The sequence below is a fragment of the Bacillus rossius genome, chromosome 3 (assembly GCF_032445375.1).
Source record: "Bacillus rossius redtenbacheri isolate Brsri chromosome 3, Brsri_v3, whole genome shotgun sequence".
NCBI lineage: Eukaryota > Metazoa > Arthropoda > Insecta > Phasmatodea > Bacillidae > Bacillus > Bacillus rossius.
In genome coordinates, this window is record NC_086332.1 from 30397591 (window position 1) to 30974306 (window position 576716).

The window sequence follows — 576716 nt, forward strand, 5'->3', positions numbered from 1 at the left end:
GTGACTGAGAACAAACTTCATATATTATACATACATTGTTTACATTGTTTGCATGATGTTGATATCCATGACTTTCTTTGTCGGTTGTTTTTTTCCATGGTGATAATATGTTTTGTTCGTATGAATTATGTACCATTAAAGAGTAAGTAAACTTGAGTTAACTAATTTGGTTCTATATCATTATACCTTGCTTTCACAATAGGTTATGGGCCCAGAAACGTGAAATTATGATATATATTATGAAATTATGATATAGACGTAAGAAAACATGGTATTATATATGGCAGCAGGACAAGCTCATAGCTCATTGCCGACGATCGAAAAGTTGGTCGGACGGGAAAACTATAATACTTGGCAGTTTAATACTTGACAGTTTGCAATGAGAACTTATCTGGAACATGAAGAATTGTGGCAGTGTGTCACAGGTGAAGAAAAGGATGACAAGAAGATTATACGCGCTCGGGCAAAGATTATTTTGTCAATCAGCTCTGTAAATTATGTACATGTTCAAGACACTTGTACAGCAAAGGAGGCATGGGACAAGTTGAAGAATGCTTTTCAGGATTCAGGGTTAACAAGAAGAGTAGGATTGTTAAGGTCTCTAATTACGACTAGGTTAGAAAGCTGTACTTCTGTAGAAGAGTATGTCAATAGTGTTGGAATTGATTAGTTTCTGCCATATCATAGATTAATTGTTGTTTGGTTGCAAATAGGCAGCACATTATTTGTTCCTGCATACTGTCATGCATATTATATTCTCTATGGAAGTTGTTACCTTTTTGCTAGATTGTTGTATCAAGAGAATATAATAAATGACCACGCAAATTACCTAAATGGATTATATATTATTTCTAACACATTTCAGAACCACCGGTAAGTTATAACAACAGGTTATGGGCCCAGGTGGATGGCTGTAAGTGTTGAAATATAGGGTTAAATAATATTGCTGTAAAGTTGTATGTGAAACCAAGTTTCAAGATTGGCCAGCCAGCGTGCGAAAGTGCAATTGTCTTGAAAAATGGAGAGTGTTCATGAAGCAACTAGAGTAATAAAATTGCGTGGATTAGAAAATTGGGCGTTATGGAAGTTTCATGTAAGAATTGCCCTCATGGCTAAAGACGTTTGGAGAGTAACAGTTGATGATCATCAGAAGCCACAGGAACCAAACAAAACTGCAGACGCTCAATTGACATCAGATAAACTGGAAAATTACAAGCTTCAGTTAAAACAGTGGGAGCAGCATGAAGCGACAGCTCAGTTTCTGATTACATCGAGTCTAACAGAAGAGGTCATGCTGCATATAATCAACTGTGAAAATGCCAAGCAGATGTGGGATCGCCTTCATGAAGTCTTCGACAGCAAGACAGAGACAGGGATTCACATGCTAAACCAACAGTGGTACACAATGAAGAAGGACAGTGCTGACAACATTACGACACATGTATCCAAGGTGCAAGACCTTGCACATAGACTGAGAGCACTGGGTGAGAATGTTTCAGACAATCAGGTAATCACTAAAATTCTTTTAACGCTACCGTCAAATTTCAGTCACTTCGTCACAGCTTGGGAGTCGACAGCGAAAGTTGACCGGACTTTGCCAAATCTGGTAGCAAGATTGGTCATGGAAGAGACACGAATGGGTATCCACGAGGCAGCTGACTTAGGAGAAGCATTGGCCGCTAAAGAGCAGCGTAAGAAACACAAGTATCCGGTACGTAAAGGATGTTGTAATTACTGTGGAATAGAAGGTCACTGGGAACGTGATTGTCGAATTAAGAAGAGAGACTCTGTCCAGAACGCGAATTCTAAATCATCAACGAAGGAAATGGCCGGAGTAGCCCTCATCGACGTCATGTTATTGTCAGAATCAAATTCAAATATCATGACAGAAAGCTGGTGTCTTGACTCAGGAGCCACAAGTCATATGAGTGGAAACAAAGAATTGTTCACAGAACTGGTATGGCTAAACAACAAAATACCTATTAAGCTAGGAGACGGGAAAACGATTGATGCAGTTGCGAGAGGGTTCATCAACATTCAAGCATATAATGGATCACATTGGGTGGATAAGCACTTAGAGCAGGTACTGTATGTTCCAAAATTAAAATTCAATCTGCTTTCCTTGAGTGCAGTTTTAGATAAGGGTTATGACATGGCTACAGACAAAAACAGTTGTAAATTTATGCATAATGGTAGAACTGTCGCAGTGGGAGAACGAGTAGATCAGCTGTATATAATGAAATTCAAGCCAGTTATCCAGAGAAACCAGAAAGCATTCCCAGTAGTGGGAGCAAGCAAATCAACAAGTATACAGCAGTGGCATGAAAGGCTAGTGCATCAAAGCTATGATCATGTTTACAAAATACTCAAGATGAAGGACATTCCAATATCAGGAGTAAGAGAGCCCTGTGAAGCATGTGTACTTGGGAAAATGCATCGTCAACCATACAGAAGGAGTTTAAACCGTGCTACTGAAATTGGAGAAGTTGTTCATGCAGATGTATGTGGGTTTATGGAAACAGAATCACTAGGAGGCGCTAAGTATTTTTTATTAATTAAAGATGATTTCTCTAATTACCGCCAAGTTTACTTTCTTAAAACCAAGAGTGAGGTACCAGGATGCATTAAAAATTACCTGATGAGAATAGAAAAGGAAACTGGTAAAAAAGTAAATGTCCTAAGAACGGATAATGGATTGGAGTTTGTGAATAGCCAACTGAAAGAAGTTTTGTTCAAGGAGGGTATCAAACACCAGAAGACAGTACCATACACCCCAGAGCAGAATGGTAGAGCTGAAAGAGAGAACAGAACAATTGTAGAAGCAGCTAGAACATTGATTTATAGTGCGGATTTACCAAAGTTATTGTGGGCTGAAGCAGTCAATACGGCTGTCTATGTGTTAAATCACACAGGAGCGAGTTCAACTGACAGTAAGACTCCATACGAAGTTTGGTCTCGAAAAAGCACAAATATGAATCGGTTTAGAGTGTTTGGTTCAAAAGTAATGGTACACATACCTCAGCAAAAAAGAAAGAAATGGGGCAAGAAAGCTGAAGAAGGTATCATGGTTGGATACAGCGATACAACCAAAGGTTACAGAGTTTGGTTTCCGGGAAGAAACAAAGTTGAGATACATTGCGAAATAATATTTAATGAAGGAGAATTGTACAACACATCATCGATGCATGTGGTCCAGGAAGAATTTGAGAAGATCCAGGAGTTTATCGAGAAGAACGAAGCAGAAGATATTGGACACTTGGAAGGTGAAAACGGATTTGACTCGACTAATGAAGAGAACACGATTAGAGCTGATGGAGCAGATGGAGCTTTCAGTGAGTCAGATTTGGAGACAGATGAAGGTGATGAGTGTAGCAGACCAGATTGTACACGACCACAAGATGAAGTTATTGATTGGGTTCAATGTGATAATTGCAAAAAATGGTATCACATGCAATGTGTCAGTTTAGACACAAATAATTTCAACAAAAATATTGATTACGAGTGCATCGAATGCACGAAACCGGAGAAAAATCTTCTATTAAGCCAGGAACCTATATGCTTTCAAGAAGCAATACAACACAAGGACCAAGTAAACTGGAGGAAAGCTATGGAAGAGGAAATGGAAGCTCTTAGAAAGAATAATACATGGACCTTAGTTGATCGACCTAAGGAAGCTAACATTTTAAATAATAGATGGGTTTACAGGTTGAAGCATAAACCAGACGGTCAAGTTTTGCGGTACAAGGCGAGATTAGTGGTAAAAGGATATCAGCAGAGAGCTGGGGTTGACTATGAGGAAACGTTCAGTCCAGTTGTCAAATACGATTCAGTGAGAGTAATGCTATCGCTGGCAGCAGCTCATGATATGCCCATCGAACAGTATGATGCTACCACGAATTTAGTTTGGTTAAATAAACTAGTAACACAACTAGTTGGACATAGAATTGAAAGTCCAACTTTAAATGTGGACAATCAGAGTGCAATTGCCTGGATCAAGAATGGCAATTTTGAAGCAAGGTCAAAACACATTGACATTAAGTACAAGTTCATACTGGAGAAGTTCAAAAACAAGGAACTAGACCTGAAGTATGTACATTCAGAAGATCAGGAAGCAGATGTATTCACAAAACCACTACCGAAGAGGAGGTTCGAGAAGTTGAGAGAAGCTATTACCGTTGTCCAGAATGTTGCGAAAATTGTTTGAATATGTTTATTCAAAGTAATATTGTTAAAGGCAGAACCTAAAGTGGGAGTGTTGGAATTGATTAGTTTCTGCCATATCATAGATTAATTGTTGTTTGGTTGCAAATAGGCAGCACATTATTTGTTCCTGCATACTGTCATGCATATTATATTCTCTATGGAAGTTGTTACCTTTTTGCTAGATTGTTGTATCAAGAGAATATAATAAATGACCACGCAAATTACCTAAATGGATTATATATTATTTCTAACACATTTCAGAACCACCGGTAAGTTATAACAACAAATAGTATTATAACTACTGCACACAAACTCAGAGGCATTAATTTTGAGGTTAGTGAAGAGTGGATTGGAACATTATTGTTAGCCGGGTTGCCAGATGATTATAGGCCAATGATAATGGGACTAGAAAGTTCAGGAGCGCCTATTACTGGAGATTCTATTAAGACCAAACTATTGCAAGAAGTCCAAGTAACTGCAAGAAAACCAGGAGTTCCTGAACAAGAGTCTGCCTTCTACAGCTCCAAGGCGAGGAGGGATTTCAACAAGGGTCCCAAGTGTTTTGACTGCAATGGGTATGGCCACATAGCACGTCATTTCCCCCAACGATTTGAACGTGCAAGATATTCAGAGCACAAGGGCACAGAAAATAAAGGCGCCGGTCACCGTGCTTTTCTGAATGTTGTCCTCACTACAGGAAATGCTGATACTGAGGAATGGTACATTGATTCGGGGGCAACTGCACATATTACAAGAAAACTCAGCTGGCTATCAGGCACTCGTGAAGATACAAATGATCAAATCATGATGGCGGATAACAATAGACTGCCAGCTAGAAGCAAAGGAGATGTACACTTGAAGGTATCTGTAGCTGGAAAGGTAGATACTGTTAGGCAGAGGAAGTTTTGTATGTACCTGATGTTTCAACTAATCTGCTGTCTGTGAGTAGAATTGTCAAGCATGGCCACACTGTGTTGTTCTCTGATAAGGGTTGTTGCATTTATGATACTAACTGGGAGCTGGTGGCTACAGGCTCTTTAGTGAACAATATGTACAAGCTGGACCAATCTGAAGAAAGAGTCAATTGTACCAGATCGGTTTCTGGCAGTGCTCTGTGGCACAGAAGGCTAGGTCATTTGAACCGATGGGGTATGAAACAGTTGCGGGATGGATCTGCGTCGGGGCTGAACGTGGACAGTGCTACATGTACTACTTGTGTAAAAGGCAAACAGCAAAGACTCCCATTCAAGCATCAAGGAACAAGGGTACTTGACACATTGCAGTTAGTGCATTCTGACATTTGTGGTCCAATGGAAGAGTTGTAGATTGGAGGTTCCCGCTATTTCTTCACTCTCATAGATGATTACTCTAGAAAGGTATTCGTCTATTTTTTAAAATCTAAAAGTGAAGTCACAGATACATTCAAGGATTTTCGATCCATGATTGAGAGACAAACAAATAAGCAAGTCAAAATATTGCGTACAGACAATGGGGGTGAATATGTCAACAGTGGACTATCGATGATCTTGAAGGAACTTGGAATCCAACATCAGACCACTTGCCCCTACACACCTGAGCAGAACGGTCTAGCAGAGCGACTGAACCGCACTCTTGTGGAGAAGGCACGTTGTTTGCTCATCGAGGCAGGGCTGGATTACTCTTTTTGGGCTGAAGCAGTGAACACAGCGGCTTACTTGCACAATCGTTCCCCTTCTAGAGTGTTAGCTGGAAAAACACCAGAGGAGGTCTGGAGTGGGCACAAGCCAGACTTGCGACATCTGCGAGTTTTTGGGTGCAAAGCCTTTGCACACGTTCCCAAGCAAAGACGTAGACGATTTAGTGAAAAGGGTGAAGAATGCATCTTTGTAGGCTACTGTGAGAACTCCAAAGGATATCGACTTCTCAAACAGGGAACTACAAGAGTTATCAAGAGTCGTGATGTAGTGTTCATTGAGAATGAAGGAGTTCACAGAGTTCACAGTGAGGCTGAAAAGGATGTGTTTAAACCTATTCCAACTGCATCTCTCCAGTTAAAGGAAGACATTCCCATCATGGTACCAGATGATGTTGAAGACAATTCATGCCATGAAACAGATAGTTTGAATGAATTTAAGGGTTTTGAGGCTCAAGAAGGCTTCAGTCAAGTGGGAGACTGTGCAATTGAAGACTATGTATGTAGCGAGGAACGAATTAGTGATGATACACAAGATCAGCGGCTCCGACGTTCTGGTAGAGCCCAGAAACCAAAACAAATGAAGGACTTCATCATGTACAAGGTTAATGTTGACTCTGCTGATCCTCAGACTCTGGAGGAAGCTCTAGCATGCTCTGCGAGAAAACATTGGATTCTTGCCATGAAGGAAGAAATTGACTCATTAAGACAGAATAACGCATGGGAAATCGTAAACCTACCAGCTGACAGAAAACCCATCGACTGCAAATGGGTATTCAAAACCAAAAGGAACACAGAAGGAGGAATAGAACGTTATAAGGCCAGGCTGGTTGCAAAGGGTTGTGCTCAAAAAAGAGGAATTGATTATGAAGAGACATTTGCTCCTGTAGTTCGTCACTCGTCAATAAGGATAATTTTAGCATTGGCTGCAAAGTATGACCTAGACATTGATCACATGGATGCTGTGACAGCCTTCCTACATGGAGATCTTTCGGAAGATATATATATGACTCAGCCAAAAGGTTTTGAAGAAGGTGAAGAGAAGGTTTGCAAACTTTCAAAGGCAATATATGGTCTTAAACAAGGTAGTCGAGCATGGAATCAGAAGCTAAATAGAGCTTTGGAAGAGATTGGGCTCTCTCGTTCAATGATAGATCAGTGTATATATTTTAAGGTAGAAAGTGGGAGCATCGTCATTGTAGCTGTCTATGTTGATGATTTACTCATTGCCTACAACAACAGCCAAACCAAAAATGCCATTAAAAATGGATTGAGGGAGAGATTCAAGATGAAAGATTTGGGAGAGGTCAAATGCATTCTGGGAATAAGAGTTACACGGGACCGTACTGCAGGGAAGATCTGGATTGATCAAGAAGGTTATATCAAGGAGGTGCTGTCCAAGTTTAACTTGGAAGAATGCAATCCAGCAGTCTGCCCTAGTGACATCAACCAAAGGCTGTCGAAGAATATGGGATTGCAATCACAAGAACCTGAAGAGTTCAGCAACGTACCTTACCAAGAGGCTATTGGAAGTTTGATGTATGTTTATCTGGGAACCAGGCCCGATATTGGATTTGCATTAAATGCAGTTAGTAGATTCAGTAGTAACCCCTGTAAGGCTCACTGGGTGGCTGTAAAAAGAATCATGCGTTATTTGAAGGGTACAGCAGATGTCAAGCTTGAATTTAGTAGTAGTGAATCCAGAGACATTACAGGACATTGTGATGCAGACTGGGCAAATGATATCGATGATCGACATTCCACTACTGGCTACGTTTTCACTATGCAAGGAGGTGCCATTACCTGGAGTAGCAAGAAGCAGAGAACTGTAGCGCTGTCAACAGCAGAAGCCGAGTACATGGCACTCTCCGCAGCGACCAACCAAGCTTATATACAAGTCGGTTACATTATCATTACAGTCAATATTTACAGATTTAGCCTTTGCAGCATGTTCTATAAGATGTCATTGACTGTCCTGATAATATGCTAATTTCTGACTCTCGGAATGCTCCCAACACGAGTGGAAACCTGCTCCTTCCATGAGTAATAACACAATGAATCCTACTTATTTACATTCTGCAGCAGGCGTTATCTATTGGCGCCGGGTGCATCACCATCTTACAGGATAACTAGCTTAGGCATAGAGATTAGGTAAAAAATACCCTGCGGTGTCAGGGCAGCCATGTTTGTTTCAGGGCTGAGCATGTAGCACTCGCACTAGGGGGCCGAGGCCAAATGCAGGACACGACAATTCTTCTGTGAATTCTGTACTACACGATGGAAAATTTCGTACAGACTCCGTTAGAAGTTTCCAACAAAACTGTTGTCAGGCCTCCATGCCAGCAAACATGGAGTTTTCTACGAAATAACGTATTCAATGAGTTTCCCTGATAGCATTAATTTTTGAGACAATAATTAAACCACAATTACTAAATTATTTTGTAACGAACTACTCTTTAATCTATGGTGCAACCTGTGACTCATAGTTGTTCTTATTCGATTATTCTAATGGCCCATTGTTCTATGATTTGACGTTAAGAAAAAATTTATTATAGTACATATGTGAAGTATATTTATTTTTTTGTGATTTGTGTATAATGCTAAGTATAAGTAAGAAAATAAATGGAAAAGCAAGATGGGATGGTAATTGTGATATTAAGGCTTATTTTATAGTTCCAAAACAGAGCTATGCTCTCCGGAACATTGTAAAGTAATAAATAAAAAAATAATAAAAAATATATTTTTTTAGGTTATGTGTATGGTAATAAAATTATTTTAGAACATAAGTTTGTGATCGGTAGTTAAGCTACAAAAAAGTACTTTGAAATCATGTGAATTATTGTTTAGGTATGGTAAAACTACAGTACAGTAAATAATAAGGGTAATTGGCTATATTAAGTTAGCTTCACTTTAAATGGGTAATATCTAGGCAACCGTTGAAATCATTATACGGTATTATTAAGGTAGTTAACCTATTCTAACCAATGGTCCACTTTTGTTTTCAACTATCCCCACTATGTTACAGTATTTTAAACATTGCTAACTTAACGCAATCTGCTATTCTTACAATTTCATAGATTTGTTTTAAATTATCCTAACCATTTGTTAAAATGGTAAACAACTTGAAGTATCCCATTGATTTTAGAGAATGATTGAAAATCATTTCTGTCAGTTGAAGGAAATGCATTTTGAAATTTTAAATAAGTATTTTTTAGAAAAAGAACTATTATTTAGAATCACCCAAAATTGATTAGAAATTACAGAAATGTTGAGTGATCAGATCACTAGTTTCACACGAAGGCCCTTTTGCGTTTGATTTCCACCGGGGTCAAACCAAGATTTTTTCAAGTTAGATATGTTACGGATGTTACCATTTGCCGTGTGTTTTCCTTGGGGTACTGATATTCCCACCCAGTAATCCTGTCCAAGTACCATTCTTATCACTCATTATTTCTTATGACCCCATTGATGGGTTTTAAAGCTTCAACTGAGTAATAATTTTAACCAATATCATTGGAAGTAAAAACCAATACTAAACTTGTATTACTGTTCATTTATAGACCACCTTGTGGTCAGGCTTCTTATTTCTTACATAAACTAGAAGTTGTGTTTAATTCACTGTGCAAAACAAATACACAGGTAATTCTTTGTGTGATGTAAATATATACTTAAATGAAACAAATCAACTTGTTCATATTAATGTAAATATTTTAAACTCTGTGGGTTTAAATGCTTTAGTAAAACAACCAACTTGAGAAACCTTTTTGTTAAAATCAATCATAGATTAAATTTTTACTGATATTATTACAGGGAAAACAAAAATAGCAATCATCAAAAACATCCTATCTGACCATCAGGGTCAACTTTACCTAAATACAAAGAAGCTTGTATCCAAAACGGGAATATTCTAGATCGCGATATTATAACAATAATTACATCACCAATATGGCGTTGCTTGCATCATTACCACCCCTACATTTTTACAGGAAAGCACGGGAATATGGGGGTTTTGGAGCGGGGAACTATAAATACACGCATAACATTAAATGCCCATGAATATTATTTCATATTATTAGGTATATTAATTTTCCTCCTCTTTCTAATGAGACCCTTTTAAGCCTCACAGGATTCAGCCAGGAAAAATTTATTAACATATACATAAAAGGCTGTACAGAAGGAAAAAAAAATTCAAGAGCGACAACTTTAAAGTGTGGAAACAAGGTTTAATATTTTTAACCAGATTTTTGGAATCCTGGTGAAATTTCAAGTAAGAATTTCGAGTTCCATGACTTAATATTAACTAATAACATCAAAACCAGGTTTTTACTGAAAAATGAAGTGAATTTGGCAAATACAAAAAAAAAAAATACAAGTTATATTTGTACATGGATGCTGTAAAAAAAAAAAAAAAAAGACGACAATTTGTGTTTGTGGGGTGTAGACACCTTGATGATTTGACTTGGATTGACCCGCAAAACATGATATATAATCCACCAGAAAACAGGAACTCGACTGAAAATATCGGTACACGGGTGGCTAGATTACAGAATGTGCCGAACCGAAGAATGCCAATGTAAAGAGCGCCAACTGTAGCTTGAGAAAACCCATGTTTCCCACTTGCAGAAATCAGAGGTGGACCCCTGTGGGAGAGGAGTCATCCGACCCCTCGGCCACCGTGGCTCCAGGCCAGGCTGGAGTGTATAAGGTGAAGGGGTTAGAAGCCGAAATACGGACTATCGCGTGGGGAAACTACAGTGCTAAGAGAAAACCACCAACTTGCGAAGTCAGTGTCTGTAGTTGTTAGTCAAACCTGTTCCACAGGCGAGAGTGATCTGACAGTCATGCCAAAATAAATTGTTCTGGCTTTTTTTTTTTAAGTTTGGTCAAAAAAACTTAATAGAAATTGCTTGTAAAATTAATAAAAAAATGCCAGAGTACAAACTATTATTAAAAATATTTTGTAAGAAGAAGGATGAAGGGCAAAAAAAGTACTTAATTGCCAGTAATAAGATGTGAAACTATTGGTGTTGTTGTATAAAGCAATTATGATAGTATGTTTTAATATGTAGTTTTATAAAATTGTTGTTATTCATAATGGTGTTATAAAAAACATAAGATTAAATGTTGAGGTTTCATTTCACAAATCTAAACTCTAAACTTACTTTTTTTTTCTGTAATATTATTGAATACTAGCCAAGGTGCTAATTGCATAACTTAATTTAAACTAGTTTATTTTTCATTTAACTAAATCTTTGTAGGAATGTAATTTGTCATGTAACTGTTCCAGAAACTTGGACACTAGAAAATGTATCTCTTATAAAGGAACTTGCTTCCGAGGTAAGATAGATGCCATAATTGTGTGTTTTTATTAATATTTTAATATCCTTTTTATTTTGATGATAATTTAGCTGTGTTTGATTTATGTTGTAGCAGTATGCCTCGCCTGAATCATTTTTGTCAACGCTCAAAAATGAAATTAAAATAATATTACGACAGAGGCAAACAAAATGCATAGTCCTCCTGTTGGTTTTTAACTTGGCATCGTTTATACTACTGTTGATGTGGTGTTCAAGTACCCAAAGTTTAGGTGAGTGGGATCCTACATTACTTTCTTAGCTTTTAAATACTCTGTTAAAAATTTTAAATACAAGTTTTGTGCCTTTTTACATTTATGGGATTGCTGATTGGTGTCTTTGCAAAATATGAATAAATTTGTTAGGTAAAGTTTTAAGGAGAAAAACTGAAATATTTTCCGCCCTCTCCCTTTTATTCCTCTTAACTCAAAAGTTGCAACTTAAATTCTATATACTACAGTCTTTGGTAGATATTTCTGTCTTTCTGCAATGTACAAGTTAGTCAGTTATAATATATATAGTTCACCTATCTACAAACTCATTGCAGTGTTAGATATAATTTCATCTATGTTGCATATTATCAGTTATTTGAAAATATATTTTATAAACTTATCACTATTGGTCATTCATGTTACCTCACTTTGAGCATTCCGTAAAAAATATGTGCCTCACAGAAAATTTCTGAAAATTATTTTTGCAATCATTTTTTAAGGAATAGCAAGTAAAAATTTCTAATTTCCTTCCCAGGGAAGAAAAATAATTTACATTTTGATGTTATTTATGTATTGAGGGCTAAGTTAGACATCTCATGGCTAACACAGATGTACAAGGCTAACACAGATATAAATTAATTTATCACCAGTAAATAAGCAAAGAATTTAAGAGTATTTTAAATCAGATTTGTAACCAAAATGTATGTTCTTAAAGGGGAAAAGTATTTAATCCAGCTCGCTGGGCCAGTTCCAGGGTCGGGCAAGTCGGGCAACTGCCCAGGGTGCCGCGACTATTCTGTCCCAGCGCTGACACATTGCCTTTTTTATTTTCCCTGTTTGGCTAGTGTTCTGTTAAAAATGTTTATTTATTTACATTTGTAACATGCCCACCGACAGCTGGAAAACATATTTGGTGGGCACGACATAAATACACAGAAACAACTATTACATAAAGTAAACAAATACACAACTACAAAACAACACATATACATTATCAAAGACATTGACATATATACAAGACACAACATAAAAAACAAAGAGGAATATGTAAAATGCAATATAATATATGAACAAGTAGAGGCTGATGGCAGAAGTTAAAAAAAAGTTAGGAAAACAATTAAATATAAAATCTCTATCTGATTTATTAAAATTAGAAATTAATCTATACAGTAAATGAAATGATTATTAATTAATTTACAAATCATGGATGAGTATTAAACTGGCGATTTCTGATACTAGTATTATCAAGTAATTATTTACAATTCAGCTTTGAACTATATCATTTATATACAAAAATAGAATCTAAGTATGCTCTACGATCAAAAAGAGTATCTATGGTAATAAATTGTTATTAACTTGTAGTTTAAAGTTCTGGCCAGTACCTATTTCAATTCATGATTTTGTGTTAGAAAAACTTTAAAAAGATTTTATTGCTGCATAGTATAAAGTTGCAATATCACAGGAATTTGATTGTAATAACTTGGGTATAAAACTAGCTCAAGGATAAATTATCAGGGGAAGAATATAAAAATTTATTAATGTATATTATCAAAACCATTGTCAATATTTAAGTTTTAAATTAGCTTTAAAAAATTATTTTTGACAGAGTTAATTTTTTTTAAATTTTCTGGTGGAGGACATGGATGCTATCCAATCCACCCCATTTCTTCCGGTAAGTTTCCTCTTCAAAATATTCTGCCCCCATAGAATTACATGGCCCAGGGCCCCTCAAAGTCTAGGACTGCCGCTGCCGCCTCATTCGGGACAGCGGCCATGCCAAATAAGTGATTTTGCCGGATTATCAAACATCAACATACCAAATGTGAAAATGTGAAATATAACCCGCTAGGAAACAGGAAACACTGTACTGAAACTAAAACTGACAATAAAAATAACTCTGGGCAAACTAAAAATGCCGGCAGCACGGCCACCAAGTATCAACAGCCGGAATTCACGTGGGAAAATCTGAACGCAAGTGGATGGGTGCGTGCCGAACTACAGAATGTGCCAAACCAGTGAATGCTGCATGATGACCTTTCACTGTATTTTGGAGTACCTATGTGAGTTACTGCATTTCAATTGACAACAATTTAAAATAAGTTATAAATTTTAATTGTTCAAGTATTAATGAAAAAATAATTTTTACTTAAAATGCAATAACTTGCAGAAAAAAAAATATATATATATATATATATATAAAAAGAAAAATATATATATTTATGTCATGTTAGATACCTTTCATTAGATATGTGGGCCAGAAGGTCTAAAGTAGCATAATATTTTGCTTTTGATTTTTTTTTCAGCTCTGCAGGCATACTCGTACACAGTTGGATTTAATCTGTTGAGGTCAGTATATGTGTTGCATTATAATTTCTGAACATCAGTACAAACCAACTTGTGTTCATTCCATAATATTGTGCTTGTACTTCATTTAAGTATTTTCATGTGATTTTTAATGTACTTTATTAATAGTTTTTGTGTCTGATAAATTTTGTAAACCATTTGCACACAAATTTTTAACTTTTATGTGGTGCTGTTTAAAAAGTAATTAGATGTATTTATAAGCTTTTATTTTTAAAAATTGGTAGTTTCACATATTTTAAATTTGTTAATATTGCTTTGGTGTTTTTATCAGTAAACACTTGTGGACATAGTTAATGACTATTTTTATCTTCTCTGCAAATTTCATAGTATGCTTCATAGTTTGCTTCAACATAATTTATAGTAAATTTATTTTAGAGGTACAAAAATATTACATGTTGCTACTACTGTGTGATGCTGTGGCTGCACAGGTTATATTTTATGGTAAATTTATTTTAAGTTCTAATTTTTTGTACTTTTAAATTAATTTACTATAAATTATGTTGAAGCAATCTTGAATGCTAAAATCAGTGGTTAGAGATTTAAAAAAAATATTGCTCTTAATTTTTTTCTTTAGTTGTATTTTTAGAATGCACGATGTTTGTACATACATCTAAACTAGACTTTTAATGATCCGTTGCATCTGTCCATTACCCGTCCATCCGCCATCTGTACGCCAACAAGCTGAGCTATTCACATTACATTTATGTTCGCTATAGTACTTTTCCATTTTGATGCTGCCAACAGACTAGAAGGCTGTCAAAATGACAATAGCCCGTCGCATCCATCTGTTACCTGTCCGTCCATCATCCGTTGCTGCTGAGCAATATTCAACACTCCATTCTTCCCTCATAATATTTTCCCTTATACATGCTGCCAACTGTTAAGTAAACTTAAATTTTGGAAAAAATGTATCTTTAATAATTAGATTAGTTTGACAATCATGTCAGTTATGATTATTTTGTTAGTATCTAAAAAATTATAAAAATTTCAAAAAATTCTAATATAATAAAATTTGACACACAAAACCCTTGCAACCATTTGGAATTTATAATTTTATCCATTCATCTGTCAAAAGTATTAAGTTACTGAGCTTTTGGCAGATAGATGGAATTTTTCGAGTGATATGATTGGCTGCAGGTTACGTGATCAATGAACAGATGACATACGAATGGAGGCGATGGACTACTGTAATTCCGGTTTTAAATTGTGGTAAAAATTTCTCTTGTACAGGTATGGGTAGATTATATTGACAATCATGAAAGTTAAACACTTATAAATAAATTAAATCTATTTCTGTTTGATCTGATATTTATTTATTTTTAGTTTTACCATACTTAATTTATTACACTTCTACGTGTCTGTCAATTTTTGCATAAAATATCAAACATTAAAATGTGTTCAAACGTAAGTTAAAATTGTAAAAATGAAGCATTTAGATAAATATGCTTAAAAAACCTGTTAAGATAATAAAGGTTGCTGGCTAACAATTTGGCGGTCATAATTTCGTCCGTCCGTCAAAAGTTGTAGCTTGGGTGCTTGGGAAGCTCTTGATTGACAGATGGAATTTTTGGGCCTTCTGATTGGCTTGGGTCACGAGATTGATGGACGGATGGGAAAAGGATGGACGCTATGGATCATTATGAGTCCAGATTAAGTTTTAAGCTGGATATTTGTTTATTTATTTATTTATTTTTTTTTTAATTTCAGTTTACTTACGTGCATACTTTCCGTGTGGGTTGGAAACCAGAAATGTACAGCTGTCTTCACGTTCGGCTACGAGAGGTTTGAAGTGCTGGCAGTGTTTGCCAGCACTGTGCTAGCACAGCTTGGTTCTCTATTCATCATCAAGGAGAGCGTTAAAAGGCTTGTACTGGACCAACCTGATGTGCATATGTAGGTTAATATTTACTGATGCTTTTTTTTGTTACATTTGAATTTGGTTGAACTATTTTCTTGATGATATTATTGGTGTAGCGGGAAATTTTATTCCTTCCTCATCATTAGGTCTCCTCACATTAAAATAAACATTGGCATGGACCCTACAACCATGGGCGCAAATCTGTAGGATTTCCAGGGGGGGCCCGTGAATTCTGTGGTTTAAGAATTTTACGCTAGAGGTCAACCGAAAAAAGTCTTCTCTGGATGATAAGCTCGTATGTTATACACTTTATTTTTACGTAAGTGATATTAACAATAAAGCAGAGCAAAATGTTTTAGTAATTATTAATTCATGACTATAAGCAGTGATCTCTCAAACATGTTTGAATAATTTGTTAACCTAAGTACATAAAATATCCATGAAAAAAATAATAATAATAATATACGTGAATATAATGCAAATATATAACACCCCACCGATACATTACCATTTTCCAAAAGTGTTTATTCTAATTTCAATTTAAAAATAAATGATTAAATTAAAATAAAACAAATATTTAAGGGGGGCTCCCATACAACAAACGTGAAAACAGAAAAAAAATTCACAAATGATGTATTTCTGTTGCCGCTATAACAAGAAATACTAAAACAGAATAAAATAAATATTTAAGTGGGGCTCCCATACAACAGACATGATTTTTTTTTTGCCGTTTTTATAGATAATGGTACGGAACCCTTCGTGCGCGAGTTAGACTCGCACTTTGTCGGTTTTTTTTATGCCACATCACATAATTACTGCGATTCAAATGCTGTTCGTGAAATTCTTTGTTCACAGTTTTTGATGCGCCCTAAAAACCCAAAGCGCCAAAGCTAATAAACGGATCAACATCAAATGAACGATCGAATCATATTAAAACCCTTAAAGAATATTTTATTTTGTAAAGGCATCAACCAGGTAAAAAAGAAAAAAAACTTAATGATACAAATGAAAAATCTCGGAGATAGAACTATGAAATTTATCCTTCAGCTAATTAAACTACATACATTTCTCGGCTTATATTTAGTATAATCAGTGTTTTGGAAGTGAATTATTTAGTTAAAATATGCCGCTTGATTAGTTATTTATTGTTTATTTACTGGAAAAAATATTAAATAATCACTTGAATAAAATATATTAACCTAAATAATAGTCACTACTTATAAAACAATCAAGCTTACCAGGTGAGATTCTGTTTTCCGTGTCTTCCGTGTCACGAACTTATCCATGTTTATGTTTGCCAAGAAAGCAGAAGACTGGCGCACACGAGAGCAAAACCACTTTAAAAACAGACTACCTGAAACCTATAATACTGTTGATTCAGAGCACAAGGTAGTGTGGGTAACAATGGGGAGGAAATGCTAACGGAACCTTACCCTAGCTTCGTCCTTTGGAATGAACGGTTTCTAGGAATTAAGGGTTTCAAAGTTCTCACTGGAAAACTCCATACCATGGCTTTCGCAGAAGGGGTAAGGGAAAATAACTACGGAACTCGAAGGTATGAATGTAAAGCATGTCAAAGTGTCTGTCGTCGTTGTAAATAATAATCTGATATATATGTTGTGTACACCATTAACTTTAAAATCATGAAGTGGGCCCCCCCAAGGGGGGGCCCATTAATTCCAGGGGGGGCCCGGGCTCCCCTGGCCCCCCAGGATCTACGCCCATGCCTACAACTATCCATATATAGTAAATACATGTTTGAAAATTTAGTTACGTTGTTACAGTGCCATTACTTAAGTATAATATAAGCAGGCTATATTATGAAGCAGTTTTCATCAAGTATTGTCTCAAGTTCAAAACCATCAGAAATGGCAAAATTATATGAGATAATTAGTGACATAATATTTATTGAATATGTTTTCCAAGCATTGTTTGTAGTCGCAGTACAAATTATAAAAGTAACAATTTTTTGTTTTTATTTTTTAATGATAGCAGCTGCCTTTGGAAAAATTAATTAATTTAAAATAAAAAGAATTTTATCCCTATGTGGTAGGAAGAAATGTAAGTGGGAAATTTTTCAAAGGAAAATTTTTTATCCTGTATTTTTTATGGAAAATGTTTTCTTTTTTTCCATTAATAGCATAGATTTAGATAATTTAAGATAGGTTTATAAATGTTATATAATTATTTTCTTTTTGCAGATCAGTAGGTTATGTTTAAACAACAATTTAATGTTCCTATCAGTTGGTATAGGATAGCGTGAGTCCTACCCTACTTTTAAATGTTAAGTGAGCCATATCGTTGTAAAGAAAGAGAAGCTGTATAGTTTATTTGCTTTGGTTTGTATAAAACCATTGATCAATTTTATTTTTGTGTTTCAGCGTGAGTAATACTCTGAAAATTTTCCATTAAATAACCAGTAAAATTTCCCAAAAATTCTTTTACAGAAAACTAACATCTCTAGTGGTAAATTTTGAAGAAGATTAAAAATATCTATTTCAGGAACTATTTTTTTTTGTTAATATATTGTTGTGGTGTTTCTTGTACCTAGTGGTCGTTTGATGTTCGGTGCTGGCCTGGCCTTCCTGTGTCATGTTGTCGTAACGTACGGATGCAAGAACAGTGCACTAGACCACGTTATTGCAGCATCTTCATCGAGTTGGCTTCAAGAGCATGTGTCTGACATCAGCCAAACGTAAGTCACCCGGGCTCCAAGAGAGTGAATTTCTGAAGCCCTGCAAAGAGAAATATTTTATTATTTTTGTTCTAGACTGCTAAATATTTCCTTAGCTTAGACTTTTTGTATAATGAACTCTAGCCTGAGTGTGACACTTGTTAGATTGCAACATGCTTTGTTGGTGAGTCACATGTGGACCAAGCATGATACATTTTTTAGTTTACCAGACTTTTTTTTTTTGGGGTTTTTTATGGCAAAACTGTATATCTAGAAGTATGCATTCCTATTTTCACTTAATCTGAGAGATTTTGTTTATATAGTATCATGATATTTATTTTTAGTTTTTTGTGTATTGTCATTGTTGTACTTTGTGGTGCATACATATTTCAATATTCAGTCACCTTTTCTTGGTTGCATTGTATCTAATTATATACAGTAGTACCTTAATTTTTGTTTTTGTCAGATTACATTAGTGTGGTTTTGTTAATTCTATTCTTGAGAAAATATACTTCATGGGATGAAGACAAACAGCTTTGTGGTTGTTTGAAGAAAGGTCAGCCAGAGACAAGTGGCAAATATAATTGAAGACATGTGAAGTTTTGTTTAGCAAAAGCTCATGGGTATTGTCAGGGTATCTTATCCAATTATGTGATAAATTTTTATGAATTTGCTCAGTGACCAAGCAGTCCTTCATAAAATATTACTGTAAGCAAGTATATTGTACTTACAGTGCAACACTCCAAGACCTCTGGCTAGCTCAGAATTGGTCTAGATTGCACATACTACTTGTTGAAAAATTAGTTTGGTTTATAAAATACTGTTCAAATTCTGTAAGATGTTTTCTCTGAATAATTAATGATGAAAATAAAGTCTCTAGAGAACAATTATTGATTTTCAGTGCTTTATATTAATCCTTGATGAAAATCCACAACTCTCAATGGCCGCCATCTTCATACTACAACACTGTACCAGGTTGTCCACAACACATCACAAATATCACCCATCTAGAAACCAGCCAATCACAGGCACATGGCAACAGCACTTCAACCCAATCCAGAGTCTTTCCCTTGCTTACAGAACTCAGTCCTTCTCTAACTCTTACGTGACTGGCAAAGTTGCTTTATCAAAATAAAGTAACTCATCAGAAACATTAAATAAATGTAAATTATGTTCATGAAACATGTTGCAGATACACAAATACCCATTAAAAGAACAAACAGCTGTTATGCACATAATACCAAGAAACCTAACTAAATATTATTTCTAATTACGAAAAACTGATAAATTATTAATATCATTTTTAGTGTGGGGAAGGTGGCAACATGGGTTATTACAACATTTGCAATTATTTTCTTCTACCATCTCAGGGAGGAAAAATCTGGTCAATGTTTTGATGAGTATAATTTCGCGGTGACTTCAACTATCTGACAATTTAGAAAGCATAAATAAATACACAAAACTCTTAAATTCCATACTTGAAATATTTTAATTCATATGTGCATAATGATTTTTAGTTAGTTTGGGCGACGGTGGCTGAGTGGTCTGATCGCTTGCCTGCCACCAAGGCTATCCGGGTTTGATTCTATGTGAGGATAGCATTAGCTTACACAACCCATAGGCAGGAGGTAAAAGCCCATTGGACTAGGTACTCCACAACAAACTGCAAAGGGTCTCTGGGCAGCACTCAACAGATTGCTGGCACAGGGCCTTAAGCAAATAAGCAAATAACAACCTCAGTATGTAACACTACCCTGATGACGGCGACTGCAATGTCGACCGAAACGTCGGTGATGTATTTGCCTTGCATGCGGCTACAATCCAGAAGTCAAGCAACTTAGTAAACATGTTTTCAGAGATATTATGTAATATTGTTCAGTTATTAAGTATATACATATATCAATATTTTTATTAATACTTCAAAACTTTTATGGAGCTTGTGTTCAGTGGAATTGCAAAAGAAATATCTCAGTATAGCTTAAACCTCAGAATTATATATTTTTATTATTGCAGTTCACATAAAATATCTTAAAGCTGTTAAAATTTCATATATGTAGCATAGATTCAAACAATATAAATCTAAAATTATCGCTGATTACTTAAACTCACGGATGGGCTTACATATTCACCTTCAATCAGCCGTACTTAAACCATTCTAATAATTTTCATTAATTAATATTTAAAAAAAAATGGTTTGTATGTAAATACAAACATACAATACAACCATAGCAGCCTTGAAATGTTACCTCACAAAGAAGCTATCATGTATGGTTTTCTGTTAACTTAATATCATGAAAGACATATAAAATTCTAAAAATATAATATTACAATTACTATCATTAAACAGCAAGCCATTAAAGTTCTGAGTATCCATTAGTACAAGTAAAACAATTTAAACACAGTCTAAGTGTTACTAGCTTTACAAAGATGAATAAATTTGAGCAATTCTAGTTGTATTTATGTTATATGGTATGCACACTGGTGCTAATTTGCAGAAATAAATAAACGTTCATTCTGTATGCTTGTAGGTGTACAAGAATGTATGCATTATAATGGTAAAATTTTACCACATTATACAATAGATGTAACAGTTACTTAAACATAATATGTCTGTTCAACTAAACAACAGTTCTATTTCTCTATTTTTTTTATCCAATTAAAGAATTCTCTCAGATTAATTTAGATCACGCTGAAAGATTGTGGCACATTTTGTTGAAATGAACCGGAACGGTGGAATCTTCAACACCAGGGATAACACAACTCAAAATATTTTATTAGTTTGGTTTTTAGTATTATACTTCAATTCTATTTATGTATGTATTTATTACAAAAGTTTGGTTTGAAAAAAATAGTTAGCTGTAAATCCTCCATGTTGGTATGATGGGAATGGGAGGATCGCCACTGTTGGGCGATGTTGCAGTTGATCACGTATAGTTCTGGTTCCAGCGTGTGTTCTGTGCTGCCGGTGCTGAGCACCTTGCTGCTCCCCAGAGTAAACCCCATGGTGCTGATCGCCTCTGCAGGGGCCGTGGCGCTGTGCATCACCGACTTGCTCATACAATTCAGGTAAAACGATTGCAGCTTGTGTTCTGCAAAACCCATCCTTCTGTGTTGAGACTAGAGGTTTCTCACTGCTCTGGTAGTGCAGTGGCATGCTAATGGTCGGTGCATTCTTTTAATCCATCACCAATCTAGACACTCACGTCCAGATATTTTCGGTTGGATTCCAGCTGTTGACCTCTGCCACCTGGTTGCATTGCTGTGCTGGCTGCATTTTTAGTTTGCTCAATGTTTAATGTGACTGTCTGTTTTCGTTTCAGTATAGTGTTTCTTGTTTACAGTGGGTTACAATCCACATTTCAGAGCTACTTGTTTGCATTTTTTTTAAGAAGACAAATTTGTAGTTTTGCGTTCTATAGAGCACCTTAGTTTCGGTTTTGTATACCACTGTACTGCATATTAATTTTACTTAGGTATTCCTGTTAAAACTACGTATATAGAAATTTCTTATTCACGCAAAATTTCTGATCTGGCATAGCCGTGTTCCGAAATGGGCCCTGTACCTACTAAAAATATTTTGTATTGCTTATACTTAAATCGTTGTCTACAGAGAGGTTATTAGAGACTGACACACAATAATACAGAATGGGGAAGATGGGTTTCGTAATTGGCCATGGCGTATAGAGAGGAACAATCAGAGCATTTGTTTGAAGCAGGGGCAGCTCCAGGAATTTTTTGGAAAGGGCTGTCATACAAAGAAAGGACGCAGTTGCAAAACATGACATTAAGACTCCCTTGATTGGGTCACTGCAAGCGTGCCAAGAGAAATGCGCCACACCTGGGGTCGTGCATACGCTGACAATGTTTTCAATCAAGCCACGTCCTGCAGTATAGCTTGTTTCTTCAAGTGATGGCAGAATCAAGTTTCCTCAACGAAGTGCAGGAAGGAATTGCAATCTGGCTCATGCCCGCAAAGGAATACTCAGAGAGAGAAAAAAAGAAGTGTAGGTTAGAAATAATGTTATTGCTCTACAAAGATTCAGATATATCCAATATCTTGTGTATTTGTTGCATTTATTTCACTGTAGCAACAACACAAACAATGCATTTTCTTCTTCGAAATACTGGCATTTTGAAATGTGGCGGAGTGGTGCGTCCAGTGTGGCTTCTGTGTTTTCCTAACGCACCACTCACCCACTGTGTGCTCGGTGTGAAAGGAGGCTAAATAAGTCAGAGATAGGCTTGGAATATTTACAAATTTATGGGTTCAAATACTGTTATTTAATAGTTTCAAACAACTTTTGATGAAAAAAACATATAACATGTGAATTAAAAGTATTTAATGTTAACATAAACATATCCTACAAATAAAATAAAAAATTTAAAAAATTGGTGCTCAGGAGGTGCTTTCGCCCCCTCGCTTTCCACCCTCCCCCGGAGTCACGCTTGGTTTGAAGTGATATCAGGAAACCCAGGAAAACCAAAATAAGGATGGCAGAACCCGGATTTGAATCCGGGTTCCCTGGAATGCTGTTCCATTGTCTTGCCAGTTCACTTCATACTTGTGTTGTTAAAAATTATGTAAATTTGTATGTTAAACTTTTCATTATTTTTAAATAAATTATTCACAAGTCAATTTCAGAAAATAAAGTTTATTCTATTTCACATCTTGATTTTTTTTCCCTGCGCAATATAAAAGAAATTTACCAAGTTATTAAGAAAGAATTTAGTTGTAAATTCCACTTGTTAAACATGTGGCAATATTGCAGTGAGTCAATGTGTTTTCTTGGGGTGCTCCTATTTACCACACCAGTGCATGCTCCATCTCATAATTTCACTTCTCATCCATTCCTAATTAACCTTGATGTTGATAATACATTGACCCTTAATTCATTTATTTGTTTCTTGACTTGGCAGTCACTTAAGCTAATTGATATCTTTCAGATCCTGCTACAACTATCACAAATTAAAGATTTGGTGTTAAATGTGTACCTATAAGACATTTTATGCTTTAAATTACATGAATAACAAATTTAAATGGTTTCAACATCCATATTGTATTTGAATAAGAAAAGCATCAAATTGAAAGTTTTTTTATCTAACTTAAGTAGTGTATACTCCAGAGCTAAGGGCAGTTTACCACAGCGTGTGACATCTGAATATTTTTTTTCCTAGCCGGTAGTTTTTTTTATGTACATGACAAGTAGGAAGTGCTTCTTATCAAGCCATAATGCCTAATAATTATGATGCCTTGTTTGAAAAGAACTATCTGACTTAGTAGTACGTATATTTTTTTAATTTGGAATTTTTTTATACACACGCCTCATTAGAGGTCTTTTCGAATGAATTTAAATATTTTGGCAGCTTCATTCTTAGTTGACTGAGTATTAATTTAGTGTACCAATATACCATGTTTTAGGAAATCTGACACTTTTGGAGGTGTAGATACCACTTTTTAAATAACTGTTTGGTTTTTCACTTATAAAAAAAATTCCCGTGTATGTACTAACTAGACAAACTTCTCTCTTACATTATAATGACAATTATATTGATGCTGTACTTCACATGTGCAAGTCCACCTCACAGTACTCTTAACATTTCAGATTTAATTTGAATTGTGTGTAAGATATCCCTAGTGACTTTTGATAATATGGAGATTTGCTGTTGTGCATTTAAAATAAGCATGTATTTTTATTTCATGAGTAATTTTTTTTACATGCAGTATATTAATAGATATTGTCCCAATATTATTTATCCTTCCTTTAAATGGTCATGGTTCTAGTATTCATTTTGTGGTTTTTTTGTTGTATGTGATACTTAACAGCATTCAGTAATCAATTTATTCACTTTGTGCTTGGATTGCAGGAACTATTTTATAGTGGACACTCTAGCTGCAATGTGCATTTCATCCATGATGTGTGCCACGATGTTGCCAATGAGTGTATACAGTGGAAAAATACTCCTGCAGGTACGAGAAAGACAATTTGTTTTACTGTGTTTTATTTGTGGAAGTACTACTGTAGCTTGTTCACTAACTGTTTTGGTTTGACACACGGTGGGCCATATCAACATAACCCACCCTCACCCCAGAGCCAGATTTTTGTAGATTAATTATTTAATTATTTTTTTGTTACAAAAATTGTTAGGTATTTCAAGTTTCTTATTTATTCTAAACCATTTTATTTAACGTACATTTAGGTATTGAATCTAAATCCAATTTTGATTTAATCTGTCTTTGTGGGTGTTGAATTGTTGTAAAATAATTAATCATAGATAATCTGGTATTTGAATGTCATATTGAAATAATGGTGCATTACACACATGTACACAACTGGTCAGCCATTTCTTTTGAGGCGATCATGACACATTCTGCCACTCCAATAGAATGTAGTGCCCAGGGAAGAATAGAGGATTCCAGTGCCCTTAGGGCACCATCCTCTCTCCCCCTTCCCTATGCCGCTGACATCGGGAAGTGGGAAATCTTTTTTTAGTTGTCCCCTATTCCTACTATACTCTGTATGTTATGGCTTGGAGAATATTATAAATAACTAGCTGACCCGGCAAACGTTGTTTTGCCATATAAATTATTTCTAGGGAATTTCTAGCTGCAGTTCCCGGAGTTGCCCGGGCTAAACACAGGGCGAAGGGTACCTTTTTCGAAATCAGATGTATTTAGTAAATTGTCTTCTTAATTTGAATGTCAAGTGTGCAAAATAATTTATATCACTTTCAGATCCCGACAGACGTTATTCTTCCAGTGTATAGTTATTTACCTGTATACATATATCTAAAAATTGGTGGTCTGTTTGTAGTCTAGACTCTATAAAGCACTATAGAAAAAAGCTGAAAAATAAGAGATTACTAATATTGAAAAGATTCCATTATCTAGCTAATGCTCGGCATGCATTGCAATGCCTCATTCAGTTTTGTTTTGTAATATGTTTGAAGTAGTTAGACATATACAAATCATATATCCATCTCTCTAAACATATATTTATCTCTATCTACATATTTATATATCTATGTATCTCTCTATCACTATTTATCTCTTTATATCTACATATTTACATATATACCTCACACTATCTCTATCTCTTCTATATATAAATCTCTATATAGCTCTATACATCTATGTATCTCTTTATCTAACCCATTTCATTCTCTATACCTCGCTCTATCTCAACTTATCTCTGTCTCTCTCTCTATCTCACTATATATATCACTCTATCTCTGTCTCTCTTTTATATTTAAATAAATTGTCTCATGCATGCGTACTTAAACAACAAAAACAGACGAAGTGCCGCTATATAATATAAAAAAAAAAATACATTTTTTGAAACGATTTGTGCTCCAACTATTGCAAAATAGTTATAGCATCTCAGAAACCTTCATGGGCATGCGCATAACAACTCACCAAAATTTCATAGCATTCGGATGCATGGTATAGGAATGCATACGGCACAAACAAACGAAAATTAAAGACATGACAAACGCATAAAACGATGATGCGTTTAAAATTCAAGGCAACTAACTCTATCTATTGACGAAGTTAAGAACTAAACTGTTATGAGCACCTTTATTTTGCTAGCCGCTGCGAGCTCCACTAAGCGGGCTGGTCTCACCAAGGAGAAAAATATGAATTTGCCAGACCTACTTATGTGTATGATTGTGTGGCAGACAGAGAAATGACACTCACTCACTATTTGTATATCTATGACCTATGATTTTTTCTGTTATAAAATGAAATTATCACTTTTTCACTCCCTTAGGGATGGAATTTCATATTAATATGTGGTCTATGTGTTAATCCAGGTAATGAGCTCGCTGTAGGCGGGGAAAGTTGATCAAGTGTTAATTGATCAGCTATCGAACGGGGTTGAAAAATATAAAATTCTATTAAAAATTAGGGGTTGGTGATAGAAGGGTGAAAATTTAGGGTTGTATGCATATTTTTATGCCACATTATAAAATAATAAAATAATAAAATTTTGTCCAAAAAATAAAACAAAAAATGTTAGAGGTGGACAACCCTTATCACTTAGGGGTATGAAAAATAGATAGTAGCCGATTCTCAGACCTACTGAATATGCATACAAAATTTCATAAAAATAGGTCAAGCCGTTTCGGAGGAGTATGGCAACGAAAACTGTGACACGAGAATTTTATATATAAGATATAGAGTAAGATAGGCCTTATAGTTCTTTATCTGATGTTTATTATGTAACATTGCAAGACCCCTGCCCTCCCCAACTTTGCAGAGTATGTTTAAGACATGATGCTTGTGAGCAAGGCAATATATGTATCAGCCGGTTATATAGCTTCAACGTTTTCAAACTTTAATTTTTTCGTTGCTAATATTCTTGTAAGTAATTTTAATATTTTATTGTTTTATTTTTCAAAGCTTGTTGACTATGTATTTACTTATTTTCATTTTACTGGCTAAGTTATTTATGTTAAGTGTGATTTTCAATATTTTTTTCATTTAAATGTTTTTTTATGACTATTGTTTTTATGTGTGTGTTTCATTTTGCATTTGGGACGTTTAGAGAATGTGAGACAGTAGTTTCTGTAAAAGAAAGACGGATGTGCGATGCTGAGGTGCTAAAATGAGAGACAATATTTATCGCATCCTGTGTAGAGATATTAGTCAAGACCATTGGAGAGCTCTCTGACCGGGGAATTGGCGCTGCAAAACATAATTTACCAGAACATATTTAATAGTGCTTTGTTCAGGTTATTTGACTCACACTGGATTAATTTTTATATCTGAATACAAAGCATAGAGATTTGCAAGTTTATGGAACTTTTTGAACATAATGCTGTTTAAAGCATTTATTATAGCCTTCTTGTTTAGTTTGTGGTTTATTTCTATGTTGCAGACTACACCGTCCCATATTGTAAGTCAGCTTGATAAGTGTCTTAGAGAGACACTGACCATTGATGGTGTTCTTGAATTCAGAAACGAACATTTCTGGATGCTGTCTTTTGGAAAAATGGTATGACATTTTCAATTTTTTTATGCATGAAACTTTTGATTGTGAACATTAATACAATGGTTGTGACTGAGAGTGTAAATTTTTTTTTTTGTGCAGGCTGGTTCTTTACAAGTTCGCGTGCGACGTGACGCCAACGAACAGGTGGTCCTCGCTCATGTCGTGGACCGCTTGTCGAACCTTGTATCAGTTCTTACCGTTCAGGTGTTCAAGGATGAGTGGACATATCGTCAAGGTATCATTCCTCAGCCGACAGCAACTTCGTTGGCCTCAAGTTCCACCACGGAGCCATTGTTAAAGAAGTCGGTGGCTTCGAACAACGTGGCTCCTGTGCCAAGCTACCAGCAGTCCCTCGAACCACCAGTACCTTCACACGCAACAGTGTCGCTTAGTTTGTCACCGTCTGTGACGAACAGTGTGCACACTCACGCTTCTTCATTTGGACATCAGCAACCCAGACCTCAGCTGCCTGTCAGCCGACAGAGCCCACTCGCTTTGGCCACGAGTCCAGGCTTTCAGTCATTCCACAACCACAGTTCTCACAGAAATTATAGCCCAGACTCACACAGGTGGAACAATCCGTACGATCCTGTTCATTCTACGACATTCCCACAGGACCACAGAAATAATCTTCTTATTTCTGGAACTCGGACTTTGGATGCCGAAAAGTTTTTCTACCAACCTCGTTGATAATTCAAGTGTAGTGAACAATATCATTAAATTTAATAACACTTGGATGTGCTCATCTGCTCGTAATTCTTTCTTTATATGGAACTTTACAATTTGTGTTATATAATTCTCTGTGCAGATATGACTCAGAGGAACATTTTTGACAACACTTGTTGTGTGTTTACACTGTTAACATCAAGCAATTTGTTAGGAAGTTATGGGTTAGTTGTATGATGTTGTAAATAAAAGTTACATTTTACACTTGGATGCTCTGTAGTATATGTTGATAAGAATAAATTCAAAGTGATTTTGATAGCATGTATATTAAGAGAAAGTTTTGTAAGTGATACAGAGTGTATTTATTTTACGTGTGTTGATTCTTTTTAAATATAATATCAAAATAAACACACCCTATTTTATTTTGTATCAGTAAAGTTACTGGTCAGTTTTTAAAGTTAGTGTTTTAAGGAGAGTGCACAAATTGTATAGTAAAAAGTGAATAAGTGGTGCTGAATTTACAGTTGTAGAAAAGGAAAGTCATCCTTTAAAGAATAACATTAATTGTTTCTATACATCTTAGATGCCATTATCACAATTAAATTTGTAATGATATAATAAAATAAGAGGTGCACTAAGTAGATTGAAATAGATGTGGGACTTTCAGTACTTTAAAACAAGTTGATGGTGTGGCGAAGTTAAAAATAAATTAAATTCCAAATAGAAAAATGTTCAAACAACAGATTAAATTTTCTCAGTGCTATTAGCAACTCATAGTGGGACCCTAGTTGGATCCATGTAATGCAGATTTTTACACATGAAATGTTTTTTTTTAAATTAATTTTTTTTAAATGTTTTAATGTTGATTTTAGTCAGTTGTTGGCCCAATTTCACACGGACGTATTGATTACTCAGTTGTTGGGCTTTAAGCCTTTTGGAGATTAGACCAATTAAATCTATTAAGCAGTGAACGTTCTAATGCAGACCTAGGTGAACACATGGGAAGTAATATTTTAAAAAAAAATTTCTATCTGTGCTCTAAATTATTTTTAACAGTTTCAATGAAATCAGATCTTATAGCCACAAATTCTGAGGTCTTGTGATTAGAGAATATCTATACTATGGAGTGTATTTGTTATGTAATGAAATGAATGAAAAATACTTTGTAACATACACATAAGAAGTTCTGTACCTGTTAAGGGCCCAGCCTACCTGGGCACACACAAGGCATGCATAGCTTCAGAAGCAGACACATTTTAAAAATCTGGTCAAGAAATTCCAGTGGTGTTTATTTCTGAAAAGCATTAAAAATACACTGATGGCAGATGAGTGATTCTGTTTCCCTTTTTAGTTTTTCAACTGATTTTTAGGAGAGTGTAAAGGACTAAAATGCATGTTTTTTAGAATAATTTTTAGACACACAAACATTTGGTAAAGATTTTTGAAACCACTCGCTCACTCGGTAAAATAGTGTCGTAAATTAAAGAAAAAGCCATTTTTTACTAACTACATGAAAAAATTAAGTAACTGGTCCTCTTCCAGAGTCAAAAACGGTTGCAATATGATTGGTAGAAAAAAAAATAGAAATAAGTTCACTCTTTTATTATAGAAATTTGTGTTGTATCTCAACCCAGTAAAATAATGGCATAACTGTAGTTAGTAAAAAAAAATGGCATCATTTGAATTGTGACACTATCTTGCTGGGTTTGCAATATCATACATAGCTGTCTATTGCGATTTTATTGAATAGGTGAAATCTAATAAAACTTGCTTAACACGCTGAAAAACTCTGAACTGATTGATAAGGTCGTACAGGTACAGACGAGATTTTATGGTTTTATTTTCAGGCCAATTTTATTTTTAAAAAGGCAGATTTCTGTGTTATTATTTTTATTATTTTATGAATTTTTAATTTTAATAATGCTAGAATTAATGTTGTTTTCATCCTAATTAACTAAAACAGTTCATTTTGACTAATACATGATGCACTTTTACAATATAATTTTTTGTAATAAACATGTCTAACTACTCCCGAAAATAAAAATAAATTGGCAGTATTTGTGTGTTGAATATAGCACCAATATTGTAACATAAAAATGAGTTACTAATTACAGTTGCAAGATAAAAAAAAAAATCAAGTAATTAGTAATTTTTTTTGGTACAAATCATGTAATATAAATACATTCTTTGAATTTAAAGGATTAAATAAAATTTGTGATTTGAATTAAGTTTTAATTAAAAATGCAGATTAAGCTCATAAATTTAATTGATTTTGGGTGCTTGATGGTGTATTAACTTGCATTGGGTGTTATATGGTGTACTCGCATACTTTTCCATGTTGTCGCAATTCACAATATAATCTTGCCCACACCTACAGTAATTATTAATAATGTACCCAAATGACTGCATTAGTAATATTCCCTTTTTTATGCACATTGTTTTTCAGTAACAAAAACAGAAGGCAATCCAGTTGTGATTCCCAGGCTGAGTCAGGCCTGGCTTTTCGCATGTGAGAAACTTAGCAGGCATTGTCGAGAGCGGGTGGGTTTTATCGGGTACTTCTGATTTGCCCTGGCAATGAATTCTGTTGCTGATCCATTCCACTTTCTTGACTCTCATCAATCTCCTTTTACCTCTCTGTCAACAAGATGAACACAATTTATTGATTCATTCATTTTGTTAACATTAGTTCAGTTTTTTGATATGTAACATCTTAGCTCTCTGTGAATGGCATTGGGTGGGACTAATTTCGTAAATGCAGTGGAAGTTGAACGAAAATGTGTAACAACCATGGTGCTGCCATCTGTAGAGGTTGGCGCGAACCATAGTTCACAAAATAAATAGAAAGTTGATATTAGTAACTGTTAAATGAATTTTAACAAGATGGGCAGTATTTTAATGAAATTCCTTATTGGAAATCATGTGCAAAGCTGGGGTTAAGCATGTTTTCAAAGTCTTGTTTACTTTTATTGGAGACGTTTAATATATTGCTTAAAATTTTGCTCTGTAGATTGAATGATTCAATAGGTGATGTAGCTGCTCTGGCAGCAAATTCTAGCGGCGGTTGCAGAAACATACACAATTTGCATGTATTTATCACACACTGCATTATTTTAAAGAATTCTGTTCTAAATTTTGTCAGAGTTTTGTGTTGTGCCGCCAACTAGTGTTTTTGGCACAATTTTTAACTTGAATTTTTTTTAAAATTTAAATAATGTCATTAGTCATTCTTTGCTGCAAGAACTTAAACTACTTGTTCCTCCTCTTGTACACTCCCATTCAGTCTTTGCCAGGCCTGTCTCCCCAAGTTTTTCCAGCCCTAGATCCGATTTTTGCTTAGTCTTTGCCAGTCAGTCTGGGTATCCTTTTATTTCCGCCTTGGCACATGAATGTCGCCTGTAATTCGCCTCCGATCCGTGATGAGAACTGCTAGGCCCTGCAAGCTCTCAGGACAGGCTAATTGCAAGACCTCCCCTGACGCGAGCCATTTTCACCAAAGTATAGTCACGCCTCCGGGTCCTGTAGAGCCTCTTTCCCACTACCACAGCAGCCCCCCCCCCCCCCCCCCCCCCCAAGTTTTCCTGGGAACGCTGGCCCAGAGCGATGACTGGCCACTAACCGCGGCCAGGGTCGGCCTCTTCCCAAGGCCACGACACTAGTCCCAAAAGTACATGCTTATGCCACCTGGCAGTAGTTTTGCGAATCACTTCCCCTGGGAGTTTGAACGCCCGCTGAATGCCTGCCCTCTGGCATCTCCCGCAGTAACCAGTACCCCGTAGTTCCTTCCCTGGCCACCAGAGCGCTGGCCTAGTCTGCTACATAAGCCCTATGCTGCTACCAGCCGCCTCGTGCGAGTCGACCTCTACTCGGTTCAGCCACACCTCAGTAGGTCGTGCTGACATCGGGCAGTACCACCAACTTCGAGATATTGAAGTCTCCTTTTCTCGACAAGCACCTCAGTAATCTTCGGAACCTTTCGGTCCGAAAGCCAAGGCCTCCCCCCCCCCCCCCCCTTCTTTCTTTAACGTCGCCTTTTAATTATGAGTCTCTGCCGCCCCAAACTTAATGCGTGCCGAGATTCTGGACTGGCTACTTCGCATCTACGTCATCAGGATGCCTCTCCGTAATTCTTTTAAGATGTGATTAACTAGACAAGGGATGATTCCCCACAACGGTAGTGTTTAGGCGTTAGTCTGTATAGATCTAGCTCGTAGAAGTAGTCATGTATTAGTCATCATAAACAATTAATTTTTTTAAATCATGAAACGTCCGCGCTGGGTCCGTGTGCTCAACGCCCGGGCAGATCCTGGAAGACATCACCCTGTTTGGTGAGTTTCTACTACCTTTACTCCTCTACCATCATCGTGACTAGAAGGCATTTTCTGCCTATTTTGCCAACTGTCTGTGAATCAGTCCTGAACATACGTGTTTCGGATCTGTTCACATACAGGAACCAAGTACCGGACCAGGGTACAAGTACCGGACCAGTTTACAAGAACCGGGCACAGTCCAAGGACCAGATCAGTCTCCACGGGCCGGATGACTAATGCCCTCTGACATTACGTCATCTGTTCCACTTCGTCCAGCAACCTTCAAACCGCCAGCCCTTCAGTTTTTAAAAACCTTTTTGGACTAGCATTCAACCACGACGTGGCTCAGATCAGATAGCCAGAAGTTTCCTGTGATTCCTTAACCTGTTTATTGTTACGAACTTTATTTAAATTATGTTAAAGATCTATTTAATTGTCTAATAAGGGCTGGCCCATTCTTCTAATAATGTGATTTTAAATCCAGGTTATGTAGGCTATGCTTGTTTTTGTTAATCAAATTAAATAATCCAATGTGAAAATAATCAGAAGTAAAATAAAAACCGTAGTACTAATATCTAGACAAAATCATTATTTTGCCTTCTGAAACCAAAAGATACACTTGTTCCCCCAGTCATCAGGAGAGTGAATTGTAACAAAGTTGTAACATAACTCTGTTGTGACTGAGGAGTGTGACAGTGTTATAAGTGTATTTGCAACATGAGAACACATGAATTTTCTCATTACCGAGGTTAGATTTTATGCATCTTAGGCTAGTACCTAAAGACTCGCTCACAATGTTTTTTTAACATTATGGATTTTTTATTAGAGTGCTTCAAAAACTGAATCAAGTAAATGAGCTGCACTTGCAAAATGATAATGAATAAGAGAAATAAGGAAAATAATGATGAATTATTTGTATAGATTAGAAAATTATTTTTTTAAAGAGTATTTATTCGAATGAAAGACGTGTAAAATGATTCACAATAATGGTATGAAATGAGAGTTAGTGTGACATGTAGGACCTTGTACTGGGGAGGATAGCTACAAGGTTGACTTGCGTGGTTTATGAAGCCGATCTTAACAAAACTATTGATCTTATGCAATTTTGAAATTGATTTGTGACATAGGTTTTAAGTACACATTTTTATTACAACAGAATAACGAATGGCCATGATAGCAGATTCTTGTAAGACCTTAATTTTTTGCTAACACTTGTATATTTTGATGTTCATAGCCAATTTTTTTTACTAACTGATGGTTAAACATTTCTACATTAAAATAAAAAGGCAAAGACAAACCAATGCAAAATCATCTTGCACAGTCATCTCATGGTCATCACTCATGCGATGGTCCAAACTATATTGCTGTTTTATCAAGCTATCAATTTAAAATTAGTTTATTAATAAAAGTGAAATATTTTTTATTGCTTACTGGCAATTTGATTCTGCTGGCACCAGACATTTATCATTTATTATTTGCAGTAACATGCAATTTTTATTTTCTTTCAAACATTGATTTATTAAGTGTCTAGATCAACACATATATTACTATATACTTTTACAGCATTCAACAAGCAAGATATTAGCTTTTTATAGAGGTATGAATGCTATAAGGAGTTACTATCAGTGAATGAATTGGTAAGTAAGTACCGTAGTAGTTTTAACTTCATATAGCTTTGTAATTTCCTTGTGTGATTGTAGTAGAGTTGAAAAATACACAACAGACGGTTGCAAGTTATTTTACTGACTACTTCCTTAGATTATTACAAGTAATAAACCCAAGGCATTATCATTTTTCTTGGTGTTTCTTAAGATTTACAATGACTATAAAAGTACTATTTTGTGAGACTCGTCAACATGTATAAAACTCAAACATATCACTTTAATTTTTCTTTAATAGTTAGTTAGTTTATATTCTACAGCCATCCCTACATACCAAATAAAGCAAAGTTTCACTTAGAGAGTGGATTTTGTTTTCGACAAAAATGTTAAATTGTAAATTTTAGGTCATGTAAATGGTTGACGTGATGGCTACAAGTACCTAAGGTAAGAAGTATGTTGTGTGGCCAGTTAGCAGGGCCTTTGAGGAGTTTTTTTTTTGAGGGGGGGGGGGGGGCAGGATCCCCGGGGCTCAGTTTAGTTTCAAGATATTTTGCACAAGTTTTTCCTGATAGTAGGTCAAAATTATAATTCTATTACTAATATAATTAATTGGAAACCTTAAAAGTTAAGCAATATTCACAGGCAATATTACAGTTGTGAGGTCTGAAATTTATAAATTGAGTAATTGGGAGGTGGCCCAGGCTCCTAGTTTCTCTTGATGGCCCTCCCATTAGGTACAGTAGTAACAATAACCAATTAATTTGTAATGAGCTCTATGCGACCTGTGAGATAGCTACAATATTTTTTTTTGTTTGTTTACAACCAAAATTATTTATAAGTGCAGTATAATTTACTTGGAAAATTCAACTTAAAAAAAAAACTAATTGAAAAGGTAGAACGTACATATAATTAATAAATTTTCAACATATGCTACACAATGATTGGCCAGACATAAGTATGACATAATAAAACAAAATATTTTTCAATTCTGTAAATGTCATTGCAGTTGGCCGAAACCCCCATGCCTTTACGTTATGTTGCAGCAAGGTCAACTTATAAGTGTGTACCTCAGCCAGCGTAGTTACGCTACTGTAATCAGTTTTAAAATTGGTTGTACCTACGTGACAAAACAAAAAAAGGGAAATAATCTTTAGGTAGTCGGCAAGTCAAATTAAATTTCACTCATAACCTTAAGAGCTTACTCAATTGTTAACGCATGTTACCAGGCATTAAGTACGCAAATTACTGTGTGTTATTTATGAATTTTAAAAGAAGGAAGATAGGCAATTGTTAGCTAGTCTTATACATTTCCACTAAATAAATAAATAAATAAACAAACAAACACAAACGTACCAATGGGTTCTGCCATCTTTCTTTGCTGCAGACGCCAGCTCAGTCTGGTGGCGATTGTTGCAAGACATAAAATCGTTTTCAGTTTGTTCGGAACTGTCACAGCAGAAAGCCATGTAGTTCGTGTGTAGCGAGTGTTTGTGAAGAACGTACGGGCTGTTGACTACTTGACAATTCGCACAGTTACTATGAGACGCAATGTAAAATTGCTCCTCCTGTTCTCGATGGCGTGGATGTTCGTCATTGTGTATTATCTTCAGGTGTCCAGGGATGGAAAGGTTGGTTTAATCGTCTTCCTTCATAATCTTTCTTTTTTTGCGCCGGTACAAATGGATGTTTTGTTTCTGTATGTGTAATGTTATTTACATTTGAAAATTCTAAAATGTGAGATACTATTTTGCTTTTTTTTCTTGGTTCAAAATAAATGAGTATACGGTCATACATATTTAATTATTGCGTATTTATATATTTTTTATGTAGTTAATCTACGTTTATTTTTAACTGGATGTAAGTATTAGTATGGAGCGTTTTGAACGTAGGAACTACTTGTAATATAATTATGTAATTTATAATATTATTGGTATAAGTAAACGAGAAAATAAGATTTAATATAAGATTTATTTAGGTCAATTAAGTTTGATCGGATAATCGGGAATTTGGTTCTATATAAAATGCTTAGCGTGTTGGCGGCTGATAATGTAATCATTTTAAGACATTATTGTACTAGGTAGGTAGTTTCCTTATTTTTAAAGGTAGAGTGATCGCTACAGATAGTACTTCATGAGTAATATATGAACACGTGCTAGGTTTTAAACTTGGGCATCTTCTTTTGTTGACGTATTTCATCTTGCCAAGAAACAGCACGTGGTTTTTAGCGCTTTGGACAAATTACGTACCTACCTACCTACCTACTTATATATTTTCAGTTATTCACTACCTCAGCAATACTATTGTGCATCTAAGATTTAAAATCTCACCAAATGTGTCAATTGCATTTATTTTTATTTCAGCGCAAAGACAACTTTAATTTTTTTTAGATTAACTTTTTACGCTTTTTTGTATAAGTTACTAAGTTGTTATATATATATATATATATATATATATATATATTTATATATATTTATTAATCACCTTAAATCACTCATTCATATGTATAAACAATATAAAAATGCTTGTACCATAATCAAATTAAACTGAGTTAAACGCGTCAATTAAAAAGTGATACTTATGATGACCGAAAACTTCAGAAATAGGTACTGTTTGATAGCATCAATATTGAAAGAGATAATATTGTGAATAACTAAATTAATTGAGGCTTGACGTATCATCGGGATCATTTGAGACGATGAGAATTGATGAGAGAGGAATGGAATGTTGACAAAATGAATGAGTGGGGAAGGTGAAACGGGAACACTCCGAGAAAACTTACTGGTCCACGGCAACGTCCGTTACGTTTCCTACACACGAATAATTGGCTGATCTAATTTTTTGGGGGGGGGGGAGGGGGGCTGCCACCTTGATCCCGTGTTGCATCCACATTTTCCTTATTTTAAGCGATGCAATAGTTTTGAAATGAAACACAACGTATGTGAAACTTGGGTGATGTATATCGATAGCTACGTAATAACTTACACACTTAATAAAGAGGGGAATGTTACGAAAGGATAGTGTTTCTAGATGCTATCCTAGATCTCGACATTGTTTCGTTAAATGAGGCAGTGTCTGGAATTAATGATAACACAGCTGTTAAACACAGTTGTGCTCGCGTCCAATTGATTTTACAATAACGTTATCAGTCTCAGTGTATTCTTCTCTGCGTGTACTGCAGGTTAGTAAACAGCTACTCTGACAAATAAATGGGCAAACTGAAGAATTAGGGTTATGGCTCAGTATAGTTTGAGTCAATACATCGGACACTGCATTCGCAGCGAAGAAATTAATTTTGTGGTCGGGTAGCGAACACGGGCGCAGCAAACTGCATGCCACGTGGTATAATTAAGATAGAACATGTTGCCCAATGAAGTCAGCTACCCTTTCGTCTGTGTGGGTAGTGCCAATGGTGTACGCGAACTTTTGCCACTGTCCCTCTGTCGACAGTGATTGTAAACAACTTAATGTGGTTGTTAGTGTTCGTCAACAATCATCATGTGAAGCTGTATTTAGGGTCAGCTGGAGGAATGTGAGTTGAGGTATTGCATGGCAGGCTCTCAAGAACGTACACTACGTTTCCAACTTACTTGAAATCCCCAGCCAGTGACTGGTCTCGCTGGTAGGCCTTTTAGAACCCTGATCGTCCTGGCGGGAGGAGATTTACCTAACCACCACCCACTGGCATCCGTCTAGATGAACATTTCAATTTTTTTTTAAATTTTAATTTTTCTACCATTGTCACAGGGCAAATAAGGGAAAAGCGTGTAGGACTAATTTTAAGGTACAAACTGGCATTATGAAGATAATTAGTAATGGCCATACTTTGTTAAATTTCTAACTGTGAGATCTACAGCAAACGTTCAGAGCACAAGGTAGACAAATAATACATTTGATAGTTCAATTCCAAATCACACAAAAAGAAACAAAAGAAAATTGATAAAGCTTATGTATTAATTTATTAATATAAATAACTTAAATGAATCGTTAGTTAATAGTCTAAACGTGAGTACCTACTCAAAATAATTCCACACAATTACCTGTATGTATCTTCACATTTCTGGGTACTACAGCAAATACTATAGAACTTTATAAAGTTCTATATTATTTGACTACAGTTTAATCTGATGAAACTTACACTTATTAAAGACTTCACTTTTAACACACATAGAGCCAAACAACATTCCTAATGATTTCATTTTCCACAATTAGTTGTGCGTGGCGCTGGTGGTCCACAAGCTAAGATTGTTTAGTCTTAAATATTTTTTTTAAATATTTCAATTTAGTAAATGGTTCAGGGACATTCGTTCACGTCATTGAATGCAACGTAAAGATTCGCGTCGATTCTAATTTTAAAAATTTTTAAGTGTTGTTTTGCATACGAAACTCTCCTTAAAACTATCAGTTTTAGTTTTAATTAAATAAAGTTAACTAACCTTACGTGCTAATAGAGAAGTGAAAATTTTCGCAAGCACTTTACGAAAAGTTTTAATTTCGTAGCTTGAAGAAAGTTATATTTATCGGAGCTGCAGCTGCCTTTGCTAGATAGAATTTATTTTGCGGGACATGTATAAATTTGTTTATAATCCGTACAGTACATACATTTAATTCTTGGAAATTTCTATAATGCACACAGTAACCTCATTGGGTGACTCTAGGGGGGGGGGGGGGGGAGGTACGCGCAGCGGTGAGAGACTGGACAAGAATTCCGGTGGATCTAGGCTCGTGACGATCCTCGAGATAATTGGGCGTTGCAGTTGTAAATTCCCTTCTTAAAGATAGCCGCCTGGCTGTATCCGTGCCATTTACAAACAGCTCAAGATTTATTGAAAGTGTCTGATTACGAAAAGCTTTTAAGAGCCATTGCACGTGTCCATACCGATTTCGTTTCATACTTTGGTTTTTAACGTGTATTTTTTTGGACAGTGAAGGCTTAAACGGGTGTTACCATGAATGATTTTAGGCTTGAAAAATTCTAAACACAGTATTGTTTATGGTATAGGAACTTGAATGGAGCCTTTGTCCATAATATTGCAGTATAAAATTGTAGGGTCACTGCTTAAAGCCCCATAGAGGCGCGTTACCGACGTGAAGACCACGCCAGTTCGGTGCCTGGCGCGTAGAGGCGAAGAGGCATGTCTTACGCAAGCCAGGATCGCCCTTAACGCCCCCGTGCTTGAAGAGCTCTTGGTCCCACTTCGTAGCGTGTTTTATATAGGTTGTCTTTAAAGTACGTTTTAGGCATATTTACTGCTGATACATAGTAAAATTTTACTTTTCAGTTGTTCACTATCTACTAATATAGTCGTTTTGATTTAAAATATTTTCGTTTGATCTCATATTGCAGTCTTCGTTACCTGTTACATACTAAGTTGTGTTTATAAGATTATTTATTATAAATCATGCTGAAACATCAGCCTCCAGAAATTGGGTCTTTGTGTGTAAATATTTCGTGTTTTTTTTTTTTAGCATATTACATAATGTATTTTTGGTAACAGTTGGAATATAAAGTTAAATTATCTAATTAGCCTGTGAGCATTATATACTATTACTCAATAACTAAAATAAGTTTTTTTATAGTAAGTTAGATAACGTTACTCAGGACGAGTTTGTTATAACCACCTTAAACACAACTTTGATAATTTTATATTTCTGTTTGTATATCTTTAAGTGTATTTCTTTGTAGGCTGGTATACTTTTGCTTGTTCTATTTCTTATGATTCCTTAGCGCTTGATCTGCCTGCCCTCTTCTGCATTTATTCAGACTCCTTCACTTATCTGACATAATCTGCCTCCTTCTCTCCACACTTCTTTCTAAACCTTTGCACGTATTTGTGGACATTCCTCACTCCACGGCTTTATACGTATAGCCAGGGGCCTCGGATCCCGAGAGATCTCCTGACTGTGTGAACACAAACTTTTCCTTGTAACTTTCTTCCTTTTGGTTCATTTTATTCCTCCCATGAAGTCCGCTGAAGCAGGTCGCATCCTTACTTTGACTCTGTATCTTCTCTTTTTTATTCAGTGCTGCCAGATATCGGATCAATGAGTGTGCCCTAGCGTGCGACGCGTATGTACTTTCACATGTATGTACATACATAAACTCTAAAATGAAGTGAAAAACATGCTTTTAATTATTCAAAAATCATTACACTGTAACGACTGGGATTCCAATGGTGAGTTCACCGACTAAATTTCATTGAGTAATTCGAGCTACAAATTTTCAGCAATTTGCACTGTCCTGCGGAGAAATTCCCTCTGCATACTAACAATTCATCAATCATTAAAATCTTAATAAATGCAGGTTCTTTGAGTGGTATTTGAGCCTTGCAGTGTCAGTTCCAAACTTCGGTTTTCTGCTGAACTTTGACGAGGATGAAACGCTAAGCCAAGGACTTTCAAGCGAAATTGTGTTTGGAAAAAAACTGAACTATCTACTGCCTTCGTAGATTGGCCGAGTTGTTTTTTGCTCACGTTTAGGTTTTGACTGTAACTAAATTACGTTAAGTTAAATGCGAAGGTCAGAAACAGCGCTTTTTGTCAATCTTTCATAATATTAGGTTTTAATATTATACACAGCGAATAGGCGCGTTGCCTTGATATATCGACAATTCTGTTTAAAATAATCCCATTTGCCGTAGATGTCGCAAAGAATAGTTTCTTTAAGCGTTAGCTTCGGCATATTAGCAGACTTTGTGTTGATGTGTATTTCTGGGATTACTGTAATTATTATTAACAATTATTATTAAAAGTATTAAAAATGTTATCTAGTTATTAAGATATATTTAGGTTTTAACAGAATTTAATAAACAAGAAGTTAACAAACGTTCTTAGGTTTTTATTGAAGCGCATATTTAGCTAATGATTAAACATACCATGAGAAAGTAATTTATTCGTATGTTTTCATTTGGAATTTTTTTTTTATCTAGTAAAACCTGTTCAGTAATTTTTTCCTGACCTGTTCATTGCAAATACGTTTTGAAAAAAACCTAATAACATTGTGAAATCATAACGATTAATAATATGGGTTTAGGTGTAATATTTCGTTTCACAGGCATTTGAATATTTCTTATAAATTATTTTAATATCATGTCTGTTGCATTTTTAACTTCCAAGGTTTATATTACTGAGAAAAGTTTTTGTATAAATATATTTTTAAATTTTTTTTTGTTTACAAAGACTTTAAATAAGTTTACCTGGATTCAATTTTACAGCAATTATTTTGTGATTTAAAATTCATTTCAACAGTTAAAATTGAAAAAAGAAAATAACATGTTTTTACTATATTATGTTTAAAGCATCATTAGATTTGGAATTACGGAATAAATGTTCTGTGCCGCGGCCGTGTTGTGTCGTTGCCCCTGAGTGCCACACCTGCACGCAATTTGCAATACCTTGGATATGTGCGGGATGCCTATAGTACAGGTGTTTGCAAGTTCATGCATTTTATGTATCATATGGAATGGGCACTGGCGTTTATCAAGCACTGCGCTGTCGCCTGGGTCTTTTGTGAATTGTTTTAAGAATAAGTTGCATATACAGTGAGATAAGTGTTTATTTTATTAAAAAAAGCTAAAGTATTCAGCAATTGCAAAGACAACATGCTAAATGCTTTTGCGTACTACGTGTGGAGAGATGTCATAAATGGTATATAAAAAAAAAGTATTTCTGTACCTCGGAGGCATAAGACACTATGTCCACTTTTGGGCAAAATGCACTTTCAACTTGACCACCGTTTGACGTTTCTGTATTGACATACAACATTAAGATCTGCGATATGTCAAAAATTTACACATTTTGGTTAGAAAATAGCTGAGTCAATAAGTGAGGCATTATTTTAAATTCTTTAAACTTCTCTGTCCAAAAATATGGTTCTTATGACTTAGTGTCTTGTGACTCAGAGATGCAGATATTTAACTAAGAAAATATTGGATTAACGCCTAATATGAAAACCAAGGACCAAGGAATATCTTGCATTTCATAAGTTCAGGCATGTTTAAAGTGTTTCAATTCGTGATATACATTTATAAAATTAAACTGTAAAAGAAGTGTGTGTGTCTGCTTGTCTGTTTATTTGTTCAAGCATCACACAAAAAATACTGGACCGAATTTTTTGAAACGTTTTTGTGTTTTAAAGCTAATGATAAGACTTTAAAAAATTGTATTTATTTTATCTCGTCTCGATGACTGGAGGAAGAGATATATCTATAAATTCACAATTTTTCACAATCACGTGCAACCAATACATTCACATTAAAAAAAAGGTATGGGGGAGGGGCTAGCTATGAGTGGCCCTTGCATTATATGCCACGCGGGATTCGAAAAAATTCGTAAAAAGTTAATTGAGTTTCCGTTTGTTTGTTTCTTATACAAATCGCCAGTTTTGCTCCGATCTCGATGAAATTTTGCACACTTGACTTTCAAAACATCGAGGAAGGTCAATATCTAAGTGAGATTTCGAGAAAACTACCCCTAAAAAAGAATTTAATTATTCTTGCTGAATTGGCGCGAACGAAGGCGTAGGTTATTAGCTAGTGTGCGTATATGTGTGAAATGGAAAACACACTCGCATACTAATTTGTTATGTTGGCTAGGTTTGTTATATTTCAAGGATTAATGTGGTTGATGAAAAGCAAGATCACTAGGTCAATTATAACTTTGACATGCGCCGGAAGAATTATTCAAGGAGCTGGAAATATATCTTAAGCAGTATGAGTTTTAATTTACTGCGAACCAACTAGTTGTGTTTTTATTGGTATTTCAATTTTTTTCACAGAAATGACAGAATACATGTTTCTAAGGTCGATAATGCTGTGTTAATGCCATCTGTTCTATAACTTTCCCTTGAGCTGCTAATCTTAAAACCCCAAACTGTTATTTTTTTTTTCAGAAAAAAGAGTTAACAGTTTGCATGGAATTCGCATTACGACGTGGGATTTTCCAGGATGGAATGTGCAGTGCGGAAAAAAAAATTCGAAAGTTGGGTACGAAAACCGATCGGAGCGAACTCGAGTATCGGGGCGTGAAAATATCGTCCGTATATCGATACTTTACGTGCACTGTGCAGAGGCAAGGGACACGTAATTCCACCCCTCCCCGATTTTACGCCATTCTCTCCTTTTTTTTTCCTGCTTAGCTTTGCTCCGAAATTGTTCCTGTCAAGAGGAATTATGGAGGTGCAAAGATAAAAGGGCTGTTGTAAATCAGCTAGGAGAAAGTACAATTTGGGTGTCTTCCTTGAGATAAAAATACATAGTCGTAATAAATAGCCATACATAATTATTTCTATCACTATATTTTTGACTCATCAGCGTTTCAGTATAAAATATTTAATTTTAGTTAGTTTTTATATTTAATTTTCGCTCAGTAAGTGAAAAACTGCTGTTGTCTTGAACACGTAGAGAACTTTGTCGTTATGTTTTTTTTTACATGCTTTTTATTAGCTTCACCTGTATGTTTGTTTGTCTGTCCGTCTGTAACTCTTTCGACTAAGAGTGAGTGGCTCATCACTGTAAAATGTCCCACCAATTTCATTACGTTCGTTAGCCGAGCGGTCTAAGGCGCGCACTCCCGGCCACGCCGGAAAAAAAATTTTTTTTTTTTTTTTTTTCCCCCGGTAAATTCTAAGATTATATCCATACATCTAACTGTAAATGATTCGGAGAGACTTTACCATTTCTTTGTGACGTTGCAACTCCAAATAGTTATCTCAGATGGTAATAGGTAGTGTCGGTAACTCATTTCCCTATGATAATTATACATAAATATAGTTTAAAAAACTAAAAAAAACATGCTTTTAAAGAATATTAAACTAATAAGTTAAAAATAAATATAGTTTAAAAAACTAAAGAAACATGCTTTTAAAGATTATCAAACTAAAAAGTTAAAAATAATTTTAAAATTTAATTTATGACAATAGTATATAAGCAATACTAGTATAAACGAGAAAAAAGCATGGGGCGCTTAATATACAAAAAATATGGCACAAAGCGCCTCAAACTTTTTTCTCGTTTATACTAGTATTACTTATATACTATTGTCATAAATTAAATTTTAAAATTATTTTTAACTTTTTAGTTTGATAATCTTTTAAAGCATGTTTCTTTAGTTTTTTAAACTATATTTTTGCTGTTACTGGATAGCCTTTGCAGCAGTAAACTTTATTTGATATTCGATATCGTCGGTACAGCAGCTTATGTTTTACACTGCAAGGTACCGCGTTTTGTCCGAGCTTATTTTCACATACTATAAACATTGTACAAAGTGGCCATTAATGTATTTCATACAACCGTCGGATGTAGGCTTCAGCCTTCCTTGGCCGCGGCAGCTGGCCACGCGCGACAGCGCATGCGCGGCGCTCCGTGAACGTGTTCGTATCGACTGGTAAGATTATGTAAAAAAATATATATATCCACCAGTTGAGTCATGCTCGTTACTGTGCGTGTTGTCTCAACTGTTCCTGTTCGCAGCAGCTTCGTTAACTATTCATATTCGTGTTTCATGTTCATCCTACCCGCAGCAATATAGTTGTATGAACCAATTCGGAACAGTGTATTTTTTTTATCATAATAACTAAAAAACGTTTGTGTGGTTTGATTATTAAGCAAATTATATTTATTGATCACAACTCTATTGAGATAAAACACTCATATTATTTAGATCATTGTGCCATTATTGTTTCGGTACATGGTTAAAATACCAAACACTGCCGCATTAGAATTATTTATGAATGTATACAAGGAAAATTATATTCGACAATCCCTTTTATCATAAAAACCTATGTAATAGTTATCTTTCCCAAACCTGGTGGCAAATAAAGTAATTACGTACACTTAACTATCCACTAAACCAAACGGAAGGTGTGATCTTAATATTTAAATCATGCTAATCGCTGTGCAGTTGTTCTTTAGCGTTTCCGGTTCATTTATACAATTAATTGCCTAGGAAATCCCTTCCTCTGCTTTCTCCAAAGTTTTTATCTTGTTGCATGACTAATTTGTAGCGAAGCAAATGACTCGTTTCTCTTGTCGAACGATTCGTTATTCTCTCTACCGATTTCACATTGGAGTGAAACGCTCTTAGCTGATTTGAGCATCCAGTCGATACTAACACCTTTCTAAATGGAGAAGCTGTAAGAAATACATCACGAAAAAACAACCGTGTTTTTTTTCCATTAAATGTTCCTCGTATATGTTTTCCTTAATGCATTTTCGATGTCAACATTTTATGGCTTCACATTCCCTTAAAATGATGACATTACAGGTAAGCTGCCTGTACCAATACTTCCCTGTTTTTTTTATATGTTTACGCTGCAAAAAATTACAGCGCGAAATATAGATGCAGTAGTGTTATCTATTTAATAATATTATTGTTGCGATAATTCATCAAACAATTATGTGTAGGCTAGACTTGTTTGCGGATAACCAGCTTTCTGGTAATGTTGGGGTTTTGGAGATCTAATTCCTCTTAAATTGTCAGAGAAGTCTGGTTGAAGATTTAATACTAATGCTGCGCTAAAATGTGAATTTTGTTTGTAAATACATGTGTTTGGGTACATTCACTTATTTTAACTTTTTTATAACACAGGTATATATAATATAGCATGCTGCAACATTAAGGACTTTTTGTAAGATTTTATTTTACTTTGTATTAATGTTGGTTTGAACTAGTACGTAGTAATGTGGCCGTTTAAGGTAAAATAGGATTAGATTATTTGGAGTGATGGATAAAAATATTTTTATGTTCGTCCGTCATAAGTTATAATCTTAAAGATTATACATATTAAATTCTATGGACTGTATGTTACATTGTAAAATCTTATTATCAATAATGGTCTTTAATTAGTTTTCATTAAGCGAAAATGAGTTTAGAATTGAGGAATTTCTCTTAATAGCTGTTGCCGAAATCGCCATATCCTCTGTTAATTTTAGGTATGTTAAAAAGAGAAACACGATAAAAGAAGAAATAATTTACGATATATGAGATGTTTAAAAACTGTTTATTAATATTTCTCGCTACATTTCTCGAATTAGTATTCTCTCCCTTTGAAATAGTCTATAATAGTGCTTTTTTTTCCTTCTTTCCTTCTTTATGTTTATCATATTTAATAACAATGGGTACCAATGTTTTTTACTTTTTTTTAACAACTATTAAATTAAAATCAGTATTAGACTTTTTGAAATAAACTTATTACTATATTGCTGTTATTTGAAAGTTGTAATTTCTCTTCACGAGCAGTCCGTAGCTAAGCACTACAACATAGATATTTAAGCCAAGCAATCACAATGTCAAGTTTATTTATCAAGAAGTTTATATCTACAAGCAGGGGCGCAACAACAGGGGGGGGGGCAAGGGTATTTTGAACCTTGAAGGGGGGGCAAACGGGGGCAAACAAAGTGCTGTGTAATCAATTGTTAGATAATAAAACTGATTAAATAGCACCATTTTCTACCTTGAAATACAAATTTTCTCGGGGGAGGACCCCCGGACACCCCGCTTCAATAGGGCGGTCGATGATTTTTTATAAAAAGGTATATTGCCCCCCCTTTGGAAATTTAGTTGTTGCGCCCCTGTCTACAAGGATAAGAGTTCCAAGATTATGTAGCAAATAGTACTTATTAAACAGTTTGGAACACAGTCTGTATGGCGGGACCAATTCCCGTTACTCAGTGGAGGACATGTGACGATGGAGTCGCTGGTACTTCACTCTAAGATAGATACCGTTTTAGTTAGACTTGTTTTATCCATAATATGGGGAATTTTTACCTTATAAAGTTACATGACCACTTTTTTTTTTTAAAAAAAAACTTCTACTTTCATTTTATCCATAGGCTTTATAACCATGTCCATGTTCCTTCCGCGAAAAGATCTTCAGACCAGCTATGTGTTAAAACTTTGTAGCATTGTCTGTGTCTCGTGGTTGGCTGGGTTTATTTCAAGCACGTGTTTACTGCCAGCACACCAACCACAGCCATCCAGTGCGAAAGAAAACGCGTCCTGAATGGCCCGGCCAAATAGGGAAATGAATTCTCTTGCAGACGACGGCCAATTACAAGGGAACAATCGCTAGCGCAGACTGATGATCAATCAGATTATTTCGCAAAAAAAATACATGCCACTATTCATATCCGGTCTCTTGCTCTTCCAGGCTCTCCTCCACCTTTCTTTATATATTTTTGTCTCTTGCATAATTTTATGAAGAAATATTTCGTTAATGAGGTTGTAGAAGCAATTTTTGTATGTGTTCAGCTGCGGGAACCCAGAAAATTAACTGCTGGAGTGGGTCCACGACGTAATTATTCAGGCAAAAACTTTAGTTATTAATATTTGCCTGACCTTTTAGAAATAACAGATGTAAGGCAGAACATATCTCGCAACACATTTAAATGCAGAATACAAAATGAAATGGCAATACAGTACGTTAGCAAATTGTGGGGCGTAAGTTTAATGTGGGGCATAAATTTAATGGGTGGGAGGACCAAACCAACCAAATTTTGTTGAGGAACATATGTCCAGAAACGAAATCCTGCTGATTTACAGGCCCGAACATTAGAGCGCACATTTGAATGTCACGGTCTTCAGGGGACCAATCCACTGGCTGAGCGGACGCGCCAAAGCAGCACAGGGACGTAAAAACTGTCCGCGGGAAACAGTGCGTGTTCGGTTGTGGTGCGTTTACAAGTTTGGCTTGGGGCGGTAAACGCAGGTTTGGCTGTACTGTGCCGCGATTACAGATTTGACAAACAGCAACAGTGCGGCAGACTTAACATTCGCATAGATGCCCGATATGTTAATGGCGTACGGCCAGGCGAAAAAAAAAAAGCAGCGCGCATTTACTTAGTGCGCTTTCACAATAGACGCGTATCGGAAAGGAAGAAATTCGTACAGCTTAACCAGCGACTGCCTGAAACTTGGAGCTTCGCACCTGTAAGGGTGTTTTAATCTACACAGAGAAAAAGTTTTGTTTGAATAAAACAAATATCTGTTTATATATGGCGAAACAAATATTTACTTGGTGAAACAAAATATTTTGTTAGTTTAACCAAACTCGGCAAGTAACAAAAATAATTTGTTAGGCCTACACCTAACCAAATATACTTTTGAGTTGACAAAATCATTTTGTTGGGTCAACAGAATCTTTCCTACTACAAAATATTTGTTTGAATCAACAAAAAAATATTTATTTCGCCATATATAAACAAATATTTTGTTGAGGAAAACAAACCTTTCTCTCAGTGTACATCAGACTGCACATTGCTATCTCCAAACGTCGCCTGCTTTTAGTGGAGCATGTGAACGCCACTATGCTGTGGTCGCGTGTCCGGTCAGCTGATGGAGTAGTCCCTAAAGCCCGCCGAATACACTGTTTGCGCCTGTAACTATGCAGGGTTATGCTTCCGGACATTTGTTCCCTAACAAAGATGGCTTATTTTGGCATTCCCTGCCACCCATTAAATTTATACACCGGAATTTTTGGACATGCTATATAGTGGATAGTGGAAATTGTTCTGGATAAAAAAAAAATTGACCGCATGGAAATGCAATAACCCAACATGGCCGCTGGGGCCAAGCCTTTATAAACGTGACAGGCAAATCCAACTTTTGTCGCATTGTCGCATTGAGATTGATGACGCGCGCAGGGAGCGAGACCTGCGAGCTGCGCGTGTTGTTGTTGTTGTTGTTGTTGTTGTTGAGTCTCTACCTGCCAGTTGCTGAACAAGCTCTCCCCAGCCTTGCGAGAGAGCAACACGCAGATTTGCATCCGTAATGGCAACATCCGGATTGGGAAACATTACGCACCTGGGGCGAAAGAGGATTGCATGTATAATTGATGTTATCTTGAGTGAAAATGTGCTCCTGATTTACTTCAGTGGTTGACGTTATGAAAGGGTCTTAAGGATTTCCAGATTAGGAGAGTTTTTTGAGTTCTTGATGCTGTAATAATCGATTTTATTTACTTTAAGGTAGTGTCTCACACGTCACGTTGATAATTTTATTTTTTTATTTTCTCGTCATTACTATTATTTAAAGGTTATTTATGCAAATTTAATACTATCTACCTCTTTTTAATTTGTTGTTTCATCACAAATATGTTTAACATAGATTTACTGAGTGGTATATAAATGCTGTAAAAAAAAAAGCCCAAGTTGTAACACTTGCTCGACGTTTTACACCAATTACGTAACACTTAATAAATATATGCTGACTATATTTAGGACAGAACAACAAATGTTTGAGCGGCGTAGTGTTAAACTTACAGAACTGAGGGTAATGACGAGGGAATGGAGGAACACCAACATTGCCGTGAGTCCCCCACCATGAGCCACGCACAGGTAGTGTCGTAAGGGAAAGGGCTCGATCCTGCACTGGACGGCAAACAGCTTCACCAGGGAAGACGTGTCCAGAGAGCGTCAGCCGCCGGGTCCCGCGGAGGCCGGGCTGGTCACGAGGGTCGCTCGCCGACTGTACCTCCTGTCGGAGCGCCAGCGGCTGTGCCGTCGCCGTGTTCTCCTGGGGTACTGCCGTCAAGGGGTCCATTTCCTGAGTTATTATGTCTCGAAAACTTTGTGGTGTGCTTGCAATTTACAATCATTCGTAATATAACGATTTATACAGGTTGTCTATAAAAGAATGGCCCAGTTTCAATGGTATATTATAAAAGTTTAATTTAGACTATTTACAACAAATCATACATCGAATTGAAGGTAAACTAACCTAGTTTTTTTCTTACAAATGGCCAATATATGCAGCTTCAGTTATACGGCACACATCCAACGTAGTCAGATTATTCCCACACTTTGGGCAACACGTCCGGAGTAATGGAAGCAATAGCCTCTTCAATTCTGTGTCTTCAACTCTGACAAAATCATAAGGTAAGCGGCGGAACTTAGACACGATCTTTTTTAATGCCCCAAAGGAAAAAAAAATCGCATGGCGTTAAGTCAGGTGAATGTGGAGGCCAGTGGTGAAGAGCTCTTGTCTTCTCGACCATTACGACCAATCCAATGGTAAGGGACATCGACGTTCAACCACTCTCATACAAAGCTATTCCAATATGGAGGGGCTCCAAACTGCTGCCAATTAATGTTTACAGGTTAACTCTCTACTAATTGGGGAAATAGCCTTTCTTTCGCTCTGCAAGCGATATATAAAAAAAAAGCAATATTCGCGCATGCGCAGTTTGAGTTACTCTTTAATTGTACCTTTGAACCAACGCTCTACTACGCTTACAGTTTATACTTATAAATTTTATAACTGAGAAATTCTTTTATTGACATACTGTATTTCATTTCCAGAATGTACTGATAGCAGGAAATCGTATTTAGAAATAACATTTTGTGTTTAGTTTAGTCTTTGTCGTAACAATATTTTTAGAATGTTCTCCACATTAAAAAATTTGAGTTTTTCAGTATTCCGAAAAATTCATGTCGACTGAATTTTGGCTACAAGAAGTTTAGGAATTTGTGGTTTGTGATCTAAAACTGATACGTTTTACACAAAAACTGTATACGGCCTAATTTCAGGCTCTCAGTCCATGGTAGGGTTTAAATATAAAATTATCTTTAATGTCCTTAACGCCATTTAAAAATCTTTTTAAATTATTAAACTATTTCCAAACTATCAATCATAGTAAAATAATGAATTAAACTCAAATCGTAGTCTGAAACAACAAAATAGCAGAAGACAAACACTTAAGGAAACCATCCCCTTAAAAATATCAGTGTTAGTGAAGCCAAAAACCAATAATTAAATTCCACCAAGTATAAAAATGAGAATGTGCCTGTGAATGAGTGAAATTTAATTCGAAAAATATTAATACTGCTTAATTTTTTATTTATTTTTTATCAAAATCGAGCTTTTTGACAGTTTTTCTGTGAAATTTCACTGATGAGCAGTAGCTTTAACAGTTTAATATGTAAAATTTAAAACCGCATTATATCTTTTTTTTTCTTGTAGCTTTTTAAAAAAAAATTTCAGACAATGGGACGAAATAATTTTTTTAAAATTTAAAACGTCGAATATCTACAGCTTGCGGAGGAGACAGAACGAAAGTTTGACGAATAATGCACGCCATTCAGATGGGATTCCTGCAGAGCATGTTAACTCACTCGTTCCCTTCTTGCTTGCTACTGTTTATCAACAAATGCATCGTATCCGCAATGAAAACTAATAAAATATGATTATTGTCATACAATAGTCTTTATTACATTTTTTTGCTGCTAATTTTTACATAATTATTTTAATGTGAAGATAAAATCGTGTAATTTTATCTCTACCGTGAAATATGAAGCTGAGTTTGTGCACGAGAATACTCCGGGGTACAGTAATGAATTGCGCGTGGAATCGTGATGTCTGAGTCCGCGCTCTCTCTGCGACCACACTCTTGTCTTTGAGGTCGTTGGGAAGGGAGACTGTATCTGCAGCGCTGACGCAACTCTTGCGTCCTTGACCTAATTCGCGCGAGGCTTCCTTGATGCTGGCGGTGATGCGACCAACAATGCTTGTCATTCTGTTCCCCGCTTATCTACAAGGAAATGGTGCTCATTGCAATACCAGCGCTTTCAGTGGGAAAAGCTAAACTAAAAAGGCCAAGAACAATATGTGCAGTATTGCAACAAAAAAAAAAAAAATCCGGTCGGGCTGTATTTTGGACTACAGCCGCCAGAGGTTTGTTTCGTGAATTTCCATCGCACTTAAAGGGAATTCTATGTATGAAATTATTGAAATTATTTAACATAATTTATGTTGATTTATTTTTGGATGTGAATTCGATGAACTTCGTACTTGACGATCGGGCAGCCACGCCAGAAAAATTGCGACACCAAACCGCGACAAACTCGGTCCATCATCGTTCACAGCCACTGGCTCAACCGATTCCATACCAACATCAGAATCATCAGAGAGCATATCCTCGTCCATTAACAAACAATTTTCTGCATTCCCCGTCGCTTCTCGCGAGGCAGACGGCTGAGGCTCGCTCGAGCGGAAATTTCACGCCACGTTCGGGGGCTCGTTTTGCCCCACTGGCTCATTTCTCTCGGCTACTTTTTGCATCACTCGATACCTGCGGCACTTCTCTGCATTTTAAATTGCTTCTGCTCGGGCGATTTCGCTTGTTTTCTTTCTTTTCTCCAACTTAACCCGTTTCCGCTTAGGCATTTTGCGATTATTGGCTCCAAAGCCATAGTAAGCATTTTTATAGTTATCCCTTTCAACTAGCACCACTCAGTGCTCACTCACGAGCAACTTAAAGTTTAAATCATGCAAATCGGGCTTACAGCTCTCACCGACTTCAATTCGACGCTCCCCACCAAAGCTTATTACGTCATCACTGCAAATGGTAACCGGATGAGTCATACGTAACAACGAGCAAAGTCTGCTCTACTAAGATATGTTTTCGTCAACTATTTAGCTTTCATAGTTTTAAGTGGTGTCGAATCCTCAGCCGAAGTGACACCCTATCCGAGATTAAAGATATTCATATTCCTGTCGGCAATCCATGTCAAGAGTAGGAGAGTGACCACCACGAGTGTTAGAAGTGGAAAATTACACTTAAGTAATCCACTTGAGCGATAAAACAAAATATTAAATAATTCACTGAAACTATGAAACTAAACAATAAAGTACACAATAACAAAATAAATACGAACATGTCTACGAAATGTGCTGCTTGCTGGGAGACGGCCTGAGTGTTCCCCGCGGGCTGTGTCCACGAAGAGCGGCGGTCGGCAGGAGAGAGAGTGTCGCGGTGTGTCGGCAGCGTAACGTAAAATGCAGCACTGCAGTGTCGCTTCACCAACTCTTGCCCGAGAGTGAGGAGTGGGGCGCTCGATATTATTCCTCCCCCTCGCCTCCTTAAGCGTTTCACTTATCGTTACGCTCTGATAAGTCATCGCCTCGACACATCCTGCCGACGTCAAATATACAAGTGGAGTATAGGAAGGGGGGTTAACTATAAACATCGTTTTGTTTTCACTGATATTTAGCTAATGATCATGATTTTTTTTTGCCGTGAACATAACAGTCCTGATTTATTTTCGAGAGTGACTACTAGTCGTTTATTGCACAATGTTGCCTTTACATTTTATAACGACAAGGGGAAAATAAAGATGAAACCGTTTCATAAACTTGTATACGATGTCGGCGAGAGTACACAGCGAAATGCGTGTTCCTGCACATAACATATATATAGGATATTCTGCGTCGGACTCGCGAATCGGACTGTCGGTTTGTTTTCCGCAAAGATGGGGGGAAAAAGCCTCGGAGGACGTAAAATATTTTTTCTCGTTGGCGGTCGTCGCATCCTCGTTCCCCGCCCCGGCAACCCCATTCCGGCCGGCGCGGCCGCCATTAGCATGCGGGGCCACGGGCAGCGCGCCGCGAGCCGGGCTTGCACGATCCTGCTTTGATCCCGCTGCTCGAGGCTCCCGGGAGCAGGGCTCGCGGCAGATGGAAACAAACGTGTAATGCGGGCGAATTCGGGGCAATGGAAACACGCACTGTCCTGCTTACAGCAGCTTCTTATGCACGTTTGCTCGTTCTGTGTGGGCTCACACTATCGTAGTTCTTATTTTTCATTTCTCCAAACAGCAGGCTATCGTATGCTGGGGACATACATACGTGAGATTTGTACACATTTTTTTTTTGGGTTGGAATATCGTTTGCTACAATTTCAGACTAAAACCTTGTGATATTTAGGCCTTCGTTGATGAGATGTGATTGAATATTTTTTCTCCTTTTTTTTTTTTTTTTTTTTCCACACTGTTGCCGCAGCAGTACCTACTCATAGCAAAAGGTGTATTAAGATGTGTAAAATAGGGAACAAATTACTTCAAGAGAAAAACGAATTTGATGCCTTGAAGAGCATTAGTGTGATATATTTTGTGTGTTCAAGTGATAAAAAATAGTAATTTAGCTCTTCAGATTTTGTACGTGGTTTTATTTACTCTAAAAAAATATGAAATGGAGAAATTCACTTTCACCTGCGCATAGGAGAATTATTGAATATGTAAATACTTATATTTCTGTAATTTTTTTTATTGCGACGTACTAACGCCCCTGCCTTTTGTCCCTCGAACCACGCACTCATCCATGCTGCTAAAAAAAAAAAAAAAAAAAAAAAATGCACACTCATCCATACCTAGCTGCAATTTTCAACCTAGTATGAATAAAACAATTTTAAGGATTGCGCGCTCTAGAATGTCGCATTGTATAGCATTGTATACAGGCACTCTGAATGAAGTTAAGACGTAGACGTAGATGGCATTAAAATATTTATTTGGGACTTCACATTTAAGCATTAGTAACAGACGTTTTGTGACTGCGCATACCCACTTTTGCCACATTAATCGATACTACACCGAAATGAATTTTTTTTCTGTCAAGATAGAAAAATTGTATTTCGTGAAATAAATTATTAAGATTAATCAATATTTTAATGGGTTTACAATATCAGTTTTGTTGCTCATGAAATTTTAGTTTGATCAGCAAAATATTTTGTAACAAGGAAATATTTGTTTCTCTTCATTCAAACGCACATGTTTTTGTACTTAGCGTTGTAAGTCCAAAGTCTTCACGTGGCAGTGGCTCGCCCGTTTCCGTCCTCGTTGCTGCGAAAATCAAGTTTCGTCGGTGTGGAAATTTGTATGAAAAATTACAATTAATTATGTGCTTGAACTGGTACAACATATTTTTTTTTAGCGACTGGTTCCACGATTATGATATACAGGCGTACTTATTTCTTATTTCTGTGCGTGTAATGTTGTGGAATGAAGTGTTTTACCGTCCATGCCCCGGCCTCCCTCTGGAATGTGCGGTGTTTCCCGAGCCTCCCCTCCCCCCCCCCTCCTCCCAGCGACGCTGGGACGCCGGTACGCACACGTCCTGAAGCCGCGCCGCAGGGTCGCGGAGCGCCGACTGTCGACTGTCGGCGGTCGATTGTTCTCGATCCCTCGCTCACGTGTCCATCACAATGCCACGGACTAATTGGAAAAGTTTTCCGTGGACCCGAGGAAGGAGATCGTGGCGGAGGCAGCTCGGAGAAGCCTTGATCGCACCGCCAATTCCAGTTGGCTGCTGAAAACATCGCTGAAGATCGTCGCCATGCCGTTGAAATCTTAAAAATATTCTTATATTAAAAAAAATTATTCAGTAAAAACCGCAACTTGCATCACTGATTTCAAAATTCCCCGGTGCGATTCCCCACAAATGATGACAGTTTTCACAGAGTAACCTTCCTCCACAAATGTCTACCAGTGTAACATTTCGGTGGCCATATTCAATTCTCTCATTTATCATCATTTCGCTCCACTTGTTAATCTGCTGAATGAGGGTGCCTGTAGATAATAGCCTCGTAAAGTCAAAGCGAAGTGAGTGTTGCTTAAAGTTCTGTACAGCATTATACAATCTTACTCGTTTGTTTCAGGCTCATGTGTTAGTTTTGTTTCGGTATTTCCTTTTAACAATCATTATGAAACTTAAACTACTGACAAAGAAGGATCCGCTAAATCTGATTCCTTGCAAACATAACATGATTTTAACATATACATGTAATATTTTCGCGTCTTATTTTAAAAATGCTTGAGAGTTCAGGTGTGCAGTTTTTGGAAATGCCGTTGTGACAGAAGTAGGATGACCTATAGTCTAATAATTTAGAATACGGTGTATAAATGTAGTTTCTGGCAATAGGCTTACGGATGTGGATTGAATATTTTCGGTCGTGACCTTAAATGACGTCACGACCGCCATATTGGATGACATTACTGCAACAATGATATCATAACCACCATATTTCATATCGTTTAACTTTAACCTCGACCGCCATATATGATTCCGCCGTTATAATTTTTTTATATATTTTTTAAAACCAAATAAATAAATTAACAGTAAATAAATTTAATAAAAAAAGCGTTAAAATTTTCGATATTTAAAATCTTCGGTTCGAAACCTCGAGAGGATTTTATAAAATAATTCAAATATTAAAAAATATATATAAAAATAGTCAATAAAACGATTTATATTACGAATTTCGAAAGTCCCTGGTTCGATTCTCGGTGGATGAAATTATAAAAAACTTCACAAAGTTCCCTCTACACAATTTCCACCAGTAGATTGCTCCCCACCACTACCTCCAAGGCATATAGTTTTCCTGCCAATGTGATTTCATGGTGGCCATATTGTTCGCCAGATTGGTTTCACTGGTTTCACTTGTTATCCGCTAGAGCACACTGGTGTCACTCACCAGATCGTGAGCCATCACATAGCCCGCCATATTTCCGGGCTTATTGACAGCTATCTTTAAAATATTTTAAAATATCTCCCAACAATTTTCAAAACGTTTTTAAAAATTCTAATATTTGGAAATTTAAATTTACCAAGTTACTTGTCAAGTTTCTTGTCATCAACCTTCCTTGTCATCAACCGCAATTTTAAAATTCTGTAAATATTGTACTAAAACTAAGAAAAAAATTAAAAACATACCAAATATTAACTACTTATAACTATGCAATCGATTGGGATTAATGGTTTGATACTTTTAGACTTAAAAAAATATTAAAAATACATCCTCATTACTTTTTCCGTGGCGTCGGTGCAGCCGGATGTAGTCGAGCTCACGACCGGCAATCCTCAATCAACACCCCAATCCTCAATCAACACCCCAATCCTCAATCAACACCCCAATTCTCAATCAACACCCCAATCCTCAAACAACACCCGTCAACCCATCGCCAGAATATACACGTGTTGCTGGTGCTCTCGCGATATCAGTGAAGCGCCGTGGCGTGAACGGATTGTTCGAGTTCACTTTCTCGGCGAAACACGCAGCAACGGGGTGGCTGGCTGGTGGTGCTTTTATTATTATTATTTCAAATGTGCTGTTTGTTTGTGTTGACAGTACTATCATATTTAAGTGTTTACTTTTTTGTTTATTTCAGAGTTCACGTTTATCATTGTCTATGTTGTCAGCTTACTGCAATTTAGTTTGTGTAAGTAATTAACAGTGGTGCATGACCTTGGGCTATATCCCTCATCCCAATTTTTTTTTTCAATTCCCCCCAAAAAAAAGAAATAATCAGCCGGCATAATATTTTATGCCCCCCCCCCCCCACGAAATTAAATTATGCGTAAGGTCCCTACTCAGCTTGTTGCAGGATGTTCTAGAATGTTTTTTTTTGTGTGATAAAGGAATGTATTAATCTAACTAAGGTGTGCTTTCTGTGGGATGCAGTTTTCCGTCACGATACATATTTTGCCACCGTAGTGTGAGCTTTCACTGCGGACATCTCACCTTCGAGATCCGCGCGCCAGGGGTCGGAACATCTCGCGAAACACTTGATACATTAATTATTATTCAGGGATGTATGTGAGTTAGTGGGGCGGGATGATAAGGTCGACGCTCGCTGGTGCTTCTAGTGTGGCGCAGCCTCTAAGCACAAGGCTGTGCACAGGCGCGCATTCTTCTCGTAAAAAAAATTGGGAAACTGTGGTATTTGAGCGGTAACCATAACATTAGATTGCGGAGAAACCCAAAATAGGTGCTTTCAAGAATCTCTATCGGGGGTTTCATGCCTGAAAATGATGCTAAAATACACGCGTTTTGACCATTATCGCTCTTCTAAAAATTTATTTTAAAATCTCAATACGGAAACAGAACTACTCATCCGCCATCAGCGCTTTCTTAAATACTTCTCGTAAACAGACACCACTGTTGATGTCAGGAGCAGTTTGAAAATCGCGTGGAGTCTTCTGGAGCTGTGTGTGTGTGTGTGTGTGTGTGTGCCCGGGTGGGCGGGGCCGTTACGAGCTGCAGCGCTTGTTGATTGGTCATGAACATGCGCTCTCTGGAACCAGCACCGGCGTGGCCTCGAAGCGGTATTTACTGTCGGTGTCGATGTTGTGGCCGCCGGCTGTTCAGAAACAACGAGTTCCCTTTCGAGTCGCTTCTACCGATTTCCTTCATCTTTCTTAGTTCATTATTAGGCCCTGAACATTGAGTCATGCTAGTGTTTTTTTTGACGTGGCAACGTCTAATAAATCGATGAACGCCGGCTGCACGCACGAAAAAGTGTCCCGTTACGCACATTGTTCCATTACGCTGTGTCCCGTTACGCTCATTGTACGTTTGCGCCGCATCTATCTCTCTTCCACTCGACTGTTTATAAAGTGAAGTGAAAAGTTAATGTGGTTTTCATTGCTTATTACAACAACAATTTCGGCAATAAAGGTTAATTATTCTTGCATTTTAAAAATCTGATTACTAGTATAATTTCAAGTATTTATTATTTTATTATTAAAATAAAAATTATTCAATTTTATTCATAAAGTATGCAATCATTTCATCAATGTTTTGTTATGACGTTGTCACGTTAAACTATCGTCCGTAAATCGACTTTACAGACAACCATTTTTTTTTTTTTTTTTAGTTTCAGACGTATCCATTAACAGAATCTTTGTTTTGAGCTGTCAACCATTGACCTTCTGACGCGTCTTGCATACGTATAATATTTCCTAAGTATGAGCTCGAGCGTTATTTTCAATCGGCCAATCACGGCTGTCTTTAACTAGAACTGTGTTTAGTCCAAAGCAAAAAAAAATTTTGGTACGTTGATCTACGTGGGATATATATATATATTTATATATGCATATATATATATTTATATACATACATATATATATATATATATACATATATAGTTTTTTTGAAACGCCAGGCAGTCTAAGGGGTACAGAAGTACGCCGCCATGGTTTCAACAGTTTTAAACTTTGGAAATTTTCTGTTTTTTTATCTTCAAAACTTGTCTTCGTTAAATCTTTCAGTCTATTCATCCATTGAAGTGGACAGTTTATATTTCAATGACACATGGAGATCATGAAACCTTGAATGTGTGGGTTAAGTTGTACCTACATTCAAGTGGACATCATACTTTATGGTTATGTAATAAAGTACATTTTATTTTACTTTTATTAATTATTTTAGAATAATTATACATTAATGTTATAATTATAGCGTAAAATAATTACTACATAAAAAATAAAAATAAAAAGTGGCGTTTATTTTAGTATTTAATATAGGCTATTTGTGGAAATGACCGCAACTGTAATCATTCTGTCAGTAAACACTATTTTATGGTCTTTGTTAATCTCTTATGTGTGATATCTTCCGTAACAAAAGCCTATTTTTAATATCAAGCGTTAAAAAATTGTTCCGGCATAAAAACTTTTGAAACCAATAACACGTAATTGGGCTGATATCCCCCCCCCCCCCCCTCGGCCCCTATAATGCGAGCGGTCTGGAGTTAGCATCTCGGTGAGGTGCGTGTGGTGTGTCGGATTGCTAATATAATTCTGGCTTGACTGCAAGCCGCCCGCCCTGAATACAGGGTGTCCCGCTCTTAGTTCGCAGCATAGTGTTAGTTGAGCTAACTGTTGCCAGAGTGATTAGTTGCGTTCCTTTAATTAATAATATGGCTCAGTTACACTAAAAATTTGTATTTTGTTCGCCATCGTAAATTGTATAAAGTTTTAATTTTTTTTTAAATTTTCTTTTTTCTATTTTTTAAAGCCCGAAAAAATATTCTCTATTAAGTATGATTACAATTATAGTCGTTATGAAAACACTAAGTCAGTACTAATGCTAATTATTTCACTCGAGAAGCTACTTGTAGCAGCCATTACTATTAATATCAGGTACACAAATCATGTTTTATGATCGAACAGTGCCAAAATGTTAATATTTTATTGCAAAAAAAAGCGTGCTACAAAAGGCATTTGAAACCAAGATGGCAACTTTTGGTTCTGTAAATTATGTTATTATTTTGTGTAATACAACATGAAGATGCATTATTTCCCAATTTCTCATTTAAAAATTTCCCTTGACATACAGTAATTCAGATAATCTTTTAAAACAAAAATTGTTTCACGAAGTTACAGGAACGTAGTTTTTGTGAAGCATTTCGAAGTGGTGTCACGTGATGCTGGCAACAGTGCGCGCCGAAGCAAGGACGGCGCTGGTGTGGCAGTGTGTCGGCGGACTACGGGCGATACGCGCCACGGGCGACCAGCTCCGGGGAGCAGCGGCGGTTGCCCTCCGACCCCGGGGGGACACAACTCGCGGCCCGGGCGTCCGAGAGACGGGAGCCCGGCGCTGGGATTGGCACAGTCGTCGCCCGTCATCGCCAGTCGGCGCTTGGCTGCAGTCCGCCTGGCAGCGCGCGTCGTGTTGTGACCTCGTTGGGAGTGTGCATCCGAGCACTGTTCAAAACCTTCACCTTCGATTTGCGAGCAACTTTATCCAGGGATACTCGTACATTTACGAACTCTGAGTTCACTTACTTTGACAATTACTTTTACCGTGAATCCAAAAAATATTTTTGGTGTCTTAATAAAACATTCAAGTCTACAATATCCTCTTCTTTAGTCTAAGTTTGTTTTTAAATTTTTTTAGAACGAAACATACAACTGAGAAATCGTAATACGGAGTATTTTATACGAAGATTCTGTTATTTTAAATTATGAAGAACTCTTCGTTTATTTAAATTAAAGTCTTCTTTGAAAAAGTCCGTAAATTTACAGTTATTTGTAATAGTGTAGATCACTAGTCACCTATATTGCGCTCGGTACAGTCACTAAGCAGGGCCGTCCAGATGAACTAAGAGCCCTGGCCCCTCCTTCATTACTTCATGTACAGTGTCTCAAAACCCACTATTTGAAAAGAAAAAATAAACAAACCCCGTAAGACCGTAAGTCAACATTACAGTGGCCGAAAATGTGCGTATCTCATAACTTGTAGCCTAGGTTTCCATTTAATTCTATTAATTAGACTTGTAATTCCATCGTACCCTCAGGGTAAACTCACGCATTAAGAACAGTCTCGAAACTCAGCGGATCACCCCTCCTACTGGTCCGCCCCCTTTTTTTTTAGCCGTTCTCGACGATCCTGATCATTAATATTATAAAGGCTAATTTCATCAAAAATCAAGTTTACTGAAAATAAAACATGTTATATATTTGTTTCCGTACTTAATGACGCGCGTCAATAAGCTGTAATTGTAAAATTACATTTAAAAATGACCACATAGATAACAACAAGTAGCTATGCAAGTATTACGCAAATTGCAGGCAGACCCGTTTTTTCTTCTTCTAAAATACAATATTTCTGTTGAGTTTTGGTTTTAAAAAACTGCAAAACTTAGAGAAGATTATAGACAAAATTTACCGTTCAAATGGATTCCTAGATGTAATTAAATATTGTGATCGGGACAGCTGTACGGGGATCGCAACCTGGCCCCTTCCGAATGCGAGTCAAGCGTTTAATCACTACGCCCCCTCGCTCGACGTGGAAATGCTGACGTCTGTATCTACACGATAATGATAATGAGTTAACCTGTAAGGACAACCACCTGAAATTCTGAGGACCATGTAAGATTTTGTACTGATTTTTCCGTGGTAACTTACTTATTTTTTTTCTCATGAATACCACATGGAGTCCCGCAAGCAAATACACTGTGCTGTCGCAGTGAAGTGGCCTGGATCGAACCCTGTCTTCTCTCCGCACGTGTGTCTGACAGCCGAGTGACTCAGCGAGGGTAGGCAGTTGACAGGCATGATTTCAAACCTTTTTTTATTGTATTCTCTCCTGTTAAAACGTATTTCCTACGTTTTTTTTTTAAACTTAATAACTTAGCTGTAGATATAAGTTACTCTGAAAGTTTTACATAATGATTGGCTACTAAACAGTGCGCCTGTTCATACAACTAGTGTTAACTAAAATGGTTACTAATTTTTGTAATAAATAAATTATCCATGGTTACATATAATGAAAATAACTTTGTAACATAATATATGCACAGAAAAGACTTGCGAAACCATAGCTAGATGTTAAGTTGTTTTATTACAAACTCAAACAATTGGTTGTCTGTAAAGTCGGTTTACGGACGATAGTTTAACGTGACGTCATAACAGAACATTGATGAAATGATTGCATACTTTATGAATAAAATTGAATAATTTTTTATTTTAATAATAAAAGAATAAATACTTGAAATTATACTTTTAATCAGATTTTTAAAATGCAAGAATAATTAACCTTTATTGCCGAAATTGTTGTTGTAATAAGCAATGAAAACCACATTAACTTTTCATTTCACTTTATAAACAGTCGACGAAACAGTTCACGTGTAGATGTAAGTTGTGTGCTGCCGCTGTCTTTCTTCTCCTCGGACGCATAGGCCAATCGAGTAGAAGAGAGAGATGCGGCGCAAGCGTACAATGAGCGTAACGGGACACAGCGTAACGGAACAATGTGCGTAACGGGACACTTTTTCGTGCGTGCAGCCGGCATTCATCCATTTATTAGACGTCACGTCAAAAAATATATATATTAAAAAATATATATAAATTTTTCATGTTTTCATTACACACGCACACGTTGACTCGTGCGCTCGCAGTGATATGTAGAGATGTTGGGGACGTGCGTGTTAGTTTCCGCGCGCGGGCAGTGATCTCCCCCGTGCCTCGCGCGCGCGACAGGTCGCGACGTAGTGACGCAGTGACGCAGTGATGCAGTGACGCAGCAGGGTCCACTGCGGTCGAGGCGGGGGGAGAGAAGCGGTCTTGTCGCTGTTGGCCGGCTCCTGGTGTGCGCTCGGCCGCGCAGGCTGTTCACAGTTAGTACTTTCGTACTAGATCTAGTACATTTTTCTTTAATATAATAATATTATAGTAACTCCAATATGTTTTATTATTAAGCGTAATTATTTTTAAAAACTATGGAATGTATGTGTGTGTGGTGTGATATTTAAGTTCGAGCATTGCAATGTCATAATAACTTCCTAAATTGTTAATGTCATAATAACTTCCTAAATTGTTAAGAAATTATAATTTAGTACTTTTTTTTTCTTTCAAATCTAGTACTTTTTTCTCGCGTAAGTTGGTACGAAATATTTTTTTCCTTGTGGACACCCTGCGGCCGCGCCGACAACCCCTGCCACGGCGACACGTCGCAAGTCTTCCTCGATCATTGCCTTTCGCTATGTACATACTACACACGTAATTGTATTGTATGATTATACACGTGTGTTGTGGTAGTAAATGATATAATGAAGATTCAAGTTAATAATTTTAAGATATGTATATAAATGTTGTTGAAATACAAAAAATACCCATAGGAAGCCAATTTAAGAAGAGCCAGAAATTTTGAACCACAAGATCTGAAGAATAAATGAAATAATACTCGTGTACCGTTATAGGGATAACATCTAGGAAGTAACTAAGAGATTTATTTATCGCCTGTGGCGCTCGTTAACACACTTGGCCTTAGACTTCGCGAGGCCCTAGAACATTAACTTTACTGAGGCCTAAATGTTTTGTAGAAGGTTCGTACCGTTAGGGAGGGGGGGGGGGGGGGTTATGTGAGGATGTTTAACAGCCCGTTGGGTAATATGGAGGTTCGGGGGCCATCTTCCTGAAAATTTGAAAAGTAAACTGTACAAAATAACTTTTTAAAAACAATCTGGAATTAAATACTGACGATTGTTTTGTTAATTTTTCAAAGCAGAGCGTGATTTTCGTATAAAATTTCGAATAAATTATGTTTACATTGTATAATGAATAAGGAGGCTACAATTTAACGACGGGCGTGAGGCCCGGCTATGGAGCCACCCCTGATGGGACCTAGTACGTTATTGATGAACACGGGCCAGCCATATACAACTTTAAACAAGCTTGTATCGACAATCTTGTCAGTGTTTTTTTTGTATCTTTCAAAGAATAATTAATTATCAGGCAGTGGGCACAATTGAGATGTCATTGGCGTGATCCAGCGTTTTTTTTAAATACCTACTGCGAAATGTGATTTGCTTGAAAGGTAACATTCTGGTTGGTTTTACCGGACGTCTACAATTCGGTGCATATGATTTAACATAGATTGCAGCAGCTGTGATTGAAGTATCGTGTGATAAGTTTTTTTTCCCCGTAAAATCCTCCGTAACTGATGCTTGTAAGTTGATTTTGATGACATATTTACGTAGCTTCAACAGTTATGTCTAGAGACCGGAAAAATACGCGGATTCATTCATTTCGTGATAGGCTGAAATTCAAATACACATACCTTTCAGCTGCTTTCGCTATCGGCTCGCTGTTTATCTGGAGGGCTCTGAGCCAATGAGAAACCCTCAACCAAAGAAGTATCCAATCACAGAAAACCCAGGTCAGCAACCAACCAACTGGCGTTATTTGCCCCCCGACTACACAGATAACTGCGTAGTCTATGCTGAATGTCATCGAACCAGCGAATTTTTCTAGGCCCTAGTTGTGTTATTTTTGGTGGAAACGCACAACAGATTTCAGACAACCTAGAATTAGCCTTGAGTCGTTCAGGAAGTTGATGTAGAAACGAGGACGGCGAGTCGAACCCGAGTCCTCCGGAGTGGGGGGGAGGGGGGGGGAGAGGGAAACCTTCAGTAGCGACCTCGCGGCGACACACGGGTAGCTCGGGCCCGGCGACAGCGGCGCTGTCGACACGTTCTTCATCCATCAACTCCCCTATCGATCACCTCGCGCCGCCCCCTTCCGCCCCCGCCCCCTCTGCACCTTGTCTGTTAAATAAAGTGCTTCCCGCCGCCGCATTACCCGTATTACTGCATTTCACGCCTCGTCTCCCCCCGTGTTTTCTAACCCTCCCCACCCACCCTTACTCGGTAGAAGGAGCGTGTGGGTGTGCTTATCGGTTTTTTTTTTCTTTCGGAAATCGATGGTGATTCATAAGGGGATTTACGCCAGTGTGTGGTATACGCGGGGAAGGGGGGGGGGAGGGGAGAGGAGAACGGGATGGACGCGGAGTGACACGTGGCGCGTGGTGACGGAGATAAAGCTGTGACGCGGCCGCCTCTGATGCCCTAAATGGACCGTCATTCGTGCGCGGTGTAATACTAATGAACCGCGTCGCGGTTTCCGGGCCCCGCGTGCTGTTCGACATAGCCGATCCCCCCCCCCCTCCTTCTCCCCTACCCCCTTACCACGCCCAAGAAGTTCATCTGTTTTAAACACCGCCCCCCCCCCCCCTTTTCCGGCTCTCGGCGCAGTGCGGTCCGGGAGTGATCATCCGGCCCGCAAGCTGATGTCAGCGGGAGTGCGGCAGTTGTTAGTTACAGCTCTGCTGCCGGCAGCTGCTGTGACGTGGCGTGCGGGGGTACTGCATCCGTGGCAGTACCCACTTTCATGTGTCCAGAAGCCACAAAACCCCACATATGTACATATTTCAACTTTAAATTACGTTCGAGAATATATATATATATATTTTTTTTTTACTAGCAGTCAAAATTGTTTTTCCCCTTTCAAACATACGTCCCGAAGACCGGCAGTATGCTTTAATTAAAACTGACCGTTGTTTCTGTTTTTTTTTTTTTAAATCCGTGTTTTAGGTTTGATGAACACTAACGAAATTAATAGAAATTTAATTACTGTTCAAGATTTTATTAAAATTTCTGCCAGTGCTGGTTTAGCGATTAATGAAAATTGATTTAAGAATATTTATAATGAGTTTTACATTTTTTTAATACCACACTGTAATTACTTGCATACTTAAATAAAAAAAAACTCCAGGGCGTGGGTGTTGGAAAAAATCTACGTAAACGAAAAGGATTTATTTTCTTCATTACTTCACCAAAAGTTAGCAAGATCTAACAGCTCACGCTTTACTGGTCACACACAGACAAGGCAGTGTTAGCTGTCTTGATGATCAGTACGCGTGTGTTCTCCTTTAGATGAACACTCTCGCTACCATGCCTCACTTGGTACGTCGAAGTGTCATCAGGCCAAGGCATGTCCTATGCAGCTCTCCTCGTCTCGAACGTGATCCCAAAGCTGGTCTCGTCTGGGTCACGACCGCTGTTCATCACTTGACACGTGACGTCTGTCTTTCATCGCGGTCGTCCGTACTAATCTTGGCTTCAAGTGGTTTCTTCTTGCTGGGGATCCGAGATTGGTTTAACGAGACGGTACACTGTCAATTTATTTCGTAATGTTCTTTAACATCCCAAGGAAAATTCACTGTAGAAATTGCCTGTGAATTTAACATTATTTTAATAAATATAGGGGAGAAGCCATGTATTTTTAACATTTTAATTTTTTTAAATTCTGAACATACATATGATAAATTTCAAAAACAATAATTTCAGTGTATCCTACTCATAAAAAAATCTGCGCCTAGTTTTTCTTTACTTCCGTACTTATTTCAATTTTTAAAAATTTACCCTGTTTTCCTTTGTTGCCAAAACTTGTATGGTGTTTAACCCTTAAACAAGTTTGAATAGGAGGAAGGAGGTTTAAGGGGTTAGAGCTTCTTCCATTGGCTCTTTATAATTTCTATGCATTATTTAAGGGTATAACTTAGGTACACTATACTGTAGGGGTGAGATAGTTCAGCAGTTACAACTTACTCATAATCCGCTAAACCCGAATTCGATTCCTGGTCCGCCCACCATGATTTCTTTTTTCCACGGTTTCGGAAATAATTTCAGATAATTGTCGGGATGGATCCTAAGTCGGGCCATGGCCGATACGTTCTCCAATCACTTTCTCAAGTCATCATTCAACAAGACGTAAAGCAAAACAAAAATAAAAATCAACATGATATCAATCAAGACAATATGAAACCTCTTCCATTACTGGCCTTTGTATTTATACAACCCTAGTTAGCTTTGCTGCAGTTTTAATACATTCAGCTGATCACAATATTTTAAATTAATAGAAATAACACTAATTTACTAATCGACCGAAAATCATGTTGGGCTAGAGGCTGAGTTGGAAGATGTTGGTAGGAGTAGCCTGACTCAAAGAGGAAGTTAATGTAAATGTTTGGGTCCGTCTGTCTTAATGAACTTTAAGCTTATTCGGAGAGTTGGTAATGGTCTAATTAACAATCTGAATGAAGTGCAGTTTGAAACAAAATTCTATCCGTTTTCAATATACGAACCTATAAACAGACTCATCACCGAGCAGGTCAAATGCATCCTCGCTGACAGAGACAACCAGGTGACATTTTTTTAGTGAATCGTTCTGAAATAGATGACGCCACCGTGACGTCATTCGACGAGCTATTCTCCGTCCGTTCTCCCTCTCGCTGGGTCGGAGGGTAAAAATAATCGCGGCGCGAGTCAGCTGTCATTTCGGCCAGGCGTGTGTGGTCGCAGAAATACCGCGTCATCATTGACCTTCTTCAAGTTCATAATTTTTCTGTTCGCTGTAAGTTCGGTCAGTTTTTTTGGTACTTGGTCCTTACAGCCGAATTTGTATTGACCTATTGTTTTGTGTAGAATCAACGGTTTTTTTTTTTCGACGCGTTTTGCAGATTCGGTTAGAACGTTATTATATAGCACTGATGTGAAGAGCTAGAGATTGTAAACTAATATTTTTTTTTTCGAACAAAAAATTTCTCTTCGAAAGTCGTAGTACTATTGTGAGATTTAATTGAAATACGTTATAAAAGTTACCAGAGTTGTCGATTTCAAAGACTTCACAAACACATACGAACACACACACACACAACTTGAAGTGAAAGTATGCTGAAAACTTCTTGTAGATTATATTGTAACGTTTTGAAATTTCGGTTGTTAGCCCGAAGTAAGAACGTCACAAGGGGAATTTGGGGGGGGGGGGGGGGAAAGCCCTTCCGATATATATATATATCTATCACATTCATAAATATGTTTTGTCATATTATTTGTTGGTATTTCAGCACTTTGAAACAAACTTATTACAATTTAGATTTACTATGTCATCTGTGTGCCGTCCAACCTTGGGACGTGCTTCCTGTTGTTGTTTATTATTGGCTGGCATCATGCACCCTCCCCCATGAGCTGTATACGACCTTCGCCCGAAGGCAATCTGATGCTTGTCAGCGCTGGTTAAAGCCAGTTTGAGGTTATTCAAACATCTAGCGAGGCTGTGCCGTGCTTTTGTCGTCTTTACGGCTCAGACAGTGACAACTTACAAGGCTCACTAAGACAGGGTTTTCGAAGAGTAGGTGGCGAGTTGTTTTCGCCTCCGAAACCAACACGTTCAGCAGCTGAAGGTAGTAGAATGAACAACCACAAAAATTGGTAGTACAAAAAAAATACATCCATTGTTTGATGACAGCACTTCTGATATCGCCATATTTCCATTGTTGTGTTTATCTTACGGTTACATACCCCTGCAGTGCCGGTGTGTGCGCTTAGATTGCTTTTATTAGTTTCAAACGCTAGCGGGGTCTTTTTTTTTCGGTGGCTGATATTACCTGTAACTGACTGCACGCATCCTCTCGGCTCTGTTAATTTGCAGCGCACAATATTTCGAGCACAATCTCGCTCAAAGGCCGGAGGTTGTAATTCTAGGAGCAATCAGCAGCTCATTTTACGAGCGCATAATAAAAAAAATTTCCCCTCCCGCCGCGATGCGTCTTTGTCACAGCTTCCCGACAGCCGGCCTGTTTGCGCTCTCCCGGCAAATGCGCGCGCGAACATTAAAATTATATTTCTACTCTGCGAAGGTGATAAATGTTTGTACACACCCAAATTGTTTACGCCCGTGTGTGGAATCGGACTGGTTAAATAATTCATAGCCATAAATTCGTATTAATTAAATGTCTATACTTATTTACCTGCTAATAAGTGACGACGATTCTCCATTTATATATTTAAGTCAAACTTGGGATTGTAATTACTGTCTGTAGTCAAGGCTGACTGAAAAAAAAAAAAAAAAACAGGTTCCGGTCTTAAGTAAAACATAACACGAGATTCTACTGAAATGAAGTGACTTATTCTTGACGTGAAATAAAATTCGCTTTACAACAACACTGGGCGAGAAAAAAATGGTAGTGCAAATAACTAGAGGAAAAACTGTAATAATAATAATAATAATAATAATAATAATAATAATACCTACGACAAGAAAAAGGGATAAATTAAGGTGCTAACGGTTTGTAAATACTTTGAAGTTCATTTAATAATTTCATCTGGGCTTTACCTCTGCTGGACAGCAGAGTAATGGGAGACGGACGCGCAAGGAATTGGCATATGTATTAGTGGGTCTCTACTGAGGTGCGCTCCGGCCATGTAACCCACTTTAAAGTTTCCGAGGGACAAATAGAGAGCACTGCATGCGAAAGCAATTCAGCGGGAACGCGGTGACGGGAAAAGGGGGAGGGGGGGGGGGAAAGCCTAAACGAGAACGCGAAAAGCCCGGCCCAACAAGAAAGTAATACGCCGGGCGAGTGCGGCTGATAAGCGCAATAAACCCGCGCGCAGGGCGGATAACACGGAACGGGCGGCGGTAATGCCCGGCCACAAATCACAGAAGTCAGGTGGATGTGACTTTCCTTTTCCGAGCGAGCCGCACGCGAAAGAAAGGCTGAATATGAAACGAGCTTCGGCCGCTTGTAAAGGGGGGGGGGGGGGGATAGAAGGATAAAGAAATAGAAATTGCGATGAATTGTACTGCGGTGAATGGGTTTTTTCACGGCGGACACCAGGGCGTGCGACGCGGAGCCGCGCGGACGAGAACACAATCTCCCCTCCCGCGCCATCCCACCACCAAAGCACGGGCGCTCCCCCCCCCCCCCCTACCAAGGCGATTAAATTTTCCACGCAATCATTTCATTGCTAATTCCGGTTAAACGCTGCCTCCGGCGTGTGCGGGCGAGCACCACTACACCGGGGGCGCTCCCCAGTTGGTGAGGCGGCGCCCACGGGAGACTTCTTCGACGACGCGTGTCCACAAGCAGGCCTCACGACTTCCGAGTTCCAGACCACCCGCGCGCGCGCGTCTTGCCGCCATCGGGCGTTTTAAATTGTTTTAAAAACCACGCAATGTTAAATAATTTTATATTGGAGGAAATTTCTGCTCATTTTTCATATAATGCCTATTGCACGATCAACACTTTGCATCGTTTTTAGGTGAAGGCGTTTAATCGCCACAACGTCTTGTAGTTTATGAATTAAAACGCCTACTCAGAAAGTAACCCACTTAAAAAAAAGTGTGTTGGCATTCAATTATAGTCAGGGACGGCTTCAAAGCCGGGAAAGTAGCTTTTTTATTTTTACTTTCTTTGTTATCTTGTTTACTGGGAAAATTTGGGCATTTATGAGAATAGGAAGGATAAAATTGTGGTTTGCATGAAATATAAAATTTTGGTTAATAAATTTAGATTACAATTAAAGTTCCATGATTTCGTTCTAAAAACTTCAAGGAATTGAATATGAGATATCATAAAAATATCAGGAAGGAGTATCAATATTTCTTAAGATAAACTATCAAAACTGTCGTAATTTATTTATTGACTTTATTGATGGTAAAGTTAAGGTGATAGGCCTTTTCTTACACTTAACCATATTAAACATGTATTATATTCATTAACATTGCATATTAAAAATAAAATAATAAAGCATAGCAAAATAATACTTGATATAAATAAAATACTTGATATACAGTGGGTTTTCTCGTGGTGCTGCCTTTTCTCTTGCGCAATCATTCCGTCAGTGCTCCGTTCTCTCATTGGGAGTGAACCCTGCGGGGAAGATGATTGTCCCTTGAGGTGTCGGAGCTGTTACCGGCTCTAGTATCCGAGACATGATCCAACAGGTTCACGGAATGGGTGCAAGGTTGCGAATATATAGCCTCTTCGCACCAAGTGGCAATCCTCTGCCTCCACGTGGGCACCGCTGTTGGGGGCGAATCGTGGTAACTATTGTTGGGATGGGTAGCCTCAACCTCTAGTCATAGCATCGCCTTAACTGAAGAGGACAATGCTGGGCGTAACCCTGCCACAGTGCATCCTCAATGGCATGTATGGGACCAGAAATGGTGGATTGGCTGAATCTGTGGGCAACAGCAGATGCGATTGAAACCTTTCTGGGGGGTTCGACTGCCGAGCCCCGGCGTTTCGGTCCCAAAGGACCCCATAGTGAATGGATCAGGCCTATGGTAATGGAAGGACCTTGAAAGGCGCCCCTGTGTTCGGGTGCACCCGGACTTAAAAAAAGAGCTGTAAACCGCTCGACTAGGTGTGATACGTTCCCCTAGTCCAGTGGTCAGGGGAGGTAACCCCGCGGCCCTCCTGCGCACGCACCGTGGTTGTCATTTATAGCCAGGGCTTCCTGTGATCGCCGCCGGATGAGTTCAGGCACTTCCGGGCCTTAATCGGCTGTAAATCTGCCGGGCCGAGGTATGGCAGGTCGGAGGGTAATCCGAGGAGACGAGGACATCCTGTGGAGTAACTCTGAAGAGTGCTGGCAGTCGGTTAACAGCTGGCGAACAGTCTGCCGAATCAACGCCAAGTTGGTAGTAGTACGGGAAGAATCCATGAAAGATTGAACGGTGTCCCGCTGAGGTTTCCTCCAAGGCCCTGGATTCTGATTGGGTAGGACTCGTACTCGGTAGTGGTGCTCCGATCGCTTGGAGCAGGCTCCAAGGGTTCCCTAGCCTGAAGCGGAGTCGACGTTGTGAGCGACACAGCTCCGGTACTAGCCTGGACAGCTAACAGAGGTTGGATAGGCCTCCACCGGACCACGGGTTCACTGGGTGTTTTGAGGGGTCCCAGTGTGATGTGGGAGATTGGGGAAGGCGCCAGCAGTGCTGATAAAGTCTTAGGGCACAGGACACTGTCTGGTTAGCTGAATGCGGTAGAGGGGCTGAGGAGGCGACTATGCTGGGCGACTATGCCCTGGCCTCTGGTCGGCGCCGAAGCTCTTATACCCCCCCCCCCCCCTCCCAATCAACAACAGGGAGTTATCCCTAACAGTTCTGTAATATTAAAAAAGCTCTGGAATGATTTTTAAAACTGAACTTGAGGTTACTCCCACACTACCCTTCAAGGGCGCATATTGGGAGGGGAACGTTGAGAAATACCGGCCGCAAGGTCGGAATATATCTGTACTTCATCGTTTATAATGACGAGACCTTAAGTTGAGAAATACACTCTCAGTTTATATAAGTTTTCCTAAAACCTGAACAGATTTAACTTAACAATTAACTGAGCTGAGCGTTTGTAGACATAGCCCAGTTGTTTTTTATTCAGTCTCTCCGGTTTTTTTTTTTTTAAACTTTTTTGTTACCACTTCAAGACTAGCACATGATTCAAACAAGAGTACAACTTACGTGGCAGCCTTTTAAAACTTAATTAATGTAGTTAGTCTTCTCCAAACCCCACCACTCGGTGAAGGGATTTGCACGTTTCAGTAAACGAAGGTCAGTCTCTCTCTCTCTCTCTTTTCGATGTGACCGTCACGAAATCATCCACGCAACTGACGGGACTGAAGGATCACCTGAGCGAGCTGTCAGCTGACCGGAGGGAGCTGAGGTCCCGGCTGTTTCGCCTGCGGGAACTGCGCAGTTACTTCAGTTGATTGTTCGTATACGGCGTCACACGTGGAAAACTGGCAGATAAACTGGGCGTGTGCGGCCCCTGATTCGTTCTAGCTGTGGAATACAGCACGACGGACGCCCGGGGCGTAATCCCGCCACGTCGAGCAGCAGCGAGCGATCGTCATCTGTCATGCTTGGGCGGTCGCCGTCACGTCAGCATGACAGGCGGTCGCTCGGCTGACGAGGGGTGACGTCACTCACGCCTCCGAGAGGTTCTCCGGTCGTCTTTTGAAACAAGGAGCTCCCGAGAGTAATTTACTTTTATTTTCAGTTATTAGTTTTGAATATATCGTGTTTTTTTTGTTACGTGCAGCATGGTTGCGAGATCTTAATAAACGTAGAACTCTGCAGAATAATAATATTTATGCAGCCTTATGAGTTCCCTGATTCGAGTAGAGGTTCATTACAAAGTTACATGAAATTTTATTGACGTAAAAGTGATTTTTTCTAAATAATAGTACAGTGTAAACTCTATATAACGACACTAACGGACTGAGCATTTTTCGGCGTTATAGAGAGTGGTCGTTAAATGGAGAGAAATAAAATATATCATTTTATTATTATATAATAATATGTCTTTACTAATATAGTACACATTTTACACACGAACATTAATATTCATACAAATAACGACACTTTTGCGTATAGTCTGTTATCTTCGTCTGATGGTTTTTTTTGCTGCAATATTTTAATCGTATTTTCTTATGTTTTTTCTTATTTTAATTGTATTTTCTTTGTTTTTCCATATTGTAGACACGGTAGAGCGGCTAAATCAAAAGAGTTTTCCAACATCAGTATCACTGATCTATTCTCCCGCCTCTATTGAGCGTATTAATAAAACTTTTTCGTCAATACACAAAGATTTTGTTTACTCGCCATGTTTACAGTTCGAAAGTCTGTAAGTAACTGCGATAATGATAACGTGTAACAACTTGACAAAAGTCTAGTGACCGAGGTAAACATGTAAAAGTTCATCATACAAAAACCAAAAACAAAATTTCTTAGAATCTACGATACGCCAGTCGAAGTAAACACGTGCTGGATAATACAACAACAAAACAGAAAACAAAAGAACGTACACAGCTGCAGTTCTTATCAATTTCGGCAACTTAGAAAGTACTGCTTAATGACTTATAATGCCGTATTGTTGTCGTTAAATAGAGTGAGCGTGACGCTATATAGAGTGTATTATTGTATAGAAAACAAGGTAAACCAACCAAAGTCAAGCAATTTCGACGTTTTAAGGAGTTTGTCGTTAAATCGAGTGACGTTATAAAGAGTTTACACTGTATATCTTACTCCAATATTTTATTGTTTGTTATGTTAATTTTTGAGTTTGAATAATGTATGAAAGGAAATGTTTGTTTTGTGGAGGCGGACGGGAATAGATCGCAGTTCCCGAAATGTGGCAACTGTTTTGTCGTAGGAAACCTACGGTGTTTTTGACGTGATAAATTCTTATAAATCGATGAACGCCGGCTGCACGCACGAAAAAGCATGACTCATTGTCACGTTCCGCCTGAGCCGAGCTTGCAAGCGAGAGCGCGGAACAAGCGATAGAGAGGCACGATCGGCTTGTGACGCATATATCTCTCTTCCACTCCATCGGCCGATGCGTCCGAGTAGAAGAGAGACAGCGGCAGCACACAACCTACACGTGAACTGTTTTCTCAACTGTTTATAAAGTGAAGTGAAAAGTTAATGTGGTTTGTATGCAATTTTTCATCAAGGTTTTCTTATGACGTTATCACGTAAAATCGTCCGTAAACCGACTTTACAGACAACCCCCTTTTTTTTGTGCTGTCTTCATTGTGTAGTCCAGACTTAATTTCGCCCATTTGGTATTCGTTCAGTTGATTGCCAAGTTGGTATTGGTTTTTAGATTAATTCATTCTTCAAAATAACTTTTTTTACAATAGATAATATCATGGCTTGATTTCTTTGTTCTGAATAGGTTAAATATTTTATTTTCAATTATTGGTTTTTGTGCCACTTACATTCTTTAAAGTGGCGTATGTTCATAATTGAACATTAAAATAGTTATTTATCAGTATAGTTCTAGTCAAAAGCTACATTTCGTAAACCATTTTGTCCGAAAATTCATTGCCCGGCAATGTATTATATTTTATTATTTTTAATTTTATTTTACATATCTTTATAACATTGAAGGTTTTATGCCGGAATAATTTCAATCAAATTAGGTCAAGGATTTAAAATAATATAAGTGGTTTCTTTTAATAGAGTTGCAACTAGGAATGAGTAATGTACAATCTATAATATTAATTTAATTAATTGTATTTACGGTTCGCTGTGTGTATTGTTGTCCACTTCCCCCCCCCCCCAGAAAGTATCCAAATGTTATTTAATACCACTTCAGTGCCATTTTTCCTAATCATATCTGGATTTTAATTGATATGCTATGTAATGGCGTTTTTTTCGGCTGGCCAGAAAAAAGTTTGGTTTGATAAAATCTAAGTGTTTCTGTGCAGTCCACAAAAACTCCATTCGCTCTCAATTTTAGGAATGTAAAAAAAATATTGAATACTTCCTAATAAGCATGGATATATTTGCCCAATTACATGCGATAGACTTTCAAAACCATGTAATGTTCATACGAAATATACGTGGAAAAGTGCTTTTATTTGACGATGAATAAATGTGCTGGCTATATAGCTCCATTTGTACTGAGTTTGATTCATACTGTTACGATGCTTTCTACATAACATTCTAAACTTATATATTCTTAGGACGTAGTGTTTACGATTTTTATAAACATTTCAGTGCTTTGTACAACACAAATTTGAAATAATTAAAAATATAGCATGGGTGTAAATATATTGTGTTTATTTTAATTTATTTATCTTTTAGAGCTAGATATAAAGACTTTATACTCGAAATCCATTAAAAAAAATACTTTCTAAGGTAGTGAATTAATTGTAAATAGCCTAACCACATTAAAATCAAACATGTATCGTAACTGACAGTGATTACGTGTAAGAAAAAAAATTGGAAACTGTAACCTGATTTTATTCGCGTTCTACCATGGACGTCAACTTTCTAATCGTAAGATAATACGAAAGAAATGGCACGTGTGTTATTTATAATAAAATTTAAACAATATAAAATAGCAATATAATTCTCTTACGTTCAACAGTATTACGTAATAAAAGTAGGTCAAACTAAACAAATTCTCAGAGGATGCACTTGCGGCAACCAAAACAAAACAAAAAAAGACATCAATATATCTTATGCCTATTGTCTTATCACCTGGCTCTGTAAATCTTTTTAAAGTACAATTAAATTATAATTCATAACGGTACACTCTAACAATTGAATCAAACAATGCACGTAAATGAAAACCGTCGTGATTAAACTGATGAGCAATAAATGTATGTTTATCAAGCGCCCCTACTATAACCATGAAAGTATAATCGCCATAAGATTTTTCTTTGCATTGCTGCGCGATCTGTCAACTCAAAAAATTTAATACCGGTACAGAAAAACCTTTTAGAATATGAGACAGTTTTATAATGTCTTAAAAACTTTGTGTGATAGCGGATCACTCTAGTAAAACAAGCACTCGTATTTCAACTCACTACTTTAACACTACTGTTTTACAACTTGCAGTCTATTCAAACCCTGGCTACGTTTTTATCTTTCGAATAGGCCGCGCAGAAAGATGAGTATTTTGCAATTAACCCAATTGATGAGTCCAGCGAGAAGGCTAAGAGCGTGTTCTGTCAGCTCGTGAAACTGTATTTTCTGATTTGTTTGCTGTTTTTGAAGGGTTACAAATTCTGGAAAGTCAGGGAAGATCAGGGAATTTACTTGAAATCCTGGAAATGTCATATAAATTACCCAGGGGTAGTAATTTGAGGGAAAAAATTTCATGATCCTGTTTGCCATCACCCAAACTGTAAAATAATATTTTTTTTTTCCGTGGTGTTTTAGTGCATAGTCATACACAACATAAAAAGGCGTACACAAGGTTCGGTTCGAATTTATATTTTTATTGTTTGATTCTGGGCCAGCTGTGGGAATGTATTTTAGATATTTAGATATTTCTTTCAGAAAAAAATGTCAAGGAAATTTGAAATTTTGGTCTTGAAAAATCAGGGAAATTTTATTGCATATTTGTGTAGACATCGTGTATTGTGACTAAGTTGCTAATTCGCCTCTTATAGACTCGAAATTCCACAGTTTGATCGGGGTAAGTCGCACGGTTATGCGCACAGGCTTGAGGATTACAGTGAGCGTGGGTAGGCCTACTGACTCATGTTGGTGTTGCGGAATCGAATCAGCGACCCTTTTCACAAGAGCGTGATGCGCTAGGAACCATGGTCATCGAGACATAAATGCCACGAGTGTGGCGCATATTAGCCAGTTACAATGTTTTCCGCAATGTGTGTTTGCAGCTCTTCGGCAGTTAAAATGAGAAACAATCCAATCGGCACATGTCAGTCGAAAAACTAACAAATAGCTTGATGAATTGTTATCCTAATAGTGTCTCAGTTTCCAAACATAATTGTTTTTTATTCTTTTTTTAAACTGTACTTAGCATTTTTTACCTTAAGGAAGTACCTATGTCCCGTTCCAGGTCATTATTTTATATTTACGTTTCACACGGTTTACCTTGCTGACTTTTTGAGTGGAACTTTCGCAAAATTAAAAAAATATATATATCGCATACTTTTTAATAATTAGCTGGCAGAGTTGCTGTTTTAACGTTTTTGTACAGTATATATAAGGGGAATGAAATGGATAATAAGACTGAAACATTTTAGGTTTAAAGTCAAATTTATTGGCTGCCATGTGATATGATTTAATTTCTTTTAGCAAAAATTTTTTTTTATTTTACCTGGCCTTATAAAATCATCAGGATTTTTATGATTTCAAGAGGCTAAATAAATTAAACACATTTTTGTGAAAAACATTTCAGAACATACCAAGCAGTAAGATTGCCTTTAAACACCAAAATTTTCAATTATTTATTGCATTTGGTTCTCCTTATCCATACCGCACAAATACGTTAAAAAATGCAACTTTGCCAGCTAATTATGCAAAAAGTATGCGATATAGGTATAGGTTTTTCCATTTTGTTGAAGTTCGGCTATTCGAAACGTCTACAGGTTTAACCGCATTAAACAAAAAAAAAAATTATATAATGAACTGGCACGGGGCATGCACCATTAAATGTACAAAAAAAAAATCAATGGTTACTACATGAATAGGTGTTCTGCGTACATTATTTCGTGTATCTTAGTATGCCGACGGGTCCTGAGTTTTACTTTCTTTGAATACGGACTTGCAAGAATCATCTTGGGGGTTTCGACAAAAAAAAACTTTCACAAACTTCCCGCAACTTCGAGGCGAGGTCAATAACAGCCCGACCCCGGGTCGCCCCGTGTTTCCGTCACCGACGACCGACTGTGCGACGCGCGCGCGCCTCCCAGGAGTGCTGTAATTAATGAGGCGCGTCCTGGTAATTAATTTGTTTACCTCCCTCCCCCCCCCCCTCCTCTACCCGACTCCTGGCCAACTCGCACGTAGCTGCTGGGACCGGCTCCCCCGTGGACCGATGCGGACTGTCTCCGTCCCCCGGGCGTAGGCTTGGGGGGGGGGGGGGGGGGGGTTCTAGAGGCGTGCCTCGTGTTTGTAGAGGCGAGTTCCTGCGTCGCCGCTGTGAAAAAAAAAAAGAGTGCGCGAGTACTTTAATGTGCGCGCGTTAGAAGTTATACTCATTTGGCGTAGTAAAAAAGAAAAAACTAACTTTAATTTTGCATGCATTAAATTAATAGAATTAAAATAATGAAAGGACTGGAGTGATGATATAAACGCGGTTGGTATTCATGCGAGTCGGGGTTTTTTTATTATCACGCGTACAAACACAATTACACTAAACTATCTTGGTTTTCGAGGTTGAGAGCCGCGTCGAAAGTTTTGTATGCCACTGACATTTCGCTCTGCATTGCAGCAGGCATCTTCAGGATTGCTTTCTCAACCTTTGAAGCCAAGATAGTTTACTATAAAATGACCGAGAAAGCATGCAATTTTCTTTGTGTACATTATAGCTGTATTGGCTTTCGGTTCGCTTAGTGTTAAGTCGTATTTTTCCGTAGGTATTGTCAAATGGCACGCAAATTTAACAATTTTATTTTAACGGGAAGTAGGTACTCCTGTCTTTATTCATATAGTTAACACATGTGCCACGCAGAATTTAAAATCAAAAATTTGTAGCTTGAAACTGCAGGGCGCTCAGTGTATATACTTAGGGTTAAGGTAGATTTTAAAGCAATACCGCTTCTTCACACATACCTACTTAGCCATGTTAGAATTTTTTCAAAAATTATTTGCAGGGACTTGAGTTGGTAGTTGACTGCAGATCGTAACCACATCTATAATTTGTTGGAGAAATAACTTCTCGACGTTGAAGAATTTAGGTGACCCTCTCTAATTACCTTGATGTAGTTGATGTAGTCCAAATAATATTTTTTTAAAAATGCATAAAAAGGTTTAACATAAAAATATATTTACCATACATTCATGATGGATCCCAAACAATTTGGTTTACATTTGAGGAAATAAATTTCTAGAAAGACGGTACAATAATTGCAATATGTTTCTCGTTAATTTCTTAGAGACCTGAAATTACTCTTTCAGTAATGCCTATTTCGCCTTTCAATGATCATTTTCATATAACATATCTGAGATAAGATATAATTGAGTCAGCCGTGTAAATCGATGATCCCGAAGAGAAAATTAAAATAATGGAGAACTTGGAAATGTACCAACCATGCCGAATCTATACTGAAAAAAAGTCATTTACGGATAAAAATAATTCACGCACGGAAGTTACCGCATGTCTTAGTGAAATGCCTGGAAAGTAATGTCATGAACATTTTTCGCTTAGTCCTTAAGATTCCACACAGCAGCATTTTAACAGCATTCATGAATCTTCTTGACCTTACAAACGACCGTCTTAAGTTTAACTTAATCCCTCCTCGTACTTAACATTGAGATGGAAATGCTGTAAGCTGGCCAAAAAAATTTATCCTTAACCCCGAGGTGAGAATTTTGTAGCCCCGTTCCTGGCTAAAGTACTGCCAGTGACATAGCTTCAAAAGAACGCAGTAACGAAATGCAAATATCATGCATCGTTTCTCATTCAGCCGACACTTTCAAAACGCCGTGTTCCGACCGGTTGCGCAACAGAATTTGTAAAGTGTTTGGGGTGGGGAGGGGGATAAGAGAGACAGAGAAAACACCACGAAGAAAACTGGTCCTCCTGGAGTTAAAATATTTGTGTGTGCTGGGCCCTTTTTACTTTTTTACAGGTGGCTACTTTTTAAGTCTCGTAATGATACTTGAAATGTCTAAATGTGTTAGTGCCACAATCAGATATATGCTATGGGCTACTGCAGAAAATTCTAAAAGTTCTTAAGTTATTAACTACTGAATCATAAGTTGTAAAATCTGTGTTTCCTAAACCCAATGATTAGGTATAGCATATACAATAACAATACCAATAATAATCTACAATAACCTTTAAAAAAAACTTATAAATAAGACTACAGATAAGAGAGGTTGGCCAACAGGCGCAGGTACATTTCTGTACTGAAGGAAGCACGCGTAAATGAGGCTTTATATACTCGGTTAGAACACTCGAGAAACCTTATGTATAAACTCTATAGTAATGGATCTGAGCTTCATACTACTCGGTGCAGGTAGGTAGGTTCTATGCTATTCTATTGTTTTAACTCCCGTGACAACAACATATATATATTTATCCCACAAGATAAGCATTAAACCAACGTGTTCGCCCCTTGCACTAAGGGCTGCCGTTATAAAAAAAATTAGACAAAAGATTTTGGTAGTATTTAGAGAATAAAGTTTTTTAACTACCAATCTTACCCAACTCATTATAAATCATTAAAATCGATAAAATACGTGTCATTACATAGAATAAAAATTATCAATTGAACTGATTTGTGCAGTCGTATCTGCTAAGTTGATATCAGAACTACACCTGTGAAGACTGTGGATGTTCTTCCACTACTCATATTCTGCAGTTTTGAGATGTTCGCTTTGAACATTTGCACCCGCGTTTCGGAACTCATCCAGTCAGGGTCAGCGTGCTCTCGACTGCCGACGTACCTTCACCAGGTTGGAACATTTCCAAAAGGCTTTCCTGTTGGGATGTTTCCTGTGTGCAGTAGTTGATGGATTCTTCGCACATCGGCTGCATAAGTTACTTCATCCAGGTTGGAGGAATCCAGCGATCCCGGCCTGACACCTGGGCGGTTCGCCTGTGAGCAACGATGATTGGCGGATTGTGTTCCGTCGCGTGGTTGGCCGGTGGTGCCATCTCGGTAGCGTGCGTGGCCTCGAGATCGCAACCAACAGGACCTAAGTGAGCGATTACACGGCTAGAGTAAACGGGGAAGCATCTTGGACAAGTAAGAAAAGTCTTGCGACTATCCTCGTGTGAACAGTTGGGAAAGTACTTGGGAGAGTTCTAAAGCTAGTATAGTTGTAAGAGTCGAGTGGGGGTAGCACACGTGGATAGTATCACCCGCCACTGCATTTTCCACTTAAACACGGCTCACCAGCCCGCGTACTTCACCTATGTGAACCGATACAGTCTAGCTGGCGAACTACACGGTGCTCATCTCAGTTTGCTCAAGAAGTTGAGGTGTTCAGAAGCAGAAAGTATATTTGCACCTCGAAAATGAATATGTGTGGAACATTTAACAGTGTACATTACAGAAACAGAGACACGGAACAGGCAGCATATGAGGATATTTTTTTCCCTCCTTTTCTTGGTCTTCTTAAGATTCTCATACCTTTGCTTATGCACATATTTTTCTCTAACATTTTCTTAGAACACGATTGCGCGTTGTGTGCCGGAAGTCAATTCTGTACCGAACCATCCAATTTTTTTGTAAATTCTGCGTTGTGTACAGATACTTTGTGTACAGGTTGGCAGGATGGTCTAAAGAGTTGAACTGCCTTAGTTACTATCCCGTTTACACTACCCGTATGAATTTCCCCTTGCAGAGTGAGGTAAGTGACTTAGAACACGATTGCGCGTTGTATGCTGGAAGTCAATTCTGTACCGAACCATCCAATTTTGGTATATCTTCGTTGTGTACAGATACTTTGTGTACAGGTTGGTAGGATGGTCTAAAGAGGTGAATTGCCGTAGTTACTATCCCGTTTACACTACCCGCATGAATTTCCCCTTGCAGAGTGAGACAAGTGACTTAGAACACGATTGCGCGTTGTATGCTGGAAGTCAATTCTGTACCGAACCATCCAATTTTGGTATATCTGCGTTGTGTACAGATACTTTGCCATGTGTACAGGTTGGCAGGATGGTCTAAAAGAGTTGAATTGCCTTAGTTACTATCCCGTTTACAGTACCCGTGTGATTTACGTACCCTTGCAGAGTGAGGCAAGTGAAATCCGAGCAAGGACTCGGCAGGCCAGTGACGACTGCGCCAGGCGGCCAGGGAGTACCGCGGCGTTACGGCCCCGCCCAGGGGGTGACGCCTGGTCGATGAACCTGCCGTCGACGTCTTGCCCGAGTGGGCACGGGGAAGGGCTGTGGTCGGCGACAGTTTCGGCGACGCGACGGTGCCCTGCGGTTTCTCCGTCCGCGGGTCGGCCGGGAAAACAGGCTTCCAGAGCGAGACAGCGATGCCGAGTCTGTTCCAGTCGCAGATCACGTGCTAAGCACACGAATATTCTTGCTCCAAATATTATGTACGCAATACGTGAAATCGTGTTACTTGATGTAAGTTTTTGGACGTACGCCATTGCTAAGAACTTTTTCTGTTGAAGAAAACTAAAAAATAAAAAATAAATAAAAATACCCAAAAAAGACAAAAAAACACAAATTAAGCAAAAAATTGCTGTTGTCAACAAGGATATAAACACCACAAAATATTCCGTAACGAGAATATGGTCAACAAACAAAGAAAATACAAAGAAAAATGTACAAAGAGAACGAAAAAAAAAAAACCACAAATGATGACAGCACAAAAATATTGAACCCAAAATAATTCAGCATGACAGTTGAAACGAGACAAAAACACGACAAAACGAAAAGACGAAACGAACACAATAGTTTTACAAAAACAGAAACAAGCGACGTTTCGGGAACTGCTATCCGCTCCCGTGTTGCTGTATGTAAAACAAAACCGTCGATCTTTTGCTATTACTTCGAGATGAAGATATTTCACAACTGTTTGAACTGAAACGAGACGATACATATACTTGTTTCATACTGTGTTCATGTTATTAAAATTGGGGTTTTACATGATAGTGGCTCAATGTTAGATATGAGGCAGTGAAATGTTTGTTTGGCTGTTTTTGATTCGGCGTTTTTTAAGATGCTGCGTATTATTTTAATTTTTTTTTTCAATGTCCATAAAGTTCAGCTGCTAAGATGAGGTAATTTTTTCCCCCATGACTCTGCTAGGTAATTTATCGAGTGCTTTAGAAAATACTAGGCCATATTTCAAAATCATAGAACCAAATTACATTTTACGACACAAAACCGGTATGACCTATCATTTACTTGTCATACTAAGGCACAAACACACTATTACTGTAACAAGTGTCATTTTTATGTTGGCGCGGAAGATTTTTAGTTTATCTGAGTAGTCTCTACGTATAATTAATTATATGGTAAAATTGTAAAATATTTAATTATATATAACTAATAAATATATAATTAATAATATTGTAAAATTTTAATATTGTAAAATTAATAATGTAAAATATTACGTTACATGTTTTGTTTACGTCATTCGCGGTAAAACTATCTGTGGCCACATTTCGCTTTTATGTCAGTGTCAGTGACGTCATAAATTTGCCTTTCGAAGCTTTTGAACTTTAGGCTTGACGTCACGATATGGAATACATTACTGCGATTGTTGTGAGAAGAAAAAAACTGTGCCCATTTGGCTTGCAGATTTTCCTCTGTACCAATACCAGAAATTATGTTTACACAACAACGCATACTGTAGTTCACCAGGGTACAAGGTTACGTCTCTTTTTATATCCTCCAACGTGTTTCGCAAACATACGTGTTGGATGATATCGCCAGATGTGTGCTGTTATGCAAACGTATGCCGGCTGGTTAGGTAGTTTCATTGTCAACTGGTGGAATTGTAATCAAACATCAAGTAAAATAAATTCCTCGCAGCATAAATTTCCGGCTTTGTAGTCATACCGTTATCGGTAGTTACAGGCTGTTACAAAATATCTGCCTGTGAAGCAATGATGCTTGTATTTGTTTAGAGTCAATTAAATTTTACAAAAATTATATAAATATTTTTTATTCGATAATGTGTATTAAAAAAACTTCCAAACTTGTCGTACTTTGAATCTAGGGAGTAGGTACAAAGTGTTACAAGAATTTGCAACCTGAACAATGTGCCAACGTAGTGCACCATGACATCAATGAATACTAATTTTACGCAGTTTATGTTACTTGCACCAACGCTTAGTCCGACTCGAGATAGGCTAATAAAAACATCAGATGGCTTTACGTTAATATTTATGAATTTTTGCGTACTTCTACAGCCCCAGCTAAGGTTTAAGATTTTTTAAAAAAGAATATAAAAAACAAGTGCTTTTTATGAATATTTGCATGAATTATTACAAATAGCATATAACATGTATAGATATAGTAAAAAAAATTGCTGAAAAACATCAAATGCGTGAAATACTGTAAGTGGGACATGTGTAAAATTTGTTCTACAAAAAAAAAATAGTGGCATACAGACGCAACAATTTTACTTGGTGGATAAGCGCTGAACCGTAGGACCTCTAGCTTGGTCACGTGGTCGATGTGGTCTCGGACCATCGCTTCTCGGAAAGGCGTTGCAGTGGTCAGACCACCTCCTCGGGTTCGAGGGCGCCCGTTGCCGTAAGCCACTTTTCTAGTGGTTTCCCCGTTTGCCCTGCTCGTGCATTGCACCAGTGCCCCATACCCTTCGCCACGATGCCATGTTGGTTAATTTGAAGGATTCTCATTTAGTGATAGGAATTTTTTTGAAATACTGTGTGGATTTGTTATGTATAGGCTACTGCGGGTGTTATGCTACAAGCACAGAAAACTAAACAATGATAAGCTTTGTTTTAATCTTCCATCGTTATATCAGCCAAATAAAATGTTACAAAACCGTAGGGAAAAAATTGCATATTACATGCTAACGAAAATATCCCTAGTTTCGTCATACAGAATTGACGTGTTTCAATCATTTGTTGTATACCAGCACAGAAGGATAGTATTTAAACATATAGTTTATGAATAATGCACATTATTTGTAGATTAGTGACCCGTTTTCAAAAACACGTTTTTAAACTACGCACGGAGAAAAAAACGCTACTCGAGCATCAACCAACTCTCAACTTGGTGCGTTTCGGCTTGAATTACACTTTCCATAATCGATTTGTTAAAAAAAAAAAAAAAAAAAACGCAGTCGTTATTTGCACAGAATTCAACTTGTTTTTATTCTTTGCATCACGTTTTCGCGCGTTAAACGTTCGGGGGGGACTTCGTGGTTTATAAACGACCGTCATTTACTTGCGTTGGTTGCGTATTGCGTTGTTGCGTCGTTGCTTTCCGTGCAAAGTTTATAGATAGGCACTTACCTGGCCTGTGAGCCAAGCACATTTATTTCAAGTTCAATTATTATACTTCAGGTTAGCAAAGTTAAGTAGAAGCTCAGGACCACGGCCGTGTTGTATTAGCCGTTTTACCGGATTATCGAAAGTCAGTAAAGTTTTATGGTACAATTGTTTTTTAAACAAGTTTTAATAAGCTGCTACGTATAAAGAAAAAAAAAATACATACGAGCAGGTACACAAATATGCATGATTCTCAAGGAATTCTCTGGATAGGGTGCTTTTATGTCGTATACTGCCCATATTTTTGCTTATATGCATACCATAAACAGACAACTTAAAAATATACAGAACGTTATTTTTGACGTTTACATTTATCAAACCCGTTCCACAGTCACGCTTTTGCATGCGCAAGTATGGGCCTACTAAGTGAGAGGGCTTGTTAATTCCAGGATGAGGGGCTTTCCCCCCTGGATCTACGCCCATGCAGATGTGCGTTGGTATTTACCAAAAAAAAAAAAATCATTACGAAAATGAATCTGTGCAACAGAAGCCGCTAGAAAACAGGAAAACACTGCAGGTGCTCAAATGGAAACCGACAGTAACGATAAACTATGAGCAACTAAAAACGCCGGTAGTGCAGTAATGCCATCTGGCGGTGAAGGTCAACGACCGGAATACACCCGATGAAATCTGAACGCCAGTGGCCAAATTGGTGCCGGATTATAGTAGGCTGTGTGCCGAATCATAAATTGCCGTACGGAGAACGTTTCACTGTATTTTGTGGTGGATCGTGTGATATTGCTGGTGTTGGAGTAGGCACCGCGAACACGTGATCGGGCGTTGCGCGTCCGCTAGCTGACCTTGGCATCGCGTATGCGCGGCGTGCGGCGTGCGGCGTGTGAAAGCCAGGCGGGGCTGCGCGCATGTGTGCCGTATACCCGGCACAGCGGCAAGGTTACCAGGACGCTCGCCCTAACACGACAAAACCAAACATGCCCAGCATACACCGACAACTCCCGTGGTCAAACTTTTTCCCATTTCACATTCTGGAAAGGTTTTTACTTCCCTGGGCGAGTTGATTGATCAACCCAACGTCCGTCCGTTGTTTTATTCACTCTGCAGCGCAGAAATTGCAATTCTGTGGAAGTCGACTTTGCAGCACTCGTGCTGAAGCTGTTTAAGTGCCACTTTACATTCAGTTCGTCAGTTACGACCTATCTACCCGTAGCGGAAAATGAACACAAGATCGTGTGTAATAAAACCAAATGTTGGCTTTCTTTTTAACGACCTGTAGTTAATGACCTGGAAATACATGAAGGTAAAGCGCACATACGTTGAAACAACCTAGCTTACAAAATAGCCTGGTCACCGTGAGAATCTCTTCCCGGATGCCAAGATTACATTGTGACGTGATTAATGTGTTTTGTAGAGGGTATTTTTTTTTTAACATGATGATTGTCGTCCTTAAGTGGTGTTGTCCTTAATTCAGTGTATTTTATAGGAGGGTTAAACGTCATATTTATTTCTAGAATCTCGCGTAACCTAAATGCAAAAGAGGAATCGAAGTAAATTTAGAAGTAGAAATAAAACACCGTGAAATGTGTATAAACTTCGTGAAATATATTTTTATTTACAAAAACTGGCTTGTTTACAATTGATTGTGTTTGAATTCCAGAATAGCCAAAGACGAGCTGATAATGTTGTGGACTTTCACAAAATGATTGGTAGATACGCACCGTATCCTGGCAATGATTGCCTGTTTGTCCTGGTGACATGTAGAAAGAAAAACCTCATTATTTACGCCCAAGGAAAGCACGTGATGTCTTCTTGGAAAACGACGAAATGTACCGTTGAATGGTAATCCGACTCGCGAAATCCAAACTATCTGTTCGGATGCCCTTTACGAGCAGACAACAACCAATTCATCTCTCTCATCCATGCAGTGACGGGGCACATTTTTTTTGTACTAAGCCACTAAATCGTGTTTCACTTCATCGAACCCCTCCCCCTTTTCCCGTCCACAATTCCACGCGGATTGTGCCTTTCACTCCGTCCAACAGACTACAAATATTTCGCATGATGTACCACCGCAGATTTTTCTGAAAGCTAAAAATATATTTTTTTTAAGCTTAACACGTGATTGTGGTTCGGGAATGCACGCAGCTACAGCTTTAAGCCATTACCCAGCTACCGGAAAACAGAACGCGCCGCTGGGTTCAAATAGCTTTCAATGCAGCTCGTGGTAACTGTGTTCCGGTGCAAATCAGGGAAAGGCACCACATTACTGCATCGGGCTGGTTTAAAACACATTGTTGATTCCGGGGGAAAACAGTAGCTTTTACTGGCGGGAGGACTTAGGAATTTACACCTGCAAAGTTTTTCTGGAGAAAAAGTTTCATTTCTGTTTAATAAATAGTTTTTAACTTTGATTTCGGAGGACCGTTCCTGGATAGTGAATTAGTTTTTTTATTTACTTTTTTAATTAGTGTTTTTTTTTCTGCTAGTAACTCCTTCCGAAAAATTGGCTTTGGCAGTTTGATCCATTTGCTTTTAGATATTTCGTTAGATAACAATAAGAATATTTATTGTTACGGGATTTTTTGTAATTTTAAAATTAAGAAATGATTGAACTTCCCTTACGTACATACTGTTAGCTCGAGGTTTGGTGGCCCGCCCAGAGACGCGGATTCCGGGGAACCACGGCCCCTCCCCCCTCCTCCCCACGGGCCCGGCCCCGGACATGGTGCCGCTCAGTCTCTGGAAGGTCCAAAGACGGCCTGGTAGCAGGGCGCCGGGAGGTCTGGAGAGTTCCAGGGTCGTCGCCTCGGGGGATGGGCGAGGCTTGCGCCATCGGTTCAGGGACAACTGTGACGTAACACGCGGCTTCTGGGTGCTTCCACGCCTGGCCTCCGCAGGTATAAAAGGACCCCAGCCAAAAAGCGAGCCTTAATGCTGACTGGCAGCACAGTGAGTGGTCAGTGTAGCCACTCACCACCAGGAGCGCTTGCGCCCCTGGCTAAAAAATCCAGATGTGGAGAAAAATTAAAGCGGACCACGAGGTCCAAGTGCCCAACCCCCCCGCATGGTAGACTCTTTCTACTCTGTCCCAACTCTTCATCCAGACCGTCGTCTGTCTCCTGTATTCTCCTACACTTAATGCATGCAAATTTGCACTCCACGTGACTGTGTCCAGGGTTTTCCCAGTGCCTGAGCTAGTTCTACCTGGGCCCAACCCATCTCTAGTTGTAGCCTGGATTTAAGAGTGAGGGGAGTTAAGTCATGGCATCAATCGCTGTCATGGCTGGCCAAACCCCTCTTAGCACACGATGCATGCGACCCTCTCTCTGCATGGTTGATCCCAGGCGTATAGGTTTCGGCCTGAGACGCACTTAGGTTCCTTCCCTAACCGGGGCTGCTCCCAAATACACTTAGTTTTAAGTTAGGTTAGGAAAACAAAATTAAAATAGCGAGCCTTTACCTATCGGAGAGTGACGCCGGCGACATCTGCGACTGTTCGGCGACTGAAGGCCTGGCGACCGAGAAAGAGTCTCTCTGGTAGCGATACCAGCGAGGGTGACCCGCGAGAGTGTCTCGAGAGACTCTTCGGTAGTGAGTCGGTGCGACGAGGGACGGCTGGGACGGTGTTGCGGTGCGGCGCGGGTGGGTGATGTGCGGACAGACCGGCAGAAGAGCGAGCCACTGTTGAGCCGGGCTCCAGTGGCCAGTGTTGGTGTTTGGATGATCGGTGTGAGACACGTTTTCAGACAGATATTGGACTCTTGTGTTCTTTGTTGAATTTAAGGTGTAAATAGTTAGTTAACATGTTTCCCCACTCGTAAAAATACTTATATGCACCGAAAATTGTATTACATTTTTCAATTACTTTTCATTTAAGTAGCTGTGAAAAAATTTTCGTTTCTTTAGTATTGGCAAAATTTTGTTTCTAAAAATTAGGTTTACAAACAAATTTTTTATCATTTGCACATATGTAATTGTTTTGTTTTGTTAAGTTCCCCAGTAACTTATATGATAACTTCCACAATAAACCCTAAAATACATCAGAAATTTCGTTTATGGATTAAAACTTGCCTTTTAAAAAATTATTAAAAAAAATTCTTATCGTGATCATAAATTACGTGACTGTTGGAAACAAAAATAGTGGTTTAGGTCTATCAATTAAATGATGAATGTCGCATGTATTTTAATTTTAAGATACGGTCTTTACCTTTAAAACAAAAGAAAAATAAATGCTCTCAGGGGAAGTTGCTACGCGGACGAGATGCTCTTCTTCCCGCAGTAATGAATGCAGGGGCAGCCTTGCCTCGCTGCACGTGGACCACCGCCGGCGGTCGTCCGCTCGCCTCTGCTCCCGCGACGCCCCGACGCCCCGACGCGACGCCACAGACACGGGCAGCGAGAGAAGGGCGTTAATAATGCGAGAGCGCGAGGAGCCCGCGCCGAGTGGCTCTCTCGCCGTATATTAGTCTATGATGGCGAAATCCAATTTCGTTTCCCGAGGCATTCGCGGGTATTCTCTCTCCCCGCCCCCCTCCGCCTCATCCCTCCTCCTCACCTCCCCCAATCCACGTGTTTCCGTGACGGCCGGCGATAATTCCCGACCTACCTCCCACCCCCTTCTCGCAATTTCTTTCCCGACCGACAGTAACTAAGTGGCCAACGGCACGCCAGAGCGTTTTGATTGGTTCTTGCGGTCAGGGCCGTTATTGACGGAGGAATCGTGCTTTCGGTAGAAAAAAAAAAGGGGGGGGGGGAGGCCAAACCAGAGATTTTTTTAAAAAAAATATATATTTTTTAAAATTACAATTCGAGTCGGGAACGCGGCAATAATAGCTAATAATAAAAAACCCAAAAACTTATGTTCTATTACAATCAAATCTAATAATAAATTCAAACTGTGTAGCACAGGCCAACTGCACAGATAATAACACAATACATTACGTAACTTGCTGAAAATAAATTTTCATTATTTTTAATTCTAATATTTTAAAATGTTTTTAATTAAGCACACAATAAATTGCTGTAACTATGGCCAAACACATATTAAATCTTTACCTAAGCTTCTAAGCTCAATAGCATACTTTAAATATTAACTCCCTCATAACCTAAATTCTTTAAACTACAAAACTGATGGTCGTGGGTGACATTCCGCCGCCTGGTACTCGATACCCAAGTCTGGCGCTCGGCTCTCGGGGTCTGCCACCTTTAAAATATTGTTACGATATACCGCGAGGGTTCGTAAAGGATAGCCCTTTTATAGATTTTTATCACACACAGTTTTATTTATTGCCACTACTTATGTCACTTACAAATAATCTTCTAAAATGGCAAATAATTAACTACACTTAAAGAATTGTATCTTCCCCAGTCACTCGTTTCTTACAATGACATACCTAGCTGGGCCGCACCTCTGGCGCAACTCTCGCCGCAGCACCCCTCGTGAATCTCCGCCGCGGGAATACGTCGCCGCACTCCGCCGCCGCCGACGCACCTGCCTTCGCCGAGCATCTGCTTGACGCCTCACTTGGAACTTCGCTCGGGACTCCGCCGCGCCCGCGACACTATCGCCCGGAACTGAACTCTCTGCCCTGGAACCTTCGTCCAGGGACTTCGCCGCTCTATCGCTTGGAAAATCGGCCGCGGGAAAACTCCCGACTTTACTGAACTCACTCCCTGCCCTTCGTCCAAGGACTTCGCCACTCTGCGGCACCCGCGGCACTATCGCCCTGGAAACTCCGCCGCGGGAAAGCTCCCGCCTGAACTCTGACTGACTCCGCTGAGGCCGGCGTTCTCGTCTTATATATCAGCCCAGGCGCTTTCCAGAAATCACGAGCGCGGCTGGGGCTATTCGCGTCATTCCGCGCCGACCGGACGGCAGAAATCTCTCGAAACACGTGTCGGCGACTCGCGTAACTCCGCAGCTGTCATGTTTCGGATGTCAAACTAACAGCGCCACGCGGGGAGCTGAGGGCTGGAGGTTGGGGAAGCGGCGACCCAGGTGCGCGCGGAACATCTCATGTTGCGCGGCCACATGTCAGCCAGCTAGCGCTGCACCTGCGCGTGTCGCTCACGTTCGTAACAATATACTGAATGTTTCCCACAAGTGCAAGGTTCTGAACTGGCGCGCAGTCTTCTCGTCGTGCACAGTGTAACTGTGGAAATTAAGTGGTTACTATAATATATAGCGGAGAAGTGAAGTTAAAGGCGTAATGCAAGTCCCTTGAGTGCTTTCAAGAATTTTGTGATCTGGAAACACGCGTTTTAGCCATTTTAATTTTCACAAAAATACTGTCTAAAAAACAAAATACGGAAATATAACTACTTACTCATCCGCCCTCTTTCGTAAACAGACGCGCATTTTGATATCTAGAGCAATTTCCAAATAGCGTGAAGCTCTGCGCACCGTATGTTTCGGGGTAGGCGGGGTTCCTTGTTGAAGTGTTTTCCCAATTGAATTGAAACTGCGTAGGTGAAAGTGGATGATGATTGTGATGATCATGAAGCTCGGCGCGCGAGTGAGCCAATGAAACGCGTTCCCGACCCTCGCCAGGGGTATAGAACTTTGGGTCTTCTGGACTCGGAGCCGCGCAACTTCGCATGGAACCCTTCGACGACACCGCAGTCGCTCTTATCTCATCTCCCGCACGAGCCAAAGCTATAAATACCACGCGGACATTCAATTTCTGCTCCCAAACAATGGAACTGCGTTATGTACGCGTGTAATGATTAAAGTTGGAATTGAATGCGTTTGTAAATTACGTTGGGATTGAATGAGTTGTAAATATCAATTACAACCATCTATATGCGAGAACGAAATTTCGCCATATTTGTACGTGAAAGCAATCACCTCTCGCCCATGCCACGTGAGAGATACTGCAGCTGAGCCCATCAAGTGATTGGAAGAACTCTTTTTTCCTCAAAAAGTCTTTCTTATATTTTTCCACATAGGTATATTTATGTATTGAAAACCAATACTGTATTTATTTCATATCTTTGGGTTTTATTTACAATTAGTCGTGAAATAACACTGAAAATATTTTGGCATGCCCTCATACCAATACATCAATATATTTTCTCAAGTTTTTTTTATTCAAAATGCATACTTAACAAAACAATTATCTGTAGTGAAATAAAGTAAGCAATATAGATACTTTTTATCAACAGCATAAAAATAATAAATGGAACACAGCCAATACTGATTTTAATTTAATTTTACTTAATTTCGACAAATGGTTCGAAGAATTGATATTGTTTTACTGTAATTATTATTGTTGACAATTCTATTATTATAAATTATTAAAAATTATATGATTTTTTTTCTAGTCCTGCGAACATTTTTGTAAGGAGTTAAGAGAATATGTTATTGGGCTATTTGTAAAAAAATTTGTAGATTTGTGTAATCTCAGTTCTACCAGTTAAGCACTATGCAATTCGTTTAGTGTAGCCTTTGAATAAATTGTAAAATAATGTAACACTCCCGGTGTCCGGTGTTATCTAATGATTCATCTCTTCAGGTAAAGAAGTCCTAGATTCTGGTTCGGACAACTAATTTTAACTTTTTGTCTGTGTCATAATTGTATTTGTTTTCGTAGGGTGTGTTTCCTAATCTTGGAAATTTAACATTTGGTTTTAAGCAGGTGTTGGTAACTTTGAAAGGATAAGCATATTTGTCCTGCTGTTAGTATGGAAAAATTATGAATATTTACATGTGTATTCAAATAATACATCTCCAAGTTTGTTTATAATTGGTTTAGAACCTGTTTGTTTATTTTGTTTCGTGGATTCCACTTGGAGTGTTTCACTCCGGGATATAAAATGCGCCAAGAATCTCATTACATACATATATGAAGCACTGAATTAAAAAAAAATACACTTATTTGTGCACTATATTTTTGATAATGCGTCGAAGATACTGAGCTATACTGCAAACCAATTGTTTAATTTTTACCCAAAATGCATGTGGTAGAAGTGTATTCACTGACGTTAGTTACAATTATTTTACATTTAAAATATTTCAAAAAGTGCAAAAGTTCAACTGCTATGGTGTATTTATAGTTTGTGATGTATTAATTTACATATACATGCATATTTTTACCACATTTTTCATTTAATTGTACTGCATTGTTAATTAAATTTTTATTAACAATGAATATGTTAATTTGTACTACTTCCAAAAATGTTTTTTGTAGCTTTCAGCTGTTAATGAAAAATATGTCCTTTCGAGCGATTTTTAATTTTATAACCTTTAATTGTTCAAAAAAACACTTCTAATAATTTGAGTGAATTAAATGAGTATCGAACTCGTTAACTTTTGGTTGTTAGTTTACTATCTTATCCACTTTTTTTTTTCTAACACTTTGTTTATTTCAGCTTTGTTTATAACAATAATAATAAATGATTTAGCTGGAAAAAATAATAAACAATAGGTGGCATGACAAGTGCAGACATACCAACAGAATGACCAGGTAAACCTTAGGCTTATGTCATTGTCATCAAAGCAGAGTTGGTTTCTAAACCAATAATAAAAGTTGTAATACAATCATGAAGGAAATTCAGTGAACTTATTACCACTGTAAGATGGATGTGGCGATGATAGCACAAATATGACATTACAACCAACAGTTTACATATTGCTTTTCTCTATTAATAATTCTATCTTCTACATCCACTTTCATTCCAGCTTTGCTTCTATTTTTCCACCTAAAAGGGTTTAAAATAAATAAATACAAAGGTTTCTAAAACCTCTTAAAAATAATACAAAACTTTTAGTTTACAATTGAAAAAATAATAGCAACGACCGCCAAGGTTTCGAACATTTCACAACTACATGTTGTACAGTCATGAGCATGGGAGGAAAATGATGAATGTAGTATTTAATAAATTTTTGTTACGGGTGTATGGTGCAACAGCCAATGAGAGCAGAGTAGGGTGGTTATTTTAGCGAGGCTTGGGATGTGCTCATAGTTGTCAATCATACAAAGGCAAGATATTGATATTGTCGAAACTTATATCAAAAGTACTAAATAATTATGTTTAGCTTCCTTAAATATTATCCACTAAAATTTTTTACAACCTGCTACTAACTGATAGAAATTGAGTTGAAGAATATTGATTGCAACTGTCTTTGGGGAATCACAATTAAAATACTTATTTGTTAACTCTACCAATAGCGGCTAAAAATAATGAATAACAATTCACAGTCATGTGCATAGCTTGCTATGCACTCCCTCACGTTTATTTAATTGTTAATAAGGCCTGTGCAAATATTAGTTTTTGGATGCAAAGCTAATATCAAATCAAATATTTACATATGTTGAATAAATTTCAAAAGTTGTTCTTGGTCACGCTGTACTACATATTTTATAAAAAAAAAGGAGTGAAGTAAAAAAAAAATCATTAAATGTTTGAACTTAGTGGGTCCTACATATAACATCAATCAATAAAATTATTAAATAGCCATGCACAATATTAATATTGAGTATTGTTACAAACTAATGGAGTACCTTCTTATGATTTTTTAGTTAATAAACTTAATTCAAGCAAAACATGTACAACACAAACAAAAAAACCTAAATATTTTCATGAGAAAATCTTATTCTTCCAATGTTTTAAAGCTTTGCAACAAATACAAAGCTTCATATCAGACACAAAGTTTTGTATCACAAATGAAGCTTCAAATAAAACGAATAACAAAATTTCCTGGTGAAGTAAAATTTAATATTAAAAAAGACCTTCGATTGATTCGCTTAGTCAAAGCTTCGCACAGCTTTACTTTTTGTGCAAGACATGCATTAAAATTTAACTCAAGCCGTAAATTCAGCATCCATTAGAGCAAATTATTTACTTCACACTTTAAGCACTAGGCACGTTTAACAGGAATATAAAATATGTCCAGTTTGCTGTAAAAAGTTTGATCTGGTTAATTTGTATAAGATATAAATTATGAAAAATTTCTACCTTAAGGGCTCCGCCTACCGAGGCACACATACGGTGCGCAGAGCTTCAGGAAAAACAACGCGATTTTGAAACTACTCAAGATATCCGGGTAGGGTCTGCTCACGAAAAGCATTTAAGAGTTCACTGAGGGCCAGAAGAGTTAAAATGTCTAAAATGCATGTTTTCAGAGTAATTTTTAATCGTAAAACAACCAGTACAGATTCTTGAAAGCACTTAAGGGACTTGCATTACACATTTATCTTCATTTCTCTGCAATATGTTACAGTGACCGCTCAAATTTCACAGTTATCCTGTGTTCCACTTGACCATCGTACCCACTTGATCAGTATCCACTTGATTATCGTGCACACTTAATGGGAATTTCACATTCGTAACCTAAAGTACATTAAAGGGGTTGTGTCAATATAAACAGCAAAATACATTTGCTGTTTTGCAGTTCCTTGGTTGTTGTAAATCGACTGTGATAAATATTTTGCACTTTTACAATGAAGTATGAATGGACTTACAAGTACAGTGCACTGAAAAAAAGGACACTGATTAATTTAACCCTTTATTTATGTGTCATTTAATTTATACGCCCACACGTTAGTTAAAGGTAATAAAATATGAACGTTCGTGTATTTTTACGGTAATCCTGTAGCATAATTTGGTCTTCTAAAAACGTTTATGTAAAATTACACTGACTGTACTAGTTTTTCAAAACTACAACAAAAAATTAAAACTTACTAAAGTACAAGGTATATACATGTATGTCCTGCTACTGGGTTCTGTGTGTGGGGCTGGAGCCGGTGACCGCCATCTTGGATTGTGACGTAACTAGCCATCTTGATGACCTTGACCATTTTATATGTAATTTTACGATTTTTTTTACAGTCTACTTATTATTATTTTTCGTTAATTTAGGATCTTCGGTGGTCGTGATGGCTAAGGCGCCCTGCTCACGTGGCATAACAAGGGTCGATGGTTCGACTCCAACCCCTAGCAATAACAGTGACTACGAGACGTAGCCACCACTTCGATATGAAAGATACCGTCGTCGGACGCAAGGCAGAAATCCACGTGAAGTTTTTGCTAACTTGGCTGGGAGTGTGCTAGGCGAAGTTTCGAGTCACAAGCAAAAAAATTTACTTTAGGAAGTCCACGTCACGTTACCTCGGGCAGCGGTGACAAGCTATGAAAATTAATAATTCATCCTGCGTGGTTTTGAAACCAGCGGACCGGTAATTAGCTGGAGGGAAGTTTCTGTGGTTTCCCTGTGTCCGGGAGAAAAGTGGGCAGTAGCTGATGGAACTGGCGCGCGATTGGTGGGTTTTATCTGGCGTGTGGGGCATTCTAGGGAGTGGTGAGGGTGAGGGGGGAACTCAGCCCACAGAGCCGAGCTGGTGTACGCAGTTACGCACGGCGGAGCGTAAAATGGACCGGTCAAAGCTGTCGCAGCTACTCCTTCCTCTCTCTCTATCTCTCTATCTCTCGCCCCCTTTGCCCCGGCGATCGCGCTACGCGACCCGGCGTGCAGCTGGGAGGGAGCGACAGCGTCGCCCGTCGACGAGGGTGGAAACAACAGGGCCGGGGGCCGGGAACAGCAGTCCAGGAGTGGGCGACGTGGAGACGACTGGGCGAGTGCGAGCACTGTCCTCCATCGCCGTCCCGAGAATCTTCGGAGGAGCAAAACTTCCCCGGAGCTCGTCGATGAATAATGCAGTTTAGTTCGCTGCGTCGCGCGGCGCGCCTCTCCTCTCTTGCCACTTCAGAGAGAGAGAGACGGCCGAGAGCACTCTCCCACCAGAACCATCGGAACTTCCCGCTGTCCCACTCTGCAGAGTTGGGCCGCTCACTGAAGATTCGCTCACTAATCAGCAGCACGAACATGTGAAATAACGAAATATGTGAAATAATTGGGGAACAAGGGACCAAGAAGTATGTTACCGTTAAATAAGTGAAATTGTCTCTGGAACAAACGACTGGTGGGAGATGATAAATTCACTGACAGCTTCCAGTGTCTTTAAAATATCGCGCCTACTAAGACGACCATTCTTGTCTATGAATGTAATTGGTATACGCACCGAACACGTGACCCCCACAAATATTGGGCCAGGAAAATGAAGTAAATAATTCCCGCTGAACAATCTCGTCACGTCATTGATGTCATTGTTATGTGCATGTCATTATTGACAACTTGCAAAACCTTGCATACAAATATGTTTATATAGCCTCTAACATAATAGTCTTGTGACGGGAGAAAACTAACTTATTAACTCAGCAGGCAGGTACATAAGAAAGTACGGGATATCAGAAGTGGAGAGGTCCATTGCCTGAGTGGTAAAATAGTTCATTGGCGAGCTTAGTTCAAGACCTACGGACAGCCGCGCACAGACTCTCCTATTCAACAGCGGTGCGTATCGAAACCAAAAATTATATAAGCGTATATTTTTTTCGCGATCCACAGTGATACTGAGATCGTGATTAGCTCTGTTAACGTAAGAAATAGCTAGAAACCCTTATACCATTTCGTGGTATATTTTACCAGAATTTTTAGCATCCACAGTCCTGTACTCACTCGAGAACTGGTCAGCTGGTCATTTGCTGACTCCGTTGTTTGAAGTCACTCCCCTGTTTGGGTTTTCCACGTGGAATAAGGCAGCTGAAAAACTCAACGCGTTTTAAATTGGATCAGAGTCACCTAGGATGTCTAAAAATAAAGAAGGGCTCGAGAAAGAAACGCAGACTTGTTTGAAGTAAATAGTTTCTCTGCAAATGAAACATTAAAATTGCGGTCTAGAGCGCGTATTGCTTGAAATGCTTGAAGGGATCTGTAAATTTTTTCAAAATGTATTATTTTCGTGTTATTTTAAACCGATTGTGTATTTTTCTTTTTTTAAATGGAGAAGCCTGGCGATAAAAGCTTGAATGCCCGTATAAATGTTGCGAGATAAAATTAAAATTAGTTTTAGTCTGGAAAGATAGTCGACAAAGATTTGCTCACCGTTTATTTACGTGACTTGAGAGAGGACTGCGCGTCACGTCTGCGGAAGGTTTACGGCTTCGATAGCGGATGGAATTCCTTGTCTAGGGCGGGAAGTGAATGTTCCCTGAGCGAGGGAGTTGGGCCACACTTCATCCCCCGTCCCTTCTCCATCCCCTTAACCTTTCTTTCTTTCGCGGTGACACCGTCACGCCCTGCGCCCGGGCCAGGAGTCACTTTATTACTTTCTCCTTCCGCCTCTCTATCTTCTGCCGTCCTCGGTTCCCCGCGAACAGGCCAGTGGATTGGGCGCTACACCCCCGCTGCGGGCGGCTTCTCCTTTCTGATTTCGGCCAGCGGCGGGGAGGGGGAACCACAACGTAAAATAACAATAAAAAACGTGTGCGTGGAGTCCACGCGCGACAGAAGTGAAACTTCTTTCTAATCAGGTATAGAGATTTTTTTTTTTTTTAAATTGAACAAGAGATTATAATCGAGTTTAGTATGGTTCACTGGCACTTTTTGACGCCTATTTTGGCGGTTTATTCCCACGTTGCCTTTGATATTGCCTCTTATTTGCTTCTGCCTTTTTTCAGGCTTGATTTTAAATCACTATCTCCAGCTAAATATAATGAAAGAACAAAAAAAAAAACACTCCAGTAGAATATAAATTACACCTATAAAGTCTATCTCACAAGTCTGTAAGTCCTTTTGACATTTAAAATCACAGTGTTTGACGCGTTTGGCGGCGAGGTGACCTTGACTCTCCCACGGCTGTATATAGCGTAAGTTACACGGAGCACTAGCCACACTTCAGCAAAAAAAAATTTTTGCGTTCGTGAGCGCGATGTCACAATAGCTCGGCAGATGTCGATCACAGGTGTGGGTGGGGGGTGTGAAATTTTTGAATCGCTCACAAGAGGATTGCTGCAAGGTTTTATTTTTATCATCGGATTACCTTAAATAAAAATTGGGTTTTATTCGACCACTCAAAACGCATCAATGGAAATCGAGTAGCGAGAGCAGTACACCAGTTTTTAAATTTATTTGCTGTTGCAAAGCGAGTGTTCGCCATCAATTTATTCGCCAGCAGAGCCGTGGATGGAAGTGGACGTCCCAGCGCGCGCATGCCGGGGATGACGTCACCACTAAGGCCTCTTCCACAATGGCGTTGTAAAGTAAACACGGACACGGATCCGGACTCACTATCCGTCTGCCGCTTCCACAATGCACGGAAACGAAACAGCTGGCAACCATTGAGATAAAATTTCACGGTTAATTTGATTGAAAAAAAATTTAAAGGCACGAGAACATAACACAGTCAGGATTTACATATATAATAAAAACAAACCACAAAGTACAACTCTAGATATTCTTTTACTTGAAACAATTTTTAACGTTTTTAAAAGGTAAAAAAAAAAAAAAAAAAACTTCCACCGCGGCCAAATACTTGGCTTGTATTGGTCGTACGGAGTGAAGTAAACGGCAGAGCTGGGAACTGTCGAGCTAATCCGTAGGCTACGGGTCCGTGTCGCATGCGTGTTAGTGTAGATAATCTGTTCCGTGAGATCCGTCTCCGCTTCCGTGTCATTGTAGTTAGGGCCGTGTTCGGATTCGTCAGAAGTACATACTCATACGTACTTGTCTCCGAAAGTGACATCACAAGAGCTGTCCGAATTGGAAGTGTATGTGTACTTTTTTGCGGACTTCCAGGTGAATAAACAAACTTCATTTGGAAAAACGTTTTGTATGTTGTATTTTATTCAACATTACTATATATTTCACCAGCGTTTGCATCTGTAATGGAAAAATTCACTTTTTAAGAGGTTTATAGTAATATGTATATTAAAAAAATGCATATATATCGTACGTAACATACGAAGTATAGGTAGAAACCTAGGCAGATTCTCATAAATCTTGGCTGGAATTAAATTTATTTACGGGGAAAAATATCATGAACCTTAGTGCTGACTAATACAATTTATACTTTGAGATCAACAATTTTATCCGTCCATATTGCTATAGTACACCACAAGGGAAATAAACTACGGTGAGTCGCCAGTTCAGTGGGCGTAATGTATCTGAAAGCGTGCGAAACTACCCTCGAATAGGGGCAAGGAGGTATCTACTTTTAAATTATATATAATTTTTGAAATGCCGAAGATTTAATAGCCGTTATTCAGAAAATACTTTACCTATACTGAAGAATGAATTGAACTATCGCCAGGGTGCAGGGATATTCCGCGCTTACCGTACGTACATAGATAGCTGCGCACACGGCCCATGTCGCGGTGGCGAAACTTCCGCGCGCATCTCGGCCCCTCGGAGGCCGGGGATCCCGCCGACAGCGCTCTAATTGCGTGCTTTCTCCGCGCCGCGGCCAGCCGTGTGGTCATCTGCGGGCCCGACTGCCCTTTCACCGGAGACCACATCCCCGTTGGCCGATACGCACCCGGCCTCCCTCTCTTGTCTGCTGCTGCTGCTGCTGCTGCTGCTGCTTGGGACCCTCGGCTGTCGTGGTGCTAAGTTGTGCACGCTGTTTATCGATGCACAGGTCATCAGTATTTCAAGCCCTCTTAATGTGCCACACTTTTGTTTTATTAGATTTAGATTATCGTCTTCCTCTATTCAGTGGAAACCATAGGCCTAATTCTATACTTTCTCCCAAGTGGCGGTAACTGTTTTAAGACAATAGAAAAAAACATTGCATGAAATCTACAGCTGAAAAGTGTCATTCTTGACTTTCGTTTATGCTCTAAAAAAAAAAAAAAAAGGTTGTCTGTAAATTTGGTTTACGGACGATAATTTTACGTGATAACGTCATAAGAAAACATTGTTGAAAAATTGCATCCTACTTTTTAATTTTCAAATATTATTTACAGTTTTTGCAAATTTAATTTAAATAACACAAGCCGAACTACTTAGGCCGATCGTGCATCTCTATCGCTTGTTCCGCGCTCTCGCTTGCACGCTCGGCTCAAGCGGAACGTGACAATGAGTCATGCTTTTTCGCGCGTGCAGCCGGCGTTCATCGATTTATAAGACGTTATCACGTCAAAAAAAATTCTGTACTTTTACTAAAGAGCTCGTCAGAAAACAGTTTCCAAGAAATAGTTTTAATACTTCAAGTAACATATTGTAACTTTGTACAAAACATGGCTATGGTTATTTTTTGTATATAATGCAATACGTTTTTGGAGATAATACTGAATATTTCTTACGAGAATCGGCGCATAATTTTATATTTTAATTCATGTTTTGGTCAAACATCAATTTTTTTTTCAAACCATGGGAAAATAATCGAATATTCAATAATTGGATATTATTTTGTTTTATTATTCTTATTAATGTGCTTACTTAATTCTGGAAATCTACTCAGGGAACGGTTTACAAATAACTTTAACTATTGGAGGTACTGGGACAACACAAAGCATAAATTCCCGGGTGAGAATCCGAACCCAGTATTACTGCGATTTCCATTTCGTAATGATACAGTTGTTTTCATGTAAATATCTGTAATTTTTTACAAATTATTTCGGTTCAATTTATTTAGCACGTTAAAGTGACAAAAAAACCCACGAGGGCAACAGCACTACAGTTACGTTGTGGATATGCATGTCTATAGCGCCGGACAGTATTTAAGAAGATCAAAGTATAAAATCGTATATGTTTAACGTTTCGGTGACGACGCTGTCATCAGGAACGAGCCAAGGAAACTGGGTGACGAATCGGCGATCCCAGCAGTAGCCTGCGGTGGGATCTCCGGGGGGAAGACACGGTGAACCTAAACGAGCACGGGTCCCGTCTCCTGAAAGGAGCCAGCCTCTCGCCGTGGCGCCACGTCTCGCGGGCGAGAAGCGAGCAGCACGGACGGGTCTTCACACGGACGGGTCTTCACACGGACGATCGACCGGCATTTGCGAGCGCATCTCCGCCGGGGCGGCCGACCTTGGGCGCCTCTCTCTCCATGCGACGGCATCTCAACTCGCCGCCGATGCCACTCGCTCGCCTTGATATTTGTGGCTCGTCCCGCCGCGCCGACAACACTTGCAACAGCGCGCGAAGGCGAGTCCGCGCCCCGTACAGTCCGTGTCCGTGAGCACTTGGCACCCGCCCCTTTGGATCACGCGGCCGGCAACTAGGCCACTCTAATAATAATTTAGTCCGTCCAACCCAAAAATCTTGGCAAGTTTTAACTTTTTCACGGGTGACGTTTTCGATGGAGTTTTGGTTTGTAAGATTTGTTCTACAGTCGCTTCTTTTGCGCAGCTGATTTAATAATAATTTCAGCCGGCCCTTTATTGCATTCTCATGAGATACGCAGATAAATTGATAATGCGAACGGTAATTCAACCAATATTTATACCAAACCGAATTAAATGTAAAACGATTGCTTTTGCGAAATAAAAAAATTGTGCTTTGTCGTTTCTGCCGAGATTCATAACCGTCAGTGACGAGACCAAGTTAAGCAGACTATTTGGCAGTGGCTTGCATTGCCTGCCGCGGCAGGTGATAAGTTGATATATGTTTGTAGTCACTGTAGTCTTTCGTTGTTATTGATAGTATTACCAATAAACCAATACGTGGATTACTTCAGGAATATTTTTGAAGTGGAAACTTCTTTTGGCGCACCGCACTCACATTTTTTTCGTAGGTAGTAAGTTAGGCTGATCCGTCACGCTCTGAGGTGAAAGGCTCGATCGGGCGAACTCGGGACCGCCGAGTATACCCGAACGAGAAAGATACAGTCACCTGCTCTTCGCTGTTGTGTCGCTGTGTTAAGTGTATTCAATTAATACGTAATAATTGTCATTATTAATTTAATAGTTATTATTAGTACGTGATAATAATTATTTTAACAATTATTTTGTTTACATTGATTGAGGTCTTAAGCAAAGATATCAGAAGAGAATGTTTAATACCCGGCCGATACATTTACGAAATATGTTTAGGTTATGATAGGGAGTAAATTCATGGAAGTCGTCATCGACATGGTCACGTGACGTGTTAACGATAACACTATATCTGTTCCTATTAGTATAACTTATTGCGATTTTAAATATTTAGTACGTATACGATTACTGTGCAGTAATAAGTGAGTGTAAAATATATTAATATTCTCATATAGGTATAGATATATAGTTTGAATAACGAAGAAAACGGAGTCTTTGTAGCAATAGGTATAACCTAAAAATTAAGACCATCATCATAATTTTTTTAACACCTACAATTACTATGCAATGCGTATTTTATAGTAATTTAGGAGTTATCTAACGAACGTGATAAAACAAATTTGTTGTGTGATAATATTTTTTCGTAAACATTGCGAAAAATTTTCACTTCTGTCGGCCGTCCTCATGACTGCTTTAATTTTTTTTTTGCAATAAGGAGAGACAACGTCTGGTGATGTAACACAACTTTAAATACTAAATTTTCAATTGGTTATCATAGCAGGCTGCGTTAACTGCGGCGAGGGTTTAAATGATTTTGTCATCAGGTTGCACATGGCAGAATGGGTCCTTGGTAATGTTTACTGTGAATATTTTTAGATTAATATTTATTACTTAAACACAGTAGATCTAATTTGTTTCCTTTGCAACATAAATCCAGTTATTTCACATAACTTAAAACTGTGCCAGTTTTATTAATATTGTTTCGTGTATGCAAACGTCTTGGGCACATAAAATCCACTTCATTGTACATGTAAGCAGGTTTTCATAAAATGAGAGTTTCTGACCTTCGTTATACGCACTTGAACGGGGAAAATATTACCCCATTAAACTCTATAATCGTACTTATTCCATCGTATCCCAATCCTTGTCAGTGTCTGCAGTTTGCTTCTGAAACTTTCTACCCAGTTAACAGACTCCATCGTTATTATATGGTGAAATTGACATGTGATTATGATTGTTGGCGCTTTCTCGCATGTGGGTCTTTAGCGCGTCCAAGCTAAAATGATCAATTTGTAATAAACTTCAGATGATCTTAATCTTTGTACAGAACTGCATACAGTTTAACTCATACATATACTATCTTCAGCCTTTACGAATGTATAAAGTATTAGAAGAAGAAATATCATATTTAAAAGTATTTATTGTTGAATTTTAAAAAAAAACAGTAAGGTGGGAAATGCCTTAGTTTCATGCGTAATTATCTAAGGTGTAGAGATAGGTATACCATTTTCGCAGTGATACACAATTGTTTTCTGTTTACGTAAAATGTGATAACCAAAATAAAATAAAGTAAAAAAAAAGCAAAATGAGGAAAATATTCATTATTGTTGAAGGTAAATCTAAACCTGTGTTATTTACTTGCATATTGATGAGAAATATCGGCAGTGCTAATTTGCAAATTTTCAGTAATATTGGCTGTAGCACATTTATTATGTATGTATTCACTAAATAAATAATAGAAGTAAAAATAAATGTTATACGATGAAATGTTTTGATTATTTTACTATAGAAAAAAATGTTTTTAGTCACGGCTTGTAATTTTTTTTAATCACAGCGTTATCGGTACTTGGAAAATCAAAGATAAACCGGTAATAGGAATATACACAATATCGCTCGTGAAATTTAACGCCGACATAAAGATAACTTCATTTTACATGTTTATATTATAGCGGCCCATAATTGGCACACAAACGATTGACAAGAAAAGTGAATTAATTTTTTGTGGTTTAATGTTTCACTTTCACCGTATGTTATTTCGAATGTATAAATTATTTTTATCCAACCCGTGTTTTACCTTCTAGTGTATTAATTATATTTTAATAAACAATAGTTTATCAGTTACTAGTTAATAGTTACTAGTTGCGTACTATAGGCCTGCGTAGTCGACTGATGAAGCGTAATACGTTGAGGAAACAATTCATATTCCTACGAAGAAGCGTATATTAATCAAACGGAACAGGAATAGGTATTTGCTTCTGTGACTGGTAAATTAGAATAGTGTATTTTTGATACTTCCATCTACAGTTGTAATTGTTCATATTTGTTTCAATTCTTGTTTGGCAGATTACTAGTCAACAACAGGATGTCTAGCTGTGGGTGCAGGGGAACATTTTTGAAGTTATGCTTCTTCAGACGCGTTATGAAAAAATACGAGTGAATTTTTACGATGCGCGTGCACGATGCAACGAAATATTCACAAAAAGATGGCGGATTCACATGTATGAATATAAACCCATATCTAGTCACTGTCACAAAATTCGGGGACATTGCAAACGTATTGGTGTGCCAATTGAAACTTTATGATAGTGAAACTACCCTGGAATATATTTGGTGGACTAAAATAGTCATAGTAAAGAGTAATTTAAAGTCTTAATAAATCTAAGGATACTGGTCTTACAACAATTATAACTGATATTATCCACCATACAATCTTCTGTCATGCTTCGTAGTGCAGTGTTTGCAGTGCTCGGTTAATAAGATAAAGGAGCGTGGTTCAAAACTATGCAATGGAAATTGTTTAAACTTTTTAAAATTAAATAATACTGAATTATTCAAATTGTGCCTTAAGAAGATATATATGATATTTTTTGTGTATTATATTAATGGAAAATTATTAAATACATAGTCCATTGGATTGGTTATTTCATACTAGGTAGGCCTTTATCCTTATTTTTATTTAAAATAATATTAAATTAATTACATTTGTTAGGAAATGAATTACCATGAATTCGCATACGTATTAAAAAGTAAAACTTTATTATTAATAGTAAAACTATCCTTTGATACTTAATTATTTATAGTCATCTAATGTGTGCGGAAACTATGTAGTGTTAACTTTTTAATGAGTTTTAACAAGGTGGGCAGTATTTTAATAAAATTCCTTGTCAAAAAATTATAGTGCAAGCCGGGGTTTAGTATTTTTTTTCATGTCTTTCGATTTTATTGGAGACGTTTCATTATATAGTTTAACCTATCGCTCTGCAAATCGAATGAATCGATAGTCAACGTAGCTGTTCCAGTAGAGCATTCTAGCGGCGGGTACGGAACTACGTGTGTGTCGCGTTCAGAAATTTAGTGATTGATATTGAATACTGGTCCATATAATTAAAAAAAAAAAAAAACATTTATTTATTGTGAATATTAGTGACAGATATTGTTTTTATAAAATTTTTCAAGTGTATTTACATAAGTGAGGTTATGTTTCATGTGTATAATTTATTTGCATTATAAATTATAAATTGTTACATTATTATTTAATAAGTGGTAAAAATTGTTAAATTAGAATAATTTTTCCGTTTTTTTATTGATTTTAATTATTAATTAAAATATATCGTTATTTTACTAAATTAAATAATTTTTATATTCATGTGTTTATGTTAATATTTAATACTGAGTATTTATTTTTGTTACAGTAAATTTCTAATCCAAAAGAAGTATAACTTTAAACGCACGCACATAAGTGCATACACATTTTTTTTATTTTGAAAAAAAAAATATACCTATATATATATATATATATATTTTTTTTTTTGCGGTCTGCGTTGTCCCGAGCATCCTCCTTGTCGCCCTAACTTTTCCCCGCAGAGCCGGAAGTTCTGGAGAAAGAACTGCTCGTTGCGTGGTGAGATGGACACTTCCGCGGCAGAGGAGGTGAATGTGTGTTTGTGGGAAAGGGGTAAAAAGGAAGGGAAGCCTTTCTCGGGGCACCACGGCTTGCTTCCTCCTCGTGGTCCTGGTTTTCAGTTCCCTGTAACCTCCATCATATCCTTGTAAGGAAGCCGACTCACCTGTATTTGTGCTGACGCTAATCCAGGCGAAGACAACGAATACGGATGTTACAACTATATTTAGGGGCCTTTGATTACGTGCCCTGTTCGACAAGGGCGATATGCCACTTACTGCTGTGTGTTTGTATCATGGTTAATTTGACACACCTTTCGCGAATATGATCTAATAAGTAGGGGCAGGCATCTGAACGCCTATTAACTGCAACAAGATATACCCACACCAGATGTTTTCCCCTCCATTGTGGTTGGTGGTCGTCTGTGAGAGAAGTCGTTGCCTTATTTGACCGAGCCACTCAGGACGCGTTTGCTTCCGCGCTGAATTACTGTGGTTGGTGTTGAAACAATCGACATGAACCCGAAAGAAACTTTCCCAATCACAAAAGCACAGACGATGCTAGAGAGTTTTTAACTTTCAGCTAGCCTCGGAATCTGTTTGCGAAATGTGCATGCCCCTACTAATAAGACTTGGTAATTGACTATGCGGTTTATTTGTAGCTGAATGAAGCAAGGCAAAAGGGCAACTGACTTGCTCTTTATTGCGCACATGTCTATGGAGTGTACTTTTCTGACAGTATAAATATGTATACAACATGTACAGGTCGGGTCTCTATAAAGAAGTCTAGGTAGAGAGAAATTGTTGTCTTATACAAAAACTCCATAGGTGTGTGTACACCACGCGCGTTAGATGCGAAACTTCACAGACTGGTTATAGTTTTACGTCAGCTCACTAACGGCGCTGCAAGTACCACTGCTGCTGCCATCTGTATTTTCTGAAAGTAACTTGGTAGCATATACATTGTTACGATTTATATAATGTGGGGAGCACTGATGGGTTCGTAAGGGATAGCTCAATTAAGTTTTTTTTATTACAGTTTTATTGATTACTAATATTTACATCAATAATAAATTATCATACTTAAAAATTCCTAATCAACAATTACTCGAACTTAAAAAAAGGTTTATTCTCAGGTCACTCAATGTCAAGTTCCACAGTCCGCACTCTTCCCTGGAGCCAGGCTCAACGTTGGTTCGCCCCTTACCTCGCGCCTGTCCACACACACAGTCTCGCGCCACTTTCGAGGGGGGGGTCTGTCACGCTCTTCCGATGTCGCACTTTCCCTCGCTCGCGGAACTCTCGGAACTCGGGAACTGTCGCGGGACTCGTTCGGAATCCGCTCGGAACTGTCGCGGAACTGTCGCCGAACTGTCGCCGAACTCTCGCCGCACTCGCGGCACTCACCGGTCCTCACCGTCGCGAGACTGTCACCCCCAAACTTCCTTCGCCGCTTCCGCGGCACTCCCGCCACAAACTCCCGTGGAGGCCGGCATCGCTGCTTAAGTAGTCTGTGTGGCGCCCTTCTAGAACTGATGAGAGCAGCGGTGAAGAGTCGCCGACCCGACGCCCCAAGCTTCGAGAATAGCTTAGCTTCGCTCGTTCACGCGGCGGCCCGCGGAGTTCCTAACGCTGCTCAGCGATAGATAACAGCTCCGTGGTAGGGGGGGGGGGGGGTTAGCGACGACCCCAGGGCCGCCAGCCAGCTCCGAACCTGGTGCGCGTCGCGGTCCTGTCTGCGTTCGCAACAATATGATGCATGAATTTGGTTTCGAAGGACTTTAGTGTTAATGCTTTAAGATATGTGTTTAAGTTGAATGTTTCCAATTTTTTTTTTATATAAACCTGAAATTCAGTTTCTAGTAGTGAGAGGCTTCAGAATAATCCGACGTATCCGCAGTCACAAGACCTCGTTACACCCAATCTCTCGGTGTCGCCTTAAAAGCGCAAAGAACAACAAAAAAGAAACCAAATAGCAATGCAGTTACAGCGCACACTCTTCCTGAACGTTACATTTTGCAATTCGCTCTTAGCGTTACGCTTTTTTGTTACGCTACTTTTCATTACGCTACTTTTCGATACGCTCGGAAGACGTCATCGCCTGTACCTACCATATAGGATGTAAATAAGTTTCTCTTAAAACAGCACGAGTTACTTCGCACGACAATGTTCGAAAAGATTTAATGCGACGGGCTTCCTGGGCTCCGAACCACGGCGAACAGATTAGACGGATACTTTTGAATTATTACGAGAGTATGGGATCGAACCATCGATTCCGTCTTGCAATGTAAGCCTGGCGCTCGTTAATAGGAGGCACCGACGATCCTAACTGCAGTCTGAGAAACTGACATCTCGTTGTAGGTTGAATGAAATAACAGTAATGTGTGATTATTTGCCAGCAGGTTACCGTAAGAAGTTCATCCCCTGTTAAATAAAATGGAAGAAGTTTTGAATTAATCCCGATAAGTCACTAAAAACTTGCATATTTATCACATTATCGTCGGACGGTTTTGTGATTTGTTAGTTTTCATTGCATATCATCAAACCGAAATTTGCTCCAAATCGTGGAGTTCAACAGTAAACAAAAGTGGCTGCTTTACCGGAAAAAAAAATATTGGTTCAATTATTTATGCAACGACAATAATTTCCACAGGTTCACTAGATGCAATAATGCTTCTGATTGGCGGAAATGTGTAACCATTTTTTTTGTCATTAAATAACAGCTTATTAATTAAATTATTTATACTTAAAATTTTCAATAAGTTATCCTACGTACAGCATAGAAGTGCTCGGACTTGAAGGGCGGGAATTCAGGAGAAACCACGGAAGAAGTAAGGAAACGGGAGTTTGCCTAGAGAGCAGGGGGATGGGTGGGTGAGGGGAGCGTGAAGGAAAATGGGTGGAAGGGGTGTATTGTCTGCGAACTGATTTATTTTAATGCCCGTGCTTTCGTCTGCTATTTATCTATCAAATGTCAGTGTTAACTATGATGACTAAGAGCGTGCAAATATATTGACATCAGCCTCTGTTCTGTATAACCGGTCATAAATTTATCCACACGCTGCGTTGGCAAGGTAATTATAATGCTCATTTGGAGGGAAATAGCGATTGAGATCGTAATAAACGGAATATATATTATTTTGTATAACTGAAGATATATTTCACAAGTTCGAATTTGGCATTTAAGATTTTTCATAAATCCAAGACTCAGTAAGTTATATATTAAAGAGTTGTTGTGTCAACCTTTTGTTTACGATGGTAAAATTATTTTGTGATCTAGCAAAAAAATATTTCGTAGTCAAATCTCATTGTGTGCTGGCAACTCATAAACATCATCCCTTTATTTCTAATGTATTGTATTGGTCTATACGTTTGCAACAAAATTTTCCCCATGAACTTTTTACCTTAAGACGCAGAGAGTTAATTTACCAATATAGCTTAGCAGAATTATTTTGTCAGACTAAGAATTTGACGTTCTCTGTTGGAATAGTCAAGTTGTTGAATGTCGTATGTTAAATGATTATCTGAAATATTTTTTGTATTTTTAGTTTATATTTTAAAGTTATTTTAGGTATATTGTGTTTCTGTACTTTGTGATTTCCATTTATTGATCTGTAAACATCTTAGCTTTCAGTATACGGCATTTGGTAGGAGCAGGAAAGGTGTAACCACAGTGCTGCCATCTGTGGCGGATGGCGCGAATTAAAGTTCATAGAGATAAAGGTAAAAGTTGTTTTATTAACTGTTTAACGAATTTTAACAAGATGGGCAGTAATTAAATAAAATTCATTGTCGAAAATCAGGTCCAAAGCCGGTGTTTAGTATTTTTTTTCAAGTCTTTTTCGCTTTTATCGGAGCCGTTTAATTTTATCGCTCCGCAAATCGAATGATTCCATAGTCAACGTAGTGGGCGGGATGCAGAAACTACGTGTGATTCGCATCAAGAAATGTAGTTGTAAACACAAATTTGCGTATATTTATTACGCTCGGCATTGTTTTAAAGAATTATACGTTAAATCTCGTGCCCGAGTTTGTATTATAAGTTTATTTGCAACGTGCGAACACGTGAATTTGCTCGTTACCGAGGTTATATGTTCACACGTAAAAGGCGAGTACTGAAAGACTCGGTCACATTTTTTTAAAAAATAAAATATGTACCGTTGGCTTTTAACCTATACTTAAAAGTTTAATGCTACTTACCACGGGAGAATTTTTTTTTACAGTTAACAATGTTTCAGGAAGCATTTTGTGTCTAAATCGGCTAAAATGCTAATTCGGTTCTTATAAGATTTTTTTTTTGTTTTTCACTAACTGCAGATACGATAAAACTACATTATAGGCAGGACTATTGATGTCACTTTTGCTACTTCGTCTTTCCTTCGTCGCCGTGCTGCACGGAACAGTGTCTAACTTCCGAACTGCCGGCTCTTTGGCGTGCCTACAACCTTTGTTAAGAGCTCATTCGGATGAAAAGGAAAGCGGCCTGCCTGATGGTTGTAACGAAGGCCCCCGCAGTTTTTGGGAACACGAAGTCATCTCGTCACGTCTACTCGGAACGGGGAGGAATGCCTAATAAGCTACAACCCGCGTGTCACGAAGATTACAACGTCTGGGAAGTGAAAGTGGGCTCCCCGGGTGCCGAAGCCATGGCCCACCTTTCACGACGTGTGATTTCGTAACGGCCTGGGGTTAAAGTTCTCGCGAGCGGGCGATCCGGAATTAAATGACGATCCGCCTCCGACAACCGCCAGCGGCGATCGCCGCCGCGGCCGCTGGGACGACCGTGACTTTGCCGCAGCTCCGGGCGAGGCTCGTTCTGCATCGCAGTCGGCGTTCCGTAACCGCGAAGCGCTCGTGCGCTCGCGCCGTGGGAAAGTGACGGGTTCGGCCGAGAAGACGGGATTTACGACCGCATCCGCCGCTTGCTTGGGAATCACGCGAACAAGCTCTTCGTGCCCGGAGACTCGTGTTTACGTTATTAAGTGTTTCGCCAATGTAATTACATCATGGAAAATTACTACTGCTTAATCGTCTCTCTCGTGATGTTCATTTTTGTTTTCACGCTGAGTTTGTAGCGTGATTATTATTTTGCGGAAGTACTAATTAAATATAGACAGAACACTGAGATTAGCTGGGCTAAGTTCACGCTAATTTTACTATACTGAACACCTTGTAATTTATTTTAAATAATATTTAAATAGTTTTTAATATTTTATGTCGGAGCTTGGAAGCTTGCCTTATGTCGAAATACGTTTTTCCTGGATACAAGAGTTAGGGCCGGTTTAACGATGACTGGCCTTGTTTAAGTTATTTTCGGTCTTTCAGTGTATGGTTGCTTGATTAGCATTTACCAACTATTACTTCAGCCAATGTTTTGGGCATCTAACCAATATGGCGCAACAATTAGCTGAAGAAGGAAAAACGGCTTCACACCCTTACCATGTAATAATGCAGACGAGGCCACCCACTGATTTATAGGCTTTCAAAACATTTAAAACAAGCATGGTGGACGTTTTTGACAGAGTTGTGGTTATGTTGCTTATTCTTAAAGTATTATCAGAATATTTGAGAAACAAGGATGGCAGGAGTAGGGTACTTTGCAAGAGGGCTTGATAGTACAGTGGTCACAACATGAGCAATACTATTGGGAAGGGGTAAGTATTTTGCTTTCGGCGTTGTTTTAATCGGAATTGTGACTCAGTGTGTACGACGAGCGCAGTTGTGGAAGGAATATAAAACCGAGGAAATAACCAAGCTGTGTTTCACCGTGAATATATTTTGTTTTAAACTGCATATCCTGTGGCGAGAAACATAAAAAAAAAGAGAGAGTTTTTCAGTACTCGCCAGAGATGTGTAAACATCGAGCAAATTCATGTTAATCGTATTTTTCACTTTGCAAATAAATATTTTGACAATGAGCTTTATTAAAATACTGCCCATCTTGTTAAAATTCACTAAACATCTAATACGTTTAAGTTTCTGCACACGCTAGAAGTTATACTTATATTGCATTACTAAAATATTAACACGAAACATTTTAAAACACATTATAACACTAAGTATATGTTTGTATATTTGTTTTTCCTTAAACGACTGAAAAGAGTCTGTAAATAATTACTACAAGCAAACACTATTACATTATAGTATTATTACATAGATTATATACATTATTACAGTATTATTATATTATAATTTCAAAAAAAGTAACAAATAATCCATAGACGAGAGTCGAACCACGTCGCTTGAGGTTAGCAAGCGCGCGCTTTATCGCTGTGCCACCGTTTTCACATTGCAAGGGGGTATAAGTATCATAATGATTGTAATGCTAGTTAGGTACGTATTTTAAAACTTGACTATTTTAGTTTACCAAAAATATATTCTGGGATAGTTTCGCTATCATAAATTTTCATGTGGCACACACATGTTTGGTATGCTCCCTAATGTTTACGAAAGTGACTGTACACGGGTTTGTGTTGCTAAACGTGGGTCCGCCATTTTTGAGTCACGTTTCCGTTCATTTTTCGCGAAATTCCTTCTTCCAAATGCCGTATAAAGAGAGGTAGTATGTTTCCACATCAATGAATCGTTAGCGGCGCAGGGCGTGTTTTGAAACAGGCGCACCGAGAGGCGTCCATCGGCGCAGTGGCACGAAGGGAGTCGACAAGCGACGGCCCCTTCGCTGGCATTGCCGGCACGTACGATGCGAAAGCACCCCTCCTCCCCCCCCTACCCTTGCTCACTCTTCCCGAACACCGGCGACGAATTCCTCACACGACGGCCACCTTTATCAGCTGCGAAATCGCCGCGCGTCTCCTAACGCGGCCATTCCTACCAACCTCACGGATGTTCCCCGGGAAGCGAGCCAGAAGGCGATGTGCTTTTTATTGCCCTCGTATTGGAGTGAAAGGTGGCGTCGGCCCCTGTTCCTCGGCGCTCACAATTCCTTTTAGCTCAGCGAGGGGGGGGGGGGGGAGGAGGAGGTCGGGTCTCAGAAGCTGTCCGTGGGTCAGCCTGCCTCTTTCTTTTACAGCCCCTTCTGGCCCCTCTGCGATTGCCAGGTTCTGCTGCGGATACTCTGCGCAAATGTCTCTCGTAACAACTTGTGAACCATGCTCGTGACGCTGCAAGATTTCCGTAGCGGAGATAATATAAATCACTTTCAGATCTCGAGGTTCAGGGAACAATAATGAACGTGTGGTCTGTTTGTATTGTAATTAATAAGTAGTTTATTCATATATGTATATGTCTGCGCCTTCTCCCTATTATCACATAATCATTTAAATAAGAAAACAAATGGTGAAAAATACCTATTTTTTGGTTTGTAATGCATCTTGACAAAAAACGAAAAGTTGTTAGTCGCACATTTGCAAACATATTTATTTATTTTTTACTTTTTTAGTGACTTCGTTGTGATGTATCATAATACTGGCTAAATTATTGTTTGAAACTACAAATCCATAATAATTTATATGAAAGTAAAAAATAATAATAAAGCCCGGTTAATGAGGTATTTTTTTACGATTGGGACTCATAAAATTATGAGGACAACATTGATTCATTAAAAGCCTCGTTCACCGTCTAATCGTGGGGTGAAGGATTAACATTTTGTGTCCTCTCCGCGCTGCTGGAAGCTGTAGGACTTTAATAGATACCCTAATTTACTGTTAACATTTATGAAGATGATTGCTTAAGGATTAGTTATTACTTTCATAGAAATTATGGATTTATAGTTTCAAGCAATAATTTAGCCAGTTTTATGATACATGGCAAATAAGTCACTAATAAAGTTTTGCAAGTGGGCGACTAACAAACAACAATTCATTTTTGTCAAGCAATGCAATCATTTTGAAGTAGCTTGGCTTCTGGGTTGTAGCCGTGTCCTTGGCGAATAATTCACCGACGGTTTCGGTCGACATTGCAGTCGCCATCATCAGTGAGAAGTTACCTACTACCTACTACCACCACCTTTAGTAGGTAACTGCACACTGACGGTGGCGACTGCAATGTCGACCGAAACGTCGGTGAGTTATTCGCCAATGACGCGGCTACAATACTGAAGCCAAGCTACTTCAGACGATGGCCGTGAAAGCCCGCGAACATCATTAATGCAATTGTTTCCGTTGAGTAAGGCCGCCAATCACCTGGGTAGAAACCGCTGGCGTGGGCACGCCTGATGGGCCCGTGTTTGCTCGGCGTGGTGGCGCGTGAGAGCGAAAGGCGCCCAGTGAGAGTGCGCATGACGACCTGGGTGCCGGCCTCGGCTCGGCGGAGCAAGGTCGCGCGGGACCAACACCGGCAGCTCTTCGCGCGGCGCGGGCATTAGCGTCGATTAGCGCGCGCTCCCCCGGGGGGGGGGGGGGGGGGGAAGTACACGAGGCTCTCTTCGCGGGGATTAGCGACGCGCTGATTGGCCCGATTCGGACGGGCGGCGCGCGCCTGCGCCTTTCACGCCGGCCGGCCGGCGCGCGGCACAGTTCCGGGTTCCGGTCTTCGCGCCGCTTTCATCTGCCGCCCAGGTACTTATACCTTCTGAACCGTGGTCAGGCCCTCGTCACGGTATGTGTTTTATGTCTGAGTAAACTGAGCTAGGTTCTCACGCCTCGTCGACAGAGTCGGACACACGAGTGCAACACAGGCTCATCTGCACTGCACTCATCAGGCATGCCCACGCCAGCAGTTTCTACCTAGGTGATTGGCGGCCTTATTCAAGAGAAATAATTGCATTGTTTGACAAAAAATGAAAAGTGGTTAGTAGCCCACTTGAAAAACTTCATTAGTGACTTATTTGTCATGTATCATAAAACTGGCTAAATTATTGCTTGAAACTATAAGTCCATAATGTCTATGAATGTAATAAATAATAATAAAGTAATCATCGTCATAATAATTGTTAACAGTAAATTAGGGTCTCCCACAGTTTTCAGCAGCGCGGAGATGAAACTAAATGCTAATCCTTCGCCCCACGATTAGAGGGTAAAATCCCAGCATTCGCCAGGCCGACAAGATCGACATTCCTAAATTTGAGTCTTGTGTACAATAATCGAAACCGTTTCGCTGGGCAAACATCAGCTAACCAGAAGCTGTACCGAAGACTTGTAGAGAAGAGGATTACGATATACACATTTATCCCCCAGCATGAACTAACAAAGATATAATAAATTATGAACAGCAGCTCGCCGTGTTCAGCACGCGAATTCCCCTTTGGAAACCATCACATCGACCTATTTTTTTTTATCGTGAGGATGTGGGATGAAATTGGGAGAGGGAAGTGATCCGAATACTTTTTTTCCTTCTTCTTTAGAGTTACAAGCCAGCGCGGCGCGTACACTGACACGCCAGTTTTACTGTCACTACGGTTCACAGCGCCAAGCTGTTTCAGCATCGAGCGATGAAAAGTGATTTTTTTTCCATATAATATTCGTTGTGCTCTCTTTTTTGTGCATACGTTGAACAAAAATACTGTATTAACATGACTACAGTGCATAGATCAATGTACGTAGTTTTTTTTTTTTTCAAAAGTGCTAATACAAACATTCATTTGCAAACACGATAGCTTTACTAAACAAAAATATTTTGAAGCGTGCTTCGTAATTGCAAATTGTGTTTTCCCGTGAGCAGGCTGTAGGCCGTGTTGGTGCGGTTGGGGGGGGGGGGGGTGGTTGGGGGGGGGGGGGGGGGACCGCGCGGAATGCCATTGTTCCGGCGACTGTGGCCAGCTCCGCTCTCCCCTTCTACTCACTCCCTGTCACTGGGGAGGGACCACTTCATCCACCCGGGCTCCCTTCTCCCGCGGAGCGCCGCTGCCTCGTCCTTGCGCAAGGCGAGTCCCCGCTCTCGGCCCCGCGTCGTATTAGCGAACCTCTCCCTCCCGAGAGCGCGTCGTTTGCGATTTCTCTCATTATGGCGCCTTGTGTGCACCGACCGTGCAGCATGTAGCTTCGCGTGGACGGTCGGTCACGAACTTGTCTGTAATCTGTCTTCATTTTGTGTACACACTTATTAGCCTACAAAATACTGACCCTTTTAGATTGGGCTCGCTAATCAGCTAAATTATTGTACGTTGTCCGTTAAAACTTGAATAACTCGCGGAAAAATTCACTCAAAAAATAACTCTTGTCGTTCTCATCGGTGATAATTGTAAAAAAATAACTCTAGAGGGGTAGTTTGTTGAATAAAAGCCAACCTATATTGATAGTAAATATCAGCGATTGGAAGAAAATACGCTGAGTCCTATCAGTGAGGATATTAAATTACAAGTGATAGTTTATTTATTTTTTGCCTAGTAGATTTATAGCGTTTTAATTTTCTTGGTAATCTAAATTAACAATTTAAATATATATGCCTATTTTTGTTATAGTTTGAAAATACATCATAGTTAGGTACGTATTATTACAAAGGTTTGTCGGCAGTCTGATGATGTTTTAGCAAACAACTACATTCAGGCGTAATTTCTGGTCTTATAGTTCATGTTAAATTGCTAAGATCACTTAAACAATCTCTCAATTCCTTGTTTCACTTTCTGTATCCGACTCGCAGCTGCTGTGTGCACGGTTGCGACAGTTCATACCCTGTCCCCTACCATCTCGGGTCCCAAGAGAACTCGAACTTTTTCCCTTAGGGTTTGAAGTCGTTGTTGTCATTACCAGCTCTCGAGTGGCCGTCGATTCGAGGCTCGCCTTAAACATGGTTGCATGACAGTCGCTGGGTGTGTGTTTTCAAGTTGAGTCCACCGCATTCCAAGTGTTCGTCAGGTGCTTGGCAAGTTCGCTGCCCGCACGCTCGAGGAACAAGCGCATGGTCGTCGCATCGTGGTGAAACGAACACTCGGAGATGAATGCGTCGAGGGTGGGGGGAGGGGGGGTCACGTGGGCCGCATGTCATCCTCAGTATTCCTAGCGTACAAGACTGTTCTTCACTGTTGTGATTGCAACCGACAGCAGCACAAACCCTTTGTGAATTCAATTACATACTTTGAAATCTGCGAGAGAGATGTCAACGTGGATGTCACTTGCAATTTCAGCTTGGATTTTTCTTCTCTCCAGTTTACCTGTGGTGACGTATACTATTTATATAATGTATGAGAAAGATAGAGCGAGTGAGTGAAGGGAAAAAGGGAAAGGGGGTGGGGGTGGAATTCGGACGCGGGAAAACAAGAAAATTAGAGATGGTCTTGGCTTTGTCGGAAAGACGCTCCATTGACGTGGGGTTGTTTGAACTGTGAAATAAGTTTACATTTTCAGACGTATGACTACTGCTTAACACATTGCAGGCTCTACTTGAATCATCAAACTACACGTCTTTTAAAATTATGGATTAATTAAATTCCTGTCCTATTCAATACAGCCTAATTGTGCAGTAATTCTTCGTAGTATTGTCTTACTATTAATTTAAAATTTTTATAAGTATGAGGAACGATTGCGTGGTGTTCATCGTTGCATTTTTTTATGAACAATAAACGTCATCACTCTTTATTATAGTAATTGTACCGTGAGTTTTGGACTTAGTCCATAAGCTACGCTAAATAAATAGTGATTTTTTTTTAATGAGTTTAGGTACTCAACACAGATATTCGCGATCTCGCGCTGGAAATACGGAATTCCAGGTTATTATTTTTATATTTACGTTAAACCAGGATTGTTTTTGTGTCACTAACGTTTTTGCAAAATTATATGTCTATACTAATATATAAAACTGTAGCGTTTGTCTGAAGATAAGTAATTTTACCAATTTTTCATGAAATAGTTATTTTATGACTCAGTGATTCTAATTCTGCAATTTTTAAAATTTTTGTTTGTCTGTCTATCTGTATGTGCGTTTACACCTTAAAAATGGCTTGATCGATCTTCCTGAAATTTGGAAAACAGTAAGATAATGGGGTTGTGCAAATGATAGACTATATATCATCTAATATAAAAATACTCCAGTTTCTCATGATTATATGACAGACGTGAACATTGTACAGATCTTGCGATTATATTTTTTTCGACTTAGCTTTGTTTAGCAATATTGTGTCTTGTTTTAGTGACAGCGATTTGTTTTATACGATTTTATACTATTGTCATCGTATGATGAATTTCATAACCAACAAATTCAATTTATAACTGAAATTACGTAATTTATGGCGAAACGGGTAGGTATCGGCTTATCTGTGTATTATTTTTGCGTTATCAGCTGCCAGAGTTACATTTTCACGTTTTCGAGCAGTACCTGTAAGGAGAATTAAATAAGTTATAAAAAAAACCTTTATAGATTTGAATTCAGCGCTAATGGTTACTTCATAATTTTTTTGGGAATCCTTCAGAAAAAAAAATTATATAATTTTTCCTAGTAGGCTATTTCAAAATACCCAAAATTTTGAGTTATTTGCACTTAAGTAAAATAGATTTTTCTAAGAAAAATGAAAGCTATATCATGACGAAGCCAGAGCATTGCCCTTAAACCTAAAAAAAGTTTCAGTACTAAAAATAATTAAAATTTTCTTATCGTGCTGCATAAAAACTTTATAAACGCAATTTTGCAGCTAGTTGCAAAAAAATGAAAGCTATATCATGACGAAGCCAGAGCATTGCCCTTAAACCTAAAAAAAGTTTCAGTACTAAAAATAATTAAAATTTTCTTATCGTGCTGCATAAAAACTTTACAAACGCAATTTTGCAGCTAGTTGCGCAAAAAATGTAATACGTAGTATATTCATTTTGTGAAAGCTAAGCCATTCAAGTATACGAGTTCAACAGTGTTTAACGTAACTTTAAACACGGGTCCAACACCCTTAACGCTCATTACAAGCGAAGGACCATGGATCGATTCTTACAATTCAAAACGTCCAGATCAACGCACACATTATTTATACAGCCAAGCTTAACTGAACGGTATGACTGATGAACGAAATTTTATCAGATCACTTTATCAAGGGGGGGGGGGGAAGTAATGGAAAATTCATTAGCACACAGGAAAAGGAAATGTAATGTGTAGCCTATATGTATATATAACATTCATTTGAATTTGTTTTGAACTTGTGTCTATAAAGCCGCTGCCGGCACCACAGATTCTGCATTTAGAATACCCTAGGCCATGCTTATCATCGACGCCGTAGAACTACTCCCCACGCTCTTACCAGCGCTGTCCCCCTGCAGTGATTAATTACCTGACGATCCCCTCTCTCGGTGGCGAAGCGAAACTACAAACCCCCCCCCCCCCCCAACTGGGTTCATGAACGATGGTCCGGTGTTGTCGGCGGCGGGCGATAGCGATCTGATGACGTCACGGCGCGCGCGACCTCCGGACGGACCGGCCCCGCGGGTCGATGGTGGCGCCTCGCGGCGGTCGGGAGGCGGACTGCCGGCCCTTAATTACCCAGAGTCCGTCGCGCCGCGCCCCCCCCCCCCCCCCCTCTCCCTCGTCCACAGTTCGCCGCCCTCCTGTCCTGGTTGTTGATGGAGTGCCTGCCAGTCATTTTCAACTATTTTAAGTTTAGAACAGGCTGTAAAGAGTGGAGAAAACAGGTTCGTAAAGATGAGCCCACTTAATTAAATTCAGTTTTATTTATTACTAATGTTTACAGTATTAATTAAATGAAAACACCCCGAAATTTATCACTCGTTCGCCCAGTTCAGAGTTCACGCTCCCCGCGGGAGCTCGCCTCTTACCGCGCGCTGTTGTCCATCACACTGTCTCGCGCCGCGGCGCAGTCCCCGACACACGAAGCCCGTCGCCCGCCAAGGCGTACATTCGCCCTCTTCACTTCACTTCTGGCGTCGCCACTTTTATACCTGGCAGCCCTCTTCTGGAACGTACTCGCACCCCTTTGACGTGTCGCGTCGACCCAAAGCTCCCATTGTGGCGTTTCCGCCAATTTTTTAAGACGATCATATTTTTTGGATTGATTTTTTTTGTTACAGAATAGTTTAAGGTGATTTTGTATCTATTTTAAATATTTTAAGTTGAGTGGTTTATTACCGTTTTTATTCCTGGTTGGCCGATAGGTTCTGGCCGAAGGCCACCCGCTTCCAGAAAGTTTTAGCTGTCTCTAGAATTTGAGTCTAGTGTAAGCTTGTAATATATAAAATGTTGGCAATAACATTTATTAAGTTTCTTCAGTAACTTTTTGTTTGTAATTTTGTGCTACGTATTCATTAGGGCTTAAAATGTTTTGACTGTTACGAGAAAATAATCGGGGTTAGAACTTTGAGTGCGTCGATGGCCGTTAGAGGGTGTGACGTCAGCGGTGGTTGACCGCCGCAGGACAATCAGCTTCTTTATTGTTTTTCATAAATAATTAAAATTTATTTTGATAATTTTACTAAATTGAATAATTAATTTTGTACGTATGTTTTTATTTATAGGCCTATTGAATAATGAATATTTGTTTAATATTTTTAATTTGATTTATTTTATACTTTACCAATGGTATTTATAATATCACTCCTGTCTCTTTGTTGTTTTATTTCTATTAAATATTTGCATGCAAAATTAAAGTTAGTTTTTTACTGCGCCAAGTCAGTATAACTTCTAGCGTAAGTACACGCAAACATTTTTTTAAAAATTATTTATCGAGTCTCTAATTTTCGAATAGCGACTTTTGAGTACGATTTGAAATGACTCTCCTCAAATGCCCGTTTAATTCTGTGGTGGAGGAAAAAAAAACAGCAGCAGTAAAAGTGAAAACTTGCGGACGTTCAGTCGGGACAGAAGGACAAACCGACCGCCCGGGGCAGGCATGGCATGCCGCAGCTAATAACTCACCTCGCGCGGTGCCACTGCGGTGGACGCGAGGCAGCACATGTTTCACGTCGACTCCAGATTAAAATGCGTGGTACAGTTGTTTCCCTTTAAGTTACATTGTCCGGAACAACACCGCAACCTTTTGCTTACTTTGTTGCTCTTCATTTTTGTTTACTTCGTGTCGCTATCAACGTGTGTGTGTACAACCTTCAGTATTTGTTAATTCGTAACACAGCCAGTCGTGCGGTCAATTAACCATGTCTATAGATACGCCTACAGATAATTTTTGCACTCATTCGGGGTCGTATCCAGCGAGAAAGAGAAAGAAAGAGAGAGAGAGAGAGAGAGAGAGAGAGAGAGAGAGACTTTATAGCCAGTCCTTCCCCGTCTGGTGTTAGAACCCTTTTGTTAATTCTAATGTAGTGTTTGTAAATACGGAAGAAAAAATACTTGATTTCTTTAAATACTTAGGTATTCAAAATTTAAAACAGTTTCTTGGTGAAACAAATAATAATTTTCATAAATATTAATCACTTTGAAGTTTCATTTCAAATGAAATAAATAATTTCAAATGCATCCGTTATCACTAATTTGTTAGCCGTTAATTTGGGAAGTTTAATCACAGCGGAGGTAAAATATAAATATTACTTTTTTTTTTTAAAGTCGAATCCCCTCTCGCTTTACGGAAAACTGGATCCAACTGCAATCATTATATTAAATTCCGCAAAAACCCACTTACCGTTTTTGTTTGCTGTTAAATATGCATTTATTGCTATTCGCGTTTACGGTTAATTTTAGTTTACGCCCAGATAAGAAACTACAATGTAAAAATAACAAGCAACTCTTTGACTCTGATGTCAGTTTGATCAGAACTTTTATCAGCGAAAAATACTAAAGGCGAAATGCTTAAAATTTGAATTTCTTGTGGAGCTAGGTGACGTGTTGACTGTCATAGGTAAATATAATATATATTTATATATAATTTAATTTATATATAATGTATAAATATAATAAATATAAATAATATAAATGTATATAATATATAATATAATATATATTAATGTATATAATAAATAAAAATAGGCTACAGACGACGGGAGCTTCATGACAGTACTTAGTGGTCTCCGGACAAGTTGAACCCCATTTAATATGAAGGCTTCTCTCACCCCATGCTGATTATTCATATCCTCGACATTAATATTATTTAAGAGCTATTTCTGAAATTTTAATACAATACCTCCCTTGCATTTTTTTTCTGCCTCTAATATTTTCAACAGATGGTTACTAAGTTTAATATAATGGCTGTAAAAATCTGCGTAAGTGATAAAAATTACGAATACTTGAGCGGATCTACTCTCATTATATTAGACTAAGTGAATATATGTTGAGAATATTAGTGATAGAAGAAGAAATGCAAGGGAGGTTTCGCGTCAGAATTTCAGAAAGAGTACTTAAGTAATAGTGGTTATAGCAAAATGATAAAAAAAAAATATCACAATGGCGAGTGAGACCGAGCATTTATACAGTCGAGCATTTATACAGTCGACACTGCACGAACTAGGACTTAACCCACGACACTCGCCAAACCAACTTGATGCGTCAGCGGTCACAATCACTTAGGACCAAGAACAAAAACCAGCTTTTGGTTTCAACTTAGTACTTTTAATTATTCAGCATTACTTCTCGTCGACTGATAGGTAATTAGAGACGGAAACATAAGAAATGAAGGAATCGGCCCTGACCTTAAGAGTTGTTCTGGCATACGGACCACGAGGCCCGCAACTGCTATGATGACAATACAGTTTGCGGCACACTGTGTCGCAGTGTTGTCTGATAAGCAAACAGTCTGAGCACCTTAAGAGTTAAGAAACAGGGCCTTGTATTTTTCGCGAAAAGATTTCCAGACCAGCAGCATGGTAAAATTTCGTACCATTGTGTGTGTTTCGTGATTGGTTGGACTTATTTGAGGTACGTCGTCGCCTGAGAATTGGAGTGTTCTATGCCCATTGAAGTCGGAACTGAGATGTAAGCATTTTAAAGTTCAAACAACTATGAATATCATTACATAGAACAAAATAATATTGGTCTTAAATTAAGAACAAACATTCTTATGTGTGTAGATGTGTGTGGATATAGTACAAATGAATACTAATATTAATTTCGTGTCCATAGCATAAAAAACCTAAAAAGTGGACATATAACACTCCAATACTCAGGCGGCGACGTATCTACTGTCAGCACATCTATAGTAGTTGTCCAGTGCGAAAGAAAACGCGTCCTGATGGGCACGCCAATTGGGGCAGTGGCTTCTCTCGCAGACGACCACCGATGACAAGGAAGCATTCGCCAGCGCAGGCATACCTTATTGCAGTCGAATGGGAAATCAGAATATTTAGCTAAAAATACATGGCCCAGGCGTTTTCTTCGGAGCGATATCGGGATCAGTATATTTGGCTCGGGATTCGAACCCGAGTCCTCCGGGATGTGAGTAATGTGTCTTACCACTGCGCCAACTTGCTTCGCCTTTGGGCGTAACACCACAACTCACATAACATTTATAATATTAAAAAAATATATATATTTTACGTGATTGTCGCTAGAGGGAATGTTAATGTGTTACGTTGCGGAAGGATATGGAGCAGAGAGAAAATAGTCTCACCGCTGCGACTCGGACCGTGCGCTGTCTTTCTTTGATTGAGTCATAACTTATTCGTGAGCTCGCGCACGTGTCTCGGCGCTCGAAAACTTGGCGCAGTCGCAAGCGATAACCCGCCCTACGACGCGGAGCCCAGACACGTGAGATGGAGCACTTTCCCCGTGGTCTGATGAGGTCACGGACGTCGTACAAATCATGCCAAGTCAACCAGATAAAGGTGTTTTATAGCGACTTCGTACTAACTTATTCAAATGTGTTTAGCTTTTTTTTTTTCTGTGAGTCAGCAGCGATTTTGTTTGTCAATCATTCAAAGCCAAAATGCATTCCTTCAATTTTTCTTTAGATCCTTTTTTTTTTATTAAATCGATTATATAAATTAAGGTCATATAGAGAATTAACATTCTATAATTAGGAATTTACTGAACTTACAGAGATACATATAGCTATTAGCATTCAGTAAAATGTAGTAAACGTTACTGCATGCATCAACAGTTTGATATACCTAATCAATATGTGAATAACGTTGTCATTGTTAACCCAACGAAATGATTTAATTGACTCAACCGCATATTTGGTTAGATGAGAAAATCAAAATTTGTTATTGATTAGGCCAGCAGTATTATATATATATATGCAGAAAGTATATATATTTTTTGCAGAAAGTAATTTTTTTTTGCCGGATAAGAAGAAAAATATGTGTTTGTATATAACACTCTTTTTGTAATTTTTTTACACTTTTATTTAATCATGAAGGTGCCGAGAGACGGGTAGGTGCCAGTTGCAACTGGTCAGCGTCGTGGAAGATGAAGAATGGGGAAATTACAGATGTAGGTACTCACGTGGAATGCTGCACTATAATAGTTTTTGTTTTTTTTTGACGTGACAACGTCTAATAAATCGATGAACGCCGGCTGCACGCACGAAAAAGTGCCCCGTTACGCACATTGTCCCGTTACGCTGTGTCCCGTTACGCTCATTGTACGCTTGCGCCGCATCTATCTCTCTTCCACTCGATTGGAACAACCATCGATTTGACTTTTTCGAGGCACATTAAACTTGAAACACTCCCATTCGTTTCCCACTTTTCCTATCATCGTCCTATCCTTAACAGAATAACACAGATTGGAAGAAGTTAAATAGCAAACATGTATAAAAGTTATAGTTAAAATAAAATCATTACATCAATGTTTTGTTATGACGTTGTCACGTTAAATTATCGTCCGTAAACCGACTTTACAGACAACCAATTTTTTTTCGTAAATGAAACATCCATATTCATGTAAAATTACAGATGTTCGTAAATTTGTACATTTACATGAAAAAAACTGTACCACTACAAAATAGTGCTCGCAGTAATACTGGGTTCGGATTCTTGCCCGGGCGTTTATGCTTTGTGTTGTCCCAGTACCTCCGAATAGTTTGTTATTTGTTAACCGTTCCCTGACTAGCTTTGCAGTACTAACTGCGCACGTAATTAGCATTATATACAACAAAATAAAAGTCCAGTTGTTGAATAATCGAATTTATTTACATGGTTAAAGTGTTATGCTTTGAATGAAACATAAATTAAAATAAAAAATTATCTGCCAATTGTCGCAGGACAAAATTATTTCATGTATGAAAAAAATAAATATAGCCATGTATTGTACAAAGTTACAATATTTTTCTTGTAGTAGCTATTACAAACTGTTTCTTGGCAACTGGCTCCCAAAGGAATCATTTGCTCTTAGAATAAACCTTTTTTAATCATTATACTGATTTAGTGGCAAAAACAAACCTCCAAAGTTTCAGATTTCTTAAAAATATAATTCCACGTCGATACTATAGTATATACTATAACAATACACCCATAAGCTCTTGCCGCTAGGTTATTTTTCACACTCTCGTCTCTGTTGTTAGTATAGAGCTGTCAGGTATTAGTCTCTAAAGGGGCGCACACTTACCGTAACGTAAACCAGTCGTGTAACATGTTTTGGGCGTGCACATTGCACTGACGATATGCAGGTGACGCGATTAACGTTCAATTGTTCCGTTGCTTCCTCCAGCCATGTGCTTAAAGTGTAGTCGTGCAGACGTCCAGAGTAGGGACATTTCTATTAAATCATAAGTGGATACGTTACTCAACGAAAAATAAAGGTTAATAAGAACCTGTTTTATGCAAGGAGGATGAGATACAATTGTGGCGAAATTTAACTCCTTGAAAATAAATTTCAAGAAGTCAGTACGAGCCATCAACTGCAACGCAGTCTGTTCAGTCCAGGCCGTGTAGACTGCTCTGGAAAACCAGTTGCCAAGAAATAGTTTGTTATTTTACAAAAATATATTGTAACTTTGTACAATACATCTATGTTTTTTTTTGCATTTATGAAATACGTTTTTCGAGATATTATTGAGTATTTCGTACAAAAATGTGCGCATAAATCTATATTTTAATTGATGTTTCATTAAACATATTTTTTAAACTATGGAATATTCAGCAATTTGACTTTATTGTTGCGATTTAATGTGGGGGGAACGGGGTTCGTAAGGGATAGCCCAATTAAGTTTTACTGGAGTTTTATTGATTACTAATATTACATTACTAATCAATAATTATACTTAAAATGTCCGATCACCAGTTACTGTCACTTAAAAATGTTTATTCGTAAGTTACTCAATGTCAGGTCCACAGTTTGCACTCCTCGCTGGAGCTAGGCACAACAGCGGTTCGCTCCTTACCTTGCGCTTGACCACACACACAGTCTCGCGCCACTCGACCGCACTCTCTCAATCCCGACGCTCCGCGTCGCACAAGGGGGTTTGACGCCCTCTTCGCCGATGTTGCACTTCCCTTCACTCGCGGAACTCTCAGAACTCTCGGAATTCTCTTGGAACTGTCTCGGCACTCTCGCGGCTACGGCGTCGCTGCTTAAGTACCTGGGGCGCCCTTCTCGAACCGACGAGAGCGGCGGTGATGTGTCGCTTCATCCCGATCCGACCCGACGCCCAAAAATCCAGAAAGGCGGCGTCAATTCGCGCCACTCCGCGTGATGGCCTGCGGAATACCCTAGGCCGCTCAGCGATATGTAACAGCGCCGAGGAAGGACGATGCCTGGGGAGTGGATAGGGGACGGGGGAATGGACGACCCTTGTAATCTGGCTGGAGCGTGGCATGTCTTACGTCAGTGGACGGCACGTGACACTGCGCGTGATGCCAGTGGCATTGCAGGACGGCCAGCCAGCTCCCAACATGTCATCATGGTCGCTTTCCTAATATTTTGTTATATCATGCTTATTATGTGTCCAGTTAATTCAGGGAACTGTTTAAAAATAACTGTATCTGTTAGAGGTACTGGGCAAACACAAAGCATACAGTCCCGGGTAAGAATCTGAAACCATTATTAATACAAATAATATTTAGTATTGATACGGTTGATTTCATGTTAATGTACAAATGTACAAATATCTGTAATTTTACATTTACAAAAATATTAACAGAGTTTGATGTACGGCGTGATACCGACAAGTGGCGGGTATCTGAGTTGCCAGTGTCGCACTGCCGTGTTCGCGATGGAGCGGCAGACCCCTGACACACGAGGACGCGGGAAGGAAGGCATGCCTGAGGGCTGGGTCAAGGCCGGCGCCCGTCCAGGCACGCGGGCAGGACCTGAGCGGTTCAGCTTTCTCCCGCGCCTTAAACCGCGAAGCTCGCGTGCGTGCGACCCGCTTCCCAACATGGCTGCTGTCCCGTCGCTGGGTTCCCGTTCCTGCCCGGCCGTCTCAGTTCTCCTTCGCAGTGGTTCCATATCCTAACCGGCCGTCTCAGTTCTCCTTCACAGTGGTTCCCTATCCTACCCTGCCGTCTCAGTTCTCCTTCGCAGTGGTTCCCTATCCTACCCTGCCGTCTCAGTTCTCCTTCGCAGTGGTTCCATATCCTACCCTGCCGTCTCAGTTCTCCTTCACAGTGGTTCCCTATCCTGCCCGGCCGTCTCAGTTCTCCTTCGCAGTGGTTCCATATCCTACCCTGCCGTCTCAGTTCTCCTTCACAGTGGTTCCCTATCCTGCCCGGCCGTCTCAGTTCTCCTTCGCAGTGGTTCCCTATCCTACCCGGCCGTCTCAGTTCTCCTTCGCAGTGGTTCCCTATCCTACCCTGCCGTCTCAGTTCTCCTTCACAGTGGTTCCCTATCCTGCCCGGCCGTCTCAGTTCTCCTTCGCAGTGGTTCCATATCCTACCCTGCCGTCTCAGTTCTCCTTCACAGTGGTTCCCTATCCTGCCCGGCCGTCTCAGTTCTCCTTCGCAGTGGTTCCATATCCTACCCGGCCGTCTCAGTTCTCCTTCGCAGTGGTTCCCTATCCTACCCGGCCGTCTCAGTTCTCCTTCACAGTGGTTCCCTATCCTGCCCGGCCGTCTCAGTTCTCCTTCGCAGTGGTTCCCTATCCTACCCGGCCGTCTCAGTTCTCCTTCGCAGTGGTTCCCTATCCTACCCGGCCGTCTCAGTTCTCCTTCGCAGTGGTTCCCTATCCTACCCGGCCGTCTCAGTTCTCCTTCACAGTGGTTCCCTATCCTACCCTGCCGTCTCAGTTCTCCTTCACAGTGGTTCCCTATCCTGCCCGGCCGTCTCAGTTCTCCTTCACAGTGGTTCCCTATCCTACCCGGCCGTCTCAGTTCTCCTTCACAGTGGTTCCCTATCCTGCCCGGCCGTCTCAGTTCTCCTTCGCAGTGGTTCCATATCCTACCCGGCCGTCTCAGTTCTCCTTCGCAGTGGTTCCCTATCCTACCCGGCCGTCTCAGTTCTCCTTCACAGTGGTTCCCTATCCTACCCTGCCGTCTCAGTTCTCCTTCGCAGTGGTTCCCTATCCTACCCTGCCGTCTCAGTTCTCCTTCGCAGTGGTTCCCTATCCTACCCGGCCGTCTCAGTTCTCCTTCGCAGTGGTTCCCTATCCTACCCGGCCGTCTCAGTTCTCCTTCGCAGTGGTTCCCTATCCTACCCGGCCGTCTCAGTTCTCCTTCGCAGTGGTTCCCTATCCTACCCGGCCGTCTCAGTTCTCCTTCACAGTGGTTCCCTATCCTACCCGGCCGTCTCAGTTCTCCTTCACAGTGGTTCCCTATCCTACCCGGCCGTCTCAGTTCTCCTTCGCAGTGGTTCCCTATCCTACCCGGCCGTCTCAGTTCTCCTTCACAGTGGTTCCCTATCCTACCCTGCCGTCTCAGTTCTCGGTTCCCTATCCTGCCCGGCCGTCTCAGTTCTCCTTCACAGTGGTTCCCTATCCTACCCTGCCGTCTCAGTTCTCCTTCGCAGTGGTTCCCTATCCTACCCGGCCGTCTCAGTTCTCCTTCGCAGTGGTTCCCTATCCTACCCTGCCGTTTCAGTTCTCCTTCACAGTGGTTCCCTATCCTACCCGGCCGTCTCAGTTCTCCTTCACAGTGGTTCCCTATCCTACCCTGCCGTTTCAGTTCTCCTTCACAGTGGTTCCCTATCCTACCCGGCCGTCTCAGTTCTCCTTCACAGTGGTTCCCTATCCTACCCTGCCGTTTCAGTTCTCCTTCACAGTGGTTCCCTATCCTACCCTGCCGTCTCAGTTCTCCTTCACAGTGGTTCCCTATCCTACCCTGCCGTTTCAGTTCTCCTTCACAGTGGTTCCCTATCCTACCCGGCCGTCTCAGTTCTCCTTCACAGTGGTTCCCTATCCTACCCTGCCGTTTCAGTTCTCCTTCACAGTGGTTCCCTATCCTACCCGGCCGTCTCAGTTCTCCTTCACAGTGGTTCCCTATCCTACCCTGCCGTCTCAGTTCTCGGTTCCCTATCCTGCCCGGCCGTCTCAGTTCTCCTTCACAGTGGTTCCCTATCCTACCCTGCCGTCTCAGTTCTCCTTCGCAGTGGTTCCCTATCCTACCCGGCCGTCTCAGTTCTCCTTCACAGTGGTTCCCTATCCTACCCTGCCGTTTCAGTTCTCCTTCACAGTGGTTCCCTATCCTACCCGGCCGTCTCAGTTCTCCTTCACAGTGGTTCCCTATCCTACCCTGCCGTTTCAGTTCTCCTTCATAGTGGTTCCCTATCCTACCCTGCCGTCTCAGTTCTCCTTCGCCGTGGTTCCCGTTCCGGCCCGGCCGTCTCAGTTCTCCTTCGCCGAGATTCCCGCAGTAAACATGCGTTAAAAGTATTCGTGATAGAAAAACAAACACAAGATAAGTATAGTGTTAAATTTACAGAAATAGCCCTAAAACTACTTTTTCGTGTAAAAAAAAATCATAAAATTTTGTTTTTTTATGTTGACCCTTCTGAACCTGTAGACCCGCGCTCACTGTATGTAATTCCTTCGTGACGTATGTTCGTCCTTGATGACCTGATTATCGACGTGACGTGAAACTAGACAAAATAAACACAATAATGGTTAGTATGCGATGGAATTATTTTGGACATAAGCCGTTGCAAAGCTTAATGAAACTTAATCAACTTGTTGTTAATATCTGTAATCCACGACAGTCACGTTTTGTTTTCTTAACTAAGCACTAGGTAGTGGTGTCGGTTGCGTCCCCGCTAATTCGCGGGAAAGATGCGTGAAAGTCACCGGTCGTGTCCGAAGTCCGTCCCTGCGCGCCATTTTGCCTGCTAACTCCGTCGCGCGGCTTCGAAAACACCCCCCGTAATCCGGGGCCTGACGCGCTTTGCGATGACATTTCGAACACAACTTCCCAGCGCTTCAGTGAACTTGACACCGGACAGGCTCTGATTGGTGACGCGCGACTGATACAAAGGGTACGCACTGCTTCTATTCTCTTCCAATAACGTCGAAACTCACATAAAGCACCGCTTTACAAATCCAAAAAAAAACAAGGACTTGATTTTTTTTTTTACTTTTAAACAAAGCTGACTTTAAAATGTTTTGCCATGCACGGGGCTCCAACCAGCGGAATTTCGCGTAGGACTTGGTGCCAAACGTTTTGCTACGTTCTCAAAGACACTTTAATCTAAGGGGGGATTAGGTCTCGTCATCTTGCAATTTCAAATATTTTGATACCGCTTGCAATAAAGATTCTGTGTTATATTTTTGTTTTGTTTGACATGACATAAGTCTTAGCTTTGGCTACTTGTGGAAGTCAACACTTATGAACTGGTGTGATTATCATGACAGTTGTAGTCGCCCGCGTGAAGTAATAAGTCATTTCCTCGCGGCGCCGGTTAGTATGTAAATTTGTGGTTACAACGAAATATAAGGTATGGGATATATAACTTATTCCGTGACATGCCAAAAATTGGGATAAATAGATCAAAATTAGAATAATAACAAATATTCGAGATGGCGGGGCCCAACCACCGTTAAATGAAAGACGTAAATGAAATTAAGAGGACATGAACTGGTTTAGTGCGGCAGTTTCGCTAGTTCTTAGGTAGATGCAGGGAGAGAACTCCAGGATATGGATTACAGCGGGTCTCGACCTGCGACTCGGAAGACACGGCCTCTGGTTCCAGGGCGCCTTGAATAGTTCAGGCGGAGCACTGAGCACATGCAGGTCGGCGCGCGCGCCGCAGGTTACTCCTGATGTGTGGTTCGACCCCAACCCCTTCTTCCACTCTTGCCCCCTTCCCCCGATCCTGCCGGCGTTCCTCTCCGGCCGTCACGTCAGGTGACGTCAGCGACGGGCGTGGAATTATTCAGTCCGACTTTCCCCCGCGTCGCCCCTCCGTGATCCACATCGCGGCTCGCGAGGCGCCGCTGCCCGGCCCGTCTTCTCCGACGACCGCGCGGGTGCGAGGGGGTCACTCGGCTGGAACAGCGATCCGTCCGTCGTCCGTCCGTCCGTCCGTCCGTCCGTAGACAAGCCGAGCTGTTCTCAGTGATCCGCACGTCCGTCATTATATTTCTATACTTGGATGCTTAAATTTTTGAGAAAATTTATCCTATAAAGGTTTTTCATTTTGACGTTCGTGTACGCTAAGCACTTATAAACTTTTAAACAAACTCTGAAATCTATTTTTGAAAATATTTTCAAGATACCGTGCATTATTAATTACTTTTGTATTTCAGACAAATTTTCTTTAAATTTATTGTGCTTATAACGTGTTCATACGTAAGTTAAAAAAACGCATTACGGAAGCATCCAAACAGATAACGAAACTAAAGAAAAAACTTTTAAAATAAAGGTTAGGCTTTTTTGGAAAAGTTTTAGGTTATGATTGCATCTATCCGTCCCTTCGTCGAAAGTTAAAGCTAGGTAAGGTTTAGACGGACGGACGGATTGAATTTATCGGGCCATCTGCAGGCCACGTGATCAACGAACGGGCTACGGTAGGATGAGCCGGATATTGTGAGTCCAACTTAACTCGAGTCGACAGCGAGGTAATCCAAGTTATTGCCGGACTCGCATTCCAGCGGACACCTGGGTTAGAAACCCTGGCCGCAACATCCCCGGTCGCTATCCTCAATGGTCACCTGAGATCACACAGGGTAAATGCTGGGACGCACTGTTAGAAATTACAGTCAATTTACGGACTTTTCAACGAAGAATTCAGCTCAAATAAAGGAAGAGTTCTTCGTAATTTCAGGTTACTGTTTTCTTTGTACAAACTACGCCGTATTTCAATTTTTGTTCTGTTTTTCGGTATAAACAGGTTAAGTACAGACGTCGAAGAAATACGCGTTTCTGAAGTCGTCTTATAACCAGTTACTGAATGTTTTTTATTATAAACAAAAATTATGCTTTTGGATTTATGTTTGAAGTAAATAAACTTGGTATCCGTTAATTTGCGGAGATAATGATAGGTTTACGAAGATCCCTGAATAATTTTTAACCAGCGTTCTTCGTTAATTTAAAGGAGAACATTTTTTAAGTGTGGTTACTTACGAAAGATCGTGACGAATCACTTGCTTAGCTTCACTGTTCAGGGCTGTCTCTTCCCTTCTCTGATGACCGCGCTGTCGATTACTCGCCAACACCTCTATGTATTATAATAGTTGAAACTATCTCAAAACCACATCTGACTGCAAATTCGTTGAAACTCCTTCAGAAAAATCAGTGTGATACCAGTGGTTATTCCATTGACTGATTTGGACTGATACGAGTCATGCTGATTTTACCGTGTATTTCATAACCCTGTGGTTAATTCTCTAATTCTCAGTGAAGTCCATTGATTTGCTTGTCAGCATAAACTTGTTAACTGAAAATTTCATGAAAAGAATCCAAGTAATTTAAATCGTCTATTCATATTTAGAGTAAATCCAACCTTCTACGGAATCTGTAAAATTTTGAGCTCTTTAGATCAAGCTAGCAAGTTTGATAGACGCGGTGTTCATAAATGCAGTCATGCGTGAACTATTATGAGTCAGATGCAGCCCTCGTAAAATGAGTGTGTACGGCGCCAGAAAAGTATTGCATTTTTTTCCCTCTGTTTTCTTTCCGTACTCTGTGCGTCGTTTCTGTTCTGAGTTTTTGCTATCGAAAATAATAATGCCTTCAATAAACAATATTTTTTGAATCTTTTTACTCCCGCATTTCCCTAAAGATTTTCCCCGTATAAAAAATAACAGATGGGGAAGTGCCTTACGTTCTTTGTGTTAAGTTAGAAACAGAGTGGATTTTTCTTTAAGGTCTGCTGCAAGGAAAGAACAACTTGTAGAACTTTAAAAGTACTAAATATTATAGAATTTGCCAGAATATTGACAAAAATGTGATTTTAGTCACACTAGGGAAGATAAAGGTGTTTATTTTACATCTCTTTATAAAATTTCTTTCATTAAATATTTAATATAAAAAAAATTATGTAGAAAACAATAGTAATATATTAAATAATTTTCGTAAGTCTAATGAAATATATTTCCATTCCGATTGATTTCAAAGTATATTACACACTGAAACTTCTTGAATGCCGGCAGTCAGAATTTTTATATTATTTCATTGAAATAAAATATCAGTAACATATTTTGCGTGTTGTAAATTTGTGACCTTACGAAAATCCACTTCAATTAAAGAGTTTTGCTACAAAAGTAAATAATTTTATATTTTTATGAATTTTTTTAAAAACCTGAAATGTGTTTTGGTTTATATAAAATTAACCTTGCAACAATTAGTGTTAAAATCGACCTGTGATAATTTAAATACTGAAATATTAAATTAACCACTAAGAGTTTCTACAGAAATGAGTTTTCTAGTTATGAAATAAATAATATTTTAGCAAAATTATCTAATTTTATTTAAATTATATTTTTGATGGTTTCTTTGGATTAGAGCGAGTTCTTAATTATTGATTTGCTGGTTGCCTGTATATAAGGAAACCACTCTTTACTATTTGTTACATATCCTTCCCGATGATTAAGCTTTTATTTTCTTCTGAGCAAAGTAAATTACTATGATACGGACGTTGTATATGATAGTTACATGAAAAAAGAACAATGTATATTTGCGTGCGTTTAATTTGTGTATTAGCTTATATTGAATTATATATTTATTAAGTTATAATTTTTTAGCCTATCTGATAACCACTTCGTTAAAAAAAATTGCGTTTTTTTATTTTTGTTGATTTAGTATTTCGGTATTTCAGTTATTTTGTTTTGTTTAGCGTACATAAGTGAATTATGGTTGTAAGTGACTGGTGTGAAATGGGGGTTGCTGTAGCAGTGGCTGAGCCTCGAAGGACGTGCGCACACAAACTAACAGCTGGATGTTACTGGCGGCGCCACGCGACGGGTTTGTGAGTTGCGGCGTTGTGCCGGTGTTGCGCGCAGGGCGCCGGCTGGGTCCAGATCTCCGGCCGCTGCCCCACTTGCGTCACAGTCCGCCGCCCCGGAGGAGGGGAAAAGGAGAACCTCGGCCGTTTTGCGTGCTGCTTTCTAGCCGACCTTGGCGACCCGCCCGACAGTTTCTCCGGGTACCTCTTCTTTCCTCCCTCCCTTTCCTCCCCCGCCCCTTTCCTTTATCATCATCATCGCCGCAGCCACAGCATCCGGCGTCTGCCCGGAGCGATTCCGGAGAAACCTGGAGAGACAGTATCTGGATGGCTGAACCTGAATTCGAACCCATGTCTCCCCGACTGCGTAGGAGAATTGTGTGTCCAGGCTGTGGGTGTCTAAAGTACGAACCTACTTGAGTGTCCAGTCCGTATGTTTACAAAATACGTACCTATTTGAGTGTTTAGTCCACATGTGTCCAAAGTCCGCACGTACGTGAGTGTTCAGTTCTTTTGTGTTCAAAATATCTACCTACTTGGGTGTCCAGGCCGTATGTGTCCATAGTACTTATCTACTTGAGTGTTCAGTCCTTATGTGCCCAAAGTTCGTACCTACTTGAGTGTCCGGCCCGTATGTGCCCAAAGTACGTACCTACTTGAGTTTCCAGCCTGTATGTGACCAAAGTACGTACCTACTTGAGTTTACAGCCTGTATGTGACCAAAGTACGTACCTACTTGAGTTTCCAGCCCGTATGTGACCAAAGTACGTACCTACTTGAGTGTCCAGTACATATGGTTTCCTTTGGTGCCCGGTCAGACGAGCTGGCCACGAAGCGATTGATGGGAGACTGGAGGGGGTGGCATTGGCTATCCCCTTTCAGATGGCAGGACGGGCCAACGCAACTACCTATCTCCAGCAACCCACACTACTGCTACTCACACAACTCACACAACTCATCACCTCCCGTGCAAACAAGTTCTCCCTTCGCAAATCCCGCCTTTACTGCATTCCATCCATTGCTCTTTATGATCAGACTGTTACGTACCCCCACAGATGACTCCTTGACTACCGGGCCGACCACCCTCCGTGACTTTCTCCCCCCCCCCCCCCCAAATCACTTAATTATAGACCTGTACAAAAGTGCAGCTAAAAGCTTCAAAGTGCAACGAAGTGCGTCGGTGTGACATCACACAGTGGCGATAGTCACCCCTAGTCTACAGTGCGTGTCCGTTCCCCGAAGGACTAAGATCTTGTGAATACCCAGTGCTTGGCATATAAAGGTGGGTATCCACATGTTGCAAACGACCGTAACGTAGGCCCGTTGCGTTAACCAAAATGTGCATGTATTGACGGGACTCCTTGCAGCGTTGCGTGTCAAAACTTGACACGAAGATACGCAACGGGCTCGATCCGTCATTTGTCGGTCTTTCGCCGTCACATCAAAGGAAGTTATGGCTCGACAAAAGAACCAGTGTGGACGGGTGACTTGTATTCGTCTTTATTTTTAGGCCCAATTGAACACAGCAAAAATTTGAATTCCATCGGATACAGTCTCTTTAAAGTTCTTGTACAGGCCACTCACTGCCTGAAACTTCAAATCAGCCAACAAACTCGAACCACCGTACAGCTCCCTACTTGTAAATAATTTTGACATCCCCCAACGAGGTGACTTTCTCTTCTTCTTTTAAGCGATAGGTGTATAAAAAACATATGCTGCCGCTGCATGTTAATTTGCGCTCATGGCTACCGATAATCTGCCCTTCTGGTGTATCTGCGAAACGTAACATTTGGTTTTGATACGGATACGCTGTAACTTATGAATGCCACGATGGGAATTCCATCATAGTTGCACCGTGTCGTGTTTCAGGGTTATACGTAACGACGATCCACAACGAATAACATGCAACATATGGATACCAACCTTAAAGTTCCTGTCGCGTGATGTGACACGCCCAGCGGTCTTACTACATCTACCATATGTGTTTTAATTTCATTACTTTGGGTTTTTAATTTCATTTACTGAGAGAGAGAGAGAGAGAGAGAGAGAGTGAGAGAGAGAGTGAGTTAATTTCACAATGTGTTTTTTTGTACTGATTTCCCCCATGTTTATGTAGTTTCGTGTTTTTTTTATTTTAAGGAAATGGATTCAAATGGACATAATATTGAACTTAAACACGGGAAGAAACTAGAAATGACTGGTATTGTTGTCTGTGTTAAAATTATTCCCTGTAACAACAAAGATAATTGCTTATTGAATGCCTTCATTGAATAAAATGATTTTTAAAACCAAACGTACGCAACGAACAGCGACGCAGCTAGACAGCGATCTAGGTGTTCAAATATTGGTATATTTAAGAAGGGTTTCACGTCGCACGGTTGTTCATCAGAGCACTCATAAGGTGTGCTCAGCTTTAGAACAGATCGCGTGATTTGAAAACTACTCAATATATCAAATTTTTGTATTTTTACAAAAATCACTTAAGGATACGCCAAGGGCGGATGAGAAGTCCTGTTTCCGAATTTTTTTAAAACTGTATTTTTAGGAGAGTGAAAACGACATAAAACGCGAGTTTTCAGAATATTTTTTTTTAGCCTCTAAACCCCCGGTACAGATTCTTGAAAGCATTCAAGGGACTTTCATTACTTGTTTATCTTCATTTCTCCGCCATATAATTTTATCGTTACCGCTCGAATATCATAGATGCCCTATGCACAATGAGATTACTGCGCGCCAGTTCAGAGCCTTGCGCTTAGAGGCGATACCGCGCTACAAGCACCAGCGAGCGTCGCATAGGGCAACTATGATATTTGAGCGGTAAACTTAACATCAGAAAATGGCGGAGAAATTAAGATAAATGTGTAGTGCAGTCCCTTGAGTGTTTTCAAGAAATTGTACTAGATGTTTCATGCCTAAATATTATTCTGAAAAACGTGGTTTGGCCCTTTTGACTCTTACAAAAATAAAGTTTAAAAACGAAATACGGTAACACAACTAGTCATCCACCCTCAGTGTATTCTTAAATTATTTTCGTTAACACACAACACTCAGATATCTTGAGCAGTTTTCATGTCGCGTGGTTTCTCTGAAGCACCGTATGTGTCCAAGTAGGTGGGGCTGTTAAGGTGGTACGGTTATGCGTAGGGGCATAAGGCGACATAACCTTCAAGATTGCAGTGGGTTCAGAACAACCTAGGCACTGACTCAGTGCTGTGTCCAGGGCCGCCCACAGACATTTTTAGCCACGGGACAGATTTGGAGTTTGTTGCCCCCTCCCCTAAAAAAAATAGTTTTTGTACTCCATTGGTCCAAATTTTCCATTTACACACTATTCACCTGAAACTGTATAAGAAAAACTTGGGACATGGTTTCTACCTCTCTCGGTAGGACTATACCACCATACCCTTGTGTAGTTAGTTTAGAAAAAATGTATTGGAATGATTATGGTTCCTTTTTTTGGACAAATAAAAAGACTACAACGTTTAAAAAGAATTCAATATCACTAATTTTAGTATTGAAAAAAAAATTTCAAACTAAAAAATTATATTCAAATTTTCGTTTGATAGCTCTTAAATTTAAATTATATCACAGCAGTGTTAGTTTCAGTTATTCAACAGTTTGTCTTCCAATTTTTTTTTTATTTCGCTTTTAAATGTGGCCCGCTTTACAGTTAGTGTATTATGTGGCCCGGGGCAATCTGTCCCTTCTGCCCCCCCCCCCTCCCCCGGGAAGTGACTCCGAGTGATGACGGGAGATCGAACCACGACCCTCGCCACGTGAGCGCGACTCGCCAGCGAACTCGACCGCGGAGAACCCTGAAGTAGCTCGGTCTTGCGCCGAGCAGAGGTTTCGGCAGTTCTCATCAGCGAACCGACAAACCACAGACAGAATGCTCGCATCAACTCGACTCAAACCAAGGACGGCGCTCTGAGCTTCGATTCCCGGTGGCCTTCCGCAGCTGGGAAACGCGGTGGAGGATTCCTTCGTGACTGTACGCATTCCGTCGCTGCCCCGCATCCAGCCTCCTCCCGCGTCATGCATTCTTAAGGCTGACGGGAACGAAACATAATTGCCTGAGGTTGGTTTGACGAGAGAGAAGCGAAGATAAAAGGAGTCGGCTCATTATGAGCTAAAGCCCCATCTCATCCATGTTGATTCTGACTCGGGTAGAAAACAACATGATGGTTTTCTGCACCAGACATAGCTTCGTTTTATGGTCACCCACTGTGTAAGCTGGAGGATAACCTTACCTTACCTCGGTACGGATTAAGAGGTAGCTTGGTATAGTTGAAGAGAACAAGCTGGCATGGAGAAACATAAATTACTATTTATGTATGTATAATCACTAGCTAATGCCCGGCATGCGTTGCTATGCTTCTTTCAGTTTTCTTGTAATTTGTTTGAAGTAGGTACAAATATACAAAGCATGTATCTCTATATCTCTCTTTATATATATCTCTATCCATATTTCTCCATATCATTCTATATCTCTCTTTATCTATACATCTCTATCCATATCTCTCCATATTACTCTATCTCTCTCTCTGTGTATATATATAATATACCTCGCTCTATATATATACATCCGTATTTTCCCTTCTCTATCTGTTTATTTATACCTCTCTATATCTTTCTCTCACCATTTTTTTCCTTTACAAAACAGAAGATGAACACGCAAACATTCATTTATATATATTTATTACCCATCTGTACTTTTATCTAGTTTGTTACATGTCACAGGTGTGACACATGTACATAAAAACACGCTCGTGTAAAAATGCAACGTTGTGTCAAAAATTCGAAGCAATCTGTGAAGAACTTTCTGAGATTTACGAATTTGAACGAACATTTACGATTATGTTTATATAGATAGCCAATATCATAAGATCTTGGCTCTTATAACACGCGCGTGAATGTGCCAATAAACTATTACGTTGCGGTTTCGTTCCCACACCCTCCTTGAATGTTATCTCTCTTTGCATGTTTGTGCTGCAGGCGGAGAATATAGCCACGGAGATCACGTGCCCAAGCCTCCGTCCTTTGCGAACCTCTCCATGAGCTGGGATTGTTTGTGTTCGTATTACCGGCCCGGCTGGATGCTCGGTGGGATTTCTGAGAGTAACGATCCCATCTCCCCCTCCATGTACTCTTTCCCATTCCACAGGGACACCACTAGCACTGCTTTGTTTAAACAAGCTGCCAAGATTATGGCGGACTGATCTCTACTTTACAGAGAAATTTGCATTCCCATGGCTACCAGACTACGGATAAAATAAACAATTCACACATATCAAACACAAACTTAAATACAACGTGGCCTTTCTTGTGTGAGTCCCGTTGGTAATTAAACTTATTATTTTGTACGTGTTTATCCTGGAAGTAATTTTCATGCATGAATAATCGTGCTTGACTTCCTTACCCGAGACAACGTTGTCATAACAGTAGCCTGTCGAAGGTTTATAATACCAAGGCGTATCATTTGTGTAGAACGTACTATTTTTTTTACATTAGTTCAGGAGTATAGATTATTGGTGCTTGCAAGTAATTCATAGTAAGTGCTTGTCGTAAAAAGAGTTAAAAGCGTCATTAAAATTAAGGAAAGTTGATTTTTTTTTGCATGAAAGAGACTAACAGTGATCGGTTGTATTTTGCTCTTATTTGAATCAATCCGTGTTTGAATCAAGCCGTAAATTGGAAAGGTAGTGTTTTCCTCCAATTATTAATAATTAAGGAGCCAAACTTATTCCGAGCTTGCACATCATGTCACTTCTAGATAAGAGCCTTGTTCCCTAACGCGTCACCTCATGTGGGGGAGGGTCTTCAGTTTTCGATTACAACACCCCGCAGAAAGACTTACGAGCTCGAGTCTGTACCCAAGTGATTCCCATCGTCTTAGGTCTCAGCATAACCGTGCAACCTAGAACCGTTTCATACAACATTTTATTCAATTCTCATTTTAATCGCTAATACTTATTTTGATTTTATATACCCTTAAAGTATGCACATGGTTTGTTTTATTTCCTTTTCTGTCATTTTAGTTGCATTATTCTGTTTCTCATGAAGAGAGATATCTGAGGAATCATGCAAGCTGAAATGAAACCATATTATTAGTTTGGCATTTTATTTTGCTGGAATAAGGCAAATTAAAGAAGTTTATTTATGTGTTTTATATAAACATATAAAGTGACTTATTTCAAGAGAACGTTTTACACAGTTAGTTAACAAATTGTGTTTTTATGACATTTTTAACCCTATGTTTATCATTCTGAAGGCGTGTACATTGGAATAAAATGAGCGTGCATTACTTTATCGTCAATTTTAAACGCATATCTGTAATAGGAAACCGCTGTGAAAAAGGAAAAAAAAAAAGTACTGTTGTGCGAAATACTGTATTTTAATTTCCGAGCTAGAAGTACAAACGGAAATTATTATTTTGAGTCGTGGAATGTGAATAACCGTGGATGGCGAATTGGCGAATGAAACAACTGCTGCAAAATTGAAGCTTGAATGAATTTTTAGATGCACTTTAAAAATAAAATTATTTATTTATTTTTTGCCGATTTTAGTTGAAATGCGATACTTCATCATTTTTTACCCGCCATTTTGTATTATTCTGTTCTCTTTACGTTTCTATTTTCATCCCCTTTTCTCAGAGTCACATTAAGCAAAATATTATTGTACATTGTACGTTATTTTTTTAGCTGGGAGTCTACGAATTATGTAGATGACAAGTGGGGCGCGTCGAGTAAAATAGGCAGGCTACTTGTCGGAGGTATTAACTTGCGCGAGCATTGCAGACAGTAAGTATGAACAGGTGTCGTTCGTTGACGGTGCGTGCAGAACTCTCGATCAAGACTGAAGCCACGCACTTATCCGTGCGCCCAGACGCGCCGACGACACCTGTTCCCAGCAGGTATTCGCACGCTGGTACTGACCCACGTGACGAACCAGCCGTAGTTACGCTGAAGTACTTGATACTTGAATAGTGTACTCGTTCGCAGTACCTGATACAGGCGTGTATCAGTTACAAAGTAGCAGATTGATACTCTGAAACCCACCTCTAAGTTGCGCCTAGCCGAGAGCGGCGTCCGATTGTGCCATTCGCGAGAACGCGCGGAAACCCAGAAAACATACAAACATACAAGATGATTGTGAGGCAGCGACTATATATATATCATTGTTTAGTAAAAGTAGATTTGATATTGGAACCTGACTGCACATTTCATACGTTTACAGTACCTACCTAGAGTAATTAGGACAACAAATATCCTTCGATAAAGAAAGCTGAACAAAAATCAAGTATCAAAACCTTCGTGATGTTTTTTTTCCCTGCCGTGTTAATAGCGACTACAGTGTTTAGAAACTTAATCATTGGATGCTATGTGCTTTAACGAACATAACCTTTAAATTTTATGTAGTTTGGTTCGTTGGTGACTTCACAGTGACGAGTTTAATTTTACCGCTGCGCACTGCTGCGTTGGCCGGGAATAGGTGTGCCTTCACGCGTGGGGACAAAAATGGTGTCCTCTCATACCTAGTCTTTGTGGTAAGGCCGGTCCTCCACACGCAACGTTTTCAGCAACGATTTACCTGCGCAGGTCACATCGTTGTAGACAAGACGTAGCGTGTAGACAGGAAAACTTCGCAGTTCACAACAGTGCCGGAACAGTGTAATCTGTTCAACGATGACCGATTTGCGACAGTGTTCACGTGAATTTCTAACAGAGTTCATTGGTCTGTACAAGTCCTTTCCGTGTTTGTGGCGGGTCAAATCAATATAATATAGCGAAAACGTCAAGCGTATGAAGCACTTGTGCAAAAATACAAAGAGGTTGACATCGCGGCTAACAGAGATAAAATCACAAAAAAAAAAAAAAAAACACTCACACATTAATTCTTTGAGGTCGGTATACCGGAAAGAATTGGCCACAGTAAGGAATTCTCGCAACTGATAGCATAAAACTTGGCTGCAAACTGTGTTGTGTTGACACGGCTAAACTGCAACCTTTTGTTTGCACAGTTTTGCCTGCGCAGTCAAAACTGTGTACAAAATGTTGCGTGTGGACCGGCCTTTAGTCTTAGCCTTGGTTAGGCCAGGGGTGACCAGATGCTTCCGCTGCCAGCTGCAGTGACTCATGCCTGTGACGGGAGTGGAGACAGTAACTAGCTTGTTCAGACGGAACAGTAGTTTAGTTCTGCCCCTCGCGCTGTGGTCTAGCAGGGAGTCTCCCGACAAGCCACGCAGCCACTCGACGACGGGGAAATGCTGGGATTGGTTCCCGGCTAGGCCAGCGCATTCACCACTACCTCCAACAAGTCAGCTATGCTAGCCGCCTTAAATGTAATTATACATTTATAACACATAGCTGCCCGACCCGGCTTCGCACGGTTATACTAATGGAAAAAAATTAAGCCACATCTCCCATTTACAGTAATGGTAAATAAAAAAAAATCAGTGAAAATTTATTACAATGCTGTATAATGTACCGGAGAGAAAATGAATAGCACCGATGGTTTCCCGACTCGTGCACGCAACGTACAACTGATGTACCCGTACTTCGCTACGGCAGTCTACAGGCAGATCACTCTTGCGCCGCTCATTATACATGCCCCTCCTTGTGGGTACGCCACTGCCGCGCGATGCCCGTTGCCATGGAGACGCAGAAGGTATGAACAATGCAAAATCCTGTTCTCATGCAGAGTACCCGCCTGGTTTTAACCACCCATGGGATCTAATTTTCGGAAAATGTCATCCTGCGTAACATAAGGAACATTACTGTGAAGTTTCAAGTCTGTAAAATATATATACTTGAAAAAAGGGCAATAAAAACAAATAAAACACAGAGAGAGGAAAAAAAACAATAGTTTAGGTTTGTGATTTAAAGTGATAAAAAGTATTTAAATACTAATTGAACTCTTATGAGGGTACTGATTGCTTCGTTGTTAATATCACACGGGTGTTTTTTACTTGTATGGGAAAATTAAGAATGATAAGGCATCTAGTGCGTGGCAACAATGTTAATAGGCAATAGTAAATAAACTTCTAGCGCCTGCGGCATTGTCAACACACACTTCGTACGTGTACTGAATGTTGTATCTAACCCCCTCCAACGCATTTGATTCTAAATTGGACTTTTAGTAAGGATCCCTAATGTTATTGATAATATAATATAGCCTATAGCCTTCCTCGATAAATGTACTATCCAACACTGAAAGAATTTTTCAAATCGGACCAGTGGTTCCTGAGATTAGCGCGTTCAAACAAACAAACAAACAAACAAACTCTTCAGCTTTTTAATATTAGTATAGATTACCAGGGGCATGTACCTATTTTTTTCGCAAAAAAAATATATGATTACTCATAAGACTGCAATAAGGTATGCCTATGCTAGCGATTGTTTCCTTGTAATTGGCGGCCGTCTGCAAGAGACCGGGTCATTCAGGATCGCGTTTGCTTCCGTACTAGATGGCTGTGATTGGGGTGCCGACAGTATACATGCACTTGAGATAACCCCAGCCGATAGCGAAACACAGACAAAATGCTACAAAGTTTTAACACACAGTTGGTCTGGAAAAAAAAGAAGAAAATGTTGAAATATACTTCAAACTAGAGACTTTTCGCTGCGAATGTCTTGAAAGTGCTTCCTTGACGGTTGTCAGTGAAACAATTGTATGCTATTGACAGTTAATTGTTACTTTAGTTTTAGTAGTTTTAACAGTGGGATATTTAGTGGCATTACAAAATATTTATGCCTGTTGAGTTGTACAAAGTGTAAATATTTGTGGTCGTGTAGTTGTAGATGAGAGGGAGGAGGAGGGGGATTGACGTCGCTGGCTCGTGTCTGTCCGGGTTAGGGCCTGGCTGCCTGTGTCGCCCTCCGCCGCTCATGCATATTCACGAGCTGTGCCTCCCCTCCCTCCCTCCCTCCCTCCCTCCCTCCCTCCCTCCCTCCCTCCCTCACGCGCGCTTCAGTGAGGCTTGTTAGCGGGTGGCGCGGGTTCGACTACCACCCCTCCTGCACCAGTCTCCACCCGCGAGGTTATTTATACCGACCCGACACTCACCCCGTTTATATCCTGGCCCGGCCTCGTTAACACGCCGCGCCCTGCATGAGCCGGGCAAGTCCCGACACGCACCGCTTCGACACTCCGTCACCGCCCGTGCACAGCGGGGAGCATCTTCCGAGCGATTCATCACCCATGCTGTAAAACCACGCACTACAAAATTACATGATTACTGAGATATGTTCAACATATGTCAAATGAATCCTACCCATTAAAAGACTCATTAAAATAACGTATTTGATGATCATTTCAAGAAAAAAAAAATAGTTTAGATACTTTTTTTTTTAAATTTTTCTAAATTTTACGTTAACTTTTTTTAAAGAGTTTTAAAATGCCAACCTAGATAACGCAGAACGGTACCAGATACAAAACTTTGAAATTTTTGTGTTTGAAATTATTACTTACCAGTACAAACGAGCGTCAACTTACATTACACGCGTTCGAAAGATCCCGGGTTCCATCCCGGCTGGTTCTATTTTTTTTTTCGTCCGAATTTCAGGCCAACGCGAGTGTAATCACAAACATCCCAATTATTTTTGAAGTGTTATTTAAAGTATCTGCTGTGTCGTCATTACGATGGATTCTGTTTTTTTGTGGATTCGTTTGTTATTGTTTCCAACCACACATGAAGCACGTGGACAGGTGCTTTTTTTTTCCTAACCTATGTTAAAACTAAGTGTTTAAGGGAGGGGTCTAGGTAGGGAAGACTCTAAGTGCGTCTCAGGGCAAGCCCTATACGCTCTAAACATGCAGAAAAGGTCACGTGCATCATGTGCTAGGAGGGGATTGGCCAGCCACGGCAGACGTTTTCGCCATGACTAACTCCCCTCACTCTTAATTCCAGACTAAAACTAGATAAGTTGGGCCCAGGTAAAACCTCCGTAGACAGAGGGAAAACCCTGGGCACATACATGCGTGATGCGAAGGTCATGCTGCTCCCCGCCCGACGAGTAGCTTCGCGCGGTTGTGCCCCGGACTCGGCGCACGGTCGCCTGAACGACCCCACTTTGTCAATAGTCGGCTGGGCGGGGCCCATCCCCCCCCCCCCCTTTGCCAAGTGCTGCTCTCGGGGCTTTACTGCCGCCGGCCGGCCGTCAGCACTCGGCCTAATGCCCCGTCCGAAGACGTGTCGCGGCGGCGACCGGCGCGCCCCTCGTTCCCGCGGCGTTACGGCCGGCGCGTGACGACTGCTGCCCCCGTCTTCTCGCCTGTCCATCTAGGATTTGCTTTCGTTCATCACTTTTATAACATTAAAGGAAAAACCATTCTGCTTTTTTTTTTTTGACGTGACAACGTCTATTAAATAGATTAACGCCGGCTGCGCGCACGAAAAAGTGTCCCGTTACGCACATTGTCCCGTTACGCTCATTGTACGCTTGCGCCGCATCTATCTCTCTTCCACTCGATTGGAACTACCATCGATTTGACTTTTTTCGAGGCACATTAAACTTGAAACACTCCCATTCGTTTCCTACTTTTCCCATCATCGTCCTATCCTTAACAGAATAACACAGATTGGAAGAAGATAAATAGCTAACATGTATAAAAGTTATAGTTAAAATAATCTGTTCGTTAAAGTAATAAACATATTTGAATTAATGAGTGCAAATAAAAGTAAATTTATCAATTAAATTGTAGATTTCATTTCACTCCTTCTTTGTATCCATACAAAATAGTGATAATTCAATAAAAATGTTTCAATTTTATTCATAAAAATATGCAATCATTTCATCAATGTTTTGTTATGACGTTGTCACGTTGTCACGTTAAACTATCGTCCGTAAACCGATTTTACAGTCAACCATTTTTTTAAAATTTTAAACCAGATATAGGTATTTTGCTCACAGCATTGACCTACCACCGTGGTGGGGGGGGGGGGGGGGGAGGCCCGTAGGTCCGTACACTCCCTTCTAGGATTTTTAAAAAAACTAGTGAAGACAAAATAAGACAAATACAGCAACTTAGCTACGCAAGGTTACACAGAGCTTTACATGGAAGGATTATTGTAAACCCTTATAGCGGGCTATACTGCCACGTCTAGACCAACATGCCTCGTACACAGAAGCGGCAGGAATTGTTTTTGCAAGTAGTCTATATTTAATGACTGTTTGCACACGTGTTAGTTGTAGGAATTTCTTTCGTACAAACTTGACATGCGTGTTTCATGTATTAAATATCATATATATAATATGTGTGTGTATTTATGACTTTTTAAAATGAAAACATGAAATAATTTACACAAGAAAAAAGTATTAAAATATTTAAATAAAAACCAAAATATATTTTTTTTTAGTTTTTTTATTCTTAAGCAAAATTTATTATTACTGAAATTTGTATGTGTAAACGTTGGACGTTGTAAAAGTCTGCAGTTCCCTGAGATTTCAGGGTGACGATTTTCTTTTAAAACTCAACAAAATAAAAAACTTAACTCATAAAAAAATGTTTAAATGTTTATACTGGCTCGCACTCTTTCACAAAATCCTGTCTACGGCCCTGTCCGCAGCTAGTAACGTTTGGCTTTATATTATGTGGTTCTTTTTTTAAATTTGTTTTTAATGTTTAAATAATTATGTTTGCAAGACTGTTTAGTTGGCCTAATTTGTTGTGCCTTTTTTCCCTAGAAATGTACCAGCATTCCTAAAGTTATTTAATTTCTGTTTGGAACGAAGTTTTTTGACGTGACAACGTCTAATAAATCGATGAACGCTGGCTGCACGCACGAAAAAGTGTCGCGTTACGCACATTGTACGTTTGTGCCGCATCTATCTCTCTTCCACTCGATTGGAACAACCATCGATTTGACTTTTTCGAAGCACATTAAACGTTTCCTACTTTTCCTATCATCGTCCTATCCTTAACAGAATAACACAGATTGGAAGAAGTTAAATAGCAAACATGCATAAATGTTATAGTTAAAATAATCTCTTCGTTAAAGTAATAAACATATTATTGAATTAATTAGTGCAAATAAAAGTAAATTTATCAATTAAATTGTAGATTTAATTTCACTCCTTCTTTGTATCCATACAAAATAGTGATAATGCAATAAAAATGATTCAATTTTATTCATAAAAGTATGCAATCATTTCATCAATGTTTTGTTATGACGTCACGTTAAACTATCGTCCGTAAACCGACTTTACAGACAACCAATTTTTTTTTTACCGACACTTTGTTTGCGGCGTGGGAACTGGTCGCTCGGCGCTGGAGTGCCGAGGAAGTAACGATTCGCCGCCAGCCGAAGGAGCAGTTCCGAGTGTCCCTAGCGTTCGGGCTGCCGCTTATTATCCTCCACGGGCCAGGCGGGGCGAGCACGGGGCAGTTCCGTATTCAGGAACCGCTTCCGAAACGTCCCCGAGATCAACAATGCCTTGCCTTCAGCGGGCACGAGGCTGCGAGTACTCCCACGCATCGGGCGTCGAGGCGGGAAGCCTGACCTGAACACCTTCATGGCCGCCATCGACCTGCCATCTTAACGATTTCCTTGCGCCAGTTTCAGTGCTCTAACTTTGACTCTGTTACTTACAGAACTTTGCTTTTGGGTACCGAGTAGTAGTACTTGTGCATTAACGAGTTTAAGAAGAAAGTGCCCTGAGCTGTTCATAGGTGGATACACAATTGCTACCTGCAGCCATATGAACCTTGTTGGCGTGATGAGCCATTTAGATGACAACTTGTGATCGAATCTCTTTAACTAAATTTTAAGTTGACCAACTATGTTTTTTTTTGCATAGTGAATAACAAAAAAATTGTGATTAATGGTTTTATGTAAATATATTGTGCAAAGAAATTGTTCCATAAGGCATAAACTTAGTGTTGATAACATAAGAAGTTTTCAGTTTGCCAATGCAGTGTGGAATTGTTGTTTTGCATGCAAGACCCGCGCACACACATTTGTACGTATCTAGAGCGGCATCGTTATCGCGATGAAAGTTCACCAACTTCAACAAGTTTAAATCAGAAATGCCGGTGTCCGGCTACGGACTTAAGAAAACAGTAGTTTTGTCGTTAGTTTGTTGGGCCCGTTTATGTGGTAATAAGATGTAAACTGATTTATATCACTGTGCCACGAAATATTGGCTTTATTATTTTAAGGTGACCAGTGTATTGTAAAATTTTCAAGTTGTAATTTTAGGCGATAAGAATAGTTCAGTTTTTTTATATGATCGCGTTTGAGACTTGCGATGTAAAATGTGGTCGAAGATATTTTTTGTATTTGATTACAACTGATCAAAAGTTGTTGGTTGTGCTTGGTAATTGCGCGTTCTTGGTAACACTTAGCCTTTTCGCCTTTAAACTATGCACGCAAGTCTTGTACGCTTATAGTTACTGAGTTACGATATAAGCAGTATTTTAAGTATGAAACCAAGTCAAGGCTATGTTTTTTTTTCTCTTTGCACGAATATATATTATTATTTTGATAACCTTTTTAAATACTTGCGCCCTATAATCACTCCTTTATTTTGTAGTCTGATTGTTGTTCACAGGGTTTGGGCGGTATTCTGGTCTAGATTTTTCATAATTTTTTCAAATTTTTTAAACTTCGAGTTAATTGTAGAAACCATTTGGTTTACACTCATATCCTGCTCAGGTATCGCACTTGGGATGGTTTCCAGGAGCGATATGTAACTAAGGCAGCCATTTCAATTTCTCCTTCTGATTAACCTGCAAAGATTTTTTTCTCTGTTGATTTCACTTATCGGCTCTTAAGACTGCACTTTCACACATTAATCATATTCGCATTTAATCATATTGTATTACTTGAATAATTATGTCTCTCTCACCTCATTTTTCTTGGGATGTTGTGTATTTTTTTTAATCAGTCCGTTAATTCAAATCTAAATGCCTCTGGAAGAGGCATTCGAACGACACCTGAGGCCGCATGTCCATTCTGTTCGGTCCGGAGCCTCGTGTTGGTAAGGTTGCCCTGGCGTGTGTAATTGTAGGTCTGTCCGTCCGTCCGTCCGCCCGCGACGACCTCCTTTTGTCGACGAGACTTTTCAGAAAATAATGGTTCTCACTCGTGACGGGGTCTTCAAACTAAATAACAACGGTTTTTCTTTTTTTTTTGCTTTGCACCCGGCGGAGAGTGGCTGTAATTGAGGGACCGTAATTTTTTTTTTTAATGGAAGGCGTCGGGAGGGGAAGGGGAGGGGGGAGGGGACCGTCACCGTCACCGGCCGTGACAGGAACGCCCGTCGCTGCGAGTCACCCGAGACCACGGCGGGGGCGAAGAGCGGTTCCTCGCACGGTCTCCTCCCCCCTCCCCTTCCCCCCTTCCTGGTGGGCGGCCAGCGGCTCCGGCCACTTTCATCCGGAACCCGCAATTGGAGCCCGGATCCGGGCCGTCAGCTCCAATACTGCCCTCCCGTCCGTCCCCCTCTCTCCCCTCGGTGGTCCTTCTCTCTTCCTTTCTCCGACGACTCCTCGTGCGCGCTGGCTCCCGGCGCCGCGGCCTCGCACCACTCGCACCACTCGCACCACTCGCACCACTCGCACCACTCGCATCAACTAATTATAATGTCCAACCGAGTAATCTAACAGACACCAAATTACTTCCCGTTTTAAAGCAAGCCCCAAAAAATAAGATAATTACTGTGATTGAGATTAAACCAAATAACAGCCATTTATTTCATTCCATATGTAATTGCGCTCATCACTGACTCACTGACCTTTTAAATATCACACACAAACATATATATATATATATATATATATATGTATATATATATATACATACATACATTACAGACACACGTATCATGAAGCACAAATATTAGCCTACTCCATAGAGATGTGTATAAAATAGAAAACAGAAGTGTCACAATAGAGTAACATTTGAAATACAGCTTCATAAGTGGAACACGCCTTGATTGTTAAATTAAAGTGGCGCCTTACGAATAACTATAATAATTACTTAAAAGGCCTATATATCAGAAAGTTTAACTTTGAACGAAAAACGGAGAAAATGTTTCCCTTTTTGGAAATGTAAGTTGGCAGGGCCACTATGAAATTCGAGCGGTGACCGTAACATTATGTGGCATATAAATGAAGATAAATATGTAATGCAAGTCCCTTAAATGCTTTCAGGAATCTGAACATGTTGTATTATGCCTAAAAATTACTTTCTAGGTATTTGAACTGTTCTGAAAATACAGTTTAATAACGTAATCCGCAATCAAAACTATTTTTCGGCCCTTAGCGAATTTTTAAATGCTTTTCGTAAACAGACCCCACTTGTATATCCTGAGTAGTTTTCAAATCGCGTTGTTTTCCCTGAAGCTCTGCACACCGTGTGTAGGCGGTGCGCGTAAGGTCTGGTCTCGCACGCGGAGTGAGGTTATGCCATTTTCTTTTGTCCTTATTGGAGGTCTTTTTTAAAATGTTAATTGATCTCGATAGCTCTCTGGCAGTTCACGATTGTTCTCAACCTTCCTTCTTCGATATGAACTAAATAATTCAAATAATATCTAAAAGTGGTAAAAATTAACCCGAAAATTCATAATTATGATTCCTAGAGTGACTTTCTGCACCTTAAAAATAATCTTTAGTAAATATCTGGTGAGATAAAAAAAATTCAAGAGCTATACAAGTACATTTTCAGGGAAATCCCTTAATTGAAAGCAATCCCAAGAAAATTGAATAACTCGGTGAGTGAGACGGAGACTTAAGGTTCAGCTTCAATTATTGGATTTTCACGCCGTCTTTTAATTGGGGCATTTTCTATTGATGTTGTACTACTTAAAATTGCATTATGTGTTTTATATAAAATTTTGTCTCCAGATATATGCGACGTGTTTTCTGCTGCATTTCAGATAAGGGAAAAAAATTCTGATGATTATTTTTGTCTAAATAATAACAATTTGGCCAATCAGTGTAACTCATTTCCTGAGTTTCTACAGCTGTAACTGAATAAACATCTTGAAATTATAAATAAATAAATAAAAAAAAAAATCTGGCCATGGTGGGGGAGCCGACTCTACTCCACAGGACTGCTCATCCAAGATCTCTGCGTCTCCGATCCACTCTGTACGTACTCTGCATGCATTAGGTGGAGTAATGACGGTGTATGGATGCTTTGCTCAGCATCATTATTAGTGCCTGCTTGTGGTCCCAGTGAAATTATTGACACTATGGGAAGCCTTCCAGCTCATTTTTGGAGTGTGTGTATTGGGAGTTCTTCTTTCCGAGTACCCGTGATAATAACGTAAGTCATGTACATATAGATTTGAGTCATACTTCCTACTCTCTGGGCGTAGTGATAGTCAATAACCACGCACACAATCGGAGGGTGGGTAAACGGTTATTATTTAAACGCCGAGTGACGTAATCCGTACTTACTGGCACGATCTCGCCGCTGTAAGTGCGCAATGTTGACTTTCACCGTAACGGCCTTCGCAATGTACGGCGCGCACTCTACTTTCACGCCTGTCCGGCTGAGCGCAGCACCTTCGCACCCTGGCGGTTCAATCGCGCATCTCTCAGCTTGTATTTTAAGGCAACCTTTGGAATAGCACAACTCTTCTTAAAATACAGGCTTACGAAAATTTCCATTGTCTGGAGTTTAGTTTACGCTCAGTTAGATTAGCAGCGGGCTTAACATAGTAGTTGCCTGTTTGGACGCCTTTTGAAGTGTAATCTCACAAGTAATAGGTAGAGACCTGCAAAATTCGCGTATTCATTTCGTGATATGCTACAATTCAAATAATTATACCTTAGAGCTGCTTCTGCAATTGGTTCACTGTTAATCTGGAGTAATGAGGGCCAATTAGAAACCCTCGCTCAAAGAAGTGTCGAATCACAGACACTCGGTCGAGACGACTCACAGGTGAGCAGCCAATGAACAGGTGGCATTTGCCCGAGTGTGTAGAGTGTAGTAGAGTCTATCCTGGAGGTCATTGAATCCGCGAATTTTGCAGGTCTCTAGTAATAGGTCTTTGATCACACATCTCTTCGCCCTTTCATTAATAACACAGGATAAATGCCGTGTTATTATTGTGCAAAATAATGTATGAAGAGGGAGGATACTAATAGAAAATGTTTTATCATTTGCAGCTAGGCTATCACTTAAAGAAACATTGGTTTGTGTTATTTTCTTTAAAACTCGATTTGTGCTATTTTGTTTCATCTCAAGGGTGTTGCCTGTATTTTAGAACAAACCTGTGAAAATCTCGATTATCAAGGGCGTGTAATTAATTTTCACCTCATGTTTTCCCTGTGTTTTACCTTTATATCAGAATAGTTATGTGTGTAAATGTGTGAGAGAGTAAGTATGCGTGCGCTCATGTACAGAGCCAGTCATTATTCGACCGACAAACGTATCATCGCGGGAAAAAAAGTTGTAAACATACTATATACTATTTATGGTCTTAAAGTGGTTCCCAACGCTGGTGTACGCCTTTGGTGTTGAATCTGAATAACTTTATTTACTACGAATTAAAGAGAAAGTTTTGAAGATGTACTAAGCGTCTGAATCGTGTTCGATTGACAAAGTTATGCAGTGAGTGATAAACGAGTCGCTGTAGTAAAATTATTTCATTGAAATTGTTGGGGTAACACATACAGTTTTCTAACGTGTTGTTTTCAACTTTTTTTTTTTCATGCCGAACTTGCAGCGGAATATTGTCGGTCGCATTCTGAATCACTCTGTATATGAATTCAATGCAAGCCGTATAATTTAGGGGCATTTTATGTTTCACGAAAAGATTTTGAGCTAGTTGTTTTGTTAAAACACTATCTAATTTTCCGCGAGTCGTGATATGTGGAGTTTCTTTCAAGTGCATTCCCAATGTCGGCGCACCAAACACAGCCAATCTTGTGTGGAAGCGAACGCGTCCATAATGGCCCGGCAAAATAAGGCAGTGGATTCTCTTGCGGACTGCCGCCAATTACGGGGCAGAAATCGCTGGCGTGAGCATAGCTTATTGCTAGGGGGCTTGTGTTTTTCGCAATCGCTTCTTAGACTGCAATAAGGTATGCATGTGCTAGCGACTGTTCCCTTGTGATTGGCGGCCTTCTGCAAGAGAAGTCATTGCCATGTTTGACTGGGCCAGTCAGGACGCGTTTTGTTTTCGCATTAGATGGCCATGGTTGGTGTGCTGACAGTGTACATGCAGCTGAAATAAACCCACCCAACCACGAAGCACAGAAAATGCTGTAAAGTTTTAACACACAACTGGTCGGAAAATATTTTCGCGTAAAGTACATCATCCTGGTTGACTTGATGTAAGCTTTTGGACATACGCCATTGGTAAGCACATGTATGTCTGTAGAAGAAAACTACAAAAAACACAAAAGATAAAAACACAAATTAAGCAAAAAATTGCTGTTGTCAACAGGATATAAACGCCACATAATATTCCATAACAGGAATATGGTCAACAAACAAAGAAAAATTGATTAAATGAACGAAAAAAAAACCCACAAATAATGACAAGACAAAAATATTGAACCCAAAAAAATTCAGCACAACAGATGAAACGAGATAAAAACACAGCAAAATGAAAAGACGAAACAAACACAAACAAACAACCATCCTGGTTGTAATGTCGGTGAGGGTGTCCCCAGCGCGAGTGTTCCCGGGGACATAGGCAGCACTCGGTTGCCACGTGAACCGCGGGTTGCGTGCGCGCAGGCGACTCCGGAAACGGCACAACGGGCTCCTTCCTGCACGACTCGCAACACGTGTACCACATTACCCGCGCCTGGGAACGGACAGACTGCACTCGTCGCTGGAACGCGGCCGGAAGCGAGCGGCGAGCGCAGTGGAGGTATTGTCCGGGGCACGTAACTTGCTTCAGACTTGACGCTTTCCAACTGCCACTTGTGTACGAACATGGGCAACTTCAAACACTGTTGAGACAAACTGATGGTACTGCTTCTGGGAACTATACAATTTTAGATAAGTTACATGAGGCATCCACCCTATAGTAGCTTGGATGATGAGCAAGTGCAAGAAAAAAAGGCGTCTTTAAACCAAACATTCATTAGACTACTAGCATACTACTCAATATATAGGTTGTCCCATAACTCACTCTAGAGCTGAGAACAGTTGATAGCAAAATTAATCACGGTTCTGAATTTTAAAAAATTCAAAAAGTGTCGTAGTTTTAGAGTTATATGCATTTTTACCCTGCACTGAATTATTGTTTATTGTGACTTTAAATTTTTGCTACGCAATCCTAAAGAACTATACCGTTGATAATAATTCACAATGAAATCAAAAATGCTATACTTTGGGGGGGGGGGGGGGGGGGATTATTCGCGTGACTTATCCGGCAACATTTTTATTCGGGTAACTTTAACTATTTACTCTATAAAAAATTACTTTTCTAAGTTATTTTCTTTAATTATCCAAATTTCAAATAACTTGCTAATTTAGCAAAGTAAATTTTTTACAGTGTACCCAATTAAATTTATCTGATTAAAATTTTTTGCCGAATAAGTCTTTCAAATCATTTTTTGATCCCTAAAAGTAGGGAATGTTTGATTTAATTTTGAATGGCCATCAATAGTAGGGTTATTTTTTATGATTGCGTTGCAAACTCTTTGGTCACAGTATATAATAATTTGGGCAGGGTGGAGATTAAAATACTTTTGAAAAAAAAAGAGCCTATTACTCGAAAACTATGATACATTTTTTATTTTTTTTTTTTAGTCAGAGCCGTAATTTTCTGACCTATAAACTATTCTCGGCTTGACGATTAGTTATAGGACATTCTATATATTACCGATTTAACAAGATGTAATGGCCGAAAAAAAATATTTATACTCATAAATTCTATTATTCGAATTGTTAGAGCCTTATTGTTATGACGTTAACTTTTTGTTCTTTTTGTCGTAAGAACTGTAGCAATTTAGTTGGAATCAATTAAAATTGTTCTATCCATAATATGTCTTTGAATGCCGGTACAATCACCTTTATTTCGGAATTTTTTTCTATTGTTAAATGAAAGATTGTTTAAAGCTTTTTCAGTGAGCTGTACTGCGCTAATAAGCTCAAAAGCAAATAAAAGTACGCCTATTTAAAGTTGAAAATAATTGTTATTCCCCGTTGGAGCGTATTGGTGTTATTGTATTTTCTCTGTTAATTAAAAAACATCTAAACTTCAGTCGTGCGATAATTGCTGTTCTATTTTTTTTATATTTAAACATGCATTTGAAGCAATTTAATGCTAATGGAAGTGATAGAATTACAGTGATAACGAATAGTAAAACGTGTTTTTACAACTAGAATTGGCTAATTAGTTGTGCTGATATAATGACATGAACATTTTAATCTGATGCCAAAGTAAACAACATTGTGATATTATTCACGATACAGTAAATTAAAGGCATTTAACTAGTATTAATACCGCACGAAAACTGTGTTTAATGTATGTGGGGTATAGTTTATAATAAATATTTCTTAGAAATTATCTTGTGTAAATTTTTCACCGTGAAATGCTAATATTGGAAAAGAGCCGTCCGTCTTGTGATTCGGAAATAAAGATATTTAATGAGACATACACAGGCACCCGCCTGTTATAGCATTGGATTCAACTTAAATTTTCCTGGTTTACATTGTTTATCAACTAATAATAATTTATTTATTTGATATAATCTTAGGAAAAGTGATTCCATGTGTGGCTAACCTTTTAGTACCGAAGCCTGGTTAAAACTCTGTAAAAATATTATAAGACAAGTCTATAATATTTTGTGGGTTAAAGTTCCCGGTTTCGCTGTCATTTAGACTTTTGCTCTTCTCCTTTTATAAATATCTAAGTATTGCATGATCGTGATAATTTTTTTCGCGTGTAGCTGCTCTTACTATATGTTCATTTAAATGCGATGATAGAAAATCGTCATATCAGGCAACTATCTCACTCTACTCTAAGATCTTCACTACATCATTTTCTGGAGTAATTGCGTGCTGAAGAGAAAGTTGATACCGTTCGTAAAAGCGACGATTTCAGAATCAGTTTTCATTGTGAATTATTACAACAACTTCAAAACTTGCAGGTGAGTTATCCTTGAAGTCGCGCAACCTTGGAAGTAACACGTTTCCGAGATGTATCAAGAACCTGGAAGGAAACTGGAGGGGAAAAAGTCGGTTCGAACACGTGTCGGCAATAGCTTCCCGTCAGAGCTTCCGACCAGGAAAGTTCGGTCGCTGTGACCAGCGGGGGCTCGAAACTTTGCGACTCTTTATCTCTCGCGTGGGTCAAGGGGAGAATATGGCGCGCTGTAGCTTTCAGTTTCTGAGCCGGCGGTCGGGTGGTGCTCGATCTGTGCAGTGTATGCGTGCACAAACAGCATTGGCATCATTCACAACTTGTCATTTTAATTTTATCTTAACTTAATTAAAATAAGCTCTAATTATACTACATATTAACATAATTTTTGACGTGACGTCTAATAAATCGATGAACGCCGGCTGCACGCACGAAAAAGGATGACTCATTATCCCGTTACGCACATTGTCCCGTTACACTGTGTCCGGTTACGCTCATTGTACGCTTGCGCCGCATCTATCTCTCTTCCACTCGATTGGAACAACCATCGATTTGACTTTTTCGAGGCACATTAAACTTGAAACACTCCCATTCGTTTTCTACTTTTCCTATCATCGCCCTATCCTTAACAGAATAACACATATTGGAAGAAGTTAAATAGCAAACATGTATAAAAGTTATAGTTAAAATAATCTCTTCGTTAAAGTAATAAACATATTTGAATTAATGAGTGCGAATAAAAGTAAATTTATCAATTAAATTATAGATTTAATTTCACTCCTCCTTTGTATCGATACAAAATAGTGATAATTCAATCAAAATGATTCAATTTTATTCATAAAAGTATGCAATCATTTCATCAATGTTTTGTTATGACGTTGTCACTTTAAACTATCGTCCGTAAACCGACTTTACAGACAACCAATTTTTTATATTATAATATATAACTTAAACTTACATTATTTTCATAGCCCTAAAAAATTATATCGACTAGAATGTAAGCTACACTATGTATCCTATATTCAAAGTTGAATTAATCCATATATCATTAAGATATAAATTATCCGCTTCAGTTGACGAATAGACTGAAAGGGTTGACGTTATTATGAGGTTATTCAAGTATGTATGCATTAGGTTAAATTGACAGGACTTGAGAGCATTAACAACATAACAAAATGTGAGTCTTTACACACTGAATATTGCTACAAGTTACCTAACTCGACCCTATTTATTACTCACTGATTAAAATGTTTGTTCGATACAAACAAATCATTTACTTTCTGCAACAAAACAATTGCTGTCCTAGCCTAAACAAGGTTTGTAATTAACTGACATCTATTCACGGTCTAAAGATTAAAGCTTTGAAATATTCTAATACGTATTTTGTGTTGAATTCTTCAGTAATGGTGACATTGTGCATGAAACTTCTGAAGGTTGCAGGTACAATTACTAATTGAAAATTCACGTTTATGTATTTTTTTTATTGAGAGTTCCAATCATTATATAAAATGAAGTTTGAAGGCCTATCTATATATCCCCATTGCTGCCACAAAATGTGTGCTGGGTCCTAACATCCAGGCGTCACTCATGTTTATGTGCTCTAATCTTTTCAGTCGCACTTTTGTCATTTCCTAAAATATAACTTTATTATTTTAATTTCTACTAAACTGCCGTTTGATAGTTTTTCTTAAGCTCTCATTATAATACATATTAATATATAATTTTATATAACATATAACAGTATAACATTTATTTCATAGCCCTAAAGAATGAAGTCGACTAGAATGCAGACTTTACCATGACCCACACATTCAAAGTTTAACTAATCCATGTATCATTAAGTTTTAAATCGTTCACTTCAGTTGACGAATAGGCAGTAAGGGCTAAGCCTCCGCGCACAACCGTTCCACGTTGAACCTTATCGAGCAGGGTGTTTTCTCGGGAGCTTTAATGGCGGCTGTGTGGAACATTCTATGGACGTTTTACAAATAATTTTGAGTTTGTTTTTTTCAATTTTTCCGTCATAACTTTTATTTAAGTGCTATTTGTAAAAACTGAACTAGTACCCCCCCCCCCCCCTCCCCTTGCATTTGTTTTTCTGCCACAAATATTTTTTACTGATATTACATTAAAAGGATATCTGTTGGAAATATTTGTCGCAGAACAACAAAGGCATCGAGTTTAAATGTTAGAACTAGCCCTTAAATAAAAGTAGTAACGAAAAAAATAACAAAAAACCGTGGGTTGTGAGACCGAGCTGTAAGTTATCGTCTAGCCGTTTTTATGGAAGTTTAGTTTTGTGGTCGTGTACAATTTTCCGCTGAAGTGTAGGACAAGGAAGAAATTTTAGCTACTCGCATGACTGGTAATGTTCCAAATGACAATTTGTTTTTAAATAAACATTGTTTTTTTTTTAAATACCGAAAAAAAATGTGATGTTTCAGATAACGTGTTAGTACGAATGTTTTCGTTAATATAGATGTTTTACATAAATAGATTTCGAACCACTGCGGTGAAATAAAACTGTACGCCGCGTATTAAATAATGCTGCAGAAGGCGCGAGTGGAATATCCTGCAGGAGCTACTTGCAACTTGCATACAGGATTCGTGGCGATCCCAAGTCATGTGACGGGACAGGAAAGCTACGCTCCAGTGCAGTGTTTGTGAAAGCACCAGGAGTCGCGAGGTAGAGCGAATTCCTTGCAGGTGTAATGAAAAGAAAAATAAGAAAAAAAAAGGATGCGTTTGGATACAACATTTTTACTCTCGGATTCTACTAGAGGCATAAGTGTGATTAAAAAAAAACGTGCGCGTTAGAAGTTATACTTAACGTGGCGTAGTAAATAACTAAATTTAATTTTGCATGCAAATAATAAATATAAATAAAATAATAAAATGACTGGAATGATATTATAGATACGGTTGGTAAAGTATAATTTCAATCAAATTAAATATTCCGTAAACGAGCATACCATAATTAGTCAATGGTCTCGGGAAGTAGCGTCTAATGCCGATAAATGTCAGTTAATGATAAATGAGAATCTAGACAATTGTATTGCAATTTGTTGTGCTCGTCGCCAGCTAAACCCAGCGAGTAACTTCATGTTAGCTATCTGGACTTAGTAGGTGTGTTTACCAAGTGATGTACTGTTGCCCCGATGGTTATTTCCAGTTCCCCTTATGTGTGCGTGCCGAGCGAAGGTCAAGTACCTTGGTGTATATTATCATGAATAAATCGGGTTTATGATAGCTAAAAATATGATTAATAACCCTATTGGATATGTCTGTACATATTGTCACAATTTTTATGCTAATACCGGATTCAACCTCAGAGTTGAGAGTGTAGAGTTACGAAATTATGCGAACGTATGCAAAAGTATTTGAAAGTAAGCTTATATGAGATCATACCCTGTTGCTGCCATCAGTAACTTTCAGTAACCATCAGTTACAATCAGTCACCCCGCGCCATTGAGAGATCACTCACCGTCTGTCTCTCTCTATTTCCTTTTCCCCTAGAGTGCAAACGTTAAACGTGAGAACCTCGTATAAGAAGTATAACTTCAAAAAAAAAAAACAATCTTATTTTTGTAATATATATAGTTGTGGCTTTTAACCGCACTTCTTTCTTTCTTTTTGCATTGCAAATTGTTTATCTGTGCTGCTTTTTTTTACTCTTCGTAGTGAGTTAGTTTGAACTCATTTTGGCAGCCCACGAATCGGTTTCGAACGCCGTCCGTCTCTGGCAAAGCGAGTCGTTTGTTCCCGAAATGGGAAGAAAACACTCCAGCTGTAAAAAGAAGTCTGCAACGGCGTTTAAATTCAGATGAGACAATCATGGCGCCTGTCGAAGCTGTGTTGCCGCTCGCTGCGTCGACCATCCCTACTGAACCCTTGGATAGGGGAGGGGGGGTCCACTTGAGGTCCCCTCGGGTCATTACCACAACGCCGAAATACCACAACGCCGAATGTCAAAATTGACCACAACGCCGACAGCTAGAAAACTGCTGTGTACCACAACGCCGAATTACCACAACGCCGTAATAACAACTGAATGAAATTGTGTGTGTTTTTAAATCTACCTTAACGCCGAAATACCACAATCAAATCTAACCTAACCTAACCTAACCTTTGTGGCAGTCCTGCAATGACATTTTTCGGCGTTAGTGTATTTCGGCGTTGTGGTAATTCGGCGTTGTGGTACACAGCAGTTTTCTAGCTGTCGGCGTTGTGGTCAATTTGGCATTTCGGCGTTGTGGTATTTCGGCGTTGTGGTAAATTTGGCATTTCGGCGTTGTGGTGCGTCCCCGGTCCTCTCCGATGCCTGCGGGCTCCTCCCGAGCAGACATCGCGTCTCACGGTCTCACACAATCGGCCAGGGTTCACGCACAGACAGGGAAAATCCGGAAAACGGGTAAGCTCAGGGAATTGAAAGGGTATCTTCAAAACCTGGAAAACACACAGGGAAATTGACAATAGGTTATCTTGGTTACAAAAACGCGTGTTAGTAATTTTTCGTACTATGTAGCATCTTATTATTGCTTGCCGTAATTAAATTTGATAGATGAAAACCATTCAAATATCAAAAACAATAATGTATCTTTGCAAAAATAAACGAATGAATGTATATATATTTTTTCAGACTTGCATTGCTGGTTATACAGTGTTGACGAAAATGGATTTTTGGGCAAGAAAACATTTTTGTAATCATTTCCGCATTTTATGCGTGAAATGTGTTTTGTGTTAATAGCGTATCACATTGCGAGACAGACTGATGGAAAGGTGCTAGGTGGGACTGGGAGGGCGCGGGAACCTGGTACTCGGCACTTGGTCCGCGCCGTGGCCGGTAGTCGAACACGCGACCCTCGTCTCGTGGGCGAGGTGACCTCCACCTTCCCCCCTCCCTCCTCCCCCACCAGGAGACCCGCACCGCCGCAGTAGGCGCCCACGCGGGTGAGCTTGTACACTGCAAAACATTTCTGGTAACATTTATAAACATGGGAAATACACTTTACAGATATGGCGCATTTGAAATGAATTTAGCTTTCCATATATATATATATATATATATATATATACATACATACATACATACATACATACATACATACATACATACATACATACATACATACATACATACACACACACACACACACACACACACACACACACAAACACACCAGGATGCCACAGTCTCAAAAGTCAGGGAAAATCAAGGAACCGTCAGGAAAGCTAGAATTGTTCAGGGGAACTCAGGAAATTTACTTTTAATCTTGGAAAAGTAATAGAAATTCCCCGGTTATAGTAATTTGAGGGGTAAATATCATGCTCTAGTCTGCCGTCTGCTGTGAAAAATTTTTTAAAATGGTTTTTGTAATTTACATAGTCATACATCATATAAATAGTCGTATGCAATGTTCTGTTTAAATGTCAGCCATGGGGATGGTGGACGTTGGATGTGCTTTATTTCTTTAAGAAAATTGAAAAATAGGTAAATTATAATAAAAAAATAATATAAGGTAAATTTGTAGTTTTGATAATGCAAAGTCGGGGAAAAGGAAGGGATAATTTATTACATATTTGTGTGGACTTACGTACCCAATCTATATGTTACATTACAATAGTAGGATTTTTACCATGCATTTCCTGCAGCGTAGTTACATTTCGTCTGAAATATCAGTACAAAAATGTATATTTTCAACTCTCTCCTCCGTTGCCGTCATTTTTGCTGTCCACGACCAGGAGTTTCGTTGGCGTGTGTTTCGGCGGCTGCCCGGAGCAGCCATGGTTGGGAAGTTTCAGAAATAAACTCAGTTTCTCTGTTTATCAACTCCGAAGATTCCGGCTGCAAAGCAGAGCGAAACGTCGGCACAGTTGCGACCACTTGGACGAGGCACAACCTCGAAAGTCATAGTTCTTAATACGCCGTGTTTCCACAGTTGGATAACGCACGCGAGAATAACTTTGTATAGCTGGATGTACGGAGCATCGTTCTAATTAAACGTTTGAAAGCGGAGAGTTTTTTGCGGGAGACAAAAGAAACCCCGGTCCACGCGCGGTGCTGACGTAACCGCGAGCCATCAGAGGCGGGGGCGGCCCTCGGAGGCGCCTGCTGCCCCTTCACTCCGCGAGTTGCGTCACTGGCCGTGGCTGGTCCGTAGAACCTTTCCCTCGCCTTTCTCCCGCGCGCCCTCGTCCCAGTGCCTGCATTCCCGCGGGAGTCCTCTCCCCGTCACCACCCCCCACCCCCCACCACCGTCTCCAGCTGTGCTCGCATTGGCGGGTCTCGTCCACTGGACTGCTGGAGGCTCGTGTGTCCCGGCCGTCGACACTTCTCCTTCGGCGACAGGTTCACTTTTCTTTCAAATATACAGTTCTCACTCGAAGCTACTATTAGGAATAATTAAGATGGATTAAAACACTATCATCGTATTTTACCATTGTTTAGTTTTGTAGTCCGCACCGTGCTATGCACCATCCACACCATACTGCATCAGGTCAAGGTTACCATGTCCTTGCAATATCAGTGAAGTAACAGGATACCGAATACCGAATCGATAAGCCCCGTGGAAGTTGCTCACATCCTTTTTCATCAACTAGAAAAGAGCTGATTATCTTCAAACGGCCGAACAGATTTTCTTGTATCATAGCTAGGAACACTCTCGATCAAGTCACATAAAAAAAAAAACTATATCAAAATCGGTTCGTTTGTTTGGGTAGCTACGATGCCACAGACAGATACACAGATACAAACGTTAAACTTTTAACACCCATCTGTTTGCGTCGGGGGTTAGAAATAAAAACGAACATGTTGTTCTGTGAATGTAAAAAGGCAAACAATCAGTGCTAATAAGTTATATTTTATTAATTAATGGTATTTAATTTCCAATTTAACTAATACAACTAATTTTAAAAGGCTATCAAAATGGAGTATTCACAGAGTTATTACTAAAATATTTTTGAGACTAGCTTTCCAGTTTTATGTTGAAATAAAACTATAAATTCTTACTGGTCAATGGAGATGTTTGGGAGAGGGTTTCGTAGTTATTATCTGTACCCATTAACAAGTTGGCTGCTTTACAGGTACAAACCAAAGGTTAACTGGGTTACTAGGTTAGTCATTTCTTGATAATCGTGTGTACTGAGTGAATCTGTCGCGTTTACTTCTCCTTAATGTACTCAAGCAGCAAGGTCGCTGATGGAGGGGTCGGGTTGTCTACGTCCCAACTAGACCTTAGTCTATCATCCATCAACGCTTAATGCATCATGAATTGCTTATTGCTATAATTAATAGCACATCACTTTTAATACTATAAATTAATAATATCTACAGATGAAGTTTAGAAAAAAGACATTAATGTAATTTAATAGTGTATTACTTCTTTTGTAATATTTATTTTAGTAGTTTTTTCTTTATTATTATTTATTAACTGTGTTCTTTTTTTTTTTTGGTGTGTTGTGGCTGATTGCTTGGATAACCGCTTCTGCCCTTCACATTTTATTTCTTCATTTTCCTTTTTATGTTTGTGTTTTTTAATTTGTTTTTATTTTCGTATAGTTCCAGCCTAATTTAGGCAATTTCTGTTGGCTGGCGGTTGATAAATTAATTAATTAATTAATTCTGGACTACACCAAATGCTCACGAACACACCGAGAAGTGCTGTTACTGCGCCGGATTTGAAGTCACGCGTTTGTGTTTCCTGCCATTATTTTTGAAATGCAGTCATACATTATCTCTAGAGTGGAGTTAAAACGTTTAAATCGATTCAATCTTTGGTCAGTTTAAGTCGACCTATTTTGGAGGGTGAAACGAAAGTGTATGGGCTCATGTTCAAGAGAACGGCCCGCCCCGCTGTTTCACTGTGTGTTTTTGGGATGAAATAAGAAAATGGAAATGTACGATATCAACGAATAATTAGGTGGCCAGAGGAAATAAAATTCTTTTTGTCTTGCTGACTAAGTATGCACATAACTGGCACTAAATTGCCTTCTCTTTGACGAAATTAAAGCATAATCATGTACTTACGCAGTTTAATTTATTTCAAGTTATTAAATGTTTCGCCTTGACTTCGTATGTTTTTTTTATTTATTTTCATTAGTCACTCTTAGTAGCGGTATACATCACGGTAAAAAAAAAAAGAAAATGTTTTTACAAAACGTGTCAAAAAATCCAGTTATTTATTGTACTTCCCTATAGTTATGTGTAAGACTTAAGTTCGCTGCTATTTTAAATAAGACGAGTAAATAAAGAAAGAGTTTTATGTTTCTAATATAAAATGGGAACTAGTAAGTTTGTATTTTGGCAGTGCCGGTCAATAAAACATGTTTAATTAGCCTGTGAATTTTTTTTTCAAAACTAATCTTTGGGGTATAGCCCAGGTAAAAACTTACTTTCAAACCACATCGCGGTAGACTTTGCTTTGCTCTCACAGTTAGTAACAAGCTGTTTTCTTAAAACTCTACGTTCTCATTGGGTAGGACTCGTCTTCTGTTAGTAGAACAATTTTTTGGTCTCCTAATTATAATTTTTTTCCCCTTCAGCAACTTCTTACAAGTAAAAGAAAAACAAATGAATATGCTTTTCTGTAAATATAAAAAGTTGTTACTAATGCAATGTCATTCACTTTGTTGCCTTCTAAGCGATGTCAAGCCAATCTTAAGTTTTGTGAGGTTAGTCACCTTGAAAGTAAGCTACTGTAGAAGTTCGTAGACTACTGTTTGTAGCCCTTGTCTGAGGTCACAAGGGAACGGTGGCTCGCTCACACTTGTCGGCTGCTGGCTGCTTGGCGCATTGCGCTGTTGTCTCTCGCGAGGAGCTGTATCGTCTTTCTGCTAGACTTCCCCCGGCACCGCGCCTGAGTTATAATCGGAGAGCTCGCTTTATGCTGTCCGCAGTGAGATACATTTTTTTTGGGAAGGTGGGGGGGTATAAGCCCGGAGGGTGTTAAGAATCCACAGCCGTCACCATGAGATGACCACGGGGTGACTGGAGTAGGCGAAGTGAGACGACACTGCAGTGGCTCGCTATTGCCTTCCTCTGTGTGGCAAAGAAAGAGACAACTCAAAACCCAGTCATGGACCCAGGGAAGAAATTCCGAACAGGCTGGGAATCAAACCCGACACCCTTGGCACGTCAGCCAGAAGCTTTAACAACTGAGTCAAAATGTCGGACTTTAGGCTACAAGAAGAACTATAGGCCGTATCACGCTTAGATTGTTTTTCGCGGCTTACGGCACGCGGTGTTGCTAGATCGCTAACACGTATACGAAGTTCGGGATATGAGCTTCTTTGGAGTTCTGAGGGCATTATAAGCATTTTAAGAACCTAAACAGTGGTTTATAAATCTGTAAAAACAAAATCGCCTCTTGTTGACTTAAAACAAGAAACAATTCACGCACATCAATTTATAACGAATTAATACGAAAACTTTAATGTTCACTTGATAAAGAAATGAATATCATAATGTACCGTCAGTCTCAAATACGTATGATGCTTGGCAACGGCACACGTAGAAAGAAGGACAGTGCTTACGGCAGTCGGCGCGTGTTAGAAAGAGAAAGAGAGCAATCGACGGTTTACTTGCACACTGCGGTGTGAAGAGCGAGAGCCGCGTAGTTGTCGATGCAGGGCGAGTATTGTTGAGCCACTGCTATTCTCGGCGCGCGGGAGGCGGAGTGATACATCGCGAGTAACGGCATTCTGTTGAAGTGCCGCGCCGCGCTGCCGTAAAACCGATATAGCACGCGCGGTTCGGATCGGCTATGAGAGATGATTAGTTCCTAATCTAAATGGATCGGCGTCGCCATCTCGTTCACGGGCCAGACCTGTCACTCATCACTCATCTTGGATCGATGGATCCGTAACCGTCACGCCGCCCGGCAGCGAACTTTGAGCCGCGACGGGCGCTCGAAGCACTGGGACCAGATCGTCAGCTCTTCCACATCTACGATCCGGTGTTCATCTCAGATCACTTCGACCGAGGATTTCATCACTCACGTGAGAAACTTTGCAAACTTTGCGAAGTGATGCTTATTCCAAGCACACAGATTCCGATTGTAGAAAAAATAATCCCAACCACTTGTCGATTTCCGGATTCAACGGGAACATTCTTGTCGATGGCAGCCAAACACGAAATTTCAAACAGGGAAATACCAGCTGGGAAGCGATCTCGAAACTTATCGATAGTCTAGATCGGTGATGGGCAACTTAACTCTTTTTCGAGGGTCCTTTATCAGTCTGAGGGCCAGACGTACATTTCTAACAACGATTTTTGAATGTTTTACTATTGTTCAGTTGTATCGTTAACACACGCACAAATTTTTACCCACACAGCTGCGGGAAATAATTTATCCACGAGCAGATTTATTATGAATCTGTTATGGATTCAGATCTACGTATTAGGCACAATCAACTAGTAAGTAGTACATGTGTGTAGAGGTTAAACATTATTTTATGAGGTGTCTGGTTTGAACTGCGGCCTAGAGAGTGCGGCTTCAGGTTATGCGCACGGTCCATCTCCGTGACTGGGGAGGGGAACTGTTACCAGTCGCTTCCCCCTTCCAGGGAAACGTGATGACATTTCCTTTTATTGCGATTTAACACCCTTGTCGCCCTCCCGCGCCCAGCCGCTGCCGACTTGCTTCCAGAAAATTGAGATTACCTCGTTAATTTATTTCACGGCGTCACCGTACCGCTTTCCGGTGGGATATTTTTTTCTTTTAACGGCCGTGTCTTCCTCGTCAGGGGACGGAGGCGTCGGGGCATTGCGCCAGGAAATTTAAATAAGTTTGTGCTTGAAACCCCACCACCTCCCCTTTAAATCCTTGTCCTGTCCCCCCTTTCCCCCTGGGTTCGTCAGATCCCAGGCTATTTTGCCCGTGTCGCGAACGTGTTGTTTATTAGCGATGTTTCGCTTTTGCCTGACAACCTTGTAATTCTCCCTTTGCGGACTCGGGAGTCGTTATAAATCAACACCTAGTTAGTTTTTTATTTTTAAATTCTGTTTATTAAACCTCACGAATAATGCATATTATTGTTTAGTTTTGAGTTTTTTGTTGAACAGTTTATTACTGTTTGGATATACATTTGCGAGGCTGGAGTATCCCGATGGCAACAGAAAAAAAAGAAGAAAGAAGTAATTCTTGTTGCAAACAATTATTAAAAAAAAAACATTGCAACGTTGTACGGTACCTCTTGCTATAAGCGGTTGTAACTATGAGTCTTTTGGTTGTTTTCAATATGACATGTTACGTAATGTTTCAGCTATACCAAACCTCTGGCCTTTGTTCGATGTCCCAAGGAATCTTGACACACATGTATTTCATAAAATTATTTTGCTCTCCAAACAGAGACATTGACTTGAATTATTTTATACCTGATTTTACAGTGTATGTTACGTGTAGTTCTTGTATTTGAAATTACATTGCACATTTATGAAATACACAAATATCATTATTCCAGCCATTAAAAAAAATTTTAATGCTACGTTTTGAGTCTTTGAATGAAGCCTATCAACATGAATTTTTGTCCATCGGCAAAAGTATCATTACTGCGTATGTGTAAAACCTTTTTAGTGATTTATTTTTTAATTCTGAATTTTATAGTTTGCTTAGTGAGTTTTTACATGCTGTGGAAAGAAAATTACTTTCCATCTCTTGATACTTTCGCGCCCGGCACCGATATTGTGTGTATGCGAGGGAGATTACGCGGGTGTGTAGTCGGGGAACCTTTCATGTGAGCAAGGAGGGGGGGGGGGGGGGTCGTTGCTGTGGACTTGCTGATGGGATTTTTGGAACGAAGCGAAGATGAGGAGAATCGATCGTCCCGGTTAATGACGGGGTCTGATGTACCGGAAAGACGGAATGCATTATGTACTCTTTAACGACTTTGAAAAAAAAATGAAGTGATTGTTTTATGGTAGCGTAGGTTTATAAATGTCGTTTTATATAGATATACTGCGTTATAATCAGCGATTTTTGTGACGCGTTTTGTTAACAACAGCAAACAAGCTAATAAATTGTATTACAGTGAAAATTATTTCACTTAAATAATTGCAAATAGTTGGAATGTCGAACTTGGTCTTTAGTTTGGCGAATATAAAATTCGACAATAAATACGATGCTAAAAGTCTTGCCAAACACGGAATGGCTAGATCAAACCAAATAAACTTAAAATATTGCAAGTTCATAAAGACAACTATCTAAATGCAAACTGCAATCAGCAAATATCTGCATTTCCTAACCAATTGGCTTATTCCGGGTCAATAATATACATAAATTAAGCTATGACGAATCTTCAAATAAAATAAAAAATTGATACTAAACAAGCAGGTCGCGAGACACGTCACCGTCCCAGCAGCCAGAAAGGGAAACACCCCCCCCCCCTTCCCACCGAATGTATATCGTTCCAAGTTGACAAGCTCCGGGAAAGCCCGCAATTTCCGCTGCCAGCAAGGAAAGAGGAATTCGCCTGGTGTAAAACATGAGAGCGCATGAAGTGAACAGTTGGTATCGAGTTTCGACGAGCAGAGAAGCGGGAAAAGATAGTTAACATTCGGTAACCAACAATATTAATCAATGGTTGCAATAAATAAACCTAAATTACTTGGAATTATGCTAGAGTCTTTAAATATGAAAACAACACACAATACTTCATATTACGATAGTAATTAAAATAGATCATAAGAATGTGAACATTGAGACACGTTAAAAGTGAGTGGCAAGATTTCGCGAGGGTAAAAACCAGTTAACTCCCCCCCCCCCCCCTTATTTTGTCTTGACCCCCCCTTACCCGGTAATTTCTTTGTTGTTGCATCATAGGTGTCGGGTCACGTTGCTGACTCACCAGACAACTCGCGGCCGAACTAGAAAGCCCGTCTTAACCACCCAAAATAATGCTTGTTTTTATAACTTTCGTTTTGTTTAAGTTTAAGTGATGCTCCGCATGTATTGCTATTCCCATTCCAAGTAATTCGAACAGTAAGAATATCATGTCCGGCCACAGCATCGCACACAACCTGTTTGTTAACCTCCCAGTAGTTAACAACACACTAGGGTATGACAGTTACACGTTTTAAATAGCTTGTGACAAAAAGTAACACTTCAGGCTGTCTCTCACACACCATGTTGATTTTTTTTTCGTTTTTTATTACTTTTTTAAGCTATATTTCTAAAAAAATAACTTGATATCTCCCTTGCATTCGTTGTTTTGCAACAACTATTTTCAACATATCTTCACTTATTGTAATATCATGGGTGTAAAAAGACGCACAAGTGATGATAATTGCGAAGACTTGCGTGATTTTTTACACCCACGATATTACGCTAAGTGAATATCTGTTGAAAATATTTCTGGCAGCACAACAAATACAAGGAGATTAAGAGTTAAAATGGTAGAAACAACCTTAAATAAAAATCATGACGAAAAGGATACATGGCGTGTGAGACCGATTTTTAATATGTAAAATAAAATAATATTGTTCTACAGGTACAGGTAACTATATGCTTCGAGTCATGTTGAGTTTATTGCTTTGTCATGCCATATTTGTTTATCTAGAAAGATTTTGTTCCATCATATAAATTTTTGTTTTTAGTTTTGTAGCATATTTGGTTGCCAGATATTTGCTGTATTTCATTTTTCGGCTTTTGTAAAAAGTCAGGAAAATATTCATAACTAGAATTTTTGTCTGACTAATAATTGTTTTGTCGACACTCATAAAAAGTTGTTTTTATCTGTTTCTAAAATTGAGTAACGCATAAAAAAAACTATTATAGTCTGGTATTGAAGTGTTTCTTCAAACAAATCTGTTGGATGAAGCTGAGCCTAAAGATGATGTCTGTGTGTGTGTTCGCAGGTACGTGGGGTTGGCCCGGGGACAAGTTGTTGTCCGAGGTGCAGGTTAGTGCAGCCCGAGTCGAACGAGCGCCGATCACGTGGGGGTTCGTCACGAAGTTGCAATTGTAAAAAACAGTCGGGGGTTGGAGTTGGGGATGCTTGGTTGTAATTTATCTTTCAACCAGAGTAAACCGGGCAGAAACACATTAAAATACGTGTAACAGTTACCAGAGCAATCTAAATTAAAGATAATTGTTTACGTATCTCCGTTTGAAAGATTAATTTGATAATTTTTTTTTGTTCTGTGGTGTGGTTAAACGTAGCCATTCTGTAGAACAATTTTCAAAAACATAATTTATTTAAGATGTAGTTTTTTGGAGGACATATGCTGGTTACGCTGTATGTTAAAACGATGTTGGCTGGTCACTATCGCAACGAGAGTTTGGTGGCCTAAACAACCCTCTCTCTACGTGAGTTTTTTTTTTTGGGGGGGGGGGGGGGGTGGGGGCAGTGTTAGCACACGCTGTCACTCTTCTCTTCTGACATTCAGGCTTACGTGATGCCATACACCAAGCAAACACGTATAGCACATCATGCAGCACTTGACTATAGCGCTAGTCATCCTTAGTTTGCTGTGCGCATTATAACGTGTATTTACTTTATTTTTTCAATACCCGAGTTCTACCACTAGTGCTGTCCTTATTTCTGCATGCGTTGTTTCTAGAATACACACGTTTCAGATAAATTTTGTATAATATTGCAGGAACATTACGATGTTTCCGTATACTTAAGAAAAATAATTGATATGCATACTACACTTCTCATGTTGGGATTAGTGAAGTGTGAAAAAACTGTTATTATTTTTTCTCTTTAAGGAGTATAAACCAAAATGAGCCATCTTTGTTTCAATTTTTTTTTTGCCACTACAGTTTTTCGGTCTGTCTTGTCGAGCTTTCACACCAAAACTACTGAACCTATTTAAATTAAATTTGGTACACAGATAGTCTAGAGCCTGAGAAAGGACATATGCTACTGTTTAATGCGAAAAAGGGTTGTAAGGGGTTGAAAGGGGGAGATGAAAAGTTGTATGGAAGTATCGTCATTTTTAGAGCTAGAAGCTTGAAACTTATTTTTTAGGCTGTTGATTCGATATAAATAAATATGACTTTCAATGTTTGTAAAAGTTTTACCCTCAAGGGTGTAAAATAACAATAGGGAATAGGGGATGAAAGTTTGTCTGGAAACATGTAAGGTTTATGTGAATGTTTTATAAGTTTGCGACAAGAGACAAAATATTAGTGCTATTCTGATGTAACATTTACGGAGTCATTACAAAATGTGAAACTGAAGTTAACGCGAGTAAGAAACTTGCCAAGCACCGCGCCGTACACAATGAGCGCTGTGCAGCCGCTCGTTGACGTGGTTGAGGGGGGGGGGGGGGGGGGGGTAGGGGAGCGCGGCGTGGTACGACGCGGTGTAGGTGGGGAAATGCCTAATGTGTTTACCCGAACGGGCAGACGACTGTGCCACACGCATGCGAATACTGATTTTTCCCGCTGCTAATTCATTATTATTCACTGCAAATTGATTACAATTCGATTTGCTTACACAATTTTTTGTTTATTTAATTAATGTTCTTCGTGAAATACAAATAACTTTAAATTTTTGGGTTGGGTTATTAAATATTTTTTTTCTTTAGTTGGGTCATTGTTTGGTTTATTTCATTCGTCAAAAGTAGATTACTTTCGAATTTAGTTAGATGTTATTCCATTATTATTATTTGTTGTACATTTGGATATTAGCTAGGTACCTGAGAACAATAACTCATTTTGTTTATTTTGTAATAACAAATAATCTCAGTACAATTTTTTTAATAGATTTTTTTTGTGAATCATACATAAAATACCATTGTTTTCATTAATTTTGAAAATAGCTCATTAAAGGATTTATACGTATGTGTCTTATTTGTAAAATAATTAGCCTAAATAATTAAAAATGATACCCAAAGACACTATTCCACGCGGACGAAGTCGCGGGCACAGCTAGTATGTAATATTTTGGAAATTCAGAAAAACGAAATTGAGACGACCGGACCTTGATTCGAACCCAGGTTCTTTGGAACCCAAGTCGGGTGCTCTACTACTGCGCCACCTCGCTTCGTATATTACAATTGATATTTACCTATGTACCCATCTCGAAAATTAACTCGTACTCTGCAGGCAATTGCTTACTTATTTGGACGTGGAAGATTACTTTAGACCAGGCTTGGCTAGCTTTATTTTTTATAACGGCCAGGTATAATTTTTTAAAACTTATGCGAGGGCTAGTCACACACAGATTGACATTACATTTTTTACAGTTAATGAAGTAACGAATAACAAGTTTTTATAAATTATTTACTAAAAACCCCTAAAAAAACTAAAAATAACTACCACAAAAATATACAGAGTATATAAATATATAGATTAAAAATTGTATCCATATTTTTGAGTATTTTTATGAGAATACCATGGTTTTCAAACACAGCTGAAATTGAAATGTAAAAATAGCTGGCTAATTAACGACAGTATCTATACCAGATTATATTTTGATTGGTTTTTGTTTAGAGATTTTCATTAACACCACCTCCATTATGGCTATTGTAAATTTTTTCCCACGGTCCTGAACATGGGTAGTATGAAAACTGGTTTCGCAGCGGTTTTTCGTTGCCCCAGTACGTTGTAAAATCACCGGCCAACTTCTCTCGTCGGCTGGGATCGACCTCGCGGGAAAAATGAAATCGGGGATGTTTGCTCGCCGCGCCGGCCCCTAGCACGGGGATTCCGTTCGCGTGCTCCGCTCGGTCGACGTGATTGCAGGGACGTGATTGTCCGACCATTCTTTCCCGTCGCGCGGGCTTTCTCAGGGTGCAGTGCCGGGAAAGAAATATGGGCAATCATTTTGGAATTCTCAACTCTTCTGATGGTGGATGACGAGTGGATTAGAGTAGATATATATATATATATTTTCCTTCGGGGTGTTATTTTTGTGTACGCGAGTCCCACGAGCGAACATTATTTTGCCCTGTGAAATAACACTGAAAATTGCTTTCAGCAATCTCAATTTCACTGCAATTTGTTTGGAATTGCTTTAGCGGAACTGGATATCCAATGTGTAACAAACACTGACTCGGTGTTGTGTTCACTTTTCGGCGTGCACTCAACTTCTGTTCTTCCACGACATTACAAACGCGCCGATCGTCCTATCAGAAACTACCCACATAAATTGTGTAGTGTCAACTCTTAGGCTCGTTGCTTCCTATATAGCAGACCTTTTCAATTAAATTTACCTTCGGGCCACTTTCATTAATTATTACAATTACCTGAGGTTCTAGGCGAACTATTACATGGTTTGACATAAACCTAAGCCTAATTAATTTTTAACAAACAAAAACTTATCATTACCGGAGATGAAATCACTATGTCCCAAACATCCTTAAATTAGTTTTACAAAAACACAAATGCATGTTAACCAACCAACCTGACAAGCACTTCAGTGTGACAAATGGCTGGTCCTGTTCTTCAAATGTTCCTTGAACTTGAGGCCCGTAAATGGCGCAGTCCATTCGCCATCGCCACACGTGTCGATAAACGGGACTACTGTCACGAGCGCGGCTCACAAAGGCGCGCGAAGCGCAAGCACAGTTTATGCTTTCTCGTCGATTAAAGGGCAATAAAGCACTTACTGATAGCAAACCCCATCAAATAAAAAGTTGATTCAAATGGCATTTAAGTAATTTTATTTTAACTTTTGCCCTCTCTTCGTCGTTTTCACGGCGAGCCATTTGAAATTTGTCTGTGCGTGCTGTACTTTCGGGAAGGCCTGTCGTGGAGGATGTAAGTCGTCGGGCCCGCAAATGGGATGCGAGTGTTGTGTGCTAATTAGACGTGCGTGTTCGTCGAGGAGAAGGGGTGAGGGGAAGATACTGTGCCTCGTAAAAAAAAAAAGGCGTTGAGTGTGAATATCCTCACACGGGAACCAGGGATGTGGGTAACCACAGCTGAATGGCAGCACGCCCGTCTAACCGACGGGCCGCAATAAAAAGAGGCGTGTGTTGGCGGGAGAAGAGCTGCAGAGAGCGAGGAACAACACGGCCCCCGACGACATCGTCGCCTCGCGCCCGGAATGCGGGACTCTGCTCCTGCTTCCGCGCTGCAATTAGCCACAGCCGCGCTCCTGGTAATTACGCCCGCGAATGTCGGCCGGTCGACGGCGAATCTGTGCCGGCTAGGGAAACCCACTGTTCACCGGCCCTGAGTCAGGCGCACGAATAACTCGCGCACGGGCATCTCATGTTTTTTTTTGAAGTTATACTTCTTAAGGCGCGTCATGTAAAAAAAATTAATGAGAGTGAATTTTTACGATGCGCGCGAACCATTCAACGAAACTTACACAGCATGAAAAAAGAAAGGTTACATACAAATAAAATATATATATGTATATATACTGTTATAAATTATAATTTAGTGATCAACATTGAATACTGGTCCATATAATTAAAAACATTTATTTATTACGGATATTAGTGATATAAATTATTTTTTATAAACTTTTCAAAGTGAATTCATCTGTGAGATTATGTTCTCGTTTATATAATGTATTTAAATTATTACTTTATTATTTGATAAATAATTAAATATGATAAATTAGAATTAACATTCAACATATTTATTAATATTATTATTAATCAAAATATGACTCGATTATTTTACACGTGTTTATATTAGTATTGTATAATGAGTAATTATTATAAACCCTTTTCAATTATTGAATTTATACTTATAACCGTATTTGTAACATCCCTCTAGTCGTTTTATTATTTTATGCTAATACATTAAAGTTAATTGTTTGTTCCTTAAAGCAAGTATAACGTTGACGTGCCCATTCCCCCCTTTTTTGTGAAAGTAAAAATGTGTTTTAAGTAAATGAAAATCTCGCTAAAATTAATTCTTGAATGTCCTCCTCCGTGAGGGTAATTTTTCGATCGTCGTAATCATTCTAACAAAAAAAAAACACACAGGCTGTTTAGGTCAGGTCAGGTCAGGTCAGGTCAGGTCAGTGACATTCATAAAATTCTAAAATCGTGAACATTTATGTTTAATCGCTATATATACAGGATAATTTTAAAGTCCGTGAAACATTTCATAAAATCGGTACAGCGAAATGGAAAAGAATAACGTAACAAATTATATACCGCGTGAAAGAAAAACTCTCAAAGTTTTTTGGAATGCAGCGCCAAAAAGCTATTTTAAAAAACAACCGACTGGGGCGCTAGTGCATGTAGTTGCGGAAAATGGCTGCGAACCAGGCAGAGAAAGCCTTTTGTGTGCTTGAATACGCCCGTAGCGAATCGGTAGTGAGTGTCCAAAGAGCTTTCCGTGGCAAGTTTAACAAAACACTACCAGTTTACAATAGCACAATGAAGTGGTACAAGAAATTCGAGGAAGGCGGCTGTTTGTGCGACGCAAAATGGTCGGGTCGGCCAGGCCTGTCACAACAGACAGTGGATTGTGTACGGGACGTGATGGTGCGGAGTCCCAAGAAGTCAACTTATCGGGCTAGTGCAGAATTGAACATCCCTCAGCCAACAGTGTGGGAAATTCTTCGTAAGCGATTAAGAGTGAAGCCGTACAAATTGCAGCTTCTGCAAGCCATCAGCCACGATGACAAATTGCTCCGGCTGCAGTTCTGCATTGCCACGCAGAACCGTCTTGAAGACGATGACTTTGCAAGCAAATTAATCTTCAGTGACGAAGCCACTTTTCATCTCTCAGGAAGAGTCAACCGAAACAACACACGCATATGGGGGGACAGAGAATCCACATGCACCTCTCGAACACGTCCAAGATTCGCCAAAATTTAACGTGTTCTGTGCCATATCAAACAAGACAGTTTATGGCCCCTTCTTCTTCGCTGAGAGAACTGTCACTGGTATCACCTACCTCTACATGCTGCAATTGTGGCTTATGCCACAACTTGAAGATGATAGCAGGGACTTCATCTTCCAATAAGATGGTGTTCCACCTCATTACCACAATGTTGTACGAGATTATCTGAATGAGACGTTGCCACATCGCTGGATGGGCCGTGGGGCGTCCGCTGACCAAGTGCTACTCCCGTGGCCACCACGATCACCAGACTTGACACCTTGCGATTTTTTCTTGTGGGGATACATCAAGGATAGTGTTTATGTTCCACCTATACCACAGAACCTTGACGAATTGAGACACCGCATCGTAGCAGCTGCTCTTACCATCACTATTGATATTCTGGGTCGGGTATGGGCAGAATTGGACTATCGATTAGATGTGTGTCGTGTGACGCAAGGTGGACACATAGAACATTTATAACTAGTGAAAAAAAACACTTTGAGAGTTTTTCTTTCACGTGGTATATAATTTGTTACATAATTCTTAGCCATTTCACTGTACCGATTTTTTTTTTAAATGTTTCACGGACTTTATAATTATCCTGTGTGTGTGTATATGTATATATAATTAGGAGCGCGAAGTTGCACGAGTGAGCGGCGAGCGCTGGGTGTGTTCGGAACTGATCCGTGCCTCGAACCGCCCGTCACGTGATCGCACTCGGGGCCGGCCACGGAGACGTCACGGAGTCATTCTGCAAGCACATTTACATCTGCGTCACTTTGATGACCGTCCCACCGTTCTCTCAACACGACCCTGAGACAGTAATTCAAATTTATTCATGTTGAAAAATAAAAATTTAAAATGAACAAACATAATAACAAGTTTGAAAAAAAAATTTGTCCAGCATTGTGATGTATTATTTAATTTCAAAATTGAGAAACAGTTTGGAATAATATTCAGACCAAAAATCAACTTTGATAATGTGACATGATTTAAAAACATTATTGAGGTGATTTTTTTCCTCACATATTTGATGGTGAAAATTGGAAGCCATTTTTCGTCCAGTACCTACTTTCCCTCCAACTCTATTGTCAAATATATTGGAGACACATATTTGACAGTGTGACAGGGCCTTTAGACAGCGGAGAGGCTTGCTCCAGGAACGCTATGAGAATTGAGTGGTGGGGGGGGGGGGGGGGAGACCTCGTACACGTGTTTGTTTGCGGTGTCTCGCAGAGCAGGCAACAGTTTGTCTTGCGACTTGGGACCCGAAGGAGCGCGCTCTTGCGCCTCTCCCAAGGGTCCTGGGGGTAAAAACGGGGAATATGAAGTTTGTTCCGTCCTCCCGAAGTTTGCCGGCCTGCGAGTGTGAAGTTGGTAAGTGTGCCGCAACTCCCCATAAGCCGCCGCGAACTCCGCCCGCAGTGTCTCCGGGTTACCATCGGCAGTTCTGGCGTTGTCTGTCATGATTAAGGATCTGCAGCGTTGTTGTTTTAATTTTAACCATTTATTCATGTTTCTTCTGACACGTGATGGTACTTAACTAATTTTGCAGCATCTTCAGAAGTGTTCTCCTTCGTTTCACTAAGTACGTGGCTGTAAATGTTAGGTCCCGAGGAAATATTTTTTTTTTGGCCCTTTTCATTGTTTTCCCAAGCGCCTAGCTGAAACTCATACTAGTTTTACATGAGCAAGTTAATGAGTTTTCTGATTAGAGCATCATCCCAGAACCTATAGTGACTTATTAAACATCAGGTCACGTTCATTGTGAAAATCTCTCCTTGTTATCAACGTTATTAACTGGCTAGTTAATTAGCGAGAAACTTTGCGCAAGGCTTAGAAACTTAAATCATACAGGCTATATGAAAATTTGGAGGGCAGGGGATATAGTTAAAAAAAATGTAGTACTTAATATAAGTATAACAGGTGTCCATATTCTGTAAAGCCAGGGCAAATTTCAGGGAAGTTTTAATTTGAGGGAAAATCAGTGTTGGAATTTAAGAAATAACCCTTAAATTACAGTCATGACGAGAAAATAAATTAAAAAAAAAAAAAACCTACTGGCGTGTGATACCGCATGTGTTTTCCGCATCTCTCAGACCTGTGGCAGAACCATGCTCCTGTAACGTCGGTCAGTCCCGCGCCCGGCTAAATAGACGGTGCCCTCTTACAAACCGTCGCCTTAATTGTACAAAGAATGCTGTTTACAAATCATCCAGGGATCTTCGTCCATTTACGGATACTGAAATACATTAATTTAAACATGAAATTACAAGAATTTTTTTTAAGTATTAACTTATAGTACAAAAATTGTTAATTCTACACCAGTTGACGTTTTTCCCCGCCTTCCACGCGCATGTTTACCCTTATTTACAAAAGAATACAGAAATTGAAAGTCGGAATACGGCGTAGTTAGTACACTGTAATTATTTTTGTAAATTTTTACATTTGTGCATTTACATGAACACTGTATCACCACAATTGTTCGTAGTAATTCAGCGTCGGATTTCTATCCGGGCATTTATGCTTTATGTTGGCCCAGTATCTCCAATAGTTTTTATAAAATGTTCCCTGAATACCCTTCCAGTGTTAACTGCGCACATAATAAGCACGATACAACAAAATAAAGTCAAATTATTGATTACATGATTATCTTTTCTATTTCTTAAAAAAAATATGTTTGAATGCAACATTAATTAAAATATAAAATTATGTGCAAATTTTCGTAAGAAAAACTCAGTGTTATCTCCGAAAACGTATTTCATATATGCCAAAATAACTATAGCCATGTGTTGTACGAATTTACTATGTTTTTTTCTTGCAGCACTGCAAAATATTTCTTGGAAACTAGTTTCCAAAGGAATGTTTTGTAAACGTACAGAAGATATTTTTTCTGTGTCCAAAGATCCAGTTGTGTGGAGCTACAAATAACTGCTAGTTCATCTGAGGGGGCAATTCTTCGTGGAAGAGTCCGTTAACATGGCGTATAATTCCTACTAGCGTGGAGCCAGCTACTCCTGGAGACCCGAGCCACAGTCGAAGGAAACTGGCGGGACAGCTGGGCCAGCGGGGAGCGAGGCGCTGTTACACGCTGCCAGCCGACTGAACCCACCTCGACGACGCCTCTCTCCGACGAGGGCAAGTGGTGTGATGTTCGCCCCCCCCCCCCACCCCCTCCTCGCCGCGAAATAGAATCTGTCGCACGCTGCGACGACCTCTCGTTCGCGGGCGACAGATGGGAGGAACACCTCTCAGGAAACGCGATCTGCGAACTGGGAAAAAAAAAAAAAAAAAAAAAAATCGGAAATCGCGGCCTAAAGCTTCCCCGAGTGCAGAAATCCTGTTTTCCCTTCGCGTCCTGGCATAACGCATGGCTGGAGATATTGGTCAGGGGAACCGGGGGGGGGGGGGATACAGATGGATTCAGGCCTGTTTCTGTGTTTTGGGTGGGGGGAGGGATGATGGAACCACGAGAGGTGTAAAATCACGTACCGATGTGGCAGTTGTTTGTTTGTATTTTATCAGCTCCTTACTTGACTTAAAAAAAAAAAACCGCATGTGTTAATTCGGGCTGGATGATGAGCGTAGTAAAAAATTAAGATTTGATAACATTGGTTAAAATTATAAACTTAAGAAAATCATACTTCAAAATTGTTTCTCTCAAATCAGGTAAGAACATCTCATTCAAATGTAAGCAACGGACCACAACATTAAAAAAAGTAAAATAACAAAAAAAATTGTTGCAAAAAAAGCTCACTTCAGATTGCTATTGCCATGGTTTGCCATAAAATACCACCCGCAACGAAGAAGTTGATGGGAAATTTCCACATCAGGTTTGTCCAATGTATGGTAAATTTCCATACCAGGTTTGTCCGTTGATCATTTTTATTCGGTGTTTTTGTTTAAAGCCGTTAAGTAAGAGAGAAAAACATCAGTCATTTTGTATTTATTATTAATCCGTTTATTTAATTCAATATTTAGGATGATTAATTTCTAGAGTCCTGTGGCTCACTGCTCGCCATGTCGTTATGCATCAACGACAATTATATTGGCAAAAAATGGTTCAATGTTAGTTCAGTGAAGTTCCGTGGTGCTAGCTTGCGCATTCTGCCGCATATTCAGTCTTAAGGGTGGGGGACCATGATTACTTCACGTAACAAGTGAATCGTTTAACTCTTACGTGAACATATAATTTACTTTAGTATTACATTACGAAGATTAACGTGAGTACTTTATTTTAAGACATAATTTTACTTTGTGTACATTGTTCTAAATAAAATTGCAGGAATTTATATGTTAGATAGAAGCTGTTGTGCTAAGTTAGATATTGTAAACCTTTTAGATAAGATAAGCAACCGGGTTGGTTGGCAGCTTTTTTGGTGCAATGTTCAAATTGTATTTCAACTCTTGTAATTGGCTGGTATTGTTTGAAAAATATGTGATAGTGAATTAGAAGGCGAAGATTAAGAGGCTCTTCCATCATGATTTAGGAAGCATGGATCGATTTTGGCTAAAAAGAATATTAGTGACTTATACATTTTGAAGACTGATTAATTGTAAAGCCAGTTGAGCCTGGCATACTGCCTGATGGAAAGCTTGTACTTCGTAATTAATATTTTGAATTAATTTTCAGTGTAAAATCAAGGATTGATGTTATATGTATGGTCATAGCCATATTGCTTGTTTTGGGTGAGGGGAACTTTTTCACAAAGTGAAGCTATACAATTTCCCCCCCCCCCCCCCCAAATTAATTATTAAATTTGATAGGATTATTTCAATTTTACATTCAAGTGATAAGGATTTGGTGTCGGAGATTGATAGACAGACAAACTTACATTAAAAGTAATCTGAAATAGTGAAATGCCTGAACCAGAGTTAATGTACTGAGATTAGGAACTTCTGCTTTTAAACCAACTGAGCATTAATTTTCGTAAACACTTAAACACTTAAATGTACCATTTAAACATTGAAAACATTTGAATAATCTAAGCTAGATACTAGTACGAAGCTGTCGAAAAAGATAACACAATACACCACAATTAGACGTTACTTATTCCCATTTGTGATTGGTCCAAAGATTAATAGGTATATAGAAACGCACAAAAAAACGCGAACGTTTCTCATAGGCAATCTTTCCGTCAAATAAACGCATGATTGACTATACTTGTGATTTACTTAATAACAAATAAATCTTGTTTGGGTTACATATCATGCTTATACTTCTCGTACAAACGTCTTTGGCTTACTTTTTGCGTTTTACCTGTTAAATGAAGTGATCGTGATACCGGCTTATGGAACCCGTAGTTTTAATTTAAATTATTTTTAGTTACATATAATTGTTTCCCAAACAAGGAGTTTAAAAGTGTACATAGAAACACGAATGCTCTATTGCGTCATTTTAAACGCACTCTTCACTGCTGCCAAGCTAATGCCAACTTAAATGTCGCGTTGGGTTCTACCAAGAAAAAAGTAGCTGTTCGCGTCGCTATCGTTTTCCCGCTCCCAAGGTTGGCAACGCTCTTGAGTGGATAAAAGCGACGTCTTCATCGCCTTAAAACGCTCGCAACGAAAGGCGTTAAGGCTACGAATATTCCCTCTGGAGGATAACCGCGTCTCCCGTGACTGGTAGCTTTCCGCTGCGCCCATAAAAAATTCATCCTGCTTACTTTTTCACCTTCTCTTTTTTTTTTCCGCCTCACCCTTCCCGCCTGACGAACCTCTGGCGGAGACCTAAGAGGACGTAAAAGGTTTCTAACACACCGCGGCACATGTCCCAGCTTCCAGCACATTTCGTAAACTTGCTACATACTTTGATGGTCAACCCGGACGGAGGCTCCATCTTTCGTAAAATGTGCTGGTATGAGACGCTGTCTATGTTAGTGGTTATTAATATCTCCATATTTGTAGCAGTATTTTCATCTGGCAAGTGTCAAACGTGCTCAAATGATATTGAGGAGGTTTGTGGTTTCGAATTCTAATTTTTACGTACTAATATGATAACGTAGATAGAATTTCAATTATTATTTGCATCTCAGCTTATATTATACTTGAATATAAACGAACAAATGATTTTACTAATAGTTTAGATGGTAACATTTGTACTTCATTGAATAATTTTGATTGATCTAAATTTGAAACGAGGATATAAAAATGTTTATAAATAGTGATATAGTAAAATTAACATCAAATACATGTCTCTTGTATAAAATTTGACTTTCTCTTACTCTCAATTATTTCTTAAACGGCCATGCTGTGTTTTCGAGAACTGAATAACTTTGGCATGTGTTTGATATGCTTTCCATACGTTAACGTGTTTAAAAATTTTTAAATAAATACAGATGCTGGTAAGGAAATACCGCTTATCTTCCCAGCTAATAATTGTGCTGTAATGAAATTAATTAGTGCTTAATTTTTCGTTGACATTCAGGTAATTACAGACAGTGAGGAGTGAAATGAGAATGGAGCACTTATGAAACGAATAGGAGCGGGAAACTGGAGTACCTAGACTTACGTCAACGTTCGCCACGTTTACCACTTGTGACAATGGCACGGTATAGTGTTTGGAATACACGTTCATACCGAAAACTACTATTCGTATTACACGCGAAATAAAAAAAAACTGACAACTACTTACAGACAGCTACGACGTATCATCGCATTTTATTTACGTAACAAAGGCCATTGAAACTGCAATCACAAAACTAAACATGATTTCAATCGCATTTTCGTCCGGATTAGACTATGCAGCATTGGATACCATTGAGGAAATATGCAATTTTCGCTATGAGCTATATCGATAAAACACTTATCATCGACAACAATCCCTTTCCTGAGAAGACGTTTCATTACTATGTTTATCTAAATCATACGATTTCCTTCTCCCAAACTAAAAACCTTGTGTTTGTAGCAGCTTACTCGGCGCTCAAACTACGGAATACGAAAGGAGAGACGGGAATGAATGACGCCCCATTAAGAGATACGAAGGGTTTCATTACGCTTTAGGATAATGGACCGGATCGATATGAGGCGACAGTCGCAGTAGAAACTATGGCGCCGTTCATACTAAGGCGCCGTTCATACTAAGGTGATGTAAGATAAGCGATATGTCGTGAACGATATATGATACGCGAATACAGATACTTGGAATCTAAAGAGAGGCGACAGAAAAGGGTTCACAGCCGCGCGATTGCACAACATATCGCAAGTGACATATCTCTCGATGTTATTGCCGGTCGCTTCAGCGGTTAGTATCTTGCGATATTACAAGCTGTGAATGTGACGGGAAGAAGAGAAGACAGTTTTTTAATTCTGTTCATTATTTTAGTGTAAGCTCATCAGTGCATCTGAAACTGTTTTATTGCCGCATACAGTAAGACAGATGTGACGAGTGCCGCATGGAGGAAAATTGCATCAGAATTTAAAGGCATAGGTAAATACATTGCTAATTTATTTATTTATTATGTAAGACAAGTTAGTAACTTGTCTTACATAATAAATAGAAGTTAGTAATCAAATAGTTAATTTATTAACTCATATTGTAAATATTTATAATCTATGACACGAAATAAGCAATTCATTTATAATTCAGAGATCAATTATAATTTAGTTTGACAGAATTAGCATTTACAAAAATTTAGCTTCAATTCAAATTTTCATTACCGTGATAAAATTAAGAATTTAACATAATTTTAAGTTGACAAATGGTGGTCTATAATGAAGTACACCCTACAGTTTTGTTTTAAATGTTCGTAATTTTTTGTTGTAATTTCAAGTATATACAGGTATATAAAGAATTTGTTGTATCAAATGGCTGTCTTTTGTAAACCGACACGTCTCCATTGTGTACGGTTTGCACCAGTTGGTTTCAGAAAGTATTCACCTAGTTTATTTCTTAAGCGGTTTGCTGCGTTCAAATTGTTGTTTTCACTAAACTCACTGTTATCTGATAATGCTGGTACCACAGAACACTTATTAAATTGTTTGGGAACTTAAGGTTGTCCTTCTCGTCTGCGTATAAAATTATGCAGCACGCATGCTGTCTTAATAGTCTGCACAGAATTACTTCTGTGGGTATAAATTGGTCGGTCAAATAGACGAAATTTTGACGTTAGCGTTCCAAGACTGCATTCCACACTTTTTCTGCCTCTTGAAAGTCGAAAATTTAATATTTTTCTGGCATAATTTAATTATATTTTTGGAAAGGGCCGTATTATATTATACTGGAGAGGGATTGTTTCATTTGCCACAAAGTAGAACGGAAAAGGATTGTCATTTGCCTCGCCTGGCAAGGGAGTTGCTTCTGTTATTTTCAATTTATTATCCTGCAATAATTTTACGATTGTTGATTTGCGAAATATAGCAACGTCACTATTCCGTCCATAGTCTCCAACATCTATTGCGGTGAACACATACCATCGGTGTCAGACAAGGCCTATGAAAAACTATGAAAAGAACCCTTTATAATTATAATCTGTAGACCCTGTATTTAGGGGACACTGAATGCGGAAAATTTTGCCGTCATGAGAACCAATACAGTTAGGCAAATTCTATCATTCGTAATAACGTTTTGATATGTGCTTCCAAGTTTCCTTCGTTGGTTGTGTCATATACAACGGTTGTAAGTGGCACTATATAGCATCGCAAGTCGAATGAACAAATAACTGATAGTTGATGCTCTGTAAAATTGCAAGGAAAGATCTTGAAAACTGCTTCCAGTAACTAGATACCTGAAAAAAATACATTAAATAAACTGAGGGTTTTAAATCGTAAATAATTGTGTAATACACGTAGTTTCATTGTAATAAACAACATTTTTAAATAAATCATATTGATGTGTACTTTTTTTTTTAAATTTAGTTTCAGAAAATAACTCTTGAGAGCGATGTAAGAACATCATAACCTAGGATTATGAATTTTTTTTTCCACGTAACAGCTAAAATTTTCTTTTGTCATAAGATTTTCGTTAGGGCGGGTACAGACTAGAACATTTCAACGGACAGAACATTGTTCGCGAACATGTTTGCAACCAATGTGGACGGGAAAACGAACATTTCCCCGTAACAAAAAATGTTCGGTTGTTTGTTCGGTTGCGATCCGATATTTGTCGGTTTTTGCCCGTCACATCAAAGGATGTTCGCCGTGGCTCGGATAACAGTCTGGACGTCGCTGCGAACACTTCCTGCGAACATTCAGTTGTCGACGTGGAGCGGTGTTGTCTTCACGGAGTTAGTAGCGGTGCGTGACTCTTTTGTTATATGAGAATGGAGTGGTCCAAGGAAGATCAAATAAAACTGATAGATTTGTATAAACAACAAACAGTGATATGGGACCCAAACAATGTTAATCATTTCAACAAAATTAGAAAACAAGACGCGTGGGAAGAAATCGGGGCCGAAATGGACAGAGATGTGGACGAATGTAAGAAGAAAATGGAGAGTTTGCTATCAGCATTAAGAAGGGAGAGGAAGAAAATGAAAGACACTGTTGGAACTGGAAAAGGTGGGTTCATTTCAGTTTTATTTTGTAAAGTGGATTCTTTTAAAACATTAGTACATTTTGATTACGTAAACAAAATTTTAAGTCGCACAAATTGTTCTACAAACAGTAATTTGTTACAGGAACTGACGAAATGTACAGAAGTTCCTGGTTCGCTTTCGAAAGTCTACGTTTCTTGCTGGACAAAAATAAACCAAGAAAGACAATTTCGACGATAAGTACAAGTTGCTTGGTACCAAACGTTCATACTAAGCATATTCATCTTGCCACGTTACTTTCCCTTCTCGTGTAAAATACTCCGCCAACTCTTCCCTTACGTCAAGTACCGCATTCTTTGATCTGCGGGGAACCCTTGTAACTGGCAACAACGAACCCATATCTGTACCATCATCCCTCCAACGCCCGTGTATTACGTCTCCCGCTTCTTCAATATCAAATGTTCCAAGGGGTGTGTAAACTGTAGCAGATTCTGGTCTTTTTCTCAAGAAATTGTGAAGCAAGGCAACAGTCATTACAACTCGCTCAGCATTTTGTGGTTCTAAGAGAAGAGGTTTCCTCAGCACGCGAAAAACTGAAGATGCAATGCCGAACACGTTTTCCACAACCCTGCGAGTACTGCACAACCTGTAGTTAAAAATCCGTTCCTTTGTCCCTTTACGATGATAACCAGCATATACCTTCATAAGGTTGCCCGACAAAGGAAATGCTTCATCCCCAATAAAAAAATATGGGATATCTGTGTTTCTGTTCCTCAATGGGGCGGCGGGAGGAAGATGCAATGAGTTCGATGCAATCCTTTTGCCCAGCTCAGAATTTGCAAATACGCCACCATCCGATATTCGGCCTTGGCATCCCACATCTACAAATAAGAAATTGTAATTGGCATCTACCAAAGCAAAAAGTACTATACTGAAAAATCCTTTGTAGTTTATGTACTCGCTTCCACTATTCATAGGTGACTGTAATACAACGTGTTTACGGTCGAGCGCGCCTACACAATGTGGGAAATGCCACTTGCTTTCAAATTCTCTTGCTACTGCCGCCCATTCTTCTTCAGTAGTAGGAATCTGTAACAGATATATTCAGAACCACATGTAACGACCGGTTGTTATAATTCTCCTTTGACATTTATCCCATTTATTTCATTTACATGTTTATGTTTCTGCCTAACTCAGTGGCAACTAGTCCAATGAAGGGGACGCAGAAACATTATTATACACACGTATTTGACTTGAAATTTTGCAAAATGCAAGAATTACTGTTGTGTGGTGTAATAACAATTTAAACGATGTAGCTATAAAACCAGTGAAACATTATTTGGCTCAAACGATAATTTATTTATAATTACTTATTATGACATTTTTCAGATGCGAGTAGAAAGCGAAGAGAGAGACGTAGAATGTGGTGCAGTTGGAGAATCAGCACAGGAAACTGTACCGAAAAAGAAGAAGCAGCGAGTCGAAGATGCACGTCTGGACAAAGCCTTTCATATATTGTCGTCCACCGCGAGTCAGCTTAACGATGAGTGCCAACATTTTGGAAATTTGGTCGCATCTAAGTTGAGACAGTACAACGTTGATACTAGATGTACAATTGAAAATGACATTATGGGTATTTTCCTTCGCGCTAACAGGGGTTTCTACAATAACACTCAGAATTTTATACAACCACACTATCCATGTCATTTTCCATCGGACAACTCTGTCATGCAGTCAAACACTGTATTGTCCAACCCTACAACCCCGTGTCCTTCAGCAGGATCACCTACCTTGACGTCTGATGATGATGATTTCATTATTCACGATCTCTTATAAAATATTTTTGTTTTAATTACAGTGCTCCTAATGATTTGTAACACAGTGTAAACAACTTTGTCATTTCTTATAAATAAATGTAGAAAATTACGTTAATAAATCTTTCAATTACACAGTACCGCAGAATAAGTCAATACTTACCTTAATGTAATCCTCAAGTCCTTCGATGAGAGCAGAACACACTTCAGGAATAACTGTGCTGATAGTCTGTTTTGAAATTTTAAATACATACTGAAGGCTGGTATACGAATCACCAGTTGCTAAAAAACGTAATGTCAATGCCAGTCTTTCTGTAATTGGAATTGCTTTTCTGAACGACGTATCTCTCTTACCAATTTTCGCTCCTATCAAATTGATCAACCACTCAAAATCTGATGGGTGCATTCTTGTAAAGTTCTTGTAAAGACCACTGACTGACTGAAAACTTAAGTCTGCCAACAAGTTCGAGCCACTATATGTTGTCCTACTTTCATACAGTTTTGTAATCCACCAACGGCGAGATTTCCTTCGCTTTTTAACCGCATAGTGAATGTAAATATATACAGCTGCTGCTACTTGCGCCTGTGTACTCATCGTGCCACTGCTAAGTACGGAATGGGTCACAGGGAACACACCTCGAACAATGTTCGCAAACAATGTTCTTTCGAAATCTGAACACTGTTCGTAAAATGTGTCGAACACTGTTCACTGTTCTGTTCGCTAAAATGTTCTAGTCTGTACCCGCCTTTACATTACGAAAACTGAACATCAGAGTGGTGTTTATTTTGTCTCCAGCTGACGTTAAATTGAATAAGCGTGGGTGTGTTTAACATTTTTGCGGGCTTGTTTGATAAAACAGCGGTGTCGTGTACGTTTCGGCAGGAAGACTCTGTCTGCCACGTGTAGGGTCCGCGGGTAGGTTGATGAAGCGGGGGGAGGGGGTGGTCGAGACTCCAGCCCGGGGCTCGCTCGGACCGAGCGCCGCGCCTCTTAAAATATTCATTGTGCCGAAACACGGAGAGCGAGGGCGCTGCCGTAATGCAATCAGGCGCCGCCTGGCCGGGAGAGACGGTAATTAGCAGGAGTGCTGATGAAAGTGCCCTCCGCGCCGACGACTGCCGCCGCTCTGCTCGCCCGCAGCGTCGCGCCCGGACCAGGTCGTCGCGAGACGACTGATAAGCCCTGGGCTCGCGAGGAGGGCGTCGGCGGACCAGCGACGTCTTAATGAATTATTTTCGAAGGAAACCTCTTTGGGCGCGAAGAGAGTAAAATTTCAAGGCCGAATTTTAATACAAAGTTTTCGTGAAACATTGTTATGAACCGTTTCTGAAACGAAAATGACAGTGAATAGGTACTTGGCCAAAGAAATATAAATAGAGCAAGCACTATGCTATATACTTTGCTGGGCTCGTTTTCGTTCTCGTTCTCCTCTGTATGCGATGATACACCCCCCGCCCAAAAAATAGTAAGAATAGTGATAGTAAGAACAACCATGAAGAAAAGAAGAGTGAGTCGAATAATAGCGTAGAGGAATTGAAGAAGGGTCAGGATGAAATTAAGAATGGCCAGGAAGAAATGAAGAATGAAATGAAGACCAAAGTGAAGATAAGCCAAGAGAAGAATAGCCAAGAGAAAAACAGCCAAGAGCAAAATAGCGAAGGGAAGAACAGCAATGAAAAGAACAGCGAAGAGAAGACCAGCGAAGAGAAGACCAGCGAAGAGAAGATCAGCGAAGAGACCAGCCAAGAGGAGACCAGCCAAGAGGAGACCTGCCAAGAGGAGACCTGCCAAGAGGAGACCTGCCAAGAGGAGACCAGCAAAGAGGAGACCAGCAAAGAGGAGAACAACGAAGAGGAGAACAGTGAAGAGAAAAACAGTCATGAGGAAATTAGCCAAGGAGAGGAGAACAGCCAGGACATGAAGATGAAAGAAGAGCTGAAGAAAAGCACAGGAGTAGTGAAGATAGGTTACAAAGTGAAGAATATTGAACAAGAAGAAATGAAGATAAACCAAAGATAGAGGGGAAAATGCCAAGAAGAAAAGCCGAGAAGAGATGAACATAAGTCAAGAAGAGATGAAAATAAGTCAAGAAGAGATGAAGAAAGACCAAGAAGAGATGCAGTAAGACCAAGAAGAGATGAAAGACCAAGAACAGGGGAAGAAAGACCGAGAAGAGACAATGAGAACACAAGTAGTCATGAAGAGGTTACAACGAGAAACTGAGTGCAGCCCAGACGATATTCAGATGAACTAAGAGGGAATGAGGAACTAAGAAGAGACGATGAAGAGCTGGGAAGAAATGCTGTGTGAACAAGTCGCTGCGAGAGAAGGAATAGAAAGAAAAAGGGAAGAAACAAGGAAACCGTTGGAAGGCAATAAGCAATACACTCAAGAGTATCGGGTCCGTCCAAGGCAACAGTCGGCCCGTCTTGGGCAGCTGGCTGAACGACATGGGGCATCTGCGACGCAGAAGTGTCAGCGGGTGACGAGAGAAGCTACATCTACTACAAGAGAGGGTTATATGGTAAGACTGTACAGCCCGCGATGGAGGAAAGGCAGGAGGCCTAAACTTCGAGTAGCATGGGGACCTCCAGGACGTGTTTCGAGAGATTTCTGCCGTCGGGTCGGCGCGGAAGGACGCGACTGGGCCCGGCCGCGCTAGCGAGTTCTAAAAATTGCGGCTGATAGATAAAACGAGGACGGCGGCCTCGAGTGAGTGAGTCGGAGTTGAGAGAGAGAGAGAGTTCAGGCGGGAGCCTTCCCGCAGCGGAGCTTCTGGGGCGATAGTGCCGCGGGTGCGGCAGAGTGGCGAAGTCCTTGGACGAAGTTTCCAGGGCAGGGAGTCAGTGGAGTTCAGAGTGAAGTCGTGAGTTTTCCCGCGGCGGAGTTTCCGGGCGATAGAGTGACGAAATCCCTGGACGAAGGTTCCAGGGTGAAGAGTTCAGTTCCGGGCGATAGCGTTGCGGGCGCGGCGGAGTTCCGAGTGAAGTTCCGAGCGAGGCGTCGAGTGGGATCTCGGCGAAGGGGAAGTGCGACGGCGGCTTCGGAGTGCGGCGACGGAGTCCTGCAACGGAGGACCACGACGGGTGCTGTGTGGATTGTGAGAAACGAGTGACTGGAGGAAGCAAAATTTTTTTTTAAGTACAATTGATTAATTGGCATTTTTAGAGTATTAGCTAGTAATGTAATTAGTGGCAAAAATATAACTGTGTGATAAAAATCTTTAATTGGGCTATCTTCTACGAACCCGCAGTAAATCGCAACAATAATATAACCGGGAGAGATAGATGAACGAAAAAATAAGACAGTGTGCGCATGCACTTGTTTCAGAAAATAGATATAGGTATCCCATACAGTAAGCTGTGAGTGCCTTGCATTTTATAGTTGTTACCAGCGCGCTAGTGTTTTGCCTTGTTAAACCAGCAACGTAGAGAGCGCTATTGAGACAGTCCTTTCATTTACCGGATAGATAGCGCCACCTGTTATGAATTTCATATTTCGTTCGGAGATTTGGCGTGTTCCCAATGGCAAAAAAATGTTTGAAGGAAAAGTAACACGCAGAGTTTTTCTTCACGGTGTATTTCAACAGTGAGTAATATTTGTTGTTAGTTAATCATTATTGATTGATCAATAATTATTTATTGATATCCTGATCTGTTATTTTGAGTGAGAATATATTTTTTTCATTCTTGTTTATTTAGAAAATTGTCTTCATTATCTCTTCCCTCCCCCTCCCTCTCCCTCTCCCTCTCCCTCTCTCTTTCTCTCTCAGCCGTTTTACCCCTTACGATATGCTTACGAGCTGAGGTTATAATTGCCAAAGAAGTTTCACGAGATACACGCGCTCTTGATTATTTTTGTTTTACACTGTTAAATAGGTTCACCCTGAATTTACAGAGAACACTGGTTACATATTATCAAGGGATCATCGTGAATTGTACCGTTATCTTCGTAAATTTACGACTGTTAATATTTCCTTTAACCTGAATCTACAAGAATAATATTATTATATCTACAAAACCATTCAAAAACATTTTTAAGTCCCTAGCAAGAAAGTCCTTCTTCTTTGTACTGACCTGTTTACCTTGTTTACAAAGAAACATATAGCTCGGAAGTCGGAAAAAAGATAAGTTTTTACGAAGATTTAGTTTTCTGGAATTACGAAGAAATATTTATTTATTTCAGGTAAAATTTTCTTTGAAAAGTCCGTAAATTTACTGTATTTTCTAGCAGTGTACTAACTGATATTATGTCAGAGAGTTTAGAATCAGGATGTCCACACTCTAGAAAGTCAGGGAAAATCAATGGAAAGTCAGGGAAGTCAAGGAATTTGGAATTGGTCAGAGAAAGTCGGGTAATTTATTTGGAATCCTGTAAAAAAAAACGAAAATTTCCCTGTGAAAGTAATCTCAGGGGGAAATATCATGATACATTCTACCATCACCCATACTGTGAATACAATTTTTTTTGGATTGTGTTTCAGTGCATAGTCAAACACAGTAAAGAATAGTGTAAACAGAGAAAAAAGTTTGTTTGAGACAAGCAAATATTTGTTTTTATGTGGCGAAACAAATATTTACTTGATGTAACAAAAGATTTGGTTGGCCATACCAAATCATATTGTTACGATTTACCGCGGGTTCGTAAAAGATAGCCCAATTAAAGCTTTTATTACACTACACAGTTTTATTTATTGCCACTACTTATGTCACTTACAAAAATCTTCTAAAATGGCAAATAATTAATTACACTTAAAGAAAGGTCTATTCTCCAGTCACTCGTTCCACACACCCAGGGGCGTAACCAGGGGGGGGGGGTTAAGGGGTTCAAACCCCCCCCCCCTTAGCACCAAATCTTTAATTAATTTCTTATTCATCACTCAAACAAATTTCATATTAAAATTAATAAAAATTTTACCATTACAATATTTAAATTTAAGTACCGAAAACTGCTAAAATAGCACTATTAAACACCTTAAAATCCAAATTTTCCCAGGGGAGGACCCCCGGACCCCCACTTTAATACGGGGGGGAGGGGGCATGCTTCTTAACACCCCCCATACACTAATCCTGGCTAAGCCACTGCACACACCTCGCTGGGCCGCACCTCTGGCGCAACTCTCGCCGCAGCACCCCTCGTGGGTCTCCGCCCGCGGGACTCCGTCGCCACACTCCACTGCCGCCGATAGCACTTCCCCTTCGCCGAGGGTCCGCTCGACTCCTCGCTCGCAGCTTCGCTCGGGACTCCACCGCGCCCGCGACTCTATCGCCCGGAAACTGCCGCGGGAAAACTCTCGACTCCACTGAACTTACTCACACCCTGCCCTGGAACCTATGTCCAAGAACTTCGCCACACTGCCGCAACCGCGGCACTATCGCCCGGAAACTCCGCCGCGGGAGAACTCCCGACTGAACACTCCGAACTCACTCAGAATGACTTGAAGGTCGGCCCCACCTCCTTATATAACCCTTGGGTTCCCTTCCAGAACAATCGGGCATGTCTCCGAGATATCGCGTGACCTTCGCCGTCGAAATGCCCAGAAACGCGTCGTGAGTCCTGTCGAAGGACGCGGCAGCTGCTCAAAGAACGCCGATAAACGCAACAAGCATCGGGTTCCCACAAAACGCGCCGATAAATATGTCTGAGTCCTTTTATGTCGCAGTGCGGCCTCTTTTAAGTAACTCGATCTGAGGCAGGTGCGCGCTGCGAAGGTCAGGATGTCGCGAGATAGTATGACACGAGTTACCAGGGAGAGGATGCCGGTGGAAGGGGGCGCAGACAGGCCGAACAAGCGCGGCGACGCCAAGCACTGCAGCCAAGCGCGATCGTAACAACATGTTTAATAAAGATTGATTTTGTACCTCTAAAAAAGTACAGAATTGAGTTAACAAAACCATTTTATCGGGTGAACCATATCTTTCCTACAACAAACTGTCATTTGAATCAACCGTTTGAATTTATTTGGCCATGTAAAAACAAATATTTTGTTGAAGCAAAGAAACCTTTCTTTCAGCATATGCTAAACCCTGTTTGAATAGGGAAGCGATGATGATAATGGAGGTCTGAATTTTGTTTAGTTCTTTCAGAATATTGCAAAATAGGTCAATTATTTTAAAAGAATTAGCCAGAGAAGTATGTAATTTTGGTCAAAAAGCCAGGATGTTTTTATTACAGATTTCTGTCGAAACCTTGGATATGAAAGAAGGACTATTTACTTTTTTACTTGCCAAACGCATAACCATTCCCGAAACACCAACGCGAGTTAAAGCAGTGGTAAGACACTGTACTCAAATTCCTCATGACATGGTTTCGAATCCTCGTTAGGCTACTTTTCCATGCTTTCCTAAAATCACGCCAGACATAATCGCTGGCATGGTTACTTGCAATATGCCATGTACCAGAAATATATGTTCGGAGTAGTTCTGTGTTATCATCTTTTACAACTCGCTGTCACCAATATATTAAACAAAGAAATCCTTGGTTGTAAATAAAATAATTAAGGTGTTGAGAGGAATTGATATTAAATGAAATATGAGTCATAATATAAAAGCTTAAACAGCTATTACAATCATTGTGGATTATAAATAGCAGCAGGGCATGGTATATTTTTGTATTCAAAGAGAAGGTATTTTGTGTGACGCCTTTTCGAGACCAAAGTCATACGTACCTGGAGTCAGGTAAACTGAGGAATAAACTGACCATGCCCTGTAGTCACAGTCGACATTTTAGTCGTCATACTCCGTATAGGGATGTCAATAATGTATCGATATTGGGTTCAAATAGTCGATATCTTTATTTTGAAATTCTTTTAAAAAATTTCGATATTTTGTTGAAGTAACATCTAAATAAAAAAGGTTTTACTAAAAAGCATTCAGAATAATATAAAATTGAAAAATAACTAAGCAAATTTTTTTTGCAAGTAAGAGCCAAAAGCTTAGATGAAAGCTTAGATGTATGAATAGTTAAATATTACTTAAATTAAAATAATAATTTGATTATAATGAAGCAAGGGTACAATTTTCGGCATTATGATAACTCGAAACATCGCAAACACCATTTTTTTTCAAGCCGACAATTTGTCGGTATCGCTATCAATCAGCCGATAAATCAAAAGACTGATGTATCGATATGTGGGAAAAGTCGCCATCTCTAACCCGGTACGAGGCCATCGGGAGTTTATTTCCAGAGGATGAAGGGCTGAAAGTTGTAGCAGGTTGTCGGTGGAGGAGCTCCGGACACGCGGGGGGTGCGGTTGGAGGAAGGACTGACCCTGCCACAACCGCAGCTACTCCTCCCCCCCTTCCCGTCATACCCCGCCAGTAGCCACACTTCCCTCACACTGTCTTTCCCCGCAGTCGGGCGGCTCGGGGAAGCGAGATAAACGGTGGGTCGGCGTAACTCAACCCGTGTTTCCACAGCGCCGACGTGATTGTGGATGGTGGACTCTACCAAATGTTTCGATTGAACAATCATTTATTTCCCTTCAGATAAATACTTTCTGAATTGCTGGTGTAGACACTTAGCCTAGGAAAAGGAGGGGGTCCGGACCTGTCCCTTCCAGGATTAAAAAAAATGCCAAGACAGAATAAGAAATTCTTAGCAAATTAGATACTTATAGATTACTTTATAAGGATCATTGCATTACTTATTGGGCTACAATAATGATTTCCTCCTCATCGTAGCCTGACATGCCTCGTACACAGAGGTAACAACAACTGCGTGTCCTGTTATTGTAAGCATGTCTTTCATACATTGACATGTATTTAATAACATAAGTGTATATGTATTTATGACTTGTTTAAAGATATCATCAAATAATTAACTTAAAGACAAAGAATTAAAATTAATTAAATAAAAACAAAAAAAAAAAATTTCAGTTGCGTCAAGCAGAAATTTTTTACTTAAGTATCTACTAGTAGAGGTTGGAGTTCTAAAAGTTTGATGTTCTCTCAGATTTTATTTTTATGTGACCGTATTGATAGAAGTGAAACTTCTTTGGCAGTTCAAACCTCAGTTTGTAAGCATATCGTAATGGGTAAAACGGCAGAGAAAGAGAGAGAGACAGAGAGGGAGGGAGGGAAGAGTGAATGAAGACAATTTTCTAAATTAACACGAATTAACAAAATTATTAAACACTCAAAATAACGGTTGAAGATATAAATAATTGTTTTATTAATCAATAATGATTAACTAACAATAAATATTACTCGCTGTTGAAATACACCATGAAGTAAAACTCTGCGTGTTACTGTTTCTTCAAAAAAAATTTTCATTGGAAACACGCCAAATCTCTGAACGAAATATGAAATTCATAACAGGTAGTGCTATCTACGCGGTAAATGCAGGGACTGTCTCAACAGCGCTCTCTACTCTGCTGGTTGAACAAGGCGAAACGCGAGCGCGCGGGCAGCAAATATAAAATTCAAGGCACTCACAGCTTATTGTATAGGATACCTATATCTATTTTCTGAAAGAAGCGCACACGCACACTGTCTTATTCCTTTGTTCATCTATCTATCTCAGTTATATTATTATTTTTTGGGCGGGGGATGAATCATCACATACAGAGGAGAACGAGAACGAAAACGATCCCAGTAACGTATATAGCATAGTGCTTGCTCTTTTTATATCTCTTTGGCCAAGTACCTATTCACTGTCCTTTTCACGTCAGAAAAGTTTCACAAAAAGTTTTCACGAAAACTTTGTACTAAAATTCTGCCTTGAAATTTTACTCTCATTTTTTTAAAATTAGCTAATGCAGCAATGTGGTTTTTCTGAATGGAAAGTATTGATTTATTAATTTAATAATGTACTTATATTAAGTTCCCTACAGTTCCACGGTAACTCTCCAAGTAGCTTTGTGTTTTACAGAACAGACAGTCCCTCGACAATGATTTCTACAATCATAAATTTCCTCGACTGTATTTCATTCGGTTCTTGTATTTTCTCCGCTGTAGATTTTTTAAGACTACAAACAAACTTGATTATTTCTTCACTTGTTTTGGAACCACAAAGTTTACCTGTAAAAAATAAAAACGACTCAAGAAAATCACTTCAATGAAAGCAAATATTTGGCATTTCCTTTGTTTATTTTGAATTCGTTCATGAAAATGATACAACACAAGAACCCCGCTAATTACACACAGTTTAGAGCACCGCCAACATGAATAATCAATTAACACAATCTGCTTTGAAGAGAGTCGGCTATAGTGTTCCCGTTAATTATTGCCAGTGATTGGGGAGTTGTTTTGCTGGCAAGGAAATACTATCTGGTGAAAAACGATGCTACACACAAACCATACGTTTAACCTTTAATTTGGGAGGTTACGTTGCGATCCAGAATGTTTGCTCTCTCCTTTGGTTACCGTATGCTATCGGATTTTTTTTTAATGAGTGAATTCTATTGTTTTTTTTTGGTGTTTTTTTGCTTTGCACGTTTAGTGATTCTCAAACTAGCTGATGCCCGGCATGCGTTGCAATGCCTCAATCAATTTTTTTGGTCATTTGTTGGAAGTAGGTACACATACACAAAGCATCTCTCTCTGTCTAATTTTCTGTATATATATATATATATATAAATATTTATATATCCTCTTTATCTCTCCCCTCTATACCTATATATATACATATCTTTATCTCTGTATTCACTCTTTAGCAATGAAAATTTAAAAAATCAAAATTCTTACCTAGCTATATTTTCATCTATGTTTTTACCTGTCACAGGTATGACGTGAAGGACTGGTGTTCTGTAACGTGCCAAGCGCCGTAAAGAAGCGGCTGTGGGAAGCTGGTTCGCTAACAGACGTCGGTTCTTAAAAAAAAAAAAAAAAAAAAAAAAAAAAAAAAAAAAAAAGAGCTCGTGAGTTTGTCGCAGTGGCCCGGAAACATCCGGTAGAGTTCTCATGTAGCAGGAATAGTATTAAAAAAAAACTCACGCGAGCGAGTTTTTGTATATTCGCTAGAGATGTTTAACATCTAACTTCGGTAACGAGCAAGTTCGTGTGTTCTCGTGTTGCAAATACACTTGTAATACGGAAATAGAGCCTCTGACACGAAACGTAAAGCAGAATTATCTTAAAAATAATGCCGAGCGTGATAAATGTATACGCAAATTGTGTTTCCAACTACATTTCTGGACGCGAATCACACGTAGTCTCCGCACCTGCCACTAGAATTCGTTGCCGGAGCATCTACTTCGACTATCGAATCATTCGATTTGCAGAGCGAAATGTTTAAACTGTATAATGAAATGCTCCGATAAAATCGAAAATTATTTGAAAAAAATTCTAAACCCGGGATTTTTCCATCCTGTTAAAATTCATTAAACAGTTGATACTATAAAGTTTCCCTTTGGCTGTGTGAAATTGGTGCGTTCCATCTGCCACAGATGGCAGCATCGTGGTTTTGTTACACATTTCCTTTCCTCGACTTCCGTCGTATTCACTAAATTACTCCCACCGAATGCCGTATCCCGACGCGTTGACCGACGAACCCTGTTCTTTCTTCGAGTCGGCCGTCGTCACTTCCGCGTTTGTGGGTGTTTCGCGACGAATTAAGGCACGCGAGTCGGCACGGCACGTCCGGCTGCGCTGCCGTCTGCCGGGCGTAGCGTTCGTCCGCGCACACTCTTAAAAAACGTCCTTGAATTTACGAACGACGCTGGAATCAAATTATCCAGGGATGATCGCAAATGTTTCGTCATCTTTGTAAATTTACGGTTACCACGTTCACTTACTTTGAACACGAACCAAGAATACTAATAACTGGTTAGGACTACAAGAGCACACCTATTTCTTCCATGTGTGCGTTTACCCTGTTTATACCGGAAAAAAAAACTCTGTACTTGTAATACGGTGTAGTTTCTACGAAAACAAAGTTATCTGATTTAAGAAGAAATGTTCGTTTGTTTATTACAATTTATTGGATACACGCAATTGTAGTTATGCACTGTTTGGTATGGGGAAATACATAAGTGCAAAATAATAAATAAAAATGAAAACACAAACCCACTGAAAACAAAGCCTAAATTAGCTAATGTCAAACAGACAAACCCAACGGTGAACCTAAACGGGTATTATGAACACCAAAAACGACGACAGCACAGACGAACACATCCAAACTTAAAAAAATATCAGACAGCACAAGAATTCTGTGCTGCCTCGGCCCTTCACTCGCCGTCGGTCCACGAGTCTCAACTCTGGACTCGTTTCCCCCTGACGTTCCTCGTACGTGCATCGTAGCACCGAGAGCCTGGCGCCGATGTCGGTGTCGCTCCGTTCCCGGGGTTTCGCCCGTCGTGGACGACTCGCGGTGTGCAGGCAACGCCCCCGGCTCTCTTCGTCGTCCACGGGAAGCCTATGATGTATATTCTATATTGCACAGACCCGAATACTCACGTTGCCAGCCTTTTTTTTTTCACAGACGAGAGAGCCAAACGCCCGATCGTGCATCTTCGGTTTTTTTTTTTGTTCATTGTAAATAAATATCCAACTCATGATAACTAATGGTCATTTAGGTTAGGTTAGCTACATTATAAATACTTTAAAACATTGTGGTCGGTTGATTTGGTTAGGATAGCTACATTAATAAAGATACTGTGAAATCATGTAAACGGTTTCCTAGCCCTGGATAGCTACATATTAAAAAGGTATTTGCTAAGCAACCATAAAATGATTTTACAGTATTTTTAATGTAGCTATACTTACCTAATATAACCAACCTTCCACAATGTTTTTAAGTATTTATAAAGTAGCTAACCTATCTTAATCGACCGCAAAATTTAATGCCACACCGGTTTATACAATGAGATAAAACAGAAAAAAAAAAGCGAGCATGAACTTCGGGGAACTTCGGTTTTGGCTCTCTCGTCTGTGAAAAGAAGGCTTGTCAACGCGAGTATTCGGGTCTGTGCTATATAGAATGTACATCACAGGCTTCCCGTCGACCACCCGGCTGGTACACCTGCACTTGTTCTCTGGGCTCGACGCCGGCCTCCACGCCACGTCCGCTGGTTACAAGAGTCTAGCGGCAGCAACGCTACCTTCCTGCAACTGGCTGCAAAATGCCGATCCTCTCCGAAGTTGGCCGATCGGGAAGCGCCTACCCCCTGGATGTTTTTATTTTTATTTTTACGCGCACGCGTTTTTTTTCTCTCCAGTATAAAAAATGCCACACAGACTGTTTAGTGGATGGTTGGTTATATTAGGTAAGTATAGCCACATTAAAAATACTGTAAAATCATTTTATGGTTGCTTAGCAAATAACTTTTTAACATGTAGCTATCCAGCGCTAGGAAACCGTTTACATGATTTCCAATTATCTTTAATGTAACTATCCTAACCAAATCAACCGTCCACAAAGTTTTAAAGTATTTATAATGTAGCTAACCTAACCTAACCTAACCTAATTGACCATTAGTTACCATGTCCTTACCTGAAAATTACAATTTAATTAATAAATTTACTTTTATTTGCATTCATTATTCAAATATATTTATTACTTTTGAAATTATACGTGCTCGTATTTATTTTTACAAGTACAAAAAAAAATTCGCACCTGCCGGGATTCGAACAGTTAACTTTACGATTAAATGATAGCGCCGCTGAGCGCTCAGCCACGAGGCCATATTAGACAATTAGATGTTTCAGATGACATATATGATCGTGCCGCCGGCCCCGGAACGAGCCTGAGCGGTGCGACAGCCGGCCCCGGAACGAGCCAGTTGCCAGTTGCCAGTTGCAGGAAGGTAGCATTGCTGCCGCTAGACTCTTCTCCGCTGGTTGAGTCTCCACTGACTCGCTGACGACTGCGCTGACGACCGAGTCTCTGGGTCTCACGCGTACCTACCTGGCGGCCGTATTATTTGCTATGCATTGACACAGGGAAAAAAAATTCGCGGATTCATTTCGCTTTCCTCTAGAATCCAAACGCACGTACCTTCATATCACTTCGCTGATTGTCTCACAGTTTAGCCAGTGAAAAACCTTCAACCTTAAAAGTATCGATCACAAGCATCCCAGTTGACAGGTCGCAGAAGCCAGTGGCCTGTAAGCAGGTGTTATTTGTCCGAGTCTGTCTTGGGGGGGGGGGGGGGGGGGTCATTGAAACCGCGAATTTGTCCAGTTCCTAGCTGTGCAGTTGTAGCTGTCTTGCAACTGGGCCACCGCACAAGTTTGCGCCACCGCCTAAGTTACACTGTCTGACGTTACACTAGACGAGTCAAGTTGCTGTCTTTTGAAACATCTCAACTAGGTAACATGTGATTCGATACTTGTTTGGTTGAGGGATTTTTTATTGCCCCAAAGTCTTCCAGATTAAAAGTGAACCAATGGCAGAAGCAGCACAAATGTATAATTTTTTAAATGTTAGCATATCACCAAATGAATCCGCGAATTTTTCCGGTCTCTAATGATTACGAATAGCAAGTTTGAACCATTGCTCTTGCCTATACAAGTTTCTTTTTTATGTTTTTTTTGTTTTCGTTACTATAGTGCGAATTTCGGAAAATATTTACCCAGTTTATTATTTCATGGTCCCTAAAATATTCCAAAGCCATAGTCAACACAGATGTTTATGTATATATCACTTATTTATGGACATAACTGCCGTAATTTTGCACAAATTACTTCCAGAATTATAATTGAAATATACATTCGTTAATAGACAAAATCAGATCTGGGGTTAAGAATAGGTTCAGTTTTCATTTCCTAAACCAAATAAATCACTGCAACTTCCTTAATATGAGCGGTATTGCATCCGTATAAATATATTGTAAAACTTGCACGTATTATTACACGTGTATTGTTTGGACAGTGCCAGTTTAGAGGTGATTGGAGGTGATTGGAGGCGCTGTAATGTGAGGAACCCATATTACACGATCCTCGCGAGCGGCGCCATGGAAGATACAACATTTCGAAATGTTGTCCAATGAATAAGTAAACTTTTCCGTGCGTGTGAGACCGCTATCGCCAGGTTCGTATGCGGTGGTTTTGGGTGGCTGCCGTTATTGCGCAATGGCCGAGCACGCATCACTTGCGCGACAAACAGCACAGCGAACGCTCGTGCAGCTAAACCGTTCCAAGGCAACGTTTCCCACACACGCGGCCGCCAGTCCGCGTCAAATTACCCCGTTCCGCCCCGTTGGCGGTTGGAACTGGGTCGTCCCAGTTACGGAGCGAGCGACGCGGCGGCAGCAGAACCACCCGCACGGGAAATGTTGACATTCCATTGAATCGACAAGCATATTTGCCTTCAAAAACACAAGCAATCTTGCCGGATATACCTATGTGTGTGTTTGTGTGTATTTCTGGGATGAGCGTGTGTTGTGTTTTACGCACATGTGTTATCTGTATGTAGGGTCCAAGTTCCTTGTCGTTTGGATTTATTCTCGTAAAACTGAGTAACTTGATGTAGGCTTTTGGACATACGCCATTGCTATGCTCATGTATTTCTGTAGAAGAAAACTACAAAAAACATAAATGACAAAAACACAAATTAAGCAAAAAATTGCTGTTGTCAATACTCAAAGATAAAACTGAGTAGTTTCTACATTGCGACTATGATAAACACATTCACGCGACAGATAGTCTGAACTAGCAGGGTTTACTAGACAAACTGACAGCGTCGTTTGCGACGGTTATTTGTACGTTTTAAAACAGGTGTCTCTCGTTTCTGCACGTGTACATTTTACATCTCTTGAAAAGTTGTGAGATACAGCCAGACACTCTTTTGAAGTCAGTCTTTCTTGCTCTCTCTCTATCTTTGTACATGTGTGGATATGTATCTACAAAAATTTATTTACTAGAATTGTTATTTTATTGTACTTTAAGCAGAAATACATTTAGCGTGCATTATTGGGGATATTATATGAAACCGCCACTATTTGCATATTCTTCGGAAAAGTATTTTATTCCCAGACTAGACTATCATTATTTTCTCTGGCGTCCCGAATGGCGCGTCGCTGAGAACGCACGTCTTTATTACATCTGGAGGTTCCCCATATTTTATGTCATTGAGCAGCCATTAATATCGAAGAGCCGCTCAGCTCGAAGCAATAATAGCTTAGGGCGCCACTCAAATAAAATATGGCCATTCGAATTCTCGTGAGCGAGCTAATTTAATAAGTTTTTTTCTGAACTATTTTTTTTTGAAATGATAATCGAAAAGCATATACTGGGATATCACATAAAAAAAATAGTTGTCTGATCCACGTTTTTCCATAATTAAATTATTTTTTGCGTGTTAAGATTTTGCAAACCGAAAAATGTGTATGGGAACTATTTTTTTATTAATTACATTTACGGAATATTATTTTTTATTGAATTCGTTACTTAACAACGATACAATCAGTCAACTAGTAATTTTAAAATAATTAATAGTATTCCAAATTTATAAACTACCAATATATTTAAAAACAAAATATACACTTTTTTAAAAAATTCGTATATTTGAGACAGTAAGCCTTTTTTAATAGTATCGTATACATATCGGTTGGTTTTGATAAAGAATAGGTAATCTCTAAAAAAAAGCTTGTGCGTAAACATAACATTTTTAGATGAACTTCACTTTGCAGGTGTTTATATGAAGGAACTATGGACAATATACGAAGATCCTGGTGACAATAAACTTGTCATGTTGACTAAGCATGCTATAGCTGAAATTTTGTGAGAGTTGTAATAGGCAAAAACACCTGGTGTATCATGAACGAGTTTGCACATGAAGTGACTATGTTAGTTTACCTACGCGAGGAATTGTACACGACGGGAGTTCGCGACGACGGTGAGGGGTCTCTGAAGCCGGCAGTGTAGTCACAGCTCTAGATAAACAGCGCGCCGAGTCACCTCGCTTGGGAACAGCGCCACTCTCTCTCCCAGGCGTGTGCCGGCAACTCCTCGTCGCGTGAACATAATCGTCGTCCGATCCCACGATTGTGTTCCTCTGGGATCTGCCGGCGGCTCGTCGCAGGTGTGCTGTGGTCCCACGGCGTCGGCTCCTAATAACGCGGCTTTCCTCGGCCAGTTCTTCTCTTCTCGCCGAGAAGTTGTTCTTGCACGAGCCGTTAAGGCCCCTGTGTGCCCGGACACACACGCGGAGCGCAGAGCCTCAGGAAAAAAACAACGCGATTTCAAAACTACTCAGGATATCCGAGTGGGGTCTGCTTACGAAAAGCATTTAAGACTTCGCTGAAAGCCGAAAAGTACTTTTCATTTCGGACTAAGTTTTTAACTGTTGTTTTAGAAGAGTTAAAATGGATAAAACGCGTGTTTTCAGAGTAATCTTTAGGTGCAGATTCTTGAAAGCACTCACGGGACTTACATTAGTCCTTTATCCATATTTATCCGCCACATAATGTTACGGTCACCGCTCCAATCTCATAATTTCTCCATGCACTATGAGAAGACTGCGCGCCAGTCCAAAGCCGATACTGCGCTAGAAGCGCCAGCGAGCGACTCACTCATCATCCCGCCTCACTAACACAAATACACCCCTGAATGATAATCCAATATGTTACAAGGTGCGAGATTACACATTTACCTGTTATGAGTGTACAAATATTACTTTCGTACTACCGTACTACACGCATAATACTCCGCAAACACGTAAAGTTTATGGACAGAAAAATTGGGTGCACTTGGAGCAGGAAACACATCAAAGTCGCCTCGGGTAAGCACGAAGCGCAAAGTAAACAGTTTTTAACAGTTTACAAGAAATTTAAATATGACAATTTTTAAAGAAAATTGTAGAATAAAAAATGGTTCCTCATTAGATAAAGTTTACAAGTGTGCAATTGTAGTAATGTAAAAATATACATGTTGAATTGCGCAAGTACGCAAGTAAGTAAGGAAATAAGCAAGAATGCCTGGATGATTGGCTAATGGGTGCAAAGTTAAGTGAGGTTATGTTAGGTTAGGTGGTTAGGCGTTTATGGTTTAGGTGTTTTGGGGTTTTGGGTTTTGGGGTTTTGGGTTTTGGGTTTTAGGGTTTTGGGTTATAGGGTTTGATGGTTTTGAGGTTTTTAGGTTTTAGATTGTTAGGAATTTAGGTTTAAGGGTTTAGGGTTTTAGGTTTTAGGGGTTTAAGTTTTTAGGTTTTTAGAGTTTGAAGTTTTAGGGTTTGAGGTTTTAGGGTGTTATGTTTTTAGGGTTTTATGTTTTAGGGGTTTAGGTTTTAGTGTTATAGGGTTTGTGGGTATAAGTTTTAGGTTTCAGGGTTAAGGTTTCAGGGTTAAGGTTTCAGGGTTAAGGTTTCAGGGTTTATGTTTCAGGGTTCAGGTTTTAGGGTTTTGGTTTGAGGGTTTAGTTTTGAGGGTTTTGGCTTGAGGGCTTAGTTTTTAGGGTTTAGTTATTTAGATTTTTAGGTTATATGTTAGGTTTTTAGTTTGTAGGTTGTTTTTTTAGGTCGTAGGTTAGGTTTTAGTGAGCATCGTACAAATTAATGCTCATAATTTTTTTCACAACACGCTTATATAAGTATAACCTAAACTCACTTACGTAAATACAGTTGAAAATACACTTGAAATAGTTTATAAACACAATTTCTATCACTAATAATATTCACAATAAATAACTTTCAATGATATGGATCAGCATGGGCGCAAATCTGTAGGATTTCCAGGGGGGCCCCGTGAATTCTGTGGTTTAAGAATTTTGCGCTAGAGGTCAACCGAAACAAGTCTTCTCTGGATGATAAGCTCGTATGTTATACACTTTATTTTTACGTAAGTGATATTAACAATAAAGCAGAGCAACATATGTTTTAGTAATTATTAATTAATGACTATAAGAAATGATCTCTCAAACATGTTTGAATAATTTGCTAACCTAAATACATAAAATATCCATGAAAAAATCTATTAAAATAATATACGTGAATATAACGCTGTCCGTCCGTCTGTCTGTCCGTCTGCCACCAGGCTGTATCTCATGAACCGTGATAGACACAAATACTAAAAACATAGTAAAATAAATATTTAAGGAGGCTCCCATGCAACCAACGTGATTTTTTTTGTTCGTTTTTGCTTGATATTGAAAACGGCAACAGGTAGACGCTTGAAATATTCACAGAATATTTAGTTATATATTCACTTTAAAATAAATGATTAAATTAAAATAAAACAAATTTTTAAGGGGGCTCCCATACAACAAACGTGAAAACAGAATAAAATTTCACAAATGATGTATTTCTGTTGCCGCTATAACAAGAAATTCTAAAACAGAATAAAATAAATATTTAAGTGGGGCTCCCAATCCCATACAACAGACATGATTTTTTTTGCCGCTTTTATAGATAATGGTACGGAACCCTTCGTGCGCGAGTTCGACTCGCACTTTGTCGGGTTTTTTTATGCCACATCACATAATTACTGCGATTCAAATGCTGTTCGTGAAATTCTTTGTTCACAGTTTTTGATGCGCCCTAAAAACCCAAAGCTCCAAAGCTAATAAACGGATCAACATCAAATGAACGATCGAATCATTATAAAACCCTTAAAGACTATTTTATTTAGTAAAGGCATCAACCAGGTAAAAAAGAAAAAAAACTTAATGACACAAATGAAAAATCTCGTAGATAGAACTATGAAATTTATCCTACAGCTAATTGAACCACATACATTTCTCGGCTTATTTTTAGTATAATCAGTATTTTGGCAGTGAATATTATTTAGTTAAAATATACCGCTTGATTAGTTATTAAAGAGACGCGTTTGCTTCCTTATTAACTTAAATACGGATGTGTAACGTTTAAATACTTCTTTCTCAATCTTACTTTTATTTACTCGTGCAGTGTTGCAGTTATCAAATAACAAATGTTATAAAGTGATTATCGGCCATGATTTTAAATTCCATATTGACGAGGAAAAAAATTATTCCCTGTATATTCACATGTAACGTACAGAGCAGCTAGCCTTACAGAATGGAGATGAGCTAAAAAAAATTCCAGTAATGGTATGTAAGTTTCAGTTCGTAAATAAACTAAATTCTGCTATAATTACTGTTAAAGTATTAATTTGTTTATTTACTGGAAAAAATAACGTTACATAATTACTTAAATAAAATATATTACCTAAATAATAGTCACTACTTATAAAACAATCAAGCTTACCAGGTGAGAATCAGATTCTGTTTTCCGTTTCTTCTGCGTCACGAAATTATCCTTGCTGATGTTTGCCAAGAAAGCAGAAGACTGGCGCACACGAGAGCAAAACCACTTTAAAAACAGACTACCTGAAACCTATAATACTGTCGTTTCAGAGGACAAGGTAGTGTGGGTATCAATGGGGAGGAAATGCTAACAGAACCCTACCCTAGCTTCGTCCTTTGGAATGAACGGTTTCTAGGAATTAAGGGTTTCAAAGTTCTCACTGGAAAACTCCATACCATGGCTTTCGCAGAAGGGGTAGGGGAAAATAACTACGGAACTCAAAGGTAGGAATATAAAGCATGTCAAAGTGTCTGTCGTCGTTGTAAATAATAATCTGATATATATGCTGTGTACACCATTAACTTTAAAATCATGAAGTGGGCCCCCCCAAGGAGGGGCCCATTAATTCCAGGGGGGGCCCGGGCCCCCCTGGCCCCCCCCGGGATCTACGCCCATGTGGATCAGTATTGAATATCAATCACTAAAGTATAATATTTAAAAGCGCACGTAGAATTGTTATTTGTAAGTAGATATTTTGTGTGTTTGCTTTTTTTATTCCTATGAAAATTTTGTTACATGGTGAGCGCTAATCATAAAAATTCACTCTCATAATTTTTCATAACGTGCGTACAGAAGTATAATTCCAAAAATTTATTACCAGTGAGATGTTATTAAACTGCAGGTATTTTCATTTTCTAATAGCTACGTTTTAAAATGGCCTGCTCTAGAATAGTTAAATTTATGACTTTACTAATTACATTGATCTTTACTCATATATTATTACTGTAGCCCGTTACATATCCTTTAATCATTTTAAACATAATGATTTCTTAATTCATTTTAAAAGTTTGCTCGCGATTTTTTGTGGTGCGTCGTATTGCCCGAAATGCGTAATTTTACCATAAGTTGCTGGTAAAAAGACGTGTTGTGGTAAGTTTTAGTTTTTATACACCCACTGCAGGACTAATGGTAAATTCCGTACAAGTTTTAAATACAAGAATAATACTAAAAGTGGATTGTTCACAACTGCAATTAGCTTACATCTCAGTATGTTGTTATTTAACCAAATTGGAGGCTTTTATTTTAAGGTGCGCCCTATTCCGCACTTTCGCCAACGCAGTAGCGCGAAACGAGATCCCTGCTGTATTTCTGGCTGCCTCGCGCCTTCTTCACCTCACGTCAATGGACCAGGGTGTCCACAAGGAAAAAATATTTCGTACCAACTTAGGCGAGAAAAAAGTACTAGTTTTGAAAAAAAAAGTACTAAATTATAATTTGTTATGGTTTTAACAATTTAGGAAGTTATTGTGACATTGCTATGCTCTAACTTAAATATATCACACCAAACACACACATACATTCCATAGTTTTTAAAAATAATTACGCTTAATAATAAAACATATTGGAGTTACTGTAATAATATTATATTAAAGAAAAAAGTACTAGATCTGTACTCGACCACTAAAAAACTTATAAAAGTACTATATCTAGTACGAAAGTACTAACTGTGGACACCCTGCAATGGATGTCACCGGGTCGTGGCACTTCGCTTCTCCTCTCCTCGCTTCGCCTCGCTTCGCGCCAGTGGGCGCCCACCTTTTGGAACAAGGCCTCTCTCCTTACGTGGAGCCGAACCGCTCAGTTTATCACTGATGGGTGATCGATCTTCTACAATAAAGGAACCATAGTTGTCTTGGAAAGCTCGGCGAGATATTCGTTTTTGCATAGAACAAAAAACCCATACATAGGGCCGTGCATTTTTTCGCGAAAAGATTCCGAGAGTAGCTGTAAGTTGAAACACTGCAGCATCGTCCGTGTTTCGTGATATGGCGATGTTCTTTCAGATGCATGTCTAGTGTTACAACACCAATCACAGTAATTCAGTGCGGAAGCAAACACGTCCTGGGTGGCTCGGTCAAACAAGGCAACGACTTCTCTCGCAGATGACAAGGAATAAACCGCTGGTGCGGGTATAGCTATATAGTTGCAATGTAATAGGCGTTCAGATTTTTTTTTGTTGCGAAAAATGCCTTCCCCTAACCATGCAATTGTAAATGGACGACGGGTGGGTTTTAACTACTCTCGTGTGCGAAAGTTGGCGTATTTAAGAGCTGTCGTCAGTTACAGAAACGCGAGAGCCCGCAATTGGCGGGGTGCGGTGAGGACGGACGCACGCTCATGCGAGGGCGGGGGGAAGGGTAGCTCGTGAGCGAGGGTTGCCGAAGAGGAAGAGCAAGAGGGGGGAGAGCAGTCACGTGCAGAGCGCGCGGCGACGCCCCAGTGGCCAGCTTCCACTCCAGCGGGCATGTCGGCGTGTCGTGGGCGGGGCCTCCCCCAGGAGGAGATGAGGCTGTTCCGGCGGCCGGCAGCACTCGTCGTCCGTCATCCGGCCCGGACCCCACCTCTCGGCCCTCGGCTCACGGGGCGGCTGGCTCACGCTCCAGCGGACATCATCTACCTCTCTACCTCTGGTGTCCTTCCAACACTCGTCGAACAGAGCGAAACGTTTCTGCTTTATTAGCTCTCTCTGTCTCTCTCTCTCTCTCTCTCTCTCTCTCTCTCTATATATATATATATATATATATATATATAAATCCAGCGTCCTGATGTTTGTTTCCAGTGAACTCTTCACCAAGTCAACCGATTTCGATGAAAATGGGCATTTATGTGTAATTTTTTTCCAATTTAAGAGATAGGATGGTTTTTTTTATTTCGATTAATGGTCTTAATAATTTTTAATTAATAATAAATTATAAATAACCGATCGTCATGGGTAAACAAAAAATCATAGATCATAAACATAAAAACAGTAATTGTGTGACATTTCTCTATGTCCAACACACTGTCATATAGCGCTATCCAGTTTGCTTTAACTCGCAGACAATAAAGCTCCATGTGTTCAGCCCGGGCAACGCCGGGTACTGCAGCAAGTATGTGTGTGTGTGTGTGTATATATATATACATACATACATACATACATACATACATACATACATACATACATATATACATACAGGGTGGGGAAAAATGTGTGTATCGGTTGTGAAGGGCTATTAAAAAAACGGAGCAACTTACAGAAATGAGGTTTATTTTGTTGGAATCAGTATACATCCCCGCCCCCCCCCCTTTTTTTTTTAAAAAAATCAAGTTCTGATTATCACTTCAGGAAGATGGTAGCCATCAGCAAGCATGATGCATTGATCAAGGCGATTCCGGAACTCTTCGACAGCTTTTCGGCACATTTCGAGAGAGGGGTATAGAGGTGATTTATTTACACCCGGATGCGCCCATTCATTTCTTCCAAGGTGCGAGGACGGTGTTTGAAAACCCTTTTCCCTTGAGGTCTCCCCACAGAAAGAAGTCACAATCGCTCCAATCCGGTGAGCGCGCTGGTCGTCCCACGTCAACTCTGGTGTGACAAGAGGTGCGCAGGGAACATCTAAGTGAAGCCATTGAAACTTGAACCGTGTGGGCAGTAGCGCCGTCGAAAGGGTAAAAGGTGTATATCGAGTTTGAAGGGCCGGTGCTCCGGCTGTGGTAGGGTAGGATGATTTGGGGGGGGGGGGGGGGGAATTGTGTCCGTAGGATCACCCCGTTTTCAGTACAAATGGGATGTATACTAGTTCCAATAATATAAACCTCATTTCTGTACGTTGCTCCTTTTTTTTTTTTAATAGCCCTTCAAACCTGATACACACCTTCTGCCCCAATCTGTATCCGGAGGCACAAGACACTGTCACAAACACCCTATTTTTAAAGAATTTGAAATAGTGACTCACTTATATACACAACTGATTTCTACCAAAAATAGGTAAATTTTGGACATATCTTAGATCTTAGTGTTGTGGTGGTCAAGTTTATGGTTAAAAGTGCATTTTGCCCTAAAGTGGACATAGTGTCTTATTTATCTTAGGTACAGATATATGTTTGTTTAATATGTACATAAATGTAAATAAAACTAGTTTGATCAGCCAATTTTCAACATGCAAATTTTATTACACATGAAATTTATGAAAAATAAATTTATTGTGACTATGGACATTATTTTCATTTCCATTTTGAAATCAGTTTTTTTATTTATTGGTTTAGATAAATTTGAATGATTTCTCCCCAGTATTGTTTAGTTAACTATTCCGACATTTACTCTGACGGGAATTTAACCAGTCTGTGAACCGCGACCGAGGGCACATTGTCACAGATAGGTGCGTGTCATACGGTGACGTCACAGCTGTGTCCCAGCGTGCTTCTAGCTCATTCTAAATACTGCTGGAGTCGTCTGTCACGCCCTCTTTGGTACTCAGGAGAGGATGAAGAAGATACTTCTTTTCTTAAACGCTTGCGTGCCTCGTTAAAATGTGTAGCGGACTTAAACGCTACAACTGCCCCCACCTATTACAAATGAAAACAAAAATCGTATGAAAACCCCGAAAATAGGTCGGCCAGGCATGCAGATAGCAAAATAAGTCGACTAAAGAATAAACATAACGAAATTTGTAAAATTACACTGCAAAGTTTATAATATCTATTCAATAGTAACACCACTATTCTGCCAAAACTAGTGTGAAAACGTTCTTTGGTTATTTTTTATGCCGTCACGAAAACAAAAACAGTTCTGGTATGTTTAAAAATAGTGAAGTAAAATTACTGCGATAAACCTAATGCCTGTTCCAGAAAGATCAGCCCGGTCATACAAGACCAGGTGACGTTATTTTTGCAGGGACATTTTCGAAGACAAGTGTTGGCGTAGGCCAGGTTTTTTTTTTGCTAAATATTAGTGTAAGATGTTTAACATTTGCAGTGATACGAGCGTGAAGGTACCATAAATGTTCAGGCCACGCTATTTTGGAGCAACAGATTCGCTACTTTCCTTTTTAAACTCCATTTTTCATTGTTTGACTCACCAGACCAAACTGTGCGAGTAATCACTGCATCCAAACTCGTGCATTTTTTGTACTGTAGCTTGCAATTTTCGCCGTCTCCACGTGTAACTTATTTCAGCATGCCATGTCATTTGAATTTTCCCGAGAGCCTAAGTAACTGGTGATTTAAAATGTGACTATATCCCTGACCTACCGTAAAGTTCAATACCAAAATTGGTGGTACTTTATTCTATCCGTCTGCGTAGAGCGCTCGATTCGTTCGGATGTCATACGACTTGCAGAGCACATCCCTTTCCTGTCGCGGCAGATCACAAAAAGGAAAACGATTAAACCGCAATGCATTTTTTTTAGTGAATCTTCTCAAGCACTAAAACTCCAGCCGTGTTTCTACAATTTCTCCTCTCGACTTCACGACGAGCGTAACTGAATAACCTCGAATGTAAGTGCCAGTGTAAATTCGGATTGTTTGTGGGGTCAAAACATATTTTGCCACCTCGTTGAACCTCCTGTTCTTTTCTTCTTCTTCTTCTTCTTCTATATATTTGTGCGCAAAACTTCGTGAAAGGGATTTCTTTTGACGAACCAGGAGGGAAGATGGAAGCGGAAACTTTGCTGTGAGCGAGGATAAAAACATGTCTGCAACGTCCCGCATTTCCTCTGCCTGTTCCTCCTCCTTCTCTATCCCCTCGCCCTTTTTCCCCTCGGGTTTCAAATCATCTAATCTTCCGCATGGGGCGTGGTGTGTTAGTGACGTCATGAAGCCACCTACTCGACGTGGCTATTGTCTATCTCTAGTTGCTACTTAAGACGTCTTCCGCTGGCCTAAATCTAGTTTGCAGTTGTCAGTTTATGACTAAAGCATTGACTGAAAGTATTATTAATAAGTTGATGTAGTACCTACCTAAAAGTAGTGAAATATGTAAGTTTAAATTTTTTTTATATAAACGGGCGGTTAAAACAACTTATAGACTCTACATTGAGTAAACGTGATTTCGGCCCCAATATGAATTAAGTATTTTGTTTTGACAAAAATTATATTTGTACAACAGCCCTGTGTTATTAATTGTATGACATTTTTGAACGTTACATTATGCAAGCTATGGATTTTAATTTTACTCTCACTGACGGAATTATGCTGTTGATTTATATTATTGACGACTGAAGAATCATATTTAGAAATTAATTATTATTATGTTGCTAACATACCTTTTGCTTATCTTTAAAAAAAAGTGACGGAAACGGGTCCACAAACGTAAGTTGATTACTTGTTTCGTTGTAATCACAAATACATTGCTGAGTTTGTGTATTTATAGTGAGTTACGAGTACGTATGTGTGCGTTTTGAGGTATTTATTTAATTATGTTTAGTCGTGCGCGTGTATGCTGACATGCATGATTACTTGATGAAGCCAAAGTTCGGAATCAATTTTTTTTTTGCGAGTTGTGGGGCTTGTTCCTCGTCGGACGCAGCCAGCCACCGACCTGCGCTCTGCGGCCGAATGCGGGATGAGTAATGTTTAAAAGATGACTGCGAAGCGCTCGGTTGGCCGTGCGGCATCCCTCCCCCCTCCACCCCCTCCTGTCCCGCGGATTGGAAGCGGGTGGATGCAGCGACCTGGAAACACTACACGGCACTCGTTTAAAACTAAACCGTTCCCTGGGGCTGCCCCCCTCCCTCCTGGCGCTTACCCTCCTCCCTTACTTTATTCGGCAATTGCACCACCGTAGCTCGTCTTTTCTCTTCCGCCCCCAGCTCCTCCTCCAACCAGTTTCTTTTTCTTTTCTTCTGCCGTCTCTTAAATCTGCTTCGCCTACCTCGCCTTAGGCGCCCTCCACCCATCCTCCCCCCCCCCCCCCCCCGGGACCTTTTTACGCACGTGCGACCAACCTTCCCCCCTTGAATTCCCCCTCTCTGTCTCTCCTTTTCGCAATCTTTTTGGATTTTTTTTTTTTTGTTTTGCTCTCTTACCCCCAGCAGCATCCGAAGGATATAAACAAAGTCGTAGTTTTATTTGTCGCCTCGCACTCCCTGTCGCGGGCAGACCAGGCGTCGCGGTGGTCGGGCCTCTGTCCCTGGGGGGTAGGCAGCCCGACGCGGCTCTTATCGCCGCCGGTCCCCGCACCCCGCTCTGCTACCCTGTGTCGGTGGCGGAGGGGGTAGAGACTTGACAACCACACAGGACACATTTTATTGTGTCATTTCTCTTACAAATGCACGTTGCAGGTTAATTGTCCAAGTACCTCCAATAACTGCATGAAAAAAAAGTTATGATCGCCTTTACATCCCAGGTCAAAAAAAAAAATTCATATAGTTTCACTAAGCGCACATGTTGTTGTTGCATATATTTTAAATAAGAAGCAGTTATTATTAAATTGTTGAACTACTTAGGTACTACATTCGTTTCAATACCACTTAATAATCATTAACCTTAACTACCCTCGGGACGTATGTAGAGAAAAATAAATATTGGTATTATTTACACTGTTCGCTGATCAATTGCAATTGCGGCATAAACAAATAAACTAGTACTCAATATTTACAAATGTGGATTTTATAATTAAGAGATTGTGTTCTATCGCGACATAAATTCTTTCGTCAAAAGTTAATTTTTTTTATTTGTATTTTTTTTATCTTAAAGGTTTAGAATTCAAGTGGCTGTGCAAAGTTTAATTTATACCTTCAAAGGGTATACGTTAAAATGTTATAAAACGGATATAGGTATTCATTTCATTTTATCAATAGTTTATGCGTCTAATATATTTCCAACGTTTACATGAACATACATAATAAACTATATGTACATGCACATTTCAGGAATTCTGATGTAAGTATTAAATAAAAACCTACTTCCGTGACATCTGTCGTTTGAGATGACGTCAGGACGTCGTGACAGCGTTCATTTAAAGTTACAGTTATTTGGCTGACGTTTATCGAAACTTACGAAAGGGGGGGAGGGGAACTTTTTGAATTGAATCGAGCACTTTCTTGTTTACAAATTATTCTGGATGTCACAAACAGGACATCTCGAAGAGTTCATATTCGTACTTACCACCGTTCAATGAACATTGCATGTTTCAGTAGAAGATTACACTGTTAGATTATTATTATTATTTTAGCATTTTTGTCAGATATTTAAATGTAGTTTCCTTAAGTAAGAGAGTTGAATATTTTACATTTGTTTACAAGTCAAATGATAGCATTTCTTTGGAATTTTTGATATCATTAGGTAACATGCTCGCTTTTTTCCCCACTAGGCATACCATCTCAAAATAAGCATGGAGGAAGTGTCAGCTTACTTGCCAGATTTTTCCAATCAAATTTCGAACTCAGACGCTCGAGGTCCGAAGATAGCGACGCTCACAGCGGTCACCGAATCGAAGAGAGGGATTTCGGTATATTTCTCGTGACGCAGGATATGTCGACACGGTGCGGTGTTTTTTCTCTCGCAGCGATTGGTCGAAAGGCTCGCATACGTTAGTGCTCGCGCATTTTATCACCCCTCCTCCACACAAACTCACACATGTTTAACCCGACTATCCTTGCTGTACTCAAGTTTCAATTACTCTCTTACAACTTCTCTCATAGTGGTGTATATGGCAGGCTTTTACTGCCATTGTATAGGTATAATGAACCAACGTTTCTCTCTACATTGCATCCGCAGGCATCTTCAAGGTTGATTTATCAGTTGATGCCTGCTGCAGTGCAGAGCGAAACGTTTGTGCACACTACCACTACGACTAAAGTTAATGTAGCTTTTGTTTTTATAGTGATCTTTTTTTTAAATTTGGGGTTTCTTACCACAGTAACAAGTGAATTGCAAGTGCCATCACTAGAGGTGGTGGGGGAACTCCGAGCCTGGGCCTTCTCTATGGTCCGCGGCTCTGCAGTCACGGGCCACAAGTCCCGTCACTGCAGTCAGTACCAGTCTTCAACGGAACCGAGAATTCCCGGTACTTTCGGCGCTAGGAAGCTTTTTTTTATTAATGGAGCAGCAGTCTGTGATGGAAGTAGTAATAGTTAGTTTTGAACGATTAAACAAGTATGAGTGACAAAAAAAAAGATAAACATTTTTGTCACAATTTTTTTTTTTTGTTGCAAAAAGTATCTACTAACATGAACACTCTATTCTCAGCCTTACTCACAATCTTTAATAATCCTTTTAACGCATGCAAAAATCACGGAATTATTAACTTAAAATAACATTTATTCTTTGAATAACAAACGCAATAGAAAAAAAATATCTTTAGTTATTAAAGAATGCCAGCGCAACAACCACACAGTCCGCACACCGACTGGCGACAGAGGAGGGACAGACTCCCCTCACCACCCGCACGGTCGCCTCGCCGCAGGAGAGTATCAGATGAAAGAAACCTTAGCGCGCAATAAAAAAAACTAAATTTTACGCTGTCGATGTCGAGTCTCGAAAGTACCGAAAGAACCGGGGGGTCGATTTTAAATTCCAGGTTCGTTTACTATATATCCGGTATCTCCCTGGTTCTGAACCCTGGTGGTTGAACTCTTCGGTGAGCAGCGGAGATGCGTCGTGTTGCCCGTCACCAGACGCGGGATACACGGCCACCGCGAACGGCGCTGTGATTGGTTGCGCGGCTGTGACGTCCGTCTACTCGCGGTCTCGACGGGCGGCTCGTGTTTCCTCCCCCCCCCCCCCCCACCCTCCCCCCTCCCACGACCACGACTGCTACCCGTGTCGGCGCCACGGCAGCCGGGTGTCTGCCGCCGTCGTCCGAGCGGCCTCAACCTCGAACCAGCTCCAGGCCCCGCAGCTACAGACACGGGTCTTGTACACCTTCTGTGCATAGCGATTCCATGTGCCAACTACCTCTGGAAGGTGTGCAAGATCAGTATTTGTGGTTGTGACAGAGTGTTAATCTTTATCCATTAAAATATGTTCATTACCATGCCTTTACTCAATATCATATACTATTTATAAGTACTTACTTATCAAATCTAAATGACGCCACATTAGTAGATCGAATCCGTGCGAAGCAATGGGGGGTCTGCTAGTTATATATATAGTTATAATAGTCAGCTCGCTATGCTTAAAAATGCATAAGCGACTAATTTATTTTTTAAATTGATGTAAATGTAAAATATTTTGAAGAATGATTTTTTTTCCCGATTCGATGGATGTTTGTGGTGGTAAGTAAACTAATAATTTTCTGAGACCCATTTATAAAATGGCAAAATACCAAATTTTAACTCAATCTGCAAACCAAAAGTGTTAAAGATGATACATAGGATCAAAATAGGTTTTCGTAATAGACAAATGAATTTCGTTATTGTAGGATTTGTCACATTAAGCTTTGGTAAAGAGCTAATGTCAAAAAAAGAATGTGCCCGAACATTTCAAAGTCAAATCCAGGAACTGAGAAATTCCCAGTTATGAATCAGGCAACTAACTATTAAGGCTGAATATATTGTATTTTATAAAATAGGTTGTGTATCCCGGATTAAAGTTCAACATTATTCTGATAGCAAATCAAATCAAGAAACAGGTTTCACGTGTTTAAAATGTGACACATGTATGAAAACTGGGGAAATATATTGTTTTCAGCTTTGACATAACGGATTTTTGCATGTAATTTAAACATTTATACACTTGTGTGGGGTGTGACCCCCGAGGAAGGGTAAGGGGCGGGGTAACTGGCGCACTCGGTCCTTTCCGTTCGTTACAGCCTCAATGGTCTTAAATCCGGCACGTTCAGGGCAACAGCCGTGCCGAATTTGAGTTCTACAATAATATCAAACGTCAATTTAATTTGAACGAGAATACCGAAGAAAACTATACATTACAATACTATTTGAAAAGTGGTTATTTGCTGCTCTACGGCAATCAAAGAAAAAAAACCCATGAGCGTTACTGTTTAAAAAAAATATGTAATAGCATGTTGCGTCCTTCATTAGTATATCTTCTCCAAAAAATAATTTCGAATTACGAAGTCGTATTTTAGTACTGCGGAAGAGTTACAGCTGCTAGCATTCGAGATCAACGACCGTCCGAATCCGTCTAAAAAATCCATTCGGGCCGGATTACAGAATGTGCCGAACCGAAGAATACTGGATTAATTAACGCCTGACAGCTCGCCACATCGTCAGTAGGTAAAATTGGTACGACTGTTGCAGGTATAATGTAGTTATGCTTCAAGAAAAAAAACCTTGAATACACGAGATTAACCGCGATGCTGAAGTTAATTTGTACAAAAAAGAGAGCAGAAACAAATATGGGTGCTTAAAAGAGTTCCTATATTAGCATGGAACGAACTGCTGAAACATGTGGGCGACCAAGCCGGAAAAAATGTTGTATCTGAGAATTTTATATCGTGCGAACATTTTTGTGTTGCGGTCTGTTGAGAAGCGTGAGTCTAACTCGGCGCGAGCTATTCTGGTTAAAGAATCATCTAACCCAGTTAATGGGCCCGCCTAGTCAGGGGTGTATTTGTGAGTGTGGCGGAATGATAAGTGCGACGCTCGCTGTTGCTGATAGCGCGGTGTCGCCTCTAAGAGCAAGGCTGTGAACTGGCGCGCTGTCTTCTCGTCGTTCACAGGACAACTATGAGATTTGAGCGGTAACTGTAACATTATATGGCAGAGCAATCAAAATAAAGTTGTAATGTAAGTCCCTTGAGTGCTTTCAAGAATCTGTACCGGATATTTCATGCCTGAAATTCTCCTGAAACACGCTTTTTAGACATATTCACTCTCCTAAAATCACAGTTTATATATATATATATATATATATATATATATATATATATATAAAATAAATATGGAAACAGAACTACTCGTACACCCTCAACATAGCCTCAAATGGTTTCATAAATAGACGTCTCTCGGATGTATTTAGCAGTTTTTCAAATCGCCTGGGGTTTTTTTCTGAAGCTCGGCGCACCTTACGTGTGCCCAGGTAGGCGGGGCTCTTAACTAGTTCGTGCGTTCGGAGGCCTGCGGTGTGATCTAAACGGGCCGTTGGGGGGGGAGGGGGCTTGCCACGAGTTCTGCCGGGGCTGCGTGTAGTTTATACGAGAGGTCAAGTTAGTCTGGAGCAGTTCCCTTGACGGCAGTTACCTGCTAACGACGTCCCAGACCAGGCCCAGGCGTAAATACGAGAAGATAAACAAGGCGAGTCGGCCCCTGCGAGTTGCTGCCTCTCGTATTCCAGGTGCAGTAGCCCTGTGTTCAGGCCAGTTGGCGATCCCTGCAGTAGCGTTAGCGTTACTGGGCTTGCGTGAGTTTGTGTTAATATCATTCCGTGTCTACAAATGCCAGGTGAAAAAAGTTTCAGAACCTTTTGGAGACATTAATTTTCTTCCACGTATTTTATATCGTAGGGTGATTTAAGTGCTCAAGTTCGACGGTTTCACTTCAGAACCAATTAAAACTGTTCGCTGAAATCATGCATATTATTCAAAAACTTATTTTCACTGATTCTGCGCCGATTCATAAAAAAATTAAACCCAACGTGTTTTATTAGGCTTGATTCGCCATACCCTTCGAGGTTTGTTTTCTATTGATATAGTCTGTGTTACGTACTTGTCTGCCACTGTCGTTCTGTCAACAGTGCTTTTCAACAACTTCATATGGTTGTCACTGTGCCTAACCAACATCCTGCAGTGCTTTGCAAGTAACATTTGGGAAATGGGTGTCACTGGCTCTACTTTAAATACGGTAACTCTCAAATTTGAGAAATGTTACATCACCGAAACGATGCAACTTTCCTTAATAAAATAATATTAGGCGTGCATGATTTCAGATTAAAATATGTGTATCGCTTTAATTTTGAACAGATGTTTTTGTGTAAATTTTAGTGCTTTACATTTATTTTTCGTTGTTCCGCGTCTAACGGCAATTTAAGTGTTTAAAATGTATAAAGTAATTCACTAGAATTATACATGCATGTTGTACGTTTTTGTTCTGTGTGGGGAACGAGCTAACACCATTCTGCCTGTATCGTTCTCTTTTGCATGTTATTTACTCACGAAATATTATTAAAAAATGAGATTTGCTATCATGGTGAAGTGTTTCGAGGTGCTTCCTTCAATAATTACCTCGAAAGAAAATTCATATAATTCTTTACGTTTTGTTTTTATTGTGTATTCGCAGTGGAAAACTATTACAGAAAAATATTTCTCAAGTCTCTGATCGAGCGCAGTATCGTATTGAAAACAGAATTTTAACCGACATTTTAGTATCGGACGCTCCGGACGTCGCTCGATCCTTTATTCCTTTGCGGCAATTTTTGCGTTTCCTAAAGAGAAAGCGATAGGAAAACAGAAGCAGAAAAAAAAATGTCCACATTCTCGAGTTGAAAAGCCTGAATTAAATTTGGCGACTCTTGCTTGTGCGCGCGCGCTAGGAGTTGGAGCCGGCGGAAAGGTCCCCTGGAGTAACCAGTATTTATGTGAACGCTACTTCAAGGGGGGGGGGGAAAGGGGGGGGAGGGGGCGACAAGGAAATGTGTTTTGGCTCGCCAGCAATTTGGTGGGGTTGCTTCCGGCGGTGCGACCGGCCAGAAGCAGAGAGGAAGGGCCGCGCATTCATCACGAGTTATCGCTACACCATTTCTCCGTCTGGATTCGCTTCCCACTAACTCAGCGGCCGTCGCAAATACAAGCAACCAGCGCTCAGCCGGATCATCGCTGAGCTTACCGCCATCATCCGTTCCTCTGCTGGGGAGGTTGTTTACAAGCGTCCGCTCTTAAAAAAAAAACTAGCTACTTGTTCGCAAATAGAATGGTTCTAACCAAATCGATAAGTTATTTCCTTTTCAGTATTGAAACATTTGAAGACTTTCCTCAAAGGCTGATTCACAGCTCGCAATAGCATTTTTCACCTTGGAAAATTCTCGTTATGTGTTGGACTAATTCTAGATTAAATTAAGAGTTTTGGTCAGATCAGGGCGTGTATTTATGGTGTTTTATTTTAATCTTTGCGACGAAACCTTTGGTGACGAAATATGCGAATAACATAAGCAGGTTTTAATAGTTTTAAAGTTTCCTTAAAATAGGATGTGAACTTACAAGTTGTAAAAATTATTATCTATTGTTTACTTAGGCGTATCAATTGGTATAAATTATTTCAAGACGCTGGTGAATATCACGATGTTGTATGAAATTTCGCTAGCACGTGCTGATCAGACACGGTGTGTCGTAAATCATACGTCCCTTGAATGATTCTTGCAGTTGGGAAGATGCACATCAGTCCATCTGTTCCTGTTGGGGGAACAGATGTCAGTTCCCGAAACGTAGCAACTGTTGTGTCTTAGAATTAGGAAGCGTTCTGTGTTCGTCTGTGCTGTAGTCGTTGTGGTGGTGTCCAGAATATCTTCTTAGTCACATCGCTGGGTTCGCCTGTGTGTCTCTGTGTTGTGTTGTTTACGTTGTCTGTTTGTCGGTGTGTTGTCAAAGTACCTTTTTCTTCTTCTTTATTTATGGTTCTTTTTTCAACTGTCTCGACATTGTCAGTTCAATGTGTACGTCTGTGCTGTGTTATTTTTTTCTAATCGTTATATGTTTTTAACTTTGGACATCAACTGTTTTTTTTCTGCGTGTTTGTGTATTCATCTTTCTTTATACGTACGTCAGCTTTCTTCTCTGTGACATATAGTGTAAACCTAAACCTGCACTGACGTATGTTCAAAAAAAAAAAATTAACTCATTGTAAATCATGCTGTTCTCCAGATTGATATCTGAGAATGGTCAAGTTCCACGCCACCAGTGTGGGTGCTTGCTAACTACTGTGTCACAGTGGCAGGTGTGAACGGTCATCTGGTAGTTGTGCCCTTGTTGCAGCGACCATCCCTCGAGTATCGCTCGTCGTATTCCGTGTTTCACTGTCCCAGGTGCAGTTTGTGACTTCGGTGCGGTGCTTATCGGCCCCTGTTGCTCTGTTAATCGGCGAGCTTAATTTAATTATTCCCTTTTGCACGTGAGCGGTTGCCATTGCATATTGGGCGTAGCTATTTTGTTATTATCTTATTTTACATTAATGTCAACTCATATTATTACATTCGCATTGTGGAGGTTTATTTTTGGTCTTTTAATATATATATAAACATAAACATATTAACAAGTAATATTTTGATATCATTTTCTTCCGAACAGCTTAACTACAGTCGTCAATAAAAGCAGGCTAGAACAGCTGATAAAATATGAACAAAGGTCGGCCAAATTGGTATGTGAACATCAGGAAAAAAAATGCGGGAAAAAACGACTTCGCGTGTGACGTTTACTGTTCCACCTGTGTCGTTTCCTCATCTCTGTTTACGCCCCGCTCCCCCTTCTCCCCGCCGGCTATCTCTGCGCAAGGGACGACAGCTTCTACTTTTCAGGTCGTGTCTCTTCAGCTGTATCATGAATGATTCTTTTTTTTATAATTTCGTGTTTTTGCTTATTATTTTAAATACATTCATGATATAACCATTTTTAATGTTTTATAAAAGTTTTTTCTACTCAACGAAGCCTTATTAAATTATTTTTATGAACTTTAAGGTAAAATTTTATGTCAATATTAGCATGTACTGAATGCATGAAAACATGAATGTAATTTTGGATTAACCTTTTTGTATAAAGCATTGGTATTGAAATTTTTTTTTGGTATATCATGCATTAAATAAATAAAAATTATATTTTACTTGACCCCTTAAAAACATCAGGATTCTATGATTCTATTGTATCATAAGGTATCTAATATTCATAATGAAATTATTCTGTAAGATTGTACAGTGATTTTCAAAACTTTTTGTGTGTTGTTTTCTTGTTTTGGTATACATGTAAGGAATTCCACCATAGTGCTGACTTGAAATAAGATAATAATAATTATTTTTTAACTAATGTGCAGTGGCCATGTCAGCACAGCGTGTTCCTCCCCGCCTGCATATTCCACGACACGTATCAGGGACGAAAACGTTTCTACGCCACCTGTCCACGAGTCTAAAAAGTCGACGAACGAGCGAATGGTAATTTAAGTTTTTTTTTGTATCGCGGTCGTTAGACGGTGAGATGGAGTAGTAGATTTGGGGGGGGGGGGGAGGAAATAGAAAGGGGAGTAGTTTCCAAAGGAAACCCATGGTTAAGTCCACTATGTTATCCATTTTTTGGAAAATACGGACTCCAACCTGCCGGGAACTGAACTAGCTTTGCTTTGGTGCGATTGATCTAGATTTATAGACACTTTAATTTTTTGTAGATTTATTTTCAATAGCTTTCAATAGCTTCAGTAGTCGGATTCAGTCTTACCACATTTTACACCCTGGACTCGGACCTAGAACAAACGCCTCCCGCCGAAAGCCGTCGTGGTTCCGACTGCCCCACAGGGAGGTAAAACCGCTCAACCACCGCATGCCCCTCGCGGAGGTTTCGACGCGCGGTTGTTTGCGAGTGCTCGGAACTACTCTGCATCGCAGTTATTCAATTGCGTCCGGGCCAGAGTGGCTGACCGTAAGGGCGTGGTGGGGGGGGGGGGGAGAGTGGGGAGAGATGGACGTAGCGGGAGTCGCTGCATCACGGGCCCGTGTGACGGCCGGGTCCGGCCGACGATGAACACGTGTCGAGGAGGGACTGAAATATGCAGGCGCCGCGGCATTGTTCCGCGTATTTCTTGTCCAGGAGGAAGTGAGGGAGAGAAGGGGGGGGGATGGTGAGTGTTCCATGATGCAAAGCTCCCATGCCCCCCCCTACCCTTCCCTCCCCCCCCCTTCACATCATGCATAATTCACCGAGTGCCCGCTGTATCGCAGGTGGTCGCCGTGACGTTGTTGGTTCTTGCGAGTCGAGCGCGAACCCCTCCCGCGCCGAAATCTCGCCGCCTCTCTTGCCCGTTTTCTCCGTATAGGGGGGGGACACAGCTGTAGGAGTCTCGTGAGGTGCGTCAATAAACAAACGGCAAACCGGAACGAGCCCAGCAAATGCGGATGCTAAAAAGTAACTCATATTTATTTTGTTCCTTTGGGGTACGCTACTACGTAGTTGGCTTCAATATTAAAACAAAAAAAAATGTGTGCACGTACTTTTTGTACGCGCGTTGGATTTTAAACTTACTTGGCGTGATCGCAAACCAACTTTAATTATTAATAGAAATAAAATAATAAAATTACTAGAATGATATAAATAATGGTTGGAAAAGTATAAGTTTAATCAAATAAAAAGAATAAATACTCAGTATTCAATATTAATATAAACTCGTGTATAAATATAGTTATTTAATTTAGTAAAATAATCGAGATAAGTTTTCATTAATAATTATACTCTATAAATATGCTGAATATTTATACTAACTTATTAATTTTAATTATTTAAATAATGTAATAATTTATAAAGCAAATAAATTTAACATACAGGAACAAACCTCACTTATACAAATACACTTGAAAATACTCTTGAAAAGTTTATAAACACAATTTATATCACTAATAGGTATTCACTATAAATATTTTTTTAATTATATGGACTAGTATTATATATTAATCACTAAAGTATAATATTTAAAAGCACATATATAATACCTATTTATTTGTTTGTAGCCCTTTTCCATCTGTTTAAAATTCGTTGCATGGTGCGCGCGCAATGTAAAAATTCACTCATAATTTTTTCATAACGCGCCTAAAGAAGTATAACTTCAAAGAAATATAATAATAAATAATTAAAAAAATAATTTGCCAAATATTTCAGTTTTCTAAAACTTATATACATATTTATACCCGTCTGGAATATATACATACATACATGTTTATAAGCATCAGCGGTCTTTGTTGACCTTTCCCTCTTATGTAAGCAGATCACGCCGTTCAGACAGAGCGGAACTCTATGAACAGCCAATCAGAGCATCGCTTTTTCGTCCGTGTGATTCACGCTCAAATATTAACACCACCCCGATTTTGCTTAGGCCTACAAATTTGACAGGTTTCACATAAAAATCTTACTGAGCAGTTCCAAACATATTTTTAATACAAAAATATCTAATTTTCATCCACTGTCCTCAAAACGTTTGCATTGAGCATGCTTCCCTCAGCAATTGGAAATCTAAACTATTTAAATTTTCACAATGTGTAAGTATTTTATCATTTACTAACTTTGTCGAGTAATAAGCATCTCATTATTATTTTTACCTTCATGGAAGTGGTTTATATGGTGGTGGTGTTACAACCTACTCATAACTTTCTGTATTAAGTCTTTCCATTGTATAAGCTTTTACGATGTTCCCGGCTACTGTATGGGAAGAACTAAATGCCAATTCAGAAAGGTTTTGGAAAGTAACAGGCTGTTATTTTATTATTTACAAGTGCAATCCACCCAGTTATATGACATTGAAAGTTTACTACACCTTGAATAAAACAATTACAGAAATATGACTTTGCGCCATATTCAGTCCAAATTCATTAATTAAAGTATCATGCCCATTTTTTCGTCCTTTTTGGATGTTATATATTATAATATATGGCCCAGATACTGACAGTTTTTTTTTACTCTAAAACATCATAACCCCACACGAATCGCAAGTATTTTAACTATTGCAAAAAAAAAAGACTAAGTTTCTCAAGCTTGCTTTGAGTAAATAATGGTTATTTTAGTTTAACCATAGTTAGTCTTACCTAGTCATAAGCTTAATCTTAATCTCCAGACACATTGTGTTGTATGAATAAATTTAAAGAGTTGGAATCCATAGGGTAGTCATTTGTGATGTTTTAAGCCTGCGTACAAAATACAGCTTTTGAAGCTGTAGATAATGTTTTTTCTCCGTTAAGGACACAAATGGAAAATCTGGAAATGTAAGGAAAAAATTAATAATTAGTTGTACGGACCGTAACAGTAATGAATAATTTGCTCACTATAGGAAATAGGTCTACGTTTGCCTTCGGGAAATATTTGTACTACTTTCCTGCACTGTCAAAATAAATGGGTTTCTGTTACGCAGTCGTCTTGTGCAAGAAAGAGTCCAAATCTCTTCATTTCCGTGCCGGTCGCTCTGTTTCCTTGGGCCAGAGAGCCGGGAGACATTAGTCCTAGGATTGCTTTTGCCGACGATGTCAGGCCAAAGAAGATTACATCGGTCCCAAGCTTTCCAGAACTGCGCATTAGTCATTTCGAGTGATGCCAGCTAGCTTTTCTCACTTTCCACGGCTTCTCTTCCCGCGCCTACCTCTCTCTCTGCCTGTCCTCTCTGCTCCAGAAACGCGCCTCTAGTTTAATTTCCCGCCGCTCTTACTTGCAGCTTGACATTTCCCAGCGACACCCTTCTCCTCCTCTTCCCTATCAAGTCAATTTCCCTAGAAACCTTTTTGGAACTCCGATCCATAATTCTTTTCCGGCGCTGGCTGTAATTATTAATTATTACGAAACATGTTTTCGAACTTCGTAGCTTCTCTGTGTTTTTTTTCCCTTCCACCCTCTTTAGCTCCTTCTCATCTCTGGCAACTAATCTTAGTTCTGGAATGATCGCCCAGAAGAACGAATTATTAAAACTGCGAGAGTTCTAGAACGTCGGAAGATGAGCAGCCCTCTTATCGACAGTGAATATCGACATCGATATCAGTGTTGTTGAAAAAATTTAAATGTTAGAAACCCTTGTGAAAACAAATTAGATATGTGTACTTCTGCAGTTTAAGAACTGATCTTTCCAAACGCTGTCCAGGTCCAACGGTGTGTCAGCAAAGAAAGTCACTGCAATGGCTATGTAAATGCATTGTTTTACATCATACCTTTGGTGACCTGTACTTAATTCGGGGGTCGCTATGTACATGGGCGCCATAGCAGAGTGCGCCTCGATCATCTAGCATCAAGTAGCCTCCACGTCTGCAAGTTCGCCTTGCGCTCAGGCTTCTTGTCCTGAACAACCATTTAAATGAAATAACCGTGAAAGAATCAATAAAAGCGTAACATTTTTTTTATAGTTTGCAAACTATTTTTCGTCGGAAACAAGCTGCCGCGTTATTCAATACACTATGAGAAAAAGTTTTTTATTTTTTCAACACACTTGTGTAGTATTGTTTATGATGAACATGGAGATACAAAACTGATTTGGCGTTTAGATTTGGTAGGGATTAATTAAGTAAGATATTCCGTGCTGGATTATTTAATTTATTTTAGTTATATTGTACATTTCGAACATTAGTCCCAATTTACGTATTGTTGTCACGCTAAAATATTAGCACAACCCCGATTTTGCGTACGCCTACAAATTTGAAAGGTTTCACATTAAATTTTTACTGAGCAGTTCCAAACATATTTTTAATTACAAAAATGTCTCATATTCATCCACTGTCCTCAAAACGTTTGCACTGAGCATGCTCCCCTCCATCAAATGGAATTCTAAACTATTTAAATTTACACAATGTGTAAGTATTTAATGTACTAACTGCGTCGAGTAATAAACATCTCATTATTATTTTTACAATGTGGAAATGGTGTTCGACCACGTATGACGATGATTATTAAATATGAATTGTAATCTCCATCGTTGACTCAGTCGCTTCCACGAAGAAAAAAAAGCAGTCATTTCAAAATCTTTTCCACAGTGCAAACACTACACTTCAGCCAATTTTTTCGTCGTCTTACCAACATGGCCCAGACCATGAGATTAAAAAAAAAACAGCTTTACTCGGTTACCATGTAATTATGCAGACGTGGCTAACCCTTGCTTATTTTTCACATACTCGCCTGTATTGCCAGCATAGAGCTGTCCGGTATCGGAAGTGTAGTTGTTGTTACCAAGGGCGGATCCAGAATGAAGGTCAGGGGAGGGCCAAATTAAATTTTCTAATACAATATTTGTACATTTACAATAATTGAAATATTTAGTATATATTATTTATGGTTCCAAAACGTCATATTATTTATAGCACAGCAGTATTTTAGTCAGGTTTGTAAACTATTCTAAGATATTTGGAGAAAATCTGAAAATTATTCAGGTTTCAGGGGCTTACCACACTGGAGGGGGTGCTGTCATAACCTTGAAACCCACAGCGTAGAAACACATAACTTAGAAACATACGAGAGAGAATTTTCTACGTTATGTCCGTCGTAACTTCCGTTGGTCTGACGTGTTATGGTTCCAAGTTATGACAGTTCTAAGTATGTGTTTCTAAATTACGTTCGCCTCTAGGTTTTGTGGTTCGGAGTTGTGTTCTTCTATGTAACGTGTTCTGAGTTGAGTGGTTGTTTTTTCCCCGAGGGTCCCGAGCTATGCCTGTTCTGGGCGGCGCGTGGCTCCGCCGCTGGGAGCGCGTGCAGTGCGCCTCGGGGCAGACTATCGACCGGCGGCGGAGGACTCGAGTGTTAATAAAGCTGCCGGAAAGAACATCGTCCTCCGGAGGGAAAACAAAGCTGGCAGCCTTCCAGTCGCAAAGTGGGCGTTGTCGCGTCTCCGCCCCCCCCCCCTCCCTAGCCTGGCGCCCTGTGTCCGTCGGGTCGTCTGCTGGGTCGGAGCGACTCGTCAGGGACCTCGCCGACAGCGAGTTCAAAATTGGGAAAAAATCGATATGATTTTGTTAAAGTGAAGTATAACTTCTTTTTTTATCTTAAAAATATACCTTTTCAATTATAAAAATGTGGTTTGGTAGTTTTGGTTGGTTTATTAATGGTACCCAAAATATTTTATTGTTCTTAATTAAATTCGAAGATATAACTTTTAATTTGAAAAACATACCTACCCCTTTTTCACCCCTTATGGGTCGAATTTGGCAAACTATAAAAATTGTGGTTGGTAGTTTTCGTATGTTTAGTATTGGGGCCCAAAAATGATGTATTACTATTAATTATATTCGGAGATAGAATTATTAATCTTAAACAGTATACTTACCCCCTTTTTTTACCTCTTAGGGATTGATTTTGCAAAATATAAAAATTATGTTTGGTACTTTTCAATATATTTTCTAATACTTGATTAGTTTAGAAATTTAGTGGTTGAATTTGATTATACAGCCTAGTTTCTAAGTTAGCCAAATACTTTTCTAACAAAAAAATCATCAGAATTCGTTAAGTAGTTTTCGATTAATGCTCGAACAAAAGGACAAAAATTAAAAAAAACTATATTTTTGAGTTCCCGATAATGTAACTAACCATTTAAATAGTTTTTGTATAGACCTTTGGCCTCGAACAGCTTTATTATTAGTATATAGATAATAGAGCGTGTTTCACCTTTACTTATCCTTATACGAAGGTTATTTAAGTGCATTTTATTATGTGATTAAAAATTTGGTTTCGCAGATTCATAAACTAAAAAAAAAAAAAAAATTATACATCACTTCCCTTTTTAAAATATCTTTTTATTATATCCTGTGTTATTTGTTTGCGAGTTAAGCCACTAAACCAATAAAAAATAGTCCATCCGATAATAATCTGAAGTAAAACATATCGACGTATAGTTTGTGATAAATCGTAAACGGTATATTATCACAATTGATTTGGTAATTTATTTAGATACAAATTCTTAATATTTGTTAATTAAACCAACTTTTAGTGTGCTAGTGAAAATGATAAATCTCGGAGGCAGGCTGGCAGGGAGTATGTTTTCAAGCCGGTTAATAGAAGATCCTGGAGAGCTAATAGCGACACTGGTTTGTACACGAGAAAGGCCCTGAATTTCTCAATGGAACAAGGGAAACTAGTTTTTATCGTTAATTTCGATATTCGTAGCTGTGAATGTTATCATTTCTATGAGTAGGTACTCCACAAAGTTTCTTCTCATATCTACTCATCTACTTGCTTCCTTGAAACATGACCCTTCAAAATAAGAATCTGATTTAATTAACGTTGTTTTTGACGTAACAACGTCTAATAAATCGATGAACGCCGGCTGCACGCACGAAAAAGTGTCCCACTACGGATGTCCCACTACGGATGTGTCCAGTTTGCTCATTGTACGCATGCGTCCTGTTTGCTCATTGTACGCATGCGTGGCTTCTCTCTTCATGCTCATTGTACGCATGCGTGACCTCTCTCTTCATGCTCATTGTACGCATGCGTGGCCTCTCTCTTCATGCTCATTGTACGCATGCGTGGCCTCTCTCTTCATGCTCATTGTACGCATGCATGGCATCTCTCTTCATGCTCATTGTACGCATGCGTGGCCTCTCTCTTCATGCTCATTGTACGCATGCGTGGCCTCTCTCTTCATGCTCATTGTACGCATGCGTGGCCTCTCTCTTCATGCTCATTGTACGCATGCGTGGCCTCTCTCTTCATGCTCATTGTACGCATGCATGGCATCTCTCTTCATGCTCATTGTACGCATGCGTGGCCTCTTTCTTCATGCTCATTGTACGCATGCATGGCATCTCTCTTCATGCTCATTAAACGCATGCGTGGCCTCTCTCTTCATGCTCATTGTACGCATGCGTGGCCTCTTCATGCTCATTGTACGCATGCATGGCATCTCTCTTCATGCTCATTGTACGCATGCGTGGCCTCTCTCTTCATGCTCATTGTACGCATGCGTGGCCTCTCTCTTCATGCTCATTGTACGCATGCGTGGCCTCTCTCTTCATGCTCATTGTACGCATGCATGGCATCTCTCTTCATGCTCATTGTACGCATGCGTGGCCTCTCTCTTCATGCTCATTGTACGCATGCGTGGCCTCTCTCTTCATGCTCATTGTACGCATGCATGGCATCTCTCTTCCACTCGATTGGAACAACCATAGATCTGACTTTTCAATCATATTTTCGTCGTTTGAATTATTAATATTATGTAATTTAACGATCGTCCACCGATTTTCAGCACAATCGGTACGGTTATTTAAAAATAATGTTGAATATTCAAATACGTTTTGAACCAAGAATGGTGTTTTACAGTTACACATAATAATTCAAATTACACCCGGGATCTTTTGCACAATGTTTTAAAAAATATTGTAACACATTATAAATAAGTTTGGTGTATTTGGGATGCGTATTTGTTATAAAATCGTGTTATAAAAACGAAATAATGTTATTCCCCTACCGTGAACAAAATTTGTATAAACTTATGTATACATCTGAAACTACTTTTTTTTTTTTTTTTCAGGAATGGCCTCATGGCCGTTCGGTCAGCTTCGTAAACTTCCAATCCAAAGGTTGTCGGTTCGAATCCCGACAGCTGCGAATTTTTTTTAGTACTTCTAAAAATAAATACGGCGCACGCAACATTTCAAAAGTAATAAATATATTTGAATTAATGAATGCAAATAAAAGTAAATTTATTAATTAAATTGTACATTTCATTTTCATCCTTTGTTTCCATACAAAATAGTGATAATTCAATAAAAATGATTCAATTTTATTCATAAAAGTATGCAGAGGTAGATATTATCATACAAAAGATAGAAAAATTAAAAAATATTCTTCCTCAAAGAATATAATATTTTTAATTCCTAAATGGTTTGGTTGCAAAAACCTATTACGGCTCAGTCTCAGGCCGAATATGATATTTCCTTTTCTTCTGGATCAATCATTTCATCAATGTTTTGTTATGACGTTGTCACGTTAAACTATCGTCCGTAAACCGACTTTACAGACAACCAATTTTTTTGGATTAGTTTCGAAATGCTTATAGACTCATGCGGACACATTAAGCAGATATTTATATCACGTGAACGCAGTTATCAAAAAATTAGTATCACTTTTGTGGTACCTACTGTTACGTAATGCAAACGGAATCCAGCTATTTGTTATCTGTCTTGTTCTGCTGATAATTAAACTTAAAAAAATTATTTTTAAGTTTTGACATATTTACTAATCATATATTTTTTATTTATTTTGTAGATATCTGCAAATGTTTTTTTTCTGTTTTAATAAATTAATTTATACGTTACCCAGCAAACTCTGGATATCCGGTGATTTAACTCTAATGATTAAGTTAAATCGTTATGCAGTTGCACAGCTAACATTCACGAAAGCATCAATCTTCTCCCCCCGCGGGGTCTCAGCGTGCTGGAAACCATTGCAGTGCAGTGCTGCCAAAATTACAATACACTACCCTGCGCGACGAGTGAGTTGACTCGAGTTGACTCTTGTGACCGGGTAGGGTCTTGGTTCGCCGTGTGCGTCGTCGAGTAAGGCTGGGTTCACAATTAAAAAAATTAAGCGAGTGCATAGCAAGCCATGCACACGACCTGTGCACACGACCTGTGCGAACTGCAAAATCGGTTCATTATTGAATTCTTACTGTTAATTTCAGCCAATGAAATTTCGCGAACTATGGGACATCTGTTAGCAGTGTTAGTAAATAAACATATTAACTTTCAAAATAACGATAATACTATTATTATCTCGACATTTTCTTACCACAATATGGTTAATAAATATAAACATATTTCTAGTCCCTCCAAAAAAAGCACCCTGCTCTTCTCTAATTGGCTGTTGTGCTATGCTTACGGGACCGAAATAAAATATATTCATTTCACTCTTATGCGCACGACCTCGCTCCCATTCACACGACCAACTTTCTGCTATTTTGAATCGTTAGGTCTGGAAACATGGCGTTCATATCCTATGCACAAGACCTACTGTTACTGTTACTGTTATTTTTTCAATTGTGAATCCAGCATTACACTTGTTGGTTCTAGCCCTAGTAGGTCTGGAGATCACGTCGCCTTTCGGCGGGGGAACGGCTGCAAACGAACCAACCGTGCCAGGACTTCAGATGGCCCGATCCCTCGTTGTGGGCTCTCACCACACCACTCTTAACAAGACCCCACTTCCCCGACACTCGCTGGGCGATGGGTTCAATTAAGATAACCAACAAATTACTGCTACCCAAACCTAATTGTGACCCCGCTCAAATCTGCGGTGATGAGCCAAAAAAAAAAGTTATAACAGCAGAGATTAAAGGAAAAAACAAAAGCAGAGATTAAAACAAACAGGCTGGTTCGTATTATGGCCGTAATGAAATTCTAGTGGAATACGAACATTATTTATATCAGGTAAAATTGCGCACTCCTATTAAATTTCACACATTTCAAAATTTTACTGGCTGTTAACTGGGAGCATATAATGAGAAACAAAATTAATACTGCGGGGATGCGAACTTACAAGGTGAATAACAATATTAAATATATTTAATAATAACATTAAAATCCCAAATAAACTATAAATAAACTAAAAAAGTTTCTATTACAAAAATCTTAGAATAAAACTCTGCACTGCACCAGCAAAAGATTCCAAAACAGAACTTAAGCCGAGTGGAATAGGTTTTGTTGCGACAGTACTGCCACTGCCAGTTCAATCCACTCTCAGTGTTGCCACACCATATAATAAGCACTATAAAAATACGGATATGTTTTAAAATGGCTTAAAATTTGTGCATAACACCCTTTATTTAAAGCAAATGATTCTAAACGTTTTTGGGATCTGGTACCGTTAGCTGGGGCAACCAAAACGTCAAACAGTATTGAAAATGAAATCGCAAGATCTTGTTAGTCTAGCTTTTCAAACCCTAGGTTGTTTTCGCAAGTCCATTACTTGCTCGCTGCCACTGACCTTATACTTAAATCGCCGAACACGGCCTGACGTGGCGTGAAGTAGTTGTAGTACGGTTAGATTAATGCCAGCGTAATTTTGTAATAACACCCTAACGTACGGCGTAACGTTAAAATAAACGTATTTTGCTACCATTAAAACTCGAGTAAAGCCGGTTTCTATGCAATCACCAAAATGTTAAATAAAGGTCTCACTTAATGGTCGGTATGGTAGGGGCGGTTGTTTAATATGTGCTGTTGCCGGGCTTGCTGGTAAAATTATTGCACCATGAAGCAGTCAGTCCAAAATCCGCAAGTCCGTTAACACAGAATTCTGGTGAAGTTTATTCGGACGGTGGGCCAACTTAATTGCTGGGGCCGACGTGGTACCTTTAGTAAGTATAGACGTGGCCTGCACCAGCAGTTAGGTGCGCTCTGCAGAATCGCACGCGAGTCTTGCAGAAGAATGCAACGAGCGTCCGTTCGTTGGCCGTCTGCCGGCCCACACGTGTCCATTACAGCTGCGTGCGCAGATGAACAAACAACAAGATTTGACCGCCAAGTTTTCCATTCTACTAATACACAACAGCGCGTTAGGACTGCCGTGTGCGTGTGTGAGACGGGTCGTGCGCATAGAAGAGAAATGAACATATTTTATTTGTTACGGACGCATGGCTCAACAACCAATGAGAGTAGAGTAGGAAGCCATTTTGGCGGGACTAGACAACTGTTTATATTTATCAATCATATTGAGGCAAGAAATTGTCGAGGTATTACAATGCCCAGGTGTAATTCTTGCTTTAATAATCATTTAATGATATTACTTATAAGATACCAGCAAAAATTGTAAATAAATAAATGTGTCGTGGTTAGAATGGTTAGCAAAAAATTCTATATAACATTTATTTATGTAAATGTTAAAAAAACTGTGCTCACAAATTTCTGGTAAGATGTCGCGGGGTAATCATTTGATAGGTAATAACACTGCCAACAGATGTCGGGTACATCGCGAAATTTCATTGGCTGAAATTAACAGTAATATTTCAGTTGTGAACCGACTTCGCGCACAAGTCGTGCGCGTGAACTGCTGTCGGCGCGCTTGTGTTTTTTTACTTGTGAACCCAGCCTTCCTCCCGGCAGCACATGACGAGTCCGGGTTCGACGCTGCTCACCTCCTGAGCTGAGTTCTTGTGTGACGTCACCGTCTTTGTTGGCGCTCCCAGCGGTCACCTCGTCAAACAGTATTCTTACAACGGTAAAAGTATAAACGAGTAAGTTACAAAAAAAAAATTAAAAAAAAGTGTGAGTACTTATGTACGCGCGTTAGAAGTTATACTTATTTTTGATTTAAAACACTGAACTAATTTTAATTTTATTTATTAAAAATATTATTTATTTAATTTAGTAAAATAATCGAAATTAATTGCAATAAATAATGAAGTTCAACAAATATGCTAAAAGTTTATTATAATCATTTAATTAAAATTATTCAGTAAATAATGATGTAATTTCCAATGCAAATAAATTATATATACGATACCATAACCTCACTTGAAAAAGTTTATAAACACAATTTCTATCTCTAATATTGAAAATAAATAAATGTTTTTAATTATATGGACCAGTATTCAATATCAGTCATTAAATTTCTTAATGTGGCTCACACGTAGTTCAGCACCCGCCGCTAGATTTCGGGACTTGAGCAGCTGCGTCGACTATCGATTGTCGTGCCCTCCATTAAAGTCATATTGCTGGTGGGCATGTTATAAATTTAAATAAATTAATTATATTTGCAGAGCGAAAGATTAAACTATGTACAATGAAACGTCTTCGATAAAAACGAAAAAGACTTTAAAAATACTAAAACCCGGCTTGGACCTAATTTTTGACAAAGAATTTACTAACATACTTGTTACAATTCATACAAAGTTTATACAATATAGTTTCTGCACACATTAAATAACTATAAATTATTAAATATTAGAGGAAAGTTGTATTATTATAAATATTAATTTTTTATTACCACCTTTGGTATGTCCTCTCATTTTTATGAACGTGATTGCATATGGGTTTACGTTCATACATGTGGGTCCACCATATTCCTGTCAAAATTTTGTTTCGTGGTGCGCTCGCATCGTAAGAATTCACTGGCATAATTTTTAGTAATAAAAAATATTTGAAAACTTTACTTCTGTAAGCGCTCATACCATGGTCAATGGACTCGAAAATTTGCGTTCACTACCGATAAATGGCACTTTATGTGAAATACGATCCAGTTAATTGTATTGTAATTTCTTGTGGTTTTCGCCAGCCAAACCTAGCATGTAACTATATTTTAGACTAATGGACTTAGGAGGTGTAATTACCAGGTGATATAATATTCCGTGAATCGTGTAATTACCATTTTCCTAATGTGTAAATATGTACCGAACAAATGTAGTTTTGTGGCATGTATTGGTGTAAAAAAAATGTCTGCATATCTTAAAAACTAGCGGTGGGCTAAGCAGTTAATTTCGAATAACATGTTCCACTGAGTGATAACAGTTTCTGTAACCATACAAACACATTTGCATAATTGCAGTGTTTTCTTTGCATTTCCCCATAAATATGCTGCAGGATTTACAGCATTTTTCATATACTTATACAAAAAAAATGTAAATGTTACAGCTATATGTATTGTTACGAGTGGGGAATTTGGGTTCGTAAGGATAGCCCAATATATTTTATACAGTTTTACTTACTACTAATATTTACTCTAATAATTAAATCACCACACTTAAATTAACGTCTGTTCACAAATAACTAAGTATCTGTCATGTCCACAGTTCACACTCCTCACTGCAGCTAGGCTCGACAGTGGTTGGCCCCTTACCTCGCACCTGTCCACAAATCACTAAGTATCTGTCATGTCCACAGTTTACACTCCTCACTGGAGCTAGGCTCGACAGTGGTTCGCCCTTTACCTCGCACCTGTCCACAAATCACTAAATATCTGTCATGTCCACAGTTGACACTCCTCACTGGAGCTAGGCTCGACAGTGGTTCGCCCCTTACCACGCACCTGTCCACACACACACAGTCTCGCGCCACTCAGTCACACCCTCAAAGTGCGTCTCTCGTCCTCCCTCGCCGAACTCGCACTTCCCTCCACTCGCCTGTTGGAACTCCCGCGGAGGCTGGCGTCGCCGCTTTTAGACCCCCGGTAGTCTTTCTGGAACCGACTGGAGTGGTTGTGACGTGTCGCGTGACACCAGACCGACCCGACGCTCGAAGCATCCAGAACAAAATCGTGTCATTCACGCCACTCCACGCGGTGGCTCGCGGAATTCGCAGACCGCTAAGGGATAGATTACAGCGCCGAGGAAGGTGGGCATGCATGGGCAAAAAAAAAGGGGGGGAGGGGGTGGCGAGGCCCGTCCGCTATAATGCCCGAAGGTATGCGTGTAACGTCAGTGGCCGTGCTGGGCCCTGATGCTCGAAATCGTTCGACTTCATAGACCATTCGAGTCGAGTAGAGTGATGAACTCGCATACGACTTGGTGTGTTCGACATTTGCTATGCTCGAGGTGCTACTTGTCGCATGCGACTTACACAAAAGTCTTCGAGACGGAGAAGTCGAGTGGATTGTGGGAATTCGGAGAGAACTGTGAATTTGTCAGGATGGCTACTCTGCTCGTGTTCCAACTGGCCAATCAACGATCGCCGTTTCGTTTGTTGTCGTGTTTGGTAGGAAGAAGACAAACTCTTTATCAAAACATTTTTTTTTATTTTGCCGTGTGTTCGTGAATGCCTAATTAATTAAAATGGTCTATTAGGTCAGGTCATTTATAATTTATAAATACTTTCAAACTAAACTGACATTAAAAATAATATGAATTAATTTTAATGGTTGTTCAGTTTTAAAGTATTTATAATGTAGCTGACCTGACCTAACAAACCAGGACAAAGGCTGAACAGTAGGAACTCACGTAATTTTTTTTTACTTATTACTTGCGCAACAATATCAAAATAACAAATAAAACATTAAAATTTGAAACGTTAAAAACTCGCCTAAGTTAGAGGCGGGTACAATTCCTTTGCCATTAGTAGAAAATGATGTAGTCGTTCACGTACGTCGCGAAAAAAAAAAAAAAAGAATTCATACTCGTAAACAAGCAACAAACGTGGAAGCCGCATGAAAACACAGGTATTGTGATGAAAATTAAAAATTCGATATCTCCTAAAGTATTTGGAATTTCTTATCTCCGCCGTGTTTAATGAAAAGAGGAAGTTAAAGAGCACAGAATAAAAGTATTTTTGGAATTTAATTTTTTTTAAACAAATATCGCCCAAATATGAATATTAAAAAATTCGATATCTCCTACAGTATTTGTAATTTCTTATCTCCGCCGGGTTTATTGAAAAGAAGAAGTTAAAGAGCATATAATAAAAGTATTTTCGGATTTTTAGCATTTTGTTTTTCGCAAATACCGCTACTCTAGATATTTACAAAAATTAAGACTAAGTAGCCTTAACTAGTGTTGTGTTTACAGTATTGTAATGAACATGTAGGCCTAACCATTAATGTTCAGTTTGGCGTTACGGAGCAGGCTACATAGGCTAATTTTAATGTGGATACACACAAGACATAGACGTTCACTTGGAACTAAATATGCCAGGCTATTACCACTGTCACAGGAACAAACCAAGCATTTTAACATAACTGAAATAGGCCTACCTATTTAAACCTGTATAATGCTTAAACAGGGGGTTTACTATGTTTATCTTTGATTAGCTATTTATTGCAACTGGTAACTTAATTCAGGTATGCTCCAAGGAGGGATAAACTGCCATTCTGTGTTAATGGTGCTTTAGTGTTTGACTTCAGTCAATAATTATATTAAAAATGTACTACAGGCCTAACTGCCTTCTGCATAACATTGCACTCTGACAGCTAACGAACCATTTGTTTTGTCACCGAAACTACACATAAGCAAGCACATAAAGATAACAATAGGGCTTCTTTGGTTTTTATAAGGTGCTAACAATTACTTTAGTTTCAACAGAAAGTGCAGTTGTACGAGAAGGTGCCGGCATAACCTCTTCCAGACTGCTAATCAGGTCTCCGGCACACCTCTTGTTAAGACGAAACAACTTAACAAATTTGTTGTCGTCCAGTTCAAACACATCCTTACGTTCTAGGAATCGACGAGGGTTTCTAGCTGCTTCTATTTCAGCTAATTCAAGCTCTTCAATGTCCAAAACATCCAACCACTCCGCCATTTTCACTGTTTTCATGACTTTTCGCATTCGTAATGGTTATCTCATTCGAGTTGGACCCCTCGGTTTCCATTCCGAACACTCGAGTCGCACACGAGTAAACTGGAACAGTTCGTGCATACCAAAGCATCAAACCGATCGGAAAAGACCACTCGGCTGGCAACTCGCATACGACTTAAAACTCCAGCATAGGGCCCCTGGGCCCGCCAGCGTCGCGCCCTTGTCTCCCGCGCTCGTAACAATGCATCTGGTCATACGTCGCCCCGCTGCGCGCCGGGCACGTGGCCTGTCCTGATGGCGGCAGCCAGGTCTGTCGGCGACCGAGGAGGGAACTCCGGACTCCCGAACGACTTCCTCCGCGGGCCGCAGTTCCGAGGGCCCTGGCATGTTATCGGGGTCATCCGCCCCCGGCAAGGCACTGCTCATTTCCCTCATTTAATTACCTTTTCCTCGGGGACGTAACAAACGGGCTCGTTAAAATTAAGCTCGTTGATCACCTCGTAGTGTATCCCCCCCTGGGGAAGATGCGAACAGCGGTAATGTGAGTCCGGCGTCTGCATGTGTTGTTTCCGTGTGTGCCATTAGGCGTACTAACTGCATTGCTTCTTATAGCAGTCAATCTAGGGTAAAGCTGTATGATGATCGGGTACTGATGTTCACACGGATGAACAGAGGATATATATATATATATATATATATATATATATATATATATATATCACATTTGTTTTATTGGGCTTATTAGCCGGTTGACTAATTTGAGGGTGGCGGCTTGAAATCTGGAATGTCCCTAATATTTCACAGCGACGGATACAACGGGAGAGATAGGATGATATTCCCCATTTCCTTTTTCCTCTTAAAATTACGAAAAATCATGCGTGCTCTCGGTGAAGGCATTAAGTACCACAGAGGTATTGATGCATGTTGAGAAAGATAATTTGAAGTCCCAACCCTTTGTTGTTGCCGTAAGTTTTTAAATACTTATTTTCAGCCCCTTCCGAATTAAATTATTGAATCCGTCACTGATTTGACATCTAAACCCGCCGTGTACATCTCGTGGTTAGAACGAAGATCCCTTTCAATGAATTCTCCGCGCTCAATCCGACTATACGGAGATAGGCCAAAATTTAACCCTTCTTCTGTGAAAGATCTAAGAACGTGATTTAAGTCAGTGCCAACGCGCAGAGTGGAATTCTTGACTTGAAACTGAATGTTGAACTTCAGAAAGTTGGCATGAAGAATGAGGTTCTATCGCCTATAAATTTTAGCTAAAGTTTTCCGTCTGGTTTGTAGCATATAAACATCAGATTATAAGGAATATCAGGGGCGCAACAACAGTGGGGGGGGGGGGGCAAGGTTATTTTGCCCCCCCCCCCCTCCCTTCTGAAACCTTGAAGTGGGGGCAAACGAGGGCAAAAAAAGGGCTGTAATAATCAATTTTTAGATAATAAAACTGCTTAAATAGCACCATTTTCCACCTTGAAATACAAATTTTCCCGGGGGAGGACCCCCGGACCCCCCGCTTCAATAGGGGGGGATCGATGATTCTTTATAAAAAGGTATATTGCCCCCCCCCCCCCTTTGGAAATTTAGTTGTTGCGCCCCTGAGGAATATTATTCGTTAACGTAAAGCAAATCATTTATAAGCTGGTTAATACATATTTTCATATAATCTGGCAGTTTCTTCTTGATTATTCAAAATATTTAACATAAATTTAAACGTTTATAATTGTGAATTGTCACTAATAAAAAGAAACACGTTTGGGGTACAAAACTTTACAAAGTTTCTAGCATGAACATTTTTTTTTAATAGTGTACATGTCAGTATTATGTAGGTATGTGAAAACAGATTATTAAACATTTTGTGCTAGTCTGCACCTGCGCATACCGACGAAAGACAAGTAGTTAGTCGTATTTCAGAAATTTCCATATGACATGTGACTTGAGTAAAAAAGTAAGGTCACTACGTTTTACATCCGCCCGCCGACGCAGACATTTTTCTCCAAGCAATACCACTAAAAAAGTAAATTTTTTGGCATGTTTTTTTTAAAGAAAACAACACACTTTTTTAAATCCTTCATCCACATTATGTTTTACTGGTCCGACTTACAAACACATACTTATTTGTGATGGCATTAGGCATGGATTACTGGTAAAACAAGCATACCTTCACAACATCAAAGTGCGAGGGAAAATATAAATGTAGTAACAGGATAACGACAACTGTGTTGCACTCAGCATCCGTTTATCCCCGCAATCCCTGTTGCCACCGCGCGAAGTCGCAGAAACGGTTTTTATTTTTTATTTTAATCCTTGGCAGAGTTCCCACATCTGCTCAGTAATTTTACAACTGCATGGCTCGGACATAACCCTCATCTTGTAATTAACTTAGCGCAGGGAGAGGTTCCGTTCCAGTGCCGAAGAGCGTTCTGAATTTCGGCGGCATAACCTAATTGCAGTTAATTAAAACTTCTGCCCCTCCGAAGAATTCTTTCAAGTTTCTAGCTCTTTTCCAGCTTGGAAACTCTCGCGTTCTCGCGTATCCGAGTATCCCGCTGCTTCATCGTCCTTCGTACGAGTCCGGCATCGCTTCCTTTTCCCGTGTGTTTTTTTTAACGATTTCGCAGGGAAATGTTCGTATCGCGTCTCTCTGGCGGGGATGTATAGTTCTCGCGGCATGAAACCGTCCAGCTGAGATGAGGATGAATGGTCGTCGCCTCTTGGGGTTGTTGTTTGCCCGGTCCCCTGAGCGACTGTGCCCGAGTTGCCTCAAGGCCCCGACGATGCACTTCTCTTCCGGGACCTCCCCTCGTACTCGGAGAGTGCTGGGAGGATAAAGATGTAGAGCAGACGAAACTACAGGCATATGGCTGCGCGGTTGATGCAATTTTCTGCGGCATGATCGTGAGAACGGTTTTTTTACTTTAGTAGTCCATTACTTGCCCAAAATAGTTGGTGAATTATGTTTCGTAACACTAAGCAGCAGGGGCGCAAATCTTTAGGATTTGCCGTGGTAGGGGGGGGGGGGGGAGGAGGAATACCCTCGGAAATCCGGGGGGAGGGTGTTGGGAAGGGGTGTGGCCCGAGAATTTTGCGCGTGGATTTTAACTGACAAAAGTCATCGCTGGATAGTTTGCCTATGTGTTGTGTACTGTCCATATTATTATATATATCCATGCAATAAGCAAAAAACTTCAAAATATACAGAAAGTTTTCCCATAAAACATAGTTTTGACGTTTACATTTTTACTCCGTTTCACAGAGGCTTCTTAATTATAAGGGGGGGGGGGGGTTGGACTGTCCCCCTTAACCATGGGATTTACGCCCATGCTAAACAGTAATGCAGAAATATTAGGTATGTATGAGGACTACAGACAACCTATAGCATTTATAAAATTTCGCGAATTAGTCCTAGGTATGTGTAAGTCAGACTCGCAATTAACTTTTTTTTCCCGCTTATCTCTTTAATGAAGTGTGTGTTTCAATGCATTTTCCTTTCAAACGAACTCTACCAGAACGGCAGAAAATGGAACCGATAATAGTGTAATCGACAGGGGCGAACTTTCCTCTGTGTTATGTTTACCGTATCTGTAATGGTGACCGATAAAATGGGTACCGGCGAACGGAAAAAAAGGGAGGGGGGGGGGGGCGGGAAGAGCTGGCTGAGTCGGACATGCGATACGCCCATTCGCTCCCGCCGGTCCGGCGGGGTGAAATATTGCGTGCGCGCTTCGATTCTTTGTCATCGCAAATTTTCCGGGTGGTTTTCCCCGCGGCCACCCAGCCTCACAGCGGGGTAACGTGCCCCCGTCAGTTACTGCCCAGGGATGGTTGTGGGGGAGGGGGGGCTAATCTGGTCCCGCGCGCGCCAGCCTTGATAAGAGGATGGCTTGTGGGAGGGGAGCTTGCTCGCGCATTGTCCTTGAACATCTGGCGATGACATCTCGGATATGTCTCCCCCCTCCTCTCCTCGTACCTATGGGCACTTTTCCTTTCCCTTCGCCGTCCCATCTATCGGATCCACCTCTTCCACGTCCCGCTACCCGCTAGTGTCGGAGTGCCATCCTCGGCTCTGCCTGCCGATGTCGCTGTTTTTACTGGAGGTTTAGTTTCCCCGCCCGCTTCTCCCCCCTTCCCCCCTCACACACACACCATTCACGCCTTTGTTTGCCGGATTATTCGTGACGCCGAGCTGGAAAAATAGTCGTTAAATTGATGCGCTTTCGGGGGTGGGCTTGAAACACCCCTCCCCCATTTAGTGTTTCCCCTAGCCTTGGCCTCATATTTTAATGGAAGTTTAAAACAGTGCATGTAATTTGCCGTGGATAAAAACCTGGCGGAGTGCTAAGTCCCTGGACTCGCGTTGCGGTCCATGTCTTTGCCGTTTAAAGTTTGTTCGATTTGTATTTTGGTCAGACTATAGGATGTGAAAATTTCTTGACGAATACACGAGCGTGATAAAAATTTGCAAACACAAAATTATGATGATCCCTGATTACAAAAAATTTTTTGAAGTCTTTTTAAACCAACACTTAGAACAATCTCATATTTCCCTCGTAACACGGTAAAGTCCAGAGCGCCGTCTCTTGGGAAATACATTCGGAAGGGCAAACGTGGACATGGTCAGCGCACCTCGTGTCAGCCAGGACATGTTGCCTTTGTGAAGGAATAACGGTAGGAAAGGTCATGTGTGGTGGCTGGAACCCCGGGAGGCGACTGACCTTTCACGGGAGAGAGCCGGTGTCTGCTCGTGAGGCGATGTTAATCAACCAAACGAATGGGCAAACCTAATTAGACGTGCGTAGTGTTAATTAGTGAATAATTCGCAAATGCAAGTCACGTGTTCGTCTATCTGTAATTCGGTGTCATAATAACTCTATGACACACATTTTCCATGAGAGCAGTTCAAAGAATTTTAAATAGTATCTCACTTATTTACTCAACTGTTTTCTTCCCAAAATATGTGCTTTTTTGAAATATCTTAGACCTTAGTGTTGTATGTATCTAGGAAGAACGTCAAACAGTGGTCAAGTTTATGGTTAAAAGTGGAATTAATATATTATGCCTCCGAGGTACAGATATATGCATGTAAATGTTGTGCGACTCTTTGGTCTAATGAATAGGATGATTAGGAGATGGTCCAAATTAAAGAAAAATCCATTAATGAAAAATTTCCAGGTTCAAGAGTGCTTCCTTAGTGGGAAAGGCAGTAAAAAACCTTCGCAGAATCATTCCCCCCTAGATCGTCATGGTCACCAACCATCTCTCTCTTCACCCCCCGCACCAATGATATGAATATAAAGCTCAAACGAGTCTCTCATAAATTAATGGAAATGTCGCAGTTGTATTTATTATGGTAATCATTTTGGTATCGGTATAAATATTAGATAGTGATATAAATTGTGTTTAATCAACTTTTTCAAGCGTATTTTCACGTTTATATAAGAGAGATTATGTTCCCGTAAGTATAATGTATTTACATGATAAATTATTATTACATTGTTGAATAAATAATTCAAACTAATAAATTGGAATAAACATTCCGAATATTTGGAATTGCCTGGCTTCTGGGCTGTAGCCGCGTCGAAGGCGAATATATCGCCGACATTTCGGCCTCTGTGATTGGCTGGGAGTGCTGGCCAATCAGCGGCCTCTTCTCTGCTGGTTAGCTGGGCTGTTTGGGCAACCAGAGGCGATCTGTCTGTTGTTGGATGCAGAGCTAGGTTTTGAGGATTTCTGAAGAGTGGTTCCCATATTCTGCTTAATTTATCAATTTATATTAATTTGTGTTTTTTAATATTTATACTGATTCTCGAATGTATCTTTTCTTGTACTGTGGGATGGTCGAACTCAATGCTGTGCCTAGTTTGCAAAGAGTGTTCTGCTCTAGCTTATCCTACAGGCAAGAGAACTTGCAATAACTTTAGTATGTAACTGCTCCCTGATGATGGCGACTGCAACGTCGACCGAGACGTTGGTGATATCGTTGCCTTCGACGCGGCTACAACCCAGAAGCCAAGCAACTCCAGATATTGACCGCAAGAGCCTGCTATCGTTATTATTCAGCATATTTGTTGATTTTCATTATTAATTGAAATTTATTTTATTTTACTAAATTAGATAATTAATTTTATACCAATGTTTATGTTAGTAGTGAGTACATAGTATTTATTTAATTTTTACAGTAAATTTCAAAATAGTTCGGTGTCTTAAATCAAAAGAAGTATAACTTCTAACACGCGAACCGAAGTACGTACGCAATTTTTTTTCCCCTTTATAGCCCATATAAAAACATCACGATATTTAACTGCTTGCTCTATAGGCCATACAAGTTGGTTTCAATCAAAATATAACTAGTACCACGATGATGTAATTTATAAGTTACTGTAATATATTAACTGACGTGGCAAATGTAAAAAAAAATCACACCAACATTAAAATTATTATAGTGACCACGGCATTATAAATATTATAGTTTTAAAGTGTAGATGAATTTATCCCCGATCACTGAGTATAAATGTGTTATAACAGTGATCACTTAAAACAAAATGCGATTGAAACTGGATTAGTTTATGTCCGTAGTTTCACCATCCGCATTTGATGGAATCGGCAGACGATAAAGCGCTTGCCAAGCCAATTCAGATAATGGCTTGGAAAGCCTGCGACATTTATATAAAAATAAATGCAGGTGAATCAAATAAGCCGTGACACTTCACAACGCTATCGCAGTACTTGACTCGCATGCATCAAACTGATCAACACTAAAACGCATCTATAAATAAAAATACGATCAACTGAACATTTTTCTTTAGTTAAAGTTTTCAATTTAACGTCTTGCAAATCACTCATTCTGTCATTTGAGACATTTAATGATGAAGTTCCCGCGGAAGGCAATGGTAGACCATTACGGAATCCTCCTGCCTTGGCAATCATAGGGACTTCTTGACTATTAACTCTGTGGCGAATGGGTAAAATGACTCTTCATAATCATCATCATCTTCATAACTAATAAAGTGCAGTGATGGGGAATCGATTAAATACCGTCTGGTTTTAATAGTTTCGCAACAAAAATTTGAGGCCATCACGATTCGGGTGTACGTTAGTTCCAATCGTCAATCACCATTCCACTGGTTCGCGAATTCAACGCCAGATGTCAGTAGGGCCCTCATTTAATTTAATGTGTTGCGCAGAGTGATTACGACGCCTACAACGACTCTCATACCACAAGCCCGTCGACCAATCGATGTGTGTAGCACACTATTTAGAGTGCACGGTCAGCCAAAATCACGGTCGCTGTTTATGTTGTTTTTGTTTACAGAGAAGATTTTTCTAAATGGAACACAAAGTGTACCCGTGCTTGAGGTCTATAGTTATAGTTGTGAAGTGGATAGGGGCCGACGTTTATCGTGTACAACGTGGTTGCTTCGTAGACCCAAGGGTTGGTGGGTTGTCCGTAAATTGCCCTCCCGGCATGCATGGAAATCAGGTGCTGACGGGCAGCGGAGTGAGTGGTCGGTGTAGCCAATCACTACCAGGGACCAGCCCTGGATTAAACATAAAGGCCAAGTGCCCAACCTCCGCATGGTAGACTTTTCTACTCTGACCAACTTTTCATCCAGACCATCCTCTGCCTCCCACACCTGATTAAATGCAAATTTGCACCTCGCATGCTGTGCCCAAGTTTTTCCCTGAGTCTATGCAGGTTTTACCTGGGCCCAACCTAGCTTAGTTATAGTCTAGAGTTAAGCGTGAGGATAATTATTCATGGCGCCAATCGCTGCCATGGCTGGCCAATCCCCGAACAAAGCAAAAGATGCATGCGCCCCTCTCCCTGCATGGCTAATCCCAACATGACCAGGCGTATAGGCTTCGGACTGAGACGCACCTAGGTCCCTCCCCTAACCCGGATATCTTCCAAATACACTTAATTTTTAGTTAGGTTAGGGAAACAAATCATGAAAATCAGCCACGAGCCTCCCTCCCTCTTCAATGCCCACACACCCGTGCTTCCAGGCCTGGCACCCGTCTCCACCACAAAGCAAGGAAGATAAAAGAGTCGCAACTCAATGCTATAACTAACGATCTTATTTGCTTTGGAAATCAGAGAACTGTGCGGTATTTATAGGCAATGTAACAACCTAAAAGTCGTTAAAGTTTCGAAAGAAAATCTTGGGAAACTTCATTATATTTTTTTGTGCCTGTTCGTTGCTGGGAATATTCACCATATATTTTTAAGATTATATATTTTTCAATACAGAACAACCAAAACACTATGTTAATATGCTTTATCTTTTCTTTCAAAAACTGAAAACTGCATAGCTAAAAGTATGAGTTTGAAAATAGTATCTTCATTTTCAGTTGCAAAATATAAACAATAATTTCTCAGTTCGGTTGTCGTTCAAGTACCTACATACACAAGAATAGAAACTTAAAATGAAAACAAAAATATTGTTTTCTTTAACACAAATATCATATATATTGTTCAGTTAAATCAGTTAAATCTCATATTAGCGTGGCAACATTCAATTTTATAAATGCAGTATTGGCTCTACTGCTAAGGCCCGTGTGTAGGATTTTAAAATGCTTCATTGGGTAGTTTTGGGAGGGTGGGGAAGGGAAGGAGGGTGAAAATAAAGTAAACGTTCAATTATACCACGCCAGCCACATGCGGAAAATGGTATTTTCAATTTAAAGTTTCGTGTAAAAATTAATGTAAAAATTACCTATAATACAAATATGGCGACGAAAATTTGTGTTGTGCTTTAATATGGTACTGAGATTGTCGCCGCCCTGCTGTTTATTTGATACTAGCTGCGACTTGATCCTGTGGTTTTCCAGGGATACTTAGGAATATAGCGAAGGCGAAGCTGTTTTCTAGAAGGCAGGGAGGTTTAATGTCAGTACTTCACGGCCAGGGCAATGACTGGTTTCCACCCTAATTGGTTTTCCACTCCAAGTGAATGTTGTTGAATAATTTTTAATATTAAATAATTTTTTTCTTTAGATTCGGGTACATTTACATGCCTGAGCGGATCTTCTCGGGCACCGAGTACACAAGTAATAGTTCGGTTACGTCCTTCAACACTGGTCCGAGGGCGCCCAGCCCACACGCCTCGTGATCGCTGTCGTTGCGGACCGTAGCCGCCCCCTGGTACTCGGCGCCGGTACTCGGCGCCGGTACTCGGGACGGTGCGATGCGCGGGTATCGATGGCTCCTCCCTCCTCGGTCCATCGAGCTGCATGCAGATTGGAGGCTCGTCCCCGCCCGCCTCCTCGATCCTCAATCGATCCTCAATCGATCCTCTCGTCTCGACGCGATGCGGACCACCCTCTGTCGGCCTACTTTTCCGATGTCATTAGCATCGGCGGCTCTACCAGGGCAAGGGGGGGGGGGGGGGGGTTCGTCGATCGACGACGCTTGTTCTACAATTCAATGCGCTTGTTAGCCGACAGATCCAGAGTCGTGGCCGTTGGGAAGGGGAACTTTCATTTGGCACTGGTTTTGAAGTCGAGAGGTGCCTTCAGGTGGCTTCTTACTGAGCCACTGTTACAAAAATAAACTGTAACACGAATGTGTTTGAGCACACCCCATTTAAACACTGAATGAAGTGGTAGCGGAAACTAAAGTTATATCATCCAATTCCAATAGAATTTCGACCATTACGTAAAGTTTGACAATCAGAAAACATATTTTGCTGCAGTTATAAATCTTAGTATCCTAATATATATATATATATATATATATATATATATATATATATATATATATAATTTTTATCCAAAATCATCTTAAAGAAAAATACATTAAACCAAATGAAATGAAATTAATGTTTTTTCAACTCCCTCTTGACTTTCTATATGCATGTTCGATGAAATAATTTATTTAAGCATTTAATAAGTAACATAATCTGTAGCCTAGTTTTGCCTGTAAATTTTGTCAACTAATATTTAGTTATTTAAAACAAACCTTTACTCTTAGTTAAACACTGAACCAGTGATATAGATTAGTTTTAAGAAAACTTATTCGATTGCATATTACGAGGGCGTGAAATTTGACTTGAAAATAAAATAGTTGGTCAGTAAACAGCAATCAACTCGAAATGTTATTCAACGCAATTTTTACGGTAATTGTTTCTAAGCTACGGAGTTCCGTTCTGGACAACTAGCTCCTCTGCATCTCCATCGAACACGTTTACAACGATGCCCGTTGAAGAGGTGGTGGTGTCTGCTGGCAGTCTGCGGAAACTAAGTGCATTAAGCCGCGGACGTACTTAGGCTCTGGAAGCCTGGAGCGCCCTTTTGTCCAGGAGCGCCGGAAATTTCCAGGCTAGAGACTTCCTCGCGTGGCGCTCGCCGTAATCCTGTTGTTGGGATCAAAGCCTTTGCTCTCGCCGTGGTCCGGGGGAGATGAAAACACGTGTCTCGTGCGTACTCGCGCGGACATTTCCCCTCCCACGGGGTGGGCAGAGAGGGGGCTTCCTCAGAACCCCTCCCGCTATCAATATTAAGACTCTTCTGGAGCGGAGCCCTCACAGCGATGAGCCGGGCCGGCCACGTGTTTCTGCCCTCCGGGAGGCGTGGTTTACAGCCGGGGGTGGAGTCAGACGGGCAGACGCGACCGTGACGTACGTGCGGCCGGCTGCCGGGGTGGGGAGAGTCTCAGGGTTTCCACCCCTCCTTTCCTTCACTGCATTCCTTGGAATGATCTTGCGCGCTGCGCTGGGAGCGCTCGTCCACAGGCCTCGGCGACACTCGCTTGCAGCCGGCTCTTACCTGTCTCAATAATACTTCGTTGAAAAGTCTTAAATTTACTGTGATTCCTGACAGTGTAATACAATTTTAGGTTGCAGATAATGTAACTCTTATATGGAAGTTAATGTCTTTGAAGGCATCACGCCCAGTATAATGCCTGCAATTTAATATGTTCCTAGGCAAAGAATAGGGAGTATAACATATTCATAAATGTAATTATTTATGGTTATTTTAATACAATGTTATCTATAAGCTGTATTATTGTTTATATAAAGACTTATTCAACAAAGTTTTTCAGAAAGAATTCAAACTCGCTAAATTTTAAAAACATATACCATAACCATATTTTTAAGGCCGTCAACAAAACCTAAATTAGAATTACGAGACCGTAGGCTAATTCAATTTCGAATCCTTCGGAATGCAAAGTCATTGACTTACACATATTTTTAAACCATTTTATATCTGTTTTTATTGTAGATCTGACTCTGAATTGCCCCCCTCCCTTGAGACGTAGTTTGCGTGGTGTCAGAGTATTCTGAAACCTACACCCTCGCACCCGAAGTCGGCATGAGTCCAACTAAGTAGCTACGGATTTTTTCTTGTAGGTGGCGTAGTTAACACAAAGAAAGATAAAAAAACATTTAAATTTGTTTAAATATTTCTATTTACCAAAACGAAAAATAGCGAAGGATATCTTCAATAATATTGTATGAAAATCTTACATTTTTGTGTATATTTGCGTTTTTAAATTAATACTATACAAGCTGAACAAAAAGTGATGCATTATTTTTTTAAAAAAAATAAAGAAATAGTTAAATTATATTTAAACACAACTGTAAACAAATACATTATATATAGGCTATATGATCATTCTAATTTTCTAAATACACATATATATCATGATGGAATAAAATTCCATCAAAGACACACGAAATTAATGTATGAGTTAAGAATATATATATAATACTCATATTCACTTATAACAACATATTTAGAACTTTGGGAAATATATGATAGAATTAACTTGTGAAATGCTCTCTACATGAATGTAAAAATACCTATTTTAAATTTTAAAAAAATGAAAGCTAATATTTCAGTACTCGCCAGAGGTGTGTAAATATCTAACCTCGGTAATGTGCAAATTAATTTATAATACTCAACTCGGACACGAAATTTAAAATAATTCTTAAGATAATGCCAAACGTTATAAATATAGGTATATAAATTGTGTTTTCCCACTACAACGTTAAAAAAACCTCTAATTTATTAGCCACGAAAACTATGTTGGATCAAATGTGGCAATGTTATTATGATAAATTAAAATCTAATACACTACGCAGACAACTGTTCTCCATGTAATGTATTACCTTTCCAACCTCCTATCTCTAACACGTTAATTCTACTTAATAGACCTATATGAAATAGCAAGATTAATCACAAGTGTTAACAAAGTTTGAAAATAGGGTACGACTTTATGAGCTAGGTCTTAAACAACCCACTTATACAACCTCAAAGTAAAACTTAATTACGGAAAACAATTTTATATGCTTGCATGTTCAATAGATTCTCATACATCTATATAGTAATCAATTTTTGCTACTATATATGCTTCACTTTCAAGAATAATAGTAAAAATAACATTTAGCCTATATAAAAATAACATCCATTTGTTTTAACATTATGAGTAGTATACGAATGTATTTCCGGAAACAGGCTTCAGGCTGTGGATTGAAGATTGTCGGTCCGCCATTTTGGATTGTGACGTCACGGCGGCCATCTTGGATTGTGACGTCACGGCGGCCATCTTGGATAAGCGTTACGTGACACTTTTTCGTGCGTGCAGCCGCCGTAACGGGACACAGCGTAACGGGACACAGCGTAACGGGACATAACGTAACGGGACAAGTATATCACGGCGGCCATTTTGGATCCGCCATCTTGGATCCGCCATTTTGGATGACGTCATTGTATTCTAGAAAATTCCGGCGATGTGTTTTCCGCCATATTGGATGATGACGTCACCGTTGCAATTTTCGTTACGGCCGCCATCTTTAACTTTTTTATTTATTATCCGATTTTAAAGATTTTTTTTTAAATTTATAAAAAAATTCACTTCATATAAATTTAATAAATTATTTATAAAAAAATTACATAAACGACACGGAGTTCGGAGTCCTCGGTTCGAACCCGACAGAGGCAAAAATAAATAAAAATGGCGACCGATCCAACCCTCACAGTGGACGCAGGCAGACTGACCCCCACCACTTATGTCAATGCACATATACCATCAGGTAGTATGACATCATGTCCGCCATCTTGAAATTCGGATGCCATCTTGAAAATCTTTATTTATTATCCGATTTTAATGAAAAAAATTCCAAAATTCATCAAAAAATTAACGTATTTGAATTCTGTTTGATTATATCGATGCACGTCCTTGGTTCGATTCCCGACGAGAGTAAACAGTCGATCCTTCCTCCATGAAAGCTACCTAGACTGATCTACCACCACCAATACCAAAGTATATACCGTCAACTGGTATGACATCATGTCCGCCATCTTGTCTTCATCTGCTGGAGACCGTCATCTTGTTTTCGTATGCTAGAGTGTGCCGATACCATGTAGTATAATTATCTGGTCACCACACCTTTGACCTTGACCTTGACATTGAAATTTGACCTTGACCTTGAAATTTGACCTTGACCTTGAAATTTGACCTTGACCTTGAAATTTGACCTTGACCTTGAAATTTGACCTTGACCTTGAAATTTGACCTTGACCTTGAAATTTGACCTTGACCTTGAAATTTGACATTGACCTTGAAATTTGACCTTGACCTTGAAATTTGACCTTGACCTTGAAATTTGACCTTCACCTTGAAATTTGACCTTCACCTTGAAATTTGACCTTCACCTTGAAATTTGACCTTGACCTTTAAATTTGACTTTAACCTTGAAATTTTACTTTGTCCTTGTCGACCATCATGGACCCGGCATTTAATGTTCAGTACATGCTACCAGGAGCGACCAACTGCTGGAGTACGTCATCTTGTGTGTGTACTCATATTATAGAGTACATTTACATCTGGTTAATTTTATTTTAACCTGCTACAGTGCAGTAATCATTTATTACCGAGGTGCCCACCGCCATCTTGAAATTCGGACGCCATCTTGAAATCATGTAATAATGTAGCTAGAAAAGCGGGAAAAAATCCAAAATTCATCAAAAAAAATCACTCATTAACTTACAAATCGAATCGATGGATCCCTGTCCACGGTTCGATTCTTGACCAGAGACAGTTGTAACTAATTATTAAATAAATGTTAGGTTCTGTTTTCCATTACCTTTCGCGGAGTTTATTAATCATTCACTCTACGAAAATCAACTCAAGTCAATATACCGGACCAACGAATTAAATCAGTGCCGATTAGCCTATTATGAAAGTCTAATTTTTCATTAATCTGAATAACATATAAGCCGTTCATGTACAAAGCCACACATATAGATCAATTGCCTTCAGTCCATGAGACCGAGTCATGTCATTATCAGACGTATAGGCTAGTCATTTCAGGACCACATGACCTTCGTAATCCATCGTGACATTTTTATACATTCTAAAGGACCAAGTAACCTTCTAAAATATTTTAGTAACACCAAGAGGTGATAAACTAGTAAATATTCAATCACTACATTTTGTACTACGCGCAATCAACAAAAAAGGAAGCACCAACAACGAAAAGACAGCACCACCAACGAAAAGGCAACACATTTGGAAGCACCGACTACGAAAAGGCAGCACATTTGGAAGCACCGACAACGAAAAGGCAGCACATTTGGAAGCACCGACAACGAAAAGGCAGCACCGACAACGAAAAGGCAGCACCGACAACGAAAAGGCAGCACCGACAACGAAAAGGCAGCACATTTGGAAGCACCGACAACGAAAAGGCAGCACCGACAACGAAAAGGCAGCACATTTGGAAGCACCGACAACGAAAAGGCAGCAGCGACAACGAAAAGGCAGCACATTTGGAAGCACCGACAACGAAAAGGCAGCAGCGACAACGAAAAGGCAGCACATTTGGAAGCACCGACAACGAAAAGGCAGCACCGACAACGAAAAGGCAGCACCGACAACGAAAAGGCAGCACATTTGGAAGCACCGACAAAGAAAAGGCAGCACCGCCAACGAAAAGGAAGCACATTTGGAAGCACCGACAAAGAAAAGGCAGCACCGCCAAAGAAAAGACAGCACATTTGGAAGCACCGACAACGAAAAGGAAGCACCATCAACGAAAAGGCCGCACCGCCAACGAAAAGGAAGCACATTTGGAAGCACCGGCAAAGAAAAGGCAGCACCGCCCACGAAAAGGAAGCACATTTGGAAGCACCGATAAAGAAAAGGCAGCACCGCCAACGAAAAGGAAGCACATTTGGAAGCACCGACAACGAAAAGGCAGCACCATCGACGAAAAGGAAGCACATTAATTTGTCATTGACTGCAATATTCATTGGTTCCAATATTCATTGGCTCCAATATTCATTGGCTCCAATATTCAATGGCTCCAATATTCATTGACTCCAATATTCATTGGCTCCATCAGTCATTGACACCTACAGTCTTTTGGTTCCAAAAGTCTTTTGGCCCCAAATATATTAGGCTAGAATTCTTCGAGTCTAAGAGACTATGAGACCACATGGCTACGAGTCTAAAATGATCTAGCTGGTTACGAGTTATACATGGCTTGCGAGGCTACAGAGCTACGAAGTTTCTAGTACACAGGTTTACATGACTGCGAGGATACAGGACTACAAGTCTGCAAGAGTACTTGACTACGAAGGTACTCGTCTACATGACTCCAGTTACCGCATCTGTCTTCGACAGAATTTTCTCTTTTGCTCCAACTGCTCCATCAGCATTATGTTATAAGATTACAAGGCCTCTTGCTTACGTAGCTTCAAGTCTACGAGCCTCCAATGCATCATGACTACGAGACTACGAGCCATGAGGTTACGAGTCTATGCGATTGCGAGTCTTCTAGGTTACGTGATCGCGAGGCTATAGGACTACGAAGCTTCCAGAACGCATGGTTACGAGACTGCGAGGCTACAATTCTACGAGGTCCCAAGACATCCTGGCTACGCGACTACGAGCCATGAGGTTACGAGACTACGTGACTACGAATCTTCAAGTTTACGAGACTGCGAGGCTACAGAGCTACGAAGCCTCTAGTACACAGGTTTACGTGACTGTGAGGATACAGGACTACCAGTCTGCATGAGTACTTGACTACGAAGCTACTCGTCTACAAGGCTACAATTACAGCATCTGTTTTCGTCAGAATTTTCTCTTTTGCTCCAACTGCACCACCAGCATTATGTTATAAGATTACAAGGCCGCTTGCTTATGTAGCTTCAAGTCTACGAGGATACTTGGATACGTAGCTTCAATTCTACGAGGTCCTAAGACTTCATGACTACGCGACTTCGAGCCATGAGGTTACGAGATTACGTCACTACGAATCTTCATGTTTACGAGACTGTGAGGCTACAGAGCTACGAAGCCTCTAGAAAACGAGTTTACGTGACTGCGTGGATACAGGAATACAAGTTTGCATGAGTTCTTGACTACGAAGCTACTCGTCTACAAGGCTCCAATTGACACATCTGTCTTCGATGGAATTTTCTCTTTTGCTACATCTACGCCATCAGCATTATGTTATAAGATTACAAAGCTACTTGCTTATGTAGCTTCAAGTCTACGAGGCTCCAATACATCATGACTAAGAGACTACGAGCCATGAGGTTACGAGACTATGCGATTGCAAGTCTTCAAGGTTACGTCATCGCGAGGCTATAGGACTACGAAGCTTCCAGAACGCATGGTTACGAGAATGCATGACTAATTGGCCGCATGGCTACGAAACTTTATGTCTCTAACTGACTACAATAGCACTATTCAGTGGTGAGAGTTAATTTATTTCATGCAAAGTAGTATTTTTCAAGTATTGTAGTTTGTTTTTTTGACAGATAACATCTAATAAATCGATGAACGCCGGCGGCACGCACGAAAAAGCATGACTCATTGTCAAGTTCCGCCTGAGCCGAGCGTGCAAGCGAGAGCGCGGAACAAGCGATAGAGAGATAGATGCGTCACAAGCCGAACGCTTAGGCCGATCGTGCCTCTCTATCGCTTGTTCCGCGCTCTCGCTTGCACGCTCGGCTCAGGCGGAACTTGACAATGAGTCATGCTTTTTCGTGCGTGCCGCCGGCGTTCATCGATTTATTAGACGTTATCTGTCAAAAAAACAAACTACAATACTTGAAAAATACTACTTTGCATGAAATAAATTAACTCTCACCACTGAATAGTGCTATTGTAGTCAGTTAGAGACATAAAGTTTCGTAGCCATGCGGCCAATTAGTCATGCATTCTCGTAACCATGCGTTCTGGAAGCTTCGTAGTCCTATAGCCTCGCGATGACGTAACCTTGAAGACTTGCAATCGCATAGTCTCGTAACCTCATGGCTCGTAGTCTCTTAGTCATGATGTATTGGAGCCTCGTAGACTTGAAGCTACGTAAGCAAGTAGCTTTGTAATCTTATAACATAATGCTGATGGCGTAGATGTAGCAAAAGAGAAAATTCCATCGAAGACAGATGTGTCAATTGGAGCCTTGTAGACGAGTAGCTTCGTAGTCAAGAACTCATGCAAACTTGTATTCCTGTATCCACGCAGTCACGTAAACTCGTTTTCTAGAGGCTTCGTAGCTCTGTAGCCTCACAGTCTCGTAAACATGAAGATTCGTAGTGACGTAATCTCGTAACCTCATGGCTCGAAGTCGCGTAGTCATGAAGTCTTAGGACCTCGTAGAATTGAAGCTACGTATCCAAGTATCCTCGTAGACTTGAAGCTACATAAGCAAGCGGCCTTGTAATCTTATAACATAATGCTGGTGGTGCAGTTGGAGCAAAAGAGAAAATTCTGACGAAAACAGATGCTGTAATTGTAGCCTTGTAGACGAGTAGCTTCGTAGTCAAGTACTCATGCAGACTGGTAGTCCTGTATCCTCACAGTCACGTAAACCTGTGTACTAGAGGCTTCGTAGCTCTGTAGCCTCGCAGTCTCGTAAACTTGAAGATTCGTAGTCACGTAGTCTCGTAACCTCATGGCTCGTAGTCGCGTAGCCAGGATGTCTTGGGACCTCGTAGAATTGTAGCCTCGCAGTCTCGTAACCATGCGTTCTGGAAGCTTCGTAGTCCTATAGCCTCGCGATCACGTAACCTAGAAGACTCGCAATCGCATAGACTCGTAACCTCATGGCTCGTAGTCTCGTAGTCATGATGCATTGGAGGCTCGTAGACTTGAAGCTACGTAAGCAAGAGGCCTTGTAATCTTATAACATAATGCTGATGGAGCAGTTGGAGCAAAAGAGAAAATTCTGTCGAAGACAGATGCGGTAACTGGAGTCATGTAGACGAGTACCTTCGTAGTCAAGTACTCTTGCAGACTTGTAGTCCTGTATCCTCGCAGTCATGTAAACCTGTGTACTAGAAACTTCGTAGCTCTGTAGCCTCGCAAGCCATGTATAACTCGTAACCAGCTAGATCATTTTAGACTCGTAGCCATGTGGTCTCATAGTCTCTTAGACTCGAAGAATTCTAGCCTAATATATTTGGGGCCAAAAGACTTTTGGAACCAAAAGACTGTAGGTGTCAATGACTGATGGAGCCAATGAATATTGGAGTCAATGAATATTGGAGCCATTGAATATTGGAGCCAATGAATATTGGAGCCAATGAATATTGGAACCAATGAATATTGCAGTCAATGACAAATTAATGTGCTTCCTTTTCGTCGATGGTGCTGCCTTTTCGTTGTCGGTGCTTCCAAATGTGCTTCCTTTTCGTTGGCGGTGCTGCCTTTTCTTTATCGGTGCTTCCAAATGTGCTTCCTTTTCGTGGGCGGTGCTGCCTTTTCTTTGCCGGTGCTTCCAAATGTGCTTCCTTTTCGTTGGCGGTGCGGCCTTTTCGTTGATGGTGCTTCCTTTTCGTTGTCGGTGCTTCCAAATGTGCTGTCTTTTCTTTGGCGGTGCTGCCTTTTCTTTGTCGGTGCTTCCAAATGTGCTTCCTTTTCGTTGGCGGTGCTGCCTTTTCTTTGTCGGTGCTTCCAAATGTGCTGCCTTTTCGTTGTCGGTGCTGCCTTTTCGTTGTCGGTGCTGCCTTTTCGTTGTCGGTGCTTCCAAATGTGCTGCCTTTTCGTTGTCGGTGCTGCCTTTTCGTTGTCGGTGCTGCCTTTTCGTTGTCGGTGCTGCCTTTTCGTTGTCGGTGCATCCAAATGTGCTGCCTTTTCGTTGTCGGTGCTTCCAAATGTGCTGCCTTTTCGTAGTCGGTGCTTCCAAATGTGTTGCCTTTTCGTTGGTGGTGCTGTCTTTTCGTTGTTGGTGCTTCCTTTTTTGTTGATTGCGCGTAGTACAAAATGTAGTGATTGAATATTTACTAGTTTATCACCTCTTGGTGTTACTAAAATATTTTAGAAGGTTACTTGGTCCTTTAGAATGTATAAAAATGTCACGATGGATTACGAAGGTCATGTGGTCCTGAAATGACTAGCCTATACGTCTGATAATGACATGACTCGGTCTCATGGACTGAAGGCAATTGATCTATATGTGTGGCTTTGTACATGAACGGCTTATATGTTATTCAGATTAATGAAAAATTAGACTTTCATAATAGGCTAATCGGCACTGATTTAATTGGTTGGTCCGGTATATTGACTTGAGTTGATTTTCGTAGAGTGAATGATTAATAAACTCCGCGAAAGGTAATGGAAAACAGAACCTAACATTTATTTAATAATTAGTTACAACTGTCTCTGGTCAAGAATCGAACCGTGGACAGGGATCCATCGATTCGATTTGTAAGTTAATGAGTGATTTTTTTGATGAATTTTGGATTTTTTCCCGCTTTTCTAGCTACATTATTACATGATTTCAAGATGGCGTCCGAATTTCAAGATGGCGGTGGGCACCTCGGTAATAAATGATTACTGCACTGTAGCAGGTTAAAATAAAATTAACCAGATGTAAATGTACTCTATAATATGAGTACACACACAAGATGACGTACTCCAGCAGTTGGTCGCTCCTGGTAGCATGTACTGAACATTAAATGCCGGGTCCATGATGGTCGACAAGGACAAAGTAAAATTTCAAGGTTAAAGTCAAATTTAAAGGTCAAGGTCAAATTTCAAGGTGAAGGTCAAATTTCAAGGTGAAGGTCAAATTTCAAGGTCAAGGTCAAATTTCAAGGTGAAGGTCAAATTTCAAGGTGAAGGTCAAATTTCAAGGTGAAGGTCAAATTTCAAGGTGAAGGTCAAATTTCAAGGTGAAGGTCAAATTTCAAGGTCAAGGTCAAATTTCAAGGTCAAGGTCAAATTTCAAGGTCAAGGTCAAATTTCAAGGTCAAGGTCAAATTTCAAGGTCAAGGTCAAATTTCAAGGTCAAGGTCAAATTTAAAGGTCAAGGTCAAATTTCAAGGTCAAGGTCAAATTTCAAGGTCAAGGTCAAATTTCAAGGTCAAGGTCAAATTTCAAGGTCAAGGTCAAATTTCAAGGTCAAGGTCAAATTTCAAGGTCAAGGTCAAATTTCAAGGTCAAGGTCAAATTTCAAGGTCAAGGTCAAGGTCAAAGGTGTGGTGACCAGATAATTATACTACATGGTATCGGCACACTCTAGCATACGAAAACAAGATGACGGTCTCCAGCAGATGAAGACAAGATGGCGGACATGATGTCATACCAGTTGACGGTATATACTTTGGTATTGGTGGTGGTAGATCAGTCTAGGTAGCTTTCATGGAGGAAGGATCGACTGTTTACTCTCGTCGGGAATCGAACCAAGGACGTGCATCGATATAATCAAACAGAATTCAAATACGTTAATTTTTTGATGAATTTTGGAATTTTTTTCATTAAAATCGGATAATAAATAAAGATTTTCAAGATGGCGTCCGAATTTCAAGATGGCGGACATGATGTCATACTACCTGATGGTATATGTGCATTGACATAAGTGGTGGGGGTCAGTCTGCCTGCGTCCACTGTGAGGGTTGGATCGGTCGCCATTTTAATTTTTTTTTTGCCTCTGTCGGGTTCGAACCGAGGACACCGAACTCCGTGTCGTTTATGTAATTTTTTTATAAATAATTTATTAAATTTATATTAAGTGAATTTTTTTATAAATTTAAAAAAAATCAAATCGGATAATAAATAAAAAAGTTAAAGATGGCGGCCGTAACGAAAATTGCAACGGTGACGTCATCATCCAATATGGCGGAAAACACATCGCCGGAATTTTCGAGAATACAATGACGTCATCCAAAATGGCGGATCCAAGATGGCGGATCCAAAATGGCCGCCGTGATATACTTGTCCCGTTACGTTATGTCCCGTTACGCTGTGTCCCGTTACGCTGTGTCCTGTTACGCTGTGTCCCGTTACGGCGGCTGCACGCACGAAAAAGTGTCACGTAACGCTTATCCAAGATGGCCGCCGTGACGTCACAATCCAAGATGGCGGACCGACAATCTTCAATCCACAGCCTGAAGCCTGTTTCCGGAAATACATTCGTATACTACTATTATGTACACTCGTATATTGGTTATAACATGATAAAAAGTTACTGTACTTACAATTTATCTTTACACTGGTGATTATTAGGTACTTCTTCGTTTAACTTAATTTACATCTCTTATCTCCATACTTCTGGTGTAGCAAGGGTCAACAAGTTCAGGTACCATGCAGTCATTATAAAACTGTACTAGTTTATTCTCCATTTTATCTTTCCAGAAAGTGTCGTCTCTTTGAATTTGTATAACATTGATGGGGTGTTCTTTAGAAGTCCAGATAGCCAGTAGACAAAATTCTCGGTTGGTTATATGTAGTTGCCCCTGGATTTGATAATAATATTCATGATTTTTATTCAGGCCAGTAATTTTACTTTTGTCGCTGTTACATGCAAGATAACGAAGTTTACCATCCAACACTGCTTTGTCAATTTCAATGCCTGCCGCAGATAAAGGACATTATATTTCAACCAGACCATGTTCCCCGACGCAGCCATCAGGAGTTGCTCCACGATATGGTAAATGCTTGTCTATGAAGAGACCACTGGGTTGTATGATAATATTCTCTTGTTTTTCGAGTTGCTTAATAGCAACTGATTCATTACTTCTGCCGTATGCAATTGCTGGGATAATGAGAATATCGGGTGAGTATATAATACTTTTGACCAAATTTTTACAGCTTGTGCTACTCGCCGACGACATATTCTGCCAAATTTGGAAGCTGTGAGCATTTTGCGCCTACGTTCCAGCCATTCGCCGCTGCCGGCCTGAAGAAGTGTCCCTCTCTCTTTTTCTTTGCGCTCCTCATCTGAGTTTTCTAATGACTTAAACAGATTTTCTTTTTGTAAAAGAAACTCTTCAATAGTCATATCAGGTTTTTCGCAATTTGGGCCATAGTCAGTATCTCCTAGACTGGAATGTTTTTGATGTATGCTTTTTCTTGAAATAAGAGCTCTCTTGGCGCGCTTTCGTTTTGCTGCTGCTTTGTCTCTTTTTTTTTTTTTTTTTTTTTGACCGAGAAATTTCTAGTTTCTTCACAAATATGTTTGGACTGAAGCCATTACACAATGTCTTATGGAGTACAGAGTGAGGTTTCCTGGTGTTGTGTGAAACAACTGCGGCAGAGCATCGTGCTTGGTAAGATCTCTTTAGAGCATAGTTCATCCGTTTGCCACCGACAAATTTTGCAATGATTGAGTAGAACTGTTCTACAACATTGTTGCCAACGTCGTGTATTAAGCTTCGTGAATTCTGGGCCAAATATCGAACAGCTTTCATTATGAGATCGTATAACCCACAACTTGTAAGTTCCGGCACAAGATTTATTTCTTCATCCTTAGGACCGGAACAAAAATACTGCAGGTCCGAACATTTTTTTGTGCTTTCCGAATACATGGCAGAGTCCATTCAAAATATCATCATGAAGAGATGCTATTTTTGTAGCAATGAGTACTTCTTATTTCTTTCTATGTTTGACAGCCTCTGTTACAGCCCTTCGCAATTTCAATATTTTTTGAGATAGCAGTTTCCTTAGAGCTGGAGACCCTATTCGGCTTTGTTCTGAAAGATTTCTTAGTTTAGTACAGTAGTTACGTAAAAGATGATTTCGGCACTCAATCTTTTCAACTGTTGTATCCTTGTATGGTCGTGCTTCCAAAATTTTCTTATAACAGCTACTGTCACCATCAGCAATAATTTTGCTATATTTTACATTGTAAACTGCTTAACTGTGTTGAAAACCTTCAACAATAATATTAGCCTCCATGTTGCTAGAGCTTCCAGTCCAATTTTTATAACAAGTATGCACAGGAATTTCGTTTTGATTCGAAACTCGAGCACAAACGAAACAAAATTTGTTTCTTACGGACATAAACAAAACTTTTCTTGTATGGAATCCTACTATTGCTGCCACGCCGGAAAGATCATTATATTGAGTTCGGTAGGATCGTTTTGACCAACAGCCATCAGCAACAACAGTCAAAAGAGGAATATCATTTTCATCAACATGTCCTCTTTTTACAGCTAGTTCAGATTCTTCCTTCACTGCATCCTTCATGTTATCCATGGCAGCTTTCTTCCACCCATCACAAACTTTGTTATGTATTTTTGAATGTGTTTTCGAAGACATACACGGAATACCTATACTAGCACATGTTTCTTCTAAATGCGAAAATCCTCCTCCCACACCCATTATTCCAGCAATAGCTCTGAAATTTGCATCCATATGTGTTGATGCAATTATTGGATCATGGGTAGGCATTGAAAATTTTCCGTTGCACATGTTGCACTCAAAAAACAAAACTGACTGAAGACCATGATGTATTTCTTTAATGAACTGTAAATTGTTAAGTGAGCATTCGAAAGCAGGATTGTGTGTCCAAGTTCTGTCATCTTTCTTAGAATATACCTACTGTATGTCTACAATACGATCTCCTTCAAGTGTCTGTTCACATGGAGGCTCAAAACTGTGACTTGTTTCCATTAGGTGTTCTTTGGAGCTGGAAGTCTTGCTATAATGTTCTTCTGCGGCACAATAACTCGAACTGCCACATCTCTCATAATCTTCAGTGCCAATGCAAGGCCACTGCAAATAGAAAATACAAAAACTAAAACATTTGTAAATAATTTCACATAAATTGAAAACTTTATAATCGTTTGTACTATTAAATTTGTTTGGATAATAGTTTAGCGAAATTAAAATACAAATGTATTTTCATTTTTTTCTAAGTAATTAAACATAATGTATTGCACAAATCAAACCAATCAGGCTGATGTATGACATTTTAAATTCAGTATAAATGTGTGCTGTTTTTAACAGGTCACTATAAGCTATAAAATTTATCTATTGTATGAATAACTACGGTATTTATACATTTTTAAAGACAGTAGCCTCATAATGTTTAATAAGCAAAGAGTTATATTTATGGGACTGAGTTCAAGTTTAAAGATATAACAGTATATCATTTTAAAAATTTGAAACCAATAATTTCAATTTATTTAATACAAATTCCTTTAGTAGTTATATCCAAAACAAGTAAGCATTATTTTTCCGTAGTTTAAGAACAAAAAAATGGTTTTGTTTTTTTTTTAAATTATTAATTGATTTTAATTGTAGGTGTACTTAAGGCATGTGTCTCAATGTTTGTGAACTAAAAACTAGTAATTAACACAATCTTATGATTTTGAAACAAGTTAAATTTGTTAAATGTATTTTATGTCTTTTTGTGAAGAAAATGTTCGTAAAAGTTGCTTGGAAATATCAATTATTTTTGCCAAACCTGACAATTTTAGGGCACTTAATGTGGCTTTTGCTTGATGGCATTTAGGATCGTATATTTAAATCGGTTCAGTAGTTTTGGCGTGAAAGCGCGACAGACAGACATACAGGCATACTTTCGCATTTATAATATTATTAATAATATTAATAATTAATATAAGTAAGGATTTACTTTGGAAATAATACTGTGTTAGTTTTATTCAAACATATTCTTTGAGAGTTAGGTATAAAAAATCTAAGTTTATTTAAGGTAATTAAATGGGTAATTTTTATCTAGTACTACTTTAAATTTATACAATACTACTTTTCAAATTATTTTAACTGTTTTGTAAACGGTGATGTAAAATAATCACATGATATTGCTATTATTTTAATATGACAGTATTTTGAATTATGATTAACTGAATCAAAAAATACTTCCCTCTGTGTGTGTTCAGCAAATACAAGAAAATATTATTTATAATTTCATTTTTATAAATCAATATTTTGATCAAAGATTGTTTCAATTTTTGTTCTAAGTAAACCTTTATGTAGGGCAAAGAACTTTTAATTTTTGTTCCAAAAATTTTACAAAGCATATAGAAATATACATCGCTAATTGTAAAAAAATATATTTTGAAATATAAAAACCATTCATTACACACTTTTTATTTCTTGTGTTACAAATTTATATATTTTGAGCAATTGTTTTTCTAATTCATGCACGTATCATGAAAGTCTAGGATTTTTTTTTTACATTTGCAATTTCTGGTTAAACTGTATGTCAAAAGGAACCCAAAAATGGAAGAAGAAAAAACAGATTAATATAACCAACACAAAGAAAACAAGCCAAAATCGGCCTATATCAGAGGTTAAATTCAAATACCGCAGAGAGAATTCTGTGGAGGGAATAGTCAGAAAAACATCACAGCGCAAACGAACACAGTGTGCTGTCAACGACTTGTCCTTTATTGAGATTTTTTATGGCACGCAGGGCAACCAGCAATGATGTGTACCCTAAAAAACATTTTGAATAAATCTTTTCCATTGCAAGAACCATTCAAATAACGCGTTGATGTTTTTTTTTTAGAACGTAATTAATACTCTACTGAATCAAGAAATGTTTTTAAACGTCACTATTTGAAAAAAAATTAAACAACTGTATCAGCACTAGACTTTAAAAAGTTATTCACTTTTATATTGTTTCACTATACAACATACCTCATGCTCGTGAACAATAGGAAAATTGGTCATTAGGCAGTTGAGTTGTAATGAAGATTCGGCCACGCATTGGTTATTCTCAGGCCCAGACGAAAGGTTGGATCATCTGGTGGAATCTGTTTGAGAACTGTGTATGTCCAGTAAATAAAGCTGGATGAAATCATGTGAGTAATGTTCCGTAAATTTTCACCTTAAATTTAAAGCCAACGGCTCCAGCTTGAAAGAAAATGTCACTTTTCGTCCAACTAAGTATTAAAAACTAATACTTCACACAATTTCAGCTGATTGTACTGAAAAAAATTAGTACTACGCTAGTTTGGCAGTTAACTGTAAAAGTTGGCGCATTTAATAATGGTTATAACATGGTATTTCTTGGACACTGTTTTTTTTTTAGTAAAGAAAAACAGTTTTTTTACGTTTTCTTACTTACTTAAAATTATTCTAGTGTACCCAAGTCTTTCCTCAAAGCCCAAACTTTAAAATTCTAGTTTGAGTGAGACTGGGAAGTGTGAGCGAGACAGAAAATATTTTTATAGGTATTAATTTTAAATACTTAACGTAACATTTTCTTTTTAGCTGGAGCAGTTAGACAACAATTTACGTAAGCATTATTCAGGATTTACAAAGTGTAATAACGGTAGTGGGAACACCAGCACAGGCTGTAGATTTTGTCTGTTGTTTTTTTAACATACCTATGATTTTAAGAACACATAACTTAAATGTTTTAATATTTTTCTGATAATTATTATTACTATAACTACAATTTTTTTTTCAAAGATTACTCTTTTTTTTGTCCTTGTCTTGATGTACGACATGAATTTCATCTCTGTTTGAAGATTGGGAATCAGTAGACCTATTAATAAATTCTTCTTCCTCAGGCTTTTTTGATGTAACCTGAAATTCTTCTTCGCAAGTTTCTTTATTTCTGCACAATGTTGCTTGAAGATTCAGTCTTTTCCTGTGAATATATTAAATGAGTCACAAAATCATTATTTAGTTGTGTGTGGCACATTATAGATAAAATTTATTGAATGGATAAATTACATTTAACGATGCAGTTGCCAAGGTAATGCGTTATGGCAAGAATACGGATCCGGTCGTCCACCCAAAAGACAAAGTCCCTTTTTACAGTGTTATAAACATTGTGAGTATTATAAAGAACTTTTGTCTAAAACCAATTTAGAAGCTACATTCGCACACAACACAGCGGTTCGAAAACTATCATCTTTTTTCTTCGTTAATTTTATTTCAAATGTTTTGAATTTTAAATCTTTTGTTATATAAAGCAGTTAATTTCTTAAGTTCAAACACTTGATTTTGCCATTTAGTTTTGAAAGACTAATAATAATTAACTACAAAGATTGCTTCGCAAATAAATACATTAAAATTATGTTTTACATGTTATCTTTGAAACGCAAATATAAAAAATCGCTAGCTACTCTTGTGTTGGTCGTTCGACTTAGTGATTATGTGTGTATCGTATGCTGATTGATGGCGTACCGAAATTCGGTGCACAACATGGAGAAAATTTAGCAGTCCTACAACTTTCTGTGCGCCGTTTACGTGCTGTTTTTCTGTGCTTGCACGTTTTTACCAATGTAACAGATGTTATTTGTTTAAAATTCCGTTTGTGTTTGCTGTACGTGTGCTGTTACAAATGTATCCCGGCCTTTAGGAAACCATTTATGGCATAAACAATTGTTATAAGATACTGTTACCTTGACACTGACTTCGACATTTATAGACTCATAACAGATGGCCAACTTAAAAAAATTTATTGGTTTTACATCTCAGTGAACTTTTGGTTTACCTTTCACTTCTGTATGCACCAAGGAAAGAGCTTTTTTTTTCCCCCCCGAGATGCACACAGGCGAAGACGCGCCTTTTTACCTCTTCTCCAGTAGGGTTTGCCTTCCATGCTTGGAGAGGATTAAATAATTTTTTTTAAAAAATACGCGAATATCAGACGTTTCCCGCCACGTGCGGGTTACTCTATCACAAACCAAACACTATCAACTTGAAGCATTGTAACTCGGCTGGTCAGGGAAATAGGCTCCGTCCACTTCTTCCTTCGCACATCCCGCTACCTGTCGCTTCCTCCCCCCAACCCCCAGACCCTCGACCAAGACTTCGCTGCCACCCCTCCGCAGGAATGTTCCCCCTCCACCCGGCCCAGGAAGCAGGTCAGCTGCGCGCGACTTGACCACGCACCGAGCCCCGCCAGGGAGGGCCACTCTGCAGGGCCAGAAAAGCGAAAAACAGCGTTTCTTTGCGAGAGAATCCCGCGTGATTTTCAGCGGCGACAGTATGTTTTTAATATACCATTTTATTAAGCAAAAAATACTCTATGTTTTGGTGTAAATATATCCTTACTCGGAGCAATGCTCTGAACGCAGTAATGAAGTGAATTATGGCAAATTAATTAATTTTTCTGTTAAATTTTATGAACATTTTTTATATTTTAATTTCATACGGACATGTGGACGTTCTTCCTTTATACTCCCTTAAAATCTCAGTCTCCTATCTCTCCCTAGTGTTTTTAAAAACACTTTTTTCAAGAACAATAATAAAGTATGTTCGCATGGTGGTACAGAAGACTCTTAAGTTAGCAAGCTTGTGCCGACTGAAAACAAATCAGTGGACTTCACTTAAAGCGTGGCCGTGGTTGTGAATTTCCCCCCCTCCATTATCAGCACACATTAAATTAAAAATAAATGAAATTTATTTTCAGACTGATTTTTCCTCGATTGTAGCATTTTGTTTCCCCCATACGAGAAACTTGTGCTAACGAGTATATTTCTCTGGTGGTTTGATGATTGCCTGACACTGATGGGCTGGATTTAGGTCTCCTAGCAAAACGTGTTCATGTCTCTTAAAAAGTTACCTTTCTGTTAGCCTCACAGCTTCGAAAATAACAAATACCCGAAGTTCAGTCATGTTATAGTATTATTAAAATAATTTTACATGGCTTACACGTATTATAAAATTTAAATAAAGTTAATTGAAGGAATTAAAAAGGAATTTCAAATTTCTATATTAAAATTCTTGCAGTCACTTCATGTAAGAACCTTACGGCAGTTACGTGTGTATCTTACATGTTTTTGCAAGCTTTAAACATATTTATTTAAAACGTTTCGCCCAGCGGCTGGTTTTCTTGTTCAGAGTTTTGGTATTAAATCTATTAATCTTATTTTTTGTCTTTTATTATGATTCTTCCTCGGTTTCATCTGAAATCATCCGCATTATATATTTAAACTTCCGGGTTTTGTCGGATAAATGTCTCATGTGATTCCTTCCTCAGTTTCCTTACAACCCGCGTCGTCTACATCCGTCGACTGGAATGACGTACACATACGTAGTTGTAAATTTTTTTTTCTATGTCCTATCGTGTTCAGAGACGTGGATGAATAGTTCATAATTAATTTATACTATAGTGAAAACACAAAAAAAACCCTCCAAACTGATGGAATTCCCTTTAAATGCGAACCACCATTAAGGCGGTCTCACACCTTTCAACATTTACATGCGCTTTGCGAGCAATTTGTCGGAAGTTGAAAGACGCACGTTGAAAGCGCACGTTGAAAGCGCACGCGGTGGTTGTGCCCACACGTGTATCCAATAATGCCTGGGCATTGTGGTGAAATTTATTTTCGGCGTGAGTTCATTAAGTATGTAAGCACAAAGCTACCGTGTGTGATGTCTGTTGATATGTCCGTTGATCCTTTTGTTACGAGTGGGGAAAATCGGGTTTCGTATGGATAACCCAATTAATTTTATACAGTTTTATTTGCTACTAATATTTAAACCACCACACTTAATGTCTGTTCACAAATCACTAAGTATTTGTCCAGTCCACAGTTCGCAATCCTCACTGGAGCTAGGCTAAACACTGGTTCGCACCTGTCCGCACACACAGTCTCGCGCCACTTGGTCCCGTCTGCGCCGCTTGCCAAACACGCACTTATTTCACTCTCTCGCCTGTTGGAACTCCCGCGGAGGCCGGCGTCGCCGCTTTTATACCCGTTGGCCGTCTTTCTGGAACCGACTGGAGTGGTTGTGGCGTATCGCGTCATCCCGGGTGTACTCGACGCTCGAAGCATCCAGAGTAGCGGCGTATTATTCACGCCACTCCACGCGGTGGTCTCAGCAAGCCCGCGGAATTCCCAGGCCGCTAAGGGATGGATTACAGCGACGAGGAAGGAGGGCGCGGGGTTAGGGGGCAGTGAGGCCGGGCATCTCTAATCCCAGAAGGTATGCGTGCGTGACGTCAGTGGCCGTATGGGGCCGCCAGGCAGCTCCGGTACCTGGCACGCGTCGCGGCTTTACCTCCCGTGTCCATAAAACTATTGTGGGCGCGGGAGTATGCGCTGCCTATAGTTCAAAGCATTATTGGTTAAAAAGAAGCCAAAACGAATCTAGGCGCGACATTATTATTACAAAGAAAGCTACATGATAGGGATGAGTTATTAACAATTTAACAGAATGTCTCCAGTTATTTCCGGTACGGGCTGGATCTTATCACACTGGATAATGAAATACAAGGCACAGCAATGCGCTAGTCTGAGGCTCGTCCCATGGAGATAAGACTCTCTTTAACTCTCTCAAGTGCCTGGCTTCAGGAGACCTTTTCCGCAGTCTCAGCTATCTGTTTAGGATCTCGAACTAAGCATCGCTACAATAGTTTCTGGGGCAGTGACGGCCATCCAAAATGTCTTGGAAGATTATGAACGGGGGGAAAAGTTCTTTTCGTTAGAATATTTACAACCAGTGTAATAATGACAGAAACGGCTAGTGTAATTAGTAATTTATAGGCTCCTGAACAAAGGGCCAAAGTAACCAATGAATTGATGGATACCCAGTTTAGAAGTTAGTTTTTAGTAACACCTGTGTAAATGTTTTACTTTAGCGAACATGCAATAATTTTTAATAGGACAATAATTTAACGCGTTCATTAAATTGCACATGACATTTATGTATTTATTTTTTTGGAAGTACATGTATTCAACATTACTAATAATATAACTTCATGCATATTTATATGTGTCAGCCTACGCGAGTAAGTCTCCTGGTAGCATTCAGTAAGTGTCTGTAAGCCAACCAGGTAGAACAATTCACTTTACCAGCTTCACTTCCACTCAATTTTCCTGTAATTTATTTTGCAAAGTAATGTCGTACTACTCTTAATTTTTTCGTTCTACAACTTTGATGCCACCCAATTCATACTTCCTATATTATTCCCCGAGACGTCATTTAGACTATTTTCACGTTCGTTTAATGGTTCTTGCAGCGGGAAAGATTGATTTAAGATGTTTTCGTGTACACGCGGCATTGCTGGATCCAGCAATACGTAATACCAGGAAAGTGCGCATGCGCTAGCTAGATGCGTCATGCGCTTAACGCATGCCTAAAACTGAACGAAAAGTTTTAATCGTGTGGCTCCAGCACTGGACTAAGGTAAATATTGGTAACCCAATTGTAAGGATAGAATATAATATGTGGGTATGCAGGAACTAACTGCTAACATATTCAACAGGTGGCTATGAAACATGGCGGTAAATGTATACGGTTATGTACCTCAGTTTTGCTGAGATTTACGTGTGTTTCCTACACGTCGCTTTTCCGCCGCCTGCCTGTGGCGCCAGCTGGTTCGCCATCAGATCTCCTGCATAGTGAGGTCCGCCGAAGGCAGACTGTGTAATGAGACTACGGACTCCAGTCCTGACCCGACATTAATGAGCCCAAATTAAGTCGACGCTTGGCTCCATTCCCCTTCAGCCTTCCCCCCCCCCTGTACGACCCCTCTTCCCGCGGGAATATGAGTTCCGGGAAGCCCCTTTACAGCTGCCCCAGCCGGCTACACCCTCCCCCCCCAACCCCCTCCCTGTTCATTCTTCACGCCCCTGTGTGTGTTCGCCCGTCGTAGCGGCATATCGATCATGCCCTTCGGCGGCGTGCTGTGCGTTCTGAAAACATTTACCGGCCGGTCGACCTCTTTGCGCGATCGTTTGGCGTGTTTCGAGCTAGAACTGGCTCGGAATAATTGCTCAGTGAAGCACCCCCCGTGCAGCCATTACCGACTGCACCTGGGCCGTCATCGTCGTCACGGCGGAAGTACCAGCCAGCGGAATGCTGCACACATCCTCCACTTTTGCGGCTGTAAGGCTTAGTTCTTTAACTGTCTTCATTTCTAAGGGATACTAATTTAGCTGAGAAGCTGTGTTTGAATAAATGATTGGCGTTGTGTCCATAGTTTGCTAAATGAGAGTTTGTAAATTTAATTTTAAACTGTTAGGTTATGTAAAATTTAATCTCGTGGGGAATTATAGCGTGTGGCGTTGCGATTCGCTGCAGCCAATCGGAGCATCGCGTGTCACGTTACGGTCGAGCCATCCCGATTGCATTTCTTCATTGTGTGCCAGAGCCGCTCCAGGCCAGGGCGGGGCAGCGTGACATTCTTCTGTTCACTGCCTTGTCGAAGAGACGTAAAACTCAACAAAAATTAAACTATTTACAGTTGATAAGAGTTTAAACCCCAACAAAGTACTTAGAAACCTTATTCACTTATTAGGTTGCTTAGTTGAATATATATATAACTTTTAATAAAAAAATAAGTTATGTAGCTTAATTTTTAATGTTAAATTCTTTCCTAAATATTTTATTCTAAGAAAAATATTTTTTCTCCTTTATTTTAGAAAGGCATTTCTGCTGGGCTTTGTCGGTGTTCGGAAACACCCTGAATGTATATAATTTGAACAGAATCATACATATGTTTAGCCACCCCAGATTGTAACTCATTAGGACAAGCATTTTATAAACTTTACAGGGATTTTAAATATCATTTAACCGCGAGCCACTGTGAGTCTGGTGGTACACCACGCCCTTTACTACAGTGCATTGACTTCGGAAAAATACAGTTTTTTGTTCGATAATTAAAAAAAAACACATGTCTTGGAATATGAAATGGCGATGATGTGTATTATCTTTTGACGTGACAACGTCTAATAAATCGATGAACGCCGGCTGCACGCACGAAAAAGTGTCACGTTACGCACATTGTCCCGTTACGCCGTGTCCCGTTACGCCGTGTCCCGTTACGCTGTGTCCCGTTACGCTCATTGTACGCTTGCGCCGCATCTACCTCTCTTCCACTCGATTGGAACAACCATCGATTTGACTTTTACGAGGCACATTAAACTTGAAAACACTCCCATTCGTTTCCTACTTTTCCTATCATCGTCATATCCTTTACAGAATAACACAGATTGGAAGAAGTTAAATAGCAAACATGTATAAAAGTTATAGTTAAAATAATCTCTTCGTTAAAATAATAAACATAATTGAATTAATGAGTGCAAATAAAAGTAAATTTATCAATTAAATTGTAGATTTAATTTCACTCCTTCTTTGTATCCATACAAAATAGTGATAATTCAATCAAAATGATTCAATTTTATTCATAAAAGTATGCAATCATTTCATCAATGTTTTGTTATGACGTTGTCACGTTAAACTATCGTCCGTAAACCGAGTTTACAGACAACCAATTTTTTTTATTTTATTTAAAGAACATAGAGACACTGATCTCACGCACGGCCGATACTGTTGCTGGGTTGGAGACGAAAAAGAGTATCTATATGTCTCACTGTTTCTCCGAGGAAGGGCCAGGTGCGATGGGAGCCATTGTTTACAGCGCGCCATAAATCGTTTGTTTTCCGACTCGCTGGTCGTAAATCCTGAGACGCGCTGCTATAGGTCGGCCCCGGCGCTTCGAGCCATCGCCATCTTGCTCTCCCCACACCGGCGTGACGTGCAGGGAGTCCTTCGCCGCGTCTGACTGGCCGCTTCTAAACAACACCTGTCACATTCTTAGAGACCGGAAAAATTCGCGGATTCCTTTCGCGATAGGCTAGAATCCAAAAACGTTTGCCTTTTTACCGCATCAGTGATTGGGCAACAGTTTATCTGAATGACACTCGGCCAATGAAAAACCTTTAACAAAAGAAGTATCGAATCACTAGCGTCCCAGTTAACAGGTATCACGAGTCAGTAGCCAATGAGCATATGTCATTTTCCCGCATGCATAGAGGATCATGGAGTCTATCCTAAAGGTCATTGAAATCTCGAATTTCTCCGGTCTCTACACATTCCCTCCGCGCGAAGTTCAGAGCATGCAGGTGGGAACCTGCACCTCTTCAGTGACCACCTTCATCTTAGTGTAGGCGTTCCAGTGCACAGAAGAACTATTTACAAAGAAAAAAAAATCACTGTCCTTAACCTGAAAACTGTGGGGTAACTTACTAAAATGCTTACGTCCAAAATATTGCTTGGTAAGTGTTAGCTCTGTAGTGCCTTCTCATTGAATTTAGATTAATCATGGTCATGAAACTGTAGTTAGCGTAAATGTATTTTTTAAGATTATTATTTATAATTTATGTTATTATGATTTGAAACGTAACTAGGTGTATGAAATACACTTATTTGTTGAAACCGGCCCTTAGCCGAACTATACGTGTGAGTAAATAAACCAATTAAACCAATTAAAAAACATAGTACCACGGCTGAAATAAATATTTCAAGTAGGGCAGTTTATGGATCGCCAATTTTTTTTAAAGGACTTGAACGTTGTGTGTAATTGTGTGTGTTTCTGTGAATACAACACAAATTAGTTTTAATATACTAAAGAGACAATCTGGCTGCTCTTACTCAATCATACAGCAGTTTGTTTGAAACACAATTTCTTAATAATTCTACCTATTTATAGTTGTAAGTATTGCAGGCAGTTGCGAAAAAAAATCTGAACGCCCATTAGACTGCAGTGTGGTAAACCCGCACCAGCGGTTTCTTTCTTGTAATCAGTGACCGTCTGCGAGAGAAGAAATTGCCATATTTTACCAAGCCATTCAGATTATATTTGCTTCCTCATTGAATGGTTATGATTCGTGGGCCGACAGTAGACGTGTCCCTGAGAGAATCCCAGCCGAACCACATGCGGCAGTAGATTCCACTTCTGGGTAATCTTATTTTACCAGGCAAAATGTGAGGTTCTCAATATTTTAACTGGATCAGCTGAACATATTTGAAGTTCGAAATAAATCGTAAATGATATATTGGTACATAAACTTTGTTTAAATTTAGGATATGCTACATAATAAAATTGTTACGAACGTAAGCAAGGCCGGGACACGTGCAGGTGCAGAGCTGGCTGGCGGCTGCCGCAACATGAGATGCACCGCGCGCGCCTGGAAGATAACAAGGATTGTCGCTTCCCCCCTCCTACCCACCACTCCCCGTGCGGCGCCCTGCCTTTGACACGTAACTGACACCGGACAGCTGGGAGTTACGCGAGACGCCAACACGTGTTTCGAGAGATTTCTACCGTCGCGTCGTGTCGGCGCGGAATTCGCGACTGGCCCCGGCCGCTCTCGTGAGTTCTGGAATTGCGCCGGGGCCTGTATATATGCCCGAGGACGCCGATCTGAGTCAGTGCAGTTCAGAGAGAGTTCAGGCGGGAGCCTTCCCGCGGCGGAGCTTCCGGGGCGATAGTGCCGCGGGTGCGGCAGAGTGGCGAAGTCCTTGGACGAAAGGTTCCAGGGCAGGGAGTGAGTGAGTGAGTGAGTGAGTGGAGTCGAGTCGGGAGTTTTCCCGCGGCGGATTTTCCGGGCAATAGTGTCGCGGGCGCGGTGGAGTCCCGAGCGAAGTTCCGAGCGAGGCGTCGAGCGGATCCTCGGTGAAGGCAAGTGTCGGCGGCGGCGGAGTGCGTCAACGGAGTCCCGCGGCGAAGACCCACGAGGGGTGCTGCGGCGAGAGTTGCGTCCGAGGTGCGGCCCAGCGAGGTGTGTGGTGTGTGAAAACGAATGACTGGGGAAGCAACATTTTTAAGTGCAATTGATTATTGGCTATGTTAGATTATTTGTAAGTGACATAATTAGTGGCAATAAATAAAACTGTGGGTGTGATAAAAATCTTTAATTGGGCTATCCTTTACGAACCCGCGGTAAATCGTAACAATATTATCCGTTATTCGTTATTTCATGCCAAACAGAGGGAAATCGTAGCAACTTCATTACAGCTTTTTGCTGCCCGTCGGTTACATATTGCTGAAGTTTTTTTTGTAGGCGTGATGGTGAAACTTCATTCCTGGTCGGCGTCCACGTCCCTTGTACGTTGGTCGCGTCGTGTTTCGTGGCTCCAGCTCTGCTTACAGTTGACGGTCACGCGGATAAGCCATGCAATGAGTGGGTGGCCTGTAGGCTCCGTGACGCAACTGCGTTATTGTCAGCCGAGCGGCACCCGTTGAAACAGGTGTGTACTGCTTGATTGCCTCGCACATTTTTGAAGTGAAACTTCTTTGGGCGCGATGAGAGTAAAATTTCAAGGCCGAATTTTAATACAACATTTTTTGTTAAATATTGTTGCGAAACGTTTCTGACGCGAAAAGGACAGAGAATAGGTACTTGGCCGAAGAGATAAAAAGATAGCACTATGCTATATACGTTGCTCTTTTCGTTCTCCTCAGCTGTGAATGCCTTAAATTTTATATTTGCTGCCAGCGCGCTCCCATTTCTCCTTGTTCAACCAGCAGCGTAGAGAGCGCTGTTGGGACAGTCCCTGCATTTCCCGCATAGATAGCGCCACCTGTTATGAATTTCATATTCCGTTCAGAGATGGCAAAATTGTTTGAAGAAACAGTAACACTTTAATATTTTCTTCATGGTGTGTGTATTTCAACAGTGCGTAATATTTATTGTTAACTAGCGACCCGCCCCGGCTTCGCACGGGTGCAATGCTGATACTAAATATACTACATAATGTCTTTATATACAACGTTCACAGTTTTTTTTGTCATTAGACAATACAAACATGTTTTCATTAGAGGTTACTCTTGAAAGAGCGACATAATTGGCCATGTGAAAAACACTCAACGCTCAAATCTAAGCCTGCAACGTTTAAAGTTTGACCCTGCGATTTATTAATGGTCATTGCAAAAGTTATCTTTACCGGAAATTGTAGGCGTTTAAATTGGAACGGTAAATCCGATGGTATCAGAGGAATTCGAGGAATCAATACATCTTCTCCGGTACCACATCCGGTGAGTATTGTGCACTCTATTATGAAAGTTTTTAGTGATTTTACCAGCAAACGCGTGTCATTACAAAGTTTAGGTGGATTCAGGTTTCTTAATAAAATAACAGGACAACCTACTTTCAACACCATTTTATGAGGAGGGAGTCCAGGCGGTTTCAAATAATTAAGAAATTATGTAGGAAAATGAACAGCTTCGTCCAAATCGAGAACAGTATCGACCGAGTAGTATATTTGCGTTGGCGCAATGCAATGTAATGTGTTCATGTGTAATATCTTCGAAAATATTTATTTAAATTACATGCTTTAAAGGGTCATATTGATCTATATTAAATTCACAATGTATTTAAGGTACTTAATTGGATAAGGATTAACGCTGTATTGCTTAAAATTGCTTCGTAAATAAGCCACTATTTCTCGTAAAAAGTAAAGGTTAAAAAATGGTTATTGTGGATTATCCCTAAGAGATAGACATATACCATCGCGGACCTTTTTGTAGCCTATTTTAAGGTGTACAATACTGTAGCACATTATTTTGATCTATCTGTAGGGTTCAGTCAGCGTTTGCAATGTAAGCGCAAAAAAATGTGTTTATATACGACATCACATTAGAAACCTCTAAAATTATCAGTGTTTCTCTACTATATTATGCATGTATTATACATATAAACCTTCCTATTGAATCACTCTATCTATTAAAAAAAAACCGCATCAAAATCGGTTACGTAGTTTTAAAGATATAAACATACATAGGGACAGACAGCGGGAAGCGACTTTGTTTTATACTATGTAGTGATTAATCATTATTGATTGATAAATAATTATTGATTTCCTGAGCAGTTATTTTAAATGAGAAATAATTTTGTTAATTTATGTTTATTAATTTATTTTTAATTTAATTTTAATTTTAATAAATACAAAAAAGTTAGGATTCTTAAAGACATGAAAACACCGCGTAGTGTTATTTCTAGAAAAATTATTCTCTGTCTGTCTGTCTCTCTCTCTCTCTCTGTCTACCTTTTTACCCCTTACGATATACTTACAAGTCGAGGTTTGAATTGCAAAAGAAGTTTCACTTCTATCGCGTGTACTGAGTTACACGCGCACTTATTTTTTTCTCGATATATGTTACTTTATCGTTCTGCATTTATTAACAATTCAGTTGGGTACGTACTCTCTACAACATACCATTTGTCAAAACTGAGTACGAGTTGGCTAGCTCATTCTGGATGACTCTTCTTTATAAACAGTTGAACATTTTGATTCTTGCGGCAGTGTAGTTAGATGTAACGTTGTGTGTATTTTAATTTATGGAGTTGAGTTTAGTAATTATTTTTAACTCTTATCTTTTTTTTTTTTTAACTTTTCCATACACCCTTTGGGAACCATAGGGAAAGGCTTGATTTCCAATATATGTTTATATACAAGGTAGAATATTCCCTTTGGGTCCTGATTCCTGTGGGAAGTTTAAGGAGAAAAAAACTCCGACAAAAGTAACATATTATTAAGTAACTCACAATTTGTTAGGCCTCACTATTCATACAGCAATATTTTCGTGCTTGTAAGTATAAGTCATGCCGAAATATTTCGCCTTGTCTTTCAAGGTAAGCTGAGTTAGATGATCCAGTCCTACTTACGAGATAATAATTAAATTACTTTACAAATTACGTCCAATTTTATCAGGGATTTTTGTTGCGTATGATAGAATAGTAGTAAAAATATTTCAATCCAATTCGTTTAAAATCTTCCCTCTCCACACTTTTTTCCTCTTATCTTTTAATGAGTGAACCACTGTACCCTAGAACTCTTAAGCAGTAAGAACTGATTACATAAATTCAAAATCTAGCGGGCACAAATGCATTTTGCATGCTACTTTTAGCATTAAAACAAACACCCCTCTTCTGTTCCCCAATAATATTATATCCCTTTGGTTTGTGATAGAACATAAATACATTTCTTGACAGAGTGAAATCGTAGCAAATTTTTTTACACCTTTTCGCTGCCCAAGCTAAGCTTGTAATCATTAAAATTACTATTCTCATACATGGTTATTTTAAAAGTACATGACAAAAAATACGTGCGTGTACTTATGTATGCGCGTTAGGTGTTATACGTATTCGGCGTAATAAAAACATAACTTTAATTTTGCATCCACTAATTATAAGTAAAATAATGAAAGGACTGGAGTGATATTATAAATACTGTTGGTAAGGAATAAATTCAATTAAATTAATAAATACTTAGTATTCAATATTAATACAAGGGCGTGATAAAATTAATTATTTGTTTTAGTAAAATACATTAAATAAATTTTAATTAATAATGAAAAATATTTATAATACAAATAAATTATATATACAAATATATACAAAACCGCACTTGAAAAAGATTATAAACACAATTTGTATCACTAATATTCACAGTAATTATATGTTTTAGTTATATGAAGCAGGATTAAATATCAGTCACTAAAGTATAGGATTTATAAGAAAATATATAATTTTTATTTGTATGTAGCTTTTTTTTCATCCTGTGGAAATTTCGTTGCATGGTGCGCGCGAATCGTAAAAATCACTCATGATTTTTTTTTTCCATAATGAGCCTAAAGAAGTATAACTTCAGAAATCGCAAAATGTAATGGATGTGTAACTTTAGCAGCCGAGTGGCGGTTCTCGCGAGCTCCAGTCAGCACGGGATTAAGTCGCTGTGCACACTGCGGGGTCTCAGATGCGTCGCGCGCCGGGGGCAGGCCGTGTTCCAGCGCGACTGTGGAGTTGCGGGTCGTTACCACAACGCCGAAATACCACAACGCCGAACGTAGTTGACCGCAACGCCGACAGCTATAAAACTGCTATGTACCACAACGCCGAAATACAGTAACGCCGAAAAATGTTGCTGCCGGGAGGGGGGGGGGGGCCATAGGAGCAAAATGAAAAACAAGTGAATGAATTTGTGTGTGTTTCTTAAATGTATCTTAACGCCGAAATACCAAAACCTAACCTAACCTAACCTTTGCGGTAGTCCTGCAATGACATTTTTCGGCGTTAATGTATTTCGGCGTTGTGGTAATTCGGCGTTGTGGTACACAGCAGTTCTCTAGCTGTCCGCGTTGTAGTCAATTTGGCATTCGGAGTTATGGTTTTCGGCGTTATTGTACGTTCGGCGTTGTGGTATTTCGGCGTTGTGGTGCGTCCCCTGGAGTTGCCCGCTAGCTGGACGAGCGGACACGGCGTCGTCCCGTGCCGACCATCCCCGCTCCCGCCCGTGACTGGCCTGCTTGTCGGTCCCTGGGGCTGACAGAACTGCAAGGACCGCCTGCCTTCCCACAGTTCAAACTATTCTTCCGGGTCGTCCTCCTTGTCCTGTACTGAACATGCCTGCTTAGTGCTCTTGCAATCATTTTAACCTCGCATGAATGAGCCCAGGGTTTTCCCTGTGTCTATTCAGGTTTTTACAAAGCACATGATGGATGCTACTCTTTCTGCATGGCTGAAACCCCAGCATGATTACGCGCACAGGCTTCAGCCTAAGACGCACTTAGAGTGTTCCCATACACAGACCTCTCCCAAAAAAATACACTAGGTTTAGTCAGGTCAGGGAATAAAAAATAATTGACCGCCGGCGCTAGTATCGACACTAATGAAGCCAACGATAGATTACGGGCAGGGATATCCCTGCCCGTATCGCATGCATGTGTTAAAGAAAAAGCCTTCTTGGATTCAATATTTTTTTTGTGGTCATCGGATTGGTCTGTTGTTTATCATTTTAAATGTACAACTACACAGCGAAATTTAGTGGAATACTTTAAATTAGTAGTTTTATCCCGTGTGCTTTGTGATCAAGAATTTCATTTATTTTTAAGAGTGACTACAACTTAAAATATTAAACACAATCACTCTCTAACGGTATGAGCCCTGTTTCCTAACGAATGCAAGTCGAGAATTCACTTACATCGTATATAAAGTTATAAGAATAAAATTTGTTTCAAATAGTGAATCTATCTGCTCCTTAAGTAGATTCCAGTAAGAATTAGCACAACGGTAACATTTTAATATGTGTAACAGTGTGTAAATCACTAAGAAACTAATTTCGTTCTTCTAACGTATGTCTTACTTGTTTCATTGGAGGTTCATTCATCAGGCAATGTTCACCGTGTTAAATTGCAGGCAGTTAAAGGCCGGGATGTTTTACTCTCCAACAGTTGGGGTGGAAAGCACTCTGTTGATCGCGAAGAGGCTATAGTTGAGACCCCTGCTGACACTTGGGGCTCGGCCGCGACTCCGCGACGCCCCGTTGCCATGGCGACGACAGGCACAGAGGATAATCAGCCAGGTGGTTTGCTCTGGCGCTTGATTAGTCCATTCCTCCACTTCCCCTCCCCCGTCCTCTTCCCTCCCCCCACAACCATGGCGAGCGCCAGACCTCATTTGCTCTGTTAGGACACGTGCTTCGGCGGCGCTGTGCGGCGGGAGGGACAGTCTAGTGGCTTCTCGTGTAGTGGTTGGTTATGAATTACAATGAACCTCCCCTTCCGGGAGTTCCGTGCCCCCATTGGGGGAGGGGGGGGCAGGTGCGCTCTAGTGCTCAGTGTTAGGTTCGGCCCATCCAAACTTTTGCCCTTAGTGCTGTACCTAAAACGTGGCAACCATCTTTGCTCGGCCAAAATTTAAGTTCTTACGTTGCAAGAAAAAAAATTGGAAGACAGTGGGATATCAACAATTGCAAAGGACTCGTCAGTATGCTTCACGTGGTCACTAATTTAGCGCTTTTAAATTGTTGGCATAACTAGGATTTTTTCGCGGATTAATTTCACTACAGGCTTAACTCTACCATGTTAAATGTAATTAAGCCTCTTTGGAGCACTCATTGGTCGAAAGGGGGTTGAACGTGATTGGGTAACCACTTTTCTTACTTGTTTACAACTGGCTCAGAGTGCTGAAGGGCCTTAGCGCATATGTTTGTGTGCTTCAAGTCTACTTTGCTAGCCAATTAGTCCTCTAAATAATCGTGCTTCAAATTATTATTGAGGACAACTTTAAAGGCAGAACAAAGTTTTGTCACCGCTACAAAATATTTTGTCCATTCAGACCTTAAGCATATATTTTATGGAGACAGCGAAATAGTTTTGTAAACTCAACAAAACCATTTATTAATGACATCAAAATTTTTCTGTCTTTAAAAAGCCACTTCGTGTACACTTCAAAATAATGTTGTCGCCGTATAGTATTTGGCGGCCGTATATTAGCACAAGACTGTTTTTCCAGTGAACTGCAGGCTGCCTTGTAACCATCAACGCCATAGCATCCTCTCTACGTGAGCAGTGTCAGCGGATTTGCGCGCATACCTTTGTAGGCTAAAGCCTATATGAATTGCTCCACACATAAAGCATGCGACGTTCACTTTAAGCTTGTGATTTATTCGTTTCAGTGTGACGGTAAAGGTTACGTAATGGAAAGTTGATCTCCATATGATGGCTCTGCGTATTAGCGGACGACGTCAGTAAGAAACAGCAAAATCAATAATGGTTTCGTTTATTCATTCTACTCCTGTTTTCCAATGTTGTCAACTTTTTGTTTTGGCCTAATGAGTTATGGTGATTTGCATTTAATCTCGCACCGAAATGTACTCATGGAATTTTTAAAAACATTTTACGGCCGCATTTTAGCTTTTTGTAACCAACATTTCGTCTATGATGGTCGCGTGATGGAATCCACTTAGAGGAGTGACGTGCTTGTATGGTGTTTTTGCACAAATTTTAATACAAAATAACAGGCTGGAGTTTACGATATGGATTTTAACGAGCTTTCTACTGTAGAGATTTAATGTTCGAACAAGGCAATGTGATAACTACATGCTCCTGCGTGTAAACGCCCCATAAATGTTATGTTGTTTATTCCTTGGGTCTTAACTCGTTTTCATGCAGCGTTGTAATAACTGTTTTTTTTTATGCCTCCTTGCCTATGGTCAGTACACCGTAGAAATGTTTTAACTGGAACTAATTTATTCTCCTAAAATTATGAATTAGTTGATTCATCGCTCGCAAATTTGAATTAATTATTGGTTTACCACAAATAATATCAGCTGGATATTATATTCACAATACAACTGATACTAATATAAAGTCAGTTTTCAGTTATGATGCTTGCATTTTTAGCTGTTCTTGACGTGAAAGAACACCGAGACGGTTCGCTGAAGTAATTTTTGATTCCACAGGATTTAACGAAACTTGTATGCAGATTGCCAGGATTCTAAAATGTTTTTTGTAAAAAGAGTAATCAATGAATATAGGTACAAGTGTGGCGTCTTAAAATATTCATAAAGGAATAAAGTTTTAGAATTAACTTAATACTTGATAGGTTTACCTTTTCAGCTCTGCTAATGTCTAGACGATATTCAATGGCCTGCCACGTCTTCTGAATCGTGTTCACGTGTACAGTTGCGATTTGCTGCAGCGCCCATCTCCTTTAGGTGCTGGATTTTCGTTATGTTCTCAGTGCAGGTACGCAATGTTTTTAACGTAGCCCCACAAAAAAGAGTAAAGTTTTCGTGTGACTTTCTGTGACCGCGAGGCTTAAAAGTCCCATGGGTGGGGAGCGGGAATGGAGCTGCGAGACTACACTGTAAAAATGTTAAAGTTTAAAAACTAAAAATAAGATGTTATCGTTGAATTAGCTTAAAAGTAAAAAATAAAATTGAAAAATTTAATTTTTATTGTCCAACAGCCAAATAATGCTCCACAACTTTGTATGACTTAAGTGTGAGGTGCTCTCTTCTTTCATTTTCGTAATGACTATATCCTAACATTAGTGGTAGAAAATTTAAAACAAATGACATCCAGCACCCAATTACTAATTTTAAGTTCATTATTGTTATTAAGTTCCTATAGTCTTTTTCGTAATGACTACTTATATCCTAAATTTTTCGTATTGACTATATATTAAAATTAAGGATAGAAAATCTATTACCAATGATATTGTTTTTACTAATATAAATTTTAACACAAATGATATCGACCACACCACGCTTTTAGTTATACAGGGTTGTGGGGCATTATTTGGCTGTTGGACAAAAAACTTAAATTGAATTTTTTTTTAAAATATTTTAGTTCATTCAGCGATAGAAACTTATTTTTAGTTTTTTTTAAACTATAAGTTTATTTTATTATTGTTAGTCTCAAAATAAAATAAAAATATTGAATTTTAGTAATTAAAATAAATTAAAGTATTAAATACGAGTGATAGTCTTTATTTGTTACAATAAACTTAAAATTAGTCATTAATGTTCACTTAGTTTAGTCTTGCTAATGCGATATCATTACATGGAACTAAATTACCGTATTGAAAAAAAAATACCAAGCAAATTCTTCTGATTTTACCTCCTTAATTTACGATACGGTCAGTTAGTTACGAATGATTTCGTTAAGTTTGTGTAAACTGTAGAATTTGTTAGTTCTAGGTTAGTACTTGACCGTTATTCAAGTATATGTCTACAGACTTGAAACTCGGCAGGGATGTTATTTATATTACATACACATAAACTGAGCTCGGGGTTTTCCTAAAATCAGCCTCCAAGGTGGGTTACGGGAGCGTTAAAGATTTTGGGGATGAGTTTCTACCATTACCCAACCTACATGATTAGACAAACCATTGGTGCAGGGATTTTAAATAATAAGGGGTAGAATTTAAAAAAAATACAATGTACACTATGAAATCCGTTCTGTTTTATTGTAAAACCGTAAAAAATTATCTACAACATTCGTCTGAAATAATTTTTTATATGATCAACCATTACTGCTAGGGGTGAAATAAACAGGGGTTAAATGACAAAAAAATTTCTAACTCCCTCTGTAGGCACACCATCTTATTCGTTCAAATTGTTTGTAAATATAATTTTTATCTAAAGCATTTGTATTAAAAAAATTTTTTTATTAGACGAACAATTGCTGCAAGATGTTGAAAAAAGGAGAGGTAGAATTAAAAAAAACAACAAAGAATTGTTAATTTCCGTAGTAGGTACACTATCAAATCCATTCAAATTGTTTTAAATCTTATAGTTTTTACCTAAAACTTTCTTCTGAAACTAATTTTGATAAACAATATATTACTACGAGGAGTTGAAACATCCTGAGGTTGAAAAAAGAAAATATAACTTCGCTATCATCTACTCTATCGAATTAAAATTTATTTTTGTATAACTTTTTAATAATTGTTGAAAACTTTTGTCTAAAGTAAATTTTATATCACAAATCATTACTGCAAGGGGTGGAAATAAAAAGGGTAGAAAGACAAACTATCATTACTTTTTAAAAATAGTTATTCTATCATATCATTATAATTTGTAAAACTCCTAAACTTTTTCTAAAACCTTTTGGCTGAAACAAGTTTTGATTTAACGAATAATGCCGTAAAAATAGTGGTTGAAATAAAATAAAAACTTTATTAGTATCAAATTAATTTTTTTATCGACTAAATATTAGTGCAAGGGATGAAAAATAGTGTTTTTAAATCCAAAATAATTGCATAACTATCTTAGTAGGTATAAAATGAAATTCGTTAAGACATTCAATGCTGGATGAATTAAATTAAAAACATTCGAATTGTTTTGTTGGATGGAATATGAGACAAAATTAAATCAATCATTTTTTTAACATTGGTGAAAATATAGGTTGCTATTTAGACTACATTATATTCTAAAAAATTTCCAGGAGCTTATAAAAGTTTCCAAAATATTTCCAGAAGAAATAGGACTTCGAAATCTACCTACGCCTGTAGGCTGTGCCGAAAAGGATTTTTTTATAAATGTCTGGTATAAGTTTGGAAGTTTATAAAATTTATGTTCAAAGAAAACCGCCGGCCAAGACAATTTTGATAACTGTCTCTTGGGGAAAAAAAATTGGTTTCTACAGGTGTCTCTCCTGAAAGGGAAAGACAGAGCTATAATATTTATTTGGATACATTAGAATAACATCTTTAGTGACGTCATTTTTATTTTTTATTTAAGATATAATTTTCACATGTAGTTGAGTTTGTAAACAGGCCAGTTTCTGGATTTTTTTGAATTCGTTTAAAATTTGTGTCTAATTAGTTTATTATTTATACTGTGCACGTGTATATTCTGAAAGACTGAAGGATGGACAAACTGCACTGAAAATTAGTGCCCGGCTTAATTGTAGCATCCATTGTAAGCCAGTATTGTTTAAAACAAAAAAGGTTTGGTGACAGAATTATTCAGTGAGATTTGATTAGTTGAAATCGAGAACATTTAAAGACATTTCTTCTTCGTTATAAAACAACTTTAACTATTTCAGTCGTGGAGTAACCTTTGAGTCCACGGAGTAGTAATACATACTGATACGAAAGTGGTAAGGTTGTCTCTCCTGCATTTCAGCGTACTCTCGTCCGCCATATTTTTAGCGGTAATCGTGTTCAAAACAAATGGCAGAGGAAACAAATCGCAAGATGCTAAGTCAGAAACGTTATTTGTCAAATTTTTTTTAAGGTAAAATATAACTAGTAAAAAAAAACCTCTCTGCGTCTGATACTGCGCAGGCATGTGTAGAAAATGTTTCGTTTTAAAACCTACTCGTATTGAAGGTGTCTCGAAGGAACACAGACATGCATATTACTGTAAAATTTCCTTCTGAATGGAAGGAAAAAACGACGAAGGGGGGAAAGATTGGTTGAATGCATTAGGCCCGATTAGAGCTTAACGTCTCGTTGGTGTCTCTGTGATGAGAGATTATGAGATGTGATGAGATGACAGTGGAGCATCGACGGAATGAATGGGTGGTAGGAGGCTGTAGTCCCTTGGGAAATTGCACAATCTTACGGTAACGTCCGTCACGTTTCCCGCTTGAGAAAAGTCCGTGTTGAACCCCGGCGGGTGATCTGACCACTCAGACGCCGCACTCCCTGCGAAGGCGCCATTCGTCCACCCATAAAAGTGGGGTGGATAAATAATGGCAAGAAAACTATGTGAAATTAGCGTTACTCCTGACTGGATGTTAACGTAACATCTCCTTGTTTTTGCATGTTTCTTCCGTGCACGTTATTCGGTCCGCCCTGACACTGTAGGAGCGCAGTTTTGCAAATGGCGGTTCTTATCGCTTGTTCCCAGGGCCGAGCTAACGCGCCTGTAACAGCTCGGGGGGAAAGAAAGGCTTTGAATGCTGTTATAGTGTTCCCAGAGGATCTCCCCGCGAAACTGTACTGTTTAGGTTTTTTTTTTATCTCACACGGAGCTCTCGCGTCTTTTTTTTTTTGTTCCGTTACTTTCTGCGGACGAGCGTGAAGAGGATTACGAAGGTTCGTGAAACCAATTACAGCCTTAATTACGTAAGAGATTTTATGTTTTATTCATTTTTTTTCGCAACGGCGTGCAAGCTTAGGTAGACCCCTACTTCACCCAGAATTTGATACTGCGAATATTTGAAGAAAAAATAAATAAATAAACTGATACCATTGATGGTTACAGGGGAAAATACACTGGTTTAATGGTTAAGCAGCTTTCGAAGAGAATGTACAATGACACCCATTTTATCTATTGAATTGTGTTTTCTGCCTTACAGTACAGACTGATACATTTAATAACATTGTTTGTTTTTTCTCTCGTGGCTATTTATTGCTTTAGTATCGCGTTTATAGAGTTCATATTTGTCAACCTATCACTCGGTATTATGATATCGAGAAAAAAAGGATATATTGATTCGTTTTACTAGCGCACATTTTTTTTTATTGAAGATGGCTGATTGGGGTTGACTTTTCTTGCCAAACTGAACCTAATGCCACAGTTAAAAAGACACACATCCGTACCTGACTTCAGTAGGGCCTACGAATACACAGCCCATCGCACCAGAGTCCAGAGTCGCTGACTACTTGGAGGCTGGGTTGGGGCCATGTCAGTGAAAAAGTATGGCGCACATGACGTTTCGGCATGCTTTGTTGTAAACATATTCAATGCATAAGTTGTTCGCAGCTCGAACGTACTACGCCAATTCAGGGAGGTCGACTCGTGGAAAAATGAACTTCGTCACACGGAGTGTAAACAACGCCGTAGGTGCACATAACTGAGTGAGTAAATACTAGTTATTTTGAAATACTGCAGTTTTAATCATGTTTACTTCTTAATACAGCTTCCTACGGTACATGATTAATTTTGTTATCGTTTTAATCTATTCCCGTGGTGTTTCTGACTGTTTATCCCTATCGTAGAGAGTGTTGATTCTGCCTTTTTGATGAATATTACCTACTAATGGCTTCAAATTTGTTACCTTTGTTATATAAATAGCAGGTGAACACATTTGAATAACTTCTCTGAGACACGTGTAAATAGTCTTTTCGCTTATCCAGCGATATTTATGTGTGCTAACGTGGAAAATTTTCTTTATTTTTTATTAACAGTGAACTTCAAAAGAACGTGTATGACTCCTTCACATTAAAACGTTTTTTTTTTCAGGGCACTGTTATTCATACTAAAATTAGCAAAATTCACTTTCTGTTTACAATCCCCGTCTTCCAAAAATTGACAAGTCTTACCTTAAACGAGTAAATATTGCTTTTATATTTAAATTACGATATTTTGCATAAGAGCTTTAGGCTGTATTACTGTTAAAGTCCTAAATTAAGACTTTTTGGAATGTTACGAAATATGATTTTAAAGTGTTTCAAAGTTTATCAAGCTTACAATTTTGCTCACATGTATCATAACATAGGAATTAAATAATTTTATTAAGAATACTTTAAAAAATGTTAAAACGTTTCTCCTATAAGTTAATTAAAATAAAATTAGTTATTCATCAATGGTAAATTTGATATACATAATTACATTATACTTGATTTGAAATATTGAAGTGACTCAGGATTGGGTTATGTAAATTCTAGGAGAACTTCTTGAGATAAATGCATCGATATTTGCTCAGTGTAGTACTACGGTAGAATTTTATCAGTTTATCAGATCTATTTGTAATTAACTTTTTCTTTTCAAAAGTTTGATGAATTTCGATTCTGTTTGGACAACATTTTAATGATTTATTTTTAAGTTTTATGTATATGCGTATTTTTAAAACTGAGATATTTTAAACTTATTTTGTTTAATTTTAATGAATTGATACCACCACCAACTGTTGTAGGCTACTATGAAGAAGAAAATTCTGATAATTTTTTCTTAATGATTATACAATAGTTCAGCCATTTTCAAGAGTATTTAATAAAATTTAGACATTAGTAGGTTTAAAAAACCTCTTAACCAATAACGTGTTACAATATTTATGTTTAATAACAGGTTACGGCTTGTTACCGCCAGTAACGTTGTGTGTCCATTTGTTTCAAGCGACCGTAAAGTAGCCCCGTTGCGTAACCAATATGTGCATGTGTGGACGGGACTAGTTGCAGCGTTGCGTGTGAAAACTTGACACGAAGATACGCAAAGGGCTCGATCGGTCATTCGTCGGTTTTCGTCGTCGCGCCAAAGGAAGTCACGGCTCGACGAAAGACCAGTGGAGACGGGTGGCGTGTTGTCATTTTTCTTCATTTTTCGGCCCAATTGAACACAGAAGAAATTCGAGTTCCGACGGATGCGTCCTCGTACAATTCTTGTACAATCCTCTCCCTGCCCGAAACTTCAAATCAGCCAATAAATTCGAACCACCGTAAAGTACCCTACTTGTAATTCTTCGGACATCCACCAACGAGGTGACTTCCTTTTCTTTCTTCTTCTAAGCGAGAGGTGTATAAAAATATAGGCGGCCGCTGCATGTTAATTTGCGCTCATATCTACTGATCCTCTGCCCTTCTAATGTACCTATCTATGGGACGTAACGTTTGTTTTTGATACGGAGACACTGTAACGTATGAATGACACGGTGGGAATTCCAACATCGTTGCACCGTGTCGTGTCGCAGAGTTGTACGTAACGATAACATGCAAAATATGGATACCCACATTAACAGATTTTTTTTTTTTGCTTACAATGTACAACAAACAATTACTTCAAAGCTAGTGCCCATGCACTGTCGAGCAATCGAATGCCATACTGAAGCTGTAATGTTAGCTACTAACCCCATTGAAGCCCATAGTGTCCTGCAAACATCCTGTGTATTTTCAGAAACGTATTCTCCGGAAAGGACACGCACGTCACTTTAAGAAGCAGAACTGCAATCCGCCACTGGTTACTACCGAAGTTACGCGATTGTTCGCTAGTGAGCGTTTGGTCACCATACAATCTAGGCTAATGATTAAGTTCTTATTGATCGCCTGTTTCACAGATGGACCCATGGGCAGGTTTGAACCGACAATTTTTTTTTAAAATCCTGATAAGTGATACCGGAACATAATTATCATAATAACTGGCCAAATAGTTTTACTTTTAATTTTGTGTGACAGCGCTAGAGATTGCTTATCAAAACATTTTCAATGTCTCTTGAATTTAGTTTAAACATTTCTACACCCAGTGCACTGGTGCAAATTGTGAGGCGTTACCTCATAACCATGAACAGCATTTTGTACATTGCTTTCCTCATCGAGTGAACTTATTGCTAGCATAAAATGACAATAGAGATTTTAATTTTCAACGTCATTAATAAAGGCAATGAGAACTTGACTTATTTTTCATATTTTATGCAAATTTTATAATTTAATATTCTGACATCCTGCTGTAGTGCACGGACGTTTCATTTTATGTGCGCTGCTTGTTGGTGACATTATTTGTTTTGACAGGTCCAGAATTAATGAGGTCTGCCTCGTATTTGCCAGCACTCTCGTCACAAATGGCGCCCAGAAAGCGGGAGGCAAATTAGTAGGTGGCTTAATGGGAAAAGTTTTCAACTGTAATTATTTGCTGTTGGTTAGGCGGCGTGTCGTGTTTTGATTAATTTACTTCACACGGCACTAGCAGTGCCTAAACACCCGAGCAGGATTTGGTCACCGTTTGAATGACGCATCCACGATTGGAAGCAGCTGCGTTAGGCGGTAGGACAAGAATGTGAACGGGCTGTATAATTCAGACTGAAGAACTGAAATAACTGTCGTAATATTTTATAACTACAGTCAATCCTCAATAATAAACAACCCTGAAGGGTTCATAATTTAATCATTTTGCAATTATTGAGGGTGTATTTACCAAACTACATATTAATAAATGTAAACATAATTTTTATATAATTTTTAAATTAAAATCATATTAGATTTTATTTTATTCATGCTCACACACCAAAAATAAAAAAAGTGTATGCTCCAAGGAAACGTGCACACAATTTTCATACAGCACCAAAGATATATTTTAGGTATTGTAAAATACAATTTTAAAGTGACTGCACATATGTGGCTTGAAAAAAATTAAACCACTAATTTTTAAAGGATTTAAGATAGAACAATAAAGCTAAGGCATAGAAACTACTACCACATGATTGATATACCATCATTTTGGAATAATACGTGATTTTTAAACTTTTCTCTCCATCCTACATCAGTATTAATTTAATTGAAACTTCACTCTGTTTCTTTACATTATTCTGGACTATTTTTACTAACCAACCTTTACTACACGTAATTGCTTACCCTTGGAACAAAAACAATTTTGTATTACATAATAACTATACTTTTGTACTAAAGAAATTACTCAGCATTATAACTCCTATGTAATTTATAGGACTGCGAAAACACTTTGTATTAATGACAGTTTTGTACTAACAGGGTTTTTATTAATGAGGTTTCATTGTATTCTATAGCTGTTGTACAACTCCTTACCAGCTCTACATGTTGTCCTATCCAATAAATGGGCAGCACTTTGGAGGACAGGGATTAGAAATTCTACTGGAGTTGCTTGTATACCTGATTTTTAGAAAAAAAATTACCCCTTTCCATCTCTAACTCAGTGCAGGAGGCTAGATTTAGAGCAAAGACCTCTCTATTGGGATTCTGGCATGCTACATTTCGATACACTCTCAATTGGGAATTAATGTGTATATTTGATGGAATAAGCTGGCCGCACTTTTCATTCTGTGTTGAGAACATATTTTGCCTGTGAGTTTTTTTTTTTTTTTTTTTTTTTTTTTTTTTTCATATTTTCGTATACTGTACAGTCTTTAAGTTTACCGTATTCAGAAATTTCCTGACCTGCTCATTTCATGTACCGACGTCACCACTTGCGTGGCAACTTACAGCCCCACATGTAAATTTCTGATTATTAATATAAATTATTTCGTGATTCTACATGTAAAGTAGCTAGACACAAAAATCTATTTCTGCTTATTTTTTTTATCGATGTGACAAAAAACATACGTAAAGGCTCCGTCGTCTAAATGTAGTATGTAAAACGTTCACGCTACAGTGTATAGAGCACCGCGCCGGTCTGAGGAAGTCTTCAACACAGTCGTGCATTCTCGACTCACACGATGTTTCCACCGCAGAAAAGAAAAACGCAGTTGAATACACATTACAAAAGAATAAACAATATGAAAACATATAAACACCGTTAATTTTGTCTGATACTTTTTATAACATGAAACATTATTCTAAACTGTTCTTTCACATCCTAATTATAGTTTTGAACCGTATAACTCACACGAGTATTTATTAATATTTTTTTTAAATAATAAAAAATGAGCATCAGAATAACTTTGTGTTTGTAAGTTGTTCCAGTTCAGACGGAGTTGACAAACTTGAAAAAATAGTGACGTGTAATATGTTTTATTTATAGCAATTTTGTTGTGAAGTTATGAGTATTGTTCATGTCGCTAAAGATACGCTAATAGTACCTAGAGTTCCCGTTAAAACAATCGTGTTTGAAGAGGTAGAATTTTTTTATTTTTTTTTACCTTCTCTGCGGCACTTTGACTGTAAAAAAAAAGTACGAGGGAGGACCGGTGAAGTGTTATGTACCTACCCGTGAGGATGGCACAGATTGTCACCACTTCCCACTCTTAACAAAGTGGCCGTGTTGACGCCTCGCGCGTCAAATGCGGTTCAGCGTGAGTGCTGTTTGTGCCCCTGCCCCCTCCCCCGCACTCTCCAGGAGGACGTATTGGAGTTGTGGGGGGGAACTCGGTCAACAACCACCACAGTTCGAGCTTCCACCGCTTCTCTCGCCGCAGGCAGAGCTGCGGTTGTACACAGCGCATTCCAGCTGATATGTAGGGCCATTTGTTATTCGCGAAAAATGTCGAGACAAATTGTGTGTTCAAACACTTTAGCATCGTCTGAGTTTCGTAATTGGTAGGGGCATGCATTTTTCGAGGAAAAAAAAAACAACCTGAACGCCTATTAGACTCCCATTAGGTATTCCCGCACCAGCGGTTTGTTTCTCGTGATCGGCGGCCGTCTGCGAGAGAAGTCGTTGCCTTATTTGACGACCGAGCCACTCAGGACGCGTTTTGCTTCCTCACTGTGATTGCTGTTGTAACATCCGACATGCACCTGAAAGAAACTCACCCAATCACAAAACACTGACGATGCTACAGTGTTTTGACTTTCAGCTAGTCTCGGAATCATTTCGCGAGATATGAATGCCCATGGTAATTGGTTGAAGTTTCTCTCAGTTACATGTTTTCTGTCGGCACACGAATAACAGCTGTTCATTGCAGAAGAAAACACATCCTGATTGGCCCGGACAAATAGGGAAATGGCTAGTGGCATGTATCTTCCGCGAAATAATCTGCTAGCCAATTAGACAGCAACAAGGTATGTCCGCGCTAGCGATTGTTTCCTTGTAATTGGCGGCCGTCTGCTAAAGAAGCCATTCCCTTTTTAGCCGGTCCATTCAGGACTTGTTTTCTTCCGCACTGGATGGCTGTGATTGGTGTGCTGACGGTATAAACGTGCCTGAAATAAACCCAGCCAACCACGAAACACACACAATGCTGCAAAGTGTTAACACACAGCTGGTATGGGTATCTAGATATCATCTAGCAATGACATCTCTTGGAGGCGGCCGCCAATTAGAAGGAACTATCGGATTTTTTCGCGGAAAAATACTTGCTCCTACTGATACATTCTGACAGTTATTCCTGCTAACATATGCACTCTAGTTTAATTTAGACGTAACCTGTCCATCTCCCTGTCGGTAACTACAGTAAATTTATGGCATTTTGAACGAAGACTGCTCCTCCAATAAATGTTTCTTTGTAGTTCAAACAAATATTTTTTGCATAAACCTAGCCAAATTCCGACTTTTGAGTGCTGGGTTCCGTAGGAAAGAGAGTAAGCATATATTATGTCGGAATAGGAAGAAGAATGTAAGATATTTATTAATTTATTTTATACTCCAATAAGATGATTGTGTGTTCATGTTCAAACTAAGAACACTCGGTACCCGTGACGTAAAAAAAAACATATCGGTAAACTTATGAAGATCTCTGGATAACTTGTACTCAGCATTATTCATAAATTGAAGATGAATTTTTACAGTGCACTTGACCCGAATTACAACATGTAAGGACCAGTTATTCCAAATTTTAACTCACCGATTTGTTGATAGAGAAATATTTAGTACGAATACGATTATGTGCTTTTTAGTTGTAACGCACTGTACATATCTTTCTGTAGAAAATATTTGTGACTGATGAATTCTGTGCGCATCGCTTTTGAGTGCATGCATATTTTTTTGTCAGATCATATCGCAGCGTTTTTAATTGTAAATTTCAGCGGTAAATCTATTATTTTAATGGGAATGTAACGTGCATGACCTATGCCGATGTTGCATAAGTATTTCTATCCTTTTAATAAGTATGACGTGTAGTACGCAAAACAATGCATGGTAACACGTATTCGTTTAAACTTTTTTTTTAAGTTTAAAATACTGACCTTGTGAAATACGTGTATAAAATATGTCTTTACAGGATGGGACAAAAGGTGTGTATCGTTTTTTAAAGGCTATTAAAAAAAACGGAGCAATTTACAGAAATGAATTTTATTTAATTGGAATCAGTATACATAACTTTTTTTTTTTTCAAGTTCTTAAGCGCGGGTCCCTGTTAGGTAACCTCAAGGAAAATGTTTTTAAAAATCGTCTTCACACCTTGGAAGAACTGAAGATGCAAATTTGGGAGGGAATTACCACTACACTGCTCTAAATGTGCCGAAAAGCAGTCGAAAAGTTCCGAAATCACCATCAATGTATCTTTGCTAACAGCCACCATCTTCCTGATGTAATCTTCACAACTTGATAAAAAAAATGTGGATGTATCCGAACTCCATTCAAATAAACTTCATTTCTGTAATTTGATCCTTTTTTTTAAATAGCTTTTCAAATCCGGTACACATATTTTGCCCCATCCTGTATTTACATGAAGTATGTTATGGTTTTTAACAGAACTGTTCACATCAGCGCAAACGCTCTACACCGCCTTTTCGGACTCAGTCGAAACTCGTCTCGAACAGAATCTGCCCCGAGAGGTGTATTGGACCGTGAAGAGAAAGGGGAGGGGCGTTATTGCCCCGAACCAACGGCGGGCCTTTCTTTTTAAGTGCAGTGCCAACTTGGCCGCCGCATCACCGAACCGGCCATTAAAGTGATTGTTGTGGTGTGGGGTTATTGCGTTTCACCCGGCAGTTGGTAACATTTTATCTTGGCTCTTCTCTCTTCTCTTGCCAAAACAGCAGGGTTGCCACCCTTTTCTGGCGAGGGCGAGCAAAAAAAAAATGCCCCGATGTTTGCTGCTTTTAACTGTCCTGATTCTAACTGTTCAGGAATTTCGAATTCTAAAGACGACGGCTATGGTTAATAAAGCCGCATTCTCTGTCAAAAATATTGTGATGTTCTTATGTTTATTTTTGTTTTCCCTCGCACAGTTTTATTAGGAAAGAAATATGTGGAAATTATAACGTTATTATAAATTGTCTGGAATTTTTTAAGAATGTTTTTATTATATTCGTCTTTGGCTGATAGCTAATAAATATCATTGTATTAGTTTTATAATATATATTTTTTAATTTTAATTAATTTTCCTATTTTTGTCTTAGAGTGTAGTCAAATTTTACAGCGGGGAAAAACCCTCTATTCTCAAGGTATTCGAATTTTGGTGATTTCTAAAGTATCGAATGATGTCATGTAAATCATTGAAAAGAAGTCCTTTGAATAACTCTAGTCTTACTGGTTGTTGCAGATACTTCGTGTTCGTAACTTTTTCTTCTTATCCGTGAGCCAGTTGATGTCTTAATAAATGAATTTTAGTTAGTGGAATTTCTTTATAATTATTTAAATTTCATTGATAGTAAAGTTAGTGAAAATATTTTACGTCATTTACGTCACAAGTTCATGCACAGAAACGTTTGAAAACAACGATATGTCGTTGTTATGCAGGATGGGCCAGAGAGAACTGAGTTATGGCTTAAAAGGAGCACAGTGCCTAATATTAAAAGAGAAAGAAAAAAATATTTATAACGTGAATGGCTGATAAATAGTTAAAGTGAGGAAATAATTTTAGTTTTCTTTTATAAATATTTCTGGTTACACCATAAACGATGACATCAAAAGACGAACTTGAGTTCAAAAGTTTCTTTTAAATTTTATTTATTGGTGATTCATGAGCGCAATTCATCCTTATCAGTTCCACTCAGTGTGTTTTCTAGAAACCTTGTAAAGTTGTAGCACAGTACAGTGAGTGGCAGCGTGAAGTGAATGGCATTTCGCCAAAAGTATCGCCTTGAAAATCACGTATCAGAGGTGAACTTTTTATTGGCCTCGTTTGATTAACATGTACATTTGCATTTGCTCTGTGGATTTCTCGTGTCCTTTGGGAAAGGGGGGGGGGGGAAGTTCGTATTTGTTGGGATTCTGAAAAGTTTGCTGCACAGCGCGAAACAGGAGAATGGCGAGGGACAACTTCATGTAAATGTACGAACGAAGGAAAAAAATGATTTATTCCTAAGTCGTTTTTCTGGAAAAGAGCCATAAAATAATTTTAAGTAAAAAAAAGTAATTACGCTATGAATTTTTTTTGCAAACTAGATTTTAAAATTTCTGTTTTAAAAGTAACTCCTTGTGGGCACATTCTGATCTGTGCAAAACATTTTATACATTAATGGCGAGGTTTTTTTTTCTGTAAAGAGTTTTTACTTACGAATGAAATTAGTAACTATTACTTAATTCACGCATTAAACCAGTTAAAATCCTAAGTTAGAAATAAAACTATATCGAGCTGTTGAATATCAGTTTGAACATAGTCCGTAAAATCATAATTTTGATGGGTACGTTATACGATAGATACGGCAAGATTATTTGCGTGAATATAAGTAAGAAATATATTCTTTGTGAGAATTGGTTTTGAAAGGCGGAAAAAACCGGACTGGAAGGTGATGTGAAAACTGCTGGGTTTTAATCCAGGGTATTGCATGTATGTGTGTGAAGTTTTTAATAAAATTGTAAGATTAGTTTAAGTTTCGTAAGCCGCCCCCAGTCCAAATGACATCCAATGCCAATCAAATCTTGAAGAAAAAATTAATTGTCACGTCAATTGCTGTAATACCACAATATCATGAACGCATTTCTTTTAAGAAAATATTAATTTATGCTGCCCTGAACACACATCTACAAACAGTGCACAGTCGTCAAGCGATCGTACGCCAACACTGTATTGAACTGCGGGCAGGGCTGTAGACAGAATTTTTATGAAGGATTGGGTTAGTTTAACCATTGTATCATAATTTTGATGAGATTTTTTTAATAATTTATGTTTAAAAGAAAATTTATTGCCACACTTTAATCGCAGGGAATATCGTGTAGACTTTTAGAAGTTCAACGTTTACAAATATACATTTAGTTATGATTTTGTTTGAGGTAAGAAATCCAAACTTTCATTTAATGGTATTTAAAATATTTTTTACTTTGATCTTTTGTCAGTATTTTATTTTGTTCAAAAATGGCGTAAGTACATACATAAATGTTATTAAATACATTAAACACACATGTCAAATTTGCCTGAAAGACATGCTTACTGAAACACGTATGCAAACGGGCATTAAACACAGACTACTTGTAAAAAACTATTCCTGTCGCTTCTGTTTATAAGGTATGTCGGGCTGTAATTAGGAGGAAATAAATTATTGTAGGCCACAATATCCATTCTAAAACAATCTCTTTGCAAACTATATTTTTTTATTTTGTCTTCGCTTGTGGTTTTTATTTTATTTATTTTAAATCCTGGGGGGGGAGGGGGGTTGTGATCCGCACTCCACGGACCTTCCCCCTGGCCTGGAATTGCGAAGCCACGTGCTTTGTAATATGAAAAGACGGAGAGCGGCATGTGCTGTGCTGCACACGTGTGGCGAGTGGCGACAGCCCGTCACCCCGCCACCCCTCCCCCCTCCCCGCACGTCAGCCGAGCCCGGCGTCTAGACGCCGGCGCCGCGGCGTCGCAAGCGGGCAGTAAACATGTGCTCGCAGACGCGCGGGCTGCATACATAGCAGGCGGCGCGCCGCGGGGAGTCTGCATCACCCCGGGAGGGGGAGGGGAAAACAGGACACACGAGCTTTATGCGGGCCTCCCGGGGGGGGGGGGGGGGGGGGTTCTTATGCTTCCTTTTAAAAAATAAACCCTAGATGCGTTAACCCTCAATGCACGTCGCGCTCTCGCCTTCTGCCGTTCGGATCGCCTCGCATGTCGCCGGACATTCCGCTCAAGTTGTTTCCCCAACTCGGTGTACAGCAGGTCCATAAAAGAATGTCTTAATTGTAAAATTTAATAGCATAAACTTTAAGCGTTGTAGAGTGTTGGTTCAATGTCACTGTTAAAGCTACCCGATGATTTGCCATAGTTGAAACACAGAATTGAATAAGCTATCATGTCCGTTACTCCGGGCTTGTTAACCAAAGCGTGGGAAGAATTTAACTTAAGGTTGGATGTGTGCCGTGTAACTAAAAGTACGCATAATGAACATCTGTAAAAAAATCCTAGGTTAGTTTACCTTCAATTTTATGTATGATGTGTTGTAAATAGCCTAAAATAAATTGTTATAATAAATGTACCATTGAATCTGGGACATTTTTATGGACAACCTGTACGTTCGGTGTGTATTACCGCGAGGACAATATTTGAATCCTAGGACTGTGGTTGTTCCCTGCTGTCCTGTGGCTAATTTTATACATAGTTTTTGATGTGTAAACATCTGAGCTCTCGGATTCCGGCATTTGGTAGGAGTAATTTCGTGAAAATGGAACGGAAGTCGATGAAAGGAAATGTTTCACAAATATGGCGGACCCACGTTTAAAACATTAACCTTTATATAGTCATTTTCGTAAACATTAGGTTGCAAACCAAACGTATTGGTGGGCCAAATGAAACTTTATGATAGTGAAACTACCCTGGAATATATTTGGTAAACTATAATAATCATAGTAAAATTTAATCTTTAAAGTTTTAAAATACCCAGGAAATTGGCATTAAATTTATTATAATAACTACATATTCTCTTTGCAATATGTAAACGGCCTCAGTAGTACAGCGGTCAAGCGTGAGCTTGGTAATTTGAAGGGACGTGGTTCGAATTTCGTCACTGGAAAGTTTTTTATTATTTTTTAAATAACATAAATATAATAATATGTAATAATAATGTTTAATTTGGTTTATAATGTTAATATTTGTTTGTAGTAATTATTTACAAACTTATTTAAGTTTTTTAAGCGAAAAATGTACAAACAAATACTTAGTGTTTTAATACGTGTTTTAAAAGTTTCATGTTAATATCTTATGAGAAGGAATGGACCTATGGTAAGGTTCCTTCCCATGCTTAGATGGCATGTAAAACATGGAATGACCTACCGGGAGAGTTGAAACCTATTTCACTTATCTCGTTCAGGGAGAAGTATAACTACTGCCTACTGCAAACCCATTTTTACTAAAGGCAATGTTATACACTTTATTAGTTTTAATCAATAATAAATATTAAAAATTAAGAATCTTATAATATTTAGGACAAATTATGTCATATATATTTATTATTCTCTAAATTTTATTTATTTAATTTTTCAAATTCAAACGGAACATTATTGACTGTGTTGACTATTTTTTTCCAGCCATTTTATTTTTTTATTGTAATTAATTATTTGCATGCAATTTAAAACTATTTTTAATGATGCCAAAGAAGTATAACTTCTCAAGCGCGTAGGGTTGACATTTTTCGCATTCTAAAAGCGTATTTACACTTCAAACCTGACACTTGGCGGGATCTTTAATTTTATCACACATTTCAAAGTCACGCTACAAACAGTCAAAGACCGTTGCGGCTCGCTGTTAGCGTCAGTTTGGCGCAAGGAATGGGTAGGTCCATGGCGCGGCTATAGGGGTGGTGTAAGAAATGAGTGGCTTGTATCATCAAAACTTTATTTTCTTTTAGAATGACCCTCGTATATAATTATTTATTAATGGCGTTGATTTTTTTTTTGTCACGTACCGATCATAAAACAGGTAGGAGCCTAATTTGGCCGTTCATAAATAAATAAACTATTTCGGGGAACCACAGGAAAGTGGAACCAGTATGCCCGGAGCCCGAGTTCGCTCAGGACTGCTAGTATAGTGTCTTGCGTCTGCGACGTATGGCTACGTGCGTAAGTGGCTTTTGTTTTACCGTTTGTCTGGTTTCGTTGTTTGATCATTTTGTTGACGTGCTGTTTTGTAGTGAAATATTCCCCACATTCACTTCGAAACAACAGCTACGCCAACGAATTCTAGCGGCGGGTTGGGGAACCCAAGGGTGATTCGCGTCCAGAAACGTATTTGTAAACTCAATTTGCGTGTATATTAATTACGCTCGGCAGTATTTGAAAGAATTCCACGTTAACTTGGTGTCCGAGTTTGCAACGTGAGAAGACGTGAACAGCAGTGGTGTAACCAGGATTTGTCTATGGAGGGTGTTAAGAAGCATGCCCCCCCCCCCCCCCCCCCCCCCCGTATTAAAGCGGGGGGGTCCGGGGGTCCTCCCCCGGGAAAATTTGTATTTTAAGGTGTAAAATAGTGCTATTTTAGCAGTTTTCGGTACTTAAATTTAAATATTGTAATGGTGAAAATTTTATTAATTTTTAATATGAAATATGTTTGAGTGATGAATAAGAATTTTAATTAAAGAATTGGTGCTTGGGGGGGGGGGGTGTTTCAACCCCTAAATCCCCCCCCTGGCTACGCCCCTGGGGAACAGGGACCACGAGGTATGACGAGGCCGCGTGTCTGCGCAGGTGCCGGAGGAGAACCGCGCGCTGCGCCTCAAGGCCTCGGCGGGCCCGCCGCCCGACGCGACGGCCCCCGGCCCGGGGCAGGACGCCGCCGCCGCGCCGCCCCCGGGCCCCGCCTCGCAGCCGCAGCTCGCCGAGCCGGACCCGCGCGTCACCTGGAACTACTTCGACGAGCGCGGCTACGTGGGCCGCGGCGGCCTGCGAGCCGGCGAGGACCCGTACGCGCGCAACCGCTTCAACCAGCAGGCGAGCGACCGGCTGCCCAGCAACCGGGACATCCCCGACGAGCGACACCCCATGTGAGTCCCCGTAGCTCTGTGCGGCACAGTCCCCGTAGCTCTGCGCGACACAGTCCCCGTAGCTCTGTGCGACACAGTCCCCGTAGCTCTGTGCGGCACAGTCCCCGTAGCTCTGCGCGACACAGTCCCCGTAGCTCTGTGCGGCACAGTCCCCGTAGCTCTGTGCGGCACAGTCCCCGTAGCTCTGTGCGACACAGTCCCCGTAGCTCTGTGCGACACAGTCCCCGTAGCTCTGTGCGACACAGTCCCTGTAGCTCTGTGCGACACAGTCCCCGTAGCTCTGTGCGACACAGTCCCTGTAGCTCTGTGCGGCACAGTCCCCGTAGCTCTGTGCGACACAGTCCCCGTAGCTCTGCGCGACACAGTCCCCGTAGCTCTGCGCGACACAGTCCCCGTAGCTCTGTGCGGCACAGTCCCCGTAGCTCTGTGCGACACAGTCCCCGTAGCTCTGTGCGGCACAGTCCCTTTAGCTCTGTGCGGCACAGTCCCTGTAGCTCTGTGCGGCACAGTCCCTGTAGCTCTGTGCGGCACAGTCCCCGTAGCTCTGTGCGGCACAGTCCCTGTAGCTCTGTGCGGCACAGTCCCTGTAGCTCTGCGCGGCACAGTCCCCGTAGCTCTGTGCGGCACAGTCCCCGTAGCTCTGCGCGGCACAGTCCCCGTAGCTCTGTGCGGCACAGTCCCCGTAGCTCTGTGCGGCACAGTCCCCGTAGCTCTGTGCGACACAGTCCCCGTAGCTCTGTGCGGCACAGTCCCCGTAGCTCTGTGCGACACAGTCCCCGTAGCTCTGTGCGGCACAGTCCCCGTAGCTCTGTGCGGCACAGTACCCGTAGCTCTGTGCGGCACAGTCCCTGTAGCTCTGTGCGGCACAGTACCCGTAGCTCTGTGCGGCACAGTCCCTGTAGCTCTGTGCGACACAGTCCCCGTAGCTCTGTGCGACACAGTCCCCGTAGCTCTGTGCGACACAGTCCCCGTAGCTCTGCGCGGCACAGTCCCCGTAGCTCTGCGCGACACAGTCCCCGTAGCTCTGCGCGGCACAGTCCCCGTAGCTCTGCGCGACACAGTCCCCGTAGCTCTGTGCGGCACAGTCCCCGTAGCTCTGCGCGACACAGTCCCCGTAGCTCTGTGCGGCACAGTCCCCGTAGCTCTGCGCGACACAGTCCCCGTAGCTCTGTGCGGCACAGTCCCCGTAGCTCTGTGCGGCACAGTCCCCGTAGCTCTGTGCGACACAGTCCCCGTAGCTCTGTGCGGCACAGTCCCCGTAGCTCTGTGCGGCACAGTCCCCGTAGCTCTGTGCGGCACAGTCCCCGTAGCTCTGTGCGGCACAGTCCCCGTAGCTCTGTGCGGCACAGTCCCCGTAGCTCTGTGCGGCACAGTCCCCGTAGCTCTGTGCGGCACAGTCCCTGTAGCTCTGCGCGGCACAGTCCCCGTAGCTCTGTGCGGCACAGTCCCCGTAGCTCTGTGCGGCACAGTCCCCGTAGCTCTGTGCGGCACAGTCCCCGTAGCTCTGTGCGGCACAGTCCCCGTAGCTCTGTGCGGCACAGTCCCCGTAGCTCTGTGCGACACAGTCCCCGTAGCTCTGTGCGGCACAGTCCCCGTAGCTCTGTGCGGCACAGTCCCCGTAGCTCTGTGCGGCACAGTCCCTGTAGCTCTGTGCGGCACAGTCCCCGTAGCTCTGTGCGGCACAGTCCCCGTAGCTCTGTGCGGCACAGTCCCCGTAGCTCTGTGCGACACAGTCCCCGTAGCTCTGTGCGGCACAGTCCCCGTAGCTCTGTGCGGCACAGTCCCCGTAGCTCTGTGCGGCACAGTCCCCGTAGCTCTGTGCGGCACAGTCCCCGTAGCTCTGTGCGGCACAGTCCCCGTAGCTCTGTGCGGCACAGTCCCCGTAGCTCTGTGCGGCACAGTCCCCGTAGCTCTGTGCGGCACAGTCCCCGTAGCTCTGTGCGGCACAGTCCCCGTAGCTCTGTGCGGCACAGTCCCCGTAGCTCTGTGCGACACAGTCCCCGTAGCTCTGTGCGGCACAGTCCCCGTAGCTCTGTGCGGCACAGTCCCCGTAGCTCTGTGCGGCACAGTCCCCGTAGCTCTGTGCGGCACAGTCCCCGTAGCTCTGTGCGGCACAGTCCCCGTAGCTCTGTGCGGCACAGTCCCCGTAGCTCTGTGCGGCACAGTCCCCGTAGCTCTGTGCGGCACAGTCCCCGTAGCTCTGTGCGGCACAGTCCCCGTAGCTCTGTGCGGCACAGTCCCCGTAGCTCTGTGCGGCACAGTCCCCGTAGCTCTGTGCGGCACAGTCCCCGTAGCTCTGTGCGGCACAGTCCCCGTAGCTCTGCGCGACACAGTCCCCGTAGCTCTGTGCGGCACAGTCCCCGTAGCTCTGTGCGACACAGTCCCCGTAGCTCTGTGCGACACAGTCCCCGTAGCTCTGTGCGGCACAGTCCCCGTAGCTCTGTGCGGCACAGTCCCCGTAGCTCTGTGCGGCACAGTACCCGTAGCTCTGCGGCACAGTCCCCGTAGCTCTGTGCGGCACAGTACCCGTAGCTCTGTGCGGCACAGTCCCCGTAGCTCTGTGCGACACAGTCCCCGTAGCTCTGTGCGGCACAGTCCCCGTAGCTCTGTGCGGCACAGTCCCTGTAGCTCTGTGCGGCACAGTCCCCGTAGCTCTGTGCGGCACAGTCCCCGTAGCTCTGTGCGGCACAGTCCCCGTAGCTCTGTGCGGCACAGTCCCCGTAGCTCTGTGCGGCACAGTCCCCGTAGCTCTGTGCGGCACAGTCCCCGTAGCTCTGTGCGGCACAGTCCCTGTAGCTCTGTGCGGCACAGTCCCCGTAGCTCTGTGCGGCACAGTCCCCGTAGCTCTGTGCGGCACAGTCCCCGTAGCTCTGTGCGGCACAGTCCCCGTAGCTCTGTGCGGCACAGTCCCCGTAGCTCTGTGCGGCACAGTCCCCGTAGCTCTGTGCGGCACAGTCCCCGTAGCTCTGTGCGGCACAGTCCCCGTAGCTCTGTGCGGCACAGTCCCCGTAGCTCTGTGCGGCACAGTCCCCGTAGCTCTGTGCGGCACAGTCCCCGTAGCTCTGTGCGGCACAGTCCCCGTAGCTCTGTGCGGCACAGTCCCCGTAGCTCTGTGCGGCACAGTCCCCGTAGCTCTGTGCGGCACAGTCCCCGTAGCTCTGTGCGGCACAGTCCCCGTAGCTCTGTGCGGCACAGTCCCCGTAGCTCTGTGCGGCACAGTCCCCGTAGCTCTGTGCGGCACAGTCCCCGTAGCTCTGTGCGGCACAGTCCCCGTAGCTCTGTGCGGCACAGTCCCCGTAGCTCTGTGCGGCACAGTCCCCGTAGCTCTGTGCGGCACAGTCCCCGTAGCTCTGTGCGGCACAGTCCCCGTAGCTCTGTGCGGCACAGTCCCCGTAGCTCTGTGCGGCACAGTCCCCGTAGCTCTGTGCGGCACAGTCCCCGTAGCTCTGTGCGGCACAGTCCCCGTAGCTCTGTGCGGCACAGTCCCCGTAGCTCTGCGCGACACAGTCCCCGTAGCTCTGTGCGGCACAGTCCCCGTAGCTCTGTGCGACACAGTCCCCGTAGCTCTGTGCGACACAGTCCCCGTAGCTCTGTGCGGCACAGTCCCCGTAGCTCTGTGCGGCACAGTCCCCGTAGCTCTGTGCGGCACAGTACCCGTAGCTCTGTGCGGCACAGTCCCCGTAGCTCTGTGCGACACAGTCCCCGTAGCTCTGTGCGGCACAGTCCCCGTAGCTCTGTGCGGCACAGTCCCTGTAGCTCTGTGCGGCACAGTCCCCGTAGCTCTGTGCGGCACAGTCCCCGTAGCTCTGTGCGGCACAGTCCCCGTAGCTCTGTGCGACACAGTCCCCGTAGCTCTGTGCGACACAGTCCCCGTAGCTCTGCGCGACACAGTCCCCGTAGCTCTGTGCGGCACAGTCCCCGTAGCTCTGTGCGGCACAGTCCCCGTAGCTCTGTGCGGCACAGTCCCCGTAGCTCTGTGCGGCACAGTCCCTGTAGCTCTGTGCGGCACAGTCCCTGTAGCTCTGTGCGGCACAGTCCCCGTAGCTCTGTGCGGCACAGTCCCCGTAGCTCTGTGCGACACAGTCCCCGTAGCTCTGCGCGACACAGTCCCCGTAGCTCTGTGCGGCACAGTCCCCGTAGCTCTGTGCGGCACAGTCCCCGTAGCTCTGTGCGGCACAGTCCCCGTAGCTCTGTGCGGCACAGTCCCTGTAGCTCTGTGCGGCACAGTCCCTGTAGCTCTGTGCGGCACAGTCCCTGTAGCTCTGTGCGGCACAGTCCCTGTAACTCTGTGCAACACATGGCTTTGGTTTAGGGTGACCAAATCATAAACTTGAAATAAACGGGACACATCCAAGGAGGGTTTGGGGGCGATACCCTCCAGCTAAAGGGGGGTCCAAGGGGCCTCCATCGAGACGTAATCATTGAAACATGCTCTTTTTTTTTTGCTAATTTTAAGACCTATAAATCTTTTTCAATTTACCTATGAATATGTAATTTAATTTAAATTGTGAGGCGTATAATGGATAAAAACAACAATTTTGCAGTGAATACTTATTTATTGTAAGTATGTCTGACATACTTAAAAACATAATTAAACAAGGTAACTAAAATGGGCGAGTTCAACTGTCGAGGAGGGGGGATGACGGCCCGAGGAGAGGTGCGACAAAAGTGTATCATCAACCCAACGTAAATACGGGTCATTTAGGCGTCCCGGGAGACTTTTTCGGGACCCCGTGTTCGATCGTTAAAAAACGGGACAATCCCGTTTTTACGGGACGTTTGGTCACCCTATATTGGTTACGTACTTAGGGTTTCTTAGGAAAATTGGTGCATATGTAAGGTAGGTGGCCCATATTTCGTCCCCCAGTCGTATTTTGACCCCTACGAGCTCTCCGGAGTGTGTTCTTGTTCTAAACATTTGGATGTTTACTTCACAACTATTCATACATGAGAATATATTTCACAGAAAGAAAAACAAAAGTATATTCATGTTGAAAAAAAATAAAATGAGGCAGTCGAAAAAAAATTGAATCTGTGAAATTTTTTTCTTAATTTCGTCCCTTTTATTAAAAAAAATAAAATAAAATAACGCAATCTACACGTTTTGTTTCTAAGAAAACCAAAAATTTTAATCTATACACACTTTAACCCTTTTTTTTTAAAAAAAATAATTAGTTTTGTAAAAATTGAAGATGTTTAGCCTTCCTAACACGTAGCACAAATAAAGTTTTTTTTTGTTCTGGGACCCGCAGCATAGTTCATGGTACTTTTTTTTTTTAACCATGGATAATATATTCGAATTTTCAACAATTAGACTTTATTTTGTTGCTTCATGCTTATTAATGTCCGCGGTTAATACTGGAAAGATCTTCAAGGAACTGTTTGCAAATAACTTTTAACTATTGGAGGTTCTGGGACAACGCAAAGATTAAATGCCCGGTTAAGAATCCGAACACTATTTTGTAGTAATGTAGGTAGTTGTTTTCATTTAAATGTACAAATGTACAAATATTTGGAAGTTTACGTGAATATTTATGTTTCATTTACAAAAAAAAATCATATAACAGTGCATCCCCTATCCAATCTGGATTGTAATATTTTTGTTACGATAAAGTTCAACTATGGATTCATGCTGATGTATTAGGCTCGATCTCACTCACCAAGTTGGTTATTTAATTTATTGTTACTATTATTTGAGGGTTCTGAGTGTAAATTTATTCATTTATCTTTCTTGTTTTTTTTTTTTTTTTTTTCAAATTTTCTTAAAGAATGTTTACTAAACAACTTCTAATAGCGGTAAACAAAATAACGCAAGTCTTAATATTTATATCTCTAAAATAAAATTTTTGTAAATATCTAGTGAGATAATTTGTGATCCAACAGCACATGAAAGGGTCGAATATGAGTGCATTTACAGTAAAAAGTCCTCAAATAATATTAGCAACAAGGATAGCAAATAAATTCGTAACTTTACGCAGAGTCGTGAAAAATCACGTTCGTGCGCCCACACTGGTACAGTGACATCACTGTCAAAGTAAATACCGCGCGACATGCACGTACGTACACGTGATCTATCCGTTTTGGCCTGACCCACTAGTCTCGTGGTTATTATAGATTCATAGGTGACGGTATTTTGGCTCAGGAATAAAACAGAAGCACTATGAGACTATCAGCATGTATGTATCGCCAGGAATAATCACAAGGAGAACACCAACATAACTAATTATTGAAGTTTGCTGATCCAGCTCAGCGAACACATTTAGTTGTTTGTATATATGTATACTCCGCTAATTCCCCTCTTTCATACGTGGACAAGTCCATTCAACAGAGGTAAATGGCCGCACGGGAAAACCAAAGTCTCTGATTAATGTTAACTGAGACTCTGGAAGACGTAAATAAATATGAAAGCATTAACTAAAAAAATTACGTTAACATTAAAATATAAACATAATAATTATACATAATAACATGAGACACCAGAGGTGTCTCAATAATAACATGCCTAGCATAGCTATATACGTTTTATGTTAATCAGCTTAGTTGTACACAGTGGCGTAGCCAGGATTTGTGTATGGAGGGTGTTAAGAAGCATGGGCCCCCCCGTATTAGAGCGGGGGGTCCGGGGGTCCTCCCCCGGGAAAATTTGGATTTTAAGGTGTAAAATAGTGCTATTTTAGCAGTTTTCGGTACTTAAATTTTAAATATTGTAATGGTAAAAATTTTATTAATTTTAATATGAAATTTGTTTGAGTGATGAATAAGAAATTAATTAAAGATTTGTTTCTAAGGGGGGAGGGAGGGGGGTTGAACCCCTAAAACCCCCCCTGGCTACGCCCCTGGACTTGTACAGTTCTTGCGATGTTTACTAAATATATTTATTCTACTAAAGCACTGGCTACAACTGAGTTCTGGTAAGGACCCAAAGAGTGAGGTCGACCGACCGTCGTTGTAGCGAGGGAATAGACGTTTGTTCAGCATGAGCCGCGAGACTGAACTCGAGCTGACGGGCTCCGAAGTGCGAAGGGCCGTCGCTCCTCAGCGTCAGCGCGGCGCTGGCGCGTGTCAGTGACGAATGACGGCGGCGCCCCGGCAACCTGCTCTGCTTGCATACGTCGGTCCACATCGGGCGAGAGTGGTTTCACGAGAGTAGAGTAGCGACTTTCACCCCGCCGCGGCTGCTTTCCTCGAAAGGCAAAAAAGGAAACCGAACATAGTGCAGCAGCTTATTAAATTAGGATACTCGGTGCCCTGAAAACTTGTCACCTTTCAGCAGTTTTTTTTTTTAATTTTTAAATGACTTGTAGCTATAGGTTTGGTTTTGACAAAACTGAATCGTGGTAAAGGGATTTTTTTTTTATGCGTCTCATTGCTATGCATGGCTAGACCAAATTCACTACAGATTAATACCGGACAGAACCAAGATTTTTGTGTGAAAACTTGGCGTTGTTATCACGTCAGTCCGATAAATGGCAGAAGGTATGCCCAGTATGAACAATGTATATGTTAAATACATATGGTTCCAACATTATGGCAACGAAAATAACTTTGTTTTCTCTTAGAATTTTTTTTTTTAAATCATTATACAGATGTATTGAGAAAAATAATCTTCCAGTGCTTCAAATTAACTAAAAGGAAGTGGACCATGTTTAACACCAGATAATATAAAATTTAATTTAACAGTGCATCTATAAAATATTTTGTAGTCACTCCTCTTACCGTAAGGTTAATTTTTTACAATCTCGCTGGTGCTTAATTGAGTCCAGTGTTAGTTTCCAGTGTGTTTGGCTGGACGATGAGTTGTCCGGACTCCCAAGATAATTGAAGGCGCCGAACCAATGTTGTGAGATATGAACCAAAAAATTCTTAATCTTGATATGTAAAGCTTATGCAGCTTTTTCGCCGCTTTAGTGTAATTTCTTTCGTCATCCAAAGTCAGGAAGCTTGAGTGGGGAAAAATAGAATTTTCGACTCTCCTAGATACGTATAGCAGTGCTTTTTCACTTCAGCAGTTTGTTTTACTTGAAAACTGGGACTTCTGCAATTCTTACAAACAGTAATCACATGTACACTTACCATATCAGAAAAGACAGAATATTATCGTAATGGGTGCGTACCCTAAACATTGTCGGTTAGTGTAGTGTCCGTAAATCAACACGTCTTTGTTAAACCGTTAATAAATATTGTATGTTTAACAATGCCTTTAATTGAAAATGTTTTTGTTAATAACTAAATCCACCATGCAAATCTTTAAATGCTAATAGTTGGAACTGGAGTTGGTGCTCAAACCATGAACGGGCTGTGGTTTAAACGATGCAATATCAATAATGACGGTAGTGAGGCTGTGTGAATCACAACCCTTGTCCAAGACAGCTCTCATATTTAGCATCCTCGTATAATTAATTTGAACTTTAAATCTAGTTTATTATGGTGTGGTGTTTGCGTGGATTTTGTTCGTAACGTAAATATTCTGCGTGCCTTACAGCTCGTGCCCTTATTAAGGCGGAGAGATCCCGTCCATGTTGTGTATTAATTGATTATTTCGTAAATTAATTTACAAATAAAATTATAAAATTATCTTTCATTACGGTATACAAACCCTTCACTGTTTTCTGGTAATTTTCTAGTGAGTATTGGGTTAAATATACTAATATTATTAAGAGGTAAAGTTTGCTTGTAAGTTTGGATGTAGGGGATAATTTCTAAAACTACTGATCTTATTCTGACAATTCTTTCACTAATAGGAAGCTACATTACCCCTGAGTGCTATAGGCTATTTTTTACTCTGACAAAGATGTGTTTTCAGTAAGAAATCAAATAACTGTAATTGAAGTAAGAAAAAGATTAGCCGTCTGATTGATTTATCGGCGTGCGCTGCAAAAACAAATAAAGAAATAAAACGTATAGCAAAAATATTATAAAGTTATTATCTTTACGAAAAAAGTTTGTGATTTCATATATTTGAGTTTAATATTCCAGCCACAGAGACTAATTTTATGTTAAAAGACAAATCAATTTTACAAGATGAGATTTGCAAGTATTCTCTATGAATAGTTAAACAGTATAGAGTACATTTAGGATAGTTTCTGACGTTTATCTTATTGAAATTTTGTGTAAAATTATGTTTAAAGTTTTATGTAAAGTGTTGTGTCAAGTGTCGTGTCAAGTTTTGTGTAAGGTTATATAATATTATAAATGCAAAAGTGTGTTTGTTTATCATTCTCTCATGCAGTAACGGAGATACGTATCTAACATGATTTTTTTTGCACGTAGATAGTTTATGAGCCGTAGAGTGACATAGATTACATATAATATTACAATTCCATCCCTAAGAGAGTGAAAAAAGGGCAAATTCAGTTTTATTATATAAAATCATAGGCGGTAGGTCATGCACATAAACAGTGAGTTTGTGTCATTTATGTATGTCCGCCACTCTATAAAATACAAAACGCCACCGTTAAAAATAGTTTGCCACTTTGTACAGAAACCATCGCGGCTCGATTTTATGTTTGTCCATGCTCCGTCAAATTGTGTACCTATACTGATTTCTGATAGAGAAGATGTCAGGGGATGTTATCTCTGAACTAATGCTATGAAATTCCCACTGTCGCATAAATCCCACGTCGGTAAGATTAAAATTAAAAAAAAAAAGCATGTTCATCAGGCTGGGATTGTAGGTGGTATCGGGAGCTCAACTGACTCCGCGCCGGGTTCCACCGGCCGTCCCGAAACATCCGCGAGGGATTGCCAACTCCTCGCAGACGCAGTAGATTTATCTACTGCACCTCGGGGCTCCCGCTTGTCGGACCATCCATTTCGGCGCTGAAGGGTCGGATTACAGGGGATTATCGTATGATTAATTCCTCACGTTCTCCGCTGCCCTCCGCGCCTTCGGCGGAGACCGCGAGCGTCCAGCCCTGAAGGGCTTTCCTTGCCCTGCGCGACCTTGACAAAAGGCAGTGAGTGTTGGGATTCGGCAGTGGACTTTTACATGGCAGGCATTCAATCAAGGTTTTTTTTTAAAACTCAATCCTTAGTCAGTTATAACGTTGTAAATGAAACAGAAGTGTTCACGTAAAATTACAGATATTTGTAAATTTACATGTAAACAAACGTGTCACTACTAAATAGTGTTCGCAGTAATACTGGGTTCGGATTCTCACCCGGGCGTTTATGCTTTGTGTTGTCCCGGTACCTCCGTTAGTTAAAGTTAATTCTAAGCCGTTCCTTGAATATCTTTCCAGTATATACTGCCCACATTATAAAGCATAATGAAACAAAATAAAGTCAAATTTTTTAATATTTAATTATCTTTCCACGGTTTAAACAATTATGCTTTGAAAGAAACATCAATTAAAATATAAAACTGTGAGCCAATTTTTTTTAATGAATACTCAGTATCAACTCGAAAAAATGATATTTCATCCGTGCAAAAATAACCAAAGCCATGTGTTGTACAAATTTACAATATATTTATTGTAGTATTACAAAATGTTTCTTGTCAATTGGTTTCGAAAGTAATATTTTGTAAAAGTTGATAAAATATTTTTCTGTGTATAAAATAACAGGTTATTAACCTATTTCATATAAGGTTATTCAACCAGTAAAGAGGTATATGTGAGTTAGTTATAATTTATTGGCACCAGCCGTTAAGTAACCAATTGTTTGTTGTTTGTTGATTAAGTAACATTAATGTTTTTTCTATTGTTTTAGTACACATTTAAATGAGTTGGCCAAAACAACAGATCTTCAGTTCTTCATTGTCGGTGTAGATTGTTGCAACATGGCAAGGCAAAACGTTGGGAACATTATTTCTTCGGACGTGGTTCCATCCCAAAAGAAAAAAAAAAGTAGTTAAAAAACTTTTGCGTACCTACATTGTTAAAAATTTCCACCTTCAATTTACGATGAACGCTGGTTATAAATTATCCAGGTATCTTCGTTAATTTACAGCTTTTTCGTATTTTAAACAAACTAAGTTCATTTACTTTTAACAAGAATCCAAAATAATATTCTTGGTATATTAACAAAACATTTTTTTTTTTAAATGTTTTAAATCTGCATTAATAACACTCTTATTTTGTCCAAGTGTGTGTTTACCTTTATTTAGAACGAAACATACAACTCGAAAATCGAAATACGGCGTAGTATCTACGAAGAGCCAGTTATTTAAAATAACGAAGAATTCTTCGTTTGGGTTGAATTCTTCGTTGAAAAGTCTGTAACACTACTGTAATTTCTAACAGTGTAGATGAGTGCTGCAAAGAAAAGTAAGACTGTTTTTAAACCAACAAACATGTGCGATGTTTTTTTTTTAAGGATTTGAAATTTGTGTTTCAGCGTGTGTATGGCGAGTTAAAATAAGGATGCGTGTTAATGGCATGAATGGCGTATTAAAATAAAGTTTCGCTGGTCGCAATTTCCTGCCGGAGCGCTCGTGGTCGACTCGGGTGCAGGTGTAGGGTCCGGGCACGGGATTGGTCGAGGTTGGGCGGGAGAGAGAGAGAGAGGGAGGGTGGAGGTAATTTGCATTATTTCCCGCTCCCAGAGCGAGGAATGAAGCGGCGAAGGTAAGTCGCGGGAAGTCGTTAAACTAGACTGCGCCGAACTTGCGAGCCGGCGTCCGCCCCTCCCGAGAGCCGCCGCCGCCGCCGCCTCCGGGGGCCTTCGCCGCCTCCCGGGCGAGGCTTGTGACCCCCCCCCCCCCCCCTTCCACCCCCGTGCCGCCGCCGCTCGTGGGAACTGTCGCAAGCGGAGTTCTCCAGGGAGAGAGAGGCTGCCGTGAGGGACAGAAGTGAGAAGGAAAAGATATGAAAGAGAGTTGGAGGTAACGGAAGAGAGACACAGATAAAGGCGGAGGAAAATAAGGAAATGCAGGAGAAATTTGATTTACAATACGGGTGAAATACGGCCCCGCAATAACACCACGCAACATGGTTCCTGACTTGGTGACACTGATGTGCAAGTTCGAGTCCTACTTCAGTTTGTATGCCGTTCTAAACTAAGCCCCCCAGCATACGGCGCAGACGATTTTAACCACAAATAAAAAAAATGTATATAATTTTTATGCGTAAGTAGGGATATAAAGGTAGCACATAACACAATAATAAAACACTTTTAATGTAACAAAAAATAAAAGGTCTAGCTTCCCAGTAGGTATAGACTGCGTCGTAACATGTATTGGTATACCTAACAATTTGATCTCTTTAAATTTGTTGTGAAAATTATTTCAATTTTTTTTGTGGTTAAAGAGTTGAATGTATGTTACAGGTATTAAAGCGCAGAGTAATGAATTCTCGGATTTATCAGTGAAGCAGGCATATATTTTCGTATGAAGTCCTTTTTAGAGTTTATCTTTTGGGACCATTTATAGTAGCTAGGTCTTTTTTCTAGACATCAGCTGCTCTGCGTAGTTAACTCATGAGGGAGTTTTAATTACCAACTGCGTATGAATAAAACATTATTACTCTAATAAAGTTTTGCCTCAAGAGGGAATGGCTGCGGGGCAGTTAGAAAGCAAAACAGTGGCGAAGTAAATAAAATAAATCTGGATTACATTAACACGTTACACTTTTTAAAAGTTAAATAAACTTGACCGTGCCATTGATAGTTGTTATACAGACAGCATGCTTGTCCCGTGATCGCGTACTATGTATTTGCGAAGGATATTTTTTAGAATATTTTAGAATATTGCCTTTGTAAAATGTGCCGTATTTATCAAATAAGTTCTTAAACCCTTTGAATCGTTAATAAACGGGTAAAAAAAAAAAAACCCCTGCGGTTCTGTGGTTTGGCAAGGTAGTCAGGACCTGGGACATCGAAACCGATTGAGCTTGGCTAGCTCTAAAATGGGAGGTAACTCGCATTCACTTCAGTGGGATCTCGACAATCATTCGTCACTTGACAGACCTGAGCGCAAGACCTCACCGACATGCTTCGGGCACTGTCCGCTCGCGGTGAGTCCGCGAGGGAGTAGCAACTGTGTTCTCAAGCGATCGGTAGCAGTGATGTCACCATTGCTCGCATATAAGCATAGTTATAATTACCCTGCACTCGGACCGTTTTGGTACATTGCGGAAAGTTTCTCATCGCCCGAAAAAAAAAAAAATGTACGCGGATGAGTGATGACGTACAGAAAAGATGAGGGCACATTTTTTTCCCCCCTCGTCTCGCGCGAAAAGTGTAAAGTTAGGATTAGACTTCCCTTGGCCATGCGCGATGTGCTTAAGGGGTTAGCCTAATCAGGGGCGTATTTATGTTAGTAAATAGGGATGATAAATGTGGCGCTCGATGGTGCTTATAGCGCGGTATCGTCTCTAAGAGCAAGGTTGTGAACCGGCACGCAGTCTTCTCGTCGTGCATAGGGAAGCTATGATATTTTAGCTGTGACCGTAACATTATATGGCGGAGAAATTAAGGTAAAGGTGAAGGTTTGTTTTTGGTTTTAAAACTTTTTTTTTCCTTCATAAATTGTACATCATCTCGGCTACATGTAGTAACCACAGGGTTCAAACATACTCTTATTACAGCATTCCAAACCTCAAAGGTTTCTTCCACCGTTATATTAGTTCTTGGAGTCCATCAGTTACAAACACCTTAAGTACACTGTTTGGATGTGAAAGATTTGAAAGATTTGCAAGTAAATGTAGTGCAAAAAAAACCGCAATCTAAAGAATCTGTACCGAGTGTTTCATGTAAAGACATAAATCTGAAATATGCTTTGTAACAATATTCACTCTTCTAAAAATACAATTTAGAAACTAAATACGAAAACTCATTCGCCTTCACAGTATTCTTAAATGCTTTTCATAAATATACATCACTCGGATCTCTTCTGAAGCTCTGCACACCGTCTGCATGCCCAGGTAGGTGGGGCTTTTACAGTAAAGAGGCTTTTAAGATCATGGTTTGTTCTGTACCATCTAGTTCCCTCAATTATTGTTCATAAATTATGAGTCGTACCTGATGCTAGGTTCTAACCATCGCTATTTCGGCGCAATATAAGAGCAACGCCAAATGCATGGCTGCCATCAGGGGCGTAACCAGGGGGGGGGGGGTTAGGGGTTCAAACCCCCCCCCCCCCCTTAGATACAAATCTTTAATTAATTTCTTATTCATCACTCAAACAAATTTCATATTAAAATTAATAAAAAATTTACCATTACAATATTTAAATTTAAGTACCGAAAACTGTTAAAATAGCACTATTTTACACCTTAAAATTCAAATTTTCCCGGGGGAGGACCCCCGGGCCCCCCGCTTTAATACGGGGGGGGGGGGGGGGGGCATGCTTCTTAACACCCCCCATACACACACAAATCCTGGCTACGCCACTGGCTGCCATGATAGGTTACAATGAAATAAAAAATTATTGAGGCAATTCGAAAACAAATTCACCTTTATTTGACTGTATAATGTTCAATCACTTTTATTTATGTAAAGATTATGACCGTAATACGTTAAACTTTAAAGTTTGGTAAAACTGTAGCTGTTACAGTTTACCTTCGTGTTTTTGTTTTTAAATACAGTCCTGCCTTCTTATTTTGGTGTGTTTTCTTTGAATTACGTGGTATTTCAATTGGCCATTAGATGCTACAAAGATTCACGCGAGTTGTGACGACGGGAAGTCTGTATTTCAGCGTGTGTTTGCACGTCGACTTTGCCGCGAAAGAGGGACCAACTGTGCTCGATTTCCTTTCCACCAAAAGTAAGTAAGGTGTTTCACAGAAAAGGGGAAAAAAAAAATGTGAGGGGAAGGGGTGGGGGGTTTACACTCTTGGCAGGAACATCTTCGGGTTCGGGCAACATGTTTCCGATGCAGCGATTCGCCCTGCCTGTTAGTTCCCTATTCAGACGTGTTCTTCTCTTTGTGTTTGCGATCTTAACGGGCCTCGTTGGCAGCCTCGCGCCCCCCTCCCTCCTCAGGCAAGTTTTCTGTCGGCTCTGAAGATACGGACAGCTTACTTTGTTCGGAACCTTTTTAAATGCAAATGCCGGTCCGTTTCTTCGGCGAGCTGCGCTCTCTGGAAGCGGGAACAGGCCGAAGACATCTTTATGCCCTGTATGTTGGATTGCATTCCGTTAGGATTTGGCTGGACGCGCTTATGCAAAACAGTGTCGTGTTGTGCGTTAACTTCACGTTATATTAATCAAATTAACACTCTTCGCAATCTAAACAATCGGATAGTTTTTTTTTTCGTCTTTAATATTCAGTTTGGTGAACACAATTAAAGCTTATTGGCTCGATAAACTGAAGTTCATTATAACTATATGACCTGATTTCTTATCAAGTGGATCTTCATTCAGTTGACTTGGATCAGACTTTTAATTCCTTCAAGGAAAGTATGCACTATTGTGTTTATTTATAAATATATAGTATTTAAAAATATATCATTATACGTTGTTATGTCCAAGCAATTTATTAATTTAATTATTAATTATTCTTAATTATATACATGATTGTATATATAATTATATATATAATTTACTAGCTAATAGTACTTACATTGCTTAGTTAACGTCTCGTCGACAGCACGGTAACTGGATACGGAAGGTTTCTCAGTACTCTGCCTTATTATACTGTAAGAAATTGTTCGGGAATTTACCACAATAATGTAAGAAATTGGGAATGTGTAGAGAAGTTATTTATTTTCAAACCTTGCATGCTATAACTGTTATTTCTATTTAATAAATAGTAGGAAATTTACCATATTTTAAAGGTTAATTTCCCATTGAACGTAGGTGTGTTTAAGTTGACAACTCGCAATCATTCAGAGCCTGGGCGCGCATGCGGTGTGCAGAGCTTCAGAAAAGCCATGCAAATTGAAAACTGCTTACGATATCCTAATTGTGTTTATTTACGGAAAAGCATTTAAGAATGCTTTTGAGGGCGGATGAAGAGTAGGTGTATTTCCGTTCTGTATTTTTAGAAGCGTGAAAATGCCTAAAACGCGTGGTTTCAGAACAATTTTTAGCCGGTACAGATTATTAAAAGCACTCAAGGGACTTGCATTACACTTTGATCTTCATATCTCCGCCATACAATGTTACAGTTACCGCTCTTATCTCATATTTGTCTTACTTACGACGAGAAGACTGCGTGCCAGTTCAAAGTCTTGCGCTTAGAGGCGCTACCGCACTAGAAGCCCCAGCGAGCTTCGCACTTATCACGCCTCAGTTATACCAATATACTCCTGACTAGGCTGGCCGCTTTATCCATGTGACATAAAGCGGGCATGGTATAAACTGTAATTGGAATTTTTTAAATTAACTTTAATATATCCTTCGACATTGGTGTTACAACCTAAATTAAATACGTTTGGTATTTATATGACGTATATAAATAGTATATCTTTATATTTTCTGTACTAAACCTACAATAAATTTGAAGTGTTTACGGACGGATTCAAGTAGATATCATTATATCAGTGGGAACTGAGATTTTTAATATTTTGTAAGCCGGTGGATTACTTCATTGACTGAACATTATGTTTCCAATTTGAAGTGACTTTTGACTGTTCCTTCACTGTTAGAAAATGTTTCCGTAAAATTACGGAAAAGAGCTGGTAAAAGTTTCTCCAGAGACCTCCTTAAAACTTCAGGAAAAGTTTCGTAAATTCACGGAACTAAGCTTAAATTGGTTCATTCTTTAGTAATTTGAATTTCGTGTGTATGTGTGCACATATAAAATTCGTAATGAGGCTACTGTATAAAATCAATTTAAATAAAATTAATGATCCCGTGTCCTGTATTTGAACTCGTATTAAATAACCAGCAGTTCGTCAGTCTAACTGCAATTCTACATCTCTTCGCATACTTTGAATGGCGAGTATTTATTTATTTATTTATTTATTTATTGTAATTACATTCCGAACATTAATAATTTTCTGTCATGTTGGTGGCTTTAAATATTTTCCTGTGTTTTGTACTACATTTCTCTAATTTCTGTTTAGGTGTAAGTGGTTTAAATATGTCGTCGCTGATTTAAGTAAACTTTTCTGGGCTTCATCGACAAAGAACACATTGTGTAGCTTCGTCAATGTTGGTCATTTACTTCCGAAGCTACAAGAAATACTCTCTTATTTGAAATATACGGAAACCAGTACCGTTTCTAGACATAACGAACGAGATTGCGGTAAATGCATAGTACTCTTCCGTATAATTTCGGTATATTTACAAAAATAAATAAGCCTAAATGAATTTGATATCTTTAGCAGTCGGTAAATAAATTCAAACAAAGTAATATCTGTTGTGTTTAATGTTACTGATGCTAAAAACTGTTTCATGTTTGTGGCGTTTATTAGTCCTTGAAAAATGATTATTTCGTGTTTCCAATATAAGTAGCCTATTGTCATACGATGTAGGTTGCAGTAGTTCAGGTTTGCTGTGGCTTTATGCTTATGCAATTTTTTAAAAGCCATCATTAAGATGGATTACAAGACACTGCAAGAAAAGTAAAAATAAAAAAAATGGATGATTGTTTCGTGACTAATTTTTGGTGGGTTTTTATAATCTGCGCGTAAAATGTGCTCTATTGTCACTACACGTGGAAGAGTAAGGTTTAAAATAGTCTACAAAAAAATTATTCGGGTACTGCATTCTGTTAACGGACTTACTTTCAAAATAAAAGTTTATGTGTATTACTTGCTGTTCTGGAAGGTATTTCTTAGACACGTCTCAATTTAACTCGGCAGAATATAAGAATTGTTACCTCATGAATGGACTACTACTATAGTTCCCATTGTTATTTTATCATTTTCATGTTGCGTTCCCAAGCATTCTAGTGCACTTGGCTACGTATTGCATAATTGATAAGATATTTTTGATTTTTAAGTTTTTTTCATAGCAGTAGTATCTACTTATCCCCGGTGTAAAAAATCTTGTTTAGGAGGCTGATTAATTTATTGTTTGAAAGTAAAAAATAAAGTTAAATATAATAAAAAACATAGTAACCTTATATTCTGTGTAGAAAATACATAACTTTTAATTAACTTTTACGGTTTTCGATAATTCTAGATAATTTTTATACCACAGTCGAAATAATTTGTTTTTAGGTAATATGAATTTAAATGGTACCTAGTTATATTGAATTTTTATTAATTTGAAAACAATATTATTGCAGTTATTAAATGGCTAATTTGATCAAAATCAAGAGATTTGATGAAAATCTGAAGTTTCATTTTTCACATGACTTAACGTATGACGTTCTCTCGCCGTATTTCTTACATTATGCCTTTAAACAGCAATAAATATATCTATTCCTGCTAAAGACTTACTACAGTACATATTTTGCAGATGTAAAAATTTTTTCATCAAACTTAACGTTATTTTTTTTTAATTATAAAATCTCGTAAATTTTTTTTTCTTTTTTAGAACTGCAGACAATCCCGTTTGAACATTATTAGGTATGTGTGTAGGTATATAATGCGTCAGATTTATTGCGCCTGTGGTATAGGCTCGATTAACGCAACACAAATTACTCCCGCGACTGGCTAAAAAAATGTCGTGTACCGCGATTCTCTTTTCCAGTGTGCCCCTGTCTCCAGTTTCGCCACCGCCGCGTTAATTAGGACTGGAGTCGCTGCTGGGAATTAAAAAAAAACTTCATTTTTTTTCTCCAGGTAATCAGTTTGAAAAAGCTCTGCCCGCTCTCTCCGGGATCACGTGTCTAACGAGAAGTTCGCGCGAAGCACCGTGAAGACGAGGTTGACAGAATTTAATGAACTTTTTTTCGTGCGCCACATTTTTCTCCCACTGAAAAAAAAGAAGAAAAAAACTTTTCAGACAGTTTGAATTTCACAAGTGGAAATACTTTTAAGATCTTTTGTTTGCAAGATACAAGTGGCTATGCAACTTAATTTTATATTTCTTTTTCAATCTAAGTCAATTGTTTTAGTTTTACTCGGTGGAAATACATCCCCGGAATAGTCTGTTAATGTTAACGTTCTAAAAAAAAAAAAACAACTTAGTGGAAATACACTTAGAATTATTGCTTTGCCAGAAATCGCCTTTAAGGGGTAGTAGCACATTAATTGAAATATATTCATGATATAAACATATTTACTTGTTTATAAAAGTTTATTTCTACTAAACAAATTCTTATTCAATCCTTTTATGAACTTAAAGGCAATTTTTTTTTTATCTCAGTCCTAGCATGTACTGAATGTTACGAATTCATGTGGTGTACAGTTTTAGATTATCTGTTCGAATGTAGACTTCTTATTAAAACTCTTAAGTTTTAGTACATCATTAATGATTCAATAAAAAATAGGTTTATTTGTGACCCAGTAAATATCAGGTTTCTATGGTTTTGGGAAAGCAAAATTTTATTGATTTATGAATGAAATACTAATAAAAATTAAATTAAAATAATATTAAAAAAAACCTTTTTCAAACGGACTAAAAGTATACAATAATTTCTCCTAGCCCCATAAAGATTTATTAACCCATACAGATTGTCGTAAGAATCTGTGATTGTTGATTTTTAACACATATGAATTAACTTGTAAGTTTTAAAACGAAAAAAAAAAAAAACATGGGGCGCATGTGATCGATAATAGTAAGGAGTGTACAGAGTAGCTGTCGTTGAGAAAACTTGCACAACAGTTCTTATAATTTGCAGTGAAATAAAATTGTTATTGAACTATTCGTGCATCAGTTATCCATTGCAGTTCATATCATTTGCAATGAATAAAATTTTTAGTGAACTATTCATGCATCAATTGTCTATTTAATTTGCACCACGTTTCTAGTTTTCGAAATTACAAGTTAATTCATAGGTGTTAAAATTAAGCAATCACAAATTTTTTAGGACAATCCGTATGGGTTTAAAAATTTTTATCGGGCCGGAATAAATTAATTTATGCGTTTTAGTCCGTTTATACAGCTGATCTGAATATATTTTTGCGAAAAATACATGGCCCTAATGTGTCCCTTTCCGCCGTTTTCTTTTTCTGCACACGACCTCTACCCTACAGGCGAAGGTGTGACGCGCAAGTTCAGGCACGGCAGGTGGCTCGCAGACAGCCTCGCCCGCGCTATGCTCCTGCGCGGTAGCGGCCAGTGCACTGTCGTTCGTTTTGTCGCAAGTGGATGAGAAATATTGGGGACGCACCACAACGCCGAAATACCACAACGCCGAAATGCCGAATTGACCACAACGCCGACAGCTAGAAAACTGCTGTGTACCACAACGCCGAATTAACACGACGCCGAAATACACTAACGCCGAAAAATGGCAATGCAGGACTGCCACAAAAGTTAGGTTAGGTTAGACTAGGTTAGGTTAGGCTAGGCTAAGCTAGGATAGGCTAGGTTAAGTTAGGTTAGGTTATATTAAGCTAGGTTAAGTTAGGTTAGGTTATATTAAGCTAGGTTAGGTAAGGTTATGTTTGATTGTAGTATTTCGGCGTTAAGGTACATTTAAGAAACACACAAAAATTCATTCAGTTATTTTGGCGTTGTGGTACCCAGCAGTTTTCTAGCTGTCGGCGTTGTGGTCAATTTTGACATTCGGCGTTATGGTATTTCGGCTTTGTGGTAACGACCAGAAATATTCATGTAAAATTACAGGTACCTGTAAATTCGCACAATTACATGAAAACAATTGAATCACTACAAAATAGTGGGTTCGGTTTTTTAACCCGCGCATTTATGCATTCGTGCTGTCCCGGTACCTCCGGTAGTTAAAGTTATTTATAAACCGTTCCTTGAATAGTTTTCCAGTTTTAACTGTGCACATTAATAAGCACAATAGAACAAAATAAATTCCAACTATTGAATTTCGATTATCTTTACCATGGTTTAAAAATATATATAGGCTTGAATGAACCATCAGTAAAAAAATAAAATAATGCGCCGTATTTCCGTAAGAAATACTCAGAATTATCTCGAAAAATGTATTTAATGTGTGTAAAATAACAATAGTGATGTGTTGTACAAAGTTACAATGTCCTTTTTGTAATATTACAAAATATTTCTTGGAAACTCGGTTCCAAAGGAATCTTTTGTTAAAGGAACAGGCATTTTCGAAGTTATACTTCTTTAGGCACGTTATGAACAAAATGTAAGAGTGAATTTTTACGATGTGCGTGCACCTTGCAACAAAAAATAACAGGATGAAAAAAGCTACATACAAAAAAATTATACATGTGCTTTTAAATCATATACTCTTAGTGATGGATAATAAGTTTATGAACTTTTCAAGTGTATCTATATACTTGAGGTTATTTTACCAAATGCATAACGATGTCAGGTTACTTGTAAGCTTCCATAGTCGCTGGCAGGGAGTGTCTGTGGAAGGTCTAGTAGTCTCCTGGCGGTTGTTTGTGAGGTTATGTTACCGTTTGTATAATTTATTTGCATTATAAATTATATTTATTTATTTTTTAATAATCAAAATTAATTAACTAAACAAAAAATTCAGCATATGTATTAGTTTTCAGTATCATTTAAAATTTAGCTCGAATAGTTTACTAAATTAAATAACTAATTTTATACACACACGTCTATATTATGTTGAGAACTGAGTATTTATTTAATTTTTTTTTAATTGATTGAATTTGTACTTTACCGATTGTATTTATAATATCACTACGGTCATTTTATCTATATGGCATATTCGAATGCAAATTTAAAGCTCGTTTGTTACTACGCCAAGTGAGTGTAACTTCTAACGCGCGTACACGTACACGTACCCGTGTTTTTCCAGCGCGCGCGCGCGCGCGTGTGTGTGTGTGTGTGTGTGTGTGTGTGTCGGAGCGTTGGGAGAAGGGGGGGGGGGAGAAATGTGTGGTGCGAGGAATGGGAGAGGGGGTGGGTGAGGGTGGAGGGGGGGAGCGCAGCGCCCCGGGCAGGACCGCGGCTCCGAGCAAGAGCAGTCGAGGAACTCCCGGCCGCGGTCCGGCATAACTCACAACTCACAACTCACAACTCACAACTCACAACTCACGGAAGTTCGAGTCCATCGCCCGCGGGGCGGTAAGGCCTGCACGCGGCCGTTCCAACGCACCGTCAACTGTCCAGCCGCCCTCAGTCATTCTGTTTTTATTATTTCGTGTTCTTGCTCACTTTTTTTTTTTAAATTAATTTCAAATTTAACCACAAATAACTGTATTATAATAAAAAAAATTTCTGCTAAATAAATCCTTATTTAATATTTTATTTTTTTTATTTCAGCGGATCACACAAGAGTTGTATAGTCTGACATTTTAGAGTTAACGCTTAATTGTTTTCAAAAAAAACTGTGAAGTCTTTTAAAATCACTTTTTAAACATTTTTAAAAGCTCTAACACACATTAATTAGAAAACGCATCATTCCAGTGACGTTACTATTTTTTTTTCTCCTAAAATTCTGCTCGTGCAGAGTTTTGAAATCCATCAACGAGAAATAAATTAGCTCCAAATAACTCTTTGGGCTACAAGACCATCAAATGGACATCGAACTACCCTTTTTTTTAGATGTTTCATACTGGTATACTTTTTTTCATTAAATGTAACTTTCATAACTGAAAAATAAATCCTTGCACAATAATTGCTTGATCTATCGCCCAAGTTGCATGTTTACAGTTTTAGGAAATAAAAATTAGAATTAAATTTATTGCAGATTTTTAAATTTTTGACGTTTGATGTTTAATACCATCTTCACTGTGTTATTGTCATTTCTTTGGGAGAAGTGTATTTGACTTGACTGCGGAGTAGGAATTGCCGCAAACGTCCGGAACTTTCGAAGACTGAGCTAAGGGCACGGTGTCAGCGACACGACACCTGGTGAGTGGTGCGACCTGAGGTCACGTGATCTGCCCGCTCCTTGGCATAGCAGGCCACGTCCACACGGACGAGTGAACTTTCACACACACACAACTGTAATTTTTCCTCGCATTTTGCCGGGTACAACTCTTTCCTACGAGCACAGTCGCTACACTCAAGCACTGAGTGAAGGAATTAGACACCAACTTTCCGAATCGACACGTCCCTTTGGGAAAATGACCCAAATTACAATACTCAAACTGTTTTTATTTCATAAATATGCATTACCTTCATTTCACGAAAATACCTGCTTCACCATATGGCAAGAGCAGAACATTTTTATCTTGTATACAGCTGTTCTGGAATCCACACTCAAAATATAAATCGCGGAGAGATTTTATCGAAATATTCCACAGTCTGGAAAATTCTGAAAACAATACTTGTTCATTTTTAAAACTTCCGCCACAGACTAACTGATGATATATTAATATTACACTTTCTCAATACACAATAATGTTGCTCATGGAAGATTAATGATAACAAATGAAATTTATTTTTTTCTTTACTACTTGTACTTGTAAAAACATATCAACTTTTTTTATTGGGGATATATATATATATATATATTCCCCCATCATATCTAAGGCCTTAGCTAGCTTTTTTTAAAAATAAAACCAAGTGGTCTATTTGTTGTACTGGAATCATTAGTTTGGAACAACATGCCTCAAGTCGAGCTGCTGTCGCAGAAGTGCGCTCCTGCCTGTATGTACACTACTCGTGTATTTCTTGGTCTCATTAGAGCTCGCTCCCTCGGACCGCAGCAGGGAGGGGGGGGGGGAGAGATGGTCGCGCTATCGCCTCGCTTCCGGCTCGCCGCCCCCGGCTCGCTCGGCTTACACCGCGCCCGCTGGTGCGAGGCTTGCAAGCTCCCTGCTCCTCGGCGTGTAACAACCCCCCCCCCCCTCCCCCCACTCTCCGGCTCGCGAGGTGGGTCGCCTGCTTCCTCGACTACAACCGAACCTTTAGTGCTGTTTCTCTCTACGTCTCCGAACTGTAACGTAACTTAGACATCACGCCAAAGTATTTTTATATTTACTTGAATCATTTATTCTCTTTGAAGACTTCAGAATAAAATTAAATTACAAAACTAAAAAAAAAAAAAAAAAAACTCTTAAATTGTTGTATGAACTAAAAATAAAAATAAAATCTTTAAATTTAAGTAATTTGTTTAACAGCGACAGAATTAATTACTACTCTGTGTAACGAAATTTTTTAACACATAAGCTTAAAATAAGAATCAAGAAATAAACAAAATATATGTTAGTTTCTTATTACGCCACCTAAGTATAACTTTCAACAAGCATACATAAGAACTCGCCTTTTTTTTTTTTTTTTTAAATATAAAGCGAATTTTTGTTGACAATTGTCCAAGTTGTGTTTTTCAATTTATATGTAATTACCAGTTACGAGAAGTAATCTGTATTACAGAATTGAAATTTTTCCATGTAAATTAACCGTTGCGGTTTAGCCCTACTTAAAGACTATATTTCCCAGCCATAACTATTCTTTTCTGTATTTAGATTTATAATTCTCACACGTGCGGCAAGTTTCATAGTACAGGTTTGGTGAAAAAATCGATTTAATTTTGCATAGGTTTTTTTTCCTCATTTCGTATTTATATGTCTTGCAGTTTTGAGGTTTCAGTCGTGGGAACAAGTTACGCTCACGCAAACGTTCATCGCGTTGAATCTGTCTTGCGACGCAAAGACTACACAGTGAAATGAATGATCGTGGTTTCATCCACGGATGACTTCCTACCGTCGAGCAGCAGAACCAGGCACGGAGTGACGCACTTGAGTCTCTCTCTCTCTCCTACAGCACTCGGGATCCCATCCGTCGCGACCCGCGAACACGCCGCCGCGCCGTGAATCACGGCTGGTATATTAGCCGGTCGTCTCGTCCGCACTTCCTCCCTTCTCCGAGAAACCCTTTTTTAATTCATAGCATGGCCGTCGAAATCTAATGATTGCTCGGTTTCGGGAACTGTTGAGGGCCAGCTCACGTTACCGCGCGCAATTAAGGGGCGCCGCGTATTCGCGTCACGTGGGTTCCCCCCTCCCTCTATCCAGGGACTTGTGGGTCCCGGGCTGGGGGAGGGGAATTGGGATCGTGTGCGTTTGGCGGGCAATATCCAACCTTACCCTCTAAATCCATTTCCCCCCCCACCCCCTTCCACCCTGGGGCTGGCGGATCGCCCCCCCCCCCCCCACCCCTCCTTTTCCGCGCGCGGCGCCCCTGGCGGACGCTGCGGGAAGCAGGCGAAGCTACGTGACCGCGACCTGGGGCGTGGCTGCCCGTAGCTGTTGCGCGACGCGTTCCACGTCCACTTTACTGGCCCTTGCCTGTGCTGCGAGCCGCGTCTGGCGGACTTTTCTTCCTGTTCAGGTGGAAAAAATATGTGCGCCGTTGAAAGTTATCACGAAAAGTTATCGGTTACCAACATTACCCAGGGATCTTCGCAAATTCACAGATATTGTGTTAATCCTTTTGTTACTGTACTCACAAGAATTATCTTCGAGTGCTAACAAAATCGTCAGAACTTGTTAAGTATTCGCCAAATATATACAGATGCTTCTTCCTCCCCCGTCTTATACGGAAATAAAAATCCAGCGTATGTGGAGCTACGAAGAACCTTTATTTTATTATAGGTTCAATTTTTTGTTGAAAAATGCAAAACATTACTGTGAATATCCAACAGTGTGGCGATCATACAACACGCAAGATGGCATGCTAGTAAAGTACTGTTTGTGTACTGATATTTAACAAATAGTGATTGCTGATGGCAGGGGCGCTGGCGTGGATCTGCAGCCACTGGGGACGAGGTGAGATGATGCCGCAATGGCTCGCCCATGCCATATGAAGTGTGGAGGCGAAGGGACGAGACGACAACCTGACCTGAACCAGAAAAGAAAGTTCCCCGCCAGTGAAAGTCGGGAATCGAACCCGCGACCTGTGGCCCAGCCCAGAAAAGCTCACCGTTGAGGCCACAAGTGTGAAAAATATTGATGGTACATTAAGCTATTATTTTACATGATTAACTAGTTCCTGCCTATGAAAGCGTTCGTATGGTCATTGCGTTTTTGTCAGTTTTGCTGCCGAAGCTTAGGTATTATATTATTCAAAAAATATTCAGTACCATACGTATTGAATTAAACAAGCAAATATTAAAAGCATTTTTATAATAATTTCTGTATATATAAAAGTTTTTCCTCAGTATTTTACGAACATTTGTTATACTTGTTGTAGTTTGTATTGCTGTGTATATATTGCTGGAGATTTTACTTTTGTAAACTTTAACTCAATGGTAAGAACGAAGAAAAACGAAAGGTGACACTAAGAACACCAGAACAGAACGACCGAGAGCTAGGAAACAACGAATACCAGGACAGTTCGTTTTTTTTAATTAAATGTTTTAAATTTTTCTATTTTCTTCTGTTGACATTTTTTTACCTACTTAATAATTTTTTAACTGCCATTTTGACCAACTAGGAAATAAATACGCTTAATGTAGTAAACGAGATTTAGTACGAGCATGTAATTTGTCATGCACATGAAATGTATGATGTTAGAAGATGCTTAGGAAGGTGTGGTATTCAACAAACTGTATTTCAATAGAAAAAAAAAGTTTTCAAAAACTTGGTGGCTCAAGATTTGCCTTGTTGAGGGAATCTATTATTTTAATTTGATAAGTTTGGCATATTATTTCTCTATTATGTTATGTTTATACCATTGACAAATTAACTGTTCGTGAAATTCGTTTTTTTTTTGCGTCGAATTGTTCATGTATGAATAGTTATTAAAAGAAAATTAAGTTCGTGTGCGGTGTATTCACTTCTTCTTAAGGCTCGGTCTCACTAGCTATGTTAATTTTTTTCGTTTTATCGTAATATATTTTATTTAAGGGGCTATTTATAAAATTAAAGTCTATAACTTCCTTGCATTTGTTTTTCTACCTCAAATATTTTTAACAGATATTCATTTAGTGTAATGTCATCGGTGTAAAAAAATCGCCAGATTTTACGTACTTTATCATAATTGCGCACCTTTTCAAACCCATGATATTATAACTAAGTGAACATCTGTTGAAAATATTGGTGGCAGAACAGCAAATGCAAAGGAGGTTTTGAGTTAAAATTCTAAAAATAGCATTTATAAAAAGTAATGATGAAAAAAACATCAACAGAGCTTTAATACTTACTAACCTTATTTGTAAAGCACATGTTTGTAAATTCCTCTTATGTTTGCTATGCCTTCGAGCAGTGTTCGCAGAATCTTAAAAGCAAAAACTCACGCGGGAAATTACGCACGCGACCAGCATTTTATTTTAACTTTGATAACAACAGAAAGCTTTGAGATACTTTTTAAGTTGACTGAAAATGAGTGTATGGCTTTTTCCCTTGCGTTCAGTTTAGTTTATACCAACATCAAAAAAGCGGAAAAGTTGATTATAAAAAAAAAGCTGCAGCTCATTTCCAGTAAAAGCATCACACAATAACAGCGCGCTTGTCAGGAACTTTATTCCCTAAAGAAGAAAGCTGCATGAGTGGAATTTCATCTTCAGACGTTCACATATCTAGTGCGGCATATCTAGTTCTCTGCAGTCTTGTTTGCCTGCAGTTCATATTTTATCTCGCAGCATAATTTATTTTCTGCCTTCTTTCGCGTAAGTGCAGTTCTACCATGCCACGTTTCCTGTTTCTTTTTTTTTTAAGTGTTATTTTGTGGAATGTATAACCCGTAATAATTCTAGCTGGGCATTTACTTAGCTCGTTTTTCTTTCGTGGAAGTACTGAAAGTGTATTACATAATGTATGCCCTCTGCGACTATTAATTATGCTAAACAGTGGACTACGTCAATGAAGCTAGGAGAAGTACACATCTTTCAGCCGACAGTTCTCTGAAGGCTGAGCGATTAGCAGGCCAGCGGTAGCTACCACCGCCAGACGGGTTTCATGCCGAGATGGTTTCAGTCAGGACAGGGGTCGGCAGACTGTGGCTCTTTTCACAGCATTTCACGGCTCTACAACTCACTGCGCTGCCACAGAGAATAAAAAAAACGAACAAAATCAAACGGCCCAATCACAGCGCATGTCCTCAACCTGTGCTCGCACCCTACCATCTAAAACTAATTTTATTTATCTGTATAACTACTAATGACTAGCATAATTTTTTTTTACATTTACGTGATTTTTTTTTTCAAGTAGCTCTTATTTTTAAGCTCTTGAGTTATATTTGTAAATAAAATAGATTGACTTTAATTCTTTTTTTATCGTCTTTAAAAATATTGTGAATATACAGAGAAAATACGTATTACAAATCTAAAAAAAAAAGTGGAGAATCTGTTTACTTAATATATGGCACATCTCACTCGAAATTCTGTGGACACCTGGGTTAGGCGGATGTGGCCAATGGTTATTGTGGGTATCTCGTGGCGTTCCCGTTTACCGAGACTTTGCGTTCCGCCGCTGCCCCAGATATCGTTATTTTCCTGTTGCGGTAAGCTATATTGCGTGTTGCCTCATGTTCGCAGGTTTTGTCACACGTCCTACTCGCATTCATACGTGTCACCTCCAGTAAAAGTTAATAAATCACTCTCCGTTCGCGAGTCTACAGTTATCTCAACGTAGGCTTTCAAATGACGACGTTTATTGAAATACGCTGTTTCTTTTTGTTCAGGAAAACAATAAAAGCTTGCCGTTTGGATCGTATTGGTTTATTTTTTTCTAAGTTAAAGTTATAGATATAATTTTTTATCACCAAAAGTAGATTTATATACGAGCCAGAACACTTATCCACGACAGCCGGGATGCGAACCCAGAGATGCCCTGCATTGCAGCCAGCGTCACGGAGAATGGTAGCATCAGGGTTGAATCACCAACTCCCATCATACGCTGACTTCCCGTACTTCGACGGGTCGAGCATTTAAAACGCCTGTCAGTGGCTTTGATGTATTACGTTTCCCACGTCGTTTCCGCCACAGTTCGATGCTCCGCATAAATCAGCGGAGAAAGCCCGAGGATATATATTTTTTTTCTCTTCTTTCCCTCTCCTCTTTCCGGCTGAGTGTTCGTCGGAGCGATGGCGCGCGGCGGGACGAGACCGCATCGCCGAAGAACTCGCGCGCAGGCTGCCGGAGCGGTCGACGGCCGCTGAAGTGGCGCTCGGGAAATAATAATGCGAGGTTGAAGCGAGCCGTCCGAGTTTTTTTTTTTTGTTCGGGGGCAGTCGGGCGTGGATCTGCTTGTCTGGGTTGAAATAACTCCCAGGTTTGTAGGGATGGTGGGGGAGGGGGGGGGGGAGGGGCTACTTGTGGTTCTTTCGGAAGCGCTGTAGCTCCTCGCCGGGCATTGTTCGCGCCGGCCGCGGATTCCCGCGGGCCAAGTGGCCCGGAAGGCCTCTCTCTCCACCTTTTGGGTTGAGGGAGGAGGGGGGGCCGCTCGTATCCCGCTCGAAAAACCCGCCCCTTCCCCCCCCCCCCCCCACCGCGTCTACCGTCAACAACCGCGCACAATGCAGCCCTCCGCCACTCCCGACAATGGATGGTCCGCGGCGCCATTAATCCACGTCGCATTTGCATAATCCGACCCAGAACAACCGTTTCATTGCAGGCTTTTGCCCGCTCCCGGCACGGCGCTGTCTCCCGGGAGCCGCCGGCTCACCTCGCCGCCGTGACGTCATGCGTTATGCATGCGCGGCCAGGTCGCGTGAGCCACCACGTGGTCGCCGGAGTCATCGCTGCACTGCGTGTCAACTCCAACTCTTGTTTATGTAAAAAAAAAATATATATATATATTTTTTAGCAGTTAAGTAGTTTTTGTGTGAAAGACTAACATACATACATACATACATTCATACATACGGATGGACGGACCGATGGACTATTTTTTTTTATTAGAAAATACGTTTGTATCATTTGCTTTGTCTCTTACTGTCGCACAGTTTAGAGCGGTCGCTTCAGTGCAAACATGAGTCGGAGAGTCGGACAGTGTTCGACGCAAGTATACCTCGGCGCGGGGGACGTCTACGCCGAGCAGAGCGTGGCGGGGCCGCTATCTGCTGCGGGCCGTTGCCCGCTGCATGTCCTCCTCCGACGGTTATATGGCATACACCCTCCACTCCTTTTCCCATCAAACAATAATCCCTTGTGCTAATAACAATAACTGCGGGTTGGACAAATATGTAATCTACCCCATTCCACATCTAACCTGTCACGTCAATTCATTTTTTTTTGTAAAAAAATAATAATATTATTTTCCATCGTGTTAGTGCTAAATCTACTGTGTATAAAATTTTAAAACTTAAGTAAACTTATAAAAACCATGGTTTCGATGATAAATTTTCAAGACTTCAGAATTTTTTTTGTGAACATTTTTAAAGGGGCTATAATTTTTTTTCAAAATTACCACACCACCCAAAACCCTCAGGCCATACGCCCTACCCCAAATTTGGAGCTGCGTGCGCCACTGTGGCCGGACAACCTACTGTTCACTTACCCCGAGTCAAACACCTGAGTAATCCGCAATCATGAATCTTGAAAAACAATTTTTTTTCCCATAAAATTCTCATATAATTCGTTTTTTTTCTTCTCGAGAATGTAAGTTTACACACGTTTTGGTGATCGTAACTGAAGTGAAAGGTTAGTTATGTTAGGTCAGTTCAGTGTTACGTTAATTCATTTATAAAGTATTAAAGGAGTTGCTTGGCTTCTGGGCTGGAGCCGTTTCGAAGGCGAATATATCACCGACGTTTCGGTCGAGGTTGCAGTCGCCATCATCAGGGTAGCAGTTACCTACTGAGGTTATTACAAGTTCTCCTGCCTTTTTAATACTCTCGCCCGAGAGGGGAGTGTTTCCCTATTGGCTGCAGCTGTTAAAACACTCCCCTCTCAAGCGAGAGTACTAAAAAGAGGTAGAACTTGCAACAACCTCAGTGGGTAACTGCTCCCTGATGATGGCGACTGCAACCTCGACCGATACGTCGGTGATATCTTCTCCTTCGACGCGGTTAAAACCCGGAAACCAAGCAACTCCAGACAATGGCCGCGAAAGACTGCAATCTTTATTAAATTATTAAAATATTTCGCGAAAATTCATTATTTTTCCGGGAGGATGGGCTTTAGCGTGTCTAGGAAAATTAAATTTGTCGGTGTCTGCTCAGCTACATTAAAATACCCAAAAGTACGTGAAAAAAATGGGATGTGGCTGTGTCATGGACACGGCCGTGTGTTGTACGTGAATATGTGTACGTAACATGTAATATTTTCTATACAATATATAAAGTACGCTCTTTTTTTATTTTAACACCATATATTTTCACTGTAACTATTTTACACTAATGTTTTATACATGCAATCGATAGATTTCTATGGGTGCTGACGATTGAAACCCAAACGAACGTCGTAGCTTCTCCGAGTCAAAACTTATACTAAATGGAAAATTCGAAACACAGCAAAATTACATCAAAATGGCGGCGCTTCCTTCTCTACCGCACGCGATTCGTCACAGTCGTCACTTAGCGTAACGAATCCTTAGATTCTTTAGCTATCCAGTGGTGTTATAAAATTTTGGATGGAGATGATAGATATGTAGCTGCAACACCAAACTGTATCCCCCGATTTTGTTATCATTCGTTTTTTAAATTGCCTCCCACTATGGAAGCAATTTTAAAGCGTATTCACGTCAAAATTATTAAACCTAAAAAAAGTGTGTTTTTTCCCCCTATTCGACCCCTAGGTTGTACAAGCGAGCGGCGAAGTTTAACGGGTGAGCAGCAAACTCCGTACTCATTGAGGATCAGTTGATTGTGGGATCCCCATCGTACAGCTATCATCGTGTTATTTACCTTAGCAAACCTTCCCTCGTAACTGTGTTTGTTTCTAATTCACGGTAATTACTTTATCGCGATGCGCAAACATTTTGAAGCAAGATGGCAGTTAAAAGAGAAATAAACCCAATAATCGCTGTTCAACCATTTTGGGAAGGAATGGTTTGATAAATTATGTTGGTAAAGTTTTAATTTCTATATTTCTAAATAAAAAGGGGCGGAAGAAATATCGTAAGTGGATAAGCTTATGTAGGGAAATAAATGAGGAAAAACTCACTCTATTACGTAAACTGCAGCATTTTGTTGTGTTGATTGCGTGTTTTACTCACGTAATTTCACCGTCTGCATTTCGTGCTGGATGCCCGGCAGAGATTCGCGTCAAAGCGTTGCGTCATAACAGCGGGATTGTTGACATCGTTAATCTTCAAAGCTCGAAAGAGATGAAGTCCAGGAGTGCGCTAGTTTTACTGTCTACTATTTATATAGTTTGCGTTAGAAAGTCATGACAAGTAATATGACTTTAGTGCCGATTACGACTGGCTGAACGTCGGTCATAATTGATTTACGACTCTTTCTGCTACATGGTAACGGCACATTGAGGTAAGTGGGCTCCGCTGTGAAAAAGGACGCTCTTAATACGAATGAGTTACAATCACGGAGGTCACTGTGGTTGAACGGTGCAGATCGTTCGCCGTCTCACCAAGACGATTTGAGTTCGATTACCGGTGGCGTCAAACCACAGACCTTTCTGTAGCGGGAGACGTGTGGACTTTCGTGAGACAGTGGGTTCAAGAAACACTGACATCTCCACCTCACAACCATCTTATTGCTACAGCCATTTGTTGCACTTTGCCATCTTTATCTCTAAACATCGTTACCCGTTACCACTATTGTCACTTTACACCTTCGGTGAGTCGCTGTGAAAGTTCAGCATACGTTTAGATTATTTTCGCGATACAAATTGTAGTTAAGGCAATCAGGAATTGAACCCGTGACCTCTTTGATGCAAATCATTTATCTGGACCGCTTTCTCTACCAAAGTGGTATCTAACTAATCGAAACACTAGACTAAACTTCATAAAATCATCCCTACTACTGCCTTGATACATTTTACTCAAACATACCCATATTTACGCCCATTAACATTGACAAGAATCGGGTGAAAGTAGTTTCAATGTTTTATTTTTAAGTTACTAGTAAAACTAGGCCAACCATTTACACAGGATTAGCCTGAATTCGACTGAAGGTTTATCATTAAAAAAATAAGTTGAACAATTTACTCCACCGTTTTCGATAAACGCAATTTTCAAAATCAGAACGAAAAAAAACTGCAACGCCTGGCTTGTACGCAACACGCACGACACCCAGAATGTCAAAGCTGCCACAAATCAGGGTCACTGATTTAAATGTGAAGTACACGCTAACGTAGGTATTTTAAAGTAACCAATTAATCAATAATAAAAGTTAGTGAGAGATGCAACTGCAATTTTTTAAAATAAAGTAATATTATTTGGGATTTATTTTAATTCGGGCCCCCAGGGACCCAACAACATTGTTTGTGTTACAAATCTGCACATCACTAGTTAAGGGTTAATAATCCGCCTCTAAAAATCAGATAATTTTTCCGCCTCTAGAACATTTACGACAGCGAAAAGTTTGGGGGGGGGGGAGGTGGTTTAACTAAACATTACTCAGACGCTTAGTGATCCATCTTAAAAATAGTTTTACGATCATTTGTAATCAACATATTTAGATTGGAAAGTTAGTACCAACACCTTGGGAAGCACTTTGGACTATGGAGTCCTGTGCATGTTTCAAGTTGTTATCGCGTGACGGACCTGCAGTTGAAGTTTGTCGCGGTCTGTTTCGGACTCGCCTCTGGGCGTGCCGGCGCCAGTGGCGGTCGCAGAAGTCCGCGGGAAGCGGTGTGTGTGTGTGTGTGTGTGTGTGGGGGGGGGGGGAGAGAGAGAGAGAGAGAGAGAGAGAGAGAGAGAGAGAGAGAGAGAGAGAGAGAGAGAGAAGCGATAACGCGTTGTTTCTCCACGGCATCTCCCGCGGCCTGTCCGGAGCAGCCCGAAGCCCGGAGTCCGGAGTCCGGAGCTCTGTGTGTGTGTGCGTGCGAGACCGCGCGGCTCATTACCATCACGTCGGCGCGTTATCGCCCGCGAATAAACTTTCCGGGAGAGTTAGCGGGCGCGCTAATCTGCCTGAAACGTCCCCCTGCACCTTCCCCCCCTTCCCCCCCCCCCATGGGGTTGTCGGCGTCGTCTCGGCTCGGCTTCTTCCGCCGCGCATCTCTGGGACGCCCAACTTGCCGCCCTCGCCCGCTGTGCGCGTGGCTTATTCTGAATAATTAACTCCTGCCACGACCCCTCAAGTAGCTTCCTGTCACGTCTCGGAAAACATTACATGGCGCATACATTAGATCGAGTAAATACTTCACTTGTGTCCTACGCGAATATCGTAGAAAAAAAAGGAGAAGTTGAGAAAGCAGGATTTTTTTTTTCAAAGTGGGAAACATGTCGGTCGTTGCCGCATAGCCGAAGATTTTTCCTCTGTGTTTCTTTTTTTCGTTAATCCAATCATTCATTCAGTGGCAAGACTGGAGAAAATGACTTTAATGGCCTTCGATGCGGCTTTTAGCGGGAATTTATTTTCGGTCTAGGAATCTTGTGACGATGCGGAACACTCAGACTTAACCCTCTTAATTGTTATACTATCAGTGACACCCAATTTGATTAATGCCGTGCCTCTGCCGTGTTCAGCACCTGTGTGCTATCCTCGACGCCAGAGGCGAACAGACTATTCCCCACCCATGGGCACTTCCCGTCCTCCAAGTACCTCTTTCAAAAAGGCTGCAAAACTACTAACGTCACAACCGTAACGAATATTACCACGTCGTTCCTTTCATCCAAGAAGGATTTTTTTGACGTGACAACGTCTAATAAATCGATGAACGCCAGCTGCACGCACGAAAATGTGTCCCGTTACGCACATTGTTCAGTTACGCTGTGTCCCGTTACACTCATTGTTCCGTTACGCTGTGTCCCATTACGCTTATTGTACGCTTGCGCCGCACCGACAGAAGTGAAAACTTAAAACTTTGTTTATAAATGTGTAATATGAAATAATTTCTACGTCAAAAATACGTAAGAAAATGAATCTGATTACTAGTATAATTTCAAGTATTTATTCTTTTATTATTAAAAAAAAGTAGCATCTGTCGGCGAGTGCAGTAATAATAGGTTATGTTATATATTTGATTACAGTTTAATTATATGAAAACATGTTCATAATTATATTTAAACTCTACAGCTAAACGCCAGTTTTTAAAATTAATTACAAGTCATCTACACGTGAACTGTTTCGTCGACTGTTTATAAAGTGAAGTGAAAAGTTAATGTGGTTTTCATTGCTTATTACAACAACAGTTTCGGCAATAAAGGTTAATTATTCTTGCATTTTAAAAATCTGATTACTAGTATAATTTCAAGTATTTATTCTTTTATTATTAAAATAAAAATGATTCAATTTTATTCATAAAAGTGTGCAATCATTTCATCAATGTTTTGTTATGACGTCACGTTAAACTATCGTCCCTAAACCGACTTTACAGACAACCAATTTTTTTTAAATTTATTTTGTCTCGAGCATATTGCTTTCAATGTTTCGCCATATTTTTTCTCTACGTCGCTGATTTAATGATTGATTCAGTTATAGTATTAGTGTGAACCTCAGGTATGTGAGAGTTTTATAAATAATCCGGAGGGACAACTTTGCGCTGTGTTTCAATTACATCTCAAAAATGATATTGCCAGGATGAAGCATTTTTACTTTTCAAGAGTTGTAGAACTATGAGTGAACATAGTATTCTAGTTAGTTTTTTTCTCCCCGTCAAAGAATTGCAGCTGTGTTCAGGTGATGCAGGATTCCTGTTCCGACTGAGCAGTGCGACTGGGTCATTCGAGTCCGTTAGCGAGGAAGCGGGGAGGGTGGGTGTGACCAACACGTCGATAATGCTTCCCACTCCTGTTTCCCGCCCGCGTTCACTCGCCGCCCTTTATTCGCGCGCCGTCACAGGAAAAAGGCGTCACGTTAAAAAATAAATAACCTCGGGACAACTCGAACTCTGGAATCGGTTTTACCAGAGCGGCGCTATCATTACGTCCATGCATCATAAATTATCCCTCTCGATGACCTTTTCATGGCCGTTAAACATCACTCATGATTTCGCATTTTCCAACAAGCCTCACAGATGGAGGCACTATTAGCCATTTTCCTAATTAGACTGCGAAGCCAGACACGAGAAGTCATTTCAACTCACGCATAATGAAATTAGCTGCAGTTACTACTATATGCAGAAAAATCTGCAGATGAAGTAAACTTGCTAGTGTGTGCAACACAGTACTTTCATCACGTGAATTGTTGCGTGACAAGAATGACCAAGGGCTCGGTTCGCGTCCAAAAGTCACGGTGTAGTGATTTACGTGTTAAACCTAAACAAGGGCGATTTCGTAAGTTTTTGTTATAGAATTTTCCAACAAACCCAAAATTGTAGATTTTGTAAGCACAGAGGTTGCTACCTGACCAAAGTTTTAAATATAATTTCGTTTTATATTTTATTTTGTGAAGCTAAGTTTTCCACGCCAGTGCTTCCAAGTTTTCCTGATCGAAAAATTAGACTTACATGGTAGGCACAGCGACAATATATTTATTTTGTCGGACAGGTATCTTGTATAGAGTATTTTAAGCTTTAGTTACTGTTATAAATTCAAACATTTATTTTCACCGTTTAAGTGTATTTTAAATGTTGCTTATTTAACCTAACCAAACTTTCATTTTAGTTACGATCACCCAAGATGTGCTAAAAAAATTCCCTCCCGAAAAAAAATATACAATGAACTTTTGCGTAAAATGATAGGTGAAACTCCCTTATAGCCGGTAGGGTATGTCGAGGCAATGACGAAATTACGGAGTATTATTTATTTCTTATAGAAAGAGAGTAAATTAATTACACGCCTAAAATGTTGTATATATCAGCTTTTATAACTTTTTGTTAAGTAGAAATGCTGAAACTTATCATAGCATTGTTAACATTTATTGGTTTGAAAACTAGTATTTTTTAATTATTTAAATTTAAATAATTAATATGAATCTTATTTTAGCATTTTAACATTAAATAGTTTTCAAAATTTTATATTTTAAAAATTATTTAATGTATTAGTTAGCTAGTTACTGTTTAGTAATGAGTGTTATTTTGTGGAGTCTAATATTTGGCGCAAATCGAATTTGTTTTACGCGTTATGTTGAATGAATCGATGTGATTACTGATGTGTGACAAGCAGTTGTCAGCACTGGTTGAGTTACAGTTTTCAGGCATTATGTTCTATCTATCACCTTATGAATTATGTGTCTTTAGTCACACCGTAATCTTAAAATAAGCTTAAGGTGACGGCATTGTATCCACTGGAATATATTTATAATAATCGTACGTTGAAGTTTTAGTTCGTGTGTTTTTATCAGCGATGCGGTTTTATTTGTATACCAAGATTTACAAGGTAGTAATAACCTCTATTTAAACATATCCTGCCTTTATTCTATTTTTGTGTCACGTTTCAATTTTATTTATTCTTTTCAACTCTGGCATTAATTTGCATTTTTTAATTCATTTCATACTTATTTGTCAATTGTTAACATTAAAAATACCGTGCTCTCATCAATTTTGCTATGCAAATATTATATCTTTTTTTCTTCGCTGACCAGTGGGAAATGTATGAGTAGAGTGTCGCATGGCATGCCATAACAGAATAACAGAATGAAGCCAACTTCGCGTACACAATTTTTCCCACACCATGCGAACCAAAGCATCTGTGTTGTATACAAGCCAGTTCACATACAATGCGAAAAAATTTGCAAAAAATTAAGAACAGGCGCTGAAAACTATTTTTGAGAAACGTTAGCAGAATAAGGCATTATATTTTTTAGAACCAAAATTTTCGTAATTACAAAGTATTTGTAATGCCCGTTAAAGGAATAAAAAATTGGTGAGGTCAGTTATTCATGTGTAATAACGTTTGGTGCTTTATAGTGCTACTCTTAGATACTTCGGTCAGCTGCACGATACAGTCTAGTCGTAAGTTCCCTTAGTTACATACCTACTATCTTGGAAAATTTAGTGGACGAATTTTTGGTACCTGTTAAAATACTGTAGTAGATTTTTTCCTGTGTATTAAAATATAATTTTAGAAGGAAATGATTAATTACTGCAGTCTTAAAATTTTCAGTGTCTTTTTATCGTAATGTTTCTAACAAAAAAATATATTATATTTTTTAGGGTATTTGAGAATATTTGAGACACCAAAATTGCATTTATGTAGACAGCATCACTATATCATCTATATTTTTAATATATAACACCGTAGAAACAACCTTACTTGCAGATATCTCTGTGAAAAAAATAATTTGTGTGGTAAGATAGCAAAAATCAAAAAGGGGGAAATGTTTTTGGAGGATAGTCACACGTTTTCTCGCAGCTGCATAGTCTCCAACAAATCCATGTGAATTGCCTCTTACACGACGCTAGCGTTCCGTATGGCAGGGATGACGACTCTTTGGATAGCTCGCCACTCGTGCTATGCCAATCGTGTCGTAAAGAGCATACTTAAATATTTTAGATGCCTGCACTTAATGCCTGCCGTTCTTATTTTAAAAAAAAAAAACTGCTTTACGTTTCAATGTTGAATTACACAAAAAGAAACGTTACTCGGTTCCATCTGAGTCCTGTAGCAAGAAACTGCGATGCTCTTCATCTGCTTACATACTCCCGTCACTGACTGTTTCCTTGGCTAACTTGCTGCCAAGTTCCAGAAGTATAGTCCCCTCGTATACGTACAACTCCACATCTGCGTTACTCGTTACCTCTTCGCTACAGACGTGCTCTTTCCACGTTCTGCACTCGTTCTCGGCGAAGATGGGCTAGGTCCTTGTTTTAAAAAAAAAAATTGGTTGTCTGTAAAGTCGGTTTACGGACGATAGTTTAACGTGACGTCATAACAAAACTTTTATGAAATGATTGCATACTTTTATGAATAAAATTGAATCATTTTTATTGAATTATCACTATGTTGTATGGATACAAAGAAGGAGTGAAATGAAATCTACAATTTAAATTGATAATTTTACTTTTATTTGCACTCGTTAAATCAAATATGTTAATTACTTTAACGAACAGATTATTTTAACTATAACTTTTATACATGTTTGATATTTAACTTCTTCCAATCTGTGTTATTCTGTTAAGGATTGGACGATGATAGGAAAAGTAGGAAACTAATGGGAGTGTTTCAAGTTTAATGTGCCTCGAAAAAGTCAAATCGATGGTTGTTCCAATCGAGTGGAAGAGCGCAATCGAGTGCGGCGCAAGCGTACAATGAGCGTAACGGGACAAAGCGCAACGGGACAATGTGCGTAACGGGACAATGAGTCATCCTTTTTCGTGCGTGAAGCCGGCGATCATCGTTTTATTAGACGTTGTCACGTCAAAAATTGTTGACTTGCCAGACGACAGTGGCCAAGTCCAGCTGAGTCCTCGACGTCCATCCGTCGGGCAGCGTGGCGTTCCGTGGCGGCGCCAGGAGGCAGTCGGTGCGGTGTGAAGGCAGCTTGTTCTCGGGCAGTTCGCACACACTCTTCTCCTCTGCTTCTGCCTCTGCCGCCTGGCCGTATGGGGTCCCCCATTGTACCAACAAGCCTCGTGACGAACATTTCTTTCCAGAATTGTCCCATACTGTAGTCGCCACTTGGTCACGTGGCGATGATGTCAGGGCCGACGCAGGCAGCCAACATCTGAAAGTGGCGACGGGCCCGCGCGGCGATGGTTGAAGCCTGCAGGCTGCAATACTCGGTGCACACCTAAGTCGCTTACACAAAAATTTATACAGTACGTTACACACGTAACAAGATGATCTCGAAAAAAACGTTCTTCACGTTCTTCATAAATGCAAAAAAAATAACCATAGCCATGTGTTGTACAAAGTTCCGATATATTTCTTGTAGTATTAGAAACTGTTTATTGTCAACTGGTTTCCAAGTGAGTCTTTTGTAAAAAATACAGAAATTATTTTTTTCTGTGCCTGGCGAGATACCCTTCCAGCGTTGTCTGGACTGATTTCGGGAAGCCATCCGGGTCGGGACTTCGAACCAGAGTCGCCTTTCGGCGCGAAGCGACCTGTCAGACCCACACGCGGCCTCTTCCCAGTCCAACTCAGCGGTGGTTTGAGTGATCCAGGAGAAATAATAAATAATAAAAAAAATTGGTTGTCTGTAAAGTCGGTTTACGGACGATAGTTTAACGTGACAACGTCATAACACAACATTGATGAAATGATTGCATACTTTTATGAATAAAATTGAATCATTTTTATTTTAATAATAAAAGAATAAATACTTGAAATTATACTAGTAATCAGATTTTTAAAATGCAAGAATAATTAACCTTTATTGCCGAAATTGTTGTTGTAATAAGCAATGAAAACCACAGTAACTTTTCACTTCACTTTACCTATAAACAGTAGACGAAACAGTTCACGTGTAGATGACTTTTAATTAATTTTAAAAACTGGCGTTTAGCTATAACGTTTAAATATAATTATGAACAAGTTTTCATATAAATAAACTCTAATCAAATATCTGTCATCAATTATATGAATCACCATAATTTTTTAGTCAATTGTTACATAACCTATTATTACTGCACTCCCTGACAGAGTAACGGAACACAGCGTAACGGAACAATGAGCGTAACGGGACACAACGTAACGGGACACAACGTAACGGGACAATGAGCGTAACGGGACACATTTCGTGCGTGCAGCCGGCGTTCATCAATTTATTAGACGTTGTCACATCAAAATGTTTTCGATGCTTTGTAGGAAAATTATACTTCCCTCCTTTCCCCCAACCCGTGATATTCGGGGTGGATGTGATGTTTGTAACGAGGCTGATTTCACCCACGGGCAGTTCGGACACGGCTGGTGCCAGTGTCGCGGGGAAGGAGGGACGGGAGAGTGGCGGAACACTGGTCCACGTAGACGTGCGACGAGGCAGCGTCAGCTGGGCGTGTTCGTCCCCCCCCCCTCGCGCCGGCGGCGGCGCTATGCAAATGTCCGGGTGGTGGGGTCGAAAGGGGGTCAGGAACAACCCCCTGCAGCGACACGTGCGCCCGCGCGCGGTCGCCGGCGTGTTAATAATGTGCGAGGCGCCACATAATCGCCGACAAGCTGTTGTCGCGCCCGCTCCGCTCCGCCCGGCCGTGCAGGCTGCGTCGCCCGGCGCACGGACCGCTCGGACTCACGGACAAGCCGTGTCCGTGCTGCGCAGGTTAAATGAATGTGTGAACGGACCCGTGCGCTGAAGCTTTTACGTGACTCCCGCGGGTTTTGGACTCGAACCCGCATGAGCGAACCGCCGCGTAACCCGGAAGTTTTAAACTCGGAAGGCTACACTGGAAAACTTTTACAAGTATAAGTCTTTGAAATCTCAGTTGTTGACCATATCACTTGTAAAATTGCAAGGCAGAGCTTTGTACCATTGGTGGGGGCATGCAGATTTCGCGAAAAGATTTCGAGACTAGATGAAAGTTAAAACACTGTACCACCGTCTGTGTTTCGTGATTGGGTGAGTTTCTCCCAGGTACACATCGATTGTAACAACACCAATCACAGTGATTCATTGCGGAAGTAAACGCGTCCTGAGTGGCTCGGTCAAATAAGGCAACGACTTTTCTCGCAGACGGCCGTCAATCACAAGGAAGAAACCACAGGTGCGGGTATACCTTGTTGCAGTCTAATAAGTGTTCAGATCTTTTCGCGAAAAATGCCTGCCCCTAACCATTGGTAGTTTTTACAAAGCGCTCTCCCTTGTTGTTCTACAAGTTATATTTTCGGCAAATGGGTTTCCAAGAATTTTCCCAGTAAAAATACAAGTTTTTTTTATAGTGTATGTGGGCGGAGCCACTGAACAGGAGACGGAAGGAGACCTACTTGCCAGGCACTAAAGTGCTTTCGGGAGTTAGGTGAAGGATCACTTCTATGATCTCATGCAGTTACGCTCGGTCACTCGCGGTGATGACGTGGTCGAGCTTATGCAGAATTTCATTTTCTGAATGGTGAGGGGGGGGGGGGGGTGGGTTAAAACCACCTTTTCCGCTGCTTGATTTCGAATTATTTCCTTTTGTTGGTGTGAATGATCGATTTTGATATGTTTTAGGATTTCGGAAGGGGGGGGGGGGATATATCCCCCTATAGTGCGTTCGCTCGTGATGACTTGTATCCTACATCTTGTACTGCGGCATGCTTTGAGACTACTGCGAACCTTTAATCTAGATGGGTCATTCTCTGAAAAAGGTAGAAAATCAAGAAGAAAATTTTTTTTCTAGAAAATTATAAACTGAAGCAAATAAATTCTCTCATATTTTTTATTGAAGTAACTAAACTCTGCTTAGCAACTGGTCAAGTTTTTCAACAGTTATTTACTACAATATTAAATGTTATTCTTTATGCTATGTCCACGGAGTGGACATGTATGTCAACGGAGGGGAGATAATACTTCCAAGTCACAGATTAAAGTATGTAATTATGTATTAGGGATACAAATGCCACATTACCTAATGTTTAGAATGTGAATTTGTATATTTAAAGTCAGGAAAGTACATAATGTTAGTTAAGTAAAAAATAATTTTGGCAAATTGGTGTAATGAGATCATAGATTTAATCTCATTTTCAACACAAAAAAAAATTACTTATTTTAACAAAAACGGAAGTTGGCTCCCTGTTGCTATTGCATAATTAATTATCAGTCCCATTCCATAATCATGACATGGGCCAGCTTCACAGCTATTGCATGATAGTCGTCAGACATGCAGACTTTGAGATCCCTTTTTGAATACAACTTCATGTATCTTCATTGTGCCTTTGAACACTTGAATATTATTTGGTATGTGCTTGTCAATACTGGTTATGACTGATTCTTGAATTTGTTTCACTGATATACCCTTGCAATGGTCTTGTAGATAAGGAACTAACGTGTCACAGTCTGGAATATCAATTTGATGTGCTACCAAGCCATCAGCTGTTCTTTTTAGAGCTGCCCCAACTCCATCTGGAGCACCCTTTCCATGAGCACTTTCGCTGAAATGCCAGTGAATTTCTTCCACATTCAATTCTCTTGATAAAAAGCCACCCATTAGCTGAAACATTTTCCGGTTTTTGTACTGGGTACAGGGTCCATCCCTATGGAAGTGAGCCTTTTCCAACTGAGGTATACGTGACTTTATATCCCGAATAATAGGCAGTAAATGGGCAACTATTGCTGCAGGATCATGTCTGTTGCACGAGCTGACTGTTCCATAACAGAGAGGTGATGGTGCAACATCCGTATGACAGTACAGAACACATGTATGGATAGTCACTTGGGGTTTTGATCCCCCAAAATGTGCTGCTTGGATTTCTTTTGAATATTTGCAGGTATAGTTTTCAGAAAAGTCAACATGTACCAACACTTCATTCTGTAAAATATTTTTCTTGAGTTTTGAAATTTCCTCATATTGGTGGTTTATGTTTGACACATGTGCCATGAAAGGTACAATTTCTCTTGAGAAAATGCATATGAGCTGCGTTTTAGAACATTCTTCTAAAACTTTCACAGTTTTAGAACACAATTTAATTTTATCTTTAAACTGTACAGGGACTTTCTTTGTGGTCCACTTCTGGAAAAACACGGGACTTTCGTCAGAATCTTCTTTAGTCTGTATACATTTTGATTTACAATCATTGCACTGTCGTTCTAGGCATGCTTCATTTCTTGGGTCACAGCACAGTGTTCTAAGAACTTCAAATGGTGTTTTTTCATCAACAAGGTTCAAAGAATTCAGCTTTCTTATTAAGAGAACCATATTTTCGTGTGTTTTGCATAAACATGTTTCTCTTTCAGATACCTTTGGAAACACAACCCAAAAAGGTCTAAGTCTGCAAAACGTCTGATAGTTCAAATTCTGATACTTGGGACTTTCTTCTTTGAAGATCTTGTGCAGGTTCTGAAGTGTGTCATTTAAGAAACGCTTTTGCTTCTTCGTGTTGTTTCTGGTTATAGTTTCCTTCTTTCCTGAGCACAAGCGACTCGCTTTATCTGTCTCTAAAAATGTAGTTACGTCAGATCTCCAAGATAAATATTCCTTTCAAAACTTTCTTATGGGCTTGACCACTCGGAAACATTTTTTTTTGAAGTAAGTGTTCTCAAATAGTTCAAGTACCTATATTTTCGAACTATTTTTCTACTTAAAACTTTTACCATGACTCTTTTAACTTTGGATGACTTAAGTTTCTGAAAGTTGTGCTGTATTTGTTTGCTAATAACTTCTCCAAACAGCAGTTTTTTGTATGCTACATTTTCATTGTTTTTGTCTCGACTTTTTAGGAGTTTTCGAGACCTCTTTCTTGGGCTATCGTCTTCTATTTGCTGCTTTTTTTAACCTACTTAGTCTTTTTTTGTACATTTCTAACCTTGTCTTGGTTTTTTTGTTTTCATTTTCCAGTACCTTGATCTTTTGTTGTAGCTTGTATCTATTTCTTCTAATCATTTTCCTTCCTCTTTCAGTTCCACACTTAAGTTTTTCCCTTTTATCACAATTGCTATTAATCTGTGTGGTAGGATTATTTGTGGATGTGCATTCTTCTGTTATTTTTTTCCATATTTTGCTGCTTTTTTTTTTGTTTTCGATATCTTTTTGCTTTATCCTTCCAAATTTTTCTTGCTGCTCTTTTTTCACGGTCACTCATTGTTTCAACTGTCTTTATTTTTCCAGATGCTGTTCTCTGGTGATAACGTTCTCTTTCTTTTCTCTTAGACTCTTCATACAAAACAGACTTTTCAAGTAACTTCTGTCTCGATCGTCTCATGCTAAGTTTTTTCTGCGCTCTTCTTTTCTGAATCTGCGCATCTGACTGGTTCTTTTTCTTCTTTTTTGTGGGTGCCATCTTGAAAACAAGAAAATATCTCAGCAGTTAGGTTGACTGCTCATCAAGCTAATATTTTATATATGTATTCTTTGCAGAACATAAATTCTCCTCCGTGGACAGTAAGTATTCCCTCCGTGTACCAACATAGTCCACAGAGGGGATGTCCACGGAGGGGATAAAAGTAAGGTTTTTTATTTTTTATAATTTTAATTTTGAGTTTAGGAAATTCTACAACTCAGTTGCTTAACCTACACCAATATACATTTATACACTGAGTTTAACACAAATACACAAGAGTTCCCTACCTTGTTTATGATGACCACGGAGGATACGAATAGAACTTTGCGAAGCACAAATTTATATCTCAGTTATAAATATCAGAGCACCACATATATATAAGAACATCAACACAAACAGCTCAATAAAAATGGCTTCCTTTCCCTCCAATTCAATGGAGAAATAACAGTTGCTGTACTTTTTAAATAATTTTTAGTGCATTATTATTTGGCCATAGAGGTAGATTCTTTAGATTATGGACAATGTTTAAAATATTGTTATTCAATTACATTTGCCCATTGAAAGTTAAATCGCATAGCCATGAGTTTGTGATGCTTCTAACAATTACTTTTTGTAACAAGAGTAAAAATTAAAAAAGAGTTTAAAGAGTAACAATGGCCAGTGTCTTATAAAATGTGATTGGGGACGTCCACGGAGGAGACTGTATAGCTATTGCAGGCTAAATATTTAAGTAGTATTATAAGAATGTAACCAAAAATTTTACATCAATATGTTTATCTAAAAACTTAATCATACTTACAATTTAAAAAAATATTGTTTTATGCAAATTGTTTGGTATTCCAGAGAGTGACACCAAATTGAACCTTTTCCAGAGAATAACCCAGATAGTTGCAGTAGTCGTGATTTATTATATTATGCACACTGCAGAAATACATGTTTCGAATTTTTGGTTGTATTCTTGCTTTCGATTTTAATAAATACTTGTAAATTACTATGTTGAAGTTACAAAATTACAGGCGAAATTTCCTTTACAATCTTTATACAGATATGTTAAGATTAATTTAAACCAAGTTATATAAGTATTTTTATACCTTCTTTTATATATTTATAAGTATTTTTATACATTCTACAAACTATTTTGTGGACACTTTAGCGATGCATGCTATTTTTAACACAGATTATTTTATTGCGTTTTATAGTTGGAAACTAGGTTTCTATTTTCTGCTCTTTGAAAACGCTTTACTCATAGAGGGATATTGTGCAGTTTACTAGTAAACTGACAGTTTGCCTTGTTTTCTTGAGGAAACTCAGAACGACCTAGCCGATTTTATGGTATCGAATTTTTTAAGCCGGTTTAGTAATAATAGGCCTAAGTATAGTGGAACTTCGAATGCCAGCAAGAGACAATTAAATAAATGTAAACGCAGACATGGAATCGCCGATTTCATATCAGTAGTTTGATGGAGCAATTTTTAGTCTAAAGCCTAAACCGATTGCGTTTATGTAAGCATTATCACGGTGCCCAGTTAACGGACTTAGAACGTTCCTTTTTCCTATACAAGGACCTGCACTCCGTCTTGTGCACACTCTTGCACCCTCGACTTGTGTCGTGTGTCGCATGCTAGCGGCTGTCACACAAGGTCTTGCTTAACAAGTTAGTATGCGCTATAGGGACCTTCTTGTTTTTTTACTATCTTTCTTGTACAAGTCCATGTTTAGTAAGGAATATAATTGGTTTTCACGTGTATATTAATTATAGTCCATTTTAGCTCACATATATAGGTACATTTATTACACAATTGGAAATCCCGCCGTAAATATTGAGTACATAAATTTGTACTGTGTGAATTGCCAACTTAGTGTTTACTTTTAAAACCTTTATTGTTATTGCTAAAAAAAGAGATCATATTTTAGTCTTCTGGGCTTAAGACTTGAAGCGTGCACTGAACCGCCGGATAATCTCTTTCGAAGAAGTAACCGCAAACTAAGGCGGGAGTATTGTTTGGCCTTTATTGTTCCCGGTTTGCGCCGTTGCATTATATCTACTGTAAATTATTTATTGCGATACCGCGTTTTAAACATGGCCAGTAATTTTATCTCGACGTCGTAATTTTCCCGGGGGACTGCTGCGCCAACGGGGGCAGCCTCGGCTGAGCTGCGCGCCGGAATAAAGTTATATCTCGTTTGCCGGGGTGGGAAATGGGGCTTCAGCGGACATGGAGCAAGCTGTGGGAAGGGGCGGATAGGGGGTTACAAAGCATTGTGGAAACAACTACGCCCTCTGTTGTGTTTTTTCACCCATAAAACCGCTTTCACCCCCCCCCCCCCTCGGCAACCTATGTCGTTGCGGCCTCGCACAGAGAGTGGGCGCTTAGAAAGCGCCGGGTTTTGCTGCGCCTATGAGTTCTTGTCATTCGCGAAAAATACTTCCGTCTTCCCTTTCCCCCTGAAAATAAAATCCAAACGCCAATTTTTTTTAAATGTTTTTTTTTGTTTGTTTACGATTCAGCAAGCTTTCTGACGTTTCGTGGGATTATTTCCTTTATGCGGACCTCCGCCATGTGTGTTTGGAACTGTCACACGCACGTTTAGCACGATACCATCTTCCTTCTGCTTCGTTTATCTCTCCGACAAAGAATTGAATCTACAATGCAATATTTTAAACTGCAAACGCTGACGGGAAAATAAACCCTATAAATTTTATAATCAACGTTAAATTTATGTGAATGTGAAACTAATACTATACAGAATGAATCTGAATTTTATCGACAAACTTTCTCTGCGGGCTTGTTAAGACGAAATAAGTTGAAAACCTATTTATGACTTATGGTTTAAAGTGATGCCCAATACTGGTATATGACTTTGTAGCTGGAGTTGGACAACATTTTCATTATAAATAATATATAAAGTATTTATGACTGAACACACCTTGGATAACAGTGACCTTGAAATGTGACTGAAATATGATAAATAGGGGGTAATTTTCACCCCGATTACATTTTTACCTGAAAACTAAAAAAAAAAAAAAATGTTTTATATAAACATTCTTTAAAACTTTTCTAGAAACTTTAATCAAAATTTATTTTGTACGCCATGACCTCGGGGATACTGGGTTCGATTCCCACGAGGTCATTATATTAATAATGGTGACAGAGCCTTCCTCCATGGGAGTTACCAGCATACCGACTCCCACCGCTTTCGCTAATGAATGTATATTACGCCACTCAGTATGACTTCGTGACGGACATCTTAGATCCGCCGTCTTGTTTACGTCTGTAAGAGTTCACTGCCATCATATTGGTTTATTTTTTACCCGCTAGAGTGCAGTAGTCATCACCAGATCGTCAGATGTCTTAGCATCCGCTGTCTTATCGTCCATATTGACCGCCATTTTTAAAATCTGTAATTATAAGCCTAAAAATTTGGAAAAATTATTTTTTTTTTAATTTTTTTAATTTACTGATTGATTCCAACTATTTCCATTCTTAATTGATTCTTGGTCGGTAAAAAAAAAGTAATGTTAACTCAAAAATACTTATAAAATAATCATCCTCACTAGTCACAGAAACGCTATACAATACAACTTCTTCGGCTGAAAAAATATGTTACTATTACTATAATCGTTTTCTGTGCACCTTCTGACTACTAGCGTCTCCAAACCATGAGAACTTCTTCGTCGATACTTAACATGCCTTTCAAACAAGCCATGACCAATGCCAAAAATGTACTTAGACCAAACATCTTGGAACCATTAGACCTCCGTTTTCGATGATTGTCATACCTTTCATCTAGCCATGATATCCTTCACGCAGACAAGACAAGAGTCTCCGAACTGCCATGCCTAAGGTAGGGATATAATCTATAACACCAAATTTACTAACTAAGCAAGTTTTATGCATAATATACATAGAACCAAGCAAACCCTGACATGTGTTTTACGCTTACTACAAGACCAGAGGCGCTAAACCATTAAATCTTCATTCCTGACTGCAGACTTGACTAAGCACATTTAACGAAAAAAGGGCCACATTTAGACCCACATTCAACTCGGTAGGTAACGATCGGTAGCATACGATCAGCAGGATACGTTAGGATACGATCGGTAGGATTCGATAGGTTACGATCGGCAGAATACGGGAAGACACGATCAGCAGGATACAATATGATAGGATCATTGAATTGAATTAATAGGGGTTTGTGACAAAATTCGTATACATATAAGACACACACTACAATTAAGCACAATCCACAATGGCTGCGAAAATTATTCGAAGTTCAAATTTCACCTTTGGGGGGGTTGTCCCTCCCCCTCTAGTTGTAGGGGGGGGGGGGGGGCCTTCCACAGAGCATTTAATACAATCCAGCTCATGGAAACTTTTCAATGAGGGAGTGGGAGGCCTTTGCTCCCCTCCTAAGGGACGGGTTCGAATTACGAGTGAACCTTTCCTTCTAGAATAGTGATTATGACCCGGACGCTCAGTCCCCGTCTACCCGGCACACTCACGGTGCGCAGAGATTCAGGCGATAACCACGCGATTTAAAACTGCTCAACATATCCGAGTGGTGTCTGATTACGACAAGCATTCAACAATACGCTGAGGGTGGATGAGTAGTTCTGTTTCCGTATTTCGTTTATAAACTGTATTTTCAGGAGAGTGAAAATGGCTAAAATCCGTGTTTACAGAAGAATTGTTACGTATGAAAAAAAACCTGTACAGATTCTTGAAAGCACTCAAGGGACTTGCACTACATCTTTATCTTCATTTCTCTGCCATACCATGTTATGGTTACCACTCAAACCTCGTAGTTGTTCTATGCACGACAAGAAGACTATGTCCAGTCCACAGCCTTGAGCTTAGAGGCGATACCGTGCTATAAGCACCATCGAGCGTCGACCATATCATCCGAACTCACGAACATAAGTACACCATTCGCGACAGGAAATCCAAGGCTACATTAAGATCCTAAAATTGATAACCGCACTTCAACCATGCCCAAATTTATTGGCATGTGTTACTATAAAACCGCGCAAATGGGACAGCGCTACTTCAAGTGTTGGGCGTGTCTATATTTTTTAAGCTGTGAATTGAAATTGCATTTACGGAAAAGTACTTTTTTTTTTATTTACGGCGTCAGCGTAAAAGTCAACTCCCGGAGCTGCGTCAAACTCTACGACGTTGTTTGGGTCACTAGTTTTTCCGAGGTCTCGAGTCTTAAGTCTCGAATATGTCCATATTTCTCGACGCTGTAAGATAACGGCGAACTACTTTCAAACTACACATACTAGGATACTGCATTAACCTACTTTGATGGTAGTAAAGTTTTTGCATGACAAATAAAACACAGTAAAACGTATATGGAGAAGGACGTGAAGTGAAAAAGTTGAATACTTTAACTTTTGAAGTTGTATCCTGGATTCGTCAGTGTACTAACTTGCACCCGTACGTACGTACGTACGTACGTAGGTTAGAAGTTATACTTATTTGGCGTAACAGGACGAACTTTAATTATACATAATAAAATTAATAAAAATAAAATAATAAAAGGACAGGAGTATTAGTATAAATACATTTAGTAAAGTATAATTACCCAAATAAAATAAATACTCGGTATTCAATATTAATATAAACACGTGTATACAATTATGTATTAAATATAATAAAATAATCTATATAAATTTTAGTTAATGATAAAAATCAATAACTTTGCTGAATTTTTATTCCAATATTAATAATTATTATTTATAAAATAAAAAGTAATTATTAATAATTTATAAAGCAAATAAATTTTACATACGGGAACATAACTTCACAAACACACCCATAAAAACGGACAGGAGACCACTAAACCTTCCACAGACACTCCCTGTCAGCTACAATGGAAACTTACAAGCAACCTCATATTGTTATACATACGGGAACATAACCTAAATTATATAAAAACACTTGAAAATTTTATACACATAAATTTTATCACTGATATTTACAATAAATATTTTTTTTTTTTAATTATATGAACTAGTATTCAATATAAATCACATATATAAGTTTTATTTGTATGTAGCTTTTTCAGAGTGTCACAATTTATTATTAGCTGCATGCGCAGTGTAAAAATTAATTTTCATCATTTTTTTTCATAACGCGCCTAAAGAAGTATAACTTGAAAAAAATTATTTTATTTAGAGCAACAATTTATTTGCCACGCAAATGTCATAATGATGAATTATAAATTTAAAAATGCTGCAACTTTATTTTGTAAAATAAACACACGTAGCGATAGCGCACTCCTGCAGTAGCGAGCCTAAATAACTAACACGTGTTTTCAATGAAGCCTGGTGGGTGTACTCGGATTCGTTACCTCAGGGAAATAACTAGATTTGACTGGTTCGATTCGTTCACGTCGTCCTCACCTAGCTATCCTTCTGAACAATGGCAAAACGATGATAAATACCTAAATATTATACAATAAAAAAAATATTTAAATACATCGCTGATGAACTCGAAAAAAAAATTAAAACACATAAAACACAATTTTACAAAACTCCTCTTCACCAGGAGGTAAAAAAATGAAATATGCTCCATGTTGACAAGATATCTTTGGAGACATTAATTCCTGGTATATGGATGGCAAATTACTTGAAAAGCCAAAAGCACAAAAAAAAACTGTTAGATCATCACAATATATTTAATAAAACCATCCATAGCCATCCACTGCGGAAGCAAACGCGTCCTGATAGGCCGGGTCGAACGAGTGAGTACGGCGGCCAGTCACTGGGTAAAACGGCACTGCAAGAGGTCGCGGTGTCTGCGGTCCCAGTGGTCCCGGTGCAGAGAGGGAGCTAGGAGGGGCCGCTCCAGCGCTGTGACGGCGTCTCCCGCCGAGACATCGACCCAGCCACTCCGTCGCGACGTCAGCACAGAGGCGCGGAGGGAAGCCTTCTTTTCACAGACGAGAGAGACAAACGTCCGATCGTGCATCCTCGGTTTTTTTTTTATGTTTATTGTAAAAGGTTAGGTTAGCTACATGATAAACACTTTGAAACATTGTGGACGGTTGATTTGGTTAGGATAGCTACATTAATAAAGATACTGTGAAATCATGTAAACGGTTTCCTAGCCCTGGATAGCTACATATTAAAAAGTTGTTTTTTGCTAAGCAACCATAAAATGAATTTACAGTTTTTTTTAAATGTAGCTATACTTACCTAATATAACCAACCATCCACGATGTTTTAAACTGTTTATAATGTAGCTAACCTATCCTAATCGACCGCAAAATTTAATGCCACACCGGTTTATACAATGAGATAGAACGGGGGGAAAAAAAAGCGAGCATGAACTTCGGGTAACTTCGGATGTGGCTCTCTCGTCTGTGAAAGGGCTTCCCGTGGCGCGGAGACTCGCGAGCGCATTGCCGCGCGCCGGCGCCAGAGGTCTCTGCTGTCGGCGGCCGGGGTCTCGCGCCAATATTAACAATACCTTTTTTTTTTTTTTCATTTGCAAACATCTTAGCTCTCGGTGTGCGGCATTTGGTGGGAGTAATTTCGTGAAAATGGAACGGAAGTCGATGAACGAAAATGTGTAACCACGGTGAATGACTCAGAAATCTCGAAAATATGGTACACCCATATATATATGCTTTCGTGAACATAGCAGAATTTACACCGCACATATATATTACCAAAATAAAACTTTATAATAGTAAAACTATCATTTAATACTTTGATATATTTACAGTCATAAAAAGAAATTGCAACTTAAAAAAAAAGTTATAATCCCGGCATTACAATTTTGACAAACCTTAGTTAACATTGAAAAGAAAAGATAGCTGCGTGTTCTGATGAACGTGGAGAGGCATAACAAATTGTTAGCCTACATAGCCTATATTCGACGCTATGAAAAATTAAAAAAAAAAAAAAAAAATCGTGATAAATTGTTTACTGTTAAATCTTAAATTTTGAATCATTTCAATAAGGTTGCGGTTTGTAGGACGTATTCTCAGGCTAATTTCAGTCGTTTAAGAAAAAAAATACAAACATATACTTAGTGTTATAATACGTGTTTTTTTTTTAAATTCAAGTTACTCCTACCTAATAAATACCTTATACCGAGAGCTATGATGTTACAAAAAAAAATGGCGAGTGAGACCGTGCCAACGAAACTAGCGTGATTGTTTGCCGCGTTGTTCGAGTTTAAAGTATCGCCGAGAGCGAGTTAGCTAGTGACGGGCACCTAGGACGGACACAATGTTGGGCAACTGGAAAATACATCAGTCACTGTAAATTCTAGGGAAGAGTTTGAGCAATATTCCACAAGAGATTTCCGGTACATAGGATGGCCGTATCGGGATTTTAAAAAATTCGTTTATTTAAACCATTTTATTAAATAAATTGTGATAATTTTACAGGTATTTTTTGTGCTTTTGGTTTTCTAATTTAATTTGCAGTCTATATCCCAGATATGAATTCCTCCAATGATATTTTGTCAACTCGGTGTATATTTACCCTTCGTTTTTCATTTTTACCTCCTAGTGAAGGGGAATTTTGTAAAATTGTGTTTTATGAGTTTTAATTGTTCTTTTTTTTCATGTTGATTAGTGATGTATTCAAATTTTTTGATTGTTTAATATTTAGGCATTTATCATCGTTTTGCCATTGTTCAGAAGGATAGCTAGGTGAGGACGACGTGAACGAATCGAACCAGTCAAATCTAGTTATTTCCCTGAGGTAACGAATCCGAGTACACCCACCAGGCTTCATTGAAAACACGTGTTAGTTATTTAGGCTCGCTACTGCAGGAGTGCGCTATCGCTACGTGTGTTTATTTTACACATTATTATTAACATTATTATATGTGTTTATTCATCATTAATGACAATTGCGTGGCAAAGAAACTGTTGCTCTAAATAATATATTTTTTTACAAGTTATGGCCTACTTATTTAGGCGCCGTTATGAGAAAAAAGATGAGAATGAATTTTTGAGCTGCCCATGCAGATAATAACATAATATGAGCCTGAAAGAAAGGCCACGTACAAATAAAACTTATATATGCACTTTTAAATCATATACTTTGGTGATTGATATTGAATACTAGTCCAAATATATAAACATTTATTTATTGTAAATATCTGTGATAGAAATTGTGTATATATTTTTCAAGTTTTTTTTCAAGTGTTCTTATATAATTGATGTTATATTCCGTATGTATAACGATATAAGGTGTTTGTAAACTTCCATGTCATTAACTAAAATCCATCTAGTAGGTATATTTTATTAAATTAAATAATTAATTTTATAGACTTTTTTTATTAATATTGAGTACTGAGTATTTATTTCAATTTTTTTATTTAGTTGTGATTGTTTTTATAATTTACTAACCGTATTTATAATATCACTTACTTCTGTTTATTATTTTATTTCTATTAATTTTTGTTACGCCAAGTTAGTATAACTTCTGACACGCGTACGTAAGCATACGCGCCAATTTTTTTTGGGCCGGGGGGCGGGGGAGGGGGGGAGGTAGGGGGATAAATAGAATTTTTCTGCTTGCAGTGTCGATTTATCACTTTGTGAGAATTTTTTTTTTGCACATAGCGTCTCTTCGTTTAATCTTGCTGAAAGCAGATCGATGAATGGAAAGATAATTAGAGCCCAGCTGGCAGCTCCAGTTCGGGCTGCTCTTGTCTGCGCGCTCTGGCCGGCTGTCCGGCTTCGACTGCGCTGGATATCGCTTACCCGCCCGCGAGCCAAGCCCGGGGCTCGAGTTGTGAGGCGGTGACCGCAGCGACAACCCTCCTTCCAATCACCCTCCATCCTTCATCATCTCCTTTTCTTTCCCACGCACCGTCTATACATTGTCTCACTCTTAGCTTGCAGTTCAGGGCGAACATCGCCCACTGTTGTCACATCGTTAACTATCCGACCCTACTCTTTATCAGCCATTCGTGCAAGTTGCTTATCTGGACCTAGAAAAACATTTTTTAATATTTCACTTTCAGTAATATACCTAATTAATAGAGACCGGAAAAATTCGCGGGTTCAACGACCTCCAGGATAGACTCTACTTACACTATATACATTCGGGCAAATGCCACCTGTTCATTGGCTGCTGACTTGTGAGTCGTCTCGTGATTCGACACTTCTTTGAGCGATGGTCTCTAATTGGCCCTCATTAATCCAGATTAACAGTGAACCAGTGGTAGAAGCAGCGCTAAGTTATAATTATTTGAATTGTAGCATATCACGAAATTAATCAGCGAATTTTGCAGGTCTCTACTAATTAATAACTTCAGATGATATCTTTGAGATATATTAGAAATGTACGTACTATGAACGTAAATTTAATCGTGCATTACTTGTATATAATATTCATTTATTAGTTCTTTTTATTATTTATTGTATTTTAACTGTATCCAGTATTTTCCTCCTATTTTTTTTTATATTTGTGTAGCGCTAGCCCATTTTTGATAAGGTATGTATGTTGGCTGACGCTTACTAAATGAATAAATAAAGTTAAAAATCGTAATTTGTATACCTTTGTTAACTATAAGTTGTAATATTTTTTTTTCAACTATTGGTTTATTCTAAACACCATCAATTATTGTTCATCGACAGTATTATTACTGTAATCATTCTAGGGGTGAATAATCCATGAACACCAATTATTATTTCACAATATAAACTATTTTTAGGAGTCGGTCACTATGATTAACAAGACATTCAATTAAAGTATGTGCTATGCTCAAATAGAGACAAAAATTTTATATTAAATTATATTAAAAAAATTTGTTACAAAAAAGGTTGAAAATAAGATGAGTAAAAATGGAATATTGTCAGATGATATAACGAGAAGATCTATTTCCAACATTCACAATTCAAATTTTCCTTCATAAAATACAATTTTTCAAATAGGTTTATAAAAAAATATCCATTCCTTTATGAATTTATGGCATATATTTGGCAACATTGCGCACCGAAACGAGGACAGCGCTAATGGCAGAAATGGTGCATTGGAAAGAGTAGCGTAAGTGCCCATTAAAGTGCGCTCAGCAAACTAAGGACGAGACTAGCTATAGCCGGCCCCAATTCTTTATAGTCTGTATACCAAGGGGAGTTAGCTGTCCCTCGCATGACTGCACTTGCATTACTACACGTGCGAGTAATCTTTTTATGTGCGAAATCCAAGAATTGCTGACAGTTAAATCACTGAAGCATCGTCTGTGTTTCGCGATTGGGTGAGTTTCTTTCAGCTACACGTCGATTTTTAAAACACCAATCACGGTAATGCAGTGCGGCAGCAAACGCGTCCTGAATGGCTCGGTCAAATATGGCAACGACTTCTCTCGCAGACGGCCGCCAATCAAAAGGAAGAACTCGCTGTTTCGGGTATAACTTGTTGCAGTCTAATAGGCGTTCAGATGTTTTTTTTCTCGAGAAAAATACCTGCCCCTACACATAGTCCATTGCTAATGTATAGATACCGGAAAAATTCGCAAATTCATTTCGCGATAGGCTAAAATACAAATAGTTATACCTCAGTGCTGCCTCTGCTATTGGCTCACAACTCACCTGGATAACTCTGGGCCAATGAGAAACTCCCAACCAAAGCTTTATCGAATCACAGGCTGCTATGTTGGGACGTCTCACAATACAACAGCCAATGAGTGGGTGACATTTGACCGAGTGTACGTAGAACTATGGAGTTCATACTGCAGGTCATTGAACCTGCGAATTTTTCTGGTCCCTACTAATGTAAACCAGTTGTTAAAAATAACTGAGATTTTTCTTTCATCGTGAGCAGACGTTGACAGCCTAGTTAAACTGTTTACATCTGTGGCGTCGCTTGGAAACAGTCTTGAGATGAACTGCTTTCAGAACAGTGAGACAAATTCTCTCGTTCGTGGAATAAACTATACCAACTTATCAATGCGCAGACTATGTACAAAATTATGCATGGGCGTACGCAAAGGAGGTAGGGGTGTAAGTTTATATTTCTCCCTCCCCATAAATCCTAAACAATCCAACGTTCCCGTTAAAAAAAATTAAATAAATAGATTTAAAACAAACAAGCGACAAGCGAACCATGTGTAGCGCTGCAGGTTTTGCTCTCATAGTTTTTTTGTGCCGAGTGGTAGATATGTGAATTTTATAAAGCCTTTTTTTTTTTAGATACAACCTTAATATAAATGCAAATAATTGCATTATTTATATTTAAGTTTCCGCTTATATTAAAATAAAAAAATTTTTAGTTGGCAAGGCTCCACCTATGTGAATTATACATGTGTAAAATTGTCTGTTAAACAAATTTTCTCTTAATAAAATATTATAACGCCCACAATTATGTGTATTAAATGCTTAGATTCGAAAAATTGCTTGAATATTGAAATTCAAATTTTCTCCGAAGAAGATTTCGGCTTTAATTTGTGAGCTTTGTGGTGCTCAGTAATGAAATTAAAAACTTGATTTGAATTTCTATTTCCCCCCTCCCCCGCCCCAAATTGAAATCCCGCACATGCCCCTGAGACCATGGAGAGATTATCTGGATAGTGAAGTGCGCAGGGAAGACTCTTGTATGCATTCAGCGCCGCTGGAGTCGTGTGCCGTCGTCGACCGGCGGCGATGGAGCCTCGGTTGGCAGCACTCGAGTCGCTCGGCTCCACTCGGCTCCAGTTGGCTTCACTGGGCTCCACTGCTCCACTCGGCCTCATTCTGCCTCACTCGGCTTCACTCGGCTCCAGTTGGCTTCACTGGGCTCCACTGCTCCACTCGGCCTCATTCTGCCTCACTCGGCTTCACTCGGCTCCAGTTGGCGATTTTTTTTTTTTCTAACCTAACTAAAACTAAGTGTATTTTGGAGGGGTCCGGGTTAGGGAGGGACCTAGGTGCGTCTCAGGCCGAAGCCTATACGCCTAGTCATGCTGGGATTAGCCATGCAAGGAGAGGGTCGCATGCATCATGTGCTAGGAGGGGATTGGCCAGCCATGGCAGCGATTGGCGCCATGACTAACTCCCCTCACTCTTAAATCTAGACTATAACTAGAGATAGGTTGGGCCCAGGTAAAACCTGCATAGACACAGGGAAAACCCTGGGCACATTCATGCGGGATGCAAATTGGCATGCATTACGTGTAGGAGTTTACAGGAGACAGAGGATGGTCTGGATGAAGTGTTGGACAGAGTAGAAAAGAGTCTACCATGCGGGGGTTGGGAACTTGGACTCGTAGTCCGCTTTGCTTTTTATCCAGGACTGGATTTAGTGACCAGGGACGCAAGCGCCCCTGGTGGTGAGTGGTTGCACTGACCACTCACTCCGCCGCCAGTCAGCACCTAAAAAACTAAGAAACTAAAACAGAAAAAAGATAAATGACTTACAAACTAGGCATTTCGTTACGAAATATGCAAACACCCAACTCAGGGATGGACGTGCAGTGCTTAAGATAAAACTAAAATAAGAACTAAAAATATATATATATTTTTTTAATTTTTTTTATTTTTTATTTTTTTAGATTTTTTATTATTATTTTAGAAATATATATTTTTGATGACTATTAGTAGTATATAATAGGGGCTCCGGAAACTGGCGCTGGCGCGTGGTGTGTGGTCGGTGGTGTTATCCGCCATCTTGGATTGTGACGTCACGGCGGCCATCTTGGATGGATGTGACCTTGACCTTTGACCTTGACCTTGACCCCGGCGGCCATTTTGGATCCGCCATCTTGGATCCGCCATTTTGGATGACGTCATTGTGTGTTCTAGAAAATTCCGGCGATGTGTTTTCCGCCATATTGGATGATGACGTCACCGTTGCATTTTCCGTTACGGCCGCCATCTTTAACTTTTTTATTTATTATCCGATTTTAATGAAATTTTTTTTAAAAAATATAAAAAAATTAATTCAATAAAATTTTAATAAAATATTTATAAAAAATATACTTTTACGACACGGAGTTTGGAGTCCTCGGTTCGAACTCGGTGAGGGCAAAAAAAAATTAAAAATGGCGACAGGCTCCTTCCTCAATGGTGGGTGCTAGCAGACTGACTCCCACCACTTTTTTTAAAGCATATATATCGTCACCTAGTATGACGTCATGTCCGCCATCTTGTCTTCGATGCTGGAGACCACCATCTTGTTTTCGGCCGCTAGAGTACGCTGACGCCATGTTAGTTTAACTCTTACCCGCTAGAGTGCAGTAATCATTTATTACTAAGGTGCCCGCCATCTTGAAATTTGGCCGCCATCTTGAAAATCCGTAATTGTTTAGCTAGAAATTCGGGAAAAGTTCCAAAATTCATTAAATAAATCACTCATTAACTTACATATTGATTCGATGGATTCCTGTCCTCGGTTCGATACCCGATCGATGCAATAATGTTTAATTTTATGTAAAAAATAATAATTTCAATAAACCATGTTCAAAATTCATTAAATAAATTTGTAATCTATATACTGATTGATTAGATCGACTAAGGTCCTTGGTTTGATCCCAGGATGATACCAAACAACTTTAATACTTTAAAAAAGTACCACTAAAGTGACAGGTTTGAGAAAATAAAAACACCGCAAGTTCTATTAAAAAAAATTTTATTACATACATACTACACTAATACAAGTACAAAAAAAAATACACAGACAAATTACTAAAGCCTTGTGGATTTCTCGACTGAAACAGTCTTCTTACTATACAGACTAAGTCCTTTACATGACTTTAAATGTCTATTCAGTTTATCAGGTCGACATATTGGTACACCACAATTTTCACACAAAGCAGTATTATCGACTTCATTAAAAGGACAGTGATATATTTCGTGTCGTTGTGCACTCTGAATATTTACCAATGTTTTGTTACATAATATACAGCTTGATTCCGATGAACGTACAGCCAGTCTATCACAATTCCTGAGGTGTCGTTTTAATCTTCCATATTGTACAAACTTGCTTAAACATCTGTTGCACTGATATTTAATGCGTTCAGAGTTATTACTACAATTGTGTATTACATAATCACGTAATTTCAAGTTTTTGATCTTCTCGCAGTACGTGCAGCCGGATGATGGAACACCGTTGGATGCACCTTTCTTCATCAATGCCACTGGAACTGTTGACAACCATTGTAACACTGCTGACATGTTAACTTCTGAAGCCGTTGAGGTCTGCTCTGCAGAAGATGTTGCACGCGTCGAAATCTCCCGCTGTGCTGAGAGAGCAGGTGTAGCTGTAGACATCGTTGTCATCGGGCTCTGCACTGATGATGGTAGACCTTCGATCCAGGTTGGTGTTGATACTGGTAATGATGCCATCGAGTTCTCAAGAATAGATAGATACTGGTCCATTATGTTATACAAGTCTAACTATCCGAGCCGTTCATCACCGCAGCCAGAGACGGACTGAAGTCCATATCACCTGGGGTCTCACTTATATAGTCTCATTAGCCGGTACAACACATGAGTCAAATCAATAACCATGTTCATTATACGTCTCGGAACATTTTTTATAATGACGATGTAAGCTATCGAGACGTGAAATTAGTTTATTGCACTTTTTGCACTGAAACAGTATTCTTTGAGCATTATTCTGACAGCTGCTTCTTTCATGTCTGCGCACATTTGAAGTTCTAGTAAATGATGCGTCACAGTATTTGCACTGACGCAATGTACGCTCTTCATGAATTGAAGTCTGTAATGCAGATGGTGAAACTTCAGCTGATGATGGAACAGCACGTATCGTTGTCTCCTCTGCAGCAGGTATCGGGATCTCCACCGCCGCCGTGGTCTCCTCTGCAGTCGGTATCGGGATCTCCGACTCCATCATCGATGCTGTCATCGAGGTCCCAGCTGCTGTCGGTAAACATTCTATTCCGGTCGACATAACTAAATCTCACGAAACTTAATGGAGAGAGCACGTCCGTACTGCACCGCGACCAGAGGTGAACTGCGGGTCCAGTCGTCTGAACCTCGCTTATATACCTGTGGTCTACTGGTATACCTCATGAGTCAAAATAATGTCTGTATTTAAAAAAATTTTATTAGGTACCTAAAAATTGTAGAAATAAAAAGCATACGAGTTCAAGTTTTACACATTTATTTATAAAAATTACACAAATACATATTAGGTTAAGGAATCAAGCATTTTCACAAGCAAAGTCTTTAATGCCGCACGAACTGACACGTCGACTCCGGTCCCAACTGGTTCGTTGACTCCGGTTCCAACTGGTTCGTTGACTCCGGTTCCAACTGGTTCGCCGGTCATGGTATCAGGAACACAGGTTTCCAGCTGGTCATCTTCTGTGACGTTGACAACTCCGACAAGACATGGTCGGTGACGTCTGTGACCACGTCTACGCCTGGGCTTTGGCTCAGTGCTAGTTGGGACAGATTCACTGCCTGAACTGCGACGACGAGACACACACCGTTTGAACGTCTGCGTAGAAGCATCACAGGTCGCAACAGGTTGCAACACGTCCATGTTTGGTGTTGCACGTGCAGACGAGGCGACTACCTCAGCGATGCTAGCAGGAAGGATTGTGTGTGGTCTCATGTGATAGACGGCACAGTTTCCAGGTTCGCGACAATCTACCAGCTGCTGAGTCGGTTCGTAGGACACAGGAAAGTGCGCAAACCGCCAATGCTGAGCGCCTCCATCGCAGGTTTCTGTATATGTACGTAGATACCCGGAATCCCAGTAGCTGTACTCGACACTGCTGAAGCTAGGTCTTGCGCTCACGTACACGTTAGCAGGATGAAACGTAAACATCTTCTTGCGGGTAGAACGACAACTGAAGGCACGTACGTATGTACGTCATTTATATATATGCAGGCTCCTACTAACATTGAGTGTGCCATTTCTGCATTAGCTGCGAGTTTGTACAGGCAGAGACACGTTCAAACTTGTCACATGGCTGCATGTCGTATATTGCACTAAGCTTGCGCAGGGAAGGACAGCCGTAGTCGGTCTGTATATCTACGATTTCAGCTGCTCCGTCGTCACACAACTTGCTCAGCCATTTCTTCTGTTCAGGTCCGGCAACGTAGATTATTTCGTTTTGAACTAGTAAATCTCCAATAGTGTTTTTCACTTGATGGTACGGAATTTTTCCTTCGTCCCACTCCAGGCCATGGTAGTATTTACATAGCCATTCGTTCGACCGTTTGCTTTTTTCGTCTAGTAGTTTCCACGGATACGGAGGTCGGAAGCTGCGGGTTCGAGTCTTGTCTCCAGAGGTGACGCTAATTTCCTTGAGCACGAATCCATTTTGACTCTGGAAACCTTGCAGGTTGCAGTACATCTTGTCGCTAGCAATGCTCGGTCGTAACTAAATTAACATCGAAAACGAAACAGTATTTATGTCAGAATTTTCACAAGTTTGTCTCGACAATTGTACGAAGCAAGCCGATCGTGAAGTATCAGACAAAAAGCATAGGTGTTTGGTGGAATATTTCCGCTAGTCGTTATCTCGATCCTACAGTCGATGATGTTTGAATTTATTCGATCATCCTGTTTGGAAACGTCAAACACCATTAACGGTGCCTTGTTCTTGAAACTGTCGGGACTCAGTATCGGTGACTGTCTCCGCCCATAGTAAGCTTGCTGAAACTTGGCATACATTTGATATGCTAGAAGGAATCTTCCACTTTCAAAGTCCATGTTCATGTCAACGTACGGATAACTTTCGCTGTTTAAAAATATTTTTACATTGCGTATTTGACAGTTATCGAATACGGAGCGACTTACTCCTGCATTGAGCTGTCTTCCGGTCTGAAGCCCGACGATGATGTATCTTGGTTTTTCCGTAGCGAAGCTGGACTTTACTATCCAATTGATACGCTGACTATGAGGCAAGCCAGGATAAGTTTCCAGGCTCCAGGATCGGAATGGCACATCGAAATTCTTGCCATTTTCTATGTTCTTCAACATCTTGACTCGTTCAACGGTGCTCACTTGGATGTGGGGCAGCATCCACTCGATAGACTGTAGTGTTAGCGAGACATCTTGAGGGTTTTCTGCAGCGGCGACAATTGCATTAATGTGCGTGTTGGCTAGAAGCAGTACGAGCTCTTGTTTCGAATTAATGATTATATGCTTGTAGTCCTCAGCGAATCCAAGAAGCATGGATAGAGGAACACAAACTTCGAACTTCCCTTCGGCATAAACCGGAAGCTTATATTCATCCTCGAGAGCCCAACCGGCCATCTTTGCAGCAGACAGTTCATTTGGCGTGAGCGAAAGGTAATTTTTCATAGCAGATGTTATGCCTACATCTCTCGTCTGGTCTACCTCGACACCATTGAGTACATAAGTAATGCGCTCGATTAGGTGAAGAATACCATTGCAGGATATTGACGTCGTTGTCGGATGTGTACCATCCGCTTTTGTAAGCGTGCCTCTTATACGTAGAAATGACTGCGAAGGTAAAGTACAAATATCTTGGTGCTGTACTGCAATGCGTACTTCCGATGGTAGTGCGTACGGTCCGAGCAGGAAAGGCTGGTACTCGTGCAATTCCATTTTCGTAATGCTATCATCAAAAATGACCGGATCTTCCACGTTGAGGATTTCGTCTTCCATATTTATTCGGCACTTGTCCAATACTGAGAAGATACTTTATGTTGTCAGGTGTTAATGCACCGATGTCTGGTAGAGAACTGTTCTTGTTCACGCCAATACGATTTCTTTTATAACTGTTCGGTGTTACGAACTTTATGCCCATCGCTTCAAGTGCAGACGTAATGTAATTTCTTCGTCTTGAAAATTCACCAATCGTCCTCGCTGGTCAACGATTCGGACAACGACTTCGTGTGCGCACTTCACGACGACTGGAACGTAAATGATACTTTGCGGTACTTCGACCAGTTTATATCCTGGCGGGACCATCGGCGAAAACTCGTGCAGCATGTTGCTTAGTCTTCCGTTGAGATACGTTCCACTTGCCAAATTACAGTTTATTCTTATGACATTCACAGGTAAAATGTTTACTGCACGCGTAGATTCGTACGTTCTTCCCGTATCATAAACCTTTGATTCGAATCCGAGCATCGTACCTAAGGTGCCAGGTTTCGTAAAGTCGACATTTTCACTGCATGTTAGAATGCTTTTTTGAGTGTTTGGATTTCCACGCAGTTGAAAGTCTACATCCTGTGGTAACATATCCCTGATGTAATTTGCAATGTCGTCAATTTCGTAAGAGCCAACAGGTAACCGTATTTCATGAGCGGTCCCATCGCTTTTCAGGAAGCAGATCTTGCAGTTTTCCTCGTCAATGTTCGGTATGGCATTATACGTTTGAAAATCTACGAGTCCGATACACCATTCTCCGTCTAAATCCAGAGGCGGGAAATGAACCGCCCGCAGCTCAGATGCGTGACCTGTCAGGGTAAGTGTTATCGACATGACTAATAAATTATCGTCACTGCACAACCTTTAAGTAGCAATTTTTTTTATTTGTCAGCTAATTTTTGTTTGTTAAAAAGCGAAGACACAAGTGTCCGCAGTTTGTTTGATTAGGCTTCTGTTCCGTTTCGTAATTGTAAAACAACGTAGTGGACCGGCCCAGGTACCGCCTAAGTTCGGGCGGAGGGCGTAGATTACCGAAACTGTCGTAGTAAGTAGCTTTTTTTCCAGACTTTATGTACGCCACCCAGTGCGTGCCGCGACCCGCCGACGTGTCTAAATTAATTATGGCGCACTCACGTGTCTTTGGCTTGCTGGGCAAAGTGTCTCGCATAAACAAACCGTGGAAATTTGGTATTTTAAGTTTTCGAGCGTACTTTATTAAATCTACGTTGGTGAGCGGTCGTTTCGGTAGGGAACTTAGGATTTTCTCTTTACACGTTTCTTTCTCATGCCTCGTCCTGTCTTGTGAGGATGCAAGTACAGTCCTGCGCCGTTTTTTTTACCGATGGCAATGGCTTCCATGCTGGCATTGTGTCGCTGTGCTTCTTTTAACTGCTTGCGCTCATTCTTCGAAGTGTTGACTGCCCGCACTATACCGCTCGTTGCACCGATAAGGCCTCCGAGAGCACCCAATGCAGGCAAAAGCAAAGGAAGAAATCCTCCTATAATCTTCTTGTCGAGAGTCTGTAGTTTTTGCTTGGCTTTTTGCACGCCTGCACCGATCTTGCGCTTCTTGGTCTTGCGTGAGTTAGTCTTTGACTTGATGTAGCTGGTTCGACGAGCACCCATTCCTAATTTCGTCTTTGCCTTCATGATTTTAGATACGCCCCACGCTGCGATTTTCTCTCCTAGTCCCGCGTCCCGCGATTTGCTTATTACCTCGGCTTCCTGTGCCAATATCTGATCTGCTCTGTGCCTAGATTCCAGATCCTTGCTTAATGAATATGCGATATCGTGCTGCTTGCACTTTTCGTCGAGAGAATTAATGCCCACGTCACCTCGAGCTAACCTTTTCGCTAGTTTCGTGCCGGGGCCGCAGAATCTGTAGCCGGGAATGTGTAGCTCGAATGGCAGATTGTTTATCAGCGAGTTCACGAGTCCTGCACCGCTGTGTTTTTTGTTCTTACCTCTTCGAGTCATTACGCACAACTGACCAGAAAGTATAAATGTGTTTGATTTTATACAATTACTTTAGTACAATGCAGGTCGTCAAGCAAGACGTGTGTTTGCCCGTGCGCATTACGCAAGACGATGTATTTAGTGCGCGTGAATCACGACATGGCTTACTGTTGCCTTCTGCCGTACGTTGCATCATAGCGGGTCCGTCCAACTGTGGTAAAACGTGTGTTTTACTGAGTTTACTGGAGGAACCAAATGGTCTTCGGTTCGAGAACGTTTACTTGTATTCCAAGTCGTTGCAACAGCCAAAGTACCAGCGCCTAGCAACTGTTCTACGATCTGTGGATGGTCTGGAGTATTTTCCGTTTAGCGATAATACCGATGTTGTACCTCCAAGCGAAGCAAAAGCCAATTCCGTGTTTGTTTTCGACGATGTAATGTGCGAGAAACAAGGCATAATACAAGAGTACTTTTCCATGGGCAGACACGCCAAGGTAGACTGCGTTTACCTGTGTCAGACGTACAGTCGTATTCCAAAACATCTCCTACGAGACAACGCAAATGTCATAGTTTTGTTTCGCATGGACGAACTTAATTTACGCCACGCTTATGATGATCACGTAAACACCGACATGACATTCCAGGAATTCAAAGACATGTGCTCCTTGTGTTGGAAAGAAGAACACGGATTCCTAGTTATAGTCAAAGACTGGCCTCTATATAAGGGCAGGTACAGACGAGGTTTCGATCAGTTTATCACCAAACATGAGTCATAGCATTTCGAAATTCGGTCGTAGCAGTCGAGACTTACGTACTGCTCTCAAGTCTCATGACGACGTTATCCGCAAATACATTTCGCTACTGGCTCAAAAAATAGACGGGGTGAAAAAGGAATTACTTGAGTACCTCGTAGCCATAGACCAGCGCGTGGAAGCTTCGGATTCTCGCATTCGCGACATGATCGAAGTTTCGAATGCACAAAGACGGGACGATCTGAGGACTTTTCAAAGTAGTCTGAAAGCATCACTATCTCAATCGTCAACAAATTCAGATTTGGCCAAACACAAGAAAGAAGTTTCTGCGAACGAATAAAAAAGTATAAAAGGAGGTCTTGCAATAAGTTTTCAGCCAGTACAATGTCGGACCTGGCCAGTGACCTTCATCGAGCTATTCAGTCTGTTCGTGAAAAATATTTACTTGCTAGACGAACCAGACTTGCACGTGAGATGGAAAATGAGGAGATATTTAAACCAATCACTAGTCGCCTCGACGAACTTAAAAACAAGGAAGAACCAGCCTTCATTGTGAAGACAGAAGTTGAAGATGAAATGCCGACTGTAAAGAAGAGAAAGTATGAACCAGATCGAGAAGAAGAGGACTTAACAAGTACAGAGTCCATGCACAAGAAAAAAATACCGAAAAAGGGACATCAAGTTAATGCAATGGTCCGACCATACCTGATATCGTTTACGAGCCGGAATAATGACACGACCTACGGAGTGTACAGAAAACATAATAAATGGTTCCTTGGTGCTAAAGAAATAGACTTTCTACCAGGAAATATCGTGCGCGTAGCAGAGTTCAAAACGCGCGGGACTCCGGGTCTGTACGAATTGCTGTTTCGCAGGGAGCCTAAAGGATATTCTCACAACGACTTACAAGAGTACAAAAAACTGCTAGAGCTAACCAATGCACATTTTCGCGATAACGATCCAGATAGTGGTGTATATAAAGACGTAGATCATGAAAAAATCGACATTCTCGCTAATCTCTTCAGTGAACTAACAATACATGGCGAAGGTTTAAAAAAGCTAGAAAGTGGTCAGACATTTGACTATGTATATTGGGACGACCCTAATGAATTAGTTGATCGCCTTAGAATTCTACATGCATCGCTTAGTGTAGGAAACTATTCGCACATCAACGAGATGGTCTCCATACTTGAAGAACTGAAGGAAGCCGGCTACATACAATGAGTCGAACCGGAATCGCTCGCGAACTTCATGCTCCTGCTAGATGGAAATACCTTCGTCGCAAAGTCATAGTTCGTGGAATTGATGATTTATTCCAGGCGGACCTTGTTGAGATGATACCGTATTCCCGATTGAATAAAGGTTTCAAGTACATGTTGACAGTCATCGATGTTTATAGCAAGTTCGCTTGGGCTAGACCTGTCAAATCAAAGACTGCAACTGACGTAGCCAAGGCCATGAACAATATTTTGCGTGATGGACGTGTACCGTCGCACCTGCAAACGGACCTCGGGAAAGAATTCTACAATGCGACCTTCAAGGCTTTGATGAAGAAGTATGGCATCAAACACTACTCTACATTTAGTAACGTCAAAGCCTCCGTTGTCGAAAGGTTTAACAGAACTTTGCGTTCCAAGATGTGGCGGCAGTTCACGGCTAACGGAAATTACAAGTGGCTTGACATCTTGCCGAAACTAATAAGCGAGTATAATTCCACTGTGCATTCTACCACGAAAATGAAGCCAAAGGACGTAAAGGATAATCGCCTGCTTCAAACAGTTTTTCCCAACACGAAGAAGAAAGATCCACGAAAGCGTAAAGCGAGTATAATTCCACTGTGCATTCTACCACGAAAATGAAGCCAAAGGACGTAAAGGATAATCGCCTGCTTCAAACAGTTTTTCCCAACACGAAGAAGAAAGATCCACGAAAGCGTAAAGCTAACGTCGGCGACATTGTGCGAATCTCCAAGCAGAAAGGTATCTTCGAGAAAGGTTTCACTGCGAACTGGAGTCCCGAACTTTTCCGTGTGACACATGTTCGTGAATCAGAGCCTAGGACCTACTACCTCGAAGATTTGGACCACAAACCTATCCATGGCGACTTCTATGCCGAAGAGATTCAGCCTACGTTGTATCCCGATACGTACTTGGTGGAGAAGATTATAAAACGAAGAAATGGACTGTCCTACGTCAAGTGGTGGGGCTTTCCACCTCGCTTCAATTCGTGGGTGGCAGATGCAGACGTCGAGAAATCCACAAGGCTTTAGTAATTTGTCTGTGTATTTTTTTTGTACTTGTATTAGTGTAGTATGTATGTAATAAAAATTTTTTTAATAGATCTTGCGGTGTTTTTATTTTCTCAAACCTGTCACTTTAGTGGTACTTTTTTAAAGTATTAAAGTTGTTTGGTATCATCCTGGGATCAAACCAAGGACCTTAGTCGATCTAATCAATCAGTATATAGATTACAAATTTATTTAATGAATTTTGAACATGGTTTATTGAAATTATTATTTTTTACATAAAATTAAACATTATTGCATCGATCGGGTATCGAACCGAGGACAGGAATCCATCGAATCAATATGTAAGTTAATGAGTGATTTATTTAATGAATTTTGGAACTTTTCCCGAATTTCTAGCTAAACAATTACGGATTTTCAAGATGGCGGCCAAATTTCAAGATGGCGGGCACCTTAGTAATAAATGATTACTGCACTCTAGCGGGTAAGAGTTAAACTAACATGGCGTCAGCGTACTCTAGCGGCCGAAAACAAGATGGTGGTCTCCAGCATCGAAGACAAGATGGCGGACATGACGTCATACTAGGTGACGATATATATGCTTTAAAAAAAGTGGTGGGAGTCAGTCTGCTAGCACCCACCATTGAGGAAGGAGCCTGTCGCCATTTTTAATTTTTTTTGCCCTCACCGAGTTCGAACCGAGGACTCCAAACTCCGTGTCGTAAAAGTATAATTTTTATAAATATTTTATTAAAATTTTATTGAATTAATTTTTTTATATTTTTTAAAAAAAATTTCATTAAAATCGGATAATAAATAAAAAAGTTAAAGATGGCGGCCGTAACGGAAAATGCAACGGTGACGTCATCATCCAATATGGCGGAAAACACATCACCGGAATTTTCTAGAACACACAATGACGTCATCCAAAATGGCGGATCCAAGATGGCGGATCCAAAATGGCCGCCGGGGTCAAGGTCAAAGGTCAAATCCATCCAAGATGGCCGCCGTGACGTCACAATCCAAGATGGCGGATAACACCACCGACCACACACCACGCGCCAGCGCCAGTTTCCGGAGCCCCTATTATATACTACTACTATTACTTAGTATCTAGGGCTTATTACTAATTTACAAATCTCTAATATCTACTACTATACTACTAGTTATATATAGAGGAACTGTCGGTGTATAAAGTTACAGGTGAATTAAGTCAAGACCTATTCGCATTCTGGCATGGTTGCAAGCTTGTAATTCAAAATCCCATGTCTTTCAGAAACACAACCGGCACTGGAGGTGAAGCCTGCCAGGCGGGCCATGCCCATCGTACATAGGGAGTCAGCCCTAACACAACAGGCAGTGAACTCCCGGGAGCCGAACCTACACCTGCGTGCTTCGGACCATTTTGAATAAGCAAATTATTCGTTAATGTCTATAATTTAAGTTTCAACTCGCGGGAGACTGATTGGCCGATCGCTCAGCCAGCCACAGCACACTACGGAGGTCTGTGAGCCAAGATTGAATTTGGCATTTTATATTTTCCATGCAACTCTGGATCTTGTTCGCCCAGTGATGAAATATATGGGTTTCTGCTTATGGCACATTTATCATAGAATTTTTGCGCAGTTCGGAAATAATAATGTTTTAAAAGTTCGAGTTTGAGCTCTCTGTGCATAGCCCTTACGGGGCAATACACAGGCGCATCTGTCGCAATACGAATACTCTTATTCTGAATTCTTTGTAGCTTGATTAAGTGAGATTCCGCTGCTGTTGCCCACACCGGCGCTGCATACGTGATTATTGGTTTTATTAGTGCGTTATAAATTATTATTCCGTTTTTAACAGAGCTACCTAAACGTCTGCTCATGACGGGGTAGAGGGTCATGAGCCTAGTGAAAGCTGTTTTTCTTTTCGCCTCTATGTGATCGCGCCATAGTAGTTTCCTATCCATGTGTACGCCTAAATATTTAACCACATTTTTGTGAGGAATTTGCTCATTGAAAAGTGTTAGTCGTGGTCTATCTTCAAGTGGCGGGAGATGTTTACGCGTAAAAACTATAGCTTCTGATTTAGTAGGGTTTACCTTAATTCGCCATTTTGTGCACCACTGTTCTATTGAATTTAACGCGGTTTGTAATCTGTCTGCTGCGAGTTCTAGAATACTAGATCTGCTAAACAATACCGTATCGTCCGCGTAGCAGCCAAACTGAACTGATCGGTGTGCGGGCTTAGGCATATCGTGGATATAAATATTGAATAAAACCGGCCCCAAGATGCTGCCTTGTGGGACTCCTGCTTTAATTATTTTTAAATCGGACTGTGCTCCTTCTGTCGTGACTCTAAACGATCTATTTTCTAAATACGAGGCCAGTAATTTAATATAACAATCGGGGAAGCCAGTTTTATATAATTTATAAATTAAGCCTTCATGAAGTACTCTATCAAAGGCTTTTTCTATGTCCAAAAACGCTGCGAGATTATAGCTATTCTGATTGAACGCAGTTATTATTTGTTCTGTCATACGGACCAGTTGATGCGTTGTTGAATGCGCGCTGCGAAAACCAAATTGTTCGTCCGGCAGTACGTCATTTTCTTTAATGTGAGTATTTAGTCGCTGTAGAATTATGCATTCAGCTACTTTTGACAATGTACTCAGCAGACTAATGGGCCTATAATTTTGGGGCAGTGTCTTATCTTTTCCGGATTTATGAAAAACTATCACATTCGCTTCTTTCCACTGCGATGGAAAATACTGTAGTTTAAGTATTCCATTTATTAATTGAGCTAGGTATTCCAAAATTTCATCGGGCAGTTTCTTAAGGACTACTGCCTGAATGCCATCGTTTCCCGGTGCCTTACGTGGTTTCATACGCCTGATAGCCTGTTTAACTTCCTGAGATTGAGTTAAGTAAGGTTTTGAGGTTAAAGGCTGATTAAGTTTAATTGTAAGGTCTCTCTGTATATTCTGGCATTAAATTGCGGGTCACAGGGTTCGATATTAGGTTGAAAGGCTAATTCAAGGGTATTCGCGAAGGCTTGTGCTTTGTCTGTCGGTGTAAAAGCGAACCCAGTGCGTGTTTTTAGCGGAGGTATTTTATCTATCTTATGAAGGAATCGCTTTGTCATACTCCAGGTGCTACCATCTTGCACCTGTAGCTGAGAGACTTTCGTCTCCCATTGGCTGCTCCTCCATAGAGTTATTTCATCGGAAATTATTTTCTGCAATTCATTAATTCTCGCTTTAATGTCGCGCTGCCTACGTCGAGTATATTCGCGCCTTAATCTATTTTTCTGAGAAATTAAATCCCTAATATACACCGGCAGTTCATCTTGCTTAAATCTAACCACCTTTTCTGGGATGCACGAGTTAATTGCAGTTTGAATTTTAACTGTAAGTTCAGTGACTGCTGATTCGATGTTATCTTTTGTTTTGAAGTTGGCAGCATCGGCTGCAGGCAAATTATCGACTAAATACGTCTGAAAGCCTCTCCAGTCGGCTTTCTTGTAGTCTTTAATTTTTCTCGGAGGACTGATGTCAGTGTCCACGTCATCGAATAGTAGATGTACTGGAAAGTGGTCAGACGACATTTCGTGAAAGACTCTGAGTTCGAATCCCGTTTGAACTCTCTTATTTAATGCAATATCTAAAATATCGGGGTTGTGCCTTAGTACTCCGCTATCGTGAGTGGGCTCTGAGGGAGCATGTACTTGATAATTTTTGTTAGACTCGTGTCTTTGCAGCAGTAGGCCATTGGCTGTATTGCTCCGACAGTTCCAGTCTTTATGTTTGGCATTAATATCGCCGACTGCTAGGAATGTGGGAGCTGAGCCATATAAGATGTCCAGCTCGTTTTCAGTTAGTGACCTGCCCGGTGGTGCATACATCGAAATAAGCACAATTTGTTGTTTATTGACTTTAAAAGTAATTGCCACAGCTTCTAATTTATTAAATTCAGGTAAATGAAATTCACTATGTTGTATACTTCTGTGGATTAGTAGGGCAACCCCTCCACTTCTGGTATCGCGGTCGCGCCTATAAATAGTGTAATTTAAGATAGTTAGACGATCTGTTGGAATTAAGTGTGTTTCGTTTATCGCCGCGATTCTAATATTATGTTTAATTAAATGATCGGTAAATTCGATTATTTTATTTCTAATTCCTCGTGCATTCCAGTAAAGGATGGTACTTAATCTACTGTCTACGGGGGTAGTATTAATGGCAGAACCTAAATTAAGGGTGTGCGGCATTAAAGCTGGCCGCTAATGCTGTCACGAAGCCCGTGGTGGCTTTTATTTTGTCCTCTATTGACTTGGACGGATTACACCAAATAGCCATTAAAATGCACATTGGTTCCAGGACGTGTGCAAGGTTAGGGTCCTGTGTAATGGCATCCGATTGGCCTACGAGCTTCAGAAAGTCGCTCGCGTCCATCGCTGGCTTCTCCGCGGGATTTAGCTGCGGTGAAGCAGTTGGCATTACTGTTGGTGAGTCAGTCTGCAACGGGCTGGCTTGTTGTTGCCCAGGCGCGACTTTCTTGGAATCACTGGGGGGAGTGGTGGAGTTGGGTGGCGCCTTAGTACCTGGCTGATCCATCACTTGACCTTGCGCCCGGCCTTTACCGTTTTTGTGCCCCGAATGGTGTTTCTTCGGGGGCCTCTGGGACAGGGGCTGGCCTCTAGACCTGGGTGGGTTTGCCAAGACAGGGTACTCCAGTTCATGTCTATCGCTCAACACTGAATATTGATTAGGGCTCTGCCATTGCGGGGGGGCGGGGTAGCTCGGGGCTCGCCACGGCTGCCTTGGGGGCTGGGGGCAAGTAGCCTGAGGGGCCGGCTTGTTGTGGGGGCGGGCGGACTTGAGCCGCGGCTGTTGCTCGCTTGTTTTCGCGCAATGCGCGTTTGGATTGCAGCTCTCTGTCTTTCCGCTCCTGTTGCGGGAGGTGACGCCAGTTCTCCCTCTTGTAGGCCATGCAGCCTCTGTAATTGGCGCAATGCGGGCCTTCACATCGCGCGCACTTTGCCTTCGTCCTGTCACCTCCCTGGGGGCAAACCTCGGTTTTGTGCCCTTGGCTGCACCATCGGCACACAGGGGAGGCTCTGCAGCCTTTTGCGGGGTGGCCAAACCTCTGACAGTTGCCACATTGGAGGGGGCCTTTGGGGTGTCGATAGTCCTCAACACGAATGCTGAGGCCTCCGAATGACTTCAGGCCGTAAATCCTTTCTGGATTTACGGCCTTCGGGAGCTCTACGACTAACTTATTTATAGGCTGCCTTGTCTGCCTGTTGTACAGAAACCAGAAGTTCTGCACTGGAAGACCCATTGCGGCGAACTCGGCCTGAATGAATTGTTTGTCGGTGCTGCTATGCACTCGACAAAACACAAACTTGTTCGGGATCTCGTCCCGTTGCAGCAGCACAGAGTGTTGCACTCCGGCCTGCTCCAGTGCACGCACTGCCCTGTGGTACTCCTCCACGGTGGCAGTGTGAATCATGAGCTGGTCATGGCCGCGACTGACGCACGACCAGCGCTCCTGCAGTGCTGCATCCAGCACTGTTTTAATGGCCGGGTAGCTGTGGCCAGAATCAACAAATACATACAGGGGTTTCACCTGCATTTTCTTTGCCTGAGGGGCAGGGTTTGGCGGGGCAGGGCTCGAACCTGCGGGCGTGTTGGCGGCCGTTTGATTGGCCGAGTTGTTTGCCCTTCTGACGGGCTGCTTGCGAAGTCGCTCGGCCTGCTGCCTGGCGATCGCGGGGTTCGTCAGTGGGGGGCGCAGTCTTTCGTCCTTTCCTCCCGTTTTTTGTTTTTTTGAGACGACTGTTGTAAAGCCGTCGTCGCTAGACATTTCTTGTTCGTCGTCGCTCGGCAGGGGCACATCGATGCACTCCTGCATCGCCTGCTCGTCACTTAACTGGTCAGTCATGTCGCTAGTTACACCCTACAACGCACTAACACCCACTGACCACGCACCCGGTATTAAGCCGGGTTGTGGCTAGGCTGTAGGGTTAGCTACAACCCGGGTTGTTTTGCACGCTTACACTTCTTAGAAAAAACCTGGGAATACCACCTGGCCTGTGCGCGAGTAAACAGGCTGTTCCTGGAATCTCGCAGCTCCGCTTGACGCGTCCGTCCTCGGCCAAGGCTCGAAGCGAACTCTCCAGTTGGCTTCACTGGGCTCCACTGCTCCACTCGGCCTCATTCTGCCTCACTCGGCTTCACTCGGCTCTACTCGGCCCTACTCGGCTCCACTCGACCTCACTCGGGTGCGGGATGCCTTTAATAGGCGGTGACGTGGCCGCCCTTCCACCCCGCCATCAAGCCCTCGTATCCACCAGCAACCCCTGCCATTTACAACTCCCCGAGGGTGGACTAAGAATACCTCGCAAGCTCGAGCCTGGAATACACTTGCAGCACGTCTCTTTTTTAAAGTGAAGTCTCTTTGACTGGGCCGGTGCGAGACGAAAAGAAAAAAAAACTTTTCCCCAAGGCGTCAGGGTGTCCACAAGGAAAAAATATTTTGTACCAACTTAGGTGAGAAACAAAAAGTACTAGATTTGAAAAAAAAAAGTACTAAATTATAATTTGTTATGGTTTTAACAACTTAGGAAGTTATTATGACATTGCAATGCTCTAACTTAAAACAAAAAAAAACATCACGTAATTAATAAGATGTGACGGAAGCAGTGCGCCTCAGCACACTGCAGGAAGTTATAATGAAATTGCAATTCTCTAACTTAAATATCACACCACACACACATACATTCCATAGTTTTTAAGAAATAATTACGCTTAATAATAAAACATATTGGAGTTACTGTAATATTATTATATTAAAGAAAAAAGTACTAGATCTGAGTGTAAATGTACTAGAGCACTAAAAAACTTATAAAAGTACTAGATCTAGTACGAAAGTACTAACTGTGGACACCCTGCAAGGCGTGAACCTTTGACTTAGGATGTTTTGGAGGAGGGGAGGTTGTAGTCAAATGTTCAATACCTGCTTACTGCTTGTGATGGGCACGGTGTAGTTGTATTCCTCACAAGCAGTTTTCTCTCCTAGGGGGGTTGTGTTGGTACTACCTGCAATGTTCTCCAGCACGCAGTGCGCCATTTCCGCGCAGAAATTGCAAACTGCGCAGCGGCAGCCTTTCTGGCGGGTTGCAGAAACTGTAAACAGAAGTGCAGCCGTGAATGCATGCGAAAATGCTCTAAACGCCCAATCATTCCGCCCAAACATCTAAACTTAAAGATAGGCCTACAGGTCCTCGATGGCTGCTACCGTTGACACACCTCGTTGTATTGCGAGAAAAATGAAGCAAGTTTCGATCTCAAGCCGAGACCAAACTCGCAATAGAAAAAAATATAAATATATGTGAGGCTAAACAAAGTATGAGTGCTTCATGATTTAAAAAAGAACTAAGCGTATGTGGACAGGATTGTTTAATATATTATTCAATTTATTACATAGATTTATAACAATTTTTGAAAAATATTGATGGAAAACTGTAATTTTGTTTTAAAATTTCGGATGGGTTCGTGGAGTAAAAAATTGTAGTATAAAAACTGTGAAACATGTATTGAATGAGGAGTAAAAAATTGTAGTATCAAAACTGTGAAACATGTATTGAATGAACACACAATTTAATGTTAAGTGGTTAAATGTAAAAGAGAAAACACAATGTCTTACCGTAGACTGATAATTGATAGGAATAAGAAAACTAAATATCTAAATGTATTTGTTTGCATTCGCTATATGGATGTATAAGTCCATATCATAAGTATGTATCCTGTTCAAATATGCTCATTCTAATGGCCGTATATTATGCAAAGTAATAAAACTTAACCATAAGTTTGACTATTCGCTTAATCAACCTTTTTACGTTACATTTGATATAATATCCCGTCAAAAGATCATATATAATAATAATAACTCATCAAACGCATGAGTTACACGATTGAGCTTATTTTTACTACAGATTAATTACATACTCAATTTTTTTCTAATTAGTATGTCTTATACTACTTACTGGACTAATGTGCCTCTGTTTATGGTATACTCACATTCGTTCGTCATGGAAGAGGTAATTATAAATTTAGAGCTCATAAATCTTGTAGTTTTCGTGGTAGTCAAATTGACACCTGTAATCCTTTTGTGGTTTCTTAGTATTCAATTATGTGTGTCTTAGCTTCTGTTCACACTTACTTCATGTTAATTTTACTGTTTACTCGGTTAATTATTTGAGTGGCGTTTAATTATTTGAATGCGGCTTTACGACAGCGAAATCATGAGAGACGCTGACATTAAACCACAACAGTTTAGGCTTTTGGCGAGGAGCCATCCCAGTAAACTCAGAATTTTTTTTTCGAACCGAAATTCTACTAACTTTTTGTCAGTGTAGACTTATGCCTGGTGAGATTCCAGGGAAACCATTGGATAGTCTAAATCAGGATAACTGAACCGTGTATCTCTTTCTTCTCTACCCTGATATTCAGGGTCGCAAATCTGTAGGATTCGAGAGAGAGAGAGAGAGAGAGAGAGAGAGAGAGAGAGAGAGAGAGAGAGAGAGAGAGAGAGAGAGAGAGAGAGAGAGAGAGAGAGAGAGAGAGAGAGAGAGAGAGAGAGAGGGGATTTCCCAGGGGGTGGGGGCAAGAGTTTTGCTCGTGGAGTGTTAACCGAAACAAGTCATTGCTGGATGGGGGCTTGTATGTTGTATACTGCCTATATGCGTATATGCCTATATGCATGCAATATGCAGAAAACATTAAAACTATACAGGCAAGTTTCTATAAAACACAGTTTAGTAAGTTATGTTTATTAAACCCTTTTTTACAGTCACGAATTTTGCAAGCACACTCAGGCCCCCTCGGTGAGGGGCTTCTTAATTCCAGGGGGGGTCAGCTTCCCCCCCCCCCTCCCTGGGATCAACGCCCATGCTGATAATGTTTATACTAATACAGATTATGAATAAAACACTGGGGTAAGAAGGTTCACTAGCATAAACTCTTGTATCACAGTGTCATGTTGTGTTTTGTGTTTCCTACATTCAATATTATGCAAGAGATTTTTTTAACGTTAAATATGGAGGATTGGTTTTCGTTGAGACAGAGATCATACATTGATATTTTCGAATAACATTGAGTATTGTTTACTGTAAGTATTAGTAAAGTTGCAGCCATTCCGTAAAATTAATTCAATACTAAACGCCAATGACTTCACAAGGGAAACTTTTTGTTGCAACTAGTCACTAATCAAGTAAATTATTCATTTAATACAATTATTTGTGCATACGCCATTGAAGTTTTGAATTATTTGTAACGAAAATAATGCAAAATAAGAATCCTTGGACATTGCTCAAACGATGAATATTTATACTGGTATATTTAAAGTTTGACTGGGTTGTTCTGTGCAGACGTGTTTTGTTGTGTTCAGTTTAAACGTTCATAGTTCAAAGTTCATCGTCATGCTTTCACCGTTGGATCCATCTGTTCGCTGTGCTGTCAAGGGTTTCTTATTTTACATTCTCGAATTTTGTTCCCATGACAAAACAGTGCAAAACTGCAATGGTGTATGATCAAAAATTTATACTAATTCAAAATTCCCCATTGCATGAATCATTTAAATAACGTTTACAAGTAAATTATTCATAACGCTTTAAATAAAGCAAAAATTTCAAAGTTAAATAATAGAATATTGTCATGGTTAATTGTCTGAGTTATAGGCTATATAACGGGTGTTCAGCTTATACCAATGAAAAATTTGCGTCTTGTATATTCAAGTGTATCGACTAATAATATTTATTTCATTGCTAAAATTATTTACAAGCTGCGGATTGAACTTAAATTTTTTGGAAGAATAAATAATAAATGTCTATCAAAAATATAAAAAAAAAATCTTGCGAAGCCAGACCAGTTGTTTATAGCCCCGCAGCATGCGGTCTGTGCGGGCAATAAATCCCATTTCGTTAGTTACTTCAGCTCGGGTTTTATGGGTAGTTATTTCGGCGAGAATGACGGTGAGGGGGTGTGGGAGGTAGGTTGCCGAGTACAAAGCACCGACCATTAAGCGATCATTTGGCCGCATTGGACGCGCTTTGCCACTTCGAAAGAAAAAAAAAACACTTCCTGCTGTGCGTCGGCCGAATATCTGATCCCGATTTCGAACCTTTTTGCCCTTGATACGCCTCGTTAATGTTACAATTTTGTATTTTATTTTAGCGCGCTAGAGGGAGATATTTTCCAGGCAAAGAACGATTTGAAAAAAAAAAAATATATATATATATATATATTGGAGCGCATACTTCATCATCAGACACGCTTCTTCATCAACGACTGTAATAAAATGCTTTGGCATTACGTTTCTATGTTGACTTGAAACTTACTTCTTTCACACTCAATTGCGACTTGAGAATATCTGTTAAACTTAAGTCGTATTTTGCCTTCGAATTAAACATTTTAGGATGACAAAAATAAGTTTTACGTGTAGTTTGCAGTTTAACATTTTTGATCAAACTCATGCATTTATCTGTTTTATTGTTTTACCATTTGGATAGTGCTTGTTTTGTATTTTACGACTAGTTCAGAGTTTTTCGCATATTTTTAGAGGCGATATCACGCTAGAAGCACCACTCTATCATTCGCCGCATTAACCCAAACTCACCCCTGACAAGCATGAACTCAAACAATTGACTACCGAAAAAGGAAGTCTTTGTTGCTAAAACAAGGCTTTGTTAGTGTCTAAAGAATTGGTATGTAATTTTGCGTGTAGTTTCTTGCTGAATGCATCCTTGAAATTAAAGGATCGTTTGGTTAAAGCTGCATCGATGAATGATACTTCGTTACTTTCGGAAACAGCATTAATTTCGCCTGGATCTCGAAGGTCGATAGGTCAGATCACCCCCTTCCCTCCGGCTCCACAACCAAGGATATCCTGGTTCGATTATCGACGAATCAAACCCTATATTATTTTCACAATTGGTAAACGTGGCAGACGTTGCCATGAGTCAGTGGGATTTCTCGGGTTGATCTCATCTAACCCCTACCAGTCATCCCATACGCAGAAGACTATAACTTTAGAGAGTCCTAGAGACACGTGTCACAGCCGTTGCTAGCCGCCTCTGAGAATCTCGGGATTGCTGGACCTTTATATTTATCATAAACACCACAATAGCCCATTTGTTACGGTGAATAGGCATTTTAATTATTTTAATACTGCTTACAGGTCTAATAATTTTTCTAACTGAAATGCAATAGTTATAATTCATGCTCAGGGTGTCGGTACTGTCTGTAAATAGGAAAGGATCACCAATAAATAATATAAATTAGGCCCACTTGCACAGTCGTGTCTTCGGGCAAAGGTAAGTATTATTCACTTTGATGAAGGGTTTGTGTTCCTTTTGAGGTCATTATTTTATAATTACTTTAATCGTTGTTAAATTTGTAGACTTTTTGGGTTAAATATATATGATTTTCTCCGCCCTTCCAAAATTCTAATTACACTCTAAAAAAAAATTTGTACTTTTACAAGGGAATTTCTTGGAAACCCTGTTGCCAAGGATATTTCTTGCAAAACTACAAGGCAGAGCCTTGCAAAATCGCACATCGTACAAAGCTCTGCCTTGTAGTTTTACAAGAAATATCCTTGGCAGCAGGGTTTCCAAGGATTTTTCTTGTAAAATATACAAAAATTTCTTTCAGTGTATAGTGAAGATTTTCTCAGCCATTGAAAATAAAATAACTTTTTCTAAAAAAATTTAAAACCATATCATGAAATATCCAATGGTATTGCATTTAAAACAAAAATAAATCGGTTACATAATCAATTTAATTCTCTTGATCTGTACGCCCTAAAAACGTTAAAAATTTACTTTGGTAGCTAACCTCTACTGGTTCAAACATTTCTACAAGTTTAACTGTGCTTTATGTGAAAAAGGATGTGCCTTCTTAAACTGCAAAGTTTGTGCTTAGATAATCATTATCCTACTGTGCAAGCTGCCTTGGGGTCTACATTTAACTTATCCCAAGGTGCAATCAAAGTTCGGGGATTTAAATAATTTCCGTGACTTTATCTTGAGAGTATAAAGTACGAAGCTCTGTTTCACTTGGTAAAATTAGTCCATCTCCACTTTGAAACACAATCAGGGAGGGAGGTTGGTACTCGGATCTCTGGCGCCAGATCAATGCGACCTCCCTCTTCCGCTATTCTTAGTGGCGCTCAGCTGTTCCGTCGGCCCGGACTATCGCAAGCAGTCAGCGAGAGCTGATAAAGTCGGTTTGCCTTCACCCTCGAGGTGCCCCAGGTTCGGAGGGTTGTTTGTGCACCCTCTCTCTCTCATCCATCCGTGGATCCTCCCGCACGCGTCCCGCAATCTGCGGTCGCTGTTATCACAGTCCCGGTTTAATATCGTCCCCCGACGTGCATTGCGGTGCTCATTAAGGCCCCTGTTCACCCGGGCGCACATGCGGTGTGCAGAGCTTCAGAAGAACATACGCGATTGGAAAACCATTCAAGCTATCATAGTGTGTGTTTACCAAAAAAACATTGAATAATACGCTGAGGACGGATGAGTAGTTATGTTCGGAATTTTTTTTAAAGTTATACTTCTTTAAGCGCGTTATGAAAAAAATGAGTTAATTTTTACGTAGCGCGCGCTTCATGCGACGAAATTTTCACACGACGAAAAAAATGATACATATTAAAAAAAATTATATGTGCTTCTAAATCATATATTTTAGTGATTGATATTGAATACTCGTCCATACAATTAAAAACTTTTATTTATTGTGAATAGTAGTGTTATAAATTATGTTTATAAACGTTTTAAAGAGTATTTTTAAGTGGTGTATTTATGTAAGTGAGGTCATATTTCAGTATGTATAAATATGTGAGGTTGCTTGTAAGTTTCCTTTATCGCTGGCAGGGAGTGTCTGTGTAAGGTTCAATAGTCACCTGGCCGTTTTCATGGGATTGTTCGTGATGTACTGTTCCCGTATGTATTATTTATTTGCATTTTAAATTATAAATGATTACATTGTTATATACTAAAGAATTAAAATTAATAAATTAGAATAAACATTCAGCACATTTATTGATTTTAATTACTAATTAAAATTTATATCGATTATTTTACTAAACCAAAATTTTAATTTTATACGCGTGTTTAAATTATTATTGAATACTGAATATTAAAAAAAAAATGATTTAATTTGGACTATAACTACCACATTTATATTACTGCAGTCCTTTTATTATTTTATTTCTATTATTTATTTGCATGTCAAATGAAAGTTTTTTTTTCGCCAAGTATGTATAACTTCTAACGCTCGTAGGTACATAATAAGTACACGCAACCAATTTTTTCTTTGTAAGCGTGAAAATGGCTATAACTCGTTTTTACAATGATTTTATGGCATAAACATCTGGTACAGATTATAGAAAATATTCAAGGTTCTTTCATTACACCTTTATATTCATTTATATTCCATATCTTGTTATGTTTACCATTCAAATATCATAGTTCTGTGCACGACGATAAAAAGCTGCGCGCCAGTCCTCGGCCTTGCGCTTAGAGGCGATACTGCACTGGAAGCACCAGCCAGCGTGGCACTTATCATCCCGCCTCATTAACAAAACTACGTCTCTAACGTATTTAGCTAATTACATAATGTCGAATTCATCATCATGTCTACGTACTTGGGCGAAAAAAAAATTCTGCAACTCCAGACAGTGGCCGCGAAGGCCTGGTATATTTGTTCATTATTTTATATTTTAGTGCTACTGTAATGTAATTTTATTTTTGAATTTTAGTAGTCTTAAATATAAGTTAAAACTACAGTTTTGTGAATTATTTTTAAAGACGCCAGAGAGCGTTCGGACAGTATTTTAATGGACTGTTATTTTTCTGAATTTCAGTCTCGGCATTTAACTGTGAGTTATTTCAATACCATACAAACCCATCTAGCCCTCCCAAGAGCTTGAAGCCTGGCCTGTCTCGTCTCTCTCCCCCTATCTCCCTCTCTCCCTCCCTCCCTCCCTCCTTCCTCCCTCCCACCCCTCCCGTGACCCCTTGCGGACGAGAGGACCCGTGGTAGTCCCGGCTCCCTGGATGACCTTGTTCCTCCACTCGCATGAAGGCACCGGCGCCAACACGCGCGTAGCCCGTACCGTAACCCCCGTGCACGACGACCACCGCACGATGCGTTCTTTAAATCATTCACGCATTGGGAAACTCTGATTTAATACAATTTCTTGGACATACGCCGTTACAGGTTTACACTGTTTGTCATGGGAAAAATTCATGAATGCAAAATAAGAAAAAAAATGAAAACATATACCCACAATTTGAGCAAGTGTTCCTCTGTTAGGGAATTACCGTCAGCTTCAATTTTAAAACAATAAGATATTTACCTGTGGATTTTTTCTTGTTGCTAGTCGGTAAAATATTACACGAACTTGTGCCATAGGGAATTTCTCCATCGTGCGTTTTTTTTTTTGCAAAGGACTGGTTGTAACTCTCAACACTCATCAGCCAATGAGAGGCTTATGTGGAAGAGATGCCGTTCGGAACTAATTTGCCGTCCTGTTTAGGTTGGACGAGAAGTGGCCTCTGAGGTGTAACCGCGCGCAGCAGTTGAACATGTTCAGGTGAAGAGGCTGGGAGTCCCGTGTGACCGCGGTGCGCGCGGGGAAAGCCGGTGACCTGGCACGGACCGCCTTGACCCCCGCCGCGAGGGGATGCCTCCCTTTCACGCGCGCCGGTCAGCCGGTCGCGTGAGCGCTAATAATTGTCCTCGCCGGCGAACCCCCTGGAGGCCAGCCCACACTTCCACGAGTCACGATACAGCGTCACATCTTACGCACGACTCTCTCTCCAGAGACACACACATTTTGCAGATTCTTTTTGATCGCAAGGCATGCTGCAAACACGCGTACCTTTGCATTGCTTGGACGATCGGGTCGCAATCGTTCCGACGCTCCCCTTCTAGGGTATAAGGTAAAGAAATCAGCCCAATAGGAGAGCATATGATGGTAGAGTATAAATGCAGTATCAAGGGCAGTGACTTTTTAACCTGACAGCAGATGCATTGGCAAAATTTCCACTTGCTCTAGCGGCCGGCGTGTCTGGCCCGAGGTCCGGGTTCAATTCTCGTGCCGGGGAGGAGATGTTTGAAAACCTTCTACCCCTGGGTTCGGGACCGGGTGTTTGTGATGTCCCGTTCACCTCCACCCTGCGGTACCAGCCTGCCTCGACAAGCACAGGGACGTCACGGCTGTCATCACCGTGGCTTTGCCTGAGCTCACTGCATCCAGTGATGGGTAAAACGACTCATCATCATCACTATTAACTAAGGGAATTAACTGTAATTTTATTCCTGAAGCTATCTTGTATTTTTGACGTGACAACGTCTAATAAATCGATGAACGCCCGCTGCACGCACGAAAAAGTGTCCCGTTACGCTTATTGTACGCTTGCGCCGCATCTATCGCTCTTCCACTCGATTGGAACAACCATCGATTTGACTTTTTCGAGGCACATTAAACTTGAAACACTCCCATTCGTTTCCTACTTTTCTTATCATCGTCCTATCCTTAACAGAATAACACAGATTGGAAGAAGTTAAATAGCAAACATGTATAAAAGTTATAGTTAAAATAATCTGTTCGTTAATGTAATAAACATATTTGAATTAATGAGTGCAAATAAAAGTAAATTTATCAATCAAATTGTAGATTTAATTTCACTCCATTTTTGTATCCATACAAAATAGTGATAATTCAATAAAAAATATTCAATTTTATTCATAAAAGTATGCAATCATTTCATCAATGTTTTGTTATGACGTTGTCACGTTAAACTATCGTCCGTAAACCGACTTTACAGACAACCAATTTTTTTTGTTTGGTCACAAGATGTCACGTTAATTTCGAGTTGTAAAAGTGGACGCAAGTGGTGATGATTACGAACACTCGCGTGACTCTTTACCGCTGTTAGATCGTAATTAGTGAAGATCTGTTTAGAAAATTTGAGAATTGGCATAATATGCGAGGTTGTTATCTTGATGAATCCATAAGTCCTCAAATAAAATGTAATGACGAGAAAATAATATAACCAACATGGGATGTCAGAACGAGTCTTACGCGCCGGCCTGGCTGGCGCTGATGAACGTGTTCGCAGTCCGTTTTCGGCATAAAAAAAAATCTTCAGACTATGCCGTATGCTTATTTTCAAGTCATAAAACGTTTATAAAACATTAATTCGAAGCCTTCGCCAAGGGCGTAGTCATAATTTTTTTTCAATGCCAAAAATTACGTTTAATTTTACAAAATGTATGTAGTTAAGTGGTAGATAAGGTGCCACGTAAAATAAATTTAATATATATGTGTATGTATGTATATGTCAGTTGATTTGAACAGGACAGATTAAAAGGTACCACTTAACATATAAATTACAAATTGCAGATTTTCGGGAGGAATTAGTTTCGTCAAAATTATTCGAAGGAAATGTACTGATTGGCTTTCAGTACTTGCCAATGAGTATTTAATTGATTTTTTTTTTATGTATCTGCGTATTGTAGGTAGCACGAGTACCAACCCAGCCGCTCTCTGCAAGCACAATGGATTCCTAACAGTACAGTAATAACAGCCGGCATCCAGTTGGCTGTCAGCCAAGAATGCTGGAGCCAGTGCGCGAATCTCCTCACGTGCGAATAGCACCGGCAAAACGTTTGGTTTAAACGGTATGGTACAGTGAGGTGCATCCTGATGACGACATCTCTTGCCACACTTAGAAAAAAAATCTGTTAAATTACGTTAAGTTTGCTATTGCAAACAACCGTACGAAAATATTCGTAAAATAAGAGACGCTTAAATGGATGTTTACGTTTTCTCGTCATAAGTCTTTCCGCAGGGTACAGAAAATGTCTGAGGATTAACAACAATAATTGCTATTTTTTTTTTTCGTTTTATGTAAATTAAATACATAGTATAGCAACAAATGTTTTATTTTCAGAATGAGGTTACCCTACCGTGTGCAAACAAAGAAAAAGAAATGTTTTTGCAATCGCTGGAGTAGAAAGTTGTTTCTCACTGATGCCAGTACAGGATTTCTATTAGTATTGCAGTAGCATTTTATCTATCAGGGGAACTCTTAATTTTAGAAATAGTATACCGTATCCAGGGAGAGATATAGGCTCTCTAATGTCTGAAGCCCCTCCTTTCCTCTGTCAGCAATGTGCACGAGATAAAATTGCGTTTTTGAACACAAAAAAGGAAATTATTGGTTTCTGAACACAAACGTTTCACGATGTAATGGATCCGCCGCTGGCAATGCTATTGGTACAAATATCGGTAGACTACTGGAGACACGGTATGTGAGCGTTAGTAAACTGGTTTGTGAATGCTTCTACAGGCTTACCCAAGCTCACTGTGTAAGACCATGTCCCTCCTGCGACACGTCACAGTCAGACAGATACCTAGAAAGTTGTTGGGAGTCGCCCTGCCGTGTGCAATCTCCTATAAAGTGACTTCTGTGGCAACATCTGGGGATGATGATGATGAGGAATGTGTGAGGTAAGTGGCCACGTGGGGCCACGTGTTTCATTCCCAGCTTTCACCGCCGTCGCTGATGCTTTCGTGCCGTGCGAAACTGAACCGGTCGTCGGCGGACCGCGGCGCTGTTCGTTCTTCTTCTGCGAAGCCTTTCCCCGTTGGCGCCGGGAAGGCATCTAACAAGCTGCTGTCGGGGAGGTTCTTCGTGAAGAGCTGTCATAACTCATCAGTCAGCCAGATCTTCCCGTAGTGTTTCACCAGTGTGGCTTTCTGATGCGCGTTTCCTGCGCGTAAATTACTTTTGTGGACTCTGTTCAAGACAAGGTGCTTCAGCGAACATGCAGACTTTGACGGCCGAATATTCCTAGAAAATAATTTTTTTTATATAAATAATAAAACGAGTCTGTTGCTACATTAATCTGTGTAAGTTTGGTTTATTACGTCATAATATTTAGATTGTAAAGTCTGAATATTTTGCTGAAGCAGCTGTCCAAACATTCTCACCTATCTAGAACAGTGAGTAAGTATTCGCATTTTGATAGCTTTTTCTAGATTTTTTTGTACACATCCCGCACTGAACTTTGCTGTTCCGCGTAATTATATTTGGTTAATATATTGCACTTTTTCAGACTTAATTCGCACGATCGCTACTCTTGTAAACAGCCGATCATATATTGAAAAGACAGATACCATTTATGTTACGTTCTTTGAATGATTTTTGCAATGGGAAATATTGATTTACATTTTTATGGACATACCCCATTGCTTGCAATGGCGCATGTCCATATTTTTTTTAGAATTTCCATTTATGTTTATTCTATTACTAGTGATCAACTAGTCATTTCTTTGGCTGTATAACTTTTGAAATATGTTGGTCACATAATTAGTTAATACAAAGTAAATTTACCTAGGCTAAAGTTTTTTTTCTTCAAAACCATTCCACATTTTTTCTTAAAATTGAGACGCTGAATAAAAAATCAAAAGTTCCTTTCATGTAATACTGCATAAAAATTCTTGAATAACAAGTATCCATGCGTTTTATTTTAGAAGTTCAATATATTAATGCATTTTCAAGCATCGAATGGGCGGGAAAGTAATTCTTGGGCCTTATTTGCATCTTGTTGATTTAATTAGATTGTATTTTTTAATACGCAACTTTTTTAATATTGCTACAGATGAAATAAATTTGACTGCAAAATATTTGTTTGGAAAGAGGGTGGGAAATCTCTTGAGACAGTTTGATAGTAACTGACAAAGCATTGTTCTGATACGGGCTACTATTATATTTTGCAACTCATATTCTTAATTATTATTTTTTTAACATGTATTAATTCGAATGAAGTTGGTTGCAGTGATACAGTCAATTATAATATAAGTTTCAAGACTGTAGTATCGCAGTTTCACTTGTGTTTGTCTCATGAAAAAAAATAAATGATCCTGTGGGTTTTCTTGAAGCAGTACCCAGGCGCGCGAGAGTTTTTATATATATATATATATATATATATATATATATATATATTCCGTCCTTCCTCCATCTGGAAGGAACATCTTGCTCCGCTGGCGCCATTTCTTATCCGCACGTTCCTGGAGATATGACTGACACGCCTCGTCGTGTTTTTTCATTTTCTGGCCGGTAATATAAAAGTTGCGGGCGGCCCGGATCATGCCAGTTCCTTGCCAGGGCAGCGGAGCGCGACTCCAGCGGATCAGAACCGGCGAAACATTTCGACAATCTGCCCCTCCTCCCGCCTCCACCCCCTCCATGCACACGGCGTCCCTTCCAGAACCTCGGGACGACGGCTCCCGGTGTTATTTTCAATTTTCTCCTCGATGCTCTGTTCTGCCCGGATACACCCCCCTCCCTCGTCCGCATTCCGGAAACAATGCACACTGGTGCTTCTCCCTCCTCCCTACTACCCCTTCCTCTTTTTATACGTGCCTCCTTCTTTCTCTTTGCGTGGGGTGCATCTGATATCTCTTCTTCCATTTCTCTTCGGAGGCTTGGTGGATCCGCATTTCATCTACAGTGCTGTCCGTTTTTATACGATATGGCTTGTAATATCAAGGTTTTAATATATATGCCTTATGTTTTTTTTCTCTCCTTGCGATGGGGTCCAGCTATACCTAGTGTTATATGATTTGGAGAAGTAAGTTTCACAAAGAGTATTTCAGTGAAAATAATTAATAATCGTCGTCCTTCCTGCTTCTTTCTTAGAAGTATTTTTTTTTTTTTGCTTGTCTTCGTTTGGATTTGAATTCATGTTTACGTATTTAGTAGTAATAGTTGCATGAGCATGATATTAAACCAACCTTAAAAAAAACAATATTGATTGATTACCGTTTTAAAATGAGTTATAATGTCTACCCCCCCCCCCCCACATATCTAAATGTAAAGTCTTGTGACGTTGCACTTCATTGAAAGTGTTTGGTGGCGTGCGTGTTATTATAAAAAAAAACACATCAATTTAGCAAATCGATCGCACACATGCCAGCCGGAAGGCTTCGGGTAAAGTGGATAATGATCGTGGTATTATATTGAATGCGTATAATGGGGTGTTGTTGTCTGCCTTCGTCGGCCGTGCCCGCCGCGCTGGCGGGATGGCGGAGAGCGGCGTGAAGAATAGCTCTCCTTGTGACGTCGCGTCGCTCCCCGCCGCTCCTGGCGAGTTATTTGGTTTTTACGCGCCGCCCCGAGCACGACTGTATGGGTTGGCGGGGGGGGGGGGGGGGGGGGGCGCCTGGAGATTTGTGGCTCTCGCGGTGTCTCCGGCTGTGGTCGAGGCGAGGCGCTGGTGCGATGTGCGCCTGTGTGTCTGTGATTCCATTACCACGCCGCGCTGCAGCGTGGGTGTTGTGTCTGAGACGGCTCGTTAACGCTCCCGACACGCTTGCCGTTGTCTAAAGGGGAAGATTGTGTACTGAAAAAAAAAAAAAACTAGTAGTATAGGAATGGCGGTCCTGCGCCTGACTTCAGGCTGTTGGTGCCGTTGGTGCCGACCGCCATCTTGGATTGTGACATCACGGCTGCCATCTTGGTCTCAAAAATTCCTCAAAAATTCCTCAAAATTACTCAAAAATACCCGTTTTGAGGAAAAATTTCTCGTTTTCTTCCACAAAAATGTAAAAATTAGACTTTCAAAAAACCTCAAAATTTTTTTTGCCTTGGCAAGAACACGTAATCTTAAAAGCGGCTTAAAAGTCCTAAATGCTAGCCGCTCTAAGCCGCTGACGTCATCTAGGAGTATGACGTAACCGTTGCAATTTTCCGTTACGGCTGCTATCTTGAAAATCTTTATGAACCGATTTTAATGAAAAAAAATTAAAATTTATAAAAAAATTCAATGAATAAAATTTTAATAAAAATATTTAAAAAACACACGTTTACAACATGGAACTCAGAGTCCTCGGTTCGAACCCGACAAGGACAAAATAAAAATGGCGACCGATCCTTCCCTCATGGTGGCTGCAGGCAGACTGACCCCCCCACCACTTATGTTATGATATATATATTGTTAGCTAGTATGACGTCACGTCCGCCATCTTGAAAATCCGTAATTTCATACTCCTAGATGACGTCAGCGGCTTAGAGCGGATAGCTCTTAGGACTTTTAAGCCGCTTTTAGGATTACGTGTTCTTTCTAAGGCAAAAGTATTTTGAGGTTTTTGAAATCCTAATTTTTTTAATTTTTGTGGAAGAAAACGAGAAAGTTTTCCTCAAAACGGGAATTTTTGAGTAATTTTGAGTCATTTTTGAGGAATTTTGAGGAATTTTTGAGTCCAAGATGGCCGCCGTGACGTCACAATCCAAGATGGCGGTCGGCACCACAGCCTGAAGCCTGGCGCAGGACCGCCATTCCTATACTAACATTTGTGGTTTTCTCTAAAACTCCGTTTTTTTTTTGTGTGACTCAAGGTTCGTTCTATCCCGCCATGTTGATAATCTCGCGTTTTTTCTTCAATACTTTTATTTAAGCGCTATTTCTAAAATTTATATGTGATGGTTTCCTTGCATTTTTTGTTCTGCCACAAATATTTTCAACTTACCTATATTCACTTAGTGTAATATCATGGCTGTATAAGTCGCGCAAGTCTTAGGAATTATCATCACTTGCGCGACATTTTACACCCACGATATTGCACTAAGTGAATATATGTTGGAAATATTTGTGGCAGAGCAAAATATGCAAGGGAGGTACTGAGTTAAATTTTAGAAATAGCCCTTAAACAAAAGTAAAGGCGAAAAAAAAAAAAAAAAACTGGCGCGTGAGACCGAGCCTTAAAATGGTGTCAACATTATTTCACTAGAGTCACAGATTTAATAGTTGTTGTCGCCCTTGTGACGCAACGGCTTATTTCTCCACGGAGACGACAAACAGGAAACTTACCACGATGGGATGAGAGCTGTGGTGAAGTTACCATGGCCACGTACGCCAGGCCGTGCAAAGCATTTTCACAGTAAACAAACTATACAGAAGTTATGTTGCATAGCAAATGTCTGAGAAGGCGGGCATCGGCTTCGACCTTGGAGTGCGGCGAGGAGACATCGTGCTCTCGCCCGGGATCGAAGCCTCGCCCTCCGTCTCAAAGCGCGTCCTGCCACTGTGTCCAGTGGCGTCTGTTCCCGTGTCCAGTAGGCCTCCGGGGAAAAGTCTTCAATTATAAACAGTTTGGTGTGTCCGCGTACCTTGCGGCGAGGGGAATCAGCATTTCGCTGGCCGCTCACAAGTGAAATTAAACCGTGGGTTGCAGCAGCGGACAGAATTATTTAGTTCTGCGGAGGAGGAACGCGCCTTTATTTAAAAAAAGTAAATTATGTATGTTTTGATTGGGGAGTAGGGAGTTGTAATACGATCGATGTTTTACAAATTATTTATTACTGATTTAACTATGATAAATATTTAAGCTAGCTTTTTTTTGGTCTGAAAGATGAGTCTAGTGCCAGGACATTTTTTTTTAACTTAGGTGTAAAGCTGTCAAAGTTGTAGGCATATTTAATGGTGTAGCTTTCGGAAAGTTTTATATACATACGTGAGTGTAAATATATAAAGCCGTTTAAAAACTATAGTTAACAGTATTTAAAGTAAATATAAAATGTCTGAAATTGCACGAATCCCTTTAAGCGACAGAATTTGGGACACTTTAAGTCATAAAAGAATTTTTTTTTCCAAATAAAAATTACTTAACTACTTATCTACATTGGGTGATGTGTTGAAGTGAATGAAAAAGCTGAAGAAAAGGGTGAAACCAAGCGAAGCTCCGCGAATTGTACGGGTGGTCTGAAAGGGACATCGTGATGGACTGTATTGGGTTGCGCAACGCAGTGGCTGTCCTGATCAGCAACTGGCTTCCACCCAGCTCGCCCGTGCGCGCGGCAGGTTCGCCCCGACCCACAATGGCGACACGGTTCAGTCCCCGGCGAACCCGGCCTCTGCCCCGCGCTGTGTCGGCCCGTGCTCTGCTCCGTCCGCCGGTCCCCTTTGTCCGCGAGCAGCGCTGCTGAGTCAAATAACTTTATTTCTATTGTATCGAGTGATATGGTTTGATGTACTTATTAGGTTTCCGACTCATTTCCGTATATGTGGATTTATTTTGGTTCCATTTGTATGGTTTAAGTTTAATTCGGTTATTTCACATTAATATGTTCAAGTAGATAACGTTTCCACACATTTCAGTCCTTTTTCTTGGATTTATTTCTTTACAATTCATGCAATTAAACATTGTAATTCGTTTCTATTAAAGAACACTTATTTCGTTATAAAAGGGTTCTTTTGAACTATTCTCGGCGTTTCGGAAGAAGAGTGTGCGTTTTAAGACGACGGAATTTTATACTCCTTAATAATAAAAATGAATTCGTACTCTTTAATACGTGCACAGATTGCTGTTATAACTTAAGTTCTGATACCTGCATAGGTGAAAATTTTTTCGAAGGTATAAATTTTTTTGGAATGACATTTTTGTTCTAACGTTTCTTTTTTTTTTAAAAAAAAAAGTATTTTTTTTTGGCAGAGAACGGATAACATTTTTTTTGAAGGGGGGGGAGGGTCCTTTAAAATAGTGGCTCTAAATCTTGAAAGGACCACATAGATTTGTATTAAAACTTAACGCTTGGTCTGAATAGTATTTTTGTTTTTATTTATTGCTATTATTAAAGGGATACGAACAAAATTTTAACTCTATACCTTATTTGCATTTGTTGTTTGCCGCAAATATTTTTGAGCAGAAATTCACATAATGGTTTATGATGAGTGTGAAACGACGCTCTAGTCTTCGTAATTATCATCACTTCAGCAACTTAATACACTCACTATTTACACCAAAATGCTTATCTGTTTAAAATATTTGTGGGAGAACAAGTGCAAGGGAGGTTCCTAGTTAAATTGTTGGAAATAGCCCTTAAATAAAAGTAACGAAAGAAAAATTCATCTTGGATTGCGAGAACGAGCCCTTAATATATTAATTTCTATGCCATAGAATTTTACGTTTTCCATTGTGGGTCAGCAACGGCAACGGACACAATTTGAGGACGTGGGTGTGTGTTCATACACTTTTAATCACATGTGCATTGTGTATGTTCCCGCATACAGGCCTACCTGCCTCGTGTCTGGGGTGGAGGAAGCACGAACTGCAAGACGAGCATTGTCTCCTCGCAACGTCTGTAACTCCTGCGCTCCCGGCCACGCGCCTTGTTCAATTAGCGCCGCGCGCCTGCAGGGCCCGGGCTAGGCAACCCGCCTGGCCGCGGTGCGGCGCGCGCGGTATCGCCCGCGGCGCCCAGGGGCCTGGGACGTGTAATTGCCCTGCGCGCATGTTCCGCCCCGGAGCTCGTGATGTACCTGCTGCTGCGGTTAACCCGCGCCGTGGTCGGCCTAACACGGTCCGCATCTCCGTTTAATTTGCTCGTTGTGTAAAGCTTCAACTTTTTTTTTCTTGTTGCATGTGGTTTTACGTTTTACTGCAAAGCGTAGCCAGGTTGAACAAGGAATTACCCAGTGCTTGTTATTTTTAATTGATCCAGACTTCTAAATAAGCACTTAATTTTTTATATATAAAATATTTATACATGCAATTCTAGTGAGACCAAACACCTTAAAGGACCGTCAATATTTACAATATCACACGTGTGACACAAGATGAAATCAGTTAATTAAACGTCCCACAACCTTAACTTAGGTAGTAGTTTTCAGTTGGTTAGGTTTCGGCTTTAAATATAAGCAAGAAAATCAGTTATATTTTAAAGGAATTATTTATCTGTTGGAATTTGAGGTTGACTGTTTATTGTGTACCATAAACACTTGTATACATGTTTGTGTAAGTATTGGTTCGTAAAAAAATGGCAAATAAAACGTGTTTGGAGTAGCAGACTTTTAACCCTATTCCGGGCTTAATGGATTATATTTTACTAGCAGAACTCGGCGGACTTCGTCGTGCCAGTGTTTATTTATTTACCTCTATATATCTAAAATTGGTCGTTTAAATGCAATTTGTATGTTATTTTATTACATTCACAATCACTATTTGTTGTTATTGAGGATTAAGAACAGTAGAAATCACAATGCACTAATTTTTAATGGCGATCGGTTGAACGCTATAGAATTTGATGCACATCAGCGTCATCTCTTGGCGAATTATAGCAAAATGGATAGCATTACAACTTTATCCGTGAAAAAAAAAACACTAAGAGGTGCCAACTTTCATTGCAATCGGTCAGACGGTTTCGGAGCTTATCAACGTCATATATATATATATATATATATATATATATATATATATATATATATATACCAACATCAATTTTTGTATATTATATTTTATACGTTTTTTGGAAATCAATTCAGCAAACTCTGGAGTCTTCTTTCTCGCTATAGACCATGGCCGATAATATCCCTGATTTGTGTAATGTGTGTCATTTAGACGCGAAGCTAAATGAAAAAAAAAAAAAAGAACTGGAGAGTGTTGTTATGACTGCAGAGTATCGCGTTTAGCAGGTAATGAAGGGGGAAAAAAAGGTGTTTGAAGCGTGCCGAGGTGTAGTTGGACGTTTACGCTTGGTCTGTTCCCGCAGGTGCCGGAAGCGGAAGTGGCGGCCGGACCTGCCGGCGACCAGCGTCATCATCACGTACCACAACGAGGCGCGCTCCACGCTGCTGCGCACCGTCGTGAGGTGCGTGTCCGTCCGCGCGTCCGCCTCTTGCTGGACTCGCGCTGTCCGTCTCGGCCGGGTCTCCGGGCAGCTTTGTGTCCTATTTACTATCTATATACCCAGGGGTGCAACAACTAAATATTCAAAAAGGGGGGGGGGAATATACCTTTTTATAAAGAATCATCGATGCCCCCTATTGAAACGGGGGGTCCGGGGGTCTTCCCCCGGGAAAATTTGTATTTCAAGGTGGAAAATGGTGCTATTTAAGCAGTTTTATCATCTAATAATTGATTACGCAGCACTTTCTTTGCCCCCGTTTGCCCCCACTTCATGGTTTCAGAGGGGGGGGGGGGCAAAATACTCTTGCCCCGCCCTGTTGTTGCGCCTCTGCATATACCTACTTTAACTATGTTAAACCTTTCCCTTTCCACCGTTGACAAGTGCAGTCACCACAATCACACACACATATATATAATACATAGAAAATAGTACATACATTTTCGATGCGAATTTATCTTAATATATATACAAAATATTACGTAGGTAGTTCCGGAACTTCGTATTCGATAATTTTTTTTTATGAATTTGATTGAGTCGTTTCCAGCGTGGATACAAAATGCGCAGTACTGTAGCGTCGCTTCACTTTAGGCTTGCCCGACGAGAGTGAAGAGAGAGAGGGCGCTCGACATTTCCACCTCCTCCCCCCATCTACACTCGAGTGTTGCACTTATAGGTAGAGACATGCAAAAATCGCCGATTCATTTCGCGATAGGCTAGCATCAAAACAACTATACCTTCGTACCGCTTCTGCGATTGGCCCACATTTTAAACCAAGAATGTGCCGAATTACGGACAGCCTAGTTGAGACGTCTCACGCGTCAGTAGCCAATGAACCGGTGTAATTTACCCCAGTATTTAAAGGACTGTGGAGTCTATCCTAGAGGTCAATGAATCCGCGAATTTGGCAGGTCTCTACTTATAGGTCATCGCCTCGACTTACCGTTGTTCGGGTTGTGAAGTATTTCCCCTTCAATAATTAGAGATTGTTCGGCACCTGACGGCAGCCGCGCCCCAGGCGGTAGCCGACGCGAACAGAGTAGTGGCCTCCGCCGCGCGCCGCGTCCCAGTCGAGTTCTCCCGGGAGAGAATGGCGTGTCGCCCGCCCACAACACCTCTGGGGGCGGGGGAGGGTGTAGGCTGTCCACTGCTCGCGTCATTAATCCCCACGGCCGCCTCTATCTCGTTGCGGTTTATTAATGTTCCCCAGATGGTCGCGCGCCGGTGCGGCTGTCCCGGAACTGTAGCGGCGACGAGCCGTCCTCACGGGAGACCCAGGCCTGCTTATTAAATTCCCCGCTGATTACTCCCGTCGTTACGTCAGCTGCATCGCGGCGTGGGCGGAGCTGTTTAACGGTTTTTCATTTCACCTGTCACATTCTTTCTAAGTTTATTTGGATGTTACGTGGTCGTGATTGGTTTTAAAGACGTTACGAACAATGGAATAATTTATTATATCCTCCGTGCGTTACATCGTCGGCGTCGAATTCAGTTTTGTTTCGTTGAAATTATTGTAGAGACGTAAACTGAGTTGCTTCAAACGAACAGAACGAACAGTCTGTGTTGTGGTTCCCTGCGTAGGAAGTAAAAATTAAAATTTAAATTACTTGCAATTTATTTGAATTTTATGTTTCGTTTGTATTTATTAAGCCACTATCAACCATTCGTGTGTTATTAGTGAATGTTTTTGCTTAGTTGTTTTAACGCAAGGTTACAAGTACTGTAGCATAAAATATCATTAGTTATAAAACAATATTTGGCTATATTAGTGTGTTAAATATTTGAAGTTTATTTTTTTTTTGCTTTTGCTCAAAAAATGCATTTAATTTTTTTTGCTCTCATCCGACTTATTAACTGTTTCTTCTGCGTGAGTGTATTTTGGTCGTGAATTAAACTTTAAGATTTGGCTCTTTGTTGCTATAGCGTTCGAGTTGAATTCGTCCCATTAATTTCCTGTTTTTGTGACTATCACAATTATTTTAGACAAATAAACGTCGCAGACACTTTAGTCATGCCAGTGTCTTGAATAAGGCCTTTGAACGTTTGGCGCGAGTACTAGAGCCAATAGTATTTGTTTCTTTCCTTTCTTTTGTGCGGGACGGCAGAGTGCAGGAGGAAGAGAAGTGCTCTGGGAAAGTTAATTAAACTTTGTTCGCAGGTTCATCATGCTTTTGCAATTCGTTCACTTCCTTCGAGATATTACATCCTTTGTAGCTCATTACTGTAGCGAGCGGTGTTAATGCTCTGTGGAGTATAGGGTCTTGAAACTTTAATCGCCTGCTGTGCATCCCCAGGGTATGAGCTGGTTTCAAGAGATGCTTTGATACAGACCAAATTTCTTTGGATTAAAATTTAAAAAAAAAAAGTCCTTAGATCAGGCTTTGAACTATAAAAAATGCAAATATATTTAATCAGTAGTGTATCTTAATATTATTATTGTTTATACTTTTATTATATTTTGCTAATTAGAGCCTGTACCAGATATACATTATTTAGGCGTAGTCATTATTTATGACAAATTATTAACTTTTTGTCTCTTTAAAAGGCGTAGCACGTATTACTGACAGAGAACATTTTAAGAACATTAAATTTTCTCTCTGTGGAATAATTTTGGGTGAAAGAGACTCCTTTTTAAAGATTGCTACAAATATAATAGTATTATCAGCAGCTTTCTTTTTTACATTAGCTGAGAATATTTTAGAAATTGGTTTATCATTTCCTAGCTGAGTAATACATTTTAAAAACAACAACAAACAAACAAAATTTTCTAAATGGTACCTAAGTTTAAAAATTATATATTTTTTTAAGTTAAGAATATTGATTTTTTTGTTTCGATGTTTGGTTTTTTTAAAGTGTCGAAGGTAACATAAGTAGACTAGATGTATTGCAGTGAATTGAAACTATGTGATATAAGCAATTTTTAGCAGAATGCTTATGTACCTATATTTACAAGTGGTAGCACGAAAAAACAGTACAGCAATAAAAAAACTGATTAGACGTATGATATTTTTACAGCTGACATAGAAAATATATCTTAGTATACTTTATGGTGTTAAAGATCAAAAATAGTATTCATTCGTACTCTTTAATAGTAAAACACCCTGTACTTATTCAAGCGTATACATCTTTGCAGTTTTGAAAAACTGTGCATTTACGTGTCAGGATACGAACGTAGTAGATGTACTTGGATAAAATGGTTAATCAAGGGCGAAAGGTTATATAAATGTTATGTACTGCCTGGGCCTCGTGCAGTGATCTCTCTGTCCTGGCCTCGTGCATTCATTGATCTCTGTGTCTGGGCCTCGTGCCGTAATCTCTATGCCCTGGCCTCGTGCTGTGATCTTTGTGCCTGGGCCTCCTGCAGTGATCTTTGTTCCTGGGCCTCGCGCCGTGATCTCTCTGCCCTGGCCTCGTGCCGTGATCTCTCTGCCCTGGCCTCGTGCCGTGATCTCTCTGCCCTGGCCTCGTGCAGTGATCTCTATGCCTGGGCCTCGTGCAGTGATCTCTGAGCCTGGGCCTCGTGCAGTGATCTCTGAGCCTGGGCCTCGTGCAGTGATCTCTGTGCCTGGGCCTCGTGTAGTGATCTCTGTGCCTGGGCCTCGTGCCGTGATCTCTGTGCCTGGGCCTCGTGCAGTGATCTCTGTGCCTGGGCCTCGTGTAGTGATCTCTGTGCCTGGGCCTCGTGCCGTGATCTCTGTGCCTGGGCCTCGTGCAGTGATCTCTGTGCCTGGGCGTCGTGCAGTGATCTATGTGCCTGGGCCTCGTCCAGTGATCTCTGTGCCTGGGCCTCGTGCAGTGATCTATGTGCCTGGGCCTCGTGCAGTGATCTGTCTGCCCTGGCCCTCGTGCCGTGATCTCTATGCCTGGGGCTCGTGCATTGATCTATGTGCCTGGGCCTCGTGCCGTGATCTCTGTGCCTGGGGCTCGTGCAGTGATCTGTCTGCCCTGGCCCTCGTGCCGTGATCTCTATGCCTGGGGCTCGTGCATTGATCTATGTGCCTGGGCCTCGTGCCGTGATCTCTGTGCCTGGGCCTCGTGCAGTGATCTCTGTGCCTGGGCCTCGTGCAGTGATCTCTGTGCCTGGGCCTCGTGTAGTGATCTCTGTGCCTGGGCCTCGTGCCGTGATCTCTGTGCCTGGGCCTCGTGCAGTGATCTCTGTGCCTGGGCGTCGTGCAGTGATCTATGTGCCTGGGCCTCGTCCAGTGATCTCTGTGCCTGGGCCTCGTGCAGTGATCTATGTGCCTGGGCCTCGTGCAGTGATCTGTCTGCCCTGGCCCTCGTGCCGTGATCTCTATGCCTGGGGCTCGTGCATTGATCTATGTGCCTGGGCCTCGTGCCGTGATCTCTGTGCCTGGGGCTCGTGCAGTGATCTGTCTGCCCTGGCCCTCGTGCTGTGATCTCCGTTCCTGGGCCTCGTGCAGTGATCTCTGTGCCTGGGCCTCGTGCAGTGATCTCTGTGCCTGGGCCTCGTGCAGTGATCTGTCTGCCCTGGCCCTCGTGCAGTGATCTCTGTGCCTGGGCCTCGTGCAGTGATCTCTGTGCCTGGGCCTCGTGCAGTGATCTCTGTGCCTGGGCCTCGTGCAGTGATCTGTCTGCCCTGGCCCTCGTGCTGTGATCTCCGTTCCTGGGCCTCGTGCAGTGATCTCTGTGCCTGGGCCTCGTGCAGTGATCTCTGTGCCTGGGGCTCGTGCAGTGATCTGTCTGCCCTGGCCCTCGTGCAGTGATCTCTGTGCCTGGGCCTCGTGCAGTGATCTCTGTGCCTGGGCCTCGTGCAGTGATCTCTGTGCCTGGGCCTCGTGCAGTGATCTCTGTGCCTGGGCCTCGTGCAGTGATCTCTGTGCCTGGGCCTCGTGCAGTGATCTCTGTGCCTGGGCCTCGTGCAGTGATCTCTGTGCCTGGGCCTCGTGCAGTGATCTCTGTGCCTGGGCCTCGTGCAGTGATCTCTGTGCCTGGGCCTCGTGCAGTGATCTCTGTGCCTGGGCCTCGTGCAGTGATCTCTGTGCCTGGGCCTCGTGCAGTGATCTCTGTGCCTGGGCGTCGTGCCGTGATCTCTGTGCCTGGGCCTCGTGCCGTGATCTCTGTGCCTGGGCCTCGTGCAGTGATCTCTGTGCCTGGGCCTCGTGCAGTGATCTCTGTGCCTGGGCCTCGTGCAGTGATCTCTGTGCCTGGGCCTCGTGCAGTGATCTCTGTGCCTGGGCGTCGTGCAGTGATCTGTCTGCCCTGGCCCTCGTGCAGTGATCTCTGTGCCTGGGCCTCGTGCCGTGATCTCTGTGCCTGGGCCTCGTGCAGTGATCTCTGTGCCTGGGCCTCGTGCAGTGATCTGTCTGCCCTGGCCCTCGTGCAGTGATCTCTGTGCCTGGGCCTCGTGCAGTGATCTCTGTGCCTGGGCCTCGTGCAGTGATCTCTGTGCCTGGGCCTCGTGCAGTGATCTCTGTGCCTGGGCCTCGTGCAGTGATCTCTGTGCCTGGGCCTCGTGCAGTGATCTCTGTGCCTGGGCGTCGTGCCGTGATCTCTGTGCCTGGGCCTCGTGGGTTGGAGCTGGTGTCTCCGGCTGGCGTGCACCGGTAGTCTCCTCCGCTGGCCCACGAACCACAGCCGGGTCGAGAGGCCATGCCGACGATTGAAACACGGAGGTTGTCAGCCGGGCAGCTCTCCGGTGTCCATGTCGCCGCTTGTTTCAACTTGTCGCGGCCTCATGCAGGCCGTCGTTGTGGAGTGGGCGACCTACCAGAAGCGTATCAGCGGGGCGCACTCGATCGGACTGTTGGTGGGGGGGATATGCGGGTTCAAACACTTGCAGACTGGAATTCATTGTGTCGTGTTTAAAAACGTGTTAGTCACCTGTATGCTGGCTGATCTTCACGTGGGGTTAGGAATTGAAGGCATGATGTGACTTAGTTGAAGTTTACTTTTTACCTCGCCATCGCTGTATTGTCATACTCAAAAGTGTGGTTAGAAAGTATGATGTATAATCTCCGTCGTTAAACACAGTCACTTCATGAAATACAGTCACTTGAAACTGTTTCTATATTGCAAACATTAAACTTTTGCCAGTGTTTTGGGTGTCCAACCAACATGGCTCAGATGGTGAGCTGACATCAAAAAATCTTCAACCGGTTACCATATAAGCATGTAGACATGGGCACCCTTGATTTTTTTTCCCTGGTAAGACATTTTTGTTGTGTCTGTGTTTAACGTGATTAGAATATTCATTTTCTTTTGGTTTGTTATTGTCTTAGAAGTCCTGATCGGCTTAGAGGTCCCAGTCGCAGACTCTTTTAAAACGTACCAATGTTTTGAGGTACAACATGCTAATTGTTTCTTAAATATTTCCTGGAATCAATTATTTAGCCGCTTGATATGCGGTTATGGTAACGATATGACCTTATAGTCGCAGATTGTATTTTGTACAGGAATTTTCGTACCCGCAAACGAATGTGAAAACACCTGTTTTAAAATTTTTCATCCTCACTTGCATTCTGACTTATACAGTCTGTTGAATGGCATCCGTATGTTATAAGTAGTACATGATCTTCCGAAGCTTTGCACACGTATGGCGTGTCAAAGTCGTTGTTAAGATAGTAGAACAGGTCGGGCCTTGCTAGGGAGTTTTTATATTGCGGAAATTTTGGAGTCGAATTTTGGCAGTCATTTCTGTCAACATCTGAAAGACGTCAAACTTGAAAATAGCCGGTAATGCACGTGTCTACACTGACAACACATCAGGACAGGTAGTTCTCTAGACGGAAGACACCACTCGGCGAGGACTCAGAAGTGGTCCTGCCAGCAGGTCGCCGGAGTGCCTCCCCGACGCACCCTTCAAGTGGCCTCATCAGCGGCAGTTAGCGCGACCTTGAGACAACCCACACGTGGCGACCTGCTGCGACCACGTGTCCTTCTCCCTGCGGGTCCGTCAGCAGTTGCTTTGCTAGGAGGGAGTCCATGCTGCGAACCGATCATAGCGTGAACACTGCTACTCGCGTTCAGTTTCCCCGGCGTTTATGCGGAACTGGACTTGAGGTAGCGAGTTGCAATCCTGCAGCTGGAAGGAAGCACGAAACAAAAGAGTTCTCACAAATATTCAGTGATGAAAAGGTCAGCTGTTTGACCACCTAACCTTGTATTCTGACCTGTCAAACTGAAGCAAAACAAAGGAAAGTTAAGCTGTAAAATTTAACTTCATCATTTATTGCAGGACATCTTGGATCCTCCAACCATTTTAATTATGACGTCACATCCGCCATTTTGTTTCCAGCCATCTTGTATTCCGCAAATTTGAATATTGACTGTTGCAATTTTTGTTACGGCTGCCATATTGAAAATCTGTAATTATTGTGTTAGAACATTTATTGAAAATATTTAAAAATTTTAATTAAATTTTTATTAGAGAATTGCACTTACATCGTGGAGCTCAGAGACAAAGGTCAAGATCAAGATAAAAGGTCAAATTTAATGTCATCCAAGATGATCGTCGAGATATAATCCAAGAGGGCGGAAATTGGCTCCTGGCTTCACACCCAGAACCCAACCGCCGGATGCCATATAATATACTACCGAGAATAGATAAACAAAAGTGAATGCGTAACATTTCTGCGTCAAACCTCGACATTAAAGAGGTTTCCATTAAACAAGTGGCACAAGACGGTGAACAAAGGCTAAATCAAAGCCTCTCAGGCCGAATGCTAGAAAAAAAAACATAAACGCCCATTGCTAACATAAAAAAAAGCAGTGAAAGTTAAGACCCCCGCCTACCTGGGCACCATACGGTGTGCATAGATTCAGGAAAAACCACGCGATTTGAAAACTGCTCAAGATATGCTAGTGAAGTTGTTTAAAACAGCAATTAAGAATTTCCTGAGTGCGCATAAGTAGTTTCTTTTTCGGATTAAATTGTGAGAAGAGTGAAAATGTCTAAAACACATGTTCTCAGAGTCACGCCGAAATGGCCGTGACAGAAATAAAATATGTCCATTTCCCTCCTATGAGCACAATATCTCTTCCATGCTTACGACCGTCGTACGTGTTTTTTGCGAATCAGTAGGTTCTGAAACATGGAGGTCAAATTACTGTCACAGTTATTTTATCAAATGTGTACACATCCTAATGAAGAAAACCGAACTTCATTCTGCGCACGCGCGGAGGGGCAGCTCCAAAGGAGGGGTCCATGCACCACAAGTGGGGGAGGGAATGTGGAGAAAACGGGAGCGCGTCGTTTGGCCTAAAACTGTTTCAGAACATTCACTTGGCCGAAACTTTTTTTACCTAAAGTCATTAGGCCTAAAATTATTTGGCCTAAAGATGTTTGGCCTAAACATGTTTGGCCTAAAACCATTTGGCATAAATTTGTTTGGTCTAAAGTCATTTGACCTAGGCCTACTGGCGGGTACCCGTGAAAACAGTTAACCTTCAAGTAACCAGGTGGGTGACGTCGAAGAAATAGTCGCAGTGCAGCTCCACCGGCTCAGCTGCAACACACACAGCTAAAAATAAATTATTAATTTTGTTCTTATAGTTATAATATTATATCATATACGAGAGTTGTTCTTTAACCTCGATATGCTATTAAAATTTTTTATATAATATTATAATTTTAGTACCAAACGTTCAGCAGGGTCTTACCTATTTTTATACATAATCGCCAAAACGATCGAAGCATTTGTCATATTACAACACAAGCTTCTCGATACCTTCTTCGAAGAAGTCAGCCGCCAGTGAAAAGAGACACAGGGCCAGCGCCTTGACCTCCTTCTCCATCACGACGCTGCTGTTAGACGGATTGCCTAATCGTGCGGCGCACTGGCTCCCGCGTCAAGACTTGTCGCAAGATATGATACTAGAGGGGCAGAATGCGCCCCACTATTAGTCAATCCGCCCAACAGCTGCGTCGTGGGGGAGAGGGAGTTTAGGCGCTAGCTCTTGTTATCTATATTCACTGGCGGCTGACTTCTTCGAAAAAAAAGCATCGAGAAGCTTGTGTTACGATATGACTAATGCCTTCGTCGTTTTGGCGATTATGTAGAAAAATAAGTACGACCCTGCTGTACTATTGGTGATAAAATTAATATGTCATGTCATTTTTTTCTTTTCTTATAGGCCATCGGAGGTTGAAGAATTAAAATAGCACTCGTAATAATGGGCTAGGATTTCGGGGCGACTTGTGAGTCCAGACCCCAAGGTCCTGCGCCTTGGCAACGGTTCTGCCTCCCGTTCGAACAACCGCCATAGACTATTGATGTAGACAGATTTTATCTCCTGCGCATGACGCCATCATTGGCACACGATTCTCCAGCATAACTGAGAAATATAGGCCTATGACTTGAGGATTTCTCGGCCTGCGTCGCGACAGTCTCGTCACTGTAACTTTCAAAATCAGCTGACTTAAATAATTAGGCGTTAGTCTGTTCACAAGAGAACGAAGAAAATGTTGTAATGCATTAGTGACTTAATGTCGACAACTTATAACAATCAAACAATGGTAGTCATACCGCCACTGCACCCCCCCTTTTTTTTCCCCCTCCAATCTATAATGTAAAAATGAATCGCAAAATGTGTTGGTAAGCGCATAACTCAACAACGCCTGGACCAATTTGACCAATTGTTTTTTTTTTAAATGTTCGTTGAAGTTCAAAGATGGTTTTTACGGCGAGAAAAATTCGAATAATTGCCGGTAAAACCCTAAAACTAGCCCTTTTCTTTTTACCATACAAACGTTACTTATTTTATTTTTATTTATCTTTTTATTTATATGTTTTATTTAATTATATTTCTTATTCACAACACCCTATCACCAGGGTGGCGGTTCTTTTCAGGAGAATTTTTTGCCCCGACTATAAAATATGTAGGAACAAAAAAATGTCACATTACAAATCATTTTGACAGGACTTTATTGCAATTTAATTAGGCAGTACGAAGTCTGCCGTATCAGCTAGTAAATAAATAAAACTGGATGTCTAACAGAAAATAATCTACTCCACTGCGCAACTGACTTTTGCGTTATGTTCATTTATTTATGAAACTGAATATTTTACATTTTTAGTAAGGGCGCAGTGTTACAGGAGTCAGAACACTCGCCTCCCACCAAGACGACTGGGGTTAGATTCTGGGCGGGGTTTTCGCGAGTGGGAAACTTTGTGAACGTTGTGGTGGCCTGTGGGTTTTCTCGGGGTTCTTCCGTTTCCCCCACTTCGTCGCCGGTCCACGCCCCATCCCATCTCACATTGCACACTCTCCAGGCTGGCCGGGACGACAGATCTGTCCGTCGGGCAGGGCAGCCGGCTCCTGTATCAGCCCCACTCCATCCATGCAGACCCTGCCTCAGGCGGTAAACTGCATATCGAGTTTTATTTTCATATTTTAAATTTATAATGCAACTGCCCTGTGTGAAATTTTTATAAAACTTTACTACTCTTAAAAATCAGATAAAACCACAGTTTTTGACAGTGACTTTTGAACTCATTAAAATGCCAGCCAGTTGTCTTTTAAAATTTCTAGCGTCCCATTTAACTGAGGGGAATTCACATCACAAAAATAAAAGTACTACCAATCATCCGCCCTCCGTAATTTCTAAGCGTGATCCGCCGCTGCCTGAAGCTCGGGCACAGAAAGAGCGTGACATTTGTGTGTCTTAGCACGTGTTCCTCTTGAGTGTTTGGGCGCTGCGCAGACGTCTCATCGCCAGTCTGTGCTCGCCCCCCGTGTCTCTGCGGCGCTGTTTGTTCTCGGCGTGATTTCCCCGGGGAGGCGCGTCTGCTCCCGAGATGATATCCCGGTCTCCGCGTCCCTGCGCATGCGCGATTGCGCCGATAATTTCCCGGCGCTGCTGCTCCGCCCATTGTCTGGGAATGACGATAACAGGCCTATCATTTCTTCGGCGCGTTGCCCTTTCGTTAGCTTACAAATTTTCCGATAAAACTTTTCGCATCGGCCCATGTAAGCAATGAAGACATGCGTGTTCCCCCCCCCCCCCCCCCTACGATTATAACCAAACCACGATTAGTGAACGGTGACTCCAATCCAACCAGTTGTGACATCAGTAACAGGCGATCTACTATGGGATATAATATGTTAATGGATATTGGAAGGCTGAAGCATACAATTAATCACTTAAAAGATGAACACAGTTCTCACAGTAACTACGCGCAAAACGCGTGCAGTCAGGTGCGCGCGGCGGTATGTAAAGACGACGATATCTTATGCAAAAAAAAATTGCGGGAGTTCAAATTACAGAAATTTACTCTAGATTAAATTTAGCATTTTACATTTACTGGGGATTGTGAGATTATAAAAAGTCCTGAACAAATTGTAAACCAGCTGATCATAACAATATATTTACAGGAAGGAAACACGTGGTAAATACGATCCCTTGGGTGTCCAAGGAAAGTTTAAATTACAAATCACTACTCAAAATAGTGTCAAAAAGGACGCATCAAGTAAAACTGCATTGTTCAATATACTTTAAAAAAATCCGTGATCGCGGCATTACTCGCGAACTCTAAAAAAAAGAGTAAAAACAAAGCCATTAAGGCTTGTTCAGGGAAAGGCGTTGGCGAGTGCTGGCAAAGCATCTGATCATGGTGCTTGCTGTTCATACTATTCAGAAGGTCAAACGATTAAAGAAAAACAACAGGAATCGAAACAAGAGTTTTGAAGGAGGCAGCCAAGGCAAAATTTAAACTAACCAATTCACGCGAAGTCTTGTCGCCACCAGATAACGCGAACCAACACAAATAAAGTCACTTTTATGCTCCCAATACCAGTCCGCGCCGCAGCGTCATCACTTTTGATAATGGGGGGGAGCATGGATAAAGGAACACGCGCCCCGAAACGAAGAAGGCCGACGATCGCCGAAGCTTCTCTGGGCGGCTACAGCGCTCAGCAAAGTTTTAATTTGACACCGTGCTTATTAGAGTGTACTAGTTACTAAGTATCCCACTCTCACCAACGGGCATAAAGGTAGGTATGGCAACTTACCTTAATCCTCCGTCGGCTTAGTGAAGCTTTCGGTGGCCTGCGAACTAACGGCGCTAGTAGTAGTTGAGTTGTGTTAAATGGGAGTCTCGTATAAAAGGAGGCATATTAAAAAAAAACTCTTATGTTTTAAACTTCAGTTACAGTTTAGGATTTTTAATCTATTTGGTAGCTTTGTAGGGTTTAAATCCATAGTAATAACTCGTAACTTTGCCGCAATTGTCAGTTAAAAGTTTGAGTGTTATATATGCGAATCCAAAATTTAAAAAAACTGGGTTTTTGAGATTCAGTCATTATTTTTAGTGTAAGAAAGTGGAAGTTAGTTTTGTTTAGTCGTAACCTAAATGCCGAAGAATAATCCTCTTAATATAAGCGATTTTATTCAAGTGCTTTGTATGCATCTAATGCAGTTTTTAGGCATTGTAATTAATGGAAAATATTATCTTCCTTCTTTGAACGAATTTTATTTTCATATTATGTCATTTTCAAGCTGCACTTTGTGCCCAAGAATGATTTTCGTATTTAAATAAATATTGATTCTTAATTATGTTAAAATTTAAAGACTTTTATTTAAGAACTTAAAATATTATTCACTTTCCCGTATGGTTGCTGCAAAATGTTCACCCATGTAATGCTTGTAAGGAAAGCTAACACATGTGGATTATTTTAGAGGTGTAATTATGTAAGAATCGTAACATTAACCCCAAAATATTCCCATACATTACTATGTATGAGTATTAAAATTTAACGTTAGCAGAAACTTGTCAGTTTTGAGCGGCAACCTTCATTACAACCAGGAACAATACAAGAGCGAGACATTTTCTCTCACCACTTCAGCTTATCTGACAAATGCGGAGAAATTTTAAGGCATTAGTGTGGATAAGACACTTGAGGGGCGTCCATAAATTACGTGTGGCTTTAGGGGGGTGGGTAAGGGGTCTCGGCAAATATCACGTAATTTTATTTCCGCAAGAAACAGTGTAAAATTGCGAGAAATCTGGGTTAAATTAAGTAAAACATGTTTCTCCACTAAAATATGTCTAATATCCTACACAATAATATTTATCGCGGTTATGCGAACGCCACAAAGTCACTTGAGACCACACATGAGTCCCCGTGGACCGAATTAGAATGAATATTCATCAATGAATTTTAGTATTTCCTATTTAAGTATTTTATTGTTCGATTTTCTTACTGTGATTATAGACTACGTTCTATCTTAAATATACTAGTCTTAAATAAAAATAATTAAGAAAATTATGTTTTATGAATAAATCCAACGCAGTCAAGCACAGATTAACGTATTTACACTAAAAATACGCATTTTGAAAAATCTCACGTTTTATTAGGGGGAGAAGGGGTAGAAGTTCGCCAAAATCGCTTCACATAATTAATGGACGCCCCCTTACCAAGCTCCCAAATGAATGAAAAAATACTTATTTGGAAAAATTTATTTCGAAAATTGAGATGGAATTAGAAATTATATTATATACGAAATGTACATTTAACACAATGTTAATGAAGGGGACATATACTACCAGCGTCGTTAGTTCGCCGGACACCGTGAGCTTCACTATGACGACGAGACACGCCAAGGCAAAGGATAGGAAGTTGCAAGACCTATCTATATGATCGTACTCTTACCAGTGAAACTCTGACACACAACATGATACGAGATTGTATAACCTCGTAAATGTGCCGACTGCGTACGACTTGACAAACTTTTTTTTGGTCATACTTCTTACTGGTAAACAAGTTGTTTAAAGTCAGGACAGTAAATTTGTTATTGCGATGTTGCATGCGTGATAAATTACTATGACTAATCTTTAGTGTTCAGAAATATTATAAATTAACATTAGATATAAAGATAACTGAAATAATGGGTAGGTTTTCATTTATCCCAGCTGTTTTCCTATTTACTGCAAATCATTTTGAATTAATTTTTGACAGTTGATTTTTTGACATACGAAAACCAGCGGTTCGCAAAAAAAAAGTTTTATGATTTAATACCATTATTTTATGTACAACCAAAGATTTTAGCAGAAATGTAGTAGTTCTTAATTCTTTCACACAGACACATATATTTAATATGTGTATGCTAAAATTTAAGTTATGTTCAACCATAAATAAATTCATGGGAGGTTATGGTAATTTTTTTTCAATAAGAAGGAAAGGAGAACTAATATATATATTGTTCTTTGTAAAAGTTTTATTTTATGGAAAATGTTGTTAAAATTTTGACTTAATTGCATGAACTGTGTATGCTTGTAAAGTAGTTTAAAACCCCTTGTTAGAGTTAGTGCAGTGTTTTATCTTAAGACTGTGCCCTGAGATACGTAGAGATCGCCTTTATTTATTTTTATACGCGCTCTGTGCCTTGGGTTAGTCTGTGGTCTCACGTAAAACACGGAGGTTTATTTTATTTTACCATTTGTAACACGAACAGATGAAATAGCCACCTACTGCAACGCGCGGATGAAAAATTCCCATCCTGTTCTTGGTCGGAGTTGTGGATGGTAGGAGATATAACATACAGTATCTCAAGTGGCACCATGCTTACCTTTGTACTCTTCTTTCCCTTTTCCTTCTTCTTATACTACACGCAAACTCACTGCAGCACAAAGATTGCGGAATTAATGCCTAAATAGTTAAGAAATGCGTTTTGTTGTATAACAGACTTCATAATTTTGAACGTGTACTTATAAATAGATTAACTTCATCAAATACATGCCGAGATTTCTGTGCATTAGTTAAAAAGATTAATAACACGATATTAAAAAAAAGGAAAAGACGAATAAAAATTGTATCAGCTTTTATTTCCCAGCTTTAAATAATCTTAAAATGAAATGACTTTTACTTGGAGAGAAATAAAAAAGTATATATTGCGTGTGTAGCTCATCTTCTGCTATTTATTGCGACTTTCTTGTGTTGGTGTATGATTTTCTTCTATGGGTCAGCTCTTGTGAATACACATTTTATGAAAGCAGTATAAATTTACTGAGATACAGAATAATTATTTTAAAGTTGTTAGCGTTGACTATGTGAACAGTATAGGAGTTAGATAGATATCTGCTTATAAAATGAAAACGGGGTTTTTGGTTGTCTCAAATAATTACTTTTATATTAATCGTGACGCATATTTCGAATAATCCTACACTATTGTGAACCAATTGTATAATATTTATTTTTTAAATACGTTGATTTTATTAATACTCTAAATATTTTGGTGCATCGCATAGTGCGATGTTGTTTTGTTGTTTCCAAATTGTTTATTGCACAATTTTTCGCAGTAGATAAGAACACTGCTGACTTCTTGAATTTCGTTGGATACATTTTCTCGAGGTTGTTGGCCTACACGGCTGTACAGTTTGTCATTTCTTGACCTCAAAGGTCACGAGACCTCGGGTCCTGATCTCAGTTATAATTAAAAGGCTAGGTTGGTGTAGGACGTAAGCTCACCGGCAAAAGCCCGGAGCGTTGATTAGTACAGTTAAAAAAAAAAAGGTTCTGTACACGGCTTTGTTATTTTCGATAAAAAAATCTCTGGTATTATTGGATCAACGTGCAAAGTGACCTCAACCGGTGCGTAACAATAAAGGAGCATATTTTTTTGAGGGAGAGTTATTAAAAGTGCTGCGGTTAATTACCTCGCGCCGCCTCCCGTTCAGTATGCGCGCATTGCAGCCTCTGTCGGCGGCTTCGTTAGCTAGTCGAACAAGCGAACCCCCGCCAACTGCGAGTCCCATCCCCGCCCTGGTGTTCCGGGCAGCCCGGTTCACACGCGCGAAGACACGTTGTGTGTTCCGGGCAGCCCGGTTCACACGCGTGAAGACACATTTTGTGTGTTCCGGGCAGCCCGGTTCACACGTGCGAAGACACGTTTTGTGTTCCGGGCAACCCGGTTCACACGCGCGAAGACACGTTGTGTGTTCTGGTCAGCCCAGTTCACACGCGCGAAGACACGTTTTTTGTTCCGGGCAACCCGGTTCACACGCGCGAAAACACGTTGTGTGTTCTGGTCAGCCCGGTTCACACGCGCGAAATCACTGTGTATTCCGGGCAGCCCGGTTCACACGTACGGAGACACGTCACGAGCGGATAGCTGAGCGTCCAGCCACGACGCACGCGCACTGACCTTCACCCACTCAGTTGCAACGTGCCGAAGGTGATGTTTCTGCAAATTCACACCCGAGTGTTGTTACACCCCTGCCCGTGTCACGAGTGAACAACTCGAGCGCTCTCTGGCAAGAGTCTGCACCCATACACAAAGTGTTGTCCGTGTATTATGATTAAAACATTACTTTTTTATATCATGTAAGTCATAGAGAACAAGAAATACAAGTAGAGCACCCAGGCTGCACTAACTTGTGTCTTACTAAATCTTCAACAAATGTCTTTGCAAAATATGTTATATCATTGATATGTAGGCTATTCAAAACTATAATAGTACGGAAAAGGAATTTATTAATTTTTTAAAATCAAAATGCTCAAGTTTTTCAGTCCTTAGACTTGGATGAGATGTCCTGACAATACTTCTTGTTTAAGAGTTATGCTTGAAATGTCTAACAGCAGTCACCAGTAGTTATGGTTGTTTAGATTTAAACTTAAATCAGGTCATGTAATTTTGTGCGTTTTGTAAGTATAAACTTGATATTAAAATTGTATCACTAGGAATGACTTATACAGAAAAACTGGATGTTTTAGGACTTACTGCGGCTCTTCTTTACAATATACACTTCCATATCCAGTAATATTTTTTTAGAATAACTATTACAATTCACTGACAATTTGCTTCCAGGTCTATAATAAAACATATAAATGACTAAATAGATCATCTCCATGTCATTCATATTAGTAGCTCCATAATGACAATGTCCCATTTTAAATTTTCTTAATTTTTAACATGCCGTGTCCTTATAGGTCTAAAGTTTAATAGTGCAGCATAAACTAGTAACATTATACATGAAATACATACTTCACGTTACCTAACATTAATCTATAGAGTAAGTTTCCAATATGAAACAATTTCAAAAATCTATGGTCAACACGAACAATAAAAATGTAGTATAGTTATAATGCTCTAGAAAAAAAATATTAATAGTGGCTCTAAGTTCATAGAGTGAATGACGTAGAACTGTCCAGTGTTCATCTACCATTAAATACAAATTAAAATCACAGGTAATAATGCAAGTACAGTTCATGCTTCTGTGACCATGCTTTGGCACACGTTCATTTGCCATAAACGACCGCAAACTTTACTCAAACTCAATATTCTTAACAACTCGAATCTTCTTGAACGATGGCAAACATAATATTATTAGCATAGTCAAAGCTATTTATTTTTTAATGGAATTGGGATTTTAAATATAAAATAATAATAAAACAAAAATAATTGTTTTCTTCCAATAATTTACTCAACCAATGTGCAGTAACAAAAACTGATCTGTAATCTGATTATATAATTTTCTTAACCATGCTTAATATATCTATATATACCATCCATAAGTTTGCATTTAAAATTTACATTAAAAAATATATAATACTTAAATTCTAAAGAAAAAAAGGAGTCAGCATAAAGTTAACTAATCTGATCAAAAGCCCTAAAAGGGTAACTACGTTTTTAAATAAATATTAAAAATGAATAAAACCCTTAAAAGTTCTTAAAAGGCCGTATAAAAAGTATCTTGAAAGTATTCGGAATAGGCGTCGATTCGCAAGCTAACGATTATGGTTACAGTCTCTCACAGAAACGAATTAAGTTAAAGTGCATACCAGAGGTTCCGTTCAGATATTCACAGTCATATTCCGTCGACACGTAATACTTGACACTGTCAACTCTTAACGTACTCAAAGCTTAAATGTTTAACTGCCAAATTAAATAGGCCTACGTTGCAAATTCGACGACAACCTGCCCAAGTTCACTATATTGCATCATATTGCCTCTACCCGTTTTACGTAGTGTTGTACCAAAATTGAGGGTACGACGATTAACAGCTGGTAATATTGTTTAGCTTGAAGTCCAAACAAATTTGGCGAGACGTGTACATTTCAAAATTTATCAATGCTAAATATGGCTGAATTCTCAACTAGGTTTGTACTGCCGCCGCGGAGCCCAACTGAACTAGTGGTGGGTTGCAGAGTATCGATCTGTTACTTTGTATTTGATACACGCCTGTATCAAGTACTGCAAACGAGTACACTATTCAAGTATCAAGTACTTTAGTATCAGTTTAGAATTCACCTGGAACAACACCACGGCCAATGTGCGCAGAACCCAATCGCAGATGATGGTCACTTGGGCGAAGCTTGTGAAAGGGGTGGGAGCGGCACGAAAAATAAGGGATAAAGAAGGGAAATAATGTAGGGGAGGGGGAAGCCTAAGATGTACATCAAGTTCTGTCCCTGCCCGAACACGCCCGAATATTCACCTTCGGCCAACCTCGGGTTTATTTATATATTTATATTTCTCTGTTTATTTTAATGTAGCTATACTAACCTAACTAACCGTCCATAGTGTTTTAAAGTGTTTTAATGTAGCTAACCTAACTGACCACTTTTAATATTTGAATTAATTTTTCCTGCGCAAAAATAAAACAAATCCCGAGGTTGGCCGAAGATGAATATTCGGGCGTGTTCGGGCAGGGACAGAACTTGATGTACATTTTAGGCTTCTCATCAAAGTACGTTCAGTGCGCAGTGCGTGCTCCTTGCAAAGATTGAATACTCCGATTACGAAAGGCGTGGAAAGAGAACACCGATACCTTTTTTCGACTACGAAGAATGTAGATTGAGAAAACTGATACCTTTTTTACGACTACGAAGAATGTAGAATGAGAAAACTGATACATTTTTACGAAGAATGTGGAAAGATAAAACTGATACCTTTTTACGCTGGTGATGACGGCACGGAGGATGTGTAACCTGTAACGAGAATGCTGATACCTTGACGCTACCTGGGACTGCTACTGCTTTAGCTGATACAGAAGTATCAGCTACTTGTAACTAGTACATTAATGTATCAGTGACAGCTTGGAACAGATACCGAAAATTGCTGTAACAACCCACCTCTAAACTGAACTGCACTAAAGGGTAATTGCTTCGTGCCGTCACCAAAATATTGCGTCGGAGCGGCTTGACTTACTTAAGGAAGCGTTGCAGAAGGTATCGTTGAATTTTCAGTCCTACCGTTTATCGCAGTAGCTGTGCTCTCTATGCCATATCGTGTTACTCTCGAAGTCCGCAGCTCGGCTCCACGGTAAACGCACCAACTTCTCTTCCAAGGGCCGACAGAGCATTCCTCCTGGGCGCGCGCAGCACACGGCGACAGTCACTTGTTCTGACACGTTCACCCCGCACTCTCTCGTGCAATTCAAGAAACAGTTGAAATCCCTCCCGGCGGCTGAAAGGCTTCGGTAATTGAAACCCAGTCGGGCCAATAACGCATTTTTTTTTAAATTTAATACATTAAACCTTTAAAATTAACTCATAATAAAACTTAAATATAAACCTGACGTAATAAACTGCTGCCTTTATGATAATCTTAATATTTAAAAAAAAATACTAAAGCTGGGCTGCCAAAATTATAATGAAAAAATTACAAGTTGCATTAATAAAACTAACGGCTTGGCGTGGCCTGCTTCTAGTATCATTTAAATATACAGGCATCAATATGAACTTAAAAGTATGGTATTGAAATTTATTTTGACGTAGGTTTATGTAATAAATTATTAGAAAAATTATTTCACTCTATAGACCGCACTAATTAAAAGCAAAATGAGTTGTCACAGAGGCGTCTTAGTGCCAAAATGCACGTCTTGGATAGACTTCACATTCCTCTACAGACTCGGACAAACGTCTTGGCTCTCTAGCTGCGCACTTAATAGATGTATTTAACTATTTGTCCCGTGATTCGGGTTTCTCACTGGCTCAGAGTTCTTCATAATAACTGTGAGGCAATCGCTGAAGTTTAGGCCGAAGTTAGAATTGTTTGAATTTCAGCCAATCGTAAAATCAAACCGGAAATGAGTGTCTCTATGCCATTGCTCGGTGGGCTGAAAAAAGTGACGTAGGGAAGGGATGTTGACCGGGCGTGTGTGGGAGGGGGGAGGGGTCAGTCACGTGTGCCAGTGCGCGCTCGACCAACCAACTGATGGGACGCGAATGGAACAGAGTGGCGGTCAGACCGCGCGGAACGATCGGATTGAACCGCAAGTTTTAACGTAAGCCTCTTACGCCCATGCGCTTTTATTCCCCAGCCGATAAACTGGCCACTGTCCGCTGTCCACTGACCGCTCACGTATTTTTACTCAGCTCGCACTTCATTGAATTGTGATTACACGAGTTTCATGACAGACTATACGTTTGCCGATCGTGAATAAAATACGACGTTATTAATGTGAGAACTTTACAGTGTAATATCATGCAAGTGGTATTCGTCTAATTTTCGTCTATGGCCATTATGTGAGTGTGCTTACGCACATTTTATAATTTGCTCACTAAAAATAACCTAACCGGTCCAAGGAACAGTTCATGAATAGATCCGGTTTCCACGAAGAATCGAAACGGAAAGCCTAAGATGTACATCAAGTTCAGTCCCTGCCCGAACACGCCCGAATATTCACCTTTGGCATACCTCGGGTTTATTTATATATAATTATATTTCTCTGTTTATTTTAATTTAGCTATAATAACCTAACTAACCGTCCATAGTGTTTTAAAGTTTTTTAATGTAGCTAACCTAATCCGACCACTTTTAATATTTGAATTCATTTTTCCTGCGCAAAAATAAAACAAATCCCGAGGTTGGCCGAAGGTGAATATTCGGGCGTGTTCGGGTAGGGACAGAACTTGATGCACATCTTAGGCTTTTCAATCGAAACCACGCCTTTCACACGGAGAAAAAGATGTTGGCACGACTGGTAGGGCGCCCCAACCTCTCGGTTACGGACCGGGCGGGAGGCGAGGTACGCACGGTTCCTGATTGGCCAGACGATCCGGGCGGGGTTCGAACCCGGCTCGCTGGCTGTGAGCTTAGTGGACGTCGATTATTATCTCCGGATAAGCCGGATCAGTTTTGCAGAGATTTTATTTAATGTTCACACAATTTTTTCTTTTAGCATAAACGTAACTATAAGTACGCCAAATATTCACTTTTTGTTTTATTTTATTCAATGTCCAGTTCGTGCAAATATGTTAGAATTATGGTAATAATATGTTTTTTTAGTTGAGTTTAAGAAAGAGCACTAGCTGACAACCATCATGCCTTATTTGGAGCGTCAGTCCGATACCGTTTTAGCTGAACTGTTAATGATAAAGCTTTTGCATCACCGTGTTTCATTCAAACGCTATACTTGAAAAAGAAGAGATTAGATGAACTCCTTGCTAAGAAATGATGTGAAAAAAAAAAATATTTTAAAATTTTTTAAATGTCTTGTAAGCTATGTAATGCATGTGTGCAAGGTAATTTTGCTACAAAACTTTTACCACTTCCCTTGCTCTGGGTCAGTGATGACAACTCCAGCACCCTGCGGCGCACATACGAACAAAACTTCTAAGTGCCGCAGCAATCAACTAACTAGCTGTCGCGTCTAAAAGGGTGCCAGAAAAATAATACCAAGCAGTAATTAAATTTGAAAAAATTCAAGCAGAGAAATAGAGGAATATGGATAGGCGGTAGCATACAAAAATACAAAATTATCATTTAAAGATTTACTTCAGAAATTATAATGACTCTTAAACGTCGCTTACAGAGGTTAAATACGCATGGCCTTGAGTTGTTTTGCAAAAACATACTCTATAACAGCACCTAACCCTATACAAATATATATATAATAAAACGTAGCATACAAAATATTCTAAAATTTTGTGTTAAAAGGAAATAATAAATATATAAATCTCATGAAAATTACGGCTACTTTTTACAAACATTTAAACATGATAGCCCGGGCTCACCCTTATTAATAGTCTTATTACAGTCTTTCCAACTCTTCGCGTGTGCTTAAATTTTTTAATAACAATTTTAAAATATGCGTAAAAAGTTGCGGAAAGTGGCGGTGGGGATTTCTTGACAAACACCAAGGTTCAGCCCTCAATCGCGTGCTGGAACACACCAAGTGGCACGGCGCTGACGCGGCAATGAGGCGTGCGCAGACATGGCGGGCCGGCACTTACTCGCAAGTCCGTAGCTAGTAGGGGGGTTTCTCAGGTGTGCTGAAAGCATAGCACACTAATGCAGCACAGGGCACAAATCATTGCACTCGTGGTTCTTGAAAATCAGCAACCCCTTTTTTTGCAGTAGTCGATCATGGACATAGTTACGCAGCTCTTTTTTTTTTTTTTTTGCAATACGTGCGAGATTCTCAAAAATACGTGACACTCGCGCAACCCCGGTCTGAAGCATTCACGCGTATCGCAAGCAGTGGCTCACCCGTCCGCCGCCCCGGCCATATCTGTCCTTTCAGCACCTCCCCCCTCCACGCCCTCTTGTCACCTTCCGGACAACACACGCACACTTTTATATTTACCTACTTATTACTAAGGTGGCCGTACTAAAATATCAAACTATAAAAAATCTAGCTTAAAATTAATATAGTAAAATACTCAAAAATACTGACAACGTACTAAATACCAAATAAATTTACCCAACCAGAAAGTTATCCGACCTTCCAGACCATTTGAGGTCTTACCAACTCAAACCAACAGAGAAGCCTAAATCATTTTATGTTGAACAGATGAACCCAACAATGGACCTAAACAGGACAACGACCACACAATATTATGTTATGAACGTAAAAACTAATTTAACTAAACGAGCAAAAAAAATTACAAAACAAGAGCAAAAAATACTAACGTGACTAGAAAAAAATAATTAAATCTTAATACCAGAAAGAAACCAGGGGTTTCCAAAATTAGTTTTTTTATCGCAATATACTGTAAGTCTACTTTTGTAAGGATTTTGTTTTGCTTATAATCCATATTACCTGGGTTATCTGGATTTTCTTTTGCCCGGATTGCCTTTGGTCCCAGTTAGTACGGATAGACGAGGTTTAACTGTATTTCTTGAGCATTTACTTTTTCCCGCAGTATTACATTCCGTCGGTGCTCTATCCCGCCGGATCGCTCATCACAATCCTCTGGTAGACTTATATACCGCACCAATCGCTGTCTTGTTAGGTACAGATGGTTTCAAAGGTTTCTCGTGCACTATGCTCTGTATGTCTTTTTTTCCATTATCTGTACCGCAGCTAAAAATACTTATATCTTATAGCAATAACCTAGTACAAATTTAAAAAAATATATATCGCTAAACTTTAATTAAAACTGTAAACATAGTCACGTTGTTTAGACATCAGCTATTTATTATGTGGTCATTGTTGTTGATCTACCAGTAGAGCCAGCATTCTCTGAAAATCTGCAAAGCTGTCATTAATCACTGCTACTACTGCGAAGGTTTTTTTTAATTTTTATTTATTTAGTGATATACCAGCCGCTCTCAACAAAGTAACAAAATTTTTTTATCCATAACGTAATTTGAAAATCTTAACGTGTTTTGTTTTCAGTGTATTTGATGTAATGACTCAGAAGATGTTCAAACCGCAAAGCGGTCGAGCCAGAGAAGCTGGAACGCTTCGTGATTCCTAATTTCCCGCTCTTGTTAGCGGGAAACTATCCTCGTCAGTTGGATTGAGACGACGGGATGACGTCACTAACACGTTTACCAACTCTGGTCGATGCCGGGCCCGCTCCTCCTTGCTGCCAATCCATCCCCCCTCCCCTTTCCCCCTTCTCTAGGTTCTCTCTCCGTACACCCTGGCCTTTTCCTTTTCCGCCGAAGCTTTTGTTGTTTTCCATTTCACCTCTTTTCCACGAGGGCCTCGTCCCTTCTGCCCTCCGTTCCCGGTTCCTTTTGATCTTTTGCACGAACATTTTTATCTGCTCGTCTGTTTCTTTTGTGGCCGCGCGCTATCTGGCCCTTGCCTCCCTGCCGGGGACATCGATTTTCTTTATTCGAGATCGCGGCTCCCGCCGGAGTTTAATCAGCGAGGGGGACGTCGCAAGGGGGGGGGGGGGGGGGTGGCGCACAGTCCCGAGCGCCGATCGACCATTTATACCGGCGGCTTTTGTCAGCCGCTGAATTATTAGCGAGATGCGACTTCTCTCGGGCAGATAGCTCCTCGGTGTTTCGTTTTCCTGTGCTGGGACCCCGCCCGAGACGAACACGTGTGCCGTACCTTATGACTCGATTGTTATTGTGCTTGTATAGAGCGTTTACAATATTTTTTTGGTACCTATGCTAGGTTTAATACAATTTCTTGGACATACGCCATTGCAGTCTTGCACTGTTTGTCATGGAAAAGATTCAATTAGAATGCAAATAAAGAAATAAAAATGAAAACATAAACTCACGGAGAACGAGCCTAAATCAGCTATGTTAACCAGATAAACTTAGGTACATCGTTGAGTTTATCTATTCGACATAGCTGATTTAGGCTTGTTCTCTTTGATTGTATGTTTTCATTTTTAAATCTCAATTTGCGTTCTTGAATTTTACCAAGACAAGCCGTGCAAAACTGCAGTGGCGTATGTCCAAGAAATTGTATTAAACCAAAATTTCTCTATTACATGAATTATTTAAGGAACGTGCATGTGTTAAAGGCTCATAGAACGCAACTAAACAAGCATAAATCACCATACAACATACGCTCGGAAATCAACGACACTGTTAGAAATTTTCTTTTTAAATTTACGAAGGACGCTGGTTAATAATTAGTATCCAGGGATCTTCGTTAATTTATATTCGTAAGTTTATGGGTATTTGAGTTCGCTTACTTCTAACATGAATCAATAATATTAATCATATCATATTGACCAAACATTAAAAAACTGTTTGAGTTTACAGCAAAAAGTTCTATTTTCTTCACACGTGTGCGTTTACCTTGTTTACTGCGTAACACAGAACTCGAAAGTCTGAACCCGGCGTAGTTCCCACGAAGTTAACAGTTATCTGATATTACGAAGAACACTTCGCTTGTATCAGGTTACTTCGTTGAAAATTCCGAAAATTTACTGTAATTTATAACTAGAGGGCTGCACGTGCTTGGTTATGAAATAATGTGAAACAATACAGAAAGATACAGAACGACAGGTCACCGATAAATTTAAGGGAAAAAAAATTATTTTAAAATTTACAATTAAACGAATCCCACGTCGGCTGCCGACAGTGACGCAGGCTTCACACGCGCGTCTTGTAGAGGAACTGTTCACGGCACAATATCTGTGCTTCCCTCCCCTTACATTGCCGCCCGCAAGCCTGTGAATGTGATGTATGTCGACCCTTTTCTTTTTCATTCGCACGCGCATCCATCTCGTGGGAGATCCACAGCGCAAATGACTTCGGCTGCTGTGAACTGCGTTTATATCGTTTGCAGGAATGCGCACTCTGGCGCTTTTCTGTCCATCTCCGATGATACATTGGATGGTGATTCTGGCTTGTCTAGTTGCGTCGTATCACCCTCCCTGACGTATGTGCGACGAATTTTTAAACTGTCTGTATATTGGTAAGTTGGGACGTAGATAACAAATTTTAAATGGAACCACTTTCGTAAATTGGCCTTCTACGTAACACCAAATGTATACGTTGCTCATATCAAACAATATTCGAATTTTCAAATATTATAATTATAGACGATAATGTTTTATCACGGATATTTTTAGGGAACAGGGGGGGTTATATTGTTTAAAACTCACTGCAACGTCTTTCTCTTTCGGTTAATAGAATTATTTGAGACATATTTATTTATTTTGAGATAAATCAATAATTTATAAATATTGCAGTACTTGTGTTCTCAAAAGCGGATAGAATTTATTTCGCCGATCAGAACTACCAAATAAATAAATACTGCTCACATGAAATAAGTGTATTGAAGACTATGAGAATTTGAAATAGTTATATATCAATTGTTGATTTTTTTTTTGCTAGAGAATATAGGTACGTTATCACATATTCAAGTTTAGTTCTTTAGTCAGAGATAGATTATAATCTTAAAATAATATTTATAGAAATAGTTTTGCCGCAGTTAGAAGGTTATATTAAAAAAAAACTATAATACGTTGATTTTTAAACAAAATCTTTCCTTCGTATCTGAAAGAGCTCAGTTAGGCAAATAACTAAGCATACTGTAGACAACATAGAAATTTTTTTGTGCATATTAACACATATTTAAAACAATTTGCGTCGAATATCGGACGTTAGAAATAGAGGACTAAAGCTTATGTTGCAGCGACTAAATTTCACGTAAGCATTTGTTGTGCGAGGTTTGCTGGGAGAATTTTTGCCGCCCAACTTCCCTTCTCTAGTATTTTTAAACTGATATAGACAAATAGCAGTTTCGTTCTAGAGATCATTTTTCCTTCCTCCCGGGGTACACGTCAAAACATGATTTAGAAGTGTCATTAATCACGCCCGCTAATGAAGAGTTTGTCTGCGCGAAACTGCTTGGGACGGGATCTCCTCGTAAGATGCTGCAACTTTATGATTATCATTCTATCATTATTCCGCTTTCCTTCTCACAACCCCTTGCCCCTTTCTAGCCCAGTCAACCCCTTCTCGCTTGATGCTTTTTTTAGAACTCGATGGGGAAGGGGGGTCATATTTTTCTCCTTTTCTTCCTCCATCCACTTGTCTTCCTCGACGCTGTTCTCCAGATTCCGGCGGATCGCTAATCACTGTTTGAATGTGAGCTCGTCCAGCTTTCCCCCGACTTCCCTCCTCGCCCTCACCTGCCCCTATCTCACCCCCACTCCTGCCCCTATCTCCCGGGTCACTTGACCCGGTTCCGCCGGCTCACGACCACGCCCACTGCGATTTACCGCCACCGCACTTCCCGCGCCCATCCACAAACAAGTGTGGCCTTAATTACTCAGGGATTGATCGAGCGGCTGAGTTCTCGGGGCGGGGGTGGGAGGAAAGGTGAAGTAGCTGTTGTCAGGTAACCGAGCACTGTCGGTCCACCAGCTCCGCGAAGAGGCTCCCGCGACCGTTGTCCGAGGTTGCTTGGCCTTTTGGGTGCTAGCTACGTCACATTGGGGGGTAGCTGTCAGTGGAAGTCTGCTATCCTGAAGGCGGCGACTGTTAGTGTCACCCACGACCCACGAGCCAAGTAACCTCGGAGAGAAGAGAAGTTATCGCCCTCTGTTCGAGGAACGGAAATAATAGTTCTATCTAACGACACGAATCCGCGCAGGTTGCCAGTGATAGTCGTACTTATTTGAGTGGCACAGGGCCTCTTGAATTTGTGTTGGTTTAAGAACCCTTAATCTGGCATTACGCCAAAAGGAAGATGGGAAGATAAGCAGTTTCTATGACTACAAGCGCAGCGTAGCAGATATGTTACCTTCCCTCCTCCTGCAACCTAGACCCGTGCATGACTCTCCTTCCGACCCATCTGTCATATCTCCAAGACTTCTCCATCTGAGGAACATGGAAGAATATTTGGGAGCATCATCATATGCACTTCCACAAATACCGTCTAATAAATATTTACATTTAAGTGAGAAATGGTATTTTTAAATTACCCGTATGTGTAATGAAGTATTTTGCTTACTCTATAGCCAACAACAGTTTTATAAACAATGCTACGAAAGCCAAATACTATAAATATTTTTTAGACTTTTTTACGCGTAATTAAAAATTAAATTTCATTAAAAAAAGTATTTTGCTAACTCTATAGCCAACAACAGTTTTATAAACAATGCTACGAAAGCCAAATACCATAAATATTTTTTAGACTTTTTTACGCGTAATTAAAAATTAAATTTCATTAAAAAAAATATTTCCAGTAAACTTGATTACATGTGAAAAATGCGATAATTTCGAACGAAAGTTGGAAGTTTGTGACTGCCACAGACAAAGGCCTGAAAGATAACAGATAACTGGCTGTACCAGCTGCCTTTGTTAGTGTTGTAATCGGTTCGGAGGCCGTTTTCCCTTTCCTCAGTTCCCAGCAAACCACCAGCATGCGGGCACCGAGGGTTCAGCCTGTACTCAAGCAGCTGGTTTTGCGGGAGTGTTGTGCGGGTAGTGGAAATGCCAGGCGTGTGCCCTTGTGTCCACTCCTGTTATTTCCTGTGCTCTGAAGTAGTTAATAAAGCCTATCTAGCATAAGAGAGTGCGGCGGATTTGGTATACGTGATATCTCTTGCGCCTACAGTTAGCTCTCATTTAATCTGAACCTTTTTTGAAACCCTCCTTGAAATAAACACTTAATTTTCCTGCGTTATATGGAAAAATCAATAGCTGATGTGGCAATAGTAGTACTCACACGTACATTTGAAAATGGTTACAATCATAAATGTGTTTTTGTTATGAAGTTTTTAATTGCCCGTGAAGTAAGTCCTTAAGTCGTAGAACTTAATATTTTTTAGATTTGATACCAACTTGACAGAACGTAAAACTCGCAGTTTTTTGAGTTGAACTATACACATACACGCCCAGTGTAGTGGTTGAAAGCTAAGTGCTGAGGTAAGAGTGAACTGCGCGCCTGAGTGGAACAATATTCCCAGTAGTGGATCCTCGGGCTTATAACCTTCCCTGGGGAAAGCCCTGTATGGGAAGGAATGGTAGTATTGCCAACCTACCAAGCGACGGGAGTCTTTGGTGCGTGCATTAGACACCAAATTTCAGTTTACTTGGCCTCCTTAATTTTCTTGATCCATCAAGCTTTCAATGGTTTTAAACTTTAACTTTTTCGGTAGAATATTCAGGAAATATAATATTTTATAGATTTGGGCACTTTATTTTATGTTACAATGTAATAATTTCAACAGTTTTGACACATATAAACTTAAAAGTTTCCGGCTTTTATTTATTTGCATTTTTCACATAGTTACAAAGTCATAATCAGATAGCTTCACCTATATGATCAACAGGATGTTATGAATTAAAACACCTAGTTCAAAACGGAGAATAGTTTGAAAAATGGTTGATGTGTACCAATAAGTTGAGTATTCCGGAATTGATCATCCTAGGTTCAACTTTTACTCTACACTGTAAAAAACGTTTTACCTGCAAGGCATAGCTTTGTAAAATTGCAAATGGTACAAAGCTCTGCCTTGCAATTTTACAAAAGATATCGTTGGTTTAATGAGTTTCCAAGGACTACTCTTGTAAAAGTATAACTTTTTTTGCAGTATATCCTTTTTTTTTGGGTAACCTCTCACTTAAACAACCTCACACCACTCGAAAGGCTATTAATCAGTTAATCTCTACTCTGCAAGGTTGGGACCTGCGAAGAAGCACGTCGACGTTGGCAACAGTGGAGTACAGATATCCGTCTCCGAGTTTCTTTCGGGCACTTGCTCATGATTTCTCAACTTCAGTGTATTTTCATTCAGTAGTGGTAGATGTTGTTAACACCACATGCTCTTTAGTATTTTTTTTCGATTAGTTTGACTTTGATTAAAACCACGCAAAATGAAGAGCATCCTGAAGTTACATATTCCCGTTGCTATTATTATCATTTGGGTCTTCAATGTCTGTCAAACCAATGAGCTTACCTCACTCGTGTGATCATCATATTCTTCCCTCTCGTTTATTCTCATAGTCTCTCCACGAGCATGACATGTTGTTGACTCCCCACCTCCCTTCTTGTTGCTCCTTTCAGTCTTTGCCTGGTCTCTGGCCGAAACACACGCATGTTCGTAAACGCTCTGCGGTGATTGGAGCTCATATTCTAGCTCGCGGGGATAGCGAGATTGGTTTTGCCGCGAGTGCCTTTTTAATGAGTTTGTCTCATCGTCCACGTGCCGTCGACCCGGGGGAAAAAAAATACTAATAGTTTTTTTTTTTTGCCGTTTCCTTGGGAGTGGCGCATTCTGCAGGGTGTGGCTGAAATAATAACGGGAGTAACCGGCTGTGTATCGGTCCTGCCGCACTGGTTTCCCCGAAATGTGCTCGGGGTTGCTTCCTCTGCCGTGTGGCGGCGCCCCCTCCCTTTCTCTTCCTGCTACCTTGGTCCCGTTTCCCCAGTTCTTCCCTTACTCTCTCTCTTCCCGTTTCCCGCATTCCTCTCGTTCCTCCTCCTTCCTCCCTCGGAGAAGGGGCGCGGCGTGATCTGTTTCTAATAGCGACCGCTCCTGCTGGCGCAAGATTCATGTAGAACACGCGCAGGGATTATGTCGGCACACCCGCGGGGAATAAATAATTTCGTAATGAAAACGCGGTTGGGGTGTGCAGGAGGGCGGAGGGGTAGGAAAGCTTGGGGGTGTTCGGCAGTGGACGGCGCGGGTGCCAAGACTTGCCCGTGGCCGGGCAGAATGGACGCCGGCGGAATTATTTCGAGCTTCCCTACCTGCAGCAGCTGTCGGCGATCTGGAAGAGATCGGCTGTATTTCTCTTAGGCCGGTATTACAGGATAAAAAATAAGTGTTTAGGTAATGAATATGCTACACCTGTACCCTAACCGTATTCCTAGTGCCCGATAGGACACAACCAGTCCCTTATTTTTAGGGAACGGATTTTGGTGTCCTGTCCGTTTCCGATCTGTATCCCAAATACCGCGCCTGCGCAGAGCTCACGTTTTCGTTAGTTAATCCAATATGGCGGATCCGCGTCTGGTGCCATTAACTCGTAAATATCATTGTGATCACTGGGAGACGAACCAAGCCTGTTGGCTTTATGATAGCGAAACTATCCTGTAATACATTGTGTTCACTTTAATGGTCATAAAAACAAATAATCACGACTTAAAAATTTTTGAGAAAATTAGAAATGGGGATTTTATTTTTGTGCGATGTTGCTGCTATCTTTTGTATTTTTGCAGTAACCATTGTATCGATGGTTGCTAGAATGCACGTCCGCTAGAATGCTTTGAAACCAGTTTATAGCCCCGCGCAGAACGCCGTTTATTAAAACTGCCGATTTGTTTCCTTACAGGGACTGGGTTTGGACACGTTCTGGAATACGGCCTGCGAGTTAGGTTACGGTTGTGTCCCAACAAGGCAGTGCTTATTCGCTACCTTACCTTAAGGGTCGCGCCTACCTGGGCACACATACGGTGTGCAGAGCTTCAGGAAAAACAACGCGATTTCAAAACTACTCAAGATATCCGAGTGGGGCCTATTTACGAATAGCATTTAAGAGTTCGCTGAGGGCCGAAAAGTACTTTTAATTTCGGATTAAGTTTTTAAACTGTATTTTTAGAAGCGTTAAAATGCCTAAAACGCATGTTTTCAGAGTAATTTTTAGGCATAAAACAATCAGTACAGATTCTTGAAAGCACTTAAGGGGCTTGCATAACCCCTTTATCTTCATTTCTCCGCCATATAATGTTACGGTCACCGCTCAAATTTCACAGTTATCCTGTGACGACGAGAAGACTGCACGCCAGTTCAGAGACTTGCGCTTAGAGGCTATACCGCGCTGAAAGCACCAGCGAGCGTCGCGCTTATCATCCCGCCTCACTAACACACATACACCCCAGACGAGGCGGGCCCCTTAACGTCTTGGAATAACCGCCCTTACACTTTGGAGATCAACATTAAAAACAAATCACTATACGTTATTGCTAATAAATAATATACTCTGGTGCTTTGGCAGATAATTAATGTCTATTCACGTGTTCGATGCCTGTTTTAATGTATACTTTTTTTTTTCGCATGGCGGCAGATGGAACAGATGATTATGTTTGAGACAGATTTTGACCATAAATGTCGTTAACAGCTGCGTAGTATTTATATTTGTTACAATTTCACACTTCCACGCGATAGCATTTTATATAAAAAGCCACTATGCCAGCGCTAGTGTTTATTTTTGGATGCGGTGAAAGTCGAAAGTAGACCTCAAACACGGCTCCATTAAAACTTGCATTTAAACTTGAATAATTCTAATGTACATTCGATTAGTGCCTTTCGTCGAAGTTTGACTTTGCACAGCTAAGCTCAGAGGCTGAAGACGGAATTGTCGGGATTAAAGTGTGCTCCGAGTCACCGAGATACTGATTCAGTGCTCATGACTTGAGTCATGCCTAAGGTTAGAATCGAACCCGCTGCCCTCGCCGTTTGAGTTTGACAGCACGCTATTTACAGTCTCATATGAGCCTTTAGATGCTCGTTTCTTATTGAATATTATTGTATTCAGACCTTGCTCATCCGAAAACTATCGTCACATCCGCTCTCTTTGAAATGTTCTCAAAGTGCTCGATGATATACTCATTTTATAACATTCATTGTTATGTCCTGTGCCGTATTTTACAACTTGAATTCGAAACAAGGGAAAATTTTCGAGACGAAATTTGTGTATGCTGTCAGTTAAGGCTATTAAAAAGTAAACGGTATAAAGTGTAGTTGCCGGAAAATCCTCTAGAATATTTCAAGGACGGAGTTCCATTGTTTTAAGTACATAGCCCACGGGAGTGTACACTGTAATTTTTTTTGTAAATGGAACAGAAGTATTTATGCATAATTGCAGATATTTGTACATTTTTACATTTAAATGAAAATAAAGTAGTGTTCGAAGTAAAACTGGGTTTGGATTCTTACCAGGGAATTAATGCTTTGTGTTGTCCCAGTACCTCCAATTATACGTTATTTCTAAAACTTTCCCTGAATAGCTTTCCAATATTAACTGCGCACATTAATGAGCATAATAAAACTAAATCAAGTCTAATTATTGAATATTCGTTTGTCATTTCCATGTTTTAAAATATATACTTTAATGAAACATATAGTATTATGCTCTAATTTTCATAAGAATTACTCAGTATTATCTCGAAAAACGTATTTTTATATGCGAAAATAACCATAGCCATGTGTTTTACAAATTTACAATATATTTTTTGTAGTATACCAAACTATTTCTTGGAAACTGGTTTCCAAAGGAATATTTTGTCAAAGTACATCAATTATTTTTGCTGTGTAGTTTTCAAACCACCTACCCCATACAAATGCGACCAAGGTTTTATGACTGGCGGGGGATTTTCGCCCTGTCGGAAAAGTGACGGACTTTGCCGGAGATGGGGTGGTTTTCCTGTGGTTAATCCCTTTTATCACAACGGCCGACTTTTCGCTGTCGCTCTTTCACAAAGCTTCATTCCATGTCGCGTTTTGATGAGAGCCTTAATGGGTGATTTCATTTTATTAAATTTTGTACTATACTTTCCGTTGATTTTACAATGTTTTTGTGTTTATTGAGTAGTTGGTAAAAGCCTATTAACTCAATTATAATGAAGCATCTTCTTACTTATTGATTATTATTTATCTTAACGTCTCGACGATGGTGAGGTTGTTAGAAACGGAAACAAAGCAACACAACGTGATAGTTGAGGGAGTGATCGGTGTTTGTCCATTGTAATGAGCCATCGCAGTATTGGCATGGCGTGATTATAGAAAATAAATAAATAAACCGAAATGAGGTCGAATGGCCCGTGATTCAAGCCCGGTTACTTATGGAATGCGAGTACAGTCACACTTCGCCAGCTCGTTCCGTGGAGTTACGTGTGTCTGTTAAACTTTTAAGTGTGAGATTTTGGGAAATAGGCCTGCTGAGAATCAGTGGAATGTTACTGTAAAATCTGCAAACATTTGCTTCCACTGTTACTGAATCTTCGTGAAAACTACTCCGTATTCCGACTTCCAAGCTATGTGTTCCGTTGTAAACAGGGTAAATAGGTAAGTGTAAGGAAGAGGGACTTTCTTGCTGTTAAAAAGTTTTTGAATGATTTTGTTTATGTACTATGATTATTGTTGTGGAATCAGTTAAAGGAAATGAAAGTAGTAATCGTAAATTCACGAAGATAACATTTGATTTACGAAGATCCTTGAATAACTTGTAACCAGCGCTCTCCGCAAATTTAATGTGAACATTTTTAATAGTGTGGTTGGGAATAATGCCCGAGTGATTTCAATACTTTCCCCAGTGACGTGCCATTGATTTGTGGTGCTTTTGACAGTTTCCGTGTTGTAGAGGGTGGGCTGGCTCGCTGGTCCACGGACCAGAGGCCTCACCTTGTGCGATGGAGGGGGGGGGGGGGTCCAGATCCCGCTATCGGTCTGTTCGACGCGCGGGGTGTCAATCAGGCCGGGCCTGAATGGGCGCCCGCAGCGGGTTCATCTGCTCTCTGCTGTGTCCGTCCTCGCTCTGCCCGAGCATTACACGTAGTTCCCGCACTCGCCGCCGGAGCAGCTACATCGACTATCGAATCATTCGATTCGCAGAGCGAAAGGTTAAACTATGAAATGAAACGGCTCCAATTAAAGCGAAAAAGACTTGAAAAAAAAAAATAAACCCCTGCTTTGGACCTGACATTCGACAAGGAATTTTTTATTTAATATTGCCCATCTTGTTAAAACTCAACAGTTAATACTATAAAGTTTCCCTTTGGCTTTGTGAACTTTGGTTTCCCGCCATCCGACATAGATGGCCGCAACGTGGTTACTCATTTCCGTTCCATTCGACTTCCGTTCCATTCACGAAATTACTCCTACCAGATGCTGTGTACGGAGAGCTAAGGTATTACAACACATCAAAAGTTTGGGTGATACAAACAAACAGTTGTTTGTATTTGATAGCGAAACCTTTATTCACTTCCTGTAACAAAATATTTTGTTGTCCTAACCAAATTTATTGTGAAACACTATTTAGTTGCGCACCTAACAAAATATACAGTTCGACAAAATAGGATATATCCTACTAAATATGTGTTTGAATCAACTGTACGTATTTCGCCAAATACAAACATGTTAAGGCAAACAAACTTCTCTCTCAGTGTGGGGTTGTTGCTAGCTTCACGCCAAGGCCGATACCCTCCCATAGTTCCCATGTGTTCGTTTACTTATGTACTCGCGTTAGAAGTTATACTTTGCGTAGTAAAAATCAACTTAAATTTTGTTTGCAAATAATCAATAGAAATAAAATAATGAAATGACTGGAGGTATATTATAAATGCGGTTGGCAGAATATATAATCAATCAAATTAAAATATTTTCAATTAATACTCAGTATTAAATCTATACTAATATTATAAAGCTGAAGAGTTTGTTTGTTTGTTTGAACGCGGTAATCTCAGGAACCACTGGTCCGATTTGAAAAATTCATTCAGCGTTGTATAGTACATTTATCGAGGAAGGCTATAGGCTATATTATATTATCAATAACATTAGGGATCCTTACTAAAAGTCAAATTTTGAATCAAATGCGTTGGAGGGGGTTAGATACAACATGCAGTACACGTACGAAGTGTGTGTTGACAATGCCGCAGGCGCTAGAAGTTTATTTCCTATTGCCTATTAACATTGCTGCCACGCACTAGATGCCTTATCATTCTTAATTTTCCCATACAAGTAAAAAACACCCGTGTGATATTAACAACGAAGCAATCAGTAACCTCATAAGAGTTCAATTAGTAGGTATTTAAATACTTTTTATCACTTTGAATCGCAAACCTAAACTATTGTTTTTTTCTCTCTCTTTGTGTTTAATTGTTTTTTTTTTCTTTTACTAGAATTATTTTTATTATTTTTAATTAATTTTCATTTTTCGGACCATCAATAATTTTCCTCTCCCGTTACAATTCTGACAAGGACTTTTGTGTGTGTGGTGTGTGTGTGTGTGTGTGTGTGTATATATATATATATATATATATATAAAAGCGAAATACCACTCACTGACTCACTCATCACGAGATCTCTAAAACTATACACCCAATTGACTTTAAATTTAGGATAGTTACTCATTTTGTGATGTAGACGCTCACTAAGAACGGATTCTGCGGAAATCCGATCCCAAGGGGAGTTTCGGGGGCGTAATATATCAAAATTTCCAGTTTTTGGTAGGAAATCACCATGGCAACGGCTGTTGCTTTGTTGATGCTTCATTCGTCTCTATGGCAACGACTATTTCATTGTTAGTGCAGTCCTCATCACCGTTGAAATTTTGCGGGTACTTTAAATATCAAAAATTGCCCTTTTTTTTCAAGTACTATATATATTTTACAGACTTGAAACTTCACAGTAATGTTCCTTATGTTACGCAGGATGACATTTTTCGAAAATTAGATCCCATGGGTGGTTAAAACCAGGCAGCATTGGGTACTTTGTCTGCGTGAGAACAGGATTTTGCATTGTTCATGCCTTCTGCTGCTCCATGGGCATCGCGCGGTAGTGGCGTACCCACAAGGAGGGGCATGTATAATGAGCGGCGCAAGAGTGATCTACCTGTAGACTGCCGTAGCGAAGTACGGGTACATCAGTTGTACGTTGCGTGCACGAGTCGGGAAACCATCGGTGCTATTGATTTTCTCTCCGGTACATTATACAGCATTGTTATAAATTTTCACTGAATTTTTTATTTACCATTACTGTAAATGGGAGATGTGGCTTAATTTTTTTCCATTAGTATAGCCGTGCGAAGCCGGGTCGGGCAGCTAGTATTAATATAATTACGTGTATAAAATATTTTTTTAATTTGTGTTAAATAATCGAAATGATTTTAATTTGTATTGAAAATCCATAACAATTCTTCATGTTTTCTTATTTATTCATTTTAACTATTTACTGGAATAATTTATAATTTCAATGCAAATAAATTATAATTACGGGAACATAATCTTACTGATATACAAGCACTTGAAAAAGTTTATAAACACAAATTGTATCACTAATATTCACAGTAAATAAATGTTTTTGATTATGTGGACTGGAATTTAATATCTGTCACTAAATTATAATATTTAAAAGCACATATATACTTTTTATTTGTATGTAGCTCCTTTTCGTCCTGTCAATTTTTGTTGCATGGTGCGCGCGCATCGTAAATATTCACTCATATTTTTTTTTTTCATAACACACCTAAATAAGTATAACTTAAAAAAAAAAAAGAATACACACACGTTACGCCTAACAACATAGGCCTGCATATCTAGGGTATCAAGTACACAGCATGGAATCACAACCTTAAGGCCCCCGCCTACCCGCTCACATATTCGGTTTGCAAAGCTTCAGAAAAAAAATATCACGCGATTTGAAAATTGCTTAAGATATCCGAGTGGTGTCTGTTCACGAAAAGAATTTAAGAACACGCCTAGGGCGCATATGTATATCTGTTTTCTTACTAGGTTTTCGAAGTATATTTTTAGTAGAGCGAAAAGAGCTCAAATGTTTAGGCTTGAAACAATCGATACAGATTCTTGAAATCACTCAAGGGCCTTGCATAACATATTAATTTTTCTTCATTTATCCGTCATATAATGTTATTGTTACCGCTCAACTTTCAAAGTTGCCCTATGCACGACGAGAAGACAGCGTTCCAGTCCACAGCCTTGCACTTAGAGGCGACACCGCGCTAGAAGCACCAGCGAGCGTCTAACACACATACACGTTTTAAGGCGTGTATTCACAGTGCGAGGCTGCTCGCTGCGAATGCCTCGCGCCATCTGCCTCAGGGTGAGGCATACGCTCTTCAGCTAGTTTGTAACCACGAACGCTCACTGCGAGCACGCGAACCACCCGCATTCGTAGTGAAGGCAGTATGCAACATGTCTCTTGGTTCTAGAAATGTGCAAGTTGCTGCCGCTGCTTATATTGTGATGGCGACGATTATTGGAAAAAAACAACGGAAAAAGCGACGTAAGCGTTGGTGGGTCAAAAAGTTGTATCAAACTCGGTTAGAATATGGGAACAGACTCCTAGAAGACGTGAGATTTGAAGAAGACGTGCCAAATTTCTTGCGAATGTCCAAGCAAGATTTTGACTATTTACTTACATTGATAGAGCCTGCCGTGAAAAAACGTGACACGTACATGCGACGTGCTATTACCACCAAGGAAAGATTAGCTCTTACTCTGAGATTCTTAGCTACTGGAGATTCATTTACAAGTTTGCAATACCTCTTTCGTATATCCAAACAACGAATATCTGTGATTGTTCCAGAAGTATGTGATGCACTGATTGAAGCCCTAAGGGACTACATAAAGGTAAGAAAACAATTTAGGTACTTCAAAAGATCAATATATTGTAATGTTTAACAATGTAGCTTGCATATTACAACATTTCATGTTATTATCTTTCGTCAGTCAGGTAGTGTAGTAAAGTGTCTTCTTGTTGAGGAGGCCTTGATTCAATTTCAAGTACAGCATCGGAAGGTGGAGGCGTAGGAGTTGGATGGTAGGTACTTCCAGACGAACGCTGTGTGGGCGTACTGAAAGAACTGTAGTACCCATAAGTATTAAGGACGTTGTGATTGGGGGTAAATTCTCCAATATCTGCTCTGAACAACACATCTGATATTGCCCTCTTCACATGAGGTAAAGTGTTGGAGTCATATTTCCTCAGTTCACTTGCTACATGCATTCCAAAGGTTTCATAGTGGTCAGTAGGAGTAGCCGATGTCTTTTTCAAAATGGAGTATGCATCAAGTAGCATTTAATTTTGTGCGTTGTCAGCATCATTACGACGTTTTCTTTTCCTAGCTTGGGAAATGTTAGAAGTAGGCGCCGTCGCTGTACTCGTAGACGCCGCCGTTGCAGTTACAGACGCCATTGTTGTATTTGTAGACGCCGGTGGTTCATCTTCGACCGTTGCGGGTTCATCGACAATAGATTCATCATTGTATGATTCTTCTCGATTTTCCTCAGGACCCCTTTGCGTATTAGCCTGTAACCAAAAAAAAATTGTAAATACAATGTTGGATAGGGTGCGGCAGAATGAACTCCCCGATTAGCAAAGCTAATAAGGAATAGTCTAATTAAAATAAAGTATAATTTTTTAAACTCAAGAGCACATAATATAATGCTTTTACATGTTTTGGTTCTATTCAAGTCATTATACTATTACATCTATGATTCTGCAATAATTTGCTTCCAAAACGTCTTTCTTCCCTGCTATTGTTAATGGTGAAAGCTGTGTACTGTTCCAAAGGGTCTCTTCTCCATATGGCCAAAACAAACATGGCTGTTGAAGAAATGTGGCTTTTTACATAAACAAAACGTCCTCTTTGTCATTACGGCTTCCATGTTGAATTGTTATGCTTTACGTATTAAGTGATTCAACGTGACCTTTGTCCTCTGTTTACAATGCCAAAATGTCTCTTATCCTCATTATATACTTTTACAAAACGTCTCTCGTCCTATTTACTTGTACAAAATGTCCTATGTCCAACCTATTTTTTCCTTTTACACTCACAGTTTTGAGCGTAATACATTATCACTGTAAATATAAACAGTATTACAACCTATGTCAATGTTGTTCATGATTTAAATGTTACCAGGATCTAAATTATTTTCTAATACGTTTTGTGTGATTATCCACAAGTTTTGCGACATGGACAAGGGACATATTGGAATTGGTCTACTCAAATACTACCCACTAGCAGGTATCCCTGTTCTTTTAAATTGATAATGTATTTTTTTTTTTAGGTACCCTCTTCTAATGAAGAATGGTTAGCTGTAGCAAAGGAATTCGAAGAAAGGTGGAACTTCCCTCATGTTATAGGTGCAATGGATGGGAAACATGTCCAGCTTCAAGCACCATGGAACAGTGGAACTGAGTATTACAATTACAAGGGTTTCTTTAGTATTGTGCTCTTTGCATTAGTTGATGCCAACTACAATTTTTTGTATGTTGATGTTGGCTGCCCTGGTAGATTTCAGATGGAGGCGTTTTCAAACATACCCAATTGTACAAAAAGTTAGAAAACAAGGAACTGAACATACCGAAACCAAAAGCAGTGCAAATTCCTTATAGTATTAACGTTCCTTATTTCTTATTAGGTGATCAAGCATTTGAGTTAAATGAATATACTATGACACCATTTAAAGGTACTCCACTAGTTGGTTCTATTGAAAGAATTTTTAACTACCGCCTATCCAGAGGACGTAGGGTCGTAGAGAATGCTTTTGGAGTAGCTAGTTCTGCATTTCGGGTTTTGAGAAAACCAATACTACTACAACCCGAGAAGGCTAAGAAAGTAGTTTTAGTAGTTGTATATTTACACAATTTTTTGCGAAAACGATCTATCACAAATCCTATCTACACACCGCCTGGTTTCTTAGACAGAGAAGAAAATGGTCAACTTATTCCGGGTACATGGAGAAACAACAATGAATACGGTGGCTTGATCCCAATTGGACAGACACCTCGAAGAGCAAATCTAACATCCAAAAAAATCCGAACCCATCTGGCTGAGCACTTTGCCACTAATGGCTCAATTCCATGGCAAAATGACTATTAATGTTTCCCGGGAACATGGAAGACCAACAAGGAATCCGGTGGCTTGAAAAAATATGAACCATCTGTCTGAGGACTTTGCCACTAATGGCTCAATTCTATAGCAAAATAACTACCTATTAATGTGTGTTGTTACAACCTTATTTTGTAAGCTTCAACTACAGAAATGTTTTGTAAATGTACTTACATTCTCCATTGAATCGAATGTGTCATTTGGCGTGTCCTTATCAGAAAGAAAGTCAAACAATGTATATCCAAACCATTGTGACTTGTAACCATCTCCTTGGCCTGTAACATTAAAACCTCAATTACGTTCTTGCCAATTTAACTTCCAAAATACATTGTATTATACAGTACACTAAATGATAACAAAACATCTGATCCTGTCATTTGAGTTTTTAACCAATTCAACTCACATAGTAAAATTCCAAAATACATTGTATTATGTAGTAAAATAATGATTATAAACATACCAGATCCTGTAACTTGACTTTTCTTTTCCCTTGACCTTTCACGTCGGTAAGAGCCCAACAGAGACGTCATCTTCTTTTTCAGATCTTTTACAGAAACATTCATTGATAGCGATATTTCGCGCCACAAGTCTTCTCTCTTGTGTTTGTTATAGTATTCAGGGTGTTTCGAGTCCCACAGTAAACGTTTCGTTTCATAACATTTAACTAATTGTCCGATCATTTCATGATTATCCATGATGACAGTTTCGTTGTGGAGGCTTGTTGAGTTTGCAGTGCAGAATTGTGTCTTGTACGATGCGAGGCAGACAGCGCAGGTATTCACTTGACGCACAGCTCGGGGCGAGGCACCTTTGAGCACTGCTCTTCTACCGACAAGCACACGGCTCGCCTCGAATTGTGCGACGCGAACGCCGCGTAGCGAGCACACCCGGTATTCACAGTCCGAGGCAAAGCCGAGCCTTCGCCACGAGGCATTCGCAGCGAGCAGCCTCGCACTGTGAATACCGGGCTTTACCCTTTTACTAGGGGGGAAGGGGCCAAACGCGTGTATCTAATTCAGGGGATTTTCTGCGGTTGAGTAGTCAAACCACTTGTCTCCCTCCAAGGCAATCAGGGAACTGTGCCCGTCGGGGCCAAGTAACGCATTTTTCTTAGCTGGGAAAACTTGACGGACATTGCCATGAGCAACGTTTCCTGACTTGAGAAAAATTCGGGAATAGCCCCGCTTGGGATCAAATCTGAACCTTTTTTTGGGGGGGGGGGGGGGTGGGGGGGGGACGGCTTGCCAACCACGTGACCATCGGGTCTCCTGCTCCTGGAACAAATGTTATATCATCTTATTACTCTGGTGGAACAATTCCAGGTTAATCGTTCACAAACACGATTGTTGATTCAACTGCCGCCTCACGGAAGATTTCGAGTCGCTGGCCGGCTCACAAACACACGCGCTTGCGGAGACGATTCTCGGAGCGGAGCTCGCGGACAACACGTGACGCGCCAGATAGGGACAACAAAAGGCCCTTTATCTTGTTTGTGCCCGTTCCTCTCCATCCGCCTGTCTGCCTCGTGTCTCGTCTTCCTTTGAACAAGCACCGCGCAGGACGTCGCCTGGCGTGTGTGTTGTGTCATACGGCACCAGGCAACACTTCACTTACCGCGGATTTACTATTAGGTAGTTGTATCTGCATAGTGGTGAACCTACGTGAATAATATAGATATTACAGAGGCAGCGGTGGCATTGCTTCATCTCTATCCCTAATAATTAATATTATATATGCAAAAGTTGGTTTTTCTGTCTGTCCTTCTTTCACGCGGCAACGGAGCAACGGATCTACGTGATTTTATTTTTTTTGCATATATATAGTTTTATGGGCCGGAGAGGGACATAGATTACATATAATTATGAAATTCCATCTTTAAACGAGTGAAAAAAGAGGTAAATTCAGTTTTATAGTAGAAAATCATAGGAGGTAGGTCGTAGGCACACAAAGAGTAAGTTTTTGTCAATTCTCTTTGTCCGCCACACGGTCATATAGTAAGGTCTCCTTGGCGAAACCAAACCGCTTAGTGAAACGCGCGACTGCTAGAGAACTAAAGGCGAAGATGATTGTCACACAGTAGTTACAGTTACGGGCTACAGCCTTCTACGATACAGGTTTATACTCGTGTTTTAAGTTACATAGTCTATTTGAAAAATATACTTAGTGTAACCTTTTATGTCATCTTGCTTTCAATATTCTTTTACATCTTGAAAAAAGTCGGATTTAAGCGTCAGTGGCGAGTTATTACTAAAAGGTTGCACGCTTGTGGGTTGTTAACTACACGTTCGATTTCGTCACTACTCTATGTTTGGTTTTTAGCAAGTGATGAGTCTTTTCTTGACATGTAAAGTAAAACTGTGATTTTGGCTGGCAATGAATCGAAAACACTAATGTATATAATGTAATTTATATATTTTACGATTGTACATGATTAGGAAAGAATGTAAAAAAAGTATCTTATTACCTATACATCATAGAAGAAGTGTGTCTATTACGTTTTAAAAACTTGAAAAAATATTTATTTCTCTCGGCCAAGCTCACAGAAAAATCCTTGACACTGAAGTGAAGGAGGAGTGTGGTTGGTCGCTGTCGCGATCAAACATTTGCTCTCTGACGGAAAGTCTAGTGATGTCGCCGCGTGTCGACCTGTGCATGTAGCTATCTTGCTCGTACCCTGAAACCAGCGGCAAAGTCCTTCTGTCCCAAACTATCTTAAGCTGTTCGGTGGAACAGGAAGGTTTATTTAACACTGCGAAGGTAATTCTCATGGCTTATATACTGGATAGGCTCCAGTATTGAGCATATTTGAGGTAACACTAAGTTGATGTTTATCAACTGTTTATCTAAATCATACATCCCCAGAAAATACATTCACAACTGGGTATTTCTTGGAAATCTTCTCAATTATAATGTAACATATTCTTGAAGGATAAAAACCACACTTAAAGGTTTGGACTTTCAGGCTCTTCGACACTTAAAAAATTACAAATTTGTGATCTGTTCAACTTTCCATTGGATAATGAACATTTTTGTATAAACTAACAAGCCCCTGTCTTTGCTCAATAAGTAGTTAATGTTTACTTGTTAAAAATCTAAGTGAGAATCATACTTGTGTGTAAATGCTTATCTTTGAGGGATGTGTTTGCTGGCAGTGTGCTGAACAGGAGTCCGGAGAACCTGATCAAGGAGATAATCCTGGTGGACGACTTCAGCGACCACCGTGAGTTATCAACGTCCTGATTCTCACTTAGCGAGAGTTCACCATTAGTGTTGAGTTGTGCACCGACCTCCCCCACTGTTTCTCATGCCCAGGAAGTTTACAAGAGGTAATCAGTATAAAATTGATTAAAAAAAGATTTCTGGAAAATATTTTTATGATTATTACAGTGAAAAATTAACTAATTTTTATCCCAAATTTATGTGTCTATTTTTTCATGTTTCAGTTACATTTATAAAAAAAACTGAGACGTATATGTGTGTGGTTTTTATTGTTAAATTTCGTGTGAATCGCGGTAGGATTGTGTTGGAGAAACGTCCCCGATATTCTTTTACATGCACACGTCTTTGCATTTGAATGCTATATGTTCAGCTACGCAGCTGAGTGCATGCATGGTACAGGAGAGGTGGTCTCAGGTATGCCCATTTAAACATTCGACCTTTGACACGAACCATTTCTGCAAGGGGTTGAAAAAAACAGGCTTAATATTTAAAAAAGTAATGAAATCCGTAACTTGTAGACTATTAAAACCGTTCTTATTTATTTTTAATACTTAAAATATTATCTACAACTTTCGTCTGAAATAATGTTTTAAATATACTACCAACCATTACTGTAAGGGGTAGAAAATAACAGGTTTTGAAAAACAAAACAAAAAAAATAACTCCCTTAGTAAGTACACTATCAAATCCGTTCAGAGTGTTTGTAAATCTTATACTATTATCTAAAAATTTGTCTGAAACCGTTTTTGGTACAAACAACCATTGCTGCTAAGGGTGAAATAAACAGAGGTTAAAGATGACAAGAAAACCTAACTCCCTGTTTGGGTAACCGGTGAAATATATAAAAATTATTTGTAACTCTTGTAATAATTATTTAAAACATTGGTCTGAAACAATTTTTGATACGACGAACCATTACTGTAAAGAGTTTAAAAAAACAGGGGTAAGAATAAAAAAATTAATAAAACTTCCGTACCATGTAAATATGTAATCCGTTCTTATTTATTTTAAACCTGATAAATATTATCCAAAACATTTGTCTCGAGTAAATTTTTATGTAACCAACCATTACTGCAAGGGGTGGAAATAACAAATGCTGAAAGACAAAAAAAAAACTTGTTTAGGAGGTTTACTATCAAAAAGTTTAGAATTTATTGTAAAATTCTAAACATTATCTAAAACTTTTGACTGAAACAATTTTTGTTGAAATGACCTATTTCCGTAAAAAGAGGGGTTTCAATAATTTTTTTAAAAAATCAATACTTTCTTACTATCAAATTCGTTGGAATATATTTTACACCATCTTACTGTTATTTAAACCTTAGTCCAAATCATTTTTATAATCTACATATTATTTCAAGGTGTAAAAAATAATGTTTGAAGGTCAAAAATTTCGTAACTACCTTAGTAGGCATAATATGACATTCGTTCTAAGTTAGTAAATGCTGGATGCGTTAAGTAAAAAACATTCAAAAAAAATTTCTCTGCATGGAATATGAGAAAATGTTTTCTTAATAATTTTGGAATATTAGAAAATATTTGGGATGCCATGTACATTAAGTTCTTAAAATGTTCCAGAAGTTTATAGAAGTTTCTAGAACGTTTCCAGAAGAAATAGGTGCTTCGAAATCTACTTGCGCCTGAGGCTGTGCCATAACAGAATTTTTTTCTCTTCAAATTGTAGCCAGATATTGCAGGCTCAAAATTTAATATTACATTACTTTGTACTCTTACTGAGGCCAATCTTCCTAGACTAGCATAACATAACATTTGTAACAGTTGTAGTTGCTCTTGTGAAATATTTAATTATTTTCTCACACTGTAACGTGTCAAGCTCTAATGAGGTGCAAAAGCTTGGAAATGTATAATTTGTGGCTTGTCATGTCTGAAATTAGGATAAATAGCTCGAGTTAGAATTAAGGGAAAAAAATTGCAAGATGGCGATGCTGCTGCGCACAATAGAGAGCAGGTGGGCGGTGCGGTGTGTTTTGAGAAGTGTAAGGAATGCGGTGCGAGTAAGAGAGGAGTGACGCGGAAAGATGTGTTGTGTTCTGAGACGTGTCGGCCGCGAAGAAGCCCTCTGTGTGCTTGCTTGCAGCTTCTGACGGCGCGGAGCTGGCCAAGATCCAGAAGGTGCGGGTGATACGGAACGACAAGAGAGAGGGTGAGCTTGTGCGCGAAGCACATTTCACACTCATCCGTATTTAATGTTGAAACATGGACTGTACTCTGTATTTTCCGAGCGCAGAACCTTTTAATTTTTTTTTAAACCCCAAGAGTGATTTTTTTATTGCGGGAAACCAGAAAGTTTTACACTTGAACTGTCATGAAATAGTTTCTGTAACTTACTGAGATCCTGACAACTTTTTAAGTTAGCACTAATTATTTTCAATGAACCACGCCTCTGTAAAACTCTTAAAAACTCATAAACTCGGAGGTCCATTACTTTTAATGAAATATAGTTGGCGCCGTGTCAATAATCTACATTTTACGCTCTATGTTTTCTTATGGAGCACTCATACCATTATGTACCAATTAATTTGAAACTATTACTAGAAAACATTATTTTTGTCTGTTATAAAGTGTAATGTGTTGTCGTTTAATAGAGTAGTTCCTACTGTTAGCGAAGAAACCTGAAAATAATTAAAGTTAAACCCAATCGAAAACATGCTCTCCTAAGTTACGATTTTGTGACATGATGTCCTATACCTCCGGGGTACAGATCTATAGATTGTAAATGAATTTAAACCATGGCTACAGGTTGTCATGTCTGAAATTAGGATAAATAGCTCGAGTTAGAATTAAGGGAAAAAAATTGCAAGATGGCGATGCTGCTGCGCACAATGAAGTGATGAGATCACTCGCCTTGCACCAAGACTACCGGGTTCGATTCCTGGTGGGTCACACCCGTATTGTCTGCTAGTGGTTGGTTTCTGTAGGGTACTCCCATTTTCCTCTTAACAACTCATCCCGTTACTTCTTCATCTTGGTTTCACCCCATCCACTCGTGTCCTTCATGTCGACAATGCGTAAAAGCCTTACTTATTAATATATTCATCCATCCATCCATTCATTTATTTATTTACTCACTATATTTCGTCGGCCACTCTGCGTGCGGTGAGCTGTGGAAATAGATAGAACTCACTTTGCATATAAATTAGTCACTGTCCAGAGGAACATTTGTCGCTAAGTGGATATGGTGATTGCATGCAAATCATTTTGTTGGGGTCAGAACCCCGCTGGGGGAGCGGCAATCTGCAGGTGGCTTGCGCTACGAAGTGGAGTTGTTCCCCTTCCCCAAGTATGCAAGTGTACAACTATGCAAGTGTGTAAGTATACAAGTGTGCACATGTGTAAGTGTGCAAGTGTACAACTAGGCAAGTGTGTAAGTATACAAGTGTGCACGTGTGTAAGTGTGCAAGTATGCAAGTGTACAACTATGCAAGTGTGTAAGTATACAAGTGTGCACGTGTGTAAGTGTGCAAGTCCGCAAGTGTACAAGTATGCTGTTTCATTTCTACCTCTCCCCTGCCGTCTCCTCCTCTCCCGGTTATCCACCACTTATATAACTATTCCCCTCTTGCGATCGGAAATTTTGTAACGCTTGAAAATTGTAGCCCCTTCAGCAAAGAAGTTTCATTTCAAAAATTGTAAGCGTGTCTTTCAGTACTCGCCAGAGATGTGTAACATCTAACCTCGGTAACAAGCAAATTCATGTGTTCTCATGTTACAAATAAACTTATAATACGAAACTCGGACACCAAATTTAACGTAGAATTCTTAAAAATAACGCCGAGCGTGATGATTGTACGAAAAGTATTCATTAAGGGAAAAACTGTTAACATTTTTTTTTTCCTTTTTAAAGTTCTATAATTGTGTTTAACAAGATGGTTTATTTATTTCTCAGAGCTAGTCGAACAACAGGAGTACCTAACGCTTTGCATAAAATTGCCTCAACATGAGCATGTGACATTTCCCCATAGAATTAATACACCAATTAATTTAACATCAAAACTAAATGAAACAAACATCATTGCCTCCTTTTTTTAAGTTATACTTCTTTAGGTGCGTTGGGGGAAAAATTTTTTTAGTATGCACCAGAAATGCACACGGAAATGTTACATGTTGAAAGTCCAATACGCATGCATGCAGAAACTGCTATAGCCACGAGCCGAAGTAGTCAAGGGTATGTTTCGTGAAAATCGGGTAGTGAAACTATCCTGGTATACATTTTGTAAACGTAAATAGTCACAAGAAAATATAATAGCAACTTTTGTAATACCTATAATTTATTAGCCAGGAAAATTGTGTATGGACGAAAATAGCATCAAAGATATTTAACATTTCGTTGGTTCTCTAAAGCATTACGAACGTGGCGTTATCTTTAAGGTATTTTTTTAACTAAAAAATGCAGTCAAATATATCCCGGATTTGGAATTTATTTTCTACTATGTATATTATTAAAATGCTAATATATTATTAAATACTAATAATATTATTAAAATACTGCTCATCTTGTTAAAATTTAATGAAACTTTAATAAACACGTCAGGAGTTATACTTATATGGTATTACTAAAACCTGCAACATTTTAAAACACATATTGCAACACTAACTATATGTTTATCATTTTTTTCTTAAACGACTGAAATCAATCTGTAGTTTAAAATCGACTTCGCAAATGGTTTACATAGTTCGTTAGCTACGTTGTTAGTCGGGTGTCTCGGTTTTCGTTTCGCATTCGCCGCGAGACACCCGACTTGCGTGTTTTTCCTAGTTTTTAAAACTGTATTTCTTACGTTGAAACGTTGGTGAAATATTGTTAACGCCAAGCTTAACCATTTTTCCTTACGCAAGTTTCATTTTCCTTCCTCAGAAGTGTTCGTACTGCGTGGGCGACTAGGGCGCATTCTTTTCTCTGCTGGCGGCTCTCGGGTTAACCTCTGGGAACGCCAATCCTCAGTATCACGCCCAGAACCTTTCCTCCCCGTCAATCATAACCGAGTTCAAAACCGCGTTGTCTGTTCCTGCCGAGGCTGCCTGACAACTCGCACTCCAATATCTTCAGCAGCGAGTTTAGCCTCCAACCCAGACCTCCAAAGCATAATTTGGTAATTTTCTAGACTAGTGCCTAGTGCAGAAAGAAAATCTGAGATAAATTATTTAGGTGTTCTGACAACTTTCGAGGTTCCATAAACGCTGCATTACGTACGTAATTATAATTATTTAATCACCTGAGAAACAAGTTATTCTTAGAGTGATAAAGGTTGATTATTGTTTCATTTTCGCCATGTTTAACAAGTTAGGTAATTTGTGTGATTACTTACCAATTGTTTAACAACTTTACCATCTGCGTAAAAAATGTATTAACTCACTGATATCATTAATTTTGATATTTTATAGTTTTTTCTGCGCGTAAATTTTAATGTTTTAGGAATTAAAGGTTGGCTATGTAAAGTTAGCGATATCTTAAATACAGTAAAACCTTGGTCAAATTAAATATTTTAAAATCAAGTAAAATTTTTAAAACAATTGTTTGTGTGAAAATAAAAGAACAGGATTTTGTTTAAAAAAATTCAACTTTCGGGTTTTTTTCCTCGAATAAGCCACAACTACCATTGTCGTTCAGCAGTCTTCAGCAGTCCTCAGCAGTCCTCAACAGTCCTCAACAGTCCTCAGCAGTCCTCAGCAGTCCTCAGCAGTCCTCAGCAGTCCTCAGCAGTCCTCAGCAGTCCTCAGCAGTCCTCAGCAGTCCTCAGCAGTCCTCAGCAGTCCTCAGCAGTCCTCAGCAGTCCTCAGCAGTCCTCAGCAGTCCTCAGCAGTCCTCAGCAGTCCTCAGCAGTCCTCAGCAGTCCTCAGCAGTCCTCAGCAGTCCTCAGCAGTCCTCAGCAGTCCTCAGCAGTCCTCAGCAGTCCTCAGCAGTCCTCAGCAGTCCTCAGCAGTCCTCAGCAGTCCTCAGCAGTCCTCAGCAGTCCTCAGCAGTCCTCAGCAGTCCTCAGCAGTCCTCAACAGTCCTCAGCAGTCCTCAGCAGTCCTCAGCAGTCCTCAGCAGTCCTCAGCAGTCCTCAGCAGTCCTCAGCAGTCCTCAACAGTCCTCAGCAGTCCTCAGCAGTCCTCAGCAGTCCTCAGCAGTCCTCAGCAGTCCTCAGCAGTCCTCAGCAGTCCTCAGCAGTCCTCAGCAGTCCTCAGCAGTCCTCAGCAGTCCTCAACAGTCCTCAGCAGCCCTCAGCAGTCCTCAGCAGTCCTCAGCAGTCCTCAGCAGTCCTCAGCAGTCCTCAGCAGTCCTCAGCAGTCCTCAGCAGTCCTCAGCAGCCCTCAGCAGCCCTCAGCAGTCCTCAGCAGCCCTCAGCAGCCCTCAGCAGTCCTCAGTCAATGTCCAGTATCCGTCGACAGTCCTCGGCAGCCCTCGGCGGCCCGGCACGCAGAGGAGTGCTCGTGCTCTGCTGGCCACAGAGACGGAGTGTGGTGTTGGCAGGCCTGATGAGGTCGCGGGTCCGAGGCGCGGACGCCGCCACGGCGCCGGTGCTCACCTTCCTGGACAGCCACTGCGAGTGCAACACGGGCTGGCTGGAGCCGCTGCTGGAGCGGGTCGCCGAGGTCAGTCGCCGCACGTGCCCGGACTGGAGCTGGTTCCGGGGCATGGTTCAACCAGGGCTGCGGGCTGAGAGAGGAGACACAGACGGGTCAGAGAAGAGAGAGCGAGGGCACAGACCAGGGCAGAAATAGGGAGAGGACACAGAAGGTCAGAGAGAAAGGATACAGAGGGAGGACATAGACGGGTCACAGAGAGAGGACAGAAAGGAAGTCAGAAAGAGAGGGCAGAGAGAAAGGTCAGAGAGAGAGGGCAGAGAGGGAGACAGAGAGAGGGGTCAGAGAGAGGACACAAGTGGGACAGAGAGAGAGGACTCAGAGGTAGACAGAAAGAGTGGATACAGAGTGAGACAGAGAGAGAGAGAGAGGATACTGACGGGTCAAAGAGAGAGGATACAGACGGGTCAAAGAGAGAGGATACAGACGGGTCAGAGAGAGAGAGAGAGTACACAGACGGGCCAGAGAGAGAGAGAGAGGACACAGAGGATACAGAGAGAGGGGGCAGAGAGAGTAAACACCGAAGGGGGGCGGGCGTCAGTCTAATGCGCGAGTTAACTATAATATTAGGATGAACAATACAAGTCTATTGATAATAGAATTCATTGGTAACCTTAGAGTTTTTCGATACACGAATATCATGTTTATACAGTTACTGCCCGTAAATATAGAGTCTTTAGAATTTCTTTTTATATCTTGGAGTTTTAATAGTTGTACATTAAATAATGGCGAGGAGGGCCCGACAAAATGATTTGCCCCTACACCCTTGCTTCTTCTCGACGGCGCCGTGGTTCATGCTGTATTGAATAAATGTCGAGAAATTATATAATTATATATAGACTTCCTAGAGATTGGCCCCAACCAAGTTGTTAAAATTTATAAACATGTAAATGGCACCCATTTTCATTCTATGTTCTTATACATTGGTCTATAAAACCACTGGAGTCTTGACATATTCGCTTTTCAACTAAATTTCAAAAAAAAAAATTTCAAACAATTCATCCTATGCCTTGTTAAAGAATTGCACAAAGTTCAGTTACACAGCTCATTTCAGCTGATATTTCAGCTCCCGTCGTCACTTCGCTGTTAATGTAAGCTAAAAGGGGCATGTCAACATGCCCGGGATTATTAGATGACGAATCTGTTATTTGTAAACCCTTGTGTGTAACTTTCGGACCAAAAAAATGTTAATATCCACAACTTCCTAATACTATTTGCCGGATAGAAACACTATATTTGTGCCACACACGAACACGAATCATCACATGGTCGCCATCTTGATTACACAGTCAATTTGTTTTTAAAGATATTTTATTTGTTTGTTGCCTTCGTTATGTTTCTTATTCCAATTTTAAACTTGATATTGAATCTGGAGACCGTGCTATTACAATATCAACACATTCTGCGTATTTTTACTGATGTCGTACATGCATATAAGAAAAATATTTGCGTGAGAGATAAAATCAAAATATCACATTTTATGCACGTGTGTATCGTATGTGTTTGTGATAGTACACGTGTTGATGGCATGTAAAGTTCATAACCCATATACGTACGTAAACATGTACGTGTGTTTTGAAACACACCTTGATTTATTTTGCTGCAGAGTTCATCAAATGGGCAGCATCAGTTTAATTATTCCGATCGTGTGTCCCTGTTTAATGTGCTCATTTGAAATGAATAGCTGATGTTCGGTGACGGCGTAATTACATTACATTGTGGGGAGGTTTCATTATCTCCAGATTTTTATTTAGTTCTTAATGCCATGAGCGAGCTTTCAACATCGGGCGTAGTAACGTAGTACCCAACTTGATTTCATGATACGCTTTGCACGGTTTTAACTGTTTCCATTGTCAATATGACGTCCGTTGCATTGAAATGTATCCTTCTCGTTTTCACGTTCCATCGCTGTTTGGTATTTTATTAATATTTTTAACGGTAAATAATCTATAAAAGTGTTTATTCGATACGAAAACAGTAACAGGATGTGTGGTTGAGAGCAGGAGTGTGTGATGACAATAATAGACATTGGTCTATTTTCTGAAAGAAAAGTAGACGAAAAGAACTAAGAGGTAGAAAGAGGCTAGCAAGGTGTGCACCATAATTTGCCGCATGAAGGATGTGATAGTTCCGGGAATCGGAGGACACTGAAAGAAGCTTAACATGTTTGAAGAAAGATGGCTGAAGTAAACAAAAACAAAACAAATATTTAATTATTCATTGCATTATAATCTTCTAAAACTTAATCAATAAAAATTACTCCTGCTTAGTTAACTTTGATTTTGTACACTGTTGTTAATTTACGGATTTCTTCAAAAATTGTGGGTACGAAGTTAACATTCTTTGAAGTGAATTCACAAGGATTAACTTGGATTATTAACAAAAAAACATTTTAAACATGTAACATTTTAACTTTTCAAAAACTTTAGCTTGCAGTAAAATAAACTTTGTTCTGCTTTTCACGTACATGTTTTCTATGTTAACAACAGAACACATAATTCGGAAGGCGGTATCCCGTGTGGTTTCTACGAATATCACTTTATCATAATCTACAGAGAATACTTCGTTTATTTGAGGAGCATTATTCGTTGAAACGTCTGTAATTTAGTGTAATTTATAACAGTGTACTCGTAGAAAGCTCAAAATTCAATTTATCTTATAGACCCCTGCTATTCAGCGAATCGTCACCCAGTAATTTCGGTTTTAAACGGTTGCTTACTACTTTTAATAGAGGCCTGTTAGGATCTGCAAATTTTTTTCATGGTATGTGAGTAGATGCAGATAGAGAGTTCAAGCACATGTGCAGGATCGAGGATCCAATACGATAATTAGCAAAGGGAGAAAATCGTCCAAACAACCACCCAATATGTCTGAACAGCCACCGAAAAGGGAAAAAAAAAATTCCCGTTTTACTACGCAAAAATGTCAATGGCTTGGAAAATTCTCAAAGTGGCTTAAGACTTCCCTTGCCAGGCACCCTATAAGAAAACCCTTAAAAAGACTTTAAAACTTCCCAAAAGTACCAAAATATCGTGTGAGGAGTCAACCATCTGAGTCAGCGACTTAAATAGACCCTATAAAAGATCAAAATGACCCATTTTTATTAGTAAATTTTTTTGAGGGAAAAGTTCTCACTAAAAAAAATGTAGAAAATGTGCAAGTCCACAGGATGCTGCGACCCAGCGTCCTGTCAGCCGCTGGAGTGGCCCCTGTTGCGCGGGAAATTCCAATTTGCGCGCTGCCATCCGCGCCTGTGTTGTTTGTCCGGACAAATATGTTCACTAACGAAAATTGCGTGTTCTGTCATTCATTGGTACTCATAAAACGTATGCCCCGAAGTGGATGAAATACATAAGATTTGTTGTAAAGTTTGTTAGCCAAGCTGCACGTGGACGAACAAAAGAACGCGCAAGTTGGGACCAGCCGACCGGCGGGGTGCGTGAGGTGGTGGTTGTCGCTGCGCAGGACAAGACGCGCGTGGTGTGCCCCGTGATCGACGTGATCAGCATGGACACGTTCGAGTACATCGGCGCGTCGGCGGACCTGCGCGGCGGCTTCGACTGGAACCTGGTGTTCAAGTGGGAGTACCTGTCGCCCGAGGAGCGCCTGCGCCGCAAGAAGGACCCCGCGGCGGCCATCAGGTCAGCTCTGGGGTCGTCGACACCTCGTGCTCGCTCACTGCTCACACAAACACTCCTGGACAGAACCTACTGTTTGCGCAGTGAGAGATAACCCCCCCCCCTCCCCCCTCCCCCCACTCCCCCTCATCTTTTCCGAAATGCTTAAAAAAAAATTGGTTGTCTGTAAAGTCGGTTTACGGACGATAGTTTAACGTGACAACGTCATAACAAAACATCGATGAAATGATTGCATACTTTTATGAATAAAATTGAATCATTTTTATTGAATTATCACTATTTTGTAGATTTGGATACAAAGAAGGAGTGAAATTAAATCTACAATTTAATTGATAAATTTACTTTTATTCGCACTCATTAATTCAAATATGTTTATCACTTTAACGAAGAGATTATTCTAACTATAACTTTTATTCTTGTATGCTATTTAACTTCTTCCAATCTGTGTTATTCTGTTAAGGATAGGACGATGATAGGAAAAGTAGGAAACGAATGGGAGTGTTTCAAGTTTAATGTGCCTCGAAAAAGTCAAATCGATGGTTGTTCCAATCGAGTGGAAGAGAGATAGATGCGGCGCAAGCGTACAATGAGTGTAACGGGACACAGAGTTACGGGACAATGTGCGTAATGGGACACTTTTTCGAGTGTGCAGCCGGCGTTCATCGAATTATTAGACGTTGTCACGTCAAAAAAAAATCTAGCATTCCCACCTACAAAATAAAAATGATTTCAAAGTAAAACAGCGGACAAAGTGGTTCTGTATCCCCCCCCCAACGTAAAATTAAATTCTGTGTACAGTCTTGGATGGAACAGCAGTGGTAGAAGAATAGGCAGGCCACTGATACTACTTTGATTGAGACAAGTGTCATGACCCATGACTGTACTAAATATGGAAGTAGGCCACTGCCAGCCCTTCCCAGGGTGGTGCACACTTATACCCAGGCCCAGGGTGAAATAGGTATATTTTAGATCATATAATTTGTTTTGATTATAGCTTGTACGAAGGCTATTCGAAAAGTAGGCTTTGTTTGGTCATTTAAAAAAAAATAAACTCTTGAGAAATAGGTTTTTATTGACAGTTTTAGTTTACAACAGCTTTACTTTACATTTTCACATAATCGCCACTCAGTTCCAAGAACTGATCGCAATGTTTCACCAGTTTCTTTGACCCCTCTGCACAGAAGTTCGCTGCCTGGAAATTAAACCAGTTGACAATCGTAATTTTGTAATTTTTGCTGTTATTGTTGTTGACACACGTGTCATTAAATCAACCTAAAGGAATTCATTTTCATCCTGAAAAACGATATCCATCACTTTTTTTTCAACTCGAGAACAGAAACTGATTAAACGTTTTCCTGAGTTGTTTACTAAGCGCCTGTACTGAGGCTGCATGCATTGTGTATTCGAAGTTTACGATGCCTATGGCCGAGGCGTCCGTTCCATTCCCAGGCGGTGAACTTCTGTTTGGGGGGGGGGGGGGGGGTTAAAGAATTTGATGCAGCGTTACGAAAAGTGTTTGAAACTGAATGGCAATTATGTGAAAATATTAAGTAGATGTGTAGTAAACTAAAACGTTTTCCCAGTAGATTATTTTTTTAATGACCAAATGTGGCTTACTTTGACGAATAACCCTAGTATTCTAATTTTTTTCCCCTTTTTAATCTAGCAATTACATGACACAATGACGCGCGTCAACTCGATGGTAAGGGAACTGTGGAAGGACTAGGATCTCCCGTCATCACAACAAAGCTTCAGGGACCCCTTTGTTGCTCTTTGCACTTGCCTTATAGTAAATCACCCCATACATTCACCCCATGAGGGAATAGTTTCATATATATATATATATATATATATATATATATATATATATATATATATATAGAGAGAGAGAGAGAGAGAGAGAGAGTTATGTAATTTTCAGTGTATTTCAGTAAGAAATCTTACCAGCATTTTTTTAGGCCAACATTAAAGCACTGGTAGCTTTATTATTAATTTATGATACCTACATTTTTAGTTAAACGTTACTGTTTTGTTAGCTATTCTCTGAATTTTCTCTTTTTCTCACTGTTTACTAATAATATTACTGTAGATTTAGTTCTATGTTCATGATAGAAAATAATTTTTTTTTTTATATTTTCCCATAGTTAAGAGTAAGACTAGCTGGTCAGCATAACCTCACCACATTTAAAAACAAGATGAGTAATTAAATAAATAAATATTTAGTTTTCCCAGAATTCTGGAAAACCAAGTTTTCTGTATTTTGGGTATCTAAAGTTCATTCCAGTTAAATATCTATAATTAACATTTTTCAATCAACTTCTGATAGTTATCCCAGTGACAACCAGGAGCGAAGCATGCAGTGAGGATATCTGGAGATATTTCCTTTGACTCACTCCTGTCAATTATGAATTGGGAGGTACTCTTAGCTTTTACAGTCACACTTCAAATACTGCGCATGCTAACACAGAATTACTAAAGTATTTGGCATAAAATTGTATTTTTAAAGATTTCCAAATTACATGATTTTAAAACCATAACTGATGGGGACAATGTCAGAAATACCCCTCTCCAAAATAAAAACTTCATGGTATTTACATTTACCTTAACAAAACTTAATTGGATAATAAGTTTCCTTCTCTAACTTCTTAATGACTGTAAGAAAATGGTTTGCAAGGATTTTCAAATTTTCAATCCTAGAATTTGTATGTGAGAATCTTTATTATATTGGGAATTAAAGTAGAAAAATATTAATATTGAACGAAAAAAATTTTTTTTATAATAGTTGTAAGAAATAAGACAAAAAGGAAATTGTATCTCAGAGATCAAATCCCATGTATTATATAAATTAGTAAACATAACTAGTAGCTATAAGAGAATTCATGCTGTTTATTTATGATCTGTATGATTAATTAATTTCCCATAGAAACAATAAAATATTTTTAAACTAAAAAGCCTATGCTCATTTTAAATCATTTAAAACTTTATAAGTGTTTTGAATAGACAGACAAATCAACTTTTATATATATATATATATATATATATATATATATATATATATATATATATATATATATATATATATATATATATATATATATCCACAATAATAAGACTTTTTTTTTCAAGTTTGATAACAATCCTAAGCAAAGTTCTTCTTAAAACTGAGCTGCTATAAACAATCAACTGACTGGTAATTGCAAAACTTCCTATACTGTTCCTTTTTAAAAAGGAATTTTAGCTTTTCTTTTTTTAAGAGTATTGCTTTAAATGGAATGCAATTAGTTTTAAAACCATATGAGGGATGTCATCGCATGTAATGTTACTCATAATTTTCTTTTTCAACATACTAATAGTTCATCCTTCTGAAAAGTAAAAGAGGATATAAATGTACACAGTATAAAATCACAAAAATGTTTCCTCTACAATGGCAGTGATTGATTGACACAGACTACAGTGATTTTAAATGTCAACATATATATTTTTTTTATCTTGTGTGCAGAACGCCGATGATTGCTGGAGGCTTGTTCGTTATCGACAGAGCGTACTTTGAGAAGCTGGGCAAGTATGACATGATGATGGATGTGTGGGGTGGAGAGAATCTTGGTGAGTAATCATTCATCTTGTAGCTTTTTTCTGTTCTGCCAATTTTACTGTGTATTTTGCCACATATTTCCATTCTACGTGTCTTTTGTATTGATACTGATAAAAATAAGTACTTTCTTGTATGTATATTTGTATTTCAAAAACTTATTTTTAATAATATATGAATGTGTTTTATTAATAGTTCAACATTAAAATATTTAGTAAAAGTGTATGGATTTTCATAGATTGGCTTGTTGAAATCCTCAGAGAAATTATATTTAATAGTTATTTTGTTTTATCACACAGAAATTCTTTTTCAAGAATAAATGTTTTTGAGGATTTTTATTGTTTAATCTAATGTAATCATTTACGTATCACATAGCATGAAGCAACATAAAGCAATGGAGGACACTAGACTCTCAGTATAGATTATCTGGGTTATGATTCTGGTCCTGCCATTCAATAATTGGTTTTCCATTGTTTTCCAAAATTGCTTCTGGGAAATGCTGGAATGGTTTCTTACTTTAGGCCATGGCAAATTTCTTTCCCCGATATCACTATTCTGAGTACTAGTTATGTGTTATCGTTTGTAATGACCTTGTTGTTTAGCCCCCCAAAAAATTTTAAAAATAAGAAAATTCTATAAATCAGCTACAGTTAAAGTTAAAATTTTTAAAACACCATACATGCATAATCATACTGTAATTGGAGCCAGTACATAAAAAATTTGATTTGTTTTCAAAAATAAACTTTATCAGAAAATTCTGTATTTCTGAAATAGAATTACTAAGTTATAAAATATTATATCAAAAATATTTTTCCTAGAATTCAAACCAGACAGAAAACTAAAACCAAGTACTTGAAAAAAATATGAAAAAGATATATAAAAGAATTAATTACCTCATATCAGTAATTTTTTAGGTACACTTTGTGAGTGAAGATTTATTTTATTTGTTACTTTGTAAATAAGAATAGCGTGAAAAATTTGTTGAACGGAATCTCTGAAACACTATGACTCGAGAGACTAAACCTACATATCTTTTTTTGTCATTGGACTGATTTGTCACATATCAAATTTGATTGTAAGCATCATTTTCATAATTTCTCAATTTTAAGAATTCTAATAGCAATAAGTTTTTTTTCTATCTTCTTTGTAATATATCTGCTAATGAGGATAACTGGAAGTCAGCACCTAAGTATATAAATGGCATTACTGGTCACATACCTAATTCTAAAGGCCTACTGCAGCAATGTGCGCCACAGCTAGTAATTAACATAAATTTGGGGGGGGGGGAGGTAGCTGTTACCTTTAGCCACTTCTGTGTATACTTTCAAAAATATAGCTTAAGAGGCCACTCCAGTGTTTCAGGGGTACTAAGCAACCCGCGTTAACCCCATAAGATTCAATGCTATTTTCATTTTGCTTATAACTTATTAACTAATATCGATTTTGAAATGATGCTTGCTTGATATGTAAGACAACGATGCTCTTATCAAAGCCCCTTTCTTCAAAAACGTGCGTAAATTATGGTTTTATACTAATCTTTACTAATATGCGTAAGTGTATTGTCTAGGTTTGAACCATAATTTATGCACGTTTTTGAAGAAAGGGGCTTTGATAAGAGCATCGTTGTCTTACATATAAAGCAAGCATCATTTCGAAATCTATATTAGTTAATAAGTTATAAGCAAAATGAAAATAGCATTGAATCTTATGAAGTTAACGCGGGTTGCGTAGTGCCCCTGAAACACTGGAGTGGCCTCTTAAGTAAGTAAGTTCATAAATAGGTAGTGTTGAGTGCTTTTAAAAGATTAGCTTTTTATACATTACTTGCCACATCAGTGATCAATATTCACACAAATAGCTGAGCTGTGTCACTTAAAAGAGCATTATTGTCTATATTGGTAACTTCACAAGCTAGTCAGTGTGTTTTCTTCAGCAATTTAGTTTATTTACCTAAGGCTACTTATGGTATTATAGTAAATAGTTGAGTCAAAGGGGGTTTGAGGGTGTTGTGTATTGTTGAAGTAGCGTGTGTGTGTGAATATAGGTATGTAGTAGGTTGGCAGGCCTGTTTTGTGATGAGCTTGACAGTTGTTATGGACTTGAATTGGCGGGTACCAGAGTAATGCAGATGAAGTGAAAGATGTGCACAGGGGCTGAAACATGACTTCATTCTTCCTTCTGTCTGAACTCACACCGGATGAAAAGACAGTTTCTGGGAAATACAAGCACTTGTTCCCAGGGGCGCAACAACAGGGGGGGGGGGGGGGCAAGGGTATTTTGCCCCCCCCCCCCTTCTGAAACCTTGAAGTGGGGGCAAACGGGGGCAAAGAAAGTGCTGTGTAATCAATTTTTAGATAATAAAACTGCTTAAATAGCACCATTTTCCACCTAAAAATACAAATTTTCCCGGGGGAGGACCCCCGGACCCCCCGCTTCAATAGGTGGGATCGATGATTCTTTATAAAAAAGTATATGGCCCCCCCCCCTCTTTGGAAATTTAGTTATTGCGCCCCTGCTTGTTCCTCCTCGGAGCTCCTATATCTGCTGCTGGCAGCTAGCATATGTTATGTGTTCCCGGTAGCGCCGGTTGTCACGGCGACCGCGACTGGGTGGTTGCAGAGATCTCGTTCAGGGTGTGGCAGTGCGGGGGCAGCCTGGAGATCATCCCCTGCAGCCGGGTGGGGCACGTGTTCCGCAAGCGACACCCCTACACCTTCCCCGGGGGCAGCGGGAACGTGTTCGCGCGCAACACGCGCCGCGCCGCCGAGGTGTGGATGGATGAGTACAAGGAATACTACTACGCGGCTGTGCCGCTCGCCAGGAACGTCCCGTTCGGCAAGTGAGTTGGACCGCTCCCCCTTCCCCCTCCCCACCTCGACCCAGATACCTTACCTCCAAGCAAACATATTTCAAACATCAGACTTTAAAACTAGTAAAGCATGTGTTTTTGATGTGCCTGACATGACCCTTTGCTTGTATCACGCATGAGAATCAACTCGAGTGTTAATATATTGTTAAAAGGATTTTTGTAATTTGCATTACAAACATCTTAGAGCACAACATAGCAAAATTTAGAACTGTTTAGGTAACATTTTTGATTCACATGACAGCTAGTTTAGCTTTAAAAGAAAATTGCAAATATGTTCAGTGATGACTAACATGCAAAATATTTTTTTGTGCAGCATAAAATTAACTTTATGTGCTCTGTGTTTGAGAACATGACTTTTTTTACTTATCTATTTTTTTACCATGAATTTTTGTGTGAAAAGGAAGGGGATGGGAGAGGGAATGCAGTTTCTGTCCCCACACCCACTGATAAATGCGATGGCTGTTTCCGCTTCCCTGCTTCAATTCATTCAGGTTTATGTCAACACATTGTAAATCAACCATTGAAAGAAGTCTCTGCCGGTAAATTAGGAGTGGAAAAACATGTTCAAAGGTTCACACTCTAGTTTTACATCCAGTTTGGTTGACAGTATATAATGAAAAGTATTTCCTCAACTTAAATGTCTTACAAAAAGCTGTTTATCTAAATTAGCGACTCCAGAGTTTTATTTTTTTATATTTTTTTTTGTGGATCAGAATAATATTTTTTAGCTTTGTAAATATTTTGTCATTTTTCCAGCAATATAACAGTTTTCTTTGCTAGGTCATGTCTAAAGGTTACTAGGATCGTGAGAATGCTAGTTTGGCATGTGGTGGAAGCAGGCCTCCCGAAAATGTTCAATTACGTGTGAGCAGTAGGTTACATTATGAAAAGAGTCTCTGTAGATGTCTAAGAAATGAATAAGATCAATTGGTCTGCTCCATCTTGAATTTTTATATATTTCTTCATACCTTAACTTTAAAGTTAAGTGTGAAAAATAATTGGCCATATTATAACACAAATAATATTCAGCTACATTGAATTTATAACATCTTTGACTAAAGAGTTTTGTGAGCAATGCTGAGTTTTAATTTTTAATATTTGATCTGCAGAGTAATTTAAAATATCTGACATGGATAGGAAGAGGCTGACAGTGGAGCCAGCTGCTCGTCTTAAGGTATAGACTTATTGTTGTGGCCAGACTGAGGAATGCACGGAATACATCGAGGTAAATTGGAGGAGCGTTAGAAGGTGTTTTTGGTGGGTTCGACGAAGAACACTCCGAGAAGAAACCCACTGGCTTATGGAAGAGTTAGCCATATATCCTGGTTTAAAAACTATATAGTTTGGATCTGCGGGGATTCGAACCTAGATCGCTTTTTATGAGAAGCCATAAGAGTGGCCACTACAACAATTTAGTTCACGTTAAAAACTAATTACCATACCAGCTAATGGTAGTAAATGCAGTTTTTTTTTACGATAATTGTGTAATGTGTTCTGGCATTGTAATTGTTACTTCCATTAATTCCCAATGGACTGTTCCATTGTGATTTTCCACTTGAATCACAATAAATAAATAAAATTAAGCCATTGAGAGTAATATGTGTTTGTGTTATTACCAGCATCCAGGATCGCATGGACTTGCGGGATAGACTCCACTGCAAACCTTTCAAGTGGTACCTTGAGAACGTTTACCCGCAGTTGAAGGTACCTGGTCTGGTACCTTACTCAACAGGCACCATCCGGCAAGGAGAGATGTGCATGGACACCATGGGACACCTTGTTGAGAACACCATCGGCATTTACTTGTGCCACAACACCGGTGGCAATCAGGTATATGTGGTTCACGAGTTACCAGTTCAGACTATCGTAGTCAGAATGAGGTTTCAGAATTTTTAATTATGCTTACACAATAATAGTGATGAAGACACCAGGAATATTTATCCATCTGGCATCTCACTTTATTTTCTCGAATAGGTTTTATAATTCGGTAGTCGGCTTACTACGCCTGTCGCGTCCTTCACCTAGCAGGTGGATTTGCCACCTATAGGTTGCCAGGTAAGCCTGTGGTCTAAGCTGTGTAACAGCCATTCAAGACTCCTCATCTATGCCTGCTACTGGCTTAATGTGAGCCTTGCCGATTTCATTCATCTTCAGCCTCGCGCCAGTAATGGTGGGAGCTGCTATCCCTCCCATCATGCTGAGTTCCCATTAGCATTTACTCCACTGGGGGGGCTCAACACCCTCCTACAGGGTCTCCTCCGCCCGAGGCCGTTGGATCCTGTAGGGAGTCAGGTTATTTCTGCCGCCTGTCACCCGGTGTTGAATCGCTGGCTGTACGGTGTACGCTGTAGCGGATAACTCCGGCCAGACATTCACCTCATTTTGGAATAAAGTGAAGAATGAGGAATGGTTGAAGGACAGATGAAGATGAAGACATTTTACTTGGCTGACCTGGCCACTGGCTGGAAACAGTGTTGATGATGATGTTGGTGATGATGACCAGGAATATTAATAATAAAAATGCTTGTAATTTCTACTTTTCTAACAAATCATAAATATATAATATTTTTATTCAAACTTTAAATTGATCCAATTTTTAGAAGTGGGTTAACGTTTGTGGTTGGTAACCTAATACATACTAGCCATAATAATCTCTATCTTGATCAAACAAACTTAATTTTTTATTGGAACGTACACACAATTATTTTTTCATTCCCACATCTCACACTTTCTATATCGAAGCATTTTTTCTTGCTACCTTGAGTATGAAAAAATTTAGGGTTTTTTGTAGTCCCTTCATGTAAATTTCGTTGCACCAAAGCTTTCCTCCAAAAACTTATAATCCAGAAAGTAGGCCTGTACGAATACTAGGTTTTTGAAAAAGAAGCGAATATCAAATTGAATTTTTAAAATATTTGCAACATCGAATCAAAATGTGAAGTATTACTCTCAGTGAAACTGTATTATGCTTATAAAATACAGGATTAAAGTAAAAAAAAAATTGTTTAATGTTTGTAATGCTTAACTGATTAAGTGATTAAACAATTGGGCCCTTTGTGTAACATCATTCAATAAAAATTGTAAAACAACAATGCATAATATTAATAATGAGCATTCATGAAAGCAAACCAAATTTATTCAAGCAAAACATATACAAACAAAAAAAAAGCTACATATTTTCATAAGCAAATCTTAGGTTTTGCAGCAAATTTGAAGCTTCACATCAGACTTTGCATCACAACTGAATCTTCATATAAAACGAATAGCAAATGTCATGGCTAAGTCGAATCAAATATTAAAAAGATTTGCGATTAATTCACTTAGTTGAAGGTTCACACAGGCCTACCTGAAACAGCTTCAACCGGGAGCGCATCTTTAAACAGGAAAACTATTAGGAGTGTTGATATCTATAAATTTTGTGCATTGCTTTTAACATGTTCACACTGTGTTTCTCACTATAATTACTTAGTTACATGTCTATAAAATTGTTGATTTTTTTATTTTTTTTAGGAGTGGGCGCTAACAAGTGACGGCCACATCAAGCATCATGACGTCTGTCTCACTCTGACTGAGTACAAGAAAGGCACACCTCTAGTCATGAAGATATGTGATAACTCAGATGCCCAGGTGGGTATGCTGTGAATTACACATTACACGTTTTTGTGTAACTTGTCAGTTTTTTTTTTATTTATCTGTACATAGTAAAAAAAATCATTTTACTTTACCTAAAGAAAGTACACTACGTCATAAAATATTGTCCCAGTTATAAATTTTAATAGTATAAATTGTAAGTATTGTAGAGTTTTGGTTCAAGGTCACAATTAAAGAGTAACTCATACAGTTTTAGATAAATGCATTGGCGAGTACTGCTTTGTTGTTTACGCGTTTGCAGCACCACCTTCGCAAAATGGCGTCTCCTGAGCATAAAGCATTTTGTGTTCTGCGATTTGCTAAGAGTGGATCTGTAATTTTAGTTCAATGTCTGTTTCATTTGTACAAGAGTGGTTGAAATCCTTGACAGTTTCATTGGTCGTAATGGTTCAGACGACAGAGCTCTTTTTCGCTGGCCTCCACATTCACCTGACATAGGTAACGCCATGCAATTTTTTTTTCCTTTTGGGCTTTATAAATGATTGTGACTACGTTCCGCCGCTATCTGATGATATGCCAGAGTTGAGACTTAGAATTGAAGAGGCTATCGCTTCCATTACTCCGGACTTGTTAACCAACCAAAGTTTTGAAGAATTTCTCTAGGTTGAATGTGTGCTGTATAACTGAAGATACACATATTGAACATTTGTAAGAAAAATAAGGTTAGTTTACCTTCAATATGATGTATGATTTGTTGTAAAGAGACTAAATTCAACTGTTATAGTATACCATTGAAACTGGGGCATTCTTTTATGGACATACTGTATTTAATTATACAACCCACACATAGCTCTAACTGCAGGGGCCCAAGGCTTAATCCAGAATCTTGATAGACTTGATTCTTTGATCAGGAATTCTGTCATGTGGTGCAGACTTTGGTTGCATGAGGATTTTCTTTGGGTAGTCCTGTTTTCTGCCCTTTTCTCTGCTACAAATCCACTCTCCCGCATCTCACCTTGCCATTTTCCAGGCTAGCCTGATCGGTTCCTCTGAAGGACAGTCGGCTCCTGTTTCAGGTGCAAATGATGAGCAGGCTTTAAGTTTCATTCCTTAATTTATAAGTTTTTATTTAGAAACAGTTCTTAAAGTGTTAGATTGGCTGTGGACATGAAGTTTTATATTTTAAGGTGACCTAAGAATTCAAAGCTCTGAAAAATATATTTTTTTAGCTGTAGTGCAGAACCTGTGTTACCCTCGTTTATGTTGCTTTGATTTTGGTGTTTTCTCGTGGAGTTTTCAGAGTACAGGATTGAGTCAGAGATGATAGTGGCAAATCTTTGTGGTTCACAAAGTTTACACCTATCAGCTTCCTATTGTATGCTAAGTGGTTCTAAATATAGCTTAATGTTCATGGAAACTGATACTATTAAAAAAATAATTTATAAAAGTTTTATTTCTCCTTCAGAATAATGTTACATGCATGTGCTAGGTTTCTAAATGCCACGAAACACATGAAATATGTGTAGTTTCATGAAATATGTATTTAATAGACCAAATTTAATGACTTGAGTTTGTGTACGAAAATAAATGAATAAATAAATACATAAATAATTTATTATTTAGATTTACAGTTTTTTTTAATGATAAACATATTTATAATTTAATTTTTTGTTAATATCATGTCACATTTCTGTATTCTAATAAATGACCAACCCATGGATCTTATACTTTTTAAGGGTTTGTGTTTGTAAGAAAACATTCATGATGTCTTTTAGGGCTGGCGAGGTAATATCTGCAGAAAGTTATTAGTTCCATTACCATATTCTCATAAAATTATGAATTCAAAATCATGAGAGGGATATTTTTTACTTTAAGAGAAGCTTTCCTTTTTGTCTTCGTATTTATTCTTTTAGGTCTGTTTAATGGTTTATTTAATATTTCAACCAAATAATATCTTATTTATGTACTGTGTTTAATTGAAGGCTTTATTTTGACACATACGACACTGTGGTACATTGTTATTATTCTGTGCAAACATGATTTTTCAAGTGTGGGCGCTAACAGTTCCTTGATATTTGTGCTCTAAATGTTGTTTGCTCGTGCACGCAGAGATGGCACCAGGTTGAGAGCGGAGGCCTCATCAAGCACAGCCGCCTCAGCCTGTGCGTCGACTCCAGAGACTTCCGCGCGAAGGGCCTCACGGTGGAGCGATGCGACTCCAGGTCACAGACTCAGCAGTGGACATTTTCAATCAAGAAGTTGTGATAAATTATCAGGGAAGAATCTCTCTGAACACAGACTGTGCAAAGTGACCAAGTTGTAAGTCGAGCGACCGTGAGTTGCTGGGTCGAAATGCAGTTCCTTTGATGAGTTATCATGACACTTAGCTGTGGAATTATTTTGCAGTAATCATAGTCAAAGTGAAACGAAACGTAATGTTGTCAACTCAAGGTGAAAAAGAAAACTGTCATATTTATTGACTTGTGGACATTTAGACATATGCATTCTTTTACTAAAAATTTCTCCTTACAGTTTATCAAGGAGAAAGAACTTTCTTAAGTTTGTATTACCCTATCTGACAAGTGGGTCTGATAGCAGATATTTTAATAACGTGATTATTAGGACTTATTAATTTTATTCTGATCATGCGTGAAAATACCCTTATGCTGAAACAAATAATAGCAGTTACCCTTCAGTAGAGGAGAAATCTGAAACAGCAATTACTAAATAGTCTATGTTTATTTATAAAGTCTTAAGAAACAAATTTTTATGTTCATTAATGAAATAAATCATTAGTGGCAGCTTGTGGTATGGAATTCTGGAGCAATAGGTAGTGTAAACCAGTTTTAAAAATGTGTATAAGACTGTTTTGCAACTGCTGTTGGAAAATAATAACAGTACATACCTACTAATCTTTCTGCTGAGATTTTAAGAAAGCATACTGAAGTTTTAGTTCTTGCTAAGCAAAGTGAAGCATAAGAGGTTACAAAACTATTTATGAGGTAGGTATCCGGTGGAAGCATATGTGGGAAGGCGTATAAAATACCATGCCTACAAGTTTTATTGTGTTGGATGGAGTGGCCATCTGTACTAAATCTGGTTGCAGGTGAACATATTACTACTTATTACTTTCCAACTCTGACTATATCTCTGTGATATGAAATACTTCAATACTCAAGATGTTAGAATTTTTGTATCTGTGGCTTGTGGAGATTTGATACCTTGAAAATGTGGTCAAGTTGACCTATTCAAGCTGCCATTGTCAGCCACACCAGTATTTATTATGCTTGTTTACGTATTTAGAGTTTTTTTTTAGTTTGAAATATGTTATTGCGTAAATCTTTTAAATGGTTATGGTTCCAGTTTTCTCAAAGTATCATATTTAGTTTTATATATTAAAGTTATTACCAGTAGTTAATTAAAGGTCAGAATAGTTACGTACTTGTTTTGAAATTATTTTATAAAAAATATGAACGTAATTTTTTTATAGTATTATAATTTTTTTATAGTTTTTTATTTGTGTATCATATCAAAGAAGTCTGATACAGCAAATTAGATCTTTTAAATCAGAAATTGTCATGTTTATTTGCTTTTTGGTAATATCATCCAACATCATAAAGTTGACATTTTTCAGTGCATGATCATATGTTCAAATTGGTGTTGCAGTTTGTAGTGTACTTGAATGGCTTAAGTGGCTTAAGAGGGGTATATTGGTCCTTTGGCTGCTCAAAGTGTTTTGAAACCAATGAGATGTTGGAACAGCAATAACCTATGACCCTGTTAGTTAGTCGGCTTCCTCAAAGGTAATTCTGAGCTAATCCATAGCAGGCTCTTTCCTGTTTTTAGCATGGACGAAACCCTGCAATCATTGTCCGAAGCTGGTGGATTTTCTAATTCCATTCATGCTATCCCGTTTTTGTTTCTCTCCTGGCTTCCCGTGCCACAGTCCTCACGTTACCTCGCCATTTAGCAGTATGCCTAGGCTGGTACTAAGTGGTACTAACATAGTCACACCCGAATCTGGCTTACATTGGGCACCAGGGAATTCTTGCATCATTAATACTACAATATTTCTGGACGCCTTTGAATTCATACACAGTTTGACTAGCATAATTGAAAGGAAGAGGGTTTTGTTTTGTTTGGGAGCCTTTTGCCTGATTTACAGAAGCGTGTCTTACTGCATGCCTTGGGTGTTTGTGGTGGTGTCCGCTCCATGACATCCAGGTATGTTACGTAGCCCTTACGTGTGTGTTGTATGGTTGTATGCTCCTGGCACTACTGCTGGGTATGTCAAAGTATCAAAGGATATAATAAGAGGAAACACCGCGTTTGGGTTCTCTCCTTCACCTTTCCCTGAATCTCAGGAAGCTGCATAACAGTAACAACTTCTTATAGAACTCAGGAGTCTCTCTGCAAGTGATCGTTTTGCCGCTGGTGGTCTTCTCAGTGTGGGAACTGGTTTTATTCAGCTTCACTTATATGGCCAGAGGATCTTTGATATGACATTTTAATGTCTTTTTAACAGAATGCCCCTTACCAATTGCTCAATGATGTCACTTTCTCGCTTTCATCACCTAGCATATTTTTCCGGAGTGTAGGGCACAAATAGGAGTAACTGGAGGATCCACTGACCGGACGCCACCGAGTCACTGCAGTAGTGAACATTTGCGTAGTGATGAAGTTACAGAGTTGTAACATTACATCTCCAACCAACGGTATCACCTAGAAACGGATGTGAATATGGTTGTAAAGGCCGAGTACATATTTTTCATAAAAAAGAAAGAAGTGTGTAATGGTGGTAGGCTAATTATTTAAACGAATATCTCCATGATACACTATGACTAGGTCAAGCCTGGCTAGGGAAATTATGGAGGTACAAAAGCAGAAATAGTGTTTTGAGCAGGAAGCTACACTCCTCTACTATTGAATTGTCAGTCATTCTTCTTTATTAATTGGAAAATGTCAATGTAAAACAAAAGTAACCTAATTTTTTTTTTACCAGAGGTAATTGAGAATTGTTTGTATTAAGCCTTCATGTTATTAAGTTTCACATAAATAAGAGCATTTTCAAAGTAGAAGCGGTAATACTTCTAATACCACAGGAAAATTTTTTCACATGCTTGTGTTTTTTCATAACTTAATGGTGTTCAGTGTAGAGAGGATCATAGGGGACATTTTATTGCTGAATATTCTGTTCTATAACCATTATAAATATGTTGTATTTTTTATTGCTTTTTGTATTTTTTCTAACATGTATTGCTACCTATTGCTAAGGAAAAGTTTTAACAGAAGTCACCTTCGTCTAGTCACAGTTTTATGTGAGCATATTTGATGAGTGATGATCTGTGAACTTTTTGAAGTATTATATGTGATTGTGGATTGTTATTTACCTTCTGAAACTTTTCATTGCTTGTAATTAGTGTAACAGTGTAATTTATAAGAGTACCTACGTAGTGACTGATGCTGTGAGTCTTACTGACCGGTGTTTATGAGATCAGCACTCCTAGAACAAAGTTCTTTATTTTTTTCAGTCTGTAAGAAATACTTCCCATTTCATCCAAGCCAGCATAATTTCATAAATTAATTTACTAAAAATTAAAGTATCACTATAACATTTAAGTTGTACAGTCTATAATGCTTTAATGCTACCTTGGTATTTTTGTATTAAATGATGTTATGTATTATTGAATAATCAGTATCAACTGATTTAATGTTAGTTATTGCAGTAGAAAGTTTTGAATCAATGGTAGAATATGAAAGGTAGAGTGATAATTAGCATGCATCTCACACATAATTTGTATGCCTGGAGCCATGTATGACTATTCTTTTTTTCATTGATTTTTATGTTGATCAGTTTGTATTTATATCTTAGCATGTTGTATGTTTTCATACAGATCACATGTACCTGTTACAATATTAATGTTTCCTTGCTAAACCAAATCTTAGATTATTGCAATTAATATTACACTGTCCTTTTGTCATCTAAAAAACCAATGAAGGACAGCACCGCGATCTCATAAACACTGTGTAAGTAGCCGTCTAGAATGGATTGAGTTAGTGATGCTATAACTGATCTGCACATCAGATCATATTTGGAATTAAAATTTTTATATTAAAAATGTACTGTTTCAGTAGTTGAGACATGATGACAGGACATAACTTTGCCTGTATTGACAATTTTTTTTAGGTACTATGTAGGAAAGCAGTATACCACTAAAAGGAAGTTGTACATATTTAATGAAAAAATTAAAATGTATGTCTTTATATATTAAAACTAAAATTACATCACACACCTTTCTTACCTGACAATTTGTAGCACATTTGTTTCTATAGGAAAGGTGGGAAGAAATACTGGATTGTGAGTGCAAAACTGTAATATAACGTAAATTTAGTAAATAATATGTTGTAAGTACCTATACTCTGGTGACCAGAACAGAAAACATCAATTATTGTCAGCTTTTTGAAGTGATTTTATAAGTGTTATTGTTTTAAGATGTAACATTTCTGGTGTTTGTCTACTAAGCAGTCATCATGCAAAAACATTGGATGGATAGAATACAGAATGGTAGGTACCATACATTTGTTATATTTGTGTGAATTACAACAAATAAAAAATTTAAATAAATAATAGTTACAGTCACACAAAACTTCATTTGTGTTGAATTTATTCTTACTAGTAATCATTGACTTTGTAGTTTGAATAATTTTTAAATTTAAAGTACACTACATATACCTTTTAAATTACACAATGATGTTGTAACAACTGTATTTAAATTTGGGGGTTGAAGCTAAGTAGTGACTTTTTTTTGGTGGCCTTGGTTGTTGGAAGGGTCTTTCATCAAGAGCAGCAGAATTTATCGGGGTTAATTCAGGGATGGGTAACAGTTTAATAGTGTTGAAGAAGTTCCTTAATACATTCCAGCTTCTTCATTGGGGCTGCCGGGATAATCATTGTACCAAGCTCCACTGGGTAGGTGGTAGTTGCAGATTCTTTTAATCGTACCTTTGAAGAGCTATAGCTTATTAAAACTTACACCGGATAAAATGACAGTTCTTATGCATGTGACGAAACCACTCTTAACCGTGCGACCTCATGATTTTTGTTTTAAGTAAAACTTCAGCTGGGTGGGAGACCTCCCATATATAAAAACTTCTAATCAGATGGCCACCTCAAATTAGCCACTGGGCTGAGCTGCTATACTATACAGCGTGCAGAGCGACGATTGTCTGATAACGAATTCAAAAGCCATCGAACTCTTCTATGGTATTTTTTTTTATGGTTTCATGTAAGTATGATAGTTTCATGCAGGGAGCATTAATATTTCTTATTCAACCATTAAATTAGGCGGTCATTGCTTAAGTTCCACACAGGCACGTTACCAAAACAATGACTGCACGTTAGTTGGGTGCCTAGGGCATAATGGTTGCGAGGTATGTGATACATGAGTCAGTCGTCCTTCGCACTCTCATGCTCCAAGACCTTGTGTGCCTAACCAGACACATCAACACACCAATTCAATAAATGATTAGTTATACTACAAATTTATCTGTACAAAAATCAATGAAATTAAAAATAAAAATAATGGAATACTTAAGTTTAGTAATTGTTATTTGCCATACAAGGTAGTTAGGCTTGTCAGTTTTTTTTCCAATACTTAAGCCGTGAATGATAAAAAAGAAATACTAATAAGTAATAACTTCTGTTGTGGTAAACAATATGCAAAATATTTTTTTTCCTTTTTTAAAAATTAAATTTTATAATATATTGAGGGCTGATCGCGCATTGCCGGTGATTTCGAGATGTTAACTATGGGCGCCACCACGTGGAAGGGCACGTGGACCCGGCGGAGTCTCTCACTCAGGGCGTGACGTAGCCCAAGTGGGGACGAGTTACCAGCCCTTTCTATCCTAGCTACCCAGACCTGGCCCGCTCTAGGCGTCGGGCACGCCACACTCCTAGACTCACTCACCACGTGATTAAATAAGTACTCACTTTATATTTATTCTCCAGATTTAATTTCACTAACACGTCTCTCTACACGCCCGTTACACGTTACACATTACACGGTTAAAAAGCCTGAGGCACGAATCGGTTTAGGTGAGGGCATGGTCCACACACGTGGCCATGCTGCAAAGTATACTTATTACACGGTGATGAAAAAACTCGACTGAGACAATTAATTAATTAAACAGCCCGCTGGCCGAGAGCTGCCCCGAGGATGACGAGCGAAAGAGATTCAGAAATACTTAACGAGACAGAATTACTTGGTCAGTGCAGAACAAAGGTGAAGTCCCCGGGGTGCTGGCGCGTCTGCTCTCGGTCAGTGATGAAGATGGACTGGCTGAGCTCATCGCTCGCAGGTGGCAACATGGCGCCCTTCGCGCCAACACAATTACCGTTACTGTATTCTACGACTCCGTGCCCCGGCGAAAGTTGAGTAAATTACAGATAAACATTAAAAATATATAAAAATTACTGACAATGGAAAGTTTGTTACTATTTACTTATTTAATGATAATTCATATAAAAGCATTCCTATCCTCGTCCAAGTCCGTGCCTGTTCGGGTCCGCCCGGGCAACGTCTATAGTTATTTAAGGTAACTTATTTAAATTAAAGAAACACAAGTAAACTACACAGCACTGTGGCGAAGATGGATGAAAACAACAAAAAGGCTTACAATTAATATTAACATAGCAATTTTAGGGATCGCCGCACTGCTTCTAAGCGCCCTCTTGTGGTAGTTCGTGGCGCGCAATTCAAACACACGACTACGTACATGGCGGTACAAATGCCGGGGAAGGGGAGAGGAATGTTGAGGAAACGGAGACTGACTAGGCTCATGGGGCGTAGCCCCGGCTGACGTCAATTGCCCCCCCCTCGAATAGCCGGTCATGTCGACGTTTCCGCTGGGTCGCCTGTGGGCGTGGTCGCCCCCTTATCAACAACAGCTGTGCTTCCTCGCGATCCCTCGGGGTCGTAGCGTGTATCGCGGAGCCGGAACTGGGTCTTGTGACGCCCGGTCTCCCCTCTCTTCCCGCGGTGTTTCGTCTTCCTGCGGTTCGGTTACTGTCACCCTGAACGTGGAGTCTGCCAACGAGTAATGCAGCGGCCATAATGGCTCGTCCGGCGAACCCGGCCTACTCTCTACTTCCTCCGGCCACCTTATCAGTGGTTGGGATGTTGACTGGCCCTCCGTCACTCCGGGCGTGTCCCTGAGAAATCCCCTGAAAGGCGAGACGTCACTCCCCGAGTCTTCGAACAGCCGCCTCGGCCGGACATCTGTGACTGCGAGGGGCGTCGCCTGTCCCGCCCCCAGGTCCGGGAAGCCTCTGAACCCGCCCCCGTCTGTTGGGGTGGACGTGACCAGCTGTGCGGCCGCCCTCCTGTCTGTCTCGTCCGCCGCCTCCGTCTCTCTCTGCCGCGTCCCTGCTCCGTCACGTCTCGTTCCCGTCTCTTCCGCCCCGCCCGCCGCCTCCGTCTCTTCCTGCCCCGTCTCCGCCTCGTCCGCCGCCTCCGTCTCTTCCTGCCGCGTCCCTGCTCCGTCACGTCTCGTTTCCGTCTCTTCCGCCCCATCCGCCGCCTCCGTCTCTTCCTGCCCCGTCTCCGCCTCGTCCGCCGCCTCCGTCTCTTCCTGCCCCGTCTCCGCCTCGTCCGCCGCCTCCGTCTCTTCCTGTGCCAAGCGCACATCGTCCCGGTGATATTTCGCGGCCCGGCCTGAGGGTAACTTTATCACGACCGCCGTGGGCCCCGCCTTGACCACCGCCACCGGGCCAAACCACTTTGGCGCCAGGCCGGCGCAGAAGTTGCGTCGGCCGGAGGAGAGGGGGTGGAGCCTCGCGTAAACCAGCTGGCCTGGTTTCAGTTCAGGGGGCGGGCGGGTCGTCTCGGGTGTGCGTTGTGCTTGGTAAGCTGCCTGGTTACGTCGCGCCCTATCGTGCGTCTCGGCCAATCGCCTCAGGCGTCCTTCGGGGCTCTCTACGTCCGGGTCCGTTTGTTGTTGCCGCACGTGATATTCCCCGGGGAGGGTGAGGTTCCGCCCCTGGACCATGGTGGCTGGTGTTTCGCCGGTTGCCGCGTTCACCCGTCGCCGGATGCAGTACAGAACGTCCGGGATGTGCGTGTCCCATTGGGCGTGGTCATCCGCGAGCCTCAACCGCAGTTGAACCTTCACCTCTTGGTTGCGTCGTTCCGTGGGGTTCGCGCGGGGGTGGTACACGGGGGTGGTGTGTAGGATTACCCGCCATTTTCTCCCCAGCTGCGCCCACCGGCGCCCGACAAATTGGGTGGCATTGTCCGACAACAGGACCCGGGGGTACCCCCACCTAGGAAAAAACTCCGTTTCCAGGCTGCGTGCAATGGTGCCGGCGCGGATGTTCGCCAGGGGGTAGGCCTCCACCCAACGCGTGTAGCAGTCTGTCACCACCAACAAAAATCTTTTCCCTCGGGGCGTGCGGGGATATGGTCCCATTAGGTCTATGGCGACTGTATGGAATGGCTCGGTGGGCTGCCTGGGTACCTGCTGGGCTGTCCCGTCGGTGCGGCGCGCCTTGTGCCTCTGGCAATGTTTACATCTCCTCACGCAGTCCCGTACAAACTTGTTTACCCCTGGCCAGTAGAACTGTTCCCGCAGATCGCGTCGCGTCTGGTCTGCGCCGGGGTGTCCGGCTAGCCTGTTCACGTGATACATGTCAAACACCTCCCGGCGGGTGGCGGCTGGCGCGAACGTCCGCCATTGGCCAGCTGTCCCCTTAGGTCGCGCCTGCAGTGTCCCGTCCAATACACGGTAGCCTTCACATTCTCCGCTCCCGCAACGGCGCACGATCTCCTGTGTGTCTGTGTCCGTGAGTTGGGCCGCTCGCACGTAGGCGTCTAAGTCATCAAGCTCCGCGCCTGGCGGTAATGTCGGTGTGACGTTAAGGTTTAGGGCACACAATGCGGCTTGGGTTGTCGGGGTGCGCGGGGTCCTGGGTATGCGCCCGCTGGGTGGTGGCAAAAGCTCCTCCCACTCCGCATCGTCACAGGCTGTGACGGTGACGTCCGGATCTCGCGACAGCTCGTCCGCTAGTTCGTTCTGTTTTCCCGGTACATGCTCGACTTCGAAATCTAAGGCCTGTAGAAGCATGGCCCAACGCGTCAGCTTCGAACGTCGCCCCTGCATCGTGGCCAGCCATTTGAGACATTGGCTGTCAGTTCTCAGTACGAATTTCTGCCCCTCCAGGTGTGGGCGGTAGCGTCTGAGGGCCCAAACTACGCCTAGACACTCACGCTCGTTCACGCTATACCGCTGCTCGACGTCGCCGAACTTGGCGCTTGCATATTCAATCACCCGAGGCTCGCCGTCGTCGCCGAGTTGTAACAGGATGGCCCCGATGCCCTTCTCGCTCGCGTCTGTTTGTACGATCAGGGGTCTGCCTGGGTCCAGCCGCGCGAGTAAGTGGCACTGTTGAAATCTGCGTTTTAGCTCGTCAAAAGCGTTCTGGGCTTCCACGGTCCACCTGAACGGACGTTTGGGTGACAGCTGTTCTGTCATCGGCGCCGCTACTACCGAGAACTCTGGGACGAAGGCTCGCAGCCAGTTAGCTAGCCCCAAGAACTTTTGCAGTTGCTTGCGCGTGCGTGGGGGCTCCTTGTTGATAATTACACTCAGCTGTTTTTCCGTGGGTCGGTTTCCGTCCGCGTTAACCACTAAGCCCAGGAAATCTAGTTCTGTGGTCCCCAGGTGGCATTTTTCGCGATTGCATGTCAGACCATGGCTCGCCAGGCGTTCCAAGACTAATGCTAAATGATGCGCATGTTCTTCCCACGTCTGAGACCAAACAATTATGTCGTCCAGATACGCGGCCGCAAACTTGCCCGAGTAGTTGTCTAAGACCCGTGTCATCATCCCTTGGAAGGTAGCGGGGGCGTCCTGTAGGCCGAATGGCATCGCGCAAAACTGAAATCTCCGCCCGTCTGGGGCTGTGAACGCCGTCTTGGGTCGGTCCGCCGGACGTATCGGCACCTGCCAATACCCAGATTTTAGGTCGAGGGAAGAAAATATCTTGGCGTTACCCAGGCCTGAAAGTGTGTCGGCCATGTTCAGCAGGGGGGGTGGGGCATTAATTGTCACTCTATTGATAGGTTTGAAATTGACACAGAAGCGTAGTTTCCCGTCTTTTTTTTCTGCCAACACGACCTGGAAATTATACGGACTTTCGCTAGGCTCAATTATCCCGTCATGCAACATGTCCTGAACCTGGTCTAGGATGGTCTGTTTACCAACGTGGCCGTAGCTACCGGGTGGGATAAACATTGGCTCGTGAGGATGGGTCGGGATGGCATGCTCAGCTATGGTGGTACGTTTCAGCGGGTCCGCGGACGCAAACACATTACACTGATGATCGAGGACCTGCTGGATGGTAGCACGAAACTCGGGGGGAACTCCGTGCTGGAACTCGTCGAGACTGACCTGGTTTACTGCTGGTGGAGTAGGCTTACCCAGCCCGTGGATGGTCCGCCGCCCCTGGGTGCCGACGTGGACGCAGCCGGCCCGGATGTCGATGGCTGCGTGCTGCTCGTAGAGCCAGGGTAGCCCCAGAATGACGTCATCACGTAACTGCTCCACCACCAGCGCCGTCGTGACGGACCGTTGGTCCCGCACGTCCACCTCCAGCGTCGCGACGCCCTGGGTGTAGCAGGCGTCCCCCGTGGTAGCCAGCTGGAGTTGGCCCGGGTGGTACTCGAAGTTGTCACGGCCAATCACGCGTGCCGCCACACAGTTGTGGCTGGCGGCGGTGTCAACAAGCGCGTGGACTGCGCGCCCGTTGACAACCACCGGAATGCGCAACAGGTCGGCCTCCGCCGCTCCCACGTGACCCAGGAGAGGCCCCGCCGCCGTAGGTCTGTTGTTGTTAGGTGAGGCGGGGGAGGTGGGCTGTCTTAGCGCGCCGCCCCCTGCCGTCCGTTTCCCGACGGCTGCTGCGCCGCGAAGTCAGGCCGGAACTTGTTCCTCACCGGGCAGTTCTCGTGCCAATGGAACGTGCCTGGTGGACACGTGTGGCACTGAGGTGGTGGGCTGCCGCCGGTAGTCCGTCTCCGCCATGTCAGCTGCGCGTGGCCGCTCGGTCCGGGTTCGTCGCGCCTAGCTTGGTCTCGGGTGGGCGCCGTGTAGGGCACCAGCGCCTTGGTGTCGGCGGGCGTCGTGTCTTCCTGCTTGGTGCTCAGGGTGGCGTGGATCCTGGTCGGTCTGACAGCTCGTAGGTCCTGCTCTAAGACGCGCGCCTGTTGGACGAACTCCTCTGCCGGACGCCGCGTCATCGGGCGTAAATACGGGCGAAATTCCGGGCGCATCAGCTCAACTACCCGCTCCAGCACTCCGGTAGGTTCTTCTCCGGGAAACAGCCGCTTGTACAGACGTATTTTTTTCATGATAAACGCCTCCGCCGCCTCCGTCGCGCCTTGCTCGAGACAATACAGCTCCGTCCGCACTCTCATCTCTGTCTTCACGTCCGCGAATCTGGCCTCGAACAATCTCGCGAACTCGGTCCACGGCATGTCATACTCCTGGACGATCTGCCACCACGTCTTGGCGTCGCCTTTGAGCGCGGTGCTCACCCTGTTCGCCCACTCACACTCCGGCACTCCGTAGCGATTCAGGCGTTCCCGACACGCGTGTACAAATCTCCGCGGATCGTCGCTGGTTCTGCCCGCAAATTCCGGTAGCTCCACGTGTCCTATGAGAGGTACCCTGCTCCGTGGTGTGTCGGCGGCGTCTCTCACCGGGCTGCGGCCTGACGGGCCCGCTATTCTCACGTGGTGGCACCACTGGCACGTGTACCACCCGTCTTGAAAGGAGATTATTTCGGACTTCGCGAAACACGCCGTGTGCTTGAACGCGCGACAGTTCCGGCACCAGCCTCCCTCCCGCGTCTTGCCCTCACACTCCGCATCCGTGCACTTCCCGTGTCCCGCCTCAAACTGATCCGCCCGTTCTGCCTGCTCGTGGTTCGGCTGCGCTTCATACTGTCCTACGCACACGCACGTGTCCGTCCACGAAGAAATCGCCGTCCCGCTCACCTGGCGCGGTCGCGCGCACATAACACAATATAAGCTATTCTTTTGAAACAACTCACTTGCCTTAATCGCGCCCGGATTTTTGTCAAGTCCGTGGTTGTCCGACATGGTCGTGTGGTGGTGAGGCCGGTCGATTGCCCCTCTTCCCTTCGCTACGCGACGCGACGCGGATGGCGGTACACACACACACTGACCTGGCCCGGCTGCTGTTGTCGCGAGGAATGCGGCCACCTGGCTGCTCGCAGCGAATTCCTGGAAGCGCGCGCCCGGCTGGTCACGTGGCCGGCGCGCCAGAGTCCCGCTATGCGCTCCGCGCGAACAATAGTTCCAGCGCGAACTTTAGTTCCGCGCGCTCCGCGTAACAACCGCCTATCTCACACGCTCGTACAGGTCTGGTTTTCGCGGAAGATGTAACTCGCCCCACGCTCTTGGGCGCCATTTGAGGGCTGATCGCGCATTGCCGGTGATTTCGAGATGTTAACTATGGGCGCCACCACGTGGAAGGGCACGTGGACCCGGCGGAGTCTCTCACTCAGGGCGTGACGTAGCCCAAGTGGGGACGAGTTACCAGCCCTTTCTATCCTAGCTACCCAGACCTGGCCCGCTCTAGGCGTCGGGCACGCCACACTCCTAGACTCACTCACCACGTGATTAAATAAGTACTCACTTTATATTTATTCTCCAGATTTAATTTCACTAACACGTCTCTCTACACGCCCGTTACACGTTACACATTACACGGTTAAAAAGCCTGAGGCACGAATCGGTTTAGGTGAGGGCATGGTCCACACACGTGGCCATGCTGCAAAGTATACTTATTACACGGTGATGAAAAAACTCGACTGAGACAATTAATTAATTAAACAGCCCGCTGGCCGAGAGCTGCCCCGAGGATGACGAGCGAAAGAGATTCAGAAATACTTAACGAGACAGAATTACTTGGTCAGTGCAGAACAAAGGTGAAGTCCCCGGGGTGCTGGCGCGTCTGCTCTCGGTCAGTGATGAAGATGGACTGGCTGAGCTCATCGCTCGCAGGTGGCAACATGGCGCCCTTCGCGCCAACACAATTACCGTTACTGTATTCTACGACTCCGTGCCCCGGCGAAAGTTGAGTAAATTACAGATAAACATTAAAAATATATAAAAATTACTGACAATGGAAAGTTTGTTACTATTTACTTATTTAATGATAATTCATATAAAAGCATTCCTATCCTCGTCCAAGTCCGTGCCTGTTCGGGTCCGCCCGGGCAACGTCTATAGTTATTTAAGGTAACTTATTTAAATTAAAGAAACACAAGTAAACTACACAGCACTGTGGCGAAGATGGATGAAAACAACAAAAAGGCTTACAATTAATATTAACATAGCAATTTTAGGGATCGCCGCACTGCTTCTAAGCGCCCTCTTGTGGTAGTTCGTGGCGCGCAATTCAAACACACGACTACGTACATGGCGGTACAAATGCCGGGGAAGGGGAGAGGAATGTTGAGGAAACGGAGACTGACTAGGCTCATGGGGCATAGCCCCGGCTGACGTCAATATAATATGTGCATTTCTAAGTGTACACTTAAACTCACTTAATTAAACAAAATAAATTTATTCACATAAAATTAATATAGATAATATAAATATTTGTACTGTGACGTAGCAGCATTTCATATCAAGGCTGTAAAGAAATATTTAGGGATGGAATTGCAATTGTGACCTGTTCTAGTGTATTGAGAAAACGTTTTGTCTCAGTTAACCAAATGACTTTTTTTCTTCTATATTTGGTTTGAACTCATAAAGGAAATATCAGACTCTTTCAATTAATGAAGTTAGCACTAGGAATGTTAATGTGGGCATTGGCAGTGAAGAGGGCAAGGTAGGGCATGGCCCATCCCAAGTAGCATCAAGATTGTTACCTGCATCTCTGTGACCTTCGTACAGTAACTAGCAAATTGCATTCTTCCCAACCAATTTGTTTAAATTACCTACGAATATTTGTTTTCTACTTTCTCTGCTGTGACAAATAGTTAAGTACATTCTTATGTTAAAAGTTTCTCACATTTATGCCTCGCTTTGATCTGATCTCCGAACGTCAGAAGTAACTGATGTTTATTTATCTTAAACAAACTTTTATTTGGCTCTATCTCTTACAGTTTCACTGCATTGAGAAAAATAATTTTAATGCTGGCCTTATTTCATAAGTTCATTGTTTGTGTCATTTATTTATTACGTCGCTATTCTAAAAACAAAATTTACACCACCTTCATTTGAGTCAGTTCGACCTAGCTGTGTTTATGTCACCAAAAATTTAGTCTAACATGCACCTGAAGGCATATAAAATGGAAGTAAAAGAATCTCACATGTATTTAATACAATGATCTTACCCAAATTAAGGTTGTTCACATTGAAAGCAGGAAGGTGATGTCAGCTTTACAGCAGCAATCTATGTGAGAGTATTCATCATCAGCATAGCGGATGTTAACATTTCTTAGCGAGGAATTTTATAGTCTGCGACTTTGTGATGGTACATGGTACTTCAGAAATTGAAATAATAGTCACGTACTTACAATACACACTATTTTCAATGGCTAAGCTATAAGAAAACTATAAAACTGAATGGCCATACCAAATTAACTAGTTTGCTGAATTATCAAATTAGAATACAGTTTTAATGGAATTCCAAAGAAAAAAATTAATCTACATTACAATGATATCTAAAACAATTTGTAATAAATTGCCAAGTACATAGAAAAAAAATACAGATGAGGTTTACTGTTTGAAATAGTCTGTTTTCACATTGTTTTTAAAAAATAATTAAGTAAATGTACCTGTGAAATGTGAAATGCACCTAACCATTGAATGCCATATTAAAATTTTTTCACTGTATGGATAAAGTTTTTTTATACATTGTGTAGCTGTTGTGGTCACCAGATTACAAAATATGCAATCTCTGTCATGTAAAAAAATCACAGTCTCTTCCAAATATAATTGTAGAATAGGTATATAAATATGTACATAACCAGAAACTGTAAAGTGTAAGGTTTTTTATAATTTCTATTTTTTATTGTGTGTTTTTTTCAAATAGAAATGCAATTTTTTTTGTAATTTTATTGAATTTGTTAAATATTATTTATCGAATACTTATGTGACAAATTTAACAGAAAGTTACTTACCTATTCTGTGTTATTGTAAATGAAAATGTAAGATTTAAAATTACAAGTTTCTAGATAATTTGGAACTTGGTAAACATTGACATAAATTTGTTGCTAGTGTAACTGGTGTGCTCCTGCATGGTTGTACTGTGTAAAACCACTCTTTATTTGTATTGTGTATTTATACATAATAAAGCTAAAGATTTTGTTATAACACCAACTCCTTTATGATAAATAATGATTTTGTTCAAACACAAGGTATTGCATTTTAATGGAGCATAGCTACAATTTTCTTTTTGGGAGGAATATTCTTGACACTGCCAAAAATTTATAGTAACTCTTGATAGTTTTTGGAGCAAAATTTTTGCTTGGGAGCCTTGAATGTATGTATGTGTGTATGTATATATGTGTGTGTGTGTGTGTGTGTATATGTATATATATATATACACACACACACACACACACACAGGTATATATGTATATGTAAATGATGAGTGAATATCAGAGAAATTAGGAGAAATAAAACATTTTTCCTGGAATTTTTTCTTGTGGTAACAAAATGAAACAGAAATTTACAGCTTTCAGTGACTATTTATTAGGCACCTCGAAAAAATGGTAAAACATAAAATACAAGAGTTTTTTTATTTATTTTCCTTTTAATACAACTCCAGTCTCTTTACCATAAATACAAAGATCAAAAAGAAAAATTGTTTTTGCTCATCTTGACATACAATTTTGATAGCCTACATTCAATATTTTTAGGCAATAGGTACAGGGGCTCCAGAAAAACTTTTTGGGAGGGGCTGTCGTACAAAGAAAGTATGCTGTTGCAGAACATGACATTAAGGCTCCCTTCACACTGGGCCACTGCGAGCAAGCCAATAGAAACATGCCACAACGCGGTGACATGGAACCAAACAGAACTATTCACACTGAGTGGCACATTCACGCCAACAGAGGCCGGGGGTCGTGCACACACTGACACGTATTTAACCAAGTCACTTCCTGCAATACAGCTGCTACTTCGAGTGATGGCGGAATCAAGTTTCCTCAACAAAAGGTTAATTTTAGGAGTGCAAGGGTGATTCTTAATCTGGGACATGCCTAGGAGTACTCGGACAGACAAAAGTGTTAGTAAGAATATATTGCTGAACAAATAATCTGAAAAATCCAATATCTTCTGTTTTAGGGCATTTTTTTTGACCATAGCAATAATGCAAATAATGAACTTGCTTCCTCCAAATCCATTATTATACTGGCAGTTGGGAATCTGACGCGCTCGCAGTGGCTCGAGACAATTCATGCGCGTTTTCATAATGCGCCAAGCACCCGCGTTGTGGTGCGTTTTGAGTGGCCCTGTGTGAAGGAGCCTAAATAAGTCTGAGATACGATTTGAATGATTACAAATTTATGGTCTCAAAGAATGTTAATTAATAGTTTCAAACAAATTTTGATGGAAGAAAAGTTTACCACGTGACTTGTAGTATTTTAAGTTAAAATAAATACACCCTACAAAATAAAAATAAATTTAATTAAATTTTGGCCGTGGGAGGGACTATCGCCCCCTGCCCCTTCTGGAGCAAGTGTTTACAAATGTGTGTGTATCTATGTAAATCATTATATATATATATATATATATATAAAGTAAACACAATATATTAAATGATAAACAAGACTGCACATGTTTTAAAGCTGGCGAAACAAGATGACATTTGGCAAATAGTTTAAAAAGATCAAAACTTAAAATCAAATTTGTGACAATAGTATGCGAATATCTCTGAGGTGTAGTATGAGCATTATCAGTAAATCTGCAAGTGTGCCGAAATAAATTGGCTCATAAAACAAGCAATCAATTCCAAGTAACCTCAACTAGTAAAATTGGCCACTTCAGGTAGATATGAAATTATAGTTTAGTAGTGTCTATAATATGAATTAATAAAGAATTAAATTTTATATTATTCGTTATTCTTTTAATGTTTACCTCGTTCACTAAAACTATTTCGGACTTTTACATAAAAGTTTGCTTACCTTTTATCTAATTTTAGTATCTATAATAGATATTTTATCAACCATTTTTTTTGTTTTATTTGTGCTTTCTTTTTTCCCTTATGTTATTGTTAAATTCTTTTTCTTTCTCAATATCAGACACTATCATAGGTGCATGAATATCATGTAGTAAGCATGACAATTATTTCCAGGGTGGTTGTCTGATAAAACAAATGTTGAATTAAAGGATAAAAGGGTAAAGAAATTATTTTCAATAGGGAGACTTCTACCAGGTTAAAATATAGGATGGCATATGTAATATCTGATTGTTGCTAATAATAAGTGTAATTATGATTGAAGCATGGTGGTGAAATATGTTTCTAGTGTTTTCTTTTCAGAAAAGAGGATTTTCATTATTTAAATATAAATATACTTTTGTAGTCATAAATTTTAAGATTAAAGTGGTATCTTTTAGTGGCATATACATTCTTCCAATCTCCCTTCCTTAACACCATTAAAAGAATCAACACCAAGCAGCGCAGCTATTCTTGTCTGGATGGTCAAATTGAGGTTTGGAAAAAAAAGGAAAAGTTGGGGAATTTTTTAAATCTTTATTTATTTTTGTTTGTCTGGTGTTCTGTTAAAAAATATGGACATTGATGAAAAGGAAAATTAAATTTTTTATTATCTTGTAACCAGGGCCCCGCAAAATGTAGGACTACTGCTGCTGCTTGTAGCAACCCTGATAATATAGGTCATAACAAAACAAATTAAAATAGCAAAAGTTGACCATGAAGACAAAGATTATTTTTATTCTGTGGAATTTTGCAGCAGGCTTATTTAGATATACTCTTCCCAGGCTCTGCTATGGGCAGTTTATACTCAAATTCTTTTTAAAACAGCACGGACTAAACTAAACGAATCTGGAACTTGGATTAATGGTATTATAGCACTTTTTTCTGGGTTGAAAGTAAGTAACACTTTCAATAAAGTACTGATTTAGTGAGTTTCAGAGCTTTTATAAAAACGAATAGTGAATATGAGAATAGAAGTTAAAAACTCAGTAGGCTACAAACCAAACTACCCTTTCAACTGTCGTTATGTCTTTTGGCTTTTGGGTTCAGGAATAAATCTTACAGTTAGAGTGCATGTTGAGACAAAACTGGAGGGCTGGATAAAATTCACTGCAATATCTCTTCATTGTGTTTCCTGCAAGTGCACACAAGGCCACAGCCATGCTACGTGAAGGAGGGAGTTACATGCAACCATTATATCAATTTTTATATTTTTCTCTATAACTTAATTTTAAAAGAAAATTTAGTGTCACACTAAAATAAAATCTCAGGGAATGGCAAATTTTTATAACTCCAATCTTTACTAGTATAAATTTAAGAAATGATTTTGGTTTTTATTTAATTATTTTTAATACTTTGTTCTTAAGTATGATTTGATGATTTCTTTGAAACAAGTAATAAATACATACGCATATACTAATGTTATTAAACACAATAAACATACACGTCAATGTACGAAAGATGTGTGCAAACTGGCATTAAATATAGACTATTTAGAAACACAATTCCTGTTGCCTCTGTGGACAAGGCATGTCGGGCTGTAACATTATACTAGCCCTCACCTGGCGGGACCTGGGGCTCTGCGGCGCCGGACCGCTCATTCTGGGAGGATGGACTTTTTTTTTTAATACTCACTCCACCAAAATAGTAATAAAATTAATGGACTGCATTTTTGCGATAGAATAATTTGTAATAAATTAGTCTAAAACAAATACATTTAAAACAATAAAAATAAATAAGCAAAATTTGTGGTTTGAAAGTGATTCAATAAGAGAAGCATAATAAAACCAATTAAATAAATTTTTCTGATACATGCACTTAAGTACAAAAAATTTTTTTGTATGGAAATTATATTCCTTGAATTTCATACATGAAAAGATAACACTTTTATGTACTACAGTGTATTGGCTCGCCCTGTCATTTACCGACTGCCTGGAAACGCAGTAGCCTCGGTACCTAGCGCGGCCAGTCGTTTACTATCCCAATAAACTTTCTTTTTATGCACCAACATGGCCGCCTGTGCAAGTTTCGGCCTCGTGACAGGGTGGATTCCGTTCCCCCTGTTGCTTGAACTCAACACGTGGCATCGCCTGTTGCGAATATCGACGTCCAGTAAGCTGTGATCGTCGCAACAAGCCTGGAGGGAAGGCGACCCGCTCAGCAACAGGAGAGGGGGGGGGGGGGGGGGGTAAGCCATGGAACAGGTTAAATTGAGCGCCACGTGGCCGGTAATGCTGAAAGTTTCCGCCGAGGCTAGTGCGGAATGTTCTGGGCCTAGTCGACCGTTGCTGTTCCGGGGTATATAAACCCTGTCTCGGCGTGAGCAGGGCTACACACAGGCCCGTGTGCCAAACCTATCCAACAAGACACGCGCCCCGCCCGTTGATCCAAGTGATTTTACAAAAGTGTGGGGTGCACCTGATTTACAATGCACTAAGCGAGTTATAGAAACTTCGGTTTCTGGTCTCGCACACACTCACTGCCCCGGATGGCAATATGATGGATCGGCGGCGGCGGCGGTGAGTGGGGCAGTAGGAAGGGGCCCTGTCTACGACTACGTCGTGCCCGACTCTGCTACCGCCTGTCGCCGTCGTACTTGGAGGTACGTATCAAGCCCATGTGCACGTCACTGTGGAATTAGAGTTTAGTAGAGACGCCACGTAAGTGTGACGTAAGAGGTATTGCGCTTATAGAAGCGAGTAAGCACTCGCTCGCTGTGCAATTGAAACTGTATTTTACGTACCCTGATAATCTACCAGCCAGAAAATAGTTTCATAAGCTTTATAAATGTAATTTTTTTAAGCCCATTTGATAATTTTGTTTAGATCTATTTTATAATTCGTATTGAGGCGTGGGTTTAGTTAATTAGTATTTTATTAGTGGCTTAAAAATTATTTTAACATTTTCATAATATTGTGGTAATCGGCTTTTGAAATTTCAGTAATCCATGGTTACAGTGTGTTTAGCACATAACGTGTTGAAATAGTCGAATAATTTCTCTTTCAACCCTGTCCATGGGTAGTAACAGGTATAACGGCCTGATTCACCTGGAATTACACATATGAGCTAATACATGCATGTGTTTAAAGGGTTTCGTTGGAGCGACTCGCAAAGCTTGACACTGCACGTAACTCCCGAATTTAATTAGGACACTTGAATTTCAGAGCACTCACAAGCCACTACGATTCTACATTACACCAGTTGGATCATTTAATGGGGGGGGGGAGGGAGGGTGCGGAGTATCATAACCTCCCAACCTGCGAACACCAAAACGTAACTTTTATTTAGCATTAGACAACATAACCAGTAGCACAGGGCTGTGTGCAACACAGGCAACCCACCCGTTGATTCAAATGTTTGATAAAATGTGTGGGGTGAATCTGAAATAATATGCACATCACGAGTTATAGAAACTAAGGTTTCTGGTCTCGCTCACACTTAGTGTTGCGGATGGCAGAATGATGGATCAGAAGAGAGATAGTAGCTCACACATTCGGTGGAGACCCGTGGTAACGAGTGCGTAGCGACGGAGCTGTTAGAAATATTTTAATCCTGTTAATGTGTTGCTATATTTTTATGAAAATAACTTATTTGAAAGACTTGTTTGGCAAAAAAAAAATTGGTTGTCTGTAAAGTCGGTTTACGGAAGATAGTTTAACGTGACAACGTCATAACAAAACATTGATGAAATGATTGCATACTTTTATGAATAAAATTGAATCATTTTTACTTTAATAATAAAAGAATAAATACTTGAAATTATACTAGTAATCAGATTATTAAAATGCAAGAATAATTAACCTTTATTGCCGAAATTGTTGTAGTAAGCGGCGAAAGCGTACAATGAGCGTAACGGGACACAACGTAACGGAACAATGTGCGTAACGGGACACTTTTTCGTCCGTGCAGCCAGCGTTTATCGATTTATTAGACGTCACGTCAAAAAAATTAATCGGGTAAATTTGGTTAGTTATAATGTAAAAATTTACTTTGCTAACTTAGCTTGCTTTTCAAATAATTGGCTATTTAAAGGCAATGACTTCAAAAACTATCAAAGTACTTTTTTTTGCAGCCTGAATATTCAAAGCTACCTGAATACAAATTGTTGCCCCATGTCATGTAAAAAATATTTTGACCTGTTATTAATATTAGAATTATTTATAATTGCGTGATTAATTGGCGTATCAACTGTTGTTGGCTTGACGTTGAGTTGGGGACATTCTGTATATTTTTGTTTTTTCTTGTTCAGGATTCGACTTTTTGTTTAGGGTAAAAAATAGGTTTGCAAGTACTAGCACTTTAATCAGGCCGTGAACTACAAACTTTGCAATAAACAGCAAACTACATACGCATAAATAATAATTAATGACATGGATTTTAATATTTTGGACTGAATATTTGGTCGGGCTTAATACTAATTAAACAATTTTAACAACATGTTGTATTTTATTTCATAACCAGTTTAAATAAGATCCCATCACTTAACATAGGGCCCAAATTACAATATTATGAATATTACGAAAAATATTTATTGATTTAAAAAAATATACAACAAAACATATTATAGCATTAGTACTTCATTCATCTGTGAAAATAACTAATAAATAATTGTTTTAACATTTGAACCATTTGTTCCAATTGTATAAAAATGTTGAATCTTAAAAATTTCAATATATTTATTTTAAAATTGGTATTTAAAACATTTAGGATTTTCGGACTTTTTAAAGAAGGTACTTACATTACTTATTTATGTATTAAGCCATTTACCATAATTTTGGGTACAAAACTTTATTCCTAAAGTTTTAATCAAATCTGTCCTTAAGTCACTTTATAATAAGTTCTCAGTTCTCAATGGATACCTACAAATGTAAGTGGACAAACGACTCTTGAAAAATATGCGTGACAGCAAAAAAAAATCGTAGAGCAAAAATAAATTTGAACCCCTTCGTATAATAACCTACAAAATAATTCAAATATTGAAATATTTATTTTATTTTGAAAAATTAGGTTTTAAAACCAACAAGTTTAACCGATTTTTAATCAAGTAAATGCTAATTGTTTTTATAAAAATTACCTTGCTGAATGTAAACTGAAATTTAAGTGCACTTTGCTAAACTTAAGAATTCAAATTTTTATTGGATCATTACTCACAATTGTGGAATTAAATTGAAGTTTTCTTTCAATATCAACATTTAACTGTGGGCAGGATCACAAAATTTTAAAATCAGTTTTCTAAAAAAAATTAAAGTTTCGTAACGAAAGTAAGATGAGTGGAGGTGGTGAAAATAGAAATAAATTTCTTTGTAAATAATTGGCTTTACGGAAAATAGACTACTTTGTTATAATAATAACTTCCGGATTCAATTATAATTGGTCGTTTATAATGTGTATGCGGTGTAATAAAAATCAACTTCGTGTTTACATTATGTCAGAAACGAGTTTGTTTTTATCCTTTCGACGTCCCGCGATCCAAAAGGATGGCGTATAAGACCTACGGGGACTCCGTCGCCGGTTGCCGGCCCGTTCCACACTTCAATGAATCGCCTTTTTTAATTTTTTTTTTTAATTTCAAGGTTCTCAGAACACGTAAAACAGGGGAAGAGTTCTATTTTTTTTTTGTCGGGTAGGAACTCCTGTGACGAGGAAGAGGTTGGAGGGGTCGGTGTTTAGGGTGTATGAGGGGGATGCGGGGTGACGGAGGCATCGAGGACAGAGAAGTCCGTGTTTATTTTCGAATGCGAGTTACAACTCTTCGCTCCAGGTTCCTGTTTGTGTTTTGACTCATGCGTGGAGAGGGTCGGAATGGAAGTGAGTGAGAGAGAGAGAGAGAGAGAGCTTGGGAAAGAACGAACGAGAGAGAGAGAGAGTGGGAGGGTGACTAGGGTCTGTCTTACAGCCGCAAAGAGGCGCAGGAAATGGCCAGCGCTCGATAAGCCGCTCTCCTCCTCGAATCTTTCACCACAATCGTAACCTCAGTTCTCTACATCATTTATAGAGGAAAGCCTAAGGTTCGCATGGAGTTAGGAACAGTCCCGAGACGGCATGCCCACACAGTTAGGAATAGTTCGGGGACGGCATGCTGGAACGTATTTGAAGTTACTTTTTTTTTTTTACCTCACCATCACTTTATTGTCGCGCCCAAAACATTGAGCAAATGGTGCTTGACCACGCCTGATGATGGTTGTTAAGTATGAATTAGAATCTCCGTCGTTATACACAGTCCCTTACTTAAAACGCAGTCATCTGTAACTGTTTCTACAATGCAAACACTTCACTTCAGCCAGTGTTTTGTGTGTCTAACCAACATGGCGCAGATACAGAGCTGATAAAAAAAACTGATTCACCCGGTTACCATGTACCTAATCAAGCAGACGTGGCCACCCCCTGCCTGTACATTCCGAGGCCCGAACACTTCCGAAGTATACAGCTCGCGCGTGCATATTCGGTAACACCTATTATAGGTAATAGCCAGTCATGGGGACTGTCAACAGAAGTGAAAAATTAAAACTTTGGTTTTAAATGTGTAATATGACATCATTTCTACGTCAAATGTACGTAAGAAAATGATTTTGGTATTTCATCAGTACGATGTCAGCATGATATCATTTTTCCTTGCGTCATTTTTTCTGTCACAACAGATGTCAGTGGTATGTAAAAATTACGTAAAAATTCATTACCTAGCTATGACTTACCAGTGATGTCAGACCTAGGTCATGTATTCATGTGGTCAAATTAAATTCACTTACTGCTACTACAGCATGTCGGTGATGCGAACTCACAAAATTTTACCCATCCAAAAAAGAGTCCAGCATGCACATGATACAGTCGGATATATACAAGGTATTAGTGTGTGTGTATATGCGTATACATGTACACAAGCCGCTGCGATTCGCCAGTCTGGCACAACACGTCACTAGCATGTCGGTGTCGCGAACCCATAAGTTTTGCCCCTACCAAAATTCGCTCAAAGCTGCTAAAGAAGCTTTCACTAAAAAAAAAAAAAAAAAAAAAAAAAAAAAAAAAAAAAAAAAAAAAACTCGGTAAACATGTCTAGGTCGACCTTCGTTAACTTAGTGACGGAGAAATTGAAAAAAAATTGTCAAGTTACATTAAGAATACTATAAAATAGAGAGGATGATTGTTTAGGTTAGGTTCGTTAGCCACATTAAAAATACTTTGAAATCATATGGACGGTTGGTAAAGTTAGGTTAGCTACATACATTGAGCATGCCATAATTAAAAAGGGCAATTTGTTATGTCAAGTTAGTTACATTTTAAATTGGTAATTTATAACCAACCATTAAAATTACTTACATTATTTTCAATATAGCTAACCTAAACAACCGTCCTCACTTTTAAAGTTTTTTTAAATATTGCTAACCTGACCTATCTCACAATATTACAAATTTTGAAATATAAAAAACACCTTACCTAACTACTCGTTAACAGTTAAAATACTAATATTTGGGAACTCTTAATTTTTTTTTGTTTTCCTTCAGAACTACCAATGTTTTAACCAATCCACATAAAACTTATAACCATATACAGCTCATAGGCTATATATTTAATTTAAAATTCAAATCCTCGACGTGATGATCTTGGGTAAACACAGGGCCGCAAACTAGAGTCTCTGGCACCCGGGACATGAATGGATTCATGCGCTCCCCCCCCCCCTCTTTTTTTTGCACATACCACACCAATAAAGTGAGGGGGTCCGGGGGCCCTCCCACGGAAAATTGGTGCTATTTAAGCATTTTCCATACCTACATGTAATAGTTTCTGTGCTACTGTAACTTCCTAGCATGAACCCACTACCAGTTGTAGTAGGAATTAAATGCAAACCGGCGATTTCGGCGCCCCCACAGCTCTGCACCTGGGGCGTATGCCCCGCTTGCCCCCCCCCCCCCCCTAGTTGCGGCCCTGGGTAAATAGGGTGATAAAGATCCGGGAGGGGGGAAAAAACCGTACATGCACGAACGCGGCCTCGGACTGGACGAGAATAAAACTCAGGCTTCTCATTAATACAGGCAGTGGGCGGCAACATATCTCCTGGGACTCGGTGAGCCCGTGGTTCGATGCCCGGATCCGGCAGACGGATCATGGGGTCCGTAGTTGCTGCGGTGACGCAGTTTGTGGTATCGTCTGCTTCCTCCTCAGACGAGTCGGCGCTGTTGCGGCTTGGCACACGCGTCGGTGAAACTACACTTTGATTAAATACTAGCTAATTCCCAGAATGCGTCGCAATGCCTCAATGTTTGTTTTTTATTTGTTTGAAGTAAGTCCACACACACACAAAACATCTCTTTATCTCTAATTCTCTATCTCTCTATATATTTGTACCCCTATCTCTCTAATAAATATATATATGGCACACTATAGCAATGCAAATATTAAAAATCTATGTTTTTCCCTATCTATATTTTTATCTATCTTTTTACCTATCACAGGTGTGACAAAGGTATGTAAAAACACGCGCGTATTCTAATGCAACGTTGTGTCAAAATTTCTGAGCAATCGGTGGAGAACTTCCGATCATTTGAGCTTTTTAAATAACGAACATTTAATTTTTTTTTATATATAGATATGAAGCGAGTTGACGTAGAGGCAAGAAACTGGACTCGCGTTCCACCCTTGAATTCAGGCCACTGATATCAGTCGAATCAAGGTGGATGGTTATTTACTATCAGCCATGGTCTGAGTTATTTTTTCAGTGTCCCTAGTCTGTGTTGCATGTTGCCGTCTCTAGGAACCTCGTTGTAGCCAATCTCAGTGAAAATATTAATCTGCTATATAAATATTAGATTTAATTTTGAAGAAAGTTATGTTGGGTCGGGTTGGGTTACGTTGGCTATTTTGTATAAAACGTTTAAGTATGCCTATAAGTGCATAACAACACTGGTACTAATGTAACATTGACCTTACATGCACACTACATAATAATGCTGGCACACTCTTGGAACAAACAGGAAAACAAATATGTGCGGACGTTTAAGTCATACAAAACGATGGCCTCCAGCAGACAAATAAAATATGGCGGGCATTTCATCATCCAAGATGGCGGGCTCCAGAAGACGAACACAAGATGGCGTCTGTGATATTAGAATAAAATATGGCGAAATCAAAAATAGCAGAATCGACGAAGGCAAATGGAGGTCAAAGTAATCTAAGAGGGCCGCCGTGGTGACGTCACAATTTAAGAGGCGACCGGCATCACAGCACCACAACTTTAATTCTGTCCACGGACATACATTTCTATACTGGCATTGAAATAAAAATTTATACTAAGTATTGTTCATATTATTATATCCCCCAAAAATTCATGGAATATATCATTAACTCTTTTAAAAGATTGGTTGTCTGTAAAATCGGTTTACGGACGATAGTTTAATGTGACGTCATAAAAAAACATTGATGAAATGATTGCAAACTTTTATGAATAAAATTGAATCATTTTTATTTTAATAATAAAAGAATAAATACTTGATACTAGTAATCAGATTTTTAAAATGCAAGAACAATTAACCTTTATTGCCGAAATTGTTGTTGTAATAAGCAACGAAAACCACAATAACTTTTCACTTTAGCGGATAGATAGCATGATTCGTTCGGTTCGCGTCCGTCACCGTAGATGTCAGCACCATAGGCGAATGATATTATTTCGTTTTTATAACACGATTTTATAACAAATACGCATCCCAAATACACCAAACTTATTTATAATGTGTTACAATATTTTTTAAAACATTGTGCAAAAGATCCCGAGTGTAATTTGAAATATTATGTGTAACTGTAAAACACCATTGTTCGTTAAAAACGTATTTGAATATTCAACATTACTTTTTAACAACCGTTTCTATTGTGCTGAAAATCGGTGGATGATCGTTAAATTACGTAATATTAATAATTCAAACGACGAAAACATGATTGAAAAGTCAAATCGATGGTTGTTCCAATCGAGTGGAAGAGAGATTCCGCCATTCCGCGCATGCGTACAATGAGCGTAACAGGGGACATCCGTAGTGGGACAATGTGCGTCACGGGACACTTTTTTTCGTGCGTGCAGCCGTCGTTCGTCGATTTATTAGACGTTGTCACGTCAACAAACTAAGTTTAAAAATCATTAAACGTTCTCCAGTTGAAATACTGCCGGCAGTTGCTGGACTGCGTGAGTCTGGCTGGCGGAGCTCGACCAGCGCAGGCGCCTCCGTCAAGGAGAGGATTGTTGATCTCGGGGGAACTGAGACGAGAGACGCCGGCGCCTCTCCTCGCCCCGACATGCGGGCGATCAAGGAAGGACCCTGGGAGAACTCCCGGGGGTTTAAATATTTAGGCCTGTTTGAGTTGGAGTCGATGGAGGACTTGTTTCCGCGCACTCGGCAGCAGGAGGCGCGCCCTGGAGTTCTTCCGCCTGTGTATTTTATTCAGATGGCAATGAATCAGTTATTTTTTTGCATTTCAAAGCATCAGTCATGAGGACTGCCGACAGAGGTGAAAACTTAAAACTATAAACAAACAGTTCTTATTTTCAATTTTTTTTTTTCTGTCGTCTGAAGACATCTTTAACGTTTTCCACACAGAATCGAGGATCTTGAAAAATATTAAAAATAGATTTTTAGAGAGAATAACAATATAATGTACACAACTTTTTTTTCCTAAACTTCAAATGATAGAATTAATAATAATATAAGTAACTATTATTAATATCAATAATATAATAAGTAAAATACAAATATAATTTGAAATAAGAAATACTAACTTGTAAAATGTAATTGTGTAACATAAAAAAAATATTTTTTAATAAAGATCAGAGACTTTTTAGCAAATTTTACGAATTTTTTTATCACACAACAAATTTGTTTTATCACATTAGTAAAATAACTCCTAAATTACTATAAAAATACGCATTGCATAGTAATTGTAGGTATTAAAAAAATAATTATCTTAATTGTAGGTTATATTGCTACAAAGACTCCGTTTTCTTTGTTATTCGTACTATATATCTGTATGAGAATTTTATTATTTATTTATACTCACTTTTTACTGCACTGTAATCGTATAATTGAACAAAAACACAATTTGAACAGATATAGTGTTATCGTTAACACGTCACGTGACCATGTCGATGACTACTTACGTGAATTTACTCCCTATTCAAACCTTCCTATATAAGTTTTCACTTGAAATTAATATAAATTAACGCATGTTATGAACCTAAAAATCTAAGATTTATTAGTGTGATAACTATCTGAAATGAGTGCACGAAGATAACTGTTTGTAAACGCCTACTTGTTTGTGTCTAAGTGGAAAGAAAGAGGGTTTGAAGATAGGGCACGACCCGGCTAGTGTCGCCGCTGTGAATGCCGAGCTTGTGAAGGGGAGAGGACGAGCAATAAAGGAAGAATTAGCTCGCTCGGCCCGTGGAACTGGTCCGCGGTTCCTCTCCCGCGCGGCTAATCACCGGAGCGCGTGTCCGAGGGCCGCATTCTCCAGCTCCGCCGCAGTAAAGCACTCCGCCCCGCCGTCTTATCGCGCCCCGCGCATCTGACAGCGGGTCCGTCCCCTCGTTAGCGCGTCTGTCCGGGGCTCCACAGCTGCACGCCCCCTCTCTGTTCACGGACGCCGCGTCTCCGTAGGTGTGGTAACGAGTCACAGAAAATAAATATATATATTGGAATACAAAGACCTTATTCCCAGTTAATTCGAGGAAATAATTTTTGCTAAAACCACAAAATTTACGGTGGTTGAAGAGCTTCAATCAGTAAAACATAATCCAGACGCTCAGTCCCATCTCAAATACTTTCTCTATTATTTACAATATAAACTTTTTTCAGCTCCCACTTCAGAGACGTACACCCGCATAGGAAAGCACTTTAGACCGTAAGTAGTTTGTGTGTGTTTGTGTGTGTGTTTGTGTGTCACGATGACCTAGTTTGGGTTTGTCTGTCGTCCGCGTACCGCGGAAACGTAAAGGCCAAGAGTCCTGAAATTTGGTACGTATATCTCCAGGCGTTTCCGTGCTCACCTCGTAGCGATTCTCTCTCTCTCTCTCTCTCTCTCTCTCTCTCTCTCTCTCTCTCTCTCTCTCTCTCTCTCTCTCCCTCCCAACTCAAAAAATCAAGTAGTTTACTTTTTATAAAAAAAAATTAACGCTTTTCGCTTTATCACTATTCCACGTGAACAACCTGTATGTACAATGCTTAGCGAATAAAATAGAGCGTCTGAAAACTGTAAAAACATTTTGCTGATTTTTGTCGCCGTGTTTGTTACAATCGTGAGGATTTATTAGCAGAATTTTTCACTTTCACAATCTATTCATTTCTTTACTTCAGTTGTGTGAGATTGTATATATTTCAGTTTCTGTTAAAGTTAAAAAAAAATAATTCTCATATACTTCCTCTATGCAATTTTTGTATTACTCGAAAGTATGTCCATAAAACAATGTCCCAGTTATAATTTTTTAAAGTAACAACTGTAAGCGTTGTAGGGTGCTGGTTCAAGGTCACAATTAAAGAGTAACTAAAACCGTTTTATATAAGCACATACGCAAGTACTACTGTGTGGTTTTCTCGCTTGCAGCACCAGCTACGCAAAATGGCGACTCCTGAGCGTAACGCGTTTCGTGTTCTGCAATGTGCTAAGAGTGAATCTGTAATTTCAGTTCAACGTGCGTTTTGTTCAATGTGTGATTGTGATCCCCCATGTGGCAAAACATCCGCCGATGGTACAGGAAATTTGAAACGGTCGGAAGTGTTTGTAAAGGAAAAAGCGCCATGCAATTTTATTTTTTTTTTTTCGTTTTGGGATTTCTTTAAAGATTGTCCCTACGTTCCGCCAATACCAAATGATTTGCCAGAGCTGAGACACAGAATCGAAGAGGCTTTTGCTTCCATTGCTCCTTACTTGTTAACCAAATCGTGGGAAGAATTGGACTTTATGTTGGATGTGTGCCATGTAACTAAAGGTGCGCGTATTGAAAATTTGTCAAAAAAAACCTTCAATTTGATGTACACTTGTTGTAAATAGTCTAAATTAAACCAATACAAAATATACCATTGAAACTGGGACATTCCTTTATGGGCAACTTGTATGTCTGCATAACAAGTAGTGAGTGTCCTGCCTATCGTCTTCCGTAGCGAAGCACGATTGCATCAGCTTGCATGACCTATTTTTTTTTGTGTTTGAGCAGCTGAAGTTATGTTTACTTTATTAAAAGCAGTTGTTTTTAGGTGGCGGATTGGTTAAGTAAATCTTTGGTCGGAGCCAAACCTTTTGGCGGCTGATGCCAACCTCAGGCCGCGCGCGCGAACTGCCCTCGTTCTTAGGCTAATTTTCCCAAATAAACAGACTATCTTTCGCAGACAGTGGATGCCCTAGACTTTGTGGGGCTCTGGGCACGTTAACTTTTTAAGGGCAGTAATATTTTGGAGAGGGAATTTACCGGGGGACTGGAAAAGCGGAAGGAACATCCCCCAGAGAAAAGGACTTTCGGGTGGCATTACTCTGGAAAATCTGAAATTTTAACTCTTTCAAAAAACATTTTAAAGCAACCTGTAACTTAATTTAGATCACGGTTTTCCTTATTTAGCTTAAGAATTTTAATATTCTTTCCTGATTAATTTTACTCGGGTTAGTTTTTAAAAGTTCTAACGATAAAACTATGAGGAAAGTGCTTCAATACATGAGGCAATAAAATGTTCGAAATTTTTTTCTAATATGAAATCATGAAAAACTGATCTAAATCAAATGTATTAGCCAGCAGTTTAAATTACACATAACAAATTACTAGTGGCGATTTAATATTTCATTTTCCCATTAAGTTCCGTCATATAGGCTATCGCAGAAAACTTGACAAACCAGGTAAATGAAAATAAAATTGCCCTGGAGATGACCCTCATCGCAGCCACGCTTTAGACGCTTTGTAAGGGTTGTACAACCTCGTGCCACTTCGTACGTCCAAGTTTTAATGCATCCAGTGTTTTTGTGGTTCGTGACTAGTGCATTCAATTAAATACTAAGTTATATATTTATACTAGCTGCCCGACCCGGCTTCGCACGGCTATACTAATGGAAAAAAATTAAGCCACATCTCCCATTTACAGTAATGGTAAATAAAAAAAATTCAGTGAAAATTTATTACAAAGCTGTATAATGTACCGGAGAGAAAATAAATAGAACCGATGGTTTCCCGACTCGTGCACGCAACGCACAACTGATTTACCCGTACTTCGCTACGGCAGTCTACAGGTAGATCACTCTTGCGCCGCTCATTATACATGCCCCTCCTTGTGGGTACGCCACTTCCGCGCGATACCCGTTGCCATGGTGACGCAGAAGGCATGAACAATGCAAAATCCTGTTCTCATGCAGACAAAGTACCCACTGTTGCCTGGTTTTAACCACCCATGGGATCTAATTTTCGGAAAATGTCATCCTCCGTAACATAAGGAACATTACTGTGAAGTTTCAAGTCTGTAAAATATATATACTTGAAAAAAAGGGCAATTTTTGATATTTAAAGTAACCGCAAAATTTCAACGGTGATGAGGACTGCACTAACAATGAAATAGTCGTTGCCATAGAGACGAATGAAGCATCAACAAAGCAACAGCCGTTGCCATGGTGATTTCCTACCAAAAACTGGAAATTTTGATATATTACGCCCCCGAAACTCCCCTTGGGATCGGATTTCCGCAGAATCCGTTCTTAGTGAGCTTTTACATCACAAAATGAGTAACTATGCTAAATTTCAAGTCAATCAGGTGTATAGTTTTAGAGATCTCGTGATGAGTGAGTCAGTGAGTGGTATTTCGCTTATATATATAATATATATATATATATATATATATAAAGTCCTTGTCAGAATTGTAACGGGAGAGGAAAATTATTGATGGTCCGAAAAATGAAAATTAATTAAAAATAATAAAAATAATTCTAGTAAAAGAAAAAAAAAACTAAACACACAGTGAGGAAAAAAAACAATAGTTTAGGTTTGCGATTTAAAGTGATAAAAAGTATTTAAATACTAATTGAACTCTTATGAGGGTACTGATTGCTTCGTTGTTAATATCACACGGGTGTTTTTTTACTTGTATGGGAAAATTAAGAATGATAAGGCATCTAGTGCGTGGCAACAATGTTAATAGGCAATATGAAATAAACTTCTAGCGCCTGCGGCATTGTCAACACACACTTCGTACGTGTACTGCATGTTTTATCTAACCCCCTCCAACGAATTTGATTCTAAATTGGACTTTTAGTAAGGATCCCTAATGTTATTGATAATATAATACAGCCTATAGCCTTCCTCCATAAATGTACTATCCAACACTGAAAGCATTTTTCAAATCGGACCATTGGTTCCTGAGATTAGGAGATTAGCGCGTTCAAACAAACAAACTCTTCAGCTTTATAATATTAGTATAGATTTCACTTTTACCTACCGCAACTGAGGGCTTACACAAGGGGGGTGGGGCGGTTAGGTGTGATATATCCTCCTTCCCCCCCCCCCCACCCCCCCACCAAATCCGATATCCCTAAAGATATGTCATTCCCACCAACAAATGGGAAGAATTTGAAAGCAAACCGCATAAAAAATGATTTTATCACTCCCTCCCCTCCCTGCGTAATGAAATTCTGTGTACGCTCCTAGCCGCAACGTTAGTAACTATTATATATTCCTATTTTAGTTATACTTCTTTTGGCGCATTGTTGAAAAACTGGTCGACCCGTGCGGAATTCCGCATTGCGCACCAAATCTTTCTGTGTGGCATTCGATTCTTTAAAAATTTGGAAGAAATGACATTTTGAAGAAGAATAGAAAAAAGGTAAACGGGTGTTGGTACAAAATAAGACTTGCAATTTAACACATCAGTACAAATAGCTGTTACTCATTTTTTTACAGGAGTATTATATTCAAACTTAACAATAATATACGCGTTTACAAAACCTCTTTAAATACAATGTTGGAAGTGATGATGTGATCATCGTTCACTTTTAGGTTGTACGTATCTTCAATACTAACTGATGTTATGAGAAGTAAATATAAGAGGTTATGTTTGTGATAAAAAATATCAACAGTAATTTCAAAAGTACTTACTTATAAGAAAAGTCTGACTTGCCAGAAGTTTTGGTTAAGTGGTTTATTGGTGGAATTGTTTGTTTAAGTTGAAGGATCCTCTAATATTTCGTTATCATAAGTTCTGTTTATTATGACGTAAGTGCAAGTTGAAAAATAAATTTGTAAACGCTGATGTCTCAAGTGGATATCCGATTCGATATCTATCGAAAAATTGACGCATCCATTAAAGGACCACTTCTTAGATGATTTTAAATCTGAAATTTAAGAGAAGCTGTACATTTAGACCGTGGGTCTATATTTCGTCATTAGTCGGCACGATAAGCTTTAAAATGAGGGGTAAATCATGGAATTTGATAAGTATGATCTCGCGGACCAACAGTAAAACAGGTTAGAGAAATATTAACTAACATTTTACATCTATTCAAAGTGTAATTTTTTTCACCATTTTAGAGTAAAGGCATAATAACCCTATTTCTTTGAAATAAATATTTGTGCAAACGAGTTTTCCAAAACATTGCTTAGTTATATATTCAATGCAAAAAATTAACCTTTTTTAATGCAACAGCTTTTGAAGTAAGCATGTAAATTAATGTTTATATATCGCGTGCAGCATGTAAAAAAAATTAACCGGATAAAAAAAGACTAAATAAAAATAAGAATTATATATGTACTTATAAATCATAAATTTTGGTGATTGATATTTAATATAGGTCCATAGAGTTTGAGTATCCTAGTGGTAGATTCAAACTAAAATAGATGACTTACGTGCTCTCAAAAATAACATACTGCTATTGTACCTAAATGTTTTCTGATTAACACTTTAAGTGGCAAATAATTTAGTAACATCCTCAATATCCAAACATTGTGATGAGTTTAACCAATATTTTAATTCCACCTATTCAAAGTGTAATTTTTTCACCATTTTAGAGTAAATGCATAATAATCATATTTCTTTGAAAGAAATATTTGTGCAAACGAGTTTTCCAAAACATTGCTTAGTTATATATTCAATGCAAGAAATTAACTTTTTTTTTTAATGCAACAGCTTTTGAAGTAAGAATGTAAAAGGATGTTACTGTGCTGTACGTATATAATTTTATTATGTGTTAAAGATAAAAAGACAAGTTATGAGTAAAACATGCAACATCATTAAAATAATTTGAAACGATCGAGATTACTAAAATGTTTACGGTCTTAGGACACATTAAGTTTCTTTCACGGATACGACAAAAACAATTAATATTTGGCGTTCCTACTAACACACTTCTTGTGATTTTACTGTCAGGTTATTTTAAAAGTATTTTCTTTACAAAGAATTGAAAGTAAAAAAAATCACAATAAACCTACAAAAAATTGCTTACAATGCATATTTTGAACTAATCTGGAGTAAGTGAACTTTCGGGAGATCAACTTACGAGCTTGCGGATACGTGTGTTTGCCGCTGTAGGGCGGGAGAATACACTCGTCCAACCAGGTGATACGAAGAGCCTCTTTTAGAACCGTGAGAAAATGCGGGCCTCGTAAAAAAAGACTAGGAAAGAAAAAAAAAGAAGCTACAGAGATGGGAATAACGATTGTAAGATTTATTGTTAGTTTCAAACATGCATAATTACGACCAACACTTGTTTGCAAACCAAATTACGAGGCGAGATTTGTATCGAGTGCCATTGCCCTCGCAAGTGTGTGTGGCGTCGCTTCACAGAGTTAGGTGAAACATAAACTAACATTATTAATAGAGCTAAATCCCAATTGGAAATTTGCATCAAACATCGAATCTGTATTTGTATCAATTTATTCACGTAGCCCGTTTTGGAAGAAAAAAAAATATTATAAATTAAAATGCTCTACAAAGTTCGCGAAACGCTCCACGAGTAGTGCAAAAATTATTACAAAACCTTGTGGAACAAACGCTACCTCTCTCAATGTCCTTAATTTTCAAGAAAATGTTTTCATTTTCCCCACGGGGAAGAAATTTTAATTGGCGAGATTGAGGCCAATTTTTTTGAAGCAGATATTAGCTTTCATAATATATTATTACTAACATAGCTATATTGATTGTAAGAAGTAATGCATAAGCTAATAACAGGCAAAAAAACCAGTAAAGATAAACTTCCTTTAAAGATAAACTTCCTTTAATTTGGTAGCCACATATTATGTGGTGTATCATACCAGAAATATTGCATCTCCTACTAATTTACATGGAACATGCTTTTTTTTTTTTTTTACAAAACATCATTAAGCGTAGTTCGAAAAATTTAAATACATTTATTAATTTTAAATGTTTACTAAAATTATTTTGTAGACGTATACAAATACCTTTCTCCTTTTAGTTTAGTGTAGGCTGGCTGGTAACCTGCCAGAAAACGACTCTCAGTCGCCCCCGTACAAACCAGCGCCCCCTAAACTCAATGCGGACATAAGTCCAAGTGCCCAACCTCCGAATGGTAGACTTTCTACTCTGTCCAACTCTTCTTCCTGAACCATCCCACTTGTTTCCTGTAACCTACATGCTTGAAGATAATGCACGCAATTTTGCATCCCGCATGTAAGTGCTTAGGGGTTATCCTGTGTTAAAAATAAACACTATGGTATAATTATTTTTGTATGCTTTACAGAAAAAAAAAAAACTTTTTAGAACAAGATGCCAAAATTTTACTGAATTTCTAGAAGTAAAATATTGCAAATTTTTCAAACTCATTTCTGTAAGACTCCCCTAAACGTGTGCTGTAACTCTTTATTTATTTTAATTATAGGGGAAATACAATACTTGCTTCTTCTTCTTATAAACTAATAATTTTAAATAATCCACGGGAGACTACCATTCTACCGTACAACTTGCACTGATGTGTTTGCAGGGATTCACAAGGCGATATCTTGGCAAGTAGTCAACAGAGAAGTCGCTTGTAACATCACAAATGTGTGTGTGTCTTCGGGTCGTGGGAGTGTTGGAGGGCTCGGCCGCCCGTCAGACAGCCGCGCGCCTCCCGCACAGACGAGCTTGTGTCGCGAGACGCGCCGACAAGGGCCGGGGTATGAAGGGTGAAGGGGGGGGGGGGGCAGTTACGTCACGGGGACAGCGCGGGACGGACCGGAAACAGCCCGGCGAGCTGGCGGCCGATCAAAGAACCGGAAATGGATGCCCCGTGGAGGAGGAGGAGGAGGAGGAAGGGGGGGGGGGCAGAGCAAGAGTAAGACACTAACGCATTTTCGCTTCCCAGAACGCACATGTGCTACAGTTTTTTTTTTTTTAATGTTCTACTCTTTGTTTGACCTGTGAAGTACAGATGGACACATGACTTCTGGCTTGATGACATCATGCCGGCATCAAAAAAGTCGACGGAGCGAGGTAACACTCTGGAATTAAATTTACAAGTAGTGTTCGGATCCCACTTAGAGATCTCTAAATTACTATTTTCCTTATTTTTTATGAAAATGTAAAGATTTTTTTTTTAAAAGCTTTCCACAAATGCCATTACGTTTGATATTGTAAATCGATGAACAGATCGTTCGAAAACTCACCTGAAATATTTCGTTATGTGGTTATGTGAATCCTAATGGGAACCGAGTTTGTAAACTCGGTGTTTACAGCTGATGAACTTCCCGCTGACTGTTCATTAATAAGCACTAACAGACATAATAGAATATACGTTATTCTTGTTGCTTGTTTTGGGTGATGCATATGAGAAGTTATGAGGTTTCTGGGTTTTTGTCGGTCACGTGGCGAACTCTGGGGCCAATGAAGCCTGCTGCCTCGCAAATCTCGAGATGCCCGCTCTACTGCTGCAGAACATGAACGTATGGCCACTGTTCTGTCGGCAATATTCAGCAAAATATTAGTTTTCTACCGTGCAAGAATAGTTGCCTACGTTCCAGGCGTTGTATCATTCCCGCTGATACGTTTGTTTGCGTTGCAGCTCTACACCGAAACGGCACTTTCCAGAAAGATACCAGAAGATGTGTTTCTGTTTATGAGGTTATAATTTTAAGTAATACGGCATTTTATATCTTTGGCATCGGAAGATACGTATTCAATAATAAAATATGAGTTTTGTCATCTCCTTTTAATTTGATGACATTGAGGGGGTGTTTTTCAAAGTTTGTTAATGCGGTTGAAGAGCTCCAACTCAATAAAAATCAATCCCCGGATTGAATGTCTTTTTGTCGATTGTATTTCACAGAAATATCTAAATTATAAAAAATGTATATATATAAATTTATATATATGCACATATATACACACATACAACACATGGCCTATGTGCAGGGAGATTTAGGCGAATACTAGTAGGTTTTTTTAATTTGTACGCAGTCACTGGCGGAGTAGGGGAAATGCACCTAAGATTGCGCACCTAACAAACAATATCCATATATGACTACATTTTAAATTTTAAATAAATATTTGTTGAATTTGGTTTTATTATTCTATTATGCCTCCATTTTCATATTCTCAATCATGTAGAAACATTGCTCATAGCACCACTGTAGGCATTTAATGCACTGTATCCAGTCTTCTGAGATTGGTTCAGTATATCTCTCATCACATCCTGGACAGAATACATCCCTTTTCACTGTCTTTGAAGTTTCACGCATCTTCAATGGACCTGATGATTTTCCCCTCTTATTTAACATCTGTGAATCTAGTGACCTTTCCTTTCCACTCTCAAGCAAAAGAGCATTTTTAAATGGCGAGCTTGCCATTACTTCCGAACACAAGCTAGAATTTGGCAACCAAGATTAATTTCACTAGTCGACAGCTCAACAATACTATCACTACTCGGCGTATCATTCTCATCAGGGTCAGAAAACTCCAATCTAGCTACATGAATCATATCACTAGTCGATGGTATTTGGTCCTGCATTGTTTCATTATTCTCACTAGACACTGAACATTTCATTTCAACTTTAAGATAATTTTCAGTAGTTGATGGGGCTATGTTAAAGCTAGAAGGTCTCGGGGGATTTTTTACAGTTTGTACAGAAGTATTTGGAGCACCAGGAACCACCTTGTTGCCAGTGTTCATTGTCTCCTCTAGATATGGCCTGTCAGTCACTTGAGATGGGATCAAATACTCGTCGCTGAACATATCACGGTTATAAGGATAAATACCTGTTGCGTGAAATGAATTCTTTGCTTTCTCCATGGTGGCAACCTTCTCATATGAATTGCGGAACAAACAACTAATTTCAGAATATTGTAAATTCCACTGCCGGGGTGGTTGTGCATCCAAAGTGCGTGCGCACTCTTGTGGACAAACTTTGTGCGCACTCTTAGGGAATGAGCACGAGATATGTGAAAGACTCGACAGATAGCAGCACACAGGCTACCGCAAAAGCTAAACTGACTTTATCGAAAGGAATGCTAAGAAATATGGTTGTTACTAGTATACAGATAATGAATGCATCTCTGTTTACCTAATTGCTAGAGCTTACGTTACGCGATTAGAATATTACATGAAAACAAACAAAAAAAAAAAAAGAACTTTCACCTTTCAAATCTACAAATATTCTTAAGCAGCTGCAAGTTTCACGCCATTCGTTTGTCACACAGTAACGAACCAATTGAGGCTAGACACGTTTTTTTTTCAATGTTGCCAACTGTAAGAAAATGCCACTGCGTACTCTAGGCGCCTTTCCCCTATTGGATATTGAGTCTCCATCCAAAGCAGAGAGGTTTATTTTTTTTTTTTTTGGGGGGGGGTGTTTGGGGGAGGGGGAAGAGAATTGTTTCAAAGCTAATCTTTGCCGAAAATTACATTCGAAGACACCACGCACATGCATCATGCCTTGCTCGGGCTTGCATCACAGGACCTCTGAACCGTCCGCGCGCCGGAGGCAAGCTGCCGGTGCAGAAGACTCCAACTGGCTCGCTGGGCCGCGAACACCCCCACCGCGCTCTGTCGAGTGCCCCAGGGGGGTGCAAGTGGTTCCGGCGCGCCCCGATGAAGGGCTCGCCATTGTCTTCTCGCCCCCCCCCCCTCCTAATTCCACCCCTAGAGTTCCGCAGGGTTGCACAAACCGCCTGCCACCTGGCAACGTCGCGCCTCCTACACTCCGGGCTCAAACGGGGGCTTAAACTGATTTTATAGTTGAGCCTAGTTGCACTGAGGAAACCGAGCACAGATCGAATGAATGAATGAATGGAATTAATGAATGAAATTAATTAGCGTGCTTAAAGTCTCGTCGACATTTAAGTCATTAGGGACGATGAGGGATAAGTATGCGAGAATGAAGCAGCGACGAAATTAATGATAACAAGGAGTGCCCCCGAGAAAAATCCACAGATTTACAGCAACGCCCGCCACGTTTCGCACCTTCCGGGAACCGAACTAAGATCGCCTTAGCGTTGGGCGAGTGAACTTAGCATTTATCAAAATTTAATTCTGAAGATGATAATTTGTTTTGTGACAGTGACAAGTTTCGTGACTTATTTAAGACAGTTTAAAATTTACAGCCATGCCTTACCCGGGAATCGAACCTCGAGCATCGTTGTACCGAAAGTCGAAGTGCTGTCGACTGCGCTACGGACGTTGACTTCTAATCAATTACCGTTAAGTAATAGTTCTGCAACAACTGCACGAGGCAGCAATAACTTAACATCCATGACGCGGCTCCAACCCAGCTCTTTGTACTGGGAGTATGGAATTTTGGTTCCTACGTCCATGGACGTAGATTCCTGGGGGGGGGGGGGGAGACAGCCCCCCCCCTCCGAATTAAGAAGCCCTCACTGGGAGGGCCCGCTTTATCTTGCAAAATAGTAATTGTGAAACGGGGTTAAGTGTAAACGTAACTCTGTTTCATGGAAAACTTTCTGTATGCATGCATATAGGCCAACATATGAACAGTATACAACATACAAGCACCCTAACCAGAGATTACCTGTGTTGGTTAAAAACACCGCGCAAAATCTCGGGCTCCCCTCCCCCTTTCACCCTCCGAAATTTCCGCGGGCCCCTTTGAGTATCCTTCAGAAGTGCGCCCCTGCTTACATCAACACATTATTTCTCCGCGTGTTGACAAAATAATAGCATTTGAACCATACAAAATAATATAACTATAAATAGTTTACTATGACGGGCCAGTTTGAATGTAAGCTAGCCAACCAAATTAAATGGTTAGCAATTGCTTAGTTCAGCGTCTCTTTTTGGACCAATTTGCCAGTTGATCCTGTATTGATACTTGCTGTACCTGTTCGATTCCTTAAATAAATAACACTTTGCAAAGTGAGTCAATAATAATTTTTTTGTTTGTAGCAGTTCATTAAAACATCAAGCCTAAGTCATAAATGATATTGGAAAAAAATGGACGACTGTCGTTGTTTGGGAAAGCAGTTCCTTGATTTGCCGCGAGAGGAGCAACAGCTTCCGGGAACCTGGAGAGGGAACGAATGAAATGCCACGCTCACAAAGGAAGCTTGCGACGCCCACTTGAGTTGGTCTTCCTTGGAGCGGCTTGCTCGAGCGCAAACGGGCTGAAGGGGGGTCGTCTGCCGAACCCCGAACGAACGAGCGCTACATCAAACGACGCGACGATCGCGGGGATTCGGAAGCCAGAGGATAATGCGCCCGCATTAAACTGACGGAGACGAGCAACTTCTATCCGCGGCAAACAACACGCTATCGGGCGAATCTTCGTTCCTCGACGCACCAACGCAGCGATGCACTACCGCGCCAGACTAACGACTTGTTCTCGTAGCTATTGGGACCATTAATTGACACGATAAGAGCGTCTCTGCGACCACTTACTTCCGAACCTCTCCGGTATAACTCAGCTTAATAGTTTCTTTCAAATTAGTGTTGACGTGAACTTTATTCTGAAGGACAGTTTTCCCCTTACTTCCATTTCACAAAATGTCTTTCAGGATATAAGTGTCTAGGATATAAATTAAAGTGAATCCCAGTGCATATATATATATATATATATATATATATATATATATATATATATATATACGAATTCTTCGTTTATAACGAAGTTATCAATGCTGGAAAACAGATCACAATAGACAAAACTCGAGTGTTCATATTATGTTTCTAGTTTTTTTTTTTCGGCCTTTACCTTTTATTTACCGACATTTATCATGTAACGTTTACTCGAAAAAGAGACATTATGGGTAATGTGTTGTGTCACACAAGAGGGTGTAACTTTCAGGCAAGATGTTCACAAACGGGAGAGGAAAATACATTTGGGGTCGGGGAAAGGTAATGGGGCCAATATTTACTAAAATTTAAAAAAAAAAAAATACATTAAAAATCTAAAGATTTTTTTGTATGAACTAAAAAAAAATAATCTTTATATTTAAATAATTCGTTCAACAGAGATATAATGAACTGGAACTCTGTGAAACGTAATATTTTTACTTTGCTTAAAATAAGAATAAAGTATTAAACAAAACCATTAATTATAATGAAATAAAAATGGTAGGGTACTTTCTTCTTCATTTTCATAATGACTCTATCCTAACTAATAGTCATTAATGATAGAAAATTTAAGACAACTGATATCAAGAACCCCACTCTTTTTTCTTCATTAAAATTAATGGATTTGTCCATTAATTGATTCTAATTTTAAGCTTAATAAAAAATTACGTTATACAGATTTTGATTTTTTTTCTGTCGCTTTTGAACAAATTTTTAAATTTTAAGATAAATGAAGTTAAGCCCTTTGGAATATTTGCATACCTAATAATAATATTCTTCTTTTATGGTAACTTAATTTCTTGCTGCTAAAATTATCTGTTAATAGCACAGTAAAGTGTTTTTAAACATCATTTTTAAACGGGCGCCTTACAGCCTCTTAGTGTAGTTATATTTGTGTCTAAAAGTGTGCTTTAAGGAAAATGGCGTTTGGTACAGACATAAAACACTTAGTAAACGCATGCATGTTTTAAAATTAATCTAATCAAACTTTTGTGCCCGAAGTCCTCTAAATATTTTTTTAATGTTTCTTGCAATACTAATCTGTTAAAAAGGATAAAAAATTAAAAAAATAAAATTATAACAATTTATATCAACCTCACTGAGCATGCAATAAAAGTTAATAGTTAATGTAATTAATTACTTAATAATTGAATGGATGAGTTCGCTAGCACAACTTCGGGCACTCATATGTAATGAGTTTAGAGCGCTCACTCGTCTTTAATTTTCTCATTCTGCACCCCCCCCCCCTTTTCTTATTGCAGCTAAAACGTTAAAAAAATCAACCGTTTCTGATGAAGTTCCAACAGTAAGCAACGACTGAATTGTACGCAGGAAGAGTTTTAAGCAGTGGTTCTGAAAATAATCCGCTCGGCTGCGAATAGACGTATATTGGCGATGGCCGAAAAAGCTTCGTGGAGGACGGACGTGTCCCGGAGCTGCTCGTCGTGACCTTCCAGATCAACGACGCCCAAGCTGTGGTTAGCACTTCTTAGTGCTACCCAGCGGTTTATTGAAAGGTGCCTGTGTGCTACATGCGCACAGGCGGTAAGAGTAAGCTGCGGTGTGAGTAAGTATTTGGCAACCAACAACTCGGCAACACCCGGGGAGCTAGCTCCCCTATAGCCTAGCCTGAACCCGGCTAACTTAGCCCCGGGGGACGGTCAGTGGGTGGACCCGAGCTTAGGCTACTACGACGACATGAGCGACGCTGTCGAGATGGCAGAAAGCGAGGCCCCCTCAGGGCCTAGCAATGACCAGTCAAGTGGCTGGACTGTTGCCACTGGCAACCGTAGCAAACGTCTGCACACGGAGGTGTCCGGTGCAGGCAGCAGCGACGACGAGGCGGGCCCCTCCCCCCCTCGCCCGCAACCAACTGCAGGCCACGCCGCCGGAGCTGCGGCACCGATCAAGAAACTTAAAGTGAAGCCCCTGTTCGTCTTCTTGGACCAGGGGCACCAATACCCAAGGGTGTACACCGCCCTCAAGCAGGCCCTGGCAGAAAAGTTCACCTGCCAGAACCGCGGCAAGGACGAGATCCAGGTTAATCCTGCGTCCGTCCCGGACTACCAAAGGGCAGTCCAGGCCCTTAAGGCAATAGGCGCCCAGCACTCAGTCCTGCTCCAGCGCGATGAAGTGCCTAAAAAGTTTGTGTTGCGCGGGGTGCACCGCCACACACCATCAGAATTCCTTCAGGAGGAATTCAGCTCCCTGAATCTGCCGGTCCAGAACCACTGGTTCCTGGAGAACCGGCAGCGACGAGAAAAGTGCGACGCACTCGTGATAGAGGTGCCTCAGAGCTGCGACTCTGAGCGCATCTACGGCCTCAAGGAGTTCGCCGGCATGCTCGTGCGTGTCGACGACTACCGTCGCCCCTCAGGCCCCTCCCAATGTAGCGTCTGCCAACGCTACAACCACGTTGGCAAGGCCTGCCACGCGGCCCCTGTGTGCCGGTGGTGCAGCGGGCCACACCGCGCTCCCGACTGCCCCAATGGGGGCAACCAGGAGTTCAAGAAGTGCGCGCACTGCAAAGAGGCACACTGCGCTAACTACAAGGGCTGTCAGGTATACAAGAAGGAAACCCGCAGACACCTCCCGCCCCAGGTGCGCAAGCAGCGCGAGCAGCAGTCTCGCCGCGACTTGCGCGCGAACAAGCAAGCTGCAATGCAGCCCCAGCCGAAACCGATGCCACGGCCCCCTCAGGGCTACTTCGGCCCCCCGAGGCAAAATCCCTGGGGTCCACCGAGGCACCCTCCTCCCCAGAGCTTCGGAGACTACCTGCAGCAGGCAGGTGGCAACAGGTTTGCGCCCCTCGAGCAACACTGCGAGCCCAGCTACAATGAGCTGGACTACCCAGTGCTTGCAAATAATCCCTGGCAGCGAAAGCAGGGGTTCAAAAAACACCCGACGGGCCACAAAAACGGCCAAGGCAAGCCCCAGCGACCCACTCAGGACAGACCCCAGCAGCCTGGCCCGGACAGGCCGCGACAGCCTGCCCAGGACAAGCTCGTGGCAGCCAAGGCTGCGCCAGCTCCGGCGAGGCGCACGACCGTGCTCTCCCGGCCGCAGGTAGCCCCCGCACCGGAGACGAGCATGGTGGTAGACGCAGCTCCAGTGCTGCCAACTGCACCGCCCGCCCCCCAACAGCAGCCAGCCTCGAAACCGGGCCTGGCTGACTTCCAGAAAGTGCTCGAGCAGTCGCGCACTTTCAACACGGATGCAAATCTGGCGGCCACAATTGTCCCCATGTGCCAGCTTATGGTCATATGGTGCGACCCATCTGTTGCCCTAACAGAAAAAGTCCATGCAATGATGGGCTTCGTCCAGACACTGGCTGCCAAGCTCAATGGCAGCTCGTAATCCGGCCCAGTGTTGCATACCAACCGCGGCCCATAGTCTTAAGAGGCCGTGTCAGTAAAATTTTATTTCCAATATTCTGCTCTAGAAGTTCTCTCTTTTAACAGTGAGATTTAGTGGCTTTTTCAACCGAAGGAACTGTAGCCGCAGCGCGTGATAAAGCTACTATACCCTTATCACAGGATTAGTGGGAAGGTTGACAGCTCGAGTTTACTCGACGAAAAATGTATCTGGTTCCTCGACAATCTGAGAGGATGACAATCTGACCGGCGGCTCACTAGGAAATTGCGGATGCAGGGATTCAGAATCAAGAAACCTCACTTATACAACTATGGTATGAGTCGAATCTAAAAATTTTAATACTTTAAACGTATCGGAATACAATTAATCTTCAAACATGTGGTAATTATTCTTTATATGGATGTAATAGTCCGTGATAAATAATGTTAGTTGACATTAAAAAGTATACGAAATTCATCATGTAACGTTTTAAAAGGATAATAACATAAATGCATATGCTTAGATATTGCATATGCATCACACACAATCTAAATACAATCTCACTTAAGTCAGACTACCTAATTAATTTACAATGCACCATCATACAGTTTAACAGAGGTAGGTGAACCTCTTATCGACGTTGTTTCAAAGAATTTAAATTTACAAATATTATACTATTTATCTTAATACGATATGTAGCCTACCTTTATGAATACGAACTTACAAAAAAAATTATTGAATTTATCACATTACACTTTAACATTACACAAGACTAAAACACTAACAAAACTTAATTTTATACATTGCTGTAGCATATTAGAAGACGAAATAACTCACAAGACTAACATTAAGAGGGCTGCATTACAAATTTACTTTACAGAGAAGAAAATATCCTTTCAAGATATTTCATTACCTCATTCATTACATAATACTGCCGTTGATGTGATCGTAGATATAAAGTATTTAAAAAATATATTCCATTATGTTTATGTAAATATTTTGAAAACGTTATTGCTTAAAGATGCTCATTATTTAAATAATAACGAATCTTTTACTTTTATGTACTGAACAAACAAAATACTTATAAGTTAATAAGAATAAGCTTAGTTGAGTAACATCTTCAATTTGTATTGAATTCAATGTACATATCGAAAATCATGTACAATGAATGCAACAGATTGAATTCAATAAATATTTGATCTTGTGAAACAGCCATAATATTGATGTAGATTAGGGACCGGAAAAATTCGCGGTTTCGACGGCCTTCAGGATAGACTGCACATTCCCCTGTACACTCGGGCAAATAACGGCAGTTCATTTGCTGCTGACTTGTTAGTCGTCTCAGCTTGTTTGTCTGTGATTCGATCCTTCTTTGGTTGGTGTTTTATAATTGGTTGAGATTCGTCCAGATGAACAGTAAGCCAATAGCAAAATCATCTAAAAGGTATATGTATTTGACTTCTAGCCTATCGCCGAATGAATCCGCGAATTTTTCCGGTCTCTATTAATTATAGATGCTCACATGCATCGTGAGAGTCCGTATAAAGCCTATTACAATTCTATAAGTATACATTAAAATGCTTTTAAAATATGCATGTGTAATATAATTAAAACTTGTTTAAGTAAGATCATCACAAAAAAAAATGAAAATCCTTCAACAGTAAGTGATGTTTTATAAGATTTTAACAAAACACACTTACAATAAGAGAATACTAATCATACCACATAATTCAACACAAAATATACATTCCAGTAGGCGCTACGTAAAAACAACTTCTATTTTTATGCTGATAACTCTGCATTGTTTTATATATATCATTATTTCTAACTTTTAATATTCTCTACACATTAACTGAAATTACTTATTTACAGAGTCTTAGCTAATGTTGGTCTGTACCACATACAGTTCGTACGATATCTCTACGCAAAACACATACAGTTCATTATTAGTAATATCAATTATATTTCATGAACATAATGAAATTAGTATAGGCCCTAGGTTGTTCACTGTTAATTGAGTACTTCTGAAGTATTTTCATTGTGAGTTAACATACATACCAAATGCCATTCTTCCAGTAAAGTTACAAAGAAGACAACAAGATAATATAAATATGTATGTAGTACCATATTTTAAACCCCTATTAAATGAATAATAACTCAATCTCTATTCTGGACTATTAAGTAATAATTTTTATTAATGTTATTTATAACTTAAATAAAATGACAACTAACAAATTAGTAAAAAAAATATAATTACGTGCGATATAGTGTGACATTTGTACTTGGACGGCAAACGAATATAATAAAATGTCTATGACAATGTTAACTTTACTCATTATTATGGAAAGAAACAAAATGGGCAGATAAGCATATTCTACGCTGACATTTAAAAATGCTCAATTTAAAATGAACATTCCAAGAAAATTTATTTTATATCACCACAAAAAATCAAACTGCGGCGTCATTTTCCCGATGACAAACAAAAAAGTTGTATGGTCGCGAATAATACATTCGTATGGCGTCACATCAGCGGAATATTCCCTTGGCATAAATGTGTGAATTCTGTGGCACTAATGGAGAAGTAAACCTTCGCTCGAACACAAAAACAAATGAACGAACAGCTTTTTTTTTTTGATAAGATGTGTAATCGGAGACCCCTGGGGTGGTTGAAGAGTGTCAGGTCGGTCGCCAGACCAGATAGTAAAAGCTCAGGGGCTGAGGATAGAAAAGGCATATCTCCAAATTATTAAGTATAAATGTTGTCATGTAATAGTTAAAGACTTGATTACACCCAGGTTTATAAACCCATCATGATCATGAAGACACTGATCGGAAGGTAATATGCAATACATTTCAATGGCGTTTTCAGTTTTTGCTAAATAATTATAAATATAAGCAAAATTTCAATGTATCTGGACAAATCAAAATATTGATAATATTATTTTCATCACAGAAATAATATATGATATGATAAATAAATTTGAAAAAAGCGGTTATGTTAAATGTATTGTATACTTTCAGTAGGCAAAATATCCGGCCCCTACCTCTTATAGACTTTGAGAAAAACTGCCTTTTAAAATAACATTGATATAGATAGGAGCGCAAATTTGTGACACGGCCTCTTAAGTCCCTCCTATTCTGGAATGCACGCGGCATTAAAAATAAAATACCGGAATTAATTCACCACTTAGAAAAATACAAAATAAAAATAGCTGCGATCAATGAAACCCACTTAACTCCGACTGATAGAATTACTATATTAAATTATGTAATCTATAGGCGTGACAGAGTAAATCAAAGGGGCGGGGGAGTAGCCCTTATTGTCCATAAAAGCATAAAACACACTGAATGGCAGCTCCCCGATTTTCAGAACCTAGAAGCGATAGCCATTAACCTAACTATTAACAGGCAAAACGTAAAAATTATTTCTATGTATGCGCGACCAGGCAGGTCCCTAAGTGCGGCGGATCTGGACGCCCTGTATGGGGCGGCCCCGACCTTCCTCGCTTTAGGAGACATAAATGCTAAGCACAGAGAGTGGAACAGCAGGCGAGCCACACAGAATGGTACAATTCTTTATAACCACCAACTAAATCATAACTACCAAATTCATGCTCCCATGGAGCCCACACACGACACTGGGCGTGTGGGGGTTCTCCCAGATGTTCTAGACATCGTTATTAATAAACGTGTGAACTCGGGATTCGAACTCGAAGTTGTACACGACTTAACGTCTGACCACTTCCCTGTTCACTTAATTTTTGACGACGCAAATGTCGAATCAAATCCACCTCGTAAAGTTAGGGATTACAAAAATGCAGATTGGGCCAGTTTTAAAAATTTTTTGTCACTAAATCTTTCAGAACTTGATGAAATTAATAATAGCGATAATTTAGAAACCGCTATAACCAATTTTACCGCGAAAATTCAAGACGGAATTAGCCAGTGCATCCCAGAAAAGGAGGTTAAGTTAGTGCATGACGAGCTGCCAGCATACATTTGCGATATGATATCGCAAAAGAACAGACTGCGCCGCGAATACACACGGCGACGCACGCACATTATCAAACGCAGAATCAACGAGCTTCAAACTGCAATATCAGATGAACTCTCGTTGTGGCGTAGCAGCCAGTGGGAAGCCAAAATCGCAAAACTCAATGTACAGGACGGGAGTGCCTGGGCAATGACTAAGCGAATTTTGAATAAATTTGATAAAATTCCACCCCTCCAAACAAATAATGGACTTGCATTTCTCCCCCAGGACAAGGCGCATGCTTTCGCAAGCACCTTAGAAACAGCATTCCAGCCCAATTTGCAGCCTTGCGACAGGCCATTCACTGCACAAATTTACCGCGAACTCCGCGCTAAACTGCACCAGCCCACTATCTCTGAGCCTCTCCCCACCCAGGCCCAAGAAATTAAGCGCGCTATCAAGAATATGAAGCCGCGAAAAGCCCCTGGGAACGACGGCATACAAGCAGTTGTTCTCAAACAGCTTCCAGACGAAGCCTTAGAATATCTGGCTGAATGCATTAATGCAATGCTCAGACTGAATATTTTTCCCTCCCAGTGGAAGGAAGCTAAAGTAATAGTCTTCCACAAGCCGGGCAAGGACAAAACACTGCCCCAGAATTACAGGCCAATAAGCCTCTTAAGTACTGTGTCTAAAGTTGCGGAGCGCATAATTTTACACAGACTCAAAGTACACATACACGAACAAAACTTGCTGCCAAATGAGCAATTTGGCTTTCGCAGTGCGCATTCGACTACCCACCAACTGGTCCGTCTTACTGAAGAGATAACCAGCGCATTCAACGTCCAAGACTACGTAGTTGCTACGTTTCTCGATGTAGAAAAGGCCTTTGATAGAGTTTTTCATGCAGGGCTCATACATAAAATGTATGCAGCAAACTTCCCGGATTGCTACACTAAACTCATAGCATCCTATCTAGCAGGCAGAACCTTTAGAGTGTCATCTGAAGGGGCAACGTCTGACCTAAAATTAATTAAAGCCGGAGTGCCGCAGGGCAGCATCCTAGGCCCTGTACTATTTAATATATATGTACGCGACATGCCTCGCCCCGCACATAGACTAGTCAAGCTAGGCTGCTATGCAGACGACACTGTACTGTATAGCAGATCTCATAACCTACAGCTAGCCACTACCAGGCTCCAGACTGCGCTCACTGAAATTGAACAGTGGTGTACAGCCTGGCGCATAAAAGTAAACACGACCAAGTCTGAGGCGATTGTGTTTACACGCAAAAACCTCCCGCCAGCCGACAACAGGCCGCAACTACGCCTATTTGATGAGCCAATCCCTCACAAGGACGTAGTTAAATACCTAGGAGTCCACATGGATAGGAAACTCCTGTGGAGACACCACATTGACATTAAACAAACCCAAGCTCAGGTTAGAATGCGCGCATTATATCCTGTAATGAGCAGGCGATGTGGCAGCACAGTCAAAAATGGATTACTGCTCTACAAAGCTCTCATACGCCCGATAATCACGTATGCAGCCCCAGTCTGGGCTACTGCAGCATACTGCCATCTAATAAAACTGCAGCGAGTTCAGAATAGATGCATTCGAATCGCTGCAGACGCCCCGATATACTGTCCAGTAGAGAACTTGCACAGTGAAACTAACACTGAAACTTTGCAAGATTTTTATATCCGCACAACCCAAAATTTTTACGATAAATGCGTAAATAATTTAAATCCACATATTTCCTCCCTTGGAAACTATGATCCAAATAATACACAGAAGTATAAGCTTCCGAAATCAATCCTGGCGCACCGCCCGCCGTAGCTGCGGGCGAGGCGCCCCCTGATTGGCCGAGCCTGACAGCCAACCAGCGCACGACCCCTCCAAACAAAACTAGTTGCCGACGCTCGCAGTACCTCCCCGGCTCCGTGCGCGCACACTCGCGCGCGGAGCTCGCGTCACCCAAACAGCTCATAGAACATGTTATGAGTAGAGCCTTCCCACTAGGCCTACACGGCGCCCACCAGCCAACACACAATTACATGCACGACCAACCTGTTTTAATGCTAATTCAAAATGGTCCGAAGCATGCGGGTGGTGGTTCGGCTCCCAGGAGTTCACTGCCTGACATGTTAGGGCTGACTCTCTATGACTGATGGGCATGGCCAGCCTGGTTGGTTTCACCCCCAGTGCTGGTTGTGTTTCTGAAAGACATGAGATTTTGAATTACTGACTACTGCTTTCGCATAGGCATTTAACCTGCGAGGTTTCACTTCAACTCATAGCTTATTTAAATAATTTAATTATTTAAACCCACACAAGGCAGCTCGAAACTTAGATTAAATTTATTTAAATACTCGGAGGGCTGAGTAATTTAAATAATAGTAAATTAGATGCTACTCTGCTGTGCCGCCAGCTGTCAGTGCAAATAAACACCGTTGAAGCTGACCTTGCCAACGAGTGGAATGCTGCAGCAAATGTTGGGTGCAGTAGGGTGGTATATTATATTATATTACATTCTAATTTAAGTATAATATTAAGTATTAATTAATAGGATTCCGACCGTGTGCCTGACCACGTCCTGCGGTGCAAATATGCAACATTGGACTAGCCAATGATTGACATGCCCAGGCTGGCAGCATCATGTGTCAGAATTAAGGCCCCCACACCCCCACTACACTCGTTGCGCCGATCCGAACTAGTCGCGTTTTGACCCAGCGGGGTTCTAATGAAACCAGTCGCGTTTTTGGCCCATCGGGGCCCTAATGAACTACACACATATGTCCTGACTGTCCCTTAGATTAAAATATATTCAGTGAGCAGCCTCATTATTGAATAATAGGTGTCTGACCATGTGCCTGACCACGTCCTGCGGTGCAAATATGCAACATTGGACTAGCCGATGATTGACATGCCCAGGCTGGCAGCACAATGTGTCGGGCATGCATGACCGTGGCAGCTGGGGCAACCTGGGAGCTGCGGTCATATATATATACAGCTGCAATATGTACTTCTCTTTCAGCTAACCTGGCTGGCTGGCAGCCTGGCGGGAAACGACTAAAGTCGCCCCCTAAAAACCAGTCCTACCAAACCTAAAATGCGGACAGAAATGTCCAAGTGCCCGCCCTTGCTTAGTAGACATTTTCTACTCTTCCAACTCTTCTTCCTGAGCCATCCTTCTACTCCCGTAACCAACCAGCATGAAATTAATGCATGAATTTTTGCATCCCGCATGTCAGTGCCCAGGGTTTTCCCTGTGTCTATGCAGGTTTTACCTGGGCCCAACTTATCTAGTATAGTCTAGTATAGTCAAGTGAGGGGAGTTAGTCATGGCGCCAATTGCTGCCATGGCTGGCCAATCCCCCTCCTTAGCACATATGCATGTTCCCTTCTCTGCATGGTACCCCCTGCATGATTAGAGCGTATAGGCTTCGGCCTGAGACGCACTTAGAGTCTCTCCCTAACCCGGACCCCTCCCAATACACTTAGTTTAACTTAGGTTAGGAAAAAAAAAAATTTATTGGCGATTGATATCGATCTCTATCTGTTCTATACTGACCAATTTGTTCAACTTAGATTGTTTAGCCGTCAAACTTAGTTGTAAGACTTGAGTTAAAAAGTTTGCGTTATCAAAGCAAAAAAATGGGTGCGTGTACTTATGTATGCGCGTGAGAAGTTATACTTCTTTGGCATTATCAAAAATAGTTTTTAATTGCATGAAAATAATTAATTACAATAAAATAATAAAAGGGCTGGAAAAAATATATTGATTATTCTCTAAATAAAAATTAGAGAATAATAAATATATATGACATTAATTGTACTAAATACTATAAGATTCATAATTTTAAATATTAATTATTGATTATTTAATATTTAAAAAAGAAAATTTAATAAAAAAATAAAAAATTTAATTTCAATTTATTCATTTTTTAAATTTTTATTATTTTATTAATTTAATATTCACTTTTCATTTTTATCGAAAAGTTTTCATTAAATTTGTTCATTTATTTTTATAAATATTTATTATTTATTCAATTAATAATAAATATTAAAAATTAATATTTTTATTTGATGTTCGATTTTAATTTTATCACAATTTTTTATTAAATGTTTTATTTTATTTATTTCTTTATTAAATAATTAATAATAAATATTTAAAATTAATATATTAATAATATTTAGTATTAATTATATTATAATATTTTAATTTATATCAATAACTAACACCTACGTATAGTTAACCTCAATTATATTGGAGCACTTGTAAAAGTATAAAGGCACAATTTTTTTACTAATATTTACGAATAGTAAATAATATTAAACAAAATAGTCAATTTAAATCAATACTGAATATAATTTATTAGCACATATATAATTCGCGCTTGTATGAAACTAAAACACGTGTTGTGAATGTAGAAAGTAGAAACATGTGGCTAAATATTATAAATATGAAAACAGTGATCAGAGGCGACGAGCGTGCCAACATTCTATTTCTATTTTGTTTGTAGCTTTTTTTCGAGACTTAATGAGCGGTTTAGCGGACAGCTTCAACCTGTTAATTTTGTGTTACAGTGATGCGCGCGCATCTTGAAATTTCACTCTCATCATTATTTCATCATGCGCCTAAAAAAGTATAACTACAAAAAAAAATTGTTCATAGCTCTTTTGCGTGCGTAACCTAAGAGAAAAAATATTGGAGCTGAGATTGCAGCCGGAATTCTTACATGAAGCTCACAGGAAAACTTTATGTAAAACAAAATTTATCATTTTTTTTTTTTTGCCAGCGTTAAGACCACGAGTTTAATATTAGGACTAAACGAAATTTTAAAAACATATCTTGAGTTGGTAAAATGGCAAAACCTTACATTCGGGTTCCATCCTAATTTTAATTTCCTAAGGTTTTCTTCCTCTACTTTTTCCTGACGTGCGATGTGATTGTCAGTCTCCGATGACCTCGTCAAACAGAAGTAAAATCACAATGGAGTAAATCGAATAAATAAGACCTAATTTATGAATAAACGGGGGCATTACCACCTCTCAATCTTACCAAGGAAGAGAAGGCAACTTCTCCTTTCCCTCGCTTGGACGCGCCACCGACGGTAGTTTGGTGAAGGGACGTAGCTAAGTTAGAAAAAGGGGGGGGGGGGGGGGGTCATTGGGTCCCGACTACTCCTTTCCAGGACTTAATCTGTCTTCACTGTTTTTTTCTTTCATTTGAGATGATTATTGTAATCCTTATAGTGGGCTACAATAAAAAATACATTTCCTCCTACATCTGGCCCAACATGCCTCGTACACAGAAGCGACGGGAATTGTTTACAAGAAATCTATATTTAATGCTGGTCCTACACACAAAATTGTGTTTTAAATAATGTATTAAATAAATAAATACGTCTTTTTTGACGTGTTTGAACGAAAACCTCAGAGTACTTAAATATTAAAAAAAATAAAACCCAAAATATAAAATTTTCAGTTTTCTTTAAAAAAAATCATCACTTAAATTTCTGTGTGTGAACGATGGGATTCTAAAAGTTGACTGTTCCCTGGGATTTCAGTGTGACAACTCAATTGAAAATTGAACTGTTATAAAACATGATGAAATGGTAGGACTGGACGGGATCCTGGCTGCGGGACGAGGCGAGCCTCTTCCCGTAATGAGCCGTCGGCAGGTAGCGGCTCGCGGCCTCGCCGAGTGTCAGGCACCGCAGCGCCGCCACGTCGCCATTGTTCCTCCGCGGCTCGCATCTGCTGATGACGACCGGGCCTGCGCTCCGCACACGCACTCCGGCTAATCACGGCCCTCCGAGCCCGCCTCTGTCATCCTCGCGGATTCCGCCCCAGCGCCTCGGCGCGGCTCCGACTGACGAAGCGCTGTGCTGGTGTCCAGGCGGATTGGAGCCTGCTACAACCTTGACGTCCCGTCTCCTTGAAGCCCTAGCTGTGGGAGGTGTAAAACATTATTACAGGGTCCAAGCGGTTTGGAGCCTGCTACAACCTTGACGTCCCGTCTCCTTGAAGCCCTAGCTCTGGGAGGTGTAAAACATTATTACAGTGTCCAAGCGGTTTGGAGCCTGCTACAACCTTGACGTCCCGTCTCCTTGAAGCCCTAGCTCTGGGAGGTGTAAAACATTATTACAGTGTCCAAGCGGTTTGGAGCCTGCTACAACCTTGACGCCCCGTCTCCTTGAAGCCCTAGCTGTGGGAGGTGTAAAACATTATTACAGTGTCCAAGCGGTTTGGAGCCAGGTACAACCTTGACGTCCCGTCTCCTTGAAGCCCTAGCTCTGGGAGGTGTAAAACATTATTACAGTGTCCAAGCGGTTTGGAGCCTGCTACAACCTTGACGCCCCGTCTCATTGAAGCCCTAGCTGTGGGAGGTGTAAAACATTATTACAGTGTCCAAGCGGTTTAGAGCCTGCTAAAACCTTGACGCCCCGTCTCCTTGAAGCATTAGCTGTGGGAGGTGTAAAACATTATTACAGTGTCCAAGCGGTTTGGAGCCTGCTACAACCTTGACGCCCCGTCTCCTTTAAGCCCTAGCTCTGGGAGGTGTAAAACATTATTACAGTGTCCAAGCGGTTTGGAGCCTGCTACAACCTTGACGTCCCGTCTCCTTGAAGCCCTAGCTCTGGCAGGTGTAAAACATTATAGTGTCCAAGCGGTTTGGAGCATGCTACAACATTGACGCCCCGTCTCCTTGAAGCCCTAGCTGTGGGAGGTGTAAAACAGTATTACAGGGTCCAAGCGGTTTGGAGCCTGCTATAACCTTGACGCCCTGTCTCCTTGAAGCCCTAGCTCTGGGAGGTGTAAAACATTATTACAGTGTCCAAGCGGTTTGGAGCCTGCTACAACCTTGACGTCCCGTCTCCTGGAAGCCCTAGCTGTGGGAGGTGTAAAACATTATTATAGTGTCCAAGCGGTTTGGAGCCTGCTACAACCTTGACGTCCCGTCTCCTTGAAGCCCTAGCTGTGGGAGGTGTAAAACATTATTACAGTGTTTACTTGGTCAGTAATTAGCTCTGGAAGGTAAAACAAAATTTACAGTTTTTGCCTTTTTAGTTAGGAAACATCCGTGGTAGATATAAATAAAAATTTATTTATTTGTGTGATCAGTATAAAAAAGTTATGTTCAATAATTAAAATTCCCGCCTAATCTAAAAGAAAACCACTCTGGTAGGTGGGAAAAAAAATTACAGTTTTCATCTGACGGTAAGAAAATATATCTGGTAATTGTAAACATATGTTGAGTTTTCGCTTATTCGGTAAGGAAACTGCTCTGATAAGTGCAAGAAAAAATTACAGTTTCACTCGTTTAGTAAGGGTACATCACTAGTTAGTCGAAAGGAAACAACAGTCATCGAATATTTAGTGCCAAACATCTCTGTTAAATCTCAAGAAATACACAAACAGTATGCATAGTTTCAGGAAAAACAATGCGATTTTAAACTGCTCCAGATATATTTTTAGAGCAGTTAAAATGGCTAAAACGTGTATTTTAGGAAAAATTTTAGGCATGAAACACCCAGTACACAATCTTCAAAACACTCAAGGGACATGCATTACACCTAAATATTATTTTCTCATAGTCGTGTCGAAAATAGATTATTTCATTCTATCAGTCTCGCTGTCCGTAGAACAGCAATGCACATCCGAAACATTGTTTATAACCATTATACTTCTTTTACCAAAAAAGCATTAGGCTTACATCACAAAATTACAGAAACAATTTTTCTAACTAGCCAATACACCGAAGATACGATCGCGCAATTATGGTATTGCTTATACCTTACCATTCTAGGACGAGGACGGGGACGGGAACTTTCGGGGGCGTAATATATCAAAATTTCCTGTTTTTGGTAGGAAATCACCATGACAACGGCTGTTGCTTTGTTGATGCTTCATTCGTCTCTATGGCAACGACTATTTCATTGTTAGTGCAGTCCTCATCACCGTTGAAATTTTGCAGGTACTTTAAATATCAAAAATTGGCCTTTTTTCTCAAGTATATATATTTTACAGACTTGAAACTTCACAGTAATGTTCCTTATGTTACGGAGAATGACATTTTCCGAAAATTAGATCCCACGGGTGGTTAAAACCAGGCAACAGTAGGTACTTTGTCTGCATGAGAACAGGATTTTGCATTGTTCATGCCTTCTGCGTCACCATGGCAACGGGCATCGCGCGGCAGTGGCGTACCCACAAGGAGGGGCATGTATAATGAGCGGCGCAAGAGTGATCTGCCTGTAGACTGCCGTAGCGAAGTACGGGTACATCAGTTGTACGTTGCGTGCACGAGTCGGGAAACCATCGATGCTATTCATTTTCTCTCCGGTACATTATACAGCATTGTAATAAATTTTCACTGAATTTTATTTTTATTTACTATTACTGTAAATGGGAGATGTGGCTTAATTTTTTTTCATTAGTATAGCCGTGCGAAGCCGGGTCGGGCAGCTAGTATATTCCATAAAAGAGGACCTAGGACTGAGCCTTGTGGACAGCCCTTGGTTCGTATCTTTTCATGCAGTATGTGACCCAGTTGACTTAGGCATTTCCTATTCTGGAAGAATGCTAAAATCGCATTATAGATATTATGTGGGCATTTGAGGACCTTCAGTCTCCATAGCATTTGAGGCCACCATGCATTATCAAATGCGCCAGCGATATCAAGAGTTACTGCTAGCGAATACTACATGCCATTATTGTTCACCGTTCTGATGACATCTAAGATTGTTAATTCAGTGCTTCTTCCCTTTCTGAATCCATACTGTCTTTCACTAATCACGTGGGCAGTATCCAGATAGTCTGTTAATCTTTGTGATATGAGTCTCTCATAGATTTTGCCCAAAACCGGTAGCATTGTCAATGGGCGGTAAGAGCTGAGGGAGCCAGGATCCTTTACATTTCCTTTGTAGAGGATTTTTAGAATTCCCACCTTCCAATCGTTTGGGAATTCTCCCTGTTTTAATGCATTGTTATACACATTTAGCAGATCCTCTTTTATGCTTGGATATACTCTCCATATTATTTCAGTAGTAATCTGATCGCTAGGAGCGGGCGGCAGTGGGTAGGCTGGTGGTGGCATACTTGTTGCGTTGGGTGCTCGGCTCCGTGATCCCAAGTCACGTCTCTCGCTGTGTACTGTGGAAGGCGCGATGCGTACTGAACCGGGTAAACTGTTGGTTCAGCCCGCACTCTGAGGAGCCTTTGTGCGTGGCGACGAGCTGTCGCTCCGTCTCCCGGGCTTGCATCTCGGCGTTGCCAACAGCTCAACATTCTCCCAACCATCAACTTGATAGAACAAAAAAAATAAAATACTCTAGTAGGACATTGTTCTCTATCATCCATGCACAACTAGAATATTGAATTCTTATTAATTATATTTCGTTATCTCATCGAATAATCACTTGACAATCAGTAAGCTCGGGAATCACTACCATCAGATTCACTCATTAACTAGTGAACTGAACCACATATTATTATAGATTTTATTTTATATTTTTATTCTTCATATATATTCCATCAATAAGCTTCACGCTGCTTCTCGCTCTCTATCATACAGATATGTGATTGCATATCTCTCTGGTGCTTTGTCTCGGCAAAGTTCTCTATATAAACTCACACTTAATGACATTCATAAAGAAATACTATGATTAGTTGATTATTTAAGCTTAAAAAAACACTGTATTCCAAATATAAATAATTTTAAAACAAGTAAATTGCACACTACTAACTACATATATAGTTTGATTTTCCCCTTCCAAACAGTTATTCTAGTCAGATAACTGAATAATTTAACTAAAGTGCTGGATTTATTGGCATGTATTCTATTACGACTGAATCCACTATCACGAGTTCCCTAGAGACGTAGGGAAATGGATACGTCATTTCATCGCGACTTGAAGGTGTTTGAAGAGAAGCTGCAATGAAAGGCATCTTTGCCCTCCCCCTCCCCTTTTTCCTTTTAATTGTTCAGTTAACCCGTGGTTGACTCAGGAGAATCCTCATCCTAAAGTTACGGCCACACAGGACGCTATGCTCGCTAGGTTTGTGATGTTTGCTACGCTGTGTTCTCTATGTCCGCTATATTGGCGAAGTCGCCAGCAGTTTAGTTCTCGGCTATTTTTATAAAACATCTCTGGCTTCGGTGCATGCTCAGATAAACAAAAACATCTGTTTTCGCGCGGAATTGTGCTTTACTTCTACGTTTGCTCTTTATGAAGTTTAATTTATCTCATTATTGCGCTTTAAATTGTGAAGTTGATGGAAAGGTTAATAAAAATATTACGAAAATATCCATGTTAATGGGAAAAAAACCGATGGAAGAATATAGACGGCAGGATATGCAAGACAATCTGGAATTTTATTCCAAGGTAATGCTATTAAACTGAGTTTAATTTATCCTGAAACAATCCATAGATTTGGTTCCGTCCTCACAAGCAACTGCTTCATCAAATGATGAAATTCTTACTATTATTTTGTTTTTATATTAAATTCATGAACCCATTTCTTTTTACGTTTACATACTACGAGAGCCAGCAGAATATTATCAACTTCGGAATCATCACTCGAATCCCACTGCATGTGTCTCGCCAACATAGCGAAATTGATCATCCTGTCTGGCCACCTGGCGCAGCAAACATAGCGAAGCATTCTGTCTGGGACTCCTCAGAAAACCAAGAGAGATCAGCCTGTGGTCTCGCCCAAGCACATCCAACCTCTACTAGCTGTCCAGGCTATTCTTTACTATAGACAGCCAGATTTAGTTGTAAAAAAAGCTAAGCTGGCAACACTGCAAGCAAAGCATCACTGCTGGCGGATACTCGGAGCCACCAAGAGTGTCGTCCTGCATCCCGCGAGCCTGCTTGTGTCGAGAAGAGTGGCGCACTGCTTCACGAACACGTCTGCTTGCGAGATCACTTCCCGCCTGGCTGAAAAATACATTCATTCATGATTTACATACATGATCTGTCGCTCCAGATACGTGACTATGCCTGTAAAATTAAAACTACAGCGGAATAGTTACAACCCTCTGGAAAACTGTTAAACCAATTTATTACGCACTAGTTTTAACAATTAAATAAATTCAGTTAAATAAATATCAATGATCTGCAGTAGTTTGAACCGTTACGTATCTAAAGTGCACATTCTCTTTTGCTGTAGAGATTAAATTACTGAAATTGGGAAATTCCGGGAGAGAACCAAGTAAGTAGATGACTCGAAATAGCATAACCAGATTTTCAATGCTGAGCTGAGCGATCACGGGGAAACGCGATGTACCTGAGGGTTTCTTGGCAAAGCCTTGTCTTCCGTGTGGTATAGTCGTGAAAGTATTACACAATACCTAATCCTGTTTACTTATAAGTCAATTATTTATACTAATAAAATCTTCGATACCCTATTGAAACGATGGTTGGACCGGACTAGACGTTCTATACACCAATATAATTTCCACTAATATAATCTCCACTAACAAATGGAAAGGATTTGAAAGCAAACAGCGGACGAAGTGGTTTTGCAAGGAAATGAAATTCTACTTACACTCCCGATATACGCCTTAATTGATTGCTCGAAGTCATATAGTTGCACGAACGCAAGACGACACCCCAGTTCAATTGATGGTGCATGGGGGTGATGAGGTATTCGCCAAACGTAACAGCTTTATTACCATAGAAAGGAAATCTCCACGTTGTGCTGCTAAAAACATGAACATTATTAAAATTGAAGTAAATGTCTAACGGTTGGTGTGAAGTTGGATAAAATTGTATGTCCGCAATTTTCTCTGCTAGAATCACACATACATATAATGCTGATTTATGGATGTGCGTTAAGGTCGTAATGGAAAATTATGTCTCACTTCAGAAATTTCACAATAACCTATACAAAACGCATCCTTTTTTTTTTAATCTGCTCACTCGCGCAAGCATAACATGGACAGAGAACCCCAAATTACGCTTGCTTTGTTTCTGGCAAAGTCGCGCACGCAATCTCTCCCACCTGCAATTAGAGCTCGCACGGCTGTTAGCTCGTAGCTGTTAGCTCGTAGCTGTTAGGTCTGCAGGTGTGCTGCTGCGCGAGTGGCGAAGGCAAATTAGTTCTGAATCACACAGTCGTTTGTTCCTCCGCGTGGGAATCTCTCGCCCGATCCAGACGTTGCGCGAGAACAAATCCGGCATTCACACAACACTGCCTCCGCCAGGCATCTCCGGTTCCGTTCGAGAACTTTTTCAGCTCTGCGAACGTTGTTTCCAGCGGCGCGCGCAGGTCGGCGACCCAGCTGAAATTAAATTACCTGCGCTGCAGACGCACGGTGGATTCTTTCCCTTCCTGTCCAGCCAGGTGTGGCGCACGAATTATCTCGCACAAAAGTACGACGATATACTAAACGTGGTGCAAATAAAAAAAACGGTATAGTTCGCTGGCTCCAAGACTTTTAGAAGACCGGTAAATCAAATTAAAATCATATAAAGCATTGGTATTTCCACGCCAAAATAAAATAATCATGCTAATGCGCGCGTGTTTCACTTGTTAGCGCTATTTTATAAACAGTTGTTAGCATTGCATTCTGGTGTTATTAATATGTGCCTCATTACGGGCAGCCTGTTGTTTCCATAAAATGGTTTAAGTTCTTCTCAAACTGGAATGAGTAACCATAATTATGATACAAAATAAAAACTAGAAGTGATTTCTGTATGAACAATGCTGCAAACCAATGGGTTGGGGGGGGGGGGGGGGGGCAAATTTCCCCATGAAACCCATGCAAGTAATTTTACTGGTACAGAGAGACGCCAATAATGAAACTTGTAGTGTGCTTCGAATTGTAAAAGACTAGAATTAGAAACGATGAAGAAAATGGAAGAGAAAAAATAATTGAGCATTTTCTTCAGTTTTTACATAATATGTTCAATACTAAAGAAAAAAAATATCTTATTTGTAAAGTGACGTGACAAACGGATATATATTTATTTTTTTGAGTAGCTAATCTATACTTATATTCGCCTTGGTAACGAAACCGAGTGTTTTTGTTACTGCGACTAGCATGTCCGACTCTCATTAGAGAAGTCGTAGGCTTCTCTATACCTTACCATCCATAGCGCGGAAATACCGACTTGCGAAATGATCTTATTTCGTCTTCACTACGAGTCGTGTTGCTGGGGTTCTTAGGAAACAGAGGCTGGAAGCAGAGTCGCGCTCGGGGGTCGTCTGGGCGAGGTGATTCTGTGGCGATGCATGTACTGAGTCCCGGGCAGTATTTGTTTAAATACCAAGTCCTCGAACCACGGTTGCAAATCAACCACAACTTTCCACCAACCGGTGCAGCGGAACGTCCTAACCATTCAAACGGTTGTACTCATTGTAATATATCTATCGGCTTCAGTAAATTTCCCTCCCCAATGTTGTAACAGACAACTTTGAGTGTGAAAGGGGACAATGAGTAGGGGAATTTACTGACACCGATAGATATATTACAAACTAAATTACAAAAATTACAGATGCATTGCAACGCATACCGGGCATACACACACACACACAAGCTTATGCCCGGTATGTGTTGCAATGCATCTGTAATTTTTTTGTAATTTAGTTTGTATAAAGTTTAATAAAATATATAATTTGACCTGTCAAGTTCAACCCTATAGCTTTACAGAGTTTTCAAACATGTAATGCGACCTCGAAAGCCGTTGAATGAAATTTATTACTGTCTAAGCTGTCCTAATGATGTAATGAACTGAATTTAATTTGTCTTAGATAAAATATAGTAGTTTTGTGACAGTTCATACTGATTCTACGTGAGGAAGATAGTGACATAACGCACATATGCGGCGACAATTATTGTATGTGCAGATAAAATTGATCAGACCCATTAAATTTTAAAAATAATTCTAAAGCAGGTTAGCTTTTTACGCAAATTGCACAGTAATTGTTCAGTTGTATTGAGCCAGTCCTTTCTGGCCGTACAACGATATTTTATTAGCCAAAAATCGATCGCGCCACTAAAGCTATCCTCAAGACAGCGCTTTACAAATCAATTATATGTATACGAAACATCTCATCTCTTACGTAAATCATATTCATGTATATCATTGAGTCAATTCATAAGTGCTGATGATTACAAGTGTCCACGAAAATGTTCTCATGTTGCCCACAGCAAATTAAGTAAAAGCCTAACTTCAAGACAAAATGTTTACGTACTATTAGTTGTACCAATATCCTATATAAGGTCCCGAGAAATTATCGAGTGTATAGTATTTTTTTACACTCTTGTTTTTATTAATAATGAAACCCTGCAATCGCTGTGGCCTTGAGGCTGTATGGACCACACAAGCCGGTATATTTCAGCAAGGTCCTTGTATGGCAGTCTCCGCGATTTACATTTATTAATTCATACCGCTTTTGGAAGACGATTAGTCATTCGCTTGTCGTACATCAATGTCGCGGCCAGTGTCACGTATTAAGACTTTGGTTGATTGCGTTCTAGGCAAATAATTAAGCAGTAAATTAGCCTTTTTCTTGTCTTTTCGGAGAAAAATATTTTTTTCCGTTGCCACTACAAAATATTTTGTAAATATTTCCCACGCAATTTAAATTTTTTTGTAGTGTTATTAAAGTAATTTATTAGTACCTAATTGATGTCGATGGCCACAAATAAATGGTTTTGTCCACATTACACTAGTTATTATTTTTTTAAATCCTGGTCACAAATTAAATTCCTTTCAAAATGCAATTAAAGTTTTACGACTCCAACAGTACAAATTTTCCAGTTAACAGAGTGATGTTTGTAATTAAAAAAATACATATTCCATTAAGAATCTTGAGCCATGAGCGAAAATGCCAATATTTATCATTATTAGTATGTTATGTATTATACGAGTATATGTATTATATAGGACTTTCAAGTAACTCTGACTAATAATCAGAAAGAGCCAGAGATAAATAATTCTTATGGAATTAGTAAAGTGGAAAATATTGACATTGTAATTCAAAAATAATACTAATTTGCGACCATTCATGACGTCAAAACAGAGATACGCTAACATAAGTGGAAAGAGTAGCTTCCCTCTCTCACTTTAAGCACGGTCAATTAATGTCCACAAAATTATTCAATAATTTTGAAAATGTGTTATGCCGACTTCTATGAACTGATTAACAAATCAGTAAATTTAATAGTGAATGAAACTGTCATAACATTTCAAAAAGTTCTTTAAACAACTTTAAAGTCATCTCCAAAAAAAAAAACTCTTACGTTTTAACAACTGCTAACTGTGGGTAGTGAGTTCGATTCCCAAAGTTAGTTAGTTGTTAGTTCATAAGTCGTCCCGCATTAAAACCTCCGGCATATGCCGTAGGCTTAAATACCCTTTGAAATATATACAATAATTCCCAGATTTTTCCGAACAGAGTCCAAGTTTCCGTACACGAGTTGAAAATAAAATTTAAATAATATGTTAATATCTTCCGATAGTTGCAGTAGTGAACGTAGGTAAGGGTAGGAGTTATGTATCGTTTCACCCTTAAAAAAATATTTTAAAAAATCGGTATCTCGGTGAAGGCAGTATGTTATTTTGGGTGTTGGAAGGTGTAGTCACAATACATAAAGGTTGAGAATGATCATGTAACTGTCCAAACCCCTAAGTTTTTTAAAGACAAAAATTATTATCTTTTTGTCAAATTCCCTATCTAAATAAATTTATGTATCCACCATTAGATATTTGTATGGCAAAAAAATATCAGTTTGAGATTTCTGTGTTATAAATCAGAACTCTAATTAAATAATTTTTTTTTTTTAATTGTATGAAATCATTTAAAGTGGCGTCTCACCGCTATGTTGATTTTTTTTATTTTCTCGTCATTTATATTAGTTAAGGGCTATTTTTGTAAATTTAACGCTCTATGTATCATGCATTTGTTGTTCTGTCATAGATTTCTCAAGATATATTACCTTAATGTTAAACAAATGACGCAAAAAGACACGCAAGTTCTTGTAATAGTTTTAAATTGCGCGGCTTTTTATAAAATTAATATCACAATAATTAGCAAGAAACTATTGAAAATATTTGTGACAACAAAAAATTTAGGAAAGTTATAGTGTCAAATTTATGGAAATAGCTTTCCACTAATAGTAATGACTAGCAAATGAAAAAAAAATCAACATGGTGAGTGAGACGCCATTTTAACCTCCTCGTTATCCAGGACGGTATTCCAAAATGTTCGGATAAGGTAGCGAATAAGAACTGCCTTGTTGGGACACAACCGTAATCTGACTCGCGGGCCGTATTCCAGAATGTGTCCAGACAGAATCCCAGCAAGGCAACAGAAAAATAACCATTTTACTAAACGGTGTATTGTAGTAAGCGTTGCGCATCCACGGATATAATTTTTACTGCAAAAAACCAAGAGATAGCTGGACCATCGAACAAAAAAAGGAACCAAGTAAATAATACACAAAGCAGAGCATGCAGTATGCTCTGTGTTGAGGAATATAGTTTGTCGCTCTTTCTGTATAGCAAAAAATTATAAAAAATGTTGTTTTAAATTGAATATTGCAATAAATTAAATACCCAAGATACGTACTTGAAAATAAGTAGTTTTTTTACCCTCTCGGAAAGTTTATGAAATGTTATTTAATTGGTATTGTTTGCGAAGTGACGATATATCTTAGAAGCTATTATAGCAATTAAACAAATAATATTTAATTCACACGAAATATAGTTATGTTATCAAAAGTTAAAAAGTTCCCCTCTGCCGTGTTTTGAACTTACTTCTGTACCGTGCATTTTAGCACTCCGCTACGGAGACACAAAAAATTGTTGAATGAAACTATGTGAATTTAATGGTGTTATTCTATTTTATCAAGTACCATTAAAGTTAAGATTATATCTTGTTATGACCATTAAAGTGTACAAAAGGTATTCCAGGATAGTTCCGCTATTATAGCGTTTCATTTGGCACTTCAATAAGCTTGGTACGTCCTCATATATTCCAGAAAGTAAATATATACGAGTAATGGCACGAAACGCGGGGGGGCCATCTGGACGAAATCACCGAAAAAGTGAGCTCTGCGCATGCGCAGAAGTTTGGGCAACAGACAGTTCACGGATAGGACTCCAAAACCCGTTTCCTTAAACTATGGGACTGGCCGTGTCCTATCTAAAGGTGGGCTCAAGATTTGAAAATTAATAATTAAGAATTAAGATTTAGTCGTGTACTTAAAATGTGACTATGTATACCTACTAGTGAAATGGTTTATGATTGTCGTGGAGGAATATTGACGGGTCGTGCGCGAATCATATGTTGACTTGAGACTTAACAGAGATGGTTATATTTTATATTTTTCCTTAAGAATTAAGGGAAACACTAATCGGAGCACAGTAGGATGTGTTTTTGGCGCGAAATGACGTTTCGTTGGGAAAGTAGGTTATGATGTAAAACTAAATGAGTTTCAAATATGGAATTAGTAGTTTTAGTAGTATCATGTTAAGAAAAGATAAAAATACTTAACAGAACATTGCACGAAAATGAAAAAAAAAAGCATGGATTGAAATATTTATTTTGTTTTAAGATTTCTGAAGTTGAGAATTTTGATGTGCTATTTTTTTTTTAAAGTTTTGGTACCTATTACACAAGTATATAAAAATATTTTTTTTTAAATTCATGAATATTTTATGGTGGCTTGGAATAGATTATAATAGTATTACATGAACTATTATTTATATATTAAAGTTAATTATCCTCGATTCTGATTTATGTTCGGTTTATAGGTTACGAGCTGAAATGGTGTTCTTTTTTTTTTTTGGTTTAATCGTGTCTGGTAATTCAAGTAGGTACATAACCAATTTTACCATGGATAGAAATGGTGCGTTAAACAAATTATTAATCGACAAAATTACAAACTAAAATTACTTCAAAATGCAGACTGTATCTACGTACGAATATAAATATTCAACTTAAATGACATTACTGCTTCTCACCCGTTTTTATTGGCTGGTATTAACGAACACAAATTCAAACATTCGGCGTACACGTTAAGTTTATAATTCTTAAGTTTTTTATTCGTAAGCCCACCGTAAGGGTTGGGAGCGGTTTTGTGCACTTGGAATACCAAGGCTGGTATTCCAAAGCACAAAACCTGTCACAGAATGGTTTGCGTGGACAGGGTTCGTGCTAGTATTCAGGATGATAAGGAAGAGGTGAGCCCACAAAGCAAGGAAGATAGAGTCGCAACTGAATGCTATCACTAAAGATCAGCGAATTGTGCGGCATTTATCGGCAACCTAGCAACCTAAAAGTCGTTAACTTTTCGATAGAAAAAGTTGGCTACCTTGAATTTTTTTTTTGTGGTCGGTCGTTGCTGTAAATACTCACCACGAATTGTCTGTTGCCAATCCCGAACGACCAAAACACTATGTTAAGGTGCTTTATATTTTATTTCAAAACTTAAAAACTGCATAGCCACCAAGTATGTGTTGAAAATCATAAGTTCAATTTCAATTGCAAACAATACACACGAGCACAAGTCTGCATAGCTATGTGCACATGGCAGCCATGCTTATATAATTGCTACCAAGATAATTCAACACTGTCAAAATCTTTTACAACATTTAATAATAAGCCACTCTGTTGATACATGCAATAATGATGAACTAATAATGTCTGTAAAATTACTTTTTTTTAAATTATGTTATATTTAAGAAATTTATATATTTCCTTTAAATTTGAAACTTAATTTTTGATGTTGGCATTTCACAACCGCACTATGTTTTTAGCGCCCCCTGGGTGAGTTACTCCCCTCCCCAATACTCCTCGTGAGGGCGGTCCCGTGGGCGAAGGGGGTTGCGGCGGGAGAGGGAAACAGAAGAAGAGCGGCTCCCGAGGCGCGACGCGGCAGTCTGCGCGGGATCGGCGGCGCGGCAGCACCGTCCGTCCACTGCGCGTGCGCGGACGCGTTTCGAGCGTTTTTTTTTTGTTTCCGTGTTTTTCGCGCCGGTTTCGTCCGCTCCTCCCGACCCGCCGCCGCGAAAGGGTTTTTTCGGGTGCCGAAAGTGTTGTTGGTGGGGGTGGGGGGAAGGATTATTAATCGCGCCAGGGAGACACGGTTCGCGAGTTCTTTCGGGACGACGCCTCCGCGAGCGCGGCGATGATGAGTCGGATTGGAACCGCCGCGTGCGGGCCTTTGTGATCCGGAGTCGGACCGTGACCGAGTCTTCGCGTGGGCTCCGTGGGGAGGGACGAGGTGTCACGTCGCCCCGTGTGAAGTACAAAAAAAAAAAAAGAACCGCGGCGTCGAACACAAAGAAAAAAAAAAAGAAGGGCGGGAGGGTTTGTCTTTGTTATCGGCCGAGCAAACAGTGCCTGGTTGAGATACCGGCTCCGGCGACTGCGCTTGGATTACACGTGTCTGCCCGGCGCGGCTGTCTGTAGCGAAGTTCCCGGACGTCTCCGGACGTCTCCGGACATCTCCGGGCATCTCCGGACATAAAGTTACAGGTAAGAGAGCGCGGGTTCGATCGAGGACCCGCCTTGCAAGCTGTGTCCAGCTTGTATTTTCACATTTATTAGTATTATTTTTAGTTTTACGCTAGTTCTGAGGATGTTTCCCCCTTCCAAGCATTTAATATAAAATTTTGTATGTAACTCAATTTTGTAAACACATATCATTTACACTTATGCGCTACTTATAATAAATAAAAAAAATTGTGTTTTTACTTAAAACTAATTGCGCCATATGCACTCGCTATATAAGATCCATTTCCTGTGTTTTTAGTCAAGAACTTTTACTGTCATATTTTCCTATAATGTTTTCACCTAAATTTTGTTTAGCCAATCAACGTTTAGTATAGCCTAACATTGCTGTTGATGTCGTTCCTGTCGAAAGGAAAATATGCAATGTTAAACCGCCAATAAACAATCAATAGACAATCCACAAAGGGGGAAAAAAGCAATAGGAATATTTTAACGCCCTTCCAGCAAAAAAAAAACAAAAAAAAAACATAATATTTATATGTTTACCTATACAATTTAACTCGTTAACTTATCCCACTTAGTTCCAATCAGTAACTACCCTCAACATTTACCAAAATTTGCACCGATTAATGCACTTTGCAGTCTTGTGAGCATTTTTAGTATTACCGAATTTACTGTGTCGTCGGCTGAAATGCCTGACTAATTCCGATGGGAAGAGTCCTGGGTAACATGTGTCGTCATATGTTTTTTAAGGTAAGCTGAAATCTTCATCTATCTATCTACATAGTATAAAACAAATCGCTTCCCGCTGTCTGTCCCTATGTAGGCCTATAGTTAGATCTTTGAAACTACGAAACGGATTTTTTTTTTAAAGTGATTCAAGAGGAAGGTTGATATGTATAGTACATGCATAATATAGGAGAGAAACACTGATAATTTTAGAGGTTTCTAATGTGATGTCGTAAATAAACACATTTTTTGTGCCTACATTGCAAACGCTGGCTAAACCCTACGAGATAGATCAAAATAATGTACTACAGTATTGTACACCTTAAAAAGGTCAAACTTTAAACGTTGTAGGCTTAGATTTGAGCGTTGAGTGTTTTTCACATGGCCAATTATATGTCGCTCTTTCAAGAGTAACCTCTAAAGAAAACATGTTTGTATTGTCTAATGACAAAAAAGCTGTGAACGTTGTATATAAAGACATTCTGTAGTTTATTTAGTATCAGCATTGCACCCGTGTGAAGTCGGGGCGGGTCGCTAGTATGGTATAAATTATTTGCTGACCGCGCAAGGAGTAAACTCTTAGTCTACATTCCACTTATTATTTTTTATAATCTTTGCAATTTTTGTAACTATTTCATGTTCGAATTTGCCATTTGGTAACGTCGGTCAGCTAGCACTGCCGTGCTGGGTTTTGAGACCGAGAACACGATATTTGCTTTGCCACGGTTGTTCGTCGGGGTTCAGTCCCGTGGAGTAAACGTTTGAGTTGAATCGTGCAAAACTATATTCCTTGATATATTATTTTACGTGATAACGTCGTTTAAATCGATTAACGCCGGCTGCACGCACGAAAAAGCATGACTCATTGTCAGGTTCCGCCTGAGCCGAGCGTGCAAGAACCGGCCAACCACCGTGCGAGAAAATCTTCTATAATATCAAACCGGTTAAGGTATGCAATTTTTCATCAATGTTTTCTTATGACGTTATCACGTACAATTATCGTCCGTAAACCGACTTTACAGACAATCCCCCCTTTTTTTTATAGTGATAATGAATTGGTACAATTTCTGGGCGTTTTGTTGTATGTTTATTTAACTCATCATTGAAGGCTGTGCGTGCTTTCAGAGGTGCAAATTTGTAGGATTCAGAGGGGGGACCGCGTTAAGTGGGACGGGGAGACCGTGAGGTTAACAGACTAAATTCATCTCTGTATAGGATGCTCGTATATTGTATACTGCCCATATTTTGGCCTACATGCAAGCAGTTTAAGACAGTTTTTGACATCAAACCTGTTTCGCGTCACGCTTTCCCAAGTGAAGGCAGGCCCGTTGGATCTACGCCCGTGTGTGCTTTGCTTGCTTCGAGTGAACGTGCGGTAGGGTGAACCCACTTTCACTCTTCTCGTGTACAGGAGAATGTATAATTGGAATTGTATTTTTTTTTATGTGTCTCGGCGAAGGAGTGGTCATACTAGTCAGGTGGTGGCAACGTCTGCATGATTGCATAGCAACCGGGTGAAGGGCCCCCCCCCCCCCCCCACACACACACACACCATGGTACGTGCCACGGTGGTTAAACGCCGGAAACATTGGCTGAAGTGTAGCGTTTGCATTGTGAAAACAGTTTTAAATGGCTGTATGGCGCAATGTTTTGGGCGGAAAATTATGGCGATGGCGATGTAAAAAAAAGTGACTTCAAATACGTCACAGCATACCGCCTCCTGGCAATTCTTAACTCCGTGATACCAGTCGCGACTATCAGGACATATAGGTTCGATTCCCGGCGGGGTGAAACCAGGGGTTTTCCGCAGGTAGGGATGTGTGGGTTTTCTCAGAGTACTTCCGTGGTACACCAATGCAATCCGTCGCTGCTGCTCCATCTCACCGTCTCACTCCTCATCCGTCTTGTGGTGTCGACGACACTGCGTGCTTGGGGGATGCTACGCCGTGGACCGATGATATTTATTGTTAAACTCTTTCTAAATATCTCACGCCCGAGCTGCCCGGGCTGAATCGTAAAACTGTTTCTTCCTTTGACGCCGGGTCGGAGCGGACATCACGGATGCGAGCATGTGCGCCGCGCGGCGGGCATTTTTTTCTGATCACGTGCCCCGAGGCCACGCCTCCGTCTTACCCACGTGGACTGCATGAGCGACTCTCGTAGTTCTCTGGCCGGCCGTGCTCCCGCCGCGCTGTCTTCCCGACATTCCTCATCTCCTTCCCACGCTTGTTTCCATGTCTCCGTGTGTGTGGCCACGGGAGAGATATCAAAACAACGTGATAATATAAAATGAAAAAAAAAAGCACTTAATCTTAGGGTTATGGGCGTAGATGGGGGGGAAAGTGGGAAACACCCCCCCCCCCTCCTTAAAGAAACTTGGGCTTGCAGTGAAATGGGAATGATAAACGTAATTATCCTACCCCTCCCGTCCCCCCATGAAATCCTAAAGTTTTTCGCCCCTGCTTAGGGCATTAACTGTTCATAAAGATCACCGGCTTTCGCGGCCATTGTCTTTTTTGGAGTGGCTTGGCTTCTGGGTGTTGTAGCCGCGTCGAAGATGAAGATACAACCGACGTTTCTGTCGACGTTGCAGTCTCGCCATCATCAGTAGGTAACTGCTCCCTGACGATGGCGAAACGGTGACACAGAAGTCAGGGAGCAGTTTATCTACTGATGATGGCGAATGCAGCGTCGACAGAAACGTCGGTTGTATCTTCCGTCTTCGACGCGGCTACAACCCAGAAGCCAAGCAACTCTTTACCTATTTATGCTATAATTTTTACTAAGAGGAAGAAACACAATGAAATAACTCAGTTTGCTTAAAATTTTTAAAGAAATATATATTTTTTGATCTCTTATGAATTTACGGTAAAACAAGATTTAAAATTTTGGTTATGATACTAAAATATGAATTATAAATTCGAGGCCTTTGGAAATTTTTTAGTGCAAATGGTTAATATGTTTGAATTGTAAGAATCTACACGAAAAGTAAAGATTTGCCTGTGTAACTCATATTCTTCACATAAAAAATTATTTAACTGAATATTTATTTGAAGTTAAACAGTTTTTATGCAGTGTATGGATATGGTCTACACAAATATGTGCTCTGTGACACAGCTTTGTTTATATTTTCTACTGAACGTTAATATTTTCTCATCTAATTGAGTTTAATGTTTCTATGTTATATTTAAAATATTTAATTACTGACATATAAATTTAAAATTATTTTAGAATCTTTTTTTGGCAATACATATTTTTGAAAGTTTTTTTTTTTTTAATTTTTGTGTTTGAGTACAACGCGACCTCGGATCACGGCATGCGGTGTGAATAGCTGTAATGAGTGACGTAATGGCGTAAAAAGATCTACTTAGCAATGGAATAATAAATGGCGTCTTCCCGGTCCCTTATAGAGTCATCAGCTACAGCTACGCCTTTGTTGATTATTTTTCGTCAAAGCGAATTTGTTGTTTATTCAAGATTTTAATTCAAATATCAAAATACGGAATCATGACTTTTCGGTTATTTGAATTATATTTGTAAAATTGTCGACGAGTTTTAATTAATGTGTTTAATTGTGATTGAGATTTTCTCAACTTCAAGGTGCCGTCACTACCACAATCTAAGTGACGCCTACTTACATACGTGCATCTGTAGCTGCAGACAACTTTATACTCTTAATGTCCAACTTAATTATATGGCTACGCACGAAATTAGTAACATTTTGCAGTCAAGCTTTCACTAAAATGCTGCTAGGCTAACTGATGGGTGAAGTGCCATTTATTACGAGTGCCGGAATAGTGTTCAGTTTTTCAACAGTTTGATATCAGATGAGTTGAAGTGAGCGCGAATTGACTGCAAGTTATCGACACGCGGTCAGCCGTCAGCCCATAGAGCTGTCGATCACTTGTCGGCTTGACCGCTCAGGAATCTGTTGATGTCCGATGCGATGCCCCATCGCGTCACAAGCCGGTTCGCCTCAGAGCTGGCGAGCCAAGGCCGGGGCAGACGATTGGAAGGTTTTAAACCCTCTTCAGATCCTATCCGGTCTGACTACCAGCCATCTTTGGTCGAGCGTAGCCTGCTGTTGAGACTTGTTTTATTTTGCCAATTTTATATTTATGTTAAAATGTCCTATGAATTACTGCACTAACGTACAACTCATTTTTTTCTTGTAGATGGAATTGAATTGAATATGCAAAATTTCAGATACTTTTAGATTTGTTCATTTACATGAAAGCAACTGAACAGCTACAAAAAACAAGTTGGTATTACAACTGGGTTTGGATTCTTGCCACGGCATTTATGCTTTGTGTTGTCCCAGTTCCTTCATTGGTTAAAGTTATTTGTAAACAGTTTCCTGAATAGCTTTCAAGAATTAATAAGCATGATACAAAAATAAAGCCCAATTATTGAATATTCGATTATCTTTCCCATGATTTAGTAAAATTATGATTATATTAAAAATGAATTAATATTTTTAAAAATTCGTAAGTGCTACTATATATTCAGTATTGTTTCCGAAAACATTTCATACATGCAAAAATAACCATAGCAGTGTGTTTTCTTGTAAAATTACAAATTATTTTTTGGCCTCTGTTTTTCAAATGAATATTTTGTAAAAATACAGAAAAATGTTTTCTGTGTATCTTAGCCATCGGAACTATTAAAACGAGGCGCGATGAAGAGAATGTATCATTGAATGCAAGGTCGAGGGAAAGTGCAATATAAAACCCAAGGGATCACGACATCGTCCGCCATGTTTCTCACTTACAAAAACAATTGCTGGTTAGAACGCGCCAGAAATTAAAACCAAATAACTTTGGCTATAGGTGACCACCGTGACCAACATATTGCTTGTACAATGAATTGTCCGTCATAGTATTTTAGTTAGTAAACGACGATATAAGACGGCAAGTTGAGATTGTTACGTGTTATTCATTGCTTTGACCCAGACATAAAATTCATATTTCAAACTGTAGATATCTTTTATGAGAGGAATAGGTTTATGTTAAAGGAGGGTTTGTGGCGAATTCGTCCTCAACATATGTTGTGTGTATCGCTTGTTATGTTTAGAACATGCTAAATAGCAGAACTAACTCAGCCCCTAGCTCGCTCGCACCTGAAGAATAACTTAAAAAAATTGGTTGTCTGTAAAGTCGGTTTACGGACGATAGTTTAACGTGACAACGTCATAACAAAACATTGATGAAATGATTGCATACTTTTATGAATAAAATTGAATCATTTTTATTGAATTATCACTATTTTGTATGGATAGAAAGGAGTTAAATGAAATCTACAATTTAATTGATAAATTTACTTTTATTTGCACTCATTAATTCAAATATGTTTATTACTTCAACGAAGAGATTATTTTAACTATAACTTTTATACATGTTTGCTATTTAACTTCTTCCGATCTGTGTTATTCTGTTAAGGATAGGACGATGATAGGAAAAGTAGGAAACGAATGGGAGTGTTTCAAGTTTAATGTGCCTCGAAAAAGTCAAATCGATGGTTGTTCCAATCGAGTGGAAGAGAGATAGATGCTGCGCCAGCGTACAATGAGCGTAACGGGACAATGTGCGTAACGGAACACTTTTTCGTGCGTGCAGCCGGCGTTCATCGATTTATCACGTCACGTCGGGGGCTGGACTCCGGGGAAGAGACCGGCCCCAGGAAGGAGGAAGCGGGGAGATTGACCCGGTGAGCCTGGAGAAGGACGGCTCCGCCGAGATGCCCCGGGACATTAGCGGCCGTGAATGAGATCGCTTGTGCGGGAGGCCGTCTCGCGGTTCATCCCCGCTTATCGGCCGGTTATTTACGAGCGCCGGCCGGCGGGGTGAAAAGAAAAAAAAATAGAAAACCTATAAGCGACGCAATGCATGTATTACAGGATACGAAATATGGCCCTATAAACCCGAAAGCCGGCAGGGGAGGAGTTCATAGCCGTGAAGTATTTATTTCATGATAGCGAAGGGCGTGTAAACCGGGCGGCTGGGCTCGCAGTGGCGTGTCGTAGGTCGCCGTTACTGCGGACGAGGCTGCGAACAGATGTTTGCCGCGGCTACGAAACTGTGTGTTTTTTCTGCTCACAATTTCTCATTGTCATGACTTAGTTGAAATCAAAAATTTGTTCCTTGTGTCTCATATTTGAGGTGTTTATTTACGCCGTTTGCTATTAGTCGCTGCACTGTCAGAAATTACAGAAAAATTACGAACTTTTCAACGAAGAACTTAACTCAAATAAACGAAGAGTTCTTAGTAATTTCAAATAACTGAATCTTCGTAGAAACCGCGCCGTATTTCGACTTCCCGAGTTGTGTGCTTCGTTCTACACAAAGGCAAACCACACGCGTGGACAAAAGAACAGTGTTCTTGCTGTAGTTTTTGAACATTTTGTTAATATATCAAGACTATTCTTTTGTATTCATATTCAACGTAACTTTACGAATATCCCTCGACGACTTGTAGCCATTGTTCTTCGTAAATTAAGGTTAAATGTTTTTAACAGTTTATTTTAAATCCACATTTATTTTTGCCTTCGCCAGGATTACGAATGACTTAAATCTTTTCGTTTAATTTGTTTATTCTGATAAATTTCCATTTAATGAGCAATATATAAAACAGCAACTATCATTTCAACAAATTGTTAATTCCAAACAACTATTTGCATTTGAACAATAAAAACTACCCAATGTTTGTTTATGTATCCATAAGATTTTTACGGTCAATTTCGTTAAAGAATTTTCTAACTTGTGATTCGTCATTAATTATCAGCGGTTTTTGACGTGATAACGTCTTATAAATCGATGAACGCCGGCTGCACGCACGAAAAAGCATGACTCATTGTCACGTTCCGCCTGAGCCGAGCGTGCAAGAACCGGCCAACCACCGTGCGAGAAAATCTTATATAATATCAAACAGGTTATGGTATGCAATTTTTCATCAATGTTTGATTATGACGTTATCACGTAAAACAATCGTCCGTAAACCGACTTTACAGACAAACCCCCCCCCCCCCCGGTTTTTTTACTTATTAAGCTGCAGATTCAGGTTTTTATATTTTTTTAATTCATGCAAATAACCGAAAGTTGTATAAGTTAAAAAATTAATGCACGCATTTCCTACTTCACACTTTAAATAGTCTTTGCTTGTATTAACTAGTAGTAAAACTCGTATTAATTTTGTATCTTGATTTGCGAATGAGTTTCAGACTCCTCTTTTTGGGTAGATATAAACAAAAGTTTATGCTAAGAAGTGTTATTTATATATATATTTTCCAATACCATTTTAGACATGGGTATTTAATAAAGTTACCGTAGTTTTATTGCATAGGTTAATTGGTAATTTAGGTTATATTTCCATTAATATAAATAATTGTGAATTGTATTATATCTCTGATTCCCGCAGTAGTTGTTTCATGTAGCCTGTTTGATGTGGTTAAGTGTAAGAACGGGTTTACAAACTACGTAAGGGACGCAACGTCTAGGCTTATTTGATAATTCATATTTATTATTCTTTCGTTGTGCGAAAAAGTGGTATATTTATATAATAAAAGCAAAATAGTGGCGTTCTAAGCAAATAACGTCTGCATCTTTAAAAATTTTCGGATCACTCCCACTTAAAATGTGGATGGCGGAAACGCAAGCCGTAATGCAAGAAGTTGAAAGTTGGGTGATTCTTGCTTTGCATATTTTCGTGTTGCGTAGATTATGAACGAGTATTTGAAATTTTCATTACTGAACGTTTTGCGTATTGCATTTCTAAGTTCTTGCTTTTCTTGCGAATTTAATAAACCCGGCCTAAGACCCGTTTTACAATGACACGAAAACGTAAAAACCGGAAACGAACCGGACACGCAGGATATATACGTTTAACTATGCGTTTCACTACAATACACGGAAATGTAATAAACTGAAATCAATGAGATCGAACTTCAATATTACAAGAAAAAAAAAGTTAGGATCTACATCGATATAAATAAAAAAATGTAAATGTTCGTTCGTTCGAAATTGTACATTCCCGAAAGTTCTTTATCGATTGCTTTGAAATTTTGACACAACGTTGCATTTGAATACACACGTGTTTTTATACACCTATGTAAACCTGTGACAGATAAAACAATATAGATAGGTAGGTAAATATGTAAATAAATAAATAAATAAAAATTAATGTTAGTGTGTTCATCTTCTGTTTTATAAAGATATAAATAGGAATATATAGCAATAGAGAGGAATATATGTGATAGATTTAGAGTTAGATATGGAGAGATTGAGACGTATATAAAACATATATACATAGATATAGAGTTATTGAGAGGGATAGAGGTATATATAGGGATTTTTGTATAAAGAGAGAAATATAGGGAAATTTATAGAGGGAAGTATTTAGAGAGATATAAATAGAGATGATTTGGATATGTATTACTTACTTCAAACAAATTAAAAGAGGCATAGCAACGCGTCCCGACTTCCCGAGTTCCGCGCGACGGGCTCGTATGCTCGTAAACCACGGCGTGTCGCTCTAGAGGAAGGGAGGGGCGGCGTAAATCTGTCCTGCGGGAGACTCCCACGGCGCGTTACGCCGCTCGCGCGCTCCTGAACGAGATAACAACTGGGGAGCAAAGTGCTGCAAGCTGTGTCTAGGAACCGCCAGAAGTTCCTAATTAGACGGGGGGTCTTCAGTTTCAAACACACGAAACGGGTAAGTCTCATTTCCTTGTTCGAGGGCTGTTTTTTTTTCAACCTCCGATGGGCTATAAAAAATAGATAAATTTACAAAACTTTAATAATTTTACCTATCGAAAGTACAGCAGGGTCCTTCTTATTTCTCTGCGTAGTCGCCAAAATGATCGAGGTGTTTGTCATATCGTGACACAAGCTTCTCGATGCCTTCTTCGAAGAAGTTAACTGCCAGTGAATAGAGACATAGGGCCAGCGCCTGGATATCCTTGTCCCTCGCGACTCCGCTGTGAGGCGAATGGACTAATAGTGCGGTGCATTCTGCCCCACTGGTCGCATCTCTGGCGGTAAGTCTTGACGCGGGAGCCGGTATGCCTCACAGCGGCGTCGTGAGCTATATATGTGCTGGCCCTGTGTGTCTATTCAATGGAGGCTAACTTCTTCGAAGAAGGCATCGAGTAGCTTGTGTCACGATATGACAAATACCTAGATTTTTTTGGCTATTATGTTTGAGAAATAAGTAATATCCTGCTGAACTTTTGGTAGTACAGTTTATAATGTTTTGTAATTTTTTTCTTTTTTATAGCACATCGGAGGTTGAAGAAAAACAGCCCTCGTATGTTTACGGCACTTAAGGCACGGTCTCGTATGCTTTGCATTGACTTTTTTATTCAAGGGCTATGCCTGGAAACGTTTCACAATATCTATCTTGTATTCAAATATTATAACTGTAAAAATAATTATCAATTGCCAATGTCTGGCGACAAAATGTGCAAGAAAAACACTAATTCAAAACAGCTTCATTATTAAATTTAATGTAATGACCATTAAAAGTACACTGTAAACATTTTTTTGCACATTTACAAGGATAGTCTTTGGAAACTCAATTACCAACAATATCACTTGTAAAATTGCAAGGCAGAGCTTTGTACCATCTGCAATTTTACAAAATTCTACCTTGCAGTTTTACAAGTTTTAGCGTTGACAACTGGGTTTACAAGGATTTTGCTTGTAAAAGTTAAATAACATTTACAGCGTAGTATCGACACGACAGATTGAATATAACATGGCGTGTTATGCCGATCCTTAAAACTGAACACAAAATATGGCCAATCTTACACCTCGCACTTAAAAAAATTGACACCGCCACGAAATATGCTCTCAATGTAGCCTACATTCTCAACCCAATAACCTTTCTTTTCAAAGTTATTTGTGGTGACAAATGATATTTTTTTATTGTCCACAAAGTGACTTATTAGTGATAGCAGAATGATATTGTTGCAACTAAATGTGATTTATCGAGACAGCAAAATTACCTTGTTTTCGCCGTGAAACATTTTAAGGTGTGATATTGAGGAAATTCCTTATGGTGGTTACGATACTGGTTTCATTTTTTAGTGCGCATTAAAAAAAGTTTAGAAAATAGTTTTGCTGATGTACGAGTTTACTTATAATTTGTAGTTTATTATTAATTTTCCAAGAATCAACGGCATCTCTAGTATATTTGATTATGACACAGTTAAATTCAAATGATATATAGGTGAATTTTCAGTACGCGTAGAATTATAGCCACAAGCTTAGCGCTCGGGTGCGTGTAGATCTTTGGCTGGAACTATTCCGTGTTCAAGCCACGTAAAATATGTTAATCAATTTACTCTAAGTCACAAAATAAGCGATTCAGGTGTGATATTACGGTATTTTCAGTACTGGTAGTAAATGATGGAAACATCGCTTGCATTTTAGAAAGTTATTTTTTTTTTGTTAAAAATGTACGGCGACCATATTTCTTCTGTGGCCGCTTTAAGAAGTGATTCGCCAGCGGAGGCAGACCTTGCCGCTTTCTTCCGCTCACCGAAAGCTGGCTCTTGGCTTGACGCTCCATAAAACCGACCGAAAACACGGGCGAACACGACGTCGCGAGACGGCAGCGGCTGCGTCGGCCGCCGCGAGCCACCCCGTCCACGGGTCGTGATGCAGCGGCAGTCCAGGGATTTCACGGCGAGGGAGTTTGTTCACTCGCCTCACGGACCGCAAACAGCCGCGCCACAGGTCCGCAAGTGTGTGAAACCCACGACACACAAAACACAATAATTAAAAAATACAATAAAATGAAGAACTTTCTCCCTTCCTTCTGCATGTTCGGAACGAATGGAGAATGTTTAAATTTTTTATTTTAAAGCTGGTCGCGCGTTTCAGGAAAAAAAAAATTGGTTGTCTGTAAAGTCGGTTTACGGACGATAGTTTAACGTGACGTTATAACAAAACATTGATGAAATGATTGCATACTTTTATGAATAAAATTGAATCATTTTTATTTTAATAATAAAAGAATAAATACTTGAAATTATACGAGTAATCCGATTTTTAAAATGCAAGAATAATTAACCTTTATTGCCGAAATTGTTGTTGTGATAAGCAATGAAAACCACATTAACTTTTCACTTCACTTTATAAACAGTCGACGAAACAGTTCACGTGTAGATGTAAGTTGTGTGCTGCCGCTGTCTTTCTTCTCCTCGGACGTATAGGCCAATCGAGTGGAAGAGAGATACATGCGGCGCAAGCGTACAATGAGCGTAACGGGACACAGCGTAACGGGACACTTTTTCGTGCGTGCAGCCGGCGTTCATCGATTTATTAGACGTTGTCACGTCAAAAAAACTGTTTGCTCCTCGTTTCAGAATGGCGAATCACGTCGATCAGCAGGAGGCGCGTTACACCCAAGGCTCGAGCATCACTTGCCACAGTCACCTTTAAGAGGGATTATAACTTTTTTTGTTGCTATAATTCTAATATTGAACTATTTAATTCATTTTTTAGGCATGTCGATGCATAAATCATATCTCTCAAGACTTTATATACCTTTTTTGCAAACACGTTTACCAACGGGCTCTAGTCTAAAAGCGCCGTGAGGAAATAATGTATCAGTTCACACGGGTGACTACAACTATAATGATAAATCACACGAGTTCTCAAGTGTTGACTACAACAATTGGCCAAAGCTAAGTCCTATGCCATGTCAAACAAAAAAAAAATCACGGAAGCTTTATTGCAAGCGGTATCTAAATATTTCAAATTGAAAAGTAACAAGTACCAGTGCATGGTGTTTTGGATGAAGGATTTGCTCCACTCGATGCTTTCTTATGGGCAAATAATGAGTGTTTTCAATATGGCGCGACAATTTCATCCGCCTCCCCTCTTTGCTTCACCGCTAAATATTTTCTATTTGTGTCCTTGGAAGAATATCGCTTCACGCGACCCTGGGACGTAATTACTCCATGTCCCAGAGTCTCATTTCTCAAAAGATTTTTTTAAAATAAATAACTAGCATAAATTATGGCGCTTGGATAATTTTATACTAATGTTACATTTCATCAAAATCAGAAGGCTGTTTGGATGTAATTTGTGCAGTAAAACTCTTTAAAAACAAGAAGAAATAAGTTAATATTATTTAAAATCGCTACAGAAAGTCCCGGTGTCCCTATTCTGGGGAAAAAAAAGGGAATTTACTTAAAATCCTGTAAATGTGTCATTGAAAAATTCTAGTGTGGAAAATGTTATGCTGAAAACTATCTTCACCCAGACTGTAAAAACATTTTATAACGGTATTGTGCATAGTTATACATAATATAAAATGGCGTATGTCAGGTCCTGTTTGAATTTTTAGAATTAACAAAATTAGAGAGAGAACTATGCCAGATATGGGAATGGGGGAGCTGGTTGAATTGTCTTTATTTCCATTTTAAAAATTGTGAAAAATTATATTATATATTGTATAGGTATTTAGCAATAATTTCATTATAGGTTTGTGTGCAAATTGTTTACAACAATTTCAATAATTTTCCATTTAAATTGTAATTGTTAGAGATTCCAGTAAATATACGCAAATTTCAACAAAATAAACGAATGGTTTTTCTTAGTTCCAGACAAATGGATCTTCATATAGAAACCGTGTTGGATTGCGACATGAGAAATATGTTTAAATTTGTAACTAAAGTAAAATTGCACGTGTTTTAACGTAGACAACATAAAACAAACATAAAAAAAATAAAAATATAATTGTTTGTGCTTGCAAAATGATTTTTGTATTCGTATTCAAATCAAGTAAACTGAGCATCAGTAAATTTACGAATATCCCTGGATATTTTGTAAACAACATTCTTCGTAAATTTAAGGTGCAAATTTTGAATTATAATTACATTTTTCACTTGTAAAGAAATTTAATAATGCTCAGGTACAAATTACTACTTTGCATGGAATAAATGAAACAAACACGTGTGCAAACAATGAGACTTGCCTAACTGGATTGTTCTAATGGCAAATTGTAAGCCAATGTTGAAGGCACGGAGTTAGGAATTGCCAGGAGACGGCATGCTGTGACGCAGTGTGAAGACACTTTTTAACCTCGTCATCGTCATATTACTCCGCCCAAAACATTTTGGAAATGGTGCTTGATAACGTCAGATGAGGGTTAGTAAGTATGAATTAGAATCTCCGTCGTTAAAAATATCCACTTTCACAAAAATGAACAATTTAAAAAACTGTTTCCGCAATGCAAACACTGCACTTCAGCCAATATTCTGGGCGTGTAACCAATATGGTGCAAAAGTGAGCTGACGAAGAAATACGGCTTCACACACTATCCACGTGATAATGCACAAGTAGCCATCCCTTGGTTGAAGATAAGAATCGGTTTGTGTATTGGTCGGTCTATGGTTCAGACTTTCAACTCGGTCAAATGGGACCTTCCGGACTGTGTCCCGGTCTGGACTAGGTGGGGGATGTGGGGAGGAGGGGGTCTGGGAACAGTAATGACGAGACTGTGTGCTGCGGCTGATAGAGGCAGACCGTGTGATTTGTCAACACAGCCGGGCGCGCTCCAAACAAGAGGGTTCCCCCTCCCCCCCCCCCAAATAACCCCTTCTCAATGCTTGACCGCAGCTTGTTTGGCGCAGGTAAATATTGGAGAGGGGACAGATGAGCCGGCCCGTATCAGCCGCTGATTGGTCCCGCGGAGGAGAACGGTTCACGCAGCACCAAAGTTTTGGGGCATGAGATTCACTGACCCCGAGTGACGACACCCGGGTAATTAGGAACGTGCAGCTAATTTTCGCGAAGAAAATTTTGAGACCAGCTGTATGTTGAGACACCGCGTCATCGTCTGTACTTCGCGGTTGGTTGATTTTTCTTCCAGTTGCATGTCTACTGTCGGAACACGAGTCACAATTCTGCGCGGAAGCAAACACGTCATGAATTGCCTGTGCAAATAATTACAGGACTTCTCTTGCGGGCAGCTGCCAATTAAGAGGAAGAAACTGCTAGCGCGGTCATATTTCAATCTAACGTGTGCTCAGATTTTTTCGCGAAAAAAAAAATTACCCGTCCCTACGAATAATTAATGTTTGTGAATCGTCTTAATTTTGTTTTAAAAGTAATTGTGAGATTATGCTAGGTCATGCAAAATTTAAAATGCTCTAAAATTATTGTTTTGTATTTCAACTGATATTTTTTTCTTACTCTCACTAAAACTAAGTGTATTTGTAGGAGGGGTCCGGGTTAGGGAAGGACCTAGGTGTGTCTCAGGATGAAGCCTATACGCCTAGTCATGCTGAGATTAGCCATGCGTCGTGTGCTTGTTCGAGGATTGATGAGCCATGGCAGCGAAAAAAATTATATATATATATATATATGAGATATTTTCTTTGCCAAAACTGTACAACCATGGTGAGCAACTTCAACTACTCTTGATAATGTAAATTTAGATTTTATGAGTAACATAACCATTTAAGCTTCTTCCTGTATACGTATTTATTAAATGAAGTGAATCAAAGTTATAAGTTAATTTAAGTTTAAGTTAATATGTATGCGTTATTTAATCTGTAGGTAAGTACCACAAAGAGTTGCATAAAATATATTTGAGCACAATTGAGGTGGAAACGGGAGTATAAATAACAAACACCATTTACACATTCGAAATTGTCACGAAATCCATATTAACAATGAGTCTTAAATTTGGTAATCTCCTAACCTCAATATGATCTTCCACAGTTTTTGTTAACACCAACACATCCATATGAACCATAAAAATTTTACTTAATAATTGTAAAATATTTTATTTTCGTATTAAAACAAGTATAAAGTGTTTAACATATTACAAGACCACGAAGGTTACAAGAAACTTTATGAAACACGAGTATACGACTTGTAGAAACTCCTTGCGAATTGTAAATATGCACTTGTAAGATTTATGAATCCACTTCCTTGATGTTTTCCCTTAGCTTCAAGTAAATTTACTTGTGGCTTGTAGAATTTGCAGTTTTAAGAAATTGGTTCTACGTATTCTTGCGGTAAGTTTAACCTGAAGCTAATTCTTTTACAGACGAAAAGTAATGCGCCGAGACCTGAAACATTTCCGTAATTTTTTGGAGATAAACATGGAATGCAGATTATTTGTGCATTTCAACGGCGTTTTCATTTGACCACAGGTGGTTTTGACTCGTCTCGCAGGGCAAAAAACCAATACCAACATTACAAAAATCAAACGACCCAATCACATGCAATCAGGCCGGTAGGTAAATTGAGGCTGAATCCGATGGACACCGACTAATTTGTGTACAAGTGCGTGGAATTCTTCATTGAACTATAAAGAAAACACGCTAATGTTATTGTCCTATAGTAATGGCCAAAACCATTGCGTAAAAATATTTCTGCGAGAAAACTGAAAGAAAATATTACTTCAAAAACAAAAAAGAAAAATATGTATTTTACTAGACGGAAAAAGCAACGCTATGAAAATAAAAAAAAACACAAGAGAAATGAAAGGAGCAAGTTTACGAAACTGCAGGAGTTCATATCTTCTGCTGTGGGATTTATACACTCCCCCCACCCCCCTCTTGCAGTTGTGCGTTCCTGCTGGTTTATTACGTCCGTCCCCCCCGTAATATGTTCTTTCAGGTTTAACAAGTTCTTAGTGCCCTGCTGTTCAGAACCGCTCCCAGTGTGGATGTGTGGAGTTTAATAATCCTTTTCAGCCGCTTTTGGAAATTATTGAGTTCCTTGCCCCCCGACGTAATCCGTGTCCGGGCGTGCGCGGGGTGTAAAACGCCACGAAGGCGAGAGACTGCAGACGGACTTTTCATCCGTACAGCAACGAAGAACTGAGATAAACCCAACTACGTGACCCATCTTGAATTGTAACGTCAGTCCTCTGTTGATTTACGTCTGAAGTTTTTTTTATTTTATTTCTTTGTTTACGAGGTTTCACTTCACACGGTTATGCACGGACGATAAAGACTACGGGATCCCCAAGACTGCAGTGGGCTTCTAACCACTATGTCACCGTCCTTCTGAACGTGAACCTGGCGAGTTGTGATCATGGCCACAGAGAAGCCTCGGAGAGAAGTTGTGAAGATGTGAATACCGAATGTGTGCCAATTTGTATAGGTGTTTCTTTTTCCGATGCGTGACATCTTAGATCTCGTCATACGACATTTTTGGTAGGAGCAATTTCGTGAATGAAACGGAAATGTGGAACCACGGTGCTGCCATCTGCGGTGAATGGTATGAACCGAAATTCACAAAGCCAAAAGGAAACTTTCTAGTATTAACTGTTTTAATGTATTTTAACAAGATGGACAGTATTTGAATAAACTTACTTGTCGAAAATCAAGTCAAAAGCCGGGTTTTGTATTTTCTTCAAGTAATTTTCATTTGTATCGAAGCCGTTTTATTATATAGTTTAAAATTTCGGTCTGCTTATCAAATGATTTAATAATATAAAATAAAAAATATATACCATATATATATACACTCAAGTAAATATCCTCAACAAAAAAAAAAACAAAAATATAGTAGTCTCAAAAAACAAAATAAAACCTAAATATTTCTTGAAAATGTTATAAATAATATGATAACGAATTCTAACGGCGAATGCAGAAACTACGAGTGATTCGCAAGAGATATAGTTGAAAACACAATTTGCGTGTAGCCTATACTTATCACGCTCGGTATTATTTCTAAGAACTCTACGTTAACTTTCTGGGTGAGTTTCGCATTATAAGTTTATTTGCAACATGCGGAGACATGAATTTTCTCGTTACCGAGGTTAGACCTTACACATCTCTGGTGAATACTGAAAGACTCGCGAACGTGATTTTTTTACGTGGGATTTGTTTATTTCATTAGATAAATGTAAATTGTATTGAAAATACTGAAAACCAGAACTCCATTTGAAATATCAACATTCTTAATTTTCAGTTCACTGCTCACAGTTACCGATGCAAATTTCTCAACGATTGACTTTTCTTGTGACCTTTCTTGTTCTTCCTCGTTGCAGGAACTCGGACACTCTCTAAGGATTTTCCCGGCAATATTTTAGGCGTGACTTTCCCGGATTATTGCTGATGGGAAATTACAACAACTTTTCCAGGTGGTTGATAGAAGGGATGAGGGAGGTGTACCAGTCCTCTCTTGTGCATTATAGCGCGGTCCATTTTAGGACTTCACTCCAAATCTTTTTCAGAGTTCGGCGAACGTCTTCAGGCGCAATTTCACAATCCTGTCACTCCATCTCTTGCCAGACACGACCGTGTTTATATATTTTACATGGAACGCCGTAACTATCGATATGTCTACTTTTGTAAATCGCAGATTCAGCCTTAGACCGTAGCCAACGTTTGTAGGCGTTGAAAATAAATGGAGCAAGTATAAGGGGCGAACACACACGCCGTGGGTCACGTACCATTGACACAAAGCATTGTTTAAATTCTAAAATTATTATATTTTGCATAAATTCATATTCCTACCTATCGCCTTTTCTTAGCTAGACACAACAAATAATGGCTTAAATTAAAGATTTACCTACTTTTTTTCACGTCTTTGTAGTTATAAAAAATACATTGTTGCTCGACTTAAAAATTTATATACACATGCATACTTATTTTAAAAAATGTATTTTTATCGTATACGTTTTTGGAGTATCCTACCATTTAACACCAGTGTTATATAATTTAATAAATTCTAGGTTTCGGTCAAATAAACACAAAAAATACGAAATATCAGCTTTAATATTACTACCTTTTATGAATTATAATTTTATGACGGAGGGATAAGTAAATTTGCCTTAGCTATAGGTTTCCAAATTCAAAGTATGCAACATATTAAAATTTTTTAATGATATGTTAGATTATATTAACGTTACCACCTTATTCCGGATGACCAATTAGGCAAGGCCTACTAATTCCTTAATCCGAAACAGGTCGCTCGCCCACGGCGTGACTCCAAAATTCAAATCCGCTGCTCCAAGTCGAAGTGCTCGCCGAAGCTGGCAGAGAGAGACAGAGAGAGAGAGAGAGAGAGAGAGAGAGAGAGAGAGAGAGAGAGAGAGAGAGAAAGAGAAGAGCAATAATCAGGTTTCTACAAATCCCGGGTGCCAGGTTGCCATGACGCTTAACCAAATACACTGGAGTATCACCGGTCAGCTGTATACTGGTATCGAACGATTAACTTCTTTTTAAGAAATGTAAAGTTTTGGAGGTTATTTCCCCAATGAATATGTATAATATTTAATTTTTTTTTTAAGAGATTATAAAGTTATTTGTGTCGTCATAATAATGGTAACATATGCATTAAACAGCTACATTGTTCATACCATAGAGGTAAGAAGTAGGCATATACATATGTGGTTCATACTGGGCATACAACCTGCCATATATCGGACTGTCGTGAAAACAACGCCAGGTTTTCACACAAAAATCTTGCTGCTGTCTGGTATTAGTCTCTAGTGTATTTGGCTTAACTTTTCCTTGCTGGTGTCTAACTTCGGGAAGCCTAAGATGTACATCAAGTTCTGTCCCTGCCCGAACACGCCCGAATATTCACCTTCGGCCAACCTCGGTTTTATTTATATATATTTATATTTCTCTGTTTATTTTAATGTAGCTATACTAACCTAACTAACCGTCCATAGTGTTTTAAAGTGTTTTAATGTACCTTACCTAACCGACCACTTTTAATATTTGAATTCATTTTTCCTGCGCAAAAATAAAACAAATCCCGAGGTTGGCCGAAGGCGAATGTTCGGGCGTGTCCGGGCAGGGACAGAACTTGATGTACATCTTAGGCTTCTCGTCTAACTTCTGCCAAGATACCAAGATTAAACCGTGCATTGGTTTTGAAAACAACAGCAAATTTAGTTGTTACAAAACCTCCTGGTACAGAAATAACTGGGTTCCAAGAAACCGGGGTGGTATTTAAAGTAGTTTGCGTATATTTTATCTATGGTGCGCAGCGCAACATCAGCTCTGAGATAAATATATCAGATATAGATATATCATCATTTTCCTCCACGGAGGACTCACTCTGTACCCGTGTGCCTTAAACGTTTGGCAACATCGCATACTCACAACTAAGCAACAGCTACATAGGTACCGGTTAATACTTTAATGTCAAAATAAAAACCAAAAGTGGAGCTACTCACAAAATATATAGTTTCGTTTTATCATTGGCTGCTAGATTTTGTTTCTGGCTCCTAATTTTTCGGAGTTTTTGCAGAGGCCTGCGTAATACTTACTAATTACGCAGACGATCCTTCCACGTCGATGCGTCTGAATGAAGCCGGCGTCGTGACTGGCTCATGGCTGGCCTCGACTGTAGATTGTCGGCGGGCGGATAGCTCGCGTGCAGGCGGAATCTCCGCTAATGGGAGCACTTGTCGTGTGATTAATCAAGGAGAGGGGGGGTCTCAGTGGGAGGGAGAGGTTTGGCAGCTCTGAGAACCCAAGCAGTTGGGCGTGGAAGAGCGCGCAGAGTAGAGAGAGGAGACAAGAACTTCGATCCTCTTAATTGGGTACCTGCTCCCCGCGTCTCTCATTACGAGAGCCAAATATCGTCTCCTGTATTTTTTTTTATCTTCAGTGCGGGTTTTTTTTTCCCCACTCGCCGAACCCCTGTTTCGCTCGCACAGTCCGCAAGTTCCCCTACTTGCCCCTCTCCTGAGTACTTCACCCCGCTGAAGACGGGTCCCGTAATGACATGGGAAGCCTCAATTCCGTAATTGCTACCAGCGCAGACGACACGCCCCTCCGTCCCCGACAATTGTAGTTTTCTTTTTTTAATTAAAGGCAGTCGCAGTTCTCTCGCGACGTGTAATTACTGTAGCGTATTTTTCTTTCAAATGTTTCGTTTACGGCCGCCGCGCTGAAATCTCCGGCACACAAACACCCCCTCGACCATTCTTCCTTTTCAGCTCTTGCTCCGTGCTAACGCCCTTCTTCATTCGGAGTCCAAAGACTTCAGAACTCACCTACTTTTGAATTTCTTTGTACATGGAAATTTTTGTGCGTCTGCATTATAAAAATAAGACCCTACAGATTTTTTTAAAAAAATAATTTAATGACTACATTTGTCCAGAAAATGAGTGGCAACTTTTAAAGTAACAATACTGTTTTATCACAATGTTGTCCCTATGAAAATGTGCTTGAAACTATTTGAAAATTGTTTGGCAATGCTGTTAAATTACTAAATAAAAATTCTTTAATTTATTAGTTTTTTACTTTGTACAAACTAAAAGTAACCATTTAAAAGATAAAACCTGCATATGTATATTTCGTCACTTTATATTCCATACCCAACACAAACACGTTGTAATGTTTCGTGACATTCCCTAAATATATTAATAGTTACAATATATATCATTGTATTGGACATTTACCCTACAACTGTACTGAATAAAAACGTCAAAGACATGTTTTGGAACGTTATCAACGTTTGCAGAAATCCCAGTTGTGTATGTGTGTCCGCCTGGAATTCACATGCTAGCTTAAAGATCCGAATATTACCTTTACTCATAGACGTCGGGTATTTGTATATCTTGGGCTATCATGTAATCGGTGTACGATATAATTTTGTATCTCCATACAATATGTAGTGTTTAAACCTAACTTTGAAAATAGTGTTGTAAAGTTGGAAATTTTTTTTTTTCATACGGTGTGGTTAAAACACGTTCAGAAAGTTGATTTTTGAAGTGAAAACTTCTTTAGCCACGTTGAGCGATTTTTGGTAGTGGCAAAACATATGGGTTCGCGTCACCGACATGCTAGTGACGTTTTGCGCCAGACTGTGTACATATACGAATATATACACTAATACATTGTATATACTCGACTGTATCATGTGCGTGTTGGACTCTTTTAGGATGGGTAAAAAATCTTGTGAGTTCGCGTCACCGACATGCTGTAGTAGCAGTACCGTCAGTTGGGGTAACATTGGCCCTTTGAGGGTAACTTTGTCTTGGGCCAAAGTTACCCTCAAAGGGCCAATGTTACCCCAACTGACGGTAAGTGAAGTTAAATTGACCACGTGAAAAGTTTAATTTGAGTATACTGTGCATTGTCCAGTTAACACATGACCTAGGTCTGACATCACTGGTAATTCATAGCTAGGTAATGAATTTTTACGTAATTTTGACATTCCACTGACATCTGTTGTGACTAAAAGATGATGTAAGAAACAATTGTATCATGCTGACACCATACTGATATAATAACAAAATCATTTTCTTACGTACATTTGACGTAGAAATGATGTCATATTACACATTTAAACACAAAGTTTTAAGTTTTCACTTCTGTCGACAGTCCCCATGACTGCCTATTGTTTTGTTTTTTACATTGACGTGTAAGATAATTGTTGTAAAAAGCTCAACAGAAAAACCTGTCATTAAAATGCATGTACATTAAATATTAAATAGTATGCAAGTGAGACCAATCATTTGGTTGTCCACGGAACTCGTAATGGGCAAGGTTGTCACGCACTTTTCCCGGTTTGTTAGTTAGCCACAAGCTGGGCAGAAATGAGGGACGTGTAAAGGCAGCTAGTTGTTTTCAGAAACCTCGCCTTTTACCGCCAATAGGGTGGACTAATTACGGGGACGAAAAGGATACGATTCATCCTGGAATATTTTATAATTTTAATAAAATATGTAGCCAAAACACGCAAAAGGCGCGCATTCTCGTTAATTGCCAAGAAACAAAACTTTCCAATTAACCTTTACAGCTTTTACGCTTTGGGCTCTGCTGCAGTGTAGTGCTTCATAAAAGCGATCGTTAATGAAAACCAGAAATTAACTAGCTTACAGCAGTTATTTGCAAATATAACCAACTCTCTGTCTGGCTTCTGCCTTAAAAAAATTATACTACTCATAAATTACTTTCAGAATATTTGAAAAACAAATTGCAGGAAAATTTAACGATAAAAATTAAGTGAATTAATAATGATTAAAAGAAAATTTTGTCCTGAGTGCTCGAAGCATAAAAATTACGATCGCTCTGTATCAGAACGAAGCTCAACCTCTGGAGTAACGGATGAAGATCAAAAGGGAACGCAATCACGCCCGCCTCGCACATCGTGCGCTAGCGAAGAGGCGATGAAGCCGCGTGATGGAGATCCGTTCATGAATTGTCTCGCGCGGCCGGTTCACAAATTTCCAGCTGACGCCTTCATAACTAATAAACGTCCTGGAGGCCCGGAGGGTGAAGGAAGGAGGGGGGGGGGGAACTAATGCGTTTGATTTAGTAGGCTCCTTAAACGAGCCGGAAGGGGAGTGAATATCCCGCGAGCTTCGAGAAGGGGTGGGGGTTGTGGGGGGTGCGATTGACTAATCCATCACGCACGCGCTCCATGCGTGGTGACACGTATTTCCTACGAAGGGTCGCTCTGCCCCAGGGGAGGCGCGGAGGTGTGGTACAAATAGGACTGGAATTCGGGTTACAAATAAGAGATGTTCTCTCGTGCCTGCGGGGGGTTGGCTGGAGGGAATTTTTGGAAGGGGAGGGGGGGGGGGGACTGAACTGAAGGGTAGGACAGGGGGAAAAAAATAAAGATAGGGGATGGGGTTGTCACGGTAGGCCTGCTGGCCATGTGTTCACCTCCAGATGTTGGTCCATGTTTGGGGGGGGGGGGGGGGGAAGTGGGGAACAGAAAGTTTGGGAGTAAGGTTCTCGAGGCTGGGCGCGTAAAATTAAAATTACTCGCGGAGAGACGGGCCGTGGCGCACCCCGGCTGGCTCCAGTTCAACCCCTCCAGGGAGGAAACAGACGAGGGGTGCTGGGAACATAAACAGCTCCGGTCGCCCTCCCCTTCCCACCTTTTACCCCCAGAGACAGCGCGCGCAGAGCGCGTCCATAAAACCGAGCCTGTATACATTCCTCAGGTAAACGGCAGTCATTTATTTATTTTCACACCCTACCCTCCCCGAACTTAGGGAAGTAACGCTGTTTAGTAAAGGTGTTTACCTTTTACAGTATTTTGTGGGATTAACAATTTTTAGACAATAGTGAGGGCATTTATATATTACGTTACCGCGTTGCTAACAAACGGATTTAAACAACTTTCTAAAAAAAAATGTTATTACCGTCGTCCCAAATTTGTTGCAAACTCCTACGCCAGTCGTACGAAATTTTCACAATATAGGCATTCAGTCGAGCGCAATGATTGAGGTGGTCGTTGTGCCACTAACTCCAATCGCTAGCCAATTCCCAGACAATTTTCGCGACGTATGCGGCGGCGTTTCTTGCAGGGATGGCATATAAAAGGCCTAAGAGTGCTTATGGACTCGGCATGAGAAGCAGGTAGGTTCTTCCCTAACCCTAACCTCTCCTAAAAAAAACACTTTATTGTACAAAAATAAAAGAATGTCGTTGATTGTTCCAGAAACTGGTGGTCCTTATTTACAGTTTTTTAGTACTGCGAAAATACTGCGCGCCAGTTCAGGACAGGGTTCGTAAGCCTCCTTAATATCCTTAAAAAGTCCTTAATTTGTCTTTAATTGAATAACAGCCCTTAATGTCCTTAAATTTTGCTAATAATCCTTAAAAATTCCTTAATAAAGACCAATTGCAAGTAATGAATAAATTGACGCGTTTTAATTTTCTTTTGTTACCGACTTGGCAGCAACGAAAAAAAATGTTTGCGCATTCGCAGTACAATTATCGAATTTCGGGCCACGTGATTAGAAGTTATATACAACAAAAACAACCTTGAAACTAAACATGTGTGTTTTTACTCCCTTACTTTGAACTCACAAAGTAAATGCAATTAGTGACCAAATTAAGTTAGGGCTGCAAATTTAAGAGATTTCCAGAGATAATTCTGTACAATATGAGCTTATCTGTAAAATTGAACTAACCACAAAATTATTTTTTGTGCATGGACTATTCAACGTTGTTTTTTTTCCCTAAGGGATGTTACGATATGCAAATAGTTTTATACCTGTTGGTGGTGGCGAAGGCGGTGAGGAAAGGGATTCTTAAACTCGCCTTGATTTTTTATTGCAGAGGGTACGAACCATGTCAGAACCTAACTCCTAGAGGCGATAAAACATTAGATACACCAGTGACCTCAGCGTCACACGTACCATTTCGACTCGTTCCAACATGGCGCCCCACAAATTGTTGGTTTTTTGGAGATACATTTTGGTTGTTGAAGTGAAATTCTAATGTTTTCCTTTTTACATGTTAATCATACTCCTTTCACCTTTTAACCCTATCGTATCTCGTAATCATATTAGTAGGCTATCTTAAATCACAAACTACAGTGAGCTACGATCCACTGTAGGACATACCTACATATCACAAGAACTTAACGAACAGTACAGTTCGCTGTTGTGGAAGATGACATCATAGATGCGTCAAGGGGGGCTGCTGCTGTGATGCAAGGGGAAGGCATAGCTCTAGTGAAGAGGTGTGAAGAGTCGTGAAGAAGTGAAGAACGACCCGGTGCATCAGTTCCTCGCGTGTTATTGCTCTGTGCACTCCTAGTCTGTACTGGCGAAAATTCAGCTGGGTCATCGTAAACCAAGCAAATCGTGGACAACTTTAACACTGTAAATGTTGAAAGTATTAAAATTGCTTAGACTTTAGAGTACAATTTCGACGGTGGTTTGAACTTATTTATAGCAAATTCATCTGCTTCAATTCAGTGGTTGTGAGAGTATTTCAGTGACTCGCCAGTTACGAGATGAAAAATAATTTTAAAACTTTTTAATTTTTAATTTGTGAGTATGTGATATTTTTATGAGCTGATTATTTATGATTCTAAAAAAAATTTTTATGGCACAGTAATAGTGTTTTGTATAATAATTTGTTCCGGATAAATTGTTAAAATGGAGCTATATATATATATTTTTTTCTTCTTCTTGAACATTCAATCAATTTCAGAGCTAAAATTCTTAGAGCGCGTTACTGTAATGGCAGGGCTTCACATTTACATCCCTCCCTTTTTTAGTCTTCTTTTTTTTCAAAGCCACCCTCCCCCTTCCCTCCTCCATCAACCAAGTGACGTCAGCCTTTACCCTGATATAATGATTTATCACTTTCCTGTCACGAGGTTTATCTTCCATTACATTTGAATATCTGAGCCGCCATTAACAAATGCTTGTAAAATAAAAGGGAAAGAATGTCTCTGATGACAGGCCAAAGAAATAGGAAGTGTTTAATCGTACGTGGCTTCCAAGTGACGTTTAAAACGTAGGCGAGTATTCTTCACTTCAAGAATTTACATGAGTCGAGCTTGGCCGCCTGAAGGCCTAATGTTAGAAGTGTCAATAATTTAGTGACGCATCACAGTAACATGGCGGTTAGTTCCAGAGCTCGCCTTGCTAGGGTTCATATGAATACATGATCTGGGAGTCCAGGATATATATTTTTTCCTAGGAATATAAAAATGACGAGTATAGTTTTGTATAACTAAAGTCATCACAGTTTAAGCTAAGTAACCTTCTAACATTTTATTTCTCGCAGTAAATCCATGCTACAAAATTCATGTATGATAAATGTTTATGTATAACACTTTTTCAGTTAACTTATACACTTTAATATTTTTTCATGTGGCATACAGAAATAATAATAAAAATTGTTCTTAATTAGCATTTATGGTATGATTTTGGGTGGAAATAGTGTGATTTTCTAGAAGTAGAGGAATTTATAAGCGGAGAGAACATCTAGCTGAAGTTGATATTAGCGATGATTTTTTTTACTCTACTGTTCAAATTTTTTTACTCCAAATGCGTTTTGCAACTCTCCGATTATAGTTGCTAAGTACCCGGCGTTGCCCGGGCTAAACCACACTTGCGAGCCGATTTTCGGAAAGTTTCGTTCTCATTTGATGGTTATGTAATATAAGGAACATGACTGTTAAATATCAAGTAGGTATAATTAACATCACTGTTAAATATCTTACCATTGACAAATGGAAAATTTTATCTTTAACGCCCCTGCAAAAATTTAACAGATTTTTAATCATCTCTATGCAAATTTTAAACTATTTTGATCCGTTGCTCCGTTGAATAAATACACCATAATATGTTTATCTTGGAGACATGCATATCACGAAGAAATTAAGTGACGAAAAAGTCAAAATCTAGTAGAAACTATTAATCGACAAATCTAACCCGAACTGCAAGCAACCGATGCAATGGCCGTTGACATGCGGTATGTATCAGTAATGCAAAAGCTCATCACCATGGATACAAAATAAATTTTCAAGTATTCAATAGCAAAATCCGTTCAGCCATTTTAGCATTATGAATTAACTATAAAAATACGCTCCAGAACTATACCACAGGAACCGTGCATTTTTACGGGATGAAAAGTAGCCTATGTCAATCTCCGGCCCATAAACTATCTCTATGTAAAAGAAATGTGGATTCGTTTCTCCGTTGCTGCGTGAAAGGACAAACAACAAACACACTTTCGCATTTATCATGTTAGTAGGGATGTGTTGAGAGGATTGCGTATGTGGGTGTGGTAAAGACTACTCGTAAAGAGCCTTAAGGACGACGGGACCGCCTCTTCCTCAAGTGATACCGTGGAGTTGGGATCAACATCGTAAGCGTGATGTGCTAGCAACCGCCGTTACTGGAGACATATTGTACTCTATCTCATGTAACCTTTCTTAAATCTGACATTTCTCAAAAGTAGAACCAACGGTCTACGTAACTTTCCTCCAGAGTGTTGGAACTCAATGTTATTGTTGGTGTTTGTGAACAAACATGCTTTTTTTTTTTTTTTTCAAGTGACAATTTTGGGAAATGTTTACCACTGGTACCTACATTTTATGTGAACCCTACATGGCACAGACCGTATGTACCTTGGCGTGTTTCGCGCGTTCGTGGTCTGACAGTGGTAGAGAGAACTAAGGTCGACTCTACACGCGCGACAGGATCCTAATCGCCTCTTCAGCGCGAGATACTGGACTCGTCGACTGGCTACACGCCTCTGTAAGAATTTATGCGGTGCTCTAGCTTTTTGTTGTTTACACTGCCCTTCTGTATGTAACTTTAAACGTTCTGTACTTTTGCACATCTTTATATATAAAAAAAATTTAATTTTTGTTCGTTCAAAATCTTACATTACCCGAAAGTTCTTCAACGTTTGCTTTGGAATTTTGACACAACGTTTCATCCTAATACGCGCGGGTTTTTATATACCTATGTTACACCTGTGACAGCTTAAATGATAGATAAAAATATAGATAGGTAAAAACATACAATGTAATATTTTCATTGATATATATATATATATAGCAATGAAAATATTTAATTGTATGTTTTTACCTATCTATATTTTTATGTATCGTGTATATATATATGTATATATATAATACATAAAAATATAGATAGGTAAAAACACAGGGTGGCCACTCACCGGGAAAACCGGGAAAACCGGGATTTATCAGGGAAATCACGTTGATCGGGAATTATCAGGGAAATGTCAGGGAATTTTTTTAATAACCGGGAATTTTTTGTGTCATGTATATTTCCCTGCCAACCATTACGGATTTTCCGTAATTATTACGGATTTAACACAATATTACGGAACATCGCTGGTTTATTACGGAAACGAGGTTTTGTGCTGCTGGGTAACGGAAAAAAAATTCCGTTTCTGGTGTTTTTGTTTCGTGAACGCAGTTCGAATACATCACGTGGTTGCGCAGATAACGGAACTGATAAATGTGCGCATGTACTGTCGAAATAAGTAGATTAATTGTTGTGTTTTGTAATAGAAATGGTACGGTATTACGTCCGTTGTACGATACAACTAGTACATATTCTCGGACTTTTCGTCTGTTAGCTACTTACATCACGATAATTTTTGTACGGTACTTTGGCTAACCTGTCTTGTGTTATTTACTTTCTTGAAAGCCATTTTTTTCATCAAATTGTTTTTGTCGTGTGTACAGACGTGAAACCTTTTTATGTTGTTCGATAGTGTTGTGTTCTTCAGTGCCGGTTGTATAAATGAAGCGTGTGACAGAACAATGTGTATCTGGGTCAAAAAAAAAAAAAGAACGTTACTCTTCAGAACTTTCGACCAAACTATATAAAATAATGGCCATGCTTGTCATCTTCAAATGTTTTGGAACGCCACGCTTTTTGTAATGTATGCATGTGTGACTTTTCGATTGCGCATGGTGGAAGGGATGACTGAGGATGGCATATTGAATCAAAGAAACATGCAGAACATTTTAAAGCCGTGACGAGCAATAAATCTATATCGTCGTTTTTCGCTACATCTGAAGAAACGAAAGTAACAAACGCAGAGTTATTGTTTACAAGTTTTTTGGTAGAACACAATTTACCGATAGCAGTAGCCGATCATTCGGGTAATTTGTATAGAGCTATGTTTCCGGACTCAAAAATTGCACAGAAATACAGCTGTGCGAGAGCAAAAACATCTGCCTTAGTGGAGTATATGGCTGGTGAAACTAAATTGAAACTGTTGAATCTTTATTAAGTGGACCATTTGCTTTAGCTACAGATGGGAGTACTGATTGTAATGCAGTGAAGATTTATCCATTAGTTGTTTCACAACTAGAAATGTTACACTTCAAAAATGAATTAAAGAACAGTTATCAAAAGTTGTGTGAAAAAATGTTTGAGCACTAGCCACTGAAATACCCCATTACATAAAATAAAACACAAGACTGCATGTCATTGAACGGGACGCTATAATGTAAAGTGACATGTTTAAAATGTATTTGTTATTTAACAAACTTCCGTGTGTATTTAATGAAGAAAATACAGCAGGGTGCTAAAATATGAGTAATCTCTTTCTATAATATATTTTTTCATCAAAAGTATGTTTTTTTTTGTAATTGTAAATATCAGGGAAATTTTGAATTTTTAATCAGGGAAATCAGGGAAAAATCAGGGAATATTTTTGGTGACTGTGAGTGGCCACCATGAAACATATTCATATATATATAAGAAATATAGAGGTAGATATTTATATAAACAGATAAAGAGCGAAAATTAGAGATAGTGAGAGATGCTTTATTTAAGTGCACCTACTTCAAACAAATTACAAAAGAAATAATAATAATAATTGAATGTGACACTGCAAGGCATGCCAGGAACTAGCGAGTATAAAATATAGTTAAAGCAAATCACGGTTTCATTACGAAATCTTGTAGTTTTTAAACATCTGTGGCACAGTTGGCATTCACCTACGAGTCATTAACTCCCGTTGGAACTATATTTCAAAGGTCGTAACGATGACGATTCTCGTTTCCTTGATCGTGGGAATCAGTTGTTAACAGATAAAAAAATAAATAAATAAAGTCTGCGAGTCGATTTTACGAGTCAGGCGTCCTGACCTCTGGACTAAACGATCAGACCGAAATCCCCCCCCCCCCCCCTTTTTGTAAGCTTGCTCCCACCAAATAAGTCGAAACCAGATGAAAGGGAACTGTTGGCGGATCCTCCCTCCGTCGACAGCCCGAGGGGTCGGGCGACGAAGCCCGAACTATCGTGGGCGTTTCCACTCCCCCTCCCCCCCCCCCCCCCCCCCACCAACGTAATCAACAACGTGACTGTGCTTCCACGACGCGACGCCCTGAACGTGTCTGTGTGTAAGGGGAGGGGGTGCGCCTATGAAAGATTCATGTTGCAGCAATTCGAGAGCACAATGGCGGCTCGCGAAAAGAGGCTTACTTGCTCGTCAGGGGCCGTCGAGAGGGGAGGCCCCCGCTGGCGGCTGATGGTTTGACCTTGGGCGCAGGACGCGCGACACACGCGTCCTCGCTGCGCGGCGCGGAACACAATAGCAACTACAGTTGTAGTGCACACGGATTATCTCCGTTGCCTCTGCGTACTACGAATACTAAGCAAATAATAAATAGGCGAAAGATACTTTGGAACGAACACATCCGTGCATGTTGATTATGTGTGTGTATATAAATATATATAATATATATAATATAATGTTAGTATGTATGACGCTGATAAAAAAAACCGATACAGTTTGACCGATCGCCATGAAATTTGGCACATCGAAGTGTTTTTTTCATGGTATCCATTTTTTTTTTGTAACTCGCCGCTAGATGGCGCAGCAGTGCATCTACTTATAAACCGTTCAAATCGATCGCCATGAGTAGGTAAACGGAAAATCATAGGTCATAGACATACTAACAGCAATATTGTTTGTCATTTCTCTATGTAAATATGTACAAAGCGCTATCCATTTTTCTTTAATTCGCGGCTTTGCCCGGGCTGAATATATATCTAATATATAAAATTCTCGTGTCACAGTTTTCGTTGCCATACTCCTCCGAAACGGCTTGACCGATTTTGATGAAATTTTTTGTGCTTATCCGGTATCTATGAGAATCGGCCAACATCTATTTTTCATCCCCCTAAATGTTAGGGGTAGTCCACCCCTAAATTTTTTTTTTATTTCCAGTTTTTGGTAGGAAATCACCATGGCAACGGCTGTTGCTTTGTTGATGCTTCATTTGTCTCTATGGCAACGGCTATTTCATTGTTAGTGCAGTCCTCATCACCGTTGAAATTTTGCGGGGAATTTAAATATATAAAAATTGCTCTTTTTTTTTTCAAATATATATCCTACCGACTTGAAACTTGACAGTAATGTTCCTTATGTTACGCAGGATGACGTTTTCCGAAAATCAGCTCTCAAGGGTGGTTAAGTCCGTGCAACAGTGGTTACTTCGTCTCCATGGCAACGGGCATCGCTTTGATTTCTTTTTCAATTCGAGGCGCTGCAGTGGCGTACCCACAAGGAGGGGCATGTAAAATGAGCGGCGCAAGAGTGATCTGCCTGTAGACTGCCGTAGCGAAGTACGGGTACATCAGTTTTATGTTGCGTGCACGAGTCGGGAAACCATCGGTACATTATACAGCTTTGTAATAAATTTTCACGGAATTTTTTATTATTTACCATTACTGTAAATGGGAGATGTGGCATAATTCTTTTTCCATTAGTATAGCCGTGCGAAGCCGGGTCGGGCAGCTAGTATATTTATATATATTATATAAATATAAATATGAATAAATATTTATAATAAATAATAATGATATAAATAATACTTATGGTTACATTTATATAACCTACCGACTAATCGTCTAAAATAGTACAAAATCCTAAAAGAAATAAGAGCAAAAGAAGGAAAGAAAACAACCATTGTGAGTTTTAAACGGAAAACGCACCTTACGCTACACAAATAAAATATTATTAATACATAATTTGATGAATGATTCTTGCTATGGAGAAGCTTAATGTAACACAAAATATGACTTTCATATTACTTTAGATTATTATTAAATCACTGATAAAGAGTATTACCATACATGACTGGACATCAACACTCTTTAATCTATCATCCGGTTTAATTAATTTTTTATGTAATATACGTAATAGCTCGTACCAAAACTTGTAATATTGCTTAAATAATTCGAAAATAATATAATAAAGTAATTATGACAATGTCTTACCAGCTATTTTAGGATATTCCTGTAAAGTTATCACGATAAATGTGTTTAATATTATTTTTTCTCACAAATTTTCTCACCTGTTTCTTAAAAAAGTGTTACTCAATAACGGTAAACGATTACGTGTTTTTTTCTTTTTTTTTTTTTTGGAAATTTTACAGCTAAAAAAATTGCTGTTTAAACTCTTGAGTAGTTAGATGAACACCATTGTAGACCGACTGTTTTATCTAAACTGTAAAATTGTAAAAATGGATCATACAGACAGTTAACCATTTTGGTTTTATATGAATTTTCTTTTTTTCTTTTTTGTGAATAGTGAGGTTGTAAATAATTATAAATGCATCTTACTCAGTGTAAGAAAATCGGGGAAGAAATCGGCTGTACAAATTTATAAACATCTGTCATTCTGTTCCATTAACAAAAAAACAAAATTGTAGTGCGGGGACGAAAAACCTGCAAAAAGACTTACAGTTGTCCGACTAGCGCCACCATCGTGTCCCACGCCTGAGCATTGCATTCTTTGTTACGCTCTGATGAGGAATTTCGGGACTAGACACGAAATTCAAGAGTTGTGTCGTGATATTATTTTTCGCAGGACCGTGACGTGCGAAAACTCCATACTTGGGACTATTTGGGCCAAGAAGACGCAGCTCCTGGGTTGACCCGGGGGTTGAAAAGGGGGGGGGGGGGGGGGGGGAAAGAGATGCACTTCCTCTTTCTGGCGGACTGTTGATCCGGATGAACCTGGCGTCGACCGGAGACCGGGCGCGCCCCGCTACGTGACAGGCCTCGCAGGAGGGAAGCCGTTCGTAATCCCCTCGGGGAAGCCTCGTTGCCTCTGGCGTGTTCTGGGGGGGGGGGGGGGGGCGGCCCTTCGAGACGAAAAATCCTGGCTGCACACTTCTTTTCTGTTTTGTTTTTAGCGCTCTCGCCCTCGTATATTTCTTTCAGCCCCGCCGAGCGGGGCATTACTAACGAAGGCGGCTTCAACTTCATTTAATGACGAAAATGTGTCAGCTTAAACATTCGTGGCACGACCCCGGGTGCCTCGCTTGTGGGATGACAGATTGTACAAAAAAAAAAAAAGACGCTACCTCTTTAAACTGATGTGTCGTGGTGGTGGGGGGGGGGGAAACTACATTTTTTCCCCTCGCCTATAAGTACGACACGCTGTGCCTTAAATAATTTGTTTATTTTTAAGTACTTCCGTGAAATTTGTTCTCACTCGCATACACTTTAAAAATAACTTCTGATGCTAAGAAAAATATTGATGTGGAAAAAAAAAAGGCTTCGCGCGTTCAGCTAATCTCGGCACTGTTTCCAAAGCTTGCATTATAATATTACACGACTCTTTCCTGATATGTGTTAGTCTAAGCCTTTTTCGTAATACCGAATTTTATCAGATGGAAACATTACCCAAACCAGTTAAATTTGCCTGCAAAACAACGAAAACTGATTTGACTGAAGCATCCATGACTGTACTAGTCAGTTACAGCCAAAACATTATTTTGGTATCAAGTAGTAAATATCTTGTATGGGTCGAAATTACTACTTTTCTATTAGGTTTCTTTTTTTTTAATTACGTGCTCGGTATGCTTAGTGTGACTTCGTTCTATAAAAAAATTCGTTTTACATATATGGATATGTGAACTAATTAATTTCTCGCATGTGTTTTTATAAAGCATTTTAGCTAGTATTATTTAATAAATTATCTTTGGGAGATTGGTTTGATTTTATAATTCACGTATGATGATTTTGATTTTGATTATGATGCTGCTGCTGCTGATGTTTTGTTAATAGCTAAGCGACACAGAACACGCACTGTCATTCTGCGATGGTTTATAATTGCCTTCTGCAGTATATCTGTGAATTCTAGGAAGGAAGTAGTGTTATCAATCTGAACAAATTGCTGACCCGGCAATAAATAGAACTTTCGACCATTAACTAACCCCCCAATGCATCTTGACCAGTACCTATCCGTCTGCTGACTGAAATCTCGTTTAGTATTTTTTTTTCTCCAATAAGTTGCTTGGTATGTCATCTCGTGTTCATCCTAAGAGAAAAGTAGTAATTTCGACCCATACAAGATATTACTACTTGATACCAAAATAATATTTTGGCTGTAACTGACTAGTACAGTCATGGGTGCTTCAGTCAAATAAGTTTTCGTTGTTTTGCAGGCAAATTTAACTGGTTTGGGTAATGTTTCAATCTGATAAATTCGGTATTACGAAAAAGGCTTAGACTAACACATATCAGGAACGATTCGTGTAATAATATAATACAAGCTTTGGAAACAGTGCCGAGATTAGCAGAACGCGCGAAGCCATTTTTTTTCACATCAATATTTTTCTCCTGTACCCCGGAGGTATAGGCCACCATGTGACAAGTTTGTAACTTCAGGAGAGCAAGTTTTTTTATTTAATTTTTAATTATTTTCAGGTTTCTTTGCTAGTAGTATAAATTGCTTTATGAAACTTAAACACATTAATATTTATATTTTTTATTACACGAAATCGTATATTCAAGAAAATGTAAAATGTATTAATTGAATATACATATACATATATTCGGGCATAGTGTTGTAGGCCTACGTAAATAAAAGTTACACTTCGGACATAATGGTATAGTTCTACAAACCAAAACATTGAGTGAAAAATGTTCATCATAGACGTGATACCAACAAAATTTCATTAAAAAAAAATTGTTCTTTGCTTCCGAGATACATATATGTCAAAATTGACTCGGTATTAATTGAATTTAACTTCGCAAAGAACGGACTTGGTGGGAAACTGCAGTTGAAATGACACCAGAGCGGAAGTCGGAAGGACGAGAGCTACATGCGAGTCGAGACTTGGACCGACTCGTTGGACCGTAACAGAAAGATCTGTCGAGTGGGGTTGTGTGGGAAGCATAGAGGAGAGGGGAAGGGGGAGGGGTTTAAGGGTCATCTCGCGAGGCGAGGTCTGCAGCGGACGGAGACGGAACCCCCGGGGTCACGTGTGCGTCCACGTGGCGGGTCCGGTGACGTCACGTGCGCACGTGCCCCATCGGGGTTGGGGGGAAGGAGGGGGTGAGCCCCTCCCCCCTTCCTGGTGGCCATCCTCACAGACACGCGTGCATGTTTGGGTACACGGGGATCGACGGAAGACACGCGTGAGATGGTGCTTCAGAAACACTCCTGCGTCAAGCGCCGACAGCTGGGGAGGAAACAGTGACGGTGAGGTAAAGTCAGGGTTATACATGCTCGCCTTCAACCCCTCCCTGAATTATTGGATTAATGCATTTATATGTCAACACTAGCTGCAGTACCCGGCGTTGCCCGCGCTGAACACAGGGTGAAGGGGACCTTTTTCGAAATCAGATGTAGTTAATTGTCTTCTGAATTTGAATGTCATGTGTGCAACATAATTTATATCACTTTCAGATCCCGACAGTCGTAGTTCTGCCAGTGTATATCTAAAAATTGGTGGTCTGTATTTAATCTAGACTCTATAAAGCACTATAGAAAAAAAGCTGAAAAATAAGAAATTACTAATATTGAAAAGGTTCCATTATCTAGCTAATACTCGGCATGCATTGCATTGTTTTGTTATATGTTTGAAGTAGTTACACATATACAAATCATCAATCGATCTCTCTAAATATATATTTATCTCTATCTACTTGTATCTCTCTATATTTATATTTTTATATCTACGCATATAGATATATATACATATCTACCTCCCACTATCTCTTTATTTTCTATATATATAAATCTCTATATAGCTCTGTACATCTATATATTTCTTTATCTAACCCATTTCATTCTCTATACCTCACTTTATCTCAGCTTATCTCTCTGTGTCTCATTATATTTTATATATATATATTATATTTAAATAAATTGTGTCATGCGTGCGCACTTAAATAACAAAAACAGACGAAGTGCCGCTATATAATATTAAATAAACACATTTTTTTGAAACGATTCGTGCTCCAACTATTGCAAAATAGTTATACCGTTTCAGAAACCTTCAAGGGCATGCGCATAACAACTCACCAAAATTTTATCGCAATCGGATGAATGGTATAGGAACGCATACGGCACAAACAAACGAACATTAAAGACATGACAAACACATCAAACGATGGTGCGTTTAAAATTCAAGGCAATCTATTGACGAAGTTAAGAAAAAAACTGTTATTAGCTCCTTTATTCTGCTAGCCGCTGCGAGCTCCACTAAGCCGGCTGGTCTCACCAAGGAGGAAAAAAAATTGGTTGTCTGTAAAGTCGGTTTACGGACGATAGTTTAACGTAATAACGTCATAACAAAACATTGATGAAATGATTGCATACTTTTATGAATAAAATTGAATCATTTTTATTTTAATAATAAAAGAATAAATACTTGAAATTATACTAGTAATCAGATTTTTAAAATGCAAGAATAATTAACCTTTATTGCCGAAATTGTTGTTGTAATAAGCAATGAAAACCACATTAACTTTTCACTTCAATTTATAAACAGTCGACCGAAACAGTTCACGTGTAGATGTAAGTTGTGTGCTGCCGCTGTCTTTCTTCTCCTCGGACGCATAGGCCAATCGACTGGAAGAGAGATAGATGCGGCGCAAGCGTACAATGAGCGTAACGGAAAAATGTGCGTAACGGGACACAGCGTAACGGAACAATGTGCGTAATGGGACACTTTTTCGTGCGTGCAGCCGGCGTAAATCGATTTATTAGACGTTGTCACGTCAATATGAATTTGCCAGTCCTTACTATGTGTATGATCGTGTGGCAGACACAGAGAAATGACACTCGCTCACTATTTGTATGTCTTATGACCTATGCGTTTTTTCTGTTATAAAATGAAACTATCACTTTTTCTTTCCCTTAGGGATGGAATTTTATATTAATATGTAGTCTATATGTTAATCCAGGTTATGAGCTCGCTGTAGGCCAAATTTCATCCAGATCCGTTCAGCCGTTCTGGCGTGATTGAGTAACAAGCATCCAACCATCCAAACTTTCACATTTATAATATTAGTGGGATTTTTTGGTTTTAAGACAAACTCTACTCTTTTTTCATCACGCGAGCTTTGCAACTGCGCGCCACATACATATCTTTCGAGCCAGACCGACACAGGAAAATGTTCAGTCACTGTCGAGTACAGGACAACACGTGATTTTAAATCTGAAGTCGCAATGCCACGACGAACACGACAGGCCCGACATGCTCGACATGCTCGAAATGCTCGACATGCTCATCAGCCAATGAAATACAAGGTCGCAGTGACGTCAACCCGACATAATACGAACCCCGACGGCCCGCAAGAAGTAGATTCTATTTATAATTTCGTCGTGTCGCGCCGCACGACGTAGAGCAAGACGGAAACCTTACTAACCAATCTTAAAGAATATTTACCTAAAAAAACAATATTTATGTTGAGGAACGAATTTTCTTTTGGGTATACTTTTACATTTTTAGTATGACTTCAACTGGTTTATTACGTCTATTTTTAATTCTTGGCATAACTAACTTCTGAACTATTTTTCTGTCCGTAATTAACATATCTACAAATATCTTGCTTGTTGCTTCCTAGACTTCTATACTGTTATCAAACTGTATCTTCTGTCTGTTTGTTTGTTCGAGCACGCAAAAACTACTGGACCTATTTTGATGAAACGTTTTGTGTTTAAAAGCTTATTAATTTTTTTTACTTAAAAACTAGTATTGTTTATCTCGCTACGATGACGGGAGCCGGAGATATTACATAAAAACCACATTCATTTTTGCATAGATATTTCCTATCCTCCTTGGTGAGACCCGTTCGCTAAGTGAAGCTCGCGGTGGCTAGCGAACTAATGGCGCTAATAACAGTTTAGTTTTGAATTTACTCAATAGACGGCGTTGCCTGAAATTTGAAACTCGTTATCGTTTCGTGCGTCAGTTTTATAATGAACATATTTCTGACTCTCTTACATTTTACAAATAACTGCTAATGTGTGACACGTATGTCGTAAAAAAATATTTAAGCGGAAGAATACATAATCTGTAATGTCTATGTAGTGGAACATCCTGAAGAATCGCCCGTCTCAAAACAAAAAAAAAAAAAAGATCTGAAAATGCAATAACTCAACGTGCCAGCTAGCGACGTGATACAGTCGACTCGGAATAGGACGAGCCCGCACAATTTCTAACGCGGTATTTCCTCGAAGCGCGCAATATGTATAAAGGTGTAATGCAAGTTTCTTGAGTGTATTCAAGAATCTGTACTCTTAAAACATGCGTTTTTAGCCATTTTAACTCTTCTAAAAATACAGTTTAAAAACGAACTACGGAAAGAACTATTTATCTCCTCTCAGCGTAGTCTTCTATATTTTCGTAAAAAGACATCTGTCGAATATCTTGAGCAATTTTCAAATCTCGTGGTTCCCCCCCCCCCCCCCAAATGTTTAGCATACCGTGTGTTAGTCCGGGAGCCGGAGGGGGGGGGGGAGTAGAACCTTTATGAAAGTTTTTCATGCGGAACAATATGTATAGTATGTCCTAGGCCAGGCTTCAGACTAAGGCCCCGAGAAACCGGCTGCCATCTTGGATTACCTTTATCGTGGCGTCCATTTTGGATTTCGTCACTAGATCTTTCAGCCATTTTGGGTTTTGTCACTAGATCTTTCAGCCATTTTGGATTTTGTCACTAGATATTTCAGCCATTTTGGATTCCGCCATATAGGATTAAAGAACCTTCCTCCATCTTGGATTCAACTATTTTGAATTATAACGTCATGACCGCTTTATTGAAAATATGAAATTACTATACAAAAAGGAAATATATTAATGAAAATTTCTTTATTTACAATTTTAATAAAATATTACTCAATAAAAAGCACTTTTATCATGCACCTCCGAGTCTTTGGTTGAGACCTGCTAAGGCCATTGGTTAAAAATGGAGCGTGGGTGCGGGCAGTGGTAAGGCAGCGCGCTCGCAGTCCAGAGGACCCAGGGTCACGAATACCGGTCTCGCCTTTGTAATTGTAGGCCGTGGCATTCGTCTGTAGAGTTGTGTGTGTTAACGTTGATTTTGATTTCGTTGTGACTTGAATCCACGACCAAATTACTAAAAAAGATTTCCAACGCTGCAAAAAATTTGGGTAGCTAATGTTTTTTTTTTTTTCCTTCCGTGAAATCGATTCCAGTTCCAAAGGGCGAGGTTTTGATTTTCTGATTCTACTTGGTTGTCCACGTCATTGATTCTATGCGTTACCCTTGAGTTGGGCCTATGTAGACTGCTGCAGCGCTCGAGGCGTATTGCATCGTGCGTACTCAACAACTTTGGGCCACCTGGGCATATTCCGTTGCATTTTTCTGGTCTTCTCTCTGCATCGGAAGGTCTAGGTGGCCGGTTAGAAATGGGTGTCACTAGTTGCTTCTTCGATTCGATTTCTTCACTTTTGGTTTGGGCTTTATTCCTTGCTGCATGTGTATATATATATATATTTGTAAAAATAAATAAATATTTCGAAATATTGAAGTATGAATTTTACAAAACTAGTTTACCTTTTAACGCAAATCGACCAAGTTCTTTCGTTGCTAGCTCGCTTGCGACTGAACGCTAGCCGTGCCTTCTAGCATTTTAGCGTTCGCTGCCGCGCGATTACATTACTGGCGACGCGAGGAAGAGTTTGCGGCAGCGTTTCCCGTCGCCGTCAGAACGGGCTTTACGGTGGTGTAGTTATAATTAGCCTCGAGTATACAGTTTGCCGTAGTTGACGTTTCAAAGTATCCTATTTTTGTGTCGCCAAAATTCTGTCATGATCCCCCGTACGAAACATAAGACGTTAATCGAAATCACGTCAAAATTAATAATTAAATATGGCATTGAAATGACTTTGAGGCCATGGTAAATGGCTTTTTGATAACCTGGCGTTAAGGCAGTAAACTATGGCAATCGTTGCGAGGCAGATGTGTTTATATATCGTACACTGCTGCGTTCGTTCTCCAGCATGGTAGCTTGTTGGCTTTAGGAAGAGTATTCCTCGCCATTTTGCAATTAAAAATATTCTGATGCTGCTTACAATAAAGCTTACGTGATATTTCTTTTTTTATTATTTTTACATAGCTTTGACTACTTGTTGAAGTCAACACTTGTGAACTGTTATTATTATCATAATAGCTGTAGTCACTCGCGGGAAATATGTTCCCGCGGCGCTTATGTACCCGAGCCTGTTAGTACATATGTGGTTGCAACATGATCTGGGAGATTTGATTTAGGCCTTGGCATGCCAAAAATTAAGATAAATAGTTAAAAATTAGAATTATAGCAAAAATATGGAAACAAATTTCAGATAGTGGGGCTTAATACTCCTTAAACAAGCGCATAGCGCGCTTTTGAGTCCAGATCTCGTGGAATTCTCCTTTCTGCCGTAAACCAACCCGCAGTAGTTCAGAGAGAAGTAACGACATGATTTCAGGGTTTGTAGAGGCCATGAGTTTAATGGTCCTCATTCGTAAATGCGGTTCTTTCCTTCTGCGGCCGATGGAGGGGTCGAGACGAGGCAGCGTCCATTTTGACAAGGGGGAGGGAGGTAACTAACTGCCCCTGGCTTTCAGACCTTCCCTAATCCCCCCTCAAATTTTCCTTTCAGCAGTTACGTGAAAGTTGTGTTCTTTAAAATAATAAGCGTGTTGGATTTTCTTTTTTTGCTTTCTTGAGGCGTGGAAGGGCGATTGATAATTCCAAGGCCCGAGGGAAAAAAATGCATTTTCTTTTTTATTTGCCCTGCGATTGAACTGGCAACTGGTGAGTGGAGTTTTTCATCGCTGAGCTCAGGGGTGGGCAAGCTAGCGCGCCGGAGAAGGGTAAGGGAGAGGGGGAGAATTCCGAAGCAGCATAAGCTGTTAAATGGAAGCTTTTAATAGACGAGATCCATTAGCAGGGAGCGGCCAGGAGGCTGGGAGGAAGGACGTCGGCTTTAATAGCTCAGCTGTTTACTCCCGCCTGGAGTAACGGTAACGGAACACGGACTAGGATGAGTGTAGTGGCGAGGAAGAAACAAGAGGGGTTGTTGGGAGGGGGAAGAGATGAGCGGCCATCTCACGTGAAGAAACATTAATGGCGCGCTCGTGCAATGCGAGTGAAACATTTGCACCTGCGCTCCAGAGGAACGTAACTTGGACCCATGGCCTGTATAGTGCGGACAGTAAGTCCTGCGAGCTGGGACCCATTTTGTTCCATGCAGACAAGTGCTCGGAATGAACCGGCACAACCAAGCAATGGGCGGAGCGATACATGGCCGTTTCGGCACGTCCCGGTTACTCATAGACTGCTGCGTTTATATTACAAAAGAAAAGAAAAAAAACATAGAAATAAATGTGATGTGTGAATACCTCTAGCTTTCGGTATGCGGCATTTGGTAGGAGTAATTTAGTGAATAGAACGAAAGTCGATTGAAACGGAAATGTGTAAACTCTGTGCTGCCATCTGCTGAAGACTCAGAAACCTAAAGAAGATGGCGCTTGGCTATCGCCAGTTATTGGAGTCATATCCGCTTGTGTACAAATTTAATTAAGGGCCCCGCTTACCTTGGAGCTTCAGAAAAAACCACGCGACTCAACTGCTGAGAGTAGATGATTATTACTGTGTTTTTAGGAGAATGAAAATGGCTGAAACGCCAGTTTTCAGAGTAATTTTTAGACAGATTCCTGTACAGATTCCTGTACAGATTCTTGAAACCACTCTCAAGAGACTTGCATTACACCTTTATCTTCATTTCTCTGCCATATAATTTTATGATTCATTGCTCAAATCTTATAGTTGTCCTATGCACGCCAATTCGGAACTTTCAGCTTAGAGGCGATACCGCGTTAGAAGCACCATCAACCTGCCTCACTAACACAAATACACTCCTGACTAGGTGGGCCCCTTAATTCTTGAGCTGACTAGTGAACCTTGTCTTTCTGGCTTTGTTATAAGGAAGCAGCACAGGCAGCACAGCACAGTACGTGACTTCCTTCTCGCGCCTCACTCCTCTTTGACGGCTCGGATGGTGGAATTGATCTCGGGGTGTTTACAGAGACAGATGTTTATCCGACTGGTGTGCTATGGTCTACGGGACAGGGTCGCTGTACGCGCCGCTCCCGCAAACACAGCGCAGCCCGGGTGGTCGATTAGGGTTCTAATACTCCAGTTAAGATAGACCTCGCGCGCAAGCACGTTGCTTAACGGCTTATTCGCAACCAGGGGTGTCAAAAACACACATGTCGTGTAATCGCGGGAGGTTGTGTATTCTCATAGCAGTTGGTAACACACAATCCCTACGTACGAGCTTCAGTGAACTAAGTGATTTGCGACTAGTGCATTAAAGAACGAACTGCGTCAATACTTAACTTTAAATTTAATTTTTTTTGTAAACAAACGGACGCGTCATTGTTTACACCCGCGCATGGTTCTGCGTTCGCCAGCGACCTTGTGTCTCTTCAACGAGATTGAATTTTATTGGCACGCAATTATTTTGAATAGTGTATGGTTTCTATTAAATATTTTGAATATTATTTAATCAACAAATTTGTTTGGATTATCTTTTTGTTTGCTACACAATACAATGATTAAGGTAGGTGGCCTACTCTCCAAATTTCACACGCTTAAAATTTATTCAAAACAGCGGACTCACTGAAATCTCTCAAAAAAATTGGAGTGAAATAATTTAAAACAAAATAAACTGTGTGCATTATTTTTCTTATATGTTAAAGTACGCTGTCCTGGGCTCTGGTTCGTGACGCGCTTGTCTAATTGCCAGTTGCCAGCGGCTTGTGAGGTTTGTGTTCTGGGTCGGGAAGCATTCCACAGATCACAATCGCACGCCCAGGATCGGGAGTCTTGAGTCTTCGGGGCTGAAAGAAGCTCACTCGAGACCGCGCAAGGCTGGGGAGAGCTTCACTCTCGTCGAAAATGTTTCCACCCGCGTCTCGTGATGGGCGCACAAGAGCCTTCTGTCCGCGCGGAGCACTCCCGTCGGCGGAGTGGGTCTGGTCTGCGGAGAGGGAGGCTCGGAAGTCATCGCCGAGGAGGGCAAGCGAAGTTCTCCGCAGGCGTGCTTAATGCCTTCCGACACCCGCGGCTACAACAGCCCCGTTATTCAGACGGATAACAGCGCGGACATGGTATCGTATGAAAAGTATCAATACCTTGAGTTACCAGTAGCATGGGCGTCTTTTGGGGGGGACTTCAATTGATTTAGTTGTTTGAGGAATATCCACCCCCTGGGAAAAAAAGGGGGGGGGATTAAGGTGCAAAAAGGTGGTTTTCAGGCATGTTTCTTTCCTAAATATTCTAATTATAGTAGTTGGTTGCAATATATAATTTATTTTTTTTATAAAAAATATTTTCAGAGAACAAATTTGTAAAAACACAGTTAACATATCTGCTGGTGCTATATCCACACAAAATCATAAATTTAAACATCAGGAGAAACTACGAAACTACGAAACTGAATATATTATTGGAGGGGACGAAATTGAAGACTTTTATTATTTGGGGGGACGTGTCCCCCCTCCTTCCCCCCCGTCAATCCTGGTTGCGTCGCCCATGAGTAGGCCTACTTTTCCTTAGGTATTTGGGGTTAAAATTTTCTCATTTAACAACAAACAACAAAGCATGCTATAAATCGTTTTTGAATCAAACAAAGAGCATAATTTAAATCACTACGTAGAATAAACAAATAAGAACTGATAAAAGTAAGTGAACGAAACTAATACGATCGAACGAAGCGTCTTAAATGCTTTCGCTGTCTCAATTACTTACTTAATTGGTTTAGTTAAATTTAAATTTGAAAGTACTTCGTGAAACGGATTCATACACCCATATTTTGGATATCTTTAAATCATTTTATTAAAAATATAATAAGAAATTATTTATTATGTCAAAGATTATTTGATACGATATTTGCGTGTGAAAGTATCGATTAAGAAGGCTAAGTTTTGTAATTGAAAGAGAACTATTCGATACCAAAAAGTATCGATACTTGATTCGTGCGTGCCCCTAATGTCAGTTAACTTTCAGTACGTTATTTTTTCAATCACCGATCAATTTTACATTTATTATCATAGTGAGCAGTCTCGTTTCAAACATAATCTTATTTTTGTAATAGCAGTTACTGTACAAATATTTGATATAGTCATAAGTTGTACGTTTTAAAGTGTGTCTTCATCAATTCACAAGTTCGAATAATTTTTATTCCACAAATTTAATATCAGATCAGCGGTTCTTGTTTATTTTTCCGTGTTGTGCACCCAGCTAGGTTCAGCGGCGAACTGAGAAAATGATGTAATTGCATGTCTATGCATCGTAATAAAAGTGTAATGTTTGACCTGATTGCCACCGAAATCGGTTCTCTTATTTCATACCAATTAGTAGAAGGACTGGCGTGATAGATACTTATTTATACATGGTCATCGGCGATGATTGCCAGGATACAAACATGTTATTATATAAAAAAATATTTAATGGTATCACGTGTGTGGTGTCTTAATACATAGGTTCAGGAAAGAGTAAAGATTTTTTGTGACCTTGTGGCTTAAAACTTGTACATGTCCATTAAGTACAATTTTTTAATAACAGTTTATAATCCCCATCGACCAGACTCGATGATCCTGTATGTCTCACGGCGACACCATTTCCCGCGATCGACGAGTGAACACAGGTCCTCCGGTTATCGCCACTTACACCATGAAGTGGAGAGTTGCACAATGAGGTGAGAAGGGAAATTTGAGCGTCTCTCACAAAATGTTCGCTCAAACGCGAGTCGCGCCCCTGAACTAGTAAAAGGCTTCCAATCTTGGGATCGTGTTACTTGCTAGGTGTTTGCTGACGCTAGCCCCTCCCACCCTGTCTTCCCTTGGAACCGATCGCTACTAAATCACCGTTCAAGTTGCCACCTTCGCCAGGTGAGTCGCTCGGGTTGCGACGGATTTGTAATCGAACGCCGGAGAAGAAAGAAGTCTGGCCTGTTACGTCGTCCTCAATGAAGGGACAGGGTTTTTTTTCTCCCCCGCTGTAGACACTTTCAAAAATTCGTTCCCAAAATAGTTTGAAAGGTTGGCCAAGCCTTGATCATTAAGTTGCTATATTATTGTTATGCTTTGTTATTTTATTTTTTAATATGAAATGTTAATGTAGATAATCTTTTATGATGTGGTTAAGTGTAGGAGCAGATGTATCGCTTTAACCTCGCCCCCAATAAATGCGATAAATAAATATTATTATATCAATGTCGGACATATCCTCAAATAAGTTAGAAGATCTGTTGCACTTTCGAAGTTAAATTTTTTACTTCAATTACTCAAACTTTTAAATCTCAAATTTGTTTAAAAATTATTAAAATCTACATTTAAGAATGGAAAATGTTAACAGGTCAATGCAAAATAGCGACTTTAGAGCGTTGTTCGACTTTATTTGACCAACTTATCTGAAGGCGTTCGAAAGGAAAGGTTGACAGTGTGACCGGGTGAAAAGGGCGACTATAGGTGGGCTGTTTTGCAAAAAAAGTCTAAGTTCCCTGCACCTACCCTCCCAACCCGCCCTGGGTATTTTCCTTGGACACGTCACCGGGACAATGGCAGCAACACAGGTAGAAACAGCGGCCGCGACCAGAGCCCCAAACGCCTGATCCCTTGTTATAAATCACGACCTGGAACGCTCTCTGGGGGCGAAACCCAGAAGTTCTTACAGCCCGCGCGTTCGCAAATCTCGGACGCGTAATATTTTTTTCCCCTAACTTAACTAAAACTAAGTGTATTTATTTTGGACGGGTCTGGGTTAGGAAAGACTCTAGGTGCATCTCAGGCCATGCAGTAAGGGTAGCATGCTTTGTGTGCTTTGTTCGGTGATTGGCCAGCCATGACAGCAATTGATGCCATGACTAGCTCCCCTACTCTAAACTCGTTAAGCTGGGCCCAGGTAAAACCTGCATAGACTCAGGGCAAATCCTGGGCACTTTTATTCGTGTTAAATTGTGCAATAACTAAGCAGGGAGGTTCAGTACAGGACAAAAAGGATGGTCGGGGCAGAAAGTCTCTACCATGCTGGGGTCGGGAGCTTGGACCTTGCGGTCCGCATTGGAGTTTGTGGCACATGCGCCCCTGGTGGTGAGTGACAGTATTCGTTGCCCTCCAGGCATCGTACAAACTTCTCGGCTGTTTCATCACGAAATGCCCTACGACTGAAGTAGGAGTAGTTTTCTCTGACAGTAAATGGCTCTAATGACATGCACTTGGTTGTTTCGACGTGTTCCTTTCTTCTTAGATCATTGGCATAACTTTCAGTCGAGTGTAAGTCGAGGCGATGACTCATAGAGCGTGACGGAACGTGCACTCCTCACTGTCGTGCAAGCGTTAGTGAAGCGACACTAAAGTGCTGCATTTTTTGTTACGTTGGAAACGATACGTTTGTAAAAATCCTCTGTGACACTTTAGTCATGCTGACCGCCGCTGGAAAAACGAAATCACGGCGACAAACACACTCAGGCTGTCTCCTAGTTGTAAATTTCGTATAAATGATGTTATTTGGTATGTTTTTGTGCACCACGTTGTTATTTTTTTATCGTTTCAATGAATTATTGAGTATTTTGTTTTAACGTTCATTCTTGTTATTGAACTTTTACTTCTAACGTGCGTGGGAAATTAGTATCTCCGGTCCGAGGGAAACGTATCCTATACGATTCCACATGGTACAAGTAGTGTGTTCTTATGAGTAAATTTGAGATCCCCTGTAAAAAAAATAAAACATCTTTGGCCAAAATATTGATTGGATATCGATTGTTTGAAAAATTACTTACCCACTTACTTAGGCCTAATATTCATTTGTGTGTAAAGAGTGTTATTCTCGTAGCAGTAGTTTGCGTTTTATTTTTATACTTACCTACTTGTTTCTGTCATTATGATTATATTTGAAATGTTGGAACCTCAGCATTTTATTTAAGTTTTGTAGCTTTAAAACTTTTTTTTATAAGCAACCCACTTATCCATGTCTTTGAACCCAGAACCCCTTTGCACTGAAATTGAATTGGGCACGACGAAGAAACGCTCCAAGGTTAGCGTCGAAATTACTTGTCACTCGTTTCGTTTTTATTTCGATTATGTTTTTTTTTTTTTTCCCCACGATCACAACGCTGCTTTCCGATTGCTTGTCACCACCTTTTTTTTTTTTTTGGTTCGCTGGGAGCCGCAGGTAACCAGTCGAAAAAAAGTTGCCTTTCGTTAGGAAAGTAGAAGTCCGAAGGTCATCCTTCGCCTCCCGGTACCTGCTGTCGTGGATCCCGGCAATTCATCAAACCGTGGTCAGCCGCCCGTGGTCACATTCCACAACAGGATCGTGAAGAATTTTTTTTTAATATGCCATCCTTGCAATGGCATGGTTACTCCTTTACAAGGTTGATAGCTACGCGTGCGAGCAGTCCCGTCGATTTTCATCTAAACTTTTGGATGGCAACTAGGATGTAATAGGCTCTAAGCCTAAGTTGTAAGATTATCATCTCTGATACCATTTCTGCCCTCTTCCCCTCGCACGAAAATAAAAAAAAAGAAAATAAAAAAGTGCGCGTGTAACTCAGTACACGTGATAGACGTGAAACTTCTTTGGCAATTAACACCTCGACTCGTAAGAATATCGTAAGGGGTAAAACTGCAGAGAGAGAGAGAGAGAGAGAGAGAGAGAGAGAGAGAGAAGGAAAAAGAAGACAATTTTAAAACAATACAGCGCGAGGTTTTTTGGCTTTCATTTATTTTTCGAGTATTTAAGAATCCTAACTTCTTTGTATTTATTAGAAATTTGATAAAAATAAATAAATAAACATGAATCAAAAAATTATTATACATGAGGTACGTGAGTTTGTGTCCAAGATTAGACGGAAGAAATTATTAAAGCTAGGGATGGGTCAATCAAATCCTCAAATCCATAAATAATATCCAAACCTAAGTATTCGACGGATTCGATATTCGAGGAAAAAGATTGGAAGGAAAATATTAAAAGAAATATGGTAAGTTAAAAAAATTCAACACTTATAACCTCTGAAGTTTAAAAGGCCAATTTTTTTTTCTTCATACCTGTCCTTTTGCAATTTGACAAGATATTGTACTTTTTACATGTAATTATGTAAATAAAATTACAGTGGTATAGATTCTGGAAACTTTAATTGTGAAACAGCCATTCAAAGGGTAGAATGTTTTTTTATTTTACATTTATTGTGTATTATTTTATTTTTTACCCTTGCACCTAGATTCGGATTCGAGGGGTGTATTCTAAGTGCTTCTGTGATTAGAATTCGAGATTCGGATTCGAGAAAATCGGGATCCGACCTATCACTTATTGAAACATGTTTTGTAATCTTGTTACACGTAATTGAGATGCTCTACAGTAAACGACACGGTCTGACTGAGTGGTTATTGTAAGGGATTTCCATAAAATAATGTCCCAGCTTCAATATTATAACAGTTTAATTTAGACTGTTTACAACAAATCGTACATTAAATTGAAAGTAAACTAACCTGGTTTTTCTTATAAAAGTTCAAATGTGCAACTTTATAGTTGTACGGCACAAATCCAACCTTGTCCATTTCAACCAACATTTTGGTTAGCAAGTCCGGAGTAATGGAAGCAATAACAACTTCGATTCTGTGTTATGGAAAATCATTAGTTAGCGTCTGAAAGTAAAATCGATCTTTTATAAAGCCCCCCAATGAAAAAAACAACTCATGGCGTTATGTCGCGTGAACGTCTCAACCATAACGACCAATCCCTCGACCAGGGACTTCGACGTTTACCCACTATTGTATAATGTTTACAGGTTCACTCTCTACTAATTGGGGAAAGAGCCATTCTTACAACATAGGTGGTGCTTCAAGCGAGAAAACAACAAAGCAGCACTCGCACGCCCACTTATCTAAAAATGTTTGAGTGTCTCTTTGATTTTGATCTTGAGCCAACACACTACAACACTCATAGTTTGTGCCATTAAAATTTATATCTGGGACATTCTTTTATGGACATATTCTATTTGTCATTTCCGTAATGTTTCTAATACGTAGGTAGGTGGAACAGAACGGACCTACAGAGCCGGTGTTAGCGGGAGTGCACTGGTTGGCAACACTGCGGCGATGACGCGGCGCAGGAGCGCCTATCTGTGGCGGGCGCCCGCGGC

General features: G+C 39.8%; 2 protein-coding genes across 5 annotated transcripts; both read left to right on the forward strand.

Moving 5' to 3' along the window:
• The first annotated feature begins 8356 nt into the window (after positions 1–8356).
• On the forward strand, positions 8357–28404 carry LOC134530458 (zinc transporter 6-like). Of its 4 annotated transcripts, none has more exons than XM_063365282.1 (10): positions 8357–8518; positions 11163–11212; positions 11306–11462; positions 13745–13787; positions 15513–15698; positions 18215–18358; positions 21284–21403; positions 24203–24305; positions 27217–27333; positions 27430–28404. In XM_063365282.1, exons 1-10 carry the CDS (start codon positions 8473–8475, stop codon positions 28018–28020), a joined length of 1557 nt encoding a protein of 518 aa, XP_063221352.1. In that variant the 5' UTR covers positions 8357–8472; the 3' UTR covers positions 28021–28404. The 4 variants fall into 4 exon arrangements, with proteins under 4 accessions (XP_063221352.1, XP_063221355.1, XP_063221353.1 ...); XM_063365283.1 differs by having other exon boundaries at positions 8366–8518; positions 11309–11462; XM_063365285.1 differs by having other exon boundaries at positions 27217–28404.
• A 6955-nt stretch (positions 28405–35359) lies between these two features.
• LOC134530457 (polypeptide N-acetylgalactosaminyltransferase 2) lies at positions 35360–465198 on the forward strand. The gene is made up of 12 exons (XM_063365281.1): positions 35360–35535; positions 299388–299683; positions 393452–393550; positions 436934–437001; positions 439099–439164; positions 443476–443597; positions 447054–447229; positions 450726–450829; positions 453435–453654; positions 455304–455514; positions 457195–457311; positions 459385–465198. The coding sequence occupies exons 1-12, from the start codon at positions 35446–35448 to the stop codon at positions 459538–459540; spliced, it is 1725 nt and encodes a 574-aa protein (XP_063221351.1). The 5' UTR covers positions 35360–35445; the 3' UTR covers positions 459541–465198.
• The last annotated feature ends 111518 nt before the right edge of the window (positions 465199–576716 follow it).

Bases quoted from the DNA above. Each gene is read 5' to 3' on its own strand.
- LOC134530458 (XM_063365282.1), top strand. From the start codon at position 8,473: ATGCTAAGTATAAGTAAGAAAATAAATGGAAAAGCAAGATGGGATG. The intron at 11,213-11,305 runs GTAAGATAGATG...TTTATGTTGTAG, and splicing joins TAAAGGAACTTGCTTCCGAG to CAGTATGCCTCGCCTGAATC. The intron at 15,699-18,214 runs GTAGGTTAATAT...TCTTGTACCTAG, and splicing joins GACCAACCTGATGTGCATAT to TGGTCGTTTGATGTTCGGTG.
- LOC134530457 (XM_063365281.1), top strand. From the start codon at position 35,446: ATGAGACGCAATGTAAAATTGCTCCTCCTGTTCTCGATGGCGTGGATG. The intron at 299,684-393,451 runs GTGAGTCCCCGT...CTGTTCCCGCAG, and splicing joins CCCGACGAGCGACACCCCAT to GTGCCGGAAGCGGAAGTGGC. The intron at 455,515-457,194 runs GTATATGTGGTT...TATTTTTTTTAG, and splicing joins ACAACACCGGTGGCAATCAG to GAGTGGGCGCTAACAAGTGA.